The sequence below is a fragment of the Sminthopsis crassicaudata genome, chromosome 3 (assembly GCF_048593235.1).
Source record: "Sminthopsis crassicaudata isolate SCR6 chromosome 3, ASM4859323v1, whole genome shotgun sequence".
NCBI lineage: Eukaryota > Metazoa > Chordata > Mammalia > Dasyuromorphia > Dasyuridae > Sminthopsis > Sminthopsis crassicaudata.
Genome location: NC_133619.1, coordinates 222960076 through 223536791, shown reverse-complemented (window position 1 = coordinate 223536791; position 576716 = coordinate 222960076). Strand labels below are relative to the sequence as shown.

The 576716-nt window shown below is 34.1% G+C and overlaps 2 protein-coding genes and 1 non-coding gene across 14 annotated transcripts; 2 read left to right on the top strand and 1 right to left on the bottom strand.

Moving 5' to 3' along the window:
• The first annotated feature begins 144589 nt into the window (after window positions 1–144589).
• Window positions 144590–498793, top strand: TBL1X (transducin beta like 1 X-linked). Of its 12 annotated transcripts, none has more exons than XM_074300050.1 (21): window positions 145133–145365; window positions 236941–237072; window positions 261507–261580; window positions 314855–314937; window positions 364077–364169; window positions 365952–366163; window positions 371469–371562; window positions 398366–398473; window positions 444099–444244; window positions 451347–451611; window positions 467952–468084; window positions 469024–469165; window positions 469956–470019; window positions 470135–470232; window positions 472921–472981; window positions 481054–481175; window positions 483980–484054; window positions 485009–485136; window positions 490401–490566; window positions 492690–492791; window positions 495116–498793. In XM_074300050.1, exons 8-21 carry the CDS (start codon window positions 398416–398418, stop codon window positions 495140–495142), a joined length of 1587 nt encoding a protein of 528 aa, XP_074156151.1. In that variant the 5' UTR covers window positions 145133–145365; window positions 236941–237072; window positions 261507–261580; window positions 314855–314937; window positions 364077–364169; window positions 365952–366163; window positions 371469–371562; window positions 398366–398415; the 3' UTR covers window positions 495143–498793. The 12 variants fall into 12 exon arrangements, with proteins under 12 accessions (XP_074156142.1, XP_074156153.1, XP_074156151.1 ...); XM_074300047.1 differs by lacking the exon at window positions 236941–237072 and adding an exon at window positions 365618–365683 and having other exon boundaries at window positions 145165–145365; XM_074300045.1 differs by lacking the exon at window positions 314855–314937.
• Window positions 498794–517278: 18485 nt separating this feature from the next.
• On the bottom strand, window positions 517279–576448 carry GPR143 (G protein-coupled receptor 143). The gene is made up of 9 exons (XM_074297311.1): window positions 576098–576448; window positions 572167–572276; window positions 570825–570919; window positions 553834–553926; window positions 551805–551914; window positions 550080–550188; window positions 548180–548297; window positions 538902–539145; window positions 517279–517754 (listed from the first exon to the last, which is right to left on the bottom strand). The coding sequence occupies exons 1-9, from the start codon at window positions 576336–576338 to the stop codon at window positions 517660–517662; spliced, it is 1215 nt and encodes a 404-aa protein (XP_074153412.1). The 5' UTR covers window positions 576339–576448; the 3' UTR covers window positions 517279–517659.
• LOC141565167 (U6 spliceosomal RNA) lies at window positions 542562–542664 on the top strand. Its single transcript, XR_012488866.1, has one exon. It is a non-coding gene; the product is annotated as a U6 spliceosomal RNA (small nuclear RNA).
• Window positions 576449–576716: the final 268 nt, after the last annotated feature.

Here is a 576716-nt window from a genome sequence, read left to right as displayed (position 1 = left end):
TGAGGTACCTTTTCTATTCTCTATAATCTTGCAAAGCTCATTCACAGCAGCTCAACAATCAGATCTGTCAGTACCTTAAGTGTCCTAGAATGTAATTTTCTGGTCCTGGTGACTTGAATTCATTAAGCTAGATGTTTTTATTATTTTTTTACTTATCTTGACTTTCAACTCCATGTTAGCCATTTTTATTCTGTCCTTTCCAGTGTAATGATTTTTCTCCTTGGTAGAGGAGGAAAAAAAAAGAGAAGGAAAATGAAGTTGAGAAGTTCCTCCCACTCTTTGTGTTCTGTTATCATTCTAGCCACTCTGTGCAGTATTCCTATTTTTTTGTTTGATCTTTCTATTTTCCCTATTATACAAAAAAAAAAAAAAAAAAAAAGACAACAATCACCTCTTTGTTGTTTTTGCCTCTGTTCATCAGCCTTAGCTCATTCTGAAGCTTTATTGATCTTGACACTATTCCTTCAGGACTTAACAATATTATACTTTGGAATTCATGCTCTGAAACCTGCCCTTGCATCTTTCTTCTGTAAAAGTAAATCTAAGTTGGCCAATGTACAAATACATTTGTCTCTTTAGAGAAATCCTTCATTGTCCTCCTTACTGGAATTGGGGTTTCATTCTTAAATGCTTCATGTCCCACCAGGCTAGAATCCAATTTGGATTCAAGTCTCCCAACTTGCATGTTGTAGTTCAACATACACAGTTTAGATTTTATGTTGAAATTTTACTATGATAGAAGGAATTAGTGGGGGATACAATGATAAGAAATATCACCAGTATCCAAACTTCTCTGTTTCTATTGAGGGTCCCATCAACCTGCTAGTTACTTAGATCCACAACCTGAAATCATTCTTCATTCTTTCCTCACTCCCTTATCTTCCATGACCAATCATTTATCAAGACTTATTGAACCTTCCTTCACATCTCTCACATCTGTCTCATTTTCTCCATTAATCTGGCCTTTCCCTCTTTTAATCCTTCTTCACTTCTCACCTGCATGATTACAATATATTACTAATTGAATTCCCAAATTCTAGTTTTTTTCAACTTAAACTATCCTTCACACAGCTAGCAAATTAATCTTACAAAAGAACAAATCTGGCAACATTATTCCTTACTCAAGACTCTTCAATGGTTTTTAATCTCTGGGATAAAACACAAAGTCTTTAGCTTCTATTTAAAACCCTTTACAATTTGGCTTCTTATGTGTTCAGGTTTATTATACATTATTCTCCTCCATTCATTCTTTGTCTTTATCAACTACTAGCAAACTACTAGTTTACAAAAACTAGCAAATATTTAATAAGTGTACCTTATGTGCTAGGAACATGGGAATAATCACCAAGGATATAAAAACAAAAGCAAAAGCTCCCTGTCCTCAAGGATCTTACTTTCTAATGACAGAGACAACATGTATATAAGTAGAATCAAGATTAAATCAAATCAAAGTAATTTTTTTTTTTTTTTGGAGGAGAAGGAACTAATTCAGGGGAGATAAGGATTAGGAAAGATCTGCAGTTGATGGTGCTTAAACTGAATCTTGGAGGAAACTGGGCATTGCTGAATGCATAGGTATAGATGGGGAGCATTCCAGGCACAGGAAACAATCAGTGCAATTGTATGGAGAATGGAAGGTCATGTGTGAGAATTAGCAAATAAGATAGTAAGTAGAGAGTATGGAGGGGAGAAAGTTGACTAGAAAAGTAGTAAGGGGCCAAGTTGTGAAGAACTTTAAGTGTGAAATAGAAAAGATCATATTTAATTCCAAAAATAATAGTGAGTCACTGAAATAATACTGAATATATAAAGAAAATGGTTTCATAAAGAGACCAAATAGAAGAATATTGTAATAGTTCTAGCAAACGATAACAAAGACTTGAAATGGAGTGGTGGCTGCTCATTAATCAGCAGCAAATCAATGACATCACAGAGTGATGATGTCTTGGCTTGCTTATTATTAGATTCAGAATAGTGGCTATATAAAGAAAAAGAAGGGAACATAGCAAAGAGAAGAGAGAAACAAGATTTGGTAACTACATGGACATAGGGTCTAAATGGGAAGGAGGAGCTAAAGGTGACACTGAATGATTAGAAGAAGCACAGTACCCTCAATAGCAATGAAGAAGTTCATTTTGGGGGGAGGGGGGAGACAACAATGAGCTCTTTTTAAAACATGTTCAGCTTGAGATACCAAATTTAAAATGTCTTTTCCCCTGCCTTGCTGAGGCAAGTGAGGTTAAGTTACTTGCCCAGAGTTACACGGCCAGGAAGTGTTAAGTGTCTGAGACCAGATTTGAACTCAAGTCCTCCTATCTTTAGAGCTTGTGATCTATCCACTACACCAATTAGCTGCCCTTGAATTGTCTTAATAAATAGTTCATAATGAGGAACAGAAGCTCAAAGAAAGACACTAATATGTTAATTTAGGAGTCATCTGAAAAAAAGATGACAATTGAAGTCTTAGGAGTAATAAGACAAGACAAAAATTGTTAAGAGAAAAGGGCCTAGCACAGTGACTTGGGCAACACCCAGATTTGTAGACATGACTTAAATGATGATTCTGAAAAGAAGACTAAGAAAGAGCAGTTAGACTATTAAGAAGAGAACCCAGAAAGAACAATGACATAAAAACCCAAGGAAGACAAATGATTTAGAAGGAGAGAGTGTTTCACTGGATCATATGTTACAAAAACATTAAGAAGAATGAAGACTGAGAAAAGATCGTTAAATATGGCAACGAAGAAATCACTGGTGACTTTGGAGAGCAGATGAGTTATAGAGTCAAAAGACTATAGAGGGTTAAGATCCGGCCCAAATGGTCTATTTTCTATTTCCTAATTTAGCATTTCTTCTCTTGCCCCCATGTCTTTATGCAGATTATTCCTCTGGCATGGTAATTCCTTTCTTTCTTCCCTCTATTCCCTAAAATCCTTAGCTTCTTTCAAGGCACAGTTCATATGCTGCCTTTTATAGGAAGGTGCTAGCAGCTGTCTATCTCTATTTCTGTTAGCAATTCCCTTGAGTTTGTATCTCCAGATCTTGGTAGGGTTTTTTTGGTTCATTTAGTTGTTGTTCAGTCATTTTGATGAGAGTTAGGAAAGGGAGAACCCCTTTTGAGTCGGCACAAGGATACATAGTTAAATGCAGTCTAGTGATGGCGCAAAGTCCCCTGTAAAGGAATTTACAGACCCGAAAACCTAGATTGATAAAAGAGGGTTTAAAAGTAAAGTTTAGTTAGTAAAGTTGAGGGTAGAGATAAAGGGCACCGGAATAGGTCCAGTGGGCAGAAACCCTTGACATGACAGACATGAGAATGCCATGTTTGGGACTTCTGCAAAGCGTGGACTCCAGGGTTGCCTTTTTATGATCTTGAAGGTGTGTGGAATCCCAGGCTCTTGGCGGGTTTTCAGCCAGGGTCAGCATTGAATAGAATTCAATGGGTTTTCAGATAAGAAAGAAACTGTTTGTGGGGGTTGAGAAACCTGAGCAGATAGTGGGGAACTGGGAAAACCCAAGTTAGCTCAGATCCGGTGGGGGCTGGGTAAAGCCTGGATATCACTGGAATTCAAAAGGGTGCTTTTTGACCAGGATTTGTGAATCAAAAGATCCTAGCTTAAAGGGACCTCAACCCCCATCAATTTCAGCCATGTCTGACTTTTTGTGGCACCATTTGGGATTTTCTCATCAAAAATATTGGTGTGATTTGCCATTACTTCTCCAATGCATTTTACAGATAAGGAATTGAGGCTAACAGAATTAACTGACTTGCCTGGGGTCACATAGCTAATATGTGCCAGAGGGAGGCCAGATTTGAAATCACAAAAAATGAGTCTTCCAGATTTCAGGCCCTGGACTCTATCCACTGAGTCACCTAGCTGCCCATTTTGTACATAGTAGACACTTAATAAGTGATCTCCGGATTGGATTCAAATGTCATTAGCTTGTTTCAACTACAAAAATACCAGAGCTTCCCAGACTCAATCTGTTTTCACAGGTTCGCCCTACTTCCATCCTTGTAGTACTGAATTAAGTGTTCTTTTTTAGTCTTTGATGAGTAAGAATCTTTCCTATTCAGGTTTTGGGTCCAAAGCTTTGGCTTGTAGTCAAAATAACACATTAAGGTCATCTCCTCCACCCATGCAGCTAGTAGAGCCTGAAGAAATCCTTTTTTCTTACTCATAGATAGGCCTATTCCTTCTTTCCCTTATGATATTTTAGTTATCCTCTATCTTATATTCTGTTTCTCCTGTCTTAAGATAATCTGACAGGCTGTCTCGCATCCTTGCACTCTACATCCATAGTGATTTTGGATAAACCTATTGCCCTTCCCTTCTGTTCCTTTTCCACATGATTCTGTCTTTCTTCCCTTGGCTTTTTCAATAATCAGTATATCTTCTTTTATCATTTATCTCACTCCCTGGGCATTTTCCTTCTCATAACTAGCCCCAATTATATCCAGGTCACCTTATTTTTTTTAAATTCTAGGAGTTGCAAATCCATTTGCATTTCAAAAGCAATTCTTATTGTCTGTGATTACATCTTTTAAAAATATATAAACATCTACTCCCCCCGCCCCCAACACACACTCTTACTTATATTCAACAATGGTCCTCTACCTTAAACCACCTTTCCCAAAATTCACAATAGTCTTTATGAAGAAGAAGACATTTTATCACAAGCTAACATGCCAGATATGCCTTATACATAACCTCATTGCAAAATAACAATCCTCAGTTTTACCAGGAACAAGGGTATTGAGAGTAGTTATTTTTCAGGGTTTTTTTTTTCCTATCACAAGAGTACATATGTATGAGAAAATTCATTCTTCTAATTAGTTAGCCTCCTTACAAAAGAAATAAAGGTACTCTTTCCAAATGTTTTGCAATCAATTATTTAATGTCAAATGGTCCTTATTCACTTATCTTCTCTGTCTTGGTGAAGAAGTCAGGCACTTAAAATCATCATAATTCTCCTATGTGTTAGAAGTGAGACCCAATAATAAGCCTGTTGAAAGACTAACAACTTGAGGATGAAAACAAAATTCAATTTGGATGTTAAGAATTTTAATGAATGTTAAGTTCAAAGGAAATAGCAGAGACCAGTAAATCTTGCCAACTTTTGTTTAATTACCTCTGGTCTAATATGGTAGGTTTCCAAGAATTCAGCTGACGTTCCCCCATAGCTTTGCTGAACAGACATCTGAGTCACCTACAGAGTTACACTCTTCCTTGTTTTCAGGCAAATATTGCTTATATTCCCTCATGATCATGTGATTAATTCACTTACCAGAGTGATACTTTGAAATATTTGGAAAAGATGAGTCCATGGGGTACTTTCTCTGGATACCCATATTAGGGACAAATTTGTCACTTTTCAGCCATCCTGTCTTTTTAATGAAAAATTCCATTCAATTAATTGATATATTGTTCATCCTTATAGCTCTAACATGTAAACAAAAGATTTTAAAATTCACTTAAAATCATCATCATAATGGTGAATATTTTTCTTTTGTAATTTTTCTTGAAATGTATAAGAGGTATCTGAGATGAAAAACTATCCCTTGGGATTCTTTCTACTTGAATTTCTTGAGTCATTACCTTTTAACTTCAGAGGGACTCCCATCTCTCATCTTCATCTATAGCAAAAAACACACAAATAAAAAAGGAATAAGGTCTGGACCTGTGAATTCTTTGATGTATGAAACTCCCTGGATGAAGAAACTTTCTCTATTTTTATGCTTCTCAGGAACTAATAGTATGAGAAAGTTGCTTAGAGATTTGGTAAATTGTTTAGGATCACATGGCTAATGTGTCAAATGTAGACTTGAACTCAGGATTTCCTGGCCATAAGATCAGCTCTCTGTTCCATGCTGCCTCATATAATGTCAGTCAAAGAGTTAAAAAAAGGTTAAATAGATCCATAGATTTTAAGTTGGAAAGAACCTTTAAGACTCATAATTCAACCATTTCTTTTTACAGATACTGAAGCTAATGCCCAGAGTGACTTGTTTAGGGTCATACAAGGTACAAAGCCAAAATTTGAACTCATATTTTAAGTATTTTCATCTGTATTTTGTTTTATTTTTGTTTGTTTTTACTGCCAGAAATTCTAAGAACTTTTAGACACACATACACACACACAAACACACATATATACACACAATATATGATATTACATATGTGTATATATATACATATATATATGAATTGCAGAAGCCAGCATTATATTTTATTTTCTCAAAAAATATTCTCTACTTCTCTTCTATCATATGCTTCACAATTGATTTGTATAACAGAATATAAACTATTATCTCCAGAATAAACAAGAAGTTGTTATTTATACTGTTGCCAAAAAAGCATCTGCAACACATGGTTGTAACAGTGCCACAGAATACAAACTGTACCTTTCTCTAAAATAAATATTTTTTTTGGTTAGAGTGAATTTTTCCAAACCCCTTTCAATAAATATGTAAGACTTTGGTAGGAAGGGAAGGGTTTTAATATAATAGGGTAAGGCTCTATTCCATTGGGAGGCTTTTTAGGAAGTTCTTACCTAGGTAACCTTCTCTTATAAGCATCACTGTTCTTTTTTATTGTTTGTACCCTTATTTTGGCTAGGTGAAATACTAAAAAGGTTTTACTTTCTCTTGTCTTTTGGAAAAGAAATGGGAACACTGCCACATTTTATCATCATCATCATTGTCATTGTCATCATCATTGTCATTGTTGTCATCATCATCATTGTAAATTGGCAGAGGAATGGGGATTACAGAAAGAGTCAACCAACAAAATATTGAGAAAATGGAATTATGATCATCCTAAAATTAGCCTACAAACTATGTTTTGATAATTCTAAAATTAGTCCCACAAACTATGTATGTATATCTGCTAGGTAAACATAACTCCTTTGAGAGTCAATATGGTTGGAGTGCTAGAAAGAGCCCTAAATCTAAATGGTGACACAAAACCTGTGTTTGAGTCTTGGTTCTACTCCTTCAAGGATGACAGATTTAGAAGAAGAAAATGAAACATGCTCTGAGAAACATTAATTGATTTTTTCAAGTTCTCACAGGTAGAGTTTTAGAGGTAGTCTATGAACTTTTCCCATTTTACTAAGCTGTCTCATTGGCCATATCATCTCTTTGAAATTCAGTTTCTTCATCTGTTAAAATGAAGAGGTTAAACTAGATAGAAGACATCTAAGGTCCCTTCAAACTCTTAGTTTTTAAATTGTATTTTCCTCAGCTTTCCTTTGTTGTTGTTGAGTTATTTTTCTTTTTCTTTCTTTTTTTTTTTTTTTTTTTTTTTAGAGGCTGGGGTTAAGTGACTTGCCCAGGGTCACACAGCTAGGAAATGTTAAGTGTCTGAGACCAAATTTGAACTTGGGTCCTCCTGAATTCAGGGCTAGTGCTCTATCCACTGCGCCACCTAGCTGCCCCATTGTTGAGTTATTTTTCAGTCCTGGCTGACTCTTTGTGACCTCATTTGGGGTTTTCTTGGCAAAGATATGGTTTGCCATTTTCTTCTCCAGCTGATTTGACAAATGAAGAAATTGAGGCAAACAGGGTTAAGTTACATGCCCAGGGTAACATAGCTAATAAATGTCTGAGGCCAGATTTGAACTCACAAAGATGAGTTGTACTGCCTATGTGCCTGTAGTCTATGGCTAGAGTAATATGGGAAGAGAGCCATCTGCACAGACAGAGGACTGTGGGGACTGAGTGTGGATCACAACATAGTATTTTCACTTTTTTATTGTTGTTCGTTTGCATTTTATTTTCTTTCTCATTTTTTCCTTTTTGATTTGATTTTTCTTGTGTAGCATGATAATTATGGAAATATGTACAGAAGAATTGCCAGAAAGATTCTATGAAGGAAAATGTTGTTTGAATCTAGGAAAAAACTGATGAGTAGGTGTACATGTGTATTATATATATGTTTATTTATTATATGTATATATGTATATATGAGTGAATATACATAGAGATTTCTGTTTAATGGTAACCATCTCAAAATGTGAATTTGTATATTTGAAGAGGAGACAGTTAATGGCGCAATGGACAGAGTACTGGCCCTTGAATCAGGAGGTCCTGAGTTCAAATCTAGTCTCAGGCATACTTAACTAGCTGTGTAACCCTGGACAAGTCACTTAACTCCAGTTGCCTCACCAAAGAAAAAAGAGGGGGGGAGCAGATAGCAAGTTGTATACAAGCTGTAATTTCAAAGGCTTCAAGTAGAAGGTGATATTTGATCTAAGATTATTGTTCTTATGGAAAAATAATATTCCATAACATATACCATATACCAAAAAAAAAAAAAAAAAAAAAAAAAAAGGAAACTAGGACTTTTAATAGACTCAAGTGTTTTCCAAGTGTGGAAAGTATCCATGGTTTGTAGAAAAGCTAGGATTCCTTATTTTGTCACAGCTTCCATTTTTCAATCTTCATATTGTAGTAGCCTATTAATTTTTCACATTAACTTAGCTGGTCTACCAAACACCCTGCAGTATGTGGAGCCTAAAGAAAGCAAAAGGGACTAGGATTATCCCTAGTGTAAGTTTGTGCTAGGAACCCCTTTGCAAAATTTTGATTAGGGATCCATAAAATCATGGAGAAAATAAAATGTTAATGACGGTGAGAAATTACTCTTTTAGCAATTTTACCAGTTCTAAGTAGGTTGAAAAACATTATATGAGAAAAAAAATTTACAGTTGACTGTTTAGGACCTTTCATAAATTCTGAAAAGTTGTAGATAACTGTAGATAACCCAGCAAGCTTTTCAGAGAACTTCACAGGAAGTGAAACCCAGCAAACAGACGGAGAAACGAGTGAATTACTGCACTTGACATTTGATCCAGTAAATCATTGCATAACAGCTCACAACTGCTCTGTTTCCTTGGAGGCTTCTTAATACCCACATATTTAATATTCACATATTCATGTTTCTTCCCCAAACTCAAAAAGAAATGATTTCATGGAAGTTACAATGATACAAAATCCATCTGGGAAACAAGATTTTCATCATAGCTTCACAGTTCCAATTTCATATATATATATCTTTCTTTTTCTTTCTTTCTTTTTTCTTTTTTCTTTTTCTTTTTTTTTTTTTTTTTTTTTTTTTTTGCTTTTTTTTTTTTTTTTGCTTTCTGTCTTTGAGGCTGAAAAACAGGAAAAGTATTCCTGGTAAGGAATATTTGCAAGAGAATAAATAACCTCAGCTTTACCCCACCCATGTCCCACTCCAACCCTTCCTACCTCTCCCACTGTGTACTCTAAAATTCCCATTCCATGATGAAAAAAAATTTCCCTTCATTCTAGACCTCTTTCTCTCACATTCTTTCCATTCTACTATCCTTCACTAAGATCTGGTTCCTCTTACTATATAATATCCCTGGCTATCCTTTCTAGCATGGGCAATCTCTCACACTCCACAAGACACAGGCTGACCCCTCTCTTCCCCAAAACTACCCTCTCAAACATATGCTCTTGACCAATTCCATCTTCTCCAGAAAATAGAATCATCAATCATTCCTTCTTTTTCTAAATTTGAACTTCTTCCAAATTACAGATATTTTCCCACTGACCCCAAATATGCCTAAATCTTCCCCATATTTAAAAATCCTTCATCAGACCTTATGATGTCCTCAAGCTATTATCCCATATCTCTTCTTTTTCTCTGCCAAACTCGTAGGAAAAGTTGTCTCCTCACTCTTTGCCTCTATTTCTTCCTCTCACTCATTCAACCATAACTATTCTCTCCAAACTTATCATAAATGTCTTTATTGAAAAAAGTCTGATGGGCTTTTCTCAGATCTCATCTTTCTCAACCTATGTGCTGCATTTGACAATGTTGGCTTTCTTTGTGGAGGGAGTTGAAATATCCTTTTTCCTGTACTTATACAGGAACCATGACTTTTCTCCTAGATTATTGTAATGGCTATTATCCAGTTGGTCTTCCTTTCTGTTTCTCCTCACTTCATTCTATCCTACGTGCTGTTGCCAAAATGATTTTCCTTAAGATAAAATTTTCTCTTTACCTTTTAAAGTCTTTCACAGCTTAGGACCAACTTATCTATCCAACCTCATTGGACATCATCCCCTTTTCTTATACTGTGATTCAACCAAATTAACTGTGTCTGTTTCTTAAACCCTACATTACGTCTATATCTTTGCATTAGTTGTCCAACCTCCTGGATCAAATTCCCTTCTCATCTCCACCTCATGGAATCTATCTCTTCCTTCAAGATATGGCTCAGGCACCACTTTCTACAAAGACTTTCTATATCCCCCTAACTAATAGTGTCTGTGCTTACTCCCAACTACCTTGCGTTTCTTATTTATTCTCTTTATGTTTATTCTATATATGATTACATATGGACCTGTTGCCTCCCTCAAGAATAGGTGTTGCTTCACCTTTTGCATTTGCATCCCTTAATGATATGTAGCAATATTTGAAAATCTCTGGATTTGATTGACTAAGCAGAAACAAATTTCTATCTTTTCTTTATATTAGGAAATCTGTTAGATTCAGAAATCTCCATTAGAAGTTAGGACATTGGAGGGATGGAGGAGTCAGGATGCTAGAGTAAAAGCAGAAACTCACCCAACCTCTTTTCTAAACAGCTCCAAATTCCTTTAAATAATGACTCTAAACAAATTTTAGAGCATCAGAAGATCCAAAAAGATGGAGTAAAAACATTTTCCAGCCAAAGATAACTCAGGTCAGCAGAAAAGGTTTGTGGAATCAGGGTGGGAAGCTAGTGTGCAATCTTAATGCAGGAAGAAAGGGCATATTGAGAGAGGGAGTGGTCAGTAGCAAAACACTTTTGAGGAAGAATAGGGTGAAAGGAGAGAAAAAATAAACGGGGGTGAAATACAGTTAGCAATAATAATGATAAAAAGAATTTTGAAGCAAGTTTCTCTGATAAGGCCTCATTTCTCTCTTGTTTTTTATTAAAGCTTTTCAAAACATATGTATAGAAAATTTTCAACATTCACCCTTGCAAAAGCTTATGTACCAAATATTTTCCCTCCTTTACCCCACCACCTCCCTTAGACATCAAATAATCCAATATATGTTAAATGTGCAATTCTTCTGTACATATTTCCATAAGAAAAATCAAATCAAAAAGGAAAAAATGAGAAAGAAAACAAAATGCAAACAACAATAAAAAAGTGAAAATACTATGTTGTGATCCACACTCAGTCCCCACAGTCCTTTGTCTGCGTGCAGATGGCTCTCTTCATCACAGGACCATTGGAATTGGCCTGATTCATTTCATTGTTGGTGAGAGCCATGTCCATCATTATTGGTCATTGTATAAGCTTGCTGCTGCTATGTACAGTGTTCTCCTGGTTCTACTCATTTCACTTAGCATCAGTTCATGTAAGTCTCTTTAGGCTTCTCTGAAATCATCCTGCTGATTGTTTCTTATAGAACAATAATATTCCATAACATATACCATATACCATAACTTATTCAGCCATTCTCCAACTGATGGGTATCCACTCAGCTTCCAGGTCCTTGTCACTACAAAAAGGGTTGCTATAAATATTTTGCATACATAAGTCTATTTCCATTTTTTTATGATCTCTTTGGGATAGAGGGATAAGGCCTCATTTTTCAAATATAGAAGTAACTGAGTCAAATTTATTTAAAAAAAAAAGCCTTGTCCCAATTGATAAATGACTAAAAGACACGATCTGAGCCCAAAGGGCTATATTTCATGCATAGCCTTTGACCTAACAACACCACTACTATACATGAATATCAAAAGAGATTTAAAATACAAGGAAAAAAATCTATATGTACAAATATATTTATATGAGCTCTCTTCTAAGGGAAAAAAAATTGAAAATTGAAAGGATGCCTATCAATTGGGGAATGGCTCAATAAAGTTGTGGTATGTGTTTGTAATGGAATATTATTGTTCAATGGGAAATGATGAGTATGATGCTCTCAGAAAAAAAAAAAAAACCTGGAAAGTCCTCCATCAAATCAAGCAAAATGAAATGTACTGTATACAAAGTAATAGAAATATGGATGACCAGCTAAAATGACTTAGCAGTCCATGACTACTCTGAAGGACCTAAGATGAAAAATCCTATCTATATCCAGAGAAGGAACTGATTGTGCCTGAATACTCACACTCTCTCTCTCTCTCTCCCTCTCCCTCTCCCTCTCCCTCTCCCTCTCTCTCTTTTGTATTCTTTTTTCATTAGGGTGAGAGTCTATGTTTTCTTTTACAACATGACTTTTATGAAAATGTTTTACATAACTTCATATGTGGTTTCTTAGGTGGGAGTGGGGATAGGGGAGAGAAACTAGTACTCAAAAATTTTAAAAACAAATGTAAAAAAATGTTTTAAACGTAACTGGGAGAAATATTAGATATATTAATCAAATGCCAACAACAACAACAAAAAGTTAGGACATTTCAAAGATTCTTCAGGTAAGAGACAAAGAAAAAACAAGTGGATTCATGAAAGACAGATTTATTTTTTCCAAAGAAAGTATAACATACAGAATTCTTCATTGGACATCCTAGTGGATGTCTCTTTGCATACAGTCACTTTTTATAGTGATCTGTATATGTAAGACATAATCAGCCAAGAAATAACTACTAAGAATAGCCAAGTCATTTGGCTACAAAGGAATCACAAGGCCAGCATAAAGAGAACATAGTCAATCAAATGAACCCATTTATACCCAAAACATGGACCTTACCAGAGTTTCCAAGATAGGTATTGGTACTGGATATTTATTTTCAGGTTTAGGAAAGGAATGTTATTGGGAAGAGCATGCTATATCAATATTTGGGCTACATTTCTAACTATGTTCTGATATTCCAACATAAACAATAAATGGAATACTCTGAGTTGCAAGTTACAAGGCAGTCAAACACTGTCAGGTACCCTAGGTGATTCAACAACCATCAATTAAGTGTACTATCTAATAAACACAAAGCTGGGCGCTAGAAATTTTTTTTTAATTAAGGAATCCCTGCCCATAAAAAGCTTACATTTTAATAGCACCGGGATCTAGCTAAAAAAATGAATTATCAAAATCTTGCTTTCCCAAGCACAGAGGAGAAATTTATACCAAAGAAATTAAAAAGAAAAAAAAAGCAAACAATTAGAAGGCCAAAAGTTCAGACATAAATAAAAATTATCCAAGTGATGATGCAAGTATTCATCTACATTCAGTGATTAGAAGATTTAGATACATTAGATAATCAGCAATAGGAACCAAGTATATATTATATATTTAATTTTACATGATAATGGATGAGGTATTGAATAAAGAGAATCTCATAACCACAATTTTTCCCTTCTAGAGGTCCACAATCCAAGATGGTCAATTTTACTAGATGTACATTGTAATGCATTGTTCATAGAGTTGTGAATTGATCCAACCATTCTGGAGAGCAATTTGGATCTATACCCAAAGGACTATCAAACTGTAAATCCTTTTTGATCCAACAGTGTCTCTATTGAGACTGTATCCCAAAGAGATCATAAAAAAGGGAAAAGGACCCACATGTGCAAAAAATATCTCTAGCAGCCCTTTTTGTAGTGGCAAGGAACTGGAAATTGAATGGCCAATCAGTTGAGGAATGGATGAACAAATTATGATATACAGCTGTGATAGAATATTATTGTTCTATAAGAAATGATGAGTAAGCTAATTTCAAAAAAGCCTGGAAAGACTTGCATTAACTGATACTAAGTAAAGTGAGTAGAACCAAGAGAACATTATTCATAGTAACAAGATTATATGATGGTCAACCAAGATGGATTCAGCTCTTTTCAATAAAGAGGTGATTCAAGGCAGTTCCAATAGACTTGAGATGGAAAGAGCCATCTGCCTTCAGAGAAAGAGCTATAGAGACTGAGTGTGGATTAAAGCAGGGTATTTTCACTTTTGTTGTTGTTTTTGTTGTTTATTTGCTTTGGAGGACTTTTTTCTCTTTTTTCTTTTACCTTTTGATCTGATTTTTTTGTATGCAGCATGATGAATATAGAAATATATTTAGAAGAAATGCACATGTTTAATCTCAGCTATAGGATGGGTTGGGGAAGAATAGGGAGACAAATTTGCAAAGATGAATGCTGAACATTATCTTTACATGTATTTGGAAAAATAAAAGATTATTAAAAAATTTAAAGAAATAACAAAAAAAATTTCACAGTATAAAATTGATAATTAGAAGTGCCAAATTTGGAGTTCTCAAAATTTTCAGTATGCTTGGACCAAATTTAAGTACAATTGGGAAATGTTTAATAAAATAAAAATTACAAGATTTTGTTCAATCTTTTCAGACTCTTTATGAGCTCATCTAAAGTTTTCTTGGTGAAGATACTACAGTAGTTTGATATTTCTTCTCCATCTCATTTTACAAATGAGGAACTGAGGCAAGCAGGGTTAAGTGACTTACCCACAGTAATATATATCTAAGGTCAGATTTGACCTCAACTCTTCCTGATTTAAGAACTGCAGCTCTGTCCACTGCCATCTAGTTGTTCCATAATACAATACAGATAATGTTAATTTGTGTTTTTTAAATCAATATGCAACTAGCAGGGATCCCTTTCCACTTAAGTTTGACACCACTCTTGATGATCATAATGATAACTAATATTTGCATGATTTGTAAAGTGCTTTATATATTTTATCTCCTTTGATCTTTGTAATAATCCTATGAGTTGTATTATTATTATCCTTTTTTTTACCGAGGAAGAAATTGAGGCTGAGAGAAATTAAATGATCTGTTCAGAGACCCATAGCTAGTAACTTAGGAAAGATTCAACACAAAGTCTAAAGTTCCATCCACTACACTACCGACCTCCTCCCATAAATAAAATTCAATAAAGACATCAAATTAGTGAATGAATGAAAAGCAGTTAAATATTTTTCATGTACCATTTACTATGTTATGCTTAAATACAAATTTGTTAACATATTAACCCATATTTATATCATATATCATGGTTTATAAAGAACATTCTCCACAACAGAAGTAGACAATGAAAGCATGGTTATTCCCATTTTATAACTGAAGAAAGTGAGGTTCTGAAATTTACTCATGAATGCATTGGTTGCATCAGTAGACTAGATTTGAACCCCAGATTTGTTAACTCCAAATTCAACATTCTTGACATCATACAATGCTTTTATTCATAGATAAGAACATTTTAGGAGTATAGTTCATCTTCTACAAGATGAAGACAACAGAATTCCCTAAAATAAGCGAATCATTAGTAAAATCAATATTAGAAACATTTTATATGCATTTATAAATAAGCAAAATTAAAAACAAATGTTATTAATTATTATGATATAAGAGTTCTAGGTATTCCATATTGCTCATCTTTTTAAAAAATAGTCATATTTAGATTCCGTGAATAGATTATTAAAGCATTTAGCAGGCTTGAAAATCAGTTATTCAGCTAATATGGAAATATAAAAGGTTTGCTTGATTGGACATATTTTACCTGTATTAAATTATCTATGCCAGGAAAGGGGGATATGATGGAGTAAAGAAGAGAATTTGAAACTCAAAATATTTTTTAAATGAATGTTAAAAATTGTTTTTACATGTAATTGGGAAAAATAATAAAAATTATTTTTAAAACTGTAATGATTGTGTCCATAGTACTTTACATGTATGAAATGCTTTCCATGATTTTTTATTATCTTAATAACTCTATGATGTTATTAATAATATCCAATAATTATCTGGTGCTTTAAAGTTTACAAAGAGCTTTGTAAAATATTATTTTATTTTATAAATCCTTAAAACATTATTCCCATTTTTATATAATAAAATTGAGAAAAAAGAGCTGTGATTTACCCAGATTCACAATCTGAGATGGGATTTGAATTAGTCTTCCTGACTCTAGGTTCAGCACTCTATCCATTTTCCCATCTAACTTCCTTGGCATATTTACAATATAAATAATAATACATTTAGAAATACTGTTTGAACCCTAGGTCTCCTGATACATGGTCCAGTGTGCTTTCTAGTCTCAAAAAGCAACTACTGTGTCTTGATCCTCTTTATAAAATTACCTGGAGATCTCAGCTATTTCTAGATGACAATCAAATTGACCCACTTTTTTAAAGTCATAAAAGCCAGTTATTGAATAATAATCCATCACATCACTACAATCCGATTAATTTATTAATCGCAATGAAAATCCTAAAAAAATTTGTATTCTTACTTTAGTTCTCTCTATCACACTGGTTTTATTTTTTTTTTTTCTGTTTACATTAATCAACAAGCAATTGATTGAATTTCTACATGGTGAGTCTGGGTACTCATTGATAGCCATAATCTTTCCTTGTTATAGAAGTAAAGGTACACAGCATTTGTTCAGGCAACTACTGACTATTCTAGCCTTCTCTACTTCAGAAACCAAAGTCTTTTCCATCTTTCATCAGTCTGAGGAGACTTCATCTCACTAGTTTCCCTATTTCAAGCAAACAACAAGTATTTATTTAATGTTCCACTACTAGATATAGGTCCTGTGCTAGTTAGTTAATAAGCATTTATTAAGAACGTACTATATGTCAGGAAACCAGTCCTGGAGTCCAGGAATTTAAAAAGAAAAGTGAAACAAAATCTATAATGGAGTCTAGGCTCAAAGACAAAATAAAACTGTTCTTAGGGAACTCACTTTTGATCAGGGGAAACAATGTGAACACAAAAAAAATAATTACAAAATAGTTACAATGTAAATAAAAGGTGATTTCTGAGAGAGAAGGAATTATAGATGAAGTAGAAGGAAATTTTGAAACAAGACACGATTTTAAGGTCATGATGAGAACACACTGCTTTCCAACCATAGAATACCCAATGGAAGATGGAATTCCATGGGGGAGGGGGGAGGCACCAGGCAGGCCAGTTTCACTGTACTGCTAAGTGCATAAAGGAGAATAATATTTAACAAATCAGAACAGAGAGGCTAAAGCCAGATTGGGAAAGACTTTAGATACCAAACGAAGGAGTTTTTATTTAATCCTTGAGGTAACAGGCACTCAATAAAGCTTCTTAAACTAGAGGATGTTAGGGTCAGAACTATAATCTAGGAATATCCCTTGGAGGATAAGTGTGAGAAGGGAAGCTTTGAGGTATGAGACCATTTATGAAGCCGTTTCAATAATTCAGATGATCAATCTAAATTAGGGTGATGGTCTTGTAATTGGACAGAAGGGGAGGGATATGAGAGATGCTATAAATATAGAATGGACAAGATTTGGACTAATTGGATATGGGAATGGGGAAAAAGTAGAGAGGAGAAAGTGAAGCATATAGAAATTAAATGTTTCTCTCAAGAAATGATTAATAGAGATAGAACACAACATGAGTGATGTTCAATGAAGGGCAGGAAAGAAATATTATAAATGAATCTAATCATACTAGAAACATAATTCCCAAATTAAAATGCACAGTTGCATTGGTTCAGATGCTGATCTCATTTAAATGACTTCTCACTAAATCACTTATAATATAATTGATTATTGGCTTAGATCTGAAAGGGATCATAAAAGATCATCTCCTCCAACTTCCTCATTTATAGATAAGGTAACTAAAGACCACAGAGGTTAAAGTGTTAGGGAGTCTCCTATTTCATCTTTGACCATTTTCTTAGAAAAGTATGGATATGGAAGCACCTTATTACCAAGAACGGCAAGGTTGATTTAAATCCAACTCATAATCAAAGTACTTTTTCTTGTTTACAAGATTTCAATACTCATGATGTTTCCTGAACATTTGTCTATTTAATATTCACAGTAAGATAAACAATCTTAAAAGTTCCTTATTGAAAGTCCATAATTTAAAACATGTGTGTTTGTTTTGGTTGTATTTTTTTGTTTGTTTCTCGGCACTATGCTTCCTAAAGAATACAGTCCCTGCCAGAGGTTCCCTCCCACCCTTCCTCAAATGTTCCAATTTAATCACAAGCCATGAAGTAGAAATAGCTAGACTTTTATTGTCACAGACCAAAGAATAACACTCTACTGACAGCTCCGCCAAAGAGACCATTTTAATTGCCAAGTTCAAAACCAAAGATTTTTTTCCTCTTAAATCCCTGAGAATGCTTCATTTTTGAGAAGTTGGGGAAAGAAATTTCATTTCACTGTTATTTCACTATGTTACAAGCTTTTGGAATTCTTTCAAGATCTCATCTAATATCTTTCTATTTTCAGGCCATTCTCCTAATTTTGAAGAGTGGATAAGTATAGCTATAGAGAGCAAAAATAGTGTGAAGACAAAAATCAGTGGGGTTCCCTGGTTTGACCCACATGATCCCATGAAGCTGAATTTGGATGCCCTTTCAAATATTGGAGAACCTAGATAAATATCTAGTCTCAGAAAAGTGAATGACAATATTTGTTTCATAAGTAACTATAGACATGGTATGTTTTGTTGCTTAGCTGCAGTAATTAACCATCTCCCACAGCTGTGCAATAATATCACGTGTGATCCTAGTAGAGAAAGCTGCTTTTGTGGCAGAAGGGGGGGGGAACCCATGGTGTTTTGATAAGGTTTTACATTGTGGAAGCTATCATTGATGTTGAACAAAACAACCTCATTATTTCTTGGTTCCATTCAAAATGCAAGTGTTGGGAGAAAGGGAGGGAGGCAAAGTCAATGTTCTTAAATGGAAAGAGAAATAACCAACGGGTAGTGAAGAATCATTAATTTCAAGTCGATGAGTAAGAGTCACAAACTAATGGCAGTGAGAAATAAAATTCACTGCACCTTCTGAACTGAAAAACCTGCCCCAGTTACATCTGAAAATGGCCTGCTTCTCTTAGCCTGGTTCCCACTTGTCTACTTCAAAAAATTACCACACCAATTTGTACAAGTGGTATGATTTTCTAAAGAATCACTCTGTGCTGAAAGAACAGGGTTAAATTACTTTATATTAGCATCACTAGTACACAGTATTTTCTATGTTTGGCTCTGACTAGTTCTATTTGTGCCATAAGAAAAAAAAATCTCCCATGCCACTGATAAGAGAAACACAAGAGAGAACGCTATTTTCCAGTACAGTATCAGACATATTTTGATGACATAATCATTTTAGTAAACTGAAGAAATCTAAACAACAATTAAAAAAAAAAAAGGAAAGGAAAGGAAAAGAACACAGCTAGGTGTTTGTTCAAGTCACATGGCTTCTGGATGAACTAAAACTAAGACCATCTCAGAGAAATCACAGGTATAAATTGCCCATCATTGCTTGTGATCTTTGAAAGATTAAAGAGTTAGAAATTTCAAGACTTAAAAAGTTTATTCAATTCAATTCAATTTAAAAAAAAAAAAGGAATGTCAAATTATGCCAGCAAGTTTGATTCTTAGCAAAAAAAAATTAGAACTTTTTTATTATTATTATATCTTTTTATTTGCAAAACCTTCTGTTCCAAATTTTCCCCTCCATCTCCCCAACCCCCCCAGATGGCAGGTAGTGCAATACATGTTAAATATGTTAAAATATATGTTAAATCCAATATATGTATACATATTTATACAATTATCTTGCTGCACAAGAAAAATCAGATCTAGAAAGGAAAAAAAAAACCTGAGAAGGAAAACAAAAATGCAAACAAACAATAATAGAGTGAAAATGCTATGTTATGATCCATACTCAGTTCGCACAGTCTTCTCTCTGGGTATGGATGGCTCTCTTCATTACTGGTTTGGAATTCGTTTGAATCAACTCATTGTTGAAGAGAGCCACATCCATCAGAATTGTTATCATTGAATATCAATTTCTTGTTGCCCCTCCAACATCCATCATTATCTTTTCCTGTCTTAGCTAATCTGACAGGTATATAATGATATCTCAGAATTGTCTTAATTTGCATATCTCTGATTAATAGTTATTTGGAGCACCTTTTCATATGACTAGAAATGGTTTCAATTTCTTCATCTGAAAATTGTCTGTTCATAAACTTTGGTATTGGCTAAGAAATAGACCAATTGATCAGTGGAATAGGTTAGGCTCACAGGGTGAATAAAAATAGCAATCTAGTGTTTGACAAACTCAAAGACCCCAACTTTAGGGATAAGAATTCATTATTTGACAAAAACTGCTGGAAAAACTGGAAATTCATATGGCAAAAATTAGGCATGGACCCACATTTAACACTACATACTAAGATAAGATCTAAATCGGTCCAAGATTTAGGCATAAAGAATGAAATCATAAATAAATTAGAGGAACATAGGATAGTTTACCTCTCAGACTTGTGGAGGAGGAAGGAATTTGTGTTCAAAGGAGAACTAGAGACCATTATTGATCACAAAATAGAAAATTTTGATTACACTAAATTAAAAAGTTTCTGCATAAACAAAACTAATGCAAACAAGATTAGAAGGGAAGTAACAAATTGGGAAAACATTTTTACAGTTAAAGGTTCTGCTAAAGGCCTCATCTCCAAAATATACAGAGAATTGCCTTTAATTTATAAGAAATCAAGCCATTCTCCAATTGATAAATAGTCAAAGGATATGAACAGATAATTTTCAGATGATGAAATTAAAACTATTTCCACTCATATGAAAGAGTGTTCCAAATCACTATTGATCAGAGAAATGCAAATTAAAACAACTCTGAGATATCATTACACACCTGTCAGATTGGCTAAAATGATAGGAACAAATAACGATGAATGGAGGGGCTGTGGGAAAACTGGGACAATGATGCATTGTTGGTGGAATTGTGAAAGAATCCAACCATTCTGGAGAGCAATCTGGAATCATACCCAAAAAGTTATCAAAATGTGCATACTCTTTGACCCAGAAGTGCTACTACTGGGTTTATATCCCAAGGAAATACTAAAGAAGGGAAAGGGACCTGTATGTGCCAAAATGTTTGTGGCAGCCCTTTTTGTAGTGGCTGGAAACTGGAAAATGAATGGATGTCCATCAATTGGAGAATGGTTGGGTAAATTATGGTATATGAATGTTATGGAATATTATTGTTCTGTAAGAAATGATCAACAGGAGGAATACAGAGAGGCTTGGAGAGACTTACATCAACTGATGCTGAGTGAAATGAGCAGAACTAGGAGATCATTATACACTTCAACAATGATACTGTATGAGGATGTATTCTGATGGAAGTGGATATCTTCAACATAGAGAAGAGCTAATCCAATTCTAATTGATCAATGATGGACAGAATCAGCTACATCTGGAAAAGGAATACTGGGAAATGAGTGTAAACTGTGAGCATTTTTTTGACCTTATCTTGGTATATGGTGTTAAGTGTGGGTCAATGCTTAGTTTTTGTCATTCTAGTTTCTAATTTTCCCAGCAGTTTTTGTCAAATAGTGAATTCTTATCTCAAAAGCTTGGGTCTTTGGGTTTGTCAAACATTAAATTACTATAGTTATTAACTATTTTTTTCCTGTGAACCTAACCCATTCCATTGGTCAACTAGTCTATTTCTTAGTCAGTACCAAATGGTTTTGATGACTGCTGCTTTATAATATAGTTTTAGATCTGGAACAGCTAGGCTACCTTCATTTGCTTTTTTTTTTTTTTTTCCATTAGTTCCCTTGAACCTTTTGTTCTTCCAGATGAATTTTGTTGTTGTTTTTTTCTAGGTCAGTAAGATAGTTTCTTGGGAGTTTGATTGGTATAGCATTAAATAAATAGATTAGTTTAGGTAGTATTGTCGTCTTTATTATATTCTTTCCACCTATCCAAGAACACTTAATATTTTTCCATTTGTTTAGATCTGACTTTGTGTGGAAAGTGTTTTATAGTTTTGCTCATATAGTTCTTGACTTTCCCTTAGCAGATAGATTCCCAAATATTTTATACCATTGACAGTTATTTTAAATGGGATTTCTCTTTGTATCTCTTGACGTTGGATTTTGTTAGTGATTTATAAAAATGTTGATGATTTATGTGGATTTATTTTATATCCTGCCACTTTGCTCACAGTTTTTTAGTTGATTCTCTAGGTTTCTCTAAGTATACCATCATATCATCTGCAAAGCGTGATAATTTGGTTTCCTTATGACCTACTCTAATTCCTTTATTCTCTTTTTCTGCTCTTATTGCCAAAGCTAACATTTCTAATACAATATTGAATAGTAATGGTGATAGGGGCAACCTTGTTTCACCCCTGATCTTGAATCATTGGGAATGGTTCCACTTTATCACCATGACATATGATGCTTGCTAATGATTTTAAATAGATGCTACTGATTATTTTAAGGAAAAGTCCATTGATTCCTAAACTCTCTAGTGTTTTTAATAGGAATGGGGTGTTGGATTTTATCAAATGCTTTTTCTATATCTATTGAGATAATCATATGTTTTTTTGTTAATTTGGCTGTTGATATAGTCAATTATGCTAATAGTTTTCCTAATATAGAACCAGCCCTACATTCCTGGTATAAATCCTACTGGGTCATGGTGTATTATCCTGGGGATGATTTTCTGTAATCTCTTTGCTAATATTTTATTTATGATTTTTGCATTAATATTCATTAGGGAGATTGATCTATAATTTTCTTTCTGTTTTCATCCTACGTGGTTTCATCCTAGTACTATGTCTGTGTCATAGAAGGAATTTGGTAGGAGTTCTTCATTCCGTATTTTTTCAAATAGCTTATATAACATTGCAGTTAATTGTTCTTTAAATGTTTGGTACAATCCACATACAAATCCATCTGGTCCTGGTGATTGTTTTCTTAGGGAGTTGATTAATAGCTTGCTCTACCTCTTTTTCTAAAATGGGACTATTTAAGTAATTTATTTCCTCTTCTATTAATCTGGGTAATCTATATTTTTGTAGCTATTCCTCCATTTCACTCAGGTTATCAAATTTATTGGCATAAAATTGGGCAAAGTAATTATTGCTTTAATTTCCCCTTCATTGGTAGAAAGTTCTCCCTTTTCATTTTTTGAGATTAACAATTTGATTTTCAAAATTTTTTTTGATGGGGATTTTGCTTTGCTCTATTTCTAGCTGTTTTAGTTGCAAGCCCAATTTGGAATAAAATACTATTGGGGGGAGCAGGTATACTAATGTACTTGGTGGAGCTATGAATGAGTCTGACTATTCAGAAAAACTATTTTAATCTATGCCCCTAAAAAGGTATTAAACTATACTCTATTAAAGCATACTCTTTGATCAAACAATGTTGCTGTAACCCCCAAAAGACCAAAGAAACAAGAAAAGGACTTATATGTTCAAAAATATTAAGAGCAGCTTTTTTTGTGTGTGGTGGTAAAAAATTAGACTGGGAGCATGCCCATCAATTGGGGTGAATTACTGAATAAGTTATGGTACAGAGAGGTGTTGGAATACTATTGTACTGTAAAAATGATGAAGGGGTGGTTTCAGAAAAACCTGAGAAGACTTGTATCTTGCAAAATTAAGTAAACAGAAGCAGGAAAACAATTTATGTGGTAATAGCAATGTGGTAAGGATAATCAATTTTGAAAAACTATAATCAAACCATCAACACATATTTGAATGATTGTCATGTTATAAGAAGCCTTACTCTGCTGGGCCCCAGAGAACAGAACAATTATTAAAAGTAACATAGAGATATATTAGAGCAGGGATTCTCAAACTACGGCCCGCAGGCCAGATGCAGCTGCTGAGGACGCTGAGGATAATTATTGGGCCCGCCTGGTTATGGCAAATGGGCTGAGGGGCGGAGACAGTGTGAGCTTTTGTTTTTACTATAGTCTGGCCCTCCAACAGTCTGAGGGACAGTGAATTGGCCCCCTATTTAAAAAGTTTGAGGACCACTGCATTAGAGCTTGAAATATGGAAATAATAATAATTCCTAAAAAGTCCAGCTATCCAAAAGTGAAATGGGTTTCTTTGCAAGTTGGCTGATTTCTGCTTGATTTTTAAGCAAAAGTTGTTTGACCACTTGCTAGATATGTTTTAGGGGATTCTTGTCCAAGTACAGATTGGACAAAGTGGTCTTGAAAGTCACTTCCAAACCTGAGATTCTATGAGTCTTTGAATTTTGTACCATTCAGCTAGAAACAAAGTAGGTATGCTATCTACCACCTTATCATTGAAGATTCTCTTGATTCAAATTTTAAATTTTAAATTCTGGGAATATTTTCCCAGAAGAGTTAAGATCTTGGCCCTATTTTCTGAGGTAGATTTTATTTATTTTATTTTTTTACAGTACATGATGCACTTCTGAGATATAGGAATGTTTGGGTTTGTTTATAAACACAGATAATCTGTACATACATGATCAGAATTTATCTTTGTTAAAAATCTCTTATCCCTGGGCCATAGTCAAATCCAAACGAACTACTCATAAACAATTACAACAGTTTAATATTGTATTTTCCTTTCTGTCACATTTAGCAGCAAGCATTAGCCACCTTGACAGTTATTTTCAGCCCCTCCAAAAACTGGAGTGTCTCCTGATCAAGTTATCAACCAGAAAATCTACTAATCATGAAGTTCAAGGCTCTTCCCAAATTCTCCTCTCTTTCTAACTTAATTACCTCACATCCTAGTATTATCCATTTTATGTGATGCCTAAAGTATAGCACTAACTAGTAACTCAGTAAATTCCAAATTTTTTCCCTGAAGGATCAATTGTCAATGCTTTTTTTTCATGTAAAGTTCTTCCCAATCTTGCCTGTTCCTACTTTTCAAGTCTTTTCATGTTTTACTCTCTTCTGCACAATCCAGGATCCAACTATACTTGCTTATTTGATATATTCACATATGATACTCAATTTCCTATCTCTGTACCTTTAAACTCTCTGTCTCTTCTTCATGCCTGAAATGCTCTCCTTCCTTACCTCTGCCTCGTAGAATTCCTAGTTTCCCTTAAGATTCAACACCAATGCTACCTTTGGAAGGAACTTTCTCCTCTATCTATTCTTTATATATTATATATATTATAATTTTATTTATATTTATATTATAATTTATATTTATATTTTTAATTTATATTATTATAAATTATATTATTAATATATTAATATAATAAATTATATTATTTATATTTATATTATATATATTATAAATATTATATATTTATCTATTCTCTCTATCTATTCTTTATATATTTTGTATATATCTATTTACTTATATTCTGTCTTTTCTATTGGAATGGAAGCTCTTTGAGGGCAGAGATTGGGGATACAAAAATATTTTGGCATCTAGTAAACTCCTAATACATTATTTTATTATTGTCAAATACATCTTCCAACTATTCCTAAACCTAAATTGCTCATGTCTATTTCTAATCATCACATAAACTGATTCCTCCAACATATATCTTCAGTTCACTTCTTAACCTAAATGGGACCCTCTCAGAATATTATTCATTTTTCTCTAGAAAGCTTTCCTTTGCTAATTTCAACCTATAGTCATTCCAAATATTATAACATTATAATGTTAACTCTGTGTATAATTTTTTATATGTACTTCTCTTTTTTTGAAGTTTTTTATTTTCAAAACATATGCAAGAATAATTTTTCAACATTGACCCTTGAAAATTCTTGTGTTCACATCCCCCCCCTTACCCCACTCCTTCTCCTAGATGGGCATATAATTCAATATATATTAAATCCAATATAAGCATTTTGTATATATTTCTAATTAAGTCATGTATATATTTATGTTTTCAACATCTATGTTGTTATCTTTTTTTCTATTGATTGTGAGGTACACAAAGCAGAATGATATCTATCCTGTTCTCTCCAGGGGGAACTAACTAAATATTGATGATCAAGAAGACGATGATTAAAAGAGATGGTAATATTACCATTAGTAGGAGTTATCTAAATTTTCACTCCATGACAAAATTTAAAGTATATCTATAAATCTAATAGAGGACGAGTGTGTCAGAAAAAATAGGTTCAAATGTTGAACTCTGAGGTATTAGGTAACAGTCTACATACGCCATTCTTGTCTTTTGCTATAATGGGTAACAGGCTCTCCAACATAGGTCTCTGTAACCCACATAAACTTGATTCCCAGGTTCCCTTTCAAAACAGATAAATACAAAAGTCTGACAAAAATTCTAATATGATACTAAGCACTGTAGCCTGCTTCAGCTTATAATGCCACCTTCTGACACACAGACATCCACAAGGGTAATATACTTAATGAGAAGACAAAGACTTCAAGTTCTTTCCAGAGACTATTGTCTGAAAGAATAAGAAAACCACAAAGCAGCCTTGGTGTGCTGGTATGCATTTTCCCCCATCTGCTTAAGAGCTTCTGTTCTCTCAGCCCACTTCAACCTGGGAAAAAGGGAGGGGTGAATTGAAGGCCAAAAAGGTGAAATCATATTTATTGTTATGAGAAGAAAAATGTTTTCAGCTTTCATCTGCCATAAGCAAGTAATCAAATATGGCAGCAGACACACTTTTAGTTAACCTGGTATGTGTTCATTAAACAGCAGGGGATACACAGAGTGTTTATTTCAATAAAAACAATTAAGCATATACATTTTGTTTGTTCAGCGTTAATGATTCCCTGTTGACAGAACTGCACAGAGAGTAGTTCTTGAGTTTCAAAGCATAATTATTAAACAGAAATGACTGTCAGTCTAGTAATTTGGGTAACTGCCAAGCCAACCAAAGGTAAAGACGAGAAAGAAAAAGAGGGGGTAAAAGGACCTATCTGCAGCATTTTTTCTTCTATAGGCAAAAATGAGCTTGGAGGTCATAATGCTTATCCTCTGTCACTAGCACAGCTGCCAAAATTAAATCCTTGCCACAATATTAGTGTGTGACAGGACTGATGTTATCATTAAGGTTGGGAAAACCACTTCTAAAATGTCTTTAGGGTACTTACTAAGATGCAAGGTTAATTCGGGAGGGTAGTAACAAGTGAGAATGAAATCCATTAGCTGTCCTTTATGTAAAATAAAAACTAAATCTGGAGCTCAATTTCCCCAATGCCTAGGTCACTCCTATATGCAGCATATTGCTGACCTAATGGTTTGAATCTCTTTCCTGTATACCTAATTCCCACTATCCTACCAGACAGAAGAAAATCTAGGTCATGTTTTCATTGTAACGATGGAAACATGATTCAATTATCTCAAACAAAAAAAAAAAAAGTAAAATGTCAATTTGAAATAATAATACCTCATATTTATATAACACTTTAAGGTTTGCTGTGTTTTACATATATTATCTTATTTAATTCTCACAACAATCCTGTGAAGTAAGTGCTTTTATCAGAACCAAAACTCGCCTGGTGTTTGGTTTTTTTCTGCATTGTAGTTTAATGAGGAAGAGAATAATAAATGACAAGGAAACATGTTCTGGGGAACTTATTATGAAAATTGACCTCTAAGGAATATCTTCTTGGGAGTCAGTAGAAAATCATTTAAAAGACTCTACTTTCTTGATCAAAGTGATTATTGATCCAATGGTATGATCATCCTAAATAAAGAAACTAAATCAAAGAAAGAATCAGTTATGACTTTAAATCAATCAACATACTTATTAAGTGCCTACTATGTGCCAGAATCACTGGTAATATAAATATAACAATAAGACTGTCCTATCTAGTATATTTAGTCAATAAAATAGACATGTAGACCATACATTTTAGAAAAGTTTTCAACAAGTTTTGAAGTGATTTGTCTAAAGAATTTAATATAAACCAAAAAGTTTAATCCACTTCCTAAGTATTCTGTTAATCAAAGATTAATTGTGCCTTAAAATAATGAAATATAACTTGTTCTTATTTTAAATTTTATTTTATAATTCTTTTTTCAACTAACAAGCATCCATTTTTATCTCCCTCCTACTTTTCTTCCCCATCTTCCATTCCTTATACACATACAACACAAATGAACAAAAAAATCACCTTCACAACAGACATAGTCAATGTAGCAAATCCCCACATGTCCAAAAACGTAGGCCTTATTCTGCATCTTGAGTCCATCACCTCTCATCTCTATCAGGCTTTTTGAATACATCACCTCCCTTATATTTATCATGCTTAATCCTGGGTCTTCTGGAATTGCTATTTGTTTTGAATCAATCAGAATGCTCAAGTCTTTTGAGAATATTTTTCTTTAATTGTTGCATAAATTGCTCTCCAGGTTCTGCTGATTTTATTTTACACTTTTGCAATTCATAAGGGTCTTTCTAATTTTCTCTAAAACTGATCTTTTCATCATATTTTATATTGTAATAATATCCTATTACTTTCATATACCATAATTGATTTAGTCATACTCCATACCCCTTAGTTTCCAATGTATTTGCTACTATAAAAGTTCTATAAATATTTTTGCACATATGGAATCTTTTCCTTTTTCTTTGATGTTTTTGAAACTACTATGCCTGGCCATGATATAACTAGGTCATGAGATACACACAGTCTAGCGACATTTTGGTAAAAGTTTCAAATTGCTTTTCAGAGTAGATGAGCCAATTCACAGTTCTATCAACAGTACATTATAGTGTCTGTTTTCCAGCTGCCCTAGTAATATTTGTGACTTGTCCTTATTAAGGAGTAAATCTTAAGAAAAAAATTAAAAGGGAGAAAAGTTATAAACAAAAATATTATAAAATGGAAACATAAGCAACCTGTAATTTTATGAATAAAAAAGCTGTGCCTATTTAATACAATTTCAGCTTATCCTAAGTCACAGAATCCCAGAGATAAAAAAACTTGGAGAGGTATCAACTAGTCCAACCTTCTTATTTTATGAAATCAGGACATAGTAATGGGAAAGGACTTTAAAAAGTTAGAATTAATAAATGTCAGAGGGAGGACTAAAAATCAAGTCCCCTGATTCTAAATGCAATGCTCTTTTTATACTTGGAGGAAATTAGGTGGTACAGTTGACAGAGCTTCATTCTTGGAGTCAGGAAAACAAGTTCAAATCCAGTTTTAGAATCTTAGTAGCTATGTGATTCTGACAAGTCACTTTACATTTATTTGCTTTAGTTTTCCTAGATGTAAAATGGTGATAATAATAACATCTGCTTCCTAAGGTGGTTGATGAGGATCAAATGAGATAATATTTGTAAAAAGCATTTAACAATGCCTAGTACATAGTAAGTACTTTATAAATCTTATTCTCTTCCTCTTATACCATGCTGCAGCACAAAGCTATAGAAAAATACTCCATAAACTATTGGAAAGAGGGAAACATCTTGTTTATTCTGATTTGTTTGTTTTGACCATTCAATTCACTTCAGCAAACTTTTAAAAAGAATGTAAACTACTTTGTTTAGAACACTGGTTTAGAAGCACCAATAGTGGCATAAAACTTCAATAAGACTTCATTCCAGCCTTGATGGAGTTTAGTGGAGTTACATAAATAGATAACTATGCTGTTGATAATGTGGTAAGTACCATGGAAGGGTAGGAACAAAAGAAAGTACTATGTGAAGTTCAAGAGGCAAAGTCATTACAGACAAAAATGATCAGGAAAGACTTTATAAAGGAGGAGGCATTTCAGTTAAGCTAAAAGGAGGAATAGGAATTCATCAGGAAAGTTGAGAGGGAAAGCCATTCTAGGCATTCAAAACATGGAAGAAGGGTTCAGAGGTACAAAGGAGCAGAGAATGTTGAGAGTAGTTCAGTTTGACAGGAGCACAGAGTGTACAAGGAGAATATATTTGATATAAGGCTAGTAAGGTGGGATGGTATAGCCCTCCAATGCCAGATAAAGGCATATGAAGCTAATTAAATTGACAATGGAGGCTATTGAAGATTTTTGAGCACAATGGCATGATATGATCATAAAGAAGGATGGACTAGAGAGGGAAAAAATAGAGGTGGGGAGATTTGTTTGGAGATTATTATATATAAATATAATGGATATATATATATATATATAAATATAAATATTCACTTCCTTTTGTATCTGGTCATTAACCCACTTCTAACTCTATCTAATTGTACTTTATTACAATCCATATCTCTTCATTTCATCCATTAGAATGTTATGGAAGATTTTGACAAGTGGTCTCCAGGTTTGGTCCACAAATATATATATTTATAAATATATATATATGTAAATACATGTTTATGTACCTATATACAGTTATATATGTAATTATATTTATATAAATATAATACATATTTCTAAGATAATATTTATATAAATACAATATGTTAATGTAATATTGCATTTCTTTATAATACAGTGTTTATAATTATGTAATATTATATAATTATATATAATATAATGTAATATAACATTTGTGATAAATAAATATGATATAACATTCATAACAAATAAATATAAAAATATAATATTTACATAAATACATTTATGCTAATTAGAACCTTCACTAGAAAAGTGGCAGATGGAAAAAGAGGAGCAAATAGATGGTAGAAATTTTTTTAATAATTTTTTTAATCCAGAGACATAATTTTGCATGTATATCCAATTAGTATGCTTCTTGTCACAGTCTTTCCATTATTCTAGCCTGTCAAGGTCTTTTTGGACCCTAATGCTGTTATTTAATATATTAATTTTCCCTTACATTTTCATGTCATACATAAACTTGATAAGTATCTTTTCTATTCTTTCATTCAAGTCATTGATAAAAATCCTGAACAGAAAAACACTAAAGATAAATTTCTGGGGCATTCTGCTAAAGACCTCTTTCTAAGTTGAGAGTTGATCCATTAATCACTTCCTTTTGTGTCTGGTCATTAACCCACTTCTAATTCTATCTAACTGTACTTTAATACAATCCATATTTCTTCATTTCATCCACTAGAATGTTATGGAAGATTTTGACAAGTGGGTCTCCAGGTTTGGTCTTGAACTCTAATGGATCCCCAAGACCTGCTAGATCTTTATTTTATTTTTTTTTGAAGAAATAGAATAAGGAAAATCAATACAAAACAAAATGAAACAAACAAAAAAAATTATCATGTGCCCAGCAGACCATCAGAGAGGATTAATAATATATAACAAATACCAATTTAAGAAAGTATATGTATATGTATATATGCATATATATGTGCATACATACATACATATCTACTTTTCATCCCTTCCGCCACCCCCAAGCAAGCTATAATTAAGAAAAAATATATTTATATATACATATGTAGATATACACATACATACACACACTCACACAAAACATACACATACCTCACATACACATACCTTTTCTATCCCCACTGACTCTTTCATTAAATTCTGCTCCATAACTTGGCTTACTATTATTTAACCTCCTCCACTGTCTTCTGCCCTCATCCTCTGCTTCCCCATTAGCTCATCTCTTCCCCCTTATTTATTTCTTTATAGATTTTGAGGAGTGTTATACCTTCTGAGTATATATACATACATACATACATATATATACATAGATAGATAGATAGATACACTATTGCCTATTGAACCCATTCCTGATGTGAATAGGTTTTCAGAACTACAAGTCCTCCTCCAGCCTCTAATGTCTCTGTGTCTATTATTCCTCTGCACCTCATTTATATAACAATGATTACTATTTTTAACCTTTACTCTGCCAATTTTCTTTAGAGCTTACCATATTATTGATGTGACTCTTAAACATAAAGTATACATTTCCCATGTAAAAAAGACATAAATAATTTATCCATGTTTAAAACTGATCTTTGATATTGGCTCTTATATGTTAAATTTTCTGTTGTTAGGATTTGGTCAATAGAAAATCCTGAAAATCTGCAAATTCATTGACTGTCCATTTTTTTCCTTATTCAGAATTCAAAATTATTCAAAAAATTTTGCTGTATATGATATTTTTGACCATAGGCCTATTTCTTTTGCTTGTCTATATATATGATTCCAAAACCTGTGGTCTTTTATTGTAGCTGCTGATATGTCTTATACAATTATAATTATAGCTCCAGTGTATTTGAATTGTTGTTTTCTTGTTTCTTGCAAATTTTTCTCTTTGATGTTGGGGTTTCAAAATTTGGCAAAAATATCCCTATGTGTTTTCCACAAAGGATCTTTTTGAGGTGGTTATTGGTGGATTTTTTCCTTTTTCTACTTTCCCTCTCTATCAGTCCAAGACAATTTTCTGGAATTTCCTGAATTATTGTGTCAAGGTTCTCTTTTTGTTCATAATTTCTGGCAGTCCAATTATTCTTATGTTTTATCTTCTTGATCGGTTCTCCAGATCTTTCATTTTTCTTATGTTTCACATTCTGTTCTATTTCCTCATTCTTTATAATATTTTTGTTATTTCTTGGTCTCTCATGGTTTCACTGGCTTTCCCTTGCCCAATTCTAATTTTCAAAGAGTTATTTTTATCTTTGAGACTCTGTACTTCCTTTTCTAATTGATTTAACATTTTTTTCATAATCTTCTTGTTTTTCTTAGATAGTTTTAATTTTAAAAAATTTTTCCTCAGTGTTTCTCATTGACTTTTGAATTCTTTTCTTTTTTGAGTTCTTCTGTAAATTTTCCCTGAGCAGAGAGCCATTTCATGTTGCTCTTTGGGATAGAATGAGGAATAATAATAGAATCTACTTCCCAGGGTTGTTAGTATCAAATGAGATAGTAATTGTAAGATGCTTCATACAGTGCCTAGCACATAGTAGGAACTTTATAAATGTTTGCTATTAATATTATTATAATTATTATTCCCAGTTTTCTCTTTTTCCCTCCCCCCCAGTAGGATATAAACTCCTTCAAGGCAAAGATTGATTTTGCTTTGTCTTTGAATACCCAAAACTTACCTCACACAGTGCATTGTGCCTAGTAGGCCTTAAAAATATTTGTTAAATTGAGTAAAAAAAGTGGACATCTTACTATAAGTTCTTATACTTTTCTGGCATAATATGTACCTCAAAGGCCATGACTCTGGGGTCTTAAAACAGCTTCATGGGTCCCAAGGGACAAACCATATAATAGACAGTCATATGTTATAAATAATTTATCTGAGTTTCTCATAATCCCTAAGAATCTCAGGTTGGTAAGAATATTTAAGAAAAAAAATCACATTTTCTTTTTCTATTAAAAAATTTCCGGGCAAATTCAATCTATTATAAAATAGTGAGTATTTGACAGTAGGATAATACCCATTTTAATATTAAATTTTAAATAAGTATTTAAAAAACCCAATAGTAAGCCCTTAATAAATGTTTGTTGAATTGATTGTCAGGTTCAAAGAAGTGTTAATTTTCACAAACCTGTGCTAATGGAGAACTGCAGCTTGGGTAATCTAAAATTGCGGATAATCATTTCTATTTGGTTTGGGAGTACATTTCTCTTCTTGAATATGGATGCATATGCCATTGTGAGAGAATTCAGACTATTCCAAGCAAAATAATGAAGTTATGCAGTGAATGCCTGACTAGGCAAAAGCTGGAAATTTGTCCAGCTTCCTTCCAGTCCTTACTGAGTTAACACTATATCCCAGGTTCCCACTATATTCCAGTCATTTCCCTCAGATTTCTACAAAGCACCAGTCCATAAGTTTCTCTCTCTCTCTCTCTCTCTCTCTCTCTCTCTCTCTCTCTCTCTCTCTCTCTCTCTCTCTTTCCTTCTCCATCTCCCCCTCTATCCTTCACCCCCTCTCCCCTCTCCCCTTCATGCTGTCTAAACTGATGAATTTCTTCAGCTGGTTCTTACCAAGGCTCAACAAAGTGCCTGGTACCTGGGCATTTAAGAAATGTTTGTTGACTTGACCTAAAAGATGATAAGCAGTGGGAGAGAAGTATTCAAATGAAGGGTAGAGGTGAATGTCTAATGATTTCCTATTTGCAGCCTGCCTTGATTGTCTGAACCTTCTTCCTTGATAACTCCTGGGTAACGAGTCAGAAAGAAAACCTGGGCTGCCAGATTCCCAGTCATCACAACTCAAATTTGCTTCTAGATGGGAAGTATTTTGGTATCAGAGGGTTTACTATTAAACTGTTTCCCTTTATTTGTCCTTTTATTTCTTAGACTTTAAAAATGGATAAAAAATTCACCAGAAGATTGAATCAATTTCTTGTTTAGCTGTAAAGTGATCATAAACAAAAATATACATAAAATTCCCAGCAAGAGAAAAGCAGCCACTGAAAAGTAAATAACAATGTCTATATCCATATAAAACTGTTGAATATTGTTGTACTGTTAAAAAGGTTTGTTCTAGGAAATTTTCTCTGGTGATAGTTACATAGTGTATCTCATTGGGCTAAAGTTGTAGCATGAGTAACGTGTGCTACACATAAAGAAAATTTCCCTGAGAAGGAACATTTTTTGACATTGGAACAACTTTCCAAGAGAGATTATGAAATCTTATCTGGAGGTCTTTTACAGTAGAAGAGATTCTCATCTGTCAGGGATGATTGAGGTGCAGTTGTGCCTGTAGGCGAGGATCCTGGCTGGATGACTTCTCAAGGTCCTGTCTATGATTCTATGACTCTGTAAATCATATCAGCCACCCTGAAAAGCAAGCACAGCAGCTGGAATTCATTGTGAGGAATTCACTTTTCCACCAGCTTTTACCCCATCATCTTGAATTGAGCTGACATGCCTCTAACCCTCATTGGTGTCAAAAGCTGTATCAGCAGCAGGAGCAGTTACATTTTTGGGATAAATGAATGTATACAGGTTGCTATTCTTGAGAAGCCTGGGTGAAGTCACTTCCTGCTGAGTCAGAAAAGGGGAAAATATGGGTGTCTAGATCTGATAAGAAAAAGATAATAACTAAAGCATCCTCTTCAAAAAATAGTAATGAAATATATTGATAGAATCAGGAAAAGCAACTTTCATGAAAGAAAAATATTCTCCTTCTAAAAGTCTCTTAAATTCTCTGATTTTATTGTTATCTCCTTTTTTTGGGGGGGGGGAATGACTTCACAAATCTTGTTTCAATACAATTGGACTGATGTACATATATAAATTTGAATGAAGAGAATCATTAATTCCTTCTTGTCTATTCCTTTGTTTTGACAGGACCAACAAGCCTTTCAACAGATCCCTAACAATGCTATGACTCCCAAGATAGTCATTCATTTATTCCAGATTTAAATCTGTCAATGCTTGTGGCCACAACTACTTCTTTGGCAGCCTCTTCCCTATCTTAATAACCCTCTGAGGGGAAAAAAATTTCTTTCCCTAGGATCCAAAATAAACCTCTTTTTAAAATAATTTCAGTTCATCTCCAAAAGCATTGTAATCATCCCATAATGGATACCAATTAATTCTGAATTTTTGCTATGTTATCTATTGTTTTCATTTATTTACTGTTTTAACTCTCAAAGGCTTTCTTTCCTCTAACCCCAATTTCCTTGTTATATGCTGGAGAGTACTAGCAGTGTAGACTAATGATCCATTAGAAGTTAACTCCCTCTTCCCCACTCTAATATTCTTCTAACCAACCAATACATATATGTAAAATAAGTAAAAGGTGCCTACTACCACAATAAGTAAGGCAGGGAATAATAAACTAACAGCTGTTACTAACACTCCTTTCCCTTTTCTGTGAGTTGATGGAAAATGACATCAAACAGCAAAACAGCAAAACAAAAAGAGAACTTGACTTTCACTGTTTTTTTGTTTGTTTGTTTGTTTTTTAATTATTAATTTGAGGCTAGTTTCCCTGGAAATTCAACACTGCCTGCCTACACTTTTAGCATAAGGTTAGAGACACTTTTACATATCATTTCAAAGCAAGTGTGATCACAATGGAAGACAATTCCCATTTTAAGAATGATTTTGAGTGAATAAGTCATTTTGCCTATTATAAATACTCAAATTAACTATAAAAGGTATATGAAGAAAGGTATAACTAACCAAAGAAAAGACTGATAAATAGAACTATGTATAAAAATATCTATATGTATATCTATTTGTGTTTAATGGAAATCATCTCTGGGGTAAGAGAAGGGGGAAGAGAAAAAAAAGGAAATTTACATGATAACTATTGTATATTTAAAAATAGCAAATTGAACATAGTGAATTTGTAGTTTCCTATACATTTTTTTATTGTTCTTATTATAGAAATGCTTGTTTTATTTCATAACTTTAAAAATTGATCAATTAATTAAAACAAGAAGGGCCTTTACTAAAGCAACATACTTGGAGAGTAGAATAAAATAACACTAGACCAAGTGGTCCAGGGGTGGCCAGAGTGGGCAGAATGGCAACATTGATTTAAGTAGCACTCCATTCCCACCCTACCTCCAGATTAGAACTTATATCTTCCACCACACTTTTTCCTTCTCCCTTTTATCTTCAAAAACTCTTAGCCCATTTGTAAGAGGCAAAACATTTGATGATAGGGACTCTCATTGGAAGTATGAGTGGCATTAAAGTGCTTCAGGAGTTCCTCCTGATGATGCATATTGGAACCATTCACGCCTATTCATTTTACACAATTTTTATCCACTATCTATCTGCATCCCGCCCAGATATGTATGTTGATGGACAAGTTATATAAAGGATTTATCCAAATACATGTTGAAATCTGAGTAAGAGGAAGACATCATTCACTCATATGGTCTTTCCTATGTGGATTGATAAGCCAAAGTCTTTTGAATGATTACATATCTCTTTCTGGACAATCTGCAATGTTGTGAGACCTGCTTCTTGAGATTGGATTCTTGGAGCCTTGTAGGTTAGCTCCAACTTCAAGGGTCCCTGAACTTGAGAGTTTAACCACTAGAGCTTTTAAAGAGAAATTTCCTACTGGGACACTAATACATTGTTGATGGAGTTGTGAACTGATCCAACCATTCAGGAGAGCAATTTGGAGCCATGTCCAAAGGGCTATAAAAACTACGCATACTCTTTGATCCAGCAGTGTTGCTACTGGGTCTGTGTTCCAGAGAAATCATAAAAAAGGGAAAGGGACCATATGTACATAGATATTTATAACATCCCTTTTTGTAGTGGTAAGAAACTGGAAACTGAGTGGATGCTCTTCTGTTGGGGAATGGCTGAATAAGTTATGGTACATAAATGTTATGGAATATTATTGTTCTGTAAGAAAGGATCAACAGAATGATTTCAGAGAGGTTAGGAGAGACTTACATAAACTGATGCTGAGTGAAATGAGCAGAGCCAAAAGATCACTGTACATGGCAACAGCAAGATTATACGATGATCAATTCTGATGGATGTGACTCTTTGCAACAATGAGATGATTCAAGGCAATTCCAATAGGCTTGTGACGGAGAGCGCCATCTGCATGCAGAAAGTAGACTATGGGGACTAAATGTGCATCACAACATATTTTATTATTATTTGCTTGCTTTTTTCTTTCCCATTTTTCCCCTTTTGATCTGATTTTTCTTGTGAACCATGATAAAGGTGGGAATATGTATAGAAGAATTGTACATGGTTAACATAAATTGGATTACGTGCTGTCTAGGATAGGGAGTTGGGGAGAAAGGAGGGAGAAACATTTGGAACACAAGGTTTTGCAAGGGTGAATGTTGAAAACTATCTTTACATAGATTTTGAAAATAAAAAGCTATTATTAAAAAAAAAAAGCAGCTCAATTTTCTGCATGACCAAAGAAAGAGGACTGTGGGGACTGAATGTGCATCACAACATAGTATTTTCACCTTTTTTGTTGTTGTTTGCTTTTTTCTTTCTCATTTTTTTTCCTTTTTGATCTGATTTTTCTTGTGCATCATTACAAATGTAAAAATATATGTAGAATTGCAAATGAGAGACAGAGAGAGACAGAGAGTGAGAGCAGAGAGACAGAGAGAGAGAGAGACAGAGACAGAGAGACAGAGACAGAGAGAGAGAGACAGAGAGACAGAGAGAGAGACAGACAGACAGACAGACAGACAGACAGACAGACAGACATAGACAGAGAGAGAGAGAGAGAGAGAGAGAGAGAGAGAGAGAGAGAGAGAGAGAGAGAGGGAAAGAGAGAGAGAGAGGGAGAGAGAGAGGGGGAGAGACAGAGAGAGAGACAGAGACAGAGAGAGAGACAGAGAGAGAGAGAGACAGAGAGAGAGACAGAGACAGAGAGAGAGACAGAGAGACAGAGAGAGAAACAGAGACAGAGACAGAGAGAGAGAAAGAGAGAGAGAGAGAGAGACAGAGAGAGAGAGAGAGACAGAGAGAGGGAGAGAGAGAGAGAGAGAGAGAGAGAGAGAGAGAGACAGAGAGAGAGAGAGAGACAGAGAGAGAGACAGAGAGAGAGAGAGACAGGGACAGGGAGAGGGAGAGGGAGGGAGGGAGGATGCATACTTCTTCTTGAAAAGAGAAGAAGGGATTGATTCTACATGGTTCTTATGTAGGATTCTATTTGAAAAAAAAAAAAAAAGCTAGTGAGTTCTTTAGGACAATATAGGTCCAACAAGAAGCTCCAAAACATGTTCTACATCCAGAGGGAGTCCAAGTGAGAGGGTGAGATTAGAAGGATAGAGAGTTGCCCAAACTCATAAGTTCATTTGCCTTTTAAGAGGGAAGCTTCAGACTTCTCTGTTTAATCTTGGACTTTTATGAACTTACTATTTTGTACATTTTCTGTGAGATAAAAAAAACTTCCCATTTTCAACAACTATATTATCTTTTGAATATCTGTGAAAGATTTGGGGACTCTGCTACCCAAATTTGAGGATACTCTAGTCATGAGCAATACCCAAGTTTTATTTCAGAGATTTTCTTGCATTAATAATCTTGGTAGAAGAAGATGAATCAGAGGGAGAAATTTTGACTTTAATCCAGCTTCCCAAATAGAGCCAGTCAATGTGATCTAAGAACTCCTGTTTGTGGCCTCCTAGGCCTTGTTATATAGCAGAAAACCATAAGCACTCTTGAAGGGTGTCTTTAAAGACTGATCAGTCATATTATTATTGCATAGATGATTTTCTTCAAAGGAAGGAAAGATAATGAAACAGATAAGACACCTTTGTGGTAGAATCATGAAGTTGTTAGGGAATCTGGTATTCCTAGACAGTTTTCCCTTTATGTATCTGTATGTGTTTCTCTAGATAAGTCACCTGTTCCAGACCTTGATATTAGTTTCCCAAGGTCTTGAACAGAGATGACAAAAAGATTTAATGGAGATAGGTGAGTCATTTCATTTTCTCTGCTTGAGTCAGAAATCATATTGTCACTATTCCATCCAGCCACTCACCAGAAAATCTAGGACTACTTTAGTAGCGAGTCATCTGTCCTGCTATTGCTCTCCTTCACATCCTCTAGAATTGGCCTCCAAAGACCATATTTTTTCTTTGGGGAATTAATTCTCTCAGTTTTGGAGCTGTTCTCTGAGCAAAAGCTATCTTAATGGGAAATTAAACTCATCTAACCCACTCTATCTAGCAGATCCCAAAAAGTGCTACATATCCCAGCCACTAGGAAACCTGGGCCCACCCAGATAAATTGTCACCTGCCCTATTATCATATGTACCACCTTATCCCATCCCCCTCTTGTTCTGGGAATGATAACTGAATCATTAATACCATTGCCACTGGAAATAGGGGTGACAGTGGACTGATCTCACAATGGCTCCATTCATAATCCTTGAAATTCCCCAGACCAAACAGCTTTTCCTGTCATCTTTCCCCTTTTATAAATTGTTTCTCCTATTATGAGAATCAGAACTATATCTCTTTTGTATTTGTATTCTCAGTTCCCAGCAGGGAGCCTGGCACATAGTAGGTGTTTAAATTTTTTTTTCATTGATTTGTATTGGGAAGAATAACAGGTCAATAGCAACAACCAGGCAAAGTCTATGTTCATATTCATTTATACATAGTTAGGCTTAGCATAAGTGAGTAAAATAATATCACTCCCACAAAAATATAAATAAGAATGTCTTAGGTGCTCATGGGAAGCCGCCATCACTTGAATGTGAAAGGAAAATAGAGAAGATTAAATAACAAGCTTTTCTTGTCTGTTCTTTCAGAGGTGTAACATTATAGCTTTCTTATGGATGCCAAGGCTTAAAAAGGGGATTTAAGTTAAGACTGCTGAGGACAGAAGGGCTGTTAATGGATTGTAAAAGTAGGACAAGGGTTTGGATAGGTGAAAGAAATATGTGACAAGAACATCTGCATAACCAGAATCACAGAAAGCGAAAAGAAGGTTAAAAATTCAGAGGAAGAGAAACAAGAGCAAGGCAAGAAAAGAGATTCACATAATTCATTTAACATATTTTCTATAACAAATATAGGAAACTAACAATATGTGATATTGTTGTAGAACATTTAATAAGATGAATCTCAATAATCTCAATTGAGATTTTAAAATCTTAAAATATAGTCAATGAGAAATGATTTAATTCTCACTGTGGCCTGGTTTTACCAGATAATTGCAAAGCTAATATCATTAAAGTAGCTTTGAGCAACCCAACCAGGCCCGTAGAAAAATATAATAGGATTAATGGAAGGTCCCTATTGATAATTATAGCTACTATCCTAATGTCATCCCATGTCTCTCTTCTGCTCAATAACTTTAAGTAGCTCTCGATTGCCTCTAAGAAAAAAATATCTTATCTTATTTTTTTATTTAAAACCTTTCACAATCTGCTTCTTACCTTTCCAGCTTAGTTCATGTTACTCCCTTCACATACTCTGTGTTCCTGTCAGATTGATCCATTCGCTATTCCCTAAAATTAGCATTCTCCCACTCACTCCTATGACTTTGCATGGGCTTCTTAAATTGTCGCATGTATACTTGTATATGTAAATGTATTATATATGTGTTACAGTATGCATATGGACTACTTCCCAGGAGAATGTAAACTTCCTGAGGCTGAGGACTTTTGTCTGTATTGTCCCTAGCACCTAGAACAGCCCCCTTACTTAGAAGTGCTGAACAAATGCTATTTAGACTTGAACTGTATTTGGATTGTCCTGATTTGGCTGGAATGAAATGAATTGTGGGCAAATATGTATTTCCTGTTTCTGGATTTGCTAAAAATTTTAGAACCACAAATCTTTGTCCAGACTATCTTTTCCTGACTACACAGATGCTGCCACCAGCAGTTCCAGGGACACTGATGGAAAATTGGGAAGCTCTCTGAACCTCTGCAATTCGAAAAATTCTCCTCCAGGCAAGAGAATAAGACCCAGAGAAGGCAAGTATAATCAAACCTTTAAAAACAACAACAAAAAAGCTTCTCTTGACTTGTTATTCACATCTAATCATCCTCCCAATTCACACTTCAATTTCACTGATAAACTAATTTAAAAAGTTGACTATTCCTGATTTCTCTCTTCAACCCCTTGCAACTGAGTTTCTGTCCCACCATTCTACTAAAATTACTTTCCATGACTTCCAGATTACCAAATTTAATGAGCCTTTTTCCATCCTCATCTTTTTAAAAATTATTTTCCAGTAATCTTGTCATTTGACCACTTCCTTCTCTCTATCTTCCTCTGGCTTTGGCAATAACATAATTTTCAGGTTCTTTTTCTAGCTATCTCTAACTACAAATAAAAAGAGAATAAGAGGAAGCTAAATTATAAAATCACAGATTTAAAGCAGAAAGGAGCACTTTCTGAATCCAACTTTCTTAAAAGGTTAAGTGATTTGCCCAGGGAAACATAGCTAGCAAATATTTGAGGTAGAATTTAATATCCTGCAAGTCCAATACTCCATCCATTAAGCTATTCTTCCTCAAAGGAAGGATGAATCCTGGATTCCCCTTAAAGAAGCAAATGAGAGTTTACAGAAATGTTTGTGCATTCAAATACAAGAAACATCATTTTGTGGAACACCTGATCATTTTACATTAGGGTGCTGTATGATGAGTATAAAAATGGATATTTTGTTGGATAATAGCCATACAATAGGCAGATCTTGAACTGATTTTGTAATGATTTAATTTGTCTACATTCAGTTCTACTACTACTACTACTACTACTACTACTACTACTACTACTACTACCACTATACACACACACACATATACATACACTTTAATATATTTAGCCTTACATAATACATACCTTATGATCCATTCTTTTTTACCCAGACTCATGACTTTATAAGTGTAGGGAACTCTAAGAAGCTTACTCTAAAAATTCAGAATTGCACTTTCTCTAAGACTTATAGACTTAAAGAATAGATGAGAGGACTGAAAGGTTGACTAATTTTCTCTAGGTCACACAGCATACAGAGTCTGGGCTTGAACATCTATTTGAATTTCAGGCCAGTTCTCTAGCTACTACTCCACGTTGTCTTTTACTATTCAATCATATGATCAATAAATGTTTCTAGGTATTTCTTATATATAAGACAATGTAGTATAGTGCTTAGTAGGGTATGGATTTTTCTGACTTAACTACTTCATGGGTTTATGATTCCATCAACTGCACATACTCTTTTGATCAAGGCAGACCAAAATCCCTCCAAAGCTCAGGAAAGCAATCTTCATGAATTTTCATGGCTAACAGATCCATCACCTAGTGGTCAATTTTATGGGGACTTGAACTTCTCAAAATGTAACTAGACATCTCACATGAGAGACATGTAGCCTATTAGCTTGTCTATATTCAAACTCTCCATATTAGTAGGACCTCTCAGGGGTTCAGGATATCTCACAATGGAACATCAGAGGAAGACTTTAGCATGAATATATAATTGTATAACAGAGCTAAACACAGAGAACTATTATTAGCTTCATAAGTAGTTGAAAATGGGGTCATCAAATCAAACAGAATCACTACAAGAATATCTTTTGTTGGACTTTGATTTTCATAAGACATTATAAAAACAAGTGCATACATGTATGCATATGTAGCCAGAGAATTTACATTTAATATGTGTTTGGCTTGCAAAATTAAATAATCTCTTGCAATGTCATTTTCAAACATTTCATGACTAAAAAGAACCCAAGTGTTTTAAGTTGTTTTTTTTTTTCTTATGCAAACACCTGGAGGCCTATTGAATATAATTTAGCAGCCTCAATAGTTTCCTATGTGAAAACCAAAATATGTAAAACACTGATCAGACCAACATGTTTCTGTTAAAGTGTTGTATTTCTTTACTACTATTGTGTTCGATAAGGTGCTGCCTGGTTAAAAGAATTCATGTAGAAAATGTGTCTACTAGGAACCCATGAGAGACCGAAAATAACAAAATTTATATTCCAGAGAACGACCAAATACTTTCTATAACTTCCAAACCAAAGGAGCACAAGTAGGAAAATCTGCTAGTTTACAATGTCTCCAGGCAAACTGTCTTCAGGAACTCATCAAGTACCTGACAGCTGCACTAATGGTGTCACCAAGATTGATCCTTGACCAACCCAGAATCTATAATCCAGGAAATCACCTCTAACCCTTTCCCACTCATCAAATATTACTTTAGAAATAGAAGAAGCAAGGGAGAGGGAGAAGAGGTTTTCTCTCTACACATCTATATGGAAACTGGGATAAGATAAAAAGAAATAATGATGGATCAATGGAAGAGAAAGCTCTAAAAAAGTTATATTTATTATTAATATTATATTAACATTTTACTAATATTATACTATAATATATTTAATTGTATTTAGAAAGTTTATTTACTTAAACAATATGTTTTTATATTTAATAATATAATGATATTATAACATATTAACATAAACTCTATGCTAAAATTAGTAATATCAAGAATGCATCAGTTATTAAAAATAATTAAAAATTCTTCATTTTTATTAGGGTAGGGCTTATTTATTCACAAACTGAAAGAAGCCAGTAAGATTTCCTTGTCTTTCTTTATTTCTTTATTTATTTAGTGTGCATTGCCTTGTTTTCATGTTGTCTAATATTGATTGTGATGACAAGAAATGTCTTTTCAATGATACTTGTGAATGTGCCCAAGGGCTAATGAATGATGGGCATATTCAATAAAAAGCTAACAAACAGAGAGAATGAATAAGGACACAGTCAGTCTTATTTGAAGGGAGTACAAATGAATTGGGTCATGGATTTTCCCATGATAATCACTAATTTGTTGAACACTTGTCAAGCTCAGAGCAAGGTTTCTACACTTGGGGTGAGGGCAGGAGGAAGCAGAATCTCTGTTATGAATAAGAAATTTTCCACTCTTTCTACATATGTAGAATAACAAAATTTAAAGCTAGAAAGATCGCTTAATCCTACTCTTCCATCCTGCAAATAAGAGAAGAAAGTCTAGGGAGGTTAAGTCACAGAAATAGTAAAGAACAATCCAGTCCTCTGACTCCAAATTTAGAGTACTTTCCATTATACCATTATGCCTTCCTAGCAACCAGAGTCTAATCTTTTTCCTTCAAAAAATTTTTTTATTGATGTCCTAACTTTTTAAATTAATTTGTTTTTTTAATGTTGGTTTTAATCAACTTAGCTGCTTAATCATGTCCAACTCTTTGCCACTCCATTTGGGATTTTCTTGGCAAAGGTATTGGAGTGGTTTGCCATTTCTTTCTCCAGTTAAATTATTTGCCTACTGTCACACAGTAAGTGTCTGAGCCCAGGTTTGAACTCATGAAGATGTCTTCCTGATTCTATGCCTTGCACTCTATTTACTGCACCATCTCGTGAAAATAATAGCTACAAAAATATCCTCCATCAACATGGGGCACAGTCTCCTATAAAACATGCTCAGCACCCCTGAAGAGAGTAGACACAAATTTAGAAAACAATGGTAGTATGGCACACATGTAAGAAATATATGTGGATATGGCTATTCATTCCTCTCCTAATGCTGTGTGATTCTGGACAAGTCATTTAACCTCTGCCTCAGCTGGCTCACCTATAAAATGGTAGCACTTCTCACAGATGGTGGGAGAATAAAAAATACATATATTTGTAAAGCCTTTGCAAACATTAAAAGTGTTAATAATAAAAGTATTATTATTACTATCTGCTAATTATTTTTCTGCATAATTACAACAAGATTTCTTAAGCACCTATTATATGCAAAGGATTAAGTTTAAGTGCTAGGTATATAAAGACGAGCAAACTTCCAGTCCCTGGAAATGAAAAAAAAAAAAGGCGAATTTGGACTTAAACAAAATTTTTTAACAATTTGACCTGTCTAAAAGCGAACCAATTTGTTTTGAGGAATAGTGGGTTCTTCTTGGAGGCTTCTTAAGCCCAGTTTGGCCAGATGCTTGACATTTATATATGGTACCATGGATGGCCTCTGTTAATGCCTTCCAACTCTCAAATTCCATAATTCTGTGAAGAGGAATTGGCATATTCTTTATACCACTGCCTCCACTGCCTGACAGTTTCAGGAACTTTACAGAAAAGTTAGTAAATGGATGTTGGGGGCAGAGAGGGAGTTGAGGGTTTACAGAAGTGAGAAGAGAGAGACAGGTAAAAATAAATAAGCTTGAATTATCAAACAGACCGAAACAGGAACAAAAAGAAGAAAAATAAATATGCAAAGGGGAAAAATTACTGAACTTAAGAGAAAAAAACCATAAGTAAGATAAATTGCATATAGATCGTATATTCAAAGAGTAGGACAAAAAGTAAATAAATATATATAGATCCAGAGGGAATTCCTTTCTTTATAAACTTCCTCCCATAATCCTGAGGGAGTAAGGATAATAGAAGTTTAATGCAAAGTGAAAAATGTAGAAATAGAAATATAGTATACAAATTCACTACAATTGGTGTAAAAAAAAGTGTCAGTGTGTGTGTTTTTTTTTTAAAGACTCAGTGAATCTTTTAATTTCAAATTAAATTTCAAATTTTTTTCAATTTCAAAAAGACTCAGTGAGAGGTGCTAACCTTATGGAAAACACACCATCTAAGTCCTGGGATAGAGAAGATGTGAATGCAATTCTGTCACCCTTAACTAAGCCAGGAGTGCAGATAGTAAATCAGTCATCTTCAAAGTTATCTAAAGGACTCTTCTGGGTGTCCTCAGGTAACAAAAAAATTGGAAAATTTTTTTACAATAAAAATATATTTTTAAAAACCCAACAAAAAATTGGATTGATTAATATGTTTGCCCTGGCTAAGAGCTGACAAGTCTTTACAAAAACCTTCCTGAAGAAGAGTAAGCAGATGGTAATGTCAGCTTAGCTAAATGAAAGAGGTGACAATCTCCATGTCGTCCTGAAGGCCTTATTAACACTAACCTAAGATATCTAATCTGTTGAAGAGATCATAAAAAGGGAATAGGACCCGCAAGGAACTGGAAACTAAGTGGATGCCCATCCGTTGGAGATTGGCTAAATTATGGTATATGAATGTTATTGAATATTAATATTCTATAAGAAATGATCAGCAGGATGATTTCAGTAAGGCTTGAAAAGACATGAAATGTTGCTAAGTGAAGTGAGCAGAACCAGGAGAACATTGTACATAGCAACAAGAAGATTATGTGATGATTTACTGTGATAGACTTGGCTTTTTTTCAATTATGAGGTGATTCAAGGCAATTCCAATAGACTTGGGATAAAAAGTGCCATCCCCATCCAGAAAGAGAATTATGAAAACTGAATGAGGATCAAAGTATAATATTTTCACCTTTTTTCATGTTGTTTGTTTGCTTATTTGCTTTTCTTTTTCATGTTTTTTTTTTCCTTTTTGATCTAATTTGTCTTGCATAATAACTATGGAAATATGTTTAGAAAAATTGTACATGTTTAACTTATATCAGATTGCTTGCTGTCTTGGAGAGGGAGGAAAAAGGGAGAAAAATTTGGAAAGACAAGGTTTTGCAAAAGTGAATGTTGAAAACTATCTTTGCATTTTTTGGAAAAATATATATTATTCGGGGAAAAAAATAACCAATCTGTTGGGAAGTCTTGTACTTATCTCACAATATCTCCTATCTAGTCCCTTCTTTCTACTCGTATAGTCACCACTGTCTGAATTATTACATTAACTTTCCATGCCTCGTCTCTTCCTACTCCAGGCTATTCTCCATTCTGCTGTTTTCCCTAAAACATGGGTTTGACTGTTTCTGTTTCATAGTCCCCTCCTCAGTTCATTAAAAAACTGCTTAATGCAAGATCAGATGTAAAGTCCTCTATTTAGCCTATTAGGTTACTTGTTTTTCCTTGTACTTGACCTTCCAATTTCTTTTTCATTGCTTGTTCTGCCCTAGAACCCCACATCCCACTCATCCCTCCAGACCTGAACTCTTCAAGTTTCCTGTCTTCCGTCACTGTCAAGAGTCAGCTCAAATCCCATTTTCAACAAGAGGCCTTTCTTGGTCTATCTCACTGCTAGTGGTATGCCCATGATATTACTTCCCATTCACACTGCATATAACTTGAACATACATAGTTATTTGTGTGATTGCTCCCCTACTAGAATATGAACTCCTTGAAGTCAAGAACTGTGTTTTTGCCTTTCCTTCTATCTCAGAGCTTAACGCAATGTTTGGCATGTAATAAATGCTTAATAAAGGCTTGTATCACAGAATCTCAGTATTGAAAGGACCTCAGAAGTCATTTAATCAATCCATAGGTGAATAGGACATCCTCAACAAGAGGCCCACGGATCCGAGAATCCACTAAATAAGTGTGTATCTCTTTTTCAGTTTTTAATATAATTCCAAATTGTTTCACAATATGGTTAACACAATTCTTTTTTTTTTTTTTTTTTTTTTTTTTTTTTTTTTTTAATTTTTTATTTTATTTTATAATTATAACATTTTTTGACAGTACATATGCATGGGTAATTTTTTACAACATTATCCCTTGCACTTACTTCTATTCAGATTTTTTCCCTTCCTCCCCCAACCCCCTCCCCCAGATGGCAAGCAGTCTTATATATGTTAAATATATTACAGTATAATTTAGATACAATATATCTGTGTAGAACCGAATTTTTTGTTGCACAGGAAGAATTGGATTCAGAAGGTAAAAATAACAGTTTACATTCATTTCCCAGTGTTCCTTTTCTGGATGTAGCTGGTTCTGTCCATCATTAATCAATTGGAATTGGATTAGTTCTTCTCTATGTTGAAGAAATCCACTTCCATCAGCATACATCCGCATACAGTATCATTGTTGAAGTGTATAATGATCTTCTGGTTCTGCTCGTTTCACTCAGCATCAGTTGATGTAAGTCTCTCCAAGCCTCTCTGTATTTCTCCTGTTGGTCATTTCTTATAGAGCAATAATATTCCATAACATTCATATACCATAGTTTACCCAACCATTCTCCAATTGATGGACATCCATTCATTTTCCAGCTTCTAGCCACTATGAAAAGGGCTGCCACAAACATTTTGGCACATACAGGACCCTTTCCCTTCTCTAGTAGTTCCTTGGGGTATAAGCCCAGTAGTAGTATGGCTGGGTCAAAAGGTATGCATATTTTGATAACTTTTTGGGCATAATTCCAGACTGCTCTCCAGAATGGTTGGATTCTTTCACAACTCCACCAACAATGCATCAGTGTCCCAGTTTTCCCACAGCCCCTCCAACATTCATCGTTATTTGTTCCTGTCATCTTAGCCAATCTGACAGGTGTGTAATGATACCTCAGAGTTGTCTTAATTTGCATTTCTCTGATCAATAGTGATTTGGAACACTCTTTCATATGAGTGGAAATAGTTTTAATTTCATCATCTGAAAATTGTCTGTTCATATCCTTTGACCATTTATCAATTGGAGAATGGCTTGATTTCTTATAAATTAAAGTCAATTCTCTGTATATTTTGGAGATGAGGCCTTTATCAGAACCTTTAACTGTAAAAATTTTTTCCCAATTTGTTACTTCCCTTCTAATCTTGTTTGCATTAGTTTTGTTTGTGCAGAAACTTTTTAATTTGGTGTAATCAAAATGTTCTATTTTGTGATCAGTAATGGTCTCTAGTTCTCCCTTGGACACAAACTCCTTCCTCCTCCACAAGTCTGAGAGGTAAACCATCCCATGTTCCTCCAATTTATTTATGATTTCATTCTTTATGCCTAAATCTTGGACCCATTTTGATCTAATCTTAGTATGTGGTGTTAAATGTGGGTCCATGCCTAGTTTCTGCCATACTAATTTCCAGTTTTCCCAGCAGTTTTTGTCAAATAATGAATTCTTATCCCAAAATTTGGGATCTTTGGGTTTGTCAAAGATTAGATTGCTATTTTTATTCACTATCTTGTCCTGTGAACCTAATCTATGCCACTGATCAACTAGTCTATTTCTTAGCCAATACCAAATGGTTTTGGTGACTGTTGCTTTATAATATAGCTTTAAATCAGGTACACTTAGACCACCTTCCTCTGACTTTTTTTTCATTAGTTCCCTTGCAATTCTTGACCTTTTATTCTTCCATATGAATTTTGTTGTTATTTTTTCTAGGTCATTAAAATAGTTTCTTGGGAGTCTGATTGGTATAGCACTAAATAAATAGATTAGTTTGGGGAGTATTGTCATCTTTATTATATTCGCTCGGCCTATCCAAGAACATTGAATGTCTTTCCAATTATTTAAATCTGACTTTATTTTTGTGGCAAGTGTTTTGTAATTTTGCTCATATAATTCCTGACTCTCTTTTGGTAGATATATTCCCAAATATTTGATACTATCGACTGTTATTTTGAATGGAATTTCTCTTTGTATCTCTTGCTGTTGGATTGTGTTGGTAATGTATAAAAATCCTGAGGATTTATGTGGATTTATTTTGTATCCTGCGACTTTGCTAAAATTCTGAATTATTTCTAATAGCTTTTTAGCAGAGTCTTTGGGGTTCTCTAAGTATACCATCATGTCATCTGCGAAAAGTGACAATTTGATTTCTTCATTTCCTACTCTAATTCCTTGGATCTCTTTCTCGGCTCTTATTGCCAAGGCTAGAGTTTCTAGTACTATATTGAATAGTAATGGTGATAGTGGGCAACCTTGTTTCACTCCTGATCTTACAGGGAAAGGTTCTAGTTTATCACCATTACATATGATGTTTACTGAAGGTTTTAAATATATGCTCCTTATTATTTTAAGGAAGAGTCCATTTATTCCTATACTCTCAAGCGTTTTTAGTAGGAATGGATGTTGGATTTTATCAAATGCCTTTTCTGCATCTATTGAGATGATCATATGGTTTTTATTAATTTGATTATTAATATGGTCAATTATACTAATAGTTTTCCTAATATTAAACCAGCCCTGCATTCCTGGTATAAATCCCACTTGGTCATAGTGTATTATCCTGGGGATGATTTTCTGAAGTCTATTTGCTAATATCTTATTTAAGATTTTAGCATCAATATTCATTAAGGAAATTGGTCTATAGTTTTCTTTCTCAGTTTTCGATCTACCTGGTTTAGGTATCAGTACCATGTCTGTGTCATAGAAGGAATTTGGTAGGACTCCTTCAATCCCTATTTTTTCAAATAGTTTACATAGCATTGGAGTTAGTTGTTCTTTAAATGTTTGGTAGAATTCACCTGTAAATCCATCTGGTCCTGGGGACTTTTTCTTAGGAAGTTGGTTAATAGCTTGGTCTATTTCTTTTTCTGAGATGGGACTATTTAGACTACTTACTTCTTCCTCTGTTAATCTGGGCAAGCTATATTTTTGAAGGTATTCTTCCATTTCATTTAAGTTATCGAATTTATCGGCATAAAGTTGAGCAAAGTAGCTCCTAACTATTGTTCTAATTTCCTCTTCATTAGTGGTGAGTTCACCCTTTTCATTTTCAAGACTATCAATTTGCTTTTTCTCTTTCCTTTTTTTAATCAGGTTTACTAAGGGTTTGTCTATTTTGTTGGTTTTTTCATAAAACCAACTCTTAGTTTTATTAATTAATTCAATAGTTTTTTTACTTTCAATTTTATTAATCTCACCTTTTATTTTTTGAATTTCAAGTTTTGTGTTTGTCTGGGGGTTTTTAATTTGTTCCTTTTCTAGCAATTTTAGTTGTAAACCCAATTCGTTGGCCCTCTCTTTCTCTATTTTATGCAGGTAGGCCTGTAGAGATATAAAACTTCCCCTTATTACTGCTTTGGCTGTATCCCACACATTTTGGTATGATGTCTCATTATTGTCATTTTCTTGGGTGAAGTTATTAATTATGTCTATGATTTGCTGTTTTACCCAATCATTCTTTAGTATAAGATTATTTAGTTTCCAATTATTTTTTGGTCTATTTTCCCCTGGCTTTTTATTAAATGTTATTTTGATTGCATTATGGTCTGAAAAGGATGCATTTACTATTTCTGCCTTACTGCATTTGATTTTGAGGTTTTTATGCCCTAGTATATGATCAATTTTTGTATAGGTTCCATGAACTGCTGAGAAGAAAGTATATTCCTTTCTGTCTCCATTTAGCTTTCGCCAAAGATCTATCATATCAAACTTTTCTAGTATTCTATTTACCTCTTTGACTTCTTTCTTATTTATTTTGTGGTTTGATTTATCTAATTCTGAGAGTGCAAGGTTGAGATCTCCCGCTATTATAGTTTTGCTATCTATTTCCTCTTGCAGCTCTCTTAATTTCTCTTTTAAGAATTTAGATGCTGCACCACTTGGTGCATACATGTTTAATATTGATACTGCTTCACTATTGATGCTTCCCTTTAGCAGGATATAATGCCCTTCCTTATCTCTTTTAATTAGATCAATTTTTGTTTTTGCTAGATCTGAGATGAGGATGGCTACTCCTGCTTTTTTGGTTTTGCCTGAAGCATAATAGATTCTGCTCCACCCTTTTACTTTTAGTTTGAATGTCTCATCCTGTTTCAGGTGTGTTTCCTGTAAACAACATATAGTAGGATTCTGACTTTTAATCCAGTCTGCTAACTGCTTCCTCTTTATGAGGCAGTTTGCCCCATTCACATTTATGGTTAGAAGGACTAATTCTATATTGCTTGCCATCCTATTAACCCCTGCTTATGCTTTTCCCCTTTCCTTCCCTTTTACCCTCCTATCCAGTATTCAACTGGTAAACACCACTTGCTTTTCACAGCCCTCCCTTTTTAGGATCCCTCCCCCACCTTAAAGATCCTCCCCTTATTTTACCCCTTTTCCTCGAAATTACTGTATTCCCTTCCCCTTAGCTTACTCCTTCCCTTTCACTTTTCAATGAAGTGGAAGAAGTTTCACCATAAATCGAATATGTCTATTGATACACGCTATGTTCATCTCCCTCCTTTCTTTCTCTCAGATATAATAGGTTACCTTTGCCTCTTCATGAGATGTAGTACCACCACTTTATACTTTTTTTATGATATAATCTCCTTTCCACCTCTAGTTTCTAAGACAAATTGTACATATGTTCTTTACATATTTTTTTGACAGAAGTATAGTTCTCAAGATTTCTTTTTACCTTTTTTAGAAGTCTCTTGAGTTCTGTATTTGAAGATCAAACCTCTTATGTAGGTCTGGTTTTTTCATCAAAAATAGATGGAATTCATTTATTTCGTTAAATGTCCATCTTCTTCCCTGGAAAACGATGCTCATTCTTGCTGGGTAAGTTATTCTTGGCTGCATACCAAGTTCCTTAGCCTTTCGGAATATCATGTTCCAGGCCCTGCGTTCTTTTAATGTGGATGCTGCTAGATCCTGTGTTATCCTTATTGTGGATCCTCCATATCTGAATTGTTTTTTTCTAGCAGCTTCCAATATCTTTTCCTTTGTCTGATGGTTCTTGAACTTGGCCACTATATTTCTTGGCGTTTTGATTTTAGGGTCCCTTTCAGTAGGTGATCGATGAATTTTTTCAATGTCTATTTTACCCTCTGTTTCCAAAACGTCTGGGCAGTTCTCTTTGATAATTTCCTCGAAAATGGTGTCCAAGCTCTTTTTTTCCTCCCATTTTTCAGGGAGTCCGATTATTCTCAAATTGTCTCTCCTGGATCTGTTTTCCAGGTCTGTTGTCTTTCTGGTAAGGTACTTGACAGTCTTTTCAATTGTTTCATTTCTTTGGTTTTGCTTGACTCCCTCTTGGTTTCTCCTTGAGTCATTCATTTCCACTTGTTCCAGTCTAATTTTCAATGATGTATTTTCTTCACTCACTTTTTTTATATCTCTTTGTAATTGTCCAATTGAGTTTTTATCTTCTATGGAATTTCTTTCCATTTTATCCATTTTATTTTTTAGAGAGCTGATTTCTTTTTCCAGCTCTCTAATCCTGTTTTCCTTGGAGTTGTTTACCTTTTCCAGCTCACTAATCCTGTTTTCCTTGGAGTTGTTTACCTTTTCCAGCTCACTAATCTTGTTTCTCAATGATTTGATTTCTTTATCCATTCTTTCTTTGAATGCATGGGATGACTTCTCCAAGCTCTCTTGCCAAGCTTCCCTTTCCTTCTCCCATCTCTCCTCTAGCTCTCTTGTGAGAGCCTTTTTGATTTCCTCTATGAGGTTCTTTTGTATTGAGGAGCAGCTTATATCCCTCCCAGGGGATACATCTGGGGACATTCTGTTCCTAGTCTCCTCAGCATTTGAAGTCTGCTCCCTCTCCACACAGAAGCTATCAATGGTTAGAGCCCTTTTGAATTTTTTGTTCATTTTGCCAGAGTAGGAATCAAAGAAAACAAACTGACAAAAGAAACAATTGGTCTGTTTTGCGGGGGATAGGGCTGGATGTTATTAATGGGCTTCCTCTACAGACTGGGGGTAGGGCAGCAGAGAGCCACTAACAGAACAGCAATGACTGTACTGAGTCTGCGCTCTGAGGCTCTGAGAACGCACCGAGTCAGTCCAGGTGGGGGTTGGGGGTGGCCGGGCTCTGAGAGACGCTGGCTTTCTGGGGTTTCAATCTTCACCTCCGGTGTCTACACCCTCTCCGCTGCTCCTGGCTTGCTGCCAAGATGGAGCATCCACACTGGGGCAAAAGCCCTTTCGCAGAAACTGCAGAGATCACACCCCTCCCCCTCCGGTCTGAGCTGTGTGAGCTGCCTGTCTTGCTCTGGCTGCCTGCCCTCAGTCTGCGCCCACTCTGATTGACCCTCCCCCGAACAAACACAGACCTTTTCTGGCGACTTTCAAGGATGTCTTCTTTTGGTGATAATTTGTGGATTTCTTTCTGGGTCAAGCATTAAGTCAGAGGCTTGTCATGAAGTAAGTTCTGAGAGAAAACGAGGAGCTCAAGCAGCTGTCTGCCTCCACGCCGCCATCTTGGCCGGAAGTCGGTTAACACAATTCTTAATTCTGCCAATAGTGTCTTAATGTGTTTGTCTTCCCACACAGCTTCCAAAATTTACGATTTTCTTTTTTATCATCCTTGCCAATCTGGTAAATGTGAAGTGAAATCTTAGAGATATTTCAATTTATATTTCTCTTATTATTGTTAACTTTTATTTCTCTCATTATTAAACCTACTGCTTCTTGAACCAATCCATTCCATTTTTGGGTAGTTCTGATTGCTATGAAGTTTTTTCTTAACTATTATCTAGCCAAAATATGTCTCACTTCAACTTTTATCTATTGCCCAGAATTCTATCCTCTGTGGTCAAGTAGAATAAATAAGCTCTCACCTCATTTTTTTATTAAAGCTTTTTATTTTCAAAACATATGCATGGATAACTTTTATCTATTGCCCATAGTTCTGTCCTCTGTGGTCAAGTAGAATAAATAAAATCTCACCTCATTTTTTTATTAAAGCTTTTTATTTTCAAAACATATGCATTGATCCTTGCAAAACTTTGTGTTCCAATTTTTCCCCCTTTCCCCTCATTCCTTCCCCTAGGTGGCAAATAATCCTATATATGTTAAACATGGTAAAAAATATATGCTAAATCCAATATATGCATACAATTATCTTGTTGTACAAGAAAAATCGGATCAAAAAAGGAAATAAAATGCAAGCAAACAACAATAAAAGAGTGAAAATGCTATGTTCTGATACATACTCAGTTCCCACAGTCCTCTCTCTAGGTGTAGATGGCTCTCTTCATCCTAAGATCATTAGAACTGGTCTGAATCATGCCATTGTTGGAAAGACATCCTTGTCCATTAGAACTGATCAGTATATTCTTGTTGCCATGTACAATGATCTCCTGGTTCTGCTCATTTTACTTAGCATCAGTTCATGTAAGTCTCTCCAGGCCTCTCTGAAGTCATCCTGCTGATCATTTCTGATAGAACAATAATATTCCATAACATTCTTATACCATAAATTATTCAGCCATTCTCCAACTGATGGGGATCCACTCAGGTTTCAGCTTCTTGCCACACAAAAAAGGGCTGCCACAAACATTTTTGCACATGAATCCCACCTCATTTTGACAACCCTTAAAATACTTGAAGTCAGCTATCACACTCTACATAGCCCACCAAAAAAATCTCATTTGATTATTTCACAGCATGATAAAATAGGTAATTCAGGTATTATCCCTGTTTTGTAGGGTCAAGACAGAACTGTGAAAGGACTTGCCCCCTGTGACTGAGCTGGCATAGATTCAAGCCCAGATATTCTGACTCCAAATGCTAGGCACTTTCCAATAACATCACAATGCCTATTAGAACTATATTCCAAAAGGACAGAAATATAAAAGAAATGTAAGACACAATACCTGCCCTTCAAGTATTTATGTGTCAAAGGGAATATCCATGAAACAAAGAAATAAAGCAAAGCAGTACATGAATATGAATATAAACGAATAACTTAGCACTTACATAGTTTGCAAGTTACATATTTTAGCTCATTTGATCCTAATAGTAATCCTATGAGACAGTTGCTACTATTATACACATTTTGCAGATGGGAAAAATTAGGCAGAATAGGTCAACGACTTGTCCTGAGTCATACAGCTAGTAAATATCTAAGACAAGATTTTAACTCAGATCTTCTGGAATCCCCCACATGGGACTTAAAGGAAGCCAGAGAATCCAAAAGACAGTGATGCTGGAAATAAAGATTAAAAAAAATGCTCTTTGTCCTCAAAGGCCTTTAAATGAGAAAATACCCATTCCACTTTCTGTACAAAGTGACTATAAATCCAACTAACATTTTATGTACCATACCAACCTGTCTGAACAATACATAGATTGAATGTTATGGAAGTTCTACAAAGGAGAGTTCACGATGGGCCAGAATAATCAGAGAAGAACCTTGAAAGGTTTTGGATAAGTGGAAAGAATGAAGAACATTCTTGATGTCATAGGCAAGATGGCAAGCTGGAAAAGATCTGAGATCTTTAATCCAACTTTCTCATTTTACAGATGAGAAATGGACCAGAGAGTTTGAGTGACTGTTACAGAGTCAGGAATGAGCATGGTACTTATGAGAAAATAGAATGAGGGAACAGTGGGAAATAAGATTGGTTAAAAACAATAAGAACCTGACTCCTAAGTGAAAGAATCTTGACTTTATCCTAGGTATATAGTAGTTAATCCTATAGACAGTTTTTATCTAATAACTAATAAACCAGGTTTTTACAGTATAGAAACTATTCTCCAAACATAGATCTTTAGAGTTGTATTAACTATTTCAAGTTCTTGTAAGTTTACCTATAACAATTCATGTTTTCCATCATCTAGTAATCATTTGCCCTGTTTAGCCATGGTATCTGCTAAAATCTGGTCTCCTTGGTATGTGAAACTGATGAATCAAAAATCATAATATGGAAGCAATATTGTGTAGGGGAACAAATATGCTGAATCTGGAAGTAGAGGTTCTGGATTAGAATCTTGGCTCTGATCAAATCTATATTACCTTATGTAAGTCATTCTGAACCTAATATCTTCCTCTGTAAAATGAGGGATTAGTTTAAACTAAGTGATCTCCAAGGTCCTTTCTATTAGCTCTAAATCCTATAATCTCCCATGGCTTTTTGTGACTAATATTTACATATCTGGACTGCTTCAAATTACTGAGAGTAATCAAAGTGATTTAACTTACTATCAAAGGGTAACATAAGCATTGGGAAAGTCTTACTCAGTTGCTATTTTAAGTGTGGCTCGAGCACATGCTCAACCTCATTACTCCACATATATCTGTTAATCCAGTTCAATTCAACAAACATTTATCAAGTACTTATTATGTTCCAGAGACTATAATAGGTACTGGGTCAGTCAGTCAATAAACATTTATTAAGCATCTAGTATGTGCCAGGCACTGAACATTGGGAATACAAAGAGAGGGAAAAAAAATACAGCCCCTGCCCTCTCAAAGATATCAAATGAAGAAAACAACATAAATAAATATAATACAAACAAGCTATATAAATAGGGCAAAGGAAGAAATTAAAAGAAGGAAGATATTATTAGCATTAGAAGAGGCTTCCTGTAGAAAGTGGAATTTACATGGGACATAAAGGAAGCCAGGGAATCCAAAAGGCAGTGATGCTGGGAATAAAGACAAAAAAATAAAAATGCTCTTTGTTCTCAAAGGCCTTTAAAATGAGAAAATACCCGTTCCACTTTCTGTGCAAAGTGACTATAAAGTTGGGGAAAAGATCATGTATAATAGCAATTTTAAAACTATATAAGGTGCCATAAAATATTCTCAACAGCAGCATTTTTTTTTCCCTAAGAAGTATATGTCCGTACACCTCTAAGCCAAAGGCTGATTGGTTCTGGCACACATACTTGGCAAACTTGTTCAGAGGTATACATTTGCCAGTGAATTGTATGTTTCAACCTTGAGGCACAAAACAAGTATAAATAGTAAAGAAGAATTTCTCTCGCAACAAGTTCAAACAGACCCTTCTTCCCTTGACCTTGTTGCAAAGTGTCTCTCCTGGCCCCCTCTCCATTGTAATTTCCATTACCAGGAAGCAGGCATAAAGTAATAGTCATTTCAAGTTTGCCAGGGCAATGATGCACTGAGTATCAGTTTTATGTTTGATGCAATATTGTAGAGTTAACCATTATAAAATAATATTTTCCCAAACTATCAAACTCCTATTTTTGGTGAGCTAAAATAAATCTCTAAGGCAACAAAATAAATTATTAAAAATTTTTAAAGTTGCTCATTTTAATTTTTTTGTTTTGTTCAATAGATTTTTTTAAAAATTGCTTTTGTCATTTGATTTTTAAACAAGCTTTTTATTACTATGATAAAGTAAATGCTTCTGGAGCCTGGCTGGTTTTGGTCTATAGAGCAGCAATCTAACTCTTTAGAAAAGGCTATTTAAAAAAAATAGTTATGAGAGAAAAGAGCCAACATGAACAATGCATGGTAAGTTCACTGATTTCTCTCACTGGATCAGAGTTCTTCCAGCAACGAGATTAAATATTGATCAGAATGGGTGCAGGGACAGATTCTTCTAGCTGGCTGTTCTTCACCATGCCTTCCTTACCTCTGCTTTTTTTTATACCCTTTTCTGATCCCTCTTTCACATTTACCTATATGTTCAAGTCATTTATTGCATAAATGACTTTTTTAAGAACTTGGCTCATAGAAACCACTGGTTTGTTTTGTTTGTTTTTTTTTTATCATCATTATTGATGGAAAAATATTGTGGCTTTCCTCATACATATCTAAGCATTTATTTGAATATCAACATTAATGGCTGTTAGCAGGCTGTATTAACACATGCAAGTACACACATACACAATTGATATGGCTTTCTTAATCTCTTTGACACATCTGGGTTGATTTTTTTAGTGGTATTATTTATAGTATAACTAGGCTTTGGGAACTTAGCAATTTTTTTATTAATAGCAAATGAAGAAACAAAATCATTTAGCTAAAATATAGTTGGAGCCTAGATGACTTTTACCTAATCCTTCTTCTCCGAGTATTTCAAAGAGATAATATATTTTGTTTTGTTTTGATTGGAGTTTTTGGTGGTGGTGGTGAAGATGGGGTTTGGGTTTGTTTTTTACTAGGAAGCCAACTAGTATGAAATTCCCTGCCATCTAGACTTTTTTTTTTCTCCCAGGGACCTTTTAAATACACAAAATGCTCTTTGGGAACTCATCTCAAGCATCCTAATCTTTTCTTTCTTCCTTTTCACTGAAGCTCAAACCCCAATTCACACTCATACTAAAAATATGCACTGTGTTCAGTTTAAGTCAATGATGTTTTCAGCATTGTCTGATGGATTCAGCAGCTTTCTTGGCTCCTAGTATAAATTTCTACAGTAACTTTTTGGCATAATTTTTGAAAGATATTATAAGCTTGCTTCACTCCTAATCATAAGTACCAAGGGGAAAAAAGGCAGTTAGCTTTTTACTATCAAGAGACTTTCTAAATATACTCCATCTATAGCTATTGGCTGGGACAGAGTCTGTGGGATGGGGAGGAGGGTAAATCACTTGTAAACATATCCCTCCTTTTTTTAATCTGATGGAAGTGTTTATTCTTTCATTAAAGTGGCTTCATTGTTGGATTTTTTTTTTCTTTTTTTGCCTTGCCATAAAGCTTCTCTTTGCAACAAGTATAGATAGCTCAGATCCATCTTGAGGATGAAACTGCCCTATTCTGCTGGCTATGATTGGGTCACACAAGGAAAGATGTTTGCCATCTGTGAGTTTGGATAACTCTTTTTGCACTGAGAAGTGGCCAGCTATGCATCAATACTATTTTCTGCTTCAGTTAAGTGAATTTGATTCTGATCTTGCATGTGGGTCTCCAACCTACGGGCAAATGGAGACCACATGGTAATTATCTCTCCATCAAGACTCCATCCAAGATAGCTGTGCTTAGGAGAAAGCAAAACCAAGAAAATGTCTGTGGTGTTAGAATGTATTTACTGCTAAAACATAGTGATTTCAATCACAAAAATAGTCTAGCAGACCACAAAATAGAAAAGGAAATAAAATGCTATCAAAGCAACCCAAAAACATGGACTGTGACACTGACACCAAATTATTACTCAAATATAAGTTATTAGAAACCAGGGGTGATGTAAAGAAAAACAATACTCAAAGACTTCAGAATGCTGATCAATGCAGTGTCTAATCTGTGAAGGGGAAGCATACATCCTGCCTCTTGGCAGAAAGCTGGTACATCCCAGATGTAGAATGAGGAATATGTTTTCAAACTTGGCCAATGTGTTTATTTGCTTAGTTTAACCTTCCGTTTTGTTGCAAGAAGCCCTAAAAGAAGGGAAAAGAGTGTGGCAAATTATTGGGACTTTTTTAAAAAAAGAAATAGACACTATGCAAGTTGCTTTCTTATTTAAAAGCCTAGGAAAGACTCTCACAATTGCTCTCCTTGCTTATTTCAGTTGAACTGATATAAATAAAGTGATTTTAAATCATTTTTGATAAATCATTCTTGTCATACAAAATGGAAACATTTTCCATTTGGAAAACGAAAAAGCTACTGATCATAAATATGGAATTGGAAAGTACCTTAGAGGCCATCTAACCCAACCCCCTTACACTTACAGAGGAAGAAAACTCAGGTCAAGAAGGTTAAATTGCCTCCATTCATTTAGCAGATAATCATTTATTAAGCATGTGCTTTGTGCTAGGCAATAAAAACATAAGGTCCCTGTCTTCAAAAAACTTGCCACCTATTGTATAACCAAAAAACACATATGGGCAAGTAATTATATCTTAAGGAGGAATGTGATAAGGGCTTTGGAATATACAAAAAGGATAGAAAGGAGGGAGAGGATATTTTATTGTGTGGGGATCAAGAAGTTTTTATGATTTTGAAAGGATGAAGAAGATTTGAACAGGCATGATAAGGTTGGTTTCCAACCATTCAAAAAATAGAAAATGTTGGATTCAAAGGTGCAAAGATAAGAAAGATGGGACACATTCAGAAAAAAAGCAAATAGAGTATATAGTATATCAATCAGTCAAACAATAAGCATTTATTAAGGCACTGGGATAAGTGCTGAAAAGAAATAATGTAAAATAAGGTTGGAAAGGTTAATTGAACCGAGAATATGGAAAATCTTGAATCCTTTATTAAGAAGTTTAGACTTTGTTCAATAGTTAATAAGTGGTCAATGATGATTTTAAAGTATTTATGTGATGTGGGCAACTAGGTAGATAGAGCGCCAGCCCTAGATTCAGGAAGACCAGAATTTGAATCCAACACTTACTAGTTGTGTTTCCACAGACAAGTAACTTAATCTTATTTGCCATAATTCTTCTTCTATAAAATGAGCTGGAGAAAGAAACAGCAAGTCACTTCTATATCTCTATCAAGAAAAACCCAAAAGAGGTCACAGAGTTGAACACAGTTGAAATGGTAACAACTACAAAAGTTTTATAATCAGGCTGGTATCAGGAAGATCTATCTAGTAGCTACAGGTAGATTTTGAGTTCTGGGATGCATTAGAACCTTAAGAAGGTAGAAAATTTGTTGTGAAAAGTATGATAGAGAGTAAAGAATGAATAAAAGAATTGCTAAATAACAGGAAAAAACCAACAAAAGGTAAAATAGCATGAATTTCTAGTTGAACCAATCAGCAATGTTGAATAACTTTAATAATTCATAGCCATACTTCAGAGGAAAAAGGGAAGTATAATAGATAATGGATATTATTCAAAGCTGGACAATATCAAAATTAGATGCCAATGAGCCTTGTTTAAATATTGAGTAAATTAATAATAGTATTTAGCATTAATTTAGTACTTTGAGGTTTACAAAATATTTTAAATATGTGATTTCATTTGATCAACTCTCAAAGTAAATGCTATCATCCTTCCATTTTACAGAGGAGAAAACTGAAGTGAAGAGAGATTAAGCGATATGCCTGAGTTCATACAGACACATAGTAAACATTTAAAGCAAGACTCAAACTGAAATATTTCTCTTTCCAAGTTTAGTACTCTGGCTATTGTGCAATCTGATACTACTGCCAGTAATGATCTCACATCTCCATTGCCTTTACATAAATTGGGTTATCTTCACAATGACTATTCAAGGTAGATATTACATGTAGAATTGTTTCCATGTTACAGATGAAGGAATAGAATCTGAGAAATATTGGCAGATAATAATTTCCTATAGTTCAGACAATGATTTGCTTATAGGCAAACATCCCAGGCAGATTGAAATTCAATTCTTCCCGATTCCAAGTCCCATTGTGCTAGTGGAAGAATATATGACCACTGGACCTAGATGGCACTGGAGGGGAAAGTGAGGCAGGTGACCTTGCACAGCCCTTCCTCACTTAAATCCATTTCACTTACATGTCATGGAATCACCTCCCTGATGTTATGGTCCTCTTCGAAAATGAAGAACAAACAAGAAAAACAATTCCATTGTGCTATGTGGTCTTGTTATAATGGGAGAGACTGTGTGCTTCATCCCTCCCCCAATTATGCATTCAAAAATCATATTCATAGCAAGAAGGAAAAAAGAGCACTATGATCATTTTCTTTTTTCTTTTTTTTTTTTTTGGATGTACATCCAGTTCTGGTTCAAAAGACAATTAGAAAGCTCACATTCACCCTGAAACAAGTGGACAATAAGTATTCAGAATACCTGTTCATCCTTTGAAATATTGGCCAGGGAATTCAATTATGAATGCCAAAAAGCAGACTTCTCAAGTATCCACTTGGGGTTAGCACAAATTCTTGGAGGACTGGGTTCTCATTGGCCAGTCCGAATTTCCCCATTACACTACTAATGGGATAAGTAAGCTGACATTTATATATTATATAGCCCTTTACATCAGTTAATTTGTATGATCATCACAATTATCCTATTAGCATAATCTCCATTTACCAATAAGAAAACTAAAGGAGGTTAATTGATTTTCCAATGCTCATACAGATAGAACATTTTGGAGTCAAGATTGAAACTCACAAGTCCCATGCTTTTCAATTCATGAGAATCACTCTCTAAAAGAAAACTTCCCGATATTCACTGTTAAGGCAGTTTGTTAAAAAAAAAAAAAAAAAAAAAAAAAAAAAAAAACAGAGCATTTATTTCTTTGATTTCTTGCCTGTGGCCTCTTTTGTTTTAGTCATCCAATGATATCATTTTGGAATAGGAAAAAACTCAAAAATCCTTTCACTGCACTCAAATTTTTACTTGAACACATAAAAACTTAGCAATTACATCCTACAATGAAAGTTGTATATCCTTTCATGTAGCTCTGTTTACTCCCAAAGTATGCTAATTTTTTATAAAATAAGATATAGGTGGTATCTAAATGAGATACCTGATTCAGAGAGGTAACAAAATTTCATCTTCCATTTGGGTCACCTTTCTTTGACTGGCATGCTAATAAAAAATATTTTGTTGAGTTACAAATGCCTCTAACAATGGTTCATCTTCCATTCTTGAAGAGGACCTATCATATCAGGAGGGTGATATGCAAGTGAATTATATTTAGGTAAGGCAATGCAATGCAATGCAAAATCATCAGCTTCACTCTCTCCTCTAGAGTAATCAGAGTCCAATAGCAAGACATAGGTCAAGACAACTGGAGATGGTCCCAAATGCAGTGGGAGATGTGGGCCTTTTCAAGCTAAGCCTTTCTCACGTCTCAGTTTGTCTAAAGTAACTCCCATTCAGTAATTAAAGATTAGGTAAGAATTATAGCCAAAAATGGCCGAGTTTGCCTTCATAAAAGAATCAATCTGGGACGGGAAGGACCCTCAGAGTTTTTGGCCAGAACTTCAAACAATAATTTATGGCTCAGACCAGAAGGAAACTAAAAGCTATTGCTCATCCTTGTCCAAGATTTGGGATGATGATGATTTATCTTGAAACCATAAAGAGAACATTCTGACCAGACCAAATGGAAACTTTCCATTTCTAGTTAGATCAGATCATTCTGTTAATTGTTCAAGGACCTAGTATCTAGTTTGTGAATTATGTGGGATATTTTTTTCCTTGTCTTTCTTCCCTTTGTATATTAACCTTTGACCATTCTGCTACCATTTAATACTTTTATCCACAGGCATCAGAGGCCAGAAGGAAGGAGCCTAGGGCCCAAATTTACTGCTCTTAGCAGTTCTTGAAAAGCTGCCATAAAGCAAAAAAAAAGAGGAAGACCATGACATACTGTCATTAGTGTTGGATATTGAGAGAGAGCCCCTAGGTTCAAATTCTGGTCTGCTACATACTACTGAGATGACTTTTAGCTCTAGAAATATAAAGGCTCTTAAGAGATCATCCAGCTCAAATTCTCCCTTCCTTTTCTTCACAAATGAGGAAGTAATATGGACATAAAACTTGGAAGAATCTGGGGCAAATTTTAATCCAATCCAGCTCCCCTGGCTTTTTTTTTTTTTTTTAAGCAGATGAGGAACCTAAGACTCACAATAATTTGGTCACATGATGAGGAACAACTCAAATCTTCTCCATCCTTAGATCTTATTGAGGCCTTGAATAACTCAGCAAAAATATTATAGGAAGTTAAATGGCAGCCCCTGAACACAAACTTGACTCTGAAACAATTTTATTTTCATTGTGCCACCAGTCTTCATTTTCTTCTCCGAAAAAAGAAGGAGTTGGATTTCGCTTGATTATCAGGATGAAGGGTAGAAGGAAGAAAATGGCAGAGAATAAGGCAGCACTGTGAAATATATGAGTTTATTTTATTGTCCTCTGTTACAAAGGAACACTCTTTGGAGATGAGGGAGCCATTGAGATGTGTTTTTTTTTTTTTTAAAGCATCAGTAAAATATTTTTAAAATAAATATTATATAAAGGGAGGTATCTTTAATCTATGATTCCTTTTGTTCTCCCAAACTGAGGGTTTTCAATAATCTTTAGATTTCAATGATCTATCTTCAGCCTGGCCCTCAACTCTGTGCATAATCAAAGGTTAATTATACAACTATTCATTGAAAGTCCATTAAGTCTATGGAAAATCTATTACTTTTCTATTCTGTCTAGAAGAGGAAGCTCAGCAGAGAATATCACACCTGCTTGACATCAGCCCAGGTTTGCCATTGTTTTCTACGTCGATACAAAAGCCTACATGTGATCCAATATCATCCCAGGAAAAGGCTGGTTAGAGGCAGCTATGTTTTTGTTCTAGTCAGTTCCAACCTGGTCCTTTCTCTAAACAAAGAGAAGAAAGACCATCCAATAAATTAATTCTTTGGTCTCTAGCAATTATACCGGCTAGAACTGGTGAATAATTTAAAACCAAAAATTGATTAATTATTCACTAAGAGTTCACAAGAAGCCTTTCTAGTCATATAATGAAGAAAAAGGCAAGCCAAGCTGCCACTTTAGAATTCAGAAGCACTGAACCAATTCTTCACAACCCCTAAATCTGTGAAATCACAAACCCAAGAGGACTCCCATAGGCACTGAAGTTTAGGGCACTTAACCTAAGGAAATGGGTTAATTTTTTAGAAGAGAAAGGAGTAGAACTATTCAATTAACACTAACATAAAGTTCCATTTTTACCTAGGAAATCCCACACAATGTTATTAATTCAATTCAATAAACAGTTTTTAAACACCTACTGTGTACCAGCTGGTGCCCTAGGCACTTGGGATACAAAGACAGAAAGGAAATTAAGCTCTTCTAGAGAAAACTCTTACAAAAACTAACCCTGTCATTCTAGAATATTTCTTTTCTCCTTTTTTCTTGTTTTTATTTTTCTTAATAAAAGTAGGTATTTAAGGTAGTACCTTTGAGTAAGTAGACTTAAAGATTCCTTGCTAAATATTTTGTATGAAATTAGGTTAGACTGGATACTTCAGTGTGCAGGATTGGGTGAATTAATTAAGCTTTGGGTTAATACTTATCATGGATAGCTTTCTATAGGAAAACCATACAATCCCAGAGCCAAGATGTTTCCAGCAGAATTCCTACGGTTTCATTTTTCTCTACACATCAACTCTGTGGAATTCTAAGAAAAAAAAAGGTATAATGCTACTTTTTTATATTTTCGATACTTCATGTTTAAGGAAGCACTTTTCACATATATCATCCTTCAGGACCAAAAGGCACTGAATTGGGCTGTGATGTAGATCATTTAATCAATTCCATTTTGTAAATGGATATTAAATTATAAACAAGCTACTCCTTTGCAAAAGGCTATTCTCTAATAACAGGTGGCTTGTACAAAGCCTAGCTACTGCTTCTAACAGGTATTTGTCCAAGTCCCAAGAAGTCTAAAACACAATGTGTGCTTTCATCCTGTGGAGTACATGTGAACAGAAATTCCTTTTGAGGTCATGTATACTGTATCCCAATATTATACCAGATTCTTTTGCAGTGCTCACTGGGCCTTAGCATCACCAAAGAATACAACATTTATCTAGAAAACATTATTTCCTTTCCAAATTTTCTATACTTGGGCTAAGATCTAAGACTTAAAACTTGGATGTGATGTCTCTAAAGTCGGGCCAAATAGCTTGGCTCAGCCCACAGAGAATATATAAGTTTATGTAATTTTAAAAGCAGCCTTCTCTTAAAAAAAAAAAAAAAAGAAAGAAAGAAAGAAAGAAAAAAGTCTGGAATAGATAAAGGGTCCAGGTATGTCTCAAGGTTTCTTTTGATGAAGGGAGTTGCTGGTATTCCTTGGCCACACTGTAGGTTTGATAGGATTTTCTCCTAGGAAAAGGGATTGCTGAGTCACAAATCATGCTTCTAAATCCCTGCTTCTTACCTACAAAGCTGTAGTGTCTGAGTCTCCTGAAAAAGCAAGCCAGCTGACATATTGGTCATAACATCTTCCCTTTCCCTACTGTCTTTACACATCTTGGAATAAGAGGGATTGCCCTATACCACCAAGCACGAGTGCAGTCATATTGAAGTGGATTTTGCACCATTCCTCTGCATTTCAAAGAAGGGCTGGGTATATAATGCAGCTTCTGCTGCTACTTTTTGATAGTAATTTTTGCCAACTTCAGTTATATTATATAAGATATTTAGATTCTGTTTTAAAATCCAAATACCCCTGAGTTCCCCAGAACCCACGTTGTTACATCTAAAAGGCTAATGTAGTTACCTACAAGACCCTGAAGGAAAGCACAGGAGAGGTAGGTTTTGATGGGTCTGGGGGGGGGAAAATGGATTGGCTATCTCAAGAGAGCAGATTTGTTAATGGGGAAGGATAGCAGGACTAACTAGTTATCAAAATATAGACACCAGACTCCTGATAAGAGCTAATAGCTATTTAAATAGAGTTTGCAAACCACTTTACAAATATTATCTCATTTTATAACCAGGGAGAACCATGCTATTATTATCCCAGTTTCATGGATGAGAAAACTGAGACAAAGACTAGGTGACTCGCCTATAATCACATGTCTATTATGGTTTTGTTGAGTTCTAGACCCACCATTCTATCTACATCCACCTAGCTACTCCTATAATCCATCTCTGTACCTACAAGTGATAAGAGAGGCATCTAACAAAGAGAAAAAAAATCTAGATAATGTGTTGATTTTATAATTTTCCCCAACACTGTGCTTTTCTTTTGGTAGCTTGACCTCTTCATTTATTTAAGTAAAATTGAAATAAAAAGAGAGGATGCTGAATAGTTGTTGTTATTGTTTGTCCTTCCTTCTTGAAAAGGACCATGACATCAGGGAGATGCCATGATTTACAAGGGAATTGGATTTAAGGGAGGGAGGGCAGTTCAAGGTCACCTGTCTCACTTTCTCCTCCAGAGCCATCTGGGTCCAGTGACCAGAAACAGGAAAGAAAGACTTGCTTTTTCTCCCCCAAATCTCAGGGGATGTTTTGCTAGTACTATCTCAGCCTCAAAAGGCAGCTTCATAGAATGCAACGGTTATCTTGAGATATATGTGTATACTAAATACTGGAAGCATAAAACACTGGAAACAAGCATAAAAACATGTTTTAAAAAATCCTTAGGGGGGAAGCTAGGTGGCGCAGTGGATAGAGCACCAGCCCTGAAATCAGGAGGACCTGAATCAAATCTGGCCTCAGACTCTTAACACTTCCTAGCTGTGTGACCCTGGGCAAGTCACTTAATCCCAATTGTCTCAGGAAAAAAAAAGAAAAGAAAAGAAAAGAAAAGAAAAAGAAAATCCATACCCTCAAGGAACTTACTTTTGAATGGGGGAAAACAATAAATACATATATGATATAGACCAAATGAATACAAATAATTTGTGAAGTGATTGTACTAAAGCTGGGAAGACGACTAAAAGGGAGATCAGGAAAGGCTTTATGTGGCCCTTGAGCTGAGTATTGAAGGAAATCCAGGATTCTAAGCTATGCAAGTGGAGAGCAGTGGGAGAGTAGGGGGACAGCTAAGACAAAGGTTACAAGATAGTAGGTGCAATGTTTAGTGGGCAAAACAGTAAGTAAACCAGAAAGGTTGGATTGCTACATGACAGGAAGGAAATAATAAGGAATATAAATGAAAATGTAGGAAGGGACTTGATTTAAATGCCAAACAGAACAATTTATATGTGATGCTGGAGACAAGCCATTGCACTCTCTGAAGGAGAAATCAACACTGTGCTTTAGAAAAATCATTTTTAATTTCTGTAGAGGACTCATTAGTGCAGGGAAAGGCTTGAGCCATGGAAACCAATTAGAAATTTGGTAAGAGGCACTAAGCACTTAAACCAAGGTTTTGACCAAATAATTAGATAAGAGGAAATTCTATGAAAGATAAAAATGTCAAGATTTAGTAACTAATATGGGAAGTGAGAGAAAATGAGGAGTCAAGGATGACCCCAAGATTGCAAAACTAGAAGAATGCGAGGCCTCTTTTTTAAAATAGTATTTTATATCAGAAAAAGTACAGAAAAAAAAGAAAGCTTAGGATACACCCATATGTGTGTGTGTGTGTGTGTGTGTGTGTGTGTGTGTGTGTGTGTGTGTGTGTGTGTATGTATCATGGATCAGCAAAGAAAACTGAGAAGAAATAGTCAGCTTAAAAAAAAAAAAGAGTAGGAGAAAGTACAAAAACACAGAGGAGAGAGTACTCAAGTGTGGCAGAGAGAGGGTAGAGGGTTAGGGTTAGCAAGAAAAATGAGAACTGAAGAGTCCATTGGGCAATTAGGAGATCCCCAGTAACTTTGGAGAAAAATTTCAGCTAAATGATACCGTTAGAAATCAGAATGAAAAGGGTTAAGAAGATTTTAAGAGCAGAAGAAATAGAGGAAATAATCGTAAATAGCTTTTTCAAGAAGTTTACCAAAGAAAGGGAGAGATATAGGAATATGGAAGGAACAGTAGTAACTAATAAGGGTTTTTGTTTGTTTAATTTTTTTTAATAATGGGGAAATACCTTTGTCAAGGAAGAACTAGTAGCTAGGAAGAGGTTGAAGATTAGAGAGAAAGTTGGGATTGTAGAGATGGGCTATTGAGGGAGAAGACAGAGAGGGATGGGATGAAGTGTTATGGAGAGATTAACTTTGTTGAGGAGACTTCATCAGAAACTGGGGTAAAGGAGGAGATGAAGGGGGATGATGCTAAGGGGTTGTGACTGAAGAGAAAGTGAGAAAAGAGAGTCCTCAGAGAATAGGCTTGCCTTTGTTATTGTTATTAAGGTATAAAGCAATAGAAGTATGAATTTAAATTCTGATTCTGGTGCTTGCTAGCTAGCAATGCGTCCCTAGATAAGCCAAATAAACTCTGAACTTCAGTTTCTTTACCTGTAAAACAGAAGCTAAGACTCTCAGCTATTGACAAGTTGCCAATCTATATTACTTTTGACATAGAGAGAGAGTTGGCAATGAATCTGCTTTGCTACAGAGTTCCTTTTACTAATAAAACCACAGGTCCAGTGGGGCTAGAGATGACAATATTTCTATTATCTACCTCTCAAGGCTGTTATAAGGAAAGCACTTTGTAAACTTTAATGTCTATATAAATGCAACCTATTATTTTGATCTGCATTAATGTACTAATAGACCCCTGGAAGTAGTTATCGCTCACACTAAAATATAAATAATTTGAGATAGTCCAGTGGAACTTTCAGAAAGAAGCAGTCTGTCCTAGTGGGAAGAATCCTGCAGATGAATTTTGAAGATCTGGGTCCAAGGTCTAATGCTATCACTAACAGACTGGTGATCATGGATAAGTTACTCAACCCTCTGCCTATTTTGGCCAAGTTGAACCTGATGACCTTTAAAGTTCCTTGATGCTAACATCCTAATATTGTAGGAATTCTTGTCTTAGGTATCCCCAAATGCATTAGTGTGGTTAATACATTTGTTTAGATTGTGTATATGGTGTCATAAAACAGTTGTCAATCTGCATTGGGAAAGGGTAATCTTCTCATCAAGAGTTCCTTATATTCATAAAATTCTCCAGATCATCTTCCCTGCCAAAATAGATGATGTTAAATAAAAACCTTTAAACCACACCTATAATAATAGCTGACATTTATATAATGCTTACTATTTGTAGGCAGATATAATTATTTTCTTATTTGATTTTAATCCTCACAGCCCTAGGAGATAGGTGCTGTTATCATCCCAATTTTACAGATAGGGAAACTGAGGTAAACAGAGATCATGTAATTTATTCAAGGTCATATAGTTAGTGTACTCAGGTCTTCCTGATTCCAGGCCCAACATCACCTACTTGCCCCAACCATTACTGCTCCATAGACTGTGAAATTCACACACACTTTGAGCCCCATTTAACTGATGAGACTCCAGAACAGCTGGATTTCCTTCTAATCAGTAGAATTGCCTCTTCTACACATATATTGACCATTTTTACTCTTTAAGGCAAGCTTGGTTGCAGTTATGCAGTTTTCTAAACACTTAGGTCCATTTCCAACTAAAAACTTCATTTTCACATTCACAGCTAAGATATGTACAAATATTTAACCAAATCTTTAAATAAATGTGGTTGTATTCATGTAACCCCAGATTCACACCCCAGACTTAGCAAGAGGCTAAACAGGATTTATATGGCTCCAATATAATAAACTCAATGGTCTGATTTATCTTCTTCACAAAAGGGGAATTCTTTTTCCTCTCCATATGTAAAACCTGGCATAATAAAGAACTGAGTGTTTAAAGAATGTTATTCTGAGTCATTCTGTCCTAACTGATGTAATTGGTTGAATATTGACTGTAGTTAAGAATCTCTTCAACATGCATGTTAAGGATAATTCCCCCCACCCTCATCTCCAACCAACTTTCTGTGACGCTGGGTCCCAGGCTGAATTTGATAATGAATAAATTGCTATCGATGGTTTGTGCATGCCATCATTCATTCAATTATTCAGTAAGAAAGCAATTATATTAAGTGCCCACTATATGGCAAGCATTATGCTAGCTGCTAAGAATTCAAAAACCTAAGATAACCCTTGTCTTAAAAGAACTTACATTCTTTGTGAACGTGTAGTAAATGGAAGTTTATTACAGAAGTAAATGGAAATTTTTTAAAAAGGGTTTGTTTTTTTTGCTACTTATTAAGTTTCACTGTTTTCTTCTCTACCTGACCCTAAAAAAGGCCAACATTTCACACATACACACACGTGCACACACACACACACACACACACACACACACACGGAGAGCTATGGAGATAGATTTAGATATATATAAAACTATACTATTATGCATATTTCTATTTTATCAGTTCTTTCTCTGGAGTTAGATAGCATCTTCTTTCATAGGCCCTTTGTATTTGATTTCAGTTTCTATAATACTCAGAGTAACTTAAGTCATTCATAGTTATTCTTTAAACAATATTGCTGTTCCTGAATACAGCATTCTCTTAGGTTTATTCATTTTACTCTTCGTTATTTCATGTAAGTCTTTCAATGTTTTTCTAAAATCCCCACCTGCTTCCCATTTCTTACAGCATAATAGTATTCTATTACAATTATATACTACAACTTATTTAGCCATTTCCCAGTTGATGGGCATCCCCTCAATTTCCAGTTCTTTACTACCTCAAAGAGAACTTCTATACATATTTTAGAACATATATGTTCTTTTCCTTTTTCCCTGACCACCTTGGGAAATAGGCTTAATAGTGGTATCGTTAAGTCAAAGGGTATACTTATGTATAAAAAGTATTTTATAATTTGTTCATATAGTTCCTGAGTTGGCTTTGGCATATATACTCCCAGGTATTTTATGCTTTCTACAATTATTTTAAATGAGATATCTCTTACTGTCTCTTCTTGTAAAATTTGTTGGTAATACATAGACATACTGATGATGTATATCTTATATTCTGCTTTGTTAAAATTATTGTTTCAACTAGCTTTTTAGTTGAATCTAGGATTTTCCAAATATATCATTATATCATCTGCAAAAAAAAGAGATCATTTTATTATCTCATTGCTCATCCTGATTCCTTCCATTTCTTTTTCTTCTCTTGTTGAAATTGCTAGCATTTCTATTGAAATGTTGAATAATATTGGTGATAATAGGCATCCTCATTTCACTGCTGATCTCCTTGGGAAAACTACTAGCTTATTACCATTACAAAAAATGCTTCCTTGTGGTTCTTTCTTTTCTTTTCTTTTCTTTTCTCTTTTTCTTTCTTTTCTTTCTTTCTTTTTCTTTTTTCTTTTTTTTTTGAGGCAATTGGGGTTAAATGATTTGCCCAGGGTCACATAGGATGCTTCTTATCATTTTAAGGAAAAATCCATTTATATGTATACTTTCATGTATTTTTAATAGGAATGAGTGTTATATTTTGTCAAAAGCTCTTTCAACTATGTTAATAGTTTTCCTTATGTTAAACCATTCCCATATTCTTGGTACAAATCCCACTTGTTCACAATATAATCTTTATGACATATGCTGTAGTCTATTAGCTAGTATTTTATTAGGATTTTTGTATCCATATTCATTAATAAATTGGTCTACAATTTTCTTTCTGTTTAGCTTTTATTGGTATCAGTACCATCTTTGTTTTACAAAAGAAGTTGGTAGGATTCCTTCTTTGCCTATATTCCAAATAATTTATTTAATATTAGAATTAGTTGATCTTGACATATTACGTAGAATTAAATGTCTATAGTATTTTTATTATAATATAATTCCCCTGTTTATTTAACTAAATCTATTTTAGCTTTAATTTTAAGACCAATATTGCTATGCCTGCTTTTTTTTTTTTTTTTTGGGTATCAGTTGAAGCATGATAAATTCTACTCTAGCCCTTTAGTTTTACTCTAAAGATGTGTATGTTTCATTTAAAAATGCATTTCTTGTAAACAACCTATTGTCAGATTCTGATTTTTAATCCATTCTGGTGTTCATTTCTATTTTATGGTTGCATTCATAGTTGTGTATTTTCTCCATGTTATTTTTCCTCACTGTTTATTCTTCTCTTTTCCTCTTTTTTCCCAAATCTCTTTTCAGATATCTAATTTACTTTCTAATCATTATCCCTTCTAAGAATCCTTACCTTATCCTCTCCCCTTACCCTTCTATTCCTTAATCTACTTACCCTTTCAAAGTTCCTCACCTTCCTATTTCTCCCTAACTTAATAAGACTTTTCTATCATTTTAGATGTATATATTTCTTCCTCTTTAATCCAGTTTTGATGAGAATAAGGTTTCTAGCACTAACATTCCTCCTATCTCCACTGTAACAGTTCTTCCACTCATACTTCATTTTATGGTATGATTGCTTCATTTTATTTCTCCACATCCAATTTTATTTTTTAGGATCATCCCATCATATTCAACTCAACTCCAAGCTTTCTATCTATGCATGTTCTTTCAAACTATCCTACTAATGTTAAGATTCTTAAGAGTTAGAGGTAACATTTTCCCACCTTATTATATTCATAATTACTTACCTTCTTATGTTTCTCCTCAGTCTTGTAGGTCAAATTTTCTATTCAGTTCTAGCTTTTTTTCTCATGAATGGAAGTCCTTTAATTTATTAAACATCCTCCCCACCCTTCCCACCCCCATTCTATCTTACATTCAGTTTTGCTGAGTAAGTTATTCTTGGCTACAAACCCAGCATCTTTACTCTTCAGAATATCCTGTTCCATTCCCTTTGCTTTTTTTAAAATGTGGAAGGTACTAAATCTTGTGTTATCCTGACTATAACTCCACAGCATTTAAATTGTTTCTTTCTTGTTGCTTATAGCATTTTTCTCCTTGCCCTGGAAGCTTTGAAATAGCTATAATATTCCTGTGAGTTTTAGCTTAGAATCTCTTTCAGATGGTAATTTTTCATTTTCTATTTTGCCCTTTACTTCTAAAATTTCAGGGCAATTTTCCCTAATAATTTATTGAAGTATAGTCTCTGGACTCTTTTTAAAATTATCATAACTTTTAGGACTCCAACAATCTTAAATAGTGATTTAAGTGATCTGTTTTACAAGTCAGTTGTTTTTCTAATGGATATTTCATGTTCTTTTCTATTTTTTCATTCTTTTGATTTTGTTTTATTCTTAGTTTCTTATGAAGTCATTAGTTTTCCCTTGCCCAATTCTAATTTTTCAAGTTATTCTCTTCTGTAAATTTTTGGATCTCTATTTTCCAGTTGGTTGACTTTCTTCTTATAATGTTCTTGATTTTCTTGCATTACTCTTATTTTTTCCCTAATTTTTCCTCTATTTCTCTCATTTGATTTTTTAAATCCTTTTATAAACTCTTTCAAGAATTCTTTAGGGGCTTGTAACCATTTGACATTTTTCTGTGAAGTACCAGTAGCTGTTCTGATTTCACTGTCTCCTTCTGAAGTTGAAGTCAGATTTTCTCTATCACCATGCAGTTATCTATGGTAGAGTTTTTTGTTTTTTTTTCTTACTCATTTTTAGTTTATTTCTTGGCTATTAACTTTGTGTTAGAGTTGCCCAAGGTGTGGGATATAATATCTCAGACTTCAGGTTTTTCTGAGCTCTAGCAAGCCCCTGACCTTCGATATTCCTCTCTGCCCTTGAACTGCCAACAATAATGTCACCTCAAATACTCTTATTTGTTGCAGTCCCTCCTACATTATCTCTTGCCTCCGCCCTACAACAAAAATTCCCCTTTCCTACAAAAGACCAGCAGGACCTTCACCCCCTCTGTCATTGCACTGACTACACTATCTGAAGATATTCCCTCCTCTCCCATAGTCATAGCCTGAGAGTCTGGTTAGCGCACCTGGATCCAATATCAGCAGAGGGCCCTGCAGTCTTCCCCTGAAGAGCTGTCTGACCCTCCCCTCTTCCCTCCACTGTGCAGGAGGTGAAAGTTCCTGGAGCTGAGGCTGGGGCTGCCCCAGCTGGCCCCAGGCTTTGTTGTTTGATGATTGGGATATATCTGCCCTGAGGTATCAACACTTCAATCAGGCTAAACCATCAACCTAGGAGTTCAGATCTTCCCTAACATCCTTTCAAGTTGTCTTAGGCTGGACAATGAAAAAATTTAAATAAATAAATATAAGATAATTTGAGGGAGAAAGCAATGCTAACAACTGGATCAATCATAAAAGGTCTTATATAAAAATTTATTAAAAAAAATATCTTATATAAAGTTGGGTGGGATGAGATTGGAGACATATGAGCTCAGCCTTGAAGAAAGCTAGGAATTCTACATGTTTAGGTAAGGAGAAAGAGCATTTCGAGCATGGGAGATAGCCTATATACAAAGGCCTAGAGGCAAGAGATAGAATACTATGCGTGAGACATGTTGCTAAGTTAAAGGCTGGAGTTCTCTGTCTAGGAGTTTCACTACAATTAACCTACTATTTCTGAAGTTAAGGGCCTCTTAGGCGTGTAACTAAGCAGTAGGTCATATGCTATTGACTCATAGTATATATGATGAGATGAAATATGATGTGGCTGAAAACTACTTGTGGTATTTCTACTATGTAAAGTACTAGAATATTTTAGGTTGTAAAATGAAATAATAGAAACAAAGTAGGAAAATAGGAAAAGTGAGGGGAGAATCAACCCCCGAAAAAATAGTCCATCACCTTGAGGACATGATGGGGTAAATCAAGCACCTTGGTCGTAGGCAGGTGGTAGTCTTACCAGATCTTTTTTTCCTCTTTTAAATAAATGTATTATTTGTTTTTAATGTTCATTTTTAGAATTTTTGAGTTCCCAATTCTTTTCTCCCTCATGCTCTTCCTCCATCCATTGAGAAGGCCAAGCAATATAATATTAAATATACATAGAAATTCATGCAAAATATGAATTATTATTCATTCAAAATATGAATTCTATTAACTATGTTGTAAAAAATTTTTAAGCAAAAAAAATTTTTTAAGTGAAAAAGTATACTTCACTGTGCACTCACAGTTTGTCAGTTTTTTGGAGGTGTATAGTATTTTTTCATTATGAATCCTATGAAATTGTCTTGGATCATTTTATTTATTAGACTAGCTAAATCTTTTACAGGTGATCATCCATGTAATATATACAGTGTTCTCCTACTTCGCTTCACTTTGCTTGAGTGAATATAAGTCTAACTAGTTTTTTTCTGGAACCATTTTCCTCATTTTTATAGCACAATAATATTTCATCATAATCATAGGCCATAACTTGTTTAGCCATTGATGGACATTCCCTTAATTTCCCACTCTTTACTACCACTAAGAAAGAGGCTATAATTGTTTTTGTACAAATAAATTATATTCCCTTTCCTCTGATCTCTTTGGGATACAGACTTAGTAGCTTATTAGTGATAGAGATAAATCAAAGGGCATGCACGAACAGTTTGACAGCCTTTTGACCATAGTTCTGAATTGCTCTCCACAATGGTTGGAGCAGTTCACAACTCCACCAACAATATATTAGTATCCCAGTTTTTTCACATTCCCTCCAACATTTATCATTTTCCTATTCTGTCATATTGGCCAATCTGATTGGGCAGATAGGTGGCATCGTGATAAAGTGCTGGGTTTGGAATCAGGAAGATCTGAGTTCAAATGTGATCTTAGATACTTATTAACTGGGCAAGTCACTTAATTCTGTCTCAGTTTCTTTATAAAATGAGCTGGAGAAGGAATGGCAGATCACTCGAATATCTCTGCCAAGAAAATCCCAAATGGGATCATGAAAAGTAGGACACAACCAAAGGAACTGAATAACAACAAAGTCAATCTGATAGATTTGAGGTGGTACCTCAAAATTGCTTTAATTTGCATTTCTCTATTTTAGTGTGTTTTAGAGCATTTTTATGTGACTACTAATATCTTTGATTTCTTCTTCTGAAAACTGCCTGTTCACATTAATTAATTAATTAATTAATTGGGTAATGGTCCTTATTTTTATAAATTTGTCTTAATTCCTATATATTTTAGAAATAATGTCTTTATCAAAGAAACTTCCTATAGGATTTCCCCCTCCCCCCAACTTCCTTCTTTCCTTCTAATTTTGGCTGTACTGGTTTTGTTTGTTCAAAAACTTTTAAAATTTAATATAATCAAAATGATCCATTTTATTTCCAGTGATCCTCTCTCTATCTGGTTTGGTCATTAACTTTTTCTTTTTTCATAGATCTGACAAATAACAATTTCCCATTCTCCTCTAATTTGCTTATGAATTGATCCTTTATGTCTAAATCATATACCCATTTTGATGTATTTTGGTATGTGATGTGACATACCTAATTTCTGCCAAACTACTTTTCAGTTTTCCCAGCAATTTTTGTCAGATATAGAATTCTTGCCCCAAAGTCTGAACTTTGGATTTAATCAAACACTAGATTACTACTCTATTACACTGATACTACTGTATTATAGTACTACCTAATTGTAAAAGTATTATATACTACCTAATCTCTTCCACTGAGCCATCATTTTTCTGTATTTCTTAGATGGTACCAACTTGTTTTCATGATTACTGTTCTGTTATATTATTCCAAATCTGGTACAGTTTACTAGTTCTTTATTTGGGTGAAGAATTTAAAATCCATCATCAAGAGTGTTCTGAAGCTAGAACTTGGTGGAAATATAATGGACAGCAATTGGGCCATCTGAAAATAGAGGCAGCCTATTTTTTATGGAGGGACAATACAGCTAATCGGTCCCTGGTGGCCTTAAAATACCTAAGTGAAAAGACTTAGAAGTCAGAGGGGGCAGCTGTGTGACCTTGGGTATTACTTAACCTTTTAAGGAGGGCCTTGGACAAAAGCAAAGTCTCTAAGATCTTTTCCAGATCTGTGAGAAGCTGAACTTTACCTTAAAGGGAAAACACAGATCTAGAAATAGGTTGGGGTGAAAACAAAGACAAGGTTGAAACAGAGAATATCAATATGCCTTTGTACCTTGTCAGTTTTATGCTTTTGTGTTTTCCTTTGTTTCAGTCAGTTCCTTCTCTTAATTCTTAAATAAAACTTTTAACCCTAGCCTTATCTTGTTTAAATTAAGGGAAGGAGGTTTCCCTGAGGCACCTAACCCACAGCTAGTCATCTGTTTTGAGTTAGATTTAGGCTAGTGGCCTAATTTGGGGGAGGACCAGGTAAGGAACCCCCTAGAGGGAACAGCCATGGGGTTGGGCAGCTAAACCTGTTTCCAGGTTCCCCAGGGATTTCTTAAGGATGTTACTTAAAATTTAAAAAAAAAAAAAAAAAAAAAAAAAAAAGGACCAGTCCACAAGGAATTTACAGCCTCAAATAGCAACAGCATTAATATGGATCCAATTGTAGTTTGTTTTGAGGGTAATTCTTAAAGGAAACTTTATTTAATTATTCTAAGTGTATAATTAATTCTCCATTTTTTTTTCCATGTGGTTAATTGTTGACAGAAAAATGAACCAATTCTGAGATCCTGCATTCATCTGGAACGCCTTCATTTAGGTGAGTGTTCAGAGGATGCACACACATATTAAGAAATCCAACATAAATTAAGGAAGATAAATCTATTGTGAGAAAAATTCATGTAGCATTTGCCAAAGTCTAATATTATTATCTCTTTTTTTGTTATCTGCAATGCTGTTCTGCTTAGCTTAGCTATTCTGGGCTGGTTGTTTACTGTTTTAGAGATGGAAAGTTTTGGAGGGGAGGGAGAAAAAAACGTACTTTGAGGGCTGACCTGAGGCTAGATTGTAAAATCAGCAAAGTTTGCACAAAACCCAGGACTTCTCTGGCTAAAACCTCCTTCTCTAAGAAACCTGCCTTTCCCCACCCCCACCTCTGATGTTCTCAGAGAAACCCCTGCTGCTGGGTCTTTTGCTATAGTCTACCCTTCCTTCTCTCAAAATCTGCCCTCAGAAAGTACCTGCATAGTTATCTCCAATTTTTTTTTTTTTGAAAAGGATCTATGTATATGGGGACCACCCAAATAGACATCTTTCATAACTCTACCAAAGTCAATGAGCACCTACTCTGTAAACACAAATAAATTATACATAAGGTTATGTCTGAAAATCATTAAAAAATGTTTTACCTCTTTTTTTAGGTTTGTATTTTAAAAGAAAAATGTAATTATTTAAAAAAAAAACTAATTTCAATCATATTATAGCTACTTTTATTTGGTAAAACTGTCCTTTATGATTGAATATTTAATATTTGTTCCATATTTCAAAAAATAATACTCACTAGATATACAGTCTAATGACTGTGTTATCCTATTCTTTGTAGGAAATGTATAGTTTTAGAGAATTGTTTTGGGATATTTGGAAATCAAAAGACTTATCCAGAGTAGCAGCCAAAAACATCCGAGACAGGACTTAAAACATGTTTCCCTGACACCTAAGCAGGCTCGCTATCCACTACTTTACTCTGACTCTCTGTTTTCACTTTGTTGATTGCTTATATCATTGTGTTTCTCCTTTCCTCTACCCCTAAGAATTTGTGCATTTTAAGCTTCATTGTGGGAATAAAAGGTTTGATGGAGCTAACATAATTTTTCCGACAACAACTGAACTGGCAGCAAGGATATTGGAAAGGGCACCAGGAAGGACCTCCCCAGCCTCTGAAATCTCACTTCTACTTTCCACCTACTTAGAGACCAGAAACCAGGAGCAGGAATCAAGCCAATAAAGGACCATAAAGAGAAAAAACACATTAGCAGACTCATCAATCCTGTAACTTTCTCTCTTAAAAGCAAAACAACAACAACAACAAAAACCACACTTCACAAAGTTTTGCTTCATGAAGGTTCTTGCTCAGGGATGCAGAGAATCCTGACTTTCAGGGTCTCTGTTAATAAGAAGGCCTATAAAGAAATGGCTGAAAGTTGGTTCAGCCCCCCCAAAAAAGTAGCCCTTGCCCCAAGAGCACTTGGTCTACCAGAATTTCATATCCAATCCATTAGCATTTTTTAAAGTTTTTTTTCTATTCATGTAGAATTTAAAGAAAAAAATCCTCCATCTACACATACAATACAAAAAGATTAAATATGAAAGCATGAATTTCTATTTCATACTATTTATTTTTTTAAAAAACTACAAATATTACATAAATTTTCAAAACTACACTGTTTTTCTTTGCTTCTGAGTTTTATTTTGTTTTCTGCTGTACACTTTTTTCCTCCTTCTCTTCCTACTCTACACTAGAGAAGACCACCATTAGACAGAGATACGTATAAATGTAACATCATAGTTTTTTCTCTATAAGTGGATAGCCTCTTCCTACATAGGTACTTTGGAATGGATTTGAGTATTTATCATATTCAAAACAACTTAATTGCTCATAGTTCTTAGAACAATATCTATTATATTTGTATAGAACTTTTGAAAGTATAAGATCACAATTTTGATTCCACAATAAAGTTCTTGAATATAATAGATTGATATGTATTCTAATGTGAGAAGTATTCAAGATTAGTATAGCATCAGTAAGTTAATATTTTCCAGCTTCAGAGGAATGGAAAGTAACAATAATCAGGTGTCAAAATATGACTCTTTTTTTTCTATGAGGGGTATCATATTTAAAACCCATATATCATGATTAAACCTAAAGGAAATTCTAATTTGTATTATTATTATTTAACCCAGTAATTAGAGGGGTGAAGAATTGAATGACTAAACTGTTTGAAGAGGGAAACTGCTTTTAAAAAATATTCAGGAATTGGTATTGTAGAATCTAAATTCCTAGAAGACAAAAACTGTTTTTACTTTTGCCTTAGTAATAAGCACTCAGTAAATGCTTGGTAAAAGTGAATGAATTGGATTAGAAAAGAGATAATTTGTTGCCAGTAACTATGAAAAAAAAACCTTAGAGGGAAAAGAATTGTTACTTTTTAAAAAAAAATTTAATTAAATTTTTTTTGAATTGTCACTTTTCAAGATTTAATTCATCCTTACACATTTTTTCTCAAATTTTCACTCTGTTCAAATTTAAAATTTTTAAATGACTCATTTCTAGCACACAAAGAACAAGCCAGAGCATTCCATTCCTAATGTGGATCATCTCTGTGCTTTTGGCATCTGTTTTTGCCCAGAAGTATGTAAGCTCCTTTGAGGACAGGGGCTACTTCATTTTTACCTTCATATACCCAGTGCCAAGCCTACTGTCTGAAATTTAATAGACACTTAAGATTTCATTGAATTATACTGGACTGAAAAATAGCATCGTAGTGTATTTGTTTGAAAGCAGAACTGTGGAAAAAGTTGTAGCATGTACCTCTAAAATTAACTTAACCCCACCTCTCCCCTTTTGATGAAGAGGGTTGGAAGTGAGGAAGGGAAGGAAAGGACCACTGAAAACAAGTCACAGAATTTTGTGTGTCATATATTGACTACTCAAGTGAGTACACACATTGTCAATGATTTTTTTTATTTTTCTGCATTTTAAGTTCACTACCTCTTTGATAGAGGTAAGTATTATATTTCATTTTCATTTGATTTGTTTTATTATTACATTGATCAGTTTTTTTAAAATAATGTTATATAAATTGTTCTACACACTTTTCACTGGTTAAAAGGCTTTCCAGTTTTCTCTGAAATGGATAATTTTTTTAAAATGTCTTACATTAAATATTCCATTACATTCATAATTTGTTTAGTCATTCCCCAGTAGGACATAGCACTTTAGTTTCTAATTTGGAGCTACTATAAAAAAAAAGTTCATATAGATATTTTTATACATATTCTTTCTTTGATATTCTGGAGATATAGGTTAGTAATGCTGTACCTGGGTTTCAAAGTATACGCAGAATATGTGAACTTTGGGAGTATAGTTGCAAATTATTTTCCAGAATGGCTGCAACAATTTGCAGCTTCACCAGTAATGTATTAACATGCTTTTTTCCCACAATCTATACAATATGTGTCATTCTCCTTTTTTGTCATTTTTGCCAGCTTGATGGATATAGGATGGAAACTCGTTGTTTTACTCTGCATTCCTCTAATTATTAGTCACTTAGAGCATTGCTTCATATAGTAGTTGATAACCTGAATTTCTTCTCTTGAAATTGCCTGTTGATACATATACTTTGCTTATTTATTGGGATATGATTTAAATTTATAAATTTGAATCAATCCTCAGATACCTTGAATATGAAACAAATCAGACACCTGATTTTTTCTAGTTTTCTATTTCCCTTCTAATTTTAATGATATTGTATTTGTGCAAAAATTTTAAATTTTACATAATCAAAATTGTCCATTTTATTTTGTATGATTTCTATCACTTATTTAGTCATTCATATCTTTCCCTTTCCATATATAGGAAAGGTAATTTCTTCCTTTTTCTTCTAATTTGGTTATGATCTGATTCTTTATATTAAAGTCATATATCCATTTTTGAATATATCTTGATGATCAACTCCCATGCATTCAATTATCATCTTTAGACAAGTAATTCTCAAATCTTATTCAGTCTTAACCCCTCTACAATCTCACATCTCGATCCACCTATTGAACATCTTAAACTAGATCTCCTATGGATATCTTAAACGTAACATGTCCAAAACTGAACTCACTATCTTCTTCCCCTACACCATCCCTCAAAAAATTCTGTTTTCCTATTACTGTCAAGGGTACCATCACATCCCATTCACATTGTATCATCCTCAATTCCTCGCTTTTTCTCATGCCATATATTCAATCTGTTAAAAAAAAAAAAAGTTTTGTTTCTGCTTTTACAATATTTCTCTCTGCTGGCACTATTGTAGGTAAACAAATGCTCTGGTTGGTCTGGAGTCTCTCCTTACTTCAATCCTCCACTCATCTGTGCTTTCCTAAAATGAAGTTCTAACCATATCATCCCACCTCACCCATTCCATAAACCCTACTGGTTTTCAATTACTTTCACAACCTAGATCCTTGCTATCTTTCTAATCTTACCTTACTTTGTACTCTGTGACCCTATGACATTGGTCTCCTTTCTAGTCCTTGCAGAAGATACTCTATCTCATAACTGTGTGAATTTTTATTAGCTGTCCCCCTTCCTCATATTCATCTCCTGATTTCCCTGGCTTGCAATTGCAAGTTAAAATCTACCTTTTACAAAAATCCTACCTAATCAGAAATTTCTAATATTAATGTCTTTTCTCTGAGATTACCTCTAATTTTTGGATTTAATATATATTTCTACCATGTTTAACATATATTGGACTACTTGCCATCTAGGGGAGGGAGAGGGAGAAAGGGGGGGGAATGGAACACAAAGTTTTACAAGGGTTAATATTGAAGAATTATCCATGCATATGTTTTGAAAATAAGAAGCTTTAATAAAAAAAGTTAAATAAAGATTACCTCTATCCTATATCTTGTTTGTACATAGTTCATTATGAACTGTCTCCACCACTACACTGTGATCTCTTTTAGAGCAGGAACTGTTTTTGCCTTTCCTTAAATCTCCAAGTTAGCACAGGTACATAATGTACCTAATATTCCCAGTACTAAGAACAATGCCTGAAATATAATAGGCACTTTAAGAGTTTATTGAATTACCCTGAACTGAAAAGTAACAGCAGTATGTTTGTTAGAAAGCAGAACTATCCAAAGAAGTTGTAATATAATTAACAAACACTTGTTGACTTGTTGATTTATCTTGGCCTCTGATGAAGGTGTTAGTCCAAACCCAATTTCTGCCAGATTACTATCCAATTTTTCCAAAAAAATCTTTGTCAACTGATGAATCCTGCTTCCAGTAATTGGAATTTTTTGGATTTGTCAAAAAACTATGCTGTTGTGGGTTTTTAAATTGCTTTTTCTGTGTGTTGTGCACCTAATCTGTTCCAATGTTCGATCTCTATTTTTGTAAACAGTATTCATTTTAATGCCTTCTGCTTTTCAGTACAATTTGAGATCTAGTACTAATTGACAGACCCCTTTCCTTCCAACTTTTTTTTTTTTGCTATTCTTGAGATCTTTAACTTTTGTTCTTCTATATGAATTTGATTTTTTACTTAACTCTACAAAATATTCTACAAAAATTCTAATGACTATATAAGTGATAGGATAATACAAAATAAAATGTACTTGATTAGTATAGCACTGAATAAATAAATTTGGATAGCATTGTCAAATTTTTTTATATTATCTTGACCTAATCATGAGCAATTGATGTCTCTCCAATTATTTGTCTGTCTTTATTTCTGCAAAGAGTGTCTTATTGTTAGATTTATAAAGTTCAGGAGGAAATTTTAGTAGAGATGAGCCTAAGAAGTTTATGGCTTCCATAGTTATTTTGAATTTTTTCTTTGTAAAATTTTCTGGTATTTTTTGTTGGTTGTGTGTGTGTGTGTGTGTGTGTGTGAATCTTGATGATTTATGTGGATTTATTTAAAGCCCTTCAACTTGACTGAAATTGTTGTTTCGATTAATCTTTAGTTTAACTCATTAGAGTTTTCCAAATACACAATTATATGATCTGCATAAAGGGGATAATTGTTTCTTCTTTGCCTATGTTCATTCCCTCAATTTCCTATTTGTGCCTTATAGCAAAAGATAAATTTTAATTGTTTATTTTAACATTCTTTTTAAAAAAGAGGTTTCTGAATTCTCTCTCCTTTATGCTCCTCCCCTACCTATTAAGAAGACAAGCAATGTGATATAAATTATATATGTAAAAATCATGCAAAATATATTTCCATATTAGTCATGTTGCAAAAAGAAAAGCAAAAAAATAAGAAAGTGAAAAACTTTATTTTATTCTATGTTCAGAATTCTTCCAATCTCTCTCTGGAGGTGGATAGTATTTTTCATCAGGAGTCCTAGTCAGAGTAAGCTAAGTCTTTCACAGTTGTTCACCTTAGGATACTACTAAGTGCAGTATTCTCCTGGTTTTACTCACTTCACTTTGCATGAATTCATCTCAGTCTTGCCAGATTTTTATGAAACAATTCCTCTCATCATTTCTTATAGCACAATAGTATTCCATTATAACCATATATCACAATTTGTTCAGCCATTTCCCAATCAATGGACATTTCCCCAATATCTAATTCTTTGTCACAACAAAGAAACCTGCTATATTTTTGTACATAAAGGTTTTGTTCTCTTTGATCTCTTTGGGATACAGACTTAGTGTCTGTATAGGTCAAAGGGCATGCATGAACAGTTCTTTTGGGCATAGATCCAAATTGTTCTTCAGAATAGCTGGGATCAGTTCACAGTTCCACCAACAGTGCATCAGTGTCCCAGTTTTTCCACATTCCCTCCAATATCTATTATTACAATATTTCCACATCTTTTCTGTCATGTTAGCCAACTTGATAGGGCAAAAGATGAAGTGCCAGATTTGGAGTCAGAAAGACCTGAGTTCAAATCTGGCCTCAGACACTTACTAGTTGTGTGATCTTGGGCAAATCACTTAACTCTATTTCCCTCAGTTTCCTCATCTGTAAAATGAGCTAGAAAAAGGAAAAGAAAAAAAAATCACTTCAATTTTTTTGCCAAGAAAATCCCAAATGAGATCACAAAAAGTAAGACATCACTGAAATGACTAAACCACAATAAAGCCAATCTGATAGGTATAAAGTAGAACCTCAGAATTGCTTTAAGTTGTGTTTCTCTAACCAATGATGATCGAAAGCATTTTTTTCATGTGACTGTGGATAGCTTTCTTTGTCAGAAAACTGCTTATTCATATCCTTTGACCATTTATAAACTGGGGAATGATTCATATTCTTATATATTTGATTCAGTTCCTTCTGCATTTAGGAAATGAGGATTTAATTTAATGTAATCAAAATGATCCATTTTACTTCCCATGATCCTCTCTACCTCTTGTTTGATCATAAACTCCCTTTCCCTCTCTGGCAGACAAAAATTTCTATACTCCCCTAATTTGCTCATGATATCACACTTTCTGAGTCTTCATGAACCCATTTAGAGTTTATCTTGGTATGGTTTAAAATGTTCATTTATACTTAGCTTCTGCCAAATTTTTTTTTGTAATTTTTGTCAAACGGTGAGTTCTTGCCTCCAAAGGTTGGATTTTAGGATTTATCAAACTCTAGATTACTTTGGTTATTTACTACTGTTTATTATATATATATATATATATATATATATATATATATATATATATATATATATATATATATATATATATATATATATATATATATATATATATATATATATATATATATACTTAATCTATTCCAGTGATCTCCCACTCCATTCCTTAGCCAGTACCAAGTTGTTTTGATAATTACAGCTTTGTACTATAGCTTGAAATCTGGAGGGGATGAAAGTCTTTAGAGGCTCTGGCATCATCTGCAAACCCTCTGAAATAGATGGCTCTTTTTACACAAGCACAAAAGTTTACCTGAAAAATCTCTCGAGGATATGCCAGTGTTTTTCAATTAATCCTCCACACCTGGCTATAAAGCACTGTGGTCCTTCCCTGGGGCAGTGTAAATAATGTTTCACTTTGTCAATGTAAAACAGCAAAGGCTAAATCTAAGCTAAAAAAGGCTAAAGTCTAATCTTAGCTCAAAGGAATTCTGCCCATTAGCTCTTCATTGGTGTTCTTATAAAGTTTCCTATAGCAAAATATACAGTTTTCTTCCAGACTGCTCTTTTCGGGACGGCTGACATCAACGACATGTACATGCAAACATAGAGTCAGTCAGCATCCTTCCATTGTGGCACTTTGGTGTGACAGAGTCCTGATAGCATAATTACCTGACATGTAAGGAAACAACATGCTTTCCAGTGGTTGTTTCTCCTGCAAGCAACCTACACTGAGACTAACATACAGACTGCCTCCTACTCCAGCTAAATAAAACCCAGGAAGCAATTTTGCAAGTCAGATAAAGAGGACACATTTATCTGCAAGAGTGTGGAGGAACAGTAGCTGTCATTTGCATTTCAAAGGCATGGCACCCCTGCAGTTACTTAAGTCTCTAAGATCACTGTGGTTGTTAGCCCATTTGACTGCTACTGGAACCTAAATTGGCTTTAGAATTCTCAAATACATTTTTGGATGAGAAAAATAAGAGAGACTCCAAAAAAGGAAAAGTTTGCCAGACCACGGATCGTTTTCATTTTTTCCTCTTACAGCCCTTCTGTTTATTAAACTGCTACTCCTTCCACAACATTGTAATATTTTCCACAACATTGTACTTTTCCAAAGCATTGTCCAAAACCCCTTTAAGCCACGAGGCTGCCATTATTCAGATTCTTGAAAGATTTATTTCCAATGTCACCTTTGTTTCTATTATGGCTATCTCAAGGGTGAGAATTTTTTTGGTAGTTGTACAATACTAAAAAAGAGAAGCCAATGGGGAAAGAGAAATAAATAAATGTGAAGTGTAATCCTCAAGAAACGACAGCTGTGTAACCTATTCTGAAGTTAGAATCAAGGTTGATGTGTTGCTTTTGCATACATAGATACATAGAGATAGATAGATACATATTTGCATATGTGTGTATATATGTTTGTGTGTATATAAGCATATATATTAAAGCAGGAAAAGGAATTTACATAGATTACAGGAATCAGTAGTTGCCAGTCATATTGCTCATGATACAAGAATTATGTTTCTGACAGATACAGGGTAAAAAAAGAGACATAATTAGAGTAGTTATTTCTCTCAAAAAATAACCTTGAGATGATAAAGTACTAGGTAGGGGAAATGAAATTCATTTCTATGCCTTCATGGTCTCTATTTTTATTTTGGGGATCCAAATTGATTCCTGTTAAAATATACATGAAAGAATTATTTTTAACAAAATGCTATCCTAGTATTCATTAGTGTCTTATCTACTATTTCTAAAAATCCATCTACATTGACCTGAATAGCTGAGAAATGATGGAAATAGACACACTGCATAAACCAATATGAGATCCCAGGATCTGAGTTGATGGAGTCACACATACACACACACATACACACACACACACACACACACACCAAACAACAAAAAACCTAGCAGACTGCATCAAGACAGAAATTCTCCAACATCCACAGCCATAAGTTTGCTCTTGCAAGGAATTAGCTTCTGTAAGCCATTCTTTTCATGGAGGAAAGGACATTATAGGTCCAAAGTTTTTCAAGAACAAAAAATTAGTATTATGAGTATGGGTTTTTTTTTTTAATTAAGTGGTTTGTATTCCTGTAGGCTTAAAAGAGAAAAAAAAAAGAAAAGATAAACTCTCAAAATTAGTTAATAATGGTGCCTTGTCCAGTAGGCTTTAAATATATGTTGGCTGAACTGAATTCATTTAAAAAGTAAATACTTCTTTAATACAAGGAAACCTAGTCAGTAGACTGTGGCATATGGACAAAGGGTTTAATTTGGAGTTAGAAAGATTTGAGTTCAAATCCAAACTCAGACACTTACTATGTGATCCATTGGCAGCTCATTTAACTTTTGCCAGCTTTCATTTCCTCCTTTGTAACCTGATCATAATAATTGATTATAACACTAGCACCTACTTCTCAGGGTTGTTGTAAAGATAAAATAAGATATCTGTAAAACATTTAAAAAGTTAAAATGCTATATAAATTATTATGGATCTACTATGGAGAATCATGGAATTTAGAGTTGGAAGTTTAGAGAAGTCATCTTGTCTAAGTCCCTCATTTTATTTTTTTAATTAATTAACTTTATTGATGCTCCTCCCCCCCCCCCAGGAAATTGGGGTTAAGTGACTTGCCCAGGGTCACACAGCTAGGAAGTGTTAAGTGTCTGAGGCCACATTTGAACTCAAGTCCTCCTGAATTCAGGGCTGGTGCTCTATCTACTACCTCCTCTTTTTGTTTTTATATCAGTCATTTTCAAATATAATATTCTTCCCATTGTCCCTCAAGGGCCAAAAGGACAAACATTTATTAAGCATCTACTATATGCCTAGAACTATTCTAAGCACTTGAGATATAAAGAAAGATTAAAAAAAAAAAAAATATATATATATATATATATATAAGCCCTGCCCTCACCGAGCTCATAGTATAATAGGGGAAGCAATATGGAGTGAGTTGTGTGGAAACAAGATACAGAATAAATTGGAAATAATTTGAGTGGGAAGTCTCTAAGATAAAGGAGGACTGGGAAAAAATTTCTTGCCAAAAGTGGGATATTAGTGCTCTTGAAAGACTCTAAGGAAGCCAAGAGATCATTATGAGGAGAGGGAGAGAATTCTAGGCATAGAGGAAAATCCATGAAAACACACAGAGATGTAGTTTTTTGTTCAAGGCACTGGCTCAGAGTACATGAAAAGGAAGAAGGTATAAGAAGAGTGGAAAGGTAGCAAGGGATCAATTTACAGAGTATTTTGTATTTGATCCTAGAGGTAACAAGGAACCATTGGAATTTATAATATAAATAATAATATATAAATATAATATGATATAATAATAAATAGTATAAATAATGGTATATAATATAATTATATTATGCTATAATATAAATAATAATAAGGGGTGTGAAATGGACAGACGTGCCTTAGGAAGACCAATTTGACAATTCAGTAGAAGATAGATATAGATTGACTTAGAGAGAGATCTAACTAAGGTAGAAGGACCAACTAGCAGGCTCTTGTCCAGACATGAGATGATGATGGCCTGGACCAGGGTGGTAGAAGTGTCAAAGAATAAGAGGGGGAAAAGATGAGAAGTCATGCAAAGGTAAAATCCATAAGACTCCACAAATAGTTGGATATGAGGAGTAAGAAAGTAAAGAACAGAGAATGACAGCTAAATTGTGAACCAAGGTGACTAGGATGATGATAGTACCCTTGACAATAATATGAAAATCAGGAAGAGGGAGCAGTTGGGGAATATAATGAGTTCGATTTTGGACACGTCATGGAATATTCAGTTCAAGATTGCAACAGGCAATTAAAGATGTGAGATTGGAGGTCAGGGGAGAGAGAGGATAAGCCAAGACAAATAGAACCCAGGATCATCTGTATAGAGATGATCATCGAATTCATGTGAGTTCATGAGATAACTAAGAAAAATAGTATAGAAAGAGATGAGAAGAGGGCCCAAGACAGCTCTAGGAAAGATTTCCCTTGTAACAAAGAAAATAACCAGTTAAGCAAAAGCTACTGATACGATGACCAGCTATACTCAGTCTCCCACCATCCACAAAAGCAAAGAGATGCATTTTTCCATCCCCTTTCCAGGGCCAAGATTAAGCATTATAATTAATTACACAGCATTCCATTTTTTTACTCTTTGTTTTAAAAAGGAAGATGCTAAAGATAGTTAAAGGTCTCGTTACCTATAATCTGTACAATTATAATGCACTCCAAACTGATCTCTCCAGTCTCTGTCTTTCAAGTTCATACTTCACTGGAATGCCAGAGTAACTTCCTAATACAGAGGTCCCAGCCATGTCATTCTCCCGCCCCCAAATCTTCAATCAACCTTCTCTGTTTACCAAATAAAGTACAAATTTATTCTGTCATTTAAGACCTTGTGAAATTTGACTCTAATCTACTCTTTCAGGCTTACTATATATCATACCATTTTGTGTAGTCAATTGACAGCCTAATTGGACGACTCACCTTGCTAACCTTGCCCCATCCTTTCTAATTTCCATGACTTAAAAGGCATTACTATTGTCCCCATGCCTATCCCTCATGTCTTCATCTGTTCAGGGCAATTAGGTGGCAAGGTGGATAGTGTTGTTAACTCTGGCCAAGTCACTTAAACTTGTTTGCCTCAACTGTAAAATGGAGATAAAAACAGCAGCACCTACTTTGCAGAGTTGGGAAGATAAAATGAGATACTATTATATTATTATATATTTATTATTAATTTTATTATATAATTTTCATATAATATATTATATTATTATAATTATAAAGCACAGTGCCTTAGCACAGTGCCTGCCACATAGCAAGGTCTATATAAGTGCTTATTCCCTTTCCTCCTCTTCCCTTCCCTGTGGAAATCCTTCTTTTCCTTCACATGCCAACAATTACATTTTTCTGATTTTGTCCCCCAAAGTAGTCTCTTCCTTCTTAAAACTCTCATCCCCCTCTATTTAGGAATGTCTAATGCATTGATCATACCTTGAATGATAGTTCAACTTGGATTATAGTTAATTACTTTAATTATAATTATTTGTGTATTTGTCTCATCTGCCTTACTACTACCATAGTAGCCCATATTTACTTAATGAGTTAAGGTCTACAAAACGTTTTACTTGCATTATTTCATTTGATCTTCTCAAGATACCCAGATTCAAGGTATTCTGTGGATTTGCACACTTAAAATTATAATTCATGATTTCCATTTATGGGTTTACCTTCAATAGTCAGAAGACCCAATTAACTCAAAACAAGGGTATTTTCTGAAATGATATAGCAGAAGAGCACATCTCCAACCAAACAAAATAGTTCCCCTATAATCTTGGGGCATACTCCCGCATAAATAGTAACATCAATGGAAAGAGTAGATACATAGAGAGGGAGCATAAATAGAAACAACTTATATAGACAAAGCAAATCACACCTCAGGCATTGCCGGGCCCTGGTATAAAAATTTTTTTTTTTTTAATTTAAAAAAAGATACATAACACTCACCATCCTGAAGAAGTTTTACTACCAATCAGGGAGATGACATATGGATAAATAAGTATATTCAATATAAGTTTTATTCAAAGGAAGGCACTAGCAGCTGGAGGAATCAGAAATAGGCTTCAAATATAACAGATTACAAACACGAAGTCAATAGTCTGCAATACAGCCCCAAAGTCCTAAGCATACTGCATAATCAGATTGAGATATAATAATATTTAACAAAATACATTAAAAATATAATAAAATACAGATAATGTTCATATATAGTTTCCAAAGTCACTATGCTCCTGCAGGGACCCTTCAAAGCCTCCCATTTCTACTTGATTTTGAAACTACTAATGCAAAAGACAACACTTGAGTAGTTTTGAAGAGAGAGAGGATCTTAGAGGCAGAAGTGAGATAGGACTGTATTATAAAATGGAGGAAACCTAATGCAAAAGCACAGAGATAGGACTTATCAATAAGCCCTATTATGTGCCAGATACTGCTGGTACACACACACAAAAATGAGACAATTCCTGCCTGCAAAGACTTTCCATTCTAATCGCAGTCACTTGTGTTATCAGATCTGTACATGTATAACCTATATTTGATTGCTTATCATCTCAGGAAGGAATAAGAGAGGGAGTAAGGGAGGTATAAAATTTAGAGATCAAAACTTTAAAAAATGATTTTAACATGTAATTAGAAAAAAACATAGATTAAAATAACCTCATTTTCTTTCCCTAGTGTCAACATTGTGATATACAGAGATCTTTCCAAGTATCAGAGTCAGTGTGAAGTTATGAGTCTCCATATAATATGCATTAGAATTAAGGAAATGAAAATTAACAAATGTTGTCATACTAGTCTATCTAGTGCTGATTACTTGAATAACCCAGCTGAACTTATGCTCATCAGCCTGTCATTGGAAAGGGTTCACATCAGTAGATGTTTAGGTACTTCAAAGCTAGAACCACTTCACCTAAATTAGATGATAATTCTAATCTTGTTTGTCCTGTCACTACTTATGTGATACCTCTGACTTTAAAATAGTTGTACTAAGACACAAGATCTTTACTCAAATGGAACGGTGAACTCATCCATTTGGGAATTCTTTCTAATGGGATAGATTGAAATCCATCCAGAGTAAATCTCTTGGTATTCCTGTAAGTGGCTGTCCAGTGTACTCCAGCCTTCTTCAAGTTCTCCTAACATGCTAATGATCACAATGGAACACAAGGTTTGTTCCTCCATAGGTCTCATCACTTTACCTGATCATTTTCTTTTTCATTTGTACATTTTTGGGCATTGCAATTCTCTTTTATAAAATGCTTGTTTTTAATGGGCTACAGGCTGTTCTTATTAAGTTCTCTGCTTCTCTACTTTAAGGGATTTTCAATCTCAGTTCTTTGGATAGTACTGTATGACACAGACATACACCAGCACAAGAAGAAATAGAATAGATTTAAGAAGGGTGCCTGTCATTAGTATTGTTGATTTATTTTACTTGCATAGCCAATTTAAGTTTGTTTTCTTTTTTTGGCAAAGATAATCGAATGGTTTGCCATTTCCTTACCCACCTCATTTTATAGATGAGGAAATTGAGGCAAAATGGGTTGCTGACTCCAGGCCCAGTGTTTTATCTGCTGCACAACTTAGCAGCCCTATTGGCAATTCCCAAAGGAGAAAATTCTTCTAAGGCAAGTTGGCATCTTTTCTGCAACTTATGTTCCTGGATATTTGTCTAGGGCACTCACTGTTTGGGTGAGGGATCTGCTCACAGTCACATTGTCAGGATGTCTGAACTCAGATCTTCCTGGATTTAAGATTGGCTTTCCAGGCACTATTCCGAATTACCTCTCACTAGAAGAATACTGGTTTTAAAAATAAGGGTCTTTGTTTCAGGGAGAAAATTGGGGTCATTAAAAAAAATCATGAAATTTTGCAAAAGCTATACAAATTATTTCCCTTCCAATCCAACTCTGAGAGGAATTGACGATTTATTTTCAGTGTCCAGCCAAAACACATACACATATGTGCTCTTGGTTACAGTCATTTGTGTATAGCCTATAAATTTTTAAATGCTCCCTATCAGATCTTTAGTCATAATACAGAAAAGCTATAAGAGTTAAAGAAATAGGTTGAACTATATGTATACATATATTGTATTTAACTTATACTTTAACATATTTAACATGTATTGGTCTACCTGCCATCTTGGGGAGGAGGCGGGGGAAGGAGGGGAAAAATTGGAACAAAAGGTTTTGCAATTGTCAATGCTGAAAAATTACCCATGCATATATCTTGTAAATAAAAAGCTATACAAAATTAATTTAAAAATAGGTTGAAGGAATGTAGGAATGACTAATTGGTACAGTGGATAGGGTCCAGACCTGAAGCCAGGAAAACCTTAGTTCAAATATGGCTTCAGACACTTACCAGCTATGGCACCTTAGACAAGTCCCTTAAGCCAAGTTTCCTCATCTGTCAAATGAGCTAGGGCAAGAAATGGCAAACTAATCTAGTATTTTTGCCAAGAAAACACAAAATAAAGTCAGGAAGAGTCAGTTACACATGAAAAATGACTGAACAACAACAGCAAGAGTATTTTGTGTGTGTAGATATAGATATAAATAGATGTCAATAAATCAATAGCTATTTATTAAGTAGCTACTATGTGCAAGGCACTGTGCTAAATAATAGGGAATAAAAAAAGGCAAAACACAGTCCTTCCCCTCAAGGATTTTAAATCAAAGGGGGTAGATAATATGAGAACAAATTATGTACAAAGCAAAATATAGGATAAACAGAAATTAGTTTTATATATATACATATATGTATGTATATATATATGCATATGTATAAATCTGTATATATGTATGTGTATCTTGCTATACATATGAATAAGAATATCCCTATATGGCTAAAAAAGGCCAAACTCTTTAAAGTGATCATGAATTTCATTCAGAAGTTTTGCAGTTCTAGGAAGTTTGATATACCCAAAGAAATACTAAAGAGTGGAAAGGGACCTGTATGTGCCAAAATGTTTGTGGCAGCTCTTTTTGTTGTAGCTAGAAACTGGAAGTTGAATGGATGTCCATCAATTGGAGAATGGTTGGGTAAATTATGGTATATGAAGGTTATGGAATATTATTGCTCTGTAAGAAATGACCAGCAGGAGGAATACAGAGAGGCTTGGAGAGACTTACATCAACTGATGCTGAGTGATGAGCAGAACCAGAAGATCTCTGTACACTTCAATGTATTCTGATGGAAATGGATATCTTCAATATAAAGAAGATCCAACTCACTTCCAGATGATCAATGATGGACAGAAACAGCTACACCCAGAGAAGGAACACTGGGAAGTGAATGTAAATTGTTAGCACTACTGTCTATCTACCCGGGTTACTTATATCTTTGGAATCTAATACTTAATGTGCAATAAGAAAATGGTATTTACACACATATATTGTATCTAGGTTATATTGTAACATATGTAAAATGTATGGGATTGCCTGTCATCAAAGGGAGGGAGGGGATAATTTGGAAAAATGAATACAAGGGATAATATTATAAAAAAAATTACTCATGCATATATACTGTGAAAAAAATTATAAATAAAAAAAAGAAAGAAAGTTTGATATAAGTAGCACATCACTTAAAAAAGGAGGAATCTGAAAGACCTTACCATCTTTAGGGAATCCTTCTTTAACTTAGAATCTGTCCTAGATCTCCCTGATGACAATGTCAAACACCTTTCAGGTGACCTCTTCTGAGGAACACCTTTGGTGAGCATAACTATACCTGTATCAAGCCCTTTCTTGGTATTAATGATCAGTGGATCATTAAACAAGATTATCCCTATTGTTAATATCTTTCAAAGGATGTTGCATTATATATGTATGTATACACACACACGCACACACACACACATACGGGAGACAACTTACTTGTACATCATATTATCTTGGATTTAGGAAGTGAAGATGTCCTAAGACATCCTAGGACAACCCCCAGATTTTATAGATAAGGAAAGTGAAGCCCAAAGAAGTTAAATGACTCATGTAAGACTATTTAAAGTCATACAGTTTATAGCATGTGAACACAGGTCTTCTGGCTATAAATGCAGGGCTCTTTCTATTACATCAAGTAGCCTATGTAGCAAACCTAACCTCAGATATCCTGTAGAGTTTTTAAAATATTTCTTCTGGCACCTGTAATTGAAAATTCATTCCTTGGATCATGCAGGCTTTCCTTGGCTTTAAATATCTCCCATTAAAATATCCCTGGGATGAACACCTTAAGCTTTTATCAACTAATAATTTAGGAGGAAATTGTGACTACAACTGCAGAAATTAGACATAGAACAGGTCTATATGCCTTTAAAAGAGAAAAGAGTGTCATTGAAAGGGATAAGCACCCAAACTTTGTCTAGATAATTCATATTCTCGAGTCCCCTAAGACTTTGAGTTCATAGAAATGAGGTCAAATCTCAGAGGGAGATATTTTTTTTTTTTTATTTGACTAGTATCCCCTACCTGGAGTTGTCTCAAGGAATCTCCTAAATACAATTCCAGTGTAAATCATGTTTAGCTTTCCATAGATGTGGGTAAAAAGAATATCTCCCCCCCACCACCCCATACAAATACTTAAAGTAATATATGCAAATCAACATGGGAGAGTATTTATTTCACCCTGTAGAAATGGTAAAAAAAAAAATGCAAAAAACTCACAGTCAGATTGCAAAAAAGCAAAAACAACTCACATTAGCTCCCCTAGGAATGGAATTCAACTTGAGGATGCTATTGGGGTAAACTTAATATTCTAATCATTCAATGAGGAATCTAAATCATACAGTAGTACCATAAATCTTGTGGGGACTCCAGGAGTAGGGAGGAAAGATTTTTGTTGTTTGTCCTTAGTTCTCTAAAAGGGCCATGTCATCAGGGAAATGATGCCATGACATGCAGGTGAACTGGATTTAAGGGAAGGAGTTCTGTGCAAAGTCACCAGCTTTCACTTTCTCTTCTGGAGCCATCTGGAGATGGCTCTGGATATTGTATGAGACTTTGGCCTTTTTTAAGCTAAGGTCTTTAACGGATCTCAGTTTGACTGAGGCAACACCCACATTCATTAGTGTTTAGGTAATTCAGTGATTAGGTAAAAATTGAGGCACAAAATGGTCTCTTTAGTCAAAAAAAAAAAAAAAAAAAATCAATCACAAAGGACGCCCTCAAGGTTTCTGGTCAAAACAGAAGTAATTGCTATTTACATTTACTGTGACTCAATTAGGACCCAAGCTGGGACCTAATTGTTGGCCAATCATTGAGAACCAGAGTGATTTGGGTTTAAGATATGGTCCTTAAAAAAGAAATATAGCCTGGAAACCTCAATCAGCAATCAAAAAATAAATTTATATTTCTTTGGGCAGAACATCCACAGGGAAGAGCATGATACCCTATGTGGACAGAGGGAAGGGAAGGAAAAAAGAAAGAAAGAGAGAGAGAGAGAGGGAGGGAGAGAGGGAGGGGAAGGAAGGAAGGAAGGAAGGAAGGAAGGAAGGAAGGAAGGAAGGAAGGAAGGAAGGAAGGAAGGAAGGAAGGAAGGAAGGAAGGAAGGAAGGAAGGAAGGAAGGAAGGAAGGAAGGAACGAAGGAAGGAAGGAAGGAAGGAAGGAAGGAAGGAAGGAAGGAAGGAAGGAAGGAAGGAAGGAAGGAAGGAAGGAAGGGAGGGAGGGAGGAAGGGAGGGAGGGAGGGAAGAAGGGAGGGAGAAGGAAATTGTATTGCCCAACCAACCAGTTTTAGTTGGGTCCCCAGTGGGGTGGCTCTACTCACAGAGGTTGTTGTTTGTCCTCTGTTCTCAAAAAGAACCATGATGTAAGGGAAATGATGCCATGTCTTGCTCAGCATTACTTATTTGGTAGCCCCCAAAGTTTCCTTACCTTCAAGGAACAGTCAAAACCATAGAGCAGAGCCATAAACTGAGTCAAATTTATAAGAATACAAGTCATTCCCCAATTGATAAATGATCAAAGGATTTGAACAGACAATTTTCAGGTGAAAAATTAAAGTCACCAATTATCTTTTGAAGAAATGCTCTAAATCATTATTGATTAGAGAAATGCAAATTAAAACATCTCTGAGGTACTACCTCACACCTGGCAGATTGGCTATTAAGACAGAAAAGGAAAGGCTAAATGCCAGAGAGGATGAAAGAAAATTGGAACACTAATGTGTTGTTGGTAGAGTGGTGAACTTATCCAACCATTCTAGAGAGAAACTTGGAACTCTACCAAAAGAGTTATAAAACTGTGCATAACCTTTGATATATTCCTAATACAACCTGAGAAGATCTGAAGAAAGGCCCCAGGCTGGGGATTAATCTTTCTGAAGGGCAAATATCTCCAGGCTAGCTTCCCAAAAACATCCTTGCAGGAGACCCCTCAAGCTAGCTGGTTTGATTTAAGCCTCAGCAGGAACCACAGAGACTTTCACCTCCCAGGACTATTTGTGGAATCAGGATTTGAGTCTAAGTAGACTAAACAAACCTCAACTGATTGGGAACATCCAGCTGTGCTGCTGAGACACAGAAGGAACCAGCCCCTGGTGAATGCAGAAGCAGTGGGTCAGGAACTCTGCTAGCTGTGCTAGCTCAGGAGAGTGGAGCTCTTGATTTGGGTTTCCTGGTCAGAATGGAGAGCTGAAGGGAAGATTGAGGTATCATTTCCCCCCCCCCCAACCATTAGAGGTACTTACATTAATATCTTTTATTTTAAAAAAAAAATGAACCAGCAAAGAAGAAAGAATCCCACCATTGAAATTTTATGGAACCAGAATTCATCTTCAGAGAACCGTTTAGTAAAAAAAAAAAAAAAAAAAAAAAAAATTTAAAGCTTTTATCCCAAAGAGAGTAAAGTTGAAATGACTCCCTGTCCAGAGAGATCTATAGAAGAATTCTAAAAAGAATTTAAAAATCACATGAGAGACATTGAGGAAAAAAATCAAAGAAAAAATTAAAACCATCAAAGAAAAACAAGAAATTTATGGGAAAAAAAAATAACCAACTAGAAAAAGAGATAGTTTCAAACATGAAAATTAGAATTGGGCAAGGAAAAGCCAGTGAAATTATGAGAGAACAAGAAATAGCAAACAGATTATAAAGAATAAGAAAACAGAACAGAATATGAAACATTTTTAAGAAAAAAATTATAGATCTGGAGAACAGATCAAGAAGAGAAAATATGAGACTAATTGGATGGCCAGAAAATTCTGACCAAAAAAAATGACATTGAGACAATAATTCAGGAAATGATCCTGAAAAATTGTCCTAGAGTGATAGAAAATGAGGAGTAAGTAGAAATAAAATTTTTAAAAATACACCGATCTCCATTTCAAAGAGATCCGATGTGGAAAATACACAGGAATATTATTACCAAATTTTGAAACCCCCAAATCAAAGAGAAATTTTGCAAGAAACACGAAAAAACCAATTCAAATATGCTGGAGCTACAATTAGAATTGTACAAGACTTAGCAGCAGTTTCAATAAAAGACCACAGGTCCTGGACTCATATCTATCAACAATCAAAAGAACTAGGGAGCTAAAAATATCTTATCCAGCAAAGTTAACTATAATCCTGAATGAGAACAAACTCAACAAACTTGCAAATTTTCAGGACAAACAACCAAAACCAAACTTAACAGAAAATTTAACATATAGAGCCAATATGAAAGATCAGTTTAGGAAACAACATGGACAAACTGTTTAAATATGGACAATTTATTTGTGTTTTTATATACATATATGTATATAATTCACATCAACAATGGAGTAGCTTAAAGGAAAGATTGGCAGAATTAAAGTGAAAATGACAATCATGTTATACAAATGAGGTTCAGAGGAAGAATAGACATAGAGGCGTTAGAGGGGGAGGGGAGGAAGGAGGAAGAAAACCTATTCACATCAGGATTGGGTTCAATAGGTAACACTACATATATAACATACATATTATAACATTTGGAGGGTATCCAAAATCTATAAAGAAATAAGGGGGGAGGGATGGGTAGATGGGAAGCAAAGGGTGAGGGAAGAAGACAAGGGAGGGATTCTTGGGTGGGAGGATGATAACTTTCAAGGCAAGTTATAGAGCAGAATTTAATTAAAGAGTCAGCAGGGATAGGAAAGATGTGTGTGGATGTGGAATGAATGTGGGTATGAGTGTATGTATGCATCTATATATCAATATATGTATACATAAATACAATTTTGCTTAAATATAGCTTTTTGGGGAAGTGGGGATGAAAGGGGAAAAAAAAGAATAAAGTAAACACCAAAGAACAATTTACAAGAAAATAAAGAAAAAAATGGTCATTCATGAATATAATTTCTTCTACTAATATATATACTTTTGTGATCAGGTAATTTAGTGTCATATATTTTGAATCCTCCCTGATGTTCTGCAGGACACACGACAATTTTTTTTTTTGTTTTGCTTTATTTTGTTTTGTATTTCTTTTCTGTTTTCCTTTTTTTTCTTACTTTTTTTCTTCAAATGAAAAGGAAAAATGAATCACCTTTTAAAATATAAATTAAAAAATAAATAAAAATATATGATTTTTAAAAAATTGTTCATAAGACTATGACAATTGTGTATGCAGTTTGATTTTCTTTATAAATAGAAAATAAATTAAACATATAACTTTTATTTGATTTTCTATGATCCCTTATGGCCTTTCCTCTGTTCCCTAATTTTGCCTGTCTTTTTGCCCTTCTCCCTCCAACCAACCCCCCAAATGGAAAAAAGAGAGAGAAAAACAAAACCCTTGTAATAAATATGTATAGTCAAGGGGGAGAAATCAATACGATGTTCCTGTCCAAAAAATGTTTGTCTCATTCTGCATCCTGAGTCTATAACTTTTATCAGGAAATGGAGAGATGAGTAGCATACTTCTAGAACCATGGTTGGCCATTTCATTGATCAGAGTTCTTAAGTTTTTCAAAATTGTTTTCATTTACAATGAATGTAATTATTATAAATTGTTCTCCTCATCTGCAAATCAGGGCACTCTTTATCAGTTCATATAAGTCTCTTGAAGTTTTTCCAAAAGTATCCATTTTCTAATTTCTTATGGAACAGAAATATTTCATTACATTCATAATTTGTTCAGCCATTCCTTAATTGATGGATACCTTATTAGTTTCCTGTTCTTTGCCACTACAAAATTAGATGTTTATAAACATTTTTATACATGTATGTCCTTTTCTTCTTGCTTTAATCTTTTTGAGAGCATAGGTCTAGTGTAGTATTGCTGGGTCAAAAGGTATATAAAGTTTAGCTATTTTTCAAGCATAGTTCCAAATTGCTTTCCAGAATGTCTGACCCAATTGCCATGTGTTCTACCAAAGCTTTATCATTGTTAGCTAATCTCATGTTGCCCTAGGAAATGCTATTATTAGGTCTCTGGTCCCTTACATTCTCTAAAAGGAAACAGAAATAAAGAAAGTAGCCAGGAAATTGAAGACAAAGAATTTTCCTTTTAAGCTACCTGGGCAAGCACTTGAAACTATGTACTTCTGCTACAAGTTACCATGAATTGCTCTTGGAATTGGTAAAGAAACTCCTTCCTTCTTGTCCTAAGAAGGTTAGAGGAAGAAGGCAGGAAAAAAAAAAGGAGGGGAAAGAAAGAAAAAGATTAGCTAGTCTGACAATTTACTTTTCTAAATTCCAGAGAAAATAATTCCTTCAACTAGAATTTATCTTGAATCTCAGTTAGCAAGTCAATAAGATTTCCTTTCCTCTTATCAAATTGATTGGGCTTTGATCAAGGACCCATCGATCCCAGGTATAAACCTATTTCATATTTTGTTTAGCGTCAGCCCTGATTCTAAGCTCCCTTAACAGTTTCAATGAGACTTGTTCTAGCCCTTTCCCTTCTTCTACAAATTCTGCAGACTGTCTTATTATTCCCTTATCTCCTACTCAGTGACTAAAGATTTCTCCAACTCCTTTATCCCATGAATCTTGTTTTTATTTGTTTTTTTAACCACATCAGACAAAGGCACATTCACAGGTTTTTGACCATGCAGTTGCATTGTATTTTTATTCATGAAAGACCTAATAAAGAATCAGAAATGCTTTGTTCTTTGTCACAGAAATACTATTGATCTTAGAACTCTGAACTTTCAGATTTAAGGTGCATTTTTCCAGACATATCTAGTACCTGAGCTCCATTGGAATATGGAGTAAGCTCTGTGTTTTACATGCTCTCTGGCTCTTAGAACCATACGGAAAATGGAACCTTGATGTTAGAATATCTTCCTATTTCAATTGTTATTTTATAAGCCCGATTCCAGTGACTTGCAGATCTGTCTACCATTGTTCCCCTACTCTCCAGTTATTATTGACATCATAAGACAGCTAGAGACAAGATAGGAAATAACTAAGCCCCTTAGGGAAGTTCTTGAATCCCAAATTTTCACATAATTTTCCTCCAACTAAATTTCTTTAAACTTTTTCATATTCATTGTTTTCACCTGTGACACATCCTACTTATCCTTTCTGCATTATTCAGTCTGCCTGCTTTCAGGGGAAGCCATTGTATTCCGAACACGCACTTGAATTTCAAATCACTTGTGTCTTTCTTGCTAACCTGTTTTACAGCAACCTCATAAGCAAGAATTCATTAATTTAGACACCACTAATTCAGAATTTGTGATAATCTCGACAGTATCTGGGCTGAGGCTTATCTTTACATTATGATGAAAGGGATCTCTGAACAAATTATTGATACAAACAAAATGAGAGGGGAGGGAATGAGAAGAAAAAAAAAACTTTTCAAAATACTCAAACAATTGAAATGCAAATTATAATTTATTCTTATCTGTTCATTCAAACAAATTCCCAAAGGACTACTTTGAGATGATCATTTTAGGCCTAAATCAAGTTATTGTGATGCTTGAATGTAGTAAAGCCACATAGTTTTAAATCTCCTAAATAAAATATGTATAATTTTTCTTGACTTGAATGGATATTTTCTTATTGACAAAAGTAAACTTTGACACACATACAACAGCTAGAGAGAAAAATGAAGATTGATGACCCTGGAGTTTTCCATTTTCTCCTTTCTCCTCCATTGCAGGGCCATGCAGGATGGATGTCATGGATGTCATGGATAGAACAGAGAGGGAGGGGGCAAGGGCCAAGGACCCAGTTGAAGCAACAGAATACTATTTTTCTCTCTTCTACAACATCTCCGTCTGGCTTCTTCCCTCCCTCCCCTATCTGCTATCATCAACTCCACCCTCCCCTACTACAGCTACTACCTACAAGTTCTGTGGGGGAGGGAGGTCAGAAGATAAAAATAAATGTAAGTTTCTGGTTAGAGTTTGGGGTTAGGGTCATTGGGTCTGGCTGCTTTGGGTGGAGAGAAAGAGGAAATCCTCAGTAATAGGAGAGAAAGAGTAGCCTATGTGGAGCAGCTATTTGCATTATAAGAAGCAACATTAATCAGCTACATTCACATTACTACCTCTTTGGTTTTTTAGGGATAGTTTCATCCTTGGCAAACAGCAAGGAAGGTGGGGCTTTTACTTCCAGAATTCTACAGACCGAAGTAAAGAAGAAACCTATTTTGATTATAGACATACAATGAAGCAAAAGCAAAGCAAGAACCCAAAGCCACAGCTGCCATTTTCCGCTTAACTTACATTATTGTGAGATGAGCTCTCTCTCAAAACATCATCGAACACCATAAATTGACTTACAGTCCTGTCCCTACAAACCCGATCAATTTGTGGCCAGGTAGTCAGATGGAGTAAGGGGTGTGAAATCAATAGGCCATTACATAGCCACTTAGGAAATCCACTCACTTGGCAGCAAACTTTCTGCAAGAACTTTAAAGAAAAAAAAAAAGGCAATACATTTTATGTTATATTATGTCCCAGATGATCTCACAAATGCCAGACACAATCAAAAAACATTTGCCTACTAGATTCTCCTCCACCCCTGCTATGTCATTACAGAAAATTACGTAACCATCTAATTTTTTTTCATAGGAATGTAATGTGGAAATGATTTGTTCAAAGTTTCTCCTTTGATCCACAGGAGGCTATGATACAAAGGCTTTGCATAGATTATCAGTGGAGGGGATAGGCAGAGAGAAAGATATTCTAGCTCTATTACACTCCATTACAATGTTATTTCCTATTGTGACCTGCTTCAGAGCATGGAAAAGATGTGTGGACTGAATTCCAAGTATTTTTTGAAAGATGATAACTATATTAACAATTTAATTCCTTTGCCTGCTTAATAAAAATTTCTAATATTTTACCTACTACTTTTTAAATATATGTAAGCTATTATTGTTTTTAAAGAATTTTGTAAAATATCATAACACTAAATATTCTCAAATCAATATTTATCTGGTGCATATTCTATGCAAGGCACTGTTCCAAATGGTTGGGATACTAATACAAAAATAAGTTTCTGACCTTCAAGTATTTGTCTTCATCTAGACATTAAACCTTTTTATTATTGTATTGCTAATTTATTTATTGACAGCCAGGATGTATTCTAAAACTAAAAATGACCCCCAAAATAGGTTACATTAAGATCTACTTTGTCTAAATGAAAAGTCTGCAGCAGGATGGATACAGAGAAACTTGGAGAGACTGAACTGATGTTAAGTGAAATGAGCAGAACCAGGAGATCATTATACACTTCAACAACAATACTACATGATGATCAATTCTGATGGACGTGGCTTTCTTCAACAATGAGAGGATCCAAATCAGTTCCAATTGATCTGTAAAGAACAGAACCAGCTACACCCAGAGAAAGAACACTAGGAAATGAGTATGGACCACAACATAACATTTCCACTCTTTTTGTTACTGTTTGATTGCATTTTTGTTTTTTCTTCACAGGTTATTTTTACCTTCTTTCTAAATCCAGTCTTTCTTGTGCAACAAGATAACTGTATAAATATGTATACATATATTGTATTTAACATATACTTTAACATATTTAACATGTATTGGGACTATCTGTAATCTAGGGGAGAGGGTGGAGGGAAGGAGGGGAAAAGTTGAAACAGAAGTTTTTGCAAGAATCAATGTTGAAAAATTACCCATGCATATGTTTTGTATATAAAAAGTTATAGTAAAAAATAAAAAAAAACATAAATGAGAGATCTGATTTAATTGTTTAAAAGATGACTTTGCAAATAAAACAGAAATGGATACCTGTGGAATTTAGATATGCTCAAACCTTTTTGAGATGAGCTTGAGAAGGAGTAAAGGGAAAAATCAACTAATTTCCTTGTGGAGACAGGTGTTTTTTTTTTTTAATTCTCTTCAAATACACAGAAAACAATGAAATCATTTTTTTTCTAACTATTGTAACATTCACAATGATATTACACAGATGTCAAAAAAATGAGTCATCCTGGAATCTAGAACTAATTTTAGAAAAACCTTTCAAATGAAAATAATGATAATAAAATCCTATGTAACACTTTAATTGAGTGCATGGAAAAAAAATTACCTATTTCAACTGATTGTTATAATAAACATTATACATTAAATATGAACAACACGCCATTTTTTCTATTTAATAGCATTTCACACAGACTTTTACTTTTCCCTCTGCAATGCTTTCAGTAATCTTAACATATTTGAACATGAGTTACTTATATTATCTCCTTAAAATTCCTGACAATTCATCAATACCACAATTGTTCACCTGCACAGTTTCCCTTCCCCTCAGTGGTCAAATTAGATTAGTCTGCAGTGCACTGTGAGAAGTACTTTCAAAACAGCTTGTAATTGAGAATAAGGATTTTCAACAAGGCTCCAATGTACATTTATAGTATAAACAAGAAGATTGTTTTGTACTTAGTATTTAATACTGCATTTTCTAATGAGTGCAAATGCATCTATATTTTCAAGGTTAAGTTCTGCTCTAAAGAATTTGGTAAGGCAAAGCTTTTTTAAACACATGCAAATCACAATTCTATTCTAGCCTCCAACACTTTCCTGTGTGCCCCACATAGTCCTGTTCACTTGACCTTATAGTCCTTCAGCATAATGAAAGAATTTGGCTCATTAGCTAAACTACATGGGTTGATTGGCACTATTTTTCACCTTTAAGTACACAAGAGTACTAGGCTGTGTGCAGTCCTAACAATGAAGGGTTTAGAAACCACCTTACAAGGCGACCTCAAGACCTGAATGGACAAGAGCACAGTTTTCAGGATGAGAAGAATAAACTGTTTTCCATCCCATTGAACAAGTACTTGATAACTAGCGACCAAATACCTGGACTGAGCACTAAACACTTTCATTCCTCCCTAATTTGCAAGAAAAAGAGATTCTAAAGTTAAGAGTTCTTAACTTGGGGTCCATGTATTCCCAAGTGGATGGATAGATTTCAGGGGGGTCCATGAGCTTGGGTGAGCAACAATTACATCTTTATTTTTACCAACCTCTAATTGAAAAATAGCATTTCCTTAGAGGAAGTACAATATCTTTATTGTACTTTATTTCTAGAGTAGTACGATATCTTTAAATAGTTGTAGCTAGAAAGGTAATAGTGTGTCTTTAAAAAAAAAAAAAAAAAAAAAAAGTAGTCTGTTATCAGAGAGCAGCTAGTCCCAGAACTGTCTAATGCAAATTTTACTTTTCATCAGAAGATCTAAGCTATGGGTCAGGAGAGAGGCAGGATGCAAGGCCTTTGTTCAAAAGAAGACAATAAAGATTAAGTCCTTAGCCGGCAGGAAATCTGATATTTGGGGCATATGGTGGAGAGAACTCTTGAAAAGTCTTTACATTTAAATTTGATTATATTAGAGCATGATCATATCACCACATTATCATGTCTTCTTCCAAATTCACTCTGAGGCAGGAGAGGGCACAAGAATTTTAAAAGGAGCATAAGCAGAGGTCTTTCTAGCTGATCAGATATCCTAGAAAGGACAACTTAGGGTGCCCTTCTCATTAGTTCTACCAGTGTAAACAAAATGGAGAGATAAGAGATCCTGAAAAGAATCACAATTAGCTTGGTGAGATGTTCACAATATGAGAGACACAGGTACTGAAAAGACCTGAGCAGATTCATAACTCCCACCTACCATTGACTTTGGGGTATATGCCTTTTTTTGAGAAAGATGGAAAAATTGCCATCATTATTTAAATTTTCTCCTTCCTTCCTTCCTTCCTTCCTTCCTTCCTTCCTTCCTTCCTTTCTTCCTTCTTCCCTTCCCTTCCCTTCCTTTTCTCTTCCTTCCTTCCTTCCTTCCTTCCTTCCTTCCTTCCTTCCTTCCTTCCTTTCTTTCTTTCTTTCTTTTTTTCTTTCCCTATCCCCCCTTTTTTCTCTCTCCCTTTCTCTTTCTTAGATCCCCAAATATAGGACAGAAAGAGAAGTTACATTCCTTGCTCTCCATCTCACTTCCATACTTGCTTTGTCACTATCACTAAGCAATCTTTCTTCTTTTGAGCTTCATTCATATAGAATCTACATAGTCTATATAGTCTTCTCACCTAGCATACTCCTTACACAGTTCCCACATCATTATCCCTCTTTCTCAAAGAGTTTGATACCTGGGTCACAGTCTTACTCTTTACTACCAAGCCTTAGTCTTATGTGAAGGTGAACAGTTGTGATACTGATGAGTTGCCAGGAGTTTTAAGGAAATAATGTGAGTGATAAGTTTATATAAGTTGATTATTTATATTTATTTACATAAATATATATGTATACACATATATATATTACGTACATTCACTTGTGTATATGTATATATACTCATGTGCATATACATATATATATATATATGTGTGTGTGTATATAAACTAAATAGTATGTATATGTTGGTGTCCCCTCCCAGTTCATCAACTTTGTTAATTCCCATTACTTGTTCTTCACTTCTTCTCAACTACTCATCAGGATCTTAGATCCCATCTTCAATCATGTGATCACCTATCCCTATAGAGGTCTATGATCTTGAAGTCTGAAAGTCCCATAATAGCTGTTCCTTAGCTGTTCCTAATTCATTATGACATGATCTCAGCATTAATTTGAATCTCATAACTTGATCTTTTCATGCATCTAATTTTTCTATTCCTTCTAAACAATCTGGGACAAGACCAAAAAATTGTTTAACAAGCATAAGTACATGTTGAAAATAATAATGCAAACTTCTTCACATATATATTATTCAACAATACTTAAAATTCATGCCTTAAAATTGGTCATTATGCAAACTTCTAGAACCCTGAAAAACAAGAGGATTAACTCAAACTTGTCTATTTTATCATCAAACATGTACTAGGGTTTGTTTAGACAGTACAAAACTAAAGTGAAATGTAAAATGCCTAATTAGCAGTCCTGCAAACTGCTTTATGTTCTGATAAGGTTTAAGTATTAGCATCCCCAGAGATTGTAACTCATATGCTAGTGGGAAAAGTGCTGCTTAAACCAGTAGTTTAAATTAAGTTACTGAATCCTGTTTTTAGCTTATTTTATCAATTGCTTGCTTATGGGTATCTTGCATTCCTTTTGTATGTAGGAATAAATTATCTGTCCCATACTTGGTGGGGAGGGAGAAGGGAAGAATTCTATTTGACATTGTAATATGTCCCACCCCCATGTGGGGAGAAGATACATAATAGTTAAAGGTACTCTTGTGGGTTCACATCCACTCAAAACAGTAGCTTTTAAGCCCCAATCAATGTCTTCCTGGTCCACTCAGAGGATGCAATTAGTTTAAAGTAAAGGTACTTCATTTCTTCATGTAAGATTTGTTTTTAAAAAGTCACCTGATAAAAATAGATCATATCCCCTCACAAATCAACTCATCTTGTGGTAGAATAAGCCTGCAGCAGGGTCACCTACATTCACAGAAATAAGAGTTGAGGGGCCATAAATACATCTAATGTTGTAGGACCTTAGTTAGATGTCTTTTAGTTTTCTTACCATTCTTCTCTCAGTAAATCAGCTCCTCATAGGGTACTGGATTGCTGCCAAGTACATTATTTTGTTGCTTCATTAGGCCAGCTCTTTGTGTGAATATATGTGGAAAGGGTGAGGGTGGGTTAGGGGCATCTCTACAGGGCCTGTTGTTTCCCTGGACTCTCCATGTATGCACCACTGCCGTCTTTTTCTGGCTGCTCCCTACTAGAACACCAGAAAGTCTACCTAGACAGACTATTCATTCTTCCTTAGGACACAGAGAACACCTAAGTGCACAGTTCAATAGTTCTTTGCTAAGAAGTTTAAATTACGAATGTAATGAGGTTAGATCAAGAGAAAGATTAGTTTTAGTTATTATTTAGTCATCTATTCCACTTGCAAATCACTGTTCCAAAATAACTTAGCAAAAGGAAAAAAGAAAAAAATCCCAGGTTATTTACATTTGCTCTCTATTTTTAGTCATCTCTCTGTTTAAAAAAATTTTTTTAGTACACTTTGAGCCCCTATTAGAGCAAGTTTTAACCTGTTGGAAAGTACTGTATTTGTTTTTGTAGCCTATTTTCATTGCTTTAGAAGGGAACTGCTTTATTTTCATCTGAGAGTTTTCAGAAAAGGTTATGCAAGGCCAAAGTGTCTGACTGTTTTGTCAACAGGTTATGCTATGGTACTCAATAAAATGGTGCTAAATTCAGAGCCACTTATCTTGTGTCTCTTTTTATGTGACTCAATTTTTCCATTACCAGCAATTTCCAAATGCTAATAAACCTAAATACAGTATTTATGGTGGGAAGGAATTCATTATGCCATTCAGAGATAATAATTTTATACCCTGGGAAATGGATAATAAGGATAAGGGGGAAAAAAACCTTGAAGGAAATGTGTCAATTAGATTTTTCCTTCATTGGCCAGAGAACACATCAAATCTATTGTTCCTCTCAGGCTCACCCTGAAGTGGGGCTAGGATGACACCTTTCCTGGGCTGAAAGATTTCCTTTGCAAAGAGTTTAACCTCACCTGTTGGGGCAGGGGCTGAGGGAGATCGTTGACACAAGGTTTTCACCAAATTGGTCCTGAAGAGATAAAGTCAATTGCCAAGGATACAGGCTTCTGAGCTGAGGGACTGACTGGAAACAAGGGGGGGAGGCAAGGTGGGGAGAGTTCAGTCCCTACCTGGGATATAATAGAGATGTGAATTCTGCATGGAGAACAAAGAATTCAGTGTTTTGAGAGGACAAATATGTTACTGTACCCAGTCTATGACAGTTTGGTCTCCTTGCTAATTTGCCTTAAATTTGTTGTAGCTGGACAACTCAAATTATTGTCAGTACTGATCACCAGAGAGATGGCTCTCTCTTTAAGTGATAGAGAATATGGAAGGGAGAAGGAAAAGGAAGATCCACTGTCTAAAAAAAAGTAGGACTATTAATCAAAGTTAGATAATCAGCCAAGATTTATTCCCTTGGTCATAGGACATATTTTTGCTTTGAATTATTTTATGAAATTGGAATAATTCCTAGTTGATAAATGGATAGATAGGTACCTTAGAGGTTCTAAATGAGATATAGGCAAGTTAGAATCTTTATAAGTCAACTGATTTAACCTTTTCCTACTGCTTGAATCCCCTATGTTACACTGTTGACAAGTAGTTAGCAAATCTATTCAAAGTCCCAAAAGCTTCGTTCAGTAAATTTGAATACAAGAGAAGGGAAGGATCTTTCTATGTTGACCCAAGATCTACATTTGGCTCTCACCTTTCCTCTCTAATCCATCTTTCTGGTAGTTGTTTCAGTCATTTTCATTTGTGTCCAACTCTTCAACCTTTGGGGTTTTCTTGGCAAAGATACAGAAGTGATCTGCTATTTCTTTCTCCAGCTCATTTTCCAGATGAGGAAACTGAGGCAAAGAGAATTAAGCGACTTGCCCAGGATCACACAGCTAATAAATGGTCCAGACAGAATTTGAACTCAGGACTACTCCAGGCCTGGCTTAGCTGCCCAATCCTACTTTTATCAGACTTCATTCTCCCATTCTTCACCAATCTCAAAGACACTAGAAAGAACTATTTCAAGCACCTTCTGTGTCTTTTATTTCTTATTAGCAACAGCATTAACATAAATATGAATTGCTCTAAAACCCAGTTTATTATTTCACTTCATTAACTCTTCATTAAATCTCTAAAATATTAATATCTGCCTTTGGCTTCACTTATCATTCCACCTTTTCATTTCCTCCTATGTTTATAATAATGACCAGTTATTCTGTACCAAGATCATTCTTCAAATGATTGGGTCAGCTCCTTTTGAACATGATCCACATTTTATGGAGACCAACAGGAAGAGAAACTACCAATCATAGTGACTTATCCCATCTCTGAAGAATGTCCAGAAATAGCTATTTAATCATGATTGTGGGTTTTTTATTTTAATAAAATGAATCAAAAGAAAAAACATCCTTTCTACTTTGTGTCTATTAGAGACTTAAATTACAAAAAAGTGGTATGCTATAATAATGTGAATAATAAAGATGCACTAGATATGGCATCAGAAAGGACTTGCCTTAGATACTTATTGGTCAATTCACTTAATCCTTTTCCACTTCAACTTACCTTAGAAATAGCTAGGTGATACAATAGATAGGTTTAGTATTAGATAGGGTAGTAGACTTGGACACAGGAAGGACTTGAGTTCAAACTCAGACTCAAAGATGTTTGACCTCTGGCTCAAATTCCTCATCTATAAAATGAGGAGATGCTATTATTACCCTCATTTATAAGTTTTGCAATTCTTAAAATGCAAATAACGCTTTATTATTATTATCAATCATTTATGGATTGATATTATTATTATTACATTTTGATATCAATCAATCATTTATTGGTTAATACTGTTATTACCATATGTTACATATGATACTATTTGTTACAAATTATCAAATGGTGATTATATAATAACAGTAGTAATTATTTCACAAGGCTGACATTGAGGAACAAGTGAGATAATGTATTTAAAGCATTTAGTGAAATATAAAGTGCCATGTCAGTAATTATTATTCCAATCAGACCTGGTACTTAAAAAAAGAAATCTGACATTTCATCTGTTTGCTGCTATAAGCCCAAGCTCATTTTAACCAATTCTAGTAGCCAATCGCATTCATGAGTTATAGTGAGATTATTTAATCCAACTTTGAACATAAGTGGACTTCCCCCCACAAGATTTGAAATTTTTTACTGTTATAATAAGGCTTGATTCTATAGAAAGGGGAAGGGAATAAGCACTTATTTAGCACCTAATAAGTGCTAGGCACTGTGCTAAGTACTTTACAAATATCATTTTATTTTATCTTCACAATCACTCTATGAGATAGATGCTATAATGATAACCATTTTATAGTTGAGAAAACTTAGTACCTGTCCAGGGTCACACCAGCTAATGAGAGTCTGAGGCTGGATTTGAACTAAGATCTTCCCTTACTCTGGGTCCAGTAATTTATGTACTGCACCATTCAGCTACCTTAGAAATGTCCAGAAGCAACGAAAGCAAAAATTGTGTTTGTTTTGATAAAAAGGAAGAATCTTATACCCGTTTCCAAAAAATCACTTAGAATCTGGGCAAAGTAATTATAAAGAACATAACACTCTGGCACAGTTGTTTCTTTCCAATCCACATTTAGATCCTCTGTACAGAATGTGAACAACAGGCTAAAAAATGGAAAATGCACAAATTCAAACTATTTGGGACCAGGTAAGATATCCTAATTGATTGTTTTCACCAAATTCACCTGTGGTACATTGAAGTTTGTTGCTTGTTTTTGCTGAATTCAACCAAAATGACAATGTATGAGTACACAGAGCTCTTGAAGAATTTTTAATACCATACTTGCTCATATTTTTGCCCTTGGGTATTTTCTGAATTCACTCCTTAGTTTTAAGGAGGAAATGCAAGACCTTTTTCTCCACATAGTTGTCCTCCTTGACTTGCACCCCAGGCTACTGTTGTCAGCACCTGAATTTCTGAAAGGTGGCAGAACTAGTAGGTCAAGGTCTGCTTTTTAGGATCTTATATAATAAATTCTGACAATTTTTACATACTCTTGTTACCTAAGTGATTTTTATTTATTGATCCTAGGGCATAGGGGGTGGATATGATTTGGTTTCTGCCTCAGAGGATTTTTGCAAATAGTGATGATTCATTTTCACAGCAGTGGGCAATAATGGTACTATTTTCTCCAGCATTCTTCATGCTATATAGATTGCTACCAATGCGTACATTTGAAATGATTTTTCTTGGCTATTTTGGGAGTCTAGATGGAGGAAAGGGAACAAGTGAAATACTCTGCTGTACTCTTTTTTTGCTGAATGAAAGAAATGTTCTCATTCCTCTTTTGGGTAGAAGTTCATCCACCCATTCAAAAATATTTATTGAACTTCTGCCTTGTGCAAGGCTGAGTTTTAAGTACAGTTCTCCCTTCTACATTGTGACTTTCCCCAGCTCAGTTTTGACATATTGCAACTCAGCATAAGAAATTAAATGAGAATTTGGGAGGAATTTTGCAGAAGCTTCAGACAATATGAGAAGGCCAGCAGACAACACAGAAAAAATTTAGGAATTCAAAAATGCATAAAATATATGTATAATATTGTGTATCAACGATTTTTGTATTTTAATTTACTATAAACAATTCCATAAAAGAAAGAGATAAAATTCAGACTTCTTTAGTATTAAGGGAGGACCAAAACATTTTATATGGCTTTTTTCCAGATTGTGGAAATGCCATACCTCTAATACCCACAATGTAGAAGGGATTATTATATTGAGGCTCTGTCTCCAATTCCTGGTTCCAAAAGATATAAAATTATGGAGTCTGGCCTGAATACTTTCCCCATACTAATTTCTGATGCAATCCTATCACAATTAAATAAATATTCATTCTTGGAATGCTGATTAGCCATGGCCTTTTTGTTCCCACAAGTCATCAAGGTAGAAGAGGAAAGGAAGAGACTTGCTTCCCTTTTCATTCCTTGACAAATGAATATCACCATAGAAATATTTTCATACACATGTATATATCACTACAACACTATAATCATCATCATGGTTTATAGCTACAAATGTATGGAATAAATAGCTGCAATGTATAAGTCTCTGTGCTAATTATTAGGGAATCAAAAGGACATAGTATTTTAATCAGGCTCCTGAGAGGTTTGCAATCTTGTTGGGGAGATAGGAGCTACATATGAAAAAATGCAAATAATAACATAAGGTACCATACATGTAGTGTTAAACATATAATAAACACACCTAAACACAATATTTTAATTCAATTTCATTCAAATTCTACTTCAGACATGAGCTTTGTCACTGTTGGCAAGTCAGCTCCTCTCTGCCTCAGTTTCCTCATCTGTAAAATGAGGATAATAATAGCATTTATCTCTCAGGGTTGTTGTGAGGATAAAATGAGGTAATATTTATAAATCAATCTGTAAATCTTAAAGTGTTATATAAATGATAGTTATTATTCCATTCAAAAACCATTTATTAAGTGCCTCTTTTATATAAAGCTCTACATATGAGCTTCAGATCTCATGAAAAATAAGAAGAAAAAAAGGAAGGAAGGAAGGAAGGAAAAGAAAAGGAAGAACTGAAGGAAGGAAGGGATAAAGATAGAAAAAAGAGGGAGGAAGGAGGAGAGGAAGGAAAGGGGAGATATAGGAAGGTTAACAAAAAAGATGGTACTTCAACTAAATGTAACAAGGGCAGAGGGCTATTCCCATATAGCAGTTGCCCTTCCTGGTTCTAATAGGTTCTGGTAGATACATGGGAACTCTAAAGGGTCTAGATTCTGGCCTTGAGTTCAAACTTGCGACTGATTTAGACCTGTCCCCCAGTAATTTGGGTTCAAAATTAGAAGGAACAAAAATGAGACACTTATAGATCATTCAACAGTTAACAAAAAAGGGATTTATTTTGTCATCAAGGAGAAGGCTGTTCAACCAAAATAGGCATCGAATGCAGTCTATAATCCAGCTACATTTGTTTCTCACACAACAGTAGTCTGTTTCTCAGACCAACTTCCTTGTTTGGGTCCTTAGCCTCCTAGAAGCCTCAGGACAGGGTCTCAGCAGATCCTATCCCCCCCACCCACCCACACACTACTAATGCCTTCCCTTCTAAGATTATCTTCCATGTATTCTTTATATATTTTGTATGTGTCTAGTACATGTGCGCACACACACACACACACACACACACACACACATATATCTCCCACCTTAAAGGGCAGGAATGATGTTTTTACTTTTTTTTTGTATTTCCAATGAATAAATAGTCTGATACATAGTAAAAATTTAATAAATGTTTGTGGCTTAATTGATTGAAATGTAATTTCTATTTTGTAATATTTTATCCTTATTAATTTTCTACAGTTTTAATCAATTAAAAAAGTAATATCACAAATAGATTTTGTATGAAAAAAGAGCTATTTGATCAAAGACAATTATAATAGACTTGAGATGGAAAGTGCCAACCATATCCAGTAAAAGAACTACGGAGACTGACAATTATTTTCACTTTCTTTTTCCTTTCTCACGGTTTTTCTCTTTTATTCTGATTTTTCTTTTACCATACAACTAATATGTAAATATGTTTTAAATGATATACATGTGTAATCTATATTAAATTGCTTGCTGTCTTGGGGAAGGAGGAAATAAGGGAGGGAGGAGGAAATTTTGGAATTTAAACATCTTACAAAAATGCATGTTGGGAACTATCATCACATGTAACTGGAAAAAAATCAAATACTATTAAATGGAAAAAAGAAAAGAGATATTTGGAGCTTCTTAGATTCAGGAAATCTCTTTTTAATTCTTTAAAGAGTAAATTTGTATAGATATAGTTTGTTTTTACATCATTTATATTTTTCAACAAATCTATCCCTGCTCTCCCTCCTAGAAAGCTATTCTTTATATAAAATAATAAAAAAAGAAAAAAAAATTCCACAAAAGTAGTCATTGAAAAAGTCTGATGCATTTAATATGACAAACCCATGTCATCTTAACCTCTGCAAAGAATTGGGGAAGATGCCTTCTCCTATCTCTTTTTGGGGGCCAGGCTTAATCATGATACTTTCACAGCATTGCACTTTGCTTGCTTTGTTGTTCTTTTCATTTACATTGCCATGGCCTAGCCCTAGTGAATAGAATTCTAAGCTTGGAATCAGGGAAACTCATCTTCCTGGGTTCAAATCTGGACTTAGACACAGTAGCAAGTCACTTAATCCTGTTTACCATAATGCACAAAGTGCATCAGAAAGTCTCATCATCCTGACTTCAGACACTTATTAGTTGTAAGACCCTCCTCTGCAAGTCAGTTAACCCCTGTTTGCCTCCGTTTCCTTATCTGTAGAAAGAGCTTTAGAAGGAACTGGAAAACCATTCCAGTAATCTTGTAAAGAAAACCCCATCTTAAATGTTTTTTGCAAAAAAACCTCATCATGAAGAGTGCTGTGCAAATGGTTTTATGATCTTGCTTATATTAATTTCCTGATACAATGTAAGTTAGTGTAACTCAAGTAACAAATATTTAATACCACTTCTAAATATTGACCTATAAGCAATGATTAGCCTAGATGATCTCTGGGCTCCCTGCTAGCTCCAAGTCTAATGTTCCTAATAATTGTAGTCTTAGTTCCTCAATAAAATGATCAAAATCCATTCTTAAATCTTCAGACTTCCAAGATCTCCAATATGTGTCCAGCAGCTCTGTAGCTATTCAAAGGCCAAAGCAATTTCAAGGTCAAAGATGCTACTTATCCAAATGCCCGAGTTCCCACAATAGTTAATCCCCAAACAGTTCCTTCTAGATTTCAAGGGGAGAGTAAGGGAGATAGAAAGGGACAAGATTCAAAACAAGCCAATGGGATTGAGAGCTCTCAATTCAACTTCTAACTGTCTAATTTTTCACATAAAATATTTTAAAACTATTTTTCTTTTTCTTTATTTATTATTTATTAATTTATCCTTTTTATTTATTTTTATCAATTAATTAATTAATCTAAATGTATAAGAGATAACTTAAAGGAGGTGACTATTTGCAATACACAAGGAAGATTTCTTTTATATGGTTTATTTAATTAGTAAATTCTTTTGGGATATGTACTAGTTATTACCAGATTGTGTCCTTAAGCATTTTTCAATTTAAAAAATTTAAAATTTTAAGATCCAACAAATATTTATGAAGTACCTACTATGGCAGCTTGGCATTAAGAAATAGAGAGCCAGCCTAGGAGTCATACAAACATGATTAAGGCCTTTGGTACATACTGCCTGGGTCCCCCAGGCAATTCCCTAAGTCTAGAAGGGACAGATCTGTATAAATGCAAAAAGAGCTTCCTCGCTGGGGAGTTCCCTATTTCTGAGAGATCACAGGTCCAGTCTCTATCCTTAAGTGCAAGTCTTTTAAGCAATTCTACTCGAGCCCCAATTGCCTCATTTGTAAAGGGGATGAGGGGACAGTGGGAAGGGGAAAAAAATATCTACCTTACAGTGTTGTTGTAGGCATCAAATGAGATAAAGTACATGAAAACCTTTGGTAAACTGTAAAGTACTATATAAATGTCAGCTACTATTATTGCTATTTTAAAAACAAGCTTACAGATAACTTTTCAGGAGCCCATCTATCACATAAAGGGAAACACAGCCATAATCTTAAAATATTTTTCTAAGACATAAGTATTTCAATTTCTTGGGAAATTTGGGGTCATTTATTTTATATTATGTGCTTTCACTGATCTTAGTGTGAAAGCCTGAAACCCATGATAAGATTCTAACCAGTATTTAAATGGGTATCTACTGACATTTTCATTGATTCCTCCATTTAGGTTTCCTTCAGAAAGTTTTTAAATAACAGCTATAATTTATGTCCTCTTGCCCACACTTCTATGCCTGTTATATTTATATAACTTTTGAACTTGACTTACATATATTTTAGCAATGCTACTTTTTTTTCCAATTCAACTTAGCAGATAATTTAAGGATAGCATTTATTTAAATTAGAAGGAAGAATTTGGAACCTCTTAACTAGAAAAGTGATATTTGCATGAAAAAAATTCTCATCTTGATCTAGTTTTGTTTTTTTTTTAATCTGATCCTATCCCACATAACTTTAGAAGAATTGTGCTTTAAGTAACCCAAATCATTTAAAACAATCTTTCAGAAACCTAAAAATGCTTTAATTGTGTGCATAAGTGGGAAATGTCTTACCAAAATTTTATTTGAATCTAATCATTAGAAGTTTCATAGGCAAGATTAAGTGTTAACATTAGCAATGCCATGCTATAAATACAATAATTCTTAAGTAGAAAATCTTGAAGTCAACTAACACAAGAGATCCTATTGCAAAACATTCTAATGTAAGAAAACAAATATCACTTAAGTATCTAAGCATCACTGAAGACCTGGGATGAAAACACAAGTAGAATATATCTCTGCATGGATATAAATTTGCTGTTTCATGTATGGTCATCTTTTTATTATGCTATGTTATGGAAAGGCTTGTTTTATTTCATAAATTTAAAAAATTGAAATTAAAATAAAACCAAGGTACACTTAATGACAAAGTTTGGAAAGATTCCATGTCAACATGTATTGCCTGAAACAAGCAATAAAATTTTGTAGCTCTTTAAAAAAAAAAAAGCATAAAAATTCAAAGAGGGCTGAGAAGAGATATTATATATTAATTGCTTATCACAGTAATATATGATATAAATATTAAATTATATTTGATTGATTATTATATGTTAATTAATATTTATGGTAGTTCAGTTGTGTCCTCCTCTTGCTGACCCCATGGGGGTTTTCTTGGTACAGATTATCAGAATGATTTGCTATTTCCTTCTCCAGCTTACTTTACAGATGAAGAGACAGAGGCAAACAAAGTCAAGTGATCTTGGACCATATAGGTACTGGGTATCTGAGGCTTGGTACTCTATCCACTCTATTACATAGTTGTCCATTTATTAATATGTTAATTAAGAAGGTAAACAAATGTGAAGAAATCCAGGAACCAAAGTAAAGAAATATAGTGGAGAACATTTGGGTGAAAATAAATAGAGGGAGAAAAATGAAAGAGAGGTGATCAAAAATATCTTTGATCAATTTGATGAATTTTCCCTCACTTACCCCCAATCTAATTGATGAAATTACAAGGCATGGACCCCAGTCAGATAGATAGTTTTTATGCAAGTAGATGTACAAAAAGAATCATACTTTGAAATAGTGTGCAATTAGCCTGTGAAGGAAATAAAAAATGCAGGCAGAAAAAAATAGGGGGATTGGGAATCCTACTCCAGAATTGATCATCATATAGTTCAATAATCATTTATTAGGCACTAACATAAGTATTATTAAGCATTAATCCTGCCCTCAAGGAGCTCACATTCTAACATGAGGAAGACAACATCTATATACCAGATAACATTCAGATTCGATATAAAATAAAGGGAAGGCATCAGTAGCTGGCAAGACCAAGTAAGGTTTTTGGAAGACAGAGTTTGAACCAGTTCTTGAAGGAAGCCAGAGATTCTGAAAAATGGGGTTGATAAGGAAAAGCATTCCAATAAAAGGGGGAAATCCAGGGCAAAGGTACAGATATGGGATATGGAACACAGTGTTATGTGAGGAACAATAAGTAAGCCAGTATGGCTTGGTCATAATTCCTGTAGGGAGCAGAGGGTAAGAAGTCTAGAAGAGCTAAGAAGGGGCCAGGTTGTGAAGAACTTTGCATGTCAACCAAAGGAGTTTTTCTAAGAAGTAATAAAGGACTACTGGCACTTAATTGAATGTGAAATTATATGTAATCTGGGGGGGGAATATTGACCTACACATCGAGAAATAACATTATGTAGAGGATGAATTGAAGAGACCTGGGACAGAAGACCAATTAAGAAGTTACTAAAATATTCCAGGTAAAGATCATTATATACTTCAACAGCAATACTATATGATGATCAATTCTGATGGATGTGGCCATCTTCAAAAATGAGATGAACCAAAGCAGTTCCAATAGAGCAGTAATGAACTGAACCAGCTACAACCAGTGAAAGAACTCTGGGAGATGACTATGAACCACTACCTAGAATTCCCAATCCCTCTATTTTTGTCCACCTGAATTTTTGATTTCCTTCACAGGCTAATGGTACACTATTTCTTTTTTTTTTTTTTTTAATTTTAATTTTATTTTATAATTATAACTTTTTTTGACAGTACATATGCATGGGTAATTTTTTACAACATTATCCCTTGCACTTACTTCTATTCAGATTTTTTCCCTTCCTCCCCCAACCCCCTCCCCCAGATGGCAAGCACTCTTATATATGTTAAATATATTACAGTATATTCTAGATACAATATATGTGTGTAGAACCGAATTTTTTGTTGCACAGGAAGAATTGGATTCAGAAGGTAAAAGTAACAGTTTACATTCATTTCCCAGTGTTCCCTCTCTGGATGTAGCTGGTTCTGTCCATCATTAATTAATTGGAATTGGATTAGCTCTTCTCTATGTTGAAGATATCCACTTCCATCAGCATACATCCTCGTACAGTATCATTGTTGAAGTGTATAATGATCTTCTGGTTCTGCTCGTTTCACTCAGCATCAGTTGATGTAAGTCTCTCCAAGCCTTTCTGTATTTCTCCTGTTGGTCATTTCTTATAGAACAATAATATTCCATAACATTCATATACCATAGTTTACCCAACCATTCTCCAATTGATGGACATCCATTCATCTTCCAGCTTCTAGCCACTATGAAAAGGGCTGCCACAAACATTTTGGCACATACAGGTCCCTTTCCCTTTCTTTAGTATTTCCTTGGGGTATAAGCCCAGTAGTAGTATGGCTGGGTCAAAGGGTATGCACATTTTGATAACTTTTTGGGCATAATTCCAGATTGCTCTCCAGAATGGTTGGATTCTTTCACAACTCCACCAACAATGCATCAGTGTCCCAGTTTTCCCACAGCCCCTCCAACATTCATCGTTATTTGTTCCTGTCATCTTAGCCAATCTGACAGGTGTGTAATGAGTTGTCTTAATTTGCATTTCTCTGATCAATAGTGATTTGGAACACTCTTTCATATGAGTGGAAATAGTTTTAATTTCATCATCTGAAAATTGTCTGTTCATATCCTTTGACTAATGGTACACTATTTCAAAAACCGATTCTTTTTGTATAGCAAAATAATTGTTTGGACATGTGTACATATATTGCATTTAATTTATACTTAAGATATGTAACATGTATTGGTCAACCTGCCATCTGGGGGAGGGGGGTAGAGGGAAGGAGGAGAAAAATTGGAACAAAAGGTTTGGCAATTGTCAGTGCTATAAAATTACCCATGCATATATCTTGTAAATAAAAAGCTATAATTAAAAAAAAAAAAGGAAGAAGAAAACTGAAAAAAATAAAATAAAATAAAATATTCCAGGTTAGAAATCATGAGGGTCTAAATTAGATTAGACACTGACTAGGTAAGTAGAGGCCAGGGAATATATACAAGAAATGCTGTAAAGGTAAAATAGACAACTCTTTGAACATATGGCTTAAATAATAGAGTAAGGAATAGATTATTCAGATTGGGTATCGAGGAGAATGATGGTTGCCTCATCTATAATAGGAAGGTTCATAAAAAAGGTGGGGTTTGGAGGAAAAAAAAATGATTTCTGCCTGGGATATGTTGAGATACCTATAGGGAATCCAGTTGGAAATGTCCATTCATATAACATAATTTGTTCAGCCATTTGCCAATTGATGTGTTACACTTATTTCTAGGTTGTTTTTTTTTTCCTATATGATATACATACATTTGTGTGTGTGTGTGTGTGTGTGTGTGTGTGTGTATGTATGTGTGTGTTTGGTTACCTGGATCTTTTCCCTTCCTCCTTGGATCTACTCTCATGAGAGATATGCTTAGTAATCAAAGAATATACACAATTGACTTTTGGTATGCATAAATGTATTTTTTAGTATAGGTATGAAATAGCTTACCAAAATTGTTGAACCAATTCATAGCTTTACCAAGAAGTTGTTTATGGTTCTCCTCTTCCTACTAGCCCTGTATTAATTATAATTTTCTTTTTTTAATCAAATTTGCTAACATGATGGGTGTAAAATAGAATCTTTGAGCTGTTCAGTTTCATTTCTTTGTTGTTAATGAATTGGAGCACTTTAAAATAGTTGTTGATAAATTTTTCTTCTTTTGAGAATTTCTTGTTCAAATCCTTTTGTCATTTATCTATTGGGGAATAGTTTTGTTCTATTATATTTGAATCACTTTCCTCAATATAGAATGGATTATAGATTTATGGTTCATTGAACATGTGAAAAAAAGGAAATATTTAACAAAAGAGTCAACATGGCTTCATGAAGAATAGGTCATGACAAACTAGATTTATTTCCTTTTTTTGACTGTATTACTAAATTGGTAGACAAGAAGGAGAATGTTATAGATATCACTTATCTAGATTTTTAAAATTAAACATGGGGAAAATAGAACCAAGATGGTAGAAGAGCTTAAAGCAATATATAAAACTCTTTTACCACCCCTATCCCCAAAACTCCTCTAAACAGATCCAGAAAACATATGAAACTGAATGCTGACAGGAAAATTGAAGAAAATGTCACAGTCACTTTTCCAGTCCTGGTTGGCATAGGCAGAGAGACTGAGAAGTTTGTGGATGCTGGAGACAGTATCTGGCTAGGATACTGTGTGCTGCCCAAAGCCACTTTGTTGCTCCACTGTCCAGTTCTGAGCAACAAACCTGTGGAGGGGAAGGAGACCTGTGCTGAAAGGTGGTGTTTCAAGGTAAGGAAGGCCTTAGGTGGAGAAGAACAAATTCAGAAGTAAATACCAAATGTAACTGGGAACAAACAGGATCTAGCTTTTAGCCCAATCTGAAGCCTAAGGAGAAATAGCCAGAACAAAAACCCCAGACCAGATGGCAAGCTAAAGTTCTGTCACTCTATGATTGTGAAAAATCAGTGCTTCCCAGCTAGCTGCAGAGGTTGGGTCCAAGAGTAGTTTACTGGTGCTCAGACCCAAACTCAGGCAGGAAATGACAGATCTCAGACTTTGAGACAGCAATCAGATTTTCCTTCAATATAACCACTTGGAGAGTCCCAAAAGTTTACAAGTTCCAATTCTAAGTTGTTTCTGAGATACCAGAATAACCCTATGTCAGAAAAAAATGCTCTAATAGAAAGTGTCTTGGTGAGAAGGAAGTGGAAGTCAAGAAATAGATTAATGACTGCAGACATTACTTATCTGGTTGGCTATTCTGGGTTTCTAGGAGCTTGGCCCCTGGGGCAAGAACTTTCCTTTTGTAGAGGAAAGCCTATCTCTGCTGAGGTTCAGATGACTAGGATACTCAGTCTGCTTATAGTGGAGAAAAAAGCAGCTAAGAATTTTCCCCCATGTTTGATGGCTATGTTTGTAAATGAGAAGTCTGCCTTTATAAAAGAGCTGTAGCTTTAGCCTCTTGGCTTAAAGCTAAAAAAAAGATGTCAAAGTTCTTTCTTCCTCTTGTAGGGAAAATATAGTGCTGGAGAAGCTAAAGCCAGAAGCCAGAAGCTAGAAATACAGAAAAGTTCCACCACCTCATGCCTAAAGGGAACCATGTCTGGCAGGGACTACAGTGACCATAAGGTCAACAAAGGACAATATAGCCGTGAGTCTAGGAGACCAGCAAAGATCAACACCCAGCAGTGACTATACACCACATGAAACCATCAATAAACAGGCCCAGCAGGAGCTGTATAATAACATTACTAGAAAATATTGGCAACCCTGCAGCATCAAAGACATGATTTGTTCCTCTACTCTTATAGCTATGTAAGTTCCCTATGAATTTGCCCCTTGATGTCTATTGTCAGGGTGTTTCTACAGGGGAAAAGTTGTATTATTATTATTATTCCCTTATTACGCTATTTCATTAAATGCCTTTGCTTTGACTCAGTTATACCCTCCTGGCCAACTAGTAAAAAATAAGCCCATTGAAGGGGGCCCATGATCTGGGGTTTTGGGCAGTGTATCACAGAGTACCTTAAACTTTGGGGAGCTTGTTGGTGGGGAAATCATTGTGCCATAAAGTACTACAGATAGAAGCATAAAGTAGTAGTTGTGGGGTGGTAGTAGTAGAGACAGTAATAATGGTTGCAGAAGTTAGGGAAAATAGGTAATTATCAGAAAAGGTCCCAAAGCTTTTATTCTTCTGTCTTCTGGTCTCTAAGGAATTCTGCAGGAACCTTGATGGTCAGCTTATCCAGTGATGATTAGACCATGAGATAAACTAGCTCACGCTGTTCAAATTCACATGAGATTGATTTGTACCAGAAAATCAATTTAGTAATTTACAATGAGAAATATAGCTGCTCAAGCAGTTTAATATTTGCTTAGCCAGTCAGCACATTATCTCCTCAGTAGGGAAGTCTATGTGGGAAACCAAATTAAGACCATAAGGGTGCTTGGTGATCATATGAAATCAGAGCAAGGAAAATGCCTATGGGATTATTTTGTGCTTCTGTTGACCAGCCTAGCCACAATCTTCCTTTGTCTGTAATAAAGAAATGTGGCCCACATTGCAGTCCAAGTTCTGTTTTTTCAATACCTTAAGCTGCCTTTTCTTTTTTTCCTCTCTTAATTACGTCAATTGTTTTACATCCCCCAAATGCACCATCCTTAAGGTCTTGAGGCTTCTTTATTTGTTACTGGAAATACAGAAGAGTTCAGAAGTCCATTTAAAGCATTTCTTTTTGTCTTTAACAAAGGAGGATTATGAAGGATCTAGACAGAATTTTTAAGTGTACTGAAACAACTCCAGCTTCCTGGGGGACACCAGCTCCTCCTTGGAATCTATACAGGAGACCTTAACCTTTGGTCCCTAAGATCTTCACTGATTTGTTAACATCCCTGATCATTGAACCCAATTTGAGCCACAAAGCCTCCCAAACCTTCCTGGCCCTTGAGCTGACTTAGTTCCCCAGGTTAATTAGGTAATTCCTAATCACCAATCCTTATTTTCTTTCCACTGCTGTTGCAACGATAGATTTCTAAATGCTCATTTCTAAAACTTATTTCTCTCTTTCCTTTCATACTCCAGTATACATTGCAGCCTGCAAGTGTATGTTTATAAGGTTTATTTATAAAGGAAAAGAAAATACAAAACTCAGGGGAAAAATCAGGTAGAATCATAAGAAGAATGACTTAAACAAAACAAAACTCTCCATTTCCAGATCAGAGGATTTACCTTCTAATCCTCCCTTCTAGGTACAAATTCTTAGTCCTAGTTTTGTGATTGCTTTCCGGTATAGTATGTCCATTTCCCCTTGACAAGAAAGGCATCATTTTTGTTAGAATATCTAAGCAGATTTTGTGGCTCTCTTATTTACATGTACCCTTTTGTAGAAAGGTGCATTAGTACATTCTATAATGAATCTCATTCTCATTCTCAGTCAATTAGATAGCACTATGATAGTAATAGACTGTGAGGTACTTTGCTCATATTTTTATAAAATCAAGAAACTGATAAATTTCCAACTATGCCATCAAGGGAAGGTCAAGGAATTAAAAATAAAAAAGGAAAATAGTTAACTAAGAGCAATATTTAAAATCACTTCAAAAAATCAGAATTATTCAACACAACCCACAGATCACTCCTCAAATTCACAAGACAAACTTGCCAGTCATAAGAATATCTCAAAATTCCTCACTCAAGGTCCACCAAATCTTAAAAAGAGGTTAAGCATGACACAAATCCTGATGTCAGACTGCTTCAATTCAATTCAATTCTACCAATGTTTATTAAGTACTTATTCCATGAAAGTAACTGAACTAGGCCTGAACTTACAAAGGCAAAAAATAAAAAATGGTTCCTGCAAAGTGTTTATATTTGCCTGGAGACATGGTTAAAAGTTGGATTAGATGGCCTTTTGCTAAAATATCTATATAGATAAAGTAAATCAATTTAGGGAAGGAAAAAACACAACTAGGGGGATCAGAAAATGGTTTGGGCAAAAGGTAACATGGGCAATTAGGTGGAACAGTGGATAGAGTCACTCATCTGAAGTCAGAAAGACTCATCTTCCTGAGTTCAACTCTGGCACTCACTAGCTATGTGATCCTGGGCAAGTTACATTATACTGATTGCCTCAGTTACCTCATTTGTAAAATGAGCTAGAGAATGAAATGGTAAACTACTCCAATATCTCTGCCAGAAAACCCCAAGATGGATCATGAAGAGTTGGACATGATTGAAATGATTCAGTATTCTAAAAGGGCAAACTGAGAAAGGAGTATAATTTAAGCATTTAAGTATAATTTTGACACTTGGTTTCTGCCCAACCAGAAAGAGGTGATTTAGCTATAGAAAATGAGCAACACCAAGATGGTAGATAAGATGATGTTGTACTAATGTTACTCAAGGGTGAATTATTAGGAACCAATATTATTTTGATAGCTCACATCTATATAGAGCACTTCATAGTTTACCACATGCTTTTTCTCACAACCACCCTGTGAAGTGGGTTGTACAAATATTATTATCCCATTAATTCTAGCAGTTTCTTGGCTTGACCTTCCTAATCGATCACGGCTACAATCAAGTCCACGCCAGAGAAGTGTAAAATTGGGACAGCATTCTTTTCAAAAAAGATTTCTGGCTTTTGGCAAGAAATCCCCTAGCCACACTTTTGTCAATTTCCATTTCTCCCTATTTTTCCAACTCTCATCTGGAAAAAAAAGATTCTAATTTTCATAAGATTTTGACTTTTATATAGATAGGATAAGTGTCTGCCCAGATTTCTTGGGAACAATCCAAACTTTTATATATTCCTTAAGATGTTCCCTTAATTATTATAATTGTTCATACTTATTCACAGTATCTGGGCCATAATAAGAAGCAGAATTTACATAGTGCTTTAAATGCAAAATTCTTTAGCAATATTATTTCATTTGATTATCATTTTGGAAGATAGGTGCTATTATTATACCCATTTTACAGGGGAGGGAACTGAGACTGAGTTTAAGTGACTTGCCCAAGGTCATGAAACTAGTAAGTGTCTGAGATCATATTCGACATTGTTATTTAGTCGTTTCAGTTATGTCTAGCTCTTTGTGACTCAGGTTTTCTTGCCAAAGATCCTGGAATCGTTTGCCATTTCTGTTTCAATTTACAGAGGAAGAAACTGAGGCAAAGAAACTTGCCCAGAGTAATTAATAATTGTCAGAGTTCAGATTTGAATTCAGGAAGATGAATCTTGCTTGATTCCAGGCCTGGCACTCTAAACACTGCATGTTTAACCTAGCTGCCCAAAGTGAAATAATCATGAAGGGACATAGTAATATATACACATACATAATATACATAGTAAGTCTTTAATAAATCATTAATTCATTCATTTGTATTCTTATTCCATCTCTTTATACATCCTTATTCTTGTTCATGTTCTGCAATAGAACATCTGCCCAAACTGTTGGAGGCCTTCCTTCGGGTCTCTTAATTTAAAAAAAAAATTTAATTAGCATAAATCTATTTTTCTCTTTTCACCTCCTTCCTTCCCATTGGGAAAAAAAAGAAAAGAAAAAGGAAAAAAAGTGTCACAAATGTGCCTCTTCTACATCTTTTAACATCTCATGGATACTAATGCAGCTGACTAACCATGTGAGATTCTTTTATACATTATATATATATAATGGTCTTCCTTCTATTGTTAATACATTATAGCCTACTTTACAAAAGCACCACAGACATCATCACTGTCCTTTGGGCTCATCCATAATTTTAGGTTTTTTGAGTGTCATACAACTAGTAAGTGTTAAGTGTCTGAGGCTGAGTTTAAATTGAGATCCTCCTGACTGGGGGTGGGGGGGAGGAGTGGGGGGGAGGGTGCTCCATCCACTGCACCATCTTGTTTGCTGTCCCAATTTTTTTTTTTTTAATACTTGGTGTCCTATGCTTTCTAGTATGATTTAATAGTATTATATAGAAGAGCCAGGAAATCTTGGCTCTAACTCTTATACAACTGTGTAACTGTGATGTTGTTTAACCTTGGGTTTCTTGCCTGGGAATAATAACATAGTTGCCATAAGAATGTGATAGAGTTTTTTTGTTTTTTGGGGTTTTTTTGCAAACCTTAAAACACTATATGTTATTTTATTCCAACCATATGAATTATTGCAGAATTAGTGGAATTAAAAAAAATTGGTGGTGTTGGTAGTGGAGGAGGCATTTTAGGAAACAACTTTGAATCATCACTGCACAATTTCCCAGATGCAATCTAGTTCATTGACTTTATCTTATAAATTTCTGAGTTCATTGTTCACCTGTAGTGGCAGTTGTTTTTATATGCACTGATTGACTAATTCATTGGGTTCTTCAACCAGCTAGCTAAAAGTCATAATCTTGGCTTGGTGATTCAATTGTTTTTTTTTTTCTTTTTTTAGATTGCTAGACAAATTTCTTCAGAATGATCAGGATTCTGTTAAAGAGTTTGTAATATTTTGATGTAATCAGCACCATATCATCCACATAAAGGAACACATGGAAGATTTCACCTATCAGGAATCTCTTTCCCCTTTGGACTCTGTACCAAGCATCCTCTATAACAATTGTGATACTTCCAACTAGCATATTTTTTGTTCTATGCTTTGATTGATATTATCAGAGGGTCATTTAATAGTTATTTCTGGAATTATACTTATCAAGGAACTTTATATAATCTTTTTTTTTTTAATTTTTTATTTTATTTTATAATTATTACATTTTTTGACAGTACATATGCATGGGTAATTTTTTACAACATTATCCCTTGCACTTACTTCTATTCAGATTTTTTCCCTTCCTCCCCCAACCCCCTCCCCCAGATGGCAAGCAGTCTTATATATGTTAAATATATTACAGTATAATTTAGATACAATATATGTGTGTAGAACCGAATTTTTTGTTGCACAGGAAGAATTGGATTCAGAAGGTAAAAATAACAGTTTACATTCATTTCCCAGTGTTCCTTTTCTGGATGTAGCTGGTTCTGTCCATCATTAATCAATTGGAATTGGATTAGCTCTTCTCTATGTTGAAGAAATCCACTTCCATCAGCATACATCCTCGTACAGTATCATTGTTGAAGTGTATAATGATCTTCTGGTTCTGCTCGTTTCACTCAGCATCAGTTGATGTAAGTCTCTCCAAGCCTCTCTGTATTTCTCCTGTTGGTCATTTCTTATAGAACAATAATATTCCATAACATTCATATACCATAGTTTACCCAACCATTCTCCAATTGATGGACAACTTTATATAATCTTTATGCATGCGTGGGAAATATTTTGTTGGAATAAAGTTTTTTAGATTTTATTTTGGTCTATAGAGTTATATGCATATATATTTTTTTTTTACTAATCAACAGAAAAGAATAAATGAATGATTAGGAAGATATAGTTTGCCAGAGAAACATTTAAATGAAAATCTTTCTATTCCCTTCTCATTTTTTTAAAATCAAGGATACCCTTGATACATGTGTATATTATTCTCATAAAGATATTAAATAGATAAGAAAATAGGCATTTGGATTCATAGTTAATGACATCTTCATCACTTTTTTCTCTAAAAAATATTGTTCACAATTTTGTCTAATTTTTTAGTGACTTCCCTTTTCTGATTTACTTAGAAAATTGATCTAAAACTATTTTAAAAATTATTTTGTCCCAGTACAATTTCTTCTCTAGGTACTTGGACAGGACTAACTGCTCTTCTAAATTTTCTCTTTCAGCATGTAACAATCAGGTTCTCAGGTTTTATAGCTCAAATGTTGTGCAATTACAATGAACAATTATGAAAAGTGATTGCCATAAAAACATTGCCAAATTATTCCATTCTGTGCTTGTTGTTGTCTCTTCCCAGCCTCATTTTTTAAATGTCATAGTCCAGTCTTCTCATTTGCCAAGTCTTATGGCTACTAAATGGTAAGGCAGAATTTGAATCTGGTCCTTTGATTCCAAATCCATCACTCCTTCCACTGAACCACATTTCCTTTCATTTTTTCCCTACAAATTCATTATGTTTTTACTCCTTTCACTGTTTTGTGAGGAGGCATTGCTTTTATATGCCATCCTCCTCTATGTTATTTTACAAATCATCTTGCTTTCTAAACCAGCAGAAGCAACTGTCTTATTTCTCTACTTAGCAAGATGGTTTCCTAAATGAGATACTCTAGGGAATCTTTAGTTGTGGTGCCTTTTATGTTGGTTAAATCTCTTTAAGAAACTGTGATAAGTAGTCAGTGTTTTGACATATAAATTTCTCATTTTCAAAATCAACATCTTTTTAAAATATAGTTTTAAAAATACATATATAATCAGATATAAATAGATATAATTGGAGCTTCTGTATTTGCTAATGGCACTGCCTTCTAAGCTTTCCCTTCTCCTGTCCCTCAATTTAATTCTCTCCCTAAGCATCATTGGATCCAAAGGTGTAGAGAACTTATCCTTCTCCTTTTCCACTATAGGGCTTTTCTGTTTTAGACCAAGGATTGTAGTCCAGGTTCAATCCTAAGGAAAGCCCTAGCCTCCAATAGGAAGGAGGGAAAGCTCTCTGTTCTCATTCTTAGGCTTGTCAAGTCTGACCTCAAAGCTCCTAGGATTAATCATTTAATGCTTATGTTCATTTCCACCTCACATCCAAAGTTGACATAATAAGGAACCTGATAAATGTTAAAAGAGCTACAGGGGGAAAAAAAAGCATATTGATGCAATGTTGATGGGGTTGTAAATTGGCACAATCATTTTGAAAAGCACTTTGCAATTATGGCTCCAATGTTACTAAAATGTTTTTACCATTTGAGTCAGAGACTACCATTAAGCCTGTGCTCCAAAGAGATCAAAGAAAGAGGAAATGAAAGAGGAAAGAAAGAGGAACATGTACAAAAATATTTATAGCGCCATTTTTTTGTGGTAGGTAAGAACTAGAAATTAAAAGGGTGTTCATCAATTGGGGAATGGCTGAACAAACTATATGAAATGTAGTATAATGGAAAATTGTTGTGCCTTAAGAAACTATAAAAGAGATGATTTCAAATAAATCAGGCTGAAAACTTGTAACAACTAGGCCAGAGTGAATTGAGCAGAATCAGGATAACTATGTATAATATAACAACAATATGCTATGAACAATTCCAAAATAATTCTGACTAATTATGAACAATTATGATGAGCCAATTTGACAGAGAAGTTCCTCACCTTGTATAAGGAGATAATAGATTAAATATATATATATAATACAACATCTATTTTTGGACACAGGGGACTTCCTTTTGCTTAATTATGCTGATTTGTTACAAGAGTTAGAAAAAGATAGGAAAGAAAAATGCTTAATAATCTTTTTTAAAATTTAATTTTAAAAAGAAAGCTTAGATTTTCGCTCATACTTATAGCCTCCACAAAAGGATATAGGAGAAAGATACTCGTACAATAGAAATCAATTATGAACAAAATAAATGTTAAAACAAAAGACATACAGAATATTAACACATTAACTTAAAACAGGATTCATTAAGCTATATGAATGTAATAGAATATTATTATCCTATAAGAAATGATGAGCAGGTTGGTTTCAGAAAAGCCTGGAAAAACTTACATGGATTAATGTTAAATAAAGTGATTAGAACCCAAGAGATTATTGTAGATAGTAACAAGATTATGTGATGATCAACTATGATGGATATGGCTCTTTATAACAATGAGGTGATTCAAGGCAATTCCAATGGACTTATGATAGAAAGTGCCACTGACATCCAGAGAGAAAACCAAGGAGACTGAATGTGGATCAAAGCACAGTATTTTCACTTTTGCATTTATTTATTTATTTGTTTTTGCCTGAGGAAATTGGGGTTAAGTGACTTGCCAGGGTCATACAGCTAGGAAGTGATAAATGTCTGAGGTCACATTTGAACTCAGGTCCTCCTGACTTCAGGACTGGTGCTCTATCCACTGTGCCACCTAACTGCCCCAATATTTTCACATTTTTGTTGTTTGCTTTTTCCCCTTCCTCATATTTTTTTCCTTTTTGATCTGATTTTTCTTGATTTGCATGATGAATGTGGAAATATGTTTAGAAGACTTGAACAAAGCACAATAATTGTGGAAATATATATAGAAGAAGAATACATGTTTAGCATATATTGGATTACTTGCCATCTAAGGGAAGAGGTGGGGGAAGGGAGGAAGAAAAAAAATTGGAACACAAGGTTTTGCAAGAGTGAATGTTGAAAACTATATATGCATGTGTTTTGAAAATAAAAAGCTTTTTTCAAAAACAATTGCATATTTAACTTGTATATCAGATTGCTTGCTGTCTTGGTGAGGGGGGAAGAGAGGGAGAAAATTTGGAAAAGAAGGTTTTGCAAAGGTGAATACTGAAAATTATCTTTGCATATATTTGGAAAAAATAAAATGCTGTTAAAAGCAAGATTCACAAACTAAGCTTAAAACTATTTTATAATATATTCCAGAAACCAGCAATTAAACCTCATCAGAACATAGTAGTTTGTAGGTCTACTAAACAGACATGGCCACATTTCATCTCAGCTCTGAACTGTCTAAACAACTCTCTCTCATCTTATCAGTGATATCTCTGAAGAAGAATCTCTGCTTGCTACCCAGTTTGTTTCACTCAGAAGACTTCCAAATCTTTCAAACCCACAAAGTCACCTCAAAACTTTATATATCTATATTTATATATAGATATATAAATATATATAATATATATACATATATAAATATATATGTATATATATACATATATATACATATATATACATATATACGTATATATGTGTATATATATATATATATATATATATATATATATATATATATATATATATATATATATATATATATATATGGAGCTTGGTAGCCTCCTCAGGAAAGGAAGGAAAAAGTAGAAAAGAAAGATAAGGGTCCAAACACAAACTGACCTAATGAAGTTTCTCTACGGAAGTTATGTCTGAGAAGTTAGCATCATACTAGAATGAATAGAGCAAAGTCATGTTCTATCATTCCAGAAGCTTCAGGGATACATGGAATGCTCAAAGGAATATAGAGTGAGTCAACTATCTTTCCCTTTAATAGACACAATTAAAGACATGAGGTAAAATGGATCAGGGGAAGTCAAAAAGACTATTTAGGGTTTTCTGTATCACACTGAAGCAACACATGCTTATCTACCATATAGTTGGAACCATCTAGGAAGTTCATCATTCCTAAAGAAACCAAGCATGGAGTCATTATGTCTTTGAATGCAATACTGGTTTTGATCTTTGGTTTTATGGTTTGAGTGTGCATAAATAGTTGACTTAGAATTAACTCCCTTTTGGGAAGATGATTATTTCCTTCCAGATGTTGAGCAGATGATGATTTCCTTCCAGTCACTACACCCAGATTCACAATCATGGTATCATTGTCTTCTCCTTACTAATCAACTCTACTCTCCTACAAACACAGGATCACAGGATCATAGGGTGGAACGGACACTAGAGGCTAGTTCTCATTTTACAGATGAAGAAACCAAGGCCATAATATTTTAACTTGTCCAAGATCACAAAAAATAGAAACAGAGATAGGATTTGAATCCAGGGCATCTTATTTCTTTCTTTCTTTTTTCTTTTCTTTTCTTTTTTTTACTATAACATTTTATTGACAGAACATATGCCTGGGTAATTTTTTATAACATTATTGCTTACACTCATTTCTGTTCCAACTTTTCCCTTCCCTCCCTCCACCCCCTCCTTTAGACCTCAAGCAGTCTTATACATGTCAATTATGTTATAGTATATCATAGATACAATATATGTGTGCAGAACCGAACAGTTCTCTTGTTGCACAGGAAGAATTGGATTCAGAAGGTAAAAATAACCTGGAAAGAAAAACAAAAGTGCAAACAGTTTACACTCATTTCCCAGTGTTCCTTCTCTGGGTGTAGCTTATTCTGTCCATCATTGATCAATTGGAACTGAATTAGATCTTCTCTTTGTAGAAGACATCCACTTCCATCAGAATACATCCTCATACAGTATTGTTGTTGGAGCGTATAATGATCTCCTGGTTCTGTTCATTTCACTCAGCATCATTTCATGTCTGTCTCTCCAAGCCTCTCTGTATTCCTCCTGCTGGTCATTTCTTACAGAACAATAAAATTCCATAACATTCATATACCATAATTTACCCAACCATTCTCCAATTGAAGGGCATCCGTTCATTTCCCAGTTTCTAGCCACTACGAAAAGGGCTGCCACAAACATTTTGGCACACACAGGTCCCTTTCCCCTCTTTAGTATTTCTTTGGGATATAAGCCCAGTAGTAGCACTGCTGGGTCAAAGGGTATACACAGTTTGATAACTTTTGGGGCATAGTTCCAAATTGCTCTCCAGAATGGCTGGATTCTTTCACAACTCCACCAACAATGCATCAGTGTCCCAGTTTTCCCACATCCCCTCCAACATTCATCATTATTTGTTCCTGTCATCTTAGCCAATCTGACAGGTGTGTAGTGGTATCTGAGAGTTGTCTTAATTTGCATTTCTCTGATCAATAGTGATGTGAAACACACTTTTATATGAATAGAAATAGTTTCATCATCTGAAAATTGTCTGTTCATATTATTTGACCATTTATCAATTGGAGAATGGCTTGATTTCTTACAAATTAGAGTCAATTCTCTATATATTTTGAAAATGAGGCCTTTATCAGAACCTTTAACTGTAAAAATGTTTTTTATACACAATACTCCATTTTTTTTGTCCCAATACCTTTGCATTGGTTACCCTCAATGCTTGGAATGCACTTCCTCCTCATCTCTGTCTCTTAGAATTCCAATTCTTTTTCAAGATTTAGCTAAAGTACTTCCTTCTACATTAGTCCTTTCCATACCCCTTCTCTCTCCTCAGATTTTAGTGCCTTTCCATCAAAAACTCATCTTTTATTTATTACGTAATTATTGTGTATATATGCATGTTATAATTTATACATATATGTTTAACATATGTATAATGCATATAATTAATATGCATTATATACTATACATATATGATATGTACATAAATATTTTATTACCAAAAAAATGTAAGCTTCTTGGGAGTAGGGAATGTTTCATTTTTGTCTATATATCCCCCAACACCTAGCAGAATAGTGGATTCATAGTAAATACTTTTTAAATGTCTGTGATTTCTATACCTATTTCATTTTTTGTGGTTATTAGGTATTCTCCATATTTAGGGACAGCCAATTTTCTTCTTGAAAATATTCATGAAATACACACATACATGAGTATCCTTAAAGCTTTTGATTTCTTTTGTTTCTAAACCCTAACCACATTTATCTATTTTTTTTTGGTCATCTTCCCTCTTCCATTTTATATTCAAGTCATCAAAGATTAAATGCAGGTTGACTTGGTTGGATGATCTCATCAAATTCTTTATAGAATTTCCCTACATTCTCATTTTTTACAATAGTGTGGTTTTATACACTGCAGTCATCTTCAGGATAGTCATTTTGCTTATGATCATCATGAGTCTGCCAGGAAAGATGACCAAGTAACTCATGAAATGTGGTTCCTTACTGCATTTGGACACAAAAGGAAATTAATTCCACTAATTTCTTTCTTGTGCCTCTCCTAGGCATCCCTGAAAGCTATCCTTTTATTATCAGCATTTTTTCATGCCTTTTGTTTCATCCAAGATAAGAATGCTAATATTTGTAATAATAATAATAATAAGTATTTATAAAGACTCAATATTTGTAAAGTGCTTCTTGTAATTTATTATTCATATATCATATCATTTTATACTAACAACAACTCTGGGAGGCAGATGCTATTATCATCCCTTTTTTACTGATGAGGAAACAGAAGCAGACTCAGATTAAATGATTTGCCTAAGGTCACACACCTAGTGAACACATGAGAAAGAATTTGATCTCAGGTCTCCTCATTTCAGATCCAGCACTATCTACTTTGCCCAGTTGTTAATTGTGTGATTCACATCTTCCAATAGTATATGAATTCATGTATTACTGTATAACAATGTTATAATGACAGTTCTAAATGATTAAATTGATGTTTATAGATAGTCTAAAATTTAGATTTTAAACATTTTATACATATTATATGTCATTCTCTGGTAGATCCCTACTGCCTCTATGTAAGCACAAGGCAGTTGCACAGGATTGAGGGCAATTCTGTGATTTTCTTTGTCTCATGGGTTTTTGAGGCCAAATAATTCATCATCTAGTGACTGATCCACTGGTGATGAGCCTCTATACTTAGCCTGGCAACTTACGTTAATGAAAAATTCATAGTTTGTCCACCAATACAACAAAGACTATTTTAGAAAAAAAAACCTGCTTAGACAACCAATTGGAAAGTCATCATAAGATTTTGGCTCTTTTGGCAGCAAATTCACTTATAGATTCACAGCAGAAAATAGATACAAAACCCATGCATCATTTTGTTGGCTTGAGAAAACCTAAAATAAGCCAAAGTAAGTGAGAGGTCTGTAAGGCAATAATATTCCAACTCCTTTACAGCTGCGACCTCTGGCCTCATACCTAATGTCAAAATCAGCATGGGGCTAGTTCATCCAAGAGATTGATCTTATGTGTCATTCTCAGTCAGACAAAACCCTTAAAATTGAAACTTTAACAGGAAGTTATGCTACAAATGGGGCTGTGTTGCCCAGAACTACTAATACATATTACACCTTAACTGGATAGGTCTAACTATATAAAGAAAATGGAAACCAACAGCTGCTACTGAGGATCAGTGCAAAAGAATAGCAGAAACTAAATTGCACTTTGCAGACTAGAAGAGCACAATGATAGAAATCGGAAAAATGTAACCAAAATATCATCAAGAAAGATTTCTCTTGATGCCATATTATATACACTTCTAGAATTGGTTTGGTCTAACTTGTGGGTGGGAAAAAAACAAATGTTAAAAAAAGTTATTGAAATTTCACCAGATTCCCATTTTTTAATCTCCCTCATCTTTTTTTTGTCCAAAATTCTTCTTCCTCCCACTGCCCATCTTTTTCCTCCCTCCCCGTTTCCATCTCTAGTTTCAAATGTTTTGTAGAAGCAAGAGAATGCCCTATCCAATGGCAGACTCTAGTCAGAAATAGAAGTACATTTATGGTAATAATGATTGTGACAGTGTAGTTGGGGACAAGGGAGAGAAAAATCAAGAGGAGAAGATATACTGACATTCCTAAATCTATTCTTTTTCAGTAGTTATATTCTAGAATGCAAGGGCACATACTAAGAGTTGAAATTTATATAGTGATTGAAGCATGTTATCTCATTTGATTTTCAGTTCAATTTAATTTAATGAGTATTTATTAGATACCCCAGTACTTTGTTCCAAGGACAGTATTAGTTGTTGGGGATATTAAGACAAAAGTGAAAATATATACCCTCATGGAGCTACTTACATTCCACTGGGCAAAAATAATTCATACTTGGATAAGTAAATGCAAAATATGTGCAAAATAATTCAAAGTAACTTGGTTGGATAGGCAGCTAGGAGGCTCAGGGGTAGCTAGGTGGCTCCATAGACAGAGCACTAGGCTTGAAGTCTTAGTCTGGTATTTAAGCTTATCCCCATTTTATAAAAGAGAAAATAGGTTCAGAAAAGCTAATTTGCTCACAGTCCCAATGCTAAGTGTGGGAGGGAGTTTGAATTCAGATCTTGACTGACTACAGATTCAGTGCTGGTTTCCAAAGCCTCACTATGTTGTGATATTGTATCATTGTATCCATCAAAGAGGACATCCTGGGAGAAATCGCTTAGACTTGTTAATGAAATATTTACTCATTAATAATAAAATGAAATTGATTTTCTTCTTTGTATATAACAAGAATATAAGAAAATGTGAAGAATATGAAGATTCAATCATTATTTCTCCTTAGATGTTAAGGGATTATAGATCTAGGTAAAAAGTATAATCTAGAGCCATAATATATGATAGGTGGTGATATGTATTGTGTATGTGTATATATACATACATATACATATATGCGTATAAACATATAAAAATTTTTTTTTGGTCTTAGACTTCTGATTTCATTCCTGAGGAGGAACTTCGCCTACCAATGAAGATGTGCAAATTCTCTGCAACCCTTAGAGAGTTGCAGTGACTTGTTAGGTAAAGATCACATAACCAAATATATGTCAAAGGTTGTACTTGAACCCGTTTTCCTGACTCTAATGGTAAATGGTTATTCGATGTACTATGCTATCTCCCAACACATAAGGTGTCCCAAGAGTTTTCATATAGTTTTAAGAAATTAAACCTTAAATGTACAGGGAGACATTCTAAATATAATGATAAGAAAACAATAAATTTAATAAAATTATAATAAGATATAATTATAATAAAAATAAAACTAACAAATTATAATTAAATATAAGAAAAGGGAATCTCCAAGTTCCCTTCTAGAAGTCCCACCTTTCTAGAATTCTTTGAGTTGCAAATGTTTTAATACCTGTATGTAAATGGTATTAACACTTACCAATTCAAAACTCTTCAGAACTTCCATCATCTACAAAACAATTATCTTAGTTATCCAAGAAGCCCTTTCCTAAGTGAGACTTCGCTTTCTTGAGCAAACAGTTTACACTTTAATAAAACACTCTTTACTGGTGTGCTACTCTGCATAGTGAGATAATTTCTTTAATAGTGGGAATCTATTAAAAACAGCCAGGCACCAGTGCAAGTGGACAGCTAGCATGCTGATGAAGGTTTTGTGTGTACATTTTTCCCCCTTCTTCTTTGAATGGTTGTTCCTAGCAACGTGCCAATCCCCATTCATAATCTCAATAGTCTCAAGATGCTCTCTTTTACTTTTTTTTTTCTTAGAGAGGATTCAAGATTTGTACATGACATTTCTGGTCACATGAAATGAATGTTAATTTGGTGCAAACAAATAAACAGGAATTCATTACAAAGACCCAGGAGAAAAGTGTAATATTTCACTTGCATTTAATTCGATCATGATTTTCTTGGACCTGCTGCCTTCTCTTTGTCAATGTGCTGTCATGCTTTTGTGTGTGGGCGATCAGCTTTGTGGAGTAACTATTTATAACATCATAGCCTATTCCATGAGAGTGTTCAGTGGCAAGGCTTGAAGTTATACATTAAACTTTGAGATAGCAACAGAAAAGACACATCAAATATCCTTTTTCAAGTTGAAAATATTCGTTCCTCAGGGCAGCTAGGTGGTACAGGGGGTAGAGCACCGGCTCTGAAGTCAGGAGGATCTGAGTTCAAATGTGGCCTCAGACACTTAACACTTATTAGCTGTGTGATTCTTAGCAAGTCACTTAGCCCCAATGGCCTCACAAAAATTTTTTAAAAAAATTATAAAAAAAAAAAGAAAATGGTGTTACTCAAAATAAAAATGACCATTTAAAATTTGTGTTATGCTACCCATACAATGTTAAAGAAAACAAAATCTGAGCTTCTGCATATTAAATATGCAATGTATAAAAATGTGGAGATTTTATTTGTGTAGTTTTTTTTAAATCATTCATCATGCACATTGTTTTAACTACTTATTGTCCTAAGTCTCCACAAGTCCCTCAGTGGTGTGAGTTTTGCTATTGTTAGTTGTTTCAATCTTGTTCTATTCTCCATGACCCTATTAAAGGTTTTCTTGGCAAAGATATTGAAGTAGTTTGCCATTTTCTTCTCTGGCTCATTTTATAGATGGGGAAACTGGTCTATACATAGTCTATAAAGTGATGGGCCTGAAGGAACCAAGAAGACCTAAGTTCAAATGTGTTCTTAGACACTATCTAACTATAAAATGGGGTTAAAAAATAGCACTTATCTTCCAGAGTTACTGTAAAGTTTAATTGAGGGAATATATATAAAGTGCTCTAGCAGAAAACATAGCACATGGCATTCCCTTCCTTTTCCTCATTGCCTTCAATTCCTCTGAGCTCATCACTAGGCTTCGGGCCATATTCCCCACTACTGCCAGTCTGTTATTAGACTCAGAGTATTTAGTTCAGAGATAAATTACATAGAAACATGAGTTCATAGAACAAGAAGGGACCTCAGAGGCTATCTAATCTGTCTTTTTTTATAGATAAAAAAACTGAGGCCAGAAATATTTTTGTATTTCTTTCCCCATTATATGTTTATTTGCATACACATGCATATATATATGTATATATATATACACACACACATATAAAACACATATATTATTTGTATTGTGTATGACTTAAATACATAATATATAATGTATAACTACCAAAGCTTAGAGAAATAACAGTGAGAATACATTTATATAGTATTTATATAGCTGCTAAGAAGAACTTAACATATATTATACCTATATATATATATTTAGAGCTCTCAGAGACCTTGATCCAACCATCTTATACATGGGGAAATAGAGGCCTAGAAAATTAAGTAATTTACTAAGATTTAGTCAGGTAACATGGCAGAGCTGAGATTTGAACTTAGGCCAAACTAACACTTTTCCCATTACATCCCATTGCCTCTCATTCTTTGATTCTTGTACGTAAATTACAACAATCATTATCTGTAAGTAATGCAAGAATTACTATCCTTACTTTATTAAGAAAACTAAGGCTCATAGATATTAAGAGACTTTTCCAGGTTCACATAATTAATAACTATTGGTGTTGACAATTAGACTTTCTAACTAGCAGGCCAATTCAATCTCTAAAGAATATGTATCAGAGGAAACAATAGAAAATATATCCAATTCATGTGAAAAATAATAGAATTTTCTTTTTTGAATTACTTGATGGCTTCCCCAAATTCATTCCTATGCTTATTATTTGTGCATACAGACACCCTGATCCCTGTCTTTTCAAATTTCTGGAAACTGTTATTACAGTAATTGCTAGCATTTATATAACCCTTTAAAGTCTGCAAAATTCTTCCCCCCCCCACCCTGAGGCTGGGGTTAAGTGACTTGCCCAGGGTCACACAGCTAGGAAGTGTTAAGTGTCTGAGACCACATTTGAACTCGGGTCCTCCTGAATTCAGGGCTGGTGCTCTATCCACTGCGCCACCTAGCTGCCCCCCAAATTCTTTATAAATATTATTTCATTTGATCCTCACAACAACTTTGGAAGGTAGGTGTTATTATTATATCTATTGTACAGGTGAGGAAGCAGAGGCAAATAAAAAGTTATTTGTCCAAAGTCATACAGCTGATACAGAGGAAGCAAGACTTGAACTCAGATTTTCTTGACTGAAGGTTTAGCCTTTTATCCACTGGACTACCTAGTTATCTAGGTATAATAGGCATAATGAATTAGAATTGCAAGGTGAAACCAGATGCTAGAATAGAGGACCAGTATTAAAAATATGATTTGGGGATCATAGGTTTCTTATATTGATTACATGGGTGAGTCCTGGGTACTTATTATGAGCAAAAAAATTGTTTATAAACAACATCAAGTAAAAATCAATGAAACCACCATCCCTCTACTAATTGGGTTATTATTACCTTAGCAAAACAAGAACGTATTCTGACTTAACCCTTATATTTCTCAGAAGCTGCTGCATAAAATTTTCATTCATTCCTATCCCCTGGTTGTTAGCTTGGCCCTGAGATCAAGTATGAACAATTGGTCAATGGTGATAGGAATTTTATGCTGGGCAATAAGTAAAGATCATTTTCTTTAACATATTTATTTATAGTTGGTTCTTAGAGCAGTAGCATTACAAAATATATCTCAGATGACTTTTTTTTATTTACTAGCAAGATTGATTTCTGAATGTTGTCTGCCACTTTTCATTTTATGCAGGAAAAGCAATCATATTAGAATCATATAACCAGAGAATTTTTGAGTGGGAAAAGACTTCAGAAATTATACATTTCCCCATTACATCCCATTGTCTCTCATTCTTTGATTTTTGTATGTAAATTATAACAATCATTACCTGTTGCCTTCAATTCCTCTGAGCTCATCTATCTTTAAATTACAACTTGTTTAGGCACAGTCTTTTCCCCACTTCCCTACAAGGTCCCTTAAAATCCTTCTAATCAGTAAAAAAGAGGAACCTGAAGGCAGGCATTATTTCTTCAACTTAACAGTAAAGGAAACCAAGGATCTCAGCGGTCAATGAATGGCAGAGCTAGAAAAAAAAAAGCTCATTACAATGCTTTTTCTACCAGGCCAGCCATGAAGAAAAAAAAAAAAAAAGAAAGAAAAGAAAAGAAAAAGAAGAAGAAAAAAAAGGAAAATACTGACCAATATGTCAAGAGTTTTAAAGAGTTCAGAATGAGCCTAGTGAGAATTGGGCCCTAGAGCTAATGAAAACCAGACTGTAAGTAAGTCTAATGAGAAATTTAATATATGCTCTTTCCTATTCTCTTTTTGTTTGATTTTTTTTATGGGAATGTTTGTGGGGGAATATTGAATGTATTTGTTGCTAGTGGATTCTTCTGTTCTTTTAATGGAGGAAAGGAGAGGTGGCTTATAGAATATGTGTACTATTGAGTAGTTATTGTTGATATTGCCTTACCCCACTCTAGTTTATATCCCTTTTTTCTTTCTTTTTTTTCCCCCCTCTAACTCTCCAGTATGAGTTTACTTGGCAATTTTGTGACCATGATCAAATAACATTAATTTCACTTTACTTCTTTGTAAAATTAGAAATATCAACCTTTTCTTGTCTACTTCACAGAAATGGAGAAAAAAATAATATATGGGAACTTGTGAATTGGAAAGCACTATATAAATTATGAGTTTTCTTGCTTAGTGGTAGAATTAGGACTAGGAACTATGTCTTCAGACATTTGGTTAGGTATGTTTTGCAATTTAATTATTTTCCTTGTTTTCCCCTTTGATTAAGGGGATTTGATTAAGACTTGTCCTTTCCTATATTAATTGACTATTAATGAAGAATCAAGAAGTAGAGTAATAGTTTTTACCTAGAATAGGACTTAAAGAAAATAGGCTAACATTCCAGAAGGATGGATTTAGGTTAGACTATGTCCTACTTCATTATAAGGGAACATTTTAGAAATATTTTCCTATGGAAATTTTAGTTAAATTCACAACCAGTTATTTTTTGGGAGAATTAAAGGCACTCACATGAGAAACGGGGTCATGGTCAACTGCTCTCTCTGTACACTTGCCTTATCTCTCCCTTCTCCTTTGAACTAGAGGAGTAGTAGTATGTCAACAATCATATTTGGGAAGCTCAGGATGGATTTTTGAATGGGTCAACTATAAATGAATTAACAAACTGCCTTGGGAATACCTATTATGTCTTTCTCATGGAATAATTGTGATATTCTTCTCACCTGGGATAAGAGAGCCTGGACTCTTCTACTCCTTGGGTTATGTCCTGGGATTCACTCCACCCCAAGGGTCTTTTGTCCGGAAGTTTGTTTCCCACTTTTCTCTGCAACTGAATTTGCTTTATGTGCTAGAATTCTTATTTACGGCATTATTTTAAGTGTAGACAGATAACCTTTCAATATTCCCTTAGAAACATTCTTATGAGATAAATGGTTAACTATAGTGAAAGAAATCTGTTGATTCCCCCCAAAATAAAAATTCAAGTAATTATCATCAAGCCTTATTAAAATGCCAGAGTGAATGCTGAATCCTATTAATTAACTGGGAATTGTTGATGTAAACTGGCTACAATTCCTATAACAGGTAACCAGAAAGCTTGGTTCATATTAACATTTCTCCAGATTTTTCATAATTTAAATATTGGCACCAATTAAGTAGTTGAAACAGAAAGGTAAGTTATTTCCCAAGTTCAGTTCTCTGACAAAGCAACTAACAAAATCCTCAACTCCCAGGCTTGAGGGAGGGTTTGTTTGGCTGCGCAGCTAATAGAGAGTGTGTGGTACCAGAGGAATGTGTCACAGTAATGCAGAGAGCTGTAATGATGTCAACTTGTTATTTACTTTCCAAATCTGAATGACTGAGCAAGGCGAAAGGAGAATCAATCAACCACAATGTGACCCTACAGGCGGAAAAAACACAGCACTCCCACCAGTAAGAGATTGGGGGAAGGGAAGCACATGTAACCAGGGCAATGTTGCATCATTTACTTGCATTGGTTTTGTATCGCACCCTTCTTTTTTCGATTGAATGTAATACCTCAGTATCAATCTGTACAAATACACGGGACAAATAAGGAAAGAAGGGCAGGTTCAAGGCAAAAGAACATCAACAAAACCTTTTGGGGGTCTTGAATTGCAACTGATACATAATAAAAATCCATTCTGCTGATTCACAATTATGGAGACTGTGTAAGTCTATATTTTTGATGTGCTCTAATGATGGTGTAGACACAATAGTTTTACATCATTCGTGATTTTTAATAAGAATACAGCCTTTGAATTTTTCTTGTTTACATTTTTGATAAGTGACCTGCCCCTTAAAAGTAATTTTTTTTCTTTTTTTTTTTTTGCAGACAAATAGATCAAATAAGGTTATATTGTGGATTACTAAGTACTGTTCTAGCCACTTATTACAAGGCTTACTATCTCCCCCCCCCAAAAAAAAAAAAAACCCCAAAACAAACTCAGACCACCACTACCTTATTTAAAATATAGTAACTAGGCAAAAAAACAAATGTGTTTTGAAGTATTTATTTAATTGGATTAAACTCACAAGGGTTAGGCGATTGCCCCATGCATGGAGGAGAGAGAGAGAGATCTATGGAATTGTGAAGATAGATCTGTATAAAGTAAACCATGAGAAATAAAAATACTTTGCAAGCGTCTGAAACCTAGAAAAGATAATGCAAACAAATCTTGATGTCTGGAACGCCTTTACACCCCTAGGAACAACAACAAACAATAACAACCACAACAAAATCTTGCTCTCCCTAAACTCGCTCCCATATGCATGTATGTATATTTCAGCCACATTTGTACACACCATTGCTCATCCACTCGGGCATATTTTGCAAAACTGCACACAACAAAGCTCATATATAATTTTCAAAAGAGGGGGAGGGGGAGGTGTTTTTAAGCAGCCGAATTTTAGAAGGCAACAATATACGCTGGTTATGTTAGGACAGTTGGGGAAAAATTTTTCTTTTTGGCTCCCCCCCAGGGTGGGGTGGTAGTGGTTGGCTGGGCTCTGGTCTAGTTGTGGATTAAGTTTCTTTTTCTTTTTCTCTCACTCTCTCCCTCTCTTTCTCTCTCTCTTTTTTTTTTTTTGGCAGGAGGGGGGAGGGGTTGCATTTTGGAGAGGGTGTGTGTGTGTGTGTGGTGTGCAATAGGGGGAAAAAAGGTGGTTCCCCACCCCACCCCTTCTTTGCCTAGTTCAGGTCAGCGTGCTGGATTTTTTTTCCCCCTAGGAGGTCACTCGCTGACTGTCTCTGTCTCCGTCTCGGAGTGGATCTCTCGTCTCTTTTCTCTCTCCGAGGGGTAGCTGCTTCTGTTTCTGTCTCCCTCTCCACCCTCACCCTTTCTCCTCTCTCTCTCTTCCCCCACCCCCACCCTTACCTCGTACACACAGACACACAGACACACACACAGACACACACACAGACACACATCAAACACTAACTCTGCTAATGAATTAGTGAGCCGCAAGCAGCCAAGCAGCAGCACCTCCTGACCGCCATTCCGCACCCAAAAAAAAAAAAGAAAAAAAAAAAAAAAGAAACAACCCAAACCAAAAAAAAAAAAAAAAAAAAAAAAAAACTTTCCATTTTCCTCTTCCCACTCTCTGGGACTTCCTTTGCATTTCGGTGTGTGCTGAGAGGGGGATGGAGGAGGAGGAGGAGGAGGAGGAGGGGGGGAGGGGGAGAGAGTTGGGATTTACAGTCTCCTTTAACGCTTGCTGGGACCTTGGAAAAAAAGAAGAGTTACACCATGTACAGCAAGTGAAAGAAAAGTCTTGTGTGTTTCCAACAGAAGTTGAGGCTTTTCCCCCGCTGCTTCCAGGAGTGAAAAGCGTTGCCTTTAATACACTTGGAGTGAGGTGAGTTTGGAGGGCTGATTATTCATCATTTAGACCTTTTGGAGAGGGGGGAAAAGAGAGAGAGAGAGAGAGAGAGAGAGAGAGAGAGAGAGAGAGAGAGAGAGAGAGAGAGAGAGAGAGAGAGAGAGAGAGAGAGAGAGAGAGAGAGAGAGAGAGAGAGAGAGAGAAACAGAAAGAGAGAGAGAGAGAGAGAGAGAGAGAGAGAGAGAGAAGAGAGAGAGAGAGAGAGAGAGAGAGAGAGAGAGAGAGAGAGAGAGAGAGAGAGAGAGAGAGAGAGAGAAGGGGGAAGGGAGGTGGAGTGTGTGTACATATATATTTATATGTGTGTGTGCATTGCAATTTTCTGATCAACTGGCCCCTGCTTGCCATAACCCTCCTCCCCTCCATGCAACAAACTTCCCTGGGTTCCTTTTTTTTTTTTTTGGTGGTGGTGGTGATTATTTATTTTGCTAACACCACCACCCCCCGTTGGATTTATAGCTATGTTTCTCTTAGGATTCCCTACATTTTGCTCTTGAGTATCTATATTGTATGTTATGTGGTTTTGTTGTCTTAAATCATTTGGACAAAGTGGCTGGCTTTTTTTAAAGGAAAGGCTTATAATTGTGATTATTTGTGATTATTGGGTTAGGTTTGGAGATGGTGGTGAATTTTTTTAAGGCTTGAACAATAACAAAATGTGGTTGCTCCTGAAGTACTCCTTGGGCTTGTGTGTGTGTGTGTGTGTGTGTGTGTGTGTTTTGTTCCCCCCCCTTTTGTTTTGGACTGGAGAAGAGAGATCAATAAGTTTGGAGGAGAGTTTTTGGAATAATCACTTGGCTTGGAGAGGCTGTATTTTTAATTGGGAAAACTGCTAAATGTAAGGTATTCACATTGCAGATGGTGTGGAATTTCCACCAGCCCAGGAGTGGGGGAGGGGAATCCCATTCATCTACAGTATTAGATACAGCAAGGATTGGAATTACACTCGAGAAAATTGATCAAAGTTGAACTCCAAATAGTTAAATAAGTTAGTGGGTGTGCATGTCTGTGTATTTTGTGAAGCACAATTTGCCATACTTGTCAAGTAACTTGAAAGCCACCCTCCTCCCCTCCCCCTTCAGCAAACTAGTGCGAACAGTGTTCAATGTTATGAAATAGATTGAAGGTGGCTTTTATTAAAGTGTGTGCAGAAGGTTGCCCACTTCGCAAGAAAACAAAATTGCAGACCTGTTGCTTACGTTGTTAATGTGAAAAGATGCCTTGCTTGATCATGTGGATTTTGTGCCCGCCAAAGAAATTACTACCCCCTTCCTGAATGGTGTATTGCTAGAGGGAGACTTAGGTTAGTTATGAAAGCCGGTGAGAGCACCTTAGTCCCAACAACTCTTGGCTATTTTTGACTTTGCTACTTTTGTACAGTTTTCATCTGAGCAGTTGTTTTGATATTTGCCTTAATAAAGGTTTGATTTCACATATAATTGGGGGCACTGTGATAGGAGGTTGCCAATCCCTGGACCTGTTTAATTGTATGTTATTGTGGTCTCAAAGGTATTATTGCTGTTAAAATGTTAAAAGTTAGGTTTCTAGATATTTAATTTCAAGTCAATAACAGTGTTTAGGGGGGAAAAAACAAACCCCTAATCGCATATGTAAAGTATTTCTTATTTCTACAAAGTTTCTGCCTCCCCCCCCCCCCACGCTTATTACATGATATTTTTCTTTAACTGGCAGGCACTAGAACTCACTTTTAACCTGAAAGGGGGAGGGGCACAGCTACAGACCGGCAGGGGAGGGAAAAAGAAACCTTTTTGCTCAGACCATGTGTACTTATCTTCAGAAAAAGGCAATGGCCTTTTAATATTTTAATCAAAAAGAGTGTGCAACAATCTTAGAACAGATTATGAGCTAGTATATAAGTATAGTGTGACACAATTAAGACTTTTAATATGCTCATTGTTAGAGATACATAATTTTATACATACAATGCATATTTCAGGGGAAACTTGCAACTGGGTAACAAATGTAGGTTAATAATAACAAAAAGGGGGGGAGGGAGAGAAAGAAAGGTACTCTGTTAGTGATCCTTTCCTTGAATCTAATCACTTGCACAGTTTTAAACTTCACACACCTGTGGGACAAAAATGCTCTTGATATGCTCTTGTCCCATGGGTATCTATCTTTAGGTCTCTGGGGTGTCGGTTAACCATGTGTGCCCTGAAGGTTCAAATAGGAAGAAATTTGCCCAAAGCAAATAGAGTATGAACTCATTTTGAAAGGTCATTTGGAAAATAAAATGAACTTAAAATATTTCATAATAGCATTCTGTTAATGAAAATAATATCATCTAGGTAGGAGGAAACTTTTTCAGTCCTAGGGAATACTAAATTGTGTTTTCCTAAATTGTATGAACCTTTTTTAAATGAACTGGACAACACTTTAGATTATTCTGTCAATTTATTCCAAGCACTATACTAAGTTTCCATGGAAGGATTGTTCTTGCCCTCAGGGATCTTTCTCTAAAAGAGAAACCTTAACACTTTTGTCATTCTTGCCTTGTTCACACCTACTTGTAAAAGTTAGGGGAAGAGATGTAAGTCTAGAATGAATAATTTCTTTTGTTGTTCCTCCGTCTCAAAGTTACTTCTACCACTTAAAACTTCTTTTGAACCCTTGTAGTTTACTGTATAGATTGTCACCAAAAAGAGTTAACCAGTTTGGCTATAACTCTTTATCTTGGAATCTGTCAGTGGTGGCTCCTATCTCATCACGACCCCTTTCCCAACAACAGTTATTTTTCCATACAAAATGGAAAAGGGTGTTGGACTGAGGCTCCACAAAATTGAACGCTCTTTAACTGTGTGATAAGCCAGTCTCATCTCTGAAATACAGTCTCATTATCAGCAGATTGGGAATAAAATATAATTGTGTTGCCTATTTCATCATACTGTTGGATTTGTGGTGACTTTAGTGTGGGTACACTTACTGCAAACCCTCCTCGCCTTGGTGTAGGTAGTTTTATAAATTTCTGACTTTAGGGAGCATCCTCTTTAAACTTAGCTAACTGCATCCTTAGCCAACAGTTCTACTTATTGCTAGGGTTTCCTGCAAGTCAGTAATTCCTAAACTATAGGCAAAGAGCTGCCTAGGCCTGGAGTTATTATGAGAGGTAGAAAGCTATATGTTTGTGGTCAATTTTTATCAGCCAACACAATAAACTCTGACTCAGTGCAAATGATAATCAAACACATCTTTTCTAGATTGAACAAATGTTACATCTTACACATTATAAATACTATTATTTTTCAAATATATATAGATACCATTCTGATGAATAAAATAGGAATTCATTTAAAAGAATTTCCAAAGTCAGTATTTTCCATTTATTTATTTTCAACATATTATTACATCTATACTTTTATGTATATGTTGTTGAGTACATGATCATTTTATTTTTTTTATTGTGTCTTCCACATCTAGAACATAGGAGGCACTTAATAAATATTAGTCTATTGTTTGTTTGATCTGTTTCCTAAATCAATGATCACAGAAAGAACTACTGCTACTATGCTGAGATTTGGAAAATATATTGACATTAAGTAGAGGTCATGCATCATTGAGGTAATTACTATCCTAAGCTTTTGCGTCCATGGTAGAAAGTATGGGTATACACACACTACTACAGCCTTCATAATCTTTGAGAATCATATGTCTTGGTGGACCTCTTCCTCAGTGTTTTCCTCCTCATTGGTGAGCAAAGTGTTTCATAAATTGTAAAATACTATATAAATGAGTTATGGTAGGTTACATTTGGCTGCCATTCATTGTACTTCATGATTTATGAAATGTTTTCTTCACATTGTGATAGTATCTTCATTTTATATTTGTAGAAACTGAGGCTGGGAAGAGTTATAAAGTTTATTCAAGGTCATCCAGCTGGTCCAGATCTTACTCTCCAAGTTTATTCAATTAATATGATATGATCATTGCATTGTGTATGTGTTTTTTCCCTGACCTATACAGATTTCGAAATTGTTACATGGTGATTTCTCCATTTAGCCATGTAAGCAATTCAACCAGAAATATAAACAATAATTTTAATTATTTATGCTAATGGTATCTAATTTGCTAGTTGTAAATAATCTTTGATTTTTAAGCATTGGAAGTAGAATTGGACTAGAAGACCAAAGATTTGGTCATATTCATGCTATTAATCATGTAACTTTAAACAATTATTTGAATATTATGATTCAGTTAGCTGATCTGCAAAATGGGGCTAATAATCTTTGCCCAGCCTTTTCAAAATATTAAATGACATAATATAATTGAGTGACGGGAAAAGTATTAACTACTATCTAAAGTCAAGTGTTTTGATTCAGTTTTTATTATTCTAGGTAAGAGAAACCAAAGTTTTCCTTCCATTTTTCCCCCTAGATTACTGAAAACTAATTATATGAGTTTGATAAAAAAATTTTTGACTTGGTTATAGAAATATTATCTAAACATAGATTTTAATGCATCTCCATCTCCAATTCAGTGAAAGTCTTCCAAAGTGCTAAGATTCATTATGATTTGTTATTGTTATTGTTAATGTCAGGACTTTTCCTTGTTAACAAAAAAAGGGGGGGGTGATTGATTCACAATTCAGCCAGTAAATTGGTATCGCCACTAAAATAAGAGCTCAAAGGATAAAAAAATATTTTTTGAAAGTCAATTTGCTACATAAACACTTCATTGCTGTGTCTTTTAAAATAGTTATAGCTTTTAGGTGTAACTTTGTTTTTAAATGATGATGGGTAAGATAAATTCATAATTTAGTTCACATACATGTCCAATTCAAGGATTCAATATCCTATTTGTTAACCTTTGGCAGAAAGTATCCAGAAAACTGTTAAAGCCCAGGAATTCCCTCCTCCAGGGAAAAAGAGGATGGATCACTGTTGAGTGATAACTGAATTCTGAGAAGCGTTCTCAGACCTTAACCAACACAGAGCTCTTGAAGTCATAACTGATGATTCTATCCCAATTTCCTACTTGGAAGGAAAACAATTACACTTCAGATTCTGGATTGCCCTACTTTTTGAGTTCTTAACTGGTGGTAAGATTCGTGCTGTAGATGTGTTTTCACATACATGTTTGTGTGGCATTGAAGCCTAGTGTTGAGTGATAATAAATGATTCTATGCAATGTAAAGAAGGAACATCTCAGTTGTAGTTTTTGATTATCTTGGATTTGCTCTTTTTTTCTCTTTCAAAACTAAATGTACAATATGGACAGTAGGTTGTTTATCTTTCACCACCAAGTACATTTTTTAAAAAGTTTTAATCAGGAAGTAAGATGAAAATAATTTTGTAAACTATGCTTTTTTTTCTAAGTTGGAAAGATAAACATTTTTAACATGACTATTTTTAGTGTGAAGGAAATAGCTGACCTCTTTACAGCCAGAATATGGACATTATATTTTTTTCCCTTAGCTTCTCTCCTTCTTCTTCCCCCTGGCACTGTTTATAGGTCTCTATCCAATGGCCCAATTGACCACATTGGCTAAAATGAAACAACAAAAATCAAAACTGAATGTGGGAAGAGAATTTAAAAGTCAACATGTTTGGAAAGGGAAAAGAACACATGGTCTGAGAAAGTTTCATAATCTCAGGGGAAAGATGTAACCTTAAGGAATTCACTTCCAACATTATATCTTTAGCAGTGTGTCACTGAACTTGATTTAAAAATGGTTATGTTAATATAACTAGAGTTCTTTTGCCTTGTCATCATGATCAGAATAATCATTGAGAATCTATTCAATGCGGGAAGAATATTCAGAAATTAATTGGAAGACATTTAAAAGATTAAAATGGAGGAATTATTTTTATTTTTCAAAAAGAAGTTTTGCATATAAGCAATATTAAAATCACGTTTTATTGAGAGTGAAGTAAAAATATCTATGAAGAGCTTACAATAGGAAGAAATCTATAGTATGGGGCTAATACTAAAAAAGGAAGGATACACAATTTAAAGGGAGAGATTACCAATTGAAGGACATGAATGATAGTCACTGTCATCATATTACTTTTAACATTTTTCTTTGGAATTGAGAAGTATATATACCCAGCAAATAAACTATCAATAAATATTAATTGTTTAACATCATAAAGTGATAATTAGTAATATACAATATATGATAAGTGCCAGTTGGCTGGCACAGAAAATAAATGCTGATGCATTTTGGCAGAGAAGAAACAACTATGGATTTGTCAGAGATTTTCATTGATCTATGGTTAAGAATTGGGTGGAAAGGAAAGGGGAAAATCTTGCTTTAGTGTAACAATTCAGAAATTTGAAGCAAACTTTCCAAAACAGCTAAAAAACAAATCAGTTGGTTGGTACAGTGAATTGAAAACAGGATATGGGATGAGGAAGACCTGAATTCAGAACCAGTGTCAGACATTATCTGTAAAGCTTTGGTCAAATCACTTGACATCATTCAGCCTCAATTTACTCAGTGTAAAAGTTGAGGGTTTGGACTTGATGGTCATTAACCTATGATTTTAATTAGGCATTTATTTATTTATTTGCACATTACCTTCTGGGTTTCAATGGAATAATCATAGCCATTACATTGGGTCAATATTTGGTTACTTTGGTATTTCCTGATTTTGAGAAATGGACAGAAACATTGGGTTTGTTACCTTTCTGTTGTTTACCCAGACAACTCAGAATTCAAGTTCCCTGGCATGTACCCAATGAACTTCTTGGATAAATTTGGAATGAGATGGCATCCATGTTTGTTCTCACCGTATTTCCAGACTGCCTGGCTTTAAATTGGATGTGCATTAAGGCCAAAGAAGCAGGGAAAGTCATTAATGTTATGATTTTTTCAGGCTGGCACTGTCTTTGAATGCTTTTTTCAGATCTCACCCCTTTACTTTTTATGGAACTGGATTCTCAAAATTTAAGCTGAAATATAGGCCAGAACTGGCTCTTGGTTTTATTTGTATACCTCATTACAAATTGAAAGACAAGGGAAAAGTTTTTCATGAATGGTGATCAGACATACCAAATTCTTAATTCTCCTTTTCCATATATGACTTTAGGGAATACATTTCAGCTCAGTCTTAAGGCAGCTTATTTTGATAGAATTCTTGTGCATATTGACTCCATTTGACCCTGGAACTACTCATATGCTTAAATTTTTAAAAGAGCTCCAATTGCATTTTTGTGCCTTTTTTCTATATATTCTAACTTTGGAGATGAATTTAATATCACCCTTTGGTCAATGTGGTGATGAGTCTTTCTGTCTATGTTTTTCTCTACTTAGATATGCTGGTCTTTGGCCAACAGATTTATGTTAAATCACTGGACACATACAAAGTGTGTACCCTATGGATGGGAGCCCTTGGTAACTCATAAGACATTGGAGTAAGATTTAATGTAATTCATCCACTTAGAAATATAGTCTTCCAAGGCAGGCTGAATTTATTCCATGAAACCAAAAAGGAGGTGAGTTGATCTAGCTTAAAACCAGTTATTTTGCTAAGCAGCACACAAGGAACTATTACTGCCAGGGATTTGTAACCTTGCCGCAGACCCCTTTGGTGGTTTGGCAATAGTCTATGGATACCTTCTTAGAATATTTTTTTGTTGTTCCGTCATTTTCAGTCGTGTCCAATTCTTCATAGTTTTTTTGGCAAAGACACTAGAATGGTTTGCCATTTCTTCTCCACTTCATTTTACAGAGGAGAAAAAGGGTTAAGTGGCTTGCCAGGGTTACATACAACTAGTGTCTGAGGCCAGATTTGAGTTTAGGATGATGTCTCTTTCTAATTCCAGGACTGCTACTCTATTCACTCTGCTACCTAGCTACCTGAAAGTTTTTTCAATGCATATTAAAAATATATAGGAATACAAAGGAGACCAATTATGTAGAAATAGTGTTATCCAAAAAAAATTTTAGGTAAGTTTATGGATCCCAGATTAAGAATCTGTGTATTAATACATTATTTTAATCATATTTGTCTTTTGCAAGAGCTGTCCCAGTTATTCTCCATGCCTTCCTATCTTAAAGTTATAGTCAGGGATAAGATCAACTTCAAATTTCAAACTGATTTTTTATTGTAACAGGTTGTATAAATAGTGATGCCAAATGAATTATTGCTCATATTTAATATTCCAGCCTACATTTTTGCTTTACATTGTAATTTCAGTTTAGTGATCATACATTTTTATTTAGGAAATGAAATCATGTTTTCTAGCAAAACAGTAAATGGTCTTATTTATTATGCTGGGGAAGAGAGCATTTTAGGTACTATATTTAATGTTATCAACAAATGAAAATTGTTTAGCAATAAAATCATACTGAATATAGCTTAAACTTTTGATGACTCAGAAATGTAGGGTCTTGTAATCTTTAATTATTAAAATGAACATGAGATTTTGTGTAATATTGAAAACATTCTAGTTCTTTTGAGCTGATTGGATTTTGGATAAATAGGGCTTTATAAAAGCATATGAAGCACTGTAACATTTTATTAATTCCCTGTAAGCAAATACTGCTAGTACAAAGAAGCCTTGTAAGAAGTATTTCTAAGAGCTTGAAAAAAAAGTTAAGAAATATTAGCCATTATTTTACATTTGTATTTCAGGGTAATTTGGAAGCAGTTGTTGGTCTCAACCATGTCCATTACAGCCCTCTCACTTATTATTATTATGGTTTCTACTTTACTGTTCAGAAACTAAGACACTGTAGCATAAGTCTGTTGTTCAGGTCCCACAGTGATGTGTTTTACAAATATAAATGTAATTTGCAGTTTCTCTTTTCATCTGATGAAAATCCATTGCTTTAAAGATATATTTTTTATTTAGGAAAATTGGCGAAGGAGCGAATGCATATCTATTATAGTTAGATTCATTATACTTGCAGTGACCTGTTATCAGATACAATTTAATTCCAAACTATAATACAGCAGCTGTATTGCAGACTGTCATATAATAAAACTCAAACATTCTCAATTTTGTACTTTAAGACAATGATTGTCTTTTTATGACAGTAGAGATCAATAAAAGGATACGGTGTTGTCTAAATTATAATTTGGCTTTTAAAAATTCTTACATCTATATTTGTCAAACACACCACTGGTTTTATGCCAGTTTAGAACATTTCTAGGGATTCATATGTAGTACAGAATTTTCAAAAGCCTTTATAGGTGAAACTTATGTGAAAAGGATGTATCTCCCTTGTTTGTAATGGTCTTTTGAGGTAGGTACTGTATAGCTATTATTATCCCCATTTTATAGATGTAAGAAACTGAGGTTCAGATGGTCCTTTTTGAGTTTTACCTCTTTAGTTTACTTTTCATCAGACTGAAGAGAAACATTTGATTGTATTTTAATTTTTCTTTTTATGAAAAACATTTTGTTGGTTTTTTTTAAGTTATCCCCATTTTACAGATATAAAAAACTGAAGTTCAGATTGTTAAATGCTTTTGGGTAGTGGACCTTTCTGAGCTTTGCCTCTTTAGTTTGCTTTTTATCAGACTGAAGAGAAACATTTGATTGTATTTTAATTTTCCTTTTATTTTTATGAAAAAAATTGTTCTTTTAAAAAAAAGTTACTTTCACTTCCCAGTGCCCATCCCATTCTATCTCCTTTGTAACAAATAAGTACAGCCAAGCCAGACAAACACATTGGGCATGTCTCAAAATATGCTTTATTCTGCTTCTTTCATCCATCACCTCTTTCCCTATAGCAGGAGGTATATTTCGTCAACTCCTCATTGTTTAGAGCACCTAAGTCTTTCAGTTATTGTGGTCATTATGTAAATTGTTCTCTTGATTCTGCTGACTTTGCATGAGTTCATTCAAGTCTTCTCAAATGTATCTAAGTATCATATTGATCACTTTTTTATGACTCAATAATATTTCATTGCATTCATATCCTTCATATGTTGCAAGCTGTTTCTTTCTTGGTCTATACCTATTTCTAATTCTTTGCTATTACAAAAATGCTACTATAAATATTTTGCTATATATGTGTATATATTATGGGTTTATACATACATATTTATATAGTGAATGTGTGTGTGTATTTGTATATGGAGAGAGAGTGCAAGCAAAAACAGGTGTGCGTGTGTGTAGTACACTTTTCTGTTACTTATCTCCTTGGGATTTATGTTTAGTAGTTATCTCTGGAGCAGTCATATGTGCAATTTATTGATTTTAAAATCAGTTGTTTGCTTTAGTGGTTAAGTTGAAATTCTCACATCAGTACAGTAGTTTGCCTATCTTCCTACATCTCCTCCAACATTTGTTATTTTTGTTATCTTTGCCAGTCGTGAGAATTGTTTTAATTTGCTTTCCCCTTACTATTAATGATTGGGAACATTTTTATATGGTTATTGATAGCTTGCTTTCCTATTTTGAAAACTATGTTCATGTTCATCCATTGTGGTGACAGTTTTACCCATTGGAGCTATATTTTTTTCATAGACTAAGGCTTTATTTATTTATTTATTTTTTGAAGAGGCTTTGCTTTTATTTTGAGAAATCCATGGAGATCACCACAGAAGGGAAGATAGTAAAGTTTCCTCAATGATACAGGAAAGGGGAAAATTCCAGAAAAAAGCCTCCTGCTGAGAAGGGCCTGGTATTTGCTTCTTGTTTGAGATAAACTACATGGGCTTTCAAAAACTATTCTTAGATTTCAGTCTACTGGTTGACTATTCTTTCTTTAAAGAGGTGTTTGTGACTTTTAGTCTTGTGCTCAGTGGATATTTAGAATTATAAGGAACCAAAGAGATTATAATTCCAACCCTTTCATTTTTCTGAGGAGGCTGATCGGCACAGGAGAAGTGATTCAACCAGGATCAAACTAAGTAAGATGCAAAAATAAATCACTGTTTAGGTTTGATCCTAAATTATGGCAATACCCAATGCACATTTTGTAGACTAGATAGAATTTTTGTAGGCCTGTTGGCTTATTAAAACTTGTTTTTAAAATTTTCACTTTCTTATATGAGAATCATAAAATATTGGAGCTACAAGGGACTTAAGAATTAAACTTTTATTTTACAGATGAGGAAACGGAATCTCAAGTGGTCTGTGGTCATATAGCTACTAATTGGCAGTGTCAGACTTGTAAGATTGGTCTTTTGACTAGACCCCTTATCACAGCACAATTCAGATTGAATTTGTAACAGGCTAATAGTTATTTGGTTAATGAGAAAATTCTGATCTCTATCAATGATTACATGAATATCTAACTTTATAATTCTGAAATAAAGTTAGATATTTCATGTAATCATTGAGAGAATTCTAGACTTAGAGTCAAGACGAACTAAATTTGATACTAACCATGTGATATTAGGCAAGCTATTTAATTTCTTCCTGCCTTTGGACTCTTATAAAATGGGTATAATAATAAAAATAATATTACTTCAAGAGATATTGTGAAGATCAAGTAATTTAGTGCACAAATACTAATGCCAGCTATTTTCATGTCATTGGTATATTTTAATAGATGATATATTACATACATTTTTCAGTAATTAGGTTTTTTAAGATATTTAAATAGCACTGTCATTTCCCACTATAGTCTCTCCCCCACTTTAATCTCTTCCTTACAATGTCCCTAATAGGGCCTTTCCATATGATATTTTAGAAAATGTCCATTCTTGTCTTATATCATATGCAGCATTTCAACTGTCAGCAACTAGAGAGCTAAAGTTCTTAACTTAAGGTTCTTTCTTTTATAAGATTTTGATAATTGTGCTTCTTTTTTTTCTTCTTCTACTACTACTACTACTGATAGCTAGTATTCATGGTGTTTTACGGTTTACAAAATACTTCACAAATATTACTTCATTTTATTTTGAAGAACCTCTGAATTTATATGTTTGTACTCTGGTGAATATTATATCACTAATACAACTTGAGAATTAAGGTGTGGAAATCAACATTCAACAAATATTTATTAAGTATTGCATGTTAGACAAATACTTCAGTAGGTTATAAAACAAAGAGAGGTCTGTAGGAATAAAGTAAGGTTTCATTAAAAGGAAGTCATAGTCATGTTTGAGCCTGGCTTTAAAAGATGAGTAGGATTTCAGCTGATAGAATTGGGGAGGGAGGATTTTTTTTTTAATTTTTTTTTTTTAGGCCAGGGAGTACCAGTATGAGCAAAGGCAGTGAGTAATCCTGAGGATTTTGCTGTTTCTAAGTGGGGTGGTCACAAAGTTCTGGACTGGGGTGGTGGGAATGGATACAGAGATGAGGGCATGGGTAAAAGTGATGTTGGGAATGTGGAACTGTCAGTATTTAATGACAATTTGGATTTGAGAAGTAAAGGAGAAGGAAGCAGCAAAGATATGGAAGTTTCAAATATGGGAAGTTGGGTTGGTAGAAATATTCATGGTAAAGGGAAGAATAGGGGGAAAACATAAAACCTGTTTGCTGAATGCATGTTACGGTGAAAAGAGTACTGGATTAGTCAGAAAGGATAAAGTAGATAATCTCTAACAACTTTTCAAATTTGAAATCTATGATCCCACGAAGAATAATTTTTGTTTTGAACTTGTTGAGTTATAAGTACCAGTAGACAGAAAATTTGCAGGCAGTTGGAAGATAAGATAAAAGAGGACTGAAAAGAGTTCATTCAATATATAAAGATTTGGGTGTCATTAGTATATAAGGGTAACTGAAAAAGATTGTCAAGGAAGACAATGTAGGTCTCTAAGGGAAACAGGTCAAAGATAGACATTGGAGGAACACCTTTATTAAGGGGAAGAAATAGTGGAAAAGAGAATGGATTGTTTAAAAGGTCAGAGAAACCATCAAAGCCAAGAAGAAAAAAAAAAAAAAGGTAAACTAAACCAGCCTCGTAGGTGAAATAAGGGCATAGATCACCTGCTTTAAGTGTGAGGAGTCTAAGTTGGATTGAGGGGAGAGAAAATAGGTTTCAAACATTTAAAATAAGGAATTATGCAAAAAAACAAAACCAGAGGAGGATTTTCAAGGACATAAGGCTTAGCTGAGATTTAGAATGAGTTTAATCAGCTTAATTTTGAGTTAGTGTTTATATAGTGCTTAAAATAATGTTTTACATATTACTTTATTTGATTCCTATGAATAAGAAGAGCTATAATTATTACTCCCATTTTACAGACATAGAAACAATTGTCAAAGATCATACAACTAGTTAAGTGTCTCAGGCAGGGTTTGAATTCAAGTTTTCCTGGATCTCAATTCAGTGATCTATCTACTATACCACTTAATTGGCAATTACATTAGATAGCAGGGATTATTGAAGCATGATGATTCATAAATATATTGAGAATAGTGGAAGGTTGGGGGGCAAAGATTCTAGGATAGTAGCTAGTGAAATGGAAAAAACCTACATTTTGATTGATAACCTTTGCTTTTACATTACATACATTTTCCAATATATTCTTCTCTCCCTTCCTCCCAGAGAACTATACTTCATATAATAATAAAAAAATAGAAAAGAAATCAAGAAAACTAATGGACAGTGAACAAGGCTGACATTACATGCAAGTATTCCATGCACACAGTGTTTGAGCTCTGAAAAGATGGTGGGTGCTTTGGAGGGAGCAGAGCTTTGTAAAGACAGGTTCTCTCTCTTCTTCAGGACAAGACCTGGTTGTTATAATTTCAAATTATTCGATTTTAATTATTTTGTTACTATTTCTTCCATCCTATTGTTTATATTTTTCTTAGTTCTATTTATTTCATTTTACATAAATTCTTATAAGTCTTTCCATGTTTCTCTTGTTTTCTTTATATTCTTTGATTTTTATTGCACAATAATATTCCATTTTATTCACATATCATAACTTTGTTAGCCACTCATCAATTGATGGGCATCTACTTTGTTTCTAGTCATTTGCTATTACAAAAGTTGCTGCTATAAATTTCTGTGTATTTAGGACTTTTTCATCATTGATCCCCTTGGGGGTATATGCCTCTTCTAGTGAAGTATCAGAGTTGCTAAAGTCTAGAAGAAAGTAAAATCAGAATATTAGAGATGAAGTAGAAGAATAGGAATGAGTGGAGGGACAGACTTGGGAGGTCACTGTAACGGTGAAAAGTAGATTTTATGTGGATGGGAGACATGGGAGAGATTGATTGCTTATATAGTTCAGAGAGATGGTCAGATATAAAATCATTATTATAATTCATATTGGAGAGTGGCTGGCTGAAGGTTGAGGTAGGAGATTTTTGGAGTTGACTGAATTTCAAGAATTTTATGTTAGGTTATTACAATGCTTATCAACATGAATATTAAAGGCTTGAGGATTGATGGCTAGAAATGTGGAAAGAAGGCTGTGAGCTAGGTACTGAAGCCTTTGAGGATGTTGAGAGAATTATTTTTGGGACACTAGACGATAACTGCAAGGGAAGAGAGAATTGTATATAAATTTCTTGGGCTAAAAAGAGGCAAATTCAGCTATGGTTAGCAAATGGTGTTAGGGAAAAGAAGGAATATGCCCATTTCTCTTTCTGATCCTTTCCTTGGGGGTAATGATGATAAGAATGAAAGGAGTGACCACCAATGGAGAAAGTTAAATGGTTGATTAGGGGATCTTTCCACTTGGTTTCTAATCATAGTTATTAAGATTCAAATAGGAAAGAATGCAACTTTATACCAATTTGGTGGGAGGTTCCATCTAGTCTCCTACTCCATTGATTTGCAGAAACTGCTTTTTTTTTTTTGGTGTAACTTTACAAATTACACTGTTAGTAGTACTTTTGGGAGGAGAGGTAGGTGTGCATGTGCCTTCTGTAATCTAATGCTTTATCTTTAATCCTTTTAATGCTTTTATCTTTAAACCTTTATCTTTTTGGCATTTTGTCTTTGTATCATTCAACTAATATTTTTGATTGTATTGGGTTATTTGTTTGAGTCATTTAGTTTGGTATGATACAATCATTTAAAAATGATTTTTTGGGGGAAACAAGATTAGTTGTAATAGCTAATAATAGCATCCATATAGCACATGGAGGCTTTCAAAGCACTTTACATATATTATTTCATTGAGTTTAGAAACAGAGTTTGATTAGTGCTTCAGAAATAACTAACAGTTGTATGACTTGACAGTCAAGTTGCTTAACCTTCCAACCCAGTTTCTTCAATTGTGGTAATAATATCTAATTACATAGTATAATATGGATAATATGTAACCTTACTATGCAGGGGTGTTCTGAGATTTCAAAGAGATGGTTAGAAAAATGATGTGTATATTTGCCTAGGGCTAATTTATAATTCAATAGAATGTAAACTTTAAACAGGGGATTGTTTTTAATCTTTATTTTTATGTTCTCAGTTCTCCCCTCCCCCATATACTTCTGTGCCTCAGAAATAATGGTTTTACTAAATACTTATTAAATTGAATTAGTTTCCAAAGCAACTTTCACATACATCATTTCATTTGAGAAAGTGATTAAATTTATTATTGAAATCTTTTTAAAGCTAAAAGCCAGTTTTTCTGATTTTCTCCCAGTATTTTTTCTTTGACCTCTTGATAGAAGCCCTTTCATAGTCCTCCCAAATTGTTAATGCTGTCTCTCCCTTTGACAAAATTATTGTTTTAATTTGAATATATTTTGTATTTAATTTGTGTTATATATATTTTTATAATAGAATATAAGCTTCTTGAGGACATGAATTATTTACCCCTCCCCCATCTTTTTTTTTTTGCATTCCATAAGTTTCTGGTTCCCTTTAGAGTAACACAATTTATTGAGTAGCCAATAAAATAATTGTTGAATTGAATTGAATCAACATTATATTTGATAAATTATTTGTGTTGATTTATCTGATTTTTTGGAGAAAATCACATTTGCAATTAATTCTGTTTTTTTCCCCTCTGGGGTTACCATGTAGAGAATAATTATAAAACTACAATTCATGATTCAGTCCACATGAACGCTGGAGGAAGAAGAACAGGAAGGAATTACCTTCCAAACTTAGATTGTTGGCTTTAAATTTGCTCAAGGTAAAGTTGTCAACCACAAACCTCTCTGGGGAAATTTTCAGACGATGTTTGTTTTTTTATTTAAAGGGTTAGAAATGTCTGCCTCTATTTTGGGGAGTGGAATTATTTGGTATTAGGATCTGTTTCTTCCTTTGTGACTAGTAAAGTTGCACTGTAGCTGCATGTATCTAAAATTATGCAGAGATACTTGTGTAGCACATTAAAGAGTCTAAAGGGAATAATACTTGTACATTTCTATATATTGACATGACACATTATGCCAAAATATCATTAACACTTGTCAGGATTTATATATCCATTTAGACTTTAGTAAACTGAGATATTTATCTTGAACTTTATTCTTTTTCTCGTGCTTCTTTTACAGTAATATCCAGAAGGCATTTCTTTAAAAGAAAGGAAAGAATATAATGGGATTTCTTTAACTCAGCTATTACACCTTTTGTCTTTTTCTCTCTACAGAGTTTAGTACTTTTAAAATCTCATATACACATGATCAAAATTGGTAAAACATATATGGAATATATTTGGAAATACATTTTAATTCCATTTCTCTCCTCACATTTGGGTACAAACAGATTATTTATGAAGTACTCTGTTAGTCAGACCCTCCCAATTTTAGATGCTTCAGAAATGTGAATAGTATTTTAGCTCTTGTTGGATTATTCCTATGATTTTTTTTTAAAGGAAAGGCTCAGAGAGAGAATTATTGAAATATGATCAGTTTCAGCATCCTGATTATTCCACTGGTCTCACCATTTATACAGCTCCTTTCACCTCTCACCTAGACTTCTGGTTGGTCTCCCTGCCTCAGATCTCTCCCACTTCAATCTCTCCTCCACCTGGCTGCTTACATGATTTTCCTAAACTACAGGACTTACTATATCACTCTTCCCTCCTCTCCACTCCAAAAATGGTAACAGAAATGCCCTTACTTCAAGATCAAATACAGAATTCTTGTTCTTAGCATATAAAGCTCTCCTGTTTGACCCTTTCTTACCTTTCCAATCTTTTCTCACTTGACTTCCTTCTATTCACTCCTATGATCCAGATTTTTAATTTTATATATATATATATAATTTTTGTTCTTCCTTCTCTGATCTTGCCTTTGAACTCTCTCTCTCTCTGTCTCTGATTTTGTTTCTTTCTCTGTATGTGTGTCTTTCTCTGTCTCTGTGTTTCTCTGTATCTGTGACTGTCTCTGTCTCTTTCTCTGGCTCTCTCTTGTTTCTGTCACTCTGTCTCTCTCATTCTCTGTCTTCTGTCTCTTCTTTCTCTTTCTCTGGCTCTCTCTTTCTCTGTGTTTCCATCTCTCTGTCTCTGTTTCTCTGTCTCTCTCTGACCCCCAAGCTCCCCTTTTTTACCTTTTAGAATCCTTGGTTTTTCAGATCAATTCCAACTTTGTAGTAGGCCTTTTTTTTTTTAGTCTAGAGCCTTCCTCCTCTGAGCTTTACCTTCCTTCTGTTTGTTTACAGCTTGGTATGCACTTGCTTAAGTACTTCTTGTCTTTCCCATTTGAAGGTAAACTCCTTTGAGGTAGGGACTGATTGATAAGTAGTAAAACTTAAATGCTTACTAACAGAAAAGTCAGGTGGAATTGCATACATGCATACACACAGATACATACATACACATATATGTATGCACACACATATACAAGCTGTACCTATGAAATAGTGAATTAGTCCTCACATGCAATGCTTATTATTTTTATCTATTATGGGTAGCTACTATTACGGGTAGTTACTATAGTGAATAGACATCTAGGTCTGGAATCAGGAAGGCCAGTTTTAAATCCATCCTTAGACTTCCCAGTCATGTATCCTGAGCAATCATTTAACCTCTTTTTGCCTCAATTTCCTCGTCTATAAAAGGGATACATCTATCTCTCAAGATCAAATGTAAAAATAATTCTAAACCATTTAGCACAGTGCCTGGCTATCTAGCTATCTACCCATTAGTTGATATTATTATTATCATTATCATATGTGAAGATTTTATTTTTATTTTTATTGATATCTCTGTTTTTATATTGTTTTCCTTTACAAATTTATCCTCCCCCCCTTAGGTATAATAAAAAATAGTAGTCCAGCAAAATTAACCAATATATCAACACAATTTGACAGTATAGGAGATGTTCTCTATCCATTACTCCCCCCATCTCCACAAAGGAGTGAGGTGCTTTTTAAGTTTCCTCTCCAGAGCCAATAATTCCATTTTCTTTTATTTTCTCCTCTCATATTGTTGTGATTCTGTATACTTTTCTCTGTATCAATTTAAAAGAACCTTCTTATGCTTCCTTATATCTTCATGATAATTATTTTTATGGGGCAGCACTATTCACTTATATTTTTATTCCAAAATTTCTTTCATCATTCCTTCATCATCCAGTGTCTTCTGAATTTCTGATTCTTTGCTGCTACAGAAAATGCTGCTATAAATATTTGGTTTATATGAAACCTATCTTTCTGTTTTTGATCTCCTTGAGCTATATGCCTAGGAGGGGGATCTCTAGGGTAAAGAATCTGAACATTTTAGTCTTTTTTTCTTAGTGTAATTCCAAACTGCTTTCTAGAATTGTTTATCTTTATATCCCCTGTAGTTTATCAGTGTGCCTGTGGGCAAAGTGTTTTTTAAACTTTAAAGAACTAAAGAAATTTGTTGTTATTTTTTTGTTGTTAATTTTCTCTGTGTGATTACACATACATACTTATATACATATTGGAATTAGAAAATTTTGGGAGCTTTCTTGCCTCTGCTACTAAACTACTTAACCTCTTTTAGCCTCAGTTATATTTGCAAATTACAAGTTATTTTTCCAGCTATGATATTCCACAAATGCTTGAAGAAAATTGACAGCAAAAATGTGCATGACAGGATTTTTGGTTACTTCAAGTTACTTCAACACTTGGGTAAAATTCATACCAAATGAGTTGTATTGCTCAGAAAGAAGAAAAAATGAAAACAAGGATATATAACACCATAGAGAAAGGAACTCTTTCAAAGCCATAAAGAAAGCATGTCATCCTTAAAGTATTGCATGCACCCTCATCTATAAAATAACATTTAGAAAAGGCATGTTATTGGGAAACTTATATAATCAAAATTAGTTGTGATCACAGAACCTTTATAAGCAAATAGCCACAAAAGTGATCATCTTTTAAGAAAAGTATTTTTATGGACTTCCACAACAAATTTGTGCCTAGGCTTCCTGACTTGGCTGTTATAATAGAACTTAATTGCAAGTAAAATGTAAAATAAAAATTAGTATTTAAGAAACATTCCTTCCTTATTCTTTTTCATTTTAATTTTAGTTAGTACAATTCTAGACTGATTCAGTTCTGCAGTGGTTATGTTCATGTTCTCTTTTTCTGTCTCTCTTCTCTTAAAAAATATTCTACTCATTGCTTCTATTTCTTTACTATCCACTAACTCCTCAGTCTCTTGTATTATGCCCTTACTACTTTAATCAAAATACTTTTTTAAAGGTAACCAATGATATTTTTTAATTAATTTTTTTACAAAAATTTTATGCATGGGTAATTTTCCAGCATTGACAATTGCAAAACCTTTTGTTCCAACTTTTCCCCTGCTTCCCCCCACCCCTTCCCCCAGATGTCAGGTTGATTAATACATGTTAAATATGCTAAAGTATAAGTTAAATACAATATATGTATACATGTCCATACAGTTATTTTGCTGTACAAAAAGAATCAGACTTTGAAACAGTATACAGTTAAACATCTAAAGGAAATAAAAAATGTAGGCAGACAAAAATAGAGGGATTGGGAATTCTATGTAGTGAATCAATGATATTTTAATTGCTAAAGCCTTTTTTTTTCAATCCTCATCCTTCTTGACTTTTTAGTGTTCAAGCTATATCACTGACATCCTAAATCCCACTCTGTACTATCTTCTGACACATACTATATATATAGTATTAGTGGAGTTACTTAGTCTCTCAATATTCCAGATACTTGTCTAAAACTTTAAGTTGTAGAGGGAGTTCATTTTGGGGGAAGTTTCCTTCACATGTTAGAACTTCCCTCTGTCTCATTTATTCAACATTAAAAATAAAATTACTACCAATGATGTTGAATGGAACACGTTGATCTTAGAAGGAACATGGAATGTGTAGATGAATTATTGCCTCCACTATATTTTCTTTCCATGAGATATTAATGTATTTTAGTGGCCAGATGATTTTTTTAGATATTTGTAGTGGTGCCATTAGTAATCATATTCAGTTTTTATGTCACATTATCATTTTTGCTTCAAGCAGTTCCATAGATTTGAATTTAGTTGTCCTTGAAATTTTGTGATAATTGAGTCGAATTCAAATAGTATATAGGTATATTCTAGAATATTCCTTGTGTGTGATGCTTTTTTTCCTTGTTTGCAAGCTTTAAATATAACCTTTAAATCTGCCAAAGGGAAGAGGACAGTCTTGGTTTCTGCAGAAGTCTGTGGTTGCTTACATATGCAAGATCATAATACTTTTTCTTAGAACTTTATAGCTGTAAAAAATCTTAGGGATCAATCAGAGCAGATGCAAAAACTGAAGACCAGTCTGTTTAAGAGCATCACAAAAATAATACTTATTGGTGAAACTGGGATTGGAAGTTTAGATATATCTTCATCTCTCAATTAGACCAAATTAGTGAGGAAGATAGGATTCCTGTCTTCACTTGCACTCTATTTTGGGAGACTAGAGAGAACAATAATAAAGTCAGCTAAGTAATTGGTGATGCAATACCAAATAGGTTCATAAAAACTGAAAGGAATGAAAAGTAAAAGAAAGCTTATTTTGCTCTGAAGTTGAGTTAGGTTTTCTTTGGTTCTGCTCATTTCCTTGTCTTTTACAAGGCCCTGCCCTGTTTTAACTCTTTCATCTGTAAATTTGATGGAGTTGCACTTCCAGTTGATCAATGATGGACAGAAATAACTACACCCAGAGATGGAACACTGGGAAGTGAATGTAAATTGTTAGCACTACTGTCTATCTACCCAGGTTACTTATACATTTGGAATCTAATACTTAATGTGCAACAAGAAAATGGTATTTACACACATATATTGTATCTGGGTTATATTGTAACACATGTAAAACGTATGCGATTGCCTGTCATCAAGGGGAGGGAGTAGAGGAAGGGAGGGGATAATTTGGAAAAATGAATACAAGGGATAATGTTATAAAAAAAATTACTCATGCATATATACTGTGGAAAAAAATTCTAAATAAAAAAAGAAAATAATAAAGCAGCAAAAAGAACAATGTAAAAAAAATTTTTAAATAAATTTGATGGAGTTGTAGAAGGAATGTAGATGATGATAGCATATATGACAAACTTGGACTTTCTTTAGGGAAGACTGAAAGACAGTATGTACATGATAATAGCATATATCATAAAGTTAGACTCTCTTTATAGAAGCCCAAAAGACAGAATTAGCAGAAGGGAAGGTTATCAACAGGTTAGAATTATGAATTTAAAGAAAGAATATGTTTAAAAGATAAATGTAAAGTCCCACATTTAGGCTTCAAAAAATTTTTTTACAAGTATAAGAAAAGAAAAACTTGATTTCATGAATAGTTCTGGGAAAAAGAAATGAGATTTGAGTTGAATGCTGAAAGTTTTTTGCTCTGGGGACGGATGTTTTTGGTGCTGGGCTTTTGGAATGTTAATATAATGGGTTAGAAGGGAGCGCAATTAGAAGATTTTTATAATAGTTTAAGGAAGAGGTAGCTTTTGGATAGATGGTCTTTTTTTTTTTTTTTTGGTGTCAGAATTGATAAAAATGACAATATGCTCACTTAGTGGTTGAAGGTGATAACATTTTTGAGTCCTGATGAATTCACCAAACTTTGTTGATTAAACCTCCTGAGATAGTTCTGGATGACCCGTATACTAGGCTTGAGTTTTGGCCATGGAGTCACTCATCTTCCTTGGAGTTTCTGGAGGAAAGGAAAATCCAAGAATAGACCAGACTTTTTAGGTCTTCTGTGGATGCAGACTGAGTCCTGGATTGATTTAGAAAGCAAGCCTTTGTTCAGGTTTAGGAAAGGACATTCATTGATGCCGTAATCTGCTAGATGTTAGTCACTTCTTAGTAGCTAGAACACTAAGGAAGCAGTCTGCTATGGTCCAAAGGATGCACACAAATAGCAAGATGAGTGCATTTAAACAAAAATAAAAGCACATATATTTGTTTAATATTAAGTAAATAACATTCTGAGGGGGAAATTAAGAAGGGGAGAAGCAAATTGGCTCACTCTTTCCTCTTTCTAGGAGGTTATTTTTGAAGAAGAGAAAACAACTAAAAAAACACACTTGACCTTGAATCTCAATCAGACGACTCTTCTGTAGGGGCAGCTACAACTGATTTCCATAGGAATTACATCCCCTTCATGTGGCTGGAAGCTCAGCCTGTTTGCCCTTTCAGTGCCAATTTTGGGTTTACTTAGGCCACATGTTTTATAAATTAAGATAATTAAACAACTATGTAATTGTAGAACCCTATAACTTGGGGTTGTTTCTTCATGGAGGTCCCAATGAGAAGGGAAAATGTTGCTGCTTGGAATTTATTCTGTGGGCCCCAAGTAGTGACCTTTTAAGAATCGTATGAAAAATTGTAGTGTAGGTTGGCAGGTAGTCACCTTCTAATTGATTCAATGTGTTTTCTTTGTTCTTTGCATTTGAATGAACTGAGAAGTGGAAGCTGCAGGGGAGAAACTGAAGGAGGTGCGGGGGATGGGAGAAAGCAAAGCAACATTTGAAGCTAGATGTGAAACTGAAATGTAAAGGTTATGTGAACTAATTTTCATTTTATATTTATGCTTAAAGGAAGTGAAACTCCATCTATCCTACTTTACTCAGCTTTTATTTTTTTCTCCTATTTTAGTCTCCAAACCTGATAACCTTTTCTCTGATCTTTCAATACACTTAAAATTAGTAGTTTTTTCCCCCAGAAGAGTTCATATGTATAGGAGACTTCCCAGGAAGAAAACTGCCTCATTGTTGAGTAGTTGTTTCGATTTTGCCTGATTCTTTATGACTCTTTTTTGGGGGGATGGAATAGAGGACAAAGAAATTAGAGTGGTTTGCCATTTGTTTTTCCAACTCATTTTACAAAGGAAGAATTGAGGAAAATGGGTTTAAGTGACTTCCTTAGGATCGCTAGCTAATAAATGAACTCTTGAAGATAAATCTTCCTCATTCCAGTGCTCTATCCTCTTGGCCATCTAACTACTAACTCCTCCTACCAAATGCAAATTAATAACTGCTCTGCAATTTAATTTGAGAGCTAGACTAAGTGTTTTGCTCAAGTTCACAAGGGCAAGACTTTCAAGTTCACTAGGGCAAGACTTTGAACCATCATCTTGCTTACCATTTACTACTCCATTAGTAAATTTATTTTAAAAGTAATTTAGTAAATAGTAAAAATAATTAACATATATGACAAAACATAATATGTTGTTCTTTTGTGTTTTTAACTCCTTGTGATCCTGTGCACCATGCTGTGCATCTGATTTTCTTGGCAAAGATACTGAGAATGGTTTGCCATTTCCTCCTTGGGAGATTAAAGACTTGCCTCAGATCATAGGGCTAGTGTTGAGGTTAGATCCTGATTCCAAGCCCACTTTTCTATCTGCTGAGAGACCTACCTGCCTCCCATAATATAGTATAACATAATTACAACATATGATGTGATATATTTTCTGTAATCGTAGCTGACATTTATGTAATATTCCAAATAATTCAAATTATTTCAAAATAATTCAAATTCAAAATAGTATGATAAAAATATGATGTAATCTCATCATAACTGTGGTCAGTTATGTAGGTATTATTATCATTGCCATTTTCATAAGAAGCAGGCTTAGAGAGTTTGAATTATTGCCCCATGGTCATACAAATATCCAATGTTGGAGGTGGAATTCTAACTCACGTTTCTGATTTTAAAAATTCAGTAAGAGTAGAAGCTTCTTTTACTCATCTTTTCATTTTTCTTTTTTTTTTTTTTTTTGTTTTCTTTTTCTGGTTATACATGTACATTAATTTTTAAAAATACACATGTCTTTATGAATCATGTTGGGAGACAGAAATTAGAACAAAAGGGGAAAAACATGAAAGGAAAAAAAGACAAGAAAAATTTAAAAAGTGAACATATAGCACGTGTTTATATAATCTCCATCATTCTCTCTTGGGGTGCATATGGAATTTTCTATCAAAAGTTTATTATGATTGCCTTGGATCACTGAAGCATTGAGGAGAAACAGGTTTTTCATAGTTGATCTTCATATATTCTTGCTGTTATTGTGTATAATGTATTTCTGTTTCTTCTTGTTTCGCTCAGCATTGGTTCATGTAAATCTTCCCAGGTCTTTTCTAAAATCAGCTTGTTAATAATTTAAAATAGAATAATATTCCATTACTTTCATGTACCACAGCTTGTTCAGCCATTCCCCAGTTGATGGACATCTACTCCTTTTCCAATTCTTTGCTTCTACAAAAAGAACATTTTTGGACACGTGGGTCCTTTTCCCTCCTTGATGATTTCTTTAGGATACAGACCCAATGATGGCATTGCTGGTCAAAGGGCATGCACAATTTTATCTCTTTGAATATATATACTCATCTTTTTACAGGAACCGTCTTGCATCACATAATTCAAAATGGACAAGTCTGAATGAAAAGTGGTGTTATTGACCTGTGTCCATCATCTATTTAGGAATAAATAATGGGGACATGTTTTTTTCAGAAGTGGTATATTGAGTGGCCATCTTGGGATAGCCTAATTTACTTTGGGTTACCTATTGGTGCTTGCCAAAGACCTCCAAAAACGGGTCCCATTGTATTATTAAAAATCTTGGGGAGAGGAAACCTTGTTTTAGGACTTGCAAGGCTTTTGCCTTTTTGGGCCTCCATTTGAAAGAGTCAACTTGCTGTCCTCTCCATAAATGAGGGATTTCATTTGATTTTTGCCTAGAGGAAATAAGATAGGAGCTACTCTGTGTTTAGCATAGTGCCTTAGCACCTGTAGAGCACTGTACTCATAGCATACTGTCCCATTAACTAGCACAGCTCAGATTGGAACATGGTCATCAATTCACTTCTATTTGCTGTTTTCCTTGGTAATCTTCCCCCTGAGAACCCTGATAGAAATTGGGATACCCCTCTTTAATGGGATACCCATTGTTCTGATTGCAAGCTTGTGGCAACCTCTTAAGTATTGATAAACTTGGTAATCAACTTGTGCATATAGTCTCTTTTCCCCTTTGATTACTAAAATTAGATCACCCTGAGAATCTTGGCTAGGACTCAGAGTTCATAACGTAGGGTCTGTGAATTTGTTGGATTTTTTTTTGTAATTTTACTATAATTAATTTCTTTTTATTGTGCATTAAAAACTTTACTGCATATTCTGAAAAGTAGTCCATGGGTTTCATCAGACTGGCAAAGAGATCTAGAACACAAACAAAGGTTAAGGACTCTTGATTTAGGAGGACTCATTCCATCTAGATTTGGAAAAAGACACCAAAATTTGGATGATTTGGAACAATATGGTAAGGTTGGGAAGTAACAATATAGGATAGGGGTTTTTGTGAATGTCCTGAAATAAAACAATCCAGTAACAATTTTTGACTTTTTCTTAAAATTTTATGCAAAGAAACTTTAACATTCATCTTTGCAAAACCTTGTGTTCCAAATTTTTCTCCCTCTTTTCCCCTCTTCTACCACCTATTGTCCCAAGATAGCAAGCAATCCAATTTAAACACGTGCAATTCTAAACATATTTCCATATTTGCCCAATAACAATTTTACTGACTTACTCGTAGGATGATTGTCAATCATCTTCTTGTGGATCTTTTGCTTATAAAGCCATATGGACAACTTTCAATGGGAAAGAATATTGTCATCCTCTTTGCAATTAATGTGGCAACATAAACTGTGGCTCACCATCTTTTACTATGTTCATTTGTCTGGACAGCACTCTGCCTGACAGCACTTTACTCCCCCACTCCCCCACAGTAAAAATAACTTAGTAAGTTATTTACTATTTTCCATTTAGTAAAATAACTTTACTAAGTTATTTACTATTTCCTCTTAGTTTAGTTATTTTACTATTTATATAAATTTATATAGTATTTACTCTGTGTCAGACATTGTGCTAAACATTTAAAAAATATTTCTCATTTGATCTTCATAACTGTCTCGGGAGATAGGTGCTATTATTATTATTATCCCTATTTTGTATAGCTAAAATGGTGTGGGCCAGAGCTGTACAGCTATAAGCTTATCCCTTCCTTTGCTGTTCCCCACCAGGGAAGAATTAATAGGGAGAATTAATTTTTGTGAGACCAAGTATATGAATTCCCTGTTTTAACCACTTGAAAAGTATGCAAGAGCCTCCATCCACCATCTCCCTTTAGGGCCTTTAACAAGAGCAGAGCTAATTTTTGCAGAAGGAAATCTTTAAACTCCTGAAGTTGATGACAACTGACAAAATCTCAAAAATTCCCTTCATTAAGACCACACCCCCATTCCTCCTTAGCCATTATTTTTAACTTCTCTTTGAAGTTTCCCAGTAACTTCCCCACTTCTTTGGTGGTAAAAGCCCATCCATCTTCTGACTGTGTGGAGGAAGTAATTTGCTTATTTCTTGGAAGGTTGTATCCTAGAGTCATGATAGGATAGCCCAAGGCTGTCTCTTTCTACTGGAGTTTTTCTTCCCTTCTCCTGTTCTCTTCTCTTATAGCTCTTATCTCAGCAGGGCTTAACACATTTATTCCGTGATACTTCTGGGTCAGAGATTCCGTTCCATTTCCCATTTGCAGACTGCCCTTCCCTGCTTGCCCATTATCTTTGCTATTTTTCACCTGAGTTGTTTTAAGCGTGGTCTTCCACCTTGAAGGCACAGGCCTTGAAAAACAAAAATATTCATATGTTTTTAAGATAACTTAAATTTTCTTTATGGTAGTTTTCCTAAAACTACCAATAATTGCCAGAGGATAGACAATCTTGTTTTGTTTTGTTTTTCTCTATCAAGCTTCTTAAATACTCATCTTGCTATTCCCTAGAGTCAGTGTGAGCTGATTCCTTATCCCATGAGAGAATTTCCCAAATATGCCTAAAGTCGCTGGCCAGCAAGATCCCATGTCCCCCTTGTGTATCTGACCATATAATCATTAGAGGTTCTCTTTCTTCCCTCACTTTAATAATGAAGTTAACCAGGGTTTCTTGTAATCAGCCCATGCTAATTATATTACTTTATATTATTATGATATTAATACTATATATTATTTTATAACATACAGCATATTACAACATAATTATATATTATATTAATATATTGTATAGCTTTATATAATATATTACATCATTTGAGCAGGCCTAACATAGTTTAGTCCTGGAATTAAAATGCAATAGAACTCTCATAAAATACAATTAAAAACAATATTACTACTGATAATGATTCTAAAAAGAATACAGAGAATCACTATTTTCCTTGGTTCAAAAGATGTCCCCTACAGGGAAATTAAAATTCTGCTAAAAGATCTACAGCCTTAACTGGAAACAAGATAGGATTTTTATCCCCCAACCCTTGCGTTTTATCCAGTCTGAAAGACAGACTGCTTCCTTAAAAGGAAAACCATATCAGGCTATGTAAAATAAATATTGTTCCTACCACAAGTACCTCCTATATGGAAGGCATTGGGGATGGGAAGATGGAAAATAGCACACTTTTTACCCTCAGAGTATTTTTTCTTAGTAAGGATAAAACTAATGTTGAAGCAGTGTGGTTTGGATTCATTGAACATGATGGGTTCATTTCCAAGCTTTTACATCTTTTATCTGTGTCAGTTTGTTAAAATACTCAATATCGCTTCCTCCTTTGTAAAATGGCAGGATGGGAAGAGATGGAGATGGGAAGGGGGAGGTAGACCCATACCCCCAACAAATTATAAGTAGCAAATTATAAGTGGCAAAATTATAAGTAGCAAATTATAAGTGGCAAAAGAGATGAAGTGCTCAAAGCACTTTTTTAAAGAAAAATGTTTAACTTTTGACTCAAAATATTTTTAAGTTTAAACCCCAGTTTTTCTTGGGAATATTGGAAAATTTCAGAGATGAGTTACCCTTCAAGAGTAAATGGGAGGGGGAGAATTTGGAGACCTTGGGAGATTTGCAGGAAAGGAGAGCAATATCTGGAATAGCTACAATGTGGATTAAATAACAGATTAAAAAAAAAGTTGTGTGTGTGTGTGTGTAGAGGGACACTTATGAATTAGAAAAATTATCTCAGAAGTCGCTTGTATATGAGAATTTAAAATTGGATCAAAATTTAGTATATTTTGGGGGTTATTTTGGGTGAAGCATGGTGGGGGCTTTAGAAAATTCTGTAGTTTGGCATAATTGGGTATTGATACACAGACTTGACAAATCAGAAAATCTAAATCTAGTCATTGAGTTGGAAATGACCTTGACAGTCATTTGGGCTAATTTTTCACCCAGTGAAAGAATTATGCCTTTGCTTTAACTCTGAGAGGGATGTCATGTGGGCTCACAAATTTAAAGCTGAAAGGAATTTTAGGGTCAGATAGTCTAATCTCATTTTTACAGAGTAGGAAACTGAGTAGAAAGATAAAATAACTTGTTCAAAGTTACAGAAGTGATGGAACTAGGATTTGAACTCTACCACATTGCTATTTCCATTCCTTTCTTAAGAATTTTTTAGTTCTCAGATCATCCTGTAGAGCCGAAATCTTCTTGTAACTTTCATCCTTAGTTTTGGGACTATAAGGTCTAGACCTGCTTCCATAAAATCATTTAGAAATAGTTATCATTTTTTTCTAGTAAGGCTAGAGTCTTAGGATTTTAGGATTTTTATCTTTTAATCATTCTTAATGTAACATAATTACATAAAGTAACATTCCTAATATAACCATCCTCCATTTTCTCAATTTCTCAATTTCCTTTGTCAAAAAAAAAAAAAGCAGTAAAAAAGTTTTAGTTTTGCCTTCTCTCCCTCAAATGCTATCATTGTCCCACTTACAGCATGTTAATGCCAATTTTTGATTAAAGAAAAGTCATATATATATATCTAACATATTTCTTTTTTATTATTATAGTTTTTAATTTACAAAAGATATGCATGGGTAATTTTTCAATATTGACCCTTGCAAAACCTTCTGTTCCAACTTTTACCCTTTTTCCCCCCACCCCAGCCCCTAGATAGCAGGTAGTCCAATACATGTTAAATATGTTAAAGTGTATGTTAAACATATTTCATGATAACCTTTCATGGAAAACAAATGTGGTGATGTTTTTCAGTAGCATAATTCAATCCTATCACATTTTTAATAATCTTCATGAAACTCCTAAGACTTTTATTGTACTGTATTGCTTGAAATGGACTTGATAGTGAATATTTTTAATGCAGTGATTTCTTGTTTTCTAACCAAATAATCTTATTTCATTAAGAAGGTCATGTATAATCTCAACTAGTATATACTCTTTGAGATAAGTTTATATTTCTTCTGTCTCCTCATAGACTCAAAGAAACATTTAAATATTTAGTAAATACAAAATAATGATCAAAATAATTTATGATGATATTTTGTTATATTAGTTATATGAGTATTAATATTGATCACAAGTAGATAAAGCTTTTTATAAGAATATACTTGGATAATCACATTGATATAATCAATATATTCCTGATATATTATGTCAACATAAATTAAATGCTAGAAATTTCATTTCTTGTCTATAGACTCTTTCAATGAAATAAGTATATTCTAATGAAAACTTTGGAACTCAGGAGATAAAAAGGAAGGGAAATCATATACATTATACCTCTATTCTTGTGGGCTCTTTGTTTTGGTGCTTCAGATATTTGAGGTAGAAAGGAATTAAGATGCCCACTGTTTAATATTCTGATAAAAGGATAGAAAGACTCATATATAACTTTTCACTTACAGAGCAACAAACTTCATATGAGGTCTTTTCATCATAACAAGTGCATCTTAACATTGAGGAGGATCAAGGAAAACATCTGTTGTAGAAAATTCTTCCTAATTTAGAATAACCCAATGTTTATAGTACTGTTTGCAGGGGTCAGCCAACCAGGATATAGAAGTTGTTTTGGACGAAGAAGTTTTCCCTTTTTGGGTAATGGTTCTCTTTATATTGGTATATTTTCAGCAAAAGCTCTTTGGTTTTCTTGATCCTGGCGGCCCAAGTTTTCTTAGATTTGGGGGAAATCTGGATTATAATGATTCTTGGGGAAGGAATATTCATTCTTCACTCCTACATCTCAGTGCCTTTTAAAAGCACCACGTTAGTAGTTTTGATAAACAAATGATCTAAATGATCTCAGTGTCATACTCTAATAAAAAGAAGGCTAAGGAAGAAATTAGAAAATAGAGGGAAATTCACATTCATTAAAAATGAAAAGCTACTTTGCCATAAATAAATACACACACACGCATATATACATACATACACACACAAACACACACACGTGTCAATAAGCATTTATTAAGTGCTTGCTATGTGCCAGATACTGTGCTAAGTGCTGGGAATACGAAGAAAAGCAAAAATAAAAATAAAACAACCCAGTTCTCACTCTCAAGATTTTTACATTCTGAATTGGAAGGAGCTAACATGAAGGCCCATTCAAATTGGACTTCTTGCTACTGTATACTCTTTATCTTCATTTTTTTGTTCAGGCTGACCCACATTACCTGGAATATGCTTTTCTCATTTTTACTTCTTATAATCCTGTTTCTTTCAAAATTGAGCTTGTACATCAAATACAAGAAGTATTTCTTTATGATTCCATATGCTGATACCCACCCCCAATAGCCTCTTACTTATTTTATATATATTTATATACATACATGTTTTTCCTTGGATAGAATTTAAACTCTTTGAGGACAAGGACGATCTCATTTTTTATTTCATATTCCCAGCACCTAATATTGTTCTGGGACATAGCTTAATAAATTCTTATTGGTTGATTGTGTTAGTTACATGAAATGTTCCAATAAAAATCCCACAAACTCAGTATTTTATGAGGAATGAAAACAAAAAGAAAATCTTGCAAAGAAAATGGATTGAACTCTTGAAAGGAAAATAATGTAGTTGTGAATAAGTTAGTATCTTTTGGTAAAGGAGCTCAATTATAAATAATGAATGAATGCCAACATTCACATAATTTATATTCCTATTTTATAGATGTGGGAACAGGTCAAGTGATTTGTCCAAGGTTAACTGTCTAGTAAGGGTATACCTGACACCAGTGCATAAATCTAGATATTCTGAATCCAAATTCAGATTTTTCCTCCATTATTTCAAAGTAATCTGGAAGGAAGCATGATTTGTACTGGAGGCAATCTTACAAGTAGAATTTCAGCTTTTCTTGGCTACAAGAAAATTTAAGAAAAAGTTTGTTCCCAGTCACATGTCATACAATATGAAATTAGCTTATATTATACTTTACAAAGACGAATATTGCTTATGTTGGAAATAGAATATTTTCATCCATATGGGGAGATAGTGGCAGAAGGAAATATGTGAAAGGACAAAGGACAAAAAATAAAGATGAAAGGGATAATACATACTTATTGCTCCTATGTTTCTAAATAAGCAAACTGAATTAGAATAAAACATATTCATCCTATTTTCCCCCAGGTTTATGATCTTGGCACAGAGGGATTGTTGAAAATAGCCCCAGTGGCCTTTGAACTTGACCCTCATTTTTTAATCAGCTTTGTAGGCAATAATTAGAATTAAGCTTTTTCTGGTACTACTTAACTGAGAATACTGTCCAGTAATTTTTTTTCTGTTGCACTAAAATGATACTCTTCTGCCTGCCAGAATATTGCATATATCTTTATATGTACCCGAATTCCAAATGCTCTTAAATGAGTTCACATTCCTCTTGAAAATCTAAGAATACTAGGCAAACCCATTCCCAGTGCTGCTTATTTTTTTTCATCACCTCAGAATTTCAAGACTCATTGGATAATTCAAATCAATTCACTAAGCATTTCAGTTCCTGTTTTGTACAAGACAGGGTGCCAGGTACCAAGAATAGAAAAGACAAAAAATGGAAAATAAGTCTCTGCCCTTAAGGAACTTGCATTGTGCTAGGGAAATATACCATTCTCTCCCTCCCAGAATAGTGTACATAGTGTATTATAGAATTATAGTAACAATACCTCTGGTTTTGCCTACTTGAATTGAAATCTAGGTCCCACCCCCACATTTTAGAAATGGAGACAGTTTTTATCTCAGTAATATCTCCATCTCATCCTCTCCTCAACCCAAATCTAGGTGATCAGAGATGGAATATCCCTTCTGCACAGTGAGGAAACAGAATAATAAGAGCAGTGGGGATGGGGACCAAGATGTGGGTTCAGGTGTTGACATTGGGCCTTATGAAACTCTGTCACCATGAATTCACCTTTCCAGGGCTCAGGTACCTCATCTCTAAAACAAGGAGGTATGGATCAAGGATTTTATATAGCCTCCATGATCCATGAGCCGTAAAACTCAATGTTTTGACTTCAAATACCCATTCGATTTTAAGTATTAATTATTCAGAATCACAAAGGCAAAATTATCTACGTATGTATTTTTTTTAAGAATGATTTATTACAGTGTACCTTGAACCCTTGCTCTGCTGTCATTACTAAAACCTCAATTGTGGGATGGTGTTACAGATGAGATTTTGTTACCATGAGATCCATTTGGTTCTTACAGTAATCATCACTCCTAGGTAGAATCCAAGTTGGAGTCATATTATATCAAATTCCATTGTGATATAGGGAGGCCTTGTGCATTTTTTATTATTATGTAACTAGGAGGCTCTACAAGGAAACATAGTCAGAGATTGATTGAATGCTATCAAACAAAATCAAATTCAGACACTTAGTCTAAATGGAAGTAAGGAATTAGGTTACCAGTATCTCATTATCTTAGTTCTCTTGTGGCAGATAGACACAATTGAACCATGGTGACATGTTCACACATTCAGTAACTGTCTTTTTCATAAAAGTAAGTAGAAAAATTATTCTTAAATATTAGACTAACCTTTTTCCCCCAGTAATGACAGGAATGGGGGTGGTTTTGATGCTACTTTTAAAATTGGTTATAATTTGCCCCATTTGTAGGGTAAATTTCCAGAGCAAGAAGAGGAGTGTTGAACTCCACTTGCAAATACATAATTATTATTAGTTTAATATAACAAAAGTAATTTTATCACTTTTTAGAAAACAACTATTTTTAAAAAGTTCTTTGCTTATCTTATAGCGGTTGTGACACAGGGAAACAAAACTGGCAAACTCTCTTATATAAGAAGGTAGTGACTTGAGCCTTTTTTTAAAACATTTTTTGTCATTCCCTCCCCTTTTAAAATATTTTAGATTTAGATGCTGAAAAACCTTCCCTGTCTTTCCCTGCCCCCTCCCCTGGGGATTTAATGAAAAAAGAGTTGTGATGTTATTTATAAACATATATATATAAATATGTAAATATAAATATATATGTATGTATATAACTATATGTATACATATAATATGTGCATGTTTATAAACACATACATACAAATATATGCATGTAAATATATACATATAAATGCATGTGTATAAATATAGACATATAAATGTTATGATTATAAATGTTATGATAAGCATATATGTATGTATATAAATATACACACTATATATATAAATAATATAACATAAATAAATATAAATTATATATATATGAACCATATATGTATTTAAATATATGCATATATAAATACACACACACATACACATGCTTAGGGGAAATACTTTTCTCCTAGCATCACAGGATAACCCATTTACCTTGATCACCCACTAACAAGTCTCAGTGGCAGAAGCCATCCATAACCAATCAAGGATGATCATCCTGAATTTTGATCTAATGTAGTTTTGAAGAGCAGTTGTCTGGAAGCTAAATCTGCAGTGTGGGAACAGACAAGAATTAGAGAAAGATTATATGTCACCCCCTCCCCTCTCTCCATACCTCCTTCCACAAAAACTACTCAGGTTACACATTTTTTTGTTCTTTTGTAATTGTCTAACATTTCCTTTTTTTCCTCTTTTAAGATTGGCTTTGATCCCTTTTTTATTCAGTTTTCACCATAAAGGGGAGATGGGCCAGCATTGTACCACCAGCCTAGCTCAGCCCTAACTTGAGGAAAAGAAGAGAAGAAAAGAAATTTCAGGGAAGGAAAAAAGGAAAGGAAATTAAAAGCTTTCAGACTGGGATGATTTGAGGATTCCAGGTTGATGTGCTAAGAATTACTACTTATACAAAAAAAGAACATTATTCCATATGATTTGGAGGCATAATAGTATAATGGAAAGGATTACGAATTTGGAATCAGAGAACTTTAATTAAAATCCCAATCCTGTTTTCTTTCTTTGTGACTTTCAACAAGGCAATTAATTCTCTGGACTTCAGTTTCCACTTGTGTAAATTGAGAGTGTTATGAATTGCTTTGTTAACCTTAAAGCTAGCTGCTCTTATTATTGTGGCATCTCCTTTGGAACCAATTTTTTCTTTCCTTTGCATACTACAGACAGCTGGTTGTCATGCATGAATGTGCATTTCTGGAGGCTTTTAGATTATAAACTGTGTGAGGTTAGCGATATTCCCATTCTCTACAGCTCCCAGCACAAGTCCTTGCTCAGTAAATATTTGTTGAGTGAATGAAATCAAATGTAGTCTTGATTTCTTTTCCCTAGTTGCTTTACTAGTTTATGCTGTTCTTACAACCTTTTGTTAATTTATTAAAAGGCAAAATAAACGTATGCACAACCCTAATACTATTGAATAGTCATATATAAATATAAATATGATGGTACATTAAGTGACTCATGATCATTGTAACTATAAAAATGATTTCTTAATACTTGGTGTTCTGTCCAGTAGGCTCAGAATTTACCATTTGGGTTTTATGAAACCTTCCAAAAATCTATCAGATGAAATGATGTATCATCAATGAATTGATATAGTATATTCATTAAAAAATGTTGGAGAAAGTTTTAATATCTCATTAAAGCTTATTAAAAATTCCTTAAGCCATTTGATCTTTTCAGCTTCTGATTCTGGGAACACTTCAAGTGAAATGAACCTTGAATATTAGTCTTTAAAGAATCAAAAATCCCTATTAGCTAAGGAAAATTTGAAAATATATAATATGAAAATAATAACTGAGGTTAGCCTCAGTTTGCATGTATTAACTGGACTCCTTTTCTTACACTATTTAAATAGAGATTTGATTTACATGTAGAAGTGATTCTTAGGCATTTTCCCCAGATCCAAAATAAAACTTCAAAGAAGTCATAGATCAGAATCTCACTTCAAAGATGTTACTACCTATAAATATTTTTTTTACAACTAGTAGATTACAGATATGTACCTATGAATTGATTAAAGGAAAACTCATTCTCTTCCTTAGAAAGAAAGAAAATCTTTCATATTTTAGATTGATTTTTGATAAATGAATATAATAGTGTACTTGCATAAAGTTGCTCATTACATGAAGAAAAATCAGTTCCCCGTTCTTGCAGAAAGTAAACAGGAAGATCCATGTGAAAATGAGAGATAATTTCTTGTAGTAATTAGAATATTGAAATAGAAGTCAGGAGATCTGTCTACAGCTTGGGTCAATTACTTAGCATCTTGGGAGCTTTCCAGTTTCTTTCACCATCAAATAGGGCCAATAATATAACTTTTTATAGATTTGTTATATAGGGGACAAGGCCTCTCTGACAATTAAGAAACACAGATTTTATCCTAGGTTCAGCTTTTAACTGGCAGGCAAATTTACTTTCCTTGGCCACATCTGTACAATGAATGAATTAGACCAGGTTCCAACTCTTAATAGTAATATAGACAATATAATGAAAAAATGTGATTATTTAAAAATGATTATTGATTACAATTATATTTTTCATTACTTTGTAATATTTTATAATTATAATCATTTTTAAATAATTAGGAAAATATAATTCAATAACTCCCCTAATAAGATGATTCACAAAAGCTTTCATTTTGCTTTTTTTGCTTTCAATGAACCTAGTATTAGGGAGAAGACTATTTTAGTTTGTTGTATTTTGCTTGAAAAATTTAAGAATTTAGTTTCTGAATTTGCCAGAGCCATAAAACTATCCTTTCTTTCTTGTTTTTTGTACATATATGTATATATAAATATATATGTACATCTACACACACATTCCTACACACACACATATGTTTCAAATCCATTTGTGATTGTCTTTGGACTTGGTTCTCATGTATTTTTTTTCTTCACTAAGTCTTGATTACTGAAACCCTTGCTGCCTTTTTTCCTCAGACCTAGAAATTTTAACCATTTATCCACATTGAAAATTGGGACCAAACTTTTTAAGAGGAAAAAAAAAGAAAAAAGAAGGGGAAAAAAAAACCATTTCCAAACCCTCCAAATCATATAGATAGGCACAGATCCTTTGCCAAGAATGACCAACAACAAACTGATAGAGCATCTTATGACTTTGTGTTTGTTCAGTGGTTAATTTTAATGCAATAAAAGAAGCCAATTTTTCAGTCATGTGGTTGGTTTTGGTCATCATGCTGATGCACATCAGCTGAAAAAATTCATATTTTTATGGCAGTACTGACAGCAAACTAGATGGATGTTCTGTGGGAACTTGTCTACCATTACAACTTTTTTTTTTTCCCTCTTGGAACTTCTGGGTTTGCTTTGCAGAGAAACACTTTTTGAAACACTTGAGTGAGATCATCCCCAAGGTCCCTGTCAGATCTAAATGTGAAAATGCTTTAAAAGTATAAGATCTTGTATAAATGTAAAATTATTAGTGAGTTCTATCAACTACAAGGAATATTGGCATAGTGAGTGTGGCTGCTTAATTTAATTCCCATAGAGTCTGTAAGAACATTTCAGAAAATGGTAATCAACTAGGTGCTGTACTTTAATATATGTGTGTCTTTAATGAGTTTGTAAAAAATCATCTGGGTTGCTTTCATATTTTACTTTTGTTCCAGTGGTTGTGTGAGAGAATTAAATACATACAGATTGTTCAGTGAATAGGATAAAATGTTTTTGAAATGAATGTTAGGATTAGTAATTATGATTTTTACTCTGTTAGAGCCAATATCATTCTTCCCCTTCCCCCATTCAATACTTGGGGGATCATAGCACTGAAATCATAATGAATCCTGAAAGTCAATGGTAAAATAAGATTTAATAGACATATTTTTGCTTTACTTAATCACTTTTTCAGGAATGTATTAAATGGAAAAGTGAAGTTATAATGTTTAGTTGTTCAGATTAGTATTTAGCTTGACTTGGGCAGATAGGCCTACTATAAAATTTTATCATAAGAGCTTTTTCTTATGCTTTTATTAGCAATGTTTTCATTAGTCTATTTTGTTAGTTTTTTTTTTTTCCAAATGAGGTCATTTAAAAGATGGCATATATATGTGTATGTTATGTGACTATGTGTGTGTGTGTATATACATATAATGTAATCTAATATACAGGTACATATATATGTATTTTTATATGTACACCTCCCTTTGGAGAAAAATTCATTTATTATATATTGACTTTTTGATGGGAAATTACGCCTCATATTCTGATAGCATTTTACACTTTAAAGTTCTTTCTGCAATTTAATAGATACGCTATACAAAGCACTGTTACTTATAATGGCCTTTGCCTTCAGTGAACCTACATTTTGTTGATGGGATGATACAATTAGTCAAATAAGTGATATCATTTGAGGAGGGAGAGAATATTAACAGCTTGGAACAGGGGGAGGAGAATAAAAAAAGCCTTTGATAAAAGGTAGTTTGGACCCTAAGAGGAGTCCTGAAGGATTCTATGAATGGTGATGAGCAGAAAGTACCTTTTAGAGTGGACAAGTCTTTTTAAAGGAGTTAGAAGATGGGGACTATTGATTTGGAATATATCAGTGGTGAAAAAGATTCTGAAAAGGTAGTTGGGAATCACATTGTGAAATGCTTGAAATGCTGTGAAAAATCATTTTGTCATTGGTGAATAGGGAGCCACTAAAATTTTTTGTGCGAAGGAATGGCAAGGAATAACATGATCAGATCTGTATTTTAAAAATATTAATCTGACAGTTTTGGTACACATATTACTAAAATGCTGTATGATGTGCTGTGTATTCTTATCTTGATGACTTGTTAATAGTGGGGAAAACTCTTGTCCTCCATCTTGTATGATAGTGATCAAGTTCAATAGGTTTCTTTTACTCAATTTAAGAACTAACTTGCCTTAAAAAAAAAAGCAACTGTTTTTCTTCATTTTCCTTCCTTTTAACACCTGAACGAAACAGCTGTCAATTTCAAGTTTCTTAGCTTTCTTTCTTTTTTTTTTTTCTTTTTTCTTTTTTTTTTTTTTGCACAGGATGTTATATTTTGTATGCTAATATCTCCTTCTTGTACTTCCTACACACATCAGGCTGACACCTAGTGATAAACTCTAGGATAAAGACAGAAAATGGTAAGGTCCCAAGACAACTGGAGTTCATAGAAATTAGTTTCTGAGCTGATTCCAACACCAAAATCAACTGAACACTATTGTAGTCTCTGAAATACATGGTTTTGTTTGGTGAGCATAATAAATTCAGTGTTTTAAAAATGCAAATCAACTTCCCTAATTTTAGAAAATTGGCTTTCAGTACTGAATGTTTATATACCTATATAGCACACCCTAACCTACAGTTTTGTTTTGTTTTTTTTTTAAATAAAAGTTTTCATCAATGAGTATTTTCACCACCTATATTTGCTATGGTATTCCTTCACTCAGCCTTCCCCATGAAATCATTCAGTATAATTTTAAAAATTATAAAAGTGAAAAAAACCCCAACATATCAAAAAGTTGGATGTTATTTAGATACAGTGTTCCTTACTTATGATCCTCCACCTCTACAAAGAATGAAGTGGGGGATGGGAGGGAGGAAAGGGCTCTATCCTCTCATATATTTTCTTTGGGACCAAATTTGGTCATTATAGTTTCACAATTTCATTTGTTATTATTTTCATTTGCAACTGTAGATATTGTGTATATGGGGGCTTAATACTGAGCATGTATTATATATATGTATATATATGTGTGTGTGTATATATATATATATATAGGTATATATATATATATATACCTATATATATATATATATGATATTTAAGAACACATAATTATGAAGAGAACAATTTCTGATACCTATTGAGTATGCTAGGCAAAATAAAGTCAGCTTTATTTTTATCTTTAAGATGATGTTGTTGACCAGGACCTCCTTATCCATATGCCTACTTGGGGACTGTTGCAAGGAAGTTAGGAGTGCAGTCCAGGGACTATGAACTTCCCACCTTTGTGGATTGGAACTTTTGTGGGGACTCAGCTATGAACACTTTGGACAAGAAATCTAAAACTCAGTTTTTGAGAGTTGGAGGAGCTCCTTAGACTTTTGGGAACCACTCTGGCAACCTTGTTGCCAGTAGCTCAGGAGAGGATAAATAAATAATAAACTATAGAAAGCCATATAGGCCAGACTAGTTTTTGTGGGTTTGGTTTTTTATTTTTAAATTCCTAAAAAGGTAATGAAATTGTCTTTGAGACTTAATTAGTCTAGGGAACTAAAACTCAAGCTTTTGACATGACTTCTTGGTGGCCAAAGTACAAAAGCTAATACAGGAGGAGTCAAACTAAACATTTACATATTTTCTTAGGATTAAAGCAAATATTTTCAACCTTCCTCATGCTTCTGTGTACAGTCCTCTTGAATGCTCACCATTCAGTAGTGTAGAACAGGACATCACTTTAGATGACTGAAAATGAAATTCATATTACCAACTGAGACAGAAATTGGTTGGAACTTATAGGAAATACAAACTTGACCTTTGTGAGTGTGTGTTGTGGTGGAAGATGAGAATACTAATATTTTTTTGGTGTCTGAAAGAAGAGCAAGAGAAAATTACATACCGAGGAAATGAAACATTTGTTGACTTTTTAAATAGAGAAAACTTTAAGCAAAATTACAATTTTATTGATAAAAAATACATTTTTATTCATTTTCATCAGTTTCCAACTCTGGATTATGGCTTGTACTTTTAAATCCTCTCAAATTCTGATGTAGCCATAAATAATGTCGAGAAAACAGCCTGCAAAGTGTACCTTGAAAATAACATTTGTGATGAGTTTTTTTTTTCTTGATTATAGTAGTAGAATATTTGTTAAGTTCCAAAAAAGGTGTGGGTTGTTTTGGTTTGTTTTTTGAGATTTCTGGAAACAAACACCACTAAGAAAGGGAAAGAGGGGCATGAAATGATTAGACTTGTTCCTGTGAAAAGGCAAAAAAAGGTATTTGGGAAGTGAAGCTATTGGTCTGCTGAAGGTCTGGAATATATAGTTATTTGCCAGTTACCCCCAGATAACATCGAATTTATTTTACCCTTGGCAAAGTTAGCTTTCATGTTTATTGATGCTTAGCACCTACTCAGCTTAACTGGTTAGTTGTTGACTTCTCAGGTACTCTATTGACTATTAGCAGCCACTTAAACTTAATTACTTTTGTTGATGTCTATCTAGGCTTTCTCTTTTTGCCTACTCCTGTAAAAAGTCTTTTGAAACTCAATCTCTTTATTACCATTCCAAGTGTCTGGCAAGTTTGAGAGAGGTCTACTCTTCATAAGCCTTAGTTGGGTGGGAGACTTAGCTGTCTGGTAATAACAGAGAAGAGTTTGGCAGGTTTGGTAAACTCATCATTTCCCACTCCTCCTGAGCTAGATTTTTGTTATGTGGCTTTATTATTTTGTTAAAGGGACTCTCAGGGCTATCATTGATTAATTCAACAAGCAATTTTTTTTTTAACTGAGTAATTTCTTTTGTGTCTTTATGCTAGAGCGTGTGGAGAAATATAATACTTGTAGCCTTTGCCCAGAGCACCTTTACTTCTGGTTGAAGGGATCACAAACAGTAGTGTGATAGTACCTGATTTTCATTCTGGAAAGAATTACTCATTAACATTTGTGCTTGTTGGGATTTGGATCAGTGGATGAATGAAAAAATTATCTTTAATTTAAGCTCTTAAACATTGTTAAATTCTGGAGATAACAAATATCCCAAATGAGACAATCCTCCCCTCAATTATCTTACATTTTATTGGTAGGAGACAATGTGTGTAGTATGAGAGGTGGCGCAGATGGGATATTTTAGTTTGGAAAGTCACGTGACTAAGGGGAACAGGGGAATAGATTGACATACTCTTTCTTTTGGCAGAAGTTTTGGTTGTATGGATTTGATTATGGTCCCAATTCTGGGAAAAGCTTGGGGTAGGAAAGATTCAATGTTTCAGGGTGACTAGGCCATAGGATTTGTGGTAAGTAGGAAACATAACAAAGGATATAAAATTAACATAGGTTATTCCTATACTTTTAATTTTCCTTTGCTGATACCTGAGATCTCTCCAGACCCTGCTGCAAAACTGACCATGGTTTTGTTAATTAAATTCTAGCGGTCTAGAATTTACTAAATGGCCCAGCTCGGAGCTTAGAATGGGGCTTATTGTAAATGGGTAGGTAATGCAAAAACGAAGTTAAATGATACAACACCAAATAATGTGCATTTTTTCAGTTTACAAAAAACTTAATGCTACTATCACTTTCTTTTCAGTTCCTCCCAGTGGGGAAGAGTTTATTCCTGGTGCATTGCCATTGTTTGTTGCAATTAGTTTTTATTGACTAAGATGACCTTAATAGGTTTCATTGATGTACCTTGGGTTTATTACCATTTAGCCTTTTAAATCTCTGGGAGGCTTCTATAGTTACAGAGATCATATTAATTAGCTTTGAAAGATACATTTTATAATTATGTATTGCTTTCTAAAACTTAAATTTAGCACAGTTCAAATTGATGTAAAAGTATGTAACTATATCTAGAAGAGAATTTAAACTACAATATTCTCTTTCTTTCTGGGAAGTGAGATTGGGGGTTATAAGGAGATTGGTCAGAATGATATTATTACCAGTAAGGTGAGAGATGTCATCGGTGGTTAAAAACTGAAGGGGTTTTGTACTTTATACTACCTGAGCTTGTTTTCTTTTTGAAGGACCACAATGTCAGGAAGCCATGACATGCAAGTGAATTGGATTTAAGTGAGAGGGTTGTGCAAAGTCACCTGCCTCACTTTCCCTTCAGAACCATCTGGGTTCAATGGCCAGGTTATTTCCTAGCAGGCAGAGTAACTGGAAAAGGATGACAAAATGCTTCTATCACAGTCTGAAATAACTGCCTCTGGATTCATTTATTTATTATTTTCATTTACTTATTTATTTTGTAGATTGGATAAAACAAGGAAGCTACTTTGGCATTTTGTATTTAATCTCATTAACTCCATTACTTTAAAGTGATGTCACTTAACTGATTTTTGCTTGTTTTCTGGCTTGTAAAATGGAGACAAAATGGAAGCATCTGCCAACTAGACTTGTTGTAAGGGATCAAGGGAAATAATTGTAAAACTAGATTTGAACTCTGGTCCTCCTTACTTCAGGGCTGTAACTCTATTCATTGTGCTGTTAGCTGCCCCTATCTGGGGATGTTTTTCAAGTGCCTAGCAGATGCTTTCAAAGGCTTGGGGCATTCTGGTACTCTGATCTCCTTTTCCTCCTCCTGTTATAACTTGGACTGGCGAGATTTCCTATTATCTTGCCACCTCAGAAACATGCTCCTTGTGCTCAAACCTCCTCTTTTCTTCTCCAATTCTAGCTTCTGGAGTTGTCTTTCTCAGTTAGAATGTACACTCCTTGAGAATAGGGGCTATATTTCTGGATTGTATTTATATTCCCAAAATTTAATACTGTTCCTGGAGCCTAGTAAGAGTTTAAGAAAATTTTAAAAATCAATTCCATTTTGGCCTGGAAAGATTTACATGAACTGATGTTGAGTGAAACAAGCAGAACCATTGTACACAAATAACAGGAAAAATGTGCAATGATCAACTATGAAAGGCTTGGTTCTTCTCAGTGGTTCAATGATCCAAAGCATTCCCAATAGACTTTGGACAGAAAATGCCATCTGCATCCAGAAAAATAACTATGGAGATAGAATGTAAATGTAAAATCAACACATGCTGTGTTCACTTTTTTCTTTTCTTTTTTTTTTTTTCTCCCATGGTTTTCTCCTTTTGTTCTAATTTTTCTCTCTCAACATGATTCATAAAGCAATATCTATTAAATTAAATAGAATCCAAATTAAAATAATGATAATTTCTTTCTATCTACATTGCTACCTAGTAGGTAATAAATAAATCTCCTTTATCTTGGAAATGTGCTTTCCTGATATCTTCCCATCCAATGTAAAGAAATCAGAAACGAACTGAGCATTAGCTTTAATTCTGAGGTTGAAATATTACAATATTGGAGCTGCAGACTTTCTAAAAAAAACCTGGGAACTTTAGTTGACTGAAAGCCCCAAATGCATAGCTGGATGATGTGGAAGGCAAAGAAACTAATGCAAAACTCAGACCATATTTGCATAACCATAGTGCCTACAATAAGACATTGGGCAGCTCTTCAACTTTGGAAAACCACATCTGGAGTTTTGTGCATAGTTTCATGTTCTATTGAAATGGATCCAGAATAATGAAGTGTTTCAAAACCATGCTGAACTTGGATAGAGGAATAAAGAAAAGTTAAAAGGGGGAAGGGTTATGGAGGAGAAAAGACTAGGTATCTCATCAAATAATTGGAAAAGACTTATTTTGTTTGACTTCAGAATACAGAACTAAGAACAGTAGACAAAAGTTGGGGAGAGTTATAGAAATCTATATCCATCTATCTATAGAGATGTTCTTTAATGGTTTCCTGTTTTAAATATTAGTACCAGCTGAAATAAATTCTACTTGATTATTCCTCCCCCAAAAAACTGGGGGAAAGATTCTGAACAATTAAAGTTTTCCCAAAGTGGAAAGAACTGATTATGAAGGTATAGTGAGTTTTCTTTAGCTGAAGGAACTGAAGTGGAGATTTGAATAACTATTTATTAGGCATATGATAAAAAATAGAGAAAGCACATTTTCCCCCTCCTTTCAAACTGGGGGCATGTAGGTGGCACAGGGGATAGAGAGCATTGGTTTTGGAGTCAGGATAACTTGAATTCAAATTTCACCTCACAATTGTTAGCCCTGTGATTTTGGGCAAGTTCACCTTATTTTTTGTCTCAGTTAGCTATAAATTGGGTATGAAAATAACACTTCTTTATCAGGGTAGTTATGAGGATAAAAAGACAGAATATTTGTAAAGTTCTTTACAAAACAAACTTGTAAATTTGCTATATTAATTTTTATTATCTTGATGATAATGATGGCGATGAGATTAATTGTTGCAGATGAGGTTAAATTCCTACTCTGTTGGTTGAAAAACTGTCATAGATGAGGCATATTTTATAAGTGCTGGCGCCTAATTTTGTTACAGGTAACAAGAAAAAAAGCCAAGCCATTTTTTACTGCCTTACAGGGGGTAAGTTAAGTGTTGACTGGGAGGTAACTTTTGAGAGTTAAGGATACCATGGACTAAGTTGAACATTTATAGAGGTGTTGTTGGCTAAAAAAGGTTGGGAACCAGTGCTATGGTATTTTAAAATTGGCTCTTAAAAAAGCCACGCATGATCTAATGCAATTAAAGTCCAGGCCAGAGAGTGAACATGGTGTGACTTTCAGTCCAGAGATGACAGTTTCAGATTGGCGAGTTCCAGAAAACTCAGTGTTATCTGCCATCTACACGCAGACGAAGGTAGGGCTAGATAAAACCTAGAAAACTTGACTGCTCAGTGGGGAAGTGGTTAAAGGGTCATTTCTTAACATGTCTGAGGACTCATATCCCTCTACCAAAGGCCCAGTACAAGAATTAATCATATGTGAAGAAGGGGAACAACATGCTACTTGGTGCTGAAGGTGGAAGTGAGTGAGGAAGTTATGGTAGGCAGGTTAGGGGAAGATACAGAGACATGGAATCTTTCAGGTCCATGACGTAAACGCTTTCTTTGGGAACAGGATGCAGCCTGAGTAGACTATGTAAAGTGAAGACCATTTGAAATTTTGTCTTTGAGTACCACTAAGCAGATCTCTCTTTTCTTAGAACTTCCTAGGAAATAAATAAAACAACTAGTAAAATAACTTTTGTAACAAGATAACTGAACTCTGTTTATTTTTATTTTTTAATTAAAGCTTTTTATTTTCAAAATATATGGATAATTTTCAACATTCACCCTTACAAAACCTTGTATTCTAATTTTTTCCCTCCCTTCTCCACACCCCCTTCTAGATGGCAAGTGATTCAATATATTGAACTCCTTTTAATAAATTATATTTCTCTCAACTGTCTATTAACTAATCCCTGATGAGATGTTCTAGGATTAAATACTTATTTTTGACACTATCTGCATTTTTTATTGATTTTTTATTTCAAAACATATGCATAGATCATTTTCAACATTCATTCTTGCAAAACCTTGTGGTCCAAATTTTTTCTCCCTTCCTTTTCCCCCACCCCCTCTCCTGGACTGCAAGTAATCCCATATATGTTAAACATTTGCATTTCTTCTATACCTATTTCCACAATTATCATACTACACAACAATAATCAGAACAAAAAGAAAAAAAATGCAAACAAACAACAACAAAAAAAGTGAAAATACTGTGTTGTGATCCACACTCAGTTCCCATAGTCCTCTCTCTGGGTTTAGATGGCTCTGTCCATCACAAGACCATTGGAACTGGCCTGAATCAACTCAGACAGTATCTGCATTTAATAGGGAACTCTCGTTTGTTTTTATTTGTTCTTTGTTCTGGGACATGACTGACTTCAGGAAGGTGATACCTTAATTTAAGGATAAATTAATTCTAAATGAGGGAAAGCTGTGCAAGGTCATCTGCCTTACTTCCCCATCCAGAGCCATCTGAGTCCAGTGGCAAGATCTAGATCAGTAGGACTGGAGATGGCCCTGGATGCAGTAGAAGATTTTGGCCTTTTTGAGTTAAGGCCTTTAATAGGTCTCAGTTTGATTGGTGCAATGGCCAGTCAGCCATTAAGGCTAAGAAAGAAATGAGGCAAAGAATGACTTCTTTTACTAGGGAAAAAAAAAAAAGTCTATCTGGGGACTCTTAAACATCAAAGGAAAGAATCTCCTCTAATGCCCTTGATACTTCCCCCAAGATGTTTTGTGCTTGATAGAGTCTACTCATCATTCTTCTCTGTCCAATGGAATTACTTACTCCTATGTGCCTTTCAAACTGTTTGATTTACATATGGACTAATTTAGCTTTAGTGTTATTTTTTGATATTATTTTATTATTATAGCTTTTTATTTACAAGATCTATGCATGGGTAATTTTTCAGCACTGACCCTTGCAAAGCTTTCTTTTCCAACTTTTGCCCTCCTTCCCCCCATCCTCTCCCCTAGATGGCAGGTAGATCCATACATGTTAAATATGTTAAAGTATATGTTAAATACAATATGTGTATACATTGCTATTACTTTTTGACAACTCCAAGAACATTCCAGTAAGCTTGATGGATTCAAGATGATTAGATCTGAAGTCAGATGAGCTGGGTTCAAATTTTATTTTTTTTAAATTTTATATTTCTATTTATTTTTATTTTTAAAATTAAAATAAATAGATTATGCTTATTTCTTATTTATTTTATTTCTCTCACTACTATTTGGGTTGACCATGGGCAAATCTAACAATTTCCCTATTATAAGATGAGTTAGATGTCTTTCAGCTCTAATTTCTAAGTCTCAAAGTCTCCAAGTCAAATTGCCATTTAACATAGGGATTCATTAATTACTTTATCTCCTCTCTCTTTTTTGACAAACATCAAGAGGAGAAAATGTACATAGTAAAAGTTAACTAGCATATCTTATTGTTTATTTAAAAACTAAAGGAAAATTTAAAAGAATTTGACAATGTACCACTTATGACCAATGTAACTTCATCATTGTCTGTCTTCATTTAACTATTTGTGATGGAGAAAGAAAATTAATAATTTATGCTTGTAACCAATGGTTAGTCAGTAAATCTCTAATGTTTTCAAATGAGAATATTGAAAATAATGGAAAACTTTTTTTCATTAAGTAATATGAAATATTTCTCCACTCAGAAAAAATATGAATAAGTAAAAAGTACATTTCTTCTGGGTATAGTTCTTTTTTAAAAATGGCTCTCAGGAAGTCATTTAGCACTTCATATTATTAAATGCTTTTGCAAATAAGCTTTCTGAATAAATGTTTTGGACATTAATAATAGCAGTTATTTACATAAGTCCCAAGGAAGCTAGGTAGTTAAACACTTAACCAATATCTCATTTGATCTTTACAGTTATTAACCCAATTTTATAGTTGAGGCAAAAAGGGGATCACAGTAAGGATAAAATCTGAGGTCACATTTGAATTTGGGTCTTGAAGATAATGGGAACATTTGTTCTTTCTTTTTTTTTTTTAATGAGGATCTGTGCATTTATTAAGCATTTATGCTTGCCAGCTTTTTTTTATTAAAGCTGTTTATTTTCAAAACATACATAGATAATTTTCAACATTCACCCTTACAAAACCTTGTGTTCCAAATTTTTCTCCCTCCCTTCCCTCAACTCCCTCCCTTAGATGGCAAGTAATCCAATATATGTTAAACATGTGCAATTCTTTTATACATAATTCCACATTTATCATGCTGCACAAGAAAAATCAGATCAAAAAGGGAAAAAGGGGAGAAAGAAAACAAAATGAAATGCAAGCAAATAACAGCAAAAAGAGTGAAAATGCTATGTTGTGAACCATACTCAGTTCCCACGATCCCCTTTTCTGGGTATAGATGGCTCTCTTCATCACAAGGTCATTGGATCTGGCCTCAGTCATCTCATTGTTGGAAAGAGCCACATCCATCAGAACTGATCATTGTATAGTCTTATTGTTGCCGTGTATAATGATCTCCTGGTCCTGCTCATTTCACTCAGCATCAGTTTATGTAAGTCTCTCTAGGCCTTTCTGAAATCCTCCTGCTGGTCATTTCTTACAGAACAATAATATTCCATAACATTCATATACTACAATTTATTCATCCATTCTCCAATTGATGGGCATCCACTCAGTTTCCAGTTTCTGGCCATTACAAAGAGGGCTGCCGGAAACATTCTTGCACATACAGGTCCCTTTCCCTTCGTTAAGCTCTCTTTGGGATAAAGGTCCAGTAGACATACTGCTAGATCAAAAGGGATGCACAATTTGATAGTCCTTTGGGCATAGAGGAATATTTCTCTAGGGATTGACTTTGGGGACAATTGTGTTTGACTTGAGACATCCCAGCATTTAATCCCCATTCCCTAACTTCCCAAATATCTTTCTCCACTAAGATAAGCTGATGTCTGAAATTTCACAATGAGAGACTCATTCTTTTTTTGGCACATGTTTTTGACTAGGTTAAAAATGCATATCCTCCTAGAAAGAGGTAACAACACAGCAAATCTTATTAGTAATTCATAACTGTCAATTAATCAGCAAGCATTTATAAGCCCCTAATATGTAATAGAGATTGTGGTAGACATTGGAGGCAGGAAGATAAAAAGGAAACAATCTCTGCCTTTAAGAACTTTTTAATATTCTATTAGGGAACCATTATAGGATATAAAAATATATACAAGGTAATTTTTTTGGGAGAGACATTCACAAGTGGTGATTCCTCTAAGCAGGAAGGGCAGCTTGTGCAAAGATATGAAGACACAAGTTCAAGTATTCTATGTGAGTAATGCTATGAAAAATGATGTGACTTTTCCGTTAGGGTACATGTAGGGGGGTAATGTGAAGAGTTTTAAATGTTGGATTACAATTTATGTTTGATTTTAGAGGCAATAGGCCACTAGAATTTAATGAATCAGAATTTAGTGACCTGGTTAGAATACTAGGTCTCTTAGAATATCACTTTGATGAATTAGAGAGTAGGTAGTCTTGAGACAGGGAGACATTAGGATGCTATAGGATACATTAGAAATTAGGATTCTTAAGACCAAGCAAGAGAAAATGAGGGTCTAAATAAGGATGGTAGCCATGAAGAGTATTTCACCCATATGGGAGAGGATGGAATCAAAGGGATTTTGAAATTTAAAGTCAGGGAGAAGAAGAGGAAGCGCCCAGCAAATGGCCTTTATTTTTGGGGAAAGGAGTGGTTTGGGAAGCTTGGGAAAAGAAGAGCAGATTGGGAACCATCTCTCTGGGGAAGAGGATAGAGAGAATCAATTACTGAGAAGTAAAAGGATTTCCATGCTGCTGTGATGGCTTAGTAGAGATAAGATAACATAAATTTGCAGTAGATTGGTGATTTCTTCTGACACTATTCAGCTGCAGCACACTTAGCTGAGAAGTTCAAATGGAGAGCATGCAGAGCACCATGCATTGGAGAGAATGACAAAAATGAAATGTCCTCAGGTTCCAGAGAACATGCTTTTGCCTTCTCACAATTTTTTCTCGAGACCCTTTTTAGATCAAGAGTTTAAAACAGAAGTCTTTTTACTTCTTTGTTTTTGAAAAACAAAGTTTGCTGAGATGTCTTAAGATGATATATTCCAAGGCTCTAAAAATAAAAGAAACAATACAAATACTTTACCAGCTCAGCTCTGTAACTCTGGACAAGTCAGTTAAGTTTATTTGCCTCAGTTTCCTTATCTGTAAAATGAATTAAGGAAGGAAATGGCAAATCATTCCAGAATCTTTACCAAGAAATTCCCAAATGGGATAGTAAAGAATCAAAAGTGACTGAAATGAACTCAAGAACAAGAAGTGTGCATATGTGTGTACAAATAGTTACAGAGGGAGGGAGGGACGCTGTTGAAAAAAAAGACTGGGCACAGAATTTCATCAATAGATGAAGTTTTGTTAGAGAAAGTCAACTCTGTCTTACCTTCTCTACCCCCCACCTCACAAAAAAAGAGATATTGGAAGAATGCATTGTGTTATAGTAGGAAAAAATTCTGTTTTTGGAGGCAGATGATATGACTTCAAATTTTGCCTTGGATACTACCTCTGTCTGGACTTATTTTACATGAGGGTTCAATTTTCTTATGTGTAAAAATTTAAGGGGGTTAGCCTAAATGGCCATCTCTCATTTTAAGAACCTATGAAACTAAAGATTTTTTTTAAAAGGTTTGTTTGGATAATCACAGGCTTTTGCTTTGTCTTTGAGGTTGACTAAGAATTAAATAGTGACATAGAATCTCCAGCAATTGGGTGTTATGATTAACTGATAAACTTCTTCTTTTGAGGTTATAACTTTAAAGTTTTTTTTTAACTTGTTAACCTTTAATAAATGATATTTCCCTTTTTTTTTTTTTTTTTTTTTTGAAGGGCTAGCATTTATATGGTGCTTTAAGGGTTTGCAAAATGCTTTACATATTTTCATTCATTTAAATCCCCACACCATCCTGAAAAATGTATATACTGATATTTATTCCTATTTAACAAATAAGCTATTGAGTCAGAGAGAGATAGCACAAAGCTATACCCAACGAAATAGTGTACACATTCAAAGAAAATGACTAAATAGACAACCTTTAACTGACTGGCATTCTGAGCTCTGTAGCTTGGGAGGCCAAGTTGTCCCTCTTAGTGGTGAGAGGGATTTGCAAACAGTCCTGCTTCTTTCTTTCATTCTACTGTCCTGAAAACTGTGTGTCCCTTTTTCAAACTGTGAGAGCTTAACTCAAGGCTACCTATTGGCTCAAAGACCAATCTCAGGATTGAGAGGAAGCACTTGTCTAACATTAAATTCCAGAATGCTACTCTCAAATTCTTGTTACAAATATAACAACAGAAGCCCCCCACCCCCACCCCAGGAAGCTTTAATTTGACACTCAGAGTTTCCCTTACAAGAATGTCCAGCTCGTTCAACTATCAGCCATTCATTATTTTTGAAAGGCAGTGTGGAATAGTGGTGTGTATAGTACTCTCCATGGAGTTAGGAAGCCCAGGATTTATATCACACCTCTAACTTTAACTACTTTCATAATGATAATTAATTTAATCTCTTTTGACTTCAGTTTTCTCATTGCATCTGTATTACAGAATTGTTAATTGGGATCAAATGAGATAATACACATAAAATGTTTTTTTAAAAATTTTTGTCATTTTCAGTCTTTATTAGATTATATTAACATTTAAATGAATTTTATTTACTTTTACATACTATATGTTCTCATGTACTGTGTTCCCCAGATTTTCACAATCTATTCATTGTTTCCACCTCTTTTACCCTTTCACTTTGACCTTCTTCTCTCATTTAATTCTTTTTTAATTTACTCAAATTATTCTCCCTTATTTTCTTACCCCAGTTTTCCTACTTAACCCAATATTCCCCATTGTCTATTTAATTTAGCTAATTCATTGTGAGTCATATGAAGTTATTGCTTCTAGCCAGGCTTGGTTTTGTTTCCATTAGAAAGAAATAGTGGTAATTGTGGAGAAGTTGACAGCTCTGTTGTAATTGGCATTGGAATGAGATTTGGATAGGTAATAGGTGAGTGAAGATTATTTAGGGTAGGTGGTGTGGAAGACAGCTTAAACTAGAATTGGACTCTGGTAGGCTTTATGTCAAGGAATAGAAGTAAATTATTTTGTTTTGTTGTTCCTTAGTTATTCAGTTCTGCCTGACTCTTCTTGATTCGGTGAACCAAAACATACCAAGTCCTTCTGGTCCATGAGCTTTTCTTGACAAAGATACTGTAGTAGTTTGTCATTTCTCCAGTAGATCATCTTTTGTCAAAATTCTTTACTATGATCTCTTTTGGTAATTTTGGGTAATCCTGTACAACATGCTTCAAAGTTTCATTAAATCAAGCCCCTCCACTAATGATAAGGAAGGTGTTCATCTGATGAATATCTACAAGTTACAAAAGATGGGAAATTCAAAATGAAGAAAATGGACTGCCATCCAAAAACATATCTAATGTTAGAAACATGTTCACAATTTATTACAGTATCAATCTGAATGTAGTATCATGTGAGTGATATAAGAATCAATCATAAGTGTTTGGAGCATATCAGATGTATTTGAATTAGATGGTTAGACATAAACCTTAATGTACAGATTATTTAATTTAAAATTACTACTTTGCTAAGGTCTCTTTAGTTCAATTAAATGCTACTAAACCTAGGAATTCCAGTGAAGTATAAAACTCAGTTTCAGTTGGCAGCATAATGTAGTCATGTAATAACATAATTTTAGGCTGCAGAAATACAGAGTCCAAATAGTCCCTCTTTATTCTTCTTTTGAGTCCTAATTAGACCACATGTAAATTACTATTTTTTCTTGCCCAGAACTTGCTAGGTGACAGTGACAAGATGACTGGGAAGTCATATCATTCAAGGATTGTTGGTGACTTAACTTGATATATTTAGCTTAGAATAGAAGACTTAGAAGGAAGGAAGGGAAGATGGTGGAACATGATAGCTATCTTCAAATATCTGAAAGACTATAAATGTCAAAGAGAATTAGACTTGTCTGCTATTAGACATAGCTTAGAGATGTGGGTGGGAGCCATAGAAATATTTAAGCCCTGAAAAGGAAGAGAAGAATGAAGATGAACTTTGCATACTATTCCCATCTAGGAAGAGGGGAAGATAAATAGAAATTGAGTGAAGAAGACAGAATTGGGAGAGAACTTGGTTTGGAAAAATAGGGCCTGGAAAAGGCCAGGAAATTTATCCCTTTAGGAAATGACCACCCAATTAGAATTTGGGTGACAAGTGATTTTGCATAGGAGGAAACCAAGGAGCATAAAGTTAAATAACTTGACTTTATCAATACAGTAGTTAATTACCAATCCCGATTTTCTGACTTCTAATCTTTCTACAACACCTTCTATACTTTTTTTGGGTCCGTTTTTGGAAGAATTGGAAAAATAAAAAAGGAACAAGGAGGAGCATAGAGTGGAAATCATGTTGGAATTAATCAAGAAAGGACTGACTCTTTTTAATAGTCAAAATAAGTTTCGTCATCTATAAAATGGAGATGATAGTTGTTAATATTTATTTCACACCATTTTCATGAGGAAAGAACTTTGTAATCTTTAAATGCTTTGGAAGAGGAATAATGAAGGTGAATAGCTTTATAGCTTTGACAAAGTCAAGTTCTCAGTACGGCCTGTCTAAAATACTTTTTTTTTTTTTTTAAATCATTATAGCTTTTTATTTACAAGATATATACATGGGTAATTTTACAGCATTGACAATTGCCAAGCTTTCTAAAATACTTAAAAAAAAATTCAAATTGTCTGCTTTTTGGAATGATCCCCACTTCACTTTGCTTTATTATCTCATAGAATTTTAAGCTACTTGTATATTCACAATTTAAATTAATTAAATTAATTTTAATTAGTTTAAATAATGGGTTAATATTTAAGGATGAAAATCAGTAGTGTACATCTATGAGCTTTAGGTATATTCTTTTTGATTTTCAAAATTGATTATACTTTCTTTAATTTTTTGGTAACTTGGCAATTTTATTGACTATTAGAAGACTAAACTGAATTTTTGCATATGGAAGATTGGAAAATAAAAGGTTAAAAGATATATTTTTAAAATTTATTTATAATATTATCCCTTGTATTCATTTTTCCAAATTATCCTCCCCCCTCCCTCCACTCCCTCCCCCCATGACAGGTAATCCCATACATTTTACATATGTTACAATATAACCTAGATACAATATATGTGTGTAAATACCATTTTCTTGTTGCACATTAAGTATTAGATTCCGAAGGTATAAGTAACCTGGGTAGATAAACAGTAGTGCTAACAATTTACATTCACTTCCCAGTGTTCCTTCTCTGGGTGTAGTTATTTCTGTCCATCATTGATCAGCTGGAAGTGAGTTGGATCTTCTTTATGTTGAAGATATCCACTTCCATCAGAATACATCCTCATATAGTATTCTTGTTGAAGTGTTCTTCTGGTTCTGCTCATTTCACTCAGCATCAGTTGATGTAAGTCTCTCCAGGCCTCTCTGTATTCCTCCTGCTGGTCATTTCTTACAGAGCAATAATATTCCATAACCTTCTTATACCATAATTTACCCAACCATTCTCCAACTGATGGACATCCATTCATCTTCCAGTTTCTAGCTACAACAAAAAGAGCTGCCACAAACATTTTGGCACATACAGGTCCCTTTCCGCTCTTTAGTATTTCTTTGGGATATAAGCCCAATAGCAGCAATGCTGGGCCAAAGGGTATGCACAGTTTGACAACTTTTTGGGCATAGTTCCAAATTGCTCTCCAGAATGGCTGGATTCTTTCACAACTCCACCAACAATGTATCAGTGTCCCAGCTTTCCCACATCCCCTCCAACATTCATCATTATTTGTTCCTGTCATAAAAGATATATTTTCTTCTAGCAGTCATTTAGTAAACGTAGTTATAATACTACATTGAAAACCGGAAAAGGTTTTTAGATAGACCTATAAGTTTAAGTGTAAATGTTGATATACTCTATTTATCCTTAGTTTTCAGTGAAATGTTTATTAAGTGCCTTCTATGTTCCTGATCCTGTGCTAAGCCCTGGAGATACAAAGAGAAGTAAAAGACAATCTGTCCAAAAAGGGCATTCTATGAAATGGGGAAGATAACAGGCAAACAAATAAGTACAAATAAGATACATATAGGATAAGTAGGGCATAGTTAAGAGAGGGAAGACAGTAGAATTCAGAGGATCTGGGAAAAACTCCCTGTAGAATATGAGATTTAGTTGGGCTTTAAAGGAAGCTAGGATAGAGATGGAGGAGGGAAGATATTCTCAGCTAGAGGAAATTGCTTGGAGCCACCTTGTTCCTTGAACATCTGGAGAGCCAGTGCCATTGTATCAAAAGATATGTGGTGTTGGGCAAGGTGTAAGAAGACTAGATTATGAAATGAAAATAATAAAAGCTATCAAGTGGTTGAAAGTGAATTTAAAATCTCGAATTTTGCCACCAACTATTATAGTAGAACAAACACAAGCACAGGATTTATACTAAGAGGATCCTTGTATTCGAATACCAGTTCTGGCACATATATTATTCTTTGTGAACTTAAGTCACTTTACAAATATGAACCTGTTTCTTTATCTGTGAAATGAAGGGGTTAGATTAAATGACCTCTTTCTTCAATCACTAAATTTGTGACTGATGGTCTCTGGGACTCTACATATCTACTGTATTTTAGGGTGGCAACTTAGGAGCAAAAACTGAGATAGAGAAGAAACTGGCTCCTCAGGACACATCTCTCTAGCTAAATGACATCAACCAATATCATTTATGATAAATTTTAAAAATATTTTAATAACATGCTGAACTGTGTTTTAAAGTAAAAAAGATAGCTCTTCCTGTGGTATAATCTGACATTGTTCTGGTGACCCAAAATCTAATTAAATTATTAAATGCCATAAATATTCCACCTGTTTTAAATAGTTAATTCAATTCTGAGTCATAGTGTATGGTTCACTTGTTAAGCAGACTGGTGACTGTGAAAGAACTAGGGAAAAATGAGCTAGGAGATGAAGTTTGCTTTGATGGGTGATGGGGATTGGGGAGAATCCTTGATGTCTCATCAAAGCTCTGACTGCCCTACTCTCACCTAATGATCTGCTAGATATAATACTGATGTTTCATAGCTCAACCGACCAGGAATAGGCAGAGAGGTGAGCAATGGCTTTGGGCTGGCCTTTAAACATGGCCAGTCATTTTGTTGGAAATGGGGAGGACTGACTTTTTCTCACTGATATGAGTAGGAGGTTTCTCCCTCTTCCCCACCAAGTTTGCCAAGGAGGAGTAATATTCACTAAATCCTGATTTCCAAGTTTGAAGTTTAATATAAGAAAAAAAAGTTTCAAATAACAGATATCAACAAACACAGACATCTTTTACCAAAGAATAGAAAAAAGAGGATTATGTGTGAAACTGAACTATTATATACAATTTGCTTTTAAAATGAAAACAAAATTATTTTGGATCCTAGGTTGTTTGGCCTGTAATGCAGTTGAAATTGTCCACATTGTGAAGTGTGGATGGGTTATTATCAGAACTGGTAGAATGATTGTCCACATCAATGTTATCACTGATCTATTCATGAGAAGTTGCTGCAATAGTATACTTATAGAATAATTGCATTTTCCCCCCACTACTAGATTTTTTAAATGGAAATTTTATAAATAAATCACACATTTGTAAATAAAATGAAACATTTTTGAAAACTCACATTGTAAGACAGGAAATTGATAGTATCATAATCTTTTTTCAAATTTGGAAGTCCAATCACCCACCACCTGTTGTGTATTAATATCCTGTGTAAAATACCCAAGTGGTTTCTACAGCATTTTCAAGTGGTTAGCTAGCCTTTCCTTGAACTCTTAATTTTTAAAAATATTTATTTCTATTTTAAATTTTTCTTTAAAAAGAAAAAAAATGCTCAGTGAATGAATTATTTTTCTTTTGATATACATAGTAGTAAGAGAAACTTGAAAAAAAAATTACCTATTATGCTGTTACTACAGAAACTGGTATATGGATTCTGTCTGGACATTCCTCCCTTTTCTTACTCATTTTCAGCCCTAGTACGTTTTCCTTAAAGAATTATTAATAGAGACTGGAGGCATATGCCTTTGAACTCAAGGGGAGTTAAAGTAAAATGTAAAAACATTGGTTAAGTTTTTGGTTAACCTACTTAAAAAATAACTACTAAAACCCCAGCAGAATGAAAAATCATCTGCTTTTCATAGTCTATACTTATGCAAATTTTAAATAATTAAATGAATTAATGGGGGCCTATTCTTTTGATCTTCTTGGCCTGAGATGACTGAAAGTAGAATAACAGAAATTAAATGTTTTGGGGAGAAAAATTCATTCAATTAATCAGTGTAGTGTGGATGACATCTCCCCTTAGACTAATCATTCTTTGCTCATGAATGCTCCCCCCACTGATCTGTCTTAATTTTTTTTTCTTGTAAACTTGACAGATATCAGTAATTCATCAGTAAGATGTACAAAGAACAGAAAAAGAAAATTGTATAAGAAACTGTCAAGTTACAAATGTATAGATTAAAAAAAAAATAACAGTGAATTTAATACAAAAGGATCCTGGAAACAGGAGGGAATGTCCTTTGTGAGGAAAGTTGTAAAGTCTAGTTTGATTGTATAATATAGTTAGAGGAGTAATATTCAATGAAACTGGAAAAGTAGATTGGGATCAGATTTCAAAGAGTTTTAAAAGGTTAAAAGAGGTAATTTCTATTTGATCTTATAGGCAGTAGAAAGTGAAATTGATAGATTTAGTTGTGGAATGGCATAGTCAAATTTGGTAGTGAATAGGATGAACTAGACTGATCAGAGATTTGCGTTAGGGAGATTACTTAAAAGGTTCGTGGCAGTAATTGGTGCAAGAGCTGATGAAGACCTGAATTTAGGTGGAAGGAAAGAACTGGATTAAAAGATTTTGTTACAGCTGTAATAAGTTGCCAATGAGGAATCAAGGACAATGCTGAGATTACAAACCTGGAAGCACAGAAGGATGGTGATGTCTTATTTTATTTAAGATCGCTAATGATAAAATTTAAAGATATGGTCCCATTTGGAGCTTATTGTTGTGTATTAAATTTTCTTTTCATGTAATTGTTTTCCAGTTTTCCCATAAACTTTTGTTGAATAGGGAGATCTTACCCCTAATAGTTGAGGTCTTTAGGCTTGCCAAATACTATACTATGGTGTTGTTGCTTTTGGATTTTATTTACCTATTCAATTCCATTGGTAATCTCTTTTTAAAACTAGTAAAATTTGGTGCCAGATAGTGGAGGACTTGAATTTCAATGTGAATTCAAAGCATTACATGAATATGAGTTTATTCTACATTTCTGTTGGTTGCAATTGGAGTTTCTTCAGTAGAATGATGATCATATCTGTGCTGAAGGATTATTGGAGGGAAAGGAGTGCTGATAGGAGTATGATCAATTAAGAACCTCTTGTAGTCAAGCTAGGTAGGTGGTAATGAAGACTGCTAGGAAGTGACAATGGGAATAATAGGGAATTGGATTGGATTCAAGAGGATTTGACAACTAATTTGCATGTTGGAAGGGAGAGAAGGAAAAGGCAAAAACTGAAAAATAATCCAAGTTTTAAAAAAATTAAAAATAATATAGGTGACTGGATGAATATTTGGTGGTTAAAAATGTAGGTAGCATGCTTCACAAATTCTGGAGGAAAACCTGGAGTAGACATTTATATTAATAATATTTAGGACCTGATCACCATACATGATAATGCTTCTGTGGTAAATGAGCTAATAAATTTGGAGATGTCAAAATATGATAGTAAAGATTCCCCCCAACCACTTTGTATTTTATATACCCCTCACCAAAAGCTCATAGAGTAAGAAAAATGCATAAAAGGTATCTTTCACTTCATCCACTTAAAGTAAGAAGGAGAATTTCCATGGCTTCTCTTTTGTATCCGAGCCATCAGTTACAGTGATGGTGTGAGGGATGAGGTAAGGAATTGGTTGAGAGGCAGGTCTTCTTGCTATTCGTTGTAAAGCCTTTGAGTATTAAATTGTCCTTAGTAACTCTGTAACTTCCTTTCATCTCTTCAGATGGAGGGATTGACTTGATTGCTTGAATTCTGTGACCATTATCTGTTGATTTCAGTTGTTGTTTTCTTGTTTCTATGATTCATTTTGGAAGAGTACAATTGCACCTTTTCTTGAAACAAGGATGTCATTCTTTGGTGTTAATTAGATATTTGTCATTCTATGTGGAAGGACTCTAAGGAACGAAAGGATTCCCTCTTGTTCAGATCCTTACCAGACTTTATTTTTCTCATACTCTTTAGAAAGTCATTTGTAGGTGCCATGTATGGATCTTTGGAGACAAAAAAGAAATTGATTAGGATTTATCCACATTTAATGAAAGAATCTGCCTCAGGTAGTTCTTTCAGAGAATTGAGAATTTTAGAACGAAGAGTAAGAAGGAACCAGTGGAAAATAGAATTGGGAAAGAAGCTATTGTTCTTAAGGAGGTAAGAAAGGAAAAAATGTCTATGGATGGAAAGTGAGGAGGTGGAAGGAGGTGTTGAGAATATATAATTATATTATTCTTCCCTCTGATTCTTACCTTGTTGCCTTGACACTCCATTCCCTGGACTACCCCTGAGGAAGTATGATGAAGGTGGATAGACTGGGAGTCCTTGGTAGAAGCCAGTGGAGAGGGAAGAGGAGTAAATCTTGATAGAGTTTGTCTGTAGAAAGCAGTGCATAAATTGGGCATGTACAACTCAGGGATTACCTGTGTATTGACATTTAGGTCTAAGAAAGGAAAACAGATTGCTTTAGTGAACAAAGTATTTTGTATGTGCTGAAAACATGAGTTGACTTATTGGCTGTGTTCAGAATATCATTCATGTGGTTTGGGCTATACCAAAAGCTTGAAAGGATTCTTTAAGATATAGAAAGAACTTGGCTGCCCGTAACAAAGTCCTTAGCTTTTGTTCCTAAAATAACCAAATAAAAAGCATTCCTAAGATTTGGACCAATTTCCTAATAAGGCAAGTGAAAACAGAACTATAACTTGTAGTTGAGAATACTATGGGCAGAGTACTTAACTCCATGCTCCTATGGCAAGATGTTATTAAAGTTTCCCTAGAGTATACAATTATTATATAATTGCTTAATAAGAGGAAGCTTTTGTTAAGATTTACACTGAAGTGTTTAGCTTTTAAAAAAGAAATCGTCCAGATTTTAATGGAAAATTTTTATGGTCTCCAGTAGTGGTATGTTTTTGTTCTCTGCTCTTTAAGATAAAATGTATTTATAGTAGGGTGAGTTGTGGGCAGAAAATAAGCCAAGTCTGACTGTAGTATAAATATATGGATAGATATTTAAAATGTCTGTATGCATATAAAATAATGCCAGAGGGACATTTGTTTAACATAGTTACATAAATGAAAATTTTTTTCTGATACACAAACTTGCATAGGGAAAATAATTTTCTCCCTAGAGAAATGGTCATTTAAAAATATTCACAGTATTGTTTGAAGTATAAAATCCTATTGATTTCTCTTGCTTTCTTCCCTTCCCCCAATTTGGACCAGGATGATTTGGATGCATAATCATCCAGTAAGATTAGCTGACATGAGACCATTCCTGGCTTTTATTGGGTCTCAGTTTATTTCCTGTATTGGGGATAGGAATACTAAATATAGTTGTATCCAAAGTTCAAAATGAAATTTTCATTAGCTTTGTTTGTGTTGCTTTTTTGTTCATGTCTAACTTACTACATATCTATACTTACTAAAAATGAAGTTTATTGAATATTTTCTATAAACTCATTCACATATTTAGAGTGCATTCTCCAAATATATAGAAAGGAAATGTATACAAAGTGTGCTGCACCAAAATAAAGGAAATAGTATTAAATTTGGACTGATTAAGCAATATTGGCTTCCAGAAGGAAGACATTTAAAAAAAAAAACATTTTCCCCCAATTACATATAAAAACAATTTTTAGCATTTTAAAACATTTTGAATTCCTTTGTTTTCATTTTCCGCTCTGAGATGGGCAGCAATTTGCTATAGATAATACATATAAAAATATTTCCATAGTAGTCTTGGTGTGAACCAGCTATTTTTTTTTAATGTCTCAAATTACACATATAGAGAAATGAACTTTGAGATAGAAATATAAACATTTAGAATTGGAAGGGGCCTTGTAGATCACCCCAGTTAGAATATTTCATTTATAGAAAAGAAATGATGATAAGAGAAATCCAAGCATGTAATAACATTGTATTGAGTAATATATTGTATTGAGTAATAAGAATAGCTACATTTACACAGTATCTTTAAAAGTATCTTACCTATTTTATCTCATTTAATCAATAATACTATGAGGTAGATTTTGATTCTCACCATTGTGGTTGAGAAAACTGAGGTTGAGGGAATTTTAGTAATGGATAGATTGCTAGGCCTGAAGTCTGACTCATTTTTCTGAGTTCAAATTTAGCCTCAGACACGTATTAGCTATGTGACCTCGGACAAGTCACTTGAGTTGGAAAAGAAAATGACAGATTTCTCCAGTATGTTTGCCAAGAAAACCCGAAATGAGGTCACAGAATCAGATATGAGGAAAATGGCTGAACAACACAATAAAATATTTTATGGTTACAAAGTACTTTTCATACAACTTCAAGATGAAGTACTTTGTGCAAGTGATATCACAGTTTAACAAAGTAGGAAAGAATCTTAGAACAATTAAATGACTTGCCCATAGTTATATAGCCAAGAAGGGACTAAGCCAGAATTGTCTTTGCCCTCACTTAGTCATTTACAATAAACCTCACTCATTCAGCTTAGCTAGTAAGTGGAATGTTGTGGTTAACCCAACATTTTGGTTAATAGAGGACTTTCACATATATTACACATAAGTGAACACTATTTGAGAATTGGAATATAGTTAAAATGAATACACTGTTTAAACAAACATTTGAATGTAATTAAGTCTTTGGGAACCACATGGCACCCCTTGAGTTAATCTTACTTTGTGAAAAACAGTTAAAGCATTGTACAACATTATAGATGTACAGATTTGTGTGTTCTGTCAGGTAAGCTCTACAGCTTTTCAGTGCAACTGCTTATTATAGTGTGAACATATTATCATTCTTCATCCTCTTAGTTTTTCTTGAGTGGATAGTCAGACCAAACTCGAGTGATAATTAGTATATAAGCTTTGGATAGCCATTGTAAGAGATTGGTATTGAACAGAAGAATGGGCTGTTTTAGGAAGTTGCATACTTCTAACTACCTCAGTTTTCTTTATTTTTCTTTTCTTTTGTTGTTGAGTATTTATTTTTTTTTTTAGTAATCTAGAGAACAACAATAAAAAAGTATTATGTGTCAAACTCAACTTCTGTTATATAAGCTTACTTTGAAAAAAGATACATTAAATTTAATAGGGTTAATAAAATTGTCCACTTTCCCTTTTTTGCATTTCACTTTTCTTTTGTATATTTTTAACTATTTCACTAATGTTCCTTTCTTTATTTTTACATTTTTGTCATTCTATTATACCTCACCAATTCACATATTTCCCACTGCCAGTCATAGGTACACTTCCTTTTAAGAAAAAAGAAAAAAGAAAAGGTACACTTCCTTTTAAGAAAAAGAAAAAAGAAAAAAAGCTTTTTTATGAAAAGCATGTAAACAGATTGACCACATCTGATAATATGTATTTCATTCTTTACCCCCATACTCCTTAGAAAGCATTCTTCATTGTAAGAGATGTTGGGGAAATTTTTTTTTAAATCTGTCTTTTTTTTTTTTTAAAGAAAATTTTAAATACAGAGAAAAAAAGAGGAAAAGGTTAGTTAGAAAAATGTCACAAGCTGAGGTTTAAAACATTTTTCATCTTTTTAAAAAAAGCCTATATAGGTGAAACTATTAGCCTTCCTTTCTGCATTTAAATTATACTTTAATAGAAATTGATCAGTATATGAAAGAAGACTTTCTTTGTAACTTGAAGTTACTTTTTTCCTCACTGTATTTCTTAAAAATTTATAGTAATTGAAGTAAATTTTAAGAACATACAAAACTTGATTTCTTATTTTCTGTGCTTGGTTGGAGGCAATATAGTTCTTCCAAAGCCCAAAGGATACATTTGAGTGCTAAACAAAAACTGGAAGGGCATACTATTCTTTGGCAAGATCCTAGAATTTAATTAAGAAAAGGTAACTGTGAAATAGAAGAATAGTATATAGGAGAGGAAAAATAGAAATAAAGAGAATATACTTGTCACATGGATTTTAAAAAAATCCATATCAACAAGTAATCATTTTTCCTTGCCCCTTTTAGTTCCATTCATTTTCCAGATATACTTTTCCTATTGTTAATGATAAACAATGCTTTTTTTTTTTAATTCATTTTTCCAAATTATCCCCTCCCTCCCTCCACTCCCTCCCCCCATGGCAGGTAATCCCATACTTTTACATGTGTTACAATATAACCTAGATACAATATATGTGTGTAAATACCATTTTCTTGTTGCACATTAAGTATTAGATTCCGAAAGTATAAGTAACCTGGGTAGATAGACAGTAGTGCTAACAATTTACATTCACTTCCCAGTGTTCCTTCTCTGGGTGTAGTTATTTCTGTCCGTCATTGATCAACTGGAAGTGAGTTGGATCTTCTTTATGTTGAAGATTTCCACTTCCATCAGAATACATCCTCATACAGTATTGTTGTTGAAGTGTACAGTGATCTTCTGGTTCTGCTCATTTCACTCAGCATCAGTTGATTTAAGTCTCTCCAGGCCTCTCTGTATTCCTCCTGCTGGTCATTTCTTACAGAGCAATAATATTCCATAACCTTCATATACCACAATTTACCCAACCATTCTCCAATTGATGGACATCCATTCAACTTCCAGTTTCTAGCTACAACAAAAAGAGCTGCCACAAACATTTTGGCACATACAGGTCCCTTTCCGCTCTTTAGTATTTCTTTGGGATATAATCCCAATAACAGCAATGCTGGGTCAAAGGGTATGCACAGTTTGATAACTTTTTGGGCATAGTTCCAAATTGCTCTCCAGAATGGCTGGATTCTTTCACAACTCCACCAACAATGTAAATGATAAACAATGCTAAGGAAACACCCATCTTTTGTTTATAGCATTGTAAGATGACTCTTCCTAAATATATGGGGTATGTAAGGAGAAAAATAAATCAATTGCATAGTAGTTTTAGCAATTTTAAAAGGACTTTTCTTCCTGAAAATGGAAAATTTAATCTTATGGATTTAGAGTAATTTGATGTGAAAATTGCAAATACAAGTGGTTTTTTTTTTCTCCCATTTAAATGATTATCAAATAATTTTATAAATTGTTGCCTTATCTCACTCACTCTAAGCGGATTCTAAGAATCAATAAGTCGGGAAATTTTAACCAGAAGATTGTTGATCATCCAGAGATTATTTTAAAATTATAGTCCAAATCCTTTTTTACCAAAGAGACCTAGAAAGACTTACTATAACAAAACTAACAAATAAGAGACCATGGCTTGATGCCATATCTAGTAGTACTCTTTTATTTCATTATACCTGACTACTTTTCTGTATATATTTGAATCAATATACATTTAATGAATCAAAAGATCTAAACAAAAATGAATTAATATGGAGAATCCACGATTATTTCACTTTGAAAGTAAAGGAAAATATATACAACAGAAGACTTTATTTTGGAAATGGGAATAATTTGTTTTGCCAATAGATTTTGCTACATTTTTTTTTTGCGTAGATGTCAGCGATTATTTTTTTTTTAATTACATATAAAAACTTATAAAACTTCTTTTAAAAAAATCAACCAAACAATTGTGAGTTACAGATTTTTTTCCTATTCTCCTTTCACTATCATTGAGAATGCAAACAATTTGATAAGGGTTGTATATGTGCAGTCACGCAAAACATTTCCATATTAGTCATGTGGTGAAAGAAGATGACGACCAAAAAATCCCCCAAACCCAAGAAAAATAAGTAAAAACCAGTATGATACTCAGATTCCATCAGTTCTTTCTCTGTATGTGGATAGCATTTTTCAACATAGGTTCTTCAGAATTGTCTTGGATCTTTGTGTTGAGGAGAATAGCCAAGTCATTAAGAGTCGATCATCATACAGTATTATTGTTTCCGTGTACTCCTGGTTCTGCTCAGTTTATTTTACATCAATTCATCATCCTGCTTATCATTTCTTATAGCACTTTCTTGTAGCATTCTTACAGTTATATATCAGTCATATATAACAACTTGTTCAGCTATTCCCCAGTTGATGGCATCCCCTCAATTTCCACTTTTACCACTAGAGAATGAATTGTTACAGATATTTTTATTCATGTTGGTTCTTTCTCTTTTTTTTAAAAAAATCCCTGGGTTGTAGACCTAGTAATGGCAAAACCTATACATAGTTTTAAATTGCTCTCCAGAATGGGCACTAGGGTTTCTGCCAGGCACGTTCCTCTTAGAACATTGTTGTAAAGTTTGCTTGGTAGTCTCTGACTCATTAATTGTCTGCTTCTGAATCACCTGGAAAAATGATTTATATTTGAAAATGTATCACATTGATAAATATACTAATTAAAATTTACAAAAATGAACAGAGCTATTCTGTGGCTTGATCAGGTAGCTTGGAACTTCCCCATGGAACCCTGTTATAGAGTATTTTTATTTCCTTGTAGTCTGCTTTTCCTTGAAATTTATGATTATGTTTACATTAAAGTAATTATTTCTCTGAACTTTCAGGCTAGAAGTGGTTCATAGCAGTAGATATTGATACCCATCCTAAGATAGCTACAAAGATTAACAATGAAATAGTCCCTCCCTTCAAGGAACTAACATCTTATTAAGGGAAGTCAATATGTAGGTATATAAGCATGTGAAAATATACTTAATAATCAAATGCACTTATGACTTAATTTGTTTTGGGAGTTCCTTGAAATGATGCAGACTACAACCCATTTATATCTGTCCTTTCTTTGGGATCTTCATCTGTGTCTTCCAAAAGAGTTTGCTTCTCAATGTACCAGGAGACTTTCTTGGTTTTCTCTGACATCTTGAGACTGCCAGTGGAGGATATTACTCTGACCATCCATTTATTATAACATTAGCTACATGGCTAGCCAATTTCTCTTTCTTTTGTCATGCAATTCTTTGATTATATCTTTTATTCCTGCTCTTCAGAGTTCATGGTTGATTCTATCTTGCAGCCTGCTGACAACCATTATGCATCTTTCCATTGTTCTCTCTGTGATGTTCATCTTTAGTTCTTCAGAGGCAGTGATATCCCAGCTCTCACTGCCATATGGAAAATTTGGCAAAAACTTAAAAAATATATGCTGAGAGCATTCTTGAAGAGGCTATTAGTTGGGAACCAGGAAATTTTCCCAAATGATATTCATGTTTTTACCAAATAAATCACAATTGACTTAAGGTTGTACAAAATATACAAGGTTCAGTTGGGTTTCTTGTCGATTATCAAAAAGTATTTTTGTTAGAATTGTAGAACAGAATGCTGTCATAAGGCTCTGAATAACAAGGTATCCTCCGGCTAGCTATATGTGAAGTTCATTTAAGACTGAATAATAATACAATTACCCTCTTCTGTGACTTTCTAATAAAAAATATCACGTGAAAAACAGGGAGATCTATGCCCGCTCACCAAAAGGGTTTGTCACTCTGCTAAAGGAGTTCTAGCAAAAGTCTGTGAGGCATTCCCAGGAGATGATGAGATTTTCCAGATGCTCTTGTTTGTGGATGGCATTATATTGCTTGCATCAAGCCGGAGACATTTCAGAACTGTCTGGAAGAGATTTATAATAGTCACTCAAAGGAACTAAACACCAAACAGACAAAGGATGTGGACGTGAAAGGACAAGCTCAATGGTCTATATGTCTGAGACCAATAGTACAGATGGACAATGATCTGGTCCAGTGTTTGCAAAAGGACAGAGTAGGCTAGTTTGCTTTTGAGGAATTGCAAAACGCTTTTCACTGATCCCAATTTTCCATCAAATGCACATCTTTTCAGTGTATAAAGATATAGAAAATGACAATGGGATTTTTGTTGAGGCCATATTAGTCATTGCAAGGGAATCGGGAAAGGCTTCATATAGGAAGTAATGCTTGAGCTGAAACTTGAAGGAAGCTAGGGATTCTAAGAAGTAGAAGAAATGAGGAGGAAACGTATTGCAAAAATTGGGGGGTGATGGTTTGCACAGAGCTATGGAGGAGGAATAGAGAATGTCCTTCATAAAGGATAAAAACCAGAAAGTTTATGAAGTAAGAAAGCTAGGTTGACTGGACCAGTGTTATCAAATTCAGATAGACATGGCATTCATTAAACCATCTATAAGGATACCTGCAGGCAAATTACCCATGCATATGTACTGTCAAAAAAATGTTATAATTATAAAATAAAATAAAAATTAAAAAAAAAAAAAGGATACCTGCAGGCTATAGGTATGGCTTAGGTTGACTTAGAAAACCATTATTAATATTATATTTGTTTTAAAATATGATAAATAAAATTATAAAACATTATGTTTCATTGTACTTTTATTTACTTTGTTAAGTATTAACCAATTATATTTTAATATAGTTTGAATTACTTTCTAGAGCCTTATGTTGTTTGACACCTCTGGCACCTGGATTATTTAGTATGTGAATAAGAGTCATGTATATTAATCCTGGAAGTCAGATTGGAACTTGGTTGTGAAGTGCTGAGGATCAAAGTAACCTTAGCTTTGGGAATTTCAGTTTTGTAGTTGTGTATAGGATGGATTGAAGAGAAAAGAACTGGAAAAATAGGTAGGCTAATTTGGAGCCTCTTGGAATAATCCAGGTGAGAGGTGAGAAGGTTCTAAAATAATGTGGTAGCTTTGTGAGTGGAGATGAGAAAGTTGAGAGATGTGGAGGTAAAATTGACAACTGGGCAATTGATTAGATATATCATCTATAGGGAGAATGGAAAGGCAAGGTTAACTCCAAGGTTGTGAACCTAGCAATTGGAAAGATGGTGTATAAAAATAAGGAAGCTCTGGGGTGGGGGTTGAGTGGAAAGATAATGTTTATTGATTGATTGATTGTTTTGAATACGTAGCTTTTGAAATGCCTATGAGACAGCAGTTTAAAAAAAAAAAAGTATAATAAGCAGTTTGTGATGTGTTTCTGGATCTCAGGAGACTAGGGCTAGATATATTGATTTGTGTAGAGATGATAATTAAACCTATGGGAACTAATGAGGTCAACCAAAGAGAGTAGAGAAAGAGGAAAAAGGAGAGTTCTGGGAGCCTTGGGGTATACATGTTGCTAGGGAGCATGAGATATGGGTGATTCAGTCAAGGAGAGGTTAGGCAGATTAAGAAGATTAAGAGAGAATGGTATCAAAATCAAATAGAGTTTAAAGTATCCCAGAATGGTGGGTAATGTAAGATGCTGAAGAGAAGTCAAAAAAATAGGAAGATTTGAGAAATTGCCATCAGATTTGGCAATTAAGAGATAGATCATTGGGGACAGATTTTGGTGAGAGAGATTTCAGTTGAGCGGTGAGGTTAGAAGTGAGTTTGTTGCAAAGGTTGGAGAAGTAAAAGTAATGGACTGGAGATAATTTTTCAAGTCATTTGACTATATGAAAGGGAAAAGAGATATAAAATGTTAGCTGGAGGGGCTAGAGAAATTTGTGTCAGTCTGGTCAAACATTAATTTTTCATAATTCCATGAAAATGATTTTTTAAAAAAGAAAGCATCAGAAGTTTGCTGTTAACTCAGAAAATGAGATTGAGCTCTATGTTACAGTTGTTATTCAATTAAAATTTCCCTCTTTTCCCTGTCCCCATTTTCTTTTCTGAAAATGAATATGCAATACTTTGCATTTGTCCTGTTAATTAGCATAAGTGAGGCACAGTAGATATCCTCTCTGGAAGATTTATGAGAAAACATGGACTGGAGTCTTTTAGCATCCACAGAAGACATGAATAGGCTTCAAAATGAGATCTTGGGCCCTTCTAAGTATCATATGTCAAACATGATTATTTTACGAGCTAACTGAAGTTATAAATGTAATACTTTTTAATATTATTAAACTAACAAAATGACTTCACATTTGTAAAGGGATTTCATGGTTTCTCAAAGTTTTCCTCTCCGGCAAGAGAAAAATATTTCTCAGCTTTTCAAATTTATTGTCATTTTTTTCCTTTTTATCCTAATCCAACCACCAATTTTTTAATGAACAAAAGTTGACCTCAAAGTACGCCTCAGATATATTCTTAAATATTTTGTGAGAGTGAGTATTTGTTTGTTATGCTAATGAATTTCATTATATTATCCAAAAAGTGATCCCTCAGAGAATATTTTGACCTTGGTGACACAGATCACATTGAAGAATTCTTTACAATTTAAAAAGCTCTCTATCTTGGTCAATGTGTAAATCTATGCCAACCAATAAAAATTTTTTTTGAATGCCTGTTATGTAAATGAATGAAGATGGGGTTCCCTGATGGCGGCTGCTGAGTGGGGAGGGGAGAATATTTCTCTAAGGGCTGTCATGTGGAAAAGAGATTAAACTTGTTCTGTTTAGACTCAGAGGACCAGACCAAGAGAGTGGTTTGAAATGAGAGGTCAGTTTGGATTTACTATCAGGAGAAATTTGCTAACAAAGCTGTGGTAAACTAGAATGGACTGCTTCCTCCTTGAAAGTCTTCAAGTAGAAGCTAGACAACCCCTTGTCTCCTTTATGATAGTGGAGATTTCTTTGATGTGTAGATAGATCCTTGAGGTTCTTTCCAACTTTTAAAATTCTGTGTTTCTCAGTGGGGATTAGAGTTAATTTGAGAATCTAGTTTGAGAAGCAGGAAAATGTAAAAGGATTTTTGAAAACAGTGTGAATAACCCAGTGCTCTGAGATGGTCAGCAAGGGTTTGATGGAGAAAATGAGATTTGAATCTTCAAAGAATGGGGTATTAATTGTCAGTTGTAGAATAAATGACAAGGTATTCCCAGGTGGAGGAAATATATGAACTAGTTAAAAGGCAAGAGTTGTACTAAGTTAACTGTTATTTAGTGAGCATGTACTGTGTGCCAATCAGATCAGTCTAATTGATCTAAAGGGTTTATTTAGGGAGGTCTATGTATCAGCTTCAAATGAATGATCACTTTACATAATATTGTAAAATACATTACATATAGAATTAGTAACTGTTTTGTTGAGGGTTCTCATTAACATAGAAGAACATGAATGTTTAAGTGGTCTCACCATTGTGTTGTGATAATTAGCAGAACTTCATAGCTGGAATATGAAGAACCCTGTGATTCCCCCAGTTCCACCATCAGTGACCAATATTTGTTGATGGATTGACTGGTTAATTATCAACATCCTCGATACAACAAAGTTCTAAATTTTTTGTTTTTGTTTTTAAGAGGTTACCCAACTATTAAGAATTTTTTTATCCTAACTGCCTGATAACAAAAGCCATTTACTATATTAATATCTGATACAAATGTCTTCTTGATTTAAATGAACAGCTGGATTTTTTTTTTTTTTTAAGTAGCTCATTTAGAAATTACATGAAAGATGACATGCAGCTATTGTGTGCTGTGGACCTGGAATCACAAGCAAGTTTAACTCCTGTCAACATGCAATTGTATTCTTGGGTGTGGCCCACATCTCTTTCCTGAGCTTCAGTTTTTTTCCTTTGTAAAATCATTCCCGTCTTGGAGATTATTTGCAATTAATAAATGTGATAAATGTATATAAGGGGTTTTGTAAATCTCAAAACATCAGGTGAATGAAATAGTTATCAAATATAAATTAATGCCGCCATTAAGGTAGATTTTTAAAAACGTTTTTTTTAAATCATGGATCCTTTTTTCCTCTTGATAACTTTTATTTTAGTTTTCTATTTTTCAAAAAAAAATATATGTATATGTGTGTGTATATATATATGTATATATATATATATTTATATAAAGAGTTTTCAACATTCACCTTTGCAAAACCTTGTGTTACAAATTTTTTCTCCCTCCCTGCCTCCCTAAGACAACAAGTAATCCAATATATGTTAAACATGAGCAATTCTTCCAAACCTATTTTCACAACTATCATGCTGGACAAGAATGAATCCCTTTTATGATCTGGTGAATTCTATGGACTGCCTTTCAGAATGATGTGCTTTAAGGAAATTATTTTGAAATACATTTATCAGAATATTTAGAAAAATTCACATACTCTAGGTTAAAAATTTCTGGCCTTAATTGTGTTGTTATTATTATTATCATCATCATTATCCATCCTCACGTCATCATCATCGTTATTATTATTTCAGTCCTTTTAGAGAACTGCCTGAGTTAACCTAGAATTTGAATGATTCAGACTCATAAATTATTACTATATTTAAGATATGGACTTGAACTCAGTTCCTACTAAAGTTTCCTCTCTAAAGTTTATAGAAAAGATAACTGAAATGGAGGGGGGGGGGAGGAGGGTGTTACGTTGATTAGATTTCTTTTTTCCTCAATTCTTGATTCGTTTTTAGCCTGAGGGATAATGACTTTTGTTGATTTGGAGGTGGATGGTGTGGAATGCTAAACCTCTGTTCAGCTGGGTGAATAATTAAACCTTAGAGAATTACCTAGTTACTGGTTTGTTTAGTTAGGGAAGAGGAATACTTTTCTTTCCCCATTTGCTTCATCTCTGATCTTCGACTTCTCTTCTTATCTATCCCTTTATTATCTTATGAAGAAATCCTTCTCTCCTTGTTCTCTTCTTTACTTCTCATTCTTGCCCTGATATAAATAGAATCCCTTAAGAACTAAACTTGATGATCAGAGAAATTTTCAGATCAAGCAAGAAATGACTTGCCTTTTGTAAGAGTTCTGTTTGCTGCCTTCTGAAAACAAACCTCTCTGCAAACATATAGCACGGTGCTTATAATAACAATAATTGACATTTATATAGAGCTTTATAGATGTTTATCCCATTTGATCCAGTTTACAAAGTACCTTTCCTATATTATCTCATTTGATCCTGGTGGCAATTCTGTGAAGGAGACATTTTATAAAAGGAGAAATTGAGATTTATTGAGGCAAATTGATTAGCCCAATGTCATGCAACTAGTAAGTGGAATAGTAAATAAAATCCAAAATTAGATCTAGATCTTTCGATTCCTATTTCAGATAACATTTCTTTTTTTTTTTTTACTTTTGTTTTTTCTTTCTTAAAATTATAGATTTAAAAAACCAACATCGTTGTTATGTTTCAAACAACTAGAGAGGGAATAGTTCCTGTAGAATCCAACATATGATCATTTATAAAAAATGGATAATAGATTGCCACAGAAATTTATAGAATACGTGATTATGTTCTGTAATTGAAGACAAAATAGAATGGCTTCCTCATTACAGAATTAAAAGAGCTAAAGTAAATACACAGTATTTCAAATAGGCAATTTAATCTATTTATTTATTTCAAGGAAATATGTCAGAGTACTGAAAAATAATAACATTTACATAGCAGCCTAACGTTTATAAAGTACTTTAAAAATCTTATATCATTTTGTCTCAAGAACCCTAGGAAGTAGGTTCTATTACTCTCCTCATTTTGAAGAAGAGGGAATCTGAGGCAGAGAGGATATATCTGTGCCAATAACTTGCTCAGAGTTGGTGTGATGACTACAAGAGATGCTAACAAATTATAGAGTCTAAGAAACTTAAGGATAAAGAGGCTAAGAGGGAAAGCATTTATTTATTTCTGCCATATCTTAAGACAACTTCCAGGCATTTGGCCTGGAAGAAATCAAAGGTTTTTAATAAAAAGTTTGATTTGATAAATCTCAAAATAATTGCTATGTCATTTCTGGAATGTCATATAAGAAGTAGTATTTGGTTCTCCTCTTTGCCACTAAAAACAAACGGAATTTGACTCATTCTTTGAAGAGAATCAATATATGTCTTAAATTTTGCTCTTAAGAATTTATAATATACATATAAATTCTAAAAACACTTATAGCATTTTTCCTGCATTAGTCCATTGGCCATCTTAAGTAGCAAATTCCCAATTGTCACCTAATGTTGGGAAAGGTAACCACAGGTGAATAGTTAACTAAAATGCTTTCTCCTCATCAGTTTTACATTGTCTTTTGAGAAGTGGATAGTGAACAAAGGTGTGAATTACCTTTGTTTTGCTACTGGTGGTCTTGTAACCTTTTGAGTATTAGGGTGTTCTTTTTTTTTTTTTCTTTCTGAAATTGCTTTAGCCCTTGACATTTTTCTGCTATTTTTATTCATTATGGGTTCTTAGCCTCTGAAAATCATTTCATGTGACTCTGATTGAAAAGGAACTGAATGGATAATGGAGAGAAAGAGGCATAATTGAAATCATCAAGGGTTATTAAAGCCAATAGTCTAGACCAAATAAAAGAGGAATAAAAGAGATATTTTCTTTCACCTTTCTATTAATTAATTAACCCTGTACCATTGGGAAGCAGAGATATGGTAAAGCCTAAACCAATGGTCCTCAGGTTTTTAAAATAGGGGGCCAGTTCACTGTCCCTCAGACTGTTGGAGGCCGGACTATAGTAAAAACAAAAGCTCACACTCTGTCTCCGCCCCTCAGCCCATTTGCCATAACCCGTTGGGCCACATAAACGTCCTCAATGGCCTGCATCTGGCCCACCAACGTAGTTTAAGAACCCCTGGCCTAAACCAAATTGTGGAAATATATCCCTCAAATTTGTGGGGTTTTAAAATATTGTCTTTCTATGTAATTGAAAGATATTCCTTATATTTATCTTTTAGTAATTCACAGGAGGCAAGATTGCTTTTTATCAGTAATAAATAATAATTGATATTTACATATCGTTTAAAATATTCCAAGCACATTTATGGACATCATCTAATTTAATCCTCACAATAACCCTGTAAAGTAGATACTGAAGGCATAATATCCCCATTTCACAGATAAGTAAACTGAGCCCAAGGAAATTTAGAGAGGTGAAATTGTAACAACATCCTAATTGGACTTTTTGTCTCTTTCTTCAATCTATCTTCCACATAAAAATTCAAATAAGTTTTGTAAAGCACAGTTTTGAACATGGCATCCCCCTGTTCAAGAATTTTTGGTGGTTCCCTGTTACATTTAGGATAAATTATTAACTCCTTAGTTGGATATTAATGCTTTTCACATGTCTTTACGGGCCTATTTTATATACATACTAAGCACAAAGTAATTTGTCTATATATATAAAGGTGCGGTGAGGAGATCTGGGGACTAACAATTAGCAGGATTAGGAAGAGACTTTATGGAAAGTGATTGCTAATCTTAAAGGGAGCCAGGGATTAATGCCTTCCCCCTGTTAATTATTTCCTATTAATTCTGTATGTGTGCTTTGTGTATATATATATATACACACACACATTAGTTTATAGATAACTTTCCTTTTGTCTCTCTTTGTAGTTCCAGTGTTTAGCACAATGCCTGGCATAGAATAGGTGCTTCATAAATAGTGATTTATTGCTTGGAGTAAAGGAAGGTTTATAGTTAGGAGTTGGGTTGTTGTGCAGTTGAAAAAACAAAACAAAAAATAACCCTCCAAAATGTTTTATGATGCCTCGTGATTACATCACAATCATTTGACAGCCTCCTTGCCCCCATTGAGCCCTCTTTTTTGGATGGTATTTAATCCTGCCATTTCAAAAACTCTTTGAGATCCCCAGAGGGAAATCTGTTTTACATAAGGTCTTTTTGGTACTTCACTAACTAATCTCCTTTGGATTGGACAGGGGCCAAGACAAATCTATCCAGGAGTGTACCGAATTCTGCTTTCTGGAGAATAGTCCCATATAGGACCTTTCGGTAATTCTAAAAGCAGCCATAGCATATTTAATAGGGGATTCTACGTAGGACCTATGTTTTATGGCCCATATATCAGTGTGGCATTTCTATCAATTTCTTATTTACTTTGCATTTTTATTGGTTGAGTGTAAATCTACTAATACTTAAAGCTTAGTAACTGAAAAGTGCATCTCCTGGTCATTAACATGAACAGCCTGTTTTCTCTTTAAACTCATAAAACTGGGTTTTCACTGGAATTAATAGGAGTAGGTGAAATGATGGAGGCTAAGGTAATGTGCTTGGTTAGAAGGAGGTCAAATTAAGCCCTCTGCTAAATACTTCATGCCTTAAAAAAAAAAGAGAGTGCCTAGATAAAGAATGCAAGATATAATATGGTTTCAAAGTATCGAATTATTGGTTTTTTGACTTTTAATTTGGGATTGCCTGAAAAAAATCCATCAGAATTATATAACTGCATTTTTATGATTTTCATACCAGTTTGAGAATGTATCTTATAAAAGGAAGAAGCCACAGAGTGTCTTTATTTGAATTTAAGTAGCTTCTCTAGCGTACTTGGTGCATCTAGGTGAAACAGTGGATTGAGCATTAGGCTGGGAATCAGGAAGACATCTAAATTCTTATCTATCCTTGGATACCAGCTGTATGACTCTGAAGAAGTCACTTAACCCTGTTTACCTGTTAAGCTCATCTGTAAAATAAGTTGGAGAAGGGAAATGGCAAAACACTTCAGTATCTTTAAGAACATCCCAAGGGGTCAGAGTTGGATTTGATTGGAAGGACTCAACAACAACAAAAGAAAATTATCTAAGAGGGGTATACTATCTAAGGGGTATACTTGACTATCAGACAAGATTTGAACCATAATCTTCCTAATTTCAACTGACTTTAACTTGAAGTCCATTTCTTTGTTCACTGACTTCTCTGCCTCTTAGCAATTTCTCACCTAATGTTAATTCATTATTGAAAATATTCAGTTAAAAGAACTCTATTCATTATACAGAGATAATAATTATATCTTCATTTTCACTCATTCACCAGAAGTACTTTGAGTTTAGCTAGATTATTGCACTGAAGCCAATCCACACTCTTCTTTTCAAATTAGAAAACTTCTGGAGTACTTTAGAGCATTTAACTTCACCAAAAATGAGAGAAATTATATTGTGAAATTACTCAGAGGTCAAAGACTGCTAACTGAATTTCTATGATAAAGAAAATACTCTTTCTAACCATTGAATCGAGGCGGTAATTTTTCTGTGTGCTTTTAAATTTCCTTTTCAATAAGGAGAAAATATATTAAGACAAGGGCACTGTCCCTTTAACTGATACTGAAGCTCAATGTCAGTTCCAATAAAGGCTTTCTCTTATTTTAATTACCCTTAGAAAGGTTTTGAAGTTGTAGGTTGCATTGATTTTTTTCCCCTGGTTCAGACCAGAAGCAATGCTTTCTTAAATTGGGGTTTTAATCTCACAATTTGGAATTTAACCCAAAGATATTGGTTGAGAGCCTACTGTGTGCTCACAGTTGTGAGAGATGAAGATTTTTTTTTAAAGAGAGAATACTTGATTTTGAAGAACTAATTTTTTTTAAAGAGTCTGTGTAGATTAGGAAGAGAAATCCCAAATGATGTTTGGTTACACACACAAAATGAAAATCCCCTGGATACACACTGGAATCTCTTTACAAAGCAGCCCTTTGGGTCTATGCCACTAGACCATGTTACAGATAAATAGTCCATTTGGAGAACAACTGCTAAGGTCATTGAGACATTTCAGGACCATTAATTCATTCAACAAATATTTATTAAGAGACTATTATGTCTGTGCTGTAAGAAACCAAGAATAAGATTAATGAAGAGCAGCATGGAAAGATATATATGAACCTATATAAAGTAAAGTAAGCAGAGCCAGGAAAACAAAATGCATAGTGATTACAGTATGAATGAAAAGAACAACTACAAAGCAATTGAAACGGTTTCAAAATTATAAAGATTAAGCTTGATTGTAAAAAAGAGATATGAGACAGATGATATCTCTCCAGCTCCTTTGTAGAAATGGGACTTTACAGGTATAGAACATTTCTTATGTCAGATCTTTTTTTCTCCAATATGTTTAGTTCTGCTAAATTAAAAAAAAAACAACTTTGTTATAAAGGATGACAGGAAGAATTTGTAAAGGGAAATACAAGGGAAAATGTAGGTGATGCTTAAAAAAAAAAAAAAAAAAGATGTCAGTAAGAGGCAACTTTGTGCTGTGGAAAATATATGACTCTAGCCATTGTGAATTAAATAGTAGGTAGAAAATTGGATAAGTGGCTGAAATCTCTTGTGTTATTCAGATTCCCCCCCCATGCCTCTTTAATGTATTCATTATGCAAATTATATGGCACATTCAGGTTTTAGATAAATTAAATTTTGGAAGGAAGATCAGTTTGTAGATTAGTAAGGTATGTACACATAAAAACATTTTTGAGAAGTTATTAAAGAAATTGTATTTAATTATAAATATTACTGGTAGAGTTTATTAAAAGGAAAACTTGGAATACATGGAAAGTGACCATCATTCTGTGACTTAGATGTGAGACGTAGGATTTAACTCTTTGGGGTTGTTGGCACTTGGAAGTGGTAGGGGAGGAAAATGATCTTATGTTCTCTTCACCATGTTGGGAACAGAACATTTCTCCACTAGTAGTTTTGTGCCTCTGAAAAATATACACTAAGATGCTAAGGCTAGTTTTACAATTATTTACTCATTACTTTCTCAGTTAATTATAGGCTGAAGAAGGGGTTTGCGTAATAAAATGCCTTGCTATGAAAGTAGGTTCTTTAGAGATACTGTATCTTTCTCTGCACCTAGCACTGTGTTTTACATGTAGTGGGTGCTTAATAAAGGGTTGTTCAAGCATCGAATGAATAAATTTGCTTATTATTTCTCCTTTAGACAGACTCTTAAGCTCTTTAACTCTCAACTTCCTCTTCTGCGAAATGGGGGAAATAGTAACCACTTCACTGTATTGTTATGAGTATTAGATGAGTTTGCCAAGTTTTACAAATATTAAATTTGATTATAAATTTCATTGATGATGATGATGTTAATGATGACAAAAGGCAGTGTAGACCCCTTTGTGGGTGTGAGTAAGCTATAATATAGTACAAAAAAAGGGGCTTTCTTCAAAGAAGAACTTTAATTGTATCAGTGAAATGTGTGATTGAAAGAGATGGGCTGGTCATATGGTAAGATGAAGGGAAAGAAGTAATTCAAATACTCCACTGTATCCTATGCATGTCAAGGAGAGAGCTTGGAATTTTTTGTCTTTTTAGGTAGACATCTTTCTTTCCTTTTATTTATGGGAGGTTATGTACAAGGACAGGATTTGCACAGGATGTGGTCATCTGCATCATTGGATAGAAAAATCAAATCAATGGGATAGTAAGTCCATTTGAGGAGCATTTGAATACTAGGAAATGAAAATGAGATGCAAATTAAAAGTGATAATTTGTTTGATTAGCATATAGTTTAACTAAAGCTTAAATGTGATTCTATAATATTACAATATATTTTCTAGTTAGTAGGCTTGAGGAATGTTGCCTTTGGAAGGTACTTTTTGTGGAGGCTTGAAGATGAGGTCAATTAGTTGGTGCAATGGGTAGAGTGCTGGAAGGTGTGAGTTCAAATCCAGCCTCAGGCACTTAATATATGTGTTACTCTATTTCCCTCATTTAATTCTATTTGTCTCAGTTCCATATCTGTAATATCAGCTGGAGAAAGAAGTGGCAAATCAATCTAGTATCTTTGCCAAGAAAACCCCAAAAAGGGGTTGTAAAGAGTCAGACATGAACAATGTCAAACAAAAGTACCTAGCATTTAGCAGGTGTTGGTTAACACATCCTTTTTAATTGATCTTGAATGTTCTCCCTACTTCTGAATTTTCCAAATTCTAATTTTGGTTGTAAGTGATATGAATGTTTCTGTGTACGTTTCCAAACTGTTTTTGTGCAAGTTTTTTGTGACACTTTGGATCTAATTTTTTACTTCAACATCATAGAGCATGAAGACTTTCCTGGCATTCTTCTTAGAGCTCTCTAACATAGTAAAACTGCAGCTCTGTGGTATTTTTGGAGAGTAACAGTTCTCCCATTTGTTCTTGGATACTTACCTGAACATTTTGCTTCCATTCCAGAAGGAGCTAGAACTAGGCTGATGGAGAATTTGGTAACGTAGGAGTATATGTGAATGTTGAATTAAGAAGCACTATAAGAATAATTGAAGCCTGCCTCATTTCTCTATTAAATGTTATCAATCAGTCCACAAACTCTGACTGAAGTCTTCATAAAAGGTGATTTTGAGACCCATGACCAAAAAAACAAAAACAAAAAAAAACTTATCTTGGTTGAGACCCATCACAAAAAAACTATCTTAGGGGAAACTTCCTTAAAAGAAGTTTCTTCTGGGGCAGCTAGGTGGCACAGTGGATAGAGCACCAGCCTTGAATTTAGGAGGACCCGAGTTCAAATGTGGTCTCAGACACTTAACACTTCCTAGCTGTGTGACCCTGGGCAAGTCACAACCCCAGCCTCAGGGGGGGGGAAAAAAGTTTCTTCTGGTACTTGAGTTACTGAAAGACCTTTAACTGGGTCAATATCAGATGTTTCTTGTATTGATTTCTTCTGCATAGCAATGATACACAACAATGATTTGTAGTCAGAAGGCCTTCTTAAATCTTATTTCTTCAATTTACCACCTGGGTTACCTTTGGCAAAGTCATTTTGTCTTCAGTCCCTCATTTCTTTTTTCTCTAAAATGGAGATTTTTTATTCTCTTTTGAATCTAACTCTAGCATCTTGAAAGCAGTGCCCTTACTTATACTGGTGCTGACCTGACCCCACTGTGTCTGGGAATCACCACTGGAGTGGAAATTGTTGGAACTCCAGCTTAGCCTTCCTAGTGGATTATTTCCTGTCCCCTGCTGCTGGAATTTCTTAGTTGTCAGAATCTCCACTTAGTCTCTAAACCCATTAAAAAAAATCTTTTTGATACATGGTTATTAAGATAATTGTTATTTCAGCTATATTATTAGTAAAATGAGTTGTGGAAACTGGTTTGGGAATCTTACCCTCATCTGTCCTATACTGTATTGGGAGAAAGTTAAGAATTATAAGCAACTAATTTGTAAATGATAATTTGGGATATGATCTATTCCTAATTGAGAGTTTACCTGTTGTGTTATTGCAATGTTCCAGTATTATTTGTATTTGTAATATAGTGATTTTCCATGATATGGAGAGATACAGGAATCATTATGACAATTGGACAATGATAGATGGACAATATTGCTAGAATTCTGAGGTGGATCTATACAAAGACTAATCTCTTTAAACATAAACCAAAATTGCTGGCTGATGGAGTTCTATACAAAACTCATTTCAAATTTTTAAGGTCCCTTCCTGTTCTAAAATTATTACACATATGTTAAAGAAGTAAGCAAGGGCTGTCCATCATAATATTCATTTCCATAATCCATATATGAAATTTATCTCAGGCTTTTATTCATACATAGCTCTCTTGAAGGAAATAACTGGTATTGTTTCTTGAACATTTATTGGAATTTTCACATCACATTTTGTGCTTAGCAATTGATCTAATAACTAAAAAGTAGTGATTATATAGATAACATGTAAGTTATTCAATTAAAAATTATTAAAGAACCAGGTTTTCATGTTAAATCCTTAATTTAATCACTTCATCCTACTTTATATTGTTGGATTATCTGATAAATGGTTTAATTTGATGAGCCTAGAGAATAGGAATAAAGGACTGGCCAGAAATTTAGCAATAGCCAGGTTCAAGGACAGACTCAAGAGCTCTCAAGTCACTTAAGCTCTGTGTCTCAGATGACTCTTTTAAGACTGTCAATTGCCATTGGCATTGGTAAAGGTTGATTACTATTTTCCTATACTAGCATAGCTGAAGTTCCCATTTAAAATGTTTTTGTAAAATATATGTAATGCACAGAAAACAATAAAAAACAATTTAAAAATTGTATACTATCAGTGCATTTCTAATTTTCCTTGTGTGGGGACTCTTTGATGTTTAAGATCAATATCATGACACTATTATAGCTATTCTCTCTTGGGGACTTACCTTAGTCTCTGTTGCTGATTGTAATATTAAGACCCTATTAGGGGGACTTTGTGGATGAAGTAGGAAGCAGTGAATTTTGAAAAAAGTAATTAGTTAAAAAAAATTAGTAAAAAGATGGTGCAGTGGATAGCTGAGAATTAGGAATCATGAAGTCTCATTTTCAGGAATTCACATTTGTCCTCAGATAATTAGTATTATCTAACCCTATTTGCCTCAGTTTCAACATCTGTACAATGAACTAGCTGGAAAAGGGAAATTACTGCAATATCTCTGCTAAGAAAACTCCCCCAATGGCGATCACTGAGTTGGATTTGACTGAACAACAGCAAAAATTAAAAAGCAGAATTATTGTGTTTCTGAGCCAAGAATACAGGCAGCAAATTTTGGATGGGAGGGAGCAGACTTGGTTAAAAACTGTACCTAAAGAGGAAGTAGAGCAAGGCCAGAAATCATAACCAAGAGGTGAGGTTCAGTGGTTGGACTGCAGACTTTACCATTAAGGGAAGTCACACGCTTTGGAACTTGAAAACATTCTTTGTTTGCTATGCTCAAATATTTTGTGAAGAAGTGATTTTTTTTTTTTTTTTTGCTCAGTCTTGGAAGGTCTACTCTGCCTTAAGAATATCATTCAGTTGGTAGAGAGAGCCCCATTCTGCACTCATTCCCTGGAGGCCAACTGTAATCTTTCATCTTTCTCCATAGTCCTTTGCAAACAAGTTTATATGCTAGGCCTGTGTTAACCTTTGGCTTCTATATCTTTCTTTTTAGCAAGGAGATTGAATATTTAAAAGGCCAATGAGATATCTGGACTCCTTTAGCCCTCTCTACATGGCTACCTTTTGCATATGGTAAAATTATTTACAAAAAAAGGACAGAATCTACATGGATCATGTAGGATCACAGAATTGTAGATTTAGAATTGGAAGGGACCATATAAATCATCTAGTAAAACCCCCTCATTTTGCAAATGAGGAAACTAAATTTAGGGAGTATTGAGTGATTTGCTTTAGGTCAAATAAGTGTGGTACATCTGGGATTGGAGCCCAGATTCTGCTGATACGACAGAAGCAATCTTTTCACAGTACTGTCCCATTTGGGTTTTTATTTTTATTTTTTAAATTTTTTTTAGAGGGTGCAAAAGAGTGAGAGAGGGACTCATAGTTTATTTTAAAAGGTTGAAATAGCTATAATCACATGCATTACTTTCTGATTTTAATCCTTTCTTCTGGCTTGGTATTTACCTTGAAGTTTATTCTAATCAAGCAATGATTTTACTTGCATGCATATGTAACTGGTTTGAAAAGCAACTATTGCTGTGCCTATAGCCAGATATTTTAAAATCACATCATGTTAGTTTATAATGTTGCTATAACTGATAGATTATTTAATTTGATAATTAGTCAAGCAGAGAATTAATCACCTATCAGGTACCAGGCACTATGCTGTGAGTTAGGGATACAAAATCAGAAGATAAGATTGAGAAAGATATAATATTACAATTGATCCACAAAGAAGGAAAATTCATCTATAAGAAATGATTTTTAAAAATATTTGTACATGTAAAACAATTTTAACATCCTTTTTTCTAAATGTTGAGTTCCAAATTCAATGAATAATATTCTTAAGGCAGAATAGGCCTTTGAAGACAAAGCATAAAACATCATTCATCTACTTGTAAAATATTCCTGTTATCACCAACCTTATACTAAATGTTGATACTTATCATTAGAAATTTTTTTACTTAAACCTTATCTCCCATATCTCTATTATTCTTAAACTTATATTCTATTGGAATTCATTCATCTATTCATCTATTAATCAATCTATCTTTTATCTGTATGTAAAATTTAAAAAATAATTTAGGTGTGGGTGTGGTGGAGGCCCAAGCAGCAGAAAAAGCTTCAAATGGAGGGGGCACTTGGGATAACATTTTTGGTGCTTATTTTGTCCACAGTCTTCTGACTCTTCTTGTGAAGAGTAGATGGGAGGCATCTGAATGGCTTTGATACCTCAATCTAGTTTTTTCTAGTTTTAACTTTAATACTCTTTTCCTTAGGTCTTCTTATATATTAAAGTTGCCAAGCATTCAAGTGTATGTTGCTTAGGTTCCATTTGGAGAAGCTTGTTAGATAGTTCAAAGAATTTATGCCCTTCATCTTCTTTAAGGATGTTGTTACTTGGGTTATAATAATTTTCATAATGTAGTTATATTCCATCTACTGCACCACCTAGCTGCCTTTTTTGCTTTCCTTTTAATACTCAATCTGAGCACGGTAAAGTGAGATGATCAAATGTCCTTAATTAGTATCCCCAATAACTGTGATTTCTCCTCCCTTTCTCAACCAAATACCTTGAAAAAAGTCATTTTGGTGTCTTCAGTTTCTCTCTTTTCACTCTCTTCTGTGGGCTTTGAAATCTGTTTTCTAATTTCATCATTTAACTGAACCTGTTTCTCCCCACATTTAATCATGATCTTTTAATTGGCAAATCTTATAGTCTTATCTCAATTCACATTCTTCTCTACCTCTCTGCAGCTTTTGAATCCTCACTGTTGCCTCCATTTCCTTGTCTGTGAAATGGGGATAATAATATTGTGAGCAACAAATAAAATGTGTTTAGCACAGTGCCTGGCACATAGTAACTGTATATATGCTTATATATTATATATATTTGTACATATATATGTAATTTTAGACACACACATACATACATACATACATATATATATATATATATATATATATATATATATATATATAAATGCTTTTTCCCTACTTCATATATGAGACAGGTATACCATCATGATAAAGGATTTATCACTGTAGCCAAAGTAAGGGGAACTGGGATCACATCCTGATTCTGTTATATACTATTGATATGACCTGGCAAATCACTTTCATCATATATTTAATAAGTACTTAATAAACATTTTCTTTTTGCTTAATACTGTGCTGGGGACACAAAGACAGAAAAGATGAGGTAAAAAATGAACTGAGAAATGGTAGATAGGTCAGTTTAGCTAGAATATAATGTGCAATTAAGCCTAGGCTAAAGCCAGATTGTGAAGACATTAAGAGACAGACAAGGGAATTTATGTTTTATCCTGGTTTCAAGTGAAAATCAGTGAGGCTCTTTGAGCTGGGGAGTGACATGGTCAGGTCTGCACTCATTTAGACACGTCATGTTTGTCAATTGTTTGGAGGGTGGATTAGAGAGGGGAGAAATTGGAAACCCTGCAACCAATTAAGGGCTGTTGTAATACTTCAAGTTAAGTGTTTTGAGAGCCTAAACTAGAGTAGCTTTGTATGAGTGGAGGGAAGGGGACAGATTTGGGAGATGTCAGATAGATTGGATTGATAAGATTTGTAAACCAGTTAGATTGAGGGGTGAATGAATGATAAATTTGTGAACATGGGTGATTAGAAGAATGGAAAATAGTGGTGTCCCCAAGTGCCCCTTGAAGCTGGAAAGTTAGGAAGAGGGTAAAACTTTGGGAAAAGATAATGAATCTTATTTTGGACTGAAATCATTTTCTATACCTCTTTGGTGCCTGAACATACTCATCTGTAGAAAGAGTTAGACTAGGTGATCTCTGGGGTCTTACTGTCTCTTGTTATAAATATCATATAAAGATTAGTCTGTTGCTATCAGTGGATAGCGCAATACAAGACAAATTCTTCCAGGCTCTTCCCTTGTCAGCTTATCTTGTATACAAACGCCAAATTCATATCCATAACAGGTTTGGCCACATCATACCTCTGCTCAAAAGCTTCCCTATTGCTTTTAGCATAAAAAAACAAATTCTGCAGCCTGGCATTTAAATGTTCCTACAAAACCATGCTCTTTCCTTTCTTTCCTATTCCTTTTTTTAGGTTATTGTACAGTCATATTAAATATATTTCCATGTAAGTCATATTATGAAAGAATCAGAACAAAAGGGAAAAATAACAAGAAGGAAAAATAAACACTACCAAAAAAAGCGAAAATAGTATGCTTCAATCTGCATTCAGACTCCATAGTTCTTTCTTTGGAACATTTCCCACAATTTTGGGATTGTCTTAAAACATTGTATTGCTGAGAAGAGCTAAGTCAGTCATAGTTGATCATCCACACAATGCTGATGATACTGTGTACAATGTTCTAGATTCTGCTCATTTCATTCAGCATCTTTCTTTCCTTATGTTACTTTTTTTGTGCCCTTTGTGTTCAAGCCAAATTAGTCTCTAAGCAAATTTTCAATTTGTAGTTACATTTCCCATATTTGTGGACAGAGATGTCTCCCCACCTCCCCAGTGCTTGCAACACACTCTCTACACACGTTTATTGACTTTATAATCTTAGGTTACATGATGTCCTCATAGAACTCATGATACCTTGTCCTATGAGAAACCCATTCCAATATCCCCAGATGTTAACGTCCTTGGCTCTTCATATTCTTTTTCTTTATTTATCAGTATTCTTGTTATATTCCCTTATTACAATGCTTTTTAAAGGCAAGGACTGTTTTATTTTTGACAATACTATAAGTGATTAACCATCATGTATCACACATTCTGCATAGTAGGACAAAATTAATATTTATTGAATTGAATTGAAATTCTTCCAAAACTATGAATGTGGATACAACATAGGTTTTTCTTTTAACTTTTTTGTTGTTAGTTTGCTTGTTCATAGTTAGTTCTCTTGATTGAATATTAAATTTTAGAGAAAAACCTGTCTCTTCCTTTCTAAAAAGAACACCATTATATGCTTCTTATACTAAATGTTGATTCTTATTATTAAATTTTTACTCAAGCTTTCTCTCCCATATCTCTATTAATCTTATTTCCATTATTATGTTGGACAGTTAATTCTGTACTCTGCCAAAACTTTTTGTTGTAGATTGTACTTTGTATATTTTTTATGGCTGTATTTTCCTGTCTAGAGAACTGATTGGTCTCATTATGATTATTCTGTGGGGTACGATCCTGTTCCCTTCACCATTTCTTTGTTCTGCTTTTTCTGTGAGTGAATTGATGAGGTTTCACAGGTTTTGAGGGGGAAGTTTGAGATTAATGTTTATCCCCATCTTTTCATTTCCTAGTTTAAAGAGTGATATTTGTTCTTGTATTATTCATTGTTTGGAAAGTGTCACATGTTTGATGCCCCAGAATTTCCTTTTGTTTGTTTTTTGTTGTTGTTGTTGAATCAGAGTTTTGCTTTATTGACCCTTTGTAGTTAAAGAAGGCAGGGAAAAAGTCAGGTAAACCAGTACCAGAGATGAAAATATCTGTTTATCAAATGTAGAAGTTTAGCTATCTTTACTGGAGAAATGTCCAAATTAACAGAACAGATGGTAGATGATTAGACTAACTATTTATTGTGTAGTTATTTTTTAAGCAACTCTCTGTGATCTCCTTTAGGGTTTTCTTGGCAGAGATATTAGAGTGGATTATAAATTTTTCTCCAGCTCATTTTGCAGATAAGGAAACTGAGGAGAACAGGTTCAGTGACTTTGAGAAGGCTATACAAACTAAAGGTCTGAGGCTGGATTTGAACTAAGGAAAACTCTTTCTGATTCCAGGCCCAGTGCTCTATCCATTGTACTACCCAGTTACCCCAGACTAGCTATATGTGCCAGAAGCTGGTCATAGAGGAATGTAATAAGAAAATGAGGAGATGTAAGAAGGATGGACTTGGTGAGAAATACAGAAGGAAGGCCTCTTGGTCTAGGCTTCCTTAGTTTTGCGGGATTTGTAATAATGTTCTGAGAAAGAGGTTTAGCTAAATTAATGCTATGAAACACTTGTGTACTATGATGATGAGAGATCTGAATTCTCCCTTCTTGTGAAGTTACACTGAATGAGACTTTTTTGTACCTATTTTAAGTGGAGATTTTGTTGCCTTATTTTTTAGAGTTAAGACTGCTTTTGATTTATGTAAAGTTTTTTTTATGTGATTGGTTGAAAAAATGTTAATTTTAGGACTGGTGATGCTGTAATTCTTTGGCTAAAATGTCCATTTTTCTGTGACAACCTCTATTTTAAATAATTGGTTCAGAAATCAGAATAAACAGTTGTTAATATTAGTACCCTCTATTTGTTTATTGCTAAATTCACCATTTGCTTTCCCTTTTCAAAGATAAATTATTACTTGTATAATCTTAAATAAGTAACATAATCTCCCTAGCACTCACTTTCCTTATCTTTAAAAGTATCAAATACTAAATGAAGTGAGTAGAACCAAAGAACACCTTACACAGCAGCAAGATCATCAACTCCTCTGATGGATGTGGCTCTTTTCGACAATGAGGTGATTTAAGACAAATCCAATAAACTTGAAATGGAGAGAGCCATTTGAATCCAGAGAGAGGACTGTAGGGACTGAATGTGGATCACAACATAGTATTGTCACTTTTTTGCTGTTAGTTTGTTTGCTAGTTTTTTCTTTATAATTTTTCCTCTTTTGATCTAATTTTTCTTGTGCAGCATTTTAAATGTGGAAATATACTTTGAAATATTGGATTGCTTGCTGTCTGGAGAAGGGAAAGGAGGGAGAAAAATATAGAACACAAGGTTTTGCAAGGGTAGATGTTGAAAACTATCTTTGTATGTATTTTGAAAATAAAAAGCTATTATGTAAAAAAAAAATAAAAGAAAAGAGGAAAAAAGAAAAGGCATCTTAAGGACTTCTAGATTCATGAAGGCATTTGCTTTAAACTGGTTTGCAAATGGGTGTAATTTTTCTTCTGAAGTAGATATTCTGCTTTTTAAGGATCATGGCCATTTGGTAATGAATTCTTTGATCATGACAATTTATAAAACAAAAGCAAAACAAAAAATTAAAAATGCCCCTCAGTCTTGTTCTAATTCTTCTCCTAATTATCCTTCTAATTCTATAGGGATAAATAATGACAGAGTTGTGGACAAGGGGACTGAGTGTAGTAGGAATCAGAGGTTTTTCACTGTCTAAACTTTAACTTTGCTTTTGGTACTTAAGTGTAAGATCCTTGTAGTCAACAATGACTTGTTAATGGAGGAACTGAACCATGTTATTCTTGATATTATTGTTATGCATGAAACCAGAAGGAAAAAGGAAGTTGTAGCTCAAAGAAAGAAGGATGGTTCCTGGGTTCTCCTTGGAGATGCAAATTAAAGGAGTTGTTGGAGTGGTTTTTATTGTGTATTCAAAGGCACTACAAAAAATTCTTAAAAGGAATATTTGATTAACTAGTGTTGCAGTGTATATGGAAAGTATTTATAAAAAGATAACTATTAAAATCACTGGTTTTTTTGTGCCATAATTTGTTGTGGAAGATGGCTAAGGAGAAAAATCTACAATGACTTAGACTGAAACCTTAAATTAACATATATAACTGATACTTGCTGACTTTAGTGACTGTGTGGGCTTAGGGAAAGATGGTTAAAAAATCTTGGAAAATTTGATTTGGGAAAAGCAAAGAGCTACAAACATTAAAGTCGTCAACTCCTTAAAGGCCTTGTACCTATACATTATAAATATTTTCTTTGAGTTCAGAATCAGAGGGTGCTAAATGTCAAGTACCAAATAACTTTTTTTTAAAAAGTTGATTATATTTTAAATTTGATAATTTATATTATATAAATAATAATAAGAAAATGGCTTTCTTATTCCTGGTATATGTCATCCTAAAGTATTTAATTATATTTGTCAGAACACTGATTAAAGCAAAACTGAAAATTAATACTCAGCAAGAACAAAATAAAAATGAGAAAAAGGATGCTGTATGTAATATAAAACAACTGCATTGTGACCTCTCTGGATAAATAGAAAGGGGACAAAGCAATGGATGGCACGTTAATTATAAATTTCCTCTCAGAGTTTGGGCAATGAGGTGGTAAAGTGGAAAGGGAGCTAGACCTAGGGTCCAAAAGACAGTGCAAATCCAGCTTCAAAAATATACTAGCTGTGTGACCCTGGGTAAGTCACTTAACTCAGTTTGCCTCAGTTGCCTCATATGTAAAATGAAGTAGAGAAGGAAATGGCAAATCACTCCACTACCTTTGCAAAGAAAACCCCACATAGTGTCTACAAAAAAGTAGACATGACTGAAACAACTGAACCAAACAAATAAACAAATAAACCTCTAAACTCAGGAAAACTGGAAAGCAAAGTTTGGTACATTAAACTAATTGTCAAAATGTGGAGACCTGAGATTCCAGGAACCATCTCAGCTGGCAAACATGCAGCCCCCTTGTCTAGCAAAGAAATAAGAGGAAAAAAACCAAAAAACCAAAAATCTTTTGTGAGATGTTACCAAGAAGGATAATGTAATACAATGAATAGTTACCTAATAAAATAATGAGAAGTAATAATGAAAGATCTTTAAGTATACATTGGAAGAACAAAATTAATGGACAGAAATGGGGGGAAATAAAATTTCCCTGTAAAGCAGAGTCACAACATTAGGGCTCTGACTCTTACACGTATTTCTAGAGAAAGTATAAATGGAACTGAATTTTAAAAATATATGTGTGTGTCTGTATATATAAATAAAGTAATAGCAACTGGAATAAAACAGGTATGCCCAGAATAGTTTGTGCTATATTTGACAATTTTAAGAGCTTTAAAGCATTGGTTCTCAAGGAATATGAAAAGAGGAAAATCATACCTCTTTTCCTCTTTTCATATTCCTTGAGAACCCAAACCGGAACAAACAAACAAACAAACAAACAAACAACTCGGAGAATATTAACAAATACCGACCTTCCCACATAATGCCAAATGCTTATAAAATAATATCCATATGAGCTGAGACCATCCTTGAGTTGAGGGTATTGACATTGTTGGGAGAGAACAGCATGGCTTTTCCAAGCAGTATTTCACCTTTTTACAATAGCATAATTGTCTGAAAAGCTGAGATAACACAAAATTTCACTCGGCTTATTGTTTGTTGAGTCTTAAAAACCAAACCAAACCTATGGATTTGACAGTACAAAATGCTGCCTTAAAGACTTTCTATAGGGTGTCTCTATGAATACCTCAAAATTATTTAAGATAACTTCAAAAGATGTAACAATAGAGAACTTTGTCTCATTCAGTGAACATTTATTATTTATTTATTATATTCCAGGTACTGAGTTATGTACTGGGGATACAAGGAAAAGCAAAAAATAAATTAATTAATTAAAAAAAAAACCCTCTTGCCCTCAAGAAGATTGCATTTAATGAGTGAGAAGATGCTGGTAGCTTTATACATAGATGATATATTCAGAGTAATTGAAAGATTATCTTAGAGGGAGGACATATTACCATTAAGAGGTATGGAAAAAAGCTTCTGGTAAAAGATGGTATTTTTGCTAAATCTTAAATAAGCCAAGAAGCGGAGAAATTGGGATAAAGAAAGATTTCCAGGTATAAGGCACAGACATTGAAAGTGCAGAGTCTGAAATTTATGTCTCTTCAAGGAATAGCAAAGAAATTGGTATCAGTGGATCATTGAATATGTAGAGGGAATATAATACAAGGAGACTTAAATTCAACAAATTCACCACTATCATAGAGGAGATCCAATAGAGTCCCCTCCCAAGACAGATTTTCTGTAGATGGTGAGTTCTTACAGAGGTATCTATTTATGGATGACTTTATGTTGAGTGCATCATTGGAACTATTGAAGAGCCTCTTAAGCAATGTCAGTCTTAGGGGTTGCTGGTGGCTCAGTGGATAGATCCTAGGCCTGGAGTCAGGAAGACTTGAATTCAAATGTGACTTCCAGAGATTTGATAGTAAATACTTACTAGCTATGTGACTCTGGGCAAGTCTCTTTACCCCAGTTGCATTGCCAAAAATAAAAAGCTGGAGAAGGAAATGGCAAACTTTTCCAATGTCCTTGCCAAGAAAATCCCCAATGGGGGAGGGGTCACAAATGTTTGGACACAACTGAAAAACAATCGGAATGGCAATAAATAATCACTTGAGACTTGGGAACACACAAAAAAATACAAGTGGATGAACTTGTTATCCTGATTATGATATCCAGTTGGATAAGCACCCACAGGGTTTGCTTATCTGTACATATATCTAGGACAGACGTTTCAAGTGGCTCATAAATTGCCAGTCAAAAATTGCAAAGTTTTTTTTAAATTGATCTTTTCCCTAAAAGGAAAGACTTAGCTTTTAAATGCTAGGATTCTTCAAGTGATATATAGCTGAGTAATGAAATTTTGAAGTCTTCAAAGAATGGAAGTTGAGGTTTACCCAGAAGGTGATGAAGAATCATGAGATGGACATGAATGGGCCATAGCACACCAAAGGAATGTATGTCCTAAGAAAAAACCGAGCTTCTCTCACAGGAAAGTAGGCAACATATGAGCTCAGTTGGTATTCAGGGAATGTTGGAGAGCACAAGAAGTGGTAGATCCATGTAGCAATGATGGAAGTGGTATGGACTGTGATGCACCTGGATTTCTTTTCTTTGAATCCCAATGCTCAGCAAAGTGGTTTGCACATAGTAGGTGCTTCATAAATATTAGTTGACTGACTGGAAGTATGGGTGGGTTAATAATCTGTAACAATCTAGGGGATATTTACAGAGATATGATCATGGATTTAGTGGCATTTGTGATTTTTATAGAACCATCCATACTCTTTTCCCATTTCTTTAGCAATAGAACTCTTTTGTGAATTTCTTGTGTAGGGGTATGATTTGTGACTAGATATAACATTCTCTGTGTGTGTGTGTGTGTGTGTGTGTGTGTGTGTGTCTTTGACAAACTAGCCCCATTGCATAGGGATTGAGGTATTAAATTGTAGACTCATTAGCATAATCCTGTTCATCCTACACCAAACTAGAATTGTAAGGTAGTAAAATATTTTGATTTTATGATTTGAGCAAAGACCATGAATTATTAAAACAGTGCCCCTTAAATTTAGAAGCTTATGTGTGTTTTTTTCCTCTGCTTAATTTTTCACAGACTAAAGATTACAGTGGAAGGGAAGATTGACATGGTTCAACAGTGTCTTGGAAAAACCCATAACTAGATGTTATTAGAAAAACCCATCACTGGAAAATGAGCACTGGGAATATTACTGATAACTTCTCAAAGGTTCTTTATTATCTTTTAACAAGCATAAAACATGTGCATTCTTATTTTAATCACATTGACAGTAGAGCATTTAATTTTGACTTCCTCATCTGTTTTCCCCTTTCAATTTTTTACCTTTTTTATGTTTCGTTATTAGAAGTAAAGCCCTAGGGTATGGTTTTTTTTTTTTTTTTTTGTATGATGTCTTCAGTAATACAAGGAGCAGAGAAGAGTGTTCTACTCAGCAAAGGAGAGGAAAGAGTTGGAGAATGGAAATTCTAATATAATAAAATTCAATTGAATGAACATTTATTGAGTTATTACTGTGTGTGAGGTTCTGCTAGGCTGGAAAAATCAATGCTAAGATAGCCCCTACTTTCAAGGAGTTTATGTTCCACTTTAGGGGGAAGGGATCAAAAAGAGTATTTGAATGTAAAATGATATATAATCACATAATTCAGTGGAACAGATTTTATTAAAATTCCTGCAGGTTACAAAGCACTTAACTAGATACCTGAGGTGGGGGGGAGGGGAGAGGAAAAGAGAAAACCAGAACCAGTCTTGGCTTACATTCTTGAGAGAATATTTTTTTTTAATTTGTAGGATTTAAAATATAATTAAAGCAATATGAAGATTTTCGTTTTTCCCAGTCAATCACATAAGGACAAAAAAATAGTTGATGAAATTTGCTTTTATGTTAATGGTTGCTCAATTAGTTTATTCACTCAAATAATAATTTGAGCATCTACTTTGTGCAGTCTCTTCTACTGTGACTGATGGAAATAGCCAATTTGGTCCTTGTAGGGGAAAAAATGGGTCTGAGTACTTATTTTAAGAGGGACATAGAAGTCACATAGTTCAACCAATCTTATTTTCCCAATGGAAGAATAAATCCAGAAGAGTGGACAGGTGACTTGCCCATTCTCAAAGGGGTGGTAGGTAGGGTTAAGATTAGAAACCTGGTCTTGACTTAAAATATATTATTCTTCAGGCAGTCAATCAGTCAATCATTGCTTATTAATTGCCTTCTTTGTGCCAGGCATTGTGTTGTGTAGGAGTTACAAAAAAAAAAAAAAAAAAAAAAAGGCAAAAGACAATCTAATGGGGGGAAAGGGATTAGTTCAGAACAGGAATCTCTCAGTAAACAATGAGGTTAACAAAATAAGTCCTTACTTTATTTAGTACAACTTGCATGTGAATGAGTTATTTAAAATGTACTTAAAACTTAAAACCATAGTTTATTTTCTTTGTCTTTTTGTGAAGACTTCTAGAAAAGCTAGGTAGAAGATCTAAATTAAAATCTTCTCCTGAACACTTACCAATTGTGTGACCCCGGAGTTACTTGACCTTTCTTTGAGTTTTTTCATCTTTAAAACAAGGAGCTATTTGATCTTAGGAGAAAACCCCTTCCAGCCCACTTACCAGCCAAACCAGTCCGTTCCACTTTGGTATATCAATCAATAACATTTATTAAGTGCTTACTACATACCAGGACTGTGCTAATGCTGAGGATACCAATCCAAGCAAATGAGATGACCACTGTCCCCAAGAAGCTTACAGTGTAATAGGCAAGGCAACATGTAAATAACTAGCTACATATGAGTTGTGTAGAAAGTGGATTTAAGATAAACTGAGAGGGACAGATAGAGCAATTGGAATATTTGGAAACTACCTATAAAAGGTGAAATTTTAGTTGAATATTGAATGCAGTTGGAGAAACTAAGAGAATTGAACACTGAATCCATGGAGCCTCATGAGATTATGGAAATAGAATATTGTATAGAAAGAGAAGCAGGCCCAAGAAAAAGCCTTGGTTAGGGGACATAGCATGAATGAAGATACTGAAAAGAAGAGGTTAGACAGGTAGGAGGAAAGTCATGAGAGATGAGAGCATCTTCAGAAGAGGTCCAAAGTTAAAGACAAGTCAAGAACAATGAGTATTGAGAACAGGTCATTAGATCTGGGAGTAACAGATCCTTGTGTTTTGTTTTTAATTTTCTCAAAAGCATAGAGCATTCACCTCTGCAAAACCTTATGTTCCACATTTTTCTCCCTTTTTCCCCGACAGCAAGCAATGTGATATAAGTTAAACATGTGCAATTCTTCTAAACATGTTTCCATGTTCATTGTGTTGCATAAGAATAATCAGATCAAAAGGGAGAGAAAGAAAAGCAAGAAACAACAACAGCATAAAAAGGTGAAAATATTGTACTCTGATCCACATTCAATTTTCATAGTTATGTCTCTGACACTTTTCATCCCAAGTCTATTGGAATTGCTTTGAATTACCTCATTGTTGAAAAGAGCCAAGTCCATCACAATCGATCATCACATAATATTATTGAGTAACAGATCATTGTTAACTTAATTAAGGAAGTTCCACAAAATTGTGGAACATCTGAAAATATAAGTTAATAGGTCTATTGGGACTTACATAATTGGGCTTGTGTGTCTCCAGATTACCCAACATGGTGAGTGTGATGATTGTAGGTCACAATTTAGGCTTCCCTTCCCAATAAAGAGGGAGAAAAATTGGAGGGGAAAAATATTACCTGTTGTGTGATCTTAGCCTTTTTCTTACTCACTAGACCCCCTCTTATTCTCATCCATGGACAAGAAGGAATAAGTTTATTTCCAACTAAGGAATGGTGTCAATGTGAATTATTCTACCAGACTGAGAGCAAACAAGAGAAAAGAAAAAAAAAATCTCATAGAATCCAAAAGTTATCTTCCATTCATTATTTAAACAGGGATTTATTTGATGGCTACCCATATGCCAGATTACTTTATAAAGCTAGCTAGATTGTGGGAGTTGGAAGAGACCCTTAATTTCAACATAATCATAGATTGCCAGTTTAGGATTGAAAGTAATTTAAGACATCATCCAGTCCTCACTTAAATAGATGAGGAAACTGTCCAAGCTGGTTAACAGCTGAAGTGGGACTTGAGGTCAGAGCTTTTGATTCCTAAATTCAGATCTCTTCACAGCTCTCATAGTACATCTTCTCCTCTCTCTCAGTATTTATCCACCTTATTCTGTCACTGTTTTGTTTTGTCAGTCTTCAGAGACCTTTCTTCTTTGTTCTAATGCATAATGACTGTTCTCTTAAGAATTATCTGTTCTGCAATCTAAACCCAATTTTTTTTCTTTTAGTGATGAGGAATAGCTAGGTGATATATTCTTTAACAGAATATATCACCTAGCTATTCCTCATCACTAATAGAATTCTTTGATAGAATATATCCAGTAGGTTTTTTCCCCTTAAGATTTACTAATCTGAGGATCATAGGTTTAAAATTGTAAAAGACCTTCTAGATAATCTAGTCCAGCCCCATCATTTGATAGATGAGTATCCTGGGGCTGAGAAAGGTTAAGTGATTTGCTTAAGATCACATATATAGTAAGGGAATCCAACCCCAGGTCTTATGATTGCAAAAGCAGTGTTTTACACTTCCATGCTGCCTCTTCACAGGTCCCATTTTTCTACCCTTTAATCATAGAGAAATTCAATTTCCTTTTTTCTACTGACTAATATAAATTATACATCATAGTTCCATTGGCAGCTGCAATCTCTCATGATTATTATTAGCTATGTAAATCTTCCTTTATATTCATTTTATTTTGAAAAAGGAAGTCGTGACACTCTCCTAATAAAGAACAATAAATAACTCAATCCCCAAACAATAGACCAAAAGGCCAAAATAATAGTTTTATTCTCTAGTGTTGAAGAAAATCAGATCATTTTAATAACAGGTTTAATTTGAGTAGCATTATTAAGTACCTACTATGTACAGAAAGTTGATACATCCATGTTCTCCTGGTGTTTCTCTCTGGTAGGAGGATAGACCACATACTTAATTAACCAGAGTATAGAATAACATTTATGAGTAGAAGTTTCTACAAAATGTGATTAGATAAAGGAGGAGAAGAAAATAATCTAATAGCGGGCAATCCGAGAAGGCTTCCTGGAAGAGATTGCATAGAAATTGAATAGGAATTCATCTAGCAATAGAGGAGTGAGACAGAATGTCAAGAGTATGGAATAGCTCAAGAAGATGACAGGAAAACATAGGACATTTTTCAGGAGTGTGTGGGTATGACTCCTTGGCTGGAATCTAGTGCATGTAGAAGGTACTAACTAGAATGAGCTAAGTTAAGAAGAATGATAATAATGGTACTCTGAATGCTAATAAAAAGGAGTTTGAATTTCACTTGGTTGGCAATAATGTAGCCATTGAAGGGTTTTGAGCTGGGAAGTGTTTGTACCTAGTCATTTGCATAGACTATTAGCTCCTTGAGAACAGAGATTATTTTTACCTTTCTTTGTATCCCCAGCACTTAACATAGTGTCTAACACAGAGTAGGACTTAATAAATATTGATTGACTTCTGATCTGCCTCTTTGGCCCTTTACCATATCTATTTCAGGAAAATCCCACTTTACTTATTTGAGCAGTTGAATTCTGCTGTAATAGTAGAAGAGACAATTGATGTAGGATAATCATGTGGAGTAAAATGAAAAAGGAAGTAGCATCATCTGGGCCAAGAAATTTTTTTTTCTCTTGATACTTAGTTTAAGAGATTAAAGGCATTAATTAATTTCACTGTCGAATATTTCATGTAAAATGAAGGCGATAACAGTTTATTGCATGTTTACATTTTATTGCCATATCCCCTGAGAAAAGTTAATGATCTAAATTTGAGAGAGAAACAATATTATAGTTTAGAGTGAAGGCACAGTTAAATAAAAAGAAATTTCTGAATATCTAGGGAGGATTATAAACAGCCTAAATAAATCCATCCATTTATCATGCACAGTCATGAATTATACTTGAAGGATAACTTGCTCACTAGAGAGTGTCTGATTCATTCAATTTTAGGTCAGGATGGTTATCATAAGTTATAATAATAAGGATCCCCTTCAATATCTGGGCAAACCTGTTTTTATCTACATATCAAAATTATAAAGAAAATGAAACTGGGGGTACCTTTCATCATAGTAAAGAATGATCAGTTGAGATGATTTAAAAAAAAACTTTGCAGACTTTAAAGTGCTACATAAATATTATTGCTTTCAACATTATCATTATCATCATAATTAATTATAATAGTAGTAGTAGTTCAAATGAGTATGCAGGATCATAATTTAAGACATTTAAATAGAAAAAAGAGAAGGTATTCCCTAAAAGTGCAGCATCTTTTATCAAAATTTAGACTAACCTGAAAAAATCCTTTAAGGAAAAACATATACTAAGCAGATTGATATTTAAGAAAGGCTCATTGAATTTTGCTTTGCACTTGAAAGTAGCCCCTCAATTGAGTAGCTATATAAATTTTTCATCTTTTGTGGGAGAAAAAAAGCAAAAATAGATAGGATTTATTAAATGCCTACTATGTGTAATTTATTGTAATTTAATTGCTTGATTCTCAAGGATCTGACATTGGAGAAGGGGAACAACAGATTTATAGACAATGAGAAGATCATTATAATTATTAAGCACAAAGGAAAGGACAAAAGGAATTAGGAGAATGGTTGCCTAGGAAGTTGATTGTCAATTCAGATTGATGGGCAGAAATCAGAGCATATTAATTGATGATATTTCTGAGTTTGAGATTATTTTAATGGTTTCTTAAATGGACACAGGCATTCCTAGGGAATGACCACTTTGAAGGCCACACTCTAGGAGTCTGTAGTAATTAATTTTAGGGAGTAATTTCTTTGTGAAGGAGGAGCTTCTTGACATTGCAAATAGGGAGACCCTAAAAAGCTACTATTGTGATTACATTTATGATGTTCTTCTGCACAAAAGAAAATGGTCAAGAAAAACATGATAAAAAAATTAAACAATATTCTGAAACATAGTTGTTGACCCCATTTGAGGTTTTCTTAGCAAAGATACTGGACTGGTTTCCTATTTCCTTCTCCAGTTCATTTTACAAATGAGGAAACTAAGAGAAACTGAGTTAAGTGACTTGCCCAGAATCACACAGCCAGTATCTGACACAGGATTTAAGCACAGATTTTGCAAACTCAGATTTTTCTCTCTCTAGTTGCAAGGGGAGCTCTATCCACTCCATCATCTACCACTGTAACAGAACATATTCTTAATTTCATTGTAAAGAGACTTCATGTCCACCTTGTCATATGAATGCTATTTCTAAATGTCCCTTAAGTTTTCATTTTAAAGCATGTAGTTGCCTGTCAAAATAGCTGAGACCCCAGAAATGTTCCACATGTATAGTCATGGAATAAAACTGTTATTTTGTGTTGGGCTTTGAACCAGCATTTGTAGGAACAAAGGGTCAGATCTAAAGGAAAGCATGAACATTTTTTTCTTTTTGAGTCACCCTTAAAGGGAGGCAGTGTAAAGCTTTAATGCCTACTCCCATTTCCAGGCACCTTTTTATTCTTTGTCCACAAGTTGAATAAAGATAAACAGCAATTTAAATGTAATATTTACATAACCTATAAAAATCTGGGTCAGCCTAGCAAAACATGGACTCTGAGGTTAATTCAGTCCCATTGAAGATCTTAAAAGTGCCTGCTGAAGGTTTTGTTGGGATTCTTATGAAAAGGGTGGTTTTCATTTGTAATGTTTGTAAACTACCTATTTGGTAGCATATTCCTTTTTGTGTGGAAAATTTCTGAAGATTTTATTAAAATTAGTAACTCTGTAATGAGTAATTAGCTCCTTAAAGTCAGGGACTACTTACACTTAGCATAGTGCCTAGCAAGTGATAGGTGCTTTATAAATGCTTGTTGATTGATTAATTGTATATTATCTAATACTTTATTTTAACAGTAGGTCAGAATTAGATCCATGTCAAAAATCCAGCTTCAGACATTTTTATTAGATGTATAACCATTGGCAAGAAAATTTAACCTCTGTTTGCCTTTGTTTCCTCAACTATAAAATGGGGACATCATCATTTATTATTCTGGGTTATTGTGAAGATCAAATGAAATCCTATTTGTAAAGTGTTTAACAGTGCATGGGACAGAGAGGGTGCTATGTAAATATTTATCCTCCTTGTTCCCCCTATTTTAACAGTTCTTTGAATATAGTATGTGTTTTATGAATGCTTGTTAAATTATAATTCAGAAAAAGGATTAAAGTATCTTTTTTTTTTTTTTTTTTTTTTTTTCTGGCAGGTACCCTTTAGTGGTTAGAAATTTGTCTTGATATCAGGTCTCAGCCATATACTTGCTGTGTCACTCTGACACAAGTTATTTATCCTTTGATTTCTATGGTTGAGTGATGTTAGAATAAGTCATTTATCATCTCAGTTTTCTAGGCAACTTTTAGACTTTTAGTGGTAGAGAAGGCATGGATTGTTAGAGGGAATTTCTTTTATCTCCTCAGTTCGAGGTTCCAATAAAATCACAGGTCTGTTCTTTATTCCTAAAGTAGTTGAACAAATAACCAAAATAGTAAAATAGAGAATGATAAAACAATGAACAAATTGCTTTAAATGGGGAAAAACCTGCTAGAGGAGAGTCATAGAGAAAGTAGGAATTAATATTTTTCCTTGGAAGATGATAAAGATTTAAGTAAGTTCTGAAAAGGGAAGTGGGGAGGGAGAAGAAATTAAAAACATAAAGATTTGGAAACGGGGAAAATTAAATGCAAAATCAAGTTTTAAGCAAGTAAAACTTGTCAAAATGACATTTTTTTCTATATGCCAATAATACATTCTGTTTTAAAGTTGTCAATTGCTGTTATACTAGTACTTGTACTGGCTGAATTGTTTTATGATTTATGTGAATAATTAACTGAATGGTATGATTTATTTAAACTAAATAGATTTATGATTTAAAAAATCAAATTCTGATAATTTTCTTTGAACACATCTTTTTGCTTTTTTGAAAACAATCTAGTTTCATTTTTTTTAAGGAACTGTTGCATGAAAAATTGTGTTAAGGTGATTCATTCAATTAACATCTATTATCTTCTTGGAATGATAAGAAGTTTAAATAAGATACTATTTGTTTATGTTTTGGTGAAACAGAGTTTAACAAGAAGACACAAACTATAACAGATCTACTTTAGTTCATCACACAATTGCAAAACTAACTATGTGAGGTTGTAGCTCATATAATCTTTATTTTCTATGTGTTCATTTATGGAGTTCTGGGATTTAGAGTTGAAAAGAATTTAATTAAAGAAAAGAACAAATAAAAATAAATTTAATTTTATGTAAAAAGAAGAAATAAAGAAAAGAATTCAATCCCCCCTTCTTTTTTCAGATAAGAAAATTTGAGGAGCAAAGAAGTGATCAGTTGATCTCCATATTCTACCCTTCCTCCAGTTCCAGAATTGGAACTCATGACCTGAATTCCACATTCAGTCTTTTAAACTCTATACCAGGTACTCTATGAGAGAAATAAAAATGCCTAATTACATGGAATCATAGAGTCCAGTTTCATAACTCCATATATATATATATATCTTGTTAACTGAATGTGAGGGTGTAAAATTATGATTTATTATCAGTAAATATTTGGTTAGCATACCTATTTTATATTCCTATATACCCAGGATCATATAAAAAAATTTTAGTCAAAAAGGAGTCACGAATAAAAAAAGTTTTAGAAGCCCCATCATAGAGTACTTTGGAAATTTGAATAATTTTTGATTCAGAGTGCTTATGAAAAGACAAAAAACCCTTCCTATTGGTTATTTTTAATATTTCATTGTACCAGTGAATCCTCTCCACTATCATGATTCTTATTTTTACTGAGCCCCTGATGTTTCTTAGCCATTTGTAAAATTGAAGAGACAGGGTGACTGATATGGGATTGCATGCTACTGTTCAATGGTGTTGAATCTCTTATTGTTGATTCCCTGTAGGAATAGGCAAAGAGACACAAGAAACTGGCTCCTCTTTTCAGTGCTCTGCACACAGTTTAGTAGTGTTTTTTTTATTGGGAGAATTTTTTTATTAACTGATTCTTCTTAGGATGCAAATACTTTGAGGAATTCTGAGACTGGCCTCAAGATTAGCTAGAAGAAACAAAGGAAAGATTTGGTATGTCAGGAACTTCAGGGTAGAGTATTGAACCAAAAATGTGAGTTGGGGAGGGGAGGGAGATTGAATGAATGGAGAATGAACTTGGTCTACTTTGAAGTTTTGATAAGGGTTCTGGTTTGCCTCTGACATGTATTTCTCTGCAGTTATACATTGCAAACCCCTATAAGATAGAGAGTTGGTTCCAGACCTAAGAAGATCTGAGTTTATGTTCAGCCTCTAACTCTGGGTAAATAACTTAATTTGTGAGTGTCCTAATCAATTTAAAAAATAATTATTATTATTTTATGTATGTATATATAAATTTTTAAAAGTAACTGATTATTTTAATTTATGGAATAAAACATGAATTTCCATAACAGTATAACAAAAAAGATGATTGCACATGAAACCACATATCTATTATGTACAACATGGCATTCTTTTATCATGTAAATTTCTTTCTCTCTTCCTAATCCCAGAGATGGATACTATAGACACAAAAAGGGCTGTGTGTGTGTGTGTGTGTGTGTGTGTGTGTGTGTGTGTAAAATTATTCCTAGGCAACTCTCCAAGACTTCTAAGTTGTGGAGAAGGTTCTGAAATATATTGGTAGAGAGATTTTCTTTACCTGATGATTCTTTTTATTTCAGTGAAATCTTCAGTCCAGCCCCTACCTGTCCCTATTCCTCTCTATATTTGCTTATTGAGACAGTTCCCTGATTGCTTGACAACCAATTTTTTCCCATTTCTTTGCTAATAAAAAGAAAAAAGAAAAGCTTACACAGAAGAATTAGGGTTGCTCCAGAAGATGAGTCCCAGGTTTCAGTGAGAAGAAGCTGGGGTTGATGGCTAGAAAGTAGGAAGCATGGTATGAGATGACCTGGAGATTTTAAAATGCTTGCTGTGTGCAAAGCAAGATAAAATAATCCTTGAAGATGGAGATTACCATTTACTCAAGATAGTTCAAATATTCAAATAATTGCTGTACATTAGTCTTCTCCCTCCCACGTGATAATGCATTAAAAAAAATACAATGTGACATCCAACAGGGAAAATACCCTCTCAAACATTCTCCAAATGCAGAAAGCTATTATCCCTAAACTGACTTAACACATCCCAATTGTGATTTGTTTTTGGCTGCATTTTCACAGCTGTTCTCTGTCAAAGTGCATCTTTTAGGAGCAGTGGAAAAAAAAAACACACCACAGGGGAGTATCAGCTTAGGATAGGAGTGAAGGCTTGTGGTAAAATGGGTGTTATACTAGCTATGGGGATGAGAACAGATCAAAACAGTGAAAGGCTGGCCATCAACTCAGCAATTCTGGCTTTTCCACTTTTCCCCTTGGGAGAGCAAGAGAGAGCTCACTGGGTGAAGTTAACTGGCAGTGATTATCAAGACTTGGTTCCCTAAGGACTGGTTGATATTTTATTGTAAACAGAAAATCCAAAGACTTGGATGTTGAACTAAAAATCTAATAATGTGTTTATTTGTAAGGGTATGAGACAAGATTAAGGAAACTAGTACAACCCTTGGAATGGAAAAAAAAAAGTTAGAAATATGTTAGATATAAACACTTTTCTCTCATGCCTGAATATTATTACATTTGGTGTGTATTTAGGGCAGAGTCAGCTTGGGCAGGAACCTGCATTCCTTTAAAATGATAGGGTTGATACTTCAAGAAGATTTCAAGTACATTGTCCTTTCCTTTTATTTTGAGGATTTTATTAATTATGCTGTATCACTCTGTCTTCATAATGACCAGGGTAATTCACAGTGTAAATGATACAGTATGTAGTAGATGGATGTTCTTTGTTTGTTTGTTTGTTTTAATCTTTCTGGCTGAGTATTTTTTCCCTGAAGTCATTTCTTTGACTTTACAGCTGAAGAACATTAGCAAGTATAAACCATAATAGTGCCACAAATTATGTTCATTTTTTTTTCCAGATTGAGTAGAATAAAGGAGGGAGTAATTGACTATTTCTATTAATGTTTGAAGATTTTTGTTATTTTTTCCCTTGTGATTTATTCCTTTCCTTTTCAAAGTCCACCTGCAGTTTCAACGCTTGTAAAAACTTGATTTTAAAATTCAGTATAGAACTAGAGACCTAGTACTGACTTTGGAGGTAAAAGATCTGAATTCAACTCCTTTGACCCTGGGCACATCTATAGAAGTTATTGAAGGAATGAAGTTTTCCACCCACTCCGACCTCCTTTAAAACCCTTTAGCCCTGTTCTAATTTTAAGACTTAAAACTAGACAACAATGTAGCATGTACTGTTAACTAGTTTTGGATTTTGGAAAATAATTATACTTTATAGTGCTTTAAAGTTTTAAAAATATTTTACATCTTATCCCATTGATCCTTTACAACAAACACTTTAGATGGTGTTGTTGGGCTGTTTTAGTCTCATCCTACCCTTTGTGACTCCATTTGGGGTTTTCTTGGAAAGGATACTGTTACATCTTAAGATAGGGACTTTAATTATCTCATCTCTGTTTTATAGAAGGAGAAGTTAAGTGACTTGCTTATAGTTACATAGGTAAGTGTCTGAGTCAAGATTTGAACTTGGGTCTTAGCCACTCCAAGTCTAATTTAGCCACATAAATACCACAAAAACCCACATAAATAAAATGTTTTCAGTTGTATTCAATATTTCATGACCCTATTGGGGGTTTTATTGGCAAAGATACCCAAGTGTTTTGTTTCATCAGCTCATTTTGCAGATGAGGAAACTTTGCTGACAAAGAGGTTTTGAGTGACTTAGAATCCACACAACTAAATAAGCATCTGAGACCAGACTTGAAATCAGGTCTTCACCCAGCAGTTCACACTTAAATGCCTACTAATCACTTAACATTCGAGCATTTTAATGCCAAGTATAGTGCTAGAGAAGAGAAAATACAAAAACAAAAAGCACAAAAGAAAAAAAAAAAAAACTTAACCTCTCCAGGATTTGTGAAATGAGGCATTTGCACAAGAACACCTCCTATAATCCTTTTCAACTCAAAATCTTATATATTTAATCTAAGCCATTTAACTTTCCTCAATTGCTTCTCCTGTAAAATGAAGAGGTTGGGTTAAGTGATCACTGAGGTTTCTTCCGTCGGTTAAAATTTATTTAGGAGCTTACTCTGAGTTGAGTATACAAAAGCAAAAAGGGTTTTTGCCCTCAAGGAGCTTACTTTCTGATATGGTGGGAGAAAGCCCACATGTAATTGATTGGTACATAGATATCTTATGCCTGCCTTCCAGTAACCCTATAATATTCTTGCTTTTGAAGGTTGATTTTTTTTTAAGTGGCTTTGAGGACAAACAGCTTTTGCCTGAGGATCAGGCTCATGGCTTGGGGCTCTATCAGGATGCCTGCCCATCTGGGCTCATTCCTGCTTCTATAAACTTATTCAGCTGGATGCCTAAGATTCCTGACCTCTTACCACTTGCTTCATGGTCCTGGTTGTGATGCCTTAAATCTTTGATGTTGTGCTTTTGATAGTCTGTTAATTATTTTCATCTTCTGTGATGACCTAGATTTTTTTTATTTAGAATTTTTTTCCACAGTATATATGCATGAGTAATTTTTTAATAATATTATCCCTTGTATTCATTTTTCCAAATTATCCCCCCCTCCCTCCACTCCCTCCCCCCGATGACAGGTAATCCCATACATTTTACATGTGTTACAATAAAACCTAGATACAATATATGTGTGTAAATACCATTTTCTTGTTGCACATTAAGTGTTAGATTCCGAAGGTGTAAGTAACCTGGGTAGATAGACAGAAGTGCTAACAATTTACATTCACTTCCCAGTGTTCCATCTCTGGGTGTAGTTATTTCTGTCCATCATTGATCAACTGGAAGTGAGTTGGATCTTCTTTATATTGAAGATATCCACTTCCATCAGAATACCTCTTCATACAACATTGAAGTGTACAGCGATCTTCTGGTTCTGTACATTTCACTCAGCATCAGTTGATGTAAGTCTCTCCAAACCTCTCTGTATTCCTCCTGCTGGTCATTTCTTACAGAGCAATAATATTCTATAACCATCATATACCATGATTTACCCAACCATTCTCCAATTGATGGGCATCCATTCATCTTCCAGTTTCTAGCTACAACAAAAAGAGCTGCCACAAACATTTTGGCACATACAGGTCCCTTTCCGTCTTTAGTATTTCTTTGGGATATAATCCCAATAACAGCAATGCTGGGCCAAAGGGTATGCACAGTTGATAACTTTTTGGGCATAGTTCCAAAATTGCTCTCCAGAATGGCTGGATTCTTTCACAACTCCACCAGCAATGTATTAGTGTCCCAGTTTTCCCACATCCCCTCCAACATTCATCATTATTTGTTCCTGTCATCTTAGCCAATCTGACAGGTGTGTAGTGGTATCTCAGAGTTGTCTTAATTTGCATTTCTCTGATCAGTAGTGATTTGGAACACTCTTTCATATGAGTGGATATAGTTTCAATTTCTTCCTCTGAGAATTGGATGACCTAGATTTTTGATCTCTTACCTTATCCTGAAATTTTTGAATCCTCAGCTCCTTGACTATAGCCTTTCTCTCCCAGTCCCTGCTTTGGGTTTCTGTTCCAGGATTAACTGTGTCCTAGTATGACTTGGCTTTTCATGTCAGCTCTAAAGCCAGGTCTCACATAAATACTCAGGTGTGTGTCAGACTGGGGTAGACAGGTGCATGGGAAACAAGGGAGGTAGAAAGTGAGCAGGCTATATCATGTAACTAATAGGGAATTTTGAAAAGCAAGAGTTAAAGGCCGTAATTCAGAAATTAAATCAAAGGAAGAAAATATGAGATAGTCATGGGGTAAAAGATGGAGTTGGTGGGTGGATGGCCAAATTGCTCCACTGATATTCTCCAGATCTCAGGAGAAATCAAGGAAGACCTTGGATCTTCTGTGTCAAGCATGGGAAAATATGGAACAAGAGTAGCACAGGATAGGCACACATGGATGGGTTGGTTGCAACTTGCTTCCCTGAAAGATCTTCCAAATTGTTTTGTGGTTTAGTAGTTTTTTTTTTTTAAGACATGCCTGATTCTTTGTGACCTTGTTTGAAGTTTTCTTGGCAAAAATACTGACATGGTTTCTCTCATTCTAAATGCTCATTTTATAGATAAGGAAACTAAAGCAAACGTGATTAAGTGACTTGTCCAGAATCACATAGTTAATAAGTGTCTGAGGCTGGGTTTGAACCCATGAAGATGAGTCTTCATGATTCCAAGTCCATTGCCACCTAACTGCTCCCATCCTAATTGTTTATAAAAGATAAAATAGCTCCTGAATCCAAGGAATTTATATTCTACTAGGGTTGTATAAACACATACCTATATAAGTAGATGATATAAAAATATGTATGAAGTAAATAAATACAGCTTAATTTTGAGGGTATGGAGAACCAGGCATCTGGGTGGCACCTGAATTGAACTTTTAAAAGAGGTAGGGATTTCAATCACAGGACATTCTATGCAAAGACAGAAGTAGAAGATAGGAGTCTGTACAGCAAGCAAATGGTTTGGTCTGTAATGCAGAAGGAGAATATTGTATTATAAAATGAGTCTGGGAAAATAAGTTGGAGACTCAATTATGAATGCTTTTAAATATCCTATGAAGGAATTAGTATTTTATCCTAAAGTCAATCAATAGTGAGCTACTGAAGTTTACTGAGGAAGGTGGATTGGAGATTAGAGAATGATAGATATAAAAACAGATCTGCTCCTTTTTGAATCACATCAAGAACAAATATGGTTCTAAATTTTGTAAATTAAATGATATTAAAATCAACTGGTTTTATATATATATATGTATACATATACGTATGTATATGTATACACATACACATATTCCTGTCTATGTTTTCTGTATAGCAAAGGAAACCAAGGGTATATATAAGAACTAGTAGTGTGTTCTCTTCAGTCTAACTGGTATTCATGACTTTCCCACTTATATACTCTCTCACTTTGATTTTGTTTCTGCCTTAATCTCCATGTCAGCTCTTGAATTTGGTTATTCTGTGTTCTTTGACCCAATTTATTTGTTGAAATCTTGGTGGTGGGATCACTCTCTTCTTTCTTGGGGTATTTTTTATTTTCTTTGGGCCCTGTCAATTGTCCTTAATCAGCAGGATTGTATAGACCCTTGACTTCTAATTCCTTAATTCCCCCACCCCCCAAAATAGGAGGATATTTGTCCTTTTTTAAAGTCTGAAGTAATGGAAGTTCTTAACCTTTTCTGTTTGTTTTTTTTTTTTTAAGCATAAAATAAAATACATAGAAAATAAAACAAAGGAATCCAATATTGAAGTAGTTATCAGAATACTTTTTAAAAAAAATAATGAATCCCAGAATAAGAATGCCAGGTTTAAGGCTTAATGGCTTTTAGAAAACACTTAAACTTTTTTGCACAAGAATAATACTATTCAAGTAGTCTGTCCCTTTTAATTTCATATTCCAGTAGCCTTGTATGTGTTTTACACCAATTGCCAAAATGAACAGAAAAGACCATACAAATGTAGGTGATTGTTATTAAAATATTGTGAAATATGCTGCAGCAGAAAGGAAATTTTGCCTTTATGCAAAAAAGCATTTGTTTCCGCTATCTTTTGGAAGTAGTAAAAGCTCTACACTTTTTCAAGTGTTGTGGTATTTATTCCTTTATAGAATAAGTATATTTTATACAAAATTGTCTCTAAAATTAAATTCCATGTATTGACTTTTTTTTTTTTGATTCTTATGAAGAAATGAGATGCCTGTTCTCTAAAGAAAAATCTTCTAGGGGAACAGGGTCAAGGGAATGGGATATAGAAAAGATGAAATTGTAGACAGGGATAGAAGTAAAGCTACAGCTACAGACAGAGAGACATGGCTCTGGCTCTGACTCTCTCCCTCCTTCCTTTCCCTTCCTTCTCCCTCTCCTTTCCTCCTATCCCATATCTCCATCCTCCCTGCTTCTTTAAACCAGTATACTGGTCCCCTCCAACTTCACAATTCTCACATGTTTTTAATTGTCATTCAATAGGTACTATTGAGTACCTACTATGTGATAGCCTACCAGAGTTGAAAGAGCATTGGATTTGGAGCCTTATATTGGAAGGTTATCTTTGTCAGACCTAGGCAGATTACTTAATTCTCTCAATTTAAATGAACCATCAGATTTTAAATGGAAATAATTCCTCTGGTATCACTTCCTACACAGTTTTGTTGTGAGAATAATTCAGCTTTCTTTCAGAATACAATTTATAAATTGAATTGCCCTACAAAATAGACTACCTACTCATCCCAATTTTTAAACTCCTTAGACTTAACCTTTCTATAATTAAAATATCCTAATGTCTTATTACCTATTCCATTGAGTTCTTTCTAGATAATAATCGAGATAACAATAATAATAATTAGTGACAGCAAATAACTAACAATTTTTACATAGTACTTGCTAGTTTGTAAAGCACTTCAAATTCATTGTTTTATTTGATCTTCACAGTAACACTCTGACATGGGTACTTCCAGGTATTACACTTATTTTGCAGATGAAGAAACTGAAGTTAGCCTATATACCTCTATTCATACTGCTAGTAAGTTGCAGCTCCCTCAGTGGGAAACTAATCAATTTATGACATTGCAGAAAGTACTGAAATGACTGATTTTTACTTTCAGTGCTTTCAGATTCTCATTTGACACCTTTATAATCCAAAAAATTCTAACTTATGCATTGCTCAGATGAAAATCCATAAACATTTATTTGTTCAAGTATGTTGCTGTTTTTGAGGTTGATTTTTTTTTCAATAAAAGAGGTACGGTGGAAGAATGAAAAAAGACCATGAGTAATCTGTTGGGAAATTGATTGATTTATACAGCAAAGGAAATTGGAGCTAAAATATATTTTTTTGTTTGTGAATCTTCTGATTAGGAAAAATAAACTTTAAAGATTCAAAAATATATAAATTTTATGCGCTGCTTTATATGTACACCTCCTGTTCATCCAGTTTTCTTTTTCAATTTCATGATGCTTTGTTTTGCAAATAGCTGCAAAACCTAATTGTAACTTCTTAAAATGTCAACTCAGCAGCCAAATTTCTCAGCAGCAGTGACTTTCCTCACTCCACCTTGAAATAAATGATTTTGTACATATGCTATACAAGTAACTCTAAAAGAGGAAGCTCAATAGAGCTGACTCTTAATTTTTTAGGATCTAATTCAGTTTTAGGTATTATTCAGTCATCTTACTTCTCTGCAAGATTTAACTACTCCCTTAGTATTTCTATCAAAACTTATGAGAAACTAAAGGGTAAAACGCCAATGAATCCTTTTTTACATTGAAGATGGCTATTCTTTGGATAATTCAAAAAAATGGTTAAAATGAAAATCAATCCTTAGTATTACTTTTGTCTTTCAGTTATCAATGTTAATTAACCCTGTCTGCTGTCCCCAGAATGATGGAATGTTGGCTGTGATATACATGCATACATACACTCAGATAAATATCCATATATTATATATGCATATATTGGTCTATATATTTGTTGGGGAAGGAGAAAGAATAGAGTAGGGAGGGAATATACTTCGATGATTTCTGCCAAATTTTTATATGAATATGTTTTCTCTTTTCTATGAAAAGAGTTTTCCTATATTGGATTTTGTCATTACTTATGTCTTTTACTTGTTCTTTGTGCACAGGTATATTGAAGACAAAATGGGGGGGGGGGGATAAAAATTGCCCTTTCTTAGGCTATTAACTAAAAAAAAAACCAGGAATACATTTGAAAGTAAAGGTAGGAATGTTTTTTATACTGCTGTGTTCTTGATGAAGCAGATAGTAAGTAAGGCAGCTTTCATGTCCAAGTGGGCCCCAGGAAACTGGATTTTAAACATGTTGACAGAAGGTTCTCCCCTCTAGGGTCTTAGGGAGGTAGGGGTATAAGTCATGTGGTCCATTGGCCTGTATTGTAAAATATTGGCTTTTAGTGGAATTGGGCCTGGAATTGGTGCCAAGGATTTCTCTTTGGAACTTGAGTACAGAAAGCTCCTGATTTAACTCCCTTTATCTGTTTAAAAAAAAAAAAGCATATATATTCAGAGCTAAGATAAACAATTATTTGGTCCCATATGATGGAATCTTTAACTCTTACTTATATCCAGTATATAATAGTCAAAGACAACTTTTAAAAATGTCTTTTGGTTTAATTAATTTAATTAATTGGATTAATTTAGAAATGGAGCTAAGTACTTATGGCGGAAATTTATTTTGCTCAAATTGTTTGGTGATGATCATTCCAGTTATTCTGGTAATGTTCAGTATTTTAAATATTTCTAGATATTCTGTTTTAAAATTTGGAGTAACATCGCTAAATAAAATCCTAAATTGGGAAGATAACTTAAAGATCATCTAGAATAACTCTACCTGGAAACAATTATACTTGGATTTTGTAAAAAATTTTAGTTTTCAGTTTCAGAGGAAACTAGGAAGACTTCTGTATGAAATGATGTAGAGTTAAGAAAACCGAATTGAACTATTTATGTAATGAGTATTGTAAAGAAAAGCAATTTTAAAATATTTTAGAATTTTGAATGCAATGATGAGCCACTATGCTAGAGGATGGAGGATGAAGAGCATTATCATAATTTGTTATATATTGTCCAGTTGAAGGATTTCTCCTTTCCTCATCTCCCACTCCATTTCCAATATTTTCGTAACATAAAAAGCTTACTGTAAGCATCTTTATAAATGTGGGTCTTTTTTAGTTTTGATCTTTTTTTTTTAATATGTACAATCCCTTCCAACAATTGTCATTTTTCTTTTTTATTATCTTTGTCAAAAAATAGGTACAAGATGTAACTTCAGAGTTGTTTTAATTTGTAATTGTATTATTAGGTATGATTTTTGAACAATTTTTCCATATATATATACATTCCTAGAGTAAGAAGTAATTTTTCAATAAAAAATGTTAGAAAAACTGAAAAAAAAAAAGTCTAGTAGAAATTAGATTTGGTCCAAAACAATATTTTTTTGGCTTTACCTAGTTCTAAAAAGAACCACCTCATAGTCTGACATTGAATTTGTAAATTAGTTTAGATAATTAATCAATGAGTCCAACCACAAGGAGTTAATATATGTTCATCCTAAAACCTTTGAAATTGTTTTGGATCATTGTATTGTTGAAAATAGGTAAGTCATTCACAGTTTATCATTGTATCGTATAGCTGTTACTGTGTATAATGTTCTCCTGGTTTTGTTCATTTCACTTTGCATCAGTTTGTGGAAGTCTTCATAGTTTTTCCGAAACCATCCTGTTCATCATTTATTATAGCACAATATCATTTCATTATTATCATATACCATAACTTGTTCAGTCATTTTTCAGTTGGTGGACATTCCTTAATTTCAATTCTTTGCCATCATAAAAAAAATTGCTATAAATATTTTTGTACATATAGGTCCTTTTCCTTTTCCTTTGATTTTTTTGGGGTATAGATGTAGTAGTGGTATTGTTGGGTCCAAGAGTGGGCAGAGTTTTTTCATGGAAAAAAATCCCTATTTTCACTGATCTCTAACTCAAATTTGTTATTTCTTTCAATTATGAAATAAAAAAAAATCAATTTTTACTTATTTTCACAAAGTTGATTGATTGTTATTGCTTTCTGCTTTGATTGACTTGTTAGCACTGAATTCTCTAGGGTGAAATATAATACTTGTGAAATGAAAACATGAAATACAAATAACATCTGTTTGTTCACTAATTCCTGAAGTTAACTTTAGAAATATTTCTAGGATCCTAATTTTCTTGGTGTTGATACTAATTGTTTTTTGTTTCTTAGCATCATTAATTTCTGTTCTGATTTCTCATGGTTTTAAATTATGTAAACTTGTAGATTTGGTAGTTTGATAAAGAAGGGTAAAGGAACTTTTATTTATTTATTAGGTTCCTGCTGTGTGTTAGCTTCAGTGCTAATACTTTACAAATTTTACCTCATTTAATCTAATTTAAAGAGATTTTTTGAAATTATTTACATTTGTTTCTTAAAAATTGTTTACCAAATAGTAAATGAAATTGAAAGCCATGCAGTTGACCTTTATATATATGGGGTGAATAGGATATTTTTTGCATATGTCCTTGTTATTGAAACTGAAATGTGAACACTGTCTAAACATATGGTATTTGGGAATTATGAGTATGAATTCAGAGATAAATAATGTATTTTATAATTATATTGAAAGTCTTGTTTAATGCTCAGTGTGATTGTGAAGAGGCAAGGCTTTTTAAGATTCAAAACAGATTGTATAGGGTTTTTTTCAAAGTGCCTTAGTACCTTGTGATGCATTTAGTCATCTATAAACTAGAAAACTAATTAGTACCATAACATAAGGATTATTTAGGCTCTTATGAAACATTAGGCTTTACAGCTGTGCAAATTTATTTTAATAACTTTTCACTTAAAAATTAGCTGTATGTGTGAGAAAAAATCACTAATCCTGCTCTATTTGATGCATTCATTGTCTTTAATCCTTAAGATGTTTTCCTTAATACAGATTACATTAAATCTTATTTAGAGCTATGAAGTAATATAGAAGTTTAATTATAAAACAGTTTAGAAAGAGAAAAATTCATTTGGAAATCATACTTCTGTGATCTCCTTGTATGTGGTTCTTTCTCCAGTGATATAGATTGCTCTCCATCTATGCCTTACCATTTTGTACAACTCTTGTCCTTGTCTTCCAGTAAATTCTCAAGGAAAAGGTCCCAAATGTTGGGAAGCTTGGCATTTTTTGGATACTAATAGAGTAAGGCTAGGTCTTGATTAGTTCAAGCAAGGATTCCCCTGAAAATTTGCATGGCATAATTCCATTGGACTGGAACCACTTATCATATTTTACATAATTATAACTTTGAATAAGTGTAAATCTGAATAATGTGGCCACTTCAGGGAATTAATTGTTTGTACTAATGGGACATTGTTATATACCAACTATCCATCAATTTTTGCTACATGGTCTTTCTATATAGTTGTGATTATATGATTTTTTTCTCCCATCCTCACTTTTGATTGTTTAAAAAAGAAGGAATTTTTTAGCATCATTTTTAAACATCAGTTATTTTATGATATTACTTTCTCTCTCAACCATAGGGGACCCTACATTATAATAAAAAGTACTAATTAGCAAAGCTAGTTTGACCATATCTAAAAGCATATTTCTTATTCTACCCCTATATTGCCACATTGAATTCCACAGAAAATGGAGATGTATACCATCATCATCAACTCTTTAGAGTCAAGATTTATCATTGTATTCATCTGAATTCTTCTAAGACTTTATACTTATTAAAATTCTATCTGTGATAGCTAGGATTCTCTCAGTGAGACAAGTCTAGCTAAATAAGTTAATTATAACTTAAGGAATCAATTAACTCATTATTATGTGTTCATTTCATGAGACTGACATAGTAGATTTGCATGTAGCAAATGATCTTTAAATAGGAATTCTTATTTGTAAAATTCACTTAAGTTCCAAATGGAATTTATACAGCTTCTTGTAGTTTGGATAAAGACATTATTCATAATTTTATGTCACTGGGTATCTGATACAAAGAAACATGATGGATTCATTAAATTTCATAAAAGAAATGATCAGCAAAACAGTATACATGTCAACAACTGTGTATCCACGTTATTTTGCAAGTATTATCGGCAAGAAATGTATGCATTTGCAAGCCTGAGGTTCTGCCAAGAATAAATATTATTTATAACTAATATATCATTGAAATGTAAAAGTAATTGGCATTAGTAGCTTGTCATTCCTATTGTTTGGGATTGCTTTAATTTTATGGTTCTGGTTTTACATTGTAAAAGTTACAAATGTAGTACAAATTCATGCTTATTCATTATCTAGCTAGACAAGGGGGGAAGAGAGTGTAGGAGATCAAATGATAGTGAATTTTGAGTGAGCTAAGCAGTAGCAGTTTATAAAAGAATTCTGCCTATTGATTTTTTTCTAAGTACAAGTTCTATCCTTGATATTTATTACTTTAAAGGAATGAATCTTTCTTCTTCAAAAATGTGGTAAATGAGTCTTTACAGTGGTTAAAACAATTAATATAAAACCGTATGGTTAAGTACAGTAACTGATATCATATAATGTCCACATAGAGATTTGTCTTTTTTTTCTTAATAGATTATTCTGATATGTTTGTACTGTGTTCTCCTTTGCCTGTACTCAGAAGTATTCTATATTTCAGGTATTCCGGAGACTATATTCCATCTATCACAAAAAGTGCACATTAATAAAACAAAATCTACTGCAGCACAATACAGTACAACTCAATACTATACCATGTTTATTAAGCAATATCCTGTGCTGCAGGCACTGGGGTGAGTGCTGAAAGTAAAATAAAAAAAGAAAAAGTCTCTTCTTTTTAGGAGTTTCTAAATCAAATGGGGGAAGATGCTCCCTCTCACCTTAAATGGTAGGAGTAACATAGGTGAATTGTGGTATTAAAGTCAAAACCAGGTGGAGCAGCTGGCGAGAAAGGAAGTGATGTCTAGACTTTATAAGGGAAGATTTGGGAAATTTTTCCTTCCAGCTCTATCCCTCAGTCAGAATTAGAGGCAACTGAGGTTACTGATAGAGAATGAATGCCAGTGTTGAAAGTCTCCATGATGAGCTTCTGAGATGGGGTAGGGTATAATGGGGGCAAAGTTGAAACTAGAAGAGCATTTGATGAGAAATGAAGGAAACACTTCCTTCAAGCATCAGTTACTCGTCTTAGTTCCTGACCTGGTCAGATGAAGGGTTGAGATGGCAAAAAGTAATTTTTTAATGAATTGGTCAGAGCTCTTAGAGGCAAGGAAGACACTTCTGCCAAAATCCAAGAGGATTCTGAAAATATGTTTTCAAAATTGTTTTTGTGACAGTGAAGTATGGAATTCTCACTGATTTAGGGATTATGATTCTTTATATGTATAGTGCTGCTTTACTAAATATAATTCTTCATGAAATACCAGGCAAATCATCTTTTTCTCACTAAAAGTTCTGTTTGATCACCTTGGGAGATATTTTCTATAACTGGGACTAAACCTTGTAATTTTGCTTTATAGCTCATAATCTCTTATATACAATATTTAATCACATGCAAATGCTGTTCACTAAGAAATATTGGTGTTGTTTCATAAAGATACAGCTTTTGTTAAAAAAATTCACATTTGTGCACATATATTTGTAGACATGCATCATTTCAAAAATATATATATATACATACACATTTATTATTATTATTATCATTATTATTATTAGGGATAGAGGAGAATGAACCAACACTTCGTCCCCTGGGCTCTAAAATGTTGAGTTCAGGCAGAAGTGCTACAGATCTCTCAGTAACATTTAAACAGAAGTTGAGCCTTCTTCTAAATTTAACTTTGTGTGTTTCTCCAATCTCTGGTCTTTTTGTGATTGAAATAAAACTCATTTTACTGGAAACATTTGGATAACAGAAAACCAGATTATATTCTTAGTTCTATCTGGATAGGCAGGAAAAAGAATAGGCCTTTTGGGGACTATCAGTTCTTGTATAGGAATACCACTTTGAATGTTAGTCAGCTCAAATCATTTGCTCTGAGATGGCCATAGAGATATCCTCCATGATAATCTCCTCTTTTACTTTGATTGTACTGGGAATTCTGGTTCTTAGGTCAGCTTTGTATGATTGTTTTACTTCTTTACTTTCAGACTTTTGGAATATCTTTGTGCTGTATCCCATACTCTCCCTGTGAATTAGCTCTTATAATAAAGAATAAAACAGGAAAACAAAGCTATGTAAAACTAGACAATATATATTAAAAAAAAAAAACAAAACCTCATGTTTTTTTACACTGTTCCACACTCATAGTCTCCTCCCTGTGCAAAGAAGTGTGTTTAGGGGATGAGATAGGTCAGTGAACTGATCTCTCACTTGGAACCAAGTTTGTTCATTATGATTTGACAACATTCTATTTTAATTGTTTTGTTGTCCATTTACCTGCTATATAGTTGTAGCTATTGTTTTCCTAGTTCTATTTACTTTACTTTAATATATTTTCCTTGTTTATTTCTATTAATCATCTTGGCTTTTTCTTAAAGCACAACAACATTTTATTATGTTTTCAGGCTACAATTTGTTGAGTATTTCTCCAGTTGATAAATAAATATGTATATATCATATTTTCAGTTCTATTACAAAAGTTTTGCTCTATTGTCATTATATTTTTTAAAGGGAGGGGTCTAAATTTTTAAGAACAGGTATGGTGGTAATTCTACTCTACAGGTAAAGAATTTTTCAGTGAATCCAGATTCTTCATAAAAAATGGAAGTCAAAATTTTTCTAATTATAGGGCAATTATGAATTTGTTGTGATGCCATTTTACTAAAACTGTGTTTTTTTTCCTATTGGCAGGTAATTGAAGATAAAAAATTGATCTAAAAGCAAAAGCCAGAGAAAATTGGGAATTGATCTTCATTTGCCTCTGAGTAAGTGAAAATATTTATAAAATGGAATTCTTTTTTACCTAATTAATATCCTGTCAGTGCCTGAAGATTTTTGATCCCTTAAAAATAAATATTAACTGTATTGGTTTTATGTGCTGAAAACCATGAAGATTACTCATAAAATTTGTGGATGAGTTTGGCTGATTGAAAACAAACAAAAATATCATATAGTTTATATCTCCATTAATTCTTTACAATAAAGTCCTTTTTTATAGGCTCTCAAATACTACTATTAAAAAATGAAGAGAGGCAGTAATTTAAAAAGAAAATGCCTATTTTATTTCAAGTAAATTTTTTAAAAATGAGCTTTCCCCATATAAATGTTCAGATGACTCATATTAACTTTATTTTGATTTTTTACTTGACTTTGAATCGTATTTGAACTTTTTCTCAGGTTTGGTGGGTGAGGTGGAATTTCTAAGTTCAGAAATATTATGTTAAATACTTTTTTAGAGTTTGAAACCTGACTTAAATTAACCTTGGGAAAGCAAAAGACAAAAATTGCAGGAAGGGTTTCTCCTGAGGATTAGTAATAGCATCTTACTTCTCATTTTTCATATAAGCTAAAATATGCCCTGTTTTTTCCTAAATCCAAGAACATCAATTCTAGAACATTCAGACTTTCCAGAAAAGGAATCAATGGATAGCCATAATTCATTGATCACCCATTGTGAGAACATAACCAGTGAACTATAGGTGATACAAAGAAGTATATGACTTAAATGTTTGCTAAAATCAAGAACTTATGATCAAATTGATGCTATAAGAAACAAAAACAATAAACTACATAAATTGCTAGATAATTTGATTCAGTATCAAATTAACAACAGACAAAAGTGTTTAAGAAAAAGGAAGACTTTAGTATGACAAGAAGACAATAAGTTACCAAAAGAGATGACACTGAAGAAATGGGACTTTAGTCATTTATAATGGATGTTTAGTATTTTTTGGAATGGAAGAAAAGAGACATAAGTATTCTGGGTATAATGAATTGAAAATGATATTGAACAACTCTATGAATTCTTATTCAGGCAGGAGAACTCTAGTTAGAGTATAAGGTTAATGAATAAGTGTTGGGAAAGTGTAAGAAATGGGGTTGGAAAAAGTAGATTAAGGGCAAAAATAGGGACATTGACATGTCATGCAAAGAAGTTTATATTTTATTGTATTGTCAGTGAACATTTTTAAGTTAGATAATTAAATTGAGGAGTGACATAAAAGTAATATTTTAGAAAAGTTAATTTGGCAGTGGTTTGTAGGATCATTTGGAAGGCAGACTTTCTAGATTTAAAATAATTCAGACACTGTACGGGATGAGGATCATGACAGGGAGAATGGAAATGATAGGACAAATGAGGGGGAAAAAGCTTTGTATGACTTAGTGAATCTTTAAAGACTGGAGGAATTGGGGAAAAGGAATAGTCAAAAGATGCCTTATAAGTCTGGATGGTTGGGAGAAAGGAGCATCACTGTCAGAAAAGTAAAGGAGTTGGGGAGTTGATAGGTCAGTTTTAGAAGGGGATGAGATGTAGATTTTAAACTTCCTTCAATGGAAAAATGTTTGATCTTCTTAAGGGTTTCAAATCTTACATTCTGTCCACTGTACGACCTAGCTGCTCCTTTTGGTAGTAGAGGTTAGATTTCAAAATAAAGAGTGACCTGAGATACATGCAAAAATTTGTCTTAGAAGAAACAAAAGTATCCAAATAAAACAAGACTGAATTGTTGTTTTGAGGTCTTAGTATTTTGGAGAGAAAGTGTTAAGATGGAATGTAAAATTCATTGGTAAGTGTAGAAATATAAGTGCTTAGCCAAAAATGAAATAAAAATTATATAGCCTGAATCAGTGTTACGTAGAGGTTGCCAGAAGAAGCATATTTCATCCCATTAAAATAATTGTACATATCTTATACATTTACAACTACACGTATATGAATACACATATATGTTTATTTAGAAATTGCCATTATGAACATTTGTCACTTAGTTGAATGATATAATTGCCAAGTTCTAGATAATTAGGTATAAGCTCTAATTACTGTTGTTATTTTATCCATTTTGACTTTGGTGTTTAGTTTTAGAACACTTTTCTATCACTTTTCTATTGAAAGAATTTTAGAATGCACATCTCATCCCCTTCTAAAACTACATATATATAAATACACATATATGTTTATTTAGAAATTGCCATTATAAACATTTGTCATTTAGTTGAATGATATAATTGCCAAGTTCTAGACAATTAAATATAAGCTCTGATTACTGTTTTTGTATCCACGTTGACTTTGTTATTTAGGAAATGAGTTTACTCCTCTCAGTGCTAACACTTTCACTGTAAAAAAACCAGAGAGTGAACGGGGAAAAAACCAAGATTTTTCATGCACATCGGCAGTCTTTTTTTAAATATTATTTTAATAGTATTCTATTTTTTCCAAACATATGCAAAGATAGTTTTCAATACCCTTCACCCTTGCAAAATCTTGTGTCCAAATTTTTCTCACTCTCCTCCCTCTGTCCCCCTACTGGAGATAGCAAGCAATCTGATATAGATTAAATATATCAATTTCTCCTAAATATATTTCCATGTTTGTAATGCTATGCAAAAAAAAAAATCGTATCAAAAGAGAAAAAAGCACAAAAAAGGAAAAAAAAAAACCAAGCATACAGGAACAACAACAACAAAAAGTGAAAATACTATGCTTTGATCTACATCCACTCTCCATAATTCTCTCTCTGGATGTGGGTGGCACCTTCCATCACAAGTCTTTTGAAATTGCTATCAATCATCTCATTGTTGAAAAGAATCACATCAGAACTGATCATCACATTTTCCTGCTGCTACTGTGTACAATGTTCTCTTGGTTCTTCTCATTTCACTCAGCATCAGTTCAAGTAAATCTTTCCAGGCTTTTCTGAAATCAGCTTGCTCATTATTTCTTATAAAACAATAATATTTCATTATATTTATATACCATAACTTATTCATCCCTAGCTGATGGGCATCCCCTCAATTTGCAGTTCCTTGCCACTAGAAAAAGGGCTATTATAAATATTTTTTGTACATGTGAATCCTTTTCCATTTTTCATGTCTTTTTGAGATGTAGGCCTAGTAGAGACACTGCTGAATCAAAAGGCATACACAGTTTATATGTCAGTACTAAAAAATAAAGGCTAAACCCAGCCTGATTAATATCATTATCATACTTTCCAAAAGTGATTGGACTAACTTTCCATGGTGGATGGAATGATGGCTTTATGAGATTTTGAAAAGATGATTTAGATGTGATTCTGATATTAGTTCTGTTGTAGTATATTGCTTGAGCAAATCTGTTGAGAAGAAACAATCCCCTCTGGCCAAACAGCTAAAAAGACCAAATTCTGTTTGGGAACTAACAACTTCCAAATAATGGTATTGATCAAAAAAATCAAAGGACTGAAGACAAACTTAGAGTGTTTGTCTCAAGAGAATGTTTATGCTTCCAATGATTCCAATTTTTATGACAGTGGAAGTAGATTCAAGTTAATGAGGCACTCTTCAATAGGATAATAAGAAATCTCTTGAGGTCTTGCCAGTATTCAGGGTGATTAAAGTAATACCCAGGAATCCATCAGGTACTCAGACAGTTTTACTGCCCTGTGTGTCACAGTAAAGAATGACTTTTATTCTGGCTCTAACTCCAGTGACTTTTTTTTTTTTTTAAAGAAGTACAGTCATTTTAACATTTGCTTGATTCAACTGCTAATGAACGGTGAAATGCTCTCATTTTGACTAGTGACTTGATCAAAAAGGAATGCCTTGAAACTAGATTCAAAGAATTATAAGCATCAGAAAAGGGCCCCTTGTCAAACCTGGATCCCAGTACATAAATTCCATTTATTATATTTTTGATGAGTGCATTTAGATTAAAAAACCCAATTATTCAAGGAAAGAGTGGAGGAAGTATAGTTACAGCAATTCATATGGATAAAAATAAAGATCTAAGAGTTTTAAATGCCTCCAAGTTCAATATGAATCAACTGTGTGATATGGCAGCTGAAAAAAGCAAATGTAGTCTTAGGCTGCATTGTTAAGGCATAAAATCCAATATCATGTGATGACACATAGCTCTGAATCATAGAACATTATATTCTCCAAAGAATGAGAATTTTGTCTAGAATGATACCAGATATAATATAAGTTGACGGCAACTTATTACCAGTGTTGCCTTATGTTCAAGGAATAACCAAAAAATCTAATTCAGGAATTTTGTTGTTGTTGTTGGAAAAGAAAGCAGATGGGTCATATACTGAAATTGATATAATGCTATAAATGGATAGTCAGAGAACTGCAGTAATATCTCTGGAATGTTAATAGACCAAGGAGAAGACTATCATCATGTTGAAGAGATTTACTCTGGAGAAGTTTGGGAGGGCATAAATAATAAGAGGAGGTATGTCTACTTTGTGTTCTATACCACTGGAGGAAATTAGTCACCCTTTAAACTTAAAAGTCCTTTGAGATGTATATCATCACTGATAAACCATTCTTATAGTCATGGATTGATCACACTATTCTGGAAAGAATAAATTCTGCTAAAGAAGGCACCTTTCTGTTGCTAAACTTGTTCTTGTTTTTCAGTCATCCAGTCAGGCACAACACTGTGCCCCCATGAACGTGCCAGGCCCTTCTACCCTCCAAAATTTCCCAAAGGCTACCCAAAGCTTATGTTTGTTGCATCTATTACAGTATTCATCCATCTTATCCTCTGCCATCCTCTTTTCCCTTTGCCTTCAATTTTTCCCAAAATCAGGATCTCTTCCAGGGAATTGAATTTTCTTGTTATATGGCCAAAATATTTAATCTTCAGCTCCAGTATTTGTCCTTCCAATAAATGGTCTGAATTAATTTTCTATACTTTGAGCCAGCTTTATCTAATCTAAGAAGGTCTTAGAGGGAGAGCTTTGAATAAGCCTCACATTTTGGGTATCAAAAACAAAAAAATTGGAAATAGTACCTATCATTTAGATTAACATAAATTATGATAGAGAAGTATTATAGACTTTTACTATATTCACTTTAAAAAATTTTATTACTATATTCACTTTTACAAAACTTAAAGACATTAGAATTTAGACCAATTAAGATGCCAGAAAAGTGATAATGAAGCATACTTTAAAAAATCTCTTGTCTCAGTAGAGAGGGAGTGGACTTGGGCAAAGAAGGAGATATGAATTGTCAGATAATAGCCAGTATGTCAGCAAATTTTGTTCACCTGTTCTCCATTGTAGTAGAAGAGGGTTCTTGGAAATGGTATTATAAATTAATATACATATATACTTATATGCATGAAAAAATATATTATATATATACATGTATATCACAAGACAGCAATAAAATATTTATAAAGTCCATTGCCCAAAGTAGGGGAAGAGATAGTCATGCTGTATTCTCTCATCAGACGACATTTTAGGAGGAACATTGAGAAATCAAAGTTGACAGAAGTGGGTAATCAGGATGGTTAAGCAACTTGGCTTAAAAATCACACTAAAAGGATTGGTTGAAGGAATTGGAGTTCTTTAGATTGAGAGAAGAAGGCTTATTGAGGGCCATGAAATAGTTGTATTTAATACTATTTAAAGAGCTTCCAGAAGAGGATTCAGTTTGTTCTGCTTTATGCCAGAGGATAGAACTAGGAATGGAGCTCAAATTAGGTTTTGATCTGATATAAGGAAAAATTTCCTAAAATTAGAGTTTCCCAAAAGTGGAATGGGTAATGGGTAATGGTTTACCGTTCATTTAAGTTCTTCAAGCATGGGTTTGATGTTCACTTGTCTGTAATCTTGTAGAGGGAATTCCTGCTTTACTTTCACTAAGTTGACCTCTGAAGTCTTTTATAGCTTTGAGATTCTGTAATTCTTCTTTATCCAGTCTTTGCATAAAAGCTTTCACTGATTGGGAAATCATTATTCCCTGAAGCAGGATGTTCCATTTTTGCACAGCTTCACTGTTAGGAAGTTTCTCCTTATGTTGAGCCAAAATCAATCTTCCTGTAATTTCAGTCCATTGGTCTGAGATCTTATACCAAGAAAAATAAATCTGATCCCTCTTTTACATGACAGCCTTTCAAATATTTGAAGACTTTCTCTTCCCCACAAAGTCTTTTCTTCTCCTTAGTAGATATTCTCAGTTCCTTTACAACTGTCACAGTATTGTAAGATTCTGAGTTCCCTACATATCATGAAGACTTTTTACTCTTTAATAAAATTGCTCTCCTTTCTCAATGAGTGCTCCCCCTTCCAATATCCCCTATTATTTTAAAAAACACCTTAAAACCAGATGATACAATCATCATTTCTGTCAATATATTCCTCATTTTCTTTTTGGCAATTATCAGTGTTTAAAATTACCCATGCATATATCTGGTAAATAAAAACTATTAAAAAATATATTCCTCATTTTGAACTCACAGTATAATAGTTTTTTTTATTATTATTAAATAAAGGTAGCAGCAGTTAAAAACTCCATTTTCAGAAAGACCTATCCAGTAACAAATACACTCTCTGTCTCTGTCTCTGTCTCTGTCTCTGTCTCTCTGTCTCTCTCTGACCTCTCCACATCTATTAGTGTTGCCTAAGATCCAAGTAGCTTTTGGCTATCGCATCACTCCATTTGTTTTATAGTGAGCTTCCAGTAAAACACCAAGGTCTCTTCACTTTAGCATCCCACTACAGCTGGCATATGGCATAATCACAATTTATTTATTTTAATCTTTCTGTTTTTTTCTCTTTTTTTCATTACAAATTGAGACCATTCTCAATAATCTCTTTTTGGGTTTGAATAACTTTGAGTTGAAAGGTGGTCATTTGCTTTCTTTAATGATAGATCTGATCTTTTTGACTTTTCAAATGTCTGCTTCTACAGTCAATCTTTTGTAATATGTTGTTTTGATTAGAGTATGTAAAGAAAGTCCAGATAACGTAGTTAGAAAAGGGAAGAGTATTTAAATAGGAATAAATAGGAAGAGTATTTAAATAGGAGAATATCAAATTAATATTACTTTAAAAATAATCTTGACCTCTCAGATCCTCTGAAAGAGTATTGGAGACCACATTTTTGAGAACCACTGCTTTAATATATTATTAAAACAAATACAGTTAAATTGTTTGAAACATTGCCATGTAATCATTCTAGATAGTGACAAGCTCAACAGCTTGTCCCTTGGAGAAACTATTTTCTCTCGATTGATGGGAAGTGTTCAGTTCAACTAATGAGAAAATTATAGATATTCCTAACTGAGGCAACTACAATAAATGAACGTATTTTGAAAGTAACCACCACTACCAAACTGTTTTTTTGTTTTTGTTTTTGTTTGCTCATAGATGCTGCTGCCTTTTTCTTGAGTCTAAGCTATGGTGATAACAGAGCTGTTTAGTACTTGTAAACAGCAAAGCCAAAGAGAAGTCAGACAAGGGATAAAGAAAATAGCATGCTGAGGGGGTGTTATGAGAGTGAGAAAGGAAATAAGTATTTTTGAAGAGCCTACATATGTGTTAAGATAGCTTCCTCTAACCCAGTGCAGTAATTATCTAGTTGCCTTTATTTTCCTAGGCACAGCCTTAGAGGAATAAGTGTGGGAGTGGTCCCTATCTGGACCCACATGTTACATAAACTGAGAAGTGTCAGGCTTGGAAAAGGAGAAAGTTTGGGGGACATACAGTGGTACCTTGGTACTTGTTGTTAATTGGTTCCAGAAGGCACGACAAACACCGAACAATTTTTTCCCATAAGGAGTATATTTCCAGTCCGCAGCCTAACCATCCCTCCCCACCCAATTCTCCAAAGGGACAAGTGGGGCTTCCAGCTGCAGAGAAACAAGCTAGCCTAGCCCAGCCTGGCTTCTGCCTTCTCGTCTTAATAGTTAGAGGAACCGAGACCTTCATACTCCACCCTAAGTCCATAATATCTAAATATCTTTTTTGGGGAGATGGTTGCCTGTGCTATGTCTGCACCCTTCACAGCTTGAACTTAGGCCTGCCAGGAGTCCTGGGTTCTCTGCCTCCACTTGGGCTCCTGCCCCTGCTGTATCCCTTATAATACTAATATTTTGGGAGCTGGGTGACTGTATACTGCAGCCACCCATCTGCCTGCTGATGGGCATCTCTCAGCATTTCAGCATCATGAGCTCCAGCCTAACGGTCCTGCACATGTAGGAATTTGCAGGGAAGGAGTTTCTTGTAGGTGACGGCAGTAGCATTGGTGGGGCTTGGACAGTACACTTGGTCAGTTTTACATTCCTACTGCTCTAGTTAGACAATAAATAAGTGTCATGAGTGCTGAGCAAGCATCAAGTACTAAAGCATTTTGACAAAAATCAAAATGTATCAAATACTGAATTCCATGATTTTTCAAGCAGACAGGTGCCCAGGTACCACTGTATATGAACAGTGAACCGGAAAAAGTTGTTGCTATTGCCATTATCTCTGTTTTTGTACTTAATTAAAATTTTCATCGTACAGATTTTGGCTTCAATGGGACATAATTTTGAATTTAAATATTTCTAGTTTTTTATTAAAACCACTTAATGTTGGACAGGGTATGGCTGAGTTGAGGAAAAAAATCATTTGATAACTATATGGTTTTGGGAATCAAAAAATTTAGTTGTTTTAATTGGATTGCTTTTATATGATTTTTTAAAAATAATTTCAACACATTAGTTCTAAAACTGTTTTGATTTCCTGTGTTGCTCTCTGACCTCTTCTGATATCTTCAGTGATAGTTTCCCCTTCTTTTCCATTCTTCCCCTTTTTGGAGAAGAGAGGCTATCACCATTATTCTGGATCCTCCCCATAAGCTCCACAAAAAGTCTTTTCTTTTGACATAATCAGAGAAAAGAAATTCACATATTGACTAAGTCCAAAAATGTCTCATTCTTCAAATTTCATGCAACTCTATTCTTTTAAGAAGTGGTCTTCTAAAGTTGTGGTTAATCATTACATTGAATAGCATTCTTAATTATTTCAAAGTTATTTTTCTTTACAGTGTTATTGACATTATATACATTTTTCTCTTGGTTCTGCTTACCTTATTCTCTGCCAGTTCATGTAAGTCTTCCAGGTTTCTTAGACAATCCTTTTGTCATTTCTTATGGCATATAATATTTCATTACATTTATGTATCATAATTTATTCAGCTAGAGAGTTGAAGGAAGCCAGGGAAACAAGAAAGCAGAAATGAAAAAGAACATTCTAGTAATGAGAAACTGATAGTGTTTATGTTTTCTCCATATAAACAGAGAAGCATTAAAGTATATGGAGAAGGGGCAACTAGGTGGCGCAGTGGATAGAGCACCAGCCCTGAATTCAGGAGGACCCGAGTTCAAATCTGGTCTCAGACACTTAGCACTTCCCAGCTGTGTGACCCTGGGCAAGTCACTTAACCCCAGTTGCCTTAAAAAAAAAAAAAAAAAAAAAAAATATATATATATATATATATATATATATATATATATATATATATACACACACACACACACACACACACACACACACACAGAGAAAGTGGTATTTTTTGTGGATTTCTTTTCATTAGCTATATTGATTTGTCACAATAGAAACAATAAATCACATGTTTGCAAAATTAAAAAATAATAATTTATTCAGTTATTCCCAACTAATGATCACCTATTTAGTTTACATTTCTTTGCTACAATAGGAAATTCTATAATAAATATCTTTGTTTGTTTTGAAATATGAGTCCTTTCTACCTTTCTTTATTCTCTCTGAGGAATAGATTTAGAATTGTAATGCAGTCAAAGGGATTGTAGTTTAGTTACTCTCTAGGTATACTTCTAGTTTACTTTCCAGAATGGAATAGACCAGTTCACATGGTATATTAACAGGCTGGTCTTCTCCAAATCTTGCTAATTATTGTTATTTTCTACTTTTGTCATCTTTACCAATAGTGATTTATACCTTCCCCCTATTATTAGTGATTAGTTTGCTTTTCTTTTTTAAGAATTGCTTATTTATATTGTGTGACTAGTTACTTATAAGAGAAAGGCCCTGAGTCTTACTTATTTGAATCAATTCTCTCTATATCTTGGTTCTTAGAGATACTTGTTACTTCTCAATAAATTGTTTCCCTCCTATTCTTTTGCATATTCTAATTATAAAAAAGGTGTTAAACTGCCCGCCTTCCTTCATGTTTTTCTAGAATTTTCCTTTCTATTCCTTCCTCTTTTAAAATCATCAAATCAAAACAGAATTTGTCTTTTTTACTTCCCTATGTAATCCTTAAAGATATTAGGATTTTAAATAGATACTTGTCTCTTTTCATCTTATTAGAATAGTATTTTAACCCTCTCCCACAGTTAAAATGTCACACTTGTCTTAGTTTTTCTTGATTCTTGTTTTCAGGAGTTTTAACCTCAGCTTTGAAGGAATGCTTGAAAGTCCTCTCATTCATTAACAATCCATTTTTTTCTCCAGTAAAAGTTAAACCCAGTCTTGCAGGATAAATTATTCTTGATTCTAAATCTATATTTCTTGCCTCTGGAATATTGTATTCCTAGATTTTCTCTTTTTTTGAATAGTTGTTGCCAAGTCTTATGTAACTTGGACTTGAATTATTTCTGGCTTCCCTTAGTATTTTTCTTTGACATGGCAACTCTGGATTTTTGGCTCTCATATTCTTGGGAATTTTAATTTGGGAGTTTCTTTCAAGAATTGACTGGTAGATTCTTTTGGTTTTCTCTTTGTTCTTTATTTCTATTAAATCTGAAATGTAATAGAGTAAATCAAGTTTCCTTTACTCTTTTCTGAAGTATGATATTTAGGTTTTTTTAAGGAGGAGTGGACAGTATTTTTTAGGGATCTATGATCTCCTTCACCTGTTTTTTTCAGCTTAACATTTTCTTCAATTTCTGTTTTTCGGAATTTTGGTTTTGTTCTAGTATTTTTTGTTTCAAAGAAGTTTTGTGTTTTATTAGACCTAGTCCAATTTTTTGAGGGTCTATTTCTTGAGTAAAGTTTTTTCTTTCTTTCTTTAAGACATTTCCCCCCTTTTAGTTCTTTCTTTCATAGATATTATAGTGGGAACTGGTATTGGTTAATATGGAGGTAAAATAAATACAGAAATTTATTTTTCCATTACTCAGCATAGAGTTTCCTAAGGACAGAGAGTAGGTATAAACAACAGTTTATAGAAGAACCAAGGAGAGAAAGATCATTCATGAATAAAGGGGATCAAGGTGATTTAGTGGGCAGGATGACATTGATCTAGGTCTAAAAGGTTAAAAATAGGGTTCTTCAGCAGATAGGGCTGAGATTAAGAAAGAAGGGCTATTTCAGGAATAAGGAAGGGCATGTGGAAGTACAGAGTTAAGAAAGTACTGGATATATCAAGGAGCCAAGAAAAATAGTTCATTGTGTTAGAACTTGGACTATTTGGGTGAGATGATTTTGAAGAGACAAGTTTATACCATAAATGGAGTTTGAACACTAGACAAAGAAGTTCCTCTATTATAGTGGCCATTGAAACAAAAGTGTGATGTTACTGAACATGTACATTAAAAAAAAGATTAACTTGGACAATGATATGGAGAACAGAGAGAGGGGGCTGAAGACACATGGAAAGTCCAGAGATTTGATAATTCAATTACAAATACTTGGCTCTGGCAGCAGACTTAGTCTATTTGTTAGTATTATTCTTAGCAGGAATTTAAAAAAAAGAACCAAAGCATTTTAAGCTCTCATCATGCATTTGTAAAGCTATTTACATATATATTTGAGAAATAATGACAACTTGGCTATGACATTTGAGCCAAAGAAGGAAGTGCTCATGACTCTTGGCAAAACTACCCTGTGTGACTTTAAAAAAAAAAATTCATAGCTTAAATATGTTTTCAATTAATTAGTTATTTACCAATAATTAGGTTTCCTAGAAAATAAATATATGCTAGGAAAGAAATATTTAGTAAGTATAAAATTTCTGGACTAAAAAGTAAGTTATAAACGTTGCCAAATGAACACCACACAGTGATAGCTGAAACGTAAACAGTGTATTTTTGGTTTACTCTTAATCTAGCAGATGGTCTTCTTTAGAAAGAATTCTAAGATTCTCATCTGGTTAGTATTGGAATCCCACAACATAAACCTATTCTTAAGACCAGTGAGAATTAGACTGAAATCAATCCCTTTTAGTGCTGGACCTTTTTAGAAATTGAGTATAAACATTATATTTTGGGTTTGGTCTGAAAAGAGGAATGATAAGATTTTTAAGAGGTACAGTTTCATGTGCTTATATTGAAGATACTGTGCAGGATATTTTTATAGGAACATTATTTTAGGTACTTTATATATTTGTATGTATTAATTTTTTGGGGGGACTGTACATATTTGTCTCCCCTAGTTTAAAATAAGCTTTCACATAGGGATTATTTCATTTATTCTACTTCCCACTTAGTAAATAAATACATAAACAAACAAATACTTGATTGATTAGTAAAAGAATTTTGCCATTTCATCCCATTCACTTCCAGCATTAACAGAGGATCATTTCTGAATGTTTCCCTTCTTCACATGCTGTCTTCTACCATCATTCAGTCTGAGCCAAAATGTAAGGAAAATAGGGGAAATTTTTTACTTCTAGTGTTTTTCCTTTGGGTTCAATCTTCTCTCCACCCAAAATTTGGGTACAAAGAGTACTGGATTTAGCTTCTGGAAATCTAGGGGTTAAATCCAGGTAATAATACTTATATTGTGATGTCCTGACTTCTTTAACTCCTCACTTTATCTGTAAAATGGAATTAATAGAACTTAGAATTATTGTGAATAAAGTATTTTACAAATCTTTAATGCACTATATAAAATTAAGTGTTTTTTTAAATGGACCTATGATTTCATCACCTACTCTTCAAATAGTAGTCATAGAGATTTGTTTGGGACATATATTGTAACTGGTATTTTATAGATAAAAGTTAAGTCATAGCACCTAATTAATGGTGGAACTAGGATTGGATTTTTGATTTTGTGATTTAGTCAAAGAGTGAATGGAAGGTATGGAAATCATAGATTTGATTGTGCTATATAGACAATTCAACATTAGTGAAAAGGATAACACATGTGAAAAGGAAATGCTCAAGTGAGTAAAATTCTTCCTAGGAGGAAGTTGATATATTTTCTGCAACTTAATGGTTTTAGTTGCCCAGAATACATAGAGGTTAAGGGATTTTATCTAGCAAAACCCAGTCAGGATGTGTCAAGTTTGTACCTGAGTCTCTTGGGCGCCTTCTGCTACCTCTCTATCCAATATATCCCATTATCAAATCATAGTGTGATAAGGTACATATTTACTGTGAAACAATTGTTATAATTTTCTCAAATTTAATGTATGTAGCTTGGCTACCTTCCATAAAATTGCCATTCTCCATTCAGACTTGAGCTAAGCTAGTGTGGTATTTCAGTACTTCATTCTAAAGCAATACTGTGTTTATTGATATTCTTATGTAGAACAAAAGCCAATGAATGAAAAATAGATTTATTTGACATTCAGCATAAAGTGATATTTCTTTGATTATCTCTTTATAATGCAACCATTAGCTTAACATTTTCTTTGTTAGGATACAAAGGATATTTAAACATTAAATCTTTCAAGCCAAATAAGTCTTAATAAGTTAGCTACTTTAGGTATTAAATACATCAAGGAGAAATAAGTTAATCAAAACAATTTGAAGCTAATTATGATTTCCACATCTACATAGTAATTTACTTTTCCTTTGAAGTGATCTGTAAAGACTGTGAGGTTATTTTTAAAAATGTACATATGCATTCTAATGTATTCTTTCAAAACACTTGCCTAAAGTCATGTGTTGCTCTTCATGCAAAAAAAAAAAAATCTTACATTTTTAAAATGATGAATAAAGTAGAGTGCATTTAATTTTTCCCTAGTGTCACTAATTTAAAATACTGTGATTGTTTCTTTAAATTTGTTTCATTTTAGTTAATTAAAATAAAAATTTTTCCCCTTTTATCTTCTCCATTCTCTAATGGCTTTTGACAGTGTTGACAGACAAAAGTTTGTTTTTATATTTTTAATTTTTTATTGACCTTTAATATTTTTAAAAAGTTCTTTTCTGATGTTCCATCATTGCTGATTTCTTGAAGAATTCTTGAAGGATTTGTCAGTTCTGCCAAGCAGGAAACACTTTCAATATAAATCTTGTATTTAATGTAAAGACTTGCCTTGATATATATAATGATATAATGAATCATTATAAGAAAGTTAGCAACTGGAATTTGTGTTTATAGAATTGTGTGTGTGTGTGTGTGTGTGTGTGTGTGTGTGTGTGTGTGTGTGTGTGTGTGTGTGATGTAGGTATGCATGCAGAGGTAGCTTATGGTATGATAAGCTTATGGTATGAGACCAAAGATAGGGATACCTGAATTCCAATGTGATTTAAGTCCTTTATTAGCCTTATTATTCTGGGCAAATCACTTAATCTCTGCCTCAGTTTCCTCAAGCTTAAAATAAAGATAATATTAGCACTTACCTTGTAGGGTTGTGAAGATGAAATGAGATAGATAATTCCTGGCACATAGTAGGCTCTATAGAAGTGATTTTATTGTGTGTATTCTGTTTGATCATGCGGTGTTTGAGGTTTTTCCCCCTCATTTACATTTTTGCATTAAAGTACTAGAATTTTAGTCATGTGTGTGTTTTTTCCACTGCTCCTTCAAATTTTTATTTGCATAAAATATTACTACTGAATAACTGTAGCTCTTTGCCTTTTTTCAAAGAATTGATGTGGAGAGGTCATATTATAGCAAAATACACAAATAGGGAACAAGTAGGTTTATGAGTTTTAAAAACTTTAGAATCTAGTCCTAATTAATTATATAACAACAATAGTGATTAATATTAATAATGATTATTGTGAACAATATACACTTCTGGAACTATGAATAGGAAAGACTGAAATGTCCTAATTGGCTATGAAATTTATCATCCTGACTCTGTAGTATTCTTCCTAACATGTGTTTTTATATGATATTGTAATATTGTGATACCATCTTTTCTAAAAAAACATTTTCTTTAGTCTTAGAAAATATTCATCTTGTCAGTATTCAGTAAAATTCGTGAACAGTAAATAATAGTTGATGTTTTCCTAGTTTTTGACAGTTTGCCAAGTATATGGCCTGTGTCATCGTGTTTGATGTTCACAATAACCCTTTATAAGGAAGATGGGATAGGGACAATGATTGGAATTAATGATTTTGTTGGTTACAGGGATCTCTCAGATGAGACCGTTTTTCTACCATTGCAGAGTCATACCTTGTTTGAAAATTGATAACTTTAGTATTATTTCAAGAAATAAGAGGTTAAATGTACTGAGTGGGATCACAGACAATATCAGACTAAACTACTTGGACTGAAATGTTCTTGCCCCTAAACACCACTTCTTTTCGGAAGTGAAGTAAGATACTGGATTTGGAGTCTAAGGTCATCATTTTGCTTGGCTGTTATTTATCAGCTATGTAGTAAGCCATATCACATTGTGGGCCCTCAGTTTCCTCTTTGGTATAATGGCAATTCCTTTACTCTCTAAGTCCATCATCCTGTGAACTCACAGCTTCAATGGGACTCTTGACAGGTATTGAAAGAATGCCAACCTACATGCAAAATTTAATCAATGCGATAAATAAATTATTAGTCATTCTAACTTTACAACAATGTGACTGAAGCAAGTTTTGCAAAACTGTCAGAGAAGCTTGTGCCTTATCAAAGACCATGGAGGAGTTTTGCAAGTAGATACTAAAGTGCTCCTTTTTGACTTACTGAAAAATACCCAAGTCCTCTCATTAATTCATCAAGATTCCATAAGGATCACTTAAAGAAGGAGAATCGGAATGGAGGGAGGAGTAAGTACCTGTAGAAAAGTGACTTTTTAAGTACGCATTTTGGCCATACTAACAAGAGTGACTTTATACATCAAGTGAAATCTAAGAAATGTCAGATACAGTTAGAAAATCCATCCCAAATGTTCATATTTGTGTCCAACCTGTGGCAGAGCATTCTGAGCTCCTATTGGTCTAATCAGTCGCAATTGGATGCAGTATAACTCAACTCTAACATAGAGATGTTATTTTAGTTGTCTTGGAGAAGGGAGGACAACAACTTATACTAAATATTTCAATATCCCATTATTTCTAATACTAATATGAAATATGCATGTTTTGATGCTAGAAACAATAGTGGTAATTTTTGAGAAGGAGATATGATATGGAGATAGAATTATAGTTCTGTTAAATCATTTGTACTTTCATAATGTTGAATTCAGCAATGTTTGGGAATGCTAGAACACTTAAAAGCCTACATCTTTATTGGAATAATATAGGTGCATTTCAAGAATATTGACCTTTAAAGAGAATTAAGTTAACAGCTAATTTTATTTCCAAAGCTCAATTGCCAATCAATAAGCATTTTTTGAATGAATGAATGAAAATATTGTTTACTATGTGCAAAACACTATGCTAAATATTGAGGATAAAGATGACTATATTATACAATGCTATCTTTCTTAAATCTAATCTACACACAAGTCAAGTCTTGTGATATCTTTGCTCTCCTTTGAAAATGAAGGATGAACATTTCAGTGGGAAGAGACAACACATATAGGTGCTTTCAGCTGCAATTCAGATGGAAAAGGTATAATGGTAAAAGAGATTGTAATACTCCGAGTGTGTGTGTGTGTGTGTATGAGTGTATAAAATCATAACTCTTAATTTTGAAGCATTTTGACAGTACCAAGGGCTTTTATGTCAAGAACTTTCTTTTCTCTGTCTTTAGTACTTGTGGCTGCTGAGGAGATAGTAAGATACTGCTAAATTCTATGGCCCTACAGATGATTTCCCCAGATGAGGGCTGCAGGGGCTGGTACTTGAGCTGATAGGGGAAGTACTGTTGTATCAGGGCTCTTGAAATCTCCCGTTCAATGACAGTTGGTCAGTGATTGGTGCTGGTGGTAAGGAAGATAGCACCTTTTTCTATGGGGATTACTCCTTTCAACGTTGACTATCTGATCTGGAAGAAAGAGTATTTGTCTTTTTTCCATGCTTATTAGTTTCAGGGTCCAGGTTCTTCTAAATTGGTGTTTCAGGTGAGGTATTGATCCAACTGGTCACAATGGTGTGACTTGTACTCCATGTTCAAGTATGCTGTAAAATATTTGTCCTTAGCTCTTATAACTGGTGATTGATAAAGGATTATACCACTATACTAATGATCTCTCAACAAAACAAAACTTTGATGATTTCTAAAGCAATATACCAATATACCAGTCATCTCTCAACAAAACAAAACTTTATGATCATACTCAGTTGAATGAATGTTATAATAGAGCTCTAAAGAGTATTGATTATTCTCTCTTCTCCCACTTAAGTGCAGGCACAGTATAAATCATGAATATTTATTTTTATGTGCTATAATAAAATATACATTTACTATTTAAATAATGATAACTCATAGAATTGACAACTGGATGGATAAGAGTGTTGGACTTAATGTCAAGAAGATGAGTTCAAATCTTGCTTCAGATACTTTATTAACCATTTGATTCTAGGCAAGTCACTTAATATCTCTCTCAGTTTTCTCATCTGTAAAATGGCAATAATAATACCATTCACTTCCCAGGGTTATTGTGAAGATCAAAAAGTACTTTGAAAGCCTTAAATTTTTATTTAACTGCTAATTGCTATTATTACAGAACACATTTCCTATCACATTATACCATTTTATGAGGCTCTTCCCCCCCACTTTTTTTTTTTTTTTTTTTTTTCTGAGGCAACTGGAGTTGTGACTTGTCCAGAGTCACAGGGCCAGAAAGTGTTAACTATCTGGACAGATTTAAACTTAGGTCCTCCTGATTTTAGGACTAGTGCTCTATCTACTACACCAACTAGCTGCTGTGAGGCTCTCCCCTTTTTGTGGCAAATATAGTATAATGAAACATAATCTTCAGGAGGGCTATTCCTGGCCCATACTTGTTTTTTATATATATACACACACACACATATATATATATATATATGTAAATGATTGGTTTGAAATATCTTTTGGTGGTGGTTATAATCTGATAAAATATTATTAAATATACATTAGCATATTATAGCTATAAGGGGGAAGGATTTTGTCTAATAAGAAATTAATTTCTTATTAAAAATAAAATTTGGAACAAAAACATGCCAACATCACTTTTTCACTACAGGTGAGGAATGTCTGGATGAGGAAAGAGATAACAGGAATAGCTCATTACTTGGTTTGTCCAATTTGTTTACTTATCACTCTGATATTTAGAAAGCATTTTCAGAGATCCTTTTTGCAAACCACCTCATGCAATAAGTGGCAAAACAGAAGCAATTAGTTGGATAGTCTCAAAGGGAAGCTTAAGCTTCCCTTGAAATGCAATGATTAAATCCTTTTAAATGGTAACCAGAACAGTCAAAAAAAAGGGAGCTGTAATTAGCCACTAATGCATTTTTTTTTCCAGGAGGAGTCGATATCTACTAGATTTCAGGCTGGCAATTAGTAATACATACTGTTTGGTCACTTAAATTGAAAATCCTAATAACCAGGGCTGGAGCAGAAAAAAGGATCATCGAGAGACACAGAGCTGATATAGTGTTCTATTGATAGTACCCAAGTCGAATTGTACCATGCTTCCACAAAACAAGTACCCTACTGTGCCAGAATACAAATGGATTGTCTGTGGCAGGATGCAGTGAAGACGTTTGGCAGAGAGGGATCCGAGAGCTTCTGGCGCAGTATAATTGAATTGTCTATTTCTTTTAAAGATACAGAAAATTGTTGTTGCATTTTTCATCATGAGGAAGATAAGGGAGCTTGCCAAATATACTATATTGATAATACAAAAATAAAACCACGATTCTCATATTTCAATGCAAATCATTTTATCATGTTTGTGAAAGCTGTAGAAATAAATGGGAATGATTTTGCAAGGCCAGATGTGTCAAAAACCTAAGTGAGATGGTTATTCAAAAGGGAGTTAAATTGAAATCATTCACAAAAATATCCCCTTCACAGCAAAACCCAAAGCCCCAGAGGAATTTAGTTGGTATTTAATGTAGAAATCACTGATGTAAAGAATAATGGGCATTTTATTACTTATGGTTCCAGGCTGCTTACTGTATTCCCTAAATATTTTAGAATGTGTGGATTCCACTATTTTTTAACCAATTAAATATAAAAGCATGGGGAAGTGGGAGACGCAGTAAAGTCCCTTTGTAGTAGACTGTTTGATGCATCTTGTTATAACTGATTCCAATAGGACAAGATGATGCAACTAGCTGTAACATATCTGAAATATGTTATATAAATGTTCAGCATGGTATATTGGGAAACCCTCTCAAGTCCCATTCAGAGCACTGAACATAAATTGTGTTATGACAGGAGCTTCAGGCCACACAGTGATGGCTCAGCAAATGAAGAGCTTTTAGCTTTTAGATATGACCACATTTAGGAGACTGGCATTTTTATTTTTTGCACCATTGCACCCCTGATAGGGTTGGAAATTGGAACCAAAATAATTAGATTGGATATCCAGATCCCAGCAAGCTAGCCAAGTAAGGATTTGAAAGCATGCCTTGTTTCTTTTTTGAAAGAGTGAGGAAGGAAATTATAGTGTAGTAAATTGCTAAGATATGGATATCATTTTCGTTTAAGCAGTGCATGATACCCTTCACATTTGTGGATTCTGGGTTAGCTATTAGACATTCTCAGCTCAGTGTGCTAAACTCCTATTGGCAATTTTTTGTTGTTGTTTTGTTTTGTTTTTATTAGGCTCCATAGATTATAGAGTGATTTGCAGGAGTGAAGAAGAGGGAATATGTTATGTGTGACCGCCTGTTGTTTTGCCCCTTAGCAAGCTAGTTAGATTATTGGGACTAGTTTGGAAAGGCTGCAAATGAAAGCTTTCTTCAATGCAGCCCAGTTTTCCTTGTCAAGATTAGACAGTACAACCCAGAATGTCCCCTGCTTTTTTTCCTTTGGGAAGAAAGGAGAGAAAAAGGGAAAACAATGCTATTTCCATTTAAATCTTCTGGACCAGAAAAGGAGGAAGTAGGAAGAAGAGATACTATGTCCCCTTCCCTCATCTCTGTCTGTCTGTCTGTTCATTCTCTGTGTCTCTGTGTCTCTCTGTCGCTCTATCTCTCTCCCCATCTTTCTCTTCTCTTTCTCTTTGTGTCTTTCTATGTCTCTCTCTCTGTCTCTCTGTTCATTCTCTGTGTGTCTGTCTCTCTCTTTCTGTCTCTGTCTGTCTCTCTCTTTCTCTGTCTCTGTCTGTCTCTCTCTTTCTCTCTCTCTCTCTCTCTCTCTCTCTCTCTCTCTCTCTCTCTCTCTCTCTGTCTCTCTGTCTCTCTCTCTCTCTCTGTCTCTCTCTCTGTCTCTCTCTCTGTCTCTCTCTCTCTCTCTCTCTCTCTCTCTCTCTCTCTCTCTCTCTCTCTCTCTCTCTTTCTCTCCCTCCCTCCCTCTCTGTCTCTCTTTCTGTGTCTCTCTGCCTCTCTCTTGCTCTCTTTCACTCTCTCTGTCTCTCTCCCTTCCCTAAATGTGTTCTACACCCTGGAGGAGAAATTTAGGAGCAGGACCAGTGAGCTAAACAATATTTAAGAATTTCTTTGTTGGAGGTACTTTTCCAGAATAGATCCTTAGCCAGTAGGCAGGACTTCATTACATTACTTTTGCATCCCATTGAAGGTTGTGCTGATACAAAACAAGATATAATTTCAAGTTCCTACATACAACTTCTAGATCATGATATATAGGATTCTTTATTCCTCTATTGAAAACCAAAAAGTATAGCAAAACTTTGAGATAGTCACTTTAGGTCCTTTGAAAATTTAACTCACTTCAGTTAAGTGAGAAAAAAAAATCTTCTCACACTCTACATAACATCATGATCATCAGTAAACTATTTTTACAGTCCCAGAAGACCAGTTGCAGAGAGAGTCCAATTAACCTTGCATGCTGCAAAGTTACTCAATATATTCCAGTCACATTCTCGTGTTGTCTTTTTTCATGGGCATTCTATTTTATTATTTCACATCAGCCACGTTGAATTAAAAGGTTGCAGAACATTAGACCTTGCTCCAGATCTGTCAAAACCTTACAAACTGCAAGATGTTTTCCATCTTGCTGTTACACTAAGTAATATTCTGGAATAACTTTTCATTTGTCTGGAATTGGTAGATTCCATAACTCTAGAAACAGTTACGAATTTGAGAACTTTGAAAGAAAGATTTTAGATGCTTGGTTAAAATAATGAATAGCTTTGCCAAATGTATAGCAAATTAAAGACGAACAATAACAGTTGATAGTCACTCAAATCACAGCTATGATTTTCAACTCTATTCAGTCTATTCTATTCTAGTGAAGGATGCTGACTCAAGGACACATCCCTTATTTCATTTGTTTCCTAGTTAGGTGTGGTTGGAGCAGAACATAACCCACAGGAAATATACTGAGAATTAGGCCAGGTCTATGCTAAATAAAGTGTTTTAAGAGATTTCCTCATCCTTTCTAGGAATGAGATCTACATGTTACTTTACACGATGTGTATGTTCCATTATTAAAATAATGAAGCAAATCAAGCTTTTCAATAAATAATTATCTTAATTAATGTATTAAATATATAAGCACTTCTTCAGAAGTGATCATCTGAAGCATGGCATATGGTATTTGGATTATATTGTTGGACTCAAATCCCAAATTAAAATTGGGGGTTTACAATTACATTGATAGATGGCAATTTGCTTGTTCTTTCAAGAAGTTCCAGTTGTAACCAAGTATTTTGTTAGTATAAAGAAAATGTAAGATTTTTAGCCTCCTAAAAACATTAAATATGAACCTATGTGCAAGTTCTTTTCTACAGGTAAATAACAATTTCAAGTATAAAAAGTAAAGTGGGATCAGGTGTGTGTGTGTGTGTGTGTGTGTGTGTGTGTGTGTGTGTGTGTGTGTTTAGAATATGGACTCTATATTGCAAAATTTGAGGTAAATTCAGACAGAAATTTTCTATAAGCATTGGAGGATGCCAGTCACCATCTCAGAAAAGAGATGATTGGAGATAAGAGTTTGGAGAGCCATCATCTTAGAGTTGATAATCAAAACTATCAGCATAAAGGTGAAGAGAGGCAGCTAGGTGGCAAACTGGTTAGAAAACTGGCCCTGGAGTTGGGAAGAGGCATTTTCCTCAATTCTCATATGTCCTCATACACTTAAGAGCTGTCTCACATTGGGCAAGTCACCTAACTGTTTGCCTCAGTTTCCTCATCTGTAAAATGAATTGGAGAAGGAAATGGAAAATCACTCCAGTATTTTTGCCAGGAAAACCCCAAATGGGATCATGAAGAGTCAGATATGACTGAACAGCAAATGGAGAAGAGAATGAAGCTTAATAGGGATTAGTCAACAGAGAGATTTGCCACAAAGAAAAGGAGATTTCATTAAAAGCTAATGGATTTTGGCAATTAACACATCTTTATTAACCTTTAAGAGGGGAATTTTAGTAGAGGGGCGGTATTAGAACCAAATTTCAAGTTTCAGAGTAGAGTTCATAGTAAGAAAGTTGAGGAATTAAATATAGACTGTTTTTAAAAAAAATATTGGACAGTAAGGACAAAAGGAGAAATGAGTAGATGACAGTAGAAAGGTTAAAGGAAAGCTTAAAAAAAAAAAAAAGGAGACACGGTCAGGTTAATAGGAAAATGGAAAGAGAAGCAACAAAGAGAGGTATTAAAGATATGGGGAGAGAATAGGTGATTACTGGAGGAAGGTCCAGAAAAGTAAAGCAGGAAATGGAATTTAAGGTACAGAAAGCCATACTTCTGTGACTCAGCTTAATGGTTTGTAAGACTAGGAAGTTTTGAGGCATGGAGGAGTGAGAGATTAAAAGAGTTCATACTGGAATACCATGACTCAGAAAAGTAGAAAGCTGAAACTTCTTTAATTACTATGGGACTTTGGAGTCTAATTGAGAACTTCAAGTGTGTAAAAAATTTGGAAGAGTTACTATGAAAAATGAGAGCTCTAAGGGTTTGTGATAAAGATTTTGATCTTGACAGCTGTCATTCATCTAATTAAATATGTATATGAAACAACTTTTAGTATTTTAAATTTTAAATATGATGTAGATTAAAAGTGTCTTCATTGGGGCATGATGTATTATTGTAAAATAATGCAAAATTTGACAAAATAAGTAATGCTGTCTTTGAATGAACTCCTTTAAAAAAATTACATTTAGGTAAGCATTTTTAAAGTTGTTGCTGCAGTGTGCCACAAATTGTACTTAATAATAATAATAATAATTGTACTTAAATAGTACAATTTGTTTCCTCTCATATTTTTCTCACCTAAAAGTCTTGAATTCTATGTATAATAATTTTCTAAGACCTTAAGGTGAGCTTGCTACATATTAGGAATCTGAAAAAAGAATGAGATTGAATATAATCTCGTCTGCTTCAAATCCTTTAGTTTTCATGGATGTCTATCCATGACTTATGATCCTTTATTCTCTTTCACACTATTGTCAAATTGGCTTGGCAATTCCTTGTCCAGAACTTTGTTTCCCCTCTCTGGTGCCTTTATCCAGAACTTGGCATAGATACCTTCCCTCACTTCATCTCTTGGGAATCCTAATTTCTTCCAAAGAAGAAGCTCTGAGATCATCACTTATATATGGGCCTTTTTTTGATGAGTCAGCATTTATTGCATTTATTTTGTGCATGTATTGTATATTCTTATATGTCTACACATTGTTTCCCAGTGCCTAGCATGTAAGTTCTTAATAAATTATTTATTGATTGATGGTAGAGTAATTCTGTGCCTTGCACAGTCATAGCACTATGAATAAATAGCTGGAGTGAAGGATAACTGAATTTTTGTTTGATGTTTTTAAAGTATTTGTAGATGGTGTGTCCTGATAATTATCCAGTTTTTTCATTAGTTATTGATATCACTTTGTTTTCTTGTGATCTGTTTCAGAAATAGTATTTAGAATGACATAGAAATTAATCCAAGGATCATGGTTCAGGATGGAATCAAAGACTCCCCTTGGATAACCGAAATATTTATTGAGATTGAATTTTCAGAAACAGTTATTTGGGAAATGTGTGGCTAGAAAGCAGTTTGTTTTAAAAAAAAGTTCTTAGGACTTCAGTGAATCTCAGACTTAATTATGAGTCAGTGAGGTTTGGCATCTCAAAACTCTGTCATGTTAGTCAGCATTAAGAGTGTCCAGGTCTAGGGAAATGTTAATTCTACTCTAGTATATTGTGTTCAGTTCTAAGTACCACATTTTAGGATGGATATTGATAAGAAAACTCTGGCTGCTAGAGTACATTCAGAAGAGAATAACTAGAACAGATATGAACCTTGAGATCTTGGCATAGGAAATTGAAAGGAACTGGCTATGTTTAGCCTATCAGACTCCGGGGAGACATGATAGTTGTCTACAAATATTTGAATGGCTTTCCTGTGGGAAAGAAAATAGTCATGATCTGCTTGGCCCTGGAGTACAGAACTAAGAACAATCACTGTAAATTACCCCCCAAAAAAAGCCAAATTTAGGCTTGCTGTAAGAAAAATGTCATAACAACTGGAGCTCTCCAAAATTAGGATGAGCTATCCCAGGATATAATGAATGGGCTCTCTCCTCTTCTGGAAGTCTTCCAATAAAAGCCAGACTATGGATTGTTTATTGCATACATTGGGGAGGGGGTACTTTTGCAAGTATTGTTCAGATTAATGGTCTCTGAAATCCTTTACACCTTTGAGGTTCTGTGATCCTAATGAAAAGGAACTCTGAGTCTAGTTGAGTGTAATATCTACAGGACCTCTTTCTTTGATCTATTATTGGCCAATTTGTTCCTCAGATATGGGTTACTGAGAGCTTTGCAATACAATTTGTACCTGAGATTCTGAAAAATGCAATGCTTGGGCTTGCTCAGTAGTTAAGAAAAAAGAAATTCATTAATTGAGGATTACAACTAATCACTGTTTCATTGTATATTGTTTTACTCTCCTATGTTTACTGAATTATTACTTAGTTGCTTAAAGTATGCATATTATCTCTCTAGTTACATTCTAATCTCCTCAGAGTGAGGTCTGCTCCCTTTAAAAATATTCTTGCATTTAAAATGTATTTAATGGTTCAACACTTTCCATATATTAGATTCTAAATAAATAGTGTGCTGAATGGATGACCTATGTTTTCCCTAATAGGTAGAAACCTTGACAGAAAGTAAAAGGTGTGTACAGTTTGCTTTTGAGAAGCCACAGTAAAGCATTTGCAATTGAAATACTCATGAAAATCTCAAGGCAAGAGGAAAATCATTTAAAATATACTGAATTAACATTATGGTTGTTAACACTACCTATTTGTCATTGGTGGCTTTAAGGGATTTTTGGCTTTAAAACAACACATGAAATGTCAAATAATATATTCTTTCCTTTCACTTTTTAAAAGGGTTATGAATATTTTAAAATCCTTTATTCAAATCATGCAATATATCATGTTACCTTAACAATAAGCATTATCGTTGTTCCAGGATGGGAAAAAAATGTTTTTCCCTTGTCTTTTTCTTCTAACTTCACATATTTCCATGAACTATACATTACAGAAACAGGGATATCAAAAGTCATAAAGATGTATTGTTAAGGTTTTTTTTTCCTTGAGTCCTTGAACAATAGTTGCTGACAACAGAAGCCTTGCCTGTTAAAATTAGATTTGATTCATCAGTATAATAATTGTAGGAAATCTTAGGATGGAAGGATGCCAGGAAGTCTGTCTAGCTCTATTACATCCTTTGAATTGTGGTAAAGAAGCCAGGAGAATCCCAGCAGTCCTAACATAAAAAAATACCATAAATAGTCTGTATATTCTCATTCATATGTGTGTATATAATTATATGTATAAAATATAAACTTACATAGTGAAAGGAAGCATGATTTAATGGATAGAGATAGAAAGCTGATCATAGCAGGGGTCAGGAAGATCTCAGACTTCTGACAGCTCCCAAATCCTCCTTTTCACCTCTGACTAAAATTGACTTATTCTGAGCAAGTCATTTAACCTGCCTAGATTTGTAAGAACAGTTGTGAATCTGCAATGATGTAGGGAGTTTCCTCACTGGGAATTCCCTACATAAAGTGAATCACAAGTCTGGACCTTCTGCTTTCTTCTTAATCCTCTCCATTCCCCATGAAAATAAAGAATGTGGAGAAGGAGGTCATGTAACTGTAGTTGCAGGCTTTTGGGGAAAAAGTTGTTAGGGACAGTTCAATTTTTGTGGAGGTCCTAATTATACTCATCATTCAGACCGTTCATTATACTCTTGAGTATCTGCCCTGCTTCCTACCAAAATCACCATTTATTGAAAGTATACTGAACTCAGAAAGGAAAAGCACAGAACTTTATAAAATTGCAGAATCTCATTTGGGAGGGTTGTAAGGGCTACCTCATCTTCAATAAAATATCCCCTCCAGAGTTTTCTTAATGAGTGGTCATCTAGCCTTTGCTTGAAGACATAATAAGAGGAAATTTTCTGCCTCCCGAAGCAGCCCTTTTCACTTAAAATCATTGAGAAGTTTTTCTTTACATCAGACTTCTCATGTAAGAATCAATTTCCATTTAATATTTGTTTAAGTATTTTATGTGAAACACTTGGAGTTTTTATACCCATTGGAAAATAAAAACTTAGAGTATTGGCATGATATTAAGGTTGGAGAAATTTTTGTGAATTTTTTCCTTTGGTGGCTTGGTACTTTTGATTCTTGATAGCCACAAGATTTTGGTAAGGGCATTCCTTTACTCTCCTAATGATAATTTCTTTTCATTGATTTCTCCTTCTTGTAAAGTTATTCATGACATTCCAGTTCTTCCTTGGGTAAAGGAGGTGTTTAAGGAGTTTCCTATAACAAGGTGTGAAGAAATTCCTTAAACAACTTGAGAGGATTAAAGGGACTTGGCCATTGGATAAAGGCAACACATCTGGTGGTTGGCTGAGAAAATCAGTCATGATTCTTGGACCTGTATAAAAAAGCAAGTCACCTAGCTCTTGGAGAGTCCTTTTTTAGTCAGTAGTAGAAGAAGCTAGTTCCTCAAAGGGGTATTTTTTGGAGCAAAATGGGGAGGGGAGTTTCTCTATTTGTTTGCTCCTTCACCTCCATCAACTGTGTCACTTTGAAGCAAAGCCACTTGTCCCTTAGGAGACATTGCATCCAACAGGAGATATGGCATGTAGTCCAGAATGAAATGGATACAGAAAGGCAATCACCCAAGGGAGGAAATGGCCTCTAGGAGTGAGACTTCTAACATGAAACAACAGAGAAATATGTGAACTTGAAGCTATGTGAGACCTTGAGAGAACTAGGCCTTTTCATCGAAAGTTGAGCTACAGAGATGAAGTGTGCAGGGGGGGTGGGGGGGAAAAGATTTCCAAGCTCTGCCATTTGGGGATTTTGAGTTGGTTCAGCACATGGAAAAGTAACATATGTACCTCATTAGTGTTGTACACTAATGTGTAAGTTTGTGCCCATCTTTATCCGGATGCTGTATATATTTGAGACTGTCTTCTGATTTTAGATTGAGAAGGTTGTTTTGTAGCTACTGTACTCTTTTTAGTATGAGCTTTTAGTAATGCCTTTTCTAAGAGATTATTATGAGTACTGTTTGAATATTAAAAGAGAAACACTCAAGTGGGGACTCAGGAGCTATACTTTTAGAGGTAAATACTACAGGACCATTCCTGGAAGCCAAGGTCCAGCCACCATGTAGGGCAGAGATGGGGAACCTTTTTTTCTGCCAGCAGCCATTTGTATATTTATAATATCATTCATGGGTCATATAAAATTATCAACTTATAAAACTCAAGCAATAGTTATTGTACCAAGCTTTCAAGTCATCGCTTTGTGGTTGCCTTAGCAAATGATTTCCCCATGGGCTGGATATTCCTTGTCCCTTAGTTAGGGACTCAATCCCTGACTATGTGTACAAGTTGGAAGAGGGTGCTGTCTCCTACTCTTTCATTCTCAGAATCTGATGCTAACCATTTGTATACTTTGTGACAATAATTGTTGTTTCTTTTATCTGTGTGAAAAGTGGTGCTTTATACTAATATACACAGAAACATTTTTTCCAATATTTTCCAAGGGGCCAAGAACAAAAACCTTCAGGTAGAAAGTATTATAAGCAAGTTAAATATCTCATACTGAAGTATGAGTACCTTAAGTGACCTTAAGTCTAACTGACTCTAATCTTTCTTCTTTCAGTGACTCCTTCAGAAACAGATGCCTTTCATTATTATAAAGGAGGATTTGTCCTGAACCTTTGCTATTCCGTTATGTTTGATGTTCTCTTCTTTTTAAAAATAGATGATGTTAGCTTTTTCTGTAATGCCTCCTATTTCTTTCTAGCTGTTCAACTCTTTTTCATTCCTGTATATTTTGAGCTGGACACTGCAACAACATTTCCTTGAGGAATACCTACCCCTTTCTCAGAGCTCCTTCTCTTCTTGAAATTATTAATATGAGAAATCAGCCAATTCTGTCAATATGCTATTGTGTAACCAAATTTATTAAAAATTTATTTATATTTTGTTTTGACACAAGATTCTTACCATTGAACACAGAAACAAATCCATCTACCAAATACTCTATAGAGTATTAGCAGAAAGGCCAGACATGTCCTTTAACTCTCAAAGTACAGTATTAACATTGACCAGTCAACTTTAGAACTTTTTAAAATCCAACTTCCTTTTAAGCTAAATTTTTACTTTTCAAAAGAAGAAATTGAGACAATAATTTGTTTCTATATCATTTGAGTAGAATTACTTGTTTTGTGACTTAGTTGGGTTCTTTTTCTTCAATAATAGTTTTCTATCTAATATCCATGAATTTGTTTTTAAAAAAGATATTTTGCTATTTCAACAAAATGTGGTTTCCTTTTTAATCCTCTCTTTTGTTTTATTCATTAAAAAATATTTTGAGAAGGGGTCCATAAGGTTCACCAGCTTGCCAAAAGGGGTCAAACGTCTATAGACATTTAATACATGGAGGAAAAAAAAGTTAAGAATCATCGATCTAGGGACCATCCCAAATGCTTACAAAGTACAGCATCCCCTTCTCTCAGCCCTGCTCACGATCTAAAATGCAAAACTTTCAAAGATCTGTATCGGCAAAGCTCAGTAGCATACCATGATAAAGTAATCATGAGAATTAATGCTTTAGGAGTTTTAAGCCCTACTAAATCAATTCAAGGCAGTCCAGTCAGGAAAGACTTCCTGGAGAAATGAATTTGAGCTGTACTTTGAAGGGTAAGTAGAATTTAGAGAGATAGGACCAGTCCTTTGTATGTAGTAAATGCTTAATGTTTAATGTATCAAGGGATGTTGAATTATATGTGGGGGATTATTAAGGGTAAATAGATGGAGGCAAGGAAAGCCCAAGATATATTTAGGGGACAGGAAAGAAATAAGTTGGCTAGAGCAGAAATTCATATGTTGAGCACTAGAATGTAAATACAAGAAAGGTAAGTTATATAAGACCATAAATACCAAGCTGAGGAGTTCAGACTTTACACTGAAGTCACTGGATGACTATTACATATTTCTGGGTACTTGAGTGTTATAATCAAACAAATATTTTAAGGTTATAAATCAAATAGCAATATGTGGAATGTTTTGGAGGTAGGTAGTAAGATCAGTGGGGAGGCTATTGCAGAAGTCAAGGTATTGGGGGGAGTGATTTGAAACTTTTATAACATCAAATCATATTATTATAACATTTTCTGCCATTTTAATTTTGTTTTTTGAGGGGAGGAATTGAATTATAAATCTTCATTACTGAGAAGCTTAGCCATCATTCTTGCATGTATATATGTGGGGGAGGGGGAGGGATAGGGGAAGTAGCTTATGTGTGGTTTGATAATAAGATTCTGAGATAGAAAAGATGCCTTGGATGAACTTTTGTTTGTGACTGGAATACAGGCTATCCAAAATCAGATCTTGATTGGGAATATCAGTTGAATCATTGGAAAGCTGCCAGCATGTTTTCAATTCTATAATACTTAGAAATTTCTGCTAAGTACCCTATTCCTGTCTCTGCATTTAGCCCCTTCCATTAGATTTTGTGGTCCCACTGTGCTGTTGCAGTTAAACTTCTGATGATAACTGTACTTTGATTTTCTCTCTTTTTCTTCATGCTGGTAGCTTTTAAACATAAATACCTTAGAATTTCTCCCCATCCTAAAAAAAAACACTTCAACACACCAATATAAAATTGTAGAAGGAATACAACACTAATGGGAACTCAGAAATAATTATAACAGTAAAAAACATAATTGTGGAGCCAGGACCAGAGTAGGCAACCATTTAGAACAACAGAACATCTTTTGGAGACAGTGGGGAGATAGAATGTATTATAAGGAAGCAGGGGCAGTTTTTAATAAGACTGTATAAATCAACTTATCTAATGCCAGAACTCTTCATGACTTGCAGGTTCACACTGTGTTGCTGCTGCTGCTGTTGCTTTGTTTTTGTTTTTGTTTTACAAATCGGATATTATATATTAGATGAAAAATCAAGGTCTCTAGTGGGCAGGTTTCAAACTTTGCCTGGGGAATATAAAGGCCTTGTCCCAGCTTTGCATTGCAGTATGCTTTTGAATTTGAGATGTTTGCTAATCTGGCAGCTCTTTAGAATTTTTAAACTGTGGAGTCCCTTTTAATCTTCTAGGGTGCATTGTGCAAAATAAATTGACCTGGCAAATAAATCAATGTTTTTCATTTTAGTCTTTGTATTCCCAGAGCCTAGCATAGTGCCTAGCACATAGAAATGATTGTTGAATTGAATTGAATCAACACAAATTTTTCTTTAGAAGAGGCAGTCTGTTACAGTGCTCAGCTTGGACTCTAGAGAGAATGGGCTTTGAATCTCGACTCTGACATACACTAACTACTTCTCTGAACCTCAGTTTTCTCATCTGTAATACCTACCTTACAGAGTTGTTGTAAGGATCAAACATTATCATGCATATAAAGTACTTTGTAAACCTTAAAGCCCTATATAAATGTCAGCTGTTAGAAGGAATGAATGAAAATTTATAATGGAGCTATTATCTCCCAACTGCTGCTGTTTTCATTTTCCCCTAGCTAATTTCAAGCTATTACTATTATATTTATTATATTGCTGTATCCACTAAAAACCTTGTTATTTTGAAATGTAATTGGGGGTGATTGGGGAGAGCAGACTTGAAATTAACCTGTTTCTTAGTGAATAGAATAGTCAACAAGTCACCTGGGGAATAGCGTTTGTTTCTATTAGAAATTATTTTGAATATCAGGATGTGAATACAAATCAGGATACGACTCTATGTGAATGCTGTCTTTTTTGAAATTTATACATACACATATGGATGTTTATGCATTTAAAATTTCTATTTTGCATCATTTTATTATACATTGCCTCAGTTCTATTTCTCCTGGCTACTGACATATTATTCTATCTTTCTATAGACATTTAATACTTTCTTTTCTGTCTAGTTATCATATGACAGTCTTGGCTTCCCTCTCTGACTTTAATACTGATTGCTTCATCCGGTCTTCCCCTCTAGTTGCATTCCTACCCATTTTGTTTATGTGTCCATGAATTAGGATCATTCTAAATCTGTCAACAGCAATCTTCCCTCATAGACTTTTCCTAGAAATTAGTGAGAGCTAGAAAATACAAAGGAAGAGGAGGGACATATACTCAACTCAATAAATACTAAGAATTAGGGACTATACTCATACCAGTTCTCTGACATGTAGGTGCTTGATAATTTTGCCTATTCACAATAGTAACAATGAAATTAAGTATATATGTGTACATGTAAATATAAGTACAATCAAAAATTCTGTATATATACATAAACTAAATATGCATATGTTTAACATATTTTAATGTAAATATCCCTCTAAAATACTATATTCACTGTCTTGTTATGCTGGGAAAATTCATTTTGATCTCTGTTCCCTCATCTCTAAAATCAAGGAATTGAACTAAATAACCTTTGAGATCCCTTTCTGGTTCTAAATCTATAAAGACTAGGCTTTAACAGTGTGATACATTCATTGGTAAAAGTTTCAGTTCTGACACTAAAAAGGCTGTGTACTTTGAAATTTTTAGTGCAATAGAAATAGATTTCAGTAGGCCCAACCCACAGCTGACTATTTTTTGGTCTGTCAGTGAGTGCCCATTATTACATACATGTTTGTCAGTTTGGTAGAATTAAAGAAACCCAGAATCATGGAGTAAAGAGAACAATAACTTACTTTATCTGAGATTTAACACAGCAGGTTTGGTTTCATTGAACCTTTTGCTCTTAACCAAGAAGGATAACTAGTTACTTATTTAATTCAGCCAGCTGAAGTAAACTCATAATAAATGCTTAATAAATTCTTTTTTATTCACCCATTCATTCATTCACAATGCTTCCTATCAACATTCCTTCCCTGATTTGCCAGTTGAAATACAGTGCCTTAATTTCCTAATTTCTCTTTCCTTAAGTCACCAACCATAGTGCTTCTTTTTCCAGTGTCTACCATTTTATTCTTTTATTGGAAGACACATGTGAGCGTACCAGGGAAAATGATAGATTTAACAGTAAGTGATTCATTGCTGTCCTCTGTAAGTATGACTTAGAGGAATGATTTCATGGTTCATTTGTTGAGGTTGATGATAGGATCTGTATTGATTTTATTTGCATTAACTGGGGGGGGGGGGAAGAAAAGTGTGTTTGTGGTAAAATGTAAGGGCACTGGGAAAACGAATTTTTTTACTATCTCTGTGATACCATTGTTGTAGTTATTGTCTTTCACTTGAGGTCATGGTAGAAGTGGTATAGTAAGTATTCTCCAATGTGACTACCATGATTAGTGAAACTGTGGTTTTATTTTTTAATAGTTTTATGAAAACGGTGCATTATTTTTCACTCTTGAGGCATCTATGCAATCTAAAAGCCACATTAACTGACATTACACAGAGTATCCCAAAAGTCCCCCAAAGCTTTATTAGCTTAAGGTTTAATGGCCTTTTTAAGAATTTTAATAGCTTGAAACTACACTAAGACCTTTAGGACACCCTGTACAGCATTTGAAGAGTTGCTAATTTCTTGGGCTTTAAAATAACCCTGTGACATAAGCACTATAGGTATTATCTAGGTGATATAGTGCATAGAGCTTCAGGTCCTGGAAGCAAAAAAACCGGAATTCAATTCCAACCTCAGACACTTAGTAGATATGTGACCCTAGGTAAGTCACATAAGCTCTATTTGATTGAATTTCTTCATTTGTAAAATAAAAATAACAATTTTTATCTCCCAAGGTTGTGGTGAAGATCAAATGAAGTAATGATTGTAAAGCACTTCGCACTGTGCGTGGTGGATAGATAGATAGATAGATAGAGATAGATATAGATATAGATATAGATATAGATATAGATATAGATATACACACATGTGTATGTGGGCATCTCTATGTTTCTATGTAGATTTATGCATATGTATTCTCTATATATGTTAGCTATAAACATATAAATGTTAATTATTATTATTTTATAAAGGAGAAAACTGAGGCCCTTAGTATAAGGACAACAAAAAGTTTATTAGACTTTATAGATGTCTTTATTAAGTAGAGACTAAAAATAAGAAAATAAGAATAATATTCATATTATCTATATTCTCCTTTAAGTAATGATTATAACAATGAATCACCTTTCACTTTTTACAAACAAGTCCAAGCCAGGCTTCTGCCACATTTATCAATCCATACATGGGGAGAGGGAGCAGGGAGTATCGGGAGACAGCAGGGATAACCTTTGATTTAGTTCAGTTTCCGGTTATAAAATGTTCTTCTGTCTCTTTATAAATAAAGGAAGTGTGATGCAGACATAATTGGAATGCTGCAGAAGACAGTCTAATTATGAAAAAGTTTTTTTTTAAAGGAAGAGAGAGAACAGTCTATGATTTTTAAATACAGCTTTTAAAAAAGAAAATATGCTTGCCACATTGAAGAACACTAGTTTTCACTATTTAGGATGCAATTTATGAATGGTATAAACAAGTATCCATAATAATTCCAAATGTTACTTTATTTCAAAACCTTTTGGGGGAGAAATGAAAGTTGGAGAAGTTACTCAGCTATTTCAAGAAAATTTTTATCATTAAGAATCATAAAGGAAGCCATAAAAAGAAGCAAAGCATGTAATTGCTGAGTGTACATGATTATGGATCCAGGTCTCCCCGGCAGTCCCCTCCCCCAGAGCTGCTGTCTACCCTCAGCTGCCCTTCCCCCCCTCCTTCTCACCTCTCTCCATTTCCCCCTCCCCCACGCAAGTCTACCCTCCCCCAGTCCCCATCTGTTGTTGAGCTATGAGTCATATCAGGCAAGTACAAAAATGGCTGTGGTTGCTACCTGTTTGTGGTTGATTGGCTGTTTTTCCCCTCGGATTGCTGCAGGCTTGAAGAGACTTATCAAGCTTTTCTATCTGGTTTTCTGAGTTTAAGAGCTTCAGAGAAAATGGCTGCCTTGTTTTGGAAGGCTATCCTAGGGATGACCATGCAAGAGAAAATGAGGATCTGAGCCTGAGAAAACTCAAAAGTGGTTTCCCGGACCATTTAGCGTTTATAAATACACTTCTCCTCTCCAGGTAGCTGTTTGACTAACATTTTCCACACAACCAGCACAGTGATGTTTCAGCAGGGCTGTTTGAATGATAGCTTGTTCCAGGTTGGGGTGAAGGGGAAATGATTTTTACCAATATCATGAAAATGCCTCAGAAATAATTTTTAATGGATGGGGGAGGGAGTGCTGAATAGAATATTAAAAGCTAGGTTGCCAAGTGGCTATAAATTTGGGTAAAATTATTTTCGAAGAAATGTATTACTGTAAACACATAGCTTCCCAAAGGCTTCCATTATTCTGCATCCTATTAGACAGAATAGCATGTTATAGCAAACCATGATATAACATTTAAGTGAAATTACACTCCTTGAGTGCAGAGCCAGAGAACACATTTCCACTATTAACATATTTGTGGTTCCTGAGAAAGCACCTAAAAAAAACCCCAGCCCTCCCCAGAGTGTACTGTGATCTCTTTAATGACTCCATCCTTGACTTGATTAACCCTTTCCTCCCAGCACACACACCACACACACCACACACACACACACACACACACACACACACACACACACCCCTATCTTGATAGTCTCTGACCTAAGAAGGTTACTGATAAAAATAACTTTTATGTTTTAATTCCCAGGAATTTTATATAAATAAAAACACCAATAATATATTTTTCCTTGTTTCCTTTGCTTTTTGTGTAAAGCTCCAGATGCTTTACAGAACACTTAGGACGTTCTCGGAGATCTGGATTTGTTTTGTGGCCTCCTCTTCTGGTTTTTATTGCTCTTTCTGGATTTTACAGGAACTTGTCACTGGTTATCTCTCCTTCATGTCCTTTGTCCACAGATGGTGATGAGAGAGGCACTTTTAAAATTCTGCATTCTTAAGAATATAGGGGAAATAGGTTTCAGCCCACATGAGATTTGTCATTGTTTTCCATGTAAGATAAGAAGAACTCCTGGCAAAATATGTTTTTTTCTGGAGCCAAACTTTAGTAGGAAGATACTGACCTGATAAATTGATCTGTCTTCAACATTCTCCTTTTTCTCTCATTTTGTCTAGTCTCTTTGCAGTTTTAACCTCCGGGTATCACTTGGGTCTACATTATTTTTTTAAATCACTTTTTATAAATCATTAATATTAGCTGTGGTGAACTTTTATTTTAGCTGTATATTTTGAATGATTGGTATGTAAATAATCTCTCTGTTTTTACCCCCTTCTTCATTTCACCACCCCCACTTCATTTGTATTTAAGCCATCTGATACCATAACTTTTGGGTGAGATCTTTTGAGGTTTCTGTTAATTCTAACCTCATTGTAAGCTATGAAATCATATTTGATTAACAGAGTTCCAAGAGTTTTAAGCAAACAAAGATTCAGTGAAGTAAAATAAAAGTTCTTGCTATACTTTAAAGATTTTTAAGTGTGTAATTGTAATATATAGATGTATTTTCTTTTCTTTAAAAAGTGTTAGATACACTGATATTTTATTTTGTCTCACACCTCTGTGACTGATTTTTGTATTTTCTTTTTTTCATTCTAACCACAATATTTCCACAGCTGTACTTTTCCACTAATAAAGCCAATATAAATTATGATTTAAGTTAAAATTTATCCAGGATAGTAAGGCTCACTTATGTGGTTAAGACTGACATAATTAAGACTCTTAGAGTCCTCTATTAAAAAGATGCTTTGTTCTTCTTTTAGCTTTCTAGACACTAGATTGATAATTCAATTCTATGACTTAATTCAATTCTGTGACAAGAATAGAATCACAGATAAGAAAGGGCCTCAATGATGCTCTCTCCCCTCTTTGATTCAACCCTATTTTGTAAATAAACTGGAGTCCCAAGGCCATCTAGCCATTTATTGGTAGAACTGTGACTCCAACCCATGCCTCCTAATTCATGAACCAGTGTTCTTTCAACTAACTACTCCATAATTCAACCCAAAAATTACTTATTAGGCTGCTTATAGCCCCCTTCAAGTTGTATTTTCCTATATCTCTTTTTCTAAATAATTCATAATTAGATAAACAGATCTTTATAGGAGAAAAAAGTCCATCAGCAAGCATTTATTAAGTGCCAAATATATGCCAAATACATAAACCAATCAGCCAATAAACATTTATTTGCCTATTATCTGCTAGAGCAGCAGAGAGTCCCAGCCCTCCAGTCAGTGCAAGACATCTGAAAGATATTGGAGGGCATTAATATAGGATAGGTAGATTTGAGCATTATTAGCATACAGATGGTAATTAAATCCATAGGAATTGATGAGATCAGCAAGTGATGTAGTAGAAAAGGATAGAACTAGGATAGGGAATTGTGCTTATACAAAGTGCTTATACAAAGACAAATGTGAAACTATTGTAGTTATTCAGATAAAAGAGAATGAGAGACTTAAATGTAAATGTCATGGCAGTAGAAATGGCAATTAATGGCAGTCCACTGGATAGTTGAAACAACTTTGGAACTGGAAGGGTGATGGTGCTCTCTGGAGAAAAATATAAATTACGTTTTGCAAATTTTGAATTTTAAATATCTCTAGGGCATCAATACTACAAGACACAGATAATGATAAGTGACCAGAGTTTAGGAGAGAGACTGGAACTGGCTATATAGATCTGAAAATCTCGGGGTTATCCTGGAGGCCATGGAGTCCAAATTCCATATTTTATAGATTAAGGAACTGAGACAAAGAAGAGTCAAGTGATTTGCCTAAAATCCAAAAGCCTTTCCATGATATCACACTACCTCCATTAGGGCCATGTAACTGCTGAGACAAGGTAGAGAACATAGTGATGGCTCAGAATATACCTATCGTTAGGGCTGGATAGCTGGGTGCTACAGTGGATAGTACATTCATCTTCATAAGTTCAAATACAGCCCCAGAAACTTAATAGCTATGTTACCCTGAGCAAGTCAACTTTACTCTGTTTGCCTCAGTTTCCTTATCTGTAAAATGTACTGGAGAAGGAAATGCTAGAACACTCTAGGATCTTTGCCCCCAAAAAAACTCCAAAATAGGATCAGACATGACTGAAATCACTTAAAAACAATAGTTAGTAGGATGTGGAGGAAGAGAACTCTATGATATGTATGATGTGATATGTGAGATCAATACTGTGAAAATCTAGAAGGAAGACTCAGAATATGGGTGGGATCTATGTCTGTGTCACATGCTGTAGGAAGGTTTAAAAGGATGAGATGGAGAAAATGTCATTCTGTTTGGCAAAAGTGATCTTTAAGAACCATAGAGAGAGAGTAGTTTTAGTTGAGAGGTCAGAAATGGATTTTTTATGTCTGGATTCCCAGCCTCGAGTTTAGTTGGAAAATTGAGCATATGAGAGGTTATTATGTAAAGACATGTTACTTTTCTTTTAAAATACATTAGTCCGTTAAAATAATTTTTTAAGCTGAACAGCTTTTTTACACATGTTGGCTTGTTTTATCACCACCACTAAATTAAGATGTCACCAGATTTTCAAGGCTGAGTTTTTGCCAGTTGTATTATATAGTTTTCATTCATTCAACAAGCATTTATTCAGTGTTTACTATGTCCAGGGCACTATACTAGATTGTAAGTATATCCCATTCCTTCCCAAAAAAGCCAGTCTGCTTTCAAAGAGCTTATCTTCTTTTAAAAGGAAATACCATATACCCCAGTCAATACAAAATTTACACAAAGTAGTTTGGTCTTGGAGGGGGTCTGGAAAGTCTCTTGTAGTAAGTGACACTTGGTCTAAGCCTTGTAGGAAACTAGGAATTCCAGTCACTAGAGATTTAAAAATCAGTATAATCCAAACCTGGAACAGTTTACGCAAAAAGGTATTAGGTAGGAGAGCTTAACTGGAAGGTGGATTATGTGATGAATATCAGATCAATTTAGAAAGATACATTGGAGCCAGATCATCTAAGGCTTTAGTATTCCCCTCCTCCAAAAACAAATGGACATTTCCATATACATGGTAAACACAGGAAGAAAAATAATTATACAGAAAACTATAAACCTCATATAAAACTGGCTTTTAAAAACTAAAAAAAAATTTATGATAAATTCAGCATGTAACTTTCAAAACTATCCTTCTTGTCTGAGTTTCTTTATGGCTTTTCTTTTATCTCTTTCAGGCATTTAAAACATGATTCAATGACACTTTTTAATTTTTATCCCTTTTTTGGTTTGCATATCCCTACTTCCATTCCCTTTCTCACTCTGTTCCCAAGTTGGAAAAAAACAAATTAAAAAAACCAAAAATGTAGTAACTTATTCACAGTCAAGTAAAACATGTATCAATGTGTTTATATAGTTATTCACATTCTCTATCTCTCTCCCTCCTTTTCTTTCTTCCTCTGTCTGTCTGTGTCTCTCTCTCACGCATACAGTACTTTTGTACTTTATCCATTGAGCTTTTTGAGTGAGAGACTGATATGATCAAACCTGTCTAAAATCTATTCGAAGTGAGTAAAATGGATTTAAGCCAAAATATATTGAAAATGATATAAAATTTGAAAACATGCATTTGGGAAAGTTATGAGGAAAAAACCCCTAAAAATTTGAAGTTATTTTTGTATTAATTAGTTAAAAATTATCTCCAAATTTATGATTCAAAGAATAATTATAATTAGATATAGGAAAACTTAGTTTATTTGGATACTGTTAATTTATGCTGTTGTTGAATTATTCAATTGTATTCGATTGTACATGCATGGGGTTTTATTGGCAAAGATATTAGAGTGGTTTGCCATTTCTTGCTTCATTGTGTCCGCTTGTTTAAAAATGAAGAACTGAGGAAGGGTTAAATGACATGCCTAGGGTCCCCTATCTGGCTTCCCTGGCTTTCCTATCTTTAATTTATACTTTATAGCAATTTTACCTGGATTGAAATTTGTCTTTGTACTCTCCATAAATAAAGGATTTGCTAAAGAAATACTTAGTAGTATTGACTACAGGGGATTACTTAATCCAATTAAGACTACAAATAATTTTGGAAAATGTTGGTAAGTGTAACTAATTACAAGTGACCCCATAATTGAAGAATTAATGCTGAATGGATTTTTAAAAATCATTATGAATCAGCCTATCAAGAGAAATAATGCTTTGGGATTGCCTGTCATCTAGGGGAGGGAGTAGAAGGAGGGAGGGGATAATTTGGAAAAATGAATACAAGGGATAATGTTATTTAAAAAAAATTACTCATGCATATATACTGTCAAAAAATTTATAAATAAAATTAAAAAAAAAGAGAAATAATGCTTTATGTATTTCTTTAGATCTAACATAAAGGTATATATATGTATATTGTATATATGCATATATAATACATACATATGCATATATTATATTGTATACTATACTATATGCACGTGTATATATGTATACTTATTGATATTGATATATATTGATATATACATATATATATATACACATACATTTATATGGTATCATTTTTATACAATAGCCCTTGATTTATCTAACATCATCCCAAATAAGATTTTCACAGAAGTATATTTTCCAAATAGCTGATGCTTATCCATATAAGTACCAAAATTTTATTTGAATTTTTATATTTTTCAGCTTGAATTCTTTCAAAATGTCTTGCATACTGCTTCCTCTTTGAAATATTATTTTTATTCTTAATAAAATGAGCATAGCTATTGTATACATTCTAGAACAGAAAAGGATATCTGAACATGAAACTTTAGATTTGTATGTGTGTGTGTGCATATGTGTATATATGTATATATATAAAATTTATTTTTCTTTTAAAATATGTAAAAATGACCTCATCTTCTGAAGTGCAGAATATTAAACAAAATACATATTATTCGCGCTGAGTGGACGCCCATCAGTTGGGAAGTGGATGAATAAGTTATGGATATGAGTGTAATGGAATTTGTTGTTACAAAATGATGAGCAGGCTGATTTCAAAAAAGCCTGGAAAAACTTATATGAACTAATGCTGTGTGAAGTGAACAGAACCAAGAGAACATTGTACAAAGTAAAAAGATTATGTGATGATCACTTGTGATGGACGTGGCTCTTCTCAGCAATGAGGTTTTGCAAGGCAGTTGTAATAAACTTGTGATGGAAAGTGTCATTGCATTCAGAGAGAAACTATGGAGATTGTGGATCAAAACATAGTATTTTGTTGTTGTTATCATTTGCTTGCTTTTTTTTTCTTTCCCTTTTTTCCCTCTTTTAATCCGATTTTTCTTGCATAAGAAATAAGGAAAAATATTTAGAAGAATTACACATGTTTAACCATATCAGATTGCTTGTTGTCTTGGGAAGGGGGAATGGGGAAGGGAGGAGAGGTTTTGCAGGGGTGAGTGTTGAAAATGATCTTTGAATGATTTTGGAAAAATAAAATACTATTAAAAAAGATATTGAGTCCTATCTCAATGAGATAAGATTAAATACCAATTTACACAAGGTTAACAGAGAGGATGATGGTCCCTTTTCTCTGTAAATCCCTTGTATATTAAAAAAAAAAAAAAAAAAAAAAAGGATACTAATCATCCATCCCTTTATTTGTCATTACTCAATGTGAAACAACAAGTGTAGTGAGTAACTAGTGAGTAAACTACTGGTCCTTGAGTCAGGGAGACCCGAGTTAAAATTTGGCCTCAGACACTAGCTATGTGATCCTGGGAGAGTTATTTTGCTGCTATCTGCCTCACTTTCCTCATTTGTAAAATGGAAATAATTATAGCTTCCTACAGTTGTAAATAAAGGGTCAGATGAGAGAGAATTTTTAAAAAGGCATTTATAAAATGTCTAGCACATAGTATATATAAAAATGTATTCCCCTTCCTTTGATAGGTGTCTATTAGCCAAAACTCCTTCCTATTGTTTAATTATCATAATTAAACTAATATACATTTTCTTTTGTCCAGAAAACTCTTTTTGCTATGGGACTTAATGAGTTTCACTAAAATAATCTCTTTTTGCTATTCTTAAACCTTGTACACCTGTAAGGGACATAGGTATGATCTTAGAACAATTTCAGTTGTGGGCTAGAAAGTATTTGATCTCTGTTTTGATGATATGTTTGTAATTTTGTGAATGTATATGAACAGTTCTGCAGCTGAGGATAGGTAGCAGATGAGCATTGGAGTGAAGAATACCTGGGGAGTGATAAGGATTGTTTCACCTCCTTGTGTCTGTATAATAGCACCTGCCACATAGTAGAGACTTAATAAATGCCTGTTGATTTGATCAGTTAATCATCTAAGTAGTTATTGAGTGCTTACCATATGTCAGACCTTTCATTGGAAGAATTAGACCTAGTTTAAAGATATGTTTTGAGGTTCTTTTCACTAAACTAGGTTATATTTATGTGTTTAAATTTCTTGCAAATATGAGAGGTAGAAAGATAATTTTTCTATGCTATTTTATTAATTGTGCTATTTAAACTATTGTTAAATGTATTTCATGTACTTCATGAAGACAATGATATAAGATCAGTCATATATTCATAAAGCACCTACTACTTGAAGTGCTAGGGTGTGGAGTGGGGTGGGCATGAGGAGGAGGAAATGATTTTTTTCTGTGCCCTCTGGTATTATTTAGAAAATGCTAATGTCTTTAGGGCCTAAAATCTGTCTCCCAGGTACAGGTGCAGAATTGATTGTTTCCAAGGCCTGCAGCTGCTCAGAAATCCCTTAGGTAGACTTTACTTTCCAACAAAACAGAGGGAGAAAAAAAGGAGAGAGGAAAGAGGAAGAAGGGAGAGACACACAGAGGCAAGGAAGGAAAGAACAATAAAAAAGATATTTTTGTTATTGAAATAGAGAAAACCTTTTTTTTTTTTTTTAAATATAAGCTTTTAAATACCAACCTACTGAATAGGAGATAAGGACTAGGTCCATGATTTCATTGCGTGTTGAGCCCTCCCAGATAAAGAAATGCCCTTTACAAATATAGATTAATACTTCCTTTACAATATTTAGTCTTAGAGAATTACCTAGAGCCCTGAGAGATTAAATGACAGAAATTTAGAATGTGGCAGAGATGGGACAAATTCACTTTTTCCTAATTTCAAGATTGCCTTTCTAAAGACGATATGTTCTAATTTAGCACCTTTCTGAATGACTCTTCAAATCCTGCTGAAATATACAATGCTGTATCTATTTAATCTGTGGTTTTTGTAATTTAGATTGACTGGAGATGCATTATGTGGAAATAAGCTGAAACAGTGAGTTTTTAACATTGATTTCCCAGAGATTTCAAAGTATAAAAGTCACAAACCTAATGGTTAATGGCTAACATTGAGATTCTAGGAAAAATTCTAGGAATAAACGTGTATAGCACAAATTGAAATACTTAGACTTTGTCATAATCATAAGACAAATGGAAGAGAAAAGAAGGTACTGAGAAATATCAGAGGGACAGCAAATAAACTTATATATGCCCCCAGATACAGGTATTTCGGTGCTGCTTTTTGTTTGTTTGTTTGTTTTTTGGTTCTGTTTATTTTTGTTCAATTCTTACAACTTTATTCTTGGGAATAAACCTAAGTATACTTGCCAGTAGAAACTTTCCTAATTTTTAAAAAATCATTATAGATCATATGCTTTCAAACTATTCTCATTTAAGGAGAATTTTTTTTTTCTGGGCACATTAAGTTGAAACAGCAGTGAATGACAACTTCCAGATAGTTCATCCACCCACTTACATATTCAGCTACCCACTTAGAGGCAAAGATGCTAAATGTCAAATGGTCTTGGACATACCAAAATTTAAAAAAAAGAAATTCATGAAATGTACAGTGTTCATGGAAAATGTTGAGAATAAGCAACTGCCTAGCTCTCTGGTTCTACTCACTATATTATTCCTAATACAGTAGAACCTTATTGTAATGTGGCTTGTTATTTTTCAGATTCAGATGGGCCATGAGCCAAATTCAGTCATCTTAAAAATTCAGTAAAGAATTCAAGACAAATATTGGGACATTTACCTAGTTCCAATATAATAAAAGGTACTTTGCTATGGGACAAATATTTGCTAATTATGCCTGCTATTATTTCTTGTTTTATCATTAAATATGTTGTTATGCTTATACATGTCTTTTTCTTCTCTCTACTGTTTTATGTTCTTTGAGGTGTGTAACAACGCTTTGTTTCCTGGGGATTTTTAGGGTATTGGGTCTCCTGGTTAATTTAATTCTCTGGGTTACATGCCAACCTTTTTTGCTTCATCCTCAAAATCTTTCGTAGCCCACTTTTTTGCCTTAGTTAATTGGCACATAATTGAATCTTTGATTATTGAGGTTCTCATCCTTTTTCAGGGTTATTTGCAGTTGTGTACAATGAGAATTGATGTTCCCAGGAACATGGCATATATAGAAGATTTAGTTGACATTGTATTGACCCCAGTACATACTTTGATAGTATTGAGTAAATCTCCATTATCTTGTTTTTCCTCTTTTTTAATATCTTTTTTAAAAAGAGTGGAAAAATTTCTGATTATTTGAGTTTTACTGAATTTTTTTCTGCAAAATTCTTCATTTTGAAAGTAATTCTGTTTCAGATTGTAATAATAAAATGGTCTCTTTTTTAATAGCTAGAGAAATAAAGATATATTAATAGAGGAAATAACCCTCCTCAATCTTTATTTCTAAAATGCTTAAGTAAAAAATTCTCAGCATATATGTTTTGATAAACTTGGTAGAGATTCATCTTTCTATTGGCTATCATGTTTATTTCTCAGGGGAAATAGTATCTCCTTGACCCTCATCTAGTATTGCCAGAAAATGTCTGCAGAATCAACTGTGTCAGCTAAGAAGAGGGACTTAAACTTTTTTCTGCACATTTGAAAGGATTAAATCATTGTGATGAAAAAGTTTTTTAAAAAGAATTTTTTAAAGAAATCAACTGATTTCAACTTTTAGGGTTTTGGTCTTTTAATCTTTACCTTGACTTTTTATAGAAAGATAATTGTTGATATCAACATTTTTGTTTTTAAACATTGTAATCTCTTTGCTTTTAGTAAACCTTTCCATGTCCTTGAGGTTTCAGCTGTTCTAACTCATGAAATAAAATGTGTTTACTATTTTATGTACGCATAAAATGAATGAATGGATGGATAGATGAATATGTAAAGCATTTATTAAGTGCTTGTTATGTGTAAACTACTTGTGTTGATGGCTACATATGCTATATTACTGCTCTGCTTATAAAATAGAATTATGTGATTTAAAAACCATCTCAAATATGTACTAACCCATTATCTTTATATAAATAAAAGGGAAAATAATTGAAGTTCTCACCCTCAGTTTAGATGTGTCAGAAATTTTTTTCCAGTTTATAACAACAGTTTATCCCTTGTTTTATCCCTTTCCTCTGGGACCTTAATATCAAATCAGATCAATAAATATTTTAAGTACCTGCTATTCACCAAGGACTGTGCTAGGGATATAAAAAAGATGCAAAAAATAATCCCTACTCTCAAGGAGTTTACCATCTAATACGGGGGATAGCATGTAAACAAATATATACAAAGGAGAATATATAGGTAAATAGGAAATAATTGAGTGGGGGAAGGCACTGGAATTGAGAGAAGTTAGGGAAGCCTTCCAGTAAAAGATAAGTTTTTAGTTAGGACTTAAAAGAAGCCCGGCAAGTTAGTAGATAAAATTGAGCATGAATAAAATTCCAGGCATGGGGGTCAGGCAGGGAGAATGCTTGGAAACTGAGAGATGGAGTGTCTTGTTCAGGAAACAGCCAAGAGATCAGTGTTACTGGATTGAAGAGTACATATAGGTGAGTAAGGTGCAAGAAAGGTAGGATTGGGCTAGGTTATGAAGACATGTGTATTTTATCTTGGAGATTCACAGGAGTTCATTGAGTAGGACACATGATATTATCAGACCTGTGTTTTAGGAAAATCACTTCAGTGATTGAATGGAGAATGGTTGGGGGGAGGAAGGACTTGAAATAGGTAGATCCATTAGTATATTTATGACAGTTCAGGTATAAGATGATATTGAGAGCCTGCCTTAGAGTAATGACAGTATCAGAAGAGAGAAGGAGGCATAATTGAAAGATATTGCAACGGTGAAATCTGCAGGCTTTGACAAACAGTGAAATAGTGAATGAGAGATAATGAGGAATCCAGGATGATCTAGCTTGTGAGCCTGCAAACTGGGAGAATGATGTTGACTTCTATGGTAATAAGGAGAATAGAAGAGGGGAAGTATTAGGTGGAAAGATAATGTTCTGTTTTAGGCATACTCTTTTTAAGATACTTATTGGATATCCAGTTTGAGATGTATGAAAAGTGTTTGGAAATTGGAGGTTAGCAGAGAGTTTAGCGTAGGACAGGTAGATTTGAGTCATTGTCCTAGAGGTATAATTAAACATAAAGGAGGTGATGAGATCACTAAGTGAAGTAGTATAGAAGGAGAAAAGAGGTGGGCTCTGGGGATAACCCTGAGAGAAACTCAGTTAAGATGGTGTAGTCTGGAAGAGCAGGATCCAATTAGAAAATAGAAGAGAGCTGAGAGAGATTGAATGAGAATGGAGGGACATCCTGAAAACTCTGAAAAGAGAATGAGGAGAATGAGGATTGAAAAAAAGCTATTGGATTTGGCAATTTTAGTGGCCTGTTGAGATTGGAAGTTAGATTATAAAAGTAAAAAAGAGAATGAGAAGAAAGTGGAGGGATTTATTATAGATAGCCTTATTCCAGAGTTAAGCTACAAAAAGAAGTATAGGACAATAGTGAAATGGAAGCATTAAGGGAGGTTATATTCAAGATGAAAGAAGGCATGGGCATGTTTGTAGGCAGTAAGGAAAGAACTAATAGATGGGGAGATTTTTTAAGTGAGTGAAAGAGAGCATGAGAGGGGCAATCTGATGGAGAAGATGGCATGGAATGGGATTGCTTGATCAAAGAGAGAGATTAGCTTTGGTAAGGAGCATGTAAGAGAGGAGTGTAGGAGGAAACAATGGCAGAAGGCATAGGAATGGATGAGGAAGGAGAGACCTCCTAGAAAATAACTTCTTTTTTTCCTGTAAAATATAAGGCAAGGAAAGTTTTGGGCTGAGATGATGCAGAATCCATGGGGTATTTGAGAAGGGAATGAAAAGGTTTGGAAATGCCATGTAGAGAATAGAAAAATGAATTGATAAAGAAGTTATAATAAGATGCTCAGCAACAATGAAAGCTCAGTTGAGATTATATAACATAAATTTGTAGTCCAAGTTAGGACTTATTTAGCTCACAGAGAAACTTATTTCACCTATAGGGAAGTAGGAGAGGAAAGGGGATAGGAAAAGAGGAGGCTAATAGAAGGGAAAACAGAAGTAGACAGGGAAAGGGATAAGAAAGGGGGGGCTGTAAAAGGGAAAGACTGTTTGAGGGAGGTGGTAGTCAGAAGTAAAACACTAGGGAGGAGGGAAAGGGGGAAGGAAAGATAAGCATATAACTTGGGGAAAATAAGATAGCAGGAAATAGTAATTTTTAACGATTGTAAATGGGATGAATTCTCCCATAAAATAAAAATGGATAGCAGACTGAATTAAAGGCCAGAATCCTACAATTTGTTGTTTACAAAAAACATAGTCAAAGCAGAGTGGTATAGACAGAGTAAAGGTAAAAGGTTGGAGCAGAATCCATAATGCTTCAGCTGAAGTTTAAAAAAAAAAAAAAAAAAAAGCAGAGGTAGTGATCCTGATCTCAAATCAAGCAAATGCAAAAATAAATCTAATTAAAAGATATAAGGAAGGAAACATTTTGCTAAACAATACTATAGATAAGAATTAGCAAAACTATGACCTTGGTCTATCAGAATTAGATAAATGAAATCACAGAATATTAAATAAGAAAGAAGTTAAGGAGGTAAATAAAAGTTTGGAAAAGTTAGTTATGATAGACCTTTGGAGAAAATTGAATGGAGACAAAAAGGAATATACTTTTTTTTCAGCAGTATATGGAACCTACACAAAAATTGGCTATGTATTAGGGTATAAACACCTCAAAATCAAATGCAGAAAGGCAGAGTGTAAATACATCTTTTTCAGATATGATGCAGTAAAAATTACATGTAATAAAGGGTCAGGGAAAATGGAACAAAAATTAATTGGAAATTAGATAATCTAAGCCTAAAGAATAACTAGATGGAAGTTATTTTTTTTCTACTTTTGTCCAGTGACAAATGATGTGTATGATCAACATTATGATGAGGAAGATATTCAAGAGAGGAGGACAATGTGAAGTTGAATTGATTCACCAAGGGGGAAAAAAGAGAGTGGCTACTGGGAAAATTCTCTCCTGGGAGAGAATTAAGGGGTTTAGGGACTAGAAGTCAGGATACCATAAAGAAGGCAGAGGGAAAGGTGAAAAGCCAATCAGTTATGGTAGCATAAGGGAGTTTGGGAGTTCTTGAATATAGCGGTGACACACTTGTGAATAACAGCATTATCAGGGCTATGACCATCTATGTGTAATGAGGTGAGGTAAAAGAATAACTTATGAAAAATGAGTAGGTTGAGGAACTAAGTGGCTTGGGTGATTGGAGAGTGTACATATATAAATACATATGTGTATTAGAAGTATAAGTTCAGATGGAGAGAAAAATTGTGAGCCAGTTACTGAACACATTGAATGAGGAAAGGAAAGATGGTAGCAACCAGGGTTTTAATTGGATAAATATGAATTGCATGAACCTTTCAAAGGAAGAGAAGTTTCTGGATGGTGGAGGAAGAGGGTGAACTAAGAAGTGTCAGTGGAGAATAAGAAATATCCAACACCTCTGCCTTGACCAGTGAGCTAAGAAGTGAAGGTGTAGGTAGTATTTGAAGAAATGGTAACCAGAAAGGTTGTGCTATCAGAGGGAGCCAAGTTTCAGTAAGAGCTAGTAGATGGAAAGAATGGAAGAAGAATAAATTCAAGATGAATGGAAGTTTGATGCCTGTGGAGCAGACATTGCAGAGGACACAGTGGAAAGGTTGAGTGGTATTTGGTTTAAATTTTGGATAAGAAGGTTGAGGAAGATGAGGATAAAAAAACAGAAATAGTGAATGGGGGTGGGGGTGGAATTCAGAGTCCCTGGAATGCGAAGGGAATAACCAGATGTGAAAACGTTTATCTGAGAGTAGAAGGTATCAAGGTTGGATATCACGCTGGAGGCAAGTGGAATATGAGGTGATCAGATAGTCATATGGGAGACCCCTCTTCACAATAACTCTTCCAAAGACTGGAGATTGGGACAAGATCAGGTTGCAGCTAGAGATGAAAATTGAATCTGCACAGAAGGAGAAAAAAAAAGTCATTTCCCACCAGCTTTTCTCTTCCTAGTTCCTTAAAACGGCGCTTTTTAAATTTTTTCCACTTATGAACCCTTTTTTTTTTGCCAGAGGAATTATGTAGATATATAAACTAGGTATACAAATCAAATATATATTGAAAATAAATCTTAATTTTATCATCCCCATATTCAGTTATGAACATATAGGGTCATGCACCATAATTTAAGAAGCCAGGCCTTAAAGGGCTGCTAAAACAGGAGATGGAAGGCCTGAGGTGAAAGGAAATGTTGCTCCTCTTTATACTAGAAGTTCTCTCCATTCTTACTCTTAAGAGACTGGGCTGGCAGCAGAGTATAATAGTAGATAGAAAACCCTTATGCTTTAATTTTTAGGAAGTATGAAATGAAACAGCTCTGTGATGAATAACCAAAATTTAAATCAGAAGTTTAAAATATGTCCTGTTGACAACACGCAACCTATAACACTCCTGAATATAGCCCAAATCAGATTAAAATTTAATTGGAAAATACTTGGTAAAATAAAATAAAATAAAATGTGATTTAAGTGAATATGTGGCCCATAGGGATCCTTATGTATGGTTTAGTGGCCATATTTCTATTTTAGTTTGGTACAACTGATTTAAATAACCTTTGATAAACTAGCAGGCTATATGGGAAATTAGAAACAAATCCAGTGAATTATTAAAGGAATTACTAAAGACGAAAAGTAAACTGCCTTAGAGAAAGTTGGAGAACTACTTCTGTACAGATATAAACTCTTACTGACATTGTTGCAACAGATACATTGTGAAAAATATCAGTGAAATGTTGGGTTTTTTACTTCTTTTAAAAAGTAAACATAATATATTGGACTGAGGATTGGTTGTTATATTCATTTTTGGTTTCTTCAGTGGAGTAGGAAACAAGAAAATGTGATATTTTCCCTAGAGAGCCCCAGGTCATTAAACATTGCCAAAAAAAGTAAGCCCTATTCAAAAAGTCAAATATCTAGGGAGCAATTTAATTCTGACTTATGTAAAGGGTTACTTTATAGATGATGGTGACTTTCTTGTGATCTATCTTTGCAGAGGACAAAGCATTCTAATTTATAGGAACATGGGGATAATAATAGTTCCCACCTAATAGGGATATTGTAAGGATCTACTTTATAATAACTACTTTGATGAAATTTCCCATTTCTCTAATAACTATCATTTGTGTTTCTTTAATTTTACATATATTAGTTTATTTGATCCTTACACTATCCCTATTAGGTGGGAACTATCATTATCCCCATTTTATAGTTACAGAAACAATGGCACCTGATTGTACATAGTTGATATCCAGAAAGTTATTACCCAGGGTCTGAGTATCCCATGCCTTGTTCCAGTGAGACTATTTGGAGTGTGATGGTTCTTGAAGCTTGAGAGACAATCTATTTTACCTGGAAATCTATAAATTGGTTTCCTTTTTTGAAAAATTAGGACAATAAATTAATATCTCCTCTCTCATAAGATTATGGTGCAGATCAGAAATCTAAAGTGACATATATGGATCACCTATCATTATTTATGTTGTTGTTAATCATCATCATTATTAATCAATGACCACGACTTACATTTATGCTGGACTTAGTCATCTCCAGGTGTGGTCTTTGACAGAGAGACTTAAGAATAAACCGATTTTGTAGTTGGCAAATCATTGCTGTGTAGTGATGGAATATTGCCATAGCATAGCTCCTTAAATAACTAATGAGTATTTGCATCTATCTTTCCTGTGTTAGACCTATTATTTAATCATAATATTTTAATATAGCTTCTCTTTTCCATGATTATTCCTTTGATACAAATGCTCTACATTTGAAGTAGATGAATAGAACAGTGTAAGTGTATGCTGCATTATATTTAGCACTTATTTTGATTTATGGAAATGCCCTGCTTGTTAATAATCTTTAAATGTGGCTTGTTTTTATGTTATTAAAGCTCAGTTATGAGACCTTACGTCTGTGAAATATAAATTAAGTGCAAAACCTCAGTACTTTTATTTAAAATTATCATCCAAGATGGTTTCAATTTTGTAGTCAGAGTGCATGTGAATTTGATCTTGGCAGCACTTTTTGCTTGCTCTGCTTGCCAGGTTGAGTTAGTTATCTCTAGAAGGAAAAACAATGTGTGTGTATGCATGTGTGCATGATGTTTATGTAAGTGTGCATGCATGTTTGCATATGTGTATAGCTCCCACTCCAACATACATATATAATAAATGCACATCCATATATGTATATGTTTATATATACATAGATAGACAATTATGGCTTATAAAAGTGGCCCAGTATGGCTGTTATTGATTAGTAAATTTATGGACTGTTATAGACCAAATTAATATTTATTTCCTACTTAATGCATGTACTTTTACTATCATGTGCTTAGATCAGTACTTGTGACCATAAAACTTAAATAGGTAAGTGGCACAATGAATAGGTGCTAGGTTTCTAGTCAGAAAAAAACTGAATTCTAATCTAGCATCTGATATTAGCAATGTGACTTTAGGCAAATCATCTAACATCTGACTGACTACCTCAGTTTCCTCAGCTGTAAAATGGGAATAATAATATCACCTACCTCTCAAAGCGCTTGTAAGGATTAAATAAAATAATATGCAAGTCCTTAGCTCAGTGCCTGAACACATGTTTCAGTAAGACATTTGAGAGTAATATTTTGGAGCAATTTTTGACTTGCTTCTTTATTAAACAAATGTAGATGAAGTTACTCATTTATATTTCCAGTGCTTTTAAGTGAATGTATTAATGCTTAATGTTTCTGTTTCAAAATATTTGATGTTTGATGACTAGAGAGATTGGGAATGAGAAACAGAAATTTTAAAATCAAGTATAGTTGATTAGTTATCAAAATGGTCTTAATTCATATGAAATCTGTTATCCTAGTCTAAATAGTGTCTTTAGGAAATACTTAATAGAAACCAAATAAAATAATTATTGGAATAAATCAGAAATCAAGATTCATGTTAATTGGTATATTTATTAGACGTTGTGTGTAAGGGTATTTTGATACATAATGGTAATTTCCTTGATGTATATTTAGGTCCTCCAACAATTTAGATTATAACTCATCAATATCTTCTGTTGTATTTTTCTTTATACTCTTCTATAATGCACCCAGTGTACTTCAAGAGTTCCTATAGGTATTTGATGGTATGCTGGTACCAGTGCCACACATAGTTTGTCCATCAATCCTATTATATAAGTGGTCTGACTCCTTTTCCAGGTATACATTTTCTGGATAACACATGCCATTGAATATAAAGAAGAGAGAAATCTGGATTGCCATTGGTGGATAGTACAGTATTTTGAACAATCCCAAACTTATCCATGATTCTAAAACTCATTAAAAATTTTATTGATACCTTTTACTGTCAGATCACATTTATTTCTGAAAATGCATCTTTATTAGCCCTATTTTGTGAGTATTTCCTTCAAACAGGGTTTTTGTTTATTTATTTGTTTTTGGTGATACTACCCATCAACTGTGAGTTAGGGAACATTGTAATCACTTAAAGAATCAAAATTATGGGGGTGACCAAAGAGAGTAGAGGATACTTAGTGAGTATAAGTTGATTATAAAATATTACCAATATTGACAAGCACAAGAAGTTATATAAAACATCATCCAGGAAACGGGAGAAGGAAAAAAAATTATTAAGGTAGTATACTTCTAATAAGTTATTTGTTTTCTGGATTACCAAATGGGTTTTTATGGGGGGGGGGGAATGTCTATTTTGATTTGCTTAATATCAATGCTAGAATTTTGAATTTGCCATACCAAAAGGTTTTATTCTGTGAACAGCTTCATGGTAATAATGCTATTTCTCCTATAACTTATTAATGTAACCATTTCTGAGAAGAACTTACTATTCAGGTATTTTACTTAGTTCTGGGTTTTCAGAGTCGTGTTAAAATACTTCAGTGGATATGTGATTCACATAGTAAGTACTTAGTAAATACTAGCTGATTAACTGATCTGCCAATAGTACAGATTGCAATATATCTATGCTTCATTATCTTTTGTGACTTTTCCCTATATATCATGACTGAAAAACAACTGAATAACAAGTAAAAATTATTTACTCCTACTATATGACAAGACTATCTCCTTTATTAAATTTTTTTTGATAGGATACATTTTATACAACTTTGTGTATACAATTTTTCATGGATTATGTGCTGCAGTATATTTATTCCCATTCTGTTTCTCTCCATTTCCTTTTGGATAGTGTAATGGATGGAATTCTGGGTCCAGTCAGAAAGACCTACATTCAAATCTGACCCCAGATACTTATTAGCTATATTATCCTGGGTAAGTCATTTAATTGTTTTCTGCCTTAGTTTCCTCTGCTGCAAAATGGAGATGGTAAAAGCATCTATGATAGAGTTTTGTGAGGATTACATGAATATTATTAAAGATTTCACAAGCTTTTAATACAGTTCCTAGCACATAGTAAGCCTTTGTTTTCTTCCTTTCAGGTTTTGATTTTTAAAATATGACAGTGTTTCAGTACTCCACTCTATAGTATCATTGGAAAAATATTAGTGTTTACAAGATGATGCTTTATTTCAGAATAAAGTTGATGCTGCAGTATTTCCCAAATGCGGTCCAGCATACACTTTTCCTCCTATTCAATTTGAGCAGTAGTCATTGTTCATCTAAAGGTACTACATAAGATATATGTGTTGGTAGGCTAGCCCTATCATATGTTGCCCAAAGACTGCATTGCTTAGTCTGGAAGAGTATTTTTCATCCACTTAAAAAAATTTTTCATTGCTCCATTTTGATTTTATATCACTTTTATTTCCAAATAAATTTTTCTCCCTACTCTACCCAGCAAGCTATCACTTATAACAGAAACAACAACAACAAAAGTTCAACCAAAAAAAACCAAAACCCTCCCCAATAACTTATTTGTCAAGTTTGACAATATATACAATGTTCTACACCCACAATCTTCCATATTTGCAAAGAAATGAGGGAGGTGCATTTACTCATCTCTTTTCTAGAACCACAGTTAATCGTTAAAATTACACAAAATTCACTTTCAGTGTCTTTTTTTGCCCATTTATATTGTTGAAGTCGTATCAATTATTTTTCTGGTTCTTCTAACTTTACATTGAATTAATACCTAAAGGTCTTTCATGCTTCTCTGAAATCTTTATATTCATCATTCCTTACAACAAATAATATTCTATTTCATCCAGATGTCATAGTATACCTATTTACAGATTCAAAGGTACATATATTGTTTCCAGTCCTTTGAGACTTCAAAGGTTGATGCTTTGACTATTTTGGGGGGGGGGAAAAAAAAAGGAACTTTCTATCTCAGCATGTCTCTGCTTCGCAATGAAAGGTATAGACATTTTGGATTCTTTTTAACATAACAGTTTCAGATTGCTTTCTGGAATAGTTGGTCAGTTCAGAGTACTATCATCACTGATTATGCTTTTCTGAAGATTTGAGCCAAGCTCTTTTTAATAATTGTGAATCTCATTTAAAAAGCTTTGTAATGTTCCAAGACTTGATGCAGTCACTTTAGGATAACATGTAAATAAAAACATGTAGAAAGCCTAACTTTGTGTAAGAATTCCTTCTTTGATTTAGACTCAGACTTGGCCATCACCTCATCACTGACAGTGTCAAATACCTTTGGCAAGTATACATCTCATGTGTTCACGCTTGACATTAATAATGACTGGGTCATTGAACAAACATCCTCTATTTTGTCCTCCCAGGAATCTTGTATGCTTTTGACATACATATGGAAGACATTATATTAGAGGACAACCCTTTAAGGGGAGATACTTTTTGCTACCAAATCAAATGCTTATTTATAGTAAACAGCTAATAAACCCAGTGAAATATTACATTCTCAAACCAATCAATCCATTATGAGATTGTAATCCATATTTCTTTGACATTTTTAACAAAAATGCCCGTCTTATATGTTTAGATTGTTTTCATATTTTGTTGAGATGAGAAAAGCATATAATTTCATAGTTTCTGATATCTTACCAATCAGCTTTTTTTGGGGTAGTGATGGAGGTAATAATAGCATGTTTGGGTTTATTCCCCAGTCATTGATATTTTACCTTTTTCAGATTTTCTTGGTATTGAACATTCTCCAAACTCTATAACTTCCAATATGGATTGCCTCTGTTTATATTTGTTTGATTGGGCCATTCTCCCCCTTTTCCCTCTAAACAGCTTTTTTCCTGAAGCTTATTGGAAACTATGATTTAGATGTAGTGTTCTTGATGAGGAAAAATTCATTGTAGAAATGTTAGCAGATCTTTTCCATTTTCATCTCTGTCTCTCAGTTTTACTCTAAATGCTTAAGAACCAAATTAACACTTCTCAAATTAAAATGTCTACACTTGTATTTTTTTCCTTCACTACTTAACTATTTTATGAACTGATACAATTTGTAATCTTCTAATGTTTTCCTCCCTAAGATTTTTCAACTGAGTTGTTATTATAAACTAATGTTGCTTTTCACTGATGTAGTTACAAACAAAGAACTGGCCAGAATGATTTCTAGTTCTTTTGCCTTGGCTTCTATGAAATAATTTACTTAAAATAATGAAAATTTTATAAGAAATGTTGATGATTTGTATACATACATGTCAACATCTGCTCATTTATATGCTCCATTTTAAGGCTTTAAATAGGTCAAATTGAACACATATTGATTATATAATGTATCTTTAATTTTGATTATTTTATGTCAATTTTGTCCTTTGCTTTGACAAGTTTATGGTCTTAACTGTATGAAGACAGCTGATTTAGAAACAGTCCCCATAATCTTGATCAGCCTTTTTTTTATATTTTGATATATCTAATTTCATTTTTAAAATGTTATTTGATATCTGTTATTGCTAACAGATGACAGTTCATAAACTTCTGTTATCTTTATACTAGTCTCTACTGATATTTATTATAAACTTCAAGGAGAAATAATTAAGTAACTCATAAAGAAAATATGATTCTTATTTCCTTATGATGCGTGATAAAATCCATTCCTCTAACTCTTCTTCAGTTTAACTGTATCTTCTTTCTATTTTGTGGGATTTAAACACTTTTTAGCAGTAGTGTCAATATTGATATTATTTCATTTTTCTAGTAATAGGATATTGACTCATTGGCCATTGGGGGGGGGGAAAAAACTTCATGTCTAGAATGCCAGTTAATATTTTAGATGGTTTAAAAACTTTAATTCTTAGCATGCTCTGCCCCCCATTTCACCACTTTGTCACTGTCAGAACAGAAGTAGAATGTGTCTGCAAAGGAGTAAAGGCCATTTTTTTCATTATTTCATGAGTCTCCATGACCAAAGAATGCATCACCTAGTTGCCTGCCTACTGATGATGAACAGCTCTTTACATAGCCAGTCTGCTCCTCCACCATAGTCACTATCACAGAGTCTGTAACTAGTAACCTACTTGAAGTCATGCTAGTATGAGTCTTCTCTGTAATGTGAAGGAGGCATACAATAAATGCAAGAAAAAATGCTTTTGCATGCAATCATTTGTTCTCTGAATGGTTTCTGGAGCATTCAGCTGTTATAATGTCAATTCAGCTGTATATACAAAGAATGAAAAATTTCCAGTTGAAAAGTAATTGTTGAAGAACACCATTAAGCAAAATATAAAGATTATATATAAAATATTAAATATATAAGGATATAATTAAGTAATTGAGCATTTAAGATATAAATTCATAAGATTAAACTTGTTGGTCACTTCCTGATAGAGAGATAGTCACAGATTTAAGATGCAGAGTAAGACATACATTTTTGGACACAACCAGTGTGGAAATTTAAATTTGTTTTGCTACAACAGTTGTGTTTTTCTTTTTTTCTTTTAAGTAGGTCTAGGGTGGGAAGGAGAGAAGGGACTTGGGATGTTGTAACCAAAAAAGAAAAGATAAGGTCATTCAGACTTTTTTTTAATTCCCAGAAAAATAAAAAGCAGAGGGCAGGCTAGAAGAAATCGCACATAAGCAGGACTGGACCACTTTGAAAATTCCATGCTGAATTTATTGTATATATTTAAAAGAAAACCAAATAACACGTAATAGAAATGCATAATTTCGTGTACAGTATCCCCCCCTTTCAACTTTGTATATAGGAAAATGCTTATTTTATTTGGTATTTAGAATTTTTTAAAAATTAAGACAGTGGAGGAGAGAATGTAGGGTCATAGAACAAAAGGTTTGAATTAACTTACTGGGAATTATAGTTTTTGCCAGCAGTCTGGAAATTGTCTCTGAGCAGAGGAGCAGATTTTCTGATCGTTAGTAAAATGTCAGTAAATCTTTCCATTCAGACACTGAAAATGATGTGTTATTTTCTCAGACTGGATACTCCCTTCACAAACACAGCTTACAACCTCTCTCCACATGCTTTTATATATTGTCATTCCCTTAGGAGGCAATTTTCCATGTACAACAGATCTGAAAAATTGTATAATTTCTTTCAAAATACAGATTTTATAGCTTGTATACATCTATGTTAGATGTTAGTCTTAGAAACCTGCTATTAGTTACATATTATCCTAAACAGAGTTTTACACATGATTGAACTAAAGGAATGACTATTAAGTGATGATGGTGTTATGGTAAGTGCACTTGGATTTATGTACCCACTGTGACTTGGTCTCCTGGAATAAATTGTAGATAAATTGTAAAACTTTAACTCTGTGAAGCTCAGTACATTAAGGGTGTGTAGTGGGTGGAGAGAAGGAATGACAGGGAGTAAACGATAATGACCTTTAGAATTTTAAACCCAAAATCTAGTCTGTGTTGTATGTGGACATAGCAGGAAGAGAAACACTTAGCAGAGCATTGTTTTTGCCCTCGGGTGGTTGTTGCTTGCAATCAAAAGGCTTTTTCATGAAACCTTTCAGAGTTTACCCTGACAGAAATTGTACTGACAGTCTAGTTCTTTGATGATGTTAAAACATCTTTCAGAACTACTGTAATTCTTCTTGCAAGGAAGCAAACATAAAACATCTGCCCTTTTTTTTTTGGGGGGGGGGACAGAAAGGGATTGGATCTTTATGCAAGAATGATAAGTTAAATTTACAGTTTCCCCTCTAGTTGCATATGATAAGTGTGAAATAACTCTGGTTTGATATGGACAAAATTTGGTATTTTCTGATTGTAAGGATGATTTTATATAACCCAATAATTATGTCCTGTGTCACTATTGTTTGTCTTAAACACATAATAAAATTATGTTCATATATCCTTTTTGTTTTGGAGGTAGTATAAAATAATATTTAAAATTATGAAAAATATCTATAATTTGAGTTGTTCTTAAATTGGGAAATGTAGAATGATTTTAAAATTCCCAAATAACGTTGGAAAAGAGAGCTTAACAGGTAGAAAATGGAAAATTCCAAATGGTTTTGCATGAGATTAAATGAGAAATAATTTAAAAGACTAAAAATACTCAAATTTAAATCTATAATTTCAATGTTTGTTGTTCTTAGTCATTTTTCAGTTGTGCCCTAGAATTCATGACCCCATTTGGGTTTTCTTGACAAAAATATTGGAATGATTTGCCATTTCCTTCTCTACCTCATTTTACAGAAGAGAAAACAGAAGCAAACAATGTTAAGTGAATAAGTGTCTAAGGCCAGATTTGAAATAATGAGGATTGAGTTTTAATCACTAGCATTCTATCTACTGTACTACCTAGCTGCCCTTTCAATGTACTGATTTAAAATATTTAAGAATGACTCATAAAACTGACTGTGTGGTTTCATGGAATGATCAGTATAATCACAGTGAGAAGACTATATATTCTATATTAAGGGAATTAATGAAAAAAAAAAAAAAAGCAAAGGAAAATGGCTTAACTGTACCAGACCTAAAACTATAAGTGAAGTAGTAGTCATCAAAACCATCTAGCATTGTCTAAGAAATAGAGTAGTCGATCAGTGAAATAAGTTATGCAAGACACAATAGTCAAATTACTATAGTAATCTAGTGTTTGATAAATTCCGGCTTCTGAAATAAGTCACTATTTGACAAAAATTTCTGGGAAACGTGAAAAATATTATAGCATAAACTAGACATAGACCAAGATAAGATAGAAATGGGTTCAGAATTTAGACATAAACAGATTAATAGAGCAAGGAATAGTTTACCTGTCATATCTTTGGAGAATGGAGGAATTTATGAATAAACAAGAAATAGGACATTATGAAATACAAAATGGACAATTTTGATTATATTAAATTAAAAAGTTTTTGCACAAACAAAACTAATTCCGCCAAGATTAGTAGGAAAACAAAAAGCTGGAAATTTTTACAGTCTATGTTTCTGATAGGTTTCATTTCTAAAATATCTAGAAAACTGACTGAAATTTATAAAAATATGTCATTCCCCAATTGATAAATGGTCAAAGAAGGTGAACAGATGAAGAAGTTAAAGCCATCTTTAACCATATTTAAAAAAAAACAACTCCATAAATCACTATTGATTAGAGAAATATAAATTAAAACAATCCTGAGGTGTACCATCTTACCCTTATCAGGTCAGCTAAAATGACAGGAAAAAATAATGATAAGTGTTTGAGGGGATATGGGAAAACTAGGACAATAATGCATTGTTGGTGGACTTGTGAAATGATCCAAACATTCTGGAGAGTAATTTGGAACTATGTTCAAAGAGCTAGAAAACTGTGCATACCCTTTGATCTAATAGTGTCACTACTGACCCTTTATCCAAAAAGATCTTTAAAAAGAGAAAAGGACCTACATGTGCAAAAATGTTTGTGACAGCTCTTTTTGTAATTGCAAGGAAAAGGAAAATAAGTGGATGCCCATCATTTGGAGAATGGGAGACACTGGCACAGGACCATCATGGTGTTCCCTCATCAGAGAAAGGTCTGTGTTCTCTGAGCAAAACAGAATTGAATTAGTTCAGGAGAAATGCAAGATGACAGAACTTTCCGAGCTCATATTGGTTTGATCAGCTATATTCTGACAGCCTATAACTTGACTCTAACATAGTGATGTCATTCTGGTCTTCGTCATGTACGAAGGACAACTGCTGAAGTGATCAAGTTATGATATATGAATGTAATGAAATATTATTGTTCTATAAGAAATGATGAACAGGCTGATTTCAGAAAAAGACTGGAAAAATTTACATGAACTGATGCTGAGTAAAGTGAGCAGAACCAAGAGAACATTGTACACATTAACAACAAAATTATGTGATGATTAACTATGATAGACTTAGCTCTCCTAAGCAGTAAGTACAATTATCTGAGACAATTCCAATAGACTTGGGATGGAAAATGCCATCTGCATCCAGAGCTTGAACTATGAGACTGAGGATCACAGCATACTATTTTCAACTTTCTTTAGGTTTGTTCTTTCTTTCTCATTTTTCCATTTTGTTCTGATTTTTCTTCTATAACATGACAAGTATGAAAACATGTATAAAATGATTGTATGTGTATAACCTGTATCAAATAGCTGACTGTCTTAGAGAGAGGGAAAGTAAGGGGTGGAAGGAGAAAAAAATGTGGAACTCAAAACCTTACAAAAATAAATGTTGAAAACTATCTTTGCATGTAATTGGAAAAATAAAATACTATTGAGAAATAAAAGACCTGTATTCTAGTGTTAACTCTGACTCTTTAATTTTGAAACTGTGGCAAAATCATTTAATGACTCAGCTTCAGTTTTCTTCCCTATAAAATAGAAATATTACTACTCATACTGTCTACTTTAGAATTCTAAAAGGCAGTATTAAAAGCATAATTTCTATGCATTATAAGGAACAAAGGTACTTTTAAAATTATGATATGCCATGTAAATATTAGATATTTATAACACATACTATGTGTAAAACAGATTAGATCTACATGTAAATTGCATGTCTATTCATATGAAAAATAAAACAATAAGATCTTATGCCTAGTAAATGATAAACCTGAAGCAAGGATCTTAAAACTTGGACTTTTAGTTTGAAGAAAAATAATGTCTGCTCCTTGGTCAAGTAAATGTTTTGCTCAGATGAGCAAGTGATTCATTGTGGATAAAAAATTAATCTGGTTTCTTTGGCAACTTGTAAACAAGTAATCTAATAGTCTGAGATTTCAATCCACTTCAGTGAATACAAACTTTCTGATTTATTCTGAAAGCATTATAAGTTTCAGGGATATACATTCATTTCAGTGTGTGTTTATTAACTTGAAAAACAACTATTCTGTAATTCTCTTCTGTTATCTTTCCTCATTACTTAGACAAAACCAAATAAAATCAAGAAAGGTATAATCTTAGAGATTGATTATTATTTTGAGTAGAAAACAATTTTAGGTTTTAGGTATCACAAAGTTCCGTGAGCACAGTCCTATCTTTCCCTTCTCAAGAAAAAGGGTTAGAAGTACAAGTTAGGACTTTCTCAGTTCTTGGCCCTTAGACACATCATAATTTCTAAGAATTACTTAATCTCTACCCCCTTCCTAACAGTAACTCCCCCCCAAAAAAATTACATCCAACTAGCTTCGTTATTAAAAAAAAAAAAAGTAACAAGCGAAAAACTTGTAGGATATTAAAGAATATACTTCATACTTTTATTTTCCAGATAACATTGAGATTCTGAGAGTTTGTGACTTTCTCAGTCACGTAGGCAGTAAGTCTTTGGAACTAGACTTTGACCCCAGATCCTGTAACTCTCTATATTTTTTCTATCACAAATCTGAGCATGCCTGAGGAGCAGCATATGAGCTGGAAAATGACTGTTGAGCTCATCTCAGTATACCAGACACAGACCTGTAAATGCTTAGTTAATTGGGTCACACAGCAATCAATTAAACAAGTCTTTGTTGATCTACTACATACCCAGAACTGTTGAAGCTGCTACTGATAACTTTAGTTAATTTGTGCAAACCTGAAATGAGAAAGAGAATATTTCCCTAGAATTTCAAAGACTGAAATCAGAAAAGTTTGAAAGACATGACATACAAATCTGATGCTCAAGTATGTAACTGAAAGAAAGGTTGTTTTAGCATTGTTCATAATGTAGCTTTCCAGATAATTTAATTTGTTATAATTAAACAATAAATCAAAAGGAATTCTCTTATTCTTTGCTGTGATGTCCACTCTGACAGTCACTCTTACCTCTTTGCCAATGGTAACTTAGAAGCTTACTTTTGGGTCCGTCAGCTCTGATAGATATATTTTTGCTTTCTCTTGCCCAATTTAGTACACATACTCTCACTCCATGGAAGGGTCATGTCACTTTTGTATAACACTTCTATACTCCTCCTTACTCCCTTTTTCAGTTCTCCTAATGTTATCTTTACTCATTATAATCCACTCTCTTTGAGAGTAGGATTTGTTTTGGTAATTAATATTTATATTCCCCAGTGCTTGGAACATAGTAAGTGCTTAGAAAATACTTTATCAATCAGTTGATTAATCCATCTGATCTTTTTCTTTTCTCTAAAGATTTGAGATAGATATTTTAATAGGAAAATAACAGAATGGGGGGAGGTATTGTCTGCATTTCGTTTCTAGTTATATTTGGCATTTGACTGAATGCCAGTTGTTTGAAGGTTCCACATGCCTATGTGCCATTTAACTGGTCTATTACTTCTAGGGGCTAATCATTAATTAGATAAATATTCTGGTTCTTTTTTGTCAAAATATTAGTTATATATTAGCATTCAAGACTTAATTTGGGCTAAGGTCCAGAAAAAGAGAAGAACTATTAACAGATATATTCATTCTTCTTGCTTATGTTTTCATGTCAATTAAAAACATTTGTTCCTTCAATTTGAGTTAATTTGATTTATTTCTATCTCTAAATATTTGAGATTCAGATTTCACACACATCACACATTCTTCTTCACATATATTGTGGGTGTGTGACTCCAGGCTTTAAAGAAGGCACTTGGAGACAAAGACAACTACCTTCCCCCATCTCTACTCAGTCTGTTTCTGGCTCATTTCCTTATAAATTATCTCTTAGATTTAATAACAGTCTGGTTGGGTATGTTCTAGAACTAATCTTTGAAAGGACCATATTTACGAAAATACAACCCTCATTCTAAAGTAAATTGGGGGAGACTGTAGTTCCATGCCCTTTATCTCAAACAATGAATTTATAGGGTTAGATAAAAATCACTCTTATTAACCATGTAATTTATTGGCAGTATCAAATAAAGAAACGTAAATAAATATTTAAACCAAGTTTAATTGAAATGGGTAACATGCAGCCAGAATCAGTTCTGTGTTCCAGGAAAAAAGGCTAAAGAAGAAGCCATTGACTGGAGTTCTTTTCTTCCAACAGCATATTGGAAGAAATTCATACGCAGTATGTAGTCTCCTCTTCAGTCCACTTCTCTAGCCCATGTCCATCTTCATTCCTCTTGTTTCTTGGTTGACATGTTTATTTGTTGGAGCTTTGCTTCCATCTCTCCACATCCATTTGTGAGATCTCAAAACATTTGTGAGATCTCAAAACATGGGGGAAACACTTTTCAATAAGGGCATTTGGAGCTCAAATATAAGCTGAGCTCTCTTAAAAAAAGCCAAAGTTGCCCCCCCACTAAATGTTAAAAGTTTACAATTTTTCCCCTGAAATTTTAAGTTCCAAGTTTTCTTTTTCCATATTGTCCCTCCCTTCTCTCCTTAAGATGGTAAACAATGATATAGTTATAATGTGTGCATCATATGAAACATATTTCCACATTAGTCATTTTGTAGAAGAAAACTTGAATCAAGATAACAATAATAATAATAAGTAAATGAGCTCTCTTCAGAATTTCTCTTAACAGTCTATCTCAAAGAGTCTGTCTCTTCTGGCAAGTCCTCCAAGATTTTGTGATTTCCCCTTAAAAGTATAGCATAAATACCCAAAGTGTTCACAATCCTATTCAATATGTAACATTATTATCAAATGTTTCTATTAACCTGGGTCCCTGCAACTTTAAACTTTGTTGCTTTGTTTGTTGTATAGTCATGACTCCATTTGGGGTTTTCTTGGCAAAAATCCTGAATGGTTTGTCATTTCCTTCTCCACTTCATTTGACAGATAAGGAAAATTGAAACAAATAGGGTTGTGTCTTGATCAGATTCCTACAAATGTCTGATGTAGGATTTGAACTCCGAAGAGTCTTTTTGACTCTAGGCCAGGTACTCTATTCACTGCATACCTCGCGGTCCCATTTTTAGGCTACATAGAGATGATGAATTATTATCCTGTGATTTTTATCGTTGGAACTATTTTTTCCACCAGCATACATTTCAACCGTATCACCACATCTTGGTAAATGAATCATAATAACCAGAATGTTTCATCTCTTGATGGCTAACATTCTAGAGAGGAATCATTCTGAACTTGCTTAGATTGATCCTCAGACAACAGCTCTACATTCTGCTACTGTAAAGTCTAGGACTTTATGGTTGAGAAGGACTTATCAGAATGTATTATGGCCTACTAGAGCTCTAATTCACTAGTTTATCTTAGATTACTTCCATTTCAAAATGATGCATCTGAGTAGAAATTCACTGGAGTATTCTTAAGAAATATGAATATAAATTTAATTATAAATATACTCAGATCTGTGATCTCATCACAGATCTCTCCAGTGTTGCAAATTGCAGCTCATCCAACCTTGCTTACTTATTTTGCTCTGTTCAAATCTTGTCCATGTCCTCAAATAGACTGGATATATGCTGGCAGTGTTCCTCATTTTCTCTTTCTGTTGTACAAAAGCCAAAATAACACTTTTGCCCTCTACTCATAATCTCTCATCTTTGTCATATGATTAGTCTGTTTTTTTCTTCTCATTATGCATTTCCATGAAGATATTCTCTATTCCTTTTCTTCTTTGAAGTTCCTTATGAGTTTTTGTTGCAGCCTTGCTCACACTCATCAGTCAAGCATTTTTAAGTGATTACTAAGTATGTTTTAGATTATGTGTACCTGTGACCATTGCTTATATGATATATTCCTTTTTAATTCTTTGGAGAGTGTTGTATTACAAGTATCACTGTCAAGCAGCAACACTGGTAGAGCGTTCATTTAAAAAAGATGGAGGTTGAGGTTTTTAAAGGAGCTTTGCAATTTCCAGTGGCAATCCATTCATTCTGCTTTCTTCCTTTGCTGGGCTTACCTCATCCATCCAAATGCATGTAATAATTTGAGTAATAGATATACTTTGTCCAGTTGGTTTTAAATGGGTGACTAGTCAGGCTAAACTCTTTTGAGTGGTTCTATAGATCTCTTCCAGGAGGCTCTGTAATGATCCCAGAGTTGCTATAAGCAGTATGATGTCACCCACAAACAGGGGCATTAGAAGAGCCCAGCATCCACAGAGAAAACATTTTCAATCTGTAGTCTTTGCTGAGTCTCCTTTCTCACTGTGGTGTGAACACCTTTTGCAGTCTTCTCTTTTTTATGTGTTCCTTGATGTTTATGAACAGAGAATCATTAAATAGAGTTATTTTTAAAGGAATTTTTAAAAATAAATTTTCAATGGTATATATTTTAAAGTCATCAGAATTTCTTCCAGTATACTTCCATTTTCCTTATCAGAGACCTATTTTATATAACAAATAATATATTTCTTTATTTCAAAAATATTAATTTTTCTAACATTTTAATTTTTGAAAATTTGAGTTCTGAATTCTCTTTTTCCCTGTCCTCTATCACCCATAGAAAAGGCAAGCAATATTGTATCAATTACACACGTGAAGTCATGTAAAATATCAAATAATATTTTTAAAGACAGAAAAAGCCAAAAGAGATTTTAAAAATATGGTTAAAACTAATCAAGACACTTAAAAAAGTCTGAAATATAATGCAATGTTTCATGCCTGTTTTTAGTTATTTTTTGTCATTTTATTTTTCAGTTTATGTTAATCATTTTGAAAACTTTTTCTTAGGTCTGGTTATTTCATTCTATATCAGATTGAATAAATCTTTCTATGCTTTTTTCTACTCATTATTCATTTGAAAAGTTTATTATTATTAATAACCAGTAATTTGGGAGATCCGAGTTCTCCCCTTCTTCTAAAGTTCCGATTTTTAAAATTTCAGTTTCTGGAAGGACATTACTGATAATGATTTTGGACTAAATTTATTTTTCAAAATCTGACCATGGTGGTATTGAGCCATTGTGTTCTGCTCAGATTTAGGCAGAGCATACGTTCTTTGCATAGAATGCCCAGGGCTGTGTGTGGTCTAGGTATAGAGATAAATCTCTCTATCACTCTCAGTATCTTATTGAACACTTACCCGTTGAAGGGTATAAAAATTATGAGTCTGCCACCATGATTTTTTTTTTGGTCTAAGAGAGTTGACCAAATGACCATCCTTATATTAATAATGTGCTGAACTTGTTAATAAAATGACTACAATACCCAATGACTATACTAAATATTTTGCCTATTACATGTCAGGCACTGTGCTAAGCAATGGAATACAAAAAGAGGCAAATTGGCAGCTCTTGCCCCTAAAGAATTCACAGTAATATTCCATTGCATTTTTATACCACAGTTTTTAAAGTAATTTCTCAATCAGAGATATCTTGTTGGAAAAGATTTTTAAGCTGTGTTTTATGCTGCTGAGTCAAATTTTTTTTCCATAGTCAACAAACAATAAATACAGCAGAATCTTGACACTCTCTATATTTTTCAATCATTTGTGAAATCACAAAGATGTGGCACATTGTGGAATATTGCTTATGAAAGCCTGATTTTATTCTATACCAAAAGCCTCATCAAGATGTTGTATTGGCATGTAGGTTGGTAATTAATATTTTCCTTGTCACTTTGTTTAATATTAATTAGAGCCAGGATTTATTCAAGACCTGCATCTTTCCTTCCTTCATATGTCTTGTGGATTAGTTTCTTAATGCTTACAAATCTGTCTTCAGATTCCCTTAATGGGCCAATCTTTTTTTGCCAACTTTAATGCCATTTCTTCACCGTAAGTACATCTAGAACTTTAATTTTAGAGTCCAGATGTGTGGTATTTCTACTATATTTGATGGTGAAATCATTTTGTTTTAGTAATATTTACAGATTTTTCCCAATTTTCCTATATTTGTTGTCATGCTATTTCATTTTAAAATTCCCCACTTGGCAAGCAAATCAAATGTTTGCTGGTTTGGTTACTTTGTGGTCTCTTTTAATCTTATTATAATACCTCTGTATACTACAACAGTAAAATATCTATATAAAATTATTATATTCTCTGTATATCTTTCTACTTATAGTTTTTCATTGATGATTATTTGTTTAAATAGTACAATATCAAGTTGTTTCTTTGGTACACCATATCTTTTCTTCATCATGATTCTTCATTCTTATTTTTTGATGATTCACCCTGACAAGTCAATGATTTGATAACTCCCACCTCAGCACCCAAATCTTTTTCCTCTTCATTAAAATGGAATCTATTTTGATTTGGTGATATTATTTGGCATTCTCTCTATCTACCTACTGCCTACTAATTCTTTTCTTGAAGTGTTCATGATCTGAAGCCATTATGCTTCTGTTTGGTTTCTCTTATTCCTTTTTCTTAAGCCATGTTTTCCTGTATATTTCTCACCATTCATACATTTTAACTTGAGGACACATAGTATCGGTGTATATAGGCATTTTATTGATTTATTTAATACTGTTGATTAGTTCTTTGTAGAATTCCTTTATCTCTTCATTCTCAGCAACTGATTTTAGTACATAAGCTTTGATTATTTTCATGGTTATCTTTTTTTTTTTTTTTTGCATGGTGATCATCAGTACTCTATTGCCAGATGATCAAATATCCCATAGGGAAGAAATATTTCTTGTGCCTTGGGACAAATGATAAAATCCATTCTTCCAATTTGGTCTCCCATTTGATTCTTCTCCAATGATGACAATCAAATAAGAATTTCACATTTAAGAGTATCAATAGATTAAAATTTAGTTGCAGTGATTTAAAAACTCTGTTGAATCTTAACCTCTTTGCCTTCTTTCTCACCACTTGGCAATAATCATTTCATAAAAGGAAGGAAACAACCCTATTTTGTATTTTCCTTTGTTTCTAGGATTGCCATTATCTTAAAAACAAAAAAAAAAGTTCATCTCCAAGTGACCACTAACTATTGAAGACCTTCTCTGTACTTTGCATTGGAGTACTTTGTGGGGACATTACTTATATTATAAATATACCTATGTACAAATAAAATGAATTTGCTAATAGCTATTCCTCATATAAAGTGTTGTGAAAACATTGAAATGCTATATGATTGTTGACTGGTATTCATTTTTCTTGTTCTTTATGGACATTCATCTCACCCACGTTGGGTCTTTGGGCAAAACATAGACCCAACATTTTGTCATATTTGCTACATGAATCAAATTGCTTTAGAAATCTAGCTTCTATAGATGATTTCATCTTTATCATTGGAAGCTCTTTCCTAAAAGTGGACCTACTAATTCCCTCCTGATACTATATATAGAATGTTAGAAGACTCCTTAAAGGCCACTGATTTCAAACTATACCTGAACAGGAATCTTCTTTGTAATACTCTCAGCAAATAGTGATTCCAGCCACTTCATGAAGCTAGCTTCATGGTTATATAGTATCTATGTCTATACCATTGTGGAATTACAGGTCTAATCCCTACCACGTGATCAAATTAATTTTTAAATTTTTGCTGAAAAGATCTTGTATGAGAAACACTGAAAGTAATTCAGGATTAATTATGTTGATTTGTTCATAGGTTTTTGTTTGTTTGTTTTTGTTTTTTGAATCTTATTCTCTCTGCTTGGGTCTCTTTACCTCATTTAGGCTGGACATGTATCCTGGGTCCAACCTCACTATTGATTAATGTAGAAGTTTTGACTTGTTTCATTCTTGACCTGAGCTGGTTCACCCCTGCTTAAGCATTCTTCTGACACACACCCCTCCTCTACTCCAAAGGGATCAATATATTGGTGCTACACTAAGTTTGAACTTATCAGCTTTGGCTTTCTTACAGGTCAGAATTCACAAATTCAGATAATCTACCAGGAATTACAGGAATATACCACAAAACCTGGCTCCACAAAAAATTTATTTTATGTCTTAAATTAAGACATGTATAGAATATGGAAGTAAGCAGAGAATTGAAGACAAATTCACAATAATGGCATCATTTTGTAAGAATATTATCTGAAATTATAATATTGAAAATGATCTGAAGTTGGAGATAAGTGCTAAAGATAGCATGTTTTTTGCTTAGTTACTTTGTTTTAAAGATATTGAGATAAGAGGAAGATTAGAGAAACATTAGAATATGGTGTATTGGAGGTGGATGGAAGTAGACAATTCAGAAAAAAAAAACCATTTTGTTTTATCTATCAAAAAGAAGGTGATCTTTTAATGGGAAGAAAAGAATAACAATAATAGGATCTGGCTAGTATGTTGTAATTTTACAAAGTGCTTCACATATGATTTCATTTTATCATCAGAACTCTATGTAGCAAGTGCTATTATTATCCTTATTTTATAGAGAAGGAAATTGAAGCTGATGGAAGTTATAGGAACTTGGCCAGAGTCACACAGCTACTCAGCTCTTCCTGACTTCCAAGTTTAGTACTCTATCTTTATCTCAATTTATCACATAAAAATATAAACTCTTACCTTAAAAAAAGCAGTAGAGTTTAACAAAGATATTAAGTGTAAGAATTGTGACTGATAGATCATGTAACATTTTGTACTTTTAGATTATCCTTTTTAATAGAGAAGGAAGGTGGTATATAGTTTTATATCAATCATCTGGAAACATTAATCATTTTATTTCATTTGAATTGTTCTCTTATGGTGATATCTTCATTTACAATTCACAACCATTTTGTACAACCATTTTGTACTTTGTTCTCCAGGATCTGCTTTTTCCATTTAATTCAGATCTTCTTATGTTTTTCTGAATTCCCATAATCATTTCCTCTTACACTCAGGGTGCTGCTTATTTTGCTTATTTTATATAGATGTAGCTGGTCCTTTAATGGGGTGGGGAGATGGTTTGGCTTCCTTGCTGTCCGAATTATAATAGGCCTCCTCTTTGGGGAATTGTTCTCAGAGATTTTGGCAGAAGTCCCATAACCCTGTAGAGAGGATATTTTTCTGACTGAGTGTCTTCGTATTGCAGTGCTGAATGTGAAGGCAGAGGGGAATAACATTTTAATTTGAATTAATGTTCTTTTTAATATTAGGAATTATATTCTATTTAATATAAGTAAAATTATTTTTATAGCATTTTGTGACCTTCATTCCATTTTAAACTCAAGCCCAAATGAGTAGGTTCACTTAGTTGAGAGTGCATATAATAACATTTGTATGTCATAATTTGTTCAGCCATTCCCCAACCAAAAGGCATATATTTTCCTCCTAATATTTTGTTTCAGGAAAAAATGGTATTATGAATACATATTTTAGTATCTATTAGGTCATTCTTATCTTGCTAGATATAAACTTAATAGTGGGATTGATAGTTCAAAGAGTATGAATAATTGAGAAACTTTTCCTGTACAATTACAAATTATTTTTCAGAAAAGTAGAATTGGTTTATGGTTCCTATCTTCTCACAACTCCTCCAGGATAAAGAAATTCCATTTTTTCCCACTTTTGCCAATTCACCAAATGTGAAATGATACCTGAACAGTTTTTACTTTTTTCTTTTTCTTGTTAGTGTTTGCTGCATTTTTCACATAGTTGTTGATATTTTACATTTCTTCTTTAGAAAATGGTTTATTTTGATTTTTGTTCATTTGTCTATGAGAGAGTGATTCTTAATCTTATATATGTGTGCCCATTCCCTATAGTTTTTGTATATCAGACTTCAAACTGTAGCTCTGTGAGCTTGACTTCAATTTCTGGACAAGATTATTATTTGTCTATTAAAAGGATGATTTTTTTAAAGGATGATTTATAAGTTTTTACAGAATGGGACAAGTATCATTAATAGTCAACATACCTTTATCTGGGACAAGTCATGCCAAATTAGTCTCATTTAATCTTTGGCAGGGTTGCTAGATAAGTAGTTAACAGGAAGGCTAAAGACCTGAATTTCATCAAAGCATTCCTCAAAGTAGTATCTCATACTATATTTATAGGCAAAAATAGAGAGAGGTGTTAGGTAAATGAACTAGACCCAAAGATCAGTCAGTAAAGGAATTGAAATGACTTGTGTTCTGTACTAGAGAGCCTTAGTTCCTCTTTGTATTCTATTTGACATTTTTACTAGTGGTTTTAAATGAAGGGATAATGAAATAGTGTCTTAGAATTAGATCTGAGAGAAACTTTAAACAGATAGGCAAGAAATGACAACTGGTTTTTGAAACCAGATGTTCTGAGTTCAAATCTTGTTCCGTTTCTGCTATGCCATCCTGTATTAGTTCTAACTTAACTTTACACCTTAAAAAGTTTTTTATATTATAAAATGTTATTAAAAAATATAATCATTACTCCTTTCCCACTATTTGATATTGGTCCTCTTTGTGAAATATATATGTTATACTCAAGTTGGGCTATAAACTATTACTTTTTTCATATATTCTTTCAACAATTCATTCATTGAAAGCCAAACTCAAGAATACTCTCTAACAATATAACTAAAAGAGCAAGATTTCAAGGAAATGTAAGTCTAACTTCTGAGTCTTATAAGCTATTTCTTATACTCAGTGTTTCTACTCCAGACTATGCATTTGTATGTCCTCCCACACTTGCAGTGCCTTCTTGGGCAATACCACATCTGAATGTTGTTTTCATTCCTGGTTACATTTTAGGAAAGACATTTGCAATCTGGAATGCACCCAGGAAGGTGACCAAGATGGGAAAAGGAAACATATCTTGCCAGAATTCATTAAAAGACCTGTAGATATTTTCACATATACAATGGGTTCGTCTTTGGAAGAGAATTATGTATATTTTTCTTAAAACTAAGGGGCAGAACCAGAAATAAGAGGTCAAAGATGCAGAAACATATTTTAACTCAATTTAAAGGAAAACTTTGTAACCATAAGAGCAGTCTAGAAATGAAATGGGCTGCCTCAAGCAGTAATGAGTCTCCCATGCATAGTGATGGGATGATGATGATGAGATCCCTTCCCAACTCCAGGATTCTGTGATACTAGTACTCCACTGGGTGTGCAGAACATGATACTATGGGAGATACAAAAATCAAATCAGAAACAATTTTTGCTCTAGGGAAGCTTATCATCTACTAGGAAAATGTGAACATTTATGCAAGCATAAACAAAGTGCATGTGATGCACATTAGAATCAAAAGTTTTGCTGTACTGATTGGTATACATTTCAGTTATTCCCTTTTTCCCTCCTAATATTTGAATAATTTTCTGAAAGTTTGCTTAATAGGTATCTCTACAGAATTGGGATTTTGACTTATATGTTCAGAGAGCTTGAGAGCTGGGAAATGAGGCATCTCTTTCTTTCTTCTTCAGTTACTGTCAGAATGTGATGAAAGGTTAATGATTTTCAGACTGAACTTGAATTCACATATTATGTGTGCTCACACACATCCACGTACTGCCTCTTCAACTGCAGCACACTGTAATCCATTTCCTCACCACAGAAAAACAACTTCCCTTCCCCCTAATATTGAATAATCTTGTCTGCAAAATGGATTACTTCTTCACACTGCCCCAACTTATGTGTGGTTTTCACGTAGTTGCAAAATATAACTGTCCTTACTTAACACCGTATAATAAAAATCTTGTTAAAGCTAGTAGCTAAATATAAGCTAATATTTGATGCACCTTTCATCAATGAAATCAGTTCACCTATCCAATCATTGAAGATGAATGATCTATAGATACTTTTCAGTAATAGCCATAAATTCAATAACAATTCATTCTTAAAGTGAATTCCTTAAAATTTAGCTTAACAGAAATCTATTTGTTCACATGAAGGCAAAGTTAGTGTTCCTACAATAACAAAGTATATGTTTATTGAGTATTTTTGAAGTAAATAGTGAATAGTAATCCTACTTGTTGCAATCTTTAACACTTCAAGAATCATATATATGATCCATCAAATGTCTAAATTAAATGTAAAAAACATTTTAATACTCAAACATCTATAAAATATTATATGAAAATATAATCTTCCTAAGTTGGGAAAAGTTTTGAGTTAGTAGTGAGCAATTGTAAATTGTGTAAAAAAAAAGAAAAAAGAAAAAAAGAAAAGAAAAAGAAAAAGAAAGAAAGAAAAAAAAAGAAAAAGGAAAAAGAAATGTTATATATCCAAGATTTAGAACGCTTTAAAGTGAAGCAAATCTTTTCATACATCTCAGTTGTCTCATGAACACAGACCACATTCTCAAGAACCCTACAGCTGTATTTGAATTTTGAAACTAGAACCTTAAAGATCATCTAATCTTCTTTCAAAGTTACATGCTTACCAACAGAGTTAAGACTGGAAATCAGGAATCTAGATTCCCAGTCCATTATTTTATCCACTGTTTAATAAATGAACACATAAAATGTGCCGCCAATGCTTCATGGAAATGAATCTGTATTCAATTCAAACTTGCCATTCTTTATTATTCAGTAATTATTTTTACAACAATTATTTTTATTGTCCTTCAGTTTTTTTTTTCAATCATATCTGAGTCTTTGTGACTCTATTTGGGGTTTTCTTGGTAAAGATAGTCCTAGAGAGTTCCCTGAGGTAATAGGAATAATTGTCCTTGGCCAAGCAGTTATGTGTCAGAACCAGGATATGAACCCTTTTTTTCTGTTTCTAAGACCAATGTATTATATCCATATTACCTCATATGTGACGTGACCTTTGAGTTCCTTTCTAACTATAAGTTTAGTGTAAGTTTATAGAAGACAGGGGCCCATATTATTTTAATTATTTTTATTTGCTGTATTGTTTAGAATCATAGATTTAGAGCCCAAGGAACTTAACATCATCTAGTTTAGGGGTTTCTGAAGTCGTCTGCAGCTTAACTAGGTGCGTCTGGCATGACCCTAACTTAGTATGTGATCAACAAATTGAAGTATGAATACCACTATTCTTAAGATAGGCAATTGTAGGCTTTTCTCCAACTCAACCATCTCTTTTGACCCAACATTTACTTATTCTGTGCTCTGTCACTATTGTGCAAGCCCTGGACCTAGCCTTCTCTTTAGGGCTAACCCAATAACCTTCTCTTTAGGGCGGTTATAACCCAAACAGAACCTAGTAAATCAAAGTGACAAATACATAAGTTTCATTAGAAAAATCTACCTTCTTCCCACCCTCATAATACTCATGCCCTTCCTCCCAGATCATTTATTGGCTGTGGTAGGCATACTTTGGGCAGTGATCCATGAATAAAAAATACTTACCTTCCTCTGCCAGCTGGGTTAGAGAATGAGCATTTGTTTATTTTCAGTACAGATTTTACTATTTCTCCAAAATTCCACCTCTCAAAAAAACTTTACAATTTTTGTCAAAGGCAATACCATTTTTCAAGTCATCTGGGTTCACAAGCCCAGTGTCATTATTGACCATTGATAGTCCTACAAAGATACAATTTAAAATATTCATAAATGAATAGTAAATTAAAGGAATGAATTTATATTGAAAAATTTTTGCTTAGGTTTTTTTTTGGCATTGTGTATTATAAATATATAATCATAAATATTGAAAAATCTCTTATTCAGTTGCTGTTATAAACTATTTTTCAATTACTATTTTATGTCTCTTCCAATTTAAAATTATCCATAAAAAGAAAGAAATTCATTTTCTTGGGCTAGCTATATTGATCAAATTAATTGAGTAATTAATTACCTAATAATTATTATTTGCAAGCCTGACCTATCCCACAGGATATATACAAAGACCTTTTGAAAATGCTGAAACATATTCATTGCTCTTACCAAAAAAAAAGAAAATATTAATAATGTCTTAATGTAAGCAAAAATGTTTTTGTATTGTTAATAAATACAGAACCTTAAAATTGCTTATTTCATTTATCCTCTAAAGCTTTATATTTTATGATTTTCAATTTACACAGTGTTTTGTAGTAGTACATGAATATCATTTGTTATTATATATATGTTGTGCATGTGTATTCAGACTTCTTTAAAATTGGGGTACATGTTCAAACAAATTTGGGGATCATTAATCTATACAGACTCTTTATTTCATAAATGAAGGAACTGAAACTTCTGAGAGGAAGTGAGTTCTGCCTGAGTATCATATACTTGATTTATTTTCTTTTTTTTAAACTTTCACATTTCATCCTTTCCATGAAAATTTAAACTAGACTAGGATTTCATTCCTGTGTTCAATATCTTTAATGACCTTCTTTAAATTAAAAGGAAAAAATGCAAACTCTTCCTTGAGTGTGACATTCAAACCTTTGCAACCTAGCAAATTCTAAACTTCTCCCTATTTCTTACTTCTTTCCTCATTACCTCCTCCACTCTTTCTCATGAATTCCTCTTATATCAACCAGAAAATTGAGTTCAGACAGACTTATTGAATTCTTGCCCATGTATCTTTGGTCACATTGTACCATTAATATAAAATGTTCTTTTCTCATTTCTCCATCTTATTGAAAATTCTTCTTTCAAGGACCAAGTCAAGTCTTACCTTCTCTGTGATTTCATCCCTGATTATCTTCATTATTAAGTCTTGATTCTTGATACTCTTTCGTACAGGGCACTCCATCTATTAAACTCTGTGATTTTGAACTAAAAAGGTAGAAGCAAGGAAGGTCTGAGTTTGAATTCTATCTGCTTGACTTAGGAAAAAATACTGGGACTTGCAGACTCTCAATTTTCCTTATCTGTAAATTACATCTAATAATATGTACTTAACAGGTTAAACATTAAAGTGCTATATAAATAATAATATCTTTTTATATGCTCATATTCTCTGTTGTACAAATTTTATTATTTCTCCAAAATTCCACCTCTTGAAAAAACTGTACAATTTTTGTCAAAGGCAATACCATTTTTCAAGTCATCTGGGTTCACAAGTCTAGTGTCATTATTAACACTTGATAGTCCTACAAAGACACAATTTCAAATATTTATAAATGAACAGTAAATTAGAGGAATGAATTTATATTGAAAACTTTTTGCTTAGGTTTTTTTGGACATTGTGATGATAATGATGATAATAACTGATATTGCTGTGCTTTATAGACTACAAATTATTTCTTTACAACATCTATGGGAGGTAGTTAATGTTAAAAGTTGTCTTTATATTATGAATGAGTCTGAGAAAGACTGAGTGACTTGGCTCTAGTCACATTCCTAATAAGTGCCAGAGCCTTCAGATTTCAAGACCAATTGAACTTTCCCAACTAGGTTATAAATTCTTTAAGGGTAATTACTAGTACCACCGTCACTACCATCACTATAACCACCACCATCACCATCATCATCCTCATGACTGGACAAATTTTTTCAAGCAATAGACCTTGAATGATCTGTCTCTAAAACAGTAAATAAAAAATTCAGATAAAAGCAGAATTCTAATAGTCTATGAGATTATATAAATGTGCCTTATTTCTGAAGCATTTCTTTTAGGGAAAAACTAAGGTTTATTTAAATTATTTTTCCTATATGGTATGAAAAGTTGTATTATTTATTCAATTAATCAGTAAGCAACCAGTTATTACCTATTATATGGAAAGCACTGAGAAATACTCCTTAATTACATGTCAACTACAAAAAGGGAGGGCGAATGTATTCTAAAATATGGTTAGTTTAGGAATAATTTTAATTTATTTCTCCTTCTTAGAGATCTCTTTTGTGTCAATGATAACCACATAATGATGTACATTGAGCATTATATAAAGTGATGAAGAAGAGAATTGAGATGTTTTGGAAATTTTTCTTTGGTATGTTCTGAAACAGAAAAATTTGGAAGAAAAATTATTTTATTGGTAGAACTGATAATGAGAATTATTTAGTTAAGTGGAAAAACTTTGTGATTGTATTTGTATTTACCTTTGAAGTTTCAGTGCATATGAATGAAATATTTATATAAAGTTATGATAGAATCTAAATGTCGTTGATGTTACATGGAGCAAAAACAAGGAATGACAATTTTGAACGTGTATAGAGAAGTCCATATTTGTGAGTTACCACTGGAAGATGCTCACATCAATCAATTGGATATTTTTTTAAAAGCAATGAAACCAATGTGACTGATTTATTTTTGTCTGGATTAATTGCTTTCGTTGCCATTGTATGAATAACACATATGGTAAAATATTAATTCTGATTGACCTAATGTATCCAATATAGTGATTTTTTAATTCTAAAACACAACGTGTAAATCTTCCAGCAAAATTCAACTCATAACATCCTTGAATATGACCATTGTTTTTATATTTCTTATATTGCCCTGTCCTCAGTCCTCATACATAAATGGTTAGAGAATTTTAGTGCCGTTTTTTTGTGGGACTGTATGATTCTCTCCTCCCTTCTCTTAGAAAACTAATTTTCCATGTAAATAAAGAGAAAATATCTTTCACATTTAATTATAAGATATTCCAAAAGTTTTATTGAAGTTTTAAACTAGTAAAGCTTTTGGGAAAACTTGTATTTTCTTGAGGATAGAAATACATATTAATGGCATACATAATATCTTATCTGATAACAAATATAACAAAGGGAATATGTGTAGGCTGCTTCTACCTATTAAATTATAATAGTGTGAATTGGTCCTACAAATGGGAATTGATCCAAGGAGACCACAAGAGTAGGACTACCAAGAAATTTAATAGTATTAGGAAAGTACTTTAGAGTGATGGATAAAGTTAGAATTCTTTTGATTGCCTGTCAGTGATGTCATACATGTTGTAATTGTGCAGTTTATTAATAGTTAAAGACAAATAGAACACTGTGGTGAGTCTGACTCCTGGGGAACAACAGTAGTAAAGCCTTCCCCTTGGTACCATGAAAATGTTTCGTAGCAACTATGTGTACAAGAATAAGATATGACTCTCTATATATGTATGTATTGAAAGGATATATTCCTAAAGCAAATATATACAATACAAAAGGACTAATGTAGGTTTTATAGGTTGGGGAGGTGCTGTCTTTATCTCTGCATTGTATCTGTGCATTGTCTTGTTAGTGCTCTTTTCATCTGAAAATATTATAATGGATCATGAAAAATAGAAAGTCTGACCTGTGTTAACTTTTCACGGGAGTTATATGTACAATTTTTTTCCTCCTGTCCAGCTTCATTGCATATTAGTTGCTTAGAAATAATGTTGTAATATTAACTGGCATTTATATAACACTTTAATTTTAATATTATCATTATGCTAACATGTTAGGAAGGATTTGCAGTTTTTATAATATATGATTTCATCTTATCCTCATAACAGTTTATTAAAGCAAGTATCTTGATATAATTATCCCCATTTTTTAGGACAGAGGCCAAGAGGCATGTAGTAAGACCATATTCACATGGCTAGTTAGTGTGTATGTATTGGGAGAGGAGAAAGATAATCAACTGAAAGATCTTTCTTGATTTTTAAATGTATTATTTCCATTACTATACTTCCCTGGCTCTCTATATGCTTCTGCTTCTGCCTACTGGGTACTAGAACATGACACTCCTTCAAATACTTAAATGGAATTATTGATACCTAGCCTTTGGTCTTTTCCAAGTCAAATATTATTAGCTTTTTAAACCCAACTTCACCTGACCTTTTTTTTTTTTTTTAAATACAGCATGCTAGCAGCCTTTCTCTAAAGACTCTTCTCGCCTTTCACTGTTTCTCCTAAAATGTGATTTTAACAATTAAATACGGATCTCAAGTCAGATTAAATAAATAAGCATTTATTTAGCTCTTACTATGTGTCAGACATTGTGATAAGGGCTGGTGACACTTCTCCTTCCCAAAAGAGGCAGAAATGGCACCTGCTCTCAAGGAGCTTACATTTTTTATGGAGAAAAGAACATCTAGAGAACCATGTCTATATAAGATATCTGGAGGATAGATTGGAGGAAATTTCAGAAGAAACGATCTAGTATTGAGGGGAACCAGGAAAATTGTCTTGGAAAACATAGTGACACTGTAGGTACAGTCAGGGAGAGAACACATTCCTCATGGAAGAAAGCCAGTAAAAAAGTGCAGTTTGGAATGGAGAGTAATCTTCAAGCAACAGCAAGGAGACCAGTACTCCAGATGCATAATAGATCTTTTATTTTTTTTCCATGATTTGCATTTCTAATCAAATTTAATTTTTTAAATGTCTGTCATTTTGATGGGTTCTGAAACCTTCCCATGTGAAGTCTGAAGGTAGAGATTTTCACATTTTTTTTAGAATTAGGATTGTAAAGTAATGAGGTTGATCACATGTACTACTCTCTCCAAAATATTGTTTTATGGTCATCCTCATTCTGCTTATCTAAAATCACTGAAGAAAACACTAATAGTGTTGGGGGGGGTTCCGAGTCCTTTAAATTGTGTTGAAACAACATTTGACATTTTGCTAATAGTCAAGTCTAGTAACTAGATTGAAAATATAATGCTCTATTTCTAGTGCAGTAATATTCTGTAAATAAAACGATCTACAATTTCAGTCATACATATTTGAAAAGAGAACCAGGATTTAGTCATAAATTAGGCATCTTTGCACAACTTGCTCTCCTTCGCAAATGTGTTAATTCTTTGTTGGAAAGAAAAGTGAATTTCTAAATCATACTTAGCTAACTGAAGCATTGCTGTAGTTCATTAATCAGAAGACATAAATATACTTAAAACAAGTTATTCTGTCTACCAAGAATTCTCCTTAGCTTGTCATTCCTTACATTCATTTGCATCCAAGCTATTCTTACATAACTGAATAACATGATGCCTAAAGTGTCAGTACCTCCGGAAAATAGCTTTATTCTTTACTGAACTTCTTAGATCATATATCTAAGGGACTGCTTTAAAACCAGAAGGAAGCTTTAGAGATCACTTAGTCCACAAGTTTTTATGTCCTTGGCTTCTTTGGCAATCTGGTGAAAGGTTGTAGACTTTTTATTAGAATAAGCTTTTCAGTGCATAAAATAAAATGCATAGTATTATAAAAGGAAACTTGAAATACTTATCACAATGCTTGAAATATTGAAATACTTATCACAATGTTTTTGTAAAAACCTGGACTCCAAGTTAAGAGTTCCTGACCAGTCTAAACTCAGGCTCAGAATAAATTTTCTGGATTTGTTGATTTCTGAAATAACTCAGAAATCATGGCTTTGAATTTAGTTTATGAAAAGCAAGCAGATATTAATCATTGACTAACTTAAAAACAAATTTGTTATCTAATTTCCAGTATTATCACATGACTGGTATCCTTTGATCTTTCTCAGATCCTTTCCAAAAAAGAGTAGTGTTAAAATAAAAATACCACAATAGATTAAGAAGAGCAGATTAATCAAGTATGTGATATACCAGCCAAGTCTGCAGTCATTCACATAATAGTTGGGCCACCCTTTTCCTTAAAGTGATTTAAGTCTTTTATTTTATTTATTTTTATCCATATCGATGAGATGGGAAATGAATCTTTAAAAAAAAATTGGTCGCATATTGAGGAAGATTTTACAAAATTCTACTTTTTGGATAGAGTTTATGGAACACTAAGAAGCACAGTCTTCTGCTTTAAATCTATGTCATTTCTGAAAAACTATGAAAGCATCATTCAAAGAATTCTGGGCTTGGGGGTTTTGTTTGTTTGTTTTTGTGTTACTTTTTTTTTTTAATCCAAAAACATTCCTGCAAAGTACAATGGTACCATATGTTATCTGTGAAAAGTTGTATCCAAGTAGCAGAAATCTGAAGTATTGTGTTTTTCTTCTTTAAATGTCTTTCATTATAATTGTATATTAAAAATATTCAATAAAACATAATATTACATATTCTCTAAAAATAAAATAATCATTCAAATATCAGTATTAATTCATCAACATCTACCAGACCTTAAGTTAAACACATTCAAATGTCCTACTGTATCTTATAATAATAATAATATCTAGCATTTATATAGCACTTTAAAGTTTGCAGAGTATTTTACAAATGCCTCATTTCGTTTGCCTAAGATCCTTGAAACATAGATATTATTATCATCATCCCCATTTTGCAGATGAGGAAAATGAGTCAAGCAGAGTGAGTGACTTGCTCTGGATCACACAACTACTAGATACTGTCTGAAATCATATCTTAATTCAGTTCTTCCTAAATCCAGGTCCATCACTCTGTCTACTGTGCTACATAGATATATCAGTAAAAATATTTTGTTTAGCATTGCTTCAGTTTATTTCCTATAAAAGTATGATGGTAAACAGTTGTTAGGTATAGGACCTACCTGAGATTTGGCCAAATCCAGAGTAAATCATGCTAAGCTTAAATCTGCATACTTAACATTGTGTCCTTTTTCTGTATATTCAATTTTTATAAAAATCTTTACCTGTAACATCTTAAACAAATAACATAAAGAACAGGTAAATGCGATGATAATGGCTGGATGCATATGGCAGATAGTATAAAGATTGTCCAGCTTGGCATTTTACATTTTGGTGCAGGTCACAAGATCAAAAATTATTTTATAGACAATAAAAGTCTTGAAAACTCTCTCCAATATATTCTTTAAAAAAAAAAAAAAAAAGGATTAGAAAGACCTACATTCAGCTTGATCTTCAGTTATCCTAATCTGACCATATGTTCTTTTCCTCTTTCTTGCAGACACTCTTCTTAGCAGAAAAGATAAATTGGAACAGTTCCAAAATCACATGCTTGGATTTTTGGTTTAGAAGAGGCAGACAAATACTGTTTATGTTCTATTTGGAGCTAAATCTTTTCATTCACTTAACGCTAACATTTTTTATTTGCATGGCTAAGTCCACTTAAAAAACTCAAATTGGTTAGTATGAAAACATTTGCAAGTATATCCTCTTCTTTTTATTCTTAAACACATAGGCAAAGAGATTTAGTCAAAGGATCTAGAGTAAAAGTACAGTTTTGTCAGCTACCTATCTGGGTATCAGTTTACTATAAAAGCAAAAGATTGGAAGAGATGAACTCTAAGATCCTTTCCAACATTAAATTCTGTCATCTCAAATTCAGCCCAGTCCAATAGAACAAGCATTTGTTAGATGCCTCCTGTGTATGGCACTAACCATGCTAGGCACTAGGGGTACAAAAAAAAATGAAATCTGATAATATAATTGCATATGTTCCATTACAATATTCCTGTACACCATTTTGTAACAAACCATTTGTATTCATGGATAATTCTCATGAATCCAAAACCCTTTCAGTTTTCTGTAGTCTTGGAGTACGAATAAAGGAACTATTGGTGAAATGACCATAAATAAGCCTAAATCATAGGATTCAGAAAAGCAACAAATTCTCATCTCAAACTGAAATGGTCTATTGTCTTAATGTCATATCCATTTTTTCTTCATTGTAGACTCAATTATTTAATGTAAACTCGCTACTACTTAGATATTCTGTGAATTCATAACATGGCTGAAGGCATAATTCTTGGCAAAGCTAGTATTAAGAGCTTTCCATTTTATAGGTCATTGTATGATTCTAGTATTTGGGTGGGTTTTCCCCTCAATATGTGGCAAGACTGCATACAAATGGAAATGATTGTCAGTGCTAACTCCTTTCAGAGTAGATTTTAATATTGGTGTTTTCACTGGAATAGTCAATAATTGACCAAAGATGCTGTTTAATACCAAAGAATATCATGATACAGGCACCATTATAAGCCTGATTACAGGGGCATTTAATAAATATTTATTGAATTGAATTATGATCAGAAGAAAGGAAAAATTATCAAAGCCATTGGAACTCATTGACTATATGAACAGGCTTCCCCTTATTTTATGAAATATAACAATACTGTTCTAGAATATTGATGAAACTTCTAGAAAGAAAAGTATAATTGGAGCTTTAAAAGACAGATGTTACTAATATGAAAGTGGTACTCAGCCACTTTGTGGCTGTATTTGTAATTTGTGAGTATTGCGCTACAGTGCTATAAAACTGTTTTAAATAAAATAGAAATATAAGACTTGCCCAGGTGATTTTCATTCTGGTAAAATGATGATTTTTTTCATCACTAGCTTTTTGTTGGGACCTTCAAAATATCATCAAGAGGTTCTTTTGCATTCATAACATTTAGAATAAAAAGATTTGAGATTCTATACAGTTTACAGAAGAGCTCATCAATATCCCTGAATATAACAACTCATGTTATATGGAGCACCTTATAATCTTACATACTTTGTATGCATTATCTTAGTTGCTCTTTATAACAATTTACAAAATAAAAGAGATGCAAATAAAATAACCTATCAATTGATTGCCATTGAAGCTTTTCTGCTTTGTCATTTTATTTTTCACCCTTTCCCAGTATCTTTGAAGTCATCCTTCTAGGTCTTATATAAAAAGAACAATCCTACAAATTTGTTATAGCTAACTCTCTGGCATATTTTCTTTCATTATCCATAATTAATTCAAAGAAGAAATGATATGCAAACAAGCCTGAGAAAGCTGACCTGGTTTTCTGAAGTGTTTTGTTTTCTCAAAATATTGCATCCTCACAACAGAATACTACTGTATATAGCTTGATCCTTCATCGTATAATCAGTTAAACAAAAGCAAAAGAGAAAATTTAAAACCAGAAGATTTGCTTATCACAAAAATTAATAATAAAAATTATTTAGCTATGATGAATGATGTGATGTTTAATTGTACTTAGTCCTAGGCTTTCTCTGATAAACTCTGCTTATGGTTGTCCTCATTTCAACTCCTGATGCAGGAAATTATGTTTCCTGCCATAAACAATGCATGTCTTAAGTCAGGAATTATGGAAAGACAAATGTCACTTTAGATAGAATGAGAATGTTCTGATCTGTTATTATTGGTCTTCTTTATTAAAAGGTGTCAATGATGAAATTATCTAAGAAACTTTTGCATTTTCTATATTGAGTTAGGGGTCAAGCCACCATGTGAGAGCTTGTTCATTGGGGCTCTAAAGTATTATATCATTTCAGCATCACATCAGTTTTGTGAATTCCAGGAAACATGTTTCTGACCTTTATTATTTTGATTCTTTTTTCTCTAGGGTGCATGAGCCACAGCTAGACTGTGGTAGTATGTTTGCTTCCTGGAGAGCAGAATTCAGAATGCTTTTCCTTCTCAATGAACATTTCCCTGTTTGTTTGGGTTTTTTTAAGTATTTCTCTGGTTTAAGCTGGTTTACAACCCTTTGTCTTTAGGTGTCTTTTTCTTTAGATGTCTGTTCTTTGGAGCCATAAGTATTCTATGCTGTAGTTTGTAAGCTTTTTTGTAAGACATTTTTGTATTTGAATTTTTAAGAGTGGTTCATCTATATATGGTGGCCCTTGAAAAGCTGTCTCTAGGGCTTTTTCACTCATAGCTTTTTGAGTTGAAAAGTTATCTCAGAGGACTAGAAATATTTTAATACAAGCTTGTTGTGTCTCAAGTGTGATTACATAAAAGAAAATGATTGAGACTGCCTGCCAGTCTCTTGTTTCTAGGGGGAATCTGCCCCTACAAGAACAATTTCTTGTAGTTTTATTTGCACATATACGAGTAATAGTCTGTTTCTGAGTTGGAATGCATTAATATCAGTAGAGCACAAGATAGTAAAACTAATGTGACTGTGCTTCTTTGTAAAGCTTTCCCCCCATTCTTGCCAAAAATGAATTCCCCTTTGATCTAGAGTGCTGTACTTATCCATTATTTTGCTCTTCTAAAATATCTGCCATGTATTTTTAGAAATATGAAGTTCAGAATTTTTAAAATACATTTTTCCAGAACTCCCTTTGTATGAGAAGATACTGGTGAGGATAATATTCCTGACTCTGTGGGTATGAGAGTGACAGAAATGATCAACACATGTCATAGAATGATATATTAAAAGAAGCCGGAAAAAAAAAAAAAAAAAAAAGACTGAAGAAGGAAAACATAAGTATTTTCAAGTATTTGAAGTACCTTCGTAGAAAGGGGATTATTAGATTTGTTCCTCTAGGTTCCAGAGAACAAAAATAGGAACAATGGACGGATTTGCCCAAGAACAGATTAGTAATAATAATAGCTAGCATTTACAGAGACATTAAGATTTTCAAAGTACTTTATAAATATTAGGCACTATTATAACCCCTCCCATTTTACAGTTGAGGAAACTGAGATAGACAGATTAAGTGATTGGCTCAGGGTCATGCAACTAGTAAGTGTCCAAGATTGGATTTGAATTTGTCTTCCTGATTCCAGGTCCAGCCCTCTATCTACTGTACCAATGTACAGTACTGGGTTTAATGGAAAGGAAAACTTCCTAACAATTAGAACTGGATTGGGTTTTCTGAAGAGAACACTTTGTGTGACTCAATGACCATTTGATGTAGGAGTCATAAAAAGATTCCCACTAAGATGTATATAATGAAACTAATTGATCAGTTATGAGACTTCTTCCAGCTCTAAAATAATACAGTTGGAGGTATAAATGTGACTGGTATAATTAAATGTGCTTAGTCATGTGCTTTTTAAAAATAATGTATTAAATCTGAGGTAAAAAGAATATGCAAGAGAATATTTAATATTTTCCATACAGTATTTCTATGCAGTTTTCCCCTTCAGGCATCTGGTGAGTAGTATTTTTTTAGAGGGAGGAGGGGAAGTGGAGAACCAGGAGAAAATCAGTCAAATGTTAACGGTGTGTGAATATCTCCATGTTGACCAAAGATGAAAGAATCCCGGGAGAAAACCTATTTAACCTCCTTCCTCTCCCCACCCCCAGCCTGTCACATTCACACTTATAATCCCATCCTCTGTTCTCTCCTGTTATATCATCAGAGAACTTTCAGCATTGTTACTATTTTATTTTAAATCATAGGCTCTAACATCTGCTTAGTTTTTTTGAGTCAGTTGATCATACACTTTAAATTTTCATCAAAAAGAATAAGATACTGTCCATTTCCTTCTTACTCCAATACTATACATGTAGATTTTTAAAATATGTAGTATAGTTGTAGCAACACACTGACATTTTGACTGGAAAAATATTAATGGAACAGGGCCCCCGGTACCAATGATTCAGTCATCTGTCAGTTTGATAAATGGATTAGTGTAAAAGGTTCTCCATTGGGGAAATGCAGCCCATAGGGCTTCAGGCTAATTATATTTAAGTTGTTTAGTACTGCTGGGAAGCAGCATCTAGGCAATTGCTAAAAGCTTTGATTCAGTGTGCACCATTAGACTATGTGTTGAGAAACTCATTACCCTTTCATGCTTGCCTTGGATGGATTCTAGGAAACTAACATGAAATAGAGAACAGGAATCAATAGCTAAAAAGACATTTTAGTTAGCCTCTGATCCACTTCCTGAATCAGGAATGGTCTGTGATCCTAACTTGTGTGGAAAAAGAAATATTTAACTGCCTGGAATATCGTCAGTCCAAAGCTGGACATGATGAAGATGTAATTTTAACATAAGATATAACTTCCGACTGAGATCAGTTGCAATGGATAGCCATGAGAAAACCAGGAAATGTTGCCATTCTTTCATAATTTTCTACGTTAAGAAATAATATCCACATTCAGATTTGCCTTGGGGTTAAATAAAACATACCAATTAAAGTGACTGGAGCTATTGTATTAAGGGACCAATTCATTTTTATTTTTCTCACCAATTAGAATACATTTGTATTCATTTATGTACTAATTTTTACTCCAAAGTCATTAACTTTAAATAAGAATAAAAACTATTCACGGGAGTTATGCCATTTATCTCTAAACCATATAAAACTGGAATCAAAACTAGCAGCTGTGTATTGCTATGTGTGCCATTGGAAGAAATGTTTGAGACAAGTAATAAAAGTGTATTTTGCCCATTTAAATTAGGGTGTAGATTTAGGGAGACAAGAATGACTGGAGTCGATATCCCCACTATTCTCTTCTGAAAAAAAAAATTGTATGGGAAATAAGCATAATTGGTCTGTACTTCAATTTTATGTTTTATATACAATTTCAATAGCACAGTCTCCATTCCCCCTCCTCCACATTATTCTTGGAGAATGAAATGAGACATAGCATTGTTAAGTTCTAGAGATGAGAGCCACCTACTGAGTCAATAGTTTATTATGTCACTTCAGTTGAATCATAATATGAATTGCCATTAGTTTTTTTTTTTTAACTTTTATTTCTCACATAAATGCATGAGGGTTTTCCTTTCATTTACAAAAATCTCTTTTAGCTCTTAAATCAAATGATTCTGTTATGAGCCAGTTTCAGGTCAGAGATTTTTTTTCCCCTACATATAATTTTGCATCCCAAATTAATTTTATTAGCTTTGATTTCCTTTAAAAAAATTTTCTGTTCCTCTGAAAAACTAAGTGCATCATAGAACACTATTATTATATATTCTATGCTATAAACAATATTGACATCAGATTTTGGTTTAAGAGTTTTAAAGTTTTGATTTGCTACTTAGGAATGTGTTTTACCTCTTTTCTTTTTTTTAGACAACAAAGTTATTTATGGAGAGTAAAGCTTTCTTTCTTTTTTTTTTTTAATTTTGTCTATGATGACATTAGCCTTTGTAAAACCCTGTGTTCCAATTTTCTCCCCTTCCCCCACACCCTCCCCTCAATGGCAAGCAGTACAATATATGTTAAACATGGTAGAAATAGATGTTAAATCCAATATATATATATATATATATATATATATATATATATATATATATATATATATATATATATATATATATATATATATATATATATATATATATATATATATATATATATATATATACATATATACATATATCCATATATATATATATTTTAATCTTCCTAAAATGCCATCTAACTTTGCAAACTTATTATTCTCTCTGCTCCTTCATTAGTCTTTATCCCAGTGAAACTGGTTTTCTCATTGTTCCCTGACATGTTACATTCCTACTTAAGTGCCACTGTTTCTACGAAACCGCTACTACTACAGTGAAACTTTTCTCTTTAGGGTAACCAATTACTTTGTGATCCCAAATCCAACCTCTGTTTAATTTTTTTTTTTCTTTTTTAAAAGAATAAATTTCTATTGATTCAAAAAATAGCCATAGTTTTATAGAGCCATCCCATGTTAATATATATATATATATATATATTTTTTTTTTTTGAAGAAAAAAAAAAAGGAAAAAAAATCAGCATACTTGATCAGCGCATCAAAAAAAGCCAGGGGGAAGTATCTTCTTATACCTCTTTTTTAAAGTAGTTGTTTTTAAAAGTTTTTCATTATTCACTTTTGATTTTTTTCTCCTGTGTAGATTTTTTGTTTGTTTTGTTTACATTGCTATGGTAATTGTTTTCTTGGCCCTGCCTGCTTCATTCTTCATCAGTTCTTCCTTTATATTCATCCCATACATCACTTTTTAGAACATGGTAATTTACCATGACATTCAGATATCACAATTTATTTAGATACTCTTCAATCAACGATTACCCACTTTATGTTCAATTCTCTCCTGTCACAAAAAGTACTGCTATACATACTTTAGTTTATATGGGACCTTTCATCTTATTAATGACTTCCTTGGGACATAAGCCCAGTAATGGATCAAAGATGTGGTCATTTCTGTCACTTTTTATAATCTCAATTGGCCTTTCCAAGAGATCATACCAGTTCACAGCTCCACCAACAATGTATTAGTGTACATTTTCCCACAGCCTCAACAACAATGATTGTTGCCATTATTTGAGTCATTTTTGCCAATTTTCAGATTATTAGGTAAAACCTTAGACTTCTGATGATTTGAGTTTATTTTACTCATGATTTGGTCCCTTCTTTCAAGAGGCTGTTAGTAGTTTGCAGTTCTTCTTTTCATAATTATGTTTATATTCTTTGACCATTTATCTGTACAGAATGATATATGTATATATGTACCACATATATACACACAAACATACATATGTACATACATGTGTATTGTTTCTATAGCTTGAGTACTAAACCTTTATTAAAGAAATTTGATATATTTAACTATTTTTCCCATTCAACTACTATTTTCTTATTGTAGGTATATTTGTTTTGTCTATGGAAAAGTTTTTCAAATTTATATAATCAAAATTAATGATTTTTGTTGTTGTTTTTTAGTGAAGAGACTAGAGTGGTTTGGCTAAGAACATATCTCCTACACATAATTATAAGATATATTGTATTTTTCTCTTCTGATTTTTTAACAGTATAATCTTTAATACAACCCTCACATAATCATTGTACTATGGAATATGGTATAAGATGTTGGTATAAGCCTAATTTCTGCCAGACTGTTTTCTGTTTTCTAGCTTTTGCAGCAGGGTGTTGTTGTTTTTTTTTGTGTTTTTGTTTTTTTTGTTTTTTTGCCTCCATCTATTTTTTTTAAATAGTTTTTATTTACCAGATATTTGCATGGGTAATTTTACAACATAGACAATTGCCAAACCATTTGTTCCAATTTTTCCCCTTCTTCCCCCCGCCCAGATGGCAGGTTGACCAATACATGTTAAATATGATAGAGTATAACTTAAATACAATATATGTATACATGACCCAACAGTTGTTTTGCTGTACAAAAAGAATCAGACTTTGAAATAGTGTAAAATTAGCCTGTGAAGGAAATCCAAAATGCAGGCGGACAAAATTAGAGGAATTGGGAATTCTATGTAGTGGTTCATAATCATCTCCCAGAGTTCTTTCGCTGAGTGTAGCTGGTTCAGTTAATTACTGCTCTATTGGAACTGATTTGGTTCATCTCATTGTTGGAGAGGGCCACGTCTATCAGAATTGATCATCATATAGTATTGTTGTTGAAGTATACAACAATCTCCTGGTCCTGCTCATTTCACTCAGCATCAGTTCATGTAAGTCTCTCCAAGCCTTTCTAAAATCATCCTGTTGTCATTTCTTACAGAAAAATAATATTCCATAATATTCATATACCACAATTTATTCAGCCAATCTCCAATTGATGGACATCTACTTAGTTTCCAGTTTCTGGCCACCACAAAGACGGCTGCCACAAACATTCTTGCACATACAGGCCCCTTTCCCTTCTTTAAGATCTCTTTGGGATACAAACCCAGTAATAACACTTGCAGCAGTTTTCAATCTAAATAATTATATTTTCTGCTTCTTCACTCTCTGGTTTGTTGAGTACCATTTTTTTTGTGATACTCTCTTGTCTAGATCTTTGATCATCTAATTCTGATGATTGCTGCTTTTTAAGTTTGAAATCTAAAAGTGCTATTCCCCCTTTTCCCTACCCCTTTTCATCATTTCCTTTGATGTTTTACATGTTTTTAAATGAAATATATTATTTTCTCAAGACTTATGTCAACAGTCTTTTTGCACTTAACCTCCTTCTTAACCTTTGAGTAGCATATGGCATTATTGACCACTACTTATTTCTCAAATATTTTTTTCTCTTCTAACTGACTAACTGTTCATCCATATTACTGTATCTTCTCTTCAAATGCAGTTTTCAGCAAGTATAGATATTTCTATCTTATGTTATTTACAATGACATCTTCACCAAACTCTATGGAAATAATGTGATCAGTGATCAGTTATTTTAAAAAATGCCATGACAATATCTTAACTCTATAGTTATACAAAAAGAGTACATGGAAAGAGTATGGTACATTAAACATAAGGGATTGTGATCCCTTTTACATTAAGATGCAGAGGGATCTGAAGGATCAGAACACTGAGATGTCAGTGGATGATAGACATGACGGTCACAAGACAATTTTTTGAACTGTCAGTGACAGAAGTTGGAAGGGTAGCATTTATTTGACATTCTTTCATCATTTTCAATCACCATCATTCAAGAGTATTTTTTCAGCCAGTTCATTAACTACTTACTAAGAGAGTAGATTAATTTTTTTTTAGAACTAATACATCCTCTGCATGATTCCTTCCGTTCCTTCCTTCTCTCCTCCCTCCCCCGCTTTTCCACTCCCTCCGGGAGTCTACTGTTCAGAACTGGTAAGAGCTCCATAAATACTTGTTACCTGAGAAATTAGCTCAGACCTTTTGTGTCACTAGGGTACCATTTAGTAAATTATTGTTTCAGTTCAGTAAAGAGTATTTTGTTGGACCAAGCAGTAACTTACTTTCTTCTATAATGGAATTGATTTCCAGCATAATCTACTATAAGGTGGTATTTTTGGAGGGGAACAGGGGAATTCTTTTTCTATTGACTTCCATTTTGGGGGAAAGAGATTCAGGATGATATAGTGGATAGAATGTCTAACCATATGAAAAGGTGCTCTAAATCATGCTGATAAGAAAAATGCAAATTAAGACAACTCTGAGGTACCACCTCACAGCTCTCCTATTGGTTAAGATGTCAGTTAAGATAAATGTTGGAGGCAATATAGGAAAAGCCAGGATACTAATGCATTGTTGGTAGAGTTGTGAACTGATTCAGCCATTCTGGAGAGCAATCTGAACTATGTCCAAAGAGCTATAATACTGTGCATACTTTTTGATCCAGCAGTATCTCTACTAGGTCTTTATTCCAAAGAGATCATAAAAAAGAAAAAAAGACCCATATGTGCAAAAAATGTTTGTAGCAGCCCTTTTTTATAGTGGATTCTCATCAGTTGGAGAATGGCTTAATAAGTATAGTATATGAATGTAATGGAATATTATAAGAAACAATCGCTGGCTGATTTTAGAAAGGCCTGGAGAGACACCTGAATTGATGCTAAGTGAGCAGAACTAAGAGAACATTGTACACTACAAGAAAATTATGTGATAATCAATTATAATGGACTTGGTTGTTTTCAGCAATATGGTGATTCAAGGTAATTCCAATAGACTAGTGAATGCCATCCCCATCCAGAGAGATAACTATGGAGACTGAATGTGGATTGAAACATAGTATTTTTATCTTTGTTGTTGTTGCTGCTGCTTTTTTGCTTGTTTTTTTTTTCCTTTCTCGTGTTTTTTTAAATTTAAATTTTCTTGCACAGCATGACAAATATGGAAATAGGTTTAAAAGAATTGCACATATTTAACTTATATCAATTTGCTTGCTATCTTAGGAAGGAGAAAGAGGGGAGGTAAGGGAAGGAGGGAGAGAAATTTGGAATATATAAATTGTGTGAAAGAAAAATGAATGTTGAAAATTACCTACATATGTATTTGGAAAAATAAAATAATACAAAAAAGAAATAGGCAAATCTATTTCTAAATCTAAATCAGAGCTTGATTTATTGTTTTGTTGGCTATCTAGACTTAAGTCATATAGATTAAACTTCAGAGTGTCATGCAAATATATATATATATGTATATATATGTGTGTGTGTATGTATATGTATATATATAGTGGAAAGAGACATGGAATTATAGTCAAGAGTTAAGAAAAGCAGGATCCCACCACTCATTTGTATGGACAGAATGATTCTGGCAATCACTTAACTTCCCAGTGAGTGCTCTATGTAGCTGTCTTAAATCTTCATATTTCAAAAAAGGAATTTCCTTGAACCACATAACAGTGAAATCAAAACTGTAGTCCTTGTCTTTCCATTTTAAAATTAGAGGGTTTTTCTTCTAGTTTCCCTGCGTCAAGCTTATATCCTTCTGAAAGAAACCTGGCCCAGTGAATAGAGAGCTAGAGTCAGAAAACATTAGCATTTGGATACTTAATAACTGTATGACACCTGGGGAAGTTGCCTATTCTTATCTATAAAATGAGGTGAATAATAGCATATAATAATAGGTAACATTTATATAGTGCTTACTTGTGTGCCAGATACTTTACAATTACTTCATTTAATCTTCACACCAACTCTATGAGGTGGTACTATTATCATGATCATTTTATAAATAAGAAAACTGAGATCTTACAGATGGATTTCAACAGTTATTCTGAATTCTGGCACTCAATTCTCTGTACTACTTTACTAGGTAAAACTAGGCTTTGTGAAGATGTTTGAGCAAAGGCTTGTTGATAAAATACATGCAAAATGCTTTGGAAATCTTCAAAGTGTTTTATAAGTGATGACTATTAACATCATCACCATCACCATCATCATTGTCATACGTTCAAATGCTATCTCTGGCACTAATTATGGCACTAATAATAATAAAATTATGATTTTAGGCCAGTCATTTAGCCTCCATGAGCTTGTTTCCTCATATGTAACATGAGAGAGTTGGATTAAAGTGACATCTGTTTGGATGGAAGGATGGAATTTCAGGAGGAAAATTTTCAGGTTTCTGTTATCCCTAACACCTAAAGGCCCTTGAACTACCATTTCAAAGGTTCAAAGAAGTGACAAAGAGCTATACCAATGCTATATCAATGTGCTATACCAATGACTGGCAGTGACTGCTTCTGCCTCTCCAATAGACAAATCAACCACTCTCTAAAGGGAACACAGACATGTCCCTTCTGAGTGTGGTCAGAGAACACTGAAAACATTCACAGGAAGAAGGGAAGTCGCCAGGGCTGCACAGGTCACAAGTGGCTGCTTATATTTAGTGATTGGCACTGCCTGTCCCATGCTTACAACCACTGGCAACTTTGTCCTGCGTTCGTGACTATAGGGGCTAAATTTCAATCACCACCAAGTCTCTAACACAGACTCCCTCTAATTACTCTGCAAGCAGTGTCCAATTCCAAAGTGTGGTTGTCTGCAGGGGAGCCAGTCAATCATTAAAGTATTTATTAATACAGGTATACTTCAGAAATATTGCAGGTTCAATTCCAGGCCATCACAGTAAAGTAAATAGCTCAATAAAGCAAGATACATGAATTTTTTTTGGTTTTCTAGTGCATATAAAAATTATGTTTACACTATATTATAATCTACTTAAAGTCTGCAATAATAATAATATATCTTTTAAAAACAGTGTAAATGCATTAATTTAAAATACTTCATTGCTAAAGAATACTGAGCCTTTCATGAATTGTGACCTTTTTGCTCGAATGTTGCCTCAGTGTTGATGGTTGCTGACTGATCAGTGTTGTGGTTGCTGAAGATTTGGGTGGTTGTGGCAATTTCTTAAAATAAGACAGTAATGAAATTTTCTGCATCGATTGATTTCACTTCAGCACATAGAGGCCATTGTAGGATTATTAATTGGCTTAGTTTCAATATTAGTATGTCTCAGGGAATAAGAAGGTCCAAGGAGAGGGAAAGTAATAAGGAAACACAACATTTATCAATTAAGTTGGTGCCCCAAAACAATTTCACCTTAATACATGATAATAATGAAAAAGTTTAAAATATTGTGAGAATTGCCAAAATGAGACGGAGAGATAGTATATACTTTTGGGAAAAAAATGGTGCTGATAAATTTGCTTGATGCAATGTTGCCACAGATCTTTAATTTGTATAACAATAACTGCAAAAATCGACCTCTGCCAGGTGCAATAAAGCAAAATTCAAAATAAGATATTTCTGAATGTACCAGATGTTGTGTATTAGGAGCATACAAATAAGTAGAATACAAATAAAGGCAAGAAAGTGTGTTCCTGTCCCTAAGGAGTTCACATTCTGATGGCAGGGAAAACATGTAAATATGCCTTAAGATATACTCTGGGTAAATGGAAAGTAATTACAAGGATGGTGAAGAAAAGACAGAAAGGCTTGGCTTCCCTGCAGAAGGTGGGATTTGAAGGAAACCAGGGAAGCTAAAAGGCACGGAAGGAAGGAGGGATAACATTCCAGTCATGGGAAATAACAAGTAAAAAAGGCAGGGAATCCCAAGAGGTGGTGGTCTGTGTGTAAGAATAGCAAATGTAGCTGGATCATGGAATGTGTAAGAAGACTGAAAAAGTAAGAAGAAAGCCAGCATGTAAAAGACTTCATATGTCCCCATCAAGTGACTTTATATTGAATTCTGGAGGTAATAGGGAATTGCAGGGATTTACTAAACAAGTGTGGGAATGCCATAGTCTTATCTGTCACACAGGAAATTCACCAGCAACCATGTAAGTTAGAACAGGGAATATTATTGAGGCACAGTGGCCAACTAGAAGATTATTGTGATATTCAAGTGAGAAATGATGAGAACCAATAGTATTGTAGTGTCCGGTGAGACTGAAGAGAAAGATTAGATGTGAGATATATGTGGGTAAAAATGAGTTTGGAAAAAAAATGGGTCAGTGATCCCAAATGACTCCGTAGTAACAATAAATTAGAGAAGTGAGAGTATTTGGGAAAACAGAATGAGTTCTCTTTTGGACATGTTGAGTTTGAGATATTTATGGGGCATCCAGCTTGAAATGTCAAAATTGTATTTGACATGGGATTGGACATTAGGACAAGTTTGTGTGTGTGTGTGTGTGTGTGTGTGTGTGTGTGTGTGTGTGTGTGTGTCTGTGTGTCTGTGTATAAATAGACATAATAATCTGCTATATAGATACTAAGTTATCTCTGTTGTCATAATTCTGTGGTCCAAATTATCAGACTTCCAGCAAAATATCAGATTCCTGTAATCCTGAGTATGAATGAATGATATGTAATGGAATAGTCATTTTAAAGATTTTTCTTTTTCTTTTTCCTTTTATTCTCCCTATTAACTAAGTGTGCCATGACTCTGGCAGAGTTAAGAAGTGAAGGTGTATGGAGATGGGGATTTGGTGATCTCCGGTAGCATCAGCCAAAGAGCATAGGGCAAGTAGAAAAAGGGTTTGCAACTGGAATGATAAGGCTTCCCAAATATCACTCCTTTCCAACCGGGGTGCCTGAGTAATCTGAGATATAGTTAAGCCAAGCATGTTTAAGTAGAAGACTGTCTTTACTTAGTATGTCATAGGTACTCACAAAGTATCACTTAAAATCCTGACTACAATTTATGTGGCAGATTAGAAGGGATGGAGGGGGTGGTGGTAATGATTGTAGAAGAGAAGTTATTGTCCTTTTAGGATTCATTGCAATGACTTGCTATGTATCACAGTTAAAAGAAATAGTATTGTGTGTGTGTGTGTGTGTGTGTATACACATATATATATATATATATATATATATATATATATATATATATATATAAAATTTATATAAAGATAAGCTAAAAGAAACTTTGAAGGAATCCTCTGATTTTACAGATGAAGTTACTGAGACTAGAGCTGGAACTTTCTAAGATTTTTAACTTAAAGTACTGTTATCAAAATGCCAGTATATTAGAAAATTAAAATCCACTGTATATTGTTATAGATGACAACATATTTAATCTTTAAACAAGGACATGATTTTACTCTTTTAAAAGTATATTTTAATGATATGATCCTGGCATAGTTAACAGTATGGTAGAGTTTGGCATATATTCTCATTTTGTAATTCTATTTTCCAAAACTCTTGTGAAATTTTTAAAACTGTTTATCTTTTTCAGAGTATGTAAAATACGCAAAGATTTCTTAAAATAAAACAAAACAATAAGCCACACACCTATAAGGTAGTACTTTTAGAATCTCATTTACAGTTTTTCATGAGTTGAAGAGAATGCATTTATTATGATGGCCAAAAAGGTTTGGTTTTTTTTCTAAAAATCAGCTTTAATAGTAAAAGAGAAAAAAATTTTAAATGAGATTAGAAGGACTGAGGATGATTAATTTGTAACCTTTTCTGCTTGGGACAGTAAATAAAAGGACAGGTAGGTGGTGAAGGGACTGGGCTTGGAATCATGAAGATTCATCTTCCTGAGTTTAAATGTAGCCTCAGATACTTACTAGCTTTGTGACTATGGGCAAGTCACTTAACCCTGTTTGTCTCAGTTTTCTTATCAGTAAAAGGGTTAGAGAAAGGAAGTCGAAAATCATTCTAGTTTCTTTGCCAGAAAACCTCCCTACAGAAACAGGGTCATAAAGAGTGTGAGGTGACTGAATAGTAGATGATGAATGATGATGATGATGATGATGATGATGATGATGATGATGATGATGATGATAAATTGCATTGCTGTCTGAAAAATTGGTTAGCTGGCCAGCTTTAAAGTCAGAATAATACTACCTCTAACATCTATTTGCTGGGTGGTGATGGACCATTTCATTGCCCTCAGGCAGCTTTCTAAAATTATAAGTTATAGTCTCATTAATCCACACTGGGATTTCCCCAACTCTTATAAAATCACAGATTCCACCTCTTCCCTTTCCTCAGTAAATGTATATCTACACACGTAGCTATATTAGATCAATGACCAAATGTTTTGGCATAATTCCATTCAGTTTTTTTTCAGGTCATTAACATTCATTTTTCAAGCTTTGCAGTTGTACATAGTCTTATAGTGAGCTTATAATTATATTGTGTTTCTTACAAATCCCTTACAGCAAAACTTTAATTGGAATTTGGGGGGAATAGAATAGTCTGGTTCCTTTGCTATTCTGATTAATTAGGGAAATCTGTTTTATTTTAGCCCTCACTGCATTTTCTCCCTGAAATGCATTAGTACATTTCTGCCTTTAGCAAGTGTAGCATATAGTGAATATTGTTTTAATATTTCTTCAATTCATTTTGCTACAGGGTCATCATTGAGAGAATGAATTTTTGTGCATTTATACTCTGTAAGGATAGAAGCAATCTTGTAACCATTCTCTCCCCCGCCCCAGATGAACACATAGTTGATATTCAAATAAAGTCTCATTATTGAATGAGAGAAGGAGTAAAGTATAGTTGTTGGAGACACTTCTCTTACACTCAATGTAGGAGCCAGAAAGTTTTGAGGTAAAGCCCTTTCCCTGACATACAGGAATTGTGGCCCAGGGGAAAGCAACTCTTTAAAATTGTAAAAGATATCCTACTAGCTTTGGTAGAGGGGATTTGTTTTAAAAGAGTTCCTTTCTTATTCTGATATTGTATTCTGTCACATTTGAAAGGCTTAGTATTAAACAGTCTGTTTCCCCAACATTTGGATGGGAGACTGGATTGACATATATCCAGAGAAGCAAAATTGGGAGCATTCTGCAGGAGCCACTAGGAATTTTCTCTCCTACCTAGCTTATTGCTTCTTTTTCTGAACATGGAATTTTATAATTTTAATAACAATTTAATAATAGTAAAGACCACCTCCTCCCCAGGTCCGGTCACAAAGATGGAGGACCAGTCTGTATTGGTGACCTCTGGGATCATTGAAAAATCCATGTGTCTTAAGTTTTTTCCTCCCATTTTCTTTCTTCTCTGCTTGAAATTCCCAAAGTCACAACTACTCTTCTCATTGAGCTGAATTGTTAATGTGCAAATAGATTGTTTTCCAGCAATACTGTTTTTGGGAATTAGTTAATCAGATTAATTGTTTTGGCTGAAATGAAGTCCTGAAGGGATAAGGTGAAGGAAGGGGAAGAGGTATAGCAGGGTCTGGATGAGGAGGCACTTCAGGGATCCTAGATAACCATGCGGGAAGTAGTGTGAGAATACAGGTCCAAAAGAGAGAGACTTTTTTTTTTTTCTCTAGAAAGTAAGTGTGAGGCCTTGGTTACCTAGAACTGGTCATATAGTTGGAACCTAATTAAGTGTAACTTCTTGGAAGAGATGTAAAACAGTGCAAGCTAATGTTATATTCATTTCTTATAAAAATTTGCAGCTCATTTTCTTCTGAAAATACTTATATTCTTCTATCAAAGAATTGTTTTCTGTGTAAATCCTAAGTACCACTAAGTCACTAAGAATTGGTCACTAAGTACCACTTGGCTAATATTTGAAGTTTTCTAGATACTTGAGAATATATTTTCCCTAGCATAATTTAAACGTAAATGAGTTGTAGAATGAGGAAGGAATACTGAATCAATTCTTACTTTAATGTAATGTAGTTTAAGTTTTCAGATTATCAGGATAGATATGAAATTCTTGGTACTTACAATAAATTGCATATGATCAGTTAGGGCTTGGTGGAGATGATATCAGATAACTTTGCTTTATCAAATTATCCTCCACTGAACATTAGGGCAGCTTGATAATGCAGTAGATAAGAATGTACTGGCCCTTGAGTCAGGAGAACCTGAGGTCAAATGTGGCCTCAGACACTTATCAGCTGTATGAGCTTGAGCAAGTCATTTAACCTTATTTTCCTCAGTTTGCTCATCTGTAAAATGAGCTAGAAAAGAAAATGGCAGACATTCCAGTATCTTTGCAAAGAAAATCCCAAATAGGGTCACGAAGAGTTGGGCATAAATAAACAACAAACTGAACATTAAAAAACAAACTTTAAAGAAGAAATTTCTTTTTTTCATGTAGACATATGATTGACTATTTCTTACTTTGATTGACTATTTCTTACTTTGATTGACTATTTCTTACTTTAAAGACAGAAGAGACCTTAGAGTTCATGCAAAGAAATTGAGGGTTAGAGAGTTCCACACAGCTAGTATAATTTGGGAACTTCACATCTTCCTGACCATGTCTAGTATCTTATCAATTTTCCCAGTATCATGTAGAGTTCTTCAAAAGCATATTTAAAAGAATTTCCCTCTGGAAAGAATGTTTCCATTTTGGTTTGAACTACTGAAAAGGAAAAAACAAAACAAAACTTGTTTTTTATGATAAATGTACCATCCCAGAGGCGAATAGGTTTGCATAAAGGAACTGATTTATAAGGAATCCAAATAGACTGTGAGCTCTTTGACTGGACACAGGATTGCCTTAGAATTGGAAGGGACCTTAGAGTTCCCATAGACCAGGGGTTCTGAAGTAGGAGTTCATGAACTTGTTTACTTAATATTTTGATAACCATTGTTTTGAATAGGAGGTTGAGTTCCAATCTGGCCTCAGATTCTTAACAGCTGTGTAAACCTGGCCATGTTATTTAACTTCTGTGCCTCAGTTCCCTCAGCTAAAAAATGAGGACCATAATAGCAATCTTGCAGGATTATTGTTAGGATCAGATGAGTTATCTATGCCTAAGTATTTATCACAGTGCCTGTCATATATGGTAGATGCAATATAAGATACTATATATGTATATTTAAGCTATGTAAGCTTATATATATATATATAACCACATAAGCTAGTTATAAATAGTATTATTGATAGTTATAATATTATTATAATTTGTTCTCTTTGTAATCCTTTGTATTTTCTATTGTGCATTGAAAAATATTTTCTTAGTAGGGGTCCAGAGGCCTCACTAGGCTGTCGAAGGAATACAGAACACAAAGTTAAGAACAAAAGTTCAGAACCCCCTGATCTACACCAACCTCAGCAATTTACAGATGAAGACATGGAGGCCCAGAAAGGTTATATAACTTGATAAATGTTGCACATATAGTAAATCACAGATCCAGGATTTGGATCTTTAACTCCAAATCCAGAGTTCTTTCCACTGTACCAGTTTGGGACATATCACAAACTGGCAATGACTTTAGAAAATACATATTCATTACTTACTACTTATAGGACAATACATTAAATTTCATACAACATGAAAGAGGTAGCCAGATAGAGTGGAAAGAGCACTGGCTCTGGTCAGAAGTCCCAGGTGTAGATGCTCTGACACTTATTAGCTTTCTGTCCTTGGTCATGTAACTTTCCATAGCTTTGGTATCCTCATTTTTAAAATAAAGGAATTGGATTAGGTGGTCAGTGAGGTCCTTTCCAGCTCTAAATCTTTGATCTTGTTAAAAAAAGAAATGAGACAGGATTTAGAGTCAGAAGGAATCTTGGTCCCTAATACTGGGGTATTGACAGATGAATGGATGGCTGGATGGATGGATGATGGCTGGATGGATAGATAGATATTACCAAAATACAAAAAAAGAAAGTGTGATAAGAGAGGTACAAAGTGGTACTAGAATTCAAATAAAGAAAACTTGGTAGAAGTACAAGGAGTGTAGATTAGTAGAGGATTCATGGCAGAGGTTATACTTGTTCATCACTACACAGCAAGTATGTGTCAAAGACAGAATCATCCTGTCTATAAAGCTGGCCTTATATCCATTATTCAGGCAGCAGGGCTGATTTCTTTCTCACTTAAGTAAAATCCAAAATCAATTTGGGAAAAGATAACAGATAAATCATGCCTTCGATTCTAAAGTTTCTATCTTTAAATCTTCCTCTTTTTGGCACTGGAGATTACCTGGAGGTAGGAAAACACAGACTGTATTTAGAAAATAATGTAATTTGCCTGGTACATGAGGGTACTGAGGGAAGGTAGTGGAAGATAAGTCTTATTAGAGAAGGGCCTTTGGAGAGTGCTTTCCTGAGTTTAAATAACATTTCTTTTTCCTGGTTCTCATCTTGCCTCTTCTCATTTTACTTTCTGATCATCCTCCATTTTTCATATTCCATAGACATATTCTAGGTCCTCAAATCTGTATTCTTCCTTGACCTTATAAGTTTTTTTGGAGTCAGTTATCATCTCTTCTTGTAGATTCATTTCTGATCAGCTACCCAAATTGGACATTTCAAGGTAAGTATTCTACAGGCTTTCTAAACTTGTAAGTCAGACAGGGAATGCAAACCTACTCCTCTTCTAAACTTGCCTTTTTCTGTCAGCAACACCATCCCTCCACTAACTCAAAATCTTCATTTTTGACTCCTTATTCTTACTTCATGTATTCATTCAATACATGTCTTTTCCTTCTTTATACCATCTCTTAAATCTGCTCCCTTCTCTCCACTCTATCTAGCTGGACAGAGTGTGGCAATCTGTACAAAAATACTTAGAACATCGCTCTTTGTTGTAAGAAAGAACTAGGAACAATGTGGATACATGGCAATTAGGGAATTATCAATATACTAGAGTTTTAGAATGTAATAAAATATTTAAAATTTCATGAAAGGGCAGAGAAACCTGGGAGGATTGTTATGAACTGATGCAGAATGAAGTTGCCAGAACCAGGAGAAAAATTTATATAGTAATTACGTAAATTTGAAAGATTTAAGAATTATAATTATATCTATATAATATGTAATTAATCTTATAAAATAAGAACCAGTTACAACTACAGAAGCCCTAAATCATGATACTATGAACAATAAAGAGATGTTGTTCTAATGATGTAGAATGAAAGTTAGTTTTTCAGGAAGCCAATGTCTGGGGTTTGTTTTTCATGACTTCCTTTCTCAGATATGTACTGTTTTATTTACAGTCTCCCTCCCCCATTTTTTGTTGTTGTTGTTCTTTGTATGTTGAAATGTTCATGCTTAATGTTTTTCTTATTAAAAAAAAAAATCTCCACCCCCCCCCACAAATTTAAAGTCTAAGACATAGAATTACATTTATCTTCATCTTAACCACTTCCATTATGTAAAGAAACTTTCTGTTTTGCAGTTTTGCAAGTCATATTTTCTGATGTTCATGGTGTTGCTAATTCATACAACAATCTCTCCCTCACCTAATATAAAAGATATATTGACTATGTAGAAATAGGTTCATCTGTCAATCATCCATTTGCCTGCATAAAAGAGCGAAACCTCACTTATAGATTGTTTCTAACTGAGCCTTTTTTTCCCCAGGTACAGTGCACTGTTTTTGGATTCTTCTATTTCCAGGGATTTTTAGAAGGCATCCCCATCGAATGGGGAAGGAATTCCGTATAAGAGACTTAGGTAAGTCTATTTCAACTTTAGTTGCATTAATGCTTGAGCCTTTGGGAGAGAGAATGCAAAGAAGCTTTCTATGTGTTTCCTGCAGATTTTGGGAATTACACTCTTGGATTAGAAATATTCATGAGATATTCATAGAGATATTAGAGATATTCATGCCACTGAGAGAATTTTTTTATAATAGTTTTTCTTTTTTTCCAAATACATGCAAAAGATAGTTTTCAACATTCATCTTTGCAAATTTTTGGGTTCCAAATTTTTCTCTCTCTCTCCCCTATCCCCACCCCCAGAAAAGTAATCCATTATAGGTTGAATATGTGCAGTTCTTCTAAATATATTTCCATGTTCATCATGCTTCACAGAAAAAAAAAAAAAAAAGAAAAAAAAAGCAAACATCACCACCAAAAAATGTGAAAATACCATGCTTTGTTCTACTTTTAATCTACATAGTTCTCTTTCTGGATGAAGATGGCTCTTTCCATTCTAAGTGAATTGGAATTCCCTTGAATCACCTCATTGTTGAAAAGAGACAAGTCCATCACAGTTGATCATCACATAATACTGGAAAAGAATTTTTAAATTTCTCTAATAATACATGTAGTAAAGCATACTACATTCTACTTTTTTATCTATAAAACAATGGTGGGTACCCCATGTTTGTGGAAGCAAAAATTAGGGATCTCTAATGCTTCTATAGCAGTTATACTTGCATGCCTCTCTCTATTTTCTGTTTTTTTGGACTGTAAATATAATTTTTCTGAAGTCTGTTAACTATATCCTGAATATACTTGGTATCTGTGACAGAGCCAAATTGGTCATTAAATCATATAGTTCTAATTGGGAAAGATCTGAGAAGTAATGTTGTCCAACCTTACTCATTTGTAAAATCAGGAGACTGAATTATAAGAGAGCTTAAATGAGTTCCCCAGATCAAACAGGATATAAGTGAAAATGCTGGGCTTCCAATCTTACCTCAAAGCTAGCATTCTCTCATCATGCTATATTGTCTGAGTTTTATAGTCCATGATTTATTTGGCTTGGAATTAAAAAATTAATTTAATTTTAAATAATTTTTCCCTTGAATACTTCTTATTTGAAAAAAGGAGGTGGGGAGGATTTAAAAAAAAAAAAAACCTTTCAAAAATATTTTCAATCAAATCAAATTTTGCATTGGCCTTGTCATATGTGCCCACCCCCACATATGTGTGTATATGTATATAAATATGTATGTGTATTTATAGCTATAGCTATGCAAATTCTTATAAGAAAAAAAGAAGCTATTTGTCTTTAATTTTTTTGTTTGTTTTAGGTATCCTATCATGGGCTCCTTTAATTAATTACTATTGCATTTCCTGTTGGCCTTAATTGAGCTAAAAATCAGAAAATATTTTAGTTGGTTGCTTGCTGATAGAATGATGTCTTTCTCTTAAAATGTTCATATTTCATTTCAGAATGAAATTCTGAAACCATCTATAATGCATTCGTTTTGGTCACTTCTTGGCAACTCTTTATTAATGGTAAGACTTTGAGGATATTCTCGGTCTTACCCCCTCCCCTACTTCTCTCTCTGCTGGCCACCTACTCAATCTGTCTATTATTGAACAAGTTAACTTGCTGTTAAATTAGAAAACTACTAGACAAAATCCAATAGAATATATATTTTAAAATCACTACTGATGTCTTGCTTTCATTAAGTTGGTTTCAAATTCCTTCTCCTCCCCCAAGCCAAATTAGCATACCAACCAGTATATTATTTTCTCTAAGATTCCCTTTTCCATCTCTTAGACAGGAACATGAATTGTCATTGAAGTTTTCCCTATTCTGGCTATCCAATGCCAAACAGTGATGTCTCTGTCCTGAGAGGACTTATTTGTTAAAGTTCCTGATTAAATCAGCTCTAATATCTTTGGAACGTGGAGTTTACGAGGTGCTGATATTGTTCTGAGTACTAATTTTTCATGATCCCAATAATCAAAAGCAACCCAAGACTCTGTGACGTAAGTAGATCTTTCTTTTAATCCCAAGTCTGTAAATCAGATAAAGGGAAATATTATGAAAGCCTAAATATTTCATAAAAATTAAGAATGCTAGTATTGGATACTCTTCTCTTTGTCATAACAAAAGTCCCTGAACCCCCTCTTTCTTTGCTGTGAAAATAACAAGCACCCACCACCTTTCTGTGTTTACAGCAGGCTCTTTTAATGTTGAAGAATCCATGTGCCAAAGAATACAGTTTATTTCTGGAGCTGCTTAAGCAGGGTATAGAAATCCCTTGTCTATTAGCATGTTTAGTTCAGCCTCTGAATCTTCAGGGAAATATAATAAAATAGAAAAGTAAAGTGATGAATGGTCTTCATTCAGAGCTGGTTGTGAACAGTAATATGTTATAAACAATTTGATAAAACTGGAAACAATCCTATGCAATTCTGACACATTTATGACTGTACGATAAGATTACAGCATCAACAATATAGCTTTACAATATTTAAATAAATCACTACATTCCTTTATCTGTTTAGTAACAAGGCATTTGAAAATTATTGATCTTTGCAAAATCTAGAGTTCAGTTCATTTTATTCTTATCCAGTAATACTTCAACTGAATTTCTAGGTGGGTACATTGGACCTATAGGTTTGCTCAGATTTCATTGGCTACTAGATAATTTATGGGTTTTCTGTTTGTTTGTTTTAAGGCAGTTGAGTTTAAGTGACTTGCCCAGGGTCACACAGCTAAAAAGTGTCAAGTGTTCAAGGCTGGAATTGAACTCGGATCTCCTGACTCCATGGCTGGTATTCTATCCACTACACCATCTAGCTCCCTTAGATAATTTATTTAAGGAGTTTGAAGAAATTTCAGAAATCACTTAGTTTATTAGCACAGGGTTGAAATTATTTGCCCCAGTAAAATGGTATCTAATTGGGGAACAATCCTGTGTTTCAACCCTAGCCTTGATGGGATAAGAAACTGGGGGAAAAAATCTTTGATGTCTTTCCTATGGCCATTATCACTGTATTTTGATATTCCAAAAGTTTTCTGGAAGTATCTTAAGAGAAGAGGGCACTTATACCACTGGGAGAACTTTAATGCTTTTCTCAAGGCAGTAAGGTTACACAGTGGACAGAGCATCCAATCCTGGAGTTAGAATAACATGAGCCTTGGGGATGGGAATATTTTTTGAACCCTCCATCGAGGACACAGCCACCTTGTCCTCTGGCCACGAACTTTTTTTCCTGAGCTGGAGAAGAACAAATAAATGACAGAATTAGAGTATGATCAGATCTGGGGCAGGGGTGGGAACTGAGTGCTTCCCTGTAGCTGATTAGGAAAAAAGGTCCCCTTTCTCTATGATTCTTTTCTTTAGGGGGGACTAAGAGGTAATGAAAGCAATACTGAATTAAGGAAAAAGGAAAAGAGAATCAATGAACCATTCATTAAATAAGTAAAAGAAAAAGAACAAAAGGAAGTACAGAAGAGGTTGCTAAGGGGATTAATATATCAATGATAGTAGAAATTGAGTGAACTATACTGACTTCCATCTTGTGACTTAGTTCTGGAGCTAGCTCAGTTCCCTTTATTTTCAGTTAGAGGTCCAGTCCAGTTTCTGTTTTAAGAGAAAACTTTATTCAATTATGAGAACTGTTGGAAAACTTTTTTTGTCTTAACCTAGCTTTCTGATTGGGAAGCTAGACACATTTATCTGCTGCTTAAAGACCATTTATATGTTGACCAGAAACTCTGTTAGATCCAAAGATTAATCTCATAGTTCTCTCATAGATATAGTACTATCTGAAAATTGACCCTATACTGATCAAACAGTTAGTGTTTTCAAGTTCCTTTGATTTACAAACAGTTGTGGAGAATGGAACACCTCTTTTTTTCTGCTTTCAAGGAATCACACTCAATTTGCTTTTCCCCCTCCCGATTTGTAAAGTCCCTAATTAAACCTCTAATTAGAAATAAGATTACCTGATTTTATTAATTATTTTCAATTAATTGGTTTTATTTAATTAATTGGTTTTAATGCATAAAAATCTGTCTCCCCTTATTGCCAGTACCAAAACTGAGGAAAGCCCAGTTCCAGTTTGTTGGGCAGTGGACATGCATTGCTTAATAAATTGACATGCTCAGAAGCTCAAACCTTTATTTTCTCATTCATCTCAACTTTCACCCATGATGATACACTATTTCAAATTTGAATTAAAAAGAAAAGATTCACACAGTAAGCAAAAATAAATTGCCCATGACAAAAAGTTCACTATTTTATTCATTTAGTGTTTTGATTTTTTTGTTGTTGTTTTGGGGGGAGGGGTTTGTTTCTTTGTTATTTTGTTATACTGAAATGTTCATAGTATTTATTAATTTTATTATTCTGGTATTTATTAAATTCAAAATAAAAAGAAATGTTTTTAAAACTTTAAAATAAAACTTTTTTTAAGTTTGGGGTGAATGGACTACAGATTCAATACAAGTTAATGATATGACATAACAGCCACAAAACCCAAATGTCCATAAGTAGCATTAAAGAGGTACACACTGTCCTGGATCAAAGAAGTGATAACCCTGTTGTACTCTTCCTTGATCAGAATATTGTGCTCTGAAGTAATGTTTACCTCTGGATGCCATATCTTAAAGAGGACATTTATAATACATAATTAAAGGCCCAAAGTTCATACTATATGAGGATTCAAGGATAGAATTGAAACTGTTTACCATGGACAGGAGAAGATTTAGAAAGAACAAAATAGCAGTCTTCAGATACTTGAAAGAATGATCTGTGGGAATAGTTTTAGGTACATTTTGTTTACTTGGAGAGGATAGAACTAATAGGCAAGTTAAGAGCTCATAGAAAATCTTTACTCTGATTTGGAGAACAGGCTTTATTATACTATAAAGTATAGCTGTAACAAGACTCTACTTTCTGATAGCCACCCTTCCTAAGAGAGGCTCCATACCTGGGTAAGTTGGCCATCTGGTGATTGATGCTTTGAATTTGACAAACTTTGAAATGAGATACCAAATGAGCTTCATTCTTATTTTACCCCCTTTCATTCTGCAGTGATAGGAAGTTTTGTAAAAATGGAACAGAAGGATCAAATCATACATTTTTTGATTGTCTATAAACAGTAACAACTGTTGACATTGGAATTTTAAAATTACCTCATCCACTTATGAATGAAAGGTCATATAACTAGAGGAACTGCATAAAAATGACCTTGACATTCTTAATGTAAATAAAACAAGTAGAAAAGTATAAAATCTATGTATATTCAAACCATTTATATATAGAAATACATGATCAAGAGAAAAAAGATTGGTCAATAAATAGAGTAAGGGATAACTACTGGACTGTCCATGTAGTTTCAGTAGTATCTAAACAGTGTCAAGAGAATGGGAGGTAGGACTTATGCCTTAGCTGACCCTTTGTGAAAGATTTACAGGAAAATGGAGACAAGAGTCACACAGGATGGGCAGGGAAGGACCAGTTGCAAACTATGCTATTGAATGAATCAAAACTCATTCAAAATTAAGTTCACAGATCTGTTGGAACATTAAAAGTTGGGATAAACAAAAGATGTAGAGCTATCCAAAAACAAAACAAACAATCAAAAAACAAAACAACAAAAAAAAAAAAACAACAACCCAACAACCACCCAGTTAGCTGCCTCAGGAAATGAAGGATTTCCCCTCATTTGAGGCCCTCAAACAAAAGGATGGATAACTACTAACTATGTATATTGTAGGAAAAAAATTCTTAAGGTACTAAATAAAGTCACAATTAAGAAAACTGTTATTATAAAGCGTTTGTTGCATAATGAAGCCTATAAATGCAATTGTATTAATAATTGCAGTGAGGCAGGATTCAAGATTTAGGAAAGATGTCTTTGTGCTGGGATCAATACTTTGGAGATACTTATAGAATGAATAAACTATATAAATTACTATAAATTTGCAGATGAAAGGAGTGACTTTAAACCCATTGAGATAGTCAATGGAATTTTACTGGGAAAACCATAAAATGAAGTAAGAAACTGTTGATTGGTAAAACCAATGTAGTGTTTTCTAAACATGGAAGTAAAATATGATTACATATGATCAACAGCTATATCTTTCTTAATATTCAGTGTGAACCTGAATAATCATCACTTTGAAAGATTTAAAGATCTAAAAATCTCATTAAATTTATAATAAATACCAACAAGACTGCATAGAATTAAAGGATAGTGATATTAATAAATATTTTGACTCTTCTTTCATTTCCTGTAAAATGAAGAGGAAATACTAGATTTTCTTGGAGTCCATAACTGACATAAGCCAGAAGGGTAGGCAATTAAAACCCAAATATTTGTATGTTAAATACAAGTGTGTAGACATATGTACATAATGTATATATATGTGTGTGTGTGTATATTCATGTTTATAATTCTTATCCAATATTGGTCTTCAGGCATGACAAATATTTTGTAAAATGGAAAACAAGAGATAGCTTTTTTTCTTCCTGAGGTCTCAACAGTTTAATTCTAAATAATATAAAACATGCAGTTACGTCTTAAATGGATTGTCTCAGGCAATTTATTTTAATAGTGAACTCTAACCAGCTAATGTTTAACCTTAGCTTATTTTTTTAATAGTGACTCTAACACATACTATGCTGAGGAAGAAATAATTGCATCAGATGTTTTAAAGGATGCAATGATTACTGGACTTGAAGATCAGATGAGATTATATTTGTAAAGTGCTTCACAAAATGTCCTTTACTCAATAAATGCTTATTCATTTCCTACCTATGGGACAAAAAAGATACCAAATGATGCTCATTTTTTCACCCCATTTAAAATTTTTTTTTAAATTGGGGCATATATATATATATACACACATATATATATTTAGACTGTTTTTATAAATATTGCCAATTTTTGACATTGGAAATGTAAAATCCTAATCCAGTTATAAGATATCTCTTCTCCCATATATAGATGCTAAATTTCCCCCCATTATTTAAAATTTTTAATGTTCTTTATTCTCAGAAGAAAAAATTGCAATCAAACAATCTGTTCTTAAAAAATTATTGGGTTGAAGTTTAAAACAAACAAACAAAAATCAGAAAGAAGGAATGAACTGATCAAAAGGATCAAAATATGCAAGTAAAGAATATAATTATATGAAAAGGAAAGAGAAAATGTTAGGAAGTGGAGTGGGGCAAGAGGAGAGTACCTTAAATATCAGGGATAAATGTGTGTGTATATATATATAACTCAGAAATTGTTTTTGATGTTTTTTCTTCCTATTTTTTATGAATACTAGGAACCTCTCCTCCAAGCAGACACTGTGCTGTTCATGTTGTTGGATCCTTGAAGGCTCATTTATAAAACGGTCCACACATGAAGTCACCATAAAGGTAATCAACATAATCTCTACCATTTTGATCCTTTTAAAATCTGCTATTAATTTGAAAGATAATTTGTTATATGAGAACTCTTGTCTTAATTCTCAAGATTCCCAAATGATTTTCTCCTATGTGATTTATTGATTGTATTCCTTCCTGAATCTGGTAAGGATTAAGTCATTATATAGTTATACTTTATACAAAATTATACAGTCAATTCTCAATTATAAATTAAGGGGTAGTAGCTAAGCCTCTCAGTTTAAGCCAAAAAAGTTAAAGAAAACCAATTGACACCAAGATTGGGGGCACTATTTTGCTATATGGAATGCTAGAGCTGGAGGGAGGAAAATCAGAATTCAAATCCAGCCTCAGACATCCTGGCACTTAGCTTCTGCCTCAGTTTCCTTATCAGAATGACGTAGCATCTACCTTTTAAGGTTATTGTGAAAATAAAATGAAATAATATTGTAGAGTGATTTTGCAAGTTTCAACTATATAAATACTAGTTGTTATGATGATTACTATTTATTGGTTCTTAGTAGACTTGTTCTTGAGGTAGTTTATTTTGTTTATTGATTCCAAAAAAGACAGTAATATTTTTGGTGATCCCTCCATATAAGATGGTCTTATTCCACTATAAATTTGTTTCTGCTATTCATTCATTTTTCAGTTGTTTCTACCTCTTTATTTTCCCTTTGGGGTTTTCTTGACAAAGAAATTGGAATGATTTGCCATTTCCTTGTCCTGTTCCCATTTTACAGATAAAGAAACTGAGGCAAACAGAGTTAAGTGACTTGCCCAGGGCTAATAAGTATCTGAAGCCAGATTTAAACTTGGGAAGATGAATCGTTCGTTCTTTCTCCAAGCTCTGTGCTCTGTCCACTCCGCCACTTAGCTGTCCCTCAGTACAGATATATTCCATTAATGTTGTGAGTTGTTATTAATGTTAAAAGTTGCAGATAAATTAATAATGCATGCATGGCTTTAATTTTGGTTAATTGCATTCTGAATTGCTATGCATTTTTAAGTGGGTCCATAATGATTTATAAACATTCAAACTTAAAACATTTCTGTAAAAGTTTTAGATTACATTTGGCAGAATTTAATGAGGTTTCTAAGTATTATTCCCCAGAGAAAAATTAAATCTTTCCAATGTACTGAAAGAAGTAACAGGTCTCACTCTAGTTGTAAACATAAAAATAAATTTGTGTCAAGGTATGTAGAGTCTATGAGCCAGAAAACTGGAGTGGCATTTAATAATACATAGGCTCTGGTTTTCTTTTCCTTTTGCTTTCTTTTTAGCAGAATTTATAAATATTGGGGCAGTTTGCTAAGTCAAAATAGTTTAATTTTATTTGCAGTGTGTACATTCGGCTTATTAACTGTGTGCTTAACACATATTCTTCACAAGTCAGGGAAGGGAGATCACTTAGATTTTTAAAATATAGGAATTTGTGAGTCTAAAGCCATGATTCACATTTTCTGTTGTAGTTAAATCAGAAACTATGTTAATTTTATTATTTGATTTTCCAAAATTAATTGAGCCAGATTCTTCAATAGTAGGAAGTGAAAACTCTCCCTTTCTTATAAGTAAAGAAAATGAAGGGGGTGTGGGGAAGATGGCATTAATTAATAATTTGTTTTTCTATGCCAGTTATTTCTAGTATACATTCCTCCTATAGTTTTATAATAAAAAAAATTCCAGAAAGTTAAATAAAACCAAATGATACCAAGACAACATTTTGCTCAATAATTTTCTGCCTCTTGACTGAATCTAGACCTGGAAAGGGCCCTAGAGACCATTTGGCCCAATCCTGATAATTTTACAAATGAGGAAACTGAGGTTTTAACCCAATTTGACCCCAAACCCTCTGACTCCTTTAAAATCTCATGTCTTGAACTGAGTTTAATCATGAGAGGTATTTAGAAAATATTTTTATTATATTATTTTAAAATAATAACCATTTCTTAAAACTACTAAATTTAAATTTTACAAAGCACATGCTCTGTGTTGTGAGTATTCTTCCTTATTAACAAGCATAATTAATTCTATGCTGGAAGCCTATGTATTTTTTATTTTAATTTTTAATTTCATTTACTTATTTATTTTTTGCTGGGGCAGTTGGGGTTAAGTGACTTGGCCAGGCTCATACAGTTAGGAAGTGTTAAGTATCTGAGGTCAGATTTGAACTCAAGTCCTCCTGATTTCAGGGCTGGTGCTCTATCCAAAAGATGCCCCTGTATTTTTAAATTTTTAATTAGGTAGAAGATATTGATTTATGGGGGGAAAGGGTGTTGGACTTGGGATTTCTCTGGAATAGGGAGTTCCTGGTGAAGAAATTCTTTACCAGTGCAGATTGGCAACTGTTCCTATGACATCTTCCACAGTTGTTTAGGACACTGACTCTCAAAGCCAGGATGTATCAAAGATAGGACTTGAACTTGATAGACCTGTCTTCTATCTACCAATCCAACCAGGAGAATGAGTTATTATCTTTAAAGGCATCAACATGGTACATTAGAAAGAAAAACATATTTCAATTGAACAAATAATATTTTAATATCTACTCTGCACAAAAAAGATACTACAGATTCATAGATTAGCATAATACAAGGAAGAAAGTGGTATGTCTAGATCAATCCAGAGAAAATGAGGAAATTGGAAAATGAGGTGCCCATCACAGATTTTCCTAATAATAGAATCTCACAGACTGATAAAAAAAATTAATTAAAGCTTTTTTCTGATGTATTTGTAAAATTGGATCATGATTCTGCTACTTATAAATTATTATAAATTCATACTTAATTCTTACTGCCTTTTCCACTTCTAAATTTCCAACCTGAATTTGTTATAGACCTAGAATATTTTCTTTTCTTTTTTTTATTTACAATTTTTTCCACAGTATATATGCATGAGCAATTTTTTATAACATTATCCCTTGTATTCATTTTTTCAAATTATTCCCCCCTCCCCCCACTCCCTGCCCCCCATGACAGGCAATCCCATACATTTTACTTGTGTTACAATATAATCTAGATACAATATATGTGTGTGACCTAGAATATTTTCTATGTTTTCCCTTTCAAAAACTCCAAATGCCAATATTCATAATTTTTAAATATTTACTGCAAAATTTGTATTACTATATTATTTATATTATCTATATTTTGTGTTATATTTACATTCATATTTATATTACATTCATATAAATATCATTTAGCTGTATAAATTTTTAAAAATTTATTCAAATAGTTTTACTTTTTTTTAAGTGACTTCTAGACCAGTGAGAAAGTAGTAGATAAATTTCACTTATGCTATATTCTTACCTCTCGTTTTCCCCTAAGGATTATCTGATACTTTTTCCTATGCCAGTTCCTTTAGATTATATGTTCAAAGTTATAAAGAAGTGTGGTGAGCATAGTAACATATTTTGCCTTATAATTAACATAACATTTTTATGGTAATTTACAGAATAATTTATTCTATTCTAATATTTATCTGCAATGATGGGATTCAATTATTTAGTGCAAATTGTCCCTAAAAAAAAAAAAAAATCACATAATGCCCTGCCCTCCAAAAAACCCTGAGACTTCTCTGTTAAAGTAGAATGTCTAATTATTTTCCATGAATCTATGTAGCTTAAATGCCCTTTTCTCCTTGCTTTTTTCCATCTAAGGATATAAGATTTCTCTCACAGTTTCTGCTCATATTTGACCTTTTCCCCCTTTTGCTTTTCCCAACCTGACTTCTCCAAATGCTTCAGACACCTGACCCTGGGACATCCAATACCTTCTGATATGGATACATCTAAACCCTAACATCCTGCTACCTGTGAGAGCTAAGATAACCACCGAACTGGCTGGTGCCCTATCATTTTACAGCTCCTTCTCCATTTTATCCCTACCAGCTAGCATTTCATTAAACTGATAGTAATCTTTTTTGCTCTTGCCCAAGAAGCAGCCACCCTACTTTTATGACATTTGGGACCAGAATTCTAGCCTATCTACTACCAACAAATGAACCAGCATTCTTTGCTAAGATTAATGCACTATTTATAAAATCCAAAAGAAACCAATAACTTATTTTGGAAAATATCTTGTAATTTATTAAGAATATTTAATATTTCCACAGGTAAATAAAATTATGTATAACTATATAAATATCTTCCAGAAGGATAACATCTTTTAGAGACAGATTGATTACTTAATAGAAAGAAATATGTACAGTTTTTCTTTCAACAAAATTTGTTATGTTCGTATCAGGAGAGTGTGTTAGTGTATGGGTTCTTGGCTGAGATATATAAATTACTTAAGTTGCCTAATTATCTCATCTTCCTAGAACCATTCTCCTTGAGATAGGCAACATTTTTTTTATTCTTCAGTTTTTGTCCTTATGGCAAGGAGTCGATTTTGTTCCTTATTAGCAGTTCTAATGAAAAAGGCAATGAGAGAAATAAGTTAAAACAATTGGCTTAAAATATGTTTTCAGATAATAGGTATCTCTGTAATATCTTCTGCCAATTCATTCATTGATAATTGAGATCTTGGAATATTGGAAGTCTTTTTTGGGGAGGTAAAAATATTGAAGATGCAGAATATCTAAAGACTTTAATAGTGCCTTGGAATTTTTTTAATTGGTCATTTGAAAGAACTATAGTATATGATTGCATATCTCATGCAAATTATCTAAGTAAGTGTTCATTTGAGATTATCATCAGAATTGGCACTTAATTCCTTACACTTATACCCTTGAATGTAGGTTTCCATTTACTAATGATTAGGGACTATGTTAATATAGTATACAATATAATCTAAACTCGCTGGGGAACAACCTGTAACTTAAATACTCTTTCAGGCCGAATTAAATGCCACAAATTAGTAAGTGAAATCTAATGACGGTGCCCATTAAAATTACACTACCTAAAATTAGACACTCATTTCAAAGTAAACCACAACAGAGTAGTGACACAGAATTTCTTTGTACAATCTCAGATGTCAGTAGCTGATATTATTATCTGCATCTACATTAACATTTGAGTAAATTGACTTGGGCCAAGGGTTAAAATCTATACATGAAGATAGAAAAAAAAAAAAAAAAAAATGCAGTTGTTAGTAAATCCCATGACAAAGAATGGTTCTGAATGAAAAAGGCATTTCCGTGACTCACAAAAGAATATTTTGTTGATGTAGTTATGACAACTTCTTCACAATAAATAATTGTGTATAAGTGCTTTTCCTTGCCCGTGAGTAGTCACTTTTTGTAATTAAGGTAATTGATGGCAAGCTTTTTGTACTGTACATGGGGATAAAGACTGACGTCTTTGTAATTCTTTTATCCTGTCATTAAATAGCAATTGTCCTTCAATTTTCTCAACACATACTTAAGTAATCCAGAACCCAGTTACCTTTAAAAAAGATCCACTTAAACTTCCCTGCCACTATTTTACCCCTCCAAAAAAAAAAAACTTTCTTTTCTGAATGCTAGAATTAAAAAGAAGAGAAAGAGATGCTTATATTTATTGCCTTTTTTGCGATCTAATCTGCTGCTGAAAAACTACATGCTGAAAACGAAATACTTAGCAGTATGTCCCTGTTGGATAAGTTCTATAATAATCATATAATTTGAAGGCCTTCCCTATGGAATTCATTTCAAAGAGATTTAATCTGAATTGTCATTTGATAGTCTTAGATGAAAAATTACTAATGTCTTCACATAAAGTCAAACCTACATTAGGGTTTTATTTGAACTTTTTAATCCATTTACTGGAACAAACAGTACCTACTTTTTTTCATTCACAGGGTTTTATTATTTTTATTTTATGCTTCCTCAAATAGGTATTATTGGCAGATTTGGAGTTGTATTTCATTTTATTTGATCAGTTTGGTTTGATTTGATGCATATTAGGGGAAAATGGTTATCTTTTTCTTACCATCCAAGAGAGGTAGATTCCTTCTTCACAGAATGAACTAACTTCACAGAACTAATTTTCCTTTAGAAAAACTGTTAATCACAAAAAAAAAAAAAAAAAATGAGGGAAAAGTTTCAGGGCAATCAAGTGTATTTATTCAGAGAACAATACAAGTTCATTCTTCTCTTTTCTTCAAAATCTATTCCAAAAAGGTGCAAAAATATATGCTTTAAGCCATTCCAGCAGATTTGTAAGAGAATTATTCATGCACTTTTCTCTTTACTTCACCTTCCTACTAAGGGGATGCTTGGGAGCCATGCACACACATCAAGCACTTGCAGGGATGGGCACTAATCCATCCACACCATTTGTGTCAATAGGAAAAATTGGAGAAGAGGTGGGACATAGTTGCCTTATTCCCTCCTCTTTGAATTTCCCAAACAACTTTTCAGTTAGCGGCCACCTGGGGCTGAGGTAGGGGATGTGGTCAAGACACAGCTCCGAGTTGTGGTTATTCACTGAAGAACCGGCAGATGTTACTGGAGCCACAGGATTTAGAAAAAATAATGGGAGTCCTTTCTGCTCTGTGACTTACAGTGAAGTTCGAGCCTTAGAGTAGTTGTAGCTTCTACAGTTAGTATGTCATTTTGTATTTTAAATATTTCCAGATTCTATGAACTATGGAAAAGTTAAGTTGCAGAGTGATTTACTTTAATTATGAATCTTAAAACACACATGTTTATTATATACAAGTACAGCAACACCACTGACATAAATACTGGGTTACTTCTAGCTGTGTTTATTTAGTATTTGGAGGAGAGGGACCTTTTAATTTCTATGTACTTCACTTTTGTTTCAGTTATGCTTTAGAATCAAAATGGGACAAATCAACAGAAATTATGGCATGAATCATGTCATGTATTTAGAGCTAGAAGAGAGCTAGGAGGGCAGCTAGGCCAATTGCCACTTCATTTTACAGATGGGGAAACTAAGTCATGGAAGTTAAGCTCAAACACATGATAAGCATCTCTCTGCACTGGAGCCTGGGGACTCAGATGCCTAAGTCAGTCTGCTTTGTCAACAACTTTATGTGATCTCTTAGGTTCATGCTGAGGTTGTATACGCTGACAAAGAAAACTTCCCAAATTCTTATTCTGTTAGAGATCTTAAAGGTCATTTCCCACAATCTTAGATTCAGTATTATATGGATACTCAATCAAGCAATATTTACTCATTAGCACTCACTTCATGCCAGACACTATGTACTAAGTGCTAGAAGGCAGATTTATTAACGCTGGTCCGTGGGACCTAGGAAAGAAAAGAAGTACTATGTGACACAAAGGAATTAACTTGAAACAAATAGAAACCTTGTCTTGAGTTTAAGAAGTGGGAGTAATAATTATAATTATTATATAAGAGCTAATAATAATTAGCTGTGGCACCTACTACTTGCCAGTCACTGTGCTAAGCATTTTATTGTCTCATTTGATAATCATCATAACCCTGAGGAAATAGGTGCTATTATTAGCTTTAATTTTCAGTTATGGAAACTGAGGCAGCTTGGTTAAGTGACTTGCCATGGAGCATGTGTTTGAGCTAAATTTGAACTCAGGTCTTCCTTATTCTAAACTTAACATTTTATCCACTGATAGAAAATTGAAAATTTTATTAATAGAGTTTTTTGTTAGGGCAAAATTTCCCTTTGTGCTGTTTAATAGATTGCCATCAGTGTAACAACATGTCATCTGTTTGAGTAGACATTGTGGCAAGATGGAAAGAGCACTAGATTTCAAATTTTAAAACTGGATTCAAATCTAGTCTACTACTTAATATTTGTGTGACTCTGGACAGGCCATTTTTTCCCTCTATAAGCTGCACTTGCCTACTCTTTAAGACAAAATGGTTTGTCCCATCTTCCTTGTGAGGTTCAGTGGATGGAATTTTGTGACAGGAGTCAGTGACCTCAGGTACTTACTGTTGGCCTGAGTTTCCCTAACTGTTAAATGGGTATAATAGCACTCACTTCCCAAGGTTGTAGTAAGAATCAAATCATAATAGTTGTAAGTGTGCCTGGCACATAATAGGTGCTGTAGAAATGCTTCTTCCCAACCAACTTCCAATTGTCATATGAAAGGTTGGCAAACATTTTTGTGTCTTTCTGTTTTAGAAACACTTGAACTCTACTCATTAACAGAGGATACAGACTGGAACAATAATTTCATTAGTTTAGCTAAGGGAACCCCCCTCTTCCATTTTCGTTTAGCACTTTCTACGAAATTTTAAGTCATGAGATGGCAAATACCCTCTGGATCCAAAGAGAGAGAGTATGGAGACTGAATGGGGATGAAAGTACAGTATTTTCATCTTTTTTTTTTCTTTTGATCTGATTCTTCTTGTGCAGCATGATCAATATGGAAATATTTTTAAAAGATTTGCTTAACTTATATTGGATTGTTTGCTATCTTGGGGAGGGGAGAGAGAGAAAAATGGGAATACAAGGTTTTGCAAAGATGACTGTTGAAAATTATCTCTGAATGTCTTTGGGAAAATAAAATAACTTAAAAAAAAAAAAAAACTTTGTAAGTCAGAGAGTTACCTCGAGAATTGAGATGTTTGGTGAATTACCCAAAGTCACAAAATCAGTTTGTGTTTAAGGTAGTAACTTATGTTTATAATTAATAATAATCATTAATTATTAATTGCTCAGGCTAGAGCAAAGCAATTCTTGCCTAAACCAATGAGTTCTTCCTTGATTTCACCTCACAATATGTTTCAAAATCAATGGCACCTAAATTTCTCCTTTTTGAAACATCTGAAAGTAAAAAAATTAGCTATGTGGTACAACAAATAGAATGTTGGGCCTGGAGTTAGGAAGAAGTGAGTTCAAAATTCATTTCAGATACTTATTAACCTCTTGATCTTAACATATCATACTTAATCTCTGTCTGCCTCAGTTTCCTCAATCCAGTAAAAATTTATAAAATACCTACTATGTGGCAAGCACTGGGGATGCCAAAATAAACAAACAAACAAACAAAAGAGGCAAAAGAGTACTTATCCTAGAGGAGCTTACAATCTAATACAAAATAGGGATAATGATAGCTTCTACCTCCTAGGGTTGTTATAAGTATTAAATGAGATCATATTTGTAAAATACTTTGGAAATCTTAGTCCTATATAAATGCTGACTTTTATTATTAAAGAGTTATAGTGCAAGGATTTCAGAGTACTATAAATAAATATTTTATAGAGACCAAGTAACTAAATGAAGCCAACCAATTTATAACCTTGTTTTTGTGATTAATTTATATAAAAATGTCTCTAAAATATTTAATGATATTTAATGATATAAATGACTAAAGGAAAAAATTTAAATAGATCTGCCTCTTCTTGGAGACTATTTTTAAGCAGCATATTTTGTGGTCTCTTAGTGATGTTTTCCTTTTAACAGTTGGTTTTAAAACAAGATTTCCCAACATGTAGCTGGTATCTGAAAAATTAGCGACAGGCTCTCTCATAAAGCTGTATAAATAGTAACTTACAGTTACATAGGGCTTTCAGGGTTACAAGCCAAGGACTTACTACAAAGTACTTAGTACAAACCTTTCTTATTAGCTATTTGCTACACTTGCTGCCAACAGCCAAATGAAGATCAGGGAAGATCATTTATTATTAAGCTTTACAGTCTCCCAAGTCTCATGTTTGAAAAACCTCATGAAACAGAATACTAGGCTGCAAAACTGTTCATTGCAAAATAGCCTCTGGGGAGGAGTCAGGGAAAAGGCAGTGAGGAGATAGAATATGACTGGAGAAGTTACCAGGAAGAAGGGGTATGGGGGCATGGCAAAATAAGAGAAATGTTGAGACTTAGTGGGGAAGAAGGGATGAAACTGGTAGAAAACTTGGGAGGAAAAGGAAGAAAGAGAAGAAATATAAAGGGAAGGCCATTAGGGAACCATATTTAACCAGATTATAACTTTCTATTTAAAAAAGAAATACATGGGGGCAGGTAGGTGATGCTGTGGGTAGAGTTTAACATCTGGTGTCAGGAGGACCTGAGTTCAAATTTGAACTCAGACACTAAGTGGCTGAGTGACCCTGAGCATGTCACTTAATCCTGCCTCAGTTTCATCATTTACAAAATGAGCTGCAGAAGGAAATGATGACTCCAGTGTCTTTCCCAAGACTGAAAAAAATAAATGAACAATAAAGATCACCAAGCCAAAAAATATATTAGCTAGGATTATAAACCAATGTTTTCTTACACTAAGTCCAGAAAAATCTCCCTAGTCTTTTTCTTCTCTCCCTCCCCCCTACAAGCAGAGCCAGTAAAATTGGGGGGAGGAGGAGGAAAAGGAGAAACTATCCCAATCTAAAACAGCTAGGAGGGGAAGAAATGTTATTTTTTTCTTTTTACTGGATATTGGAGACAGTGTGTACTTTAGTAGAACTACTGATTCACCAGTGGTAATAAAATGAAAATAGTCTTATACCTTTACCGAAAAATCATGCCATAGGCTATAGGTCTATTTTCTTTAATTTACTCACTTTGTGATATAATCTTTCACTGAGGTTGGCCAGTTAATTTATCCTCCAGTTATCAGAGGTTTCCCAAATGAAAGGCTGCCACTAGCTTCTATTTGGTCCTTCTTAGATAGATTTATCATTGAAGATGAGATAGGGTCAGTAAAATTTTTTACTCATCTGAAGTTGAGCAAATATAAACCAAAAAAAAAAAAAAAAAAAAAAAAAAAGAATGAAATAAAAAAAAAGGCCAGAAAGTGTGAGCTTGGCATATATCAATCAATCAGTAAATATATATTAACTACTACATGATAAGCACATAGTAGGAGATACATGAAGCAGGGAGGTCAAATTCTTCCCAAATATTATCTTATTTAATCTGAGGGGTACTATTATGAGGTACTATTATTATTCCCATTTTGAATATGAAGAAACTGTGGTAGACATAGTTTAAGTGACATTTCCAGTGTCCTATGGCTAAGTAAATATCTGAGTCTGGATTTAAACTCTCATTCCCTTACTAGTCTTAAAGACAGTCCCCATAATTGACATCTCTTCTCCTTTTTGGCATGGTCAAGTAGCATCTTTGCATCTACCTTTATCTCTTCCCTTAGTGCCTATGTAGCACAGAGTAGAAAGAAATTTCTCTTAATTTCTCTTTTGTTGGTAACAACATAAACCCATTACTCTCAGAACTGCTTGTTTAAGGAAGAAGCCATATGTGAATTTATATTCTAATCTAGAGCTATCATGGTAGGCATCTCTTCCCCTTCTCAGCCAAACTCCTAGAAAAAGCTTATCTACTCTTGTTACTTCTATTTTCTTTCCTCTCACTCATCAGCCTTCCCCCATCCATCTTTAGCCCTGACCACTTGACTGAAAATGTTCTTGCTTAACTTCCCAACAATCACTTAATTGCCAAATCTAATGGTTTTTCCCCCCTCAAACCTCATCTGTCTTAATCCCTTCTTCATTTGTCAGTCCTGACCACTTAGAGACAGTCTCGCTTAGGAGCTTTTGTGACACTAATCTCTTCTAGTTGTCTGACCATCTTTCAGTCTTCTTTGCTGGATGGTCATCCATATCATGAACTAATTGTAGGCTTTGTTCTGAGCCCTCTCTTCTCTCTACTTTATCTATTTTTATTCCTATGAATTTAATTCTCCCCTCTCTCAGGTCTATATCTAGCCCCAATAACATTGCTGAGCTCCTGTTCTATAGCACCAACTAATAATTGGCCAGGATTGAGAGTTTTGGAGACATGAAATTTATTGTGTTTAAAACATATTCATCACTTTGCCCAAAGGGCTATCAAATTGTGCATCCCCTTTGATCCAGCATTGTCTCTACTGGTTTTGTATCCCAAAGAGATCATAAAAGAGGAAAAAGGACCCACAAGTGCAAAAATATGTTTGTAGAAATTTTGTTTGTATGGCAGGGAACTGGAAATTGAGTGGATACCCAACAGTTGGAGAATGGTTGAATAAGTTATGATATATGGATGTTATAGAATATTATTGTTCTGTAAGAAACAATCAACAGGATGATTTCAGAGAGGCCAAGACTTGCATGAACTGATGCTGAGTGGAATGAGCAGGACCAAGAGATCATTATACACAGCAACAAGATTATACTATCATCCTTCTGGTGGACGTGGCTCTTTTCAACAGCAAGGTGATACAGGCCAGTTCAAATGGTCTTGTGATGAGCCATCTGCACCCAGAGGGAGGATTATGATTCACAACATAGTATTTTTACTTTTTTTGTTGTTGTTTGTTTGCCTTTTGTTTTCTTTCTCATTTTTTTCTCCTTCAATTTTTTCTCTCTGATTTTTCTTGTGCTACATGATAAATGTGGAAATATGTATAGAAGAATTGCATATATTTAACATATATTAAATTACTTGCTGTCTCGGGGAGGAAGTTGGAGGGAAGGGAGGGAGAAAAATTTGGAACACAATGTTTTGCAAACGTGAATGTTGAAAACTATCTTTGCCTGTATTTTGAAAATTAAAAAAAACTATTATTTTTAAAAATTCATCATCATATACCCAAAACCCAATCCTCTGAAATTTCTTTTTTCATATATCTTCAGTGGAAAAAATAGTTAACATAATAGCTAAAATATTTTAAGTTTTTATAGAGGTTTAAGTTTTATAGCAGACTTAACAAATATTGTCTTATTTGATCTTCACAACAACTATGAGAGATAGATACCATTATTATTCTAGTTTTACATATGAAGAAACTGAGTCAGGCTTAGATTAAATGACATGTCCAGAATCCCACAGCTATTACCTATCAGAGTCTGGATATAAACTCAGATCTTCCTGACTTCAATTCTGCCTTTTATTGAATCAAAAAAACATGGATTTGGAGTAAAGAGATTTAAAGGGTCAAATGGAATCCATTCATTTTATAAATGAAATGAGACCTAGAGGGAGTTAGTGTCACAAATTTCACACATATTAATTGGAAGAGTTGGGATTTGAACCCAATTCCTCTGCCTTCAACTCCAGCTTCTTCAGCTTTACTTATTAATTAATGACTTAAGTGAAAGGGTGCCAGGATAGCATTTTCATTCTTCCTCTTATAATAGATTAAAAGACCTAGATACCAAAAATGTAAACAGACTAAAATGAATAATGGTTAAGAAAAGGTGAGGAAAAAATGAATAGGTAATGTTTCTCCTCCAAAATATTTTTTCTGTGTCTAACAAAATACAAATTCTAATTTGCTCATTTCAAATAATCCCACAAGTCATAGCAATAGAAGATTACAATGTCTTTAACAATTTCTCCTTTGTGCATACACTTCATTTTCAAAAGATTTATCTTTTTTTGCCCCCAGAATTCACCTGAAAGTATCAAACCATCATTTTAGAATTAGAAAGGAAGATGCCAAGTTTCATATTATTTTTCCAACCAGAGTCAGGTTTATAGTACTATTTATGAAATTTTTTTAAAATCAGTATACAATTTTATTTACTTTCAATCCCTTTTGAATCCCCCAGAATGCCTTTTTCTTAGCAAAAGAAAATTATTTCCCTCTTTTTACTTAGTTATCTATGTTTCATGTGCTATAGATTTTCCTCTAACATAATTTTATCAAAATTAGATTCTTAATAACAGCATTTTCAAGTGCAGTTTGTGTCCTTTGTGTGGTCAGTAAAATGCTAAAGATCAGTATTTTTCAAACACTTGGAACAATGGAAATTGCAGAAAAACTTGTTACTTTTCCTCATAGAGAAGCTTACTGTCATTGTATTGGCTTCAAACTAGGAGGTTTTTCTTATCATTTCATCCATTGATCTGTAAATTGGGTTTGGTTTATGGTCCTCAGCTAGTAAGTAATGAACTGGGCTGGGGAGGTCATATCCAGTACAAGATGTTTTCAAACTCCTTAGTATAGACAGCTGGGGAAGGGGGGAGGGTGCAAAGTAGAAGAGCAGTATTATTTTTCTAACAACACCCTTCCCTTCTATTCTTCTAAAATCCATATCCTCAGTTCCTATTTGTTAGTTATAGGAGGATTTCTGGTCTATAGATTTACAAGTCTATGGGTTGTAATTGCTTTTGGATATATGTTCATGGGAAGTAATTATATTTGGATGACTTTTTTTTCTGTCCAAAGAATGTCCTAAAAACCAATGAAATGTTTCATAGCCTTTCAGATAATTGGGATTAGAATAACTGAATTGAAAAAATTTATAAAAAGAACATTTTATACTATTGGAATGATTTTGATCTGTTGAGTGGACTAATCCTTAAAAAAAAAAAAAAAAGAATCTAGCTAAAAGGAAGATCTTTATAAAGATAATCAAAAGAGTATTTTTTTCAATAGATTACAGGAGTTAAAAATATTGTATCTCATAATATTTCATTATATACAAAAGAAAGGAAGATCTTTGTCATGGAAAATGCATGAACACAGTAAAGTTTGAATAATGTAATTATTAGTGTACTATAATTAATGCAATATAGATATCATCTAATTTTGGTTTCTTTAGAAAGAAATTTCTTAGAAGATTTAATTCTCTGATTTCTTAGAAGAATCCCCATAACTTCCTTCATTGTTGATGTAATTTGAAGAACCTTTTTCCCACAATTCTGGATTTCACCCCTAATTCTTTTTTTTTTAATTAAAGCTTTTTCTTTTCAAAACATATGCATGGATAATTTTTCAACATTGACTCTTGCAAAACCTTGTGTTCCAAATTTTCCCCCTTTCCCCCTATCCTCTCTCCTAGATGACAATTAATCCAATATATGTTAAACATGTTAAAGAATATATATATATGATAAATCCAATTTATACTTACATATTTATATAATTATCATGCTGCAGCAGAAAAATCAGACCAAAAAGGGGAAAAAATGAGAAAGAAAACAAAATGCAAGCAAAAAAAATGAAAATGCTATGTTGTGATCCACACTCAGTTCCCACAGTCCTCTCTCTGGGTACAGATGGCTCTCTTTATCACACGACCATTGGAACTGGCCTCAGTCATCCTGCTGATTGTTTCTTACAAAACAATAATATTATATTGCATTCATGTACCATAACTTATTCATCCATTCTCCAATTGATGGGCATCCACTCAGTTTCCAGTTTCTTGCCACTACAAAAAGGGCTACCACAAAAATTTTTGCACCTGTCACTCCTAATTCTTAAAAAAAAATCCTCAAAATGCCTAGATCCCATACTGTCTCAAAATAAACAGGTTCAATACTAGGAATAAGATACCAGCACTTTCATTGGGTATAGAAACAGAAGAGAGTTTGCATTTGAGAAAACGGATATCTAGACATTTGAATCTAGTTACACTGGTGGGCAAGTAGGTGAATAGAGCCCTGGGCCTTAAATCAGGCTCAACTTCTTGAGCTCAAATTCAGTTTCTGACATGTATTAGCTATGTGACCTTGGACAAGTAACTTAACCACAATTTCTTCCCTGTCCCCCCCAGAATGGAATGATTTTTTTCATTGTTCCACATTTCCTCATATATTCTTTGTGTTTATTTGATCTTTGCAGATTCTGTGAAGTTGATAGAGTTCTTCTGGTTGGGGATGATAGGGTACTTATCTCTCCCTTTTCTAGGTGAGGAAATTGAAGAATATATAAGATGATTTATTGGATACCTGGTTCATAGTCATGCAGAGTAGTATAACTCAGATCTCTTTTACTAAACTTTATCCTGAAATAAGTTCCTCCTATTTCCTTTGATCTTATAGGAGGAATACCTTGATTATCATCTTCTAGTGAACCTGAATGAGAGCGTTGTGGGTTTTGGCAACTCACTTCACTTCATTGAATTAGTTGCATTTGTAACATTTTGAAATAATCAAATACTTGGAATGTCTAGTAGGTCAGCCAGAAAACAAATTCTTTTTTAGTTATGTCAGAAGTAAAGCTTATAGAAGAGTAATGGGAAGGTGAGAATTATCATGGTGAATGAATGAGTTTTAAAAATGTGTCTGTTAAGTTCTTACTTTGCACCAAGATCATGTTAAGTGATAAAAGTAGTAAAGTACTAAAAGTGTCAAGGATAGTGAGTGGGGACCTTGGGAGAATTGATCAAAGTATCCTGTTCATTAATGGTGGAAGAGTTGATTCAGCCACATTCCTTGTTGTTTCTAAAATTGGAAGAGAGGAGAGGGAATTAGGAAAAAAGGAAAAGCAAGAGAGTTCAGAGATGAGGGAAGAAGCACCTTTTTTATTTTTTTTTATTATATATATATATATATATATATATTTTATAATATTATCTCTTGTATTCATTTTTCCAAATTACCCCCCTCCCTCTATTCCCTCCCCCCGACGACAGGCAATACTATACATTTTACATGTGTTACAATATAGTCTAGGTACAATACATGTGTGCGAATATCATTTTCTTGTTGCACAATAAACATTAGAATCCGAAGGTATATGCAACCTGGGCAGACAGATATTAGTGCTAACAATTTTCATTCCCCTCCCAGTGTTTCTTCTCTGGGTGTAGCTACCTCTGTCCATCATTGATCAACTGGAAGTGAGTTGGATAGAAGCACCTTTTTTAAAGAGGTAGTCAGCAAACAGGAGAGCAGAGTAGTGGAAAGAGTATTGGATTTGGAGTCAAGGATGGTCTGAGTTCAAATGCCACTACTTAGGATCATAAGCTTAGAGCTGCAAGAAGCCTCAGAGGCCTTCTGGTTCAACTCCCTCATTAAGAAAATGGAGACTTAAGGACATTAAATGATTTGCTCAAGGTGAAACAGAAACTCAGTATCGATTGGGTCAAGATCTGAACATTTGTAGAATTGTTCTACTAAATTGTTCGTCTAAAGAAAGCTGCAGATCAACATCCGAAAATTGTAGTGCTAGAGAAGACTTTTCAGGGTCCCCGAACGGCAAGAAGTTCAAATCAGTGAATATTTAAAGAAATTATTTCAGGTTATTCACTGGAAGATCAAATACTGAAGCTGAAGCCTAAATATATGATGAGAAAATGGGACTCCTTGGAAAAGACTTTGGTGTTGAGAAAGAGGAAAGGAAAAGACTTTGGTTTGAGAAAGGCAAAAGGAAAAGGAGGATGGCAGAGGACGAGATAGATGCTATCATGTAAACAACAAATATGAAATTGAACAGATTTTGAGAAATAGTGGAAAATTGAAGGACCTAGTATGTGTTGTGGTCCATGGGGTCACAAAGAATTGTACACAACTGAATAATTAAATAAAAACAAAATAGGGATAATAAATACCTATATCGCTAGATAGCTGTGAGGTCTGATGCAACATCTGTAAAATGTTTTGCAAACTTTCTGGTGCCGTATAAAACAAAGAAAAAATTTTATTTAAGAAACCTGGTAAGAGCCATTTTCAAGATACATGTGTGGCATCTGTCAAGAAGCACAGATCTTACTATTGACTACTAAAGTTTCATCATTCATGTTATTTATTATTCTTGTTTAAAGCAACAATTTCCAATGCTGTTTACTTTTGGAAAATAATTTTTCCTAAAAATATGTAATTTTTAACCATTACATGTTAAGTCTCCAGTTAAAGCAACAATCATAAGCTATATATTCTTTTTATTTCTTTGATTATTAGGCACAGGAATTTATATTTTTACAAAACACTTTGTCTTTTGAAATGAGTTATAAATTGGTTAATAAATTTTATTTTTTAAAAGGAAGACTCCTAAAAAATTCAAATTGAGGAAACTTCTTTTCCTTATTATAGAAACTCAATAGTGCTTCAAAAAGTAGATCTAACTAAAGTAAAATTTCTTTGAGAGATAATCCATGAATGTTCATGGGAAATTTATTTTTTTAAAGTTAATACTGTTGAACTTTACTAACAAATTTTAAACTGTAGAAGTTTGTCTACAACTATAAAAGGCAATAAATATATCATATGGGACAGCTAGATGGCATAGTGAATAGAGCACTTGAACTGGAGCCAGGAAGTTCTGACTCTAAATTCACCCGCAGGCACTTAACATTTCCTAAATGTGTGACTCTGGGCAAGTTATTTAACCCCATTTGGAAGGAGGAGGAGGAGAAGGAAGAAGAAGGAATAATAAGAAGAAATAAAGAGTTGAACTGCACTGATTCATTCACACTCTTTTTCAGACTTTTTTTTTTTTTTGTATTTTTGAGAAACCTAGTCTTAGCTTTTTTTTTTCATAGGTTAAAACAAGATAACTTTTTTTTCCATCTAGGCAACATTATTGAGGATTCTAGATTAATGGAGTTTAAATTAATGGTTCCATTATATTCCATAAATTGAATGATAAATTCCAAGTTAATAACTACCTTATTAGGAAATAGAATAATGATGACTAGCATATAGCACTTTTTGCTTTGCAAAGCACTTTACAGATATGATATCATTCGATTCTCACATCTCTGAAAGATAGGTCCTATTATTATTCCTATTTTACAGATGAGGAAATTGAGGCAAGCAGGTTAAATGACTTGTCTAGAGTCATGCTGCTAATTGGTGTTTGAGACAGATTTTAACCCCTGTCTTCCTCATTCCAGTTCTAGTGCTCTATCCAAAATGTTTTTAAACACTAAAGAAAAGAATTTACTATATCTATAATTCTTTTTTTCATTTCATTACTTCTCCAGAATTTCTCTTTCCTGAAAAGTCTTGGCACCAGATCCTTAGTCTGACCATATCTTTTCATTCAAATCCTGGTTCTAAACTCAGCTCCTCTAGGAACTCTTTGATGATTGCTTCCAACTTTATTCCCATAACTTTTTTCCTCTTAAAGAGGATCTAAGATCCCCCAGATTCTCTTTAAAAATGAGAAAATTGGGGCAAATACTTTAATATTTGAATTTGTTTTATCTTTCTTGGGTTAAGAACATGTATAAAGATCTCATCCAACATGTGTCAAAATAATTCCTAATGATTAATTATATATTTAGGTTCTAGTGTTTAGAATATGCAAATAATGGGTAAAAATTGAGATTGAGATTGCTGGAGCTTTATTGTGGTAAAGGGACTGCCTTTATTGTATAGGATTATAGCATAACTTATGGTCAATTTTATCCAGTTTTTTTTTCTTTTTAAAGGAGTTTTATAATTAAAATATTGTAAAAATAAATCAATAAAATTAATGACAATTATCTCCCCAAGTGCCATAACATTGTCATATTTATCTTTGAGTCCATTCCCATAATAATAATGATGACTATTATTATTATTGATTAGCAGAGTTCAAATGAATGGTTTTATAATATTATGTAAATAATTTAAAGATAATTTAGGATAATAATAATTTTTATTGTTACGGCTAACATTTATGTAATGCTTACTGTGTTATAGATATTGGCCTAAGTGTTTTACAATTACCATTTCATTTGATCCTTACAATACCCCTGGGAAATTGTTATTATTATCTCCCATTTTACAGATGAGGAAATTGAGACAGACAGAAGTTAGTATCTGAGGTCTTCCTGACTCCAGATCTAGTACTCTATACACTGACACATCTATTGAGGGCTTTATAACTATTTATTTAGGAGTACATAGTGAGTTAACTGCAATGCAAATATTGCCTCTTGATGCATGATACCTGTGTGGCCCTGACATGTCTCTTAACCTGTTAATATCCCTCCCAACTCTTTCAGATTGAGTTGCAGAGCAGATATGATCCACTTTGGCAGAGGAAATTTCCTTTCTGAGAATATAATATTTTATGCCAATGGAATCAAAAGTCCAGTCCAAAAACAGACAAAATTGCATTAATGAGCTTATCGGGTGCCACAGGCCTATTGTATTTATTCTCTCAGCACATTGTCTCCCTTTAACAAATTATATGTAACTAGATGGCACAGTGCATAGAGCACTGGGCTTGGAATTTGGAAAGTATTCAATTTCATGAATCCAAATCCAGCCTCAGATATGTACTAGCTGTGTGACCCTGGCCAAGTCATTAAATACTGTTTGACTTATATTGTTCATCTCTAAAATGGGCTAGAGAAAGAAATGGCAAAGGTCTGCAGTACCTGCCAAGAAAACCCCAAATGAGGTCAGAGAGTCAGACATGACTGAATCCCCTCAAGACAAGCTTTTCTTCCCTTCCCTTGTTCCAAAGAATTGAATTTTTGTTTAGGATGTCTAAAGTTGGGGGGGGAAGGGAAAGAGTAAGGAGGAGGGGTGTTAAATAACCAAGACAGTCAAATTATTTATTTGCCTTAAAAGTGTTACCAAACTATGATGTCTAAAGAATAGTGGCAGAAATGATAAAAGATGTAACAAGCCCTTTAAAAAAATACCTCATCCATACATAGATCGCCAGGGACATCTGTTAGAGCTATGAAGGACCTGCTGAGTGATGTGATAAGTGGGAAGAACTCTAGCTGATGAGCTTTGCCTGCAGGAGCAGGTGTTACTCTAGGCAACAGGAGTTACTAATTACCAAAGGAGGTTTCAGTGAATGAGAGACCATGTTGCCAGCCAAAAATACATTCAAATGGAATTAAAGCAACCAGCAGAATCCTGGAATTGTCTTCTTTGTAATAGATGGTTAAATATAATTTTACAATGGCACTGTCTATGGAATATAATTTTGGCAGATGAAATTTTTGAAAGGAGAAACTTTGTTTTTCCAACCTTAGAGTTGATGATGGTGAGATAAAAAAACTATATATGAATTTAATTCTGAAGCAGTAAGTTCTCACCACCAAATTTCATCAAGAATTCATTTTTTTAAAAAATCCAAAAAACCCCAGCAAATAGGTGATTTGGAGTTCGGGATACTTAGATAATTTACTGGATATTTAAGAGTATTTTGATGTTATATGTAGCTCTGTGACTTGATCTGGGCTAAATATTGTTTTATGTTCATAGTTGATTGTGATACTGTTTTGACATTCAGTCCAAGGGTTTTGAAGTCCCTGATATATTTTATGTTAAACCTCTGGTTCTAGTCACCAAAAAGATTAATATTTGCTTGGGTTCACTCAAGTTTTATTACTTAAGAACCTCATGTAGCAAGAGCCTAAATTATTGGTAAATTGAAAGCACTATAGAATTAATACCATATCTGAACCAACAACTTAGCCCTGGGATCCTTGCTTAAGTATGAAAAGAAAACTAATGAAAGCAAGAGTAATCTGCTGTGGTTCAGAGCACTTTGATTTTTTTTTTTTTAAAGATGCCTAAGGAAAATATACTAATGATGTCTGAGTATTGGCTTATGTTAAAGAGCTTTCTTCCAAGAGGAATAGATGTGCATATACTTTTATTATTCTCTCTTACTCTGTCTCTCTGTCTGTCTGTTTCTCTCTGTCTCTCTTTCTCTATTTCTATCTGTCCGTCTGTCTCTTTCTCTTTTTCTGTCTCTGTCTCTCAAAGACAAATACACACATCTTTAGTTCTGCATTCATTCATTCATTCATTCAACAGACACTGTGAGAAAATGGTAGGTACCATATAATAGTAGAAAGTCATTGACACATAGGAATTTAATATATAGAGGTAACTTAATACTCACATGATGGTATAATGCTTTCTTTATGATAGAATTAGACATAGGTTTTTTAAAAGAAGAAATTATATAAAGCCAGTAACAATTAATAAAGATAATTAAGCATTCTTGGTACGTTTAAATTTCTTTTATAAAAGACTTTTCAAGAATATAGCTGTCCTATGAATTAAGACATACCTAAAAGTCTTGGGACTATATTATATGAGTAAATCCAAAGTTTTAAAATTTATCTTTTTCTTCAATGATGACTTTTGCTGATATTCAGAGATTAAGACATAAAGAGGGAAGGGGGAAGGGGAGAAAGAAATGTGGTATAGTGGACCTGTTGATGTATTTTGTTTATGCACTCAGTTCTTGTTACATACTTATTACAAGAACAAAGAACAATGTTTTTGCAAATCCAGGAGATTACTCTAGTTATGGAAAATGAAGACGCACTTAATGTAATTTATTTGCCCGCCTCTTTAATCTTCTCTGCTAGGTTATAATTATAATAACGCACATGTACATAGTATTTTGAAAAGGTTTGGTTACAAAGTTTAACTTTTGTCATAGCAGTCTTTCCTTCCTTCCTTCCTCCCTCCCTCCCTCCCTCTCTCCCTTCCTTTCTTCCTTCCTTCTTTCTTTCTTTTCTTCCTTTTTTCCTTCCTTCCTTCCTTTCATCTTTCTTTTCTCCCTTCCTTCCTTCTTTCCTTCCTTCTCCCTCCCCTCAAAGATCTCCAAAATCCCTTCTAGTTTTAAATCCTATAATCATAACTCTGGCAAGGGATTCAGTCGATAGATTTACTAGACTTGGCAATCAAAAACACCTGAGATCAAATCCTGTCTAAGGCACTTATTGAGTGTGTGACCCTATACAAATCATTTAACTTTAGATTCAGTTTCCTCTGTAAAATAGAGATCATATTCAAGAATCAAATGAGATAATTTATGTAAAGAGCTTTGCAAAGCTTGAAGCATTATATAAATTTCAGCCATTATTATTGTGGATATTAAAAAGAAAGGAATTCTTCTTTCCCCTTTTCAGTAAATTTCAGTGGCTCCCTATTTCCTTCCACATCTGAGTATAAAATTCCCTTTGTGATTTTTAAAGCCCTTCATGACCTGACCCCTTCTTACCATAACAGTCTTTACTCCATCTGCATACACTATGGCCTACTATCACCATCTTTCTGACTTTTTATCTCCTGACTTACCCTTTTAAAATATATTTTATTTTTCTCCACTTACATGTTAAAATAATTTTTAAAATTTTTTAAAGTTTTGAGTTCCAAATTCTATTCCTGCCTTCTCTTCACCCTTTCCTACTCCCTGAAGATGGTAGTCAAATATGATTTATACATGTGCGGTCAGTAAGGAAGGGAGAAAGGGAAGAAGGAAGGGAGGGAGGGAGGGAGAAAGGGAGGAAAGAAAGAAAATAGTGTGCTTCAGCTTGTATTCAGACAAATAGCATGCTTTATTATAAGACCTTTGGAATTGTTTTGGATCCTTGCATTGCTGAGAATTGCTATTCACAGTTATTCATCAAAGTATATTGCTATTGCTATGTGCAATGTTCTTCTGGTTCTGCTCACTTCACTTCGTATCAATTCATGTAAGTCTTTCCAGGTTTTCTGAAATCATTCTTCTTATAATTTCTTATAGCATAGTAATATTCCATCATAATCATATATCACAGATTGGCCATTCCCCAGTTGATAGGCAAATTTCTCTCAATTTTCAATTTTTAGTTACCACAAAAAGAGCTGCTATAAATATCTTTGTACAAATAGGTCCTTTCCCCTTTTTTTGGACGTCTTTTCACTTGCTGTCTTTCATGGCTATCATGTCTTCCTTCCTCATCTCTAATTCCTCAGTTCCTTCAAGTCTCCATTTATATAACACCTGCAAAAGACCTTTCCCAATACTCTCAATTCCATTGCTTTTCTCTGAGATTAGAATTCACCCTGTATAAATCTTGTATATACACATTTGTGTGCATTTTGTTTCTCCTATTAGAATATGAATTCCTTGAAGGGCAGGAACTGGGTACATTAAGTGTTTGTTGAATGACTCAGAAAAAAAGAAAATCGGACTAAAGATAAGGGAACTTAGAGCTGTCTGGCAAGGAAAATAGAAGCTTTCTCCTTCTTAATCAATCCATTTCTTCAATTAGTCTGTGATAAAGAATAAAAGATTTCTGGAAGATCCAACTTCTTATTTTATATTAATTATATGCTTTCATTAATTTTTACTGTTTGAATTTTTTTAACAAAAAATGGGATATGGATTCTGAAAGAAAGGCAAATAAACAATTCCAAAAAAAATTGTAGACTTAAGAAACATCATTGTGAATAGATGTTTAGCCTCTACAGTTAGTTTGTTGAAGAGAACAGCCCTCATTTATATTTGTTTTATATAACAGAAATAACATAAATTTGGTTCTATGAGAGGAAACTCAAATAAGCTACAGCTACCAATCTAGGACATTCTCTTGACCTTATGTACAACTTCAGTCATCTTTCACTTCTGTGTGAGGTGCTTTGTCCTTCTCATCAGGCTCAGTCATCAACGTCTGCAGATGAAGAGAGGTCTCCTATGTCAACTTGCACTGAAAAATCACTCATCATAATATTTTTCTTAGATTTCCTGATCAATTCTTGATCTCTGTACGGGATTTGTTTTGAAGGATGTTGGTTGTATTTTTCTTTCTGCTGCTTGGCCATCTTGGCCCAGATTCCTTTTTTGAATCCTTTGAAAATCAAATCATTTTCATTTGCCATAAAACTTGGACACTCAGAGATTGACTAACAGAGATAAAGAAAAGATATAAGGGGTTATGTTCTTGTGCTAAATCAAAAAAGAATGTCTCAACAGGAATCTTCTAAGTGGTCAATTCATTTCAAGTTTCAAGTTTTGATGGCCTTTGCTTCTCTCAGCAACTGATATTGTGGTATTATTGCATCAGTTCAAAAACGGCAAACTTCAGAATCAAAGACACAAATTCAAGACTTTCTTCCCACTCTTAATGGCTGCTGCACCTGGACAAGTTTCTTAAATCCCTAAGTTTCCCTAAACAATTTTTCGATACTATAAGTTATATAAGAATTATAGCTCTTTAGTGATTAGAGGAATTTTCCTTAACTAACAATCCCATACATAAAAGAAATCACAGATTAGTACTACAACAAAAAATATCTCTGTAGAGACTTGAAAAATGAGTATTCAAATAAGGAGGACCCCTTTGTATTTAGGCCTAATTTATCTTTATTAACACAATGTTATACTTAATCCTTTGTGTCATCTACAGTATCCAGTTTCCCTCACCATCCAACACCTTTCTATTATTTTTCCATTTATCAGAAACAAAAAGTGTTTACAAATGTAATTGTAAAGTATGCAATATCAAGTGAAATTTAAACAATACTAAATATTGTCATATTTTAAATTATCCTTGTCTTTGACCTATAACCAATCCCTACTTTCCTGACACAATTCCTTAATGTAAATAATGAGGAATTGACATACATAATAATAAGAAGTGAATGGAGTATACAAACTATAGGCCACAGAGTATGAATTTTATTCCTGATAATATTCTACCAATGTGTTATTAAAGGGATGGCTAATGGACATTTAGAAAAGACAGAAGTGATCACAGAGTCAGCATACCTCCAAGAGTAGGTCATAAAAGACTAATAATATTTTCTCTTCTAGATTGATTACTAGAATAATAAGAATTAGTGGACTAATTTCATTTCCCTTCCTTAACTATTGACTAGACTGACATTAGGTAATGTCATCCTTTTAGCTCACTTAGATTTTAGTAAAGCATTTGACCTCCTTGTCTTATTCCTTTGGATAGAACCAAAGAATATGGTAAAGTTAGGTGGCTTCAGAGTTAGTTGGAGAATGAAACCAGAAGAATTTGATGTTTCCTTGAAAAAATAACTAAAGAATATTGTTTAGAGAGAGATCTGTGTTGGGTCCCATGCTATCTGACACTTTGATAAGTGATTTGGATAAAGGTAAAGATCGCAGTTTTATCAAATATTCCAAAATATTCCTGACACTGTATGACAGGGTCAGGATGTCCAAAGGTCTGGTAGATTAGAACACTGGACTGAATTTCATCAGAGAAAATTATATTAAAATAAATATTGAATTTTGCACTTGAGCTCAGAAATAGCTACTTCATAAATACAAGATGAAAATACAAGTATATCTAGGCAAGCATCTGTCTGAAAAAGACTTAAGTTCCAGCATGCTGTAATAAGCCCAGTAGGATTCAGCACCATGATGTAGCATCATCCAAGACTAAGAAAGTCAGATTCCTGGTCTATTTTGCCCAAGTTATACACACTCAAGAGTGTTGTGTTCAGTTTGGGGCTCTCCAGTTTAAGAAAGACATCGATAAACTATAATGTGTTGAGAGGAAAGTAAACAGAATTCTAAAGGGTTTCATATTCCTGCCACATGAGGCTCATGTTAAAAGACTTGAGAATATCCTGGAGAAGAGAAGATTTAGGGGAATTAGAGAGGTTTCTTTAAGCATTTGAAGCTCTGTCATGAGAAAAGATTACACTTGCTCTGCTGAGTCCGGGGGAGCATACCTAGGATTAATGGGTGAAAGTTTCTGAGAAATTGACTCAGATTCATTGTGAGGAAAAATTTTTCTAATAATTGGAGCTATCTTAAAGTGGAATAAACTGCTAGAGGTTTCCTTTCACTGGAGAACTTCAGGGACCAGAGTACCATTTGCTTGTTACACTTAGAAGCGATTCATTTTTCCATGTGAACAAATTGAACTAAGGCCTTTGGTGTCATTTTAGCATTGAGATGTTGTTATTGTGCATGCCCTCAGGAAAATGTTATCTCCATTTTAACATGTGTTCTAGAAAGAGAGAAGAGATACAATATTATATCTGTTATCATTTATTTATATAATAAAAATATTAGCCAGAAAACTATTTCATGCCTAACACAACACCATCTGCATGAAGACATTTGAAAGTATTATTTTAATGGTCATTTTGGAGCATAATAATCTACAAAGCTCAGTGAAATGTAATTTTTCTAAGTTTGCTTTCAATCTTCATTGCTTACAAATTTCTTTTGTGTATGTGTATGTGTGGGGTCTGTTTCTTGCTGAGTTCTACGCCTAGGAATGCATACTTTTTATTAGTGATATATACTTTTAATATAGAATATATCTGGGCATGTACAAGTAACATCCAAGAATAGTTATTATGAACTAAGTGGATAGACAATTTCATGTCAGATATTAATAATTTTAATGTGTGTGCATACTCATATCTCTCATTTTCCTCCATAATTCCTTAAGTAAAAACAATCAGAGGAGGTAGTATACCAATTGCTGTTCTTTTTTTCTCCTTTTTTTTTTTTTTTAAACAGAGGGCGGATCACACTTCTTACAAACCTCATCATTTTGAGGTGGGGCTAAGATGAGCATAACCAGCGACGAAGTGAATTTTTTGGTATATCGTTATCTCCAGGAGTCAGGTAAATTATTCATCTTTCAGTCAGTAAGCAGCATTTTTGAAGTCAACTGTGTAGAGTACTCTGTTAAATCAAAGGATAAAATAAAAGATATCCCTTTTCCATGACTGTCTGTGGGTATAGGACCCAGACAAAAGGCATGGATCCCCCATTCCAACATCTGTCTTTGATTAGAATAAAAAGCACAACTAGAAAGCATCCTGAATGAAGGATGTGCATTGTTTAAAAAAAAAAAAAAATGAGGTGATGGTGAAGAAATTTATAAATTGATTCTTTACTGATCTCTTAAAATAATTTTTATCACCAGTTTGGGAAGGAAGAGAAAGGATTCATTCTCACTTTCCATTGATTTCCTCAGTGCCCTAGTAGGGAGACTTTTATACCATAGCAAATAGTGGTATTGGAATCAGGAGTATTTAGATTTGAATCCTATTTCTAATACTTAACTAGTCATGTGACTCTGGGCAAATCATTTAATTTCTCTGAAGCTCAGTTTTTTTCATTTGTAAAATGGGGTTAATAATAACTGCCTTGGACTTGGTGTTTTTCTGAAGAGCCAGTGAGGGTCAGTCTATAAAGCACTTTGCAATGTCTAAAGTATTATGTAAATGTAAGTTATTCTTATCACCTAGTTAATGATCCCTCCTTTATTTCACCCAGAAGTTAGGGCTTTTGCCAATGTGATCTGATTTCTTTTTTTTTCTGACTATATTTTTGATTTTCCTCAACAAGATTTTATATATAATGGAAAGTAAATGGAGTCAATCAATAAAATGCTTAGGCAGAGACAAACCTCTTTCTGCCACTAATTGCTGAGCAATTTGGTACTGTATGGTAGAAAAATTATTGGACAACCAAATTCAAACTTTTAGATTTTAATTCTGGCCATGACATTAGCTATGTGATCCTTGGATGGGTGTGGTCCTCATCAATAAAGTTAAGAGATTAAACGGGAAGATTCTAAATTCTGAGCATATCATGTCACAGTATTTTCTCCACTAATGTGTGTATTATCAAATTAGAATTCAGTCCAGTTTTTTTTTAAAAGATTCAACAAACATCACTTTATGCAGACCCTGTTCTAAGAAAATTGTTTTTTTTAATAGAGAAATAATAAATATATTATCTTATAATGAAATTTTTGAGATTAAAAGAAACATTTACTGGAGGTTTGTGTATGTATATTTATATACACACTTTGAGAGACAGAGACAAAACCAGAAATAAAGAAAACTAGAGAAAGAAATCTATATAGATAAAATATTACTTCCTTTTGAACTTTCCTTATTTTCTAATAATTAGAGATATATTCCCTTCTTGAAAGTATTCATCCCCTAGATATAAAAATCACACTTAATACAAAATGTTATATGTGAAAGACTGAAACTGCTATTACCCTTGGCATTTGTGGTACATCTGAGGGATAAAGAGCAAAAGAAGTTTAGTTTTCATTTTGATTAGACAAATAGCAAATTCTCTGCATCTAGAGAATGAAGAGAGAACTTGATTGTCACATTGTACCTCAGGAATAAGGTACTGTAATGTAACACACTTTTGTGGGAAACAAGGAATTCTTTTTCCTTCCCATTTTGAAAACAATTGACTCCCTCTTTTTCTTTATTCACTTGTTTACATTTATCACCTGTTTACAATGCTTTTGAAGATAGTTGTTGAATATAGATCATAAATGTGGATTTAGTGTTTAGAAATAATATATTGGTTTTATTGTCTAATTTATAAATAGTTTTTATAAGAAGCCATTTATTGAATTCATATTTATCAAGAGAGCCTCAAGTCTTCTAATCTAAACACTATGTGCACTTTAATAGCAAAATTGAAGGCCACACAGAATTTTGGGGTTGCTTCTTACAAAAAAAAAAGAGGGACTTTCTCCTATTTAGGTACTTGTATATGTGGGCTGATACTGTGCTATGTTGGTCTTAAATCTAGATATAATATTCAGCTCTTTCAATAAGCATTTATTTAAAGTAGCAAGTATCTCTTGGGGAGGGGTAGGAGGAGGGAAGAAAAAGAAATTTACACGATAATTTTATTGTATGTTTGAAAGGAATAACAAGTTGTGCACAGTAGACGTGCAGTTTCATGTGTAATCACCTTTTTTTATTATATGGTAATTCTTATTTTTTTTATTTTATTATATGGTAATCCTTGTTTTATTCCATAAATTTAAAATAAAATAAAATAAAGTAACAGGCACATATTTTTTTCTCCTTTCAATTAAAGTTCTTATTTGCACTAGAAAATTGTCTTAAAAATTTTTTTGTTACTATTGTAATTTTAGCAATAGATTTCCAAATTGATTTAAGCCATTATTGCCTTTTCCTCTGAGAAACTTTTGTCCTCATGCTGTACTTTTCAAAACATATTTGAAGAAATTTTGAGTTAATATTTTAATTAAAATTTGCTGGAAAACCCTGGGTAAATATTAGACAAATTTGCTTGCAATCAAGTTTCAGAAATTTATGCAGTAATTGGGTGTGACAGGTAGTATGTTGCCAGCACATCTGTTTTAAGGAAGCCTTTGCTTTCTGAACTGCCCTAAGAGTGTTGTCAGCTGTTTTTCTTTTTAAAATTTGTGTTTTTACCAAGGAACTGCCCTGCTTCTGAAGCTCCATAAAAATAAGCCTATTTAGAACAAGAAAACTTGAATGTTTTAAATTGGTGCTTTAATTTCCAAATTAGAGGGCTTTGGTCCATTCATGCTTGACTTTATCTTTATACATTTAGTGAGAATTCCTGCAATTAGTACATTCTAATGTTAATCTCAAAAAACTAAGGAAAGTAAATAGGTTTTCAGGGTAATTTTTAAGATACCATTACAATGTATTAGTTTATTTGCAAATTTTAAAAAACAATATTGAGCATCTATTTTCAGTGTATTAAAATTTTTTAAGAGGTGAGTTCTAGAATTTGTAAACTCGAGGAAAATCTGGAATATTTTCCAGTACAGTTCCTTCCTTTTACACTTGAGGAAACTGAGGCCTTCTGATAAAGAAGTTCAAGTTAATCATTTTTTCTACCAAATCATTTGGCCAATTTTTCCAGATTGTTAATCTAATTGTTTGACTTGGGTTCAAAAGATATAGGTTTCAATTACAACTTAAATCATGTGTAACTTGGAGAAATTCATTTAAATTCCTCTAATTTGGTTACTTTCAACTCCATCATAAAGAAAACTTCTCCACCTCAGTTCTACTGCCTGCCTGACTCTGTGAATTGCCAACATAATGCACACGAAAGTGTTGAGAATTGTCCTTCTTTTAGAACTTGGAAAAAATTAAGCCATTTAAAAAACAACAACAACAACAACAACAACAACAAATTTCACATTTGCATTGGTTTTTTAAAAAAAGTTACTAAAAACTGAGCTTATGTAAATTGAGTACATCTTTATTTTTAACTGAAGATGTTTAAATTAAGCTATTGTTAAGTTATGGATTTATGATTTTTTAATGTAATAAAACCTAGGGTTTTTGTTTTCAAATAGCCATTTTGTTAGGATAAGTACATGCATTGTTGTAATTTTACTTTTTTATTCACCAATTCTTAACCAGTCGTATACAACAATGTCATCTTTGAAACATGCACTTATAGATATGTATAATTAGCAAGAAAAGAAAGCCAAGAAAAGTTTCTTGCTTATACTTCTTGATTTTTTTTAAATGGTTGTGCGTTTGCTTATGTGTGTATGCACTTATATATTTGTATGTTACCTGTCCTGATTGAATATAAATACCGTGAAGATAGGGGCTAATGTCTGGCATATTAATAGGCAACTTATAACTATATGTTAATTGATTGAATTGAATTTTGGTTAATTAACAATTTTATTTTTCCAGTTCTTTTTCTCTACTTTAAAGAAAGCATTTGCTCTATTTTTTACATTTAGCCTAGCATATAACATTAAAGTCTGAGGAAAACTCTTAATAAAATATGAAGGGCAGCTAGATGGTACAGTGGATAAAGTGCCAGGCAAGGAGTCAGGAAGTCCTGAGTTCAAATTTGTCCTTCTATAATTACTAGCTGTGTGACTCTAGACATGTTACTCAATTCTGTTTGCCTCAGTTTGCTTATTTATAAAAGAGCTGGAGAAGAAAATGGCAAACTACTACAGTATCTTTGCCAAGAAAACCTCAACTGGTATGTATCATGAAGAGTCAGGCACAATTGAAAAATTACCAAACAACTTGTATATATTTCATATTTTTGTGCTTTATACGTACATGTTTCCGTACTAGAATATAAGCTTCTTAAGGAACTATTCCATATTTTATCTTTGTAAATCTAGCTTTATAAATAGAGACTAGAGCAATAGCTTGTATTAACAATAGCTACTTAATAAATGTCTGATTAATTGAAGAAAGCACATTATAAACCTTTGTATGAGTTATTCTTGGAAAAAGCAATAATAAGGTTTGCAATGAAATGCATGTGTATATCACATATACATGCATGCACATATGTATACATTATTTATTGTGTGATATATATACATATATATATATAAACATGCATGCATATGTGTTTGCATATATGTGTATATATTTAGCTGTCCTTTAGATTATCCTGAAAGAAAAAAATCTAAACTTGGCCAGCATTTGACCAATTGATAATTTGCCAGACTAATTTTTAAAAGTAAAATGATGCTAATGTTCATTTCTCTCCATTTTTATCATATTTCCCCTTTTAAGTTTCATATAGTACTATTTTTTTTTTACTAAATCTATGATTATCTTTGTATAAAGAGCTAACAATGATGAAATACAGATGGCTCTGCAAAGAATTTCCTGTGGCTCTACTTAACCTGGGTCACCCCAATAAGTGGGAGAGGTGGAATTTGAACTCGAGATTTCCTGATTCTAAGGCCAGATTTCTATCTATTATGCCACACTGTCTCTTATATTTCACTATATTAATATGATATTTTTATTAGGTGATTTTAATAGATTTTTTGCAATTAATAGTATTTTATTTTTCCCTAGTTAGATGTCAAAATCTTTTTTTTAAACATTTGTCTTTTTTTAAGGTAATAAAGTAATTTCTAATGGACTATTTCCATTTTAAATATCTCATTATAAAAAATTCATAAAGCTAGAAAAAAGCCTAAGGATATTATTTTAATTTATGGGAAAAGAAAATCCACATGTATTCTTACAATACACAAGAAACAAAGCGTCTATAATCAGTTTTTCAGATTTTTAGTCACTTTGGTGAGATCATGGATTCATTCTTTGAAAAGATATTTATGAAAGGATGAAAGTAAATTCACACAATACATATTGTGTCATAGGATTATAGGTTTAGAGCTCAATGGAATCTTAAAGGTGATTTAACTTCATTTTGATGAAAAAGCTGAAGAGAGATATTGACCTTTCCAAGTTCACATAGAAGTAATAAATAGAAGAGATAGCCTCTGGCTCCAAATACCTCATTCTCCTTAATTAAGCTCCTTGAGGGAAAGGGCTCATTTCATTTTTGTTGTTACCAGGCTCAAATACTGTAAGATGGCACTTAGTAAACTCTCCATAAATGCTTTTTTTTCATTCATCCTTTCACAATCTGTCATTTTGCATGAAAGTATGAGAGACAAGATTAACAACTTCATTTTGTTTATTGGAGGGAAATGAGTAATCAATAAAATTGAGTATGTGTACCAAAAAATCAAAATACATCATCTTATTTGGTGAAGACAGGAAAAAAGTTTATTTTCATTAGTTTTTAAAACTAAGAACAAAAACGTGGTTATATATCCAAAACAAGACTAAATTAAGAAACAAGAATTCCTCATCCCCTTGTAACTTTGTAGGTGTGTGATTCTCTGATGCTCATTGCCTTAAAAGGTAGCTAAAGTGGGGCAATATACTGAGTGCTGGACCTAAAATCCAGAAGACCTGAATTCAAATGTAGCTTCAGACACTTTGCTAGCTGTGTGACCCTGATCAAGTCACTTCACTTCTATTTTCTTACTTGTAGAATGGGGATAATAATAGTGCTTCCAGGGTTGCTGTGAGGATCAATATTTGTAAAGCAGTTTGCAAACCTTAAAGCTCTAGATAAATATTAGATCTGGTCTCTTGATGACTTCATTCCAAAATGTTGGTTCTTTCTCTCCCACTTTACTTGCTTTTAAATGAGTATTGCATATAGAAAGAAAGAAGGAAAAAAAAAATCAAAGAATCTGGGTACTATCTTCCCCAGAGAGTTCAGGAAGACCCCAAAAAAGCAAACAAAAAAAAAAAAACCATGGTTACTCTTAAGTTTTAGGTTTTGGTGGTGGGTTTTTTTTGTTGTTGTTAGTTTAGTTTGTTGTTGTTGTTGTTGTTGTTGTTGTTAGATTAGTTTGTTTTTTTCCAGAGGACTAGAAAAGATCAACAGAAGTTATTTATCCCATTCTTATGCCTCCAAGGAAAGAAAGACAACCCAAATGATCCTTAATGATTTTCCATGATTTTTAAAAATATCTTTCATCTTCTGGAGGAGGAGGGCAGTTTTTGTTATTGTTGGTTGTTAGTGATGGTTATTCATTACTGTGTCTTCCACAGGTTCCCTGTGGAAGCATCTGTTCCCATTTCTTCTGACTTCCCTTACAGGCACAAGAAAAAAACAGCACAGCTCCAGCCTGGTGCCAATCTTCTATTTTAAAAATCATTTGATGAGTGTCTTTAGTTACTGGGAGCACCCCCTCTTTTCCTTTGTGCATCTGATTGACCCTTTCAAGCTTACTTATCAATGCATATTTATTGATTTGATTGCATATTTTTACATCCCTTTATGTCTGTGTAAAGAATAAAAATAGTTTGAAAACTATGTCTTACTGGGAGAGAGGGAGCTGTAAAACCTAGTTAACATAATTACCAGGTGTAGCACCATCAGAATTTGAATTTATTTTTTAATTAGTTATGGCAATCTGGCTTTAATATATAAAGCTCTGCTGACTCTTGTCTTCTTGAGGTTAATAGAGTGCTCTTTTGCTGCCGCTTTTGTGATTCCTAGGAAGCTTGTTTCGTAGTAATTTTGCATTTCCCACACTCCTCCCAAGATCATTTCACAATACCAGGAAGAGACAGACAGGAGCCCTTTATAAATATCTAATGCTATGTGTTTCTCCTTTTCACAAGAGGGTCATAGTACCCATCTTACACACAGGCTGTTATGATGAGAGAGCTCCTCCAAAAGTATAATGGATTTTTTTTTTGTGGTCTATTTCCTCATTCCTAATTGTAGCCAATGAAGTGTCAATGAAGTCTGTCTTTTTCTGTCTGTTCTCTCTTAATCTCTCAGGCTCTCTGTTTTTGCTCTCATTCTCTGTCTGTCTTGCTTTTTGTAGAAAGAAGAAAAATCCAACAAGTCTTGGTGTGATTTATCAAGTAATTAACTGAAAACATAGTAACTATGTTTCCTTTACAGCTATAATTCCACACCTCCTCCAGAATCCACATTATAGAGAAATCGCTTCCCTTTTTTTAAAAAAAAGCACAAATCAAGTGATAATTTCACACAGACTAGAAAAGTTGCATGGGTAATCTAGTGTGATCACAAATCACAAATTGTAATTAAATATAGCTGAAGAGAAGCTTGAAAGGGTCAATCAGATGCACAAAGGAAAAGAGGGGGTGCTCCCAGTAACTAAAGACACTCATCAAATGATTTTTAAAATAGAAGATTGGCACCAGGCTGGAGCTGTGCTGTTTTTTTCTTGTGCCTGTAAGGGAAGTCAGAAGAAATGGGAACAGATGCTTCAACAGAAAAAGGATTGTGCAGAATTTAAGAAGCAAGGAAAAGAAAAAAAGGGATTATGAACCAGAGGCATAGGAAGTGAAAATGAAAGACAAGGATTTTGAAACAGTAGGGAAACACCCTCCTACTCCCCCAGCAATTATAGTGAATAATCTCCAGGGCACTACACTGGTGAGTCAGCTGAATGATTCTGGGGATTTTTTTTCACATAACCAGTCAAGAAGTATAAGTTGCATACTTGGTGGCAGCTTTCTAATAAAAGGTGGGGGAGGAGGGGAATCATTCTTCTACCTGGGTTGTGGTTCATTCTTAAAAGAATCCCCCAATGTACTAGAAGAGAAATCATTTGGCCAATTTTCTACCTATAGATATTGACATTGATGATAAAATATAAAGTCCTTGAGGAAAAGATTTGCATTCCCAAGCCTTAAATGGTGTTTCATACAGGTTTATGTTAAGACCAGATCTCTTATAGGAATCTTACAGTGAAGAAGCTACCAATGCAGATTGGAATGTTGTCCTACAGTTTATTTGTTCAATTGTTTTCAGTTGGGTCTAACTCTTTGTGACCCCATTTGGCATTTTCTTGGCAAAGATACTGAAGTAGTTTGCCATTTTCCTTCTCTAGCCCGATTTACTGATGAGAAAATTGAAGCAAATAAGATTAAGTGATTTGCCAAAGTAGCATCTTGCCCAAACAATTGGGGAAAAAAAACCCATTAAGTGAAAAAAATAGATAAATAAATAATCACTTAGCTTTGGGGAATAGGATAAAACCCATCACTACAAAAGGGGAAAGACATATGAATCAGGGTCATTTAAAAATCTTTAAGTTGTCATACCAAAATAAAGGCCTCCACAAAATGTTAATAATGATACTTCATGATGGTCTAAACATGGGTTCTCTGAGGTTCTCCGAGGTTATGGCAACAGAGAATAAGCTTTGGTTGAAAATGCTTCCAGTATGGTCTGGGTTTCAGACTGAGACTGTTGCCAACAGGATCACCATCTGGCAATGGCTTTTTTGACCATGGCATACTATAAATCAAATGCAAATATCCTGCTAAATAAAATAATTGTTTTCATGAGATAAATTATTCTTTGTTCTATTAAACTGCTCTTCACTTGTGGGGAGAAAAATAAGCTACTTACTTAATGTGACACAAATAATAATTTTTTACATTTGTTTTTAAAATTTTGGGGTTGTAGTTTCTCTTCTTTATTTCCACCTACAATTAAGAAATTACATGTGAAGCTATGCAAAGTATTTCTATAAAAGTCAAATTGTGAAAGAAAGCATAGATTTCCCACTGTAATGAAAATAAAAACCCTCATGAAAAATTAAGTTAAAAAGAGTGTGTGTGTGTGTGTGTGTGTGTGTGTGTGTGTGTGTGTGTGTGTGTGTGTGTGTGTGAAAGAAAGAGAGAGAGAGAGAGAGAGAGAGAGAGAGAGAGAGAGAGGAGAGAGAGAGGCAGAGAGAGATAGACAGAGAGTCAGAGAGAGACAGAGAGAGAGGGGGGGGAGAAAGAGAGAGTGTGAGAGAGAGAGAGAGAGAGAGGCAGAGGCAGAGAGAGAGAGAGAGAGAGAGAGAGAGAGAGAGAGAGAGGGGGGGGGGGGAAGGGAGGGAGGAAGGAAGGAAGGAAGGAAGGAAGGAAGGAAGGAAGGAAGGAAGGAAGGAAGGAAGGAAGGAAGGAAGGAAGGAAGGAAGAAAGAAAGAAAGAGACAGACAGAGACAGACAGAGACAGAGATAGAAAATGCTTCAGTCTATATTCATATACAATCAATTCCTTCTCTGGGTATGGATAGGATTTGTCATCCCAAGTCCTTCAGAGTAGTTGTAGATAATTGCACTGACAATAGCAAAGTCATTTACAGCTGATCATCCCAGAACATTGCTATTATTTTGTATACAGTACATTTCACTTTGCTTGAGTTCGTAGAGGACTTTCCAAGTTGTGGTGGTGGTGTTTTTTCTGAGAGCAAACTGCTCATCATTTCCAAGAGAACAATAATATTCCATCCCAAATATACACCACAGTTTAATGAGCCATTCCCCAATTGATGAACATCCCTCTAATTTCCTTTTTTTTTCCCCTGAGAAGAGAATTGCTATGAATATTTCTTGTACATAAAGATCATTGTCCAACACTATGCCGATTCTTGTACACACAGTAGGATCCCAATAAATATTTGTTAAAGGGGGCAGCTACATGGTGTAGTGGTTAGAGCACCAGCCTTGAAGCCAAGAGGACCTGAGTTCAAATCTGACCTCAGACACTTCCTAGCTGTGTGACCCTGGGCAAGTCACTTAACCCCAATTGCCTCAGCAAAAATAAATAAATAAATAAGTAAATAAGTAAATAAGTAAATAAATAAATAAGTAAATAAGTAAATAAGTAAATAAGTAAATAAGTAAATAAGTAAATAAGTAAATAAGTAAATAAGTAAATAAGTAAATAAATAAATAGATAAACATGGGAATGAACAACGTACTGTAGACATGCATAGCTTGACCATGACACATCCTTTATCCAGCACAATTGCCAATAGACCCAAGCACTTAAGAAACTAAATATGGCATCATACATTTGTCTAGGGCTACAGAGTTGTTTTTTCTTCTGAGTGAAGGCATTTAAAAAAGTTAGGCAGAGGAGAAATTAATTCTAGTTTTTATTTGCTAGATGTTGATTGCTTTTAAGGCATCCTCTTATAGCTTAAAATAAGCCTTCAAGAGGTTTGTAGTCTAGGGTAATGTGTTGTAACTAGGGTAAATCAGAGATATACTTAGCAAGAGATCATACCATTTTATATAAATTCCCTGCCTCGAGCACCACTTTTCCAACCTTCAGAGACAAAAAAGAAAAAGAAAAAAAAAGAAAAATAGAAAGCTGCTGTAATCCTGCCAAATTTTCACTAAGTCAGCAGGGTATTGAGCCAAGATGTATGAATTTCCATGCATTGCTTCAGTTAAAGAGAACCCTAAGTTTTTGGTACTTAGCTTAGTTGCTAGTGCAATTTGAATAGACTAGAGCCTTGCTTTCAGAGTATTAAATAAAAATCTGGAAGTATAATGAAGTATTTCTTGTTTTCCAAACATAGTAAGCAGGTATTTCATAAATATCATTTTATGGTCATAGACAATAAGCCAAATGAAAAATTGACACATTATAGGTCACATATTGTTAGCATGTGCCAGTATTTTGCCACTTAGACAACTGTGATTATATTCCATTTTTCGGGGAGTATTATTCTGTTTCTAGATTGTTATTGTTTTTTTTAAATTATAAAAGCAACAATATTTAAGAAGTTATTACCTCAATAGTAATTATAATTTACCTGAGAGTAATCTCATATTTAACTGTACAGATTTAAAGATCAATATGATTTGAAGATATTAATAATAGTTCATGAAATACTAGATCTCAGAGTCTAGATGGTTTGCCATCTTCTTTAGGTTACAGAGTGATTTATCCTGTCAGTGAGTCCACCATTAACATTATCCTTGGGTCATTTAGAACCAATAGCAACAGTGATTTTTAGATGTGAGCACTTTCATGCTGGAATGATTCTATCTTGTTGATAGTTATTATTAGCATATATATGGGCTTATATGTGTACTTAATAACTGTCTACTCAGGTATAATTACAGCATGCATTTAAATGCTAAATGTAGTTTATATTAGAGTCATTTTGACTTACTAGAGAGAAGATTGATTTTGTAATCAAGAGAACCTGGGTTCCAATCCTGCCCTTGACACAAACTAGCTTAAGTGGCCAGCTAATTGGGCAAATCACTTTAATCTGCCTATGTCTGAGACAAGGTTCTAAAACTCTAAATTGACTAAGTTTTATAAGTTTCTGAGTTTCATCATGATTAATTTTCCATCCTTGCCTTTGTCCTCCCTTCACTGATGAAATCGCAAATCTGTCCCCTCTCAAAAAATAAGTTTATTTCCGTATATCATTCAGTATGTCATGATATGTTGTTTATCATCATAGTTAATGAGGATACAACGTATCAAATCCCATACTTTGAAAATTGTATGTGACATTTCGAAGTTTTTTCTTCTGAATTTCTTTAAGGTTCTATCTCTCTCAAGAGGAACCTTAAACAGTAAGGGCTTTTTTAATATGAAAAGAGAGAGAGAAACTTTCCAAAGCAGTAGCCACTTTTACTCTATTATTCCTATCATTATAGTAAAAGAAGCTTCTTTTTTTCCTGACTAGGTAACTTTCATTGCACCTAAAAATAATTTTAAAAGCACCTTTCATCTTCCCCACATTTCTCATGTTTGCCAAACCAGCTAGTTTTTTTAGTAGTGCTGAATCAGATGCCAGCTGCTATCATTGGTTTAAATTGTTTTAGTAAACTGTGAAGATTGACATCTTTTTTTTTTTTTGATAAAAATTTCTGCTTGCAAATTGGAAATTGAGTGGATGCCCATCAGTTGAAGAATAGCTGAATAAATTAAGGTATATGAATGTGAAGGAATATTATTCCTGAGTATAGATCAAAAATATTTTCATCTTTTTATTTTTATTGTTGTCTACTTGTTTTTCCTCTTTTTTGATCTGATTTTTCTTGCTCAGCATGATGAATATGAAAATATATTTAAAAGAATTGCATTTTTAAGCTAAAAAAAATCTGCTTGCCAATAGCTCAAATTATCTATCCTAGTTTCTTTCTAGGTTTATGTGATTGTTAGTTAGACTGAGCTTTATTTAACTCTTAATTTGGATGTTCACCCTGTGACCTTAATCTCTCTGAATTTTTCCTCATCTGTAAAATGAGCATGATATTGTTGGAGATACTTTTCTGTTCATAGTTATTGTTATTGGTTTTATAAAGAAAGTATTGTATCAATTCAAGCTACAAAGTGACATGGAAAAAAGATAGAATCTTTCCCTTTAAATGGTTGCATAATCAATTTCACCAGTAATGAAGTGAAGAAAAAAGAATTTTTTTTTTAATGACAATGTCATGAGGAGACAACTACATGTATTTTCCTTTACATTTTGAAGATTTTTATTTCAGGGTTTTGAAAAGTAGGCTTGTTGAAGAAAGAAGAGAAAAAAATCATCTTTTATCAATACTTCATAATATTTAAGGACTTTTTATAAAGATGTTGAAGATTGTTGAATCTTTGATGTGATGCATTTGATCTTTTTTAAGAGGTAGAAACCATAATTTTAGACCATTAACATTTCTTTTCTTTTAATTCACTCTTCTTTTAAATTGTATATATTTATTCCAAATTTTCTTTTACCCCTCCTTCACTCGTTGAGAAGGCAAGCCATGTGATATCAGTTATATATGTGAAATCATGCAAAATACTTCCATAATAGCTATTGTGTCTGGATGCATTGTATGGTATATGGTTTGTATGGGTGTAAAGTAGAAATTTATCATTGCACAAAATGTGTGATTATACAAAAGCAAAATAGACATTTTAATTATATTTTTCAGGTCATTAGACACATGGGCCTTGAGTTTTGTTACTTTTTTAACAGTCAAATATCAGCCATTTAAATTAGAGGTAGGTTAGTGAACATATATTTTAGAATTTTGTATGCAGAATCTTATTTAAAAAGTAGGTGAAAAAAATTATAGCATAGATTTGAGGAATAACCTTGGGACTGGTAGGGTCATGTATTGAGCACACAGCTTGCTCATCATTAAGAATTATCATTGCCATGTGATGAAAGATGATCAGTGATTGACAGAACACATTTGAGATGTAAACAAGGTGTACTAGAGATTTTCTTTTAGCCCCAAACCTTTATAATGCAGAAGTAATGCACTAATATAGAAATAATGTGCCAAAGATAAAAAGTTTTACTTGTCTCCATGGTCTATGACATATGGAAACAAAAAAGATTCAAACCAACAAGCAAACAAGAACAAAACCCATGAATGGCCTCTCAGTGACTCTGAGATCACTCACTGTCCTTCCCCAACCTCCCATGCAAGACTGCACTAGCAAACCCAGATGTCTGGCACAAGCTTACAACTAAAACCAACTCTATACTGCTCCTTTCTCTTCCAGTGTTATGTAGCCCCCTGGCTCTACCTAGGTTGCACCAAACTGTGACAGAACCCATCAGTGTACTTGCTGCCACGGAAGTCATTTGGGATTTGGTGAATAGCGATTTGCTTAGCATTGGAGAAAACTGGAGTATTTTGAGACCTTCCTCCTCCAAGGAGAATTCTATCAGAGGGGAAAACAGAATCAAAAAATAAATAGTAGAAACTTGAAAGAAAAAAAAAAAGATTAAAATTACAAAAAATATCAGGGAGAAGAAAACTCAAAGACTTTGAACATAAACAGATAAATCAACAGGGAAAATATTAACAACAGAAGGAAATATAACCTCCAGGTCTAGTGAGTGGATTCAGGCATCTATGAATAAATACTACAAAACAAAAGAAAATGATCCAAAATTTTATGAGACAGTTGACCCAAGGGAATGTGAGAAAAAAGTGGAACTACAGCACATTGTTTCTGAGTGTCTCAAAAGAGAAGTGAGAATTTTAAGAGCAGAATTTATGGCTCACACAATGAAAATAATGAGCAAAATAGAAAAACTCAAATCTATAATGGCAAATCTCACTAAAGAAACAAAAAAAGGGAGAAATATATTATGAATCCAAATACACAGAAATGAAGGACAATCTGGAAGAAGAGAACAAAATGTGATCAAAGGATATGAGTAATTTGTTCACAAAAGAATTGCAGAGTATTCACAGTCATGAAAGAAAGTTCCAAATTACTAATAATAAAGAAAATCAAAATTATCTTAATATTTCACTTTACATTTGGCAAATTGACAAAAATAGTGGCAATCAATGTTGGAAGGGCTGTGGAATGACAGATATACTTTGTTGTTGGAGATAGATTGTTGTTAGAGTGGTATCACCACTTTGGAAATTAATTTGGGATTTTGCAAATAAAGTGACTAGAATGTTCATATTCTTTGAAGGTTAGGCGTCATTACTGGACTTATACCCCCAAAAAAGCCACCAATAAGAAGAAAGTCCCCCCATACTCTAAAGTACTTATAGTAGCACCTTTTTTGTGATGTCTAAAAATTGGAAACAAAATAGGTTCCCATAAATTGGAAAATTATTAAAGAAATTTGTGGTACATAAATGTACTGTGCAAGAAATGATGTGTGTGGTGAATACAGAGAAACATGGGAAAAAACATATAAACTGATACAGAAGAAAGTAAGCAGAATCAAGAAAAGAATATACATAGCATCTGCAGCAATGAAAATGGAAAGAAAGCACACCAGAAAAAAAAAAAATCAAAAGTAAATGTAACAGAATTGTAATGATCAAATAGGATTCTAAGTAAAATGAGAGAACACCCCTTTGTAAAGGTATAAGATTTACAAGTATTTTACATTTTACATGTATAAATCAGTTCTGACCTGTTTTTCCTCCCTAAAATATACTTTTGTTATATGAACTCACTCTCTGATAGAAGAGAGAAAAATACTTTGAATAAGTATGATGATATAAGAAAGTTATCAATACAAACTTTTAAAAAAGAACATAATTCATGAGGAAAAAATAATGAAGTTAGATAGCTTTTCTTTTTCCCCCAACCTGTCTGTGAGTCTTAAAATTTTATCTTTGTTTTATTCTTCCATTTACCTAGATTTCAGGGATTCTTATAGATATATACAATTAATTTGACCATTTTTGGAGAGTATTGATTACATTAAAGATTCTGAATAATGCCTATGTTCCAAAGCTTCTGAATTTCCTGTTCAATAGCTATCCCCTCTTCATGTTTGCTGATATGAATAAAGTGTTAGAGAAATTGGTATTTCTGAACCTTATTTGTTTAGTGCAGATCTTTTTTTTTTTTTTTTTAATGTTTTTGTCTTGCCTCTCTCTTACGTTATATTTTATTCCCCTGGCTTTGGTGTTCAAATAGACAGTGAGTGAAATGCAGCTTACCAAAAGATCTTTCCCAAGTTATATTAATATTTTCCAGTGCATTTTCCAGTGTGTGTATAAAAGGAAAGTCTCCCCCCACCAAAAAAAAAAAAACAAAAACAAAAAAAACAATTTTGGGTAGCAGACATTCAATCTAGATTTTTGGCTCCTGGTGAGTAGATTGGACATTCCAGAAAAGGGGTGTGGCTTTTAATATTTGTGAATAATTGCTTCTAGAAAACTTATTAGGCAAAGATTCACTCTCTTATTCTGGCAGCTGACAAATTATAGTGTCGAGTGCTTTGTGTTTCCTAGGGACTGTGGAATGCCTTCTTATGCAAGACACGTTTCCAAGGATTCTGGAAATCATTTTAATGGTTCAGCTATCTTAATTTAAACAAAAGTACAGGGCTTATTGTTCAGCTGATTCTCTAAAAATATATTTTGACTGCAGTGCGTATTTTACATTGCTAATGTGTGTCCCCATTAAAAGCCTTTATGTAATAGTTAAGGTAAAGCATTTCTTTTAGATTGTTGTAGGATTGCCTGTAGAAGTGATAAAGTTTCTCTTAAAGGAAAATATAAATTCTCTCTCCCAGTAATAAAATAAGAAAATAGGAGCAGTTGGTGCATCATGCTGTATATTGAGAGGCCTTTTAAAATACATGGCAAGCATAATAATGACCTCCGTACTTTCCTGTACACCCAAGGGTTCCAGGACTTCATTTGTGATTGTAGCAGTCTATTCTCTCTCCATTTTAAACAACTTTATGCTATTTGTGTTTCCAGAGTTGCTCCAGATTAGAGGGCTCTTTGAAAAAAAATTTCCCACAGAATTGCAAAAATAAATAGTAGGCCTTAAATTCAGCTGGCATCAGTAATTATATCAAATGTAAGTAGGGGGAAAACTGCATGACAGAGACTTGGAAGAGTCGTGTAAACAAGGCAATTTGCAGCCAGTAAAATAGGTTGTTTACTCTAAATTCAGGTCCTCTGAGGGGGGAAATGTAGCCTATTCAGCATGTGGAGGTCATGCAGTAAAGTGCTCCTACCAACATGGAAGCCTCATTCTAAAGCTGTAACATCGTCCTGGTAAAACACATAAATTGCCTCTTGAACCAGCCTTGTTTTGAGAAATTATTTGAATTAACACTTTAGCTAGATATTTGATTGCTAGTTCAAATGGATTGTGACTACCAGTATAAATGGGAATCTCTGGATAGATATCAAAGTCTACTTAACTTTCACTCTCTCTGCATTACCTTCTCTCAGAATATTTTTCTGGAATTCCTATTCAGGAAGCAATGAACCCTCCCCCCTCCTAAAAAGTATTGGAAACTATAGTTTTGACTAATTTTTAAGATGTTAACTAGTGTGCAATAATTATTTTTTAAAACATTTGCAGAACAGAACTACTAAGTGAACATTATGTTTAAGTTTAAATTTATTTTTTAAAAATAATCAGATAAGAATAATAAAAGTTTAAAAATCAATAAAGATAATCAAAATTTTCAGATAATCATATGAAAAAAATAATCAGATCATATTGATCAAAGGTCAATATTTTTCCCCGGTTCCCTACTGAGGCATTATTGAACTTATTGATATAATGACAGTACCATTTGCTTTTCTTCATAGTATAATGAATTTTAAATTTCAGAAAGACCTCCTATCATCAAGTACAAGGAACCTGCTATTTTTCCTACTTCCTTAGTCCCACTTTCTAGCATGAGAGAGTGCCATTGCCAGGGTCAGAAGTCCAGTATTCTAAGAATTACAAAATCTAGACACCATCTCTCCCCTTTCTAACGTCACTCGGCTCATATCTTTGCTAGTTAAGTGGGGCAACTGAAGCTCCCAGAATTCATCTTGATTGTCACCCACATTTGAACAATGGCTCAAAGTAAACATGTACAGTTTCTAGCAATATGACAGGTTCTCTTATTTGAAAAATACTAGGCAGGTCTGTGATCATGGCAGATATAGCATGAGATTATGAGGCAGCCTGGCTTCATAATGACAGTTTTGTCACATAAATTGTGAGTAGTCTTGGGAAAAGTCATGCAACCTTTTTGTAACCTTTGAAAAATGGCAAATACCTGCCTGTCTTGTCCCACAAGGATGAATACAGTTCCTTAAATTGAGCCAATAGAATTTTAGAGTTGGAAGAGACCTCAGGTCTTCTGATATGATCCATAGCCTGTTCATGAATGTAGTCTCCAATCTCTCAAGCAAATAGTCAAAGAACATCTGTTTGAAAGCCTCCAATGATAGATATGTCATGATTCCCCAAGATAATCATTCCATTTTTGGATAGCTCTACTTGTTAGAAAGTTTTTCCTTATATTGAGCTAAAACCTTCTAGTCTGCAGTTTCCACACATCATTCATTGTTCTTTTCTCTGGGGACCAGAAGAACAAGTATAATAATCCCTTTTCTACACAACAACTCTTCACATATTTTTGAGGCTTGTTATCGTATTCTCTCTAAGTTTTCTCTTTTCCAGACAAAATTTCTTCAGTTCCTGCAACTCTATTTACACATATTACTTACTTATTGATACCTACCTCCATATGTTTTATAATGGATATTAAAGCCCCCTTACCTTTCTAGTCAACAGCTTATTGGTATCAAAAACTCTTCTAGCATGTGGCATCCTGAACTGAGGGTAATGTTTTCATATGTGATAAACTAGTGATATCTATATGCTCTCTCACTATAGTCCTATAGTCCTATATTTCCATTTAATGCAGCCTAATTTTATGTTAGCTTTTTAGGCCACCGTAACATATGCTTGACTTATACTGAAATTTGCTGTCCACTAGAATCCTAAGGCCTTTTTTCCCCAATATATGAATAACTTTGAAACATATATCCCACATATTTATATGCAATAGACAATTGATAACTATATGCTTTGTAGGACCTCTATTTTCAGTTATTGCAACCTAACTTCATACTAGCATTTTAGGCTACATGCTTAACTTATACTGAAATTTTCAGTCTACTAGAATCCTAAGGTCATTTTCCTCCCCAACATATTAATGACTTTGCAGTATAATGCCAACATATTGCATTCGGAATTTACGTGTTTGTTTTTTTTTTAAACTTAACATTCAGGATTTTAAATTTCAAGCTGTTAACATTAACCTATAATTCTAAATTCATTCATTTTTAGATCTTTTTTCTTTCATCTAGCTTTATCTCCCAACTATTTGTTATCTGCAAATTTTAGAATTATTGATTCAGATCATTGATTTAAAAGAAGTTTAACAGAATAGAGACTTAGGACAGAGCCCTGCAGCTTTCCAAAGTAGAGGAGTCTACTTTGGCATCAATCTACTACTCAGAATTCTTGGGTTTGGCCTGTAAGTTCCTCAAGCCTACTTAACTGAACTGTTCTCTATAATCTCTGTCTCTCTATTTTATCTACCAGAGTATTGTGAAATTTCTTCATTGCTTTACTGAAATCAAATATTAAAAGCATTCTTCTAATCTGTTAATTTATATCAGAAAAGAAAATAAGATCAACTCATAAATCAGTAAGCATTTGTTAAGTACCTACTAGGTGATAGGCATTGTGCTAGACTCTGCAAAGATAACAAAAACAAAGTAAGTTCAGTCCTTAATCTGGCATTGCTTATATTTTACTGGGTAACATATACAGGCATGTATAAATTAAAAATATACATAATCTATCCTCTTCCTATTTTTAAAAATCTTTTAACAGCAACTACACATGTTCCTCAACACATTTCAATCTATGATCTTCATTCCTTTGCATTGCCTTTCTTCTAAACCTGAAATGCCCTTTCAATTGACACCTTTTGCATGAAGCCTTTTTCGGTCCCTTCAATGGCTAATGCCTCCTCCCCTCTCCTCCATATGAGATGGTATATATCCACATATTTATTTGTTGTCTGCCTTATTAGAAAATTAACTCCTCAGAAACAAGAACTCTTTGATTTTTGTCTGTTTCCACTCTTTTTAGCACAGGATGATTAATTAATTTAGCACATTGGTGATTAATTTCTACAGAAATACTTTCTATGTGTGGAGTACTTTTCTAATCACTGAGGAAAATTAGAAAATTTATTTATCTCCAACATAATAACTATAAATGAGAGTGAGACAGAATGGGAGGGGGGAGAATTGATGATGTAACTTTAACAAAAATGATGAGAATACTTAAAATAATTATTGGGAAAATATAAAATTAAAAGTGGAAGGAATCACAAAGTTCCCAAAAAGTATACTTATACCAGAAAATTACTTATGCCAGGTATTTTTCACTTAACACCTTTATAGTACTTTTATTAAATATTTTATGTGTATGTACTCTTACAATAAATCTAATCCTTTCAGTTATTTAAAAAAAACCAAAAAACTCTTTTGCTAAAATGTGTTTTAAGTTGTGATTCTCCAGAAGATGGTAGAAAGGACTCACTCTTTTTTTTTTTTACTAGCTATCTCTCATAACAGCTTTCTTTTTTTTCCAAAGATAATATCTTCAAAGTTCAAAAATCAGATTGTTGATGTATTTTCCTAGTAATAGCTGTGCAGCTTTTTTTTAGGGGGGAGGAGGAGATGAAGTTTTGAGCATTTCTCTTGTCAGCTTTGGTGTTACTTAGAAATGGTGACATGCTTAGACTGCAGAAGTGTCTGTGTGAGCTCTCTTGCCTTTATGAATGCCACTTCCTTTTAACTAAATTAAAGACTTTTACAAAATATATTATCTTGCTAAATTTCTAACCTTTTTCTAGATCCATATATAAGTGCAGTTTTGGAAATAGAGATGCTTTTTTTGCCTTTTTCTATGCCCACAAATGGTTCCATAGAGTGTAAGAATAAACAACTTCTTAGTACACCTTCCACTCTAATTTTATAAGAATATAGCCCATAGTCTCCTTGCCAGCAAATGTGCTATTTTAAAGGAAGAAGAGGGAGAATGAGAATATATGCTTGTGCTAGCCAATTGTTATTTGTTACCTTTTAATAATTATTTAATACTAGTCATATGCTAAGTTCGTAGAAAGCATGGAGTTCATCACAAGCCTTGTTCATCTAGCAGGTCTCTAATGGAGCCAGAAGTTATTTAAATTATATTAGTCAGCCATTATTTGTTAAATACTTATTTTGTTCCAGATATTTTGGTATGTAGTGGTGATAAAGAGAGCAGTAAAAGCAGGCCCTGAATGAAAGGATCTTACATTATAATGGAGGATATCACAAGTACACATAGAAGAATATACGCAATATCATTCAGCAAGCACCTAGAATATAGGGGTGGGAGTAGGGTAATGATGGAAAAATGGTTTGGGACTTGTAAAAAGTTTTTAATAGAGGAGTGACATGGTCTTTAAAAAAAATCATGGCAGCTGACTGAAAGATAGATTGGAATGGGGAGGGAACTGAGTCAGAAAAACTATAGGAGACTGTTAGAAGAATCTAGATGAGAGATATTGAGGGCCTTGATAAGAGTAGGCAGAAGAAATAATTATACAAATATCATTATATGATAATATGATATTTAAATTAAATTAAAATAAAGCAGCTTGGTGTGTTGGAAAGAGTGATAAATTTATAGTCAAAGGATTTGGATTAAAATTCAGTGAGTGACATTGGCCAAGTCACATATTGTCTGATTCCTTCTGATTGGTGGAGATAGAAATGGCAAGATTTATTAATAATTTAGTCATAAATAATAGTAATAATTTAGTAATAAAGTAAGGGAAGATGAGGGAGAGAGAGAAGAAGTGAAGATAAATAGCATGGAGACTATAAACCTGGAAGATTGAAAGAATGGTTGAACTCTTGACAGAAACAGAAATTTGAAAGGGGGGATGTTGGAGGGAAAAGATAATGAGTTCTGTTTTGGATATACCAAATTTGAGATATATGGGTCATCCTATTTGAAATGTCCAATAATCATTTGGTAATGTGAAACTGAAGCCTGAAGTTTAAGAAAGAGACTGGAGCTAGAGTCATCCACATAGAGATGACAATTAAACTCCTGAGTGTTGATGAGGTCGCCAAGAGAGAACAAAGGAGGGCTTAGAACAGAGACCCCAATGGTGAAAGACCATGCAGGTGATATTGACCTAGTAAAGGAGACTGAGAAGTAATCAGATAGGAGTATCATAAAAATGTGCTTTGTACTGCTGGAACAGACGTCAGAAATAGCTATAGTGGAGATAAAGGAGAAGAACAGAGAAAAGACCATCATCACATTTAGCCATTAAAAGATCAGTTAAAGGATCATAACTTTGAAGTGATCAATTTCACTGGAGTGATAAAAGTCAGAAGCCAACAGGTGTACATAGGAGTCTAACTGAGAAAAGAAAAAATATAGGATTGATAGCTTGCAGTGGTGGCAAGATTTAGTGAAGGTTGTTTTTGTTTTAAGATGAAGGAGACTTCAGCATTAATGATTTCACTTTGTATGACTTTTTGGTAGCACTTATTTTTAGAGGTACATTTTTAGGGAAGGGGGGAGACTGGGAAGAAAGCCAAGTTCAAGTACCAGTTCTATCATTTACTATCTGTGACTTTGGGCAAATTACTTAATCTCTCTGGATTTTAATGTCCTCACCTGTAAAATGAGAACTTTAGACATGATGACTTCAAAGTTCTCCTTCCAGATTTAAGACTTATGATCTAAATGTAAGTAAAATCTGTGATACTATAAATACAAATAAGTGGGGGCTGCAAGTGATTCCATTAAAATCATAATATAGAGAATAAAAGGTAGAGCAGCTTAAATTTTTTTTGCAACACTTGATGAAAACAAAATTTTGATCAGATGTATTTAAAGAAATGTCCATTCTAAAAATAAATATTTTAAAGTTTTGTTTATAAGTCCAAGTATAAGAGAAACATTAATAGAATTATTGATCAGAGAGGGGAAAAGGACCTTTTTCAAGTCTTTATTCAATGGATGAAGCCCCACGCCAACAAATTATCACCTGAACATTGCATCACAGATGCCTTTAGCAGTGGTAAAGCCAATGAATTACCCCTTACATTACTATTCCATGCCCTCCAATGAAATGTCCTTCATTTCAAATAAGGAAATGAAATTATATGATAATGTAATATTTAAATTAAAATAAAGTAGCATGGTGTGGTGGAAAGTAATAAATATATAATCAAAGGATTTGGATTCAAATTCTGACTCTGGGACTGCCTGGGTGACATTGGCCAAGGCATTTGTATTGTTTGAGTCTCAGTTTCCTCATTTTGAATTGCATGATCTTCAAGATCCTTCATGTCTTTAAATCTATGATCTTATTTATTTAATGGGCACTGAGAAATCCCTGAAAGAACAGAATGGTGTTGATTCTGTGCCAAGACAGATAACCTTCAATGTACAATGTCATTTGTAAAAGCAATTGTTCATTAGTATGCTGTTGACTGTTTGCCTTAAAATCATTTCTTAGCCCTAATTATTAGAAGAGTGAGAGTACCTGAGGCAATAAATTCAGAAATGACCCAATAAAATTCAATTAAGCTTGTTATTATTTAACAATTGTAAAAGGGAGCAAGTAAATTTACAAACCTTGTTGTTTTGTAGCATCACTTCATAACTCCATTCACTTGGATAGATTATGGACTAAATGTCATATATGGACTTTTACTGTATATAATGACATTTGATTCCTACTTCCTGAATCTGTATAATAACCCATATGTCACCAGATGTTTCTGTATGGAGAAAGGAGGATAATATTCTTGTGTTCATAATATTCATTCAATCAATCAAAGTATATTCACTATTAGTAAATTTATCAGGGGATTAACAGAAATGGTCACTTACATTATTTATGTGATGTGATGAACTGCTATTTCAGCAGTTCCAGGGAGAGATACTCAAAATCTCAATTTTCAATAAAAGTTTCTTATTCTTTTCCAAAAAAATCAAGAAGAAAAAGATAGAGGATACGGAAAGAAGGAAGGAACACAAGCATTTATTAGCCACCTGCTACGTGCCAGGCACTAAGTGATCCTCTTTTTGGATCCTTTTATTATTCCCATTTTATTAAGGAAACTGAAGCAATTAAGTAAGTTTATGAGGCCAGCTTTGCACTCACATTTTTAGGACTTTAGAACCCTGTGTTTTATCTACTAGTGAGCTGCATCTTTTGATTATCAACTCTAATTTTAGTGACATTTTATAATTAGACTGATGTAAAAAGAATGAAAACCTTTTAAAAAAATCATTTTTCTTATTTGTTTTTGTCCTTTCCTTCATCCATCAAACTGACCAAGAGCAATCAATGTGCATCAACTATATTCAAAGTGCATTTACCATCTACTATGTGCATGTACTCTGTGTTCCCTACAAAATATGGATTCAGTTCTCCCATGAAACAACAGCCATGAATACCAGATGTACTGGTTCAGAAATCTTCCAGTTAGAACAAAAAGATTACATTAGTGTTAACTTAATTGCATTTCTAACTCATACTTTTCCCATCAACTATGATCTTTCCTTTTTTTTTCTTGAAGCATTTAGCAAGTAGCATTGCAGACTTCTTTTTTATAATGACCATGCATCAATTTATGCAGTTTGTGAAGGATTCAGAAAGAAATGAGTTATATAGTTGTGATAATTTAAATGGCAAGACGTTGTAAAGCTTTTTTTTTTTTTTTTAAGGAACTCCTATGGAGATTGCTTTGTTAACAAACTGCCTATTGTCTGCCCCAAAAAAGTATTTTAATTATAACCATTTACAGTAGCAAAATCCTTTCCAGATGTTCATAACTGACCTGACCTTTCCCCATCCTCAGTCCAATTTTAGATGTGCTAATTTTTTTCTAAAACTGCTATTGTACTTGTGTGTGTGTGTGTGTGTGTGTGTGTGTGTGTGTGTGTGTGTGTGTGTGTTTAAAGGCTAAGCAAAACTCTTCTCAGTTCTTTTCAAGTTATGTCAGAATAGCAAAAATATCACTTTTCCATTCCGTGCTCTTTTAAGACTGACTTTTTTGTGGTTATAATATAAAAACTTATATAAACTTAAATTTGCCCTTATTGTGGCCTTCAGTTTGTTAGTGAAATGAAAGCAAATTGGATAAAAAAATTCATTAGTAAAGTTAGAATGGTTTAAGGCTGATAATATTCAGCCTAATGTTTTCTATTTCAAGTAAGGTCATACAAGGCAGAAAGCTTAAGTTCTATAACAGGATTTTTCACTTAAAGCTGTTATTTTTCTTTTATTCTCTAAATCAAATAAAACATTAACATTGAATTTAAATTTAAGTAACTCCAGAGTTGACAGGATTAGAGATGGAACTCTGATGAGTTGTATTTATATAATATTTTCCTAATTTCCATTTATATACACAACTACCAAATGAAGATATAAAAAGATTATTTAAAAAAAAACCAAACTTTATTTTGACCTTCAGAGCAGACCACTTCTGTGTACAATCCTAATATAGTCATTTTTATTGGGAAAAAAACCCTGATTTTGGGAAAGATTGAAGGCAAAAGGAAAAGGAGATGTCAGAGAATGAGATGGAGAGCTAGTCTTATGGAAACAATGAACATAAGCATGGAAAGACTTCAGGAGATTATGGAGGATAGAATAGCCTGATGTGCCATGATCTGAGTTCACAAATTGGCCACAACTGAATGACTGAAAAACAATAAAATCTTGCCACTGCCATTCAAATCTCTAGTTTATCTGGTCTTTTTCAGAGTCCAGAGTCCACTTGGTCTAAATCTGCCAGATCACTCTATTACCCTAATTTTCCCTCCTTTAATCACTCTACATGATCTTTGTATCAGGCTCCGTTATCCTACAACCAATTGAGTAGATCATATGTTCAGCTCCCCTACTGGACATCAGACTTCATAGGGGATGAAATTATATATTATTTCTGTTCTTATGCCTTCTACCCAATCTCATGTTGGCTTCTCACCACCAGCTCCATTCTCAACCTTGAACTTCAACTTTTGATTTGCAAAAAAGTTGAGACAGTGTAGTCCAGTGGAAAGAGCACTGGACTTGAAATCTGACAAGCTCTAATTCTGGCTATGATATCTAATAGTTGTAGACTAAAGTCATCTCTCTGTTTCCTTGTATGTAAAAGTGGATTTAATAATATTTGTTTATCTGCCTAATAGGTTTCTTCGAGAAAAAAGTGATTTGCCAACTTCATGAATGGAAAAGCTTTTAGCTAGCATTGAATATGTGCCAAACACCGTGCTGAGTACTGGGTATATAAAAATAAAGACATTTCACGTGACTCTCTCAAGGAACTAACATAAAGAGAAAGACAATATACAATGTCATTGGCTTAGGCTGGTAACCTGGTACCATTCTCCCGATTCTGCCTCTCACTGCCCTGTTGATGCTCATAGCCCAGTATTTTTCAGGACCCATAGTGCCTCAGTTACTTATATTTCACTCTTGAAATTGTCTTTTTATTATTTTGTGTTTACTCTTTTTTTTTATGCACATGGGATATTCTCTCAGTAGAATCTAAGCTTCTTGAATATAAGAATTACCTCTTGCCCATCTTTATATCTTCATTGCCTAATTGTCATACACATTTGGCAATAAATGTTTGTTGAATCTGAATCAGAAATGGAGCCCAGTGCATACATAAAAATATAGTTTAATCTGAAAACATCAAATAATTGAGAATATGCTCTGTATTCTGCCTTGATCAGACCACATCCGGAGTATTGGTTCACTTCTGAGCAACATATTTTAAGAACGACATTCTTCCCATCGGAAGATTGATTTAAGGAATACCCAGAGAAGATCCTGGAGATAAAAAGGGGGGGGTGGCATATGAGAACCATCTTTAATAATTTCAAGGGTTATAATGTGGATGAGAAATCAGGCCTTTTCTGCTTGGCCCCAGAAAACAAAAATAAGACTCATGATGGAAGTTGCATAGAGTCAGAATAAAGAAAAAATTGCTAACGGTTAAGCATCAAGAGGAAGTGGGTTCACCCTCAGAGATTGTCAGGCAAAGGCTAGATGAGCAAGGTGTGCTTGTAAGTTTCTTTTTTATTCAGGTTACAGAGTAAACTGAAGTCTTTTCCCATTTAGAGATTCTTTGGGTGTGATACTCATCACCCATTGCCTTTTTGGTGGTAGTGGTGGTAAAGGTCCTATTGATCCAGAAAATCCAAACCATAGACCCCAATACCAGGACATTCCTACCTTTTAATACTCTTCTTAAATGTGGGGTCGTCCATAATTTCTGTACAAATTATATAATAATTTATATATATGTAATTCTATACAAATTATATAATGTTGTGAGGTACTGTTGGGGCTGCTTGCTCTCCCACCCCATTCTCCCTCTCACTCCCAGTTCTGTTCATGTGCTTTTTTGCTCTCTTCCTTTCCCTTTTGACATGCTAGAGTAACAAAGGGGAAATAGCAATGCAGTAAATCACATTTGTATGCGCCCCTCCTCTCATTCATAGATCCATCAAAAATACCTAGATATACAAGAAGGAAGTTTATAGCATATTATATTCAGGTTTCTTTTTGGGGTGTTTTGTATACTTAGGAAATACTACAGAATCAAAAAGTCCTGTAAAGAACCTACCTATTCTATCTACCTCAAAGACCTCCATTCATGAGGAACCCATTAACCCACCTGTATAATTCAGTTCAATGAGTATCTTTTAAGTACAATTATTTACTTTTCTATTTTTGTCTAGCTCTAGAAAATCCTCCTCCCTTATTTTAGGAATATATTGCTTCTTTTTCCTATATAATCTGCCATTCTCTCTATGCTTTGGTCCTAGCTAGCTCATCATTCATCTTGGCAAGGCATGCAGTGGTACAGTAATAGTCATATAGTCAAGCATCTCTGTAATACAGCTCTTGGGATCTAGGCCAGGTGTTATGAGTGAAACCATGTTTTAACAAGGCTTTTTTGGTATTTCCCTTGGATTGGGTCCAAGATAATCATATTTTATACTGAATTTCATGTTATAGCAAGTCATGAAATAGTACAGCTCCAATATAGAAATGATTTCTCTCTTCACATAATTTTCCCTGGCAAAATTCTATAAGAGAAATGAGGCAAGAATCAGGAGCTTAAGTTTGATTTCTTACCTTAAGTTTCTTCAAATCTTAAGTTTGATTTCTAGGTCTATATGCGTTATTTAGAACCAAGATGGAGATCACATAGATTGAACTTCCATTCATGACTGAATTGTAACATATCCTTTTATATTTAATATTGGTCTAACTTCAACTTAAATTTGGTAGCGACTATACTGAATTGTAACCCTCTAATGCGATAAAATAATCAAATTATCCAAGTGAAAAGTAAACCCCCAAGTATTCATGATAAATTTCTTATTTTTTTTTCTTTTCTCATGTTTTTTTTTTTTTTTATCTTGCTGTGTTTCCTTAACCAGTGTCATTGGGTTTTTTTAGCCTGTACATTATCATTTTTGCCTTTACTTTCTCTGCTTCTCTACCCATAGCCCATTAGAAAGCTTATTCTCTCTAATTTCACCATGTCCTTTACCAGTAACTGTGCTGAGTGGAATATAAGAAATCTTCCAATGAGGGCCTGAGTTCTATAGGAGACACCTTTATGATCCAGGAAATAATGACAGGAGAGAAGCTGTGCTAATTCTACTGTAAACAGGGATGTTGTAAGAATTATCATTACTTGTAGAAGAAAAGATAGGGGAAATGATAGAAGCATATAAATTAGATTTCTCTGTCTGCCTTATTTCATAATTATTCCATGCATGAAGTAATTCTCTTTTTCATTTTTTTCTTCCTTTGTCACTTTACCTGCATAATAAATGCATTTCTCTTCTGAGAATCCACAGGGAATGAATATTGATTCATCATTTTGTCTTGTTTTTTTTCCATTCCTCCCTCCCTAATTTTTTTCCTTCTTTCTTTTAAAGTCTAGCCTGAACTCTCCTTGTTCTTTATAATTTCAAAAGGAAACAATAGAGACACCTGGTTGTCTTCATTTATCACTTACTCCAGTCCTGGGAGATCTACAGCTGCCCTTTGGCATCTCCACCTGAGTGTCCCTTAGGCATTTCAGATTCAGCATACTCCAAACAGAACTTGATATCTTTTCCTCTAAATTCACTCCTCCTCTTAACTAACCTTTTTCTTGATCCTTAACTTCACTTCCTTCCCAATACCAGTTAGTTGCCAGCTACTGTCAATTCCACCTTCACATCTGTCACATTTGTTCCTTTCTCTCTCAAAACATGTCCTCTATTTTGCCTGAATTTTTTGTTAATTTGAGAGTTGAGGGAGAGATATTTGGGAGATTTGTTGGGTGCTTGTTTTTGGTCGTTTATTTTAACTAGTAGCATTCAGATTTGAGTAGGGAAGACAAGTGAAACTTTCAACCAATTAGTAACTCATCCTTAATTTATAATCTTAGTTTCCTGTGGCATTTAAGAGATTAAATGATTTGCCCAAAAATAGTAGGTAAACCCAGGTCTTCCAGACACCAAAGATGGTCCTTAATCAGCACTTTACAAGACTGGCTGAATTATTTTTATTATGATTTTTCCAATAGTATTTTATTTTTCCAAATACATGTAAAGACAGTTTTTAACATTTATTTTTGCAAACTTTGTGTTTCAAATTTTTCTCTCTTCCTTCCCCAAGACAACAAGCAATCTTAAGATATAGGTTAGACATGCAATTCTTTTAAATGTTTCCATATTTGTCATGTTATGCAAGAAAAATCAGATCAAATGGGACATGAGAATGAAAAAACAAACAATACCTTAAAAAGGTGCTATGTTCTGGATGTGGATGGCATTTTCCATCCCAAGTCTATTGGAATTGCCTTGAATCACTGCATTGTTGAAAAGAAGCTCAGTACTTAATACCTACTAATTTTAATCTGCTTTCTTAAAGTACTATATCCCATTTCCGACAACTCAAGTAGCTTGTGCATAGGACTTCTCATTGATTTTTCATATTGCAGTCAAATCTTCCTTTTGATCAATAGACTAGAATAAATAAAAGAGACATCCAGGTATCATAGGAGAGGGAGCTGGCATAGTGGTGGATATAGTTCTTGACTTGGAGTTAGGGTGCCATGAATTTGAATTTCACCTCAGAATATTTATCTCCATTACCCTACACAAGCCAGTTAACCATTCTGAATTTGCTTCATTCAGCTTCTTCATCTCTAAAATGAAGGAATTGAACCTCTTTAAGATGACTTCTTTAAGTTTACTGGTAGCCTAAAACTAACATCCTATTATTATATTAAACTTCTCATTTGTGGTTTCTGAGTAGTTCACCTCTGATAAATATAAAAAATATCATACTGAGTCAGAAACCTCCATATTCATTCCATCTCTGACCATAACAATTTTCAAGAGAACGTGGCCATTTTTTGATATTAGCTTCCTAATGTTAGAGATGTTCTCTCAGGAGCCCTACCTTTCTCTAATAGGAAAGATTCTTTTTAAAAATTATTCTTTAAGATATTTATATTTTAAGTCTAGACTAAATACTAGCTATCATAATAACATTCTATTAATTTGCCATCTGTCATATAAAGTGGTGTTTTTAAAAATGCAAGGAACACAAAAAAAGAAAAGCCAGAAAAAAAGACAAGCAGAACAGCTTTGAAAACTACAAGTTGAAATTATACATTGTAAAGAAAAGTAAGTTGTATGTAACAGATCTACAATTTCCCATACAATCTTCTTTTTCTCTTCTTCAATGAACATGAAAATATATACATAAATACGTGCATGTCATTTTATTGGCAAAGAAAAACATGTGTCAAGGCTGAAAAAAAACCTAAAAGAAAACTGAGAAGTCGTATCATCTAACTTCCCTGGTGACAATTGCAGTTCATGCCATTCAAGGACAATTTGTCATAATGGGGGGAAAGACAAAATTTTTAATTCTTCCTTTCATTTCAGAAATATCCTCAAATTTTGCAATACATTTATGGATTTATGAATCAAGGTCAGCCATGGGTTGGGCAATTAGAAAGGAATCTTAAAGGACCTCAATCCTCATCAGTCCCCCCCTTAAACAGTTGAGACTTAAATTCATTTAAGAAAAAAGAAAATTGCCCTTCATTTAAGACAAAGTTGAAGATTTTCTCCAAAGATCTTCAGAGTAGTGGGGTCCTCTCGTCTTGTTCCCCCCTCAACCATCGATTCCAGATGTATGTGGGAAAAGGGGTGTCGATCTCCTCTTAACTGCTTCGAGCTGACAAGGGTTGTAGAGATTTGGGGTTCCATGCCAGGAGAGGCGAGGCATGAGGTGTGGGGGATGGCAGCAGGGCATCAAGGGGGTGTCTCGGTCAGTTGTCCCCAGTCAGTGTTCTCTAGGCTAAAAGGCCAGCTGAGAATCCAAAGTGTGAAGCCTAGAGAAAATAAATCTCGGGAACAGATTAAAAGTGGGGTGTCATCCAGGGTGGAGATGGTGACATTCAGGAGAATGGGGCCTTTAGCAAGAAATGCATCAGGTCCCTTCTGTGGGCTGCTTGTCGGATGGCCCATCTAATTATCAAAGAGAAATAGGAGAAAATGCTGAGAGAAAAAGATCATTTGTAGCCTAGCTCTTTCACCCTTAATTTCCAGGAAAGCTAATTTCTCCTGGGGTTGGTATTAATGGGTGTGGACTCAGAAATCAGGGAAGGCAAGAGGCCTTGATATCTAGTAGATTTAATGAACCACTGCTCTTTTGTAAGGCAGGGTCTAGGGATAGGTATGTATCCCCAGTTGTCAGAGGTGTAGATCAAGATAAGAATGCGGTTTAAGTTCTTGGAAATGTTGGAAAAACTGTGCTGTTCTTGAAGAAAGTTGGTTATTCAATAAGCAAAGATCCTGAGTCTTTTCCTTCCTAGTTTCCCCATTCTTTATGGGGGAGGGGTGAAAGGAGTCAAGGTGCACAGTATCAGCATAGTCTACCCAGCTTACCGGCCCCTAGGGTGTTCGGGCTGTCCTGAGATAAAAGGGAAACAGGGCCAGACCTCAAATTCCTACCAGGGAGTAGGACGCTGGGGGCCAGTTCAACCCTTGTGGTGTTTGCTGTGGTGGTTAGAAGGCAGTTCCTCCTGCTCAAATTCAGGGCAGAGACTGGGGTCTTCTAAGGCTTAAGTCTAGAAGAGATTTGCATTAAAAGAGCATCTCTGCTTCATTCTGAGTGTCTGGAGGCAGGAGTTGCCCTGAGAAGAGAACTGAGAGTTAACGAGATAAAGGGAAACCAACAGGTCAGTTTTGTTCTTACAGATCTCTATTAGTTGTCCAGTAGCAGACAGATGACCAGGCTAAATGTTTATTTGGCCAAGCATTTAGGATACAATGCTTACATATAATCAGTCTAGAAACAGCAAGGTATGACATAATTGAATTGCATTAACAATTTCTATTGACTATTGCTCTGATCTTAAAACCAGTTACATGAGGAAAAAAAATGCAAGAACATAAATTCTAAACAAGTATTTATCATAACCTTAACAAAAATTAACCTTGATACTTTTAAAATGGCTTTCAAAGTCATTCTTTTATTTCTAGTGAATCTGAATATAACTAATTCAGCAGTTAGTTCATCTGCGTCCATAATAATGAAATAGTTCCTTTTTCATAAATTAACAAAAACTGTCACAGGATCAAATTATGAGTCAAAAAACAATCAAAAGGTAATAAGAAATCGAATATTTTCAAAAGATTCTTTGAACAGTGAGGAATTTGTCCCCATAGGTTCATATCCAAGTAGATGATATTCATACAAATTATTCATACAAATCAGTTTGTTTTAAAAATACCCAATGCAAATACAATCATATACAGAATGTCTAATTCCACATAAGAGAATTTAAGAAATTAGCAGTTAAACTTTTAGAAATAAATCCTACCGAAGTATGGATGGCATTCACAGACTAAGTTTGAATATTGCTTTTTCCCAACCTTTTGGCTTCCAAGGAGTTAGCTTTGCTGGGTGTAGAAGCCCTGTCAAGGTGGGTGGAGATAAAGTTAAATAATCTGTTCATTGGAGTTTATTGAGAGGCAGTAACCAGATCCCAACTCTATAGCCTTCATTCCCTTTAGGCGTCCTTAAAAGAGAGAGATATGACAAAAACTTTTATTTCACCAGAGCTGTGCCATGACGTCTCAATGAGCAATGTTTGGCTTGAGCGTAGAGCTCCAGACAGCGTCAATCAAGTCCCAGGAAATTGAGCTGTCCCACCTCGCTGATAGAGAGTGGGGGGTTTGTGTTACCTCATGAACAGGAAGACTGAAATAGAGGCGAGAGCAATATTGGAGTAGATCTTTAGAGAGATAACATAATCAGTGGAGACAGCATCTTGATAAGAGATTCCCATAGCTTGGGATGGGAGAGGTATTCTGCTATTCTGAAACATAAGATCATATCAAGTATTCTGATAAAGAGGCAGAGGGAGGTTTTGCAGAACTAAGAGGCAAGACAGGACTGAGTCAGGATAATTAGGGAAACTGAGTCAGGACAATAATAAACAAACCAGACTAAAACTAGAAAATGCAAGGACTTGTGGCAAGGACCAGTTTCTCCCTAATAACCCCAGAATTATTAGCATAGAACAGCACTCCTTATTCAGAGAGACACACACCTCCCTGTTTGAATCTCTACAGTTGGGGGGCATCTCAGCCAGAGATGGACAGTCTTTAGATCTGTGGTCATTTGTGCATTTAACTCAGCTTCTGCTGTGTAGCAGTGCTCAAGGCAGTCCTGCTGCCCTGAGAAGGCACCCCAGGTCAGAGGCTCCAAGAGAGAGACAAAAAATGGAGTTTGAGAGCTTCATTCTCTCTCTCTCTCTCTCTCTCTCTCTCTCTCTCTCTCTCTCTCTCTCTCTCTCTCTAGGGAGGACAGATTTCTGAGTAAATTATGCAATTAGACCAAGACAGGCCACTCCAAACCATTAGAGTCCTGATGTCAAAATGCTGAAATAATAATTAAGGAATTGGTGTAGCAGGAGGGGAGAAACAGATCAGAGAGGTGTCTGATTTTTGGTTGTTTCTAAAGAATAATCCCAAAGACTGAATAAGGGATTTCAAAGTTAAAACATAACTCGGCAAATCATAGTCTAGTAAATTTTAAGCAAAAAGTAAAATAGTTTCCAGTTCGGCCTGAACTGAAATAAAACATAAGTTTTTCCCAATTTCCTGACCAGCTGAAATCTCAGTTTCCTTCCTCCCCTGTTTACAGAAATTATCAGATTATACATAACAGACTAGTAAATTTCCTGAAACAGCAATAGTAAACAGTTTTATAAAGCAATAGTTAAACAGGTTTATACAGCAATAGTTAAAAGTTTTTTCTCATACAGAACAATAGTCAAACAGTTTAGCAAGTCCCCCAGTTTTTACGAGCGGGCCCATCTCAAAACCTTCTCTGTGGAAGAGAAATCCCACGTGACCCCTCCCTCCTCTGTTAGAAGAGGCAGAGGGAGGGGAAGGCAGCTAGCATTTCCCTCAGGCTACGAGGTACTTAATGCAGAGAATAGTGGCTGAGTCGAAGACAAAAGATCCTACCCCCACCCATCTTTTAGTGAGTAGGGTATGGGGGCATTTGGGGCAGTCAGACCCTAATTGGAGATAGGTAATTCCTGAAGCAAGTTAGGGGTTGGGCAAGTAGAGAGAGATTGGAACTCTACATAGAATTCAGGTGTTAATTTAGCCATTCTCTAAAAGGCAGCTTGAGGAAGAATCTATTCTTTATCCCTGGCTTCCTGGTATGAAGCCAGAGAAATTGAGGCAAGAGAGAGACAGTTTAAGGGAACTGTTGCACACCAGAACAGATCAAGATTCTAGAGAGGCGCCAAATTAAAAGTAGTTAAGGAGTGTTTAAATAGTTTGAATTTCTTTTTAATTCACCCCTGCCTGCCTGCAGTCAGGATGGGGGGAAAAAAAGGAGAAATCAAAAGAAACTATTTTCACTCTCTTAACAATTAATTTGCCTGGATTCGGAATTTGTTCCCAGCCAAAATTACAAAGATCTCCTTTCTGAAATGACAGCATGGCCAAAGCTGCACTTCAGAAAAGAAGCCCTTAATTATTGGCATATGGGGCGTAGGATGCCGATCAAGAGAAATAGAGTAGGCTAGGAGCTCCTGAGACAGAGAAAAGCTTAAGCAGTTTAAATTCTCTGTCTAGGCTTTAGAGAGCAGCTAAGTATGCCTTGAGGCTTAGAAAGAAAATGGGCAGTTTTAAAATCCTATATCCAGCCTAGAGAGCATGTTCTAATGCAGGATGACTAAACCAGGAAACCGAGTCCCATTTTAAAATGTATGGGACAAGCTAGTTCTCTGAGAGCACTGGAAGCTTTGACTCCTTTAAGAGCCAGGTAGAAGCTATGAGAGGGGCATTTCTAGAGATCTGAAAAGAGTCCCCAAATCTCCCCACTGTACCACAAGAAGGGGACAGGATGGGAGCATTTAAATAGCAGGTTAAGCCACATGGGAGAGGTTGGAAAAGAGAGAGGATGGGGGAAGGGAGAGTTGTTATCTTACCCAGTGCTTTTTAGGTGTGGAAGGTAAAGGCTCACACAGTTGGGTAGAGACACATCTCCAAGTTCAAGTTTGCCCCGATCCAAACTTTTCCTCCTTGTGGCTACCACTACGGTGGAGTGCAAGAGGGGCTCAAACACAGATTTCTTCCCCAGAAGAGATCAAGGAGACTGCCAACCTGGGACCCAAGAGGGATGGCCACATGGTGGGGGGGAGGGCAGTGAAGAGACACTCTCCCTGTGTGTCTGAGTTGCTGCCTGAGGGCAGGCTTTTCTGGTGAGATAAAGAGATTAGAAATGCAGTGAGACAAAAGGAGGGCTTTTTTTCCTGAAAAGCAAGTAGTCTCCATGGGAGACTTTGCTAGCATCCCAAACCTGGTCTGGGTGCCCTATGTTTTAGAGATAGAGTGAGACGAGGGTAGGAACACAGATATTCTTCTCGGAAGCTGCTTGAACTGCTAAGGACGAAAATTGATTCTGAGAGACCTGAAAAGGTTAAGGTTAGTTTTTGGGGTAACAATTTTCGGGGTCCCCATGAGGGCTATCACCTAATGAGGGAAAGGAAAGGGGGAACCCCATTTCTCGGCACATAGATAGTAAGATAATCCCATGAGGCACAGTGTCCCTTGTAAATGAATTTACAGGCCTGAAAACCTAGATTGATAAATACAAGGTTTATTGTAGAAATTTGGAAGTAAAGCTCAGTTAGAAAGACGCCAGGGCCAGAGGTGACCGCTGCTCGGGCAGGAACCCTTACATAGCTGAAAGGATACCATGTGTTGGTGGGAGGGCTCCTGCAAAGAGAGCGCTCCGGCTTGTTTCTTTTATACCTAGAAGATGGGCGGTACCCCCCAAGTTCTTGGTGGGCTTTTCAGTTAGCTCAGATCAGGTGAGGGCTGGGGGAAGCTGAACTGATAGTGGGGCTGGGCCCAGATATTCAAAGGGTGCCTTTGACCAGGATTTGTGAATCAAGGTCAGCCATGGGTTGGGCAATTAGAAAGGAATCTTAAAGGGACCTCAACCCCCATCACTTAAGGTTTCAGATGTCTCTCCTAGCTGTTAATTTGTGTTGTGAAATACAATTGTTTGCTTTCCTGTGCAGAATAAATGATATTTTTTTTAGAGAAACAAGAAAAAAAAAGTCCTAATAAGAAAAAAGGCAAAATGAACTAGTCAAAAGCAGAGAGCTATGTGATAGAAACATTTCACAAAATAAATGATAAATTAATTTAATAAACATTTATTAATGTTTAATACCACTGGCACCTACTATGTACCAGACAGTATGCTAAGCACTGGGGATAAGAAAAGTGACAAAAGGCAGTCCCTTCCCTCAAGGAGATTACAATTTAATGAAGAAGACAACATGCACACAAATATGTGGCTATCAAGGTCTATACAGGGTAAGTAGGAAATAATTAAAAGAAGGAATGCACTGGAATTAAGAAAGGTTAGGAAACGCTTTTTTTTAGAAGATGATATTTTTTAAAATATATGGGATTTTAGTTGAGACTTAAAAGAATTCAATAGTCAGAGGGGACTAGAGAGAGTATCTAGGCAGTGAACAAAAACTATTAAACAGTTTTAGAATTGTAAGAAAAGGCAAAGCATGTATATGGTCCGTTTTTGATACATGCGCATTAACTAGGTTTTTAGAATTTAAAATTGCTAATACATTTAATTTATAAGACATTTCCCTTGCAAACAGAGCAAAATATTTTAACTTGTAGAAACCAAAGCCTTTCCTTTCTTTTTAAAACCAAATCCTTATGTTACCCATTTCATAATCAGAACCATTCTCTACAGGCTCCTTTCCCCTGCCCTTGGTACACCCCTTTCCCACTTGTTTTGACCTCATTTGGTTGTTCTTCAACACAATTTGTAAGACTAAATCTAGGATAATAGCAACTTGTTAGCATCTAAATTTGGGGACCTATGTATAGCTTGTTTTTTCAGTGCTGAATGTCCCTATGTTAGATATAGATCTCAAATTTTTTATTTTAAAAATGTTAATCAATTAGAGCTGTTGATCAGTCAGCTTTAAGGTCAGTTTTCTATAGTTAAAATGATGCTCTTCATCATATGTCTTCCTAAGTTCACAAAAATCCCACTGACTTCCGCAAATGCTTCAGGCTTACAGAGAAACATACACCTGGGACATTCTGGCCAATTGTACTCACACATGTTTCATCAAAGTATCTGGAAGCTCTTTTACTCCTCTCCCTTTAACAACTTCCTTGCCTGTTCTCTATAAAAGATCTAAGTATTTCCATCTCTTTCAGTGACATCTAGCTCTTCACTTCCAGGGATTTCTTTTTGGGTGGAAAAGCCTAATGTTGCCAACTTTGATAAGCAGTGAGGAAAAGTGTGGTCACTCAGTGTGAATAGTAGTTCCCTTGCTTGAGATGTAAAATTATATGATCATTGGCTATGGATTCTCTTTCAAGGTCAAATGCAAAAAAGAGAATTAATATTCAGCATCTCCTAACACCAACCTAGTAGCTATATGTCCCATACCTCATTTGTAGGGTTATATGTTTATGCCTTTTTTGGATTCTCCTCCATCCATTCAGTGCTATCACAATACTTTCACTATAAATATCTATGTTTATAGATATTTATATTTTATATTTATAAATATCTGCATTACAAGTACTATAAATATCAATAAATATTTGTTGATTGATAAAAATTAAGAGACAATTATACTACAATGAATGAATACTATAATGCAAAGAATACAAAACCTAAGTTAGTTAGCTAAGGTCTCTTCCAATTCTTAAATCCTATGTAATATTTTTTTAATGTAGAATATTATAAAATGTAATTTAAAAAATTTACTCCAATATAAAATATGCAAACTTTAGATGTGTATATATATTATATTTACATATATATATATATATATAAAGTACAATAGAAAAAAGGTATACATGAAATTGTGATTATTATTTACAAGCTAGCTTTCCTTTTAACTATATATTAAATTCAACTTTTAACTTTCACAGATGTTCTGCTTGTCTGTTTCCTTCTAATGTTCTTTTCTATGCGTTTATCCCCTCATTTTTTTAACCTCATTACTTTTGCTCATGCTGTTTTCTATCCCTTTAATATTATTTTCTCCTCCTTTTCTTGCTGAAATTCCAACTCATCTTTGAAAATAACTCAAATGCACCCATCTCCATTCAGTCTTCTCTGGTCACCTTCACTAATAATATAGGCCATCCCCTTCCCCCTTATCCTGTGTAGCACTTTGAATGTAGTCATACCTTAAGCTTCAAAAGAGTAAGAATGCATGTCTTTTCTAAATTTGGTATCTCCCCCTAAGGTCTGGAGCAGTACTCTGCATACAAGATGTGCTAATGAATTAAACTGACTCAGAGCTTGCATTAAAGGACTCCACAATTTGGCCATGACCTACCTTTCCAATCTATTTCCTTCCATTCTCCAAAGCAAACCCTCTATTTCAGCCAAACTGGTCTATTTATTTTCTCCTAAAGCAGGTCACACTTTTGCTGATGTTTGTCTTCAATTACAAGTATCTTTCTACTTCTGAATATTCAAATATTGTCAGTAGTTCCAAGGTTCAGATCCATAAAGTATTTTTCTGACCTCCCAGTCTATGATCTGTAATGATTATCATTATCATGGTGTGTAGCACTCATTTGTGCTTAATACATACAATCTAAATCTTATCTTTTACATGTGCAAGTCCTGCTAGGTTACTATATGGTCCACTTTCTTTATCCTATAGCTTTCTAAATAGTTTTCTTAACATAGTAGGAGCTCAGTTAATATTTGTGAATAAGTGAATCAGAAATGGGCTCTTTAGATTTCATGGCCAAAAAAAAAAAAAAAATCAAAAAAAACGAACAAAAACAAAAACAACAACAACAACAACAAAAAACCCTTGCTCAGTGATTCAGATATAGGACAATTTGGGAAAACTGCCAGTCAAGTTTTTTTTTTGTTTGTTTTTTGTTTTTTTCCCCATTCCCAAAGGGAATAATGTGAGAGATACTTTTTATAACTCCCATTGATTTTGGTCATGGGTTTTGCTATTCAAGATAGCTTAGGTTTTAACTTTACTACCTTGTTCTGCCAAAATTCTTGTAGGAATGGTTTTTATTCTGATTTATGGTATAATTTATCCTTAAGGTAAGAACATGGAAGTAAGAAAAATTAATAATAATAGTAATAATAATAAACATTTATATGGCACTTTAAGGTTTGCAAAGCACTTTATATTGATGATTCCACTGATTTTTACATAGGTAGATATTATTCAACCTATTCAACAATTCAGTTATTCAATAATAATTCAACATAATTATTGTTAGGAAACTCTAGAAGTTAAATCACTTACAAAGAAAATAAATATCTGAAAAAGGATTAGGACTTTCTAACTCCAAGTCTAGAATGTTATCCATTGGACCATGTTAAAAAAAAAAAAAAAACACTTAGAAATATTTAAGCCATCAATTTTTTTTTTTGGGGGGGGGGATTTACTATTAGGATTAAGTGACTTGCCTAGGGTCACAGTTAGTAAAGTCTTTGGAACAAAGTTTGAATTCAGATCCTCCTAACTCCTGGAGCTGGTGCTCTATCCACTGTGCCACCTAGTTGCCCCCTCATCAAATGCTTAATATGAATTTTAATCTCATTCCAATCTATTTGAATTCGTGGCTCCGAAACACAAACTTCATTTAATAATAGTTACTGATGCAGGTCATGTAATTAGTGGAAACTGATCTCTAATCTGTTACATTCTTGTAACATGTTCTTAATCATGGCATCTATCTACCCAGAGTAATGCTGAGTCTGTGAATTGTATCATGAATCTATCACATCTTTCCTAAGTGATAAGCTCCTTGAGCATAGGAGCATTTTTTAGAAAAATGTCATATCTCTTGGTACTCAATTAGGTCTTGTTAAAAGGAGAGGACAAGCAGACTAATAGCATAATATAGGCAAGGCTTAATGAAGATAATGTTAAAAAGTTGTCTATTGAAATCCATTTTTTCCACAGGAAGCAAAGTTTTAAAATTATTCAGTGTAAGGAAAGGTTATTTGAGGGTAACTATTGAATTCAAGGGCTGAAGAATGGAAGTTTTAACATTACATTTGAAATGATATTATATTGTGATTAGAAATTAGATAATATAATATATATTATTATATTATGACATATATTATTCTATGTCATATTACATTACATATTATATTACATATATAATATATTACATATATAATATATATATATATCCAAACATATTTTTAAAATGTTGTTACATGATGCAAACTCCTTTTACCTACCTAAAATCAAACTGGTTTTATTTCTTTGGATATAACTATATGTAGTCATTATTATTTTGGTCAGATTAGTATTTAGATTTTTAAAAGGCTTTCTTAATAATTATTATAATTTATATTATAATTGCAATCAATTTTTATTAAATTATATGTTTATATATATATATATTTAAAAGGCTAGCAAATCAGGTTCAGATAAACAGCAGGCAAAATATGTAATTGAAAGTATTGTTGGAAAGGAAGTGAAAATGTGGATTTTAGTTTTGGCCCTGACACTGTTTACATATAGGAAGCAGTCCATAAAGCATTGGATATGAAGTCACAAGACATGATGCAAACTCCTTTTACCTACCTAAAATCAAACTGGTTTTGTTTCTTTAGATATGACTATATGTGGTCATTTTTTGGTCAGATTAATATTTAAATTTTTAAAAGACTTTCTTAATTATTATTACAATTTATTATATTATAATTAAAAGGCTAGCAAATCAGGTTCAGATAAACAGCAGACAATACATATAATTGAAAGTATTGTTGGAAAGGAAGTGAAAATGTGGATTTTAGTTCTGGCCCTGACCCTGTTCACATATAGAAGGCAGTCCAGAAGGCTTTGATATGAAGTAATAAGACATGAATTCAAATCCTAACTGCTACTTAATCAGATTTAGAGTTAAAAGAGACCTTACCAGTCATAATATCCAAGACTCTCCTTGTACTAATGAGAAAATTTGAGGACTAATAGAGAGATGAGTGTTAGAGGAAGAAGATGGTTTTTGGTTTGATTTTATTTGGCAGGCCATTAGGATCTATTGAAACTTGTTTTGGCTTTTAAATTAAAGGCTCAGTATGGTCAGTTCTAAGCATAATAATTAACCTAACAACAAAATGAAGATAGGGGAATATCTCTAGCTGAAACTGAACACAATACCTTTTACCATAAAGAGGGCTTTTATTCATATTGGACTAGATTGCTTCTGAAGTACTCAGTATCTGAGATCCATTAGTTATGGAGGAAAGAGTAAAGAAAGGGAAGAGCTATTAGAAAAGCTAATGTAATTATCCTTGTAGATGATAAACTGAGACTACATCACATAAGTGAGAGGTATCAGATTATGGTCGATAAGATTTAGTAACTGATTAGAAATGAGATGTAAGGGATAGGAAAGTACTAAAACCAACACCATGATTTCAGATAGTGTAGGCCAGGTGAATGGTAATACAACCAATAGAAATGGAAAAGAAGAAATAGGCTTGGGTGAAGACAATAAATTTAATTTTAGACATGTTAGGTTTAAGATTTGTTGCGGACATTTAGGTGAGATGGGACTTTATAGTGAGTCAAGTTAAGAAGCAGCAGATCTAGAGCTCCAAAGGTCAAGGATGGAGACAGATTTAGAGAAGGCATTTTATTATTCTGTGTTATAGAAGTCCTTTTTTTATTCCACAGATTTAAAAGAGGGAGGAATCTTAACATCACAGATAGGAACAAATGAAATGACTCAAGGAAAAAATTTTACAAAGAGGATAAGCAAAAGGCAAAATTTTAAAACTTGGATAATATTTACCCTGAGTTGGGGGAAAGACAAAACAGAGGACATTCAGAAGGAAGGACATCACCACCATCAGATGTTACAGAGAGGATAAATGGGAATTTAAAACAGCAATTGTACTTGGGAATTAGCAGGCCATTGGATAATCATTAAGAGAGTGTTTTAAGGAGAGTAGTAGTAATGGAAGCCACATAAGGTAGGAAGAAAAGAAGATTATATGATGGAAATATTGGAGAGTCGAGAAAGAAAAATTAAATAATATCAAAATAAAAGAGGTATGATCAAAAGAGGAATTTGACAAAACCAGGAATGAGTATACTATTTTACTCTGAGATAGAAGAAAGAAGGAAAGAAGGAAAGGGAAAGGAAAGAAAAAAAGAAAGAGAGGGAAGGGAAAAAGGGAGGGAGGGAGAGAGAGTGTTTAGTGATACAACTGAGAAATTTTAAGGGTTGAAAGACTTTGAATTCATCACCCCATGCTAGGGTCTCCTCCTCATTTTTTTTAACCAAGAGCTACCTATCTATTGGAAAAGGAAATCAAATTTTGAGAGTCTCATTTTATTTTTTAAGTAATTATTTTTGAAGGTTTTTTTAAGAAATCACATTTTCAAAAAAAAATCACATTTTCAAGTCATTTATTTTTCTAATTAAAAATCAGGAAACATTTAAATATAGAAACAAATATTGAAAAAATTTGATTCTATATTATGATGAAAAAAGAGTGAGATAATGAGAGGTAGCAAAAATAATCAACAATGGCTTTAAGAGAAAAACAAAGACAGAAAGGCTGAGCAAAAGACAGAGCAATGAAAGATGGTTTTTCATGATGTAATATTTCTGTCTTATAATATTTTATTGTGACTAAGAATTTTTAAAATTATGTGAGTTTTTTTTAATCACCTCTTAGTAATTACCCCATAACCAAATGAAATTGAGCAAAGATCTGAATTCATTCTAAATTTCCCATTTTACATATGAAGAAACTGGGGTTCTGAAATTTAAACTCTAATTTTCCAAATTTTATTCATGTCACAAGTCAGCCAACCATTGTTTATACGAGGCATAGTGCTAAGTGATAGGGGTAACAAAAGGGCTAGTGGCACAAAGGATACAATACTAAGCCTAGCATCAAGACTCTTTTTTTCTGAATTGAAATCTAACCTTGGGCATTTAATAGCTGGCTAAATCACTCAACCATTTATGCCTCAGTTTCCTCATCTGAAAAATGAGCTGAAGAAGAAAATAACAAACTATTCTAGTATTTTTACTAACAAAGATCCAAATGGGATTACCAAGTATTAGACATCACTGAATTACCAAAAAACAGACAACTAAATGTCAGAGTTTGGGAGGAGAGAACAGCTCTTGCTCGAAAGACTTAACCTCATGGCAGCATATAGTTTGAATTGAGAGAGGGTGACTCAGGATTCATGGTAGCCTTAGGAGTCTATTTCAGACATGTCTAGAATAATTGTACATATTTAACCTATATTGGATTATTTGCTGTCTGAGGTGGGGGAGAGGAAAAAAGAAAAATTTGGAACACAAGGTTTTGCAGGAGTAAATGTTGAAAATATATTTGCATGTATTTGAAAAATAAAAACCTATTTTTTAAAAGGGGAGTGGAGAATTCTATTTCAGAATTTCAGAAATTCAGCCATTAAGTGATAAGGTCCCTGAATTAGGATAGTAAATGAGTGATCTTAGAGAACACTTGGAAATTGATAGGGTGGGAGAAGGGTACACACTCACCAAAAAATCTCTTCATCAGATTTGATGTCTGATTGAGAGGTAGAGCTATTGGGAAGATAGAACAAAAGAGATTTTTAAACCTGAATGATCTATAGAGAAGTCTACAAATTTGCCCTAACATAATTAATAGATTCTAAACTGGCTTTATGGTAAGAGGATGAATCTAGTTAGAATATATTTTAAAGCACTGACTTCTTTGTCACTCACTGTAGATGGAATGGATTGCCATTCCTGTTCAACATTAACTCATTGGAAAAATAATTGCTCATTAAAAGCATTTAACCACATCTCCACTCCAACCAACTTATAGAAACTGCCTTCTAGTGTTCAGGTTCTTTCTCCCTATATGAATCCAAGGCTTTTTTATACTGGCCCTCTTATCACATAGAGAAATGACCTAATAAACTAGTTTACCTCAAACCAAAAACAATTTGTTATCCCTTGAAGGGCTATTAATGTTTTAAAAAGAGAATCTTTCATGAAGCCAAAAAAAAAAAAAAATCTCTCTATTAGTGGAATTTAGGAAACTGTGACACTTGAGTGGGGAAAATTTAAAGGCAAAAAGGAGGAAGGGTAGAGGCTGTATCTAGAAACCATAATAGCCACTATCTCATGTACCAGCTAGCTAGCAAGTCCAATCCTGACCATTTATGCAGCTGGGTGGCAGACCAGTAAGAGTGCCACACCTGGCGTCAAGAAGATCAGAATTCAAATCCAAATACAAACATTTATTAGGTGTGTGATGCTCAGCCTCACATCTGTAAAATGGGGGTAATACTAGAACTTCCTTCCTAGGGTTTTTGTGAGGATCAAATGAGATAATAATTATAAAACACTTAGCATAGTGTCTGGCACATAGTAAGCGCTATGTAAATGATAACTATTATTTTTATTATCAATTATATTGATTTTTCTCACCTACTTAAATACTTACATACATATGGAGAGAGATTCTGGCTTAACTACTCAACCCAAGCCTCTTTTTTTTTTTTTTTAAATACCATCATAGTTTTACCTTGTTTCCCCTGGTATTTTAAATCCAAGCTCTTTCAAAGAAAGCTTAATTCTAGAATATACTTTTTAAGTTGCAAGAGTTTTATCACTCTCAGCATGCTAAAAAGGTGGCAATACAAGAAATAAAGAAAGGATAATAGAGAAAAGCTCACCATTAACAGGCAACTAACATTAACAGTAGGGAGAATTTCTTATTTATTTCTATTGACAAAAGTGTCTAACTCCAGAAAAGAGTTCCAGACTGAGTATTTTTTTCCTTTTGCTTCCTCATAAAATTAATTTGTTCTATGTGTCCAGTTATAGCTCTTAGCAGAAGCTTTTTCTTTCCTTATCTTCTATTAAAGAATGACTCCCTTGTGTGAGCTACAGCAATGCTGGGGCCATATACAACGCGTGCAAAGAAAGAGATCCTACTGTTGAGCTTCTGGAAAGATTGATACTAACCTAAGGGGAAAAGAGATTTGAGTCAAATGTTTATCAGAATATGATTCAGCCAGAATATATTTCCTATTCTTTTTGGTTTTTAATTACTGGAGTTTTTTAAATTGAAACTGATCGTATAATTCCTAAATGTGTTTTCCCTCTCACAGTCCAATTTTTCATTTCTCAAAAAAAGCTCTTATCTCCCTATTCTATATCCCCTTCCCCACCAGCTGTTTCTTCACCTATATGACCCAAAGCCAATGTTGGATTCTGAGCTAACTTCTGCACGTTGAAGTTTTAAACAATAATCACTTTTAGAAATAAACAGATATGCAACTGTCAATAAACTTTGGTTTTATATCATGACTTGTTTTCCTGCTTTTAGGTTTTTCCCATTCGGCCTTCACATTTGGTATTGAAAGTCACATCAGTCAATCCAATATCAATGGAACACTAGTGCCACCTGCTGCCCTGATCTCCATTCTTCAAAAAGGCCTGCAGTATGTGGAAGCTGAGATCAGCATCAATGAAGTAAGTCTCTTTATTGCCACCAGCAGAACATACACTTGGGCAGTTATGGATGTGCTTTCATTAGAAAAGCCAGGCAAAGCAATCACACTTTTGGGGAGAAATGTTTGAAAACTCTTCCTGTCTTGGAAAACAAGTATTAATTAAATACTTTTTTCAGAAAGGTACTTGACAGAAATTTTAAGTGTTTCACCTCTGCTTTTAATTTCCTTCATTAATTGGGGATTGCTAGTTACCTAGAAATAAAAATAGAAGCAAGATTTCCATGCTCTTTATACATCTGTGTTTTCTGTATATATAGAACAACGATCATGTTTAGTATGTAAACAACACATTTTCAGATCATTAAAAAGTACACAGCAGCTTTTCATCGGCTTAATATTTTGATGTTATGCTCATTTGGTGAGCACACTTCACAGGGTGTCTTGCCTTTTCTCATTTGACTCTGCAAGCAGGTGGATAAAAAAGTGACCACACAGGAAAGACAGATGGTACTGCTTTACCTGAATTAAACAGAATAACGAAGAGGTTATGATCTCAGGGTGAACAATTTCCCAGCATAATTGTATTATTTCTTTCTTAAGAGGGTGGAATTAGTAGCAGAAAACTAAAGCATGGTTTTAAATAAAAACCTGAAATAATGTAATTGTTTCTTCCCACTCAACCCCCTCCCCCACCTTTTTCCTCCATGATTTAAAAATATTAAATGAAAGAACAATTCTCTCATAAGCTTCTTTGGCTTCTACAGACTTCTGACATCATTTGCTTTGTGGCAGATGGTTTACTTTTATTCATTTTTCCCCATTTTTTTTTGAGTCTACCTTCATTTTAGGTTTCAGAAATATGGTTTTCATCTGAACAAATTTTTCATGGCCTTCTAGAGTTTCAACAGAACTCTAGTTCTCACTATATCCTTGAATACTTTCACCGGTTACACTCACCATTAACCTTATAGCATCTCTGCCTTCCCTTCAGATATTAATTTCATATAGTAGTGGTTCCCAAACTTTTTGAGTGTAAGAATCCTTTTTTTAATATTAAATAACTTCATAGTCACTAATCTGATACTACCAGTGGTAATTGTGGAATCATTGGTATCCATTTGGTTAAGAAAATAATTTAGATCTTTGCTTGGCTTCCCAAAGGGGAAGGGAAGGACTGGAGAAATTTTGGAATTCAGAATTTTAAAACGGAAAATTACAAGAGAAAAAAATGATGTTACCACACAGGTTCCATAATTTCAGCAAGGAGAACTTACTACTCTACTCTTTGACTTAATAAGTAAGTCCTAGAGAGTATGTCAAGTCACAAGGAATTATCTGAGTCAATTAAAGAAGTTAAGTGACTTACCTTAATTCATATAGCTAGTATCAGAGGCAAGATTAGAATCTAGTTCTTATTGACTCCAAGTCCAGCATCCTGCTCTGCAAAACGGAAAGCATATTTAGAAACATCTACCATGCATAAAGCAGTATTTTTGTTGTATTTTATTAATCACAACAGCATTTAATTTCAAGATAAAAATACCAGTATCAGATATTCATTCGGAATAGCAAGGATGTTTCCTTATTTTAGTGTACAGATTGTGTTAAAAGGCAGTAAAGAATGAAATGGCCATCCTTGGTGTGTGTATACATATATATATATATATATATATATATATATATATATATATATATATTTTTTTTAGAGGAACTCTTACAGTAATTCTGTATCTTTTCTCCCAACCTCCACAGGGATGCTCATCCTACAGAGACAGAATCACTGCCTTGAACACTTAAAAACATCATCACCTTTATCTTAATCCACTTTGCACAACTGATAGAACCAATCACTTATCCAGTCTTTCTGAAACTCTGAAGTATGATGATGTTCACAAGAGTCATCATGGATTCCAAAATATTTTAACAACCTTCCCTCCCAAGCCTGCTAAGTAATCAATCTTGTTATAAATCTCCTTAATCATTTCCCTCCAGACTCAAGAGCAGGGCAGTTTGCCTAAAAATAATCACTTTCATCTTTGTTGTTAATACAACATCAATTAGGGCAGCTTTTGTTGTTGTTTGTTTCAGGAATGTTGCTTTTAGATGCATTGACAAACCAGCCTTCTTGGCATTCTGATCCTAACAACTTTTTGGGGGGTATTTTATTTTTCCAAATATATGCAAAGACACTTTTCAATATTCACCTTTGCAAAATCTTGTGTTCCAAATTTTTCCCCCTCTTTCCTCCCTTTTCTTCCCAACCCCCCATCTCAAGACAGCAAGCAATCAGATATAGGTTAAAAATCCTGATATCTTTCAAGCCTTCTTCACTATCCATGTCTTATTTTCAACCCCATATTTCAACCACTTGTCTTTTCTACTTCTGTTTCTTTTTTTCTGATCCTTAATCTCCCTGTAAGTCCCCCATTTTTTTTAACTATGGAAGGTCTCCTGCCTATTTCTCTCCTTTCCCCATAATAACTTTTCTTCTAAATTTGGGCTGTCTGCCCTCTCCAATGACCTCCTCCTTCTTTTATGTTTCTTTATCCACAAGTACTTGTTAGGTCTTCTGTGTGATCTTCTGCCTTTATTTTCCTCTTTTCTTATTGTTCCTTTAAGTGCTTGATCAAAGTAAGATTTCTGTTCTATCCCATTCTCAGGAAACCCTTCCTACCTCTTCTAATTCTTCTAAAATAGGTCATGGAATCCAATGGAACTGGAACCCAAGAGATCATCCATTCATGGGATAAAAATAAATAAATAAAACAAAAGAGTCCTCAGGATATTTAGTCCAATTCCTTCCTTCTCACCTCCTTGTATAAACATGGAAATTAAAACTTTGAAAAGCTGTGCCATGTGTAGTCACATAGGTGACCACTAAAGGTCATTAAAGGTGGGAAGTGACTCTATCTTGCCATCTCTTCTTGGAACCCTCCCTCATTCTGTGAATGAGGAAGCTGTAGTCTAGGGAGATTGAACTCATCCAATATGAGAGACAAAGTGAAATAACTCCTCATTTATCACTGATGTCTGTAGAAGTTAAAGAAAAAAGGAGTCGGAGTTTTGTAAATGTTTGAGAGAGTTTTTAATAATTAATTTATACAGTTACTGCTTTTAATATAAGTGTTGCCAGGGTCACATAAGCACATATTCTTTTTTTCTTTCTGATGCTGCAGACTGAATCTAGTCAGTTCATTGCTGAAAATGTCACAGTGAAAACATATGCAAAAAAGTACTTTCTAATGCATTTTATACATCAAGTCAGGGCCAGCTCTGCAGGTTCAGATTTCATATGGTTACAGTGTGTGAATGTGAAAGGAATTTTATGCTATGTGTGGAGAAAGAACTGTGCAGAGTAAGAAATTTAAATTGATGTAGAGGCAAGCTCGGAGTCCAGCAGAGAGGAAGAGCTCATCCAGATATGAAATTTAAATATTTCTGTAATTGTTCAGTTAATAGAATCAATATTAGGTCAAGGTCTATGAATGGGTTTCACATTTACCTTAAATACAATCTTAATCCAAGGTTTGTAAATAACTTATTTCAATATATGAAATAAATTGATTCCATGGGAGTTGGGTCTGGATTTATGTAGGGTGAGTTAGCTCTTGAAGACACTCCTGTTTGGGACTTGAAATTTTAAGAGAGCTAATTTTACCACATCTAAAGGCTGATTATTCATAGATTTTTCTCCCCAGGCTTGTCATAGTATAAGCTCCAAAAATTATGTCAGCTTTAATACAAAAATGTGCACTAGTTTCTAAATTTTCCTAAGTATAGAAGAGTACTTATGAGTTGATTTATCAGACATGTTTTAAATACTGTCTACTGTGTGAGAAATAAAATGGCATAGGATATAGAGGACAAGTCCTCAAGTCAGACATACGTTCCAGGTTTGCAATTACTCTTTCATTTTATCACTTCCATTAAGAAGGTTTTGTAGAGGAGGAGTTGAAACCTAAATTGGGGTGTGGGGAAATGATAATAAATAACAATACTCAACATTTATATAGTACTTATTACATGCCAAACACTATACTTAGCACTTTACAATTATTTCATTTGGTCCTCATAACAGCTCTGAAAGGTAAGAGTCATTATCATCCCTGTTAAACAGATAAGGAAACTGAGGCAAACAAAGATTAATTAGTGATATCCTTACAACAGCCCTGGAAGGTAAGAGTTATTATCATCCCCATTATACAGATAAAGAAACTGAAGCAAACAAAGATTAAATGACTTGACCAGAATCACACAACTAAGGAAGTATCTTAGGAGAAATTTGAACTCAGGTCCTCCTGACTCTAGGCCTAGTCTACCATGTGATGCTCACCAGACATGAAAAAACAGCAGTAGCAAAGGCAGAAGAAGAATGGGAACAATAGGTAGACCATTTGGGCTGAAATGTAAATATTTAAAAGATTACTAAGACAAGGGGGCAGTTAGGTGGCACAGTGGATGGAGCACCAGCCTTGAATTCAGAAGGACCGGAGTTAAAATCTGGTCTCAGACACTTAACACTTCCTAGCTGTGTGACCCTGGGCATGTCACTTAACCCCAGCCTCAGGGGGGGAAAAAAAAAAGATTACTAAGACAAAACTAAAAAGGTAGATTGGAATCAAATTGTAAAGGGCCTAGAACACTAGAATGAAGATCATGGTGTCAATCCCTGGCATGTCACCACACTCATCTCCATAACATTACTAGATAGGCCTAGTTTTTACTTTTTGAAATTTTTCAACTAAAAAGCTTTTTTTTCTTTTTAAAAATTAACTTTGTCCTTACTTTTTACTACTGTGCCTCAAAGGTTTTATTTGTCTTGTTCCCCCTTCTTAATTTTTTTTCCTTAAAATGTATCTGGGTACTATTTTCATACCCCAAAAATAATGATCAAATTTTATATTTTTGTATACAATTTGTAAATTTTATGTGTATGTATGTATGACGGTGTATATATAATTTTATATATCATTGTAAATTTTTGACATATGTCTTTCCTGACACCTTGATATGCCAATGTCTTCTCTCCTGAAAAGATTACTTTATAAACATGTTTATTTTTATATGCATATACAGCATTTATATATTTATGATTATATATTGTATTGCTTATATATGTAATATTATAGGATTATAAAGTTCAGTGTACAATATATGTTGCATGTAGTGCAATATGCATGTATAAGCATTTACATGCCTATCACTTGCATTATTAATCTATACAGATATGTACATATTAAGCAGTACTCCTCCATGCCTGTTACATATGATATATACACAGGCATGCATTATGATGAACAATATACACATATAAGTAATACTACTACATGCATTATTATATAATGCATATTATATTATATAGCATAATAAAATTAAATTATTAAATCATGATTATAACAGATATATATAAACAATATTTCTACATAATTTGCTACATGTATTATTATATACACACTACAAGCATTATATACATATCATATATATTTGTTATGTACAGACATGCAATACAGATACACACAGTGCTACTATATGCACAATAATACTTGTGGTATGTAATGCAGCAGATATTATGAGCAATAATTATGATTTAATAATTATTTCCCATGCATATATAAGCAATATTTCTATAATTTACTACATGCATCATTATATACATGTAATATATATTATTATACATAAACACACTACATACATTATTATATACATATAAACATGTACTTGTTCTATACAGACACACAGTGTATTCTATATACAGAATAATAATTCATGTGATATGTAATATAACACATATAAGCAATAGTCACAATTTAATAATTATAACATGCGTATATAAGTAATACTGATATATAATTTACTGTATGCATTATTATATACATATAATATATATTTGTTATAGGCATACTATATACATTATTATATAAAATACATATAATATATACTTGTTATGTAAAGACACAATACAGTCACACAATTCTGCTATATACAGAATAATAACACACGTAGTATGTAATACAGCATGCATTATAAGCAATAATTATAATTTAATAATTGTAATATATGCATATATATGTAATACTTCTACAAAATTTACTACATGCATTATTGTATACATATACTATATACTTGCTATATACACACTATATACATTATTATATAAATTACATATAATACATACTTGTTATGTAAAGACACACAATACAGTCACACAATTCTGCTATATACAGAACAATAATTATAATATATGCATATATATGCAATACTTCTACATAATTTACTACATGCATTATTATATACATATACTATATACTTGTTATATGCCCACATATTACATGCATTATTATATACATATAAACATGTACTTGTTATATACAGACACACAGTGATATTACATTCAGAATAATAATTCATTGGGTATGTAATATAACACACATTATAAGCAATATCAGTAGTGATTTACTACATACATTATATACATAATTATAATGTATACATTATATGCATTTACACAAGCAGTACTATTGCATTTCTGTTACATGCATTATATGCATGTGTAGTATTTGCATATGGAAACAGTGCTGCTACATATGTAATGACCCATGGAGTGTGTATATAGTATGACATGCATATAAAGACTACCTCTACATGCGATATGCCTCCTAATGCCTTCATAATGTAAGTAGTGTGTGTAGTAGTATACATTAATTAATATGATAATGCACGTAGTGTGTAAAGAGCAGTTTTACTTATTTATATGTGCCGTCACTTCTTGAGGAAAGGAGCAGTTTCATTTTTGTAAGCGAATGTCCGGTGCCTAACACAGAGAATGTTCCTAATAAATGCTTACTGACTGAAGAGAAAGTCCTACCTTTGGAAGTAAAGGACCTGACTTAACCTCTCTCTTAGACGGCACCTTCTGTGTGACTAGTGGCTTCCTTGTCTATAAAGTGAAGGGGTGAGACTAACAGGCCTTTGCAGCCCTTTCTCCTCAAGGCCCGAGATCCTACGGCCCGGGACTGCCTCATCATGCCCACTGGAGATTGCCCTGGACTGACTTTTCCGAAAGAATCGCCCCTGTCTCTAGGAAAGCGCCTGCTAACCGCCAGCGTGGCTTTCTCTTCCAGGATGGTACAGTCTTTGATGGCCGCCCCATAGAGTCCCTGTCGCTAATAGATGCCGTGATGCCTGATGTTGTACAGACCCGACAGCAGGCATTCAGAGAAAAACTAGCTCAGCAGCAAGCCAATGCAGCCGCCGCCGCAGCAGCCGCCGCAGCCGCCGCCACCGCCGCTGCGGCCGCAGCCACCCCAGCAGCCGTCTCCCAGCAGAACCCACCAAAGAATGGAGAAGCCACTGTGAATGGGGAAGAGAACGGGGCACATGCAATAAGTAAGTGCGCGACCTGCGTTTTCTCTCCCAAGTGGGAAGCAAAGTGCTCAAGTTGAAAAAATCCGTTCTTAGAATTCACCTGTTTTTTAAAGCATCTTCGAGCTCCACTCTTGTAGCGCAAACTGACAAGTAATGAGATTTCCTTTAGTAAGAATATTTTCTTTACCAGTTTAGATCTTAGTAGATAGATAGAAAGAAGAAAAGAAGAAAAAGAAGAACAAAAGGGGGAAAGAAGGAAGGAGGAAAAAGAAGTGGAGGAAGAAAAGGAGAAAGGAAATGGGGGGAGAAGAGAGGAATAAAGACGGAGGAGGAGGGAAAGGGAACAGGAGAAAAAAGGAGACTCACTAAATATTTATTAAGTGAGGTACTTATTAAGGGCCCCACATGTGCCAACTCAGTGTACTAAGCTTTTAAAATATGTTACTTCAGTCGGTCTTCACAAAATCGTAGGATCTTACATCCTATATCTGGACGAAATCTTCTTTACAGTAGTTCAGTCCCCTCATTTTACAGAGAAAGAAACTGAACTGTAACTTGCCTGGCTAGTTACCTGGCTGAATCTAAATCTGGATTTGGTTTCTCTCATTCCAGAGTCCACACACTTTGCACCAGCTGATAAAATGGTGAACTTTGAGTTGAGATACAGATGAGCTGTGTCATCCTGAGCAAGTCACTTGTCACTGGGCCTCTGTTTTTCCATCAATAAAAGCACCTATTCCAAAGGGCTTTCTGGGGATCAGATATGTAAAGTACTTTACAAACATTATCTCCAGATTTGACCAGCCTGGTCCTCTGATAACAGATATTGTAGAACTATGTCCAAAACATTTGTAGTCTTAGAATAAGACTCAGAAATCATACTTTGCTAGCTTTGCCTTCAAAACCCAGAGGGTTTCACCAGGGTTTTAGGAAACAACAGAGATTAGGTCATTTGGTCTAAATCAGTGGTCCTCAAACTTTAAATAGGGGGCCAGTTCACTGTCCCTCAGACTGTGGGAGGGGCGGATTATAGTAAAAACAAAACCTCACACTCTGTCTCCGCCCCTCAGCCCATTTGCCATAACCAGGCTGGTGCATAAACGTCCTCAGTGGCCGCATCTGGCCCGCAGGCCGTGGTTTGAGAACCCCTGCTCTAAATTCACAACTAGTCCTTTAATACCTTTTATGATATTCAGCTTCTATTCAGACATAATTAGTGAAGGGGGAGTTGAGTATCTAAGAATTTCAATTGTATACCCCCCAAAAAAAACCATTCCTTTATTCAGCCCAAATCTACTTCCCTATAACTTCCACCCATCTTGGTCTTTGTTTTACCCTGGTGGAACAACACAAAAAAAGTTTATTTGCTCTTCCGGATAATTAATTTTTTGAGTATTTAATGGATTTAAATTTTCTTTTTTCTGGGTTCAGTATTCCAGGTCTTGATTAATCTTATCAACATTTTCATTGTCCCTTGTGATGTCTGGGCTAGTTCACTCTGAAGGGCTCAGAATCAGCCAGAGTCAGGATAAGCAAAAGTCCTTGCCCCACATTGGGCGCCAAAATGTAAGTTCTGTTGTCTCTTGATTTGCGATCGTTCTCTGGGAGCTTCTGGGGAGGCAGCCTTGGCTTTAGTTCTTATTGTGTCCTTCAAAGTCTTGAATCTTTTCCTGTCAGAATCTCTCCAGCCAGCTACAGTGTCTAGCTCCTTCTGAATCCAAAGCCTCCAGTCAGCACGAAGGTAAAATTGCAGATCTAGAGACAACAGAACATAACAATCCCTCTTAAAGTGTGGTACCCAGAACTAACACATTGCTCAAGATGTATTCTGACTGGTGCAGAAAGAATATCGCAGAATTATTTTCTTTCTTCTTTTGACAGTTGTATTACACTGTAGATTAATATTGTAGGCAACTAAAGCTCTTTTCTAGAAGAGCTATTCTTATATACATTTTTCTCCATACTATACTTATAGTTGATATTATTATCCTAAGGACAGGGATTTGTGTTATAGATATTATACTTCATTCTCTGAGTTTGTTCCTATCATATTTTTTTTTTTGAATCTTCCATCCATGTTTGCTCTCCATCAACTTGGTGACATCTCCATATTTGGAAAGGGTGACTTCTCTATCTTTGTCCAAGTCATTATTTTAGTGCTTTCCTGCTGAGATTATCTCCACTCTATCCAAAATGTTTTTTGTTTGTATATAGTAATTTGCATGGTGTCTCCTTTATTAGATTGTGTATTCCTTGAGAACACTTACTAGCAAGTCACTTAAACCTGACTGCCTTAAAAAAAACAAAAAACAAAACAAAACAAAAACATATATGTTATATGATAGTGCAAGTCAGTCTCTCAGAACTCTCTCAAGTTTGTCATCTAAGCTGACAATAATAAAGAAACAACCTATCTCAAAAGTTTATTGTGAAAGAAATACCTTGTTAGATGGGCATTAAGTTATATCCTTATGACATGTAATCATCGTTGCATTTATTTGCTTAATAATTAAAATTTTTCCAAAATCCATCTTTTTCCCTGTTGTCACTTTCTCTATCTCTTGTATATTTCAAAAAACCAACTAACTGCAAAAAAAAACTTCATCTCATGGGCAAGCTGTTTTAATAGTTGATTCATCCGGATCCAGAGACTTGAATCTGCTGTATAAAAGCCTCAAAATGTTCTCTTACCATCTGTCTGGATGCTTCAATTCCTCCTTAACTGAGTTTGTTATGCCCTATGTCATCTGAAGACCATTCTTGTTGATAGAGAAAGAAACAAAATTAGAGTTTGGTGATTCAGCTTCTTCTCTGTCACCTGCTAATATTCTCCCATCTGGTCTATAGTGTAGGCCCAACACATTAATATTCTTTTCTTTTTCTAGAAAAATATTAAATATTAAATAGAATTTTTAAAATCCGCTTGTATACGCTTAGCATTTTTGGTAAACCTCAGCTTACTTATAAGTCTTTCTGACACTTTATTGACAAATCTGTTGTTTTATAGAATCATTTTTCAGTCGTATTGATTCTTCATGATCCCATTTGGGGTCTTCTTGGCAAAGATACTGGAGTAATTTGTGATTTCCTTCTCTAACTCCTTTTATTGAAGAAGAAACTAAGGGAAGCAGGATCTTTTATTTAGTAGCTAGGTCACACACCTACTAAAGTCTGTGGCCAGATTTGGACTAATTTTCTTGAGTTCCTTTCAGTTTCCTTTCAGCTTAATAAGATTACCAACCAAACAGGTGCATCATTAATCAGATGACCTTAGCAAAAATTGACTTAGCAGCAGATATATGTCTGTATATGTGTATGTTTGCTGATATATATGTGCAAAGAAATACATATCTATCAATATACATAGAGGTTTCAAGTCCTTATCATCATTATGTCTTCCTTGTCTGCAAACTTTTTATCTATATTAGAAAAGCATTCTCAATTACCACCACCACCACCACCTAACAGCAATATTTTAACACATTCATATCCGTCCTTTTTCTCCTCATCCAAAAAGTTTCTCAATTTTTCTTTAATTCTAAGATTTGTGAATTTCCATACAGGTTTATTATCTTGATACACAATTAATCATTCAGTGAGCATTTAAGTATCAGTTATAAGTTAGGCACTATGCTAGGTAATAATAATAACAACAATAATTGTGCCAGGAACTGTGCTAAGTACTTTGTAATCATTTTCTCATTTATTCCTGTGAGGTGATGATAATAATACAATTAATAGTTGACATTTATATAGCACTTACTATGTGCCCAGTATTGTATAAAGCATTTTACAGTTATTCTCTCCTCACAATAATTCTTTGAGATAGATGCTATTATGATCTCCATTCTACAGAGGAAAAAATTGAGGCAGACAGAAATAAAGGGACTTGCCTACTGTTAGCTAATAAGTGACTAAGGCTAGATTTAAAGTCAGGTGTTCCTGATTCCAGATCTGGCACTCTGTTCCCTAGCTGCCCAACAAAAACAAAACATTCCAGGACAGCAGGCGTTTGCATTCTACTGGGAAAGACAAACATAGAAAACACATTTATCTTTTCTGTATTATAAGGGTTAGAGCACAGCGCCCCTAAAATCTGGAAAATCTCATAAAATTGTTTGGCCCTCCCTTTGTACCAGAAAAGCAGTCTTATGGTGTTAAAAGATAAAATGTGTTGATATTATATTATACTATATATAGTTTTTATGAATTTCTGAATTTCTAAACTTTTTCTGTTGTCTACCAGCCTTGAGGCATCATCTATGGCTTCCACAAAATTCTCATTCAGTTTTTTATGCTGACTCTTGTTATATTGCATCGGTGATGGGAAAATCATAAGGTAGAAGGAATAATTGTATAGGATTTACCAAAAGCCTCAGTGTAGTTTTAAGCTAGTAAGATGTTGACTTTTGGAATCCTTAGTAACTATGTGGTACTAGGGGGTAAAAAAGTGGGGGGCCTCTCATTGAACTGTCCCTTGAAGAACATTAGGAGTTCTGAGAGGCAGTCCATTTCCAAAATTAGCCAGAGGTGTAAGTTAGAGAATTATGTATCAGAAGTCATAAGAAGTCCTGTTTGACTGAACCATAGCATACGTGAAGGGGAATACAATGTCATCAAGCTAGAAAGATAATTTAGGGCCAGGCTATGAAGAGTTTTTGAACACAGAAAAGTTTCTATTTGATCCTAGAGATGCTATTTAATCCCTGTTAAGTAAGGGACTGAACCTTGTCAAACCTGACTAAAAATATCATTCTGGAAACTATGTGGAGGACAGATCAAAAGAGTAGGAAAAGGACTGATATGTAAAGAGAATATTTTGCAATAGCTTTTTGTAGTGGCAGAGCACTAGAAACCAAGGGGTTGTTCATCAACTGTGAGGAATGACTAGACAGATTAAGATATATAAATGAAAGAAATGATGAAAGGGATGGTTTCAGAAAAAAAACATGTATAAACTGATTCAAAGTGAATTGAGCAGAACCAGGAGAACAATTTACATATAATGACACTATAAAGACAATTTTGAAAGACTTGATAGCTTTGATCAAAATAATGCAATTCACAATATATCAGCCCATCTCCTGACAGAGAAGTGATAGACTCATAATTTAAAATAAGACATTTTTTAAAACTTGACCCATGAGAAATATTTTTCTCTCAAGTTATGCATAAATGTTATAAAGATTTTATTTTTCTTTATTTTTCCCCAATGATAGGATGAAATGAGAGAGAAAAGATTTTTGTTGATTAAAAAAGATTTAACCTAGTTTTTTAAAAAAGATGGGACTAAGGTAGTCATTTCTGACACTTCCTTCAGGAAGGCATATTTAATTATGGGCAAATCACTTAGAACTTCCTCATCTATAAAATGAGGGCTTCGGATTTAATGTCTTCTAAGCGCTAAATTTATTATTCTTTGTTAGGTCTGCATCCTGTAATTTCCCCCTCAATAAGGATTCACTAGTTCCCAATCCCATTGTTTCCTTCTAGTAACAAGATTCATTGTAGTTATCAGAGCCTGTGAATACATCTTATTTTTCTTAATTCTTATTTCAGACCTTCATAGCTTCTAGTTTAATGTGGTCTCTGAAATTTAGAGATATCTTTCCTCACACCTCACAGTTGAAAAGAAAAAAAAAGTTAAATAATCAACCTAAAAATTTCATTTAACTGATTAATGAAATCAATAGCTTTTGCCCTAAATCCAAAAATTCCATTTGTGATAACCACAAATCCCATCTCAGTTTTTTATCTTGGATGGTCTCAAATCAATAGCTTAGTGAAACCTATCATCTCAGTGGATTTCCTCTTTCCAGATCGAGTTCAGAGGGTGTGGATGGGTTTGTGTGAATGTGTCTACGTGTCTGCTTATCCTACTTATATGACAACTGTGTTGCTTGTTTGAAGATTGTGTTCCTCAGTCCAGCTGTACAGCTGTCAACAGAACTGTATAATTGAATTGATTACTGCATTGATGGCTTACACCATTCAGACACCATAGCCTTATCCCTATGGCCCCATGGTATGTAACACTTGACAGCTGTCTGGGATTAGGATGCTGCCTGCAGCCGCACCCTGTGACAGCTTGACCAAAATGCAGCAAGTACATGTATATAAATTCAGAGAAAACATTTTTTTTTGACTCACAGATCAGATTGGTAATTTATTGCAAATAATAAACATAGCTCATTATAACCTGGCTTGGAAGAGTCTGTGTATAGGGTAAAATTAAGGAGACTTAATAATAGTCATTTCTACAGAGAGAAATAGTGAGATTATATATATATATATATATATATATATATATATATATATATATATATATATATATATATATATATATATACACACATATATATAATTTGATATATTTAGATATATAGCTGTAATTTGATTGATGTTCAGAAAGAGGCAAAAATAAAAGAAAAGTGTGTCTGAATCTGTATGGTATATGCATGTATATATATATGTATATTCTTTTAGTTACCAACCTTTATAAAATGAATTTTTTCTTCTTAAGCGGCTCTGTGTGTGTGTGTGTGTGTGTGTGTGTGTGTGTGTGTGTGTGTGTGTGTGTGTGTTAAAGAAAAGCTTTCTTAAGTGCTTACTTTAATGCAAGGCAATGTGTTTGGAGCCAACTCCAAATCTTAAGGACTCTTAAGGTCTTTTAGAAGGATCCTGCTCATACAAACATAATTAAATGCAATATAATTTTAAAAGTTACCCTGCAAGGTTCTGAAAGAGGGTTTTATATAGGAAGCACTTGAGTGGAACTTTGAATTATTGGGGTTCTGAGTGGCAAAGATAAGAAAAGATTTCATTTCAGACTTAAGGGTGACCTGTGAAAAGGCATGGAGATGAGAGATAATATGCTGATTTTATGGAACGCTGGTCTTTGTAGGGCCATAGATTTGGGAGCCAGAAGAGATCTCAGATGTTATCTATCCAATAGACAAGGAAACTGATGGTGGTCAACAATATAAAAAATAGTGGAGAGATAAATGACTGTTGAAAAAAAGACCATCATCATATTTAACGGTTAAGATATGACGGATAAGTACCATGAAAATAGCAATTTTAGTCAAGTGTTGGAGTTAGGAGCCAGTTTATGAAAGATTAAGAAGTGAATGAGGACAAAGAGTTGAGGATAATAAGGAAATGAAAGTGAAAAATATAAACATTTTTCTAGACATTCAATTGTGCCAGAGCTTTTTAAACTTTTTAAACTTTTTCTAATTGCAACCCTTTTTTGCCCAAGATAAAACATTTGCTGATCATAAATCATAAATCTCATAATTTTATGACCCCCTCTTTTAAACTTTTTCTATTAGCTAGTTTTTGCCCAAGATATAGGTATATAAAATAGGTATACAAATCAAACATTTGCTGATCATAAATCATAATTTCATGACATTCCTCATATTCAATTATGAGACTCCATATAGAGTCGCAGTCCATTGTTTAAGAAGCTGGGAGCCATGTGGGTCTTTCCCTTGTAATTTGGTTTGCACCACATGACGGATATGGAAATATGTTTAGAAGAGTCACACATGTTTAACCTATATCAGATTGCTTGTTGTCTTGGAGAGGGGGAAGGGAGAAAGAGAAGAAAAAAATTTTTTTAAATACAAGGTTTGGCAAAGGAATCTTGAAAACTATCATTGGATATTTGGAAATTTGGGAAAATATTTGGAAAATATTTTGGAATTTGAAAATTTGGAGAAATATTTGGAAAAATAAAATGCTATTAAAGGGGGGGAAGCTGGGGGAGAGAAGATAAATCAAATGAAGGTTTTTTTTTATTATGATGGGCTAGATATGAGTCTGTAAAAGAGTAGAAGGAGGCAATAAATAGGGAAAGATCAAAGATGTCATGGTAGTGATCATTGTGAAGGGGACCAGAAAGCTAGGAGATCCAGTGAACTGGAAAAGAAAAAGAGTAACCCTCTCCTCAGAGACAAAGGTGGGCTAAATGAGGTGGGAAGGTGGGAAGCAGAGAAAAGGGGGGGTTTCATGGGATATGGCTCCAGATTTCTCAGCAAAGAATTAGGGAAGTAGGCAAGGTGCTTTGAGGGTTTAAGAAGAGAGGAGATAGTTTGGAACAGCTGCTGGTAGGGAATGCATGAAGAGTTCACCATGGAGTAATGAAAAGACTTTTGTGTAGCAATCAGAGCACAGATGAGCTAGAATAACATGAATTCCTTCCTTCAAGGTATTCCATGGCACCACAAGAAAGACATCCTGATTGTTCTCTTCATCTTCAGGAAAAAGCAATTCCTGTTGGTGTATATTGAAGATTTTTATGTCTAAGTACAAATGAGTGATATTTAGTCTGATTAAAGTTTGCAAAATATTAAATTACACAGAGGAAAAGGACAAAACATGGTTTTGAAAGTTTTAGAGAGGATAGCAAGGTAGCAAAGTGGATAGAAATCCAGCCTCAGACATTTGACACTAGTTGGTGAATCTAGGCAAGTCACTTAATCTACTTCACAGACACCCCTACCTTCCCCCCCCCCCAAAAAAAAAGCCTTTGAGATATCTCCTTTGGTAACAGTGGTGTTATTAATTGCAGGTAATATGGACACTGATTTAAAATTATTCATTAACTGGAAACTATTATTAGATTTTTGATTCCATTTATATGTCAAAGAGGCAGGGTGTCATGGTGGATAAAGTTTCTGACTTGAAGCCAGGCTGACCTCCTGCTCTTGACTTTTATAAAGTATATGGTTCTGGGTAAACCACTTAATCTCTGTAAATCTCAGACAACTCTTTTAAGACTGTAAATTATATAGATAGCATTTATATAGTAATTTAAGATTTGCAAAACACTTTATGTATGTTACAAAAACACTCCAAAGTAGGTGTTGTTATTATCCCCATTAAACAGAAGAGGAAATACTGAAAGTTGACTTGTCCAGAGCCATACATCTAAGTATTTGAGGCACAATTTAAACTTGGATTTTCTTAATTCTTAAATCCCATACTCTATCCTGCTTCTAGTGGTAGGTAGAGTACAATTTGTGTCTAGGAGATGACAGAGAAGTTTCACACCAAACAAAGTACAGGTCCTTAATATTTACATATATCACTGATTTTCTTTTTTAAAAAATTAAAACTTTTTATTTTCAAAACATATGCATGGATAATTTTTCAACATTCACCCTTGCAAAACCTTGTGTTCCAAATTTTTCTCCTCTTCCTCCCACTTGCTCTCCTAGATGGCAAGTAATCCAATATATGTTAAACATTATCACTGATTTTCAAAATCTTTAGATTAAGGTGCTCCTGAAAAAGGCAATGGGTACCTAGAAGTTTGTTCCACAAATTATCCTTTGGTTTAATTTTTTGTCTCATTTTACAGAGGCTAGAATTATTTGTAGTCCTTTCTTTCTTAAATCTAGTCTTCCCAAGAAACCCTGTCTTAGTCCCTGGCAAATAATATAGAGTTTTTTGGTCTTCTGTTGTTTGTTTGTTTGTTTGTTTGTTTTTTAAGTGCCTTAAATACTGCCTCCTAAAAAATGCCTAGTACGTTCTTCTTTTGTTGGGAAAATGATGTAGAAGTTCCCAAAACAGACGGTAATTGTTGTGTCCTAGAACATCCATCAAGACATCACAAAACAATGGGGACAGCAGCTATTCAGAAAGAACAGCATTGTTTGAACTGAAGCTTTCTAAATAGAGAGTGTTGACATTAGAAACATTGTGATTCCTGATGGACAGCTCCCAGAGAAGAGCCCTCCTGAAAGGGTCTTATCTTTGCAGAGAAATGAAATTCAAGCAGTCACTTGCCTTACAGCTTCCCTATGGACTTCTCTGAATTAGGCTGATTGGACAAGACATTACTCTTATCTCCCTAACTGATGGTGGTGGTATTGTGTCACCAATGGCAACATGTTGTTGTCCACTCTAATGAAGATTAGAAGTCAGATTCTGCTTCCCATCAAACCATGTCATTGATAATCAGCAAGATACATTATTATTCTATATCACTTTGTTTACCTTTAAAAAAAAAAGTAAGTTTTGTTCTATAGATTGGCTAAATTCTCTTCAAGCAAGGAAATCCTATCATTCTAAGACTTATGGGATGATAACTATTTTTTGCACAGATAATTTTTCAACATTGACCCTTGCATAGCCTTGTGTTTTAGATTTTCCCCTTCTTCCCTACAACCCCTCCCCTAGAGGGTAAGTAATCCAATATATGCTATACATATTAAATCCAATATGTGTAAACATATTTATACCATTTTCTTGCTGCACAAGAAAAATCAGATCAAAAAGGAAAGAAAATGAGTAAGAAAACAAAATGCAAGCAAATATCATCAAATAGAGTGAGAATGTTATGTTGTGAACCTCATTCAGTTCCCTCTTTCTGGGTTCTCCTCTCTCTGGGTATGGATGGCTCTCTTGGATGATAACTTTATTATATATTTAAATGGAATAGCAAGTTATACATAAAAGATTTGCAGTTTCATGTGCAGTCTTTTAAAAATTATTTATAACTATTATTAAAGTGCTCATTTGATCCCATAAATTTAAAATAAAATAAATTTTGTAAACAATGTAAAGATTAATGGAGAGGGGGGAAAAAAGGAAAATTCACAAGAATTTGGATAACATAAATAACTGATTCAGCTGGTTCCTAGAGGAAGATTCAGAATGTGTTGTGGGGATAACAAAACATCAAACAGCATGAAGTCAGCAAAACAGAATTGCATACACACTAATTGCATCTCTGTAAACAAAAACCAAGAAGGAAGTAAGGAAAACTAGGCCAAAAGTGACTGATTTTAGTCTGCCCTGTGTGGGATCCAGAACAAAAGCATTTCTTTGAATTCTTAGACTGTTAGATTGTTGGATTTGAGGGTAAATTTGGGGTAAAGTTTTTATACCCTTTGTCTTCATGAACATTTCATTTCTTCTTTTTCTTAATAGTTAAGCTTATTGGGGAAGCTAGGTGGCGAAGTGGATAGAGCACCAGCCTTGAATTCAGGAGGACCTGGGTTCAAATTTGGTCTCAGACACTTAACACCTCCTATCTGTGTGATCCTGGGCAAGTCACTTAACCCCAATTGCCTGGGGGGGAGGGGGGATACTTAAGCTTATCACTGCAAAAAAAAATTAAGGGAAAAAATCATCAATTCTCAAGTGATATAAGAATGCTCATTTAACATGTGAGATATCAATTTTGCTTTCTTGTGACATCTTATCAAGTAACAGAAATACATCATGACTGCTGTTCAAATCTAAATTGATATACTGATGGTGTCATACCAGGATTCAGGAGATATATATATAATTATATATCAGTAAGTACTATCAGTATATACTAAATACATACAGTAGTATGTGTTAGATCAGTGTGTTAAGAACAATCGAGATTAGAAATCAGTGACCCTTAGTTTGAATAATTCCAGGTCTACAAATTAATACCTGGGAAACTTTAGGCAACTTATTTAATTTCAATTTAACCATAGAATTATCTATAAAAATAAGACTGTGGCCTCTAAGGGGAACTGCTGTATCAGCAGTTCTCAAACTTTTTGGTCTCAGGAAATTTTTGTACTCCTAAAAATTGAAAATTCCCTACAGAATTTTTGTTTATATAAGTTACATATCTGTCATTACTTCAGTATCAGAAATTAAACATCTTAATATTGTTTGGTTTTTATTAAAGTATTAGTCATGTTTGACCCCTTTTGAGGTTTTCTTGCAGTTACTGGCATGGTTTGTCATTTCCTTCTGCAGCCCATTTTACACTTGAGGAACTGAGGAAAACAGGGATAAATCTCTAGACACAGATAGTGTCTGAGGCCAGATTTGAACTTGGGAAAATGAGTCTTTGTGACTCTAAACCCAGTGTTCCATACACTGTGCCACCTAGCTGCTTTGGTATTATTAGAAAAATAAATTTCATCTTAACGACCCCCTTAACAGAAACCCTTAGTGGTCCCTGGATCACACTTTGAGAATCACTGGGCTAGATTTCATTGTTATTATCACAATATTCTTGTCAGTCATGATGCAAACAACAAATGATAAAAGTACAATGCAGATAAAACTCTGCAGGCTGTCAGGGAGCCCCAGCCTTCTGCTGAGGTAGCCAATATCTGCAAAGCCCTGACTTGCTCAGAAAGCAGTCTATACTTGCTGACAAAAGGAAGGCTGATTAAAATTATATCTGAAGAATAAGTGCCCATGTTCTGAAATCAACAATGCAATCCTTGAGATTTCTTGCTGATACCTAGTGAGATTCCTAATGTAAATTCAATTTTCTGTTTCCTCATTCCTAGCCTGAACCTCAACTCCGGATCAGTACTCATGCGCTAGGATTCTTTTCTAATACAGCTTGGACTTCTAGCAATCAACTCACTTTATTTCCTGCCCAAATACTATACTTTTTCTGTGTGCCCATGTCTAAATTGATGTTCTAGATACCAATCTACCACATTTTCCCTTGAGTTTGACTGATGAATTCCAACCCTTAGCTATCTGCTTAGAGCTGGAAATGTGTCCATGTCTTCCAGTTTGCCCTGATACCCTAGATTTTAATTTGGCCTTAGCATTGGGACTCATAATTGTACCCTGACTTGGCTTTCAGTTCTACATTTTCCTGTCCTCCCATGGATACTCATAACCACAAATCTCTTCCATCTGATCCCATCTCTCTGCTTGCAAAGCCATTTCCCTAGATTATCACATCTCATTTTTATATCCCATCTAACTATTATAATCGCATCCTAATTGGTTTCACTGCTTCATAGCTGCCAAATTGCTATTTCTAAAGCTCCAACCATGGTCTTCTCTTGCCCAGTAAACACCAATGGCTATTTCTTGTTTTTCCTCACATGATAAACTTGCATTTCTTTTTGTCTGTGCCCTATTCCTAAAATCTTTCTTTCCTCTTCCTCTAGAATCTCTAGGCTTCTTTGAAGATGAAATATTTTCTTTTATAACTTTCCTGCCCTCCCATAGATGCAAATATCTTCCTTTAAAAATTAGCTTGTATTTTTAATATACAATTTAGTATACAATATGTATACATATTGGCCCTCCTTGAGGACAGCAACTTTTTCATTTTTGTTTTGTATTACTAGCATCTAATATATTGCCCAGGAAGTAATAGGGTCATTGATTGGCTGACTAATTGATTATTAAAATATTCAGGTCATCTGGACCAGGAATGTCAAACACATGTTTCACAGGCCAGTGATGCAGCCCTAATTCTCCCAAATGTGGTCTGAACCAGATTAAAATGTAAATGGGAAATATTTAATAAAATAATTTTTTAAATACATATGTATTTTTTCAAGTCATTATATGATCTTCAGGGATCCTTATATATGGTTTAGTGACCCCCATTTCTTATTTAGTTTAATACCACTGAGGTCTAGGTTCCATGAACTTTTTAAAAAATATTTTGATAACTGAATTTCAACATAGCTGCGTTTTGTTGCTGTTGTTTTAAAAACTTCAAAAACATTTTGAAAAAAAAGTGTCTACAAATTTCACAAAACTATTCAAAAGAGATCATGACAAAAGAGCTCCTTATTTAGACATTTCACTGTAAGCTTCTGATAAATGAAGAATGAATATGAATCACTACATCAACTCAATTGAAGCAAGATCCGTCATCTTCAAGTACTGTTGTGAACATGTTCAGTCTCATTTTACTCAGGTGGGATGTGATTAGGATTTATTTGATTAAAAGTGGTACACAGTACTACTAGTTAATTACAGAGAATCAATTAACTGAATTAACATTGTATGGTTAGATTTGCTTTACTGTAGTATATTAACCTGAGGGCAGCCAGATAGCACAGGAGGCAGGAAGACTAATCTTCCTGAGTTCAAATCCATGTTCAAGACACTTACTATAGATGTGACCTGCACCAAGTCACTTAACATTGTTTGTTTTAGTTTTCTCATCTGGAAAATGAGCTGGAGAAGGAAATGGCAAAGCACTGCATTTTCTGCCAAGAACACTCCAAATAGGCTCTTGAAGAGTGGAACATGTCTAAAATGAGTGAATAAAACTGTCACATAAATGTTCCATGTATTATTCCCAATTTTCAGATGAGAAAATTGATATTCAGAGAGGTTAAATATGGATTGGAAGTAGGATTCCAACCCATGTTTCTGCTGTCCCAAATTCAGTGTTTATTGTAAGGTATTACTTTTTCATCTCCTGATGACACAAGGGATGCTTATAGACACAAAGTATCTTAATGTGCATATTAAGAAATAGTGGATAGGTGCAGCAGTTAAGAGATGCAGAGACATACAATTCTGGGGACTTTCTATGTTCTAACTCTGCTAGAGTCAAAGTTGACTATATCCTCATTACAGCCAGCAACAAAATCCATCAGAGCTTGAAACAACCCTTCATTAATCTTTTTAAAACCTTCCACCAGGCAGAGTAGATGCTTTGTACAAAATTAAATGAAACATACTGTCAACAGTCCATACAATCCAAATAAATTTAAGAAGCTCAAGTCAGAGCAAGAATTGGGTAAACTTTGTCATATTGATTTTCCTGTTGAGATTTATTGATGCCTTTTGTTTGTTACCTCATAGTAATTTTTGGATACGTGTCTCCCTTCCTATGTCCCTTCCCCCACTCAGTGAGCCAGCTTATCATCATCACAACAAAAATAACAAGGTAAACAAACCAATCTATACAGTGACCAAATCTGAAAGTGTATATGTAATATTGCACACCCCTGGATCCCCCCTTCTCCAAGAAAAGGAGAAAGACATTTCTTTATAAAATAAAAAAAAAAATCTATATCTTCTGTTTTTATATCATCTACACACTGGTATCTGCATTTACAGGGACCCATTTCTTACTTTTAAAAAAATTCAGTGTGGATCATAGCATAGTATTTTCACCTTGTTGTTGTTGTTGGTTTGCTTGTTTTTGTTTTTTTTTTCCTTTTTGATCCAATTTTTCTTGCACAGCATGATAAATGTGGAAATATGTTTAGAAGAATTACATGTTTAATCTATATCGGGTTACTTGCTGTTTAGGAGAGGGGAGAAAGAGAGAGGGAAAAAAAATTTGGAAGACAAGGTTTTGCAAAGGTGAATGTTGAAAACTATCTTTACATGTATTTTGAAAAATAAAAAGCTATTATTATGAAAGAAATAATTCAGTAAAACTAACCAATATAGGAGAAAAGTCTGACATTATAATCACCACATGCCTTCATTATCAGACATATCTCTGATATTTCTAATGTTGCTCCAGCTCATTAACTAAGTTCAGCCTCTACATTTTGCATTGTGAACTGCCCATTAAATATGGCATTACCTACTCTGTGGACCAGATTGTTGAGATCTAAGACTTGGTATTTCTGAAAGGGAGTGAAAAGAGCTAAGATTTCTGGTTTTTGTCTCCCTACACATTTTTTTCTTTTTCTTTATAATCATTTTTTGTGAGAAGTAGGAGAAGCTGATTCCCTCTCTTTTTCTTTTCCCCTTAATAATGCCTGTACCAGGAGGATTATCCAATAAAACATCTGAAAAGCATTTAAATCATTAAAGGTTCTCTAGAACAGGACATTTTAACCTCTTTTTACTTCATTTCAAATCCTTTCACCTCAGAAATTTTTACATGACCCCAGATATATAAGTACATAAAATAAATATACAAATCAAATATTTACATTATGATTAATAAATCATAATTTTGCAACCCCCACATTCAGTTATGAGACTTCATATGGGTTGCAAACTTTAGTTTAACAAGCTGGGCTCCAGAAGAGCCTTGGTGGGAGTATTTTACATAACCAGGGTTCCCCCACTTCCCCAGAATAGAGAATGATTTTTTTTAGGAGGTAAAAAAATTTAAAAAGAAAAAGAAAAGAAGATGGGCTTTGATTCACCCAGCTTCACTTAATGCCAGATTATAAAAGAGTCTGTCCATGGGATGTCAAAATTCTTCCAACATGGTGGATGTCTGAAGATTAAACACTTATACATGATAAGTGCCCTGATGACCAAATGCATTTCCATATGGATATGAAAGAAGGGGACTGAGAGAAAGAGCCATTGTATCTTTGTTGAATATCCTTGCTGTGTTAGGACAATTTTTTGTTAACTGTTCAGCGATGTGAGTGGCCCGTTTCATCGCAATATTGAACCTGAACTAACAGGGTATTGATGTTAGGTACACCCCTAACCCCAACTTAATAATGACTAGCTTGGTTATATTTTCAAAGTTAATATTTTAAATCTGATTTTGGTTGGTGTTAGGTACACCCCTAACCACAACTTAATAGTGACTAGTTTGGTTATATTTTCAAAATTACTATTTTAAATCATGTATTTTTTTATATCTTTTACTACAGATAATCATTCAAAACCAATGGAAATTGATGGTGATGTGGAAATTCCACCTAACAAAGCAACAGTCCTTAGGGGCCATGAATCCGAAGTGTTCATTTGTGCCTGGAATCCCGTCAGTGATCTCCTAGCATCTGGGTAAGGTCATAGCTAAAGTCATATATATATATCTCATACTTCAGCATCCCCTACAGACTTAAGGGATGCCCAGATTGTATGATAACTACATTTTGATTTCAAAGGCCTCGAGTAGTTCTCTTATTACAAAGCCATTTGGTTTACAAACTAAAATCTAAACCATTTCCTTTTAGGAAGTGTTTACTTCTGGAGCATAATCTCTTCTGTCTAGTTCCAGATGTCTTTTAAATGTCTGGCAATATGATGGAGAGCAGAAAGTTCTCTGTGCTGTGTAGAGTGGAAAGTTCTTTTCTTCTTTATAAGAGAAAAAAAAATTACAAAACAAAGAAAAAATAGACCTTATATCCAGGAAGGAATAGAAAGTAATTATTCAGCTCTAGCACCTTTACTTTTTTTATGATTTCTTCAAAGATTTCTACACTCTAAACAATAATACCTCTATTAGACAACTGCCTTTATGTAGGCAAATAAGTATCTCAATATGATAAATCACTTCTATTAAATATGAACCTGTTAAGCTGAAGTTCAGGTAGAATGATTCTAGATCAGCATATTTACTGCAAGTTATAATCAGACTTCATAAAGTTCAGCCACCCCTTTTGTCAGTGATACTTCCATGTTCTTTTCACTTCTGTTCCCCACTAAAAAAGGGAACTATTGACCAAAATCAGAATACTTTAGTCTCAGAATGGACTCACAGCAGTTCACTTGAGGCAAGACTTTCTTCAAAAAAAAAAAGTACAGGACTAACATTTTAAATTATTACATAAAAATTAGTTTTGTATATGTAAGGAAAGGAATCAAAGGAGTAAGGTTTAGCATAATGAGAATTCAAAAAATGCCCACTATAAATAAATATATTGGATTGTTAGATGCTATCCCCTAATATTCCTTTCACCAAAGCCAGAAGATAATCGTGAATGGATTTTCATTTTGTAGGTCTGGAGACTCAACTGCAAGGATATGGAATCTTAATGAAAACAGTAATGGTGGTTCTACCCAGCTAGTTTTGAGGCATTGTATACGAGAAGGAGGACATGATGTCCCTAGTAATAAAGATGTAACTTCATTGGACTGGAATGTAAGTATCATAAAGATCATTTAACTGCTTTGAAAGAGCAGTCTTTATAAAGAGTTGAACAATTATTGGCGAAAATTTATTATCCACATTTTTCCCGATATGATTCCATTATGCTCTATACTTTAAAAATTGATCTGATGGTTCTGGAAGTAAGCCTCCCTGTGGGACAGCTTGGCCCAGGTCAAGCCACAACAAATGGTTTTGAAATGGATATCAAATTTTTATATTCAAATGAGGAAACATAATATTTCATTAGCAGCAGATTTATTCTGTATTTGTTTATGAGTTATATATGGTGACATATGCTGTTTTTCCATAATTTTCTCCTTGTTTGAGTATTGATATTCTTTCACTGCCCTTCCCCCTCAGGTGCTTTTAAGTTTTTTCCCCACAAATTCCACCATTTCATGATAAATTCCATATTCATCAAATCTATAATTTTATATTTAATAGTAATTGCTTTTATTTGAAGAAGGCTAAGAATAATCATATCTGTTTGTTTTTATAACATCAACTGTACTGCCTATTTTAAATGAAGTCATTAATTAGAAACACAGTGTATATATCTTAGGCAACATAAAATTTAGAATGCTACGAATGCATGTTTATTGCTCAGCAATGTTTCTGTATGGCTTATATTTTCATTAAGTGCCGGGGTCTAAAGTAATCAGATTTGATGATTTAATGCTTAATTTTAATTCTTACTTTAAAATGTGGATTAGGATTGATATGACATTATCATTACCTTTTCTTTCCTAAAATCATTTTTGCTCTTTCTTTTGCACTCCAGAGTGATGGAACACTGTTGGCTACAGGTTCATATGATGGCTTTGCAAGAATATGGACAGAAGATGGTAAGTTGGATAATAATCATGTTGTTAAGGTAAATGATAGTGGGACATCTTTTATTTTGATTGGGTGATTATACTAATGTTGTATAGTCAGCATTTTTTTGTTTTTATATAACAGGTAACCTGGCAAGCACCTTAGGTCAACATAAAGGTCCCATCTTTGCTTTAAAATGGAACAAAAAGGGGAATTACATTTTGAGTGCTGGTGTTGATAAAGTGAGTATTAGAAAAATGTAACCCTTTGATCAGTGAGTGTCCTGATTTGTGAACTCTTGAAAATATAATGATTTATTTGAATTCTAAAATTTCCCATTTTACCTGCCCTAATACATCAAAAGAGTTGGGGTTCATTTATTCTTATGGGTCTTGATCTCATCAAGTAAAAGAGATTAGATTACTCCTAAGAGTTTGAATAAATGCATTCCATATGATGAATTTTGAACAGCTTCCCAGTTTGAGGTATGCAATGCCTAGAAGGAGAGTGAAAATAACTGAATTGTCCTCTCATAACTTTTACTCAGTAGATTATTTTAACAACAAAAAATGCTTTTCCACCAACATCTAATCTTCCCCCCCCCTTTAATAAAATTATGTGTCCTTTTATGTCCATGAACTCAAACTCTAATGTTATAGTTATTTTAAATTTTATTGGAATCACTCATACATTTTGCTATTATTCCCTAAACTTTTGTTTCCCTTAGAAAGATTTGTTAATTACATATTTATTCATTAAAAAGAAAACGGATCCAAAACTAGGACTTGCAGTGGCTATAAGGCAATTTTCAGGATTTGAGGATTTATGGCAAAGGCCTTAGTGTCATGATATTCATACACTTTTGGAAATGTGGCTCCTTGGTCCACTGGTCCTATTTGAGATTGAGTTGTTGTGGACACTAAATATAATTGCTGTGTTTGTACAGTACCATTAGGTCAGTATCAGGATGTGTTTCATAGAAAAGGTACTTTTTCAATACATTTTTGGCATATTTGTTCTCAAGTCATGGCTCTTCTTGAAAAGAAGTATTAAAAGCAAACCAAGTGAGTTTGAACATATTTTTGTACCTTTATTTTTACCTATAGTCAGAAATATGTAATGCTTTCGTTTATATGTATACCCAGTGATTATAATAATTATTAATTATAATTATTACAATTATAATGCACCATATAATTTATTGAATTGTAATCATATATTGCGTGTAATATTATTTATTGTCAATGTGTTATTTGTGATAATTACTAATTATGATTAATGATTATAATTTCTAAATCATTAGAAAAACATCTGGAGTTACTATTTTTTTTTCATTTTTAAATTTAAAAAATACATAACAAATTTGACCCTTTTAGAAATGCTACTATTATCGTCAAATAATATTTACTAAGTTTCAATATGTGAATTACCGTACTGGTAAATGTTATATAGAATGCATATTTAAATAGATACATCTTACCTTGGAGGAAACTGGACACTAAAACAGGTGAAAACACAAAAAAAGAAAATCATTTTATATGAGTGTAACATGTTTATTCTATATCCTAAATATCTGAATAATAATTTGTTCTCCTTAATTCTTAATACAGATGCATACCTCTAAAATTGACTTTATGAATTTAAATATCCAAATTAGAATTCACCTTTTTTAAAACCACAAATATTTTACCAAATTTTTTCCTGAACTGTATAACATGAATACAAAGCAGAAAATGTATTATTCATCTCCTTCTTACAGAGAAATAAATGTAGGTAGCTAAATTTTTCTACTTGTTGATTAAATTATTACCCATTAGTAAAATTATAATTAGATAAAGTCTCTGCTGTATGTTACTGTGGGGAAATAAATATGTACTTTGGCAGACTTATTACAATGTTACAATTTAGTGGAAAGTAGCAGTAATTTAATAAATGGTGTAGTAATGGTATAGTAATAATTCAGAAAAGAAATCTATCTGGAAAGAAATGCAGTTTGCAGGAGTTACCCTGTTGACCTTCCTAGTGAATTTTGTTTTATAAAGTTTGGCAACTACACTAGGACTCAAAATCCTAACAGTATTTTTCAGGATATTTGAAAATTGAAATCAAAAATAAGTTTTCTTTGTCTGTTTTCAACTTTATGCATTCATTGACTAGCAAATTTCAATTTATTAGAAGTCAGGATCTAAGAGATTAAGTAATCTCCTCATATGCTCTAACTTTACATTTATCTAACTGAATATCCAGTTGTAAGAATATTATTTCAGTGGAGAAAAAAAAAAAAAAAAACCTCTGTTAATTGGTCCAATTCTAACCCCACATTTATAAACTGTCATTGAAATAATGTTTTCTCCAGCCACCAATCAGCAGAAATTTTTCTACAGTCTTGCTAAATAACAGTTTTGTTATGTGATGGGGAGATTGAGGAGGAAATGCTAGGAAATCAAAATTTCAGTTAATTGAGAGGTAATTCCAATTAGTCTTTCCTAGTTTCCCCTACTAAGTGAAAGAATGGACTATAGTTGATACTATTTTCCATACCTTAATGCAAGAATTCTGACTTTTAAAAAATTTTTTGACAGAAACAGGCAATTACGCAGACATTTTTCACTAGCCATAGCATAATGCAGCTGCTGTGTGCAGTGAAAATTTGCAGTCATAGGGAATGTCAGAATTGTCCACTTCTAGAGTGACCTAATAAATTTTTTTTTCGTTGCATTTTGTTTTGACCTGGTCAGAAGGACAAGTAAAAATTGTTGGATTTTGGCATTAGCTTTTTCCTCCTCTCTTCCCAAGCAAGATATAAATTTGTAGCTTTCACCTAAGAAGATGATTCAAAATGTACTGTTTCCTTTTAGCAGACATTTTTCCTAGAAGGAACTTTGAAAAGAGCAAAATAATTAACTTCTTCTTTTGTTTCCGGAGCACAGACAACAATAATTTGGGATGCCCATACAGGAGAAGCAAAACAGCAGTTTCCTTTTCATTCAGGTAATTATTATTTTCTGGTACCCAAAAGTAATTTTAAGAAATGACCTTTAGAGTAGCGTTCAACATCAAGGTGAAAAGGGAAGCAAGAGCTGAAATTTGTGTCTTATCAAAAAGTTTTGTTCTAAAGGTTGTCTGAGCAGTGTGCGTGCCCTCAGCTCCATCACCTGCTTGAGGTGGACAAAGGGGCAGCCTTCCACGTAAAAAGCATATGATATTTTCCCTGTTGTTCTAAAAGGGGATTATTTATCATTGATCTGCACTGAACCACATTCATTATCACCTTGTGGAGTATATTTGAGTTTCATGAAGCAACATAGGGTACCTTAAGACAGGTGTCTTAAGGATTTAAGTTGTCCAGATCCCTAACTTTTATTTTGTTCCCATCCTCAGCCTTTTTTTAAGCTATCATGTTTCTGTGGGTGACCCTTAAGCTAAGAAGTGAGTTGATAGAGCTTCCCTTATAATTGTCTTGGGACAAAATGTCTTAAAGATGACAGAAGACTTTGCTCTCCCTCAGGGAAATAGCATCCTTGAAAACAATTTGTTTTTCTTCCCAAAGGACTTGCTGCTGAATTTTAAAGGGACTCCTAACTGACTCTTAATAAATTAAGGTGATAAAATGCCCAAATAAGAACATTTTCAAATATCGCTATAGTATAATTTTATTAGGTTAAACACATGTTAGAGACTAACCTTGATAATTTGATGTTTGATAGAATCAATCCAGGATGCAAAATAATTCCTAAGAACAAGACCACACATCCTTACCACAATTTGGAGGTATTTTTAATTGGAGCCTTACTTTGGATGCTATAATTGAACTCACAGAACAATACATTTCCAGTCTCTTACTTATCCCACAGAAGAAATTATCACTGATTTGTGGGGCTCACTGGATGTACCAGGTTTCTGCCCAGAAACCAAATTCTTTTGGATGGGGTAGGGATATTAAAGAAGCTTCAGTCTTTGGAAGGTGAATTTTTGTGAAGTTGTTTGATGAAGGAAGAGAAACTTGAGAGTTTGGTAGACCATGATGTAATAAGCCCATGTAATAATAACTCCATAAGCAGATTTCAGAAGCTTACTCGCCATGCCAAATGTTATCTGTATTAGTCAGGCAAGAGTTGGAAATGGATATTAAGAAATGAGATCTTAACAGATAACTCAGGTTAAACAGGTATTGAAGCTGTTTGTTCAGAATGGAGAGCAGCTAAATGGCATAGTAGGTTAGAGCATAGGACTTGGAGACTTGGATTCATTCAGAAAGATCTGAGTTCAAATTCAGCAAATCATTTAACCTCACTTGCCTCTATTTGTTTATCTGTAAAAATGAGCTGGAAAAGGAAATGGCAAACCATTGTTATGTCTTTGCCAAGAAAATCCTAAATAAGGTTATGAAGAGTCAGATGTTACTGAAATGACTGAATAAAAACAAATTCAGAACAAAGGCCCTCACTTAGGACTTTCAGGAGTGAAGGACAAGAAATCTGATCAGAGAATGAGTTTCCTCATTAGTAAAAGGAGGGGTTAGAGAAAATTATCTTTCATATACCTGAGCTGCTGTGATGGGCAAGTTTAGAAATAGGCAGAACTTTGTTTTTTAAATAGACAGACTGGATCAGGACAGAGATGAGAATGGAATAGGTGTTTATACTATGTATAAATCTACTATGCACCATGCACTTTTTACAAATATCTCAGTTGATTCTCACAAAAACCCTGCAAGGGATATCCCATTATTATACCTCATATCATTGAGGGAGCTGAGGCAGTTGGAGTTGGTAAGTACCCAAAGCCATCACTCCATCTACTGTGCATCAGCTAGTGTACAAAGAACTGTAGCCAAGAATACAATGAAACAGTTCTCCATTTGATCTCTTAAATCATAGTTGGACCCAGTAGGGCAGAGAATTTAAATTCAAAAACAGCTGAATTAAAAGGGGCTTGCCAAGTCTCTCCAAGGCCCCTAGGTCTTAGTTGATTCATTCCCAATGGTTTTTGCCCTAACTGTGAAGGTTTTGCTCTGGCCTCTTATCAGAGAGAGCTGAATGAATCCTAATTGGGGTGTATGATTTCACACCAACTTCTAAGAAATACCCCTGATACCTAATACAAATCACTTCAAAGGCAACAGGATATTTGCCTCAGGGAAAAGCTAGAAAATGCATTGTTGTTCTGAAGAGTTTGTAAGATACTTCTTGCAATGCTTCAAATGCATTGGAGGCCCCATTCATTAGTATTGCTTTTACCCAATCAGGCTTATTATTTTAGAGGGTCTGTGATCAGTCAGTCAGTATTGTGAAAGCATTTATTAAGTGTTCACTATAGCCTAACGTTTTGCTAAGGGTCAGAGATTTAAAGAAAAAATTCTCTCCAGGGACCTATATCATAACAAGGAAAGAATAGCATGTAGTAAAATAGATGTATGGAAGTTTCATACAGAGTAAATGGAAAGTAAAAATAGAAGAGAATACTCTAAATGAGGTGGAGGTGGGGGGATTGTAAGGATGATTCCTGCAGAAGGTGACATTTGAGCTGAATCTTAAAGAAAGATCAGGGATTCTAAGAGGGAGAGATGAACTTTCTAAATATGGAGGATATTTAGAATAAATATGTGGAGATGAGACTATATCTGTGTTCAATCTATAGGTGAAGCAATCTTTTAGTTATGTATGTATATTATTATATTATATTATATATTATTAATATACATATATTATATATAAAAATGATAATTGAACCTGTTGGAGCTGATGAGATCACTAAGATAGAAAGTATAGAGAGAAAAAAGGGCAGAGCCTTAAGACACCCATATGTAAGAGATTTGACATAGGTGATATCTAGCAAAAGAAACCAAAAAAGAACAATAAGATAGGAGAATAGAGGAAAAAGTAGGTCATGAAGGACCATATGATAAATATAACAGGACCCCCCCCCCGAAATACTATATCCTAATTACTGATTTTCATCTATGTATTTTACTATTATACTTTTATTCTAGACATTTATGATCTGTCCTATTGATCTTTATTTTGATTTTGTCAGACACCATTCCTATTATTCCTCCTGGATTTCATTTTTTTGTTTGTTGGTTTGGCATAATTCTAAAAACAATCACATTCTCTGTTATAGTGATAGGCCTGATGACAGATTTGCAATCCCAGAATGCTGGAAGTTCTGTGTCTGGCTAGAAATCCATTTGAAACCTTGCAAACATTACTCTTGCTATTTTCTAGATTCTATTGCAGTCAAATTCTGGACCATTGTGTTCCCTTTAGCATGCTCATTAATAATTTGTTTGCAGTCTTTCAGCAAAATGTAGTGATCCCCAAATGTATTCACTGGCCTTCAGGGAGGAGAATGTCATCCAACTTGTGTACAAGATTAATAATCCTCTAGTTTTTCTCTGTTGGAGCTTTTGGCTTAGAATTATTTTGCCAGTGGGAGATATTTATAATGATGATTGCAAGTAGATATGCAGTTGCATAGCTCTTTCAAGTTTACAAAGACTTTGTGGGTATTGTGTTACTTACTTCTCACAGTAACTATCTCAGGTAAATATTGGCATTATTATTATTCCCAAATTAAAGATGGGGAAATGAGACTTAAAATGATTAAGTGACATGGTCATCTTCATACATCGCATTGAGAGGTACATTTTGAACCCAAGGTTTCCTGATTCAATCTATTACAAGGAAAATAGCATTGATTTTGGAAGTAGAGGGTCTAAATTAAAATTTTACCTCTCATGTTCACAACTTCTATGGTCTTGAGCTCTTCTATAGGCTATAATCTGGTGTCTAACACAGTGTCTGCTAGATAATAGGTACTGAAGAAATGCTTCTTGGTTGATTGATAGATGCTTCACAGTGCAGCCTGTGAAAGACCCTAAATCTGGCAGTTTATTCCCTGTGCCCCACAACCCTGCAATTGATCAGAAATTTCCTCAGGTCCTAATGGATGGTTTATTTGTTTTATTCAGTGGTCTAGAAGCTATGAAAATATAAGAGCAAAAATTCCTTTTGGGGGTTAGTCACTTAATTGGATAGGGTAAGAAATTGTATTTCCATTCATCAAGCAGTTATCCAAATGGTGTGAGGAAATCATGGGACTCCCTCCATCGTTATTAGCAACTGTGACAGTATTTATTAAATGCCTTGTCATTATTAGTAAGGTTGTGTTAAGCACTATACCCTAAAAATTACATCCAAGCAGCTCCCTGCAGAATAAGGAAATTTTCTGGTGCAAGGAGTCCCTACTGGCATAAGCACAAATTTCTACATCACACCTCAATCTTTCCTCATTTCCCTTCCCTGGAACTGCTGCACATCTTCAGGAACAAATGGCTCCTACAGGATTCTTAGGTGACAGCTTTGATGTCATCAAAGGCAGGTAGGATGGAGTCCCACTCCCAGCAGAGCCAAGACAGAAAAATAAATGGAAGCAACTCCTAATTTTTAGTCCTGGAACAATACTGATTTTGGTGCTCAATTCCTGGTAATCATCCCCTAAACCTTCCTGTCAGGTCTTCACATTTTCCATTGTATTAATAAGAGACCCAAATACAGAGCTTGCCCCCTGGAATTCATTATTTAATTAATTTTGGGGGGTTATAAATGAGAATCATCTGTAAGCATTGTCCTGTGGCTAACTGATCAGCATTCTGACAGAACTGATTATTTCTTTCATTCCTCTGGGTGCACGTGGGAAATACTCCAAGAATAGTTGTGCCATGGTTAAACACACTGCTGGGAGTATTAAAAAAAAAAAAAAAGAAAGAAAAAAAGAACTTTTGCTCTTGTGATTTATATCATTTTTAAAAAGCCTTTCCTGACATTCAGCCAGCTCTGCCCACACAGTATCTTTCCCTTGGGCATGAAGTCGTACATTGAAGTTAATAGCATCGCCGCCATTGTATGGGAGATAGATAGCAGAAGGGTTCAGCCCATTATTTAAAGAATAGCAGGGGAAATGAGGAAGAGAAATCTTTTTGTTAGAACACAGGAAAACCTGAATTATCTTTCTGTCTCTGATGCTGACTCACTGTTTAACCTTGAGTAAATTAGTTAGCCTCTGGTTGTATATGTTTCTTAGCAACCTTGTGATGTTTCTTTCCTCCCTTCCCCCACAAGCAAAGCACTTCATTATTTCTTAGCATAGCTATATATCACTGTCTGATTTCCGGATGCTTAACAGTCATTAACCAAAGCACTAGACAGATAATAAGGTCATGGATACTAGACCCAAGTGACTTCCTTTGGGCTTCATATAGTGCTATGCGTCCCATGGACAGAGTGGTATAATGGCCTCATTATGTTTCAAATTTCTTAACTTATGAGTTAGAAATAATCATTTGTACCTGATCTGAAAAAATGCCTACAACGGGCATCATAATCCAAAATCTTACTGAAGAAGACAGAGCTCTAAAGATGGAATAATTTAATTCAATAGGCATTTATTAAGTGTTAGCCCTGTTTCAGACACAGGGTATACAAAAACAAAATTGTTCCCCACACTCCAACTTAGCTTTCCAGGGTTATTTTACAATATTACTCTCCTGCACACTCCATGGTCCATCCAAACTCACCTACTTGCTCCCCTTCATACATGCTCCTTCTACTACATCTGATCCCACCTGTTAGAAATCCTAGCCTAGCCTTATATACCTGTGGCTAGAAATAATTGGTTTTTACTAAAGCTTTATAATTCAAGATATGAAAATTGCATTACTCTTTCTAATTCCAAAGCCTTCTCTGTTATTGCTCCCTGGTAATTAAGAAGCTATGCTTTATGGTGCTAAGTGAGAAAGCCAGTTTTTTTCTTAACTCCCAAATTATATTGTCTTCCACTAAATTCCCATTCTGGTCTCTCCCAACATGATTCATCAAGCAAAGTGTATTAAAATAAATACTTTTTTAAAATTTTAAAAAGAAATTCCTGTTCTGGATGTCTCATCAGACTGTGAAGGTTAACTCATGTTGTAAGAGGATCAGTGGAAAAAGTATCCTTTCCTAAGCCACCTAACATGACTTTGAGGAAGCCTTACCTTTGCAGTACCTCTGTTTCCTCATCTGTAAACTAAGGGGTTTGGATTGGATGACTTTTAACTCATTTCTAGTCCCTTTTAGATCATATAATGTCAATAGCAAAGAAAAATAACCTATTCTTTATGGCATTTAAGACCACTAAAAAAATAAGAAAACCAAAATAATTAAGACCTGCCTTCAACAGAATTTGAAATTGTTTATCCTCTCAGCCCACTTTTGGGGGGAAATTTTCTCTTATGTATCCTTTCTCAGGTGTTCATTCAGAGTACACTGTTATCCAGATCCAGGACTTCTTAAACAACCAGCCAGCTACTGGGGACATGCCATCCGACCTCTTTTCTCAGTTATAATTTCTTTGACTTTAAATGTGTCATTGTAAAGGCCAAATTTTTCTTGCTTCCAAAGTAACAGTCAATTAAACTGATAAATTATTCCATGTTCTAGAAAATGGAGAATAGAAATAGAAATCCTCCAGGTTCCTCCCCTTTTCTCCTTTTATACAATTTTGGGTTTGTTTAGGGTTTTTTTTGTTTTTGTTTTTGTTTTTGTTTTATTGGAGAGAAGGAGGAGCTGAGAGGATTAAGTGACTTGCTCAGGGATCATACAGCTAATATGTACTTGAGGGCGGGTCCTTCTGACTTCAAGCCAGTGCTCTATCCACTGCACTACCTGTCCCTTATACAAATGTGTGTATATGTGTGTGTGTGTGTGTATAATACATAATGTCTTTTAAATCAGTGTCCCTCCCATTTACACCTTCACTTTGAAGGAATATGCTGATGATGAACCAGAGTGCATGATATATTGAGACTTTTCCTCATATTGAAGGACTTTTGATAATTAAGTAACAATGAGGTCCAAGTCCTTCCTGCACCTATGATTTTGTTTAGTTAACAATGAGGGCCAAGCTTCAGTATTGAATCTTTTAGATCCTCTAAATTGGGTAGTTAAGTTTGGTAATAGTCTTATCAAACTTTTTTAAAAAAGATTAAGACTATCAAGTGAACAGAGAAGATGCTCAGCCATCAATGTGTGTAAAATGTAGAAGTCCCCTTAAAGTATAAAACCCATTTATGGGTATTACCCATAATATACATAATACCCATTACTAAGATCAGAATGGGAGGGAAGTAACAATTGAAGGGCAGCAAGATATAATAGTGCATAGAGTGCGAGACCTGAAGTCAGGAAGTCTCATCTTCCCGAGTTAAATCTGACCTCAGACACTTCGTAGCTAGGCAAGTCATTTATAACCTCATTTGCCTCAGTTTCCCCATCTGTAAAATGAGCTGGAGAAGGAAATGGCAAACCACTCCAGTATCTTTGCCAGGAAAACCCCCAATGGGTTCATGAAGAGTTAAATAGGACCGAACAATAATTAAATAACAACAAAAAAAATTTTTAAGAGAAAGAGATCCACATTTAAATAGGAGTTTGACACATATAGTTATGAATTTCCTCCCCTTTCTTCTTTAAATTATCTTTCCCCCTTCTTCCCTCTCCCATATGAGGAGGCTGTCGTCAACTTTACCAGTCTTTCTCCCTACTTCAGAAAGAAGCAAAAAAGAAAACTATAGTTTACCATGCCTCAGGAATCAGATATTTAGAATTGGTAATGGTGAGAAGTATGCACCCACTTAAAAATTAGACATCTTTCTTCATGTTGGAAAATTATGGGTCAGATAAAAACAAAATGCACTCGCCTAGAGTAGGGAGTAGATAGGTTTGGTCATAGGGTTGATCCAGTAAATGTTTGAAACTTGATATGGATTCAGTTGCCTAGACTGTAGTTCTTTGAAAAAGAGCTATTCTGCAAACTCCATTTATATCTGTGATCTCCCATATGTCGAGCGACTCTGGTTCTCACTTCTTCCTTTTAAATTTTTCTATGTTATAAATAGCTTCAAATTTAATATATTGGGAACAGACACTGTACTTCATACAGAAAGGCTGGTGGAGACAGTGCCCATCCACAATGGCTAATGGGACTTCTCTCTGCTCTTCCCTGTTGTTCATGCTTTGCAGCCCCTGCTCTGGACGTAGATTGGCAAAACAACACTACTTTTGCATCCTGCAGCACAGACATGTGTATCCATGTATGCCGACTTGGCTGTGATCGCCCAGTTAAAACCTTCCAAGGACACACAGTAAGTGAACGTTCTGAATGTGACATTCACATTTGGTGGGAATGTCGTGGGATTCAAGAGCTTTTATTTTAAACCAGTGATATTTTTGTCTCTTAAAAGAGGTTAAGGGCACAGAGCAAGCCCTCTAGAAGCTTTTCAAGTCTTTAAAAAGAGCCGGCCCATGCCTGAAGCCATTTGTGCCTGATGAGCATTGTATAGTAGTTAGATTGAGTCCAGACATCAGGTATCAGAAAGAAGCAGAAATAAAACCACACAGTGAACTAGCTTGTACTCTGACCATTATCCTCCCCTTCCTCCTCAAACACATCTCCTCCCAAACTGGAACTTAGAATGACTTAGGCTCTTGGCAATGAGATTTTGCCTTATTTTAGCAAGAACCACTGTGTCACTGCATACCATGTTCCCTATGTTCTCTGATCATCATCCTCAACCCTGTCCTTTCTCTCCCTCCCCTGCCCAAGAACCTTGGACTCTGCCTCTGGAACTTATCCTGGGCTCCATTAGGTGAGCTTTCACCTTCCCTTGCCTAGAATTCCTCATTACCATTTCTAAATTATAATTCCCCATGGGTAAACCCTTTTATAAAAAACCTTTACAGTCTTCCCCATTTTAGAATTTAAAATCCTTGAGGGCAGAGACAATAGCTTTGTTACCTGGGCAGCTAGGTAGTGCAGTGGGTAGGGAACACTGCTTGGAATCAAAAAGACTCACCTTCAGGAGTCTCACACTGGTCTACCTGTGTGATCTTGAACAAGTCCCTTAATCCTATTTGTCTCAATTCTTTATCTGTAAAAATTAGCTAGAAAAGAAAATAGCAAATCACTCCAGTTTCTTGACCAAGAAACCCCAAAGGGGGACATTTTGAATCAGACACAACTGAATAATAACCAACTTATTAGCAAAGTGCCTAATGCATAAGTAAGTATTTAATGTTTACTGTTGATCTCTCCATTCATCTCAATCTACCTGGAAAGGTGGTACAATTCAGACATTGGAAAGCAGAGCACATCTCCATATAGTGACTCACTGCTTTAAAAAGTTTTTTATTATTTTTGCTTTTTACTTACAAAGCTCAGAATTTCCTATAGTAGACAGATGACAAAATACAAATAATACTTTGGTTATCAATTTAACTATTATGTGTGCATTTCTTTAAGTATCAGCTCCAAGCTGTGCTAGGTTCTTTACCAGGCTTCTGACTTACATTCAGCATACTGAGTGTACACACAGTGTCACACACTATGGTCAGTTAATCACATGAGCGAGTCTCTTTGCCATATCACTTTGAATTATCTCACATTTATATAATATGTATATAATTATCACTTATTTATTGACCCTTCCCACCCAGATCACTTATTTCCTCTTTTATTCTCAGTGGGGCTCAACCCTTATTCCTTCTGAACATTTTGAGACTATCAAACCAAAGAAAGTATGTGTTAAACAAAGTTCAGCATATTTCTCCAACTTCCTCTGGGTGATTCTAAGAGAAAAGGCCTAGGAAAATACATCTTCTACTGTTCCTCTGCCCTGTCTCAGCAATGCTCCCAGATGAGATATTGGAGGGTGGGGGTTGGGTCATAGAGGAATAAATGGTAACACACTGCAAAGACCTGCTTCAGCTTCCATCTGGAACATTTACAATAAGAACCATCAAAAGGGGTCTTGTTCTGACTAATTCAGGAATTTTTTTTGCTAAACTATGCATATTTGTTATAAGGGTTTTGTGTTTTTTTCCCCTTGATGGGAGGAGCAGAAGAAAATGTGAGATTAAGAGAAAATAGATTTTTGTTCATTGAAACAAATTTTAAATTAATTTTTCTTAAAAGGTTTTTTTCCCCATAATGGTCGTCACTACAAAAATCTACTTTACTTCTTCTGTCTGCTGAGTACTTGGCACATATGTATAAAATCTCTGTATGTTTGTTTATGTTGGTGTTCCATTGCCTTGTGGTTAAGATTTGTGCTGGTCCTATAACAAATTTTAACTCCTACAGACCAGGGACTAAATCTTCTGGCTCTATGGTGCTCTCCATTTACTCATTCCCTTTTCAGCCCTGTCCCCTTTAAAAATAGTGTCTTTTATGAGGGCATGCATCATCTCTGGTATAAGTGTCACTAGTTTTAAGGCCATAGAATCCTTGTTTTCCAAACTTTTGTCTATCCCTTCTTCAAAGCAGTCTGATTGTTTTTTAATTGAACTTTATAACTAATTTTATTCATTTCACTTTATTAGTACACCTTCTCTAGCCCAGTCCTTCCCAGTTTTGATTTTAGATATTTTAAGAGGAAATATGAGCAAATGTGCTAGTCTATGAATAGAATATACAGAGAGACAGAGAGAGAGAGAGAGACAGAGAGACAGAGAAGGAGGGAAGGAGAGAGACAGACAGAGACACAGAGACAGGGGGAAGAGAGGGAGAGAGAAAGAGATAAAGACAGAGACAGAGAGAGAGAGAGAGAGAGAGAGAGAGAGAGAGAGAGAGAGAGAGAGAGAGAGAGAGAGAGAGAGAGAGAGAGAGAGAGAGAGTGGAGGGGGAGGAGGAAGGGAAAGAACAGGGAAGGAAAGAGAAAGAAAAGAGGGATGGCTCAAGAAAAAAATAGATTGGGAGTAGGGAAAGCTAGGTATATACTTGGGTTTTGTTCTTTGGAAATCTAAGGCATAATTTATTTTAAACTAAAGATCTTATTTTTAAATGATAAAAGTAAAACTCTGTTGCCCTCTGCTGGATAACAGATATTTTGATTTTACTTACCTTTAAAAAAGAAAAAAAAAAAATTTTAAAAGCCCTTCTATATTTCAGAATGAAGTCAATGCAATCAAATGGGATCCTTCTGGAATGCTGTTAGCATCCTGCTCTGATGACATGACGTTAAAGGTAAAAGAGATTAATCCAGAAAATAAACTGTATCTTCAAAAAATATATGCATGCATACCAATGTAAAACAAATTCTTTTTTATCATTTAAAAGATATCTTTGTTCATACTTTTTTCACCTTTATTTATATACCTTACTAGTGATTGGTTTGGGTTTTTAATAATTTACTATTACATTATTTTTTTTTTTTTTTGGTAGAGATAGGGAAGTAAATCGACATACAGCAATCACTTTGAGAAAAAAAAAAAATCCAAGTTTAGCAAAAAGTTCTGTGCCTCTGCATGTTGTTTTCATTTTAAAAAGGGATTTCCCGTTCAATATATCATTTGACTAACTATTCATCCAGTGGCTCCCAATTTTCATTTAACACAGGTGAACTTTTTTCTGGACTTATAATCACTATCTTCTCAAATATTGGATTATATTCATCTTGTCTCTGAGTAGTATGATTGCTAATCTCTTCATAATGGACCCCATTATTAAAGACATGCTTATTTTTTAGAGCTTAGCACCACAAGTGCCTTTTGTTGCTTTTGATGACATCTGGTTTTTCATCATTATTCAGATATCCAAGAGCTAGAAATGTGGAGCCACATCATATTTACATTCTGTATAGCAGTAAGCCCAGATGTGTCTGATATGATAACAGAATGCCTATTAGAAGGCAACTTCATTGTAAAACTTGTCTGTAAAATTAAAGAGTTAAATTGTGATATCTTCATAATTTGCTTCAGTTTAAAATCCTAGATTGTTTCACAGATAAATTGCAGGATATAGAATGGAATTAGAATCTAATTATGGAATTGCCAGTTAAAGAGATTAGCAGTCCACAGCATGCTTTCTCAGGGTCTGCCCCCCCCCCAAAAAAAAAAAAGAAGGAAAGAAACAAAGTAAGGAGGAGGAAAAGAAGTTTCAGAAATTTTATTTTATTTATTTTTTATTTGCATTACACAGATTTGGAGTATGAAGCAAGATACATGTGTCCATGATCTTCAGGCTCACAGCAAAGAGATCTATACCATCAAATGGAGTCCAACAGGACCAGGTACCAGCAATCCAACCTCCAACATCATGTTAGCAAGGTAAAACTAAAATAAACTCTGAATTCCATTTATTGCTGTTTGTCAACAGAATAGTAATTGCTCCAGATAGCATTTTTCATTGCCAAGTAAGTAACAGCCAGGAATGTAACCAGTTGTCAGAAAAATTACTAAAAGTCTTCAATATCCAAAGTGGCAGAAATGGGGAAGTGACTAACTTTTTTATGAACCTCTATTTATTGGCCGTCAAAGGGGGAATGAACTAAATTTCCACTGAATATGGCATCTAGACAAATTGATTCACATTCTGAAATGTTATGTGTTATATATTATGTGAATTTAATTTTGTGAGTAGGTGGCTTTTGTTCCAGTTTGTTCTGAAATCTGTCCATTTGCCAACAGATGGTCAATAAGCATTTATTAGGTGCCAGACACTTTAGTAAGGGCTGGGGATACAAATTCAAAAAAGAAAGATAATCTTTTCCTTCAAGGAACTTAACAATCTAAATTTTAGCCCTATCTGGACAAATCAATTCTTTTAAAACTATTGCAAAAACAGTAAATATGGAAACACTTTGAAGGATTAACTTTTAGAATTATGTATAGTAGTTTTTAGAATTTAGAAATTTCGAATTTAATGAATACCTGATTTGATCGACTTCTCATAAAATTACTTAAAGCTGCTAAAGACATAGGAAGAAAAAAAACCTTTTAAATCATTAGAAAATGTAACAAATCCATGTTTAACCTATATTGGATCACTTGCTTTCTTGGGAAGGGTGGAGGAGAGAGAGAGAAAAAAAAAATTTGGAACACAAGGTTTTGCAAAGATAAATATTGACAACTATCTTTACATGTATTTGGAAAAATAAAATACTATTAAAAAAAGAAAATGTGACTTGGTTTTAATGATGAAAATACAGTGGCAATAGAGCAAGTTCTGCTTGGTTGGAAGGCATCTCAAAACCAAAATAACACATCATAGCAGATTTGAATGGTTTTAAGTAGCTTCCCAAAGTGGAGCAAGGTTTGTCCTGAAGATTTTCATCTGTGTATTTGTATTAAGAGTCAGTATACTATCTAGATGGCACAGAGAGAAAAAGAGAGAGAGAGAAAGAGAGAGAGAGAGAGAGAGACAGAAAGAGAGAGAGAGAGAGAGAGAGCACCAAGCGAGCCAAGCCTGGAGTCAGGACAACTCATCTCCCTGTGTTCAAATCTGGTCTCAGACATTTATTAGCTGTGCAACCTTGAGCAAGTCATTTAACCCCATTTGCTTCAGTTTCTCTCTCATATATATATATATATATATATATATATATATATATATATATATATATATATATGACTGAATGAATGAATGAAGGATCTGGAGAAGGCAGTGACAAACAATTGCTGTATCTTTCTCAAGAAAATCCCAAATGGGGTCACAAAGAATCAGGCACAATTGAAAAAATAAAAAAAAAGTTCTTCCAATGTGGTCAAGGAATAAACTTTTCTAGTTAATGAAATATCCTTGTTTTGAAAGTTGCCATCTACATTAAGTCAAGACGATTGACTACTTGTCTTCCCTAGCCTTCTGTGACTTTATAGTATCTTGGTTTTTTTGCTTATCTCTCTGACTTTTTACTGTTTTGATCCATTTATTAACTAATTTATTCATTAACTATGTGCAGTATACCATGGTTAAGCTGTGCTGGAGACAAAAATAGAAAAACAAGATATTGTTAACTAGCTTTAACATCTTTCTAAACTGTTATGGTGCTAGCAGAGGTAGGGGGTTGAGGGAAGGAGGGACAAGGAAAAATATCAGTGATTCTTTCTTTTCTTACTGCTGGAAGGTAAGCTTTACCTAAAATTTCTGTCATTGGTCCTCATCTCTTATCCATGTGCATTTTGCCCCTTGGTGATGTCATTAATTCCAGTGACTACCAATATCACATTGATGTAGATGATTCCCATATCTCTGTTTCCAGCCCTAGCCTCTCTCCTGAGATCCAAACTCACATTTTTTTTTTCATTTTAAAAATAAATTTGATTATATATTTCGTTTTTACAACATCTATATTTTCCAAAGGAACTCTCTCTCATTCTGCCTCCCAGGGAGTTATCAAGAGTGATTTTATTTTAAAATTTTAAAAAGGACTTTAAAAGAAGATGATAAATGCTTTAAGAGAAACACAATATTAAAAAAAAAAAACCAATTGGGGACATAGAGCTCTTTTGAAAGGTTGTGATAGCAAAGGTTGTATTTGAACTGGGCAGTGAAAAAAAAAATAGGATCTTGATGTATTATATCTTAGAAAGAAGGTATCATATGAGAAAAAGAAAGGAAGGAATAATAAGTTTATCAAATTGAACCAAAATATTAAAAATTATAACATATTTACACCTATCTACAAAGAATCTAGAAGAGATTTTTATATCATAACTTTTATCATATATATAACATTTATCATAACTCTTCTTTGCAGTCAAAATTGATCATTATAATTTCACAATATTAAGTTTTGATTTTTTTGGTGGTTCTTTCCTTTTACATTGTAGTCATTAGTGTGTGTATGGGTGTGTGTTGTTTTCCTTATTCTACTTCATTCTGCATCAGTAATTTCCTATCTTCCCATGTTTCTCTATTTTTATTATTTCCTGCAGTAATATTCCTTCTGTCCGTACATCACAATTTAACCATTTTTCTAATCAATGCCAACCTACATTTTCAGTATTCTACTGAACAGCTCCATTTGACTGTCCCACTGATATTTTAAAAAGAATTTTCACCTTATTCAAATCAACATATTTACTAAAAGAGATTTTTACCCCCGATTTCCTTATTTCTACTGAAGACTCCATCATTTTCCCTGTGACCTGAAACCTCATAATATCTTCTTTCTCACCCCTCATAAGCCCAGTTTGCCTGTTGCATGAGTCACTCATTTGTCCCCTCCTTTGCTTGCCCATGGGTACCCCCCTTGTCAAAACTCCACCCACCCCACTTTTCTTTTTTTCCTGAAGTTTTCTAGTAGCCCTCTGCCTGGTGCCCATATCTTAAGTTTCTCTACCCTTCCTCAAGTACATTCCAGGTCCTATCTTTCTCCTGTTCAAAACTTTCATTGATTATTTTGTCTCCCAAATTAAAACCATACTTCATGCCCCCAGCCCTGCAAGCCCTATACAAAATGACTCTAATATAATGTTTCGTTTTACTTTATTCTCTTGTACACAGCCTTGCACCCTAGCCAACCTTAATTGTTTGCTATTCTCTGGATAATTCCTTACTTTTCTACCTCCTTTCCTTTTTTCATATTATACCTTCTTTCTAGGATACAGTGTATCAAGATCCTGTTCCTCTTTCAAAGCCCAACTCAAATATAACTTCCATCAGGAAACCTTTGCTATCACACCTTTCAAAACAAATCTCTCTCCCTAATTGTCTTTAGTATTCTGTGTCTCTTAAAGCATTTACCATCTTCTGTATGTACTGTATGTAGGTACTACTGTAGCTACTGTAGGTGTTTGTATGCTCATATGAACCAAGCCATAAGAATTTTGAGTTCTAGGCATCATTAAGTAATATATAAATGTTACTTATCATTTTCATTGTTATTATTATTATTGTTCTCCTCCCAAACTCTACTATTCCCAAAACTCATCTTCTTAGATAATTTTTTCTCATATTCTTTCCATATTCTTGTTTTCATTAAACCTAACTTCCTCCTAAAGACATCACATCTTGGCAGTCTTTGCAAAGCCAGCTGCTCTACTTAACTCCTGGCACTCCGGGCCAAAATAGAGAAATTGGGGTACTCCTTTGCACTCTCCCTTTTTCTGTCCCCTCAGATCCCTTCAAAGTTCACTCCATCCTCTGATCTGCCCCTTCTTAGTTCCCTAAATTCTATTTCTTCAGCCTCTCTCACTCCTGTGTATGAGCTACTCTCAGAATTGTCATCCCTTCAAAAGAGGTATAACCTCTTTTGATTAAATTGTTCCTCATTGTTCAAATTTCCTACTTCTGACTCTGAGACTACGGATTTATTTATCCCTATTTTGTAGAAGTGGATACTAGGATTCTGAAAATGTAAGTGATTTGCCCATCATCATGTAGCTAATAGGTGATGGGCTCTCCTCAATGCCAAACATGGCATTCATTATATAGCATGCTGCTTCTCAAGTCAAACAACCTGTAGAAATCTCATTTAATGGTGCCCTGATAGACTGAATTCTTGGTCACAGCTTATTTTATACAAAATGGCGTTCTTTGATGAGAAATGAAAATATTCCAAACTCACACCTTCTTGGAGGTGAGAAGTGTTAACACAATGTACATGTTTTTGGACCTCTTCAATTTATTGATCAGTTTGCTGGACATTTTTGCCTCTTTTTGCTTTTCTTTAAAAAATGATATTTATAGGGGGCAGCTAGGTGGCAGCTAGGTGGCGCAGTGGATAGAGCACCAGCCCTGAATTCAGGAGGACCCGAGTTCAAATCTGGTCTCAGACACTTAACACTTCCTAGCTGTGTGACCCTGGGCAAGTCACTTAACCCCAGCCTCAGGGGGGGAAAAATGATATTTATTATGTGGGATGGCTCTCTGGAAGGTGGAATAGTAGGGATAATTATGATAATGTAAAAAAATTGAAGCTATTTTATTTATTTTAAAAATGTTACTCTTTTGGTATTGGTGGTAACTTTGATTTCTAAGCTTTCAAAGCTTTCAAAAATAGAATTGTAGAATCCTTTCCAAATCTTTTAAAAATATTTTGTCAACTCAGCTAGCCATTTTCTCAAATAAGTGATCTGATTAGAATAATATTGTTTTACATTTTAAATAGTGTAAAAGTATTTAAAAATTGGACTTAGTTTAGAAATATTCTTTATGCCACCTATTTAAATAGACAAGTGATTATGAAGATTGAATATTTTTTGATAACTTACAAAAAATATCCAAGTTTTATCTATTTATTTATTTATTTTTTTTGCTGAGGCAGTTGGGGTTGTGACTTGCCCAGGGTCACACAGCTAGGAAGTGTTAAGTGTCTGAAGTCAAATTTGAATTCAAATCCTCCTGACTTCAGGGCTGGTCCTCTATCCACTGCACCAACTAGCTGTCTCATCTATTATTTTTTAAAATAAATCAAAGTAACTCAGTTTTTAGATAGGGAGTTGAGGAAAAAATTCTCTAATTTTTCAGGATTTCAACTTGAAAGCATAGAAAAACAAGATAATTACCAAATAAAATTTGTTACCTGGTTTAATAAACTAAAGATAGGGAGAAAAACATTAAATTATTTTTTTCTTTAATATTTCCCTAGTGCATCATTTGATTCTACTGTCAGACTGTGGGATGTTGAACGGGGAGTTTGCATCCATACACTGACCAAGCATCAAGAACCTGTCTACAGTGTAGCATTTAGCCCCGATGGAAAGTACTTGGCTAGTGGTTCTTTTGACAAATGTGTCCACATCTGGAATACTCAGGTAATTGTATGACTTTTACTATGGAAATCTATCCAAAAATAAAATTTAAATCTTAATTGTTAGACCCACAAAACATACAAAACAGCTTTTTTAGGGATGGAAATAATTGTCAATTTTCCTTATATGTTCAAGATGACAGATGGTACATGGTTGAACACTTGAGTGTTTTTGGAACTGTTTTGACCCAAACAAATAATTTAAAATGTGAAATGACCAAAAGGATAAAAGAAACTTTATCCAATTATTTTATGCAAACTATATTTCCTGAATGAAAATGTTACCTAATGAAGTATGGTAAATATTTTACTATTAGGTTATCTTCCCAAAGCTGTGCCACAATTCTTTGGTAAGATTTACAGATTTTAAAATTCTGTGAAGGAAAACAAATATACAAGAGACTTAGTACAAGATTTTGTCTTGCAGTAATTCCTCATTCTACCTAGGGTCATGGATAATTCTAAACAGAAGATAATCCTTAAACCTAACTTTTCTGCTCTGGAATACTACTTAATTCTGTTTGTCTTCATCTGTGATTAAAAACAAATAGACATTGTGGGAAAAGCACATCATCCCTCTAAACCCAGTCCAAATGCCATCTCTTTAAGGAAGCCTTTCTTCCCACGAAAATGAGTGCATTCTCCTAGTGAACTCTTATATCCCTCTCTTTGTGATGTTTGCATATACTTTATTCATTTAGAGATCATGTATTGTGCCATATTCTGTTTATTCCTGTGCTTGTCATATCTCTCCATTAAACTGTAAATCCTTGAAGAGTCTATCCATAAGCTTAAGCACCTGGGTATGGAAGAACACTAACCAATAAGAAATTTAGAAGCATGCTAAGAGGCAGAGAAATCATAACCTGGGGTTAAAAATTTGCCATTAAGAAATTCAATAATGAATCACTCTCTTTTATGTATGTGAAAGATGTGTTTATCAGTCAATGAAGCAAAAAAAGGCACAGAATATGTCTTAAAATATATTGTACAAACTTCAATGCTGTATGAAGAGGTATTCTGATGGAAGTGGATATCTTCAACATAGAAGATCCAACTTACTTCCAATTGATCAATGATGGACAGAAATAACTACACCCAGAGAAGGAACACTGGGAAGTGAATGTAAATTGTTAGCACTAATATCTGTCTGCCCAGGTTACATGTACCTTCGGAATCTAATGCTTATTGTGCAACAAGAAAATGGTATTTACACACATATATTGTATCTAGGTTATATTGTAACATATGTAAAATGTATGGGATTGCCTGTCATCGGGGGGAGGGAGTGGAGGGATGGGAGGGATAATTTGGAAAAAATGAATACAAGGGATAATGTTATTAAAAAAATTGCTCATGCATATATACTGTGGAAAGAAAATTCTAAATAAAAAAAGAAAAAAAAAAGAATAACCTTCTGACAAATATATATATATATATATATATATATATAGTACAAAAAAAGTTGAAACACTTTGTTTTTGAAACACTCAATGAAAAATTTACCTTTCCATTTATAAATTATCCTCTTGTGTTAAGGTTCCATTTTTTAATAAAAAAGAAATTCTAAATCATCTTTCTGAAAGAAATAATTTGTACAATAGCAGAAAAGAAAGAAAAAAATATTAAAACTTTTAAACCATATTGGATCTCCCCCCCAAAATAAATGCATTTATTTCAGGTATAAAGGGAAAAAGTAGTTAATACTTCATCATAACAAGAATGGGAAATGAAATCTTATTCCAGTTAAGTAAAACAGTCACGTATTTACCTTTTTTTGTTGTCTATATAGTAGAAAAGCCAAGGTTTTCTGACATTTTTTCTATGTTACAATTTCATTTTTCTGCTGCTTATTAATTAAACACTAAATATTTATCCAATGAGAATTTCCTTGGCTCAAAGAGTATTTCCTCTGTTTTCCAGGTTTATATTTATAAACTTAATAGTGTCATAAGCATGATTTCATTGTGGCTGTGGTGGTATTGGTTAACAGGTTTGTCTGTATACAGAAAGAAGATTCACGTTTTAGCTTTAAACTTCCATCATAATTATTTGATAATACACATCAAAATGACATTTTTAAGTGTTAAATTGCTTTTTTAAGTGGAAATTGATTTCCTTTTGCAGAGTGGAACTCTAGTACATAGCTACAGAGGCACTGGAGGAATCTTCGAGGTATGCTGGAACGCTAGGGGAGATAAAGTAGGAGCAAGTGCATCTGACGGCTCTGTAAGCATCTTCTTTATTTTGTGGGTTTTCTTATGAGCAGAACTTGGTGACAGAATCACAGAGATTTGAGAATAATGCAATGAAAGATCTTCTAGCAATGTCTTCTAATGTCTCATCAAGGCATATAGGGAATCCTAAATTCTCAGTCTTTATACTGGAGGAAAGTAAAGTTTTCCAGATTCTTATACCTCTGTTTCTGGGGATGAACTACATGTTTTTCCTTAAACAGATTTCAGATTTTCATCACTTAGAAGGCTCTCAAACCAGCCAAGCAGGCCTTAAAAGACCATCAAATCTAATTCCCTCATTTTCATAAATTAGGAAACTGAGGCTCAGAAAAGTTAAACAACTAACCAGAATTACACAAGTGGTAAATTAATCACAGAGCTAGGGTTAGATCCCAAGTATCACTCTGCCACGGTAATGGCATGAGATGGCATGCTGGCTACCTGATGATAACCACAACTCAGAAACAACATTTATAATATGCCAGTGATGTATGTGCTTGTCAAAGACAAAGACGAAATCGTCTCTAGTCTTAAGAGATTACATTCCAATCAGAGAGAGGAGTTGTATGTGGAGCATAACAATACTTTGTGTCTATTTAGCACTTTAAGATTTTTCAGACTGCTTTACAAAGGCTCTCATTGGGTCCTCAAAGCAGTCCTAATAGTGCTTTATTATTTCCATTTTATAATGAGGAAATGGAGGTTCAATGTTCTGTCCAACTTCACATGGCTAAGTGATATTCTGAACAGTAACAGGTGCTAGACACTGTGATCTGGGAGTCATTTGCAGAGAGATTAAACACATGGAAACTGGTGAGATTACCCAGAGAGTAAAAGAAGAGACTAGGGTCTGGAACTCGCCTGGAGCCACACAAATAGTAAATTAGAGAGCTGATATTCAAAGGAAGACCCTGCAATACAAATCTTTCGCCAGTCTACCAGAGCTCTCTCACTTTTCTCCTCTTCCTCTCAGAAGACAATAATCTAGTCCAAATCACCCATTTTTTTTTTTTTTGGATAAGAGAACTGCGCCCCAGTTATGTGATTTTCTCACTCCCATACTGCTCGTAAGTGTCATCCCTAGAAGTCAAGTCATTTGTCAAATATTTATTAAACACCTACTGTGTACTAGGCACCATTCAACAAAGTTATTAAATACCTATTTGTAGACTAGGCACCATTTAATAAAGTAATTAAACACCTAACATTTAATATAGTTATTAAGCACCTACTATGTAATCAGGTACCATTCAAGGGACATTTATTAAGCACCTGCTGTATACTAGCCACCACTCAACAAAATTATTAAACACTCTATTTAATACAATTATTAAACACCTACTATGTAACCAGGTATCATTCAACAAAGATTTATTAAGTACCTGTTGTGTACTATGCACCTTTCAACAGTTAGTAAATATCTACTATGTACCCAGGTACATTTGAACAGACATTTATCAAATACCTGCTGTGTACCAGACACCATTCAACAATTATTAAACTCTATGTAACTAGATACCATTCAGCACTTTATTAAGTACCTATTGTGTACTAGGTACCATTCAACAATTATTAAACATCTACTATGTAACTAAGTACCATGCAACAAATTATTTATTAAGCACCTATTATGGACTAGGCACCACTCTAAATACCAATTAAATACAACTAAATACCTGCTATATATTTGGCACTACAAAGCCAAAAATGAAATCTTGGGGACATGCTTTCTAGAAATATACCCTATCACCAGATTTAAAGGTCATTATTAGCCACACTTTCTTTGAGATGATATTCATTCACTCTATGCTAACTTTGCCACTCCTCTATTCACAAAATTTTAGAAATTCCCCATTATTTTCAGAAAATAGAAAATTCAGAGCCTGTCATTTAAGTTAAGCCTTCTATAATGTGGCTTTGCCATTATTCTCATTTTGGGTTCAGCTCAGCTGTCACCCCTGTGTTAAGCCTCCTGTGATCCTCCTGTGATCCTCTACTTGTCAGTACTCTGCCCTTCTTTCAAATTACCTTGCATTATTGATATACATGTATGTATTCACTCTTTTCCCTGCTCTTTACTAGAATATGAGCTTCTCAAGAGCAGGAATAGTTTCATCTCTTTTTTTTTTTTTTTTTCTTTTGTATTCCCAGGACCAGGTATATGCTAGGTACCTAAGAAATGCTTTTTTGAAGTGTTTAGCCTCAATTCTTAGTAAATCAAGTAAGAGTCATCTGTGAGATAGTAGACTGAATTTGTAGATCACAGAATGTATTCATAGCCTCTCACAATAATGACATCTTTCTCTTTCCTTCCAGGTTTGTGTTCTAGATCTGCGGAAGTAAAGGCAAAAGCCTATAGAAAAATTTTTAAATGGACCAGCAGTGAATGTGTGGGGTAGCAGCACTCTTCAAAAACAATTCTAACAGCTCAAAACTGTACAAACTTGACTTAAGTTAGAGTGTACAATGACAACAATTCTCCCTGGCCACAAGGAGTCTAGTATTTTTCTGTAATCTTCATCAAGGAGTAAAAAACAAATACACACACACACACACACACACACACACACACACACATATACACACAAACACAGTCATATCACAGGGGAAAGGATGGTTTCCACCTGGAACATTCAGCCTTGGAAGCATGAAGCCACCAGCTAGACACTGCAACTGTTGGGTTTGCATCTGAGAACTCATTCTGATGGCTGGGAAAAAAAAAACAAAACCATGAAAGCTGTGCCAAAAAAAAAAAAAAAAAAACCAACAAAAACAAAACAAAAAAAGCAAAATGCTGTGATAAACCAAAAGGGAAAAAAATTCCTCCTCCTTGTGGTGTTTTTTTTTCCTTCCAATTTGGACACTACAGTTGCTTTCCCAAAGGACGTTCAGAGACCAGTTTGTACTGATGAAATGCGCGACTTTGTAATCTCAACACTTTCTATTTTCTAGAATTCTTTTTGTTCAATGGTTTTTCTATCCGCTGGAATATTGTAGCCTGGACACTTACAGGCTTAGATTGGAACTGGGATTTCCCCTCCTCCCCTGTTCAGTTTTGTTCCTCTTCTTTAATTTTTCTCCCCCCCCCTTTTTTTGTTTTGTTTTCTTTTTATTTGTTTAGTAAGCCCACAATAGATACAGCCTGATGGACATAACAAAATTTTTGAAAGACAGCTTTCCTCTTCTTCCTCTTATTCCTTTTCCTCCTCTCTTATCATGCCCACCTTCATCTTTTCATTAACTCCTTCTCTCTTTCTTTTAGTCCTCCACGCTTTAGACCTTAGCATCTAAGGGGCACTTTTCAATAAATTGTGTATTAAGTGCTTTATGTGAGAGTAGAGGGCTAGGGGAGCTTTTTACAGGAGAAAGATGACTTATTAGAGAAAGAACCTGGAGTATTTTTGGAAAAAATATTTTTTATGTTAAACGATTTTAAAAACCTAAAATTGCCACCAGAAATAGGCAGATTTGTGTGATTCATGTAAAAGACACAGAGTTTGAAGTACTTAAAGATGCAGTATCCCTTTTCCTCTTTGCCTCATGAAATGCTATAGGAAAAATGTGGTTGACCGGATATCAACCTTCTCTCCCCACTTACTGTGTGAGTTATTTTATTAACACATCAGCTTGTTTGCAGCGTGTTTAAAAAAAAAATTCCAACTCTTGGTTCTAAGTACAGTATTTCATTTTTTCAAGCTTTAGATTCACTTTAGTAGCTAACAGTAAGTGACAGACTATGGGCACTAGGACTCAACAGAAATTTCCAAACTCATAAGGTGTGGAAGGTGCCATTAAAACCTACCCCCAAGGCATGATTTCAACTATTATTCATTCCTTTTTTTTTTCTTTTTTTTTTTTTTCCCTTTTTTTGCAGTAACAGACACAGCTATTTGGTATCATCACCATTCTAGAGATTACCATTGGCTAGTCATCACAGAGTAGACTTTAAAAGGCTCCAAGATCAGACTTTAGAGAATAACCAAAATAAATGTGAGGAAGATTTTTCCTTCCTGAGGATGAAATATGTAGGTAGGATATTATTAATAATTTCTGCCGCTCTTTATAATTACTTTCCCTGATGAGAAAATGGGGAGAATGTTTGTTTGAATAATAAATCTTTTTACGATTGTTTTTAAGATAGTAATTTCTTTGTGTTCCTAGCGGAGCTCCATATTATCGTGATCAGGTGATCTTTTGCACTATTTTTTCAAAACCCTACACTGGCCTATTTTTAAGATTAGCAATAGGGGAAAATACTTGTGAGAGGAGAGAAGAGAGGCTCTTTTAAAAAAAAAAAAAAAAATCATGCATTTTACTGCAAGCCTAGGATGGGATCAGTGGGTTGGTCTGGTAATTGGGGCCCCCGTGGGCTGCTGATAACAGACAGATTCCAGCTGGTTGCATGTTCCAGGGATGATCAGGGGTTTCTTGAAAAAATGAATTGTTCTCTGTGGAGAGGGAAGCCTGTCTCCATGAAATGAGAAGAGCTTCCAACAGTATTTTGGAATAGAATTGAAGCAGTTACCAAAACTGTTGCATGGTTTTTTTGTTTTGTTTTGTTTTTATTAATTGTTCCAGGATGATTAACAAGATACCACTTGGGTATTTGAATTATCCAAGATCTGTCCTCTAGAGGACCAATGAAGTGCTCTGCTTATGATCAGAGTATTTTTTTTTTTTCATCTATTTGTTCCCCAGGCACTTAAAACAAAGCCAAGCTAGAGGTTTCACCATTCCCTTTTTGGAAGACAGTGGGCCCAATTAATTGATTTTAAAATAACATGACAACTACCTTGCCGTCTAGGTAGATTTGTGGAACAGAGTGGTTAGTGCCATCTTTAGTCCTCTCTCTATAAGACCCACACTCACCCTTCCCCCAAAATAAATCACTGTACAGATTTAACCACCTCTAAATATCCAAGTGAATGTTATCAGAAGGCAGTGGCCCCATTTTTAATGCTTACCACCAAAAAAAAAAAAAAAATGGAGGCAAGGAATCTGAAGAACCTGTTAGACAATCTAAATATTAATGTGAGCAGCCAGGGTCTTGCAGAAGTATTTTCATTTTGCTTCTTGGTAAATTTGAACCCCGTGTGCATGATCAGATTGAATTAGAGCACTGTGCTCAGGAAGCTATGTTAGTTTTGCAGAAGGAAAAAAATTTCTTCAGGCCACAGATGAAATCCTTTGACCTAGGTATCTGTTTTTCCAAAGCATGCCACTGGTTCACAAAGAATCAGGTAATAGAGAGTGGATGATCCCACACAAATCCATCAACCCCATCAGAAAAAAAAAAAAAAAATCATTTTGCTCATCCATCGAGTAACTACTTACTCAAGATGTCTGCCCTACTGCCAATGAGATGGTGGATTCATCTTTATACTTTTCAAAGGAGAGTTTGTTTTATTTTTATCAATTTACTTTGTTTACAATTCTTAAAAATTGTGAGAAACAGAAGTACTTAATGACTTAGTGACCAAATGCCCTAATTCTGTGAGCAGATTAAATGAATCTCCTTCACTGACTGTCTTCAACTGAGTTTGAAAAGATGAACAGCTATGTTGGAGGGCCTGTGCCTGAGCTCAGTGTGAGAAAGAGTACTGCATCTTTCACCTAGGAAGCATAGGGTTGGTCCCATGGGGGGACAAAAAGGGCCTAATGGGACAGGGTTGAACACGCACTAACCCCATGCTACATTGTAGGACTTTACTTTTGTCTTTTTTTAAAGAAAAAATAGATCATTTCAGAGCCAAGTGACGTGCACTTTGTCCAACGTAAGGGTCTGCTTTTTGTTGTTATTTTTTCCTTTAAAAAAAAAAATCTTTGTTTTGCCTTTTTAAAAAATTGTGTTTCTTGTCAAATGCAGAAATGTTTTCAGCCACTCACTGAAGTTTTTGAATTCTGGCTTGTGCAGTTTTTATTGTCTGTGTCAGACTTGCAGCCAGACTCGGTTCTCCGTCAGCATTTCCCAAGTTCAGTTAAGTCAACATTGACCCGTTTTGTTCCCCCGCCACCCCCTACTCACCACACACTTAAAAATCACCTCGTGTGTCGTAACTCATTTGTTTCAAGGAGAGAATCAACAGATCATATTCAGTGTCTTGAATAAATTGCTATATTTTGATATTAGAAAACTTTGTGGGTGTGGTTTCTTATTCTTCCTGCATATATGTACACATTCCTGCTAGGGTATTAACAACCTACATTTCTTTTCAAAACTGCCGAGCCATTGAAGTTAAATCAGACGTTCTTTTGAAATGATTATCACCAAAAAAAAATTACAAATTGCCTTCTAAAGTCTTGCTTGAGTAAGACATTTATGTATCATCACAACTACATACTTTAAAGCAACTACAGCTATGTATCATTAGCTGCAAATAGCATCAACCACTGTTTATGACAAGTATAGCTTTTTTTTTTCCTTAGAAAGAGGTTCCTTTTCATTGTTTGTTTCAAGATGGTTGTTTTATCTCAACAAGCCTATTCTTACCAGTCAGACACCCAGACCTTTAGGAGTTTGAGCTCTTAAAAAATTAAAATTAAGCTCGAAGATCAAAAGAGTTAAGACAAATAAGAAAATTAGTTCAGTTTTTTTTAATCTGTAAGTCCTCTAAAATATTATAATTCACTCCTTTTTTTAGATTCACTACATATATAATAAAGACTGTCATACTATAAGAATCATTGTAAATGAAGTGACAGAATGGGAAGAGTGAGAAAGTATAGGATATAACCTCACATGACAAAAATAATAGTAATAGTTAACATTTATATATGGAACTTTAAAGCTGACAAAGTGCTTTCCATATATAATCTCATTTGATCCTTATAACAGTCCTGGAAGGTAAGATTTTTCACTTTATTTTTATTTATTTACACATGGGGAAACTGAAGATGAGAAGTTATGTGATTAGTCTAGAATCACCTGTCCATTAATGAGTATCTGAGGAAAGATTTGAATTCAGATCTTGACTCCCAAGTCCCAGCACTTTATCCACTATCCTACCTAGCTGCCCCAAAAGAATTATAACGTAACCATCCAGACAAGAAAAACCTAGTTTAGTTTCAGATAATTCCTTAAATATGCTTTCATTTATCAAAATAGTAAAAGGACATTACTTTAGGAGCAAAAAAAAAAAGTATCCAATATTATTGATATAACTCTAAATCTGATTTTAAAAAGTTAGATTTTCATATTTCTCTAACCCCACTATGCTTCTAAACTAGATGTAGAAAAGACAGTTTTTTTTAATTAGGTGATTTAAACACTTCTTTGATTGCCATAGAAACCCTATCTCCCTACAAACTTTAGTGGTGAATAGAGCTGTAGGCCTAAAGTCAAGACTTGAGTTCGGATGTAGCCTCTGACACTAGCTAAATGACTGAGCAAATCATTCAACTTTAGCCTTAGTATTTAGCCCCATTCATAAAGTGAGGAGGAGAAAAACAGTGTCTGACATATAGTAGGTGCTTAATAATTGCTTGTTTTCCTCCTATCTCTTATTTACTTTTTTCAGGAATAAGGCATTGGAACCAAAATAGGTACAACTGGGATAAAAAGAGGAAAATCCCATATAGATAGAGGCAATCATCCCCCAGAAATGGGTGCTTTGAGGTATTCTGGGCAAGTAGTTGTGTCAGGAAACTATGTCATCAATGAAGAAATGGGCGTAGAAAAGTAAAGAAACTACTTTATAGCTAATAAAAGGTAGTGCCATATCCACTATTAGTGCCATGCAACTTCAGGCAATAAATGGAAGAGAGAGTTGAATGAGTGAAGATGGAATTTATTTAATTCATGTACCACACACACACAAAAATAATACTCCTTGCCCTATAGTAGCTTATATTCCCTTGAGAAGAGACATCATTTGTAAGGAAATGAGTAACTAAAGAAAAATATTTTGAGTTGGAAAATCATGGGGATGGTGAATAGCCCAGTAAGGTGGGCAAACAGTTAAGAACCAATCATGGCCCTAGATGGAACGTCTCAGCAAATAAATAAGACCCCCTCATCAATATAGGCAGCCTCTTAGGTAGGGGGCTGAGCAGGAAAACAATCAGCAGGTATTGTGGGCAATAAGGAATAAGGCAAAACTCCCCCATCCTCCAAGACACACACACACACACACACACACACACACACACACACACACGTCCCACACATGCTGTAAGCAGGATATAGTTTAAAGCATGATCATTTGAAAAACTAAAAATATTGGGTCTCCAGATCCCAGGGACTAGGTTGATCTCAGGTTGAAAGCTAAGATTAAGCCTGCAAATGAATGATGGTGGCCCTATTATGTACCACATGGGGGCAAGAAACCCAGATTTCTCCAGACACCTAGGTTATGCAACTCATATGTTAGAACTGATTCCCCCTGAAAGGCTTTAACAATGAAGAAATAATGACCACCCTGGAAAACCAGTTTTTCACTTCATATGGTCAGATAGCAAGACCAAAGTCAAATGGTTTAGAACAAAGACCAATTTGACATATTTCTATTGTTTTGTTTTGTTTTTTTAATTTTCTTTTTTCCAGGCAATTAGAGTTAAGTGACTTGCCCAGGATCATATAGCTAGTAAGTGTTAAATGCCTAAAATCACATTTGAACTCAAGTCCTCCGGATTCCAGGGCCAGTTCCCTACCTGCTTGCCATTTAGCTGCCCCTCTGTTGTAGTTTTAAAGGAAAATTCTAAAAGATCATAAATAATGCTTCACACGGTAAATCTCTGAGAGAAACGGCTAAAGCTACACATAACCTAGGCTATACTATAAGATATTTAATATGTATGGGAATGCCTGCCATCTAGGGGACGGGGTGGAGGGAAGGAGAGGAAAATTAGGAACAGAAGGGAGTGCAAGGGATAATGTTGTAAAAAATTACCCATGCATATGTTCTGTCAAAAAATGCTATAATTATAAAATAAATAAATAAATAAAAATAAAAATAAAAATAAAGCTACACATAGATGCATCACAAAATAATCACTGACAATTCCTAGAGAGGAGTCATTAATTATCAAAGAGGATATTGACGATTGGTCATTCCTCTTATTAGGAAGACTCAAGAGTTTTTTAGCTTTTTGTTTGTTTTTAAATACAGGAACTGTTCATTAGGGCCAAATGCTTTTACAAAGTTTAAATGACTGAACTATTGTAACCTTTCAAGTTGAAACCTCTTAGTCTGTGATTCTCAAAAGGCTTTTCTATTGTCATTTGAGACTCCCTCCTACCAGGGTAATCTTGCCTTAGAATATTTTTTGCATTGTTATTTGCTTATAAGTAGGTATCAAGTCACCTGATTCTCATAAGTGTTCATTCATTCAAAAAGCATGGATTAAATACCAATTATATGTCATACACTATTCTAAGTACTAGAGATGCCAAAACAAAAATGAAACAATCCCTTACTGTGTGGTGTATTTCTATAGGTTATAGTAGCAGTTGAAGCTCTGAAGGATTACATAAAATAATCTAGCTATTTGAAGAGAGGTCAAGGGGAGAGGGGAAGAGAAGAGTTCTTACTTCCAGAGAGACAGTGGGAGCCTACCTGCCCAGATAGAAAAGTTGGTAGGAGGATGGACATGATTCACGGCATCCTACAAAAATGAACACCAGAATTTCCTTTAATGTGCCTGCTCAGCTAGATGGAAAACCATTTGGATACTTAATTGTTTATATAATGTCAGCTAATAATAATACATGGCAGCTATGTGATGACCCCAAGTTCAAATTTTACTTCAGACATGCATAAGCTGTGTGACCCTGGGTAAATCACTTAACTCTGCCTCAGTTTTCTCATCTGCAAAATGAGTTGGAGAAGAAAATGGCAAACTACTCCAGTATGTTTGCTAAGAAAATCTCAAATAGGATCACCAACAAATAGATAAAACAACCAACAACAAATAGTAATATTATTGTTACTGCTCTTAATATTAACTGATATTATCAGTTATTTTCTTTTTTGTTGATGTTCTAGACATATATAAAAATGAGAGGAAACATGCAAGAGCAGAGGGTTCATCTTGAAATCAGAAAGAACTGAGTGGAAGTCTGATGCACACCAACCATGTGACCCCTGGACAATTCATTTATTTTCAAAGCACCCTGATAACTCTTCCACACTATAAATTGTAATTAATTTGTATCAGTAAAGGGAATCCCTTACTAAGCATTTAGTACATCGATAAAATCATAGACCCAGACAGTTAAAATTCTCACCACCTAATTAATAAATCTAAAACCCATGGAATTATTATGTCTTATCAATATATAATTCCTAAATTTTAATTAATAAATTTTTATGTTTTATTATTTACTATAAGTTTATTAGTAAAATGTACAGAACTTTTAGTTTAAAATTTGTTTGAAGAATTTTGGGATACCCTCTACTTTTGGTATAATCTAGCATCACTTCACTAAACTAGTAAAGGCTGGTAACAAGAATATGTCATTGGTCTTGTCAAATGTAATCAAAAGATTAAAGTTTACTTACATGTCCCTTTTATAAAATAGTTAGGATAGAAATAAAAGATCTTCCCTGGATGGCAATACTAGCATGAACTCAGCCAACAACATGTCAACAGAGAGCCATCAAAAAAATGGTGGAATCATGCAGGTTTGTTTGTAGAAATGGAGATGTGGCATTTAACATGTATTGGTCAACCTACCATCTGGGGCGGGGGAAGGAAGGAGGGGAAAAATTAGAACAAAAGGTTTGGCAATTGTCAAATGCTGTAAAATTACCCATGTATATATCTGGTAAATAAAAACTATTAAAAAAAGAAAAAGAAATGAAGATGTGGGTTTACAATAGCAATTCAGGATCAGACATTGTGGTTATCCTTTAGTAATCAGTGTGTCATGCAAGGAAGCAATAGACATGGTGCCATACCATACCACAGGCTATAAAAATTTATCAGGTATCAAATGCCTAGCAAGATATGCTCTGTTGGCTTTCATTATACATCAAATGCTCTTTGATCTTTCATAGCCTGATGAAGGACGGATCTACATACTACATACAAATACAGCCCTCAAAAGTATCTGGAGAACTCAAATGACCAGCTCTCTTGGAACCACATCATTATCACAAACCAAATTATTATCCAGTTATTCAGGTTTTTTCCCAGTCATATCCAACTCTTCCCGATCTCATATGGGTTTTCTTGGCCAAGAGGCTATTTCCTTCTCCAGCTCATTTTATAAATGAGGAAACTAAGGCAAACAGTTAAGTGACTTGCCCAGACAGCTGGAAAGTCTACGGCAGAATTTGAACTCAGGTCTTCATGACTCCAGACATGTCCCTCTGTCTTCTTGTACCCAAGTCTGCTACTAAATTTTAATTGAAAATACTTGCAGTGAGCCTATAGAAGATCACCTTACATTCTAAAACTTTGTATTTAAGTTTTAAAAATCTATTACTTTATTGACCTTGCAACAGTTTATATGCAACATTAAATAAAAATGATTAAGACAGGACTCCAGACATTTCTACATGAGCTCCATTGAAAAAAATGAAAAGAAAATGAAATAATAATGTTATTTGAGTAGCACCTAAAAGTTTGTAAAATACTTCACTTGCATTATCTCAATTGATCCTCACTACAATCCTGAATTAGTTCCCTCTGGTATCCTTGTTTTACAAATGAGAAAACAGGTTAAGTGGCCTAGGAGTTCCTAGTGTCTGAGAATGAATTTAAACTCAGGTCTTCTGTGCATGTTACATTTAGTCTTAGAGAATTGTCTGGGACACTGAAAGTTTAAGTACTCACTTACCCACAGTCCCTCAGCATGGAAAAGGTAGGATCTGATTTTAGCTCTTCCAGCCAAAGCTAGTCCTCTCTGTCCACTATTCTGTGATGCATATCATCATCACCACTACTGTAACCTCCCACCCAGGTTACAGATCGCCAGTTTTACCTAATCCCAGGTCTTCAGATGCCTCTGGCCACTGCCTCGTGGAGCAGCAGTTCATTGTTCAACAGAGCACCCAGACTTGGGAGCTTGCAAGCTCAAGCCTTTATTATGTGTGATCACATCCTGCACCACTCTACTTTCTGGTCCCCACTATGAGGTCACTGGCACAGCCAATAAGAGAAGGAGATGTCTCCCGTTGATGATGCATTCTTGATGAGGCTAGAGCTTCCACTCATGAGTTGGTCCCTAGTAGCTGCCGAGATCACTTCCGGTGCCTCAGGCATCAAACCTTTGTACTTCCTCATTGCACTATGGGAGATTCCTCTCCGGACCCTTACAACACCCTTTTCCTGTTTAGTTATGAGACTGCTCATAACATCAAACTAGCTTCGACATCAGTGAGATTACAAAGCATATAAAAATAGGACAAAGGCAAACAAAAAGTAAAATGGTAAGAGAGGTCCTAGCAAAGGCCAGAACCAAGAATAGGTAACATGGTGTTTAATCCACTCAAGAAAGCCATGTTCAGGGAGGTAGGATGTCGTAAGTCTTGGACTAAATGAATACCCGAGGTAAAGTTCTGTGGTTTCAATTGTATACACCCTTTGGTATCCAGCAAAGTAAGGCACAAGGGAGGGGTGTATACAAGGTGCCCTGTAGCACTGCCTCACTAACCTTGGCAGGTGGGCGTGTTGGTTTTTCACCCACTAATTTAGAGGCATTGTCTATAAGTGGAAAGTGAGGTGAAGCCCCCCCAGCCCACGATATGAATACCAAGAGGCTGTGGGAGAAGCGCCCAAATCCATTGTCCAGTTTATCAGCCTCTAAATCTCATCAACCAGGAAAGTCCAATGCTGTGTTCACCATTTGTGGCATCTCAGTCAGGAGGAACATGGCTGCCATCAGCATCTGAAGGGCTGTTGACATCTAGCCGGTCCTTCGGGGCCGTCATCATCTTGTCCTTCTCTTCTTGATTCCCCAGGTCACAGATGTTCCTGGTTGGGATCCATTCTTTGTTGTTGGGTCTGTGTCTGGAATGACAAGAGCGTACCCAGGTCCCCAAACCCTGACCCAACCGGAGCTTTCCAGATGCCATCTAACCCCTTCTATATCACTGTGGAAAAAGGACTCTCATCCTTATTCGCCAGTTTATTGTTCAACTTGCCTTTTGCATGTGCCAAAAACCCCTTGCTCGGGTAAAATTCACAGAATATGAAAATTGCAGGCAATTGTGTGTGTATATATATATATATATATATATATATATACAATTGCTACATCTAAGTAAGCCTGCGTGAGTAGGGTGGAGGGTCGTACAAACCCCAATACTCCCTTTTCTTGTTTATACAGGAGCATCTTGAGGGTATGATTAGCCATCCAATAATGGCAATAATGGGATACCAATGGGATGGGCAATGCCAAATTTAATGCAGAAGGACTGAAAGGTAGAAGATGTATAAGCTGGTCTGTTATCTGTTTTAAATGCACGCGGGACTCTCACAATAGAAAAACAAAGATAAAAATGGCTGATCACATGCCTAACCACTTCCCCAGATTGGAGTGAAGCCAGGAATTGAGAATATATATCCATGGTTCCATGGATGCTCTGCCTCTTGACGTGGGTCACATCCATTTGCCAAATTTCATTTCAAACCACGAGGGTTTTTCCCTGGAGGGAGCGTAGGAGGGTGGAAAGGACGGCAAGTTGTACAGGCTTTTACTGTGTCCTAGCTTCCTCTCTTGTTATCCCAAATTGCAGACATAAAGCTCAAGCAGCCTGATGATATTTAGAATGAGATTCTTGGGCTTCCTGAAATAAAGGAGTATTGGCCAACATGGTTAGAAGGCTATCTGCCTTTGAATTACTATGGAATGAAAGATATAATACTTACCTGGATGCTTTCTCACTTGCTCTTGAAGTTCCTTAAAGAGCTGATATATATTAGAAACTACAAATTTTATTTGGGCTGTGGCAATACATACCTACTGAATAGGCTGAAAGATATTATATTTACATCTCCTGGATAATAAGTAAGAGCTAGAATGATTGCATAAATTCATTCTGCTGAGTGGACTGAAAAGGAGTTCTGATTGCTCTTTTTATAGCTAAGTCACGAGAGCACACAGCACAAAGGTTATGTTTGGATGCATCTGTAAAGATAATTGGTCCTTTAAGAGGAACCTTAGAAACCTTTTCTTCAAAAATTCATTGCCAATTATGTAATAGCCGGGTTTTCTTTAAAGGAGACCCATGTGTAAAATTTGGAGCTGTGGCCAATAAAATTTGCCACTCTGGGATGGTTTTACAGCATACATTAATTTGTGCATTGGTATAAAAGGTGCATATCCTGTCAGGTCTTATCCCAGAAAATTGTACTGCTCGCTTAATGGCCTTTAAAAACAAGCACTGGGTAAGGAGTAAGGTTTTGGTCTGACTGTGCTTGGAGGGTCACCCACTCAATCACACTGTCTCCTTGATGAAGGACTGCTGTGGATGCCTCTTTTGTAGCAAAAACTGATATTTCCAAGACTTTTTGAGCATTGCTGTCAACCTCATTGGATAAAGCGAGTTCAACCTCTCTCAAACCTCTTGAGCTTTGTAAACTGGCGTGGTGAGTTTAAAGTAGCATCTCTCCTTAAAATGTCATATAAGGTTTATAATTGATAGGTACTTAATCCTAACACTGGATGTATCCATTGGATACCTCCTATCAATTTCTGAAAGTCATTTAACGTGTGTAACTTCTCTGTTCTTAAAGAAAGGTTTTGTACTGTAAGCACCTTAGGATGTACTTCATATCCTAAATATTAAAAAGGCACTTGGCTTTGAATTTTTTCTGGGGCTATATACAATTGGTAGTTCCTTATTAGTGTTTCTATGGTCTTTTGTAGACATGCTTCTAGCATTTGCTCCTCAGGTGCACAATCCATCCATGTAATGTAATAACATAATTTTTGGAAGTGCTTTTCTTACTGGAGTAAGAGCAGCAGCAGCATATATTTGGCACATAATAGAGCTATTTTTCACTTCCTGTGGCAAAACTGTCCATTCATATCTTTTATAAGGCTCAGCTAAATTAATGTTGGGCACTGAAAAAAGCAAATCTTTTCATATCCTCCTTATCTAGAGGGATAGAATAGAAACAATCCTTAATGTCTATAACCCAAAGAGACCATTCTCTAGGCAATTGAGTAGGAGATGGAAGTCCAGTTCCCATAGTTTCCATCTGTTCATTCACTTTTCTTAAATCAATCAACATCCTCCATTTTCCAGATTTCTTTTTTACAGCAAGTACAGGGGAATTCCAAAGATTTAAAGAAGGTTATAAGTGTCCTTGGTCAAGTTGCTCCTGTACTACATCTAACAACGCCTGAATTTTTCCACTGGTTTATGTCTCTTCCTCACAAATTGATGGGGATTTTTTTTAACTACAAAAGGAGCAAAAACTCCTGTCTTAATTTAAATTTCCATCTCAAAGGGATAGCACTAACTCTAGCTACTATTGATCCTCCTATGCCAGAAATGTAGGTGTCTGTCTTAATCTTTGGCCAATGATTGGACCAACTAGCACCTCTAGTGACTTTATGATCTGTACCACTTTCTACCAATCCTTTTAATGGTATGCCATTTACATAGATAATGAGCATAGGAGGTCAGCTGTAATGGCTGCAGTCCAGAGTATTCCTGGACTCTGGTGTTGGGAATCAAAATCTGGATAAATATCACCAGATTGCCTATCAGGAGTGTGTATCAGGAAGCCTGATGCTACTACTTCTCCTCGGTGATAGATCACACATCACCTGTATTAGTGACTGGGATATTAGCCTCACATTCCCCAGTTTCCCACATCCATGTATAGATGGACACTGTTTTGTAAGCACTTTCAGAAATGGTCAAGCTGACTGTGTGTGGAGGCAAGGGAGCCAGACAGGGACAGGATTCAACTCTCCAGGGGATATCTCAGTAGTCCCAGTGGCATCCAGCTCTACTCTTCCTAATTACAATCCCCTTCCCCATTGGCTTGCTTAAAGACTTTCTGGGTGTCATAATTGCCATCATGCCCCAAGTGTTTTTTGCCTGGGGTCCTGGAGCTGAGTCCCACCTCTTGTAATAAGGACATAGGGGGTGGGCAAAACTGCTTAATGGGCAGTGCTGATGGTGTCATTGTCCCTCCCACTCCTTCTCCTCCGGCCCTGGAAGGCAGAATTGAGGGAGGAGGTGGGGAATACCCTAAGGGTGCATGCTCTGTCTTAGGCAGAATTGAAACAGAAATAGAACTTTGAATGTGAAAAAGCACCACACCCCTTCTCTTTAGCAAGGTACTTAGCGCACTTAATTCTTTTTCTGCCCAACTCACCGTGGTACTTAAGATACCTAACTCTTTTGACCAACTGGCTAAGGCCCTGCAGATCTCCTAGAGCAGTAGCAAGCTCTAGGTAAATCAGTAAAATGCTAAAAAAGACTTTTTTAGCTCTTCCCCAGGTGCTGCACTCTCCAGGACTTTGGGCACCAACTCTGCTTGTTTTTCTCCTCATACTTCCTTGTCTGGCTGCCCAAGTTAAAATCTTTCCTTTTTTTAAAACATGTTCAATTCCTTAAAACCAATTTTTAACCCATTGCATTTAGTTATCCCTCTAACTTCCACCTCTCTGGCTCTAATCTCAATTCCTTTTGTTCTAACTGTGGTAAAGTAACTTTTTGTTTCTTCTCTGACTTAACTTATAGGCGAACATCCCTGGCCACTGCCTCATGGAGCAGTAGTTCATTGTTCAACAGACCACCCAGAGACAGGAGCTTGTGAGCACAAGTTTTTATTGTATGCAATCATATCTGCACTACTCTACTTCCTGGTCCCCACTACTTATATTGTGTCTATGAGGTCACATACATAGCCAATAAGAGAAGGAGACATCTCCTGCATTGTTGGGTTCCTGATCACAAGGCCATCCCTGATAACTGCAGAAATCACGTCCAGGTGCCTCAGGCATCAAAGCCTTTTTACTTCCTTGTTGCACTATGCTAGGTTCCTCTTCAGATCCTTACATACTACTACCACCCCAATTCTCCTGCTCATCACCACCACCATTGCCATTTCTTTTCTACTAATTTTAGTCTGTCTACAAAAAGATGAGTAAAGAAAAAAAAAAAAAAAGAGTCTATATAGACTGAACTCTATATAATAAATAAGAGATATGAAAATAAGTGGATATTGAATGTGAGGAAAACTTATTTTCTATTTCTCATGCTAAATTTTCAAGCTTCTTTTATCTATACTGAAAAATGGTAATGGAATTGGAACAAGAAATATTATGCAGAAAACAATATGTTTTCCGGAAACTATCCAGGAAAGGGAAAGGATAGGAAAGAACTAAGCTGAAGTATAATTTATCTAATAATTCTATGGAAATGATAATATTACAAAGAGATAAATCTTGGCTCCCAGAGAAGGGAAGTGGATAGAATATGAAAGTTTCTTGGTATAAGGGAAAATGAACTAATAAGTAGATGTGAGTAAAGAAATAATGTCTTCCTAAAGATTTATTTTTAATGTTAAGAATTAGGATGTACTAGTCACTGAAACATCTGTAGAGGAAATATTGGTACAAAATAAAACATATCAGTATATATATTTACCAGGGACAGCTAACACTCCAAAGAAAGAAAGGAGTTCACTACAGATTTACATAGTTCCTTAAAATAATTCTTGAAAACTTAAATAAACCTGGATATATACTGCAGAAAATCAACAAAAGTGAGTAGGGTAGTTTTTAGATATGGTAACAAGAATATCTTGGAAATGATCAATTTTTTTAGTCTTTTTTTTTATTATAACTTTTATTGACAGTACATATGCATGGGTAATTTTTTACAACATTATCCCTTGACCCACTTCTGTTCCGATTTTTCCCTTCCCTCCCTCCACTTCCTCCCCTAGATGGCAGGCAGTCATATGTTATAGCATAACCTAGATACAATATATGTGTGCAGAACCGAACAGTTCTCTTATTGCACAGGAAGAATTGGATTCAGAAGATAAAAATAACTTGGGAAGAAAAACAAAAATGCAAACAGTTTACACTCATTTTTCCAGTGTCCTTCTCTGGGTGCAGCTGATTTTGTCCATCATTGATCAATTGGAACTGAATTAGATCGATCAATTGGAACTGAATTAGATCTTCTCTTTGTCGAAGACATCCACTTCCATCAGAATACATCCTCATCCAGTATTGTTGTTAAACAGTATTATTGTTTCATTTAGTATCAGTTCAGGTAAGTCATTCCAAGCGTCTCTATATTCATCCTGTTGGTCATTTCTTACAGAACAATAATATTCCATAACATTCATATACCATAATTTACCCAACCATTCTCCAATTGATGGGCGTCCATTCATTTTCCAGCTTCTAGCCACTATGAAAAGGGCTGCCACAAACATTTTGGCACATACAGGTCCCTTTTCCCTCCTGAGTATTTCCTTGGGATATAAGCCCAGTAGTAGCACTGCTGGGTCAAAGGGTATTCAGAGTTTGATAACTTTTTGGGCATAATTCCAGATTGCTCTCCAGAATGGCTGGATTCTTTCACCACTCCACCAACAATGTATCAATGTCCCAGTTTTCCCACAGCCCCTCCAACATTCATCATTATTTGTTCCTGTCACCTTAGCCAATGAGACAGGTGTGTAGTGGTATCTCAGAGTTGTCTTAATTTGCATTTCTCTGATCAATAGTGATTTGGAACACTCTTTCATATGAGTGGAAATAGTTTCAATTTCATCATCTGAAAATTGTTCATATCCTTTGACCATTTATCAATTGGAGAATGGCTTGATTTCTTTAATTCTCTCTCTCTCTCTCTCTTTTTTTTTTTTTTCCTGAGGCTGGGGTTAAGTGACTTGCCCAGGGTCACACAGCTAGGAAATGTTAAGTGTCTGAGACCAGATTTGAATTCGGGTCCTCCTGAATTCAAGGCTGGCGCTCTATCCACTGTACCACCTAGCTGCCCCCTTCAATTCTCTATATATTTTGGAAATGAGGCCTTTATCAGAACCTTTGATTAATTGATGTTTTCCCAGGTTATTGTTTCCCTTCTAATCTTGTTTGTATTAGTTTTGTTTGTGCAAAAGCTTTTCAATTTGATATAATCAAAATTTTCTATTTTGTGATCAATAATGATCTCTAGTTCTCCTTTGGTCACAAATTCCTTCCTCCTCCACAAGTCTGAGAGGTAAACTATCCTATGTTCCTCTAATTTATTTATGATCTCGTTCTTTATGCCTAAATCATAGGCCTATTTTAATCTTATCTTGGTATGTGATGTTAAATATGGGTCCATGCCTAATTTCTGCCATACTAATTTCCAGTTTTCCCTGGAAATACAGATCATGTGGCTTAGTCTCAATACTGAGAAAGCTTCATCCAATCAGTTTCATTCAACGTTATTTCAATGCTCTATACTATCTAGATAGTCTTCCTTTTATTTATTTATTTTATCTATTTATTAATTTTTACTTATTTAATTTATCTGTCTTCCTAAAAAGTGGTGGCAGAAATCAATAACATATTCCATATATGCTCTGAGCAAGGCAGTTCAGCAGGACTATTAGCTTCTTGAATACTAATCTTCTCTTGATGAAGTGTTGGATCACATTCGTTTCTTCAGCTATTATGATTTTAGGCTGTTGACCCATATTAAAGTGCTTTTGTTGTTGTTTTTCAGTAATGTTTGACTCTTTGTAGCCCCAATTGGAGCTTTCTTGGCAAAGATACTGGCAAACAGGGTTAAGTTACTTGCCCATGATCATACAGCATCTAAGCGTCTGAGGTCAGATTTTAATTCAGGTCCTCCTGATTCCAGAGCCAGTCACTGTGCCCCCTAGCTGTCCCCCACCCATTGAGACCTATATCCATCCTGCTCTTTAGAGAAGCCTCCTTACTCTGGAGTTGACTTTTTTGGAATCCAAGTGTAAGATCTTGCATTTTACTTCTTAACTTAATTGTATTAGATTCATCCCAATGCTCTTGAGCCCATCAAGATGTTCTTGGATCTTGAGGCAAGTAAGTAAAGGAGTAGTTAGAGCACTTACCCTAGAGTCAGGAAAACTTGTCAGTTCAAATTTGGTCTTAAACACTCACTAGCTGTGTGATCCTGGATAAGCCACTTAACCTCAATTTCCTTAATTGTAAAAAGGAGATAATAATAGCATCTTAACTCCTAGGATTATTGTGAGGATCAAATAAGATAATAATTGTAAGGAATTTAGCACATTGACTATACATAAAAGCTAGAGCTGTTATTTTCTTCAATTATATAACTCAAATCAAATGTATAAACATAAATTATATAACCTAATAATAAAACTGTGTCATCTTCTAGTTTGATAAGCCTTAAATGACTTAGTACATCCAATTTTCTTGTTTCTTCAAACTCCTGTTGGATTTATTGCTGAGCTAAGAACTATTTTCCCCATTCTCCTTCATCCCCTCCAATATGGTCCAATGTTAAGAACACTCTCCTTGGAGGCAGAAGATTTGGATCTGTGACAGTAGTTGTGTTTGTTCACTCATTTTAGTCATGTCTGACAGCAAGACCAATGAATTGTGGGCCAGGAGAATGTCAAATCTGACTTACTAGCTGCATAACCCTGGGCAAATCACGTAACTCTGTTTGTTTCCTCATCTGTAAAATAAGGTGGAGAAGGAAAGAACAAACCACTCCAGCATCTTTGCCAAGAAAACCCCAAATGGGGTCACAAAGAATCAAACACCAACTGAAAAACTACAACAAAAAAGACCAGTCCCTAACGGGGAAAACAGTGTGGGAAGAACACATTAAAACATTAGCAATATGGTTGGATTGATTGATTAATGGTATGAATTAGAGGGAGGCAAAATTGTTATGTTTGTCTTTTGTTCTTGAAGAGGACCATGACAACAGGCAGGTGATGCTATGATATGCAATTGAACTGGATTTAAGTGAGTGAAACCTGTACAAGGTCACCTGCCTCATTTTCCCCTTCAGAGTCATCCGGATCCAGAGATATAGATCAAGATGACTAGAAATGGCCGTGAATGAAATGGGAGACCTTGGCCTTTTTATGTTGGACTGAGGCTGTACCCATTCAGTGATTAGGGCTAGGTACCAATTAAGAGAATCTCCTCTTTCACTTCGTCCCCCAAAAATCTAAATAAATGGAGAGGGGTGGTATTAGGTGGGAGAAAACCCAAGGTATAAGTCTCAGAGTTCTGGTAGCTCATGAATAACATTTGGTTTGTGGGAGTGTAAAGAGAGTAAATAAGGGAACAACATGATACATCTAGGGTGTTCTATATTCTAGTGCCCTCCCATGCACCCTGAGTATTTTGGAAACATTGCTGAAGGAACCCTGAATTTCATACCTAAAATGCCTTGGTGGTCTCTATTCAGAACAGAGTTGTCAAAGAATCAGAAATAGAGCAAGAATTTTGAGATCAATCTGAGTGAAAAATGGATCTGTAACAATTAGAATGGTGAACCAGGAAAACTGGTGCTAAAACCCTTCTAAGCCAGGGTAGTACAATGATGGAATGGGGCCTCTTTTACTTGTCAAAACAAATATTCTTAAGTTTGTGAACTGTAACACTATGAAGGGATTAAACTTTCTGGAGAGTAGCTAGAAGCCAGAGGTGTGGGAAGTTCAGTAAACCTGAGACCTTTATTTATGTCATCTCAGTGCCTCTAACAGAAAGGTTATGTCCTTATTACTCATTTAAGCACCTACTCATAAATCATAGATGAAAAGCCAGAATAGATCCTCAGCGGTAATTTTGTCCAATCATCTGAATTTTTACAGATGAGGAAACTGAGGTCCGCAACAGAGAAATGAACTGATCAAAGTCACACAGTACCTGACAGAAGCAGATTTGAAGTTCTCACTGAATTGTCTTCTATGTCACTATTTCTAGCTGTGATGTAATAAAGGGTAATCACAACTTATACTCCTTCCACTCTTTTCTCTCTCTATCTACTAACCAAGTGAGAATTTTGTGGGACTTTTTCTTGACTTCCTGGGAGACAAAGAGACCAACTCACCTTTATGTATTGTTTTCTCTCATTAGATTATAAACTCCTTGAAGGCAGAGGCTATCTTGCTTACATTTGTAATAGTATCTGACATATGGTAAGTATTTAATAAGGCAATAAGACATCAGTTGACAGGGAGAAATTGAAAATGAAAGGGATATCTTTTGCTGTGGCTACAATAGTACTACAGACTGACCAAACATACTAAGTTTGTGAGAGATATGATCCGTAAGGTATGTGGCTTTGCTCCTTAGAAGAGGGAGGCCATGGAATTGCTAAAGGCCTTCAAGGATGAGCGAGCCCCTAAGATCATCAAAAGTAAAAAGATGGGAACTGAGATCCAGGCCAAGAGAAAAAGAGAGGAGCTCAGCAATTTCCTAGCTTCCATGAAGAAGGCTGCTGCTAAGAAGGACTAAATTAGACTTTGCCTGCCTGGCCCCATTACCTAATAAAGATTTGATTTAAAAAAGGAGAAGAAGAAGAAGGAGGAGGAGGAGGAGGAGGAGGAGGAGGAGGAGGAGGAAGAGGAGGAGGAGGAGGAGAAAGAGGAGGAGAAAAAGAGGAGGAGAAAGAGAAGAAGAAAAAGAGGAAGAGGAGGAGAAAGAAGAAGAGGAAGAGAAAAAGAGACAGAAAGACAGAGAGAAAGAAAGAAAGAAGATAATTGAAGTCATACTCTGTTGAAGAAAATTGAAGGGGATGGATCAAGATATTGTTCTTGCCAAAGAGATGGACTACTTCAATGTCAAAAACTAGGAGAGAAGAAAATAAAATGGAGAATGATGATGAGATATTTTGAGATAAAAATAAGGGGAGAAGAGAAAGGTCACTTTCTAAGCAGAAAGAAGTAGAGAGAGCAGGGAGGGATAGTAGGGGAAATAGGAGGGAGAAAAGGGAAGGTTTATATAAATTTTTGTGGAGAGTGAGATAAGGAATAAATTATTTTTTCTATTGTGTCTTACTCTTGATGATCCCATTTGAGATTTTCTTGAAAAAGATACTGGAATGGTTTGCCATTTCCTTCTCCAGTTCATTTTACAGGCAAACAGTGTGGATTGATTTGCTTAGGGCCACACAACTAGTCTGAGGCTATATTTGAACTCAGACCTTCCTGACATCAGACCCAATATTCTATTCACTGAGCCATTCAGCTGCCCCAAAGGAAACAGGGAAAAATAAAAGGATTATTTTGCACACTAAATGTTCAATTGAAATTGAATAACATGAACTAATTGTGTATATAAATATAAATCTGGATCTGTTTCCAGATACTCCTCACACAAATTATCTATAATTTCTATGTCTATATGTGTATATGTTTGTCTCAAATGAGAAAATATTTGTAAAGTACTTAGCACAAGTCCCTCGAAGATAGTAGACTCTTAATAAATGCTTGTTGCAAGATTATGGGATGATCAACTATGATGGACTTGGCTTTTCTCAACAACGTGGTCATTCAAAGCAGTTACATTAGATTTGGGATAGAAAATGCCATCAGCATTCAGAGAGAGAACTATGGAGACTGAATATGGATGAAAACATAGTATTTTCACCTTTTTTTGTTTGTTTTATTCTCTCTTGTGTTTCTTTTTTGGTCTGATTTTTCTTGCATAGCATAACAAATATAGAAATATAATACACATATTTTTGTGCAGTAATGAACTGAACCAGCTACACCAGTGAAAAAACTCTGGGAGATGACTATGAACCACTACATAGAATTCCCAGTCCCTCTGTTTTTGTCTGCCTACATTTTTGATTTTTTTTGTACACTATTTCAAAATCCGATTTTTTCTGGACAGCAAAACAACTGTTTGGACATGTGTACATATATTATATTTAATTTATACTTTAACATATTTAACATGTATTGGTCAACCTGCCATCTGGGGAGGGGAAGAAGGGGAAAAATTAGAACAAAAGGTTTGGCAATTGTCAATGCTGTAAAATTACCCATGGATATATCTGGTAAATAAAAACTATTAAAAAAAAAAAAAGGTGATTAAAAAAAATCACTATGTTTGATGTTTTGAGACTATAAGACTTATTTTTTATTTTTGGAATTATTATTGTTTTTGCAACATATCAATGCATGTTGTAGCATTTCTGCAGACTCTTTTTTTTTTTTTTTTGTCTTTGTAGCTTACTAAAATGGAATCTTCCTTTTTCCTGATTTTACCAATTAGTAATATTACATGCATCATAGTTATAGAGAAGTTCCAAGTGTTCTCCTGAAAATATTTTTGTTCAACATAGTGTCAGAAACAAAAACAAACTTTGACAGTCAAACAGGCCATCTTCTCATCCACCAAATATGGTAGCACAGAGATATGATCTATAATTCCATTACAATCTATTTATGTGGCTGAAAAAATACACTGTGTTGCTACCACCAATGCTGCTATTTGTCACCACTGTAATCTCATTCATGACCAGGGTCAATCTGCAGACAAGCATGCTTATAAGATTGTCCTTGAAGAAACTGGAAACCTTGCAGAATGAGTTGAAACCACTTTATTTTTCCAGGAAAGGATTTGGAGCAAGCTTTTGGCTTCCATCCAGCTTGAGAAAACTGCCTGGGAGGGACACTGCTGAGATAAGCTGCTGCACAGCTCATTTACACGGGAATGCTCAAGTTCACTCTTCTATTTCCAGGCACAAATCATTCATCCACCCTAAAAGTGATTTTTATTTTTTTTTAATGAGGGGAAAGATAGAAACTTTGCAAGCAGGAAAACAGGGAAGGAAGGGAGAAAGTAATAGTTACAGAGAGCAGCAAATCCCATAAGAAAGAGACATTGCTCCAAAAAGCAGGAAACCTTGGCAATGGCCTTAAGAATTCCAAATGGGAGCCTCTCAGCCCTTCATGGTTGCCCTTCAAGACTTCCCCCTGATCCCCTCTGGAGCAGAAGCATCATTTAAGTTTTGGGACCCACTTGGTATGTGGATTTCAATTGTGCTGGCATCAGAACCTGGGAGAAAAGGAGAAAGGACTCTGTTATTGATAGTCCTTTCTGTGTTCTCTTGATACTTTGGCAGCCAAACTCTTCAAATGTTCATTATGCTCAAACCCACATGTTTTTGGTTTGCCAATGTCAGTCAAAATCCCAAAGACTGATGTACCCAATGAAAAGATGTTGCATGTTCTCTTCATGTACTTTTTTTAACCTGAGAGAAAGGATAAGTCCCAGCAGAATAATCTACAACGGCTTAATAGGCTGATCCAGGAAACATTCAATAACATTATTCAAAGAATACTTAAGTGCCTACTATATACAATTTAGAGTGTTGGACCCTGGGGACTTATGCCTCCAACTTTATTTTTTTGTCTAGGAAAAACTCTGTTGTTCACCTTAATTATCCACTTTATTCACCAGACTTGAAGCCAGATGATTTATGACTGTTTCCAAAGATCAAACTCACCCTGAAAAACAGAAAGTATCCAGACTGAGATTCATTCATTCAAGGAAGATTTGGGCCTACTACCTGTGCCTTAGTATGCTAGGTACTGGGGGAGTTACCCCTCCAACTTCAGTTATCCACCTTCCTTTCTACAGAAAGAGAAAGTTTGGTATAATGGCAAAACAACGCTCAGTCAGAAGACCTGAATTTGAGTCTCAGCTCTTTTTTTTTGAGGGTAGGTTCAATCTTTGGAAACAGCCAAAAAACTCCTGGCTTCATGTCTGGTGAATAATATGGATGATTAAGATGAACTTTAGGGTTTTTGTCTTTTTCCTGACAAAGATATTAAAACTTAATTTTCATGTTTGATTCATAAATTGTTCTAGAGATAGACCCAGATGAGGCATTCCAGAAATGTTATTATTAGAATAAGTATATTCCCTTCCAAATTGACTATTTTGAAGAACCCAGTCATTTGGAGGTATTTTGTTTGTCTTAAATAAGCTCATCAGGTCTTATCTGAACTTTATGTCTCTTACAAGCAGAATTCTCTGCTTATAGTACACAGTTAAGAGATCCTTGTTGAAATGAATTATTTCATAATTATACCTCCTATATAATGTTATTAGTGAACAGGTACAAACTTTATCCAAATCTTATACTCAAAATGATTGTCAAAGATATAAAGTCAACCAAAGGAGATACAATATATTGAAAGAATCTGTCCTAACTCTGAAACTCTTAAATATTTCTCTCAATATTGATTTTGCTGACTATATTTGTCAATGACATCAATTTTAAGGAATACATGAATACCTCAAGGATGTGTTATTTTGCTGGCATGGGTATGCTTTCCACAAATGCAGAAGGCGACTCCTCTATACCTTTGTGTTTGGGCTTTGAGAACTGTAATCAAAACAAGTATTTTGTGCTGGTAGCTGCTGTGGGCGTCAGAGTACTGTATAAGTTATTACCATTCTGAGGACTCAACACCAGATGATCCATAGTAGAGAAATGGAAGAAGACTGGGAGAATGTTGAGTTATAATAGGTGAAGGGAGTAGGTTAACTATGTAATAAACAAATTTAGGTTTGTTATTATGGAAAGTGTGAAATGCAACCCAAGACCTGACCCTGAAATTGTTAATTATGCACCCCTTGGAATCAGACCATTACATCCCACTGGGGTGCCACAATCCTCACTTTGGATTAAGACAATTGTCTTAAGAAAAAAACAAATACTACAAAATTAGGAAGGCAACTAACAAAAGTTCAGTGGGGTGAAAACATGTAATTTCTTGTGGAAACAAAATGAGATCTATCTAAAATTGAATTGGATTGCTCTAAGATGGAGGGTTTGCCCTCCTTGAAGATCTTCAATTAAAGGATGCAATCATGGGGATTCTTTTAATTTGATGTGGATTTGACAGCACTGATATCCCTTATAGCTTTCAAATTCTATGATATTGTGAGTTCCATTTGTATATTTGCAAGAGAAGAAAAGATATACTGACAAGAACGATTTTATGGTACAGTGAACTCCACAGTGAAACGCGATGGGACAACAAATTTTAGTGTTGTTGCTATAGAGACAAATATATGATGGAGGAATATAGAAAAGGCAATTCCTGTGGGATGAACTCGCACCAGTTAAGTCCTTCCCACAATATCATCTTCAGTGCCACACTTCATATTTTAAGAAAGATGTGGAAAATTTGCCCAGAGTTCATAAAAGAGCACAGTATGAGATTAAAAAGGGAATCTATGATGAAAGGTTAAAGGAACTCAGGTTACTCAACTTGAAGGAGACAAGGCAGGTTCTAGGTGGAGGAAGGGCTATTCTAGCAAGTGTGAGAGCCAGTTGTTTCCTATCACAGCTAAAGATAGACCCAGGGATTTGACTTTCTATAGGAGGACTTCAGTTAAAGAAAAGCAAGAACGGAAGAAATGTCCATCTATCCAAAAAAGTGAAGTTTGTTTTTTTTGAAGACAGGGAATGGACTGGATGACCTCTGGACAGCCCTCAGAGGTCTGTGATTGCATTCCTGAAGAAGGAAGGGGCTGTGGCACAATATAAGCTATTTCTGACCTTGTCTGAACTCATGTTTTTTGAAGTCCTGTGCTCATGGGAACTTCTATGAGTTTGCGGGTTTTTTGGGTGTGTGTATGTGTGTGTGTTTAAGACTGCATTGTCATATCACATGGTGTCAAATGATCTAAGTCTGACTCCAGGACATTCCCAGTCAGGATCTCATGGAAATCACTACATAGAGTTTTGAAGAATGTTTTTAAACTCCCATTATTTCCTCTCCCCTTTGTCAACTCTCCTTTAATGAACGGGGAGGTTTTTTTGTTTATTTTTGGTTTTGTTGTTTTGGGATAATGATAGCTGGGAGTTGGGATAGGGATAGGGATGGGAGGGTGCAGAGAGGAGAAATAAGCTATTGAGCTTGCTTAAATGAAATCCTCCTTGATGCTTAGTTTGGTAATGATTTGCTACTTGAGTGGGTTTCCCTGATGTTTTTATTCTAATCCTAAATATCTCCTTAGATGGCTATTTGGTAGACCAATGATTAGCTACAAGGGACTAGGCTGCAAGAGGCAGTTAAACAAGGCAGGGAGGATTGCAATTAAGCTATTGCAAGGTTGAAAAACACTTAAAGGGAGAGGGACCCATAACTTTCTTCAGAACTCATCCTAACTCTTATGTCCTAATGTTATTATCAAAAAACCCTGCTTTTGTTTTTCCTGGGAAAAGTTTTGGGTGATAAATTGAAGTAGATCATTATCGCCTCCTAGTGCCAGTTGGCATAAAGACCCTTTGAAGAGCAAGCTATTTGATTAATAAGTAAGTTCTTCCAAGTCCCCTACTAGATGTGGTAGTCCAATATGGACATACTATTTCATTAAGACTCGGGAACTAGTAAATTTTTATCCTTCTGTCAAATTTCTGATGGAAGCAGGGCTGGCTGTGCCCCCTTGAAAACACTTCTGATCACAGTTGACTCAGCATCCAGTCCTGGAAGGATGTCAGACCCACTGAACATATGATAGCTGCACTTGGCTCCTCCTCTGCTCTTGGACTCAAATCAAGGCATTGAATTTGATCCAACCATCCTGTAGAGTCGATGGCCTTGTTGTATGTCTTCCTTTGTGTCCCCATAAGAGCTCCAATCCATCAGGCCACCTGCACTGGCAGGGCCCAGGCTTTAATTTCAAGGGGTGACAGCAGGATACTGTGACAAGAAAGCCTATATCTCTGGAGCCCAATCCCCCTGAGAATCCACCTTGTCCGGATTGGTTATTTCTGGGCCTCAGAATAAGGTCTGTTTCCTGAGGACATTTCCTAGATGAAGGTACTGTGAGGATGAGTTGCTAAAAAGAAAAATTCTATTCCTGCATCATAACAGGAAGATATGGGAAAAGGTCCATATATTTAGCCTAAATGACCATAAAGAGCAGCACTTTGCAAATGGCCCCATAAGGAAAGAATTTCTCCTTCTTGAGGGACTTTCAGACAATAAGTTGTCTTTCCACAGTAAAGAGAAATTTTCCAGTGAAGTTGGCTTTGGATTTCCCAGATTCCTCCCACATAATAACATTCAGCTTTCCCACTAGCTACAGTTTCTTCTGGGATCAAAGGAATGGACAGTTCAAGAAGCTGCTATTTCTCTGTTTCCCACATGTGGCTTCACTTACCTTTTCTACCTCTTCATTTGGGAACTCTGCCACTAAAGCATTAGAAACAAGGGTGGAACTCCACTGCCCTCCCACCATCATTTTTGCTGCTAGAGTTCTACTCTTGAAATAATGCTGTTGTTAAAACACTCAAAGATACAATCCCAGAATCAGTTTTGTGCTTTCTACAAACAAGTGTAACATAAAGTTACATGAACAATCGTGAAGGATTCTTGTTTGCCTTTTTTTTTTAAACACAAATCAAAATTCAAAAGTAGCTCTATCCATAAATTCTTAACCATGCTTCTATAATATCTAATAGGGTAAAGCTAGCTGGTTTTAACTTTTAAGCATAAGCCTATTGCATTTAGCAATAGTATTTAATTTAATAGTATTTAAGTATTGCATTTAGCTATCTCAAAGGGTTATGCCCAGCAATATGGCAAAGGTTTTTGGTGAAGCAGCAAGCAGCAAGCTGGGCAAATAAATACTTAACAAAACTCTGCCTGGTGGCCCAGAGTTTAGTATCATTTCCAAATTTCAAGTAATGAAGACTTTCAGAATAGGATAGTTTCTTTTATTAATTGCCAAAGGCTTGAAGGGTGGGGTGTTAGTTACTAAATCAATTCACTGGATAAGCTCCACCAGACTGGGGAAAGAAGTTTATAACCACACTCCCAATCTGGCCTGAGAGTTTTTCCCTGAATGATCTAGCTTCAAGGGATGCTCCCTTGCACTCATTCTGGACTGGAAATGCTTCTGGGGAATTCTCTCTATACCTCATTAGCTTCCAGAAGATGACAGAACAAAGAAATTCATTTCAAGGATCTACTGTATTATAAAAACTAGAAAACTACCAAAGTCTACAATATTCAGTCCTGAAAGTCTTTCAAAACACTATTCTTATTCAAAACTCCTATTATTCCTATAACTCCTATTACTAATTCTATGTTCTGTACCGATTAATTTGTGTAATGTTGTTTCTCTCTAATTGAAAAGAAGGAATACCTGACACAACAAATGATTGTTGAAGTCAATTGAAAGTTGGACTAAGAAACATCATTTGACCCTAAGAACAAGTATCTGATAACCATATTATGAAAACAAATGACTGAAAAAATTAGGAACTCTGAAGAATCCCCTATAAAGGGGGGATAATCAATTATTATTCCAGAGAACGGATAATGATTAAAAAAAGAAATATCTAGCAATTATGTAATGCTTTGAAATTTTCAATATGATTTACATGTTACCTTACAACCAGGGGAGATACTATTACTATCCCCATTTTGCAGATAGGGAAATAAAGTCTGAGAGAGATTAGAGATCACAAAGCTAATAAATGTCTGAAATGGGATTCAAACTCAGATCTTCCTGACTCCAAATTCAGCACTCTTACCCACTGTATCATCTAGTTGTTTCAATAAGACTGAATTGCCCACCTCCAGAGAAATGATGGCCCAAACATGCAGAATGACACCTATTTGGGCACAGTAAATATGGAATTTGATTTGCTTAACTATATGTATTTATTATAACCATTTTGTTTTTCTTTTTTAAAATGGGAGAAAGTAAAGATTTGCTAATTGGAAAAAATTAAACTTAAAAATTTGTCATTTGAAAGATGTATGTCATCTGAAAGATGTATCCAAAGTGGTGACATTTATAATTAGTGAGGCATTGTGAGCCATGTTCAATCAACAAGAGATTTTTATTTTCCTAGAGTCCTATGCAAAACTCTTGAGGAATTAAAGTTAAATTGGAATGCTAACAATAATTACCCCAAAAAAGGGAAGAAATTGGCTTAGTCCCACAACAAACCTTCCTCATATACTCCTGAGTCACAGCAGGTCTCTTGGCCTTATAGAGTTCTAGATCTATATATTCTTGAAGTTGCCTTAGTCTCCTGATTAGAGGCACTTTGTCTTCAATGGCTTCCATTGGCACAGACAAAATTCATGCCATGTTCACCCTATCCCCCTATTAATTTCTTAACATGTACTTATCAGCAGAATACCAAGACTTAGAGCAGTCATTATAGGAGACCCTGGAACATTAACAAACTCTTTTAATAAATTCCTTCCAGCTCATAAATTAATTTGGCAAAACCCTGTCAATCCTTAATGAGAGAATTTAATAGTACCCATTTAGGGAGAGAAAAGTAAGGGAGAGACGTATGGGTGTTAGGAGCTACTAAATTTGTTGGAAATGTCAGCTATCAAGACGCAGTAATAATGTAGGCACTATCAATGGAATGCCTCACGCTGGCTAGAGCTATTCTTCATTTATGTCTAGACAAGTCTTTTTAAAAATAATGACCCACAGACCCTCCCTTGAGAATAGCTCTGTACAGATAAAGATGTATGTGATCTGTACAAACAAACAGATCTCGTGGGAGGAAGAGAAGGAAGAATGTTAATACCAACTATGTCCAGAAGAAGCAATTCCATGAGAATGACACAACTATATTTGGGAGAAAAAAAAAGAACAACATGATGTTTTCAACAACATCGGCAGTCCCCTTCCAAACCTCCATGTGTACACACACACACACACACACACACACACCATAATTAGGTTGACAAAATATAGAACTCTAGTTGTACTCTGGAGTTTTCTTGTTTCATTTTGTTTGGGCTCTCTACCTGAGGGATTGAACCACTATTTCTATTGCTCTCCTTTTCATTCTAACAAAGGATCTTGAATCAATGGAAAATTCTTGCTGTATCAGTTGTCTAATCTGAAAGTCTTAAATCATTCAAATATTTATTCAGTTGTGCCTCAGTTTGCTCACCTATAAAGGATACACAATACTTAAAACACGGTGTGATCCCATTGATTTGACTGTTCTTTTCAATGATACAGTTTGCAACCCATTCCATATGACTTTTGTCATATGTTTGTCACATGGGGATCACCCAACTTGTCAGAAACTTTCCTTGATTTCTCGTAACATCATGAGGACGATAGTGGAATATACTGTCTTTTCTTAACCCGGCCCCATGAGCAGCCTAATCTCTCTATTATACATTATCATTCCAATGTCCATTTGTGTTGTTATATGGCAGTAAGACCAGAACTCAATGTTCTTCAATTAAAAATTTATATCACACAAAGGTAATGGAAAGATGTTTAGTAAATAAGAACACGCTGCAACATATAAGGAATTTTGAAGAAGGGAGAAAAAGATATGAAGGAAATGTATAAAAAAAAATAGAGATATACTTTATGTAGTACTTGTGAGAAAATTTCTTTGATAACACTTTTATATACTTCAAGGTAAACAATTTTCAATCAGTAATACAAGGATACACTGTAAATTCAGGGTTGGCAATGCTGAAAGTAATGATTTGATATGGTTTTTCCTAAAATTGTTTTTTATTATTTTATCCAAAGTGATACGGGATTTTTTTTTTTTTTTTTTTTGGCTCAGATCTTTGATTTCCTTGCTAAAGGGAATTCCCAGAGAGGAAATTCCCAATAATAGTATGACTCCATAACCATTCTACAATTCATAGGTTAAAAAAAATTGCCTGCGGCACTAAGATATCTAGTCTTTTGCCCAGAGGTCACAAAGTCAGCTAGTAAGCATTGAGAAAATGAGAAGTAAAGCAAAGAAATAAAAAGGCACAAAATAGTTTTAAAACTTATAGCCTGTTTAAAGAGTATGTGTGTGTGTGCATGTGTGTGTGTATGAACAGGATATTTCTAACTATAAGTCTACAAAAGATATACAACTCTATATGTTTTCTATCTACTCCATCATACTGGTTCTCTAAGATAATTAGTGAATTACAATTTTTTCATAAGTCTTTTGCTTCAATTGAGCTGTGATGCCATCAATATGAATATTCACTCCAATCATGCAGATTTCAACTTTTTGGTACCTACCACTCTTATCCTTATCTCCTATAAATCTTCTAGAAAGGATGCACCCAACATATGAAGGTTCTTCTAATTCTCCTGACACTGCATCAATATCAATGGAAAGTTTGATTCTTCTGTCCTATCATGGCATAAAAGTATCCTTGGGTATTTAAAGGTTAAACCAGCAGAGAACAAACCCTGGCAGGTTTAACCATCCTAGAAGTCCACTGGCTATTTTCCCATTTCCTACAAATATGCCCATGTCTCCTCCATCCTCAAAAAATCCTAATTTGATCTTTCTACCTATCACCTTATGTCTCTTCTGCCTTTTATGGCCTTTTATGGTTTTATGTTTCCCCCTTTCTTTTCCCTTTTTTATAATCTATATTTCAATCTCATCATTCCATCAAAACTGCTCATTCTAAAGTAAACTGATCTAATTTCCAAATACGATGGACTTTTTCTTAATATTCATTCTTCTTGATCTCTTTGCAGCTTCTGATACTGTTGATTACCCTCTTCTCTTTGATACTGATACTATTTTCTCTCTAGATTTTTGTAACATCATTCTCTCTTCTTATCTATCTGACCCCTGCTTCTCAATCTCCTTTGCTGGATGTTCATCCAGAGCAGACTCTCTAAAGGTAGATTAAACAGTCACTGAGTTCAATCCTGGATCCTGTTCTTTTTTCTTCTCTATACTAATTCACTGGTTTTCTCATCAACTCCCATGAATTTAATTACAATCATGGGCTGATGATTCCCCAATCCACCTAACTTTTCTGCTGACCTCCAATCTCACATCTCCATCTGCCTTTCAACCATCCAGAACTGGATGTCCACTAGATGTCTTAACCTCAACATATCCAAAACTAAATTCATTATATTTTCCCTTAAACCTTCCCCCACACTTTCTAATTTCCCTATTACCGTGGAAAGCAATATTCTTCTCCCATTTCCCCAGGCTCACAATATAAATGTCATCCTTGATTGCTCACCATCTCTTACCCCTAATATCCAATCATTTGTCAAGGCCTGTTGATTTCACTTCTGAACAATCTCTTGAATAAACTCTCCGTCTCTCCTGACATTGCCACCAGCTTGATATAGGCCCACAAACCATCATTGTTTGACTATTACAATAGCCTATGTGCCTCAAGTCCTTCCTCTTTCCAATTCATCCTCCATTTAGTTACCTGAATTTTTCTAAAGAGATTTTTCTAAAACACAGCTCTGACCATGTCATCCTCAACCCAATATATTTCATTGGCTCCCCATTAGCTTCAGAATCAAACACAAAATCCTCTGCTCAGCCTTCAAAAATCCTTCATAACCTAGTCCCTTCTACTTTTCCAATCTTCTTAAACCTTACTCCCCCCTCCTGTACTCTTCAACTCAGTTCCAGTGGACTAAATGCTGTTCCTTAAACAAGATTTTCTGATTTGGGATTTTGTCTCTGGCCATATCCCATTTCTAGAAGTCTCGGCCTTCTTATCTCTATCTCCTGGCTTTTTCTAGCTTCTTCTAAATCCCTTCTAAAATCCCATTTTCTACAGAAATCTTTTCTTAACTCCTTTTATTTCAATCACCTTCCCTCTTTTAATCTCATTTCCTATTTATCCCATATATAACTTGTTGGTACATAATTTGCTTGTTTTCTCCTTGATTGGATTTCTTAAAGATAGGGATTATCTTTTGCTTCTTTTTATATCCCTAGCTTTAAACACAGTGCCTAATACATAGTGGGTGCTTAGTAAATGTTTACTGACTGGCTTGACTTACTGACTGTATCAGCATGAAGTTATGTTTGCTTTCTGACAACTAGCCTAAGCAAAGTATATCACAACACTAGATCACTTGGTGCTAAATCTCTTACCTTGGCAACCTATGAAATTTTATTAATATAAAAAATAAGACTTCTAATTAAAATGGTACCATGGAAGGCTTAGTAGAAATTCAGTTCTCCAATATTTTGAGCAAAGATTTTTAAAAAGGGCATCAGTTTAAAAAGTTATCAGGAAATCCAAAAGGAAACAAAAATAAGCATCTTTAGGCAGGTTAGGACTATACAAAGAGAATCAACATATGGACATTGGGAAGATTCCAGGGATATCAGCATAAACTCCAGGTAAATAGGCCAGAAACATACCAGTGATAGGACTGACATGCTCTAGGGAATCCTGTACTTGGCAGTACTCTGACTAAAATGTACTAAAGACATTGCTAGGCAGCAGTACTTGTAATGTACAGTAATGATGACTTTTGCCTGGGGGGCTAGATATAAATTCTAACCAGGCTCTGAAACCCCTAGGGAGGGAAACAAATGTTAGCAGCTCAAGAAATCAAATTCAGGATCAAACTACAACATAAAAGAGGACATTATATAGAGACTCAATGAAAAATAGGGCTGATCAAAAAACCTAGAGACAAAAAAACCTAGAGAAAAGAGACAGCTAGATGGTGCAGTGGATAGAACACCAGCCCTAGAATCAAAAGGATCTGAGTTCAAATGCAACCTCAGACATTTAACACTAGCTGTGTGACACTGAGCAAGTCACTTAACCTGAATTGCCTCATAAAATAAATAAAAACACAGACTAGTAAGGAAAAAAAATAAGTCAAACCATTCTCCAATTGATAAATAATCAAAGTATATGAACAGACAATTTTCAGATAAAGAAATTAAAGCCATTTCTTGTCATATAAAAATGCTCTAAATCAATATTAATTAAAGAAATGCAAGTTAAAACAACCATGAGATACCACTTTATACCTCTCAGATTGGCTAAGATGTCAGGAAAAGATAATGATAAATGTTGGAGGGGATGTGGGAAAACTGGACACTAATACATTGCTGGTGGAGTTGTGAACTGATCCAACCATTCTGGAAAGCAAATTGGAATTATGCCCAAAGAGCTATCAAAGGAAAAAGGACCCACACGTGCAAAAATGTTTGTAACAACCCTTTTTGTAGAAGCAAGGAACAGGAAACTGAGTGGTGCCCATCAGTTGGGGAACGGCTGAATAAGTTATAGTATATGAATGCTATAAAGTATTATTACTCTCTAAGAAACAATGAGCAGGATGATTTCAGAAAGACTTGGAGAGACTTACATGAACTGATGCTAAGTGAAATGAATAGAACCAAGAGAACAGCAAGATTATATGATCAACTTTTTTTTTTTTTTTTTTTAATGATGAGGTGATTCAAGGCAATTCCAAAAAAACTTGGGATAGAAAATGTCATTTGCATCCAAAGAAAGGATTATGGGAACTGAATGTGAATCACCACATAATATTATCAACTTTGTTGGTGTTGATGTTTATTTGCTTGTTTTTTCTTTCTTATTTTTTTCTACTTTTTGGTCTGAGTTTTCTTGTGCAGTATGTTAAATGTGGAAATGTTTAAAAGAATTATATATGTTTAACCTATATTGGATTACTTGCTGTGTAGGGGAGGGGGGAAATGGGGAGGGAGGGAGAAAATTTAGAACTCAAGATTTTGCAGGGGTAAATGTTGAAAACTATCTTTGCATGTATTTTGAAAAATAAAAAGCTACTATTTAAAAAAAAAAAAAAAAAGATTTGGCAGTAACTATTACAAAAGAGATAAAACCATGGAATGTGATATTCCAAAAGGCAAAAGATAAAAATTTGCAACCAAGAATGACTTACCTCACAAGACTGAGGATAATTTGGGGGAGGGGGAAGAAGAGAAGGGGGAAAGGGAAGAAGGTAGAGGGGGGGAAAGAGGGAGGGAAGGAAAATAGATATTTAATACAATAGAGAACTTTTAAACATTTATGATGAAGAGACCTGAGGAGGAGGAGTATTATAGAAACTTAGCAATGCAAATACAGGTATTAAGATAAACCTAAAAGAGTAAATGCACTTTGAGTAATTGGAAGAGGTTAACTATGATAAAATAGTTGAGTTTCTGATTTCTCTGCAACATTCAACACTATTGATCACCTTCTTATTGACACTGCTGATTACCTTCTCCTCCTGGATTTTCTTTGTTCTCTAGTTTTTTGTGATTCTGCTTACCTATCAATTTCACTGCTCCTTCTCAGTCTCTTTTGCTGGATTGTCATTTAGTATCATGAATATAAGTGTGCTCCCCCCACACAACTAGTTTCTGTCCATTTTCCTCTTCTCTTTTCCCTTTATTCTGTCTCACTTGGTGATATCATTAAAATAGATAGGTTCAATAATCATTTATCAGCAGATGGTTCCAGATCAATATTTCTAACTCTAGTCTCACATCACCAACTGCTTTTTTGGACATCTTCAAATGGGTGTTCCAAAGGCATCGCAAGCTCAAAATGTCCAAAACAAATTCATTATCTTTCCCCCTAAACTCTCCCCTCTTCCCAACTTCCCTATTTCTTTCCATTTTCTCAAGTCAGCCAAGCTCTCCATATATCTCCTAAGTCCTCACTTTCAATCACATCACATATCTAATCAGGTGATCAATCTTGCTGCTTTTATCTTCACAATATCTCCTGCATGTGTCTCAGTCTCTTTATTGAGGCCCTCATTACCTCTTGGTTGGACTATTCCAATAGTTCTTTGATTGTTATCCTTGTATTATGTTTCTTCCAAATCCATTCCATTCTCCAGTTAACTGCAAAAGCAATTTTTTCTGAAGTGTTGGTTATCTAGCTCAAACTCCAGTGGTTCTCTATTCCCTTTAAGATTAGAGTCCCCATCATAACTTTCCTCCTTCTACTCATTCTACAACTTAGCTACATGAATTACAGGAAACTTCATCTCCTATCCCCATGCCTTTGCATTAGTTATCTCCCATGTCTAAAATGCTCTTCTTCCTCACATCCATTTTTTTTTTTGTTTCCTGGCCACCTTTTAGGAGTCAGCTGAAATTACAGGAAGTCTCTCCTGGTCTCTCCCCTTTTTTCCCTCCTACAGCTGTTATATTCTTTCCTTCTGAAATTATCTTCCATCTAATTTGTATATATGTGTACATAATATATTTTTTTATTTTCTCCATTAGAATGTAAGTTCCTTAAAAGCAGAGGCTGTTTTTGCTTTTGTATCCTAAGCATTTAACATAGGGTTTGACATAATAAGTACTTAATAAATCTTGGCTGAATGAATGACATTTTAACAAAGGGAGAAAAAAAAAAGATCCTTAGTATTTTGAAATGTCAAACAGGGAGGTCAAACATAAGAAGTTCATTATTACAAACAGAATTTGTCAATGATTTTGGTCTATTCTGATGGTCTTAGGATTACAAAGAAGTAAGGGCAAAAAAGGAATTTACTGTAAAAGAAATAAGGCAGAAGGGAGAAAAAAAAGAAACAAATAAGCTTTTATTAAATGCCTATTAAATACCAGGCAGTGTATTATTCACTTTACATATATATTGCCCCATTTGATTCTTATAATAACCCTGAGAAATAAGTACTATTATTATTTCATTTTACAGTTGAGGAACCTGAAGCAGACAGAGGCTAAATGAATTGCCCATGGTAATACTACTAGTATATGTCTGAGGTCACATTTGTACTCAAATCTTCCTCAGTTCAAGTCCAGGAAATATATATATTTCTAAATCCAAAAAAGATTTCTCTTTGTGTTATATTGCAGAGTACTACCTAAGTACCTAATAAGTATAAAGTATATAAACAAGATAAGTATATAAATATACATATATATACTATACATATATACATACATATATATACTGAATTCTTATTTGAAGACAAAAGAGTGTTTTATATACATACATACATACATATAACACAAGTTTGGTGTAGAAATACAATAAATTCAATAGGAAAATAGGTGGAGAAAGATGGGAAAAAGGTTTCAGAATGAAGTAATAATCAAAAGTAAAACAAATTTTATCTTTAAGGGGAGGATATAAAGAGGTATTAAAAAGAAGGAAAGTATAAGAATATTCTAGGTCTAGGTCAGAAGAAAAGAGAAAAGCTGCAGACTAACTTAAACTAACTAAAACTGATCACAATTTTCCTCATTTGCAATCTTCTCTTTTATAAGGAAAATGATAAGGAACAAAAAGAGGAATATGTATAAGGAATATTTATGCTCATAACTGAGCATAAAAAGATGAACTCCCTCATAAAAGTAGAAGAGAGCAGGTGATGCAGAATTCAACAATATATTGCTTAGAAGAAACACAGTTAAAGCACAAAGGATTGACATTAAGCACTGAAGCAAAATTTATTATGCTTTTGGTAAACTAGAAAAGAGTGGCATATCAGTTTCAGACAAAGCAATAGAAAAATTTCATGGTTTAAAAAAGGTAATCAGAAAAAATACATTACGTTTAAAGATACACTAGATAAATGATCTAATATCAATACTATGTATATATCAAATGACATAGCTTCTAAGTACTTAAAGGGAAAAAAATCAAATTATAATGAGAAATAGACAGCAAAAATATAACATCTGAGAACTTCAAAGTGTTCCCTCATATTTGTTAATCTGTTAATTTGTTAAAGAAATTGAGGACCTGAATAAAATTTTTGGAAAGTTAGATATCCTATATCTCTGGTTAGATATCTAAATCTATTGCTAGATAGAAATGAAAAAAGAATATACATAGTGTCTGTATAAAAATTTGCCATGTGTTAAGGCCTAAAATTTTTGAGACAAATTCAGAAAAGCAGAAATGCTGAATTTATTCTTTTCTGACCACAAAAATTTTAAAAATTACAATCAATATTAAGCATTAAAAATAACACATTAGGGACGACAGCTAGGTGGCATAGTGGATAGAGCACCAGCCCTAAAATCAAGAGGACCTGAGTTCAAATCCAACCTCAGACACTTAACATTTCCTAGCTGTGTGATCCTGACAAGTCACTTAACCCCAATTAGCTCAGCAAAAAAAATTAATAATATTAATTAATTAATTAATTAAAATTTTAAATTAAAATAAATATTAAATAATTTAATCCTAATAAATGGATTAGTCAAAGAGGAAATTATAGAAACAATGATAACTTGGTCAAAGAAAATGAAAACAATGAGTTGTAACAAATGTTTGGGATACAGTCAAAATAGTCTTTAGAAAAAAATTTGTCTCTATAAACATTTTCATTAATAAAAGATTAATGAATTGGGCAAACAATTAAAAAAGCTAGAAAAACAATTAAATCAAAAAATTCCTACTAATTGAAAAATTAGAAATTTTGAAAATCAAAGAAGAAATAAATTTCAAAGCAGGAAAAATGTTTGGGATGCAGTCAAAACAGTCCTTAGGGAAAAATGTGTCTCTATAACAAACAATCTGCATTGAATTGAAAGTTAAAATAAAGGGAGGTGAAGAGGAGAGAAGGGACAGTTAGGTAGAGCAATGGAGAGAGCACCAAAGAACAAGAAAGGAAGAATCTAAATTATTCAATCAACAAACTCTTTAATATTTTAAAAAATGTAAAAACACAGAAATAACTGGACCTTTCCTTAATGTAGCAAATTATTTCTATCTAAAACAAAAAATCAGCTTCCTCTTTGTAATGAAGAAATGATAAAGGTTTTTCCAATAAGATTAGGGATAAAACAAATGATATCCATTATCACTGCTATTTTTTGATAAAATTCTATTGAGTTATATCAATTAGACAAAGAAATTGAGAGAATAAGCATAAAAAAATCAAGACAAATTTATCTCTTTGTAACTGACATAAAATTATCTGTAAGTATATCTGTAAAGATTGAATAAACAAAATAATTAATTGGAACAAAAACACAAGAAAAGTAGGTCTAAAATAAACCTTCACTAATTATCAGCCTTTCACTATATTTCATTATATTGCCAGCAAAAATCAGGAAGAGATAGAAATTCCATTCAAGATAACTACAAACTGGATAAAGTTTTTGAGAGCTCATCTGCCAAGATACACATAGGAATTATACAAACACATCTAAAAAAAAGAAAAAAAACATGCATTACAGAAAAAGGCAACTATTAAAAATGCAATAATTGTTCATAGTTGGACTGTTTATGTAATTAAAATAACAGCAGTCCTTGAATTGATTTACTTAATCATTTTCATGCCAATCAAATTGATGAAAAAGTGCATAATAGAAACAGGAAAAAAAAAAAAGATTCATTTGGAAAAAACATAATGTTAAGAACCTCAAAGGAAATAGTGAGAAAAAAATAAAAGGGGATCTAGTAGTACTAGATCTCAAAGTATATACCGAAAAGTAATCACCAAAAATATATAGTACTAATTAAGAACTAGAAAAGTAAAGCCAAATATGGACACTCAGTCCAGAAGCAAATGAACATAATAGCAAAGAGCTCAAGAAATGCAAGAAATAACTAACAGATTAAAGATTTAAAAAAAAAAAATGGTTGAGGGAAATGAAAGTTGTTTGGTCATTTTTCAGTCATATCCAACTCTTAGTAACCCATTTTAGTTTCTTGGCCATTTCTTTTCCTAGCTCATTTTATAGATAAAGAAATGAAAATAAACAAGATTAAGTAACTTGCCCAGGGTCATATAGCTAGTAAGTATCTGAAGTTGGATTTGAATTCAGGTTTTCTTGACCCCCTAAATATATCTTATATATAGGATAGGCACCTATTCACTGTGCCACCTAGCTGATGAAATAAGCTGGTAGAAATATCATACAACATACCACTAGAACATATATAATATACCTAGACATGAGGTCATATCATAAATAAAAAATTAGAAGAATAGTCAAGAAGATAACATCAATTATGGATAAAGTCAGTCAGTCAAACTTGACTGCTGGCTGGACATTAAATGAGGGAAATCTTCCTACCAGTTATAGGGAATATCACAAAAGATAAAATGGGCAATTTTGATTATATAAAACTGAACAATTTTCCTTGACTAGAATCAAGGCAGTTAAATTAGAAAAGAAATCATTAATGGGGAAAAAAATCTTTGCCACAAATTTCCCTGATAAATTTCTAATATCCAAGATCTATAGGGAGATGATTTCACTGTATAAGAAGAATTATTCCCCAGTAAATAAGAGGTCAAAGTGAAGGAATAGAAGTTTTTAAAAGAAAAAAAAAATTGTTACCAGCATGCATAGGAAAATAAATGATTCAGATCATTCAACTTAAAAACCAGGTTTTATCTCATACCTTTCAGATTTCCAATGATGACCAAAAAGGAGAAGGTTAAGTGTTAGAGAGACTCTGGGAAGAGAACAGTGACTTATGAACTTTTGGTAGATCTATGAATTGGTTCACTCATTCTAGAAAGCAATTTGGAATAATCGTTCAACTTTACCACTACCAAACTTATATTCCAAATGGATCAGAAAAAGAGGAAAAGGACACTTATGAACAAAAATATTTATATTAGTATTTCTCGTTGTAGTAAAAAAAAAAACAAGAAACTAAGAAAAATGGGTATCAATTGGGAAATAACCGAATAAATTTTGGCATAAGAATATATAATGGAATCTTATTGAACCATAAGAAATTATGAAAGAGTCAGAGAAACCCAGGAAAACATACATGAAGTAGTGCTAAGTGTGGTGAGCAGAACCAGAAAAGTAATTTATATGACTAGAATGCTGTAAATAAAAACAAATTTAAATTATTTAAAAACTCCAGTCAATGCAATGACCAGCTAGAAGATTAAAGACAAATAATATTTTTTTTATATCTTGAAAGAGAAATGATGGAATAGAAGTATATAATGAAATATACATTTTTTAACTGTATGGATATATATATATAGATATATATATATAGATAGATAGATAGATATGGATATATATATACACATATTATATTTAACATGTACTTTAACATATTTAATATGTATTGGTCTACCTGCCATCTGGGGGAGGGGGTGGGGGAAAGAAGGGAAAAATTGGAACAAAAGGTTTTGCAATTGTCAATGCTGAAAAATTATCCATGCTTATATCTTGTAAATAAAAAGCTATAATAAAAAAAATTTAAAAATAGATGCTATGGGACACTAGGGGAAAAAATATACATTTTTATAAATGGTCAAAGTATAAGTTGTTTTACTTGATTTTTTTTTATTATTATTACAAAGGAGGACTTTTGATTTAGGAGGAGGTGAATTTATTGATGATTGAAGACTGATTGCAAAAAGGAGGGGGGGGGGGAGAAAGAATAGTGGAGTATCAATGAAACACTTTAAATAGGATTAGCTAGTCCCAATAGAAATTTCCAGTTTTATATATTATCCACTTTCTGTTCTTCTTTATACATGGAAATGCCCAAATTTGTTGATGTTGAATAACAAAAAAATTAAAATTAAAATCCTAAAATGGCCAACTTATGAGGCAATTTTTAAAAAACCTTTTTTATTTTTAATAACAATATGGTGCATATTATATATTATATATTATAGTAGAAATATTATTTTGAAATGGCAAGGAAAGCATTGTGAATATATTTAATTTTACTCTTTAAACATAGTATTTTCCCATATTTTAATTATATTTAGTTTATTGTAGAAGGAAAAGCCCAATTTACTTCATTATTCAAGTGAAGGGGCCCTTAAAAAATTAAACTCGATGCAAATTTATACTTTTTAAAAGTTCTGTAAATAGTGATTACAATTAGTTTACTCATAATATTTAGGAAATGGAACTTGAATTATGTCTTGAAAAATTAAGTGTGAGGTTTCAGGCAGATAATTGAAGGTCCACTAGCACATTAGAAAACAAGTCTTGATGGGATTATAAGTCAGTAAAAACTAGACATCTCTTCCAACTTGGCAAAAGGGGTTTTGCTTTTAGTTTTGAACAAGTCTGGTGATTCCATTGGTACAGGAAACTTCCAAAGAAGAAATTCCCTCACTTGCTCTTCAGTCTTAACAAGTTATTGTGACTTGTCTTGAGTTAAACAGTATATATCATAGGGAGGATTTGAATTCAGGTTTTTCTAACTCTGAAGCTAACTCTATAACCACTATATTTGGCAGCAATTATTTCCAGCACCTGTTTGATCTCTCTCTGAATGTGACAAGTTCAAGGATTTAGGCAATAGCAATTATATTTCTATTAACTTGACCCCACATTTTAATAATGTGATCTTGAGGGAGGTTTGGGATTTCTTTGACTTACTGTTTGCTCTACTTTTCAATATTAAGCCCATAGCCCTTAATGTGCTGCCTGTAAGTCCCCTGATTTAGCAAAGAGAAATAGAGGTGTCTGGGACTAATGAGTTGGTCAGTCAGTCACCCTTCAGTACAGCTGAGATTGTTCCAACTCTGTAGTTTTCCATTTCTCATGGAAAGCTAATGAAACATGTCAAGCTTCAGCAGTTTCTTTTCTTTTTTTTTTCTTTTCTTTTTTTTTAAGTTATATGAACTCAAAAACATCTTAAGGAATTTCCTCTCCTGCTTCCCCTAATCCAAGCAGCAGCCCAGATTTTGCTGAGACTTTAAAAACAAAATGTAGTGTTTGTGGTATCCTGAGAAAAGAACATACTCATTCAAACTTGAAGACTTAGTGAGAAGTACTACCTAAACCAGAGATTAAGCCAGGTGGTATCCCTAGCTGCTTTGATTGAGTAGCACAATTTTTTAAAAAAACTTTTCCAATTTTTTCTACAGAGAAGAGGATGAAGAAAATTATTCTAGAGTATATGTATGAGAAGCTGGCATTTTTGGCAAAAAGTAGGACTGAACTGCCCCTATTTGAAAAAAGCAGGGAAAGGACCAATTCTAAACTGTTCCAAACTCTAATTATTTTGTCCCTTCCCGGAAGGGTCAGCAACTTTTCTAAACAATAATTCTGTCTTCTTAGTATTTCCTTCACTCTTGGTGAAATATTTGTACTAGATCCTAGATTTCAGAAACAAACAGAACTTTGTTTTATTTTAGCCAAAACTGTTTCCGTGACTCTGTTCAAGTCTCACAGTCAGGACAAAACAATAACTCTTTAGGGCTTTCACCATGGGGCTTCATCATTTTCTTTTACCCATAAAGTGAAGCATTCTTTAAAAAAAAAAAAAAATACCCTTTTATATGTGACTAGCAAGGGGAAAAATTCCAAATGAGGCTTGAGAAATCAGCTAAGTTCTGATGGAACTTGCAGAGATATATATTGGAAAACAACCTGTAATTTTCACAAGGCCTTTCATAGCATCAAGAATCTGTTTTTTCCCTTCAAATAACATGCTAATACAAAGCATACACACTTTTTTTCTACTCAAGCTTCTGCCAAGCTTGGACAGAGTGACTGGGAAAGATGCAGAGTGAGACAAGGTGTCCTAGTAAAGCACTCAGACATGAGTTAACCCCAAAGGAAAAATGTCTTGCAATAAAGAAACAGAATATCAGTGCTCTTGGATATCATTTTGATTTTCCTAATTTTCCCAACGGAATTTACTACAGTAAAAATTGTCAAAGACAGCATGGTAAGGAGTCTGCTTGAGACAATGTTAAATGATTCATGAGCTTTAAATTGGTCAAATATTATATTTCTCTTGGACCCATTTTCCCCCTTGCTGTCTCCTCCATCTACACATACTGAGAAAACTTCTCTGATATTTAAATGAGAAGAACACATTTAAAACCTCACAGAACAATTCTAAGTCTTTTTAAGAGTAATTAGTTTCAAACATGCAAAGTTCAGTCATGAAGGCAAACTAAAATGTAAGGGTTTCAATTGTGCTAATTCCTGACTACCCATTTTATTAGTAAAGGGTCTGGAGTCACCATTTATTTTCCACTTTCAGTATCAGGCAAAAAAAAAGAGCTAATCAGAAGAGTAAGAAAAGAACCTAACAATTCTATTCTATTTAATAAATAAGCAAAACTGTATTATAAAAAGACATATTACCTACACTGAATCTATGTGAATATATATACATATATGTGATGTATATATGCATATGTATACACTTAATACACAAAAAGTATATGAGTGTATACATTTACACACATAGTTATTCTTTTTAAAAATCCCATAAAATTCATTTCTTTTGATTCTAATAAGAAAATTGATTATAGATATTAATACCACATCTCCCATACAGAAGAATCAGAAAATGAGAATTGTTATGCTTTGTAATTCAGTTATCACAATACAAAACCCTTCTAGGTTCACAGCAATAACTAGGTGCTGTGTGTTCCGTGGAGATTACCAACCCTGATAAATAGGAGAGTTTGAGAGAAATCTGTCACTGTTATTGGTTATGTTACCTTCTGATAGCATGCCTAGTGCTTCATCAGAATTATGTCCATTCACCACCACTGTCTTCTTGGGAGAATAATTTTCATAGTTGAGGGAGGACCCAACTTGTGAGATGTAAGCATGTTCAACAGCTGAGGTCGACAAAGATTCCCACTGTATCTCTTTCTTTTGACATTTAAAATCCAATTCACATCCCGTCCAGCCATAGAAAGCCAAGGTAAAGAGAAAGCCTTGCAGTGGGTTCAATATTCCCTATGAGATGCAGAGGGAGGAATAGAAGGCGGTCAGTGCTATGCCCCATGCAAGCCTTGAGAAGATAAATAGTCAGTTTATCCGAATCAAGCAATCAATAAACATTTATCAAGTGCTTATAATGTGCCAGGTGCTGTGCTAAATCTCTCAGACTACAAAGGACAACAAATGAAATGAACCTCACAGTCAAAAAGTTTACATGGTTGGGGGGGGGGATTGCATTAATAGGAAAATACAGAGTATAGGTGATAGGGAATAGATTTGTAATTTCATTGGTATCAAGAGTCTCCCAGATCAGCAAACACCTATAATACAGGTCTATACACTCTCTGCAACTGACCATTTCAAAAAATTTCCTAGAACAGAAAGAAGAAGTATTTTATTAAATGCTTGCTAACCAATTCTCTAAGGGGAAAATATACCCAGAACACACCTTGAAGTTTAATCTGTATCATTTATGTTTTCTCCATCATTTTCTTAAGTCTAGATGTAATTTGTAGATTTCTGAGATGTAAATGTTCACACTGAAAATTTTCAGATCAGTTCTCACAATATATTTGTTCAAGCTAGTTCCATTCTGATTAAGAAGTAAAAAGACTAGCCTGGTATCACTTGATCAGTATGTATGAAAGATAAGATATGAGCCCAGACCAGATCTCCATGATACCATTCTATTTCTCAGTGCATAGGGACAAAAAACACAGACACACACACAGATAACACACGCATGTGCATATATATGTATGTGTTTATACATACATATATATATATATATCTCAAGGTAATTTTGGGAAGAGTGAGGGTGCTAGTAGCTGGAAGAAGGAAGGTATTATTTATAAAATTGTGCTTGAGCTGGGTTCTGAAGAAAGCAAAGGATTTTAAGAGGTGAAGATGAGGAAAGAGTTCATTTCATAAATGGGGCACAGTCAGTTTTGAAGAATAGGTATAGAAAGTATATTATCCCATGAGGAGCAGTGAATGAACCCAAATTCTACTCAATGTGCCTGTGCTTTCAGAACAATGGAAAGACCTACTAAGGAGGGACTTTGAAGGAAACAAGAGTTTGAGATAGGGTAGAGGAGGGCGGCTGTCACTGCTATTCTCTCAGAATGTCCTAAGAGCTAAAGAGCACTTGCCTGATATTCTGCTGGTTGGTTTAAAGAGTCTTCTCATAACGTATTGTGCTAAATAACCAGCTAACATTCAGGTCTCTACATCATAAAAAAGGCTCAAGCCTTCAAAAGGACAATGGATCAAATTAACAACAAAGTCATTTTTAAGTAGAGAAGCTCCCAAGTATACTACCAAGGGTACTGTTTTAAAAAACAATTTGGAATTATATCCCCAAAGTCATTAATTTACACATACCCTATGATCCTGTGATTCCACTACTATGCATATAATTCCCAAGGAGATCAAAGACATAGGGAAAGTTTCCATATATACAAAAGATATTTATTAACAACTCTTTTTATACTAACAATGAATTGGGGTGGAGGTGGGGACCAGGTTTTCACTGAATAGGGAATGGATGGACAGTTTTGTGGCCTGGAAATGTGATGGATCATGAATATCAAGAAATCTGGGATGCATGGGAAATTTTGTATGTACTGATGAAGAATTAAGTAAGCAGAATCAGAAAGATTCCTGTGATTTATAATGCTATATACATACATATATACATATATATATATGCATATATATATATGTAGGTATATCTTATTTTATTGTACTTTGCAGAGACTGCATTTTTTTTTAACAAGGTTTGTGGCAACCCTATATGAAACAAGAATATCCCTACTATTTTTCCAACAGCATATGCTCACATCCTGTCTCTGTATCATATTTTGTTAATTCTCATATTACTTGAAGCTTTTTCATAATTAATATTGTAATTCACAGTTACTATTGTAATTGTTTAGAGGTATCACAAAAATGTTGTATGTGTCTGAATGTTCCACCAATGAACCTTTGCATTTCTTCTTGAGCCTCTCTATTCCTGAGCACACAATAATTTTGAAATTAAGCCAATTAATAACCCTGAAATGGCCTCTAACTGTTCAATGAAAGAAAAAGTGAACTGGTGTGGTAAATTTCATTGTTTTCTTGTTTTGAGAAACTGCTACGACCACTGAAACTTTAAGCAACCACCAGCAGTCAGCAACCATCAACATCAAGGCAAGATCCTCCACCAGCATAAAGGTTGTGACTCATGGAAGGCTTAGGTAATGGTTAGAACTTTTTTAATCAGTAAAGTATTTTTAATTAAATAATATATGATTTTTAGATACAATTGCACATTTAATATATTATAGTATAATATAAATGTAACTTTTATATATATATATAATAAATAAAAATCATAATTTTAATAGATTTATATACATAAATGTTATGTTTATATTATACTTTAATATATTATGTTATATTGACATATAATTATATTAATAATATTATATATATAGTCAAAAACAAAAAAATTTGGGACTCAGCTTTATTGTGGTGGCCGTAACTGAATCTGCAATAATTACTAGGTATATCTATACAGAATAAATATGAGGTAATTTGAGTGAGAAGGGTAGGTACTAGCAGCTGGAAGGAGAAAGAAGGCTTTATTTAGAAAGTAATGAAGCTGAAGACACAGAATTTTAAGAGATAAAGGCAGGAAGACAATGTGTTATTATTGTTTAAAAAAAAAAAATATATATATATATATATACATATATCAAAAGACTTCAGAACTGATCAATGCAAGACTGATGAGGCCTTCAGAGGATTATAATGAAGAATGCTTCCCTTTTATCAGAGGAAAGGGAGTGAGATATGGATAGCAAAGAAGCATTCATTTTCAACATTTATCAACATCACCTCAAAGATAATCAAATCTATGTTTTACACATAAGAAAACTGAGGCACAAAAGTTTAAATGACTTAAGATCCCATGGATAACGATGTGATTTGGAATTAGATTTAGAATTTTAAGGGATCTTAGAGGTCACCTGCTCATAAATTCATTTTGCTGATGATAAAAATGAGATCCAGAGAATAGAGATGGGGAGTATCAAAAAAAGAGCTAGAATCCAATTTCTTTGACCACAAATGTAGCATTCATTCTACTGCCCAAGGTATCTGCCAGTTTTAGTTCAATGCATTGGTATATAATTCATCTGGATCCAGTCACTAGAACACAGTAAAGACCTCAAGACACTGTCATATCATATCTACTCTTAGCTAATTATTTTTGTTCTCTCTCTCTCTCTCCCAAACTAATAATCATTTCTCATTGGGAAACAAAAGAAAATAAGTTGAAAAGTTCAGCTTTCTCACCAGCTTTTGTTATCCCATCCCTCAACTAGTGGTCATAGCCATCCATTCTTCTTAATTTAGAGGTAGGAATAAAGATTGGGATACAGGGTGCTCGCTTCAGCAGCACATACTAAAACTGGAATGATACAGAGAAGATTAGCGTGGCCCCTGCTCAAGGATGACCCACAAATTTGTGAAGCGTAAGGAAAGGGAAAAGGGGAAAGAAGGGGGAAAAAAGAAAGGGAAAGAAAGAAGGGAAAGGGGAAAGGGGAAAAGGGGGAAGGGGGAAGGGGACTGACAAAGGAATGTGCAACTCATTTCAGCACCTTCTCTATAACTTACAGTTTTAGAGAGTTGCCTAAAACACCAATAAATGACTTGCCCAAGCAGTTCCTGATAAATCTTTTAAAAGTCCCAAGACATCTTTTGTTGTTGTTCTCAGTATTCATTGTCATCCTCAGCTCATTCTAAAATTAATGCTCCTAATACAATCACAGGAGCTTTTGTTATGCCACAATTCCCATTTATTGTCCTGACTCAGTTTCCCTAATTGTTCTGCCTCTGTTTCCCTGAATTGTTCTGCCCTAGTTTACACCCCCTTCCTGATCATTTGTGTAAACTCAAGATAAGGGGATTCAGACTTCCTGGCTCCTAACTCCTCCTAAATCATCAAGAATTTATGATCCTACCCCCAAACTGGTCAGAACTGAATTGATGGTCCCTGTGTGGAGATTTCCCCCTCCCTAGAGTTTGGACTCCACCCCCACCCCCCCACCCCCCACCCTGCCTTTTTTTGGCTATCTGAGCTTGGAGTGTGTGTGTGTGTGTGTGTGTGTGTGTGTGTGTGTGTGTGTGTACGAATAGATATAGATATAGATATAGATATAGATATAGATATAGATATAGATATAGATATAGATATAGATATAGATATAGATGTCATTGAGAACTCACATTGCTTTGGAGATCAGCCCTGGGGACAACATGCCCCCAGCACATTCTCTCCCTCTCAGAAATCTAAAATATTAAAAAAAAAAAAACTCTCTAATCTTGCCTCAGTTTCTCTGGCATTACACTTTCTGATTTTTAAAAACATTCATCCTTATTAAACTGTGTGTGCATATGCATATATGTATGTGTATGTGTATGTGTGTGCATATGCGTATTAATGTCAGTCATCTATGCAATTCTTCTTCTTCTTTTTCTTCCTTATCAGAACCAGTTTTCTTTGTAGCTTCAGAATTTTATTCTTAAAATCTAATTTTACTCTCGAGCTGACTATTTCAGTGGAGTGCGATTTGCTCCTAAAGTTTCCATTATTTCTATATTAGCAACCAATTCTTTCTTGTTGGTCAGAATTAGATCCAGGACGCAATTTCTTTGTTGTTTCTTTCAATTTTTGAAGGATGAAACAACCATCAGGATAAGTCACAAATTGCTCAGTTACTCTGTTTTTTTGGCAGAGAGTACATGAACACATCTAGAAAGTGAAGTATCTCCCTTATGACTATATTAAACCGGTTCTCTTTCCCAAACTCCTTATATTATTCCTGCTCTTGTCCAAGTAGTCTTTCCTACTTCCATAACAATATAGCTTCTGTTTCATTCTCTGTAAATCCCTATTCAAGTCATTATGTCAATAAGTATTTGCTAAATGCTTATTATGTGCCAGACTTTGTACTAAGTGCTAGGAATGAGAACAAAGGTGAAAATAGTTCCTTTTTTCAAGAAGTTCACATTTTCATGGGGAAGTCAATATGCAAACAACAATGTACAAATAAGACATATCCAAGATAAATTGGAGATGATTTCTTAGACACTTACTAGATATGTGATCCTGGGCAAATCACTTAAGCTTTTGTTTGCCTCAAATTTCTTTAAATGTAAAATGAGCTAAAGAGAGAAACAGCAAATCACTTTTAATATATTTGCCAAGAAAACCCCAAATGGGATCACAAAAAGTCAGACTTGACTTTTATTGAAGAACAATGAGAGGGATTTCCTGCAGAAACTGGGATTTTAGTTGGAAGCCAGAAGGTAAAGAGAGGATGAAGAAATTCCTGGCATGAAAATGTTTGTGGCAGCCCTTTTTGTAGTGGCTAGAAACTGGAAAACGAATGGATGTCCATCAATTAGAGAATGGTTGGGTAAATTGTGGTATATGAAGGTTATGGAATATTATTGTTCTGTAAGAAATGACCAGCAGGAGGAATACAGAGAGGCTTGGAGAGACTTACATGAACTGATGCTGAGTGAAATGAGCAGAACCAGGAGATCACTATACACTTCAACAACAATACTGTATGAGGATGTATTCTGATGGAAGTGGATATCTTCAACATAAAGAAGATCCAACTCACTTCCAGTTGATCAATGATGGACAGAAACAACTACACCCAGAGAAGGAACACTGGGAAAGGAGTGTGAAATGTTTGCACTTTTGTCTTTCTACGCAGGTTACTTATACCTTCGGCATCTAATACTTAATGTGCAACAAGAAAATGGGATTTACACACATTGTATCTAGGATATACTGTAACACATTTAGTATATATGGGATTGCCTGTCATCTAGGGGAGGGGGTAGAGGGAGGGAGGGGAAAATTTGGAAAAGTGAATACAAGGGATAATGTTGTAAAAAAAAAAATTACCCATGCATATATACTGTCAAAAAATTATAATTATAAAATTAATAAATTAAAAAGAAATTCCTGGCATGGAGTATAGTCGGTAAAAAATGCCCAGTGTCATGAAGTTGAATGTTTTGTGTGAGAACAGCAGGGAAGACTGTATCATTGAATCATAGATTATATGGAAGAGCATAAGACGACTGGCAGAGTTAGGAAGAGGCCAAATTGTGAGGGTTTAAAAAGAGAATTTTACATTTGATCCTCAAGGTAACTGGAAATCATAGGAGCTTATTTAATGCAATGGAGGATGCCTTGACCATCTAAATACTTTTCATTACGGTTTTTCCCTCTAGTTTCTTATATAAGTATAATCTCATATGCTTTTTCTTTGCTTTTATCTTTCTATCTCATTTTCCTACCATTCAATTCCACTAAGCAGTTTAAAACTCCTTTTTGGCCCTTTAACATTCATTTTCTTGTTTTATTTCTTCACAGCAGTTCTCCTCTTTTTTCAACAAACATTTCATTCTTCCACTAACCTAGATAGTTTAACATGTGTTCTTTCAACTTTTCTACTTTCTCCAACAACAATTTTGAATACAGAGAAGCATGACTTGATACCTACACAAACACAAATATAGAACACACAGCTCTATAGGTCATTTGAAAACTTTGCTTAAAGAAAGATCCTCAGTAATTTGTTTTCTTTTCAGAAGCACTCTTGTTCAACTTTTGGGGCTAAGTGCTTTATCAAACTGTTTTCCATAACTGTTCATTACATGGACGACTCAGATGCTGGAGCTTCTGAGAGAAGTTTAATTTATTTGGGCCAGGCTTCCTGCCTTTCTGACAATAAAATTGTGTAATCTGCTTTAATCAGCACATTCCTGTCATATCCCAAAACAGAACAAAGCAAACAGAAACAAATTCACAAGGAGAAATATAATTATTGGATCTTATTATGTCTATCTACCTTGTTGCTCCTTTCCTTTGATCTCCAGGTATCTGCCTATATTTTCCTGTCCATATGGTTCTCTTGTGCCATCTAGGAGATGAGACACAATTTATTTAACAGACAGGAGAAAATACAAGACACAAGTCCAGTCTAGAGTTGGAAAGATGAAACTAAAGTTTGGATGAGTTGAGTAGAGCTGGATATATACATAATTAGGACATATACATCTCCATGAAGATGATCACTAAAACCATGGGAATAGGTGAGCACAACAAGGTAGAGAATATATTAGACTAAAGAAAGTGGGCCAGGACAAAACCTGAGCAACCTGTTTTTGTGGTAGGAAGAAGATAAACCTTAAAGGTTATGGAGTGCTAAGAAAAGAAGGAAAAGCAATAGCAGAAAGTAGATTCACAGCATATCAGAGTTGGGATTGACAGTAAAGGTTATTTGGTCAACTGCTTACTGAAGGGAACTCCTACTTAAGATATATATCCCCGAGTAATCACCCAGCTTGAAGAACTCTAATGAAGGTGACTCATCATAAGAATGAACGAAAACATTGATTAGTCTCTGAGAACTTTAAACAGCTAAGCCCTAGGAACAAGTCGGAGGTTTATACTTTGAGTCAATAAATATAGGAGCAAGTAGTTGGGAAAGAAGCCAGATTTTCACTTATTTGGGAGGAAGGGTTGAGAAGGGAATTTTCTCTCCTTCCTCTATTAACTTCAGTGTCTAGAAAGGAAATTATTTGCCCAGAGGAAGACACCCCATGCAGTGATTGAAGGGTTCAAGATAGTCTAAAGCACAGCTAAGACAGTTCAGACAGATAATGAGTCAATCAGTCTTTCAATGCCAAGAGTAGCTCTGAGGTGTGCAGATTTGACTATGGATTCAAGAGAAACTATCCATGGCAATAGAGAGTTGAGCTTCAGGGCCCTGAAGACTGCCATTGAGATTTGCCTTGACCACATGTATTCTTATCTGCTTCCCAACATCACTCTACTAGAGTTTCTGTGTTTGTGGAAGAGTGCAGCCAAGATTTATGTTGGGAATGTTTAATAGCTATTACATTTACTATGTAGACTTGGTAGATGACTCTTGGCCATTGCTGAGAGCTTATTATACCTACTTACCGATTAATAATGGAAAATCTCTCAATGAGGTCTCAAGACTTTTAAAAATAGCAGCCACCCTTTGAAGGACTCTAAGAGTGTGAGAAGAAATAAGGGAACTACCTCAGAGAAAGTATTATCTACATGAAAAAGGCATACTAGAAAGTCATCTTTGGAATTGCCGAACCACACCCCAATTAATGAAAATGCAAAATTATTACCCTGATCAAATGAGATATAGCACTTAGCATAGCACCTGGTACATAATAAATGTTAGCTAAATTCTTATTCCCTTCTCCAAATCTAGATGCAGTTTGGCAGATTTAGGGGCCTATAACATCCCACTCTTCTCCCAGAGTTGTACAGAACAGCTTTTACTAAATCTCTTTTGAATATATATTTTATTTATGGGCTTGCTTTTCTCCTCTCTATAAGGGATAAGGATTATTGTAGAATAATCATTCATTTGAAAAAATATTTGCCATCATTTTGAAGGATGGAAATTGGTAGAAGAAACTAATCAAGTCCTCTCCCTCTTAATTTTTAAATTCCTTCAGCTCAGTGACATCTTTAAATTGCAGCAGAAAGTGACCCTAATTTGAATGCAAAAAAAAAATTCTAATAGACAATTTGCTATTGTAAATATCTAATGAATTTTGATAAAAAACAAAACAAGACAAACAAAAAAACCCCTAGAAATTTATGTCCTTACTCTTTAATGGCTTCTTACAAATTTTATGTGCTAAGGTTCTGTACACAGAGTCAGTAGAACACAGCAGAGGAATCAACTGCGATTGTTTTAGAATTGTTTTTAAAAATGTATCTCCCACATTCAAATAAGGCATAATACCAATACCCAGATATAAATTTATAAATATACAAGTCATTTTTGGGTATCAGTTTCCACATCTACAAAATGAGAGAATTAAAGAAGATAATTTCTAGGGTTCTTTCAAGCTTTAAATTCTACAATCTGTGCTCTCCCTGTCCTTTAAAAGTATAAGAAAGACGAAAATCTGGTTGACTTACCATAGTAAACCATGTGATCAGGGTTGCATTTCTAACATTTTTCAAAGAGCTTCCATTGATATCTGGCTGTGTTTCAAGGTAGAATAAAAGACTTTCATTGATGATATTCGGCAACCAACTGGTAGGACAAAAATACATAATAAAAAGAAACACCAAAAAACAAAATTAGTTTTTAAAGATGATTATGGTGACTACAATCAGAAACTACAAGTCTGTTTACTCTGCTGACATAGTCAGCAGCAAAAATGACTGTAGTGGCATTAGATCAAAAAATGTTAAGTTCTAGAAGGTTTTGCAAGGGTCAATGCTGAAAAATTACCCATGCATATATCTTATAAATAAAAAGCTATAATAATAATAAAAAAAGAAATGTTAAGTTATTTAACTCAGTCTAAAACAAAGAAAACAAAATCTAATGATCTTCCCCCTCCCAAAATCCTTGTATTCTATGCTTTCTCACAGTGTAAAATTACCACACTATATCTAAGATTAATTAGAATTTGTCTGGAAGATTTTTTTTTTCTTTCAAAGAGCTATGATTTCATTTGTGGAGAGAGAAAGAAGAAAGAAAGAAAATGGATAGAGAGAGGGAAGAATGAGAGGGAAAAAGTGAGAGAAAGGAGAAAAAAAGAGTTGACAATATAGAGCATTTTAAGGTCTGTTTTTTTTTTTAAACTATTGTGTTACCATATTTTACCAATATTGGATTAGTTGCTATCTAGAGGGGGTGTTGGGGCAAAAGGAGGGAGAAAATTTGGAAGACAGTTTTGTAAGGATGAATGTATTTTGAAAATAAAAAAATATTATTAAAAAATAAAGAAAGAAAATAAAAGGCTATTATTAAAAATAAAATAAATAAACTATTATTCTACCAGGAGGCATCAGAGTAGGACTTTAGGTGGGAGGAGCTTTTTCTAGAGGACAGGGGAGAATGAGGGCTGGGCTTGGATTTGGCCTTCAACAACCTCACTTCAGCCACCTAAGCTCAAAGAGCTAGGCAAGTCACTGAACTTCTCATAGTTTCGATTTCCTCATCCACAAAATGGGGATAATTAATAACAACCTTGTTTCACAGGGTTATTGTGGAATATTTTCCAAATCTTTTCTATTTTCTCCTTCTATATAATTGGTAATTTATGGGCTATATAATCAAGACCAAAATAATGTCTATTAATCTGGTATTAGAAATGTAACTGGAAAGAGTTTTAGTGGACTTTGGAAGAATGAGCCAATTTTCATAATAGTAAGAAAATTTATGCTTCTGGTAGTATCTAGATAAACCTCATTATGTCAGGTAAATTATTAATGCTACAGATGCCTATACTGTATCTGGAAGTATCATTTAACCATAATAAAAGAGCTTTCTGAAATTAATCTGTCTCCCTATTGGTTTCAATTCTATTTTAAAGGGCACCTACTTAAGACCCTATTACCATCTGCTCTTAGCTAAACTGTGAGTCATCCCATCATAGCAAGATACCATTGATAACTTTTCTCTGTTCTCGAATACAGAAATTCTAGCTAGAGAAGAATATCATTTGGTGATTCTTTCAAGCCTTTTAAAAGTGCTATAACCTAATGCTAACTCCAGCCAAGGGGTGAAATACCGGATGCAGATGGTTGGGAAGTTTGGAAACTAAACTTGGGACTCCTTGTTTCATGGACTTTGCATATGCTTGAGTAAAACTGAATAGTTTTCCAGAAGTTTGTGTATTGTGAATTTGCTTTCCTGTTCTCACTCCATTTCCTCAAAGGGCATCTCACACAAGTTTCAAAGATTTCCTTTCCAAAGACGTCTCTTTGAAACATCCAGGTCACAGCTGGATCAAGAAAAATGGCAAGCTGCTTTCACATCTTCCCTCCCCATTTCAGTAATGAAAATGTGTAAAATAGAGGTTACCAAATAATGAACACCAGCATAATTTTGAAAAAACGAATTTGAATCACTGCTCCCAACCGCCTTTCATTCTCTGTGTAAATGCCTTGTCGTCCTTTGAGTAAAGATGCCACTGAAAAGAATAGAAGAGAATGAGCTTGTTCATTATTAACAGAGATGATACAATGATAATGAAAAAGACAAAGCTAGATGTAACCCAAAGAGCTTTTAAATTATTCAAATGCAGAGTAACTTGGGGCAGTGCAGAAAACTGAGAAACTCCACCAGGATATTAAAGCTACCTTCCCTATAGGACATATGGAAAATGATAACTGAACTGTATTTACCATACTATGATGCAACATTGTTCAGGGAAATCCTGAATGAATCACAGTTAAATTCATATGTGGCAGTATTTCAATGTAATATGAACTTCTTACAATTAGAAATACTTGTTTCTTCATTTTCCAGGATGTAAAAAACTGTTTTACTATCCTGACTGAGGACTGAGTGCTTCTACGAAGATTCAGAATACATTGAATTAAAAGCTTCTAATTGATTCCTGAAAAATTCAATTCCCTCTCAATATCACAAAAGCCCTATATAAGAATTCTCTAGTTTCATCTTAGTATGTAAGTCTAATTTGAGCAGTCTGAAAAGGCGAAAGATTTTTTGAGATCAAAAATATAGCACCAAATCTAGACAGGTTTTGCAACTGATAGATACACATAAAAAAGGAAGGAATGTGGAATAGAGATCAGTGACGTTATCTAATTCATTCTTCTTTTTGTTCTGGTTCAAGTTAATCTGCTTATCAAACCAGAAAAAAATTTGGGAATTTTTAACCTCAACTCATCCTGGGACTAAGGACTATAATCTGGCTTGATCAGAGGCATTGGATTGAGATGAAAAGACAGTCTTAGTCTGGACTCACTCTGAATTATTTTTGTTAGCTGAATGTGGTCTGGTTATGATTACAGAGTGAATGGTCTTATCAGATATATGTTTTTCTAATCACTGCACTCTTGTTGATTGGAGCTGAGATAAGTTGTCAAGGCCACTGAAGAAATCATAAATTTGGAGTATTACCTAATAGAGACTAGCAGAGTGAAGCACTGGGAAGCAAGCTAATGATACCAGATGATATCAGCAATCTTGAAGCTTTGGAGTCAAACAGTCATGTACCCTGGCCACATATATCCCTAAGTGTCTGAACCACAGGTAACCCCTATGAATTTCTATTTTTCCTACTGATTTGTATCTCTGCCATAATATGCCCTAGTTCTAGGCAGAGGGAGAAGGGGAAAGAAATAATCTATTGCTACTTTTCTTACTATACTAGTTCTTGAATAAATGTCTACTTTGATTATGTCCTCTGAATGACTAGTAACTGTAAATTTGGGGTTGGGGGCTTGTGAACTATGATCTTGAATGGACATAAATCATTAGAACATCTTGGACTTAGGGCAGCTTCTCTGAGTGTCCCAAATGCTACCTTGCTATGTGACTGAAGATTTTATAGTTCATATTAATTTACTAGCCCACATTTTCTTTTTATATTTCATATTCTTACAAGTTAGAGGGACAAAAGGAAATAAAGTGATCTGCAAATCCCAGAGAGACTGTCTGAAGTCATTTATAAAATGCTTGATTAAAATTTGCATCTACTCCATTATCTGTATTAGAGGCATAAAAGGCAATAAAATAACCTCTGTTACCCACCAACTAGTAAAGCATCGTCACCTTTACCTGCCACAACTGTCTTTTGGAACAGGATGGGATTGGTCAACAAAACCAGTAGGAGTGGCACATATGTAGTCACATAATGAGGGACTGCATGCTCCAGGCCACTTTCACAACTGAGGGGGGGAAAATAAAAGTTATTTTTGATTCTGATTTTATTAGCTTACATTAGACTACTCAGCTGACTGCTGGGAAGAGGTAATGAAAGTAAGAAGGAAAAATAGCAAATTTACTTCTCACTCCAAAAGAAATATGGCTCATTTATTTTGGCTACAAATACTAAACAGATCAGGAAGAGCATCATGTTTACAGTTGTCATTTAAACAAGGGATCCCATGTATTGTAACCCCGGAAAGAAGTAAAAGAATCCTCTTGGTAGAGTAACAATAAGGAAGGAAGAGACAGACTGCAGCATGATGAGTTTCCACTGAGCCCTTCAAAAGAAAGGAGAGAAAACACAAGAATTAACAAAAGACTTAATTCACAAAGTAAGTTTATCATATTCCAAAAGAGAACCATTCTGACCATTATGACTAGGAAGTAATAGTTACTCCCAAGGAAACATGTCATGAAAATAAAAGACAAAGGACTTGGTTATTACTGCAAAGCCACAGAAATATCTGTCAACAAGACAGCCCAATAAGGTAAAGGATAAAGGAACTATATAAAATAAGAGAGAAGAAATGAGGAAAGGAGGGAAAGAATTATTATTGACAGTGATAATGTCTCAGCAGCTTTATGACTGCCCTCCTACTAGTCTCATTGGTAAGTTCTTTCTGGAACCACTTCCATTTGGGAGTCAGATCCCAGATTATCTATCCATAATTCTTCAGACTTAGCCATCATGTCACTAAGGAGATTGTTCCTTATCTCCTTCAGAAAAATGAAAACTACGGAGGATACATTCAAGAATTCATGGCTACAAAACCAAGCCAATGAGAGATACACAATGGATGTATTTTATTTGTGGATATGTGACCAATGATAAGATATAACTATCCATATCTCCCACATACCAAAAAGAGGATAGAATTCCACTATATAGGTTAAAAGACATATCAGGTAGGCTCAGGAAAATGAAGCATACAAGGAATAAGTCACCTACCCCAGGGGGGAAAAGGAAGATAGAATGTATCTTTATGTTATATAAGCCCCTCTTGAGGAGATTTTTGGGATTTTGACTAATGCGCCCATGTTGCAGTGCTCTACTACTTAAAGGGGAGCCATTAATATCTAAACCTGGTCAAAACTGCATAGAGTCACATAGAAGTTTTAAGACTCCTCCTAAAGTCTATAAAGTCTTTTTTTTGTGTGTGTGGGGGAATTTAAATCTCTTCATTATCTGGATTTCCTATCTTTCATGTTTTCTTAAACCTTCCATGAACTCTATGATCCAGCTTGCAGTTCCTCAAACATGACAGCCCATATTCTGTCTCCATCCTTAATGCCATGAAGGTTCTATTTCTCACCACTTACCTCTTTAAGTATTTATTTCCCTGACTTTCTTCAAGACTCAGCTAAAAGGCCACTTTCTTAAACCATTAATGCTTTCATTTTTCAGAGTAACTTCCACATGTTCTGTATATTTTTTATCTGTGCCTATTTATTTATATGTTTTCTCCCCCATTAATATAAGTCCCATTAGTATATGGGTTCCTTGAGGACAGGGACTATTTTTGCCATTCTTTGTTTCATCAGAGATTAGAACAGTGCCTGGCACATAATAAAATACTTTTTGACTGACCAATTGAAGGTACCTGCATGATACATCATAAGTATGACCAGCTGTATTACAGAGGGACTCCCAACTGTAGCTGCTATATTTCCTCCAAGTAGGGATAAATTTGCTAATGATAGGTCCTTGAATGATCCCATATCTTTGGGTAAAAATGGGGCTTAAGTTGATTTCCTAATTTTTTCCTCTAGTTTTCTTCTGCTGCTTCAGATCTTACTGATTTAACATTTCTATTTTTACTCATTCATTTCCTGAATAAATAAATGTTTATTTAAATAAATTAATTAATTAATCTCTTACCTGAAGACAGAAGGGTAGTAAAGCATAGTAATACCTTCTATGCAAAGAAGGATTGCCAGGCCCCATGCCATTATGTGGTAGAGCAGAATAGTACTATGAGGAAAATAAGAAAAAGAAACTTACATATACATGGAAATAATGTTATGACACTTCAAAAGAAATCAAAGGTCAGAAAGAAATCAAAAGGACCATCTACAGATATTCATGGAGAAAAGAATTAATTTAAAACAAATTTGACCTAGCCCTGAGAAGCAGTATGGTCTTGAAGAAAAAAACCTGACTGAAAACTAGAGTTCAAGTCTCACTTCTGACACATACATTTTTACCCTGGATAAATCTTTTAACTTCTTAATGTCTTAGACAACTCTCTATGACTATAAATTGCAGAGCAGTTGTCATAATCATGATAGAGGAAATTTTTTCAGTGAAAGATTTTAATTTTAATTGCAATAAAAAAACCAACATAGCTCTACTTCCCTCAAAACACGTTTCTGTAAAACATTATAAATGTTAAGTCAGAAAAACAACTTATACTACAATACCAATATTATTAAAAATTTTTAAATTTTGCTTTCAGGCTTGATTTCATCCTCTGCTCCAACTACTGGCCTCCTTTAAGTCCCCCATGTTTCAGTGCTCTACTACTTAAAGGGGAACCATTAATATCTAAACCTGGTCAAAATTTCATAGAGTCACACAAAGGTTTTAAGGCTCCTCCTAAAGTCTATAAAGTCTTTGTTTTTTTGGGGGGGTTTTTTGGCTTCTTTTAAGTCCCAACTATAATCTCATCTTTGATAGCAAGGCTTCTTGAACTTTTTCCACTCACAAGCTCTTTTTTGTTCGAGAAATTTTTAGTCAACCCTAGGTAGATATATAAATAGTACACAAACCAAAGTCATAAAGAAATTTATTTTAAAACAAATCTTTGGTATATATAAAATTTTACAATTTATTAAAGATGAAAACAAATTTACCTACTAATGAGATGGATATCTGGTTGTTTATTTTTACCCAAAGAATTAAATCTTGGCAGAATATTTGATACTTCAGGTATAGAGCATTCAGAAACCTTTTACTGCTGCCAAATTTTGTATGACTCCCACCTTCAGTTACATGACTCCATACGGAGTAACAACCCACTGCTTAAAAAGCTTTGTTCTATAGGAAGTCTTCCTCTCTTCATTCTACTGTCTTCTTTTGGTTAATTATCTCCTATTTAAGCTGTTTGTAACTTGTTTTCCATATATTTGATTGCAAGTTGTCCCATGTAGAAAATGTGGTTAGAGATGTTGCTTGTGGGAGAGATGTGGGGATACCAACGTAACAAGACACCTATAAATACCTGTTATAACATACCTGTAAATAAGTACATGATAAAGAACACAACTTTTTTTTTTTGCCAATATATTTACTTATACCTACAGTTATTGAGAAATATGACCAAATAAGACATAAGGAAAGGGGAAATGAATGCAGATGGGAGATGTTATTATTATTTCTTTCATATTTCCACTCATGTGGAAGAATTAGGTACTCTGGATAGGTTGTAACCTCCATGATACCCAGTCAGTGGGGAATAAGGGAAGGGCTTTTCCTTCCAGAATAGAGAACATAGGACTCCCTTTCAGGATGTGCCTATTTCTAGGCAGCTGTTCTTTCAAGATCATGAATAAAAATATTTTCTGGGCTTCATCAGCAAGTCTACAGAGTTCCTATTAAGGAGTTTGTTTCATTCATCTCCTTAACCTTCCCTCCCACCCCCCTCAACACACACACACACACACACACACACACACACACACACACACACACACACACACACACAAAATCCCTCCATTAAATTGTATATACTTTGAGGGCAGGGACTATCTTTTGCTTCTTTGTTTTTTTAACCTCCAAACTTAACATAATGTCTAGTACCCGATATATGCTTAATAAATATTTATTGACTGATTATACATGTTTATTACATAGAATCCTTTTTTTCTTTTCCAATGGGGTAGAGAATAGAAGAGAAAAGTAATAATTTCTGTTACTTAAAAAAAAATGACAGGGTTGCTATAGGTATGGAATTCTACTTTTAGATGAGGTCACTATTTTTAATCTTATTAGCAGCACTATTTTTTTCTTTCATATTTCCACATTTGTCATTCTGCACAAGAAAAATCAGATCAAAAGGGAAAAAATGAGAAAGAAAAAACAAGCAAACAACAACCACCATCAAAAAGATGAAAATGTTATGTTCTGAGCAGCATCACTTCCTTATCAGAGACCTCACAACAAACAAGAAGGTGAGAGAAATGAAGGGCAAGAACTACAGAACTGTAGCTTAAGGGAATGATAAAGTCAATGAAGGGTTAGAAAGGAAATAATTAAAGGGTCAATCTCTTAGAGGGGAAATAAGAGAAATGATCAAGGGTACAAGTAAAAAGTTGGCTTGATAGAGAAGAATCATTCTTCATCAGAAATTGGAGTTGTTATCCTTCAATTCTCCAAAGGGATCAAAGTGACATTGATATGTTAGAATCCAGTTATGGTGTGTCTAACTGTGGCTTATCAGGCCACTATAAGCTTAGAATGCTCTACCACAGGTTGTGCACAAATAGATCATGTGAACATTTTGGGTGGAGATGTCTCTAAATGTGAACATCTCTCCTTTCTTTGGAGCTACTTCAATTCTATTGTGCTCATAGAGCACAGTGCCTCCTTTGATTCAAGCAGTCCATTGCTAGAGTCTCCCATGTTACACAATCTATTCCAATGTTCTTCAAAGAGACCTTGAGAGTATCATTGTTTCTCTTCATCTGACCACCATATGAGCACGTGCTTTGTGCGAGTTCTCCTTAAAATAGTCTTTTAGGCAAAATGGTGAGAAGGGGAAAAATATACAAAGGGTATTTGAGATATAGAGAAGATATAGAGAGGGAGCTCAAGATGAATTGGTCCTAATTTTCTCAATAACTTAATGAGGGGAGATCTTTTGTTGAGAGGTTGGGGTCAGGCAGTATCAGCAGCCTAGCGAAAAGAGAAAGCTTAGATCTACCACTGCTGGAAGTGGAACAATCAACTGAGGAGGAAAAAAAGGATTGCCTTACTGTAATGAATGTCCAGTTGAGGTTTGATGAGGGGATATAGGATTAAAGAGCACAGGACAATGTAAGGTTGAGTACGGGTCAAGATTAGAAAGCCAAAGCTTCAGAGGAGGCGTTTTAATGCTCCTAGAAAAGGCTGCTGACTTAAGCTAGTTCTTATTTTCTTCAATGATTTCTTGTTTTCACTCAACTATCTTTCCCCTAATATATAAACTGCAGTTTTATTCTTTCAATTACTAAACCCAATAACCTTGCCTCAGGCCACATTTTTTGCCCTGTCAGATTGTATTGATTATCAACCACCACTTGCTCCTAACTACTCTTTCCTCCCTAGGCTTCCAAGATTCTGGTTCCCTCATGGTTATACTCCCACCTTCTCAGTCCCCTTTCCTGAATTTTGGCTCCTTTTTTTTCTCCCTGTCCCACTAACTAAGGGTGGCTGTTTTTTTAGGTTTTGTTCTATGCCTTTGTTTTTTAGCTTTTTGTCAATTCTATCTTCAAAAATCTTTCATAACTATCTCATCTTCACACAACTGCTCACCTACTTGTCTTATCTTCTTTAGATTATTTCAATAACCTCCTAATTTCTCTTCATATCACCAATCTCCCTCTTGTCCAATTTAATCCATAGTAATTGATAAAACAGTACTGTCATAATTTCCCTGTGATTCCTACTCCCTTTCCAAATGATTCAGCTTACAAATTTTCTGAAACTCACAGCTTCTATTGGTAAAATCCTTGCCTTTCAAATGAATTCATAGATCCCACTGCTAGTGCAGTTTCATGGAATCATAAGAATTGATAATACTAAAGTACAGCTCTGACTCGGTCAACTTCTTACTCAAAAACACAAACTCCACAACCTGGTATTTAAAGCCTTTCACAATCTATGCACCTTGATATTCTCATTTCATTTTACTGCTTTTCACACATTCTTCTAATCAGGTGAATCTTCTAATTCTTGCCAAATTTAAAATTATAGCTCCCTCCTAATCTTGCCTTTGAATATCTAGAATGTAATCCTTCTTATCTCTATTTTGTAGAATTCCTTATTTCAAAGCAAACTCTACCTCCCATTTTATTTTGGAATTACTTTGAATTTTGAAATTACTCTTGAAATTAATTAATATAACTTTGCATGTCCTTTGTATGTACTTAGTTATAAACCCAGTTTATACTTTCTCCTCCTACCCTTATCAGAATGTAAATTTCTAGAGGGAAGAGACTATTTTTTTTTTTTTGTCACTGTATGTTTAATACCAAGAACAGTGTCTTGCAAATAGTAGATGCTTAATAAATTTGTTTTAAGTTTACTTGAATTCCTGATCACCAGTCTAGCACACTATCTGTTGTGCTATATTACCTCTTACTAGTGATATTAGAAAACAAATTTTTAAAAAGACCTCTCCGATTAAGCTTGGTTTATTCTCTATATGGGCCCTTGATGCTCTTCCTTAAGAAACCAAAGCTATTCTGCACCTCTAAAAACTCTAAAACCTGAGGAATAAAGTGGATGATCAAGATTTGACTGACAGTATGGCAATTAATTCACTTGGGCCACAGTATTTGTACAGGTAATAATGAGATTTCTCAATGTTTAGGACTAATCAGGAGCTAGTTTTCTCTTTTGTTATTCAATATCCTATTCTTATCTTTGTATCTTTGGGATTTTAGCAAAGTGATAAGCACACTGGGTATTTAATAAATGGTTATTAATTGATTAGTTACTACTTAAAGAAATTATTAATAGTTTTAAGTTATTTGCTGTCCAACACTTCCATTTCCCATCCTACTTTTTCAAAGTTAAGTGAGCATAGAGCCCAATGTAACTTCTGTGTTCATAAATGAATGTTGAAGACTCAAGCATACTCAGAACTTAGTAGAGTTTTTTTTAGGTTATAGTTTCTTTTCCCCACATTAAAACCTAGAAATTCTGTCTAGGCTTCTATCACACCTCCTGGCAGGGGGCCTAGATTCCAGCAAAGATTCTTCTGGAAAATATTAAATACTCCACCTAATCAGAGCTTTAAAATTCTTATAAGCTCCAACTAAAACTTAAACAGGGTGTATTAATGGAAAAATCAAAGTTTTCACATTGAAAGGATAGCGTAGCATTTAAATGAAAGGGAAAAAAAACAAAAAACAAAAAAACAAAAGCAAGGGGGAAAAACCACACCCTAATGGAGATTAAACATTCTAATATTATTCAAACTTGTCTCCTCTTACTGATGGAATGCATAAATATGTTTTGTATCTTCACAATCCGTGGATACAAGCCATAGTTCTTCCCCCTCATTTATTTCACATATCTCTTTTTAGCATTCATGTTTGTTTCTTGAAGCTTTATAGAATTCCATCAAACTTATCTGCCAAGTTTTCTCTTGGAAGCTTTTTCCAGATAGTACTCTGCTTCTGGTTCTATGCTGTAGCTTCTATAGACCTTTCTGGTTGCTTCTGATACTTTATTATAAGTATACTTAAGAGAATTAAAATTTTCTTATGATTGGCAATTTTGTAGTTAACTTGGGAGAAGGCAAGAAGGAATCATTTCAAGATATTTTTCTGGAAAAGCCATTCTCTCAATGCTCTTTTAAATTGAAAATAAGTGAATATGTTAGTTCAGCTTCTTTATGCTCCAGAGTTGATGGGTTTTGTTGGAGGGTGGAGAAGGAAATAAAAAGTGTTTATCCTGAGTGAGCTAAATTAACTTTTGGTGGTCTTTTCATTTTGGTTCTTAATTTCTGGTTCAGAGGGTCAGAACTTCTGGTTCAGAAGCTAGAAATTTCAATAGGATGGAAAGGACACATTTTGTTCCTTTCTATTCCTGTTCCCAGAGACCAAGTTGATGAGGAGTTGACTAGGAAACTTATGCCAAGGTTATCCTCCTTTCCTTAGGAGACTTCCCAGACTCTTGCCAACAGTTACCTTCTTTCTGACTCCCCATCAGCCACCAAGATGAAAATAGATGCAAACTTGATTTACCAAAACCCAGTAGAACATTTTTCCTATAATTTTCTCTTCTGTAGATTCAATTATTGTAACATCTCATCCTACTTTAGAATTACTATGACCACATCTATGTCATTTTTGTTTAATATTGAACATCCAATTTTTTCTCTTTTTTGTGAGTGTGCAGATAATCAGTCCATCTGAAATATTCTTGCTTTTGTCCATTTAGTGAAGGACTCTTTAAAAAACTTAGTACCGTTGTTGATAACATGGTATTTAAAGATATATCACGTCTATATGCTGCTAAACGAGTACAATGCAGACTGATAATGTTAATTTTGTCTTATTAAATTCAAACAAGTACCATTATGTAATTCACACTAAAAATGAATTTCACATTATTTGGATTCAAATTAATTTCAACCTTGCTATATTTTATAGATCCAGTACCAAACAAATTATCAAATAATTATTTCAAAGAATTAGGAAAAATTAATACAATCTATCTAGAGGAACAAAAGTTCAGAAATTCTCAAGGTCAAGAATAGAAAGAAGTGGAAAGAGAAAAAGCCTAAAGCTCTAGATCTCAAACTTTTTTTTTCTCATAAGAATAGTAATCACTAAAATGATCTCATCAATCCACAGATTAATTGCATAATAAATAGTAGCAAATGAATATACTAACAATTTTTAATAACTCCAAAGACTCCAAATGTCAGTCACAACTTACTCATTATCCAAAAATGCAAGGAAAACTGAAATGCAATTAGATAGATAGAAATTAGGTTTAGAATACATCTCATACTATATGCCACAATCAATTCCAAATGAACAAAGGATTTAGACATAAAAACTCAAATCATAAACCAGAAAATCAGGGAAAAGAACACCTATCTCAATTAGAAACAAAGCTAAGAGTTCTGGACCCAAACAAGAAATAAAATGGATTCACAGAAGTTAAAATAGACACTTCTTAAATATATAAGATTAAAGTTCAGAAACAAAATCAATGCAATAAGATTTAGAAAGGAAACAGTGACCTTGAGGGGGAAAAAAATCTTTTCTCTGATATTTAGAAATCAATATATTTAGGAAGCAAATCAATTTAGGGGCAGCCAGGTGGCATAGGTTATAAACTACTGGGCTTGGAATCAGGAAGTTTCCTCTTCATGAATTCAAATATGTTCTCAGAAACTTATTAGCTGTATGATCCTGGGCAAGTTACTCAATCCTATTTGTCTCAGTTTCATCAGTATCTTTTCTATGAAGAACTGGACATGACTGAAATCATTGAATAGCATATTTAGGAAACATGCAAACACATAACAAGAGCCATTTATCCGTTGAAAAATGATCAGTGACTGTCAACAGAAAGTTCTCAAAAGGGAAAAAAAAAAACTATCAACATCCATAAAATCTGCTTCAAATCACTAATAATAAAAGATTGATAATAACTCTTTTTTTGATGGCAAAATATTGGAAATTGGGGGAACCTATCAACTGAGGAATGGCTGGACAAGTTGTAGTACATGAATGTAATAGAATACTCTTATTGTGTAGTAAGAAATGATGAACATGGGACAGCTAGATGGTGTAATGGTTAGAGCACCAGCCCTAAAGTCAGGAGAATGAGTTCAGTCTGGCCTCAGACATTTAACACCTCCTAGCTATGAGACCCTGGGAAAGTCCCTTAATCCCAATTGCCTCAGCAAAAAAAAGAAAAAAAAGAAAAAAAAAAGAAAAAGAAAAGGAAAGAAAGAAAGAAAGAAAAGAAATGATGAGCAGATTTCAGAAAAACCTGGACTGTATGAACTGATGCAAAGTAAAATGAACAGAACCAAAAAAATATTGTACATAGTAACAGAACATAGTGTGACAATTTACTATCAATGACTTAACTCTTTTCAGTAATTTAATAATCTAAGACAATTACAAAGGACTCATGATGGAAAATATTATCCACATTTAGATAAAGAACTAATGGACTTTGAATGTAGATTGAAGTATACTTTTTTCACTTTTTTTTTTTTTTTCATGTTTTTCCCTTTTGGTTGATTTCTTCTTTCACAACAATGACTAATATGGAAATAAGTTTTATATGATTGTACATATAAAACTATATTAAATTGCTTAGGAAGAGAAGAGAGGAGAGAGAAAGAAAAAGAAAAAGTTGGAAATCAAAATTTTGTTAAAATGAATGCTAATTTTCAAATATCATTGATGTTTACTTGGTAATCATAGATACCAATGACAATATCTTATAGTGTTATTCATCTTGGACAGGTGATTTGAATTAATGAAGGATAGATATTTTCTTATGATCATTTTACCAATTTTTTAGCTATTTTTGTTATATCATTTCCTTTACAAAGGATCAGAAGCCAGAGAAGACAGTTGGGAACCAAGACTACAGAAAGCCTCTAAGAAAGCTAACGGGGCCACAGGAAAGGAAACAAGACTTGGAAAGAGACAATAAAGGATTTGGAGTTTAATACCTGGCTGTATTTGGGGCGATTACTGAACTGAAACTAAGGCTACCTCCAGAAGCCCCCCAAGAAACCTTCTCCCAGAAAACATTACATTTTAGAGAAGAATATTACATTTTGGCGCCCAACATGGTTTGATAAGACTTTTTCATGGTGCTTGGAATTAGAATCTTTGCTTGCCCTGTGTGTTGTTGTGCTGTTATTACTATGTTGTCCTGTAATATTAGGATGCTTTTCTAGATCTTTCTCCCCTCTCCTTTCAGAGGTTGTAGCTCAAGAAAGGATTTCTTATCTAAAAGAAAAAAGAGGGAATTGCTAGATATGGGACTCTGCACAAAGGGAGTACAGAGGCTACCTTGACATTTGGTGGACAATAAGTTTTCTGCCAAAATCTCTTATTTTCTTTTTGTTAAAAATTTGATTAACATTAATAATATGAACATTTCCATATACAATGAACAAAATATCAAAATTCTCTGTTTCCAACAAAACTCTATTTTTATCTTCTACTGAACCATCTCCTGTTCTTTTTTGTATATTTGTTTTATTGATGATTTTTTTTTCTTTTCTTCCTTTTTTGTTTTTTTTAAATTTTCTTTATTATTCACTAAATCCTCTGAACAAATTTTCTACCTCCATTCCAAATAAAAGATCTCTCTTGCAATAAATAAGAAGTGTCAGGAGAAAAAAAAAAAATCTACATGTTGACCATGTCTGAAAATGACATGTTTTGTATCTTTTAGTCCAACAGCAATCTTTCTAAACGATGAAAACATAAATCATCAGCACTCTGGAGTAGTAATTGATTATTTCATTATTCATAATTTTTTGAAAGCAAGATTAGAAATCTTTATTACTGTTACTATTAATTTTGGAATATAAAGACTACAAAAAAATAACATCAATTATATTTGTTTTATGATTTTTTAAATTTCAAAACAATGTATTTTCCTGATATCTCCCTTTTGAGACTAAAACATTGTTTAAGAAAGGATAATTGGTAATATGCTTTAATATCAAAAGTAATTTTTTAAAAAGTAGTATTGTATAGCATATAAAGGATTGTCTTTGGAGTCTAGAAAACTTGGGTTCAAGTACGATATTTGGCACACTATGTTATTGTGAAACTGAAAGTTTCATTCAGTCAGTTCTTTAAGACTGTTTCAGAGATGATGTCTATCTTCACTAATAGAGCTATTTTGAAACTAAGAAAACTAATAGAATTACTTGAAACTAATAAAATTATAAGTTCATTAAAAAAAGGAAGATGAGAAAAGAAGAAAGGAAAAAAAAGAAAATAAATTTTTTAAAAGGAAGAAATAAAAGAAGGAAAATGGAAAAGTAAAAGAAAGGAAAAATATAAGAAAAAGAAAAATGTAGTGATTTTATATTTTTATTCAAGTCTATACTCTAATATCTACTAGCTTTATGACAGTGGGAAGATCTTTTGATCTTTGAATGTTTCAAAGTCATTTTCAGTAAAATAGAAGGAATAATATGTGATTGAATCATATTTTGTAGACTTTACACACACAAATATGAATTAATTATTGTTTTTATCATTGTGTTCATTCTTGGCATAGCTGACATTCCAACAGCTAAGATGTTCCTTCTATAGATCAGATTCCTGAAATATTTTTGATTCCTTCAATGAAATATCACTGAACTGAAGTCATTATTCATAATTTTAATTTAAAATTTTAAGAGCTTTTCATGTGAGCTTAATAACACACTGAATTTCAGTCATCCAAACATCAGATGAAGTACTTTGTCTTATCCCCAGATTACTAGCAAATAGGCAATATGCCTACCACTAGACACTAAATTTTTGGCTATCACAACCCATTAAGAGAAGGTTACAACCTGTGTCCATAGAGGGATTATGAAACAAGCAACATAATCATCTATCAGAATGTACTGATAAATATCTATGTGGATCAATTGAAACATTATCAATATTTTAAGCACCTTAACTAAAATTTTAATTTGTAAACTTAAAGGGCTTGAAGTACTATTTTAGAATTAACATGTAAAAGCCTTTTGCATATTGCTTACACTCTCTCTCAATAGCAACAACAAAAAGTTTTAAATATGCTATCTGTTCTAAGGTCCATAAACATAGAATGGGAAAGTGCTCAGAGTGGCCTCTCTTTGGGTTAGATGGCTGTAACCCAAAATCTCATTTTGCAAATAAGAAAACCAAGCCTCAGAGATATTAAGGAATATTTAAGACTACCTATAACTTTTTTCCCAGGTTATTCTCCTAGGGAACATTGCATATGTTGTCAGATTTTTTTTTCAATCTATTAATCAATTTTTGTGATGATTTTTATTCCTTTTTTTAATTCCTTGGCCTAAGACAGAGATGGAGAACTTTTTTTTTTTTCCTGCCAAAAGCCATTTGGATATTTATAACATCATTCAAAGACCATAAAAAACTTATCAACTTAAAAAGATCAAGAGGTTATTGTACCTAGCTTTCATCATCACCTGCAATTGATTATGCAAATAATTCTGCAGGCCTTATGTGGCCAATAGGCCATAGACTCCCTATCCCTGTCCTAAGAGATGGCTCTCTGGGAAGAGAAAGAATACTAGGAGAAATATAAATGATGTTAAAAACAACAACAACAACAAAATCAATAAAAATCTGTTTTTAAAACTTTTATTATTGTAGTGGCAAGGAATGGAAATTGAGTGGATGCCCCTCAATTGGGATTGGCTGAATAAGTTATGATATATGAATGCAATAAAATATTATTGTTCTGTAAGAAACGTTGACCAGGTTTATTTCAGAAAATCCTGGAAAGACATGAACCAAACTGATTTGAAGTGAAGTAAGAAGAACCAAGAGAACATTGTACATAGTAACAATATTTTGTGATGATTAACTGTGATGGATTTGATTCTTTTCAACAATGAGGTGGCACAAGATAATTCCAATAGACTTATGATGTAAAACACCAATCACATCCAGATAGAGAATTATGAATATGGATCAAAGCATACTATTTTCACCATTTTTTGTAGTTCTTGTTTGTTTGCTTGGTGTTTTTTCTCCATCTTTCTCATATTTTTTCTCCCTTTTGATCAGATTTTTCTTGTGCATCATGATGAATATGGAAATATGTTTAGAATTGCACATGTTTAACCTATCAGGTTGCTTGCTGTCTTGGGAAGGAGGGAGGAAGGGAGAGAGGGAGGAAAAAACTGGAATGCAAAGTTTTGTAAAGGTATATTTTTACATGTATTTGGAAAAATAAAATACTATTAATTTTTTTTGGAAAAAAAACCTTTACGAGTTATTTATCCAGTTGTATACCATATTCTGGGCAATATGCATTTTTTCACTTTTTTTAAAAATCTAGTGTGGATGACTAGAATTATTGGTATGAATGACCCCGGATTTTATGGAAAAGGTAGGTTGACGGATGTAACATCAAAATTAATATAACTTGTCAATAGAGACATTTGGAAAATTTCATCCATGTAAGGAAATCTCCTTTTGTTTGTATGCTATTCTCTACATTTTGCATATTAGTGAAAACTTCAGCAGATATGTATTTATGGTAGGAGAAATATTTACCAGTTATCTTTTGACACTAGACATTTCCCACCTCCCCCTAAAATCTACTAAAACAGTCCTTAAGACTTACTTAGTTTAGGGAATGAAGACGTTGACTAGCCACAATTCTTGGTTACCCAAAAGCATAAAAGTTGCCTGCCCACGTGGAGTCAAGGCTCTTCAGACTGGGCAAATCATACTTTACTCTGCTAACCAGATATATTTTTATTGGATAGGAGGGTGGGGCCACATTCTTCAACATTCATCTTTTGGGGTAAAATTTTGAGTTTCAGGGGCAGCTAAGTGGCGCAGTGGATAGAGCACCAGCCTTGAATTCAGGAGGACCCGAGTTCAAATCTGATCTCAGACACTTAACACTTCCTAGCTGTGTGACCTTGGGCAAGTCACTTAACTCCAGCCTCAGGAGGGAAAAAAAAAAAAAATTTGAGTTTCAATTTTTTTTCCTTCCCTCTTTTCCTCCCTCCCTCCCCCAAGTCAGCAAGCAATCTGATATAGGCCTTATGTATACACTATCGTTTTTAAACATCTTAAATATCTTTTATGATATCTTTGGGATACACACCCAGTAATAAGTCATATTCTTATTGAGCATCTTCTTTATCCCATAGGTAAATAAACTTTTTGTTAACTGATGATCTAGAGGTGTCTTATTTTAATCTGGTTCTGAATCTAAAGCACTAGACTGTCATGAATCAGCCCATTGTACTGCCTTCATTTTAAAAGCATCATTGATACCAATACTCAATTGATCACAAAATTATTTCTGTCAAACCTATTCAATTTTTTTTTATTTAAATACAGGTGAGGTACTCTGCTTACACTGAGATAAAGACTGAATTTCATTTGTTGGCAACCTGCTGTTTGGAAATTAACAAACATTAATTGTATGATTGTAAAAGATATAGTCTGTCCCAGAAATCATCTAGAAAATTCCTATTCTCCTCCTAGTTCATCATTTTCTTCAACTTGGCATTAAAAATAGTCTATAAGGGAAAGGGACCCACATGTACAAAAATATTTGTGGTAGACCTTTTTGTAGTGGCTAGAAACTGGAAACTAAGTGGATACCTATCAATTGGAGAATGGTTGGGTAAATTATGGTATAGGAATGTTATGGAACATTATTATTCTGTAAGAATTGACCAGCAGGATGAATACAGAGAGGCTTGGAGAGACTTACATGAACTGATGCTGAGTAAAATGAGCAGGACCAGATCATTGTACACGGCTATAAGAAGATTATACATGATCATTTCTGATGGACATGACTCTCTTCAACAATGAGATGATTCAAATCAGTTGCAATTGTTCATTGATGAAGAAAGCCATCTATACCCAGAGAGAGAGTTCTATAAGAACTGAGTGTGGTTCACAACATAGCATTTTCACTCTTTTTGTTGTTGTTTGCTTGCATTTTATTTTGCTTCTTTTTTTTTAAAACTCTTTTGATTTAATTTTTCTTGTGCAACATAATTGAATAATTTTGTATGCAAATATTGGACTTAACATATATTTCTATCATGTTTAACATATATTGGACTACTCGCCATGTAGGGGAGGGAGTGGGGGGGAAATTGGAACACAAGGTTTTACAAGGGCTATTGTTGAAGAATTGTCCACATATGTTTTGAAAAATAAAAAGCTTTAATTAATTTAAAAAAATAAAGATACTCCATAATCAACCTCTATCATTTTAATCTTATTGTATATTAACTCCCCCCTTCATGTACTGTCTCTTTTGGTCAAACTATTTGGCTAGCTGTTCCCCAAACATGAAATTTTTATCTCTGTACCTTCCCACAAGTGATTCCCCCATATCTGGTATGTATTCCCTCAGCTCCACTTCATGGAATCTCTGGTTTCCATCAAAACACAGTTAAGTGCCACCTTCTACTTTAAGTATTTCCTGTTCTCTGTTGTTAATGCTCTCTTTCCCACCTAAGATTTTTTTTAAATTCTGAACTTACTTATATATGTATTGATTGTATCCACTCAGTAAAACCTAATCTCTTTTGGGCCAAAGGATATTAAGTTTTTATATTTGCTCCCAATTGGATTAACATAGTGTTTCCAAACTTAATGATTTTTTAAATGGAATTAAATGTGTATGTAAATCATTTTAAATAAAGATGTTACAGAGATATATAAGTAGACATATATGTAAAAATGAATAATTGTTTGTTGCTTTTCCAGGAAAAACTATTTGCTGTTCCTGATTTTTCCCATACTTTGAAATGGGTCCATCTCTGCTATTCTTCCATTGCCATAGGACATAAGAAAGAACTATATATACTGAGGGACTTTTTGTATTCATGTGTTCTTCTTCAGTCTTTTTAGTCATATCTGACACTTTGTGGCTCCATTTAGGATTTTCTTGGCAAAGATATTGGAGCAATTTGCCATTTCCTTCTTTAGCTCATTTTAGAAAGCAAGGCAAATAGAGTTAAGTGACTTGCCCAGGGTCACACAGATAGTTAATGGCTGACAGATTTGATTTCAGGAAGATGAATCTTCCTAATTCCCAGCCAAGTTGCCCCATTCATGGGTTACTATGGTCAAAAAACTTTCTAACCTCATTATCAATGTTCTATAGTGAGAAGTATAGTGAGACTGGTATACTGCCAAGCATTCCAACTCTGATACAAAGAGCACAACTCTGTTAAATTGGCCACATTATTCAAATGTAAATTTATGTTTGCTAAAAAAAAGTTATTTTATGGAGAACTCACACAGGGCAAATGCTCACAAGATTAAAAAAAAAAAAAAGTGATACAGGGACACTCTCAAGGTATCTCTTGAGAACTTTAGAATCGATTATATGAGCTGGGTGACATTGGCACAGGACTGCCCTTATCAGAGAAGGTGCTCTATAAGTAAAGCAGAATTGAATTAATCCAAAGCAAGTGCAACATGCATAAAATTAGAGAAGCTACCCCAAATGTTCACATGGACTATTTGTGTCTAACCTGTGGCAGAGCATTCTAAGCTCCTATTGGTCTGATCAGCCGTAATCAGCTATATTGTAATTCGACTCTAGGTAGTGCTGTCCTTCAAGAAGGACAAGAAGCAATCAAGTGAAAAGTCTTTAAATGTTAGGATTACAAGGTGATAACTCAGGTTGTCTAAACAATTCTCTAGCTCAGAATTCACACCTTTGGTTCAGGCCTTTGAAAGGAGTTTGCACCTTTGGACTTCTGGGGGGGAGTTTACATGTTTAAAGGAATTTGCACCTTTAAGAAGAGCAAATTCATTGGTTGAAGTATTTCCCACAAGCCCTTGGGTTCTCATGGGCCCATTCCCTTCGAGGATAAAAGAGGCAACATTGAGTCTGAAGTCAGTCTAGACTGGGATATAGACAAGACTGGGATATAGAGTTTGGATGGCAGTCTGGAAGGAGACAGTCTAGACTGGAAGAAGAACAAGACTTCCTGGGAGAACTTCTGGGAAGCTTGAGGAGATTCAGAGCCAGGATTCAGGAAGAAGAGGATTCGAGATTCTACCTTCGCTCTGACTGGAGGCTCCAGAAGCCTCCCAAGAAACCTGCTCACAGAGGAAAAGATTATACAGAAAAGAAACCTCCTCCCAGAGAAGGATTACAATTGAGAGACGATCAGAACATTACATTCAGCTATAGCAAGACTGGTCTTCAGATAGTATATTCTAAGGAAGCAGCTGAGCAGGATGCTTAGAACATCTCTCATCACTCTGGAGCAAACAAGGATTTTGGATCTAGTTCTACCCTCTCATTTTAGAGATGAAAAACTGAAGTCCATAAAGGTTTTGCCCAAATTCACACAGATAATGTGAATCAAAATTTGAATCTATATCTTTTGACTCTAGAGTTAATGCTTTTCTTGCTGTATCATATTGATTCAGTGCAGAAAGTTTGGAATACTAGGTTCAGAAGTTTCTACTCTATTCAATAGACAATGAGGAATCACTGCTTTGGGTATGACCTCCATTTTTTTTTTAAGAGGAGGAACCTTCAAGAAGTAAATAACTTGCTCATGCTCACATAATTATTAATAGCCCAAATTTAATGTTCTTTCCATTGCCAATTTTATATAAAGAGAGATAATATTGTATTTATTTTCAAAAGTATCCCTCTTTGAGTTACAGGCCACATGTTCTAGAAAAAAGACAGTATAGAATGAACAATATCAAAAAGATAGTATAATTAAGCAAGGGCAAGAAATAACTATTAATAAAAACTTGAAAATAAGACTTGTCTCAGAAAAGTCAATAAGTAATGAGAGAATCATTTTTTTTTTCAACTTAACTATGGTAACAATTCTTTCAATTCAGTGGTTTTGTAATATTAAGTCGTTAATCATTTATTTCCAATATTTAGAAGTTGTATTTTATCATTTTAAAAATAGTTTTAATGTTATATGTTATATATCAAATATATATCTTGTTGCTATTAATACATCAACTTCACCTTCTTTGTCTTCATCTTCTCTTGACTATAGTGTACAAAATGTAACTAAGCTTATTTTTTTTTTTATACTGAACAGTCAACAGGTATTTATTGACCACTCTTAGAAATCATTTGAGGTCTTAGATTCTCAGAGGCTTGTTGTAAGATTAAAAGCTGAAAGAGATCTTAAAGGTCAAACTTCCTCTTTTAATATACAATGTTACAGAGAATCATAAAAATTAAGTGACTTCCTCAAGATCACACAACTAATAAGTGAGAGTCAATATTTGAATGAAAGTCCCCAACTCTAAATTCACTTTCCTCTTATTTGTAACTGTTCCTTGTAATAAAGACATCTCAAAATAAGTTCATCTTTTTCAAAATGCTTCTCCAACAACAACAGTTAAATGAATTCTTGTGAGAAAATTCAGTTTGTCATTTATTTTCTCTATTAGTACCTTAATCCTGCAGATCTTCTTATCACCAAATAAGCATCTACAGCATAGCAAAACAACCACCAGAAACAGGCACTATATAACAGCTGGATCCACACCTACATTAGGGGGGGAAAAAGCATACATCAACTCGCCTGAAAACATTCACCGGATTTCCAGACCATCCATGAAATGAAACATTAGAAGTCCACTTCCTTTGACGTTATTAGTTCAACACATGAATGCATTCAGTTAGACATGTGGCTGTAGTTTTTGCAACGAAAGAAGGATAATCATCTTGTGATACATTGTTCCCTCTCCTCAACTAGATGTGTTTAAATAGCTTTGTTTCCTTTAACACTTTTACAGAGGGTGAATAAAATACATGGTGAAATGTGCTGTTTAAATTAGAGTAGAATCCCATAGGATTTTACAAATTGGACCTTGTTTTCTTCCATTTGATCAGTGGAGAAATGCTTCAGAAATGTACCTCAACTATGATGGAAAGGAACTGTTTGAAAAAACACCCACAGTAATATTTCCCTAATGTGAGATAAAATATTCATTCAGTTATAGCTGAAAAGAAGGGGCAGACAATGAAAGAGAAGGCAAGATAATCTTTTGTTGGGTGAAAAGTAATTTCCCTTTCTCTGTTAATCTTTTGAAGGAGGGGTCTGGACATGTCATTGGTTCAAAGAACTCCCAGTAAAGAAGTTCCCCTCACTGATGCATATCAGCAAGTCCTCTGTAACTTTTATGGTCTTAGTCAGTTGGCTGAATATAGAAGGTTGGGTAAATTACTCATGGTCACACAACCACGAACTTCAGGGGCATCACTTAATTTTCCTGCCTTCAAGATATCCATTAAACCATGCTCCGTCTTCTCAGAATACAATTCATTAACTGACAGCACAAAAACTTCGAGGCTCACTTTGTTTTATTTAGCACAAAAATTGTCATAATTTTTAAAACTCTGGATAAAAGTCCCTAGTATATCAGGTGCTGGCTTTCTCCACCAAGGAATTGATGACAGGACATAGATAAGAAATGAAGGCATGGAACGTTATATATACACTACTGGAGGAAATACCTACATGGATCACAAAACCATTGACATATTGAAATCTTAGGTCAAGATATTTTGATGATAATGAATGAATTGCATTTGGAGTGAAAATATCATTCTCTCCTGATCTTGTATTTTCTGTCACTTGTATAAACTGTATAAACTTGTGTATATTTGCACATGGGTGCACAAAAGTCTATGCATTTGAGTGGATGTGTGGGGGCAGGCAGTCAGAAAATAAAATAAAAGGTGGGAAGAGGGAATTGGAAGCAATGAGAGATATATGTAGATGAGACTTACCGCACTTCCTACACAGAAAGCAGCAGGCCACACATCTGTCCCATTCACCACTGAGATATTTCCAATGAAATCTGGAAATCCTAACCATACTGTAGACCTGAATATGATACCTAAAGGGAAGAATGAACTGACTTCTAAGTCTGTAATTCCAATTAAATTTGCATGCTTAGTGTAGCTACGTTTCAAGGTATATACAGAGAGAAAACAAGGACAAATACATATACTCACACACAAATAATAAATATTTCTGAATCTGATTAGAAGAACCTCAGTGCTTAGCTATAAAGGATCTTAAAGTATTTTAAAATAAAGGCAAAAAGCCATTTTTCTTCTCTCATTATTGAGTTGATTTGCTAAAAATTGATGCATTTTGACTCTTTTATTAAGCATTTCCCATAAAATATCTATTACAGAAAAAATATATCTTAAGTAATAAAAACTATTGCTTCATCTTTTAAATATAATCTCCTAAATTGATTACCTATAATTCTATATAAAATGATGACAATGTTGCCTTTTTAAGTGTTCCTTTTTAAATTTTTCTAAAATTTTGATTTCATTACTGTCTACAAACTGAGCATACTGACCTACTTCACTAGATATTATAATGTATTTACATTTGTATTTACAAATGTATTATTATGTAGCACTTAAATAGGTGATACAAATGAAAGATGGGTCACAAAATAACCAGTTAGTTGTTCCATTTTTTTTTTTAAAAAGGTGATACTTGGATACCCTCTTATTATCTAATAATTTCAAAAAATAATAAAAGTTTGATTTTTTTATTAGAATGTCATGTTCTGGCATGGTAAATGAAAAGTAACCTTTGGAATCAGGAAGCTGGAATTCCAATTCCCATTGGAATCACTTGGTTTAATTGACATTAGGCAAGTCTCTTGAAATCGCAGTGCCTCAAAACAACTTTCCATTAAAGAATCATTTTTAAGTAAGAATTTTAATGTACCTACTATGTGACAAGTACTATACTAGATTCTCAGGATATAAAAATGAAAATTAAGACATTTACAGTCTGTTGGAGAGATAGTGTGTATCTAAATACACATACATACAAATATATGCACATGTATATGTATGTACACAAAATCAGTATCAGATCATGGTAAGCACAGTAGGATAGAAATGGAAGGCACCAGCAGCTGGGAGATCAGAAAATATTTCATGTAAAAAGTGGTGCCTGAACTGAGTTTTTAAGAAAACCAGGGATACCTAAAGGTAATGGTTAAAAAAAATGCATTTCTATAATGGGGCATAGCTACTGTAAAAGTACCAAAAAGGGAAAAAGGACTATATGAATACTAAAGAAATACTAAATTGATAAGGTATATGGAGGAGAGTAATTTATAATAAAAAAGAAAGGTAAGTTGGAGTCAGGTTGTAAAGAACTTTAAATAATATAGAGGATTGTGTATTTGATCCTAAAGGTAAAATAGGATGCTACTGGAGTTTAATGAGCAAGGAAGTGATACAGCTAAGCCTGTGCTTTAAGAAGATAACTTTGGGAACTGGGTGGAAACTTAATTGGAGAGAACCTAGAGATGGGAAGATAAATTAAGAAGATATTGCAGTACTTTAGGCTGGAGGTGATGAAAGCCTGAACTAAGATGATAAATGAGAGAACTAATTATTAAATAATAAATTATTGGGGAGACCTAGGATCTTTTGGCTCATAAGAGAATGCCAAATGATCCACATTTTATTAATTATTTGTTAGCATAATTAATAAAATGATTAATAACCTGAAACTGTCTCATGAATTTTTTATATGTCACATGGCTCTGAGCAGTGAATAGGGATCAGATGTAAGCGATGCTGTAGTAGCTGTGAAAATGGCAACTGATTTGATTTGTACGCTGATGTTATGGTCTCACCTTTAACCTTGTCACCTCCCACAATTGATCCATTTCCATGATCAAGAATTCTGAATATAACACTATATTATTCCACCTCTTCTTCTGCTTGTTTTTTGCTTTACCAAGATTTTGTTAACGGTCAGTGCTCTCCCAGGCTCTTAACCCCTAAATAAAGGTTTCTTTTTACCCATCCAAATGCTGAACCTATAATAAATCAGTACAACTTGATATAATGTCATATTTTCAAATCCCTTTTTAGGGATGGTAAGATCAAGAATGTAACCATTCTTGATTATGCAGAGGATTGTCATGGAAATTAAGGAAATTGAGGGACTAGGAGTTTAAAGTATTAGAAGGAACCTAAATTTGTCTTTATTATTTATTAAAATCTCCTAATACAAAAGGCAATAAGGTGCCACAATAAGGTGAAGCAGGTCCTGAACTGCTTGGAATAAAAAGGACAATAAATTTACAACCAGTAGACAAATTTATCAGGATCTAGATTATATGATAAATTAAGAGAGGGAGACGCAAAAGAAGGAAAAATTGCTGAGTGATGGAAAGAAGATGCAAATGGAAATAGGGAATAAGGAGTGTACTGACCCCTCTTGCGATACCATAATGTCAGGGAATGTGAGAGAACAGGTGACTAGACAAAATAGGGTTCTAAATGACAGAGCAAGACAAGTGCAGATCTACCATTGGTGCATAAACCCAGAACAACAAAAACTTTTTACAACAGGATACTACAACCTTCCATTTCTGCAGTGCTTTGTGCTTTTAGTTAAAAGGTAGATAATGAGACACATTTTCTCACTGACATAACAAATTGAAGACATAGGTGTCATTTTCCTCATTTTACATATGAAAAACTCAGAGGATGTCATTTTTCTATAATTAACAGGAGTTTCCTGACTCACAGTGTAGTGGGTTTTCTACTAGGTTATGGTAACATGATTATCTTTATTTCTTAGGGCTAAAAGAACATGAAAATTCTATTTAACTCTTAGATTTTTTTATTTTTAATTTTTATTGATAGCTTTTATTTTTATATTACCTTCATTCTAAAGGAATCCCTCCTTTTCCCACCTAAATTATTCCTTGTAACAAAGACTAAAGAAAAAAAAATGAATTAAAACCTGTTCAGCAAAACTATCCAATACATCAATTCAATCTGCAGTGCATGCAATGTTCCAAACTGCAAAATAAGAGAGAAAGGTGGATTTTCTTATCTCCTCTTCTGAGAAAATCTGAACATAATTTTTTTTTTTTATTTTGGAATTAAGGAGACAAAAACTCATATGAAACTAAGTGATTCTTCTAAAGTTATAAAGAAAAATTACAATGAAAAAAATGAAGTTTAATGAATTCTGTCCATCAAACTGAAAAAAATCAAACATTTCATCCCAAATATATGTGACTACTCTCTCTCCTTGTTGGACCTCAGGGTTTTTTTGTCCTAATCAAGCCTCCTAGAATTTTAAAATGACATTTCTGAAGCCTAAAATAACAGAATCAATAGGGAGAGCTATAGGGCACAGCTACTGCTCCACTTAACTTCCCAGAGGTTGGCAATTTCCCCTTCAATGGAGCAGAAGGCAAGCCAAACATTCTAATGCCTTCTCCTTTCAACAGAAAGCATTTGCTTACAACCTCCGATTTTAGGCATGATCAGCAACACCTGGTTCATAATTCAGCAATTATGTCAATTCAATTCAGCAAGCAGTCATTAAGGGTGTACTAAGGGCTAAACATTTATAAATCTTACTATAAATCACATTTCCATTATTAGAACAATAACTTGAAAATAAATTCAAACCATGCTGATCTTGCATCCCTGTATTGATTGTCCAAGCCAAAGAAATTTTTTAAAATTAAGAATTACTCTCCTCTTTCTGGCCCAGAGTTAGGTGGGGAAGAAAGAACTCTTACCTTTCTCCATTTCATCCTGACTGACTGAAAAGCATCCTTCAGATTGTGCTGTGAGATTACCCCTAAAAGTAAATTCCCTCAAATTCTTAAGATCAGGTGATGAATCCCACAGGCCCCCTCTTTACCTAGGCAGCCCAAGAGATCACAGGCAGAGATGAAGAGCAGGATGGTGGCAGAGGAAGTGTGGGGGAGCTTCTTGGGTCCTTGGCTCTTCTTGGGAAGGAGCTGTAAGATGCTGAGCAGTAAGTTGAAGGAGGCGCTCCCAAGGCACACCCCATTAAATATCTGGGGCTGGAAAGCCAGCACCAACTGTGTAGCTGCATCCCGGTTTGGGCAACAGAAGGTCTCCAGTCTAGGAGAGGCCATAGCTTGTGTTATAAACAGAGATCCGAAGCAGAGCCTGTTTAACCCAGAACTGGGGAGGTCTCCTTATCCCCTGCAGATCCCTGGCCTCTGGGATTAGATCATGTGCTGTGGCTGGGCAAGAAGAGATCATGTGGGTGGCTGCAGTTTAGACTAAAGCCCCCCGGGAGCTGACTAGAAAGTCTCTCTCAGAAACTTCCTTTAAAGAAGATGGTCTCTAGTCACATGAAATTTCTTTTCTCTGCACATTTTTGAAAAGACACGCATCTCTGCAAAATTTCTGATAAAAAGTGATCCTAAGAGGCATAGTAAATGGATAGATAGGATTTTTCAGTATCCTTAAGGCAAGCCAAATGTTGAATTCATTCACCAAGGTCCTTT

Bases quoted from the DNA above. Each gene is read 5' to 3' on its own strand.
- TBL1X (XM_074300041.1), top strand. From the start codon at position 398,416: ATGAGCATAACCAGCGACGAAGTGAATTTTTTGGTATATCGTTATCTC. The intron at 468,085-469,023 runs GTAAGGTCATAG...TTCATTTTGTAG, and splicing joins AGTGATCTCCTAGCATCTGG to GTCTGGAGACTCAACTGCAA. The intron at 472,982-481,053 runs GTAATTATTATT...CATGCTTTGCAG, and splicing joins GCAGTTTCCTTTTCATTCAG to CCCCTGCTCTGGACGTAGAT.
- GPR143 (XM_074297311.1), bottom strand. From the start codon at position 576,338: ATGGCCTCTCCTAGACTGGAGACCTTCTGTTGCCCAAACCGGGATGCA. The intron at 570,920-572,166 runs GTAAGTCTCATC...CCCCTAATGTAG, and splicing joins CTTTCTGTGTAGGAAGTGCG to GTGTGGATCCAGCTGTTATA. The intron at 539,146-548,179 runs GTAAGTCAACCA...TGCATCTCATAG, and splicing joins TGATCACATGGTTTACTATG to GGAATATTGAACCCACTGCA.